Source organism: Athene noctua, chromosome 15 (genome assembly GCF_965140245.1).
Source record: "Athene noctua chromosome 15, bAthNoc1.hap1.1, whole genome shotgun sequence".
NCBI classification, from domain to species: domain Eukaryota; kingdom Metazoa; phylum Chordata; class Aves; order Strigiformes; family Strigidae; genus Athene; species Athene noctua.
In genome coordinates, this window is record NC_134051.1 from 1,301,995 (window position 1) to 1,869,764 (window position 567,770).

Genomic DNA, 567,770 nt, shown 5'->3' on the forward strand with positions numbered 1-567,770 from the left:
CTTGAGTTTTTGGAAAGTTGTTTTTCAAGACTCAGAGATTAATTTAAGACACTGGATGTCTGGTTTTTTTAACCCCTCTTTTTTTCCACCCCCGTCCCCTTTTTTTTTACCTCTAGAGGCCTATGTCACATCATCACAGCAAACTTCAGACAGCGCATTTTCTCATTTTACTCCTTCTACTGATTTCCCCACTACATTCACCTTTTACTAACCTGTTTCTGCATTTGGCATTTGGGCAGTTCCCGTGTACAGCAGTCTCATACCTTTCATTTCCGTTTCTCACACACTGACTGGCACACAAAGTCTTGTTCATAGAGAATGGGTTGTGACAGTTCACTCTGTTTTTCACAAGGGCAGCAGCTGGCATCTGTGCAAGGTCACCTGCAGTTAAGCATTAATTTTTTCTACCATTAGCATGCTGCTTCTCAAGGTACCAAAATAGCTGGTAGTCTGGTTGTCCCTGTAGTCTGTTTGCATTAAATGGTTCTGTCTTGCATATGCTTACCTACTCTCTCCTTTCCTCTCCTGCTAGATGCATTTCTTGTAAAGGCATTTGTACGAGGGAACAAAGAACTTCTTCACTACTAAGGCAGTATAGTTTAGGCGACAACTGATAACTTTTAGGTGCTGATTGCTACCAGTGTTTTGCATGCAGCTGGCTAAAGACCTGAACTGGAGAGCAGCCCTGAGTTCTGCTGTCTTCAGGGAAAATGAATGCTTCCCCTCTGTTCTTCCCCCACGTAACTCCTTTCCCATGAAGGTAGTGAAAGAGTGTAGTAACAGGATTCCTACACTGGGTGACTTGCTAAGGTACGTAGACACAGGCGCGAGAGAAATCTGAGCCTTTGAGTCCACAAACTTTCTTGCACTAAGGTAGAACAAAGAGCTGTCAAAGAGCTTGTCAGGAGACAAGTCCCAAAAGAAAGATGGAGTTTGGGTGGAAGTAGAAAGTCACTGTGGCTGGCCCGTGGAACTCATTGGTTTGTTGTAATCCTTATAGAGAGGAGAATTTCTTTGATTTCCATGTCCCTCAAAATGCAAAGTTTACACATGACCAGTTTACTGAGCAGTAACTGACTGGAGTTTTGGACTAGCCTTTCTGTGATGTAATTGTGTTACTGGCGATACCAGTCTCCTGTGCTATGGACCACTGTTGAGGATTCAGGAAATGAAATGTAAGGCTGGTACAACAAATGTAGCCAACCGATGGTAATCTTTGCAGTTCCTACTTGGAAATGCAGCAGGAGCCTGAAAGAAAAAGGTCACTGTATATAATGGCACATACAAAGGTTGCAGCTGAAGGTGGAAAAAAGTTCTGTACTTCAGGTTTCAACCTCTTTTTTGTATTTTTTTTTCCTATTGCTTTGGCTTCTTTACCTATTTCTTCCCACACTTGTTTACATCAGATCCTGCCTCTCTCTTACCTTAATCTAAGTGGTATCCCTAGAGGGGATCAGAAGGATGTCCCTTGTTCATTTATCTGCTGAACATTTGGCAGGTTTGCTGCAGGGACCTGCCAGGAGCTTTTCTGATCATTGGAGTCAGGCAGATGGTTTGGCCACATAGTGACTGCAATAAATCTTATTTGATCTCTTCCCACAAGTATGGAACTGAATTTCTTAGAAAGGTGGGAAGCGATTCATCATGTCCTTGATGAAAACAACAGTAGCTGCTCAATGGATTAAAGCCACCAAGAGACAGAAGATTCCAGCATAATATAAACTTGTAAAACAGCAAGATTTATACAGAATATGTCACACTAATAGCATCTGTTTAATATTGGCAGAATTGGACAGGCTATAGAACAAGTTTCAGTCATTTGTAAGGAAAATGTGACCTGAAGCATGAATTTTAATGTGTATGGTAAATGCAATCTGGCAACAGGGACTTTGTGAACTTTCTAGCCATCTATTGTGTAAAGGACATAAATCATCAACCAGTACTTTTCCCTGCTACTTTCACTAATGCTTCTTTTCACATTACACTCCCTTAACTTTGTGACAGACAGTGAGAGAAGTCACACAGACAGGCATGTGAGCTTTGTCTCGGCCAGTAATTTCCGGAGTGTAAAACAGAGAGAGGGATCCTTTTGTGAAAATATTTAGCTTAACTTCTGTGGCAGCTTACTGATTCAGCAGAAGAAATTGTATACTAATAATTTAGCCTTGAGAGTGTTATCACATAAAGGGAGTTTAATGAGTTAGTTTAAACTGAAAGGAATTTTGCAATTTGCATTGAAATTCGTTAACCTTATTAATTGAGTTTAAAAAACTGTTGTTATTCTAGGTGATGCTTTTCCTAGCTTGTATTTAAAGTGAATTTAAGGCTGAGGAAGGTGCTTCCTTCAGGCAGAGATATTCTAAGGAGATCAAGAATGGTGCAGCATGGATGGTTCATCAGCAACTTCACCTGGAAATCTCGCCTCCAGACATACACAAGTCACTCAGCAGTCATGTCCTTTCAGCTTTCCTGCCTCTAGAGATACTAAAGATGATGCGGCAAGTTAGCATCATCATCATTACACAGAAATTCCATCCTGAGAGATTGTTTTGAAAGGTTTCTTATGCCAGCAGCTCTCTAATCAATGAACCAAGAATCAACAGCTTGTATTGATTTTAAAACTCCACAGATCTATCAGGTTTGTGTGTTGAAGGGGTTTGGTAGCAGGAGAAGGGCTACAGGGGGAGCTCCTGAGAAAGCTTCTCGAAGCTTCTGTGGCTCCAGGCTGGACCTGCCTCTGGCCAAGGCCGAGCAAGTCAGCGATAGTAGTAGTACCTCGGCGATAATGTATTTAAGAGGGGAAGAACCTGCTGGGTGGGGGAAGAAGAGGGAGGAGTGAGATGTGAGGGAAATACCTCTACAGACACCCAGCTCAGTGAAGAATGAGGAGGGGAGGTGTGCCAGAACAGAGACTCCCCTGCAGCCCTGTGGTGGTTTGACCTTGGCTAAATGCCAGGTACGCACCAAGTTGTTCTAGCACTTCCCCTCCCTTCCCCCTTTTTTCTCAACAGGGCAAAGAGGGGAAAGAAAATAAGATCAGAATAAAAACCAACCCTTGTGGGTAAAACAAAAGCAGTTTTAATATAAGCGAAGCGAAGCAAAGATCCGCACACGGAAGCAAAAAAAAGAAAACAGATTTATTCTCTACTTCCCATGAAGAGGCGACGTCTGGCCTTCTCAGGAAGCAGGGCTCCAGTATGCTTGGGAGAAGGACCAAGGGTGACACACACACACACACCCCTTCCTCCTTTCTCCCAGCTTTATACTGAGCAGACGTCACAGGGTCTGGAATATCCCTTGGGTCGGTTCGGGTCAGCTGTCCTGGCTGTGTCCCCTCCCAAGATCTTGCCCACCCTGTCCAACTGGGGGGGAAATGTCAGAAAGAGCCTTGGTGCTGTGTGAGCACTGCTCAGCAGCAGCCACAGCACCAGGGTGCTGCCAACACCCTGCAGCTCCCAGCATAAACCACAGCACTGTGAGGGCTGCTGTAGGGGAAAACCAATTCCAGCTCAGCCAGACCCAGTACAGACCCTCTGCCGGAACAAAGACTCCCCTGCAGCCCGTGGGGAGAGGGCAGCTGTGCCCTGCACCCGTGGAGGGCACCGGGGGAGCAGATGCCACCTGCAGCCCGGGGAGGACCCCACACCAGAGCAGGGGCTGTGCCCGGAGAAGGCCGGGACTCTCTGGGAAGCCCCCACCGTTGTAGTTTGTCCCTGGGAGGGACCCACGCTGGAGCAGCTCAGGAAGAGCTGCAGCCCGTGGGAAGGACTCATGTCAGAGAACGTTTGTGGAGGACTGTGGAGAAAGTTTGTGGAAGACTTCCCTGAGGGGGAAGGGGTGAGTGAGTGGTTGCCTGGTGCTCAGTTGCCCTCTGAGTTCAAATGACACCAGCTGGGGAGAGTCCTGGGCTGGTGCTGGCAGCAACTTGCCTCTGGCAGTTGCTCAGATTGTCAAGAGTGTCCCCAGATCAGCAGTCCCTTCCAGAGAACAGAGCGTGGCCTTGCACTGGCACAGCACGGCTCCCCCCAGCCCTGGGATGCTCCCCAGCCAGTCACGCTGCCGATTGGCAAACAGTTTAATTAATATATTGAAAGGACCACTGCCAGACAAAGCTTGACAAAAATGGCAGCTGAGCATTGGAGAATCCTACTGGAAAACCAAAAATTGGGAATCTATTCACAAGACATAAATTCTGTGCTGATACCAGTGAGGTTTCTTGAACCCGAAATATAAATTATCCCTCATGTCTTCATATGAAGGCAATCAGATAAATGAGGGGTTTGTGCATATTGACAGAAAAATCACATTAAAAAACAGCTGTTGGCAGTAATTCCCTGGAGAGGTGGGATACTGGCTTTGTTCTATGGCAGAGCGAGCTATAGGCACTCCAGATTCCTTTATCAGGATAAAATAGCGGCTGCAATGCAATGTGTTGGTGGTCAAGCAATATGCAGTGGGGTCTACCTGCCCATCTACTGAGATCCAGTTACCCTGATGTGTATTTGGGGGTATTGACTGTGTCCGGTATTATCTTACTGGTTGTTATCTACTCTCCTAAGCTTATTGTGTCCTTCTTAAGGAGGGAGGTGGTTTGTTTGCACGCCAAACACACAGTTGTGTTCTCATCATCATGCACATTGTAAATTTGAATAAGATTTGGAAATTCTCGTGCCTGTATGTCCTCCCTACAGATATACTAGCTCTCCAGATTCCCGTGGGCTCTATGTAACTTGTCTGAAATAGCAGTCCATGGTCATGCTTTCCCATCCACGTGGACAACAAGATATGTAGGCATGCTCAGATGTGCAGGTCCCACCATGCCCCAGCAAGCAGACTCCACTTGAATTCTCTCCTCAGACACTTCCAACACCATCAGCTCCATGGCCAGTGAGTCTTGTCCTGAGTTCAGTGGGCATGTAGACTTGTCCACAGAGTTTTCCAGGAAAACCAATGTAACCTAACTTTGTAATATTACAGTCAGAAAAAGGACTGGGAAGGGATGAGGAAGTAAAGGGTAAAACCTTTCAGCTGCTTTTTTTTTAACATGAAAGAAAGAAAAAGGCACAACTGTAATAACCTTCCCAATTTCTTTTAGTTATGTTACATGGCTTAGCCACTAATGTAGTCAGAAAAAAAATGAAATGTTAGAAAAGCCAAAGGGAAGTCCTGGATAAAAGTCACTGTGGTAAGCAGTGAACTTCACCAAAGCATTACTAACCTACAATTGACTTTTAAGGGGTTTTTATTGATTACTTGCAAGTGGTATATAAAAATTTAGTGATGCTTCTTCAAGTGTGGATGGTCATTCAGCAATCGGTGGTCTCCAGAGTAAGGTTTACAAAGATGTCTTTTCTTTCTCTAAGCCATGTTGTCCATGTAACAACTAAAACAGCTGATGCAAAGTGTGTGTACAGGTCAGCTAGTTATTGAGGTAACTGCTGTTGCATGTAATAATGAGCAGATGTATTTCATTCTCTTTCCAGTACTCTTATTAAGAGAGGGGCGAAGAAGGAATTCTGTGCTTCTAGGGCAGTTACAAAAAAAGGGCTATAATGTGAAAAAAACATATTTTGTGTGATTTTTATCCCAGACTGTAAAGGTAAGCTTTACCTAAAGCAGTATGTTTTAAAAGTGGAAAGAAAATATCTTAAATTCTACTTGAACAGCCAGTGATGGGGTAATGCTTGTCTCTTCCCATTTTCATGATGAAATTATATCTGTACACAGTCAAGCATGCCTTGAAAAATTTTCTAAGTCACTAAACACAGGAACTGACAGCTTAGTTTCATCTTGTATGTTGGGTGCCTAATCCTATACAAAAGACATTTTGAATATTCTCCTGAAAACTTTAAATATAAGCAAAAATCTGCCCATTTCTTCTCAACTTCTCAACTTTTTGAAACAAGAAGGAAAAAAGAGAAGACTCTGTGGCTACAGCTTTTATTGCATTATGTAGGGTATGAGAGGGCAAAAAAGTTTGCCCTTTGAAATGATGTGTCTATATAACTTGCTGAAAGAGCTGTGTGGGTCAGAAATCTTTTCTGCTCAGAATCCTGTAAAGGGTGAAAAGGAAACAAATCTTGTACATAAAGTCAAGAATTTCTTATTAGTATATCTGAAATGTGAAGTCTAATGGAATAATTACTAGTAGTCCACATCTAGTTATTGAAGAAAGAAAATATACATTAGTATTGCTATTATAGAAAGAGTGTCAGTAATACAGTTTCAAAACACACATCCTGTTATGTGCCCCTTTAACTCTGCTGTTCTTCTCACTCTCCCAGTGCCCCCCTGGTCCTAAGGTCAATGAAGACAGTTTTCCTCAAACATAAAACAGGGAGCTGCAACTAACTGTCAGTGTCCCAAGTTCCTCACTGGGGAGAATGTGATAATGGTGGAGTTTCTTTGTGGAGTGGGGTTTTTTTTCCTTTCTCCCTCCTGACTAATCTAGATTTCTGACAACCTTTTATTTTTATTTTTGGGTTAGAGCTACTTACAGTGCTGGAAAAAATTAAAGCCCCTCCAAAACCCTGTGCTGGAAACCAAGGGACTGGGATCACAGTAGGTTTGGGTCTCTCTTGTCCCTCTTCCGTTCTCTTGTTTTAGGCTTGCACCACCTAATGGTATGTGTTACATTGCAAAGCCTTATAGAATATTTTCCAAATGTGTTGTTCTGCAGTTTGGTTGGGGTTTTTTCCTTTCATCCCCAAAGACGGCAAGGTAAATTTCAGGAGGTCTCTTTTTCTTCTGAATGTGGCATAGAGATACACTATTTCATAATCCATCCGGACTGCTGAAAGCCTCAATGGTTGGTGAGAAGCTATAAGAAATAAGAGGCTTGGAAGATGAAGGAGTGGTCTGTGTTGTACAAGCCACAATGGGAAGATGAAGGCTGGTATGGAAAACTGCAGACCTGCTGCTTGTCTTTCAGTCATACCTTCCACATATATCTGCTAGGATTTGAATGTGGGTTGGGATTAGGATGGGCGTTAAGATTACAAAGAATAAGAAGATCAGCATGGGAAGGAGTGAGGCATGTTGTGTAACCCAGAGTGGAAAGTTGAGGCGTGGCACAGGCAGATCTTCTGTTGGTCTTTCAGCAAAAAGATTTTAACACATGATCAGGAGGAGATGATGAGTTAGGGTAATGAAAAACAGGGAACTCAAAATGGGAAGGCGTATGTGTGTTGCACAGTCTGGGATGGAAAGTGGAAACCCAGCCCAGGAGTCTGCAGGTGTGTGTCTTGCAGTGGGAACATACACCCACTGAGCTTAGCATGTGAGTCAACTGTAGAGCAATGTCTATGATACTGTGGCTTCAGAAAGAGGCTGAACTTTACCTTTCTGCCTTTCACACTACAGCAGGAAAAATAATTGCATATTATTTTAATAAATAACAAAACTGAACAGTTTAAGTTGCTGGTTTAATGTTAACAACCTTGAATGCAGCAACTGTTCATTTACATTTCAGTTAAAACACAGGGAATCCATTGTCATTTGGAGTGGAGGGAATATAATTTTCCCTCAAAGTGAGTACATGTAAAGCTTTTATTGTTAGCAAAAATGCTGAGTTACCAAAATACTTAAAAACATACATTTCTCTAGAGCTGCATTTTGTTACGTGAACCTAAGCAGGGAAGGAATAAATTGAATGTTGATCCTTCATAAACTAAAATCTTCTCAGAAAATGTTACAGTGCCTATTAAGAATGCCTATTACATGAATTATATATAGTGCCTATTAGAGGAATTATATAATGAAAGAAAATTTTTTAAAAATAATTTTAAACATAACCTTTCCCTTGCCTCTGTGCATCACATCTTCAAGATTTATCATTAAAATCCACGTTCATCACACAGTCTTCACAAACTTCACTCACATCAACAAAAAATCCCCCTCCCCAAATTAAAATAACATCATCACAATACTGAATGAAAGTACACAGTTCAACCCTTGTCCCTCCACCACAATTACAACTGAAATTCTCTTGATTATTCTGATAACACTGATCCATGTTTTGCCCATTACCGCTCCCAATTACTAACCTTATCTCAAATTCCTCCTGCCCCACTTGGGTGCCACAAAAGGAGTGTTGTAGTTTAAGCCCGGAGGGTAACTAAGCACCACTCAGAGGGCAACTGAGCAGCTGCTCACTCACCCCTTCCCCCTCAGGGATGGGAAGGAGGAAGTAAAACAAAAGGCTTGGGATTTGAGATAAGGACAGAGAAGGATGACTCACCCATTATGGTTACAGGCAAAAGACAGACTCAACTGGGGGAGAAAAGAGAACATCAAATCCCCCTCCTCATTGGTCCATAACTTCATTTCTTTCTTGAAAGCATAAATTACTGAAAGTAAGACAAAGACTCTTCCCCTCCTCTACTGTCTGGCTACCTAGGGAATTCTATTATATGGCTACCATAAAGGACTATCTCAAGTGATAACACTTCTAATGGTGATTGTTGATGGCATCAATACTGAGATGATGGGATTTGAGGAGGGAGAGGGCAAAGGGACACTTTCCTTTTCTGTAAAGCCAAGAATTTACCCATTAAAAACAGCATTTAAGGAAGAAAAGAACCTTATGCTTACAATGTCTAACATTTGAAACTTAGAAAATACCAGAAATAAAGGTTGCTCATGTCATCTAAATCGGGACCTTTTTTGCTATGAAGGATACAATTTTGAATTACATCATTGCACACATACTTTTTACCACAGGGGCCCATTTTATCCAGTACACAGAATAGACAGTGCCTATGGAACACATATCTCTAATAGTTTTCATCTTCGTTGTTCAATGTATGGTGAAAGACCTTATTTACCGAACATCACTCCCATTTTGATCTGAAAAGAAAAATAAAAATGCCCTTTTGAAATTGCTGTTATTCCTTATTTTCCAGTTTCAAAGCTTTTGTCTACATGAACAGAATATAGCTTCACACACCCACCTGAGATGACAGGGGATATTACCTACACTACAGAAGGGATGCGAGAAACATCTGGATTAAAGTAAAAACTATCACCTAATTTTAAATGTCCGATTTGTTATGATAAGGACCTATCTTTATGAACATTTTTGCATTACAAATATATTTGCTAGTTATTCCCAGTTATAATTGTTGAGACTTAACAACAGTTCTATAATCAGGCCTCAAAAGCTCATCCAGCCACCTAGAAAGAGTGGAACATACAGTTAATTATTACCTAAAGGACTAGTTCAAGCGATGACTTTTATGGAAGTCTTTGACCTCTCAACCTTACTAATAATGCTACTAATAGGAAACAAAATGTGTGTTCAAGTACAGTAAAATGCACAAGTATGATTTTTACAGGTGCAATGAACAGTCTCACTCGCAGCTAGGCTGTGCTAGGATAGGACTCCAAAGTCCCTAACCAAAGATAGCTGACTAGAGGTTGCTGATAGCGCTAAAATATACCATGCCATGCTAAAAGGACAAATACTACTGTTATAGGTTCTTTGTGCTAGACCTGCTCACTCTCTTTTAGCCAGCTAATTCCTATTTTCAAGATAAGCCTGAGCCAGGAAAGAAGAATGGTAGCTTCTTTTAACCAACAGACAGAAAGTCATCCTAAGCCTTCACCCACCCTCAGTGAAGAGAGAAACAACCAAGGGCAAGCTTGTCTTTTCAGGTAGACTCTCCATCTGATCTTTTCTCCCACCCACCCTCTCTGTCCATATCTGCTTCTGGTTCCACTGCTGCTAGACCACTACACTCATTTTACTTTATGTTTCTCACGTTATTTAACTTTCCTCATCCCTTGCTGTTACGCTCTGTCTCACAGCAGTCTTTTGCTGTTGCTTTTCTGTTTTCCACTTCTCTTCAGCTGCTTACCTTTGCTTTGCAGAGTAGTCTGGTGGCAAAAGAGTTTTTCTCCGAAAGTTAGAACACAAACCCTTTGCCAACCTGACAAGTCCCACACTCCCTGACTTTGGCCCCTCAATACATTTCTAGTCCTGTTCCTTTTTCGGTTGGTAAAACAGTTCATTGTTCTGCCCGCTTTGATAAGGAAGTCACAGGTGACTTCTTTGTCACTTTAGCTGCTCACCAGCCGATAATACTTTTCACACCAAGTCATATGCTTTTGGGTTCTTCCTCCATCTGACCCACATGCACTGCTAGAGGAAGCACATGGAAGACTATGTCTGAAGTTCTCATTCACATCTTGACACAGAATGCAATAATAACTAGTGCTTCTTCGCACTGGCTTGAAGCCCTCGGCTCACCTGTCACAATTTTACAGGCATCACATAACTCACAAAATTAATCTTGCTGACTCTGCAGACTCTGTTGTGCTGCTTGCATACTTCACTGTGAAATCCAAAAGCAAGTATTATATTACTCTACTTTCCAACCTAACTGACTGTCCCAGAGAGCGAGTACGAGGGTCTGCCACTGCTGCTATGGCCGGCCCAGGCTGGCAGCAGAGGTCAGCTTTGCCTGCCTCAGGTGACACAATCCACACAGTGCTGAGAGCTCTTGTAACACACTAAACTCCCCACTGAAAGTTCTACCAGAGGCCACACCCGCCCTACACTTCCTTGTGCCCTTATGTTCCTAGCTACAAGGTTAGGAAGGGTCACTTGTCCAGCCTTCCACCTGCTTTGGGGTTGGAGAACATGGAGCATGAATCCTCTCAGTCCCAAGGCGCAGAAAAGGCACAAGTACGGAAGCGGTAGGAGACTTTTTGCATGTCCAGTTGCCTTCAGATTCCTTATTTAGGGGAAATTTGCTCTTCTTACATCAATTTTGGCAGCATTTGAGATAATGGGAAGTCATTAAAAAGAAGTGACATTAGGGTCTGGAAAGTCGCTGCTGTTTCATTAGCTATTGTACTTTCTTACACAGCACTGTGAGTTTATGCCAGGCAGTAAAGACCATCTCTGCCAATAGCATGAGCTCTTAACTGTTCTGGTTGCTTTGTTAACCAGCCCTTTTATTTGCTATTTAACGCAAGAGGTGAGGAAGTAAGCTTTTCTATACTGCTTTTGAAGCATCTCTCTGTTTTATTTGAAGAAATCGTCAATGGCACAAGTACAGAGAAATCTTCATCAAGATCATACTTGCTAGGTGAGGTACATTAAATGAGCACAGAAACAGAGCAGATCAGAGCAAATATGCACCTGTCTTAGCATCCTATCTCCAACAGTGGCCAACACGAGACACTTAAGGGACAGCTTAATAACAAAGTGGTATTTCCCTGCTGTGCTGCTAGATCAGAGCCTGCCTCGAGTAATTAAATATTAAATGGATTGTTTTCTTGGGAAACTGAGACACAGACCAATGTAACATACCTTCTCCAAGGTCTTGCAAAGAAAATGGAGAACCACACCCAGTGCCTTAGAGAAAGTAACAGTTCATGAAACACTGCACTTTCCTTCAGGGAAATCCACAAGGAGAGTCGCTGTTGCTGGTTGTTTTGGGGAAGACAGTACCTGTCTCACAGGAAAGGGATGTGCTGATGTTAAACCAAAGAAACCAATCACAACTTGTAGGGCCAGACCTACTCTGTGTTTCTCTATCACTTCACACAGTAGGCTCCCAAACATGCTTAACTGCTAGGATTGGCTTCTAATGAGCAAGATTTTTCAGAAGTCATTTGCAGAATTGTCAGGGAAGAGCTTGCTTCATTTATCAGTTTTCTAAGTTAACCACTCCCAATGGATGCAATACAGAGCAAAGAATGGGGATCAACTCTAAATAAGAGGACAAAAATATTTCGGAGTGGTTGGAGAGCTCTGAGTACTAAAGGCCAGTAACTGTGGCCTTGAGAACTTCTGGCTTTACCAAAGATCAAATGAGATTAACTACAATCTGAGAAGCTGTATAAAACTATCAGTCCCACCCTCTGTGTCTCTACTGATTTCTTCCGGCTTTTCAAAACTTTAATATTGCAGGCTGTTTCTTCTTCAGTTGCAAACAAATAGATCTTCAGCTGTGTTAGTCTCTAATTCTGACTTGGGTAAGATAAGGTGAACATCCCTATTTATCCTTATATGAAACAGCTATATACTTTTTCTACAAGAAACTCTACTTCAACTTCTCTCAACTTCTACTTCTACTTCTCCCAACTTCTCTACAGGACAATGGGAAAAAAAACAAACAAACAAACAACCCAACAAAACTAACAAACAAAAAACCCAAACAACCACTTTGGTTCTTTTTTTTAAGGCCACATTTTTCATTTTGATTATATTCTATGAGACTACGCACCTTCACACACATGCATACACACCTACTCCCTCTTTTTACCCAACTGCCACAACCCAGTGTTGCAATACACTGACCTTGCATTGTATCCGAGGTCGGCTCTTCACACTTTACTGCCTCTGTTGATCTGCCGTCACAGACAGCATAAATCCTTTCTTCTTTTGAGAAGCTCCAGCATCAAGGGGTTAATTCTGTCACACATCATTCTCATGAACTGGTAAGAGCGAGGCTTGTGAATGTCAGGCTCCAGAGGTTCCTGCAAGATTCAGATGAAGTGAATACTCTAGTTGAGATAGCACCACATAAACTCTTTTCTAACAAGCATCCCCTTGGGATCTAAAACCCCATTTAGACTTGCAGACACTTGTCATCAAGTATGAGACTACGAAATCTTATAAAAAAAAATAACCTAGAAATAATACCTCAGAAGACATTGATGCAAAAGTAATGTAAAGAGATGTAAAGCCAGCAGAAATCAAGCTATTATAATGTCAGGAAAATGATCAATCCTTTCTGATAGTCTTTAAATGGATGATCAAGCCCAACTGGTTTTCCTTTTCAATTACTATTTGCCTTGAAATGCCCTTAAATCTCAAATAAAGACCCTGTTTGACTTATGACAACGAATCCCTTTAGGAACAGTACCATAGGCGTTTTGCGATCAGTGTAACAGTGTGTTGCCCAGGAACAAAAACCAAAATCTCATTCACACTCTCAGTGAGAGTTACCATTGCTCAGCCTGATGGCTAAAAGATTAATTTCTTTATTGAACAGGTGAATCAGGGGTCAAACCAATTAGTAGATAAGCTTTTATTCTAAAGGAAAGTTTAAATGTTCTTGTGAAAGGGACGTTAAATCTTTTTCTGTCAGTTATTGCAGTCTAAGAGAGGTTTCATCAGCTGGAACACTGCAGTGAGGTTGAGTGCTGTGTACTGCCAGTTTCTATCCCTGCTCACACACAAAAAAAAAAAAAAAAAAAAAAAAAGAGTTTGTTTCTTTATGGAGCCATATGTGTCTGCCAGACCACTCACCACAGCCCCTGAAGGACCTGAAGGACCTGAACATTCCTGGCATGGTTACATCCTGGTCACTGGACAGAGTAAGACTGAGAAAACAAGACACAGTAATGGCTAGAAACTTACTGGAGATAACAGGAATGTGGACAGAAACATAAAACTGTCCTTTATAAAAAAGCTCAAACCTTGTGCTGTAGTAAAACAACCACTGGAGGGTGTGCGTGCACACAGAATTCAATTCATGCTTCATAGCCAGGAGGACAACATTGTTGAGAAAGGTGCAAGGAGAGCTTCGTATGTAATAAATGCAACAGCACATTTAGTATTGGGAAAGAAAAATCATCAAGCACATTCAGCAGCCATGCAATCACAACTCGAAGAAGGATAACCTACCTGAAACTATAGTTACCAACCTAGAACCTTGTGGTGGATGTTTACTACAGGCCACCCCATCAAGGTGAGCCTGTTGACGAAGCCTTCTCACTCCAGCTACAGGAAGCATCGTGCTCAGTCTCCCATCCTTCTGGGGGACTTCAACCACCCCGACTGCTTGAAAAGTAGCACAGTGAGCTGTAGGCAGTTCAGGAGACTCCTGGAGAGCACTGAGAATAAATTTTTAGGCCAGGTAATAGACAGCCCTACCAGAGCAGGTGCGTTACTGGACCTGGTGGCCAGAGACATGCTGGGTCAAACGAAGGGGCAAGATGGAAATGCCCAGGCAGTGGAAGCAGGGACAGGTATCCTGAGAAGAGGCTAGGGACACTGCCCTGTCAGGTAGGGATGGGCTCAGGAAGGCGAAGGCACAGCTGGAGCTGAATGTAGCAAGGGATGCAAAGAATGATTGTTGTTGCAGCAGCTACATCTCAACCTGTTTTGGGAAAGAAGCAGCATATCAATAGAAGTCTCAAAATGGGTGAATTAGTTTCCAGTCTACTGTGCTCTTATCTGGCTGCAACTCCCACTGACCACAGTGAGGCTGACCAACACACTACCTCTGCTGCCTGCCTTCACCTTCACAGCAGAGTTAGAAAACAGTTTCATAGGTTAGTTATAGAACCTGGTATAAGCTTGCAGTAAGATCCTACCTCCCTAGCATCCTTTTTGCTTCTTATGCTTGGATTTCACATAACATTTTCCTTACCAAAGTAGAAAAAGCAAATGACAATATGGAATACTTTTTCAGAACTTTGTTTTGACTGAACTTCTATTCCTGATACAAGTCTCACTAGCTAAGCAGATTTTTTTGTAACCACACCTTCCCCTCCAGCTGTTATAAAACATGAGAGTCTAAACCTTTCTAGCCTTTCTTTTTTTAACTTCCATTTTAGTTACACTTAGGTACTTCTAACTCCCAGTCAGAAACTCATTATTTAACATAAAGTCATGCTACTGTCAGTGACCTTTAAATCAAACTTCTAATGTTAACAAAGCAATTAGAGAACCAATAATTTTGCCCAACTTTTTAAGTTACACATCACATAGTTTTGAGCTGATTTAAAAATTCAGGTTTCAGGCTAGTGCCATAGGCACCATCCTATTTGATTTAAGCATCTAGGAAAATATGCTTTTAAAGAAAAACTCCCCATTGAGGCACCAACAGCAAATCCATAGACTTCAGTGAACACTTTCACACTGAATTTAATAGACTTTGGACAAAGGCCATCTCTAGCTTGAGGAGCACCAAGCACAAGCCAAAACCAATAAATGCTAATCGAATGTCTGGCTCATGACAAATAGGTCATTCAGCAATGCATTTCCTCCATATATTAGCACATGAAATATTTCTGGTCTGTCCCCACTAGAATATCATGGCTAGCAGATGGGCTCCTAGATGACTGCACTGGCTGGTCCCCTTAGCTTCAGTGGTGACAAGACCAGCATTCACCTTTCAGGCAGGCGATGCCTTTTTCCTAGCAACTACCACTGAGTTGAGTGGAAAGATCTGAACCCAGAGTCTTTGAGGTTAAACTCAAAAGTCTCTTTGAAAAGGAACTCTTCCTACTTAGCAGGATGTTGAATATTTTTAGAAGCTTACCATAAAATGGTATTTTTTAAGGTCACCTGTGACCTAATGTAAAATTGTTCACTCAAAGCTGGAATGTTCTTAGTCTTACTGTGTATTAACTGTTAGGCATTTTCATTCCCAGTGGCATTGGCAAATGTATGGACTCAAAGCCTTAATCCTACCTTGGCTTCTTCTGGGCTCTTGGACTGAGTACATAGATTTCCCTCTGTCAGCGGTAGGAAGCTGCTCAGAAGAGAGGCCAAGACCCTGAAAAGGCAAGATCCAGGCATGCCAGAAGTGCCAGGTCCTTCTATTGTCGTAACAATGAGAAGTTTCCATTCTGGAGAAATGGAAAGTCGACAACCCCATTATTGTTAGCTACACACAGTCATCTGCAATACAAACACAAAGGTCATTTTATCACCAATCTGGAGCCGGTGGTAGAGGGCACCCTCAAGTTCATATCCGATGCAAAACCAGGAAACCAGTCCCTAGGCGCGATGGCAGGGCCACCATCTAGAGGGACGGGGACAGCAGGGAGGGACCCTGTGCAGCTCATGGGCTGCCCCGGCGGGGGTGCCAAAGGGCTGGGGAGCAGCACTGGGGAGAAGGTGCTGGGAACAGGTGGGCAGCAAGTGGAGCAGGGCCCTGCCACGTGCCTAGGCAGCAGTGAGGGTGGCAGTGAGGGTCTGGGATGGTGTGAGCAGCAGGGAGGAGTTAATAAACAGGGACAGGGAGCCAGACAGAGACAGAGCAAGAAAAAAATAGCACAGGATATACAGCAAAGAGGAAGGAAGAAAAAAATGGAAGGACAGGGAGCAGGACAGAGGGACAGGGATAAAAGAGAAGGGACAGGTAGAACAACATAGAAAGAGATGGACTTGGAGAATGAGAGGGAGAAGGAGCAGGACGCAAGAGCAGAGAGAAGAGGAGAGGTGCAGGGAAGTAAAAAAAATTACAGCAGTGAGGAGAAGGGGACAGCAGGACAGATTGATGAAGAAGCAAAAAACAGTGATGGGCTTCAGGAGAGATGGAGAAAGAAAATACATGGATGGGGAGCAGGACTGAGAGAAAGAACGACAAGAAGCACAACAGAGAGATGAAGGAAAAATTACTGATGGGAAACAGGACAGTGGAATAGGGCAGGGAAGAGAGAGACAGGCAGAAGGACAGAGGGAGAAAGAAGAAAAAAGAACAGAGGGATAACAAAAAAGTTGAGGGACAGAATGCCAGAAAATGGGATACAGAGAAAAAGACAAGGACAAGGAGCAGGACAGTGGGATAGAGAGAGAAATAAAGAGACAGGGATAACATCAGAGAATTAGAGAAATAAAGGACAGGGAACAGCAGGGATAGAGACAGAAATAGAGGGATGAGGGGCAGAACAGAGGGATAGAGAGAAAAAAGGAGGGACAGGGAGTGGGTCAGGGGCATGAAGAACAAAAAACAATTATGGGGAGCAAGACAGAGATGGAAAAAACAAAACTAGGGATGGAGAAGACAGAGACAGCCATAGGGACCAGGACTGAGGGGTAGAGAAATAGAAGAAATGGGAGCAGGATGTAAAATAGAGAGAACAGTGGTATAGGGAAAAATTACAGAGAGAGAAAGAGAGGGTTGGGAGCCAGGTAGGTGGTTGGCTAGGCAAAGAGAGAGATGGAGGGGCAAAGTGCAGCACAATAGGTAAGATGGACAGACAGAGAGGAGGGCATGGGTCTGGAGGCATGGGGGATGCAGAAAGGGGCAGGGAGGGACTGGAAGGCAGAAGATGGGGACATGGCCCTAGGGGCCTGGGACTTACTGCAGCTCCTGCTTTTGGTGCCTCACAGAATTTCACAGTTCAGACACTTCTCCCTCCCTCCAGTTGCCTGACTGTCATCCACCTACAGGAGCACCTTGGTGTCTTAAAGCTCTTAAAAGCCAAGATACATAGTGTGACCCCACACAGCACATGGACATACACATACAGAGCCTGTGTTACATGTTGGTGATCTGATCTGCTGAGGACAGGGATGGGAAGCCAAACAGAAACAGAGAAGAAGAGCGAGGGGGCAGGATGGAGAGCTGGCAAAGGCCTGGGACAGGGCTCAGGGCAGGCACAGCAGCAGCGCAGGGTGCCCAGGAGATGAGCCTGGGCCTGGCCTTGAGGGGCCATGGTGGCCAGCACATGTGGCAAGCCCCTGCCCCTGGGCCCTGACCAAATGTGCCTGGCAGCTCAGAGCTGGGAACAGAATCTGTTTTATTCAGAGTTCACTCTGCAGGCTGAGAGAAGCCAAGTCCTGCAGAGACTTCAGGCTTCATCAGGGCCCTCTGTCAGGAGGGCAGCAGCCCCTCGCTGACCAAGGCCTGTCCCAAGGCTCCGCACTGGTAACACCCACGGCCGCACCCAGTAGAAGAGCTCGGGGTTGTGCAGGGCTGCGGAGCGCCGGCGGTGCCCAGCACCAAGCTGGCAGCCAGCTGCGGGCAGGCAGAGAGCGTGAGAGGGTTCTGGGGGGCAGCACCAGGAAAACTCACCCCAGCGGGTTCCCATCTGCAAAGCCCACAGCCAGCCAGCAGCTCCCCAGCAGCCTGGGCCCACCAGCCCAGCTGGAGTAAGGTGTGCAGCCTATCCCACCCGTCACAGGAGCACAGGCACAGGCCCTGGGGTGCAGGGGACCCAGGGGGACACTCGCTGCAGCCAGAAAGTGACCATGCGGCTCCTCGCCAGCACATGCCTCTCCTGTGGTCCAACAGATAGCGGGGACATGTTGGGTCCCGACCCACCAGTGATGATTCCAGGATGGAGGTTCTGTGTGGAACTGCACGATGTCCCTCTGCCTCCACCCCGCACGGGCACACGGCCCTGGCTTTGGCCAGGTTCTGCAGGGACCCCTCCTGCCTGTGCGACCCTGCCAGCTGCATCAGGGCTGGCACGGGCTCTCCCCCTTACCAGCTGCACTTCTACCACCTCTGGCAGCCTCCTGCTCCCTCTGCAGCTTGCTGCAGGCAACAGGGCTTGGCTGGCTGAGCGCAGAGCTCCACTGTATCCCCCCGAGGCCAGGACAGGGGTCTCCTGTCACACCTCATGCTGCATAAACCCCTGCACCCCCTTCCTGTCATGGATGAAAGTATCTCACACAGTTATGATTTAACAGCAATTTAAGATTTATTAATGGTGTGAGGTGGATCAAAAGACTGAATTTTAGCAATACTTAATGACTGACCAATTTAAAGATTAACAGGGTGATTTGGTACAATATACTATGATTAAAATAGTGACTTAATTACAGATTTGAGAATGACATGATTCATACTAACTTACTACAAGGCATTCTAAATCAAAATAGATATATATGCATACATGTATAAACACAAAAAACACACACAGAGTGTGGAAATATTTGGATAGCCAGTGAAATATATACACATACACACACTTGTGAAGGCAAATGTGCCTATTCAAGCACATAGATAGGTAAAGAGGTGGATGGAAGAGGCAAGCCTATAGTTAAAATTTCCCTTTTCTGAAGTTTGGAGCAAATACTCACAATGTATTTCTCAATGGGTGATAATTGAGACTCAGGAAGTCTCACCCTGGCCTCCCGTCAGCTTTGTGGGCAGATGCTCTTCAAACTTCGAGGACTTTGAGCCTGAGAGGCATCCCAGGTCAGGGGAGATGCCTCTCACAGCCTGTTGCAATCCAGGAGACCTCTAAGAGTCTCACTTAGAATCTCTTTATAGGGTCCGAGAAAACTGACTTTCATCAGGTACTTTTCCATTTCAGCCAAGCTCAGATGACGGAATATTCTGGAACTTTCTATCAGTTGCACAGGCCCAGAACTTGCTAAATCTTGGAGTTCTGGTATCACCCCCCTTTGGGCCACAACCAAGTACAGATGTACTAGGCTGCCAGAAAGAATTGATGGTTCTTACTGTTTTTTAAATGGTAAGGGGGGGGGTGTCAGGCAGCAGGTGGGCTGGGAGCGCCATAATTCTCTGGTCCGCTGCCTTTCCCAAGCCCCCTGAGTTGGCACATGGTCCATTCCAAAGCAACAGGGAGGTAGGAATCAGTTAAGTGCCTTTATGCTCTGGTTCTCCACCTTTCCCTATTCATCCTGGGTTGGTGTGTGGCCTGGGGAGGGGGAGAAAGCTGCACCAAGGGGCCTTAGGCGGGGGTGTGGAGGAGCGCGCAGCACCATGGCTCCGGGTGCTGCAGCAGCCCACAGCAGCCAGAGCGCCACAGGGAGCAGGGAGGGAAGAGCCATGAAGGTGCCCAGGTGCCCCTGGGAGAGGGGCTGGGGGCAGCTCTGCTGCGACCCTACAGCTTCCAGGGGCTTGCTGACAGGGCCCAGCGGCCTGAAAGTGTGTGTGTGTCTCTGTGTCTGTGCGTGTGTCCCGGAGGAGCTGGTGCCTCCCCGGGTTCCCTTAGGACCAGCCGGCCTCTGCCCCGTGCCCAAGACCCCCGGAGGGGAGCTGCCGGGGGGGTCCAGCTGTCCCTCCGGTCCCCTGGAGCCGCCCTGGGTGCCCGCCTGGGACAGGGCAGCGGTGGCTGCTGCTGAGGGAGCTGCGTGTGTGTGAGGGGCGTGAGGGGTGTGAGGGGTGTGTGCGTGCGGGTGTGCTGGGCGCGGGCTGTGCCGGGGGAGGAGCAGCAGGAGGTGTTCTCAGTGTCAGCGTTCAAGCGGCTTGTGCTCGGCGCTGGCTTTTATCGGCGTGTGCTCTGCCATCGGTGTGAGTGCGGAGTGTGTCTGCGTGCGCCGGCGGCGTGCTGCGGGTGCAAGTGTTCACAGGTGCAAGTGTTCACAGGTGCGTGTGCCGGAGCGTGCGCGTGTGTCCCTGCCGGCGCTCGGGCCCGCGGCAGCGCAGCGCGCACCAGAAAGCGGGTGCGTATGTGCCCGCGAGTGCCCGCGGGCGCGCCGGGGCGAGGACGGAGCCGGCACCGGGAGCAGGAGCGGGACCGGCCGCGGCGGCAGCACCGGCGGCGCGGGCCGGGGCAGGTGAGGTCCCGCCGGCGCGGAGCGGCGCGGCGCGGGGCGCGGGGGCCGGCGCTCCCTGCGCGGTCTGAGCCGCCGCCTCTCGCGGGCGGGGCAGGGCTGGCGAGGGGACGGCTCCGGGGGCCGGGCAGCCCCGCCGGTCGGCGGCAGCCGCCCTGCGGGACGGGGCGGTGCCCGGGGGGCGGCCGCGGCCCGGCTGGGCGCGGGCGGGGGTGCGTGGCGGGGTGCTGGGGGCAGCGGCGCTGCCCAGGCTGAGCCCCCGAGCTGGCCCGGCAAGGGGGGCGCTGCCTTCTCCGCTTGCGGACGGGGCAGCCGAGACACCGCGCAGCGACAGCAGGAGCGGGACGGGCCGGGGGCAGCTGGCGCCCAGGCCACTGAAGCAGGGAGTTCAGACTGCCCGTTCCCTGTCCCCTTCTCCTCTCCCTGCTGCCGTCTGGCCAGACCAGCAGGGTCTGTGCTGTGTCGCCCCCACTGCCGTGTCTGTCCCCTTGCCCTGCCTCCTCCTGCCCTTCTTGTCCTTCCAGTGGCACAGGAGCTGGCTATGCCGGCTCGCTGGCATCCCTGGCATGACCCGCTGCCTGCGCCCACCAAGGCTTTGTGCTGGTCCTTTTGTCACCCCCCATCAGATGGGTACTGGGAACCATTCTCCCTGACAGTCCTTTACTGAACCCTCGTTAGAAAAATCAGGTCTCTGGAATCCCACTTTTGACACTGATTGGGTTCTCATTCCTGGGGATATTACCTCCTCCGTCACATTGCCTTTGTCCCTGCTAACCCTCAGTAGCAGATGTGGGAGAGGAACATCGTTGCCCATTATCTCCATTTTCCCTCTGCTCACAGCCACTGTCCCTCTCACTGCCAGTCAAAGCTATTCAGAACCAAGTGAAACTCGGGAGCATTGTCATAAACCCGTTCACAAAATGGTAGGGTGTGAAATGGTTGCAAAATGCTTCCAAGGGACAACAGAGACGTGGGGATGAGTGGCAGCTTCCTGAGAGGATGCTAAATAGGGACTTGGAGACATCCCACTCTGCCAGAGATGCTCTGAATGGCTCCGTGAGAGTCTCTTAGCATCCCAGTGCCCCAGCTTCAGTGCCACTGTTTGTATATGTCACCTAAGAGACCCCGCTCTGTGCCTGTTCTATCCCTGTCCTGTGCACGGGTGGGTGGACCAGAGCTAACCCAGAAGAGAGAAAGATTTGTTTCTCTGCTGCATCAGTGAGTTCCCTGATCCAGTTACAAAGCCATCTCTTCATGCTCGCTGTGTCTCAGTTCCCATCTGTAAACGGGACCGAAGCACTACTTCGCCTTCATGTAGATGGGTCCCGATCGACAGTCGACCAGGGAGAACCTTAAAGCTGTAGCAAGAGTACAGTGTCCAACCTGCCACCACATCCTGCCTGGCACTCTGCTCCTGGACACTGCCTGTCCCTGAAAAGAACTCACCAAGCTCCCCAAATTCCCATTCCTACAGGCTCAAGAAATAAGCTGGGAGCTGAGTGGTGAATGACAACAGCAGTGGCTCCCTGGCAGCCAGAAGGTTTTTCCAGGTAAAGCATGAGCCACCCACGTGCACATCACAGTGTGTCAGATCTGGGCTGCACCCAGGCTATGTGATGTGCCAGTACTCCAAACTGATTTCACCGCAAGTCACACCAGTGAAGGGGATGTTTGCAGGGATGTTCCTTGATTTCCTGGGGGGTGCGCAGGTACTCCCTGTCTTTTTGTTCTCTTTAGAGCAGCCTTTGAGGAGCCTTGCTAGAGAGAGCATCTGCCTTGCTAGAGAGAGCAAAGAAAGGACACTTGGCAATGAGAAGAATGGGAGGAGCGGGATGCAGAGTGAAGCAGCCAGAGACTCTACCAGGCAACACAGACATTGTTCTTCTCCAGTTTTGCTAATACCTTTCTCAGCCCCACAGAAGGATCTCAGTGCCACAGCCTCGCATGGGATATAATTCCAGGCACAGCCTAAGTCAGTGCAATCAACTGGCAGTAAGAATAAAACACCAGTGGCATCCTGAGGTGCTCTCCCCTGCATACAGGGAAACTCCCTGGTCCCAGAGGGGTTAGGCAGTATGAGAAGAGCCCAAGGTCCTCAACCAGACTCTGGCACCAGACCCTCTGGCAGGCCCCCATCCATCTATCTCTCCCTCCTGCCAGGGCCTGTGTAAGCTCCGCTGCTTCCCACACATCCATACTGCATGGGGTACTTTCTTCTTTGGGTGGTTGCAGGAGGACTTTTGCCTCTACTGAATTAACTTACTTTGTGCACCAAGGCAGAGCTAGCAGAAACAAGTAGCATGCACTTCAGAACTGGCCATCCCAGCTTTCCAGAGGAAAGCTCATCACTCTGCCACACAAGCAGCATTCATGGAGCTCAAAGTTACTATAAAACAGAAGAGTCTAAGCCAAACATAAAATTTCTGTGCTGCATCTGCCACAAGGTAAATTCACACTCATAACAACTTAAGCCATCCCTGTGAAACCCCTCCCTGCTTCAGGCTGGGTAGGTGCTCTTAGACCAATCCACACATTCACAAATGAGGTGCAGTGACCTGTCAGGTCCCAGAGTCCAGATTCCAGGTAGCAGCATGAGCTTCCTGCTGCCCAGCCAGAGGAGAGGGTGCCATGCCAAGCAGGGTATTTGACTTATACCAGCTGCTAGGTAGTGCACAACAGGGCAACCAAAAGATGCATCCTGCTTCCTAGACTTTATGAGCCTTTGGCACTTGCCTTTGGGGAGACTTGCAACTATATAGGAACAGTCTCATTACAGCTGCAGTAATGCTGAACAGGGCTCCGTGTGATTTCATGCAGCTTGCTGGCATCCCCGTATCTGCAGTGATACCAGGACCACCTGCAGCCAGGGACCCATGCTCATAGTCCCTTGCAGTGCTTCTGCTTCAGACACTCTCACTGCCAGTGCTCCTTGCTCCAGGGGGCACTTGCTAATTCCCCAGCTTGAAAGAGAATGGACAAGCTAGAGGCTGGTTTCTTGCACAGACTGCAGTCTCCATACCCATGGTGAGTCAGCCTTGGGCCACACTCTTGTAACCACAGCACATCCCTACAAATACTGCAGAAGGGGAAGAACCCAAGCCATGGGTTTATTCAAGGGAAGCTGTGTCTGTATATGATATTCCCCTAACTCCAGAACTCAAAAACATGCAGACAGATTTCTAAGCCTGTGGCAGAGAAACTAGTGTTTCCATGCACAACCTCACCTTCTGATTTCAGTCCAAATGCTTCTTTTGGGGGCAGGGGAATGATAGAAAAAGCCCAAGTCCTGGGGAGAACTGCCCTGTGAAACACATGTATCTGGGTCACTGAAACCAAAGCAGGAGTGGTCCCATCAGAGCTGTCCCCCTCAGAAAGTCCCCACCTGGGCACAACATGGACCTGTCTAGTAGCTGTCATGCCAAAAGCATTTCCAGCCCCATGCCTAGTGTGCAAGGTTTATTCTAGGAGCAGGTACCAAAATAGCTGGGAAAGAGGAGGGATAAAACTCTGCATGTCAGTCCTGGGGGAGCAAACATCTTGGTTCATCCAGCTGGTCACTTTGAGGCTGAAGTTCCATTGCTGGGAAGGAACATCACACCCCTCCTGCCATCAACTGGACCAGCTGGGGGCTGGAGATCCTGGCTCCATTCTCCCTCAGAGAAGGAAGCTGGGGGCAGATGCCATCCTCTCTCCCAGACCTCACCCCCAGCAGGATCAAGCCAAGAGAGGTGACAGTCCCCCTGTGCTCTGCACTGGTGAGGCCACACCTGGAGGGTTGTGTCCAGGTTTGGGCACCTCAATAGGAGAGAGATCTCGAGGGGCTGGAGCGAGGGCAGAGGAGGGCAACGAGGCTGGGGAAGGGCCTGGAGAATCAATCCTGTGAGGAGAGATTGAAGGAGCTGGGAGTGTTCAGTGTGAGGAGGAGGAGGAGGCTGAGGGGAGACCTCATCACTCTCTGCAGCTCCTGAAAGGACATTGCAGAGAGGTTGGTGCTGGTCTCTTCTCACAGGGAATTAGCAATAGAAGAACAGGGAACAGCTTTAAACTGCAACAGGGGAGGTTCAGACTGGACATTAGGAGAAAACGTTTCACAGAAAGAGTGGTCAGAGAGTGGAATAGGCTGTCCAGGGAGGGGGTGAACATGGGCTATGGATTCATTCCAGGGCCAAAATGGGGGAGCAGGGCACCCCTTACCTCCAGCCTAATCCTACCTGTCCTCCAGGCCAGCAGTGTCCAGAAGAAACTGCTGAAAATCATGTGGGTCAGTGAGCTGAAAATGGAGCTCTGTGTCTCCAGTGAGCCAACAGGCCCGTCCGCCAAGCTAACAGGCTAAGCAGTGTTTCTCTAGTCTCTCACATCTTTCTCTGTTGCCCCAGGCTCCAGCGTCTCACCACGACACAGAATGACGGAGCATGAGGACTTCGCAAGCTTGGCTGGATACTGGAACTCCTCTGACAGTTACCAATTCAGCCCTGCCAGTGTCATTGTCCCTGTGGTCTTCTCCCTCATCTTCCTCCTGGGCACAGTGGGCAATAGCCTGGTGCTGGCAGTGCTGCTGCGCAACGGGCAGATGGGCCACAACACTACCAACCTCTTCATCCTCAACCTCAGCCTGGCTGACTTCTTCTTCATTGTCTTCTGCGTGCCTTTCCAGGCCACCATCTACTCCCTTGAGGGCTGGGTCTTTGGCTCCTTCATCTGCAAGGCTGTCCACTTCTTCATCTACCTCACCATGTATGCCAGCAGTTTTACTCTGGCTGCCGTCTCTGTGGACAGGTAACAGTCTGAAGATGCCCTTGTGTTGGGGAAGGAGGGCAGTCTGAGAAGCTGGAGTGAGTGAGGGCCTGGAGGATCGTGGCCCACCACCTTCAGGCCGATGGTTCAAACCCCAGTGGTATCGATCCACACCAAAGGCAGTTTGGAGACCAGTCGTGTGTCTCTTGCCCTAACAACCCCCAAGCAGCACTTTCAGATCTCTTGAATGCAAAGCTAATGCTGCTCCTCTCTGCGCTTTCTGCAGGAAAGACCTACCTTGCAGTTAGAGCATTTGAGACCCAAGCTAAGCTCCCCACCGTGCCACAGACTCCCACTGAGAGTCACCTCGCTCTGTATTAGAGAGGCTGCTCGGAGAGTAATAGCTATCCCCAAGGTGCCCTTTCAGAAAAGCATCGTGTGCAGGCAGCAAGGTGGACAGAGAGCACCATGAGAGAAGCCACATAAATACCCGAGAGAGATCCCAGTCTTGCAGTAAACATACCATTCCCCAGGGGCTGCCAGCCCAGGCAAAACCTGTCATCTTGCAATTCCTGTTCCCCCACCGCCCCCAGCCCTCCAGCACTGTGCGCAGAAGGGCACCTGCACTGTGAGCCGAGTCCCTTCTTGGGAAGTCACCCAGGATGCTCTGGCCCCGATGGGTGCCACCTACATTGTTCCCAAGGACTTTGTAAAGTGACTGTCAGCTGCCCCACTTCTGACAGAGCCCGCACTTACGGTCCAGGATGAGGAAGAGGTCCCCACTGGGGTAAGCCTTGACTGCCACAGGGAACATGTCCTGTCCCATCTTGCTCCTTGCGCTGGCTTCCAAGGTACAAGACAAGATAGAGCCCAACAGCCCTCTGCAATGAAGAGGTTCACAGTACTGTAGGCAGAAGGAACCTTCAGTACGAGGGATTATCTGGGATGGGTTAAATCCCAGCAAAAAGTGTGGTTGGGCTACTCATCAGCCCTCTTCCAGTTCGTCCAGCTCCCAGGTGACACCTGCAGAAATAGGCATCTCCTGGTTGGGGTGAGAGGGTCACACAACAGAAATCCCTGACAAAAATATCCCAGTCCTCTGGGATTCCAGTGGTTACACAGTTTGGCTGCTGTCATGAGGAAGACCCAAGATTTCTCATGATTTAAGCCTCTTGCTTCCCTGCACCTTCATCAGAGGAGTGCAGTCTGCCTCTCCAGCCAGGTCAGAACCAGGCACAGTATCTCAAAAAAAGGACATTTTGGCAATGTGCTAGTGCCTCCATTCTCTCCTTTTCTGGTGGCACTTGTGTGCTGTAGTGCAGTGCTCCACCCAAGAGGTGGCTGCTTTTCAGTATGACATGAAGAGATTCTCGCTGAGCTGCCAGCTGCTTGCAGGATGACAGGACCAGCAAGCAACGAGAGTTTTGTCACACCAGCTGCATGTCTTATCTACCTGCTCTGCTGGCCTTACAGTGCATCAAATGAGTATCCGTTTGTGGATGCTGGCAGATTGAGGCTGCAGCAGTTGTGCTCCTGTCTGTGCTGACAGCTCCTCTCCATCCCCTAACCACAAGCACCAAGCCACCTTCTCTCCTTGCTGACATCTACATCTTTGCCCTATGGTGTTGCCTGGAGGTGGGGGAGCAGAGCTGCCCATCACACCATATCTAGCCACTGTTGCTGGAGGGAGCAGACAGACCATCACTGCCTGCTTTGGGCTGACCTGAGACAGTGCCAAAAGGCAAGGGCCCCACTGGTCCCTTTGGTACCAAGGTGGAGGCAGCCACAGCTCCAGTGAGCAAATCTCACCCCCACCAGGCTGATCTGAAAGCTGGAGAAGGCTGGAAAGACACCTTCAGTGGGCAGGGGCCTGCACAGTGCCCATCACCCAGTGAAGCTTCCCCAGTTCTTGAATCCTTAGTTCAAACATTCTGCTGGATAAATTCTGCCAAGCAGTGGATATCTGCATGGTCTCCACAGTACCACCTCTCCGGCCCTAGCTCAGGGCCACAACCCAACCCACCATGTACAGAGGGATGAGTCAGCCTAAGCCTGTGGGAGGAGAAGCATCCTTGCTAGAAAGAGAAAAGCTGCTTTACCCAGGACTGTACCTCAAATGGGGTGTGAGATAACATGTAGGGCCACTGCTCAGGGACCTCAGGAGAATGAAAGAAACTCTCTTGTCCCTGGAGATTGTGTGGCCAGGCAGAGCTTGGCTGAAATCTCAGTGCTGGTTGCTCTGCTCTCCCCTCCAGGTACCTGGCCATACGCTATCCACTGCGCTCCCGGGAGCTGCGGACCCCCTACAACGCAGTGGCTGCCATGGCTGTGATCTGGGGCCTCTCCGTGGTCTTTGCTGGGCCCTACCTAAGTTACTATGACCTGATTGAGTGGGAGTCCAGCTACATCTGCATGCCTGGCTGGGAGGAGTGGAGACGCAAGGTCATGGACACCAGCACATTTGCCTTTGGCTATGTCATCCCAGTGCTGGTCATCAGCCTCTCCTACACCAGGACCATCAAGTACCTGTGGACAGCAGTGGACCCCTTGGAGGACATATCAGAGTCCAAGAAGGCCAAGCGGAAGGTAACCAAGATGATCATCATTGTAACTATCCTTTTCTGCCTCTGCTGGCTGCCCTACCATGTAGTCATCCTCCGATACCTCTATGGAGACTTTCCCTTCAACCAGGCCACCTATGCCTTCCGCCTGCTTTCCCACTGCATGGCCTATGCCAACTCCTGCCTCAACCCCATCGTCTATGCCCTGGTCTCCAAACACTTCCGAAAGGGTTTCAAAAAGGTTTTCAGCTGTCTCTTGAGGAAAAAGCACCGCAACAAGGTGCATGTGGTGCACGCTGCCCACATTGTGCCTGGATTTGAGGCAGGCTCCACCGAAGTGTCCCAGATGCACGAGGAGAATAACAGGTGTGAGATGAACCCAGTCTCCATGGCAGTTCCTTCCAGTTCCTCCAAGCACCTTCATATTTCTTAGTGGCCAAGCTCCACACCATCTGCCAGCTCAGCTGTGTCACCAGCTTCAGGCCACTCTGCCACTGAGTGAGAGAGGATGCTGGAAAAGCAAGCCAGAAACTGCTATACACTGCTTCTGGCCTTGTCATTCCTTCCCATTCCCTGTGCCAACTGAGCCATCTTCCCACAACATGCTGCATGCAAGGGAAGGAACAGACCCAGACTTGCCCCTCATCCTCAAGCCACCTGGACTCCATGGACTAAAGCTCCAGCTCTTCTGTTGGCTACCATCCCTCAAACTCCTCTGCTCTGTGGCCCCACTGCTCCGGACACACTGGTTAGTTGTCAGAGTCCCTTCTGCCTCCCAATGCCCCATCTCGCCAGACTGGCTCCCACAGCAGGAGTGGCAAGGGAGATGAGCAGTTCAGGCAGGGCCAGGCAATCAAAGATGGTGTGGAAAGAGCCTGGCACCACCCGTGGATGGCTGCAGGGATGGATTTCGTGCTAGCTGTGCTGTTCTCCCAGTGACTGGGTCCTCTCCTGGACTGTGGGGTGGCTGTGGGCTCTCTGCACGTGTGGGGTGTTGCTGCTGTACATACTAGAGAAATGTCTTTCTAACCCAGAGCAAATAAATGCATTTCCCTCATACAAGCAATAGTGGGGCCTGCAGTGGTTATCTGGAGTGGGGATGGGCTACCCCATACCTGAACGGGGCCTTTTTTCTAACTGGTGTAAATCACAGTGCACCATGAAAACCAGCACTGAGCAGAGTCTGCAGAGCCAAATCCTGCCTGGTGTCCCCACTCCTTTCTCTGCAGTGTATTTACTGACACAGTTGCCAGGTCCCTGTGCAGGTCAGTGCACAGCTGATATTTTTCTCCCAGGATAAATGACCGACACCCTCCACAGTTGGGAGTCTACTGTCAGTGTATAAAAGCAGCTTTACCTGACCACCACGCTTCAGAGGGCCCATGGGCACATAAGGAGTCAGTGGGCAGAGGCAGGGTTAAGCAGTTATTTCAGTTATGGTTCCTCCTGCCTGCATGGCACAGTCTTCGTGCAGGGAATTGAGGAGGCTCACTCTCAATAGTGGAGCAGATGCTCTTCAGGGAATGCTGAACCTTGCCTCAGGATCTAAGCATGCACTTGACCCCCTGGAGCTTCAGGAAGGAGAACTCTTCTCTCCCTTACCAGGGCTGATTAGATGCAAGTGGGTGCCCTCCTGCCATTGCTAAATCACTGCAGATCATAGAATGGTAACATCATAGAATATCTCAAGTTGGAAGGGACCCATAAGGATCATCAAGTCCAACTCCCTGCCCCTCACAGGGCTATCTAAAATTAAATCAGATGCTCCTTGAACTCTGACAGGCTTGGTGCCGTGACCACTTCCCCGGGGAGCCTGTTCCAGTCACCGACCACCCTCTTGGTGAAGAACCTTTTCCTAATGTCCAGTCTGCGCTTCCCCTGACGCAGCTTCCTTCCATTTCCTCGTGTCCGATCGCTGGTCACCAGAGAGAGGAGGTCAGCACCTCCCCTCAGCTGCCCCCCTTGAGGAGGGTGCAGACTGCGATGAGGTCGCTCTTCAGCCATCTCTTCTCCAAGCTGAACATCCAGGTGACCTCAGCTGCTCCGTGTAAGTCTTGCCCTTGAGGCATTTCACCATCTTGGTCGCCCTGCTCTGGGCACACTCTCATAGTCTGATGTCCTTCCTGTACTGAGGCGCCCAACACTGCACACAGTGCTCAAGGTGGGGCCGCTCCAGTGCAGGGCAGAGTGGGACAATCACCTCCCTCAGCCGGCTACTGACGCTGTGCCTGATGCACACCAGGACACGGCTGGCCCTTTTGGCTGCCAGGGCACACTGTTGACTCATATTCAACTTGCCATCAACCCAGACCCCCCGATCTCTTTCCACGGGGCTGCTCTCCAGCCTCTCATCCCCCATTTTGTACGTATAACCAGGATTGCCCTGTCCCAGGCAGAGAACCTGGCACTTGCTCTCTGGCCTGTCCAGATCTCTGTAAGGCCTCTCTACCCTCGAGGGCGTCCACAGCTCCTCCTAGTTCAGTATCATCGGCAAACTCACCTAATGTACATTCGATTCCTGCATCCAGATCGTGTAGAAAAACATTAAAGAGCCCTGGCCTGAAAACTGAGCCCTGAGGAACCCCACTGGTGACTGGTCACCAGCGGGATGTAACCTCATTTACTATTAACTCTTTCGGCCCAACCCATCAGCCAGTTGCTCACCCAGTGTATTATGGATATTTATTGTCTAGCTGTGTGCTGGACAGGTTATCCAGGAGGATACTGTGAGAGACAGTATCAAAAGCTTTGCTAAAATCCAAACTCACCACATCTACTGGCTTCCCTTGCTCAACGAGATGGACATAAGCTGGCTAAGCAGGACTTTCACCTCGTGAACCCATGCCGGCTATGACCAGTGACTGCATTGTCTCTCAAGCGTTTTTCAGTAACTCCCAGAATAACCTTCTCCATAATTTTACCAGGCACTGACCTGAGACTGACAGGCCTGTAATTACCTGGCTCTTCCTTCTTACCCTTCTTGAAAACCGGGACAACATTTGCCACCTTCCAGTCGACTGGGACCTCTCCAGGCTCCCAAGACTATTGAAAACTAACGGAGAGAGTTCCCACGATGACATCGGCCCCTGGGATGAATCCCGTTGGGTCCCATTTATGCAAATCCAGCTGGAGCAGCAAGAGTCGAACAAGTTCAGGGTTGGCTGGGAGTCTGTCATCCCCCCTCAGTCACGGTCTTCCAACACCGTGTGCCAGGGGTCCCAGGGCCCATCATGGGTGTAAAAGACAGAGGCGTGGAAGACGTTAAACGTCTCTGCTTCGTCTATATCTCTATTTGTGAGGTGACCAACCTCATCAAGTAACAGACTATTGCTAGCTCTTCTTTTGCTGTTAACATATTTTAAAAGGCCCTTTTTGTTGTCCTTCACAGTGCTGACCAGCTTGAACTCCAGTTGAGCTTTGGCCACATTAATCTTCTCCCTGCAGGGGCAAAGAGCATCCCTGTAATCCTCCCATCTTGCCTGTCCTTATTTCCAGTGTCCATACACTTTCATTTCCTGCCTAAGCTCTAGGAGAAGATCCCTGCTCAGCCAAGCCAACCTTCTGCCTTTATGCAACCTTCTTGCATGAATTCCAACACTCTGGAATTGCCTGCTCCTGCACTTGTAAGAGAAGGCTCTTAAAAAGTGACCAGCATTCATGGACCCCAGACACCTTCAGAAGCAGATTCCCAGGGGACCTTACTGACTGGCTGCTTCAGCAACCTGAACTCTGCTCTCCCCATATCCAGGGTCAAAGCTTTGCTGGCAGTTTTTCCTTTATCACCAATGATTTGGTGAATCACCAGCTACTCCGTGGTCACTGTGACCAGGACAGCCACCAGTCATCACTCTGTGCGTGAGTCCCTCTCTGTTTACAACCTACAGATCTAGGAGGGCACCTTTCCTAGTCGGCTCCCTCAGTACCTGCACCAAGAAGTTCTCCTCAACATGCTTCAGAAACTTCTTGGACCTGTTTGTGTCTGCTGTGTGATATTCCCAGTTGGTGTCTGGGGAATTAAAATCACCCATAAGGAGAAGGGCAGTTGATCTAGAGATATCCCTTAATTCCTTGTAGAGTAATTCATCGGTGTCATTCACCTGGATGGGTGTTCGATAGTAGACTCCCACAACAACATCTGCTTTGTTTGCTTTCCCCATCATGCTTACACAGAGGATCTCCACCAAAAGACACTGCAGCTGACTGAGAAGCTTGATCTGAAAACCATATTTCTCATTGTGACTGATGGTAACGCTCAACAGCCAAGCTTTGTGAGGCCAAAATCTGCAAGTGAAGACACTTCCACACCAGAGGCTAGCACCTAGGCAGTCAAAACTAGGATTAACTTATTGCTCCTTCCTTGCTGTGCTCAATATAGTCCAACCAGCTCTCCTCACTAACTCAGGGGCTACGCTGCCTTGCCAACAGATGATTCTAATCTTGCAGAGGTGGGCAGACATTGGGATAATACATACCTTCCTTCCAGCTCTAGGACCAGGACCTGTAGAGCAAAACTGGGTCTCAAAACCATCCTGCTACATTTTCTGCACACCTTCCTAGCCCCACTGGCAAAGCCCTGCAATTTGTCCATCATCACTACCAGTGACATTGCAGGACAGCTTGGAAATACCAGCTATGGGCCCTCACTACACATGCAGAATGCAGAGGTGATCCCTGTCTCAAAGACAAGGCAGAGGTGGTCCCTGTCCCAAAGACACTACACTTCAACCAGAGCCAGGCAGCAGGAGTCTGGCTGGCAGAGCAGGGTATCCAGGGCAGCTGCTTACCCAGCAAGCATGGGTGCAGGACAGCATGGAGCACTTCCAGCAATGGAGTGTCCTCTCACATGTGCTTCTGGCAAGCTACCATCCTGATTCTTAAGGAAACTGCTCAGATATGCATGCTGAAACCCCTGGTACAAAGTCTTACTTTCTTCTGTCCTCTGTGAAGAACACGGTCCCCTCCACCTGAGGCCCCTCTGGTAAAGCTGAGGGGGAGAACAGCAATTCATTCTCCTTCATTCACAAAAGAGTTTGACTTAACAAACTGGAGAGCAATTTCCAGCCTGTTTGAAACTGATCCAGGACTCTCAGGATTTGCTCTTGGCTGCTGTAGTAAATTTACCCAATGGTGAGTGCCATAAACAAACTGCTTACTGGTTTGGTTTCTGACTGGAAGGAATCCCCTGGTGCCTCTGCCAGGCCGCTGTACTTAGTGACAGAGAGCTCCCCACAGCCCAGAAACACTTAGTCAACACTCATGAAACAACAGAAAACCAGTAGCCACTCCAAGGTTTACAACTCCCACCTCTGCCAGTCATAGCAGGCCTAGTGCACCAGACCCAGCTCAGGAGCAAACCAGGCAGAGGAAACCTTGGGCTCAGGAGAAGGAGAATCAGATGCTGCATGAGCCCTTGCTAATGAAACAGGATCTTCCCCTTCCATTCGAAGCAGCCGTTTCCTTCCAGTCTGATCAACTGTAAAGGGCCTTGGCAGGGCACAGGGGCTCTTTGGCGTTCTTTATAGGCTTTTTATGTGGCATCACCTTGTGGTGCCTGCTTTGAGACGAGTGTTAAGTCATGCACAGCAGGCAGCCTCTCCTGTGGCTGATCACCAAGGACTGCAATTTCTAGTTCAGGCTCTGATGCCATGAACATGTATGAGCTTTAATGGTGACCACTCCAGTGCAGTCCCTCTGCATCCCATCCTTCATTAGTGTTAGTGAAGTTATGCAGCCAACCACACAGCCTCTAGCTGCGCCATCTGATCAGGAAACACCTTCTCTGCCTCACCTTCATTATTAAGGAACCGGGTCTGATTTTTCTCTGCTCAAATCAGATTGATAACCATGGCCTTTAGCAAGTCTCTAGCTACTGTTAGAGCTTCTTCTTCTGGGGAAAAAAGAAAAAAAAGAATGGTGCAGAAGCCACCAGAAACTGGGGTGCATCTATCATTGCTCATTAGCCCTGCTGGTGAGCTCCCCATACTAGAATGCACAGAGGTGGTTAACCAGAGTCTGCATCTGCTCAAATAGAGGAAAAGCTCTTCCTCTCAAAATAAAAATCCACATTAGTTTGCAAAGATCAAAAGAGAGCATCTCAGAAAGAGATCACAGCAAGATAGAAAAGATGCTTCTTGCAATAGTAACTAATTCTTTTTAAACACAGAAATGCTGTCAAGACGCTCCTCAGACTGACTGAAAATTCAGCTTGCAGCACAAGAAGAGTTCCTGGCATGCTCAGACCAGGAGAGCCATTTCAAATGTGATTTGAATGGAAGAGTTCAGTCTAAAGAAACTGTGTATTTCTTCCCACCAAAAGAAAACTGGATTTTGTTTGTTTGTTTTGCAGAAGGTAGGTAATTTCCTCCCTCCCAAACCCAAAAGCTGGCAGAAAACATTCACTCCCTGTGTAGATCCCAGCTCAGCTACAGTCACATTTGCTCTTTAGAGAAAACCCAGTCACAGAAGTGCATTATCCCACGCAATTACCCACATTGCCCCTTGCATCTCTGCTGGCAGATGCAGGACTCAGGGGCACACACAGGGATTTCAGGAGCCCACCATATGTAGGCTGGGCTCCCGCCCAGGACTCCTGGCAGGTACTGACAGGCCCTAGAGGGGCTGAAAACAGCCCTGCACTCCCGGCCTGTAAGGGTGCTGAGCCAGCACAGCAGACGGAGGGCAGGAGGCTACAGTGAGAAGCAGAGCCACACGCTCTGGCTTGGATGTCCTTCTGCATCAGCTGCTGTAATAAATAAAGCAATTCTGCTTATTGTAAAATGAGCTCAGCCGGAGCACTTGAAAGCTCTCACTGAAGGGGAGCAGTTAAGCCCTACCTCTCACACATGTCTACAAGACAGCACAGGCCAGCCCTTGGCGTTTTGCTGGGGCGGACAGCAGAGCTGGTTTCCCACAGCCCTTGGGCACACACAGCTCTCTCAGGAAGGTCTAGAGCTGACAAGAAAGAGCTGCTCCAGGTCCCATGGGGGTATGACTTGGGTGGCTGCCATTCCTCTGTTGTTGCTGTACCTGCTCTTCCTGGAGAAAACCAGCTGCTTCAGCTCCACTGAGCTGGGGAAGGGATACAGAAATTGGGGCCAGGGCCCAGCAGAGACACAGAGGGGCAGCAGATGAACTCACTGTCATCAGGATTGGTGCCACAGCTGTGCAACCCCCTGTTCTACACAGCATCCCCAAATTCAGTCCCCACATATGGAGCAGTTGCAGTAAGGCCAGATCCAGAATGACCAGGTCGGATTACCAGTAAGCAGGCACTTACCTATTGGCTCAGCACTCAGAACCAAATCAGACCAGAAAAAGGAAGGGGATGTTTCCTTCCTCAAGGCATCACGTGCAAAGATTTAAACCCTGCCAACCCCTTTGGCTGCAAGTACCTCTCTCCAGAGCACAGTCACCTGCGTGTGTGAAGTCCCCATTCTGAGCCCAGGCACGTGGACCACCAGCCAGCTCCATGTGGGGCTGTGTCTGGGTGCCAGCTACGGCAAACCCCATGTGGGGCTCTGGGTCCTATGGGTCTGCATGCCAGCAAATGCAAAGGCCTGTCCTGAGTGCAGCAGGGGATGACTAGCAAACCTCAGGTCAAAGTAGCCAGCAAATAGGACAGGCTGAGCTGTGAAAGGGATGTTCCAAGCATCAAGCTCTAAAATCAAGATTATAAATCAGGATTTAGGTTTGCAGCAAAGGTGCCCCCTCCTATCTGTGCTAGTTTGTCTGTGGCTGGGTGTATCTGGGTATATCTGAGCATATACTTGTGCTTATTCCTGTGCAGATTCCTCTTAGTTTTACCAACTTCTTATTTTCTACTTGCTTTCTGGTTATTCTGTGTTATTTTTAAGGAATGGAAGATACACAAAGGGGTTGGGGGAGGTCTGAGGGACTTCTGTCAGCAGAGAGGTCTTTCTCCTAGAGTAAAATCCCTCCTCAAAAAGCCTCTGTGCCAGATCTAGTGGGGTCAGAAGACTAGGCTGTTACAGAGAAACAGCCTCAGTTCTGCAAAACCTGCCAGCACAGCCTCTGCCACCTCCAGCCAGGGCTTCCCAGCCAAGGGCATCTTCCATTGCCTGCAATGCCTTCATCAGCTCTCTCTTTTCCTGCACATTTCTCTCTGGTTTGAAGGATCAAACCAAATCAGTGGGTCTCAGACTGGATGCTCTGCTCCCAGGATGGCTCTTCCAGGTCTGGCTCGAGTGCCTCACTGCCAGGAAAGATCATCACCACTCAGTGGGTTTTGGACCATGCTTTATCCCTGTGTTTGGTTCTCCTGTATCATTCCCACATTAGCAGACGAAGAATTACCTTTCCACTGCACAAGTAGTCTATGAGAGGATCCATCTCCCAAAGAACTGAGTTTGTTCACAATCCCAGTTCAGTTCCCACCAGAAAAGGACATGCAGAAAGGTGACCCTGTTAAAGTAGGATCTGTACAAAAGTCAGTGGTGGGGGCTAATGGTCTCCTACGGTTTGTCTTGCACGCTCAGCTCAATTCACACTGTTTCCTGAACTGCAGTAACTCAATCATCAGCACATTCAGATGAAGAAAATAGAAAAACATGTTAATACTCATTAGAGACAAAAAGGAACAGAAATTGGTTAGGAAGAGAATAAATCAGGAGAGTAACAAGCTCTGAGATTTAAAAGGCTGTTCCTAATGGTGGAGAACACTTTGTACAGTCCATGAGTCATTTTATGTTTGACTGTTTGCTCTGACTGGTTTTCACTTATTTTTGTTTTTCTTTCTAAAGATGACAGAGAGCAAGATGAGGCAGAACATCTGAATTGAACAGAGCTCCAAGAAGCACCTCTATTTTTGGGAATCCTGATAGAAATCAAACTTGACACCTGCCCAAAGCCATGGGGAAGTGCCAGCAAAGGTCTGGCACAAAGGTGATCCCCTGCACATGGTGCCCCAGGGGAAAACACAAAAAAAGCTGGTTATAACAGGGCTTGACCAGCTTCCTCATTTGTACTGATTATCAGGTGTAGCTGGCTTAGTGTACATGAGCTGCAACCAGAACCATGGGGAACAAAACCACGGAGAGGCCCCACATGCCAGGGCCACTGACAGTTGTACTTCAAACCTTCCTGCAAAGAGCTCTCCCAGCTTTTCCACCACATTTTTTTTTTTTTTAGTGCCCAATCTGTCCTTCAGAAAATCAAAGCCCATGGACTTCATCTCACTGACTAGAGGTGGAGAAAAGATATCACCTCCACACTGCAGCACTGACTGCCATATAGAAGACTTCAGCCTCAAGAGAATAAGGAAGAGAGAAGCAGAAAAACCCCAGTTCAATCAATCTTACCTACATATCAGATTTTTTTTTAGGCTTGTTCTACCTCTCTGCACCCTGACACGAGGTTTTAATGATATCCATCAACCAGGCATCTCACACACTTTTCCTGCAATGCCACGGGACCTGCCTGCTCACATATGGGTGCTGTTCTTAGCTCATGCAGTCAGCCAAAATAATTTTCTACATCAAGTACAACGGGTCATGTCTCAGATCTACACACCCAGGCACACCACCCACTTTCACCTGGGCATAACAAACCAGGCACAAAACAGCTTCCACCAGTGACCTTTGAGATGCAGGGGTCCCTCCTGCTCCATGCTGGGGAGAACACAACGCACTCTCCCCCTCCATGGCAGATGTCTTTCTATTGACTAGAAATAGCCAGGACTTCAGATTCTGGCAAGGTCTTTTAAGGAGAGGAGGGAAGGGGGGAGGGGGGGTGCAGAATGAGAGACTGAAAGGAAATAAATGCAGTTGTGTGAAAAAGCAACTGCATTTTATCTAGACACATTCAACTAAAAGTAAAGAAAATAATCCCACAAACAGCACAATATTGCCAAGAGAAACCTTCAGGTAACGTGTTGGGGTTCAACAGACAAATCTCAGCCACAACCATTCAATCCCATGGCAGGAGACAACTGAGTCCCTTGTATTGCAGCACACTGGGGCAGGGCTCTGGTGCAATTCTCCCCTGCCTTGCTGGGCCACTCAGTGCTTGGTGTGACTCCAACCCCCCTCCTGGCCCACACACCTACGGAGGGAGGTGTCGATTGCAAGTGGCAGAGGACCAGAGTTTCAAGGCACGCCGGTGACAGGCCTGGCTCCTGCTCTCCCTGTCACCTGGGAGCAGCAGTAGCAGCCCATCCCCTCCTGACAGCCCAGTACAGCTGTACCTGGGACATGCCTGAGGGAGAGCGGTCACTGAACCGCACACCCAGCAAGCTCTGGGCCTGTGCAACTGGTGGAAAACAGCAGAATATTTCATCACTAAAGTTGGGCTGGAGTGGAAAAGTACCCGATGAAAGTCTTGGACTCTATAAATAGTAACCCCAAGTGAGACCCCTGGAGCTCTCCCAGGTCGCAGCGGGACTGTCACCGGCATCTCCCTGAGGTACCATCTGCCATCAAAGCCAACAAGGGCCAGGGCAAAGTCAACCCCCTCGAGTCTCAGTTATCGCCCACTGAGGGATGCCAATGAATTGTGAGTATTGATTCTAAACTTGAGAAAAGGGAAATTTTAACTGTAGGCTAGCTTCTCTTTCACCCACCTCTCTCTACCTATCTATGTGGTTGGATATACACAGTTGTTTTCACAAGTGTGGGTACATACATATTTCACTAGATCCAAATGTTTTTGTCTGTGTGTGTTTGTCCATCTTGTGTTTATGAATATACATAGAGAGAGGGATTTAGGATGTGAATCTTGTCATTTTTGAACCTGTAGTTAATTTTACTATTTTAATTGGAATATATTTTACTGAATTATTTTTGTAAATCCTTAAACTGGTTAATGATTAAGTGCTGCTAGCCATTAATAAATCTTAATTTGTTGCTAAATAATTACCATGTTAATATTTCCATCTGTGACGCCTGGTGGTGAGGGCCCATGCATGCTTTCAGTTCAGGCAACAAGGACACACAGAATACAGTTGTGCATAACCTGATGTGCCTAAATCATTACTGCAGCAAGGCAAACCACAACTAACGGTGGGGTTCCTCAAAACAGAGCAATTACTCCAAGCTCCAGAGGTGCCTGCACATGACACAAGGCAGCATCAGCAACGGTCCCTCTGGCATAGCTGCATTAGCAAAAGAGTGGTCAAGTGAAATCCCTGTTCAGTCCCAGGGTATGTTTGCTTGACAGGGAGAAGTAGGAGAGATTTCAGAAGCAGATAGTGGTTCTTCCCTCCTGAGCTAGAAGGGAAGGCCACAGCAGCACTCAGCAGCTAGGGAAGGTGTGCTAGTAACGGAAAGAGGCAGGGAGCCCACAAAAGTGAGAATCTGGCCCTGTTTAGCACATCATTCATTTCTGGGAGATTCCTGTCCCCCACAGGGAGTTTTACAGCTCTTGGAGGGAGATGGGGCTTGCTCTGCAGCCAAGGAGGATGGTACAGATTGCTCTGAGGAAGCCAAAACCAGGGGAAGGAGCTGGGAGTGGATCTGGAAGCATCGTTGTGTCCTGCCCTGAGAGCCAGGAGCCCTTCACTGCAAGGCACCCCAGGTTCATCCACTGTCAAGCACAACAGCCCTGATACCCAGCTACCTCCCTACACTGCAGTGAAGGTCAGCACCCACCTAGAGGCTCAGGACAAGCGTTGTCATCTGCAGGAGCCACCAGGAGCCCTATCTGAGATGCGGCAGGAGCAGTGGGAGGTAAATGCCTGGCCCCAAGCATCATCCCCCAGTTGTCCACCTCAGCAGCACATCAGTAAGCCCTAACTGTTAGGTAGGTGCCCTGTGTGGCAGAGACAGTCACTGGCCATGCCTGGCAGTCACCCCTCTGTGACTGATCACTCAATCCTGTTCGGATTTTGGCTACCTCAGCTCATGCTGGGAGCAGCGCCGTTAGGTCAAAGTGAGAACACCACATAGGCAGGACAGGTGGCCAGAAAGAGATAAAGGACCCTGATGCAGCCACTACCACTTGCAGCTGGCTGTCTCCTGCATCATCTTTTTTTCTGGCAGTTTCCTCAGAATCCACTAACTTATGGAAAAGGTATAGACCAAACCTCCAAGCTGGAGGGTATAAAACATCAGCTTACCCAAAAAGCTTTTGAAGCAGATCCAACAGCAGCTGGATTGCTGAGGCTTTCTTGCTCCCCAGCATGATACAGGGGATGCTCCCATCATGACAGAGGAAGAAGGACAGGCACACTCACCATAGGCTAGGGAACTAATTCTTTTTGTTTTACTCATAGGTGCACAATATTAAGAGTTGCAGGTTATGAAATCTTATGACTTGAATGGTGAATAAGTGAATTCATGTGTAGCCTGGGCAAAAGGGGATTGAGCCCGTTTGTTGTGTTTCTGTACTGAATTTCTTAATGAGCTCATGAAATAAAGTTTAAATCACAAAGTACATTGTCCCACAAATTTGAGAGATCCAAACAGACCATGACACCCCACATAGACTGCACCCCAAGCTCCCGACAGGCTCTGCAGAATGCAGCTTTCTGGAAAGCAGCTGTGGCACCCAGGAGCTCTGGGAAGGGGATTGCATTTGTCAAGTTATCTACAGATGTCTAAGTTGTAAATAACGTGACAGATCTCATTTATTCCTACGTAAAGGACAGTGAGCAATTTTTTTGACCTTTGTCATCTGGATCTGTTTTGCTGGACAGGATGAATTCATCATCATCCAATGTTAACAGTAATGCCTCGAGATTTGACCAGGCACCCAGCCAGAGACCACAGCACCCATTTCAACCCCAGCCCCAGTCATGGCAGAGCCAGGAGTCACCCTGCTCTGAGGGACCTTCTGGGAGCTCATCTGATCCTGGGGGTCGAATTAGGACTGTCACCAGGGGTTTCTCCTGGGGCTGGCTGGAGATCTTTGGCTTTGTTCTGTGTTGTGATGGTTTGGGCAGACTAACACACTGTTTTTCTTAAGTGAAAGACAGTTTGCTCTCCCTGACTGATAGTGAATGGCTTGTAATTATCTTAATTATATCTCTTCTTCCTAACATCAGACAGACACCAGTACTAATTCAAGTACATTGACATAGACACGCACCATCATTTAGCTGGGTGGCTTGTGCAGGAACCTGGCAGAACCCTTAATAAATGCAAAGGTAAAACAGTCGAGGAGATATGAGTCCTGGAGATTTCAGCTGGGATCAGTAAAGACATGAGCAGGCAGACATATCCCTTGAGCATGGAGCCTGTTTTCCACATGGACTGGGCTGCATTCTCCCATGACTGTTTCTCCATCCTCCCAGATATATTACTTATGTAAATGGTGTGATTAGGGAGCCTGTAGCATGACCTGGCATTAAAATGACATAGTCAGTGCTTCAGGACAGGAGTCACAATGCTTCCAGATGCCTTCAGAGCAATGACTATCAACCCAGGCAGAAATAAATGGCTCCATCTGCTCTGACAGCAAGTCTGTCCTTCCCTGCTGACCAAGAGCATTCATCTTTCAGAAAGCAATAATTTCATTTGGATGAATAATGCTCCAGTCAATGGAAAAAGAAGCTGTGCTGGGTGCTGCAGATACCAGGCTTGTTATTCTGCTTGACGTTTCTGGGTGGACACATAATTTCTTTACAAAACTGCACTCAGTGGATGAGTTGGGTTTAGCTTCAAGGCCCACATGACTGCTATATACATAATCCTGTGTTAGTCACACCAATTTTTTCCCCACGTAGCCAGAAAGCTAGTATTTTCAGTGGAAATACTCAAACTGTTCCCAGATTGCCAAGTCTTGAATTGAGGCGGGGGGGGGGGAATTGGGCAGTCAGGCTTGGAGGGTACCTGTGGGCAGACATAATACACTCAAGAGACAGTATGCTACAGTATGCTACCAGCTTTCGTCTGGGATGGGTGGATAGAGAGGCTGCAGTGGGTATAAAGGTGGAATTGCTGCATAGCAAGAGAGCATCAGAGTCTAAGTAGTCTAGGGGACAGCACAAAATGGGCAGCAAAGACTGGTGGTAGGGAAGAAGAGAAGAGCTGATTTTCTCCTCTCTGCAATTATTCTGCTGTATATGCCAGCCTGGGAGAGCACCAGGCCCACGGTGAAAGGGGAAATCCCCTGCCTCAGTGCTAGCAGAGGTGTGCCCTACATCAGTTTTAGCTTACAGTGTCCCTCTCTACTCACCCTTCCTTCCCACGTAGCCCACCTACTCCCCATCAGCACCTCAGGCACCTGGCACCCCTCCTCACATGCCCCTCTGCCCACCCCTCAGAGGCCCATGAGCACCTATGGGAGCCTCACAGCAGGATGTTACTGCCAGATGTACCACAGCAGGCAGCTCCCCTAGTTAGTCTAAGGGCACCAGAGCAAGCCAAGGAGTGGCACTGGGAGAGCAAGATGAGGATTTACAGCTCTGGAAGCAGCTGTAGGGAAGGCAGCTGTGAGCTCCTACTAGAGACGGAGTCACAGAGTTTTTGCCCTCCAGTCACCAATTTTAACTTCATCTTCGATAACATCAAGACAAGCACATAAGAGCTGGTCCCACATCTTCCATTTCTTCTGCCACCACTGGGGACTGAGCACAGAAGACACCAGCCTCCTCAAAGGATAGTGCCATCTCAACCCACCCATGCTTCTTTTCATCTCAGTAGCCACAGGTTAACATGGGACCTTGCCCCTTCTTGGAAAGATAGCAATGGTTGAGCTCATTTCTTGTGCTGGGGCCTTCAGACACAACTCTCCCTGCAAGACTGAGCCAAAGCAATCTTCTTGGCGCTACAGTCCTAGTATCCATTTGTTCTGTGGGCTGCAACTGCCTGAAAGTTCACAATAACTTGCACTACTGCATCAATAAAAGGATCCAAATGGAGTTCATTGGACAAGCTCCAATTTGCTGGGCTGGATTCTGGACCAGGTCCTCCCAGAGAAAGGCACATATTTCAAGGGATATTGAAACACAAATTGTTTAGTGCCATCTAATAGACTGATGCATTGTAATCAATTCATGCCAACAGCTTTCACACACAAAATATTTTCCATTAGGGACCATTCTCCATTAATAGAATTACTTCATCTGTGCTCAGGCCACTTCATCAGCCGCTCTTGCCCAAAAAACAGAAACAGAAGACACTTGACAACAACAGAGAGACTTCACAGATTAGAGCTGCAGAACCTGGGGGGAATACACAACGCAGGAAGATGTGAGCACAAACCCCTGCGCAAGGCCCACATGGAGCAGGCTGAAGGCTTTCCCACATTGCATCTCCCCAGCACCTGTCAGTGCCACTGCCTCTGAAAACCGCCTGCCAAGCAAAGGGACGGCAGCCCCTAGCACAGCAGGGAGCTCTGCTAGCAGCAGCCCAGACCTCTGCACTCCCAGCCTGGCACACAGGCTGCCCTCAGCACAGACACGGGGATGCCATGCCAGAGCACAGCCTGCACAAAGGCTGCAGACAGAGCAGGCTGTCTGCAGCTAATATTAGAACATTACACAGCTTGCTTCTAATGAAGTGCTCAAACTGACTTTGTGCTAGACAGCAAAATCCTGGTACTGCATCCTGCACAGCTTCCTGCCCACAACACCTACCCATGTCCTTCCTGCTCGTACTAATGACTCCCAGCTGGCTGGTGCCCTAGCCGATACCTAAATCTAGAATAAATTGATCTTAGCTTAAATTTTTCCCAGATATTTGGTGCTGTTCTAAATGAAGACACTTGCATCTTTTCCTTGAAGATTTTAATGAAAAAAACTTTCCTGGAGAGAGATTATTTTAAAGCAGGGGAAGAGATAAATACACATAGTTAAAAGAATATGAGTTTGTTCCCTGAGCCTTGACTCCACCACAAGCTGCTGCCACTGTGCACAGGACCTAGTGCGGTGAAGGAGCGATCCCACTTGAATACCACAGCTTGGCAATGCTCAGACAACCTGAACGCTGGCAGCATTCTCCTGAAGGCTCTCCTTGGCCCTCAAACCCAAGGAGCAGCAAACATCTCTGCAGAGCAGGAGATCGAGCCAGAAGCAGGGGTTTGCTCCCACCAGGGAAAACTACACTTCAACGGTTTCCTGCACCCTTCTGCCATAGACTGAAGAACTGCACCATCAAAACCAGTTCTCAGCACAATGCTCCCTGAACAAGCTATGCCTCTGAGGTGGGGAGAAGGCCCAGAGATGCAAAAGAGATCACCATGGAAGACCTGGGACTTAAGACCACATGCTCAAAACCCTATTTTAGCTGTTCAGAAGTTCTGCCCTGCTCCCTGATGTACAACAAAGGCCCTTGGTCACTCTGACAACTTCAGAGACTGATTTGATGGCTGATGCTGACAGATACATGCATATGAAAGTCAGACTTCCTGATGTTCCTTACAGAGTCCAAGGAGAGAAAGCTCTTCATTTCTCCCTGGGGAAAAGCAGTGAGCCAAAAGCAGCACCTACCCTTGTGCAACCCCCAGCCCCACACAACCATCTCAGCTCAGGGATTTGAGACTCTCCTCAGAAGAGCTCAGCTCCTGCATTCATCACAGGGTTGAATGTACTTTTTCACATCTTCTCCCTTGATAGGGAGTGTCCCCTTACCTCCTGTAAAGTGCTGGATCAGGCCTGTTTATTGTCTTCAGGCAGACAGACCCAGTGGACCAGCTGCTTGACCAGGCTTAAGCTGCAGCATCCCCTTGACTTGCTTAGGACATGTTAGTGACATGGGACAGAGCTGTTCCCTTCCAGTGACACAAATACTTCTTGGGATGGAAACCTGTACCTTCACCATGCATCAGTGCCAACAAGCACCAGCTGGCCCACAAACCAGTCTGATGCAGCTCATCCCACTTGCTCCACGGAGCCGTCACTAGTCAAGTCCTCTGAGAGAGCATCCCCATGAGCTCTGCTGCCCCAGGCCTCCTTTGGGATCACAGCTACCTTCCTCCAGAAGGCAGCATCTGTCACTCAGCCCCACAGGGCTTTGCAAACATCTCCCCGGGTGAAGCAGAGTTAAGGCAGAAAGGCTTACTGCAAGAATGGTACAAAATTTTCAGACTTGCAGGTATTCACAGTGTAAGTCCTTCCAGGTTCCCGCTACCCAGCGACTGCAGGAATCTCCCAGGCAATACCAAACCACACTTCAGACTCTTCTGTAGGGCAGGGGGGGCAGGTGGAACAAAACAAGACCAAAAACAATGCAGCCCTAGGACAGCTAAGACAAAGTTACAGGCCAGATCTACCTCCGCCCTTCTTCTGCAAGCTCTTGAGCCCTGCTACTCACAGATGAACTTGTCAAAGCTTGCCAGAGGGCTACTCTGCATTCAGAGGTTACATCAGCACATCACTTTTCCCAAGAAGGGGGCCACAATATCTTCAGTCATCATTCAAAAGGTTTAAGGCTTACCTGTAGCAATGTTGAGCAATCCTTGACTAGCCCCAGACTGGGGCTGTCCCCCAGACACAGCCAGGCAGTGTCATGGGTCCGTTACCTCCTCCCATGCTACACCCCTCAGCAAGGGCTGTGCATCCCCCTCCTCATCTCCCCAGGAGAGCCCTCAGCAGTACACTGCAGGCAGAGCTCTCCAGCAAGGAAGGAAATGGAAACCAGGGGTTTAGTTCAGGACTGCCCAGCTTCACCTTGTATTTCTGCAGCTATGCTGTAGAAGAGAAACACTGTGCTTCCTGAGTGTCCTCTTCTGGGACCAGAGAGGACAGGCATGTCCTCTGAGACCCTCCACCAGCACATGCCAAGATCCTTCCAGCCATGACCCATGGAAGCACTATCTCAGCACCGCCCTGGTCATTACAGAGTTTGCAGATGCCTTTCCTGGTTTCTCCACCACAAAGCTTTCCCTGTAGATATATATATAGAGGGAGCAAGGGGATGGGCATGGAGCTGAGGGGAAGGCAAGGAGATCTGGCTGTGCTGGTGGAGGAGATCCTGAGCACAGCAGCCCACCAAGCAGGCACCATCAGGGAGAGCAGAGCACGCTCCCATCCTTGGCTGGCTCTGGAGCGAGTGGGGAGCAGCCCTTGCTACTGGGTTCTGCTCCAGCAAAAGTATGTTTGCCCAAAGAGACAGCATCTGGCAGGTGCTGAAGGCAACCGGGTCCAGCCCCAAAGGGAATGGGTTTGTGAATTAACTGCTGCACCAGCTAATGGCAGAGAGCAAGTGAACCAACACACCTGTGAGCAAGAGTGAAATGAGACTGCTCAGTGACTAGTCATCCCCTAGTTCCAGCAGCACAACCCTGAAACCATTCAGGAGCAGCAGTATCCTGGCCCTGGGGCAATTGCTCATCCTGGGCAAGGACCAGCATGGGATTGCTGCTCTCCCAGCATCTTATCCCAGCTGGCTTGGGAGGGGCTTTGCTGGGAGAACTGGATTTTCCAAAATACGTTTTCCTCTGATTGATTTAAAGCAGAGTGATCAGAAGATTCTTGAGCAACATTTAACACATGCAGCTGTGAATCCCCCTGTCTTGCCAACACCTGAAACAGCCACTGCATCACAGAAAATTCTGCTGAGTGGCAACACTCTGGCATGCTCTGCCTGCCAGAAGTGAAATATCCCTAGACTTCCCAAGAACAGGCACCAATCGTTTCCTAAATTGAAGCACTGTATGAGCAGATTATATATCACACTTAAGCTTGACACAGCAGCATTCAGTCTTAGAAGACCCGTCAATTGCTTTGGTGTGTAGAAGTATGAGGTGAGTGTATTTATTACAGTGCAGCAAAAAAGTTAAACGTAGTTAGATGTATAGCCAGAAGTCAGCACTCATTTCCTCTGCACAGAGAGTCCTTACAGGCACCAGATCAACAGAGGGAAAGAATCGAAACAGCAAAATATAATAACTAGATTTTTTTAAGGATATTTTACTCATGGCTAAAAAATACACAGTTCCACAGTCAGGAAAGAAGACTACCTGAGGAAGCATGAAAACCAAGGGGAAAGAAAGCATTCCACAAAGCAGATTGGTTAGGAGAGAAAATGGAAGCAGTTAAGAATGAACTGCTCCCCAGTCAATGTATAATAAATGATCAAAGCTGATAAGGGAAGGAAGGAGATTGCTATAACCTACAGAATTACCCTAAGGAGCTGCAATACAAGCACAGACAGGAAAGTTAATTACTATTTCTGTTCCCACTTAGCAAGTGGTTATAATGTGTTCTTATCACAGGATGCTGAAATACTCCCCAGCAGTAATGAAACCTGTCAAGCAACAGAAACCCCAGAAACAGGCTTTAATCAGCAGAACGAGAAAACTCGCATTTATATTTTCTAGGAACTCCAACACTGGCTTTCAGTAAATCTTCAAACTCTTCAGAATGTCTCAGGGCTGGCAGAGAGATTTGCAAAAGGAACCAGGAGGACGTAGGCAACTATACAGCCATCAGCCTAATGCCAACTCGGGAAAATAACAGAAAAGCTGAAATAGGATTCTTCAACTAATATGTCATGTGATGGTAGGACAGAGCTTTTACAGATGTCTTCTTACATAAAATATCCACTTGCATTGAAAAATATGAAGTGACTTTGATAAGAGCTATTTTCTATAACCCCACTTTGATTGTCCCTGTCTACCAGATGATTCCTGAATGCTTGATTAACACACCAGAACAATGCAAAATCAGAATAATGCACACTAAGAGGGTTAAAACCCCGTTAAAATGTCTGTGCCACAAACTACAGCTAGAAAGGGAGAATCACTGCTGAGTGAGTACCACTAGTAATGTGCTATCCTTCCTCACCCATCTTTGGCAGGCCGGGAGAAGGGAAGCATTTAGCATTTCAATCCAGCTGAATATTGTCGTCTTGTGATACGGAAATCATTTACAGGCTGGGATCTCAGACCTAGATGGAAATGGAAGTTGCACACACTCAGGCTGGAACCAAAGCATGCATTTCTTTTACCATGCAAGATGATAGTCATTAGAATTGGCAGCAAATCCTCTACCCCAACAGTGGAAATGTTCAAGCTCAAGTCAAAGACTTTCTCGAAGAAAAGCTAATGATCAGCCCCAGCGATGGGGCTTGCAGAAGCTTGTGCAATTCTAGGTTTGCAGAGGAGCAAAGCATGCTGTCTGACCATCCAGGCTCTTTGGGGTGAGCTTAGGGCTAGAATTATCCTCTTGATGGGCAGCTCACCTGAGCAGAAGGTCACCAAGTAGCTCCCTTGGCCCCTCTTACATGTTGGTATAAGTGTCTGTATTCCCTTCCTGTGTCCTTCACTCATGATCTGACTCCCTACATGGGATTTGATGCCCAAATCTGTGTTGCTAGTGTGGGCTGATCATGCTGATAACCTGAGTAGCATCACCCACACGACTACAGAGCACACAGCCTGGAGATCTACTTAAAGGAGGAGAAATTGCTCTCGCATCTATCTTGCACTTCCAAATACTCAGCAGTCATAGCACACCCTCCAGGGGGTGCCCAGCAAGACACTGTCCCAGTCCCAAAGTTTAGTGGGGAAGAGGGCAGCTCAGGGACAGGGAGAGCAGCTGGATGAGCAGTGGGAATACAGCAAGGGGGGAGCAGAATGAGCATAATGAGAAGATGCAGCAAGATGCTGAGAGATTCTGGCACTCGGAAGCCAAGCACCACCTCCCACTCTGGCTCCAGCACTTTGGAGACTGTTTTCTCTAGGACCACAAATCATTTTTGCACCCAGAGGCACATGAGGCACAATCTCTCCATTTTCACCAGCTGCTTAACTTACTTCTTCCTCATGTCTATTTGTACCTATCTAGCTACTCAGCAAATAAATGCAGCATTTTGCCTCTTGCCCATTCAAGCTTTCAACCTTCCCAGCTCACTTTCCATCTGCCTGCACTCAGTCGTCTAGCTGGCCATACAGGCAGATTTATCCAGCCGCTGTCTCCTCTGGTGTTGCTGCCCCCATCCTAGCTCTCACAGACAGCAGCCCAACAGTGAGATATAAACACCATTCCCGTTTCTGAGCAATGAATCACCTCACATGAGTATCTTTCAGGTGAACTATAGACCCTGCCGATAACAAACCAAGAGGTAGAACATTCACTTACCTGAGTTGACTGAAAATGCTTCTATTCTGACACCACATTTTGAATGGTGGTGGAATTTGGCTCTAATTAGATTTTTGGAGAGAGAAGCAGGGACACATTGTATGTGCTGCTGTTCACAGCAATTAGGACAAGTAATTCCACCTTCTGCAAAGATTGCAAGCCAACAGAACCAGTTCTGGCTCCTGCCTCAAATATGCCACACAGGTGCCTGTGCTCTCCTGCACACCTAGTCGCCCCCTGCCCCTCGGGGACCTATCACATGTGTGCAATGAACCACTGAGAGGACAGCCAAGGGACAGGCTCCATGCGCACCCATAAACATCCTAGACAGAGAAGGCAAGCTTTTACATCCTTATCCATGAGGTCTGCACAGAACTCTTGCTCTGTGCAGAAAGATCTGTATCGATACTGTGGAAGTTCTCATCCCAGATGGGACAAAATTTCCCCCCAGATCTTACTCCATGTAGACTGGAAGCACTAAATTTCAGGCGGAGCCCCCATGCTCCCTCCTCAGGGTGATGGTGTCCTTCGCAGCCTGATGCCAGCCTGCAGCAGGGATGAGGGTGATAACTGCCCAGTGGGACACACAGAAAAGTTCCCTGCAGCAAGTGTAGCACAGGCAAAACTGTGCTCCTGCTTCTGCCAATGATTTCCCTATGGGGAAAGATGTCACCAGAGCAGCCAGGAGGAGGTGGAGGCAGGGCAAACTCAATTCTCACTCTGCAGCTGAGGCTAACCAATTAGATCGTGCCTTCCACTGCCCAAATCTGGGGAGGAAGCAAATGTCTCCAGGCATTACAGCCCACCACATTTTGGGAATGGTGTAATGGAGGGACCTGCAGTGGACAGCAGGTGGTTAGGAGACTACAGCTGCTACAGCAAGCAGCCATCTGAGTATAAATTGCAAGGACAATAAATGAGGCACATTCAGTGAGTCTGTGTATGAAAAGTGCAGGGTACCTGTTTTGGAAGCATTCCTATCTCCTGTAGTTTCACCACAGCCCCTGGCTGATGGAAAGGAATATTAGTCTGTGGATCCTTGCAGAATGGTGCATCTATTTCTTTTTCAGATCTCCTCCCCAGGCAGCACTAAGAAGACTGCCCAAGCCTTTGAGGACTCAGCACCACATCTACACACAGCCTCACCCACTGCATGGCTCCCTTGCCTGTTAATGAAAGGACAGCAGCAGGACCAGCCAGAAATCCTTCCAGATCACTAGACAGCAAAGGAATCTTAGGCCTGAGCCTCTCCTACTCCAAGCATGCACCAAGGGTCTTCATTGTTCCTCAGCTTCTCTCTTAATAAAAAAAAAGCAGCAATATCATCACCAAAATAGCACCCATAACAATCCCTTAACCACTTTGCATGGGGGCTTTTAAGGTCTTGTTAGTCCTTTTGAACACAAACAATATTCTTAAATCAGAGCTCAGCCTGGAAACAGGTGTGCTTTATTAAAACTAGAAAGCAGCTGGGGATTTTCAAACCATAGAAGCACTAAATCAATGCCTAATACTTTATCTAGTACATGCTCTGTCAGAGCATCCCCTACCCAAACAGACAATGCCTCTCAGCAGCTGCCCCAAAAATCGCGACACCAAAGCACTCTTGGCAGGCCTTGCAGTGGGCCTTCCCCCTTGACCTAGCTCTTTCACTATTTTAACACTGTCCTCTTGGCTTGCTGAAATGCCAGAAGCTCCCTCACATCTAAGCCATCGCTTCAGGATGCAGCCCAGCACTGTCATATTCAGGCTGAACACCTATGGATTCACATATTCTGCCAGGATCAAATGTTTAGAGGAACAAAGCCAACACACATCTCAGCCCTGTACTTCTCTCCTTTGATGCCAGCAAGGCACCTCGTGCACAGGCCTGTTGCTGATCGATGCTCCCTGGGAGCGGGGTATACTGGGCTTTTCCCAGCTCTGGTCCCGGGCACCCACATGCATCCTCCCCTGTATCCCAAAGCTGATTACACAGCGCTGCCACAATGCCTCCATCCACTGGACTGCTCTACAAGCAAGAAGCAAGCAAGCAATTGGAAATGACCAACAAACCAAGGTTTCCCTCCCCAGTGCACCACCTCAGGAACAAGAGCCAGGTTCTGAAAATGGGGGACATGCGAAGGAACAGCAGCTCTGCTAAGAGGTCTTGAGACCTAGGCATCGGCACTGCCAAGCAAGTCACCTTCAAAAGCAGGAGGCCATGTATCAACCTCTGCACCACCTCCTCCCTCCTGCTGAGGATCAGGGAGATGGGAACAGACAGGCGTGAAACTGTACTTCACTGTGACTCTGGAGAGCAAAAACCCAACTGTCAGGTCAGCTTGCCTGCTGCCATTTCAGATAACACAAGCACTGTCAGTCCTGGGGGGTGTGTGAGCAAAATCCTTGTCTCGGCCCCCAGGCTTTCTGTGAAGAGGCAACAGACCCCAACGCAGGTGTCATGGGGGACTGTGCCCAGGCAGTGGGGCTGCCAGCATTCGGCCCTGCAGCAGGCAGGCAGAGGCCCTGGGGACGCCTCTCCTCATCGGCACCAGACCAGCACATACTGCTGGGACGTACCATCCCACCTGCACTTCCACGGCACCAGAGCTGTTCTTACCCCACACTGCCTTCCTGAGGGACGTGCCATCCATCTCCAGCTGCCTGGGACACGCCCAGTAAAACCCAGCCAAAACCACTTTCAACACTGCTAGCTGAGGCTATGAGAGTTACCACCAGCTAAACATCTAGGCCTTGTAAAACAGAGTCAAAGTTTCAGCTAAAGTCACAAGGTCTCAGGACCACTCAGCTTGGCTCTAAACACACATCTTTGCCTCACACATCCCTGCTCAGTGGGATGGCTTGTTCTAGCAAACTACTTTTTCTATGTGATTTTTTTCGTCATTGTGCAAGAATGAAAAGCAACTTTCCGGTATTAGATGTTCCTGTCTGTGAGCAGCATTCCCTCAGGACTAGTGTACTGCTCAGTAATATGTACAAGGTTCCTATAAGGAATAGATTTTTTTAGCCTTGGTGAAGAGCAGTGTGGTCTGAATTTAAAAATTAGTTTTGCACCTTTTAATGCAAAACAACATGGAGCAGCAGTAAAGGCAGAAAACACTGTCAAGAAAGGGGAAAATAAATTGCAGCAGGTCCTGTAGGTGCTGCTTTCTGACCCTGCAAGAGAAGGGACATGGGGGTACAGGGCTGACCAGCTGGAGCAGGGCCTCCAGCCTGCTCCCTCCAGCCCAGCCAGCAGCGTTATCCTGCTCATAATCTCAACCCACACTAGAAGCTCCTCCTTGGGAGCTGCTTTAGGACAGCTTCGGAAGCAGAAAGCCAGAGACCAGAGAAGATCTCTCTGCCCAGGGACCTCACCCCCAGTACACTGGGTACCACATACATGGGAACTGTGTCAGTGGCCCAGTGAGAAGCAAAAGGGATGCGTTTGATTGAGGCAGGTGGGGAACACTGCAGGGAATTGCCTCTGGCCTCCACAAGCCCTTGGGGCGCCTGGGCTGCTCCCACTGACAGCGGTGCCTCTGGCCAGGCCCCTGATAACAGCGGCCCAAAGGCAGAAGTGTGACCTCCTCAACTACTTGCCACTGCCTGGCTGCTCCCCATCAGCCTCCCGCAGCCTGCTAGCCTTGGCTGCCCCCAGGCCAGCCCTGTCCCAGCAAGTGTACCAGGACCATGGAGCCCAGAGCTGCTGACAAAGGGCAAGGACCCCACTCCGCTGGGCTGATGTCTGAAACCAGGGTCTGCAGCCCCGGCTCCAGCAGCACAGGGCTGTAGCAGAAAGAAGCCAAGAGCAGGGTTTGCTTGGGCTTGAACTGCTTTCCTCCATGGTATGAAGAACCCCCCACCGTACACCCAGGCTCCTTTATTTCCTCTTGGGACGCTGCTAATTACAATCCATTCTCCTGGACCTGGTCCCTGCTGCCCCAAGCCTGGAGGACTACAGGAGTGAAGCATGGCATCAACCATTCACTCTAGGGCCAAAAGCTACCAAAGCAAGTCTCGTCCTCCTAGCTGGTTTTGGCCTGTGTCCAGCTCCCCCTGGGCAATCCTCTGAGCCACTGTTCTAATAAAAACACTCGGACTCTAGAAGGACATTTCTGCATCAGCTGGGGCCAAGGTTTTGAGCCAGACAGGTGCAAACAGCTCCCAGTGAGGACTGTGGGTCACTGCTCGTGCCGCAGATGGGCAGCAGCAGCAGAAATGGCATGTGCAAGGGCTCCTGAGCCTCCATGCTGGGCTAATCCCTTGGAGGATGTCACCTCCCAGCTCCTCATCCTCCTTGTTGCCCACTGCAACTAAGGAGATACAAGCCCTGTCCGGCTCAGGCTCCCTGTGCCCTGGAGCCGGCAGTCAGCTGCTGCCCAGATGCCTGGAAAGGGCTGCCTGCAACCAGACCAGGAGTGGGGACAGGACTTCCACTCCACAAGAGATGAGTAGTAGAGGCCCTGTTCCTCTCACCCATCAATCTTTGCCAGTGCTGGCAGAGGACAGCTGGAGAGAGACTGGTTTGCTGACAGGCCAGGGATAAGGTGAGCTCTGGGGTTGGTGCCACCTTCTTTGGCCGGCTCCCAGGGACCCACCCTGGCAGGCACACCCACACCAACCCAGGCAGAGGGGTTATCCACCACCACAGCATCCTCTGAAAGACTCTTCTTTAAGACCATATGCCTGGTCAATAATCACAAGGATCTGAAAGATTATTTTCAGGTCATCAAGGATTTTCTGCCCCTCAGCATATACACACAGACATCCTTACACAAGAAGTATGAGTGCAGCTAGTTACTTTACACAGATGTGAATTCAACAAGGGAAAGCAAATAGGATGCAACCACATAAAGGGAAACTGAGTTAGGCCAGTGGTGAGACATCCTTGCAGGACCTATGCAGGAGGGCTAGGCTGTTTTGCAGACTGAGAGATAAAAAGCAGGCATGATCACACCATGCACCCCTGAACTACAAAGAATCATAGAGTATCTCAAAAACTGGGAGAGACCCATAAAGATCATCAATTCCAACTCCCTGCAGGACTACCGCTTAAAAATTGTCATAATTCAGAAAAAAAATAGGCTTGTTCTACAATATGGTAGTTAAATTATATGCCTTAAGCTGATCTTGGCTGGATGGGTAAAGGTGTTCCCACTCTACATGGACAGCAATAACCCAAAGCTCACTGTCAGGGTTTGAAGGATCACCCTGTCCCCAGGCAATGGCCTGTGTCCTCCAGTGAGGGACCAGGAGCACTGCAGCTGCATTTCTCTTCCAGTCCCTCCTGCTAGCAGGAGCTGTCTTACTGCCCAGCAGGTCCACAGGTTAGCCACCTGGGTAAGCTCTGAGAGAAATGGAAATGATGAGCCAAAGCTCAGACCTGGAAAAAGAGATCCATGACTGCCTGAGCCAGCTGGCAAGAAAAAGGTTCTCTGAGACTGAGTGGGACATTGCTGCCTTTGCCATGTTCTTCATCTTTGTGGGTGAGTGCACAGCTCAGCACAAGGCACATGCCAGACGGCTTTTCCCAGCAATAGGCTTGGGAGGCAGCTGCCCTAATCCCAGCAACTCATGCAGCCCCCCAGCAGCACAGCCCTGGATGAAGAGTGGCAGAGCGCAACTGCTCCATTTACATTCAGCAGACAAGGGCTGCAACAGATACAAGGGCCCGGAGGAAACATTCCCTGTGTAACCTCCCTGGTTGCAAGACCACTTTCATAGCCATGCCACCACCTGTCCAATGCTAGCACGGTTTGACCAGCCTGGGCTCAGATGGTGTTTGTGGGGTTGCTGTGCCCTGTGTGATGCACAGCACTTCACACAAAGTGCTGCAGGGCTGACAGGGGGGAAAGGGGAGCAGACACCCAAGAGGGTACTCGCTGAAATGGGGGGTGCCATCAGGGAGACATGCTGACGCTGACATAACTGCTCACTTTTCTCCAGGGACTGTGCTGCTGCTGCTCCTGGCACTTGCCCACTGCTGCTGCTGTGATTGTGACTCCCCAAAACAACCCAAGGTGACAAAACCCAGCCCACTCACCCAAGAATGACCCAGGACACACAGGAGCTCCCAAGGCTGAAGCCCACCCTCCAGTATCTGTGTTGCTTGTCAAAATGGGGGGACAGGGGAGGAAAGCAGGCAGAGCACGGCACAGGCCCTGCTCTCCCCTGCAGAGACACACTCATGTCTCAGGAGAAACCCAGCCCAGCCACCAAGGGGGGACGTTCACACGGGGAAGGTGATGGGGAAGAGAGAACAGGCTGGGTGTGCTTGAGCAGGCGCAGACATGCCCAGGACCTCTGCACTGTTCTCGGGAAGGGAAGTGGTACCTGGGCTTGAGCAGGGACAAAGCACAGAGACTGTGTGTTCACACACATGCAAACTCCCATCCCCTCCTGTTTACAATGACATATCCTTTTCCAAGATTCCCAGCAGAAAGTGGGCATAGACCACCTGGCAATGGAGCCCTAAACCCATCTCCACCTCATGGCTGGACAGAACAACTCTTCCTGCTTCTTCCCTCTGCTGTACCTACAAATCAGATTCAACCTTCACCTCGAGTGCCAAGCGCTGCCCAGCCATTTCCAACCTCCTCTACAACCTCAGCCAGAGTCTCTCCTATTATCTGTACGTGGATGAACGTGAACCCCCTGCATGGTACCTGCAATGCCATCGTAGGCCAATATACCCGCTGGAATCAGTCCACCCCACAATCCCTGCTAGATACAGCACCTTAATGCAGACTTTTCAGCTACAAGCCACAGACCATCCTCAGCTACTGCAGCCAAAGTGGAGAACAGGTGCTGCCCTATGCAGAGCCAGCAACCAGGGGAACTGCCAGGGAGTGAGGGCAAGGAGAGAGCAGGAGAAGCTTCTTCCAAGCTCACACTTGCTGATCACCAAAACATCCTGTGGAGCATCCTCACACTAAAATCCCTTCTGGGATGACCAAATGGGAGGCCCAGCTATGCTTCTTTTCAGGGTTTTGGGTTCCAGCTCTTCCATTACAAGATTAATTTCCAACAGGGCTGAACGCAAAGCATAGCACTGTCCCTGGCCATTAAAAGAGGCAGCACAAGGCTCTGAAGATGATTCGAAGTACAGTCACGGCTTCTGGGAACCCTTTTAGTCCCTGTAGAGACATTTGGACCATGTGATATAGCTTCCTTTATGTGCTGCATCAACTTTAGAAACAGTTTACCTCACTCTTCCCTGGGGACACAAAAGCTTGTGAAGCTGAAACTGCTCTGTGCAAGGGAGCAGTGGCTCACTCCTCTCTATGGCCTTGCAGAAGATGCTTGGGGCACCAAAGAGAAAGCACAGTCTTCATCCTGAAGCCTATCAGTGCCTCCAATTTGAACAGCATCACCCACTTACCTAGCATCTGTACAGTCCCAGGTGGAGCCATGTTTTCGACTGGTACAGTCCCTCTGCTTTAGGCTGACACTGTGTCCCCATAGGTGATCCCACACTGGGACGGGGTGACCCTTTTTATTGGGGCACATATAGAACAAGAAAAGTCTGGTTCTGTCGTGACAACAATGACTCCAGAAGGTGGCACCCTGAAAGGCAGCTGAGCACCTACGCATGCATAGAGTGGTGGTACAACCCCTGCAATGTTTCCACCATAGCTGGAAGGCAAGATGAGGCCAGGGATATTAGGTGCAATTCCAAGCAAGTCCTGGCAGTGGCAACACTTGAGCACACTGGCATCAGCACACACAAATACCTGCAGTTTCAACTCCAACTCCAGGAAAAAATGACCGTGTCTTTACATTTAGTCTTAGCTCAGTTCACCAGAGAGACCTTCTTGTCTGCTCAGTGCTGAGATGCTGGGAAGAAGCATGGGATTCTGTTCGCTGTCTGTCACTGCTCTGTGGACAATACCAAATAGATGCTCAGATTGAGAGACTAGAGGCAGCCATAAAATAATCTTTCTTCATTACTCTCCTAGTCTGTGGTCCTGCTCTGTCATTAGCCTGCTGCAGTGCTGTTGTTGAAAACTGCCTATCAAGTGTCTTCTCTATCTTAGTTCAGGCAACACTAATTCCTTTTCGAAGGGCATGTAGAAGCTCAGCAGTAGAGGCTGATGGGTCAGTGTCTTTTGTGGTTCCAATACCAGCAGCATCCAGGCAGCTGCAGCTCAACTGCTAGATGCATCAAAAGCAGGCATGCAGTGGGTCTAAGCAGCAGACTTCTATCCCCTGAAGACTAAGGAGAGATTCCCTGGGCAAAAGGGAAAAAATAAAGGTTCCACCAGGAAATGTTTTGCTCATGAGAACTATAGCTTCCCCAGAGGAACCTAAAAAAATTGTAAAAACCCAGCCCAGGAAAAGGCAGACAATCTGATTATTTCATTTTTCTCAAGGCACACAGCAGCATTCATCAGTGCATGTACCAATGAAAAGCCCTTGCAGCACTGCAGAGCAGCCCAAACTTCACACACACCTTGTACTGCCAAGCACTTGCCAAAGACTGTGGCCCACAGCCCGTTTGAGTTGCATTTACAAAGGGAGGGGTGGGCTGCCAGCAGCTATCCCAGTACCAACCTCACCCGGCTGCAAAAGCCCTTAGGGCTTTGTAAATTTTCTTCTGCGCTCAGTTTAGTGGGGAAAAGAGATAGACTGTTAAGTCTTTTAGTTGGTGGACTCTTGTTTTATCTTTCAAATCACTGGGTACCAGCTCAGGGTCAGCCTCTCCATACCCTGTTCCATACCAGTAACCCAGGCAGGGTCCTGTAGCAGGTACCACTGCCACCTAGCAGCCCTCAGACACAGCCACTGCGCATCAGAGCTGGAAACAGGACAGGTGTTCCCCAAGTGAAGACTGTTTTCATCAGAAGAAAACAACACACACTGGGTTGCACGTTATATCCCTATCAGCAGGAACCTGATGGAGAGGATGTGGCAATATCGATTGGACTGCACACACTAGTGTGAATTAAAACAGGAGCCTTCTCAACACACAGGGAGGGTTAAAGAAGAGCACAGATGGCTCTAAAGAGGGTATCAACTATAAAAATACTCTCATGCGAGAAGCTGTTAATAGTGAGCATTTCCACACATGTACAATCACTTCCTGAGCAGAGAATGGTCTGGAACAGAGCAAGGGTTAGTAAATGTATACCCCGGGTCATGACCACAGATAGTCATAAGGCTAACTGACCAGAATCAGTAATGAGTCTGCTATTGCATCAGCCCATCCAGGCGTCGCTACCTTCTGCCTTTCGTTACTTACTAAGACATTCATCAGTCACAGCCTGATACTCATTTGTAGGCTCTGTTACTGCCTGCAACCTGTAATACTAGCATATGTTAGACTGAGCACAGCACCAAGTGTCAAGTCCTCAAAGAAGGCTGCAGCAATCACAAAGCTGGCACTAACCCACTCAGGATCTGAGGGATCTCACAAAAGGACAGAAAGGGAGGTCACAGACAGGGCAGGCCACACATGCCCAGAGCATCGGTCTATGCAGAGAGAAAAGAAGAAAAAAAAAAAAAAAATCAAAGAAACATACTTATCTCTAGTCTCCATCCTTGGAGCTATTCAAAAGCCATCTGGACATGGTCCTGGGAGACAAGCTTTGGGCAGCCCTGACTGAGCAGAGGAATTGGACCGGACAGACTGCAGAGGTCCCCCTCCAACCTCAACTGTTCTGCGATACTGTGATCTCTTCCTTCTGAACACAGCACCCTGGATAGCTGTGAAAATAGGCTGCAACGGCCCTGATGTTTTGTAGGGACCGTGGTGAGCCTGCAGTCCTCACCTCAGCACACACTGGGTAAGGTACTCCAGAGAGGAAAGCCACCAGAAACACAGGCTTGACAGAGCTCGCTGGAGCCAAACAGGAGACAGGTGATGCTTACTCATCACTTAACAGCTCCACGAGCCAGCCCAACCCAGTCTCAGCACCTAGAGCCTCTTCCAAACATGACCATCAAGGGAAGTTTAGAAAAGTACTTCAGGTAGTACTAGGGTGTCAGACAGCACTGAGCTGAGGCTACACAAACAAGGCCCAGCCTTCAAAGAGCTTCCCAGCTCTGCCCATAGAGACCACTGCTGTCCTCCAGGTAAGGCAAACAGTAATCCAGCACACATAACTACCAACAGCCACTCACTTGTAAGAGAATATCATCTTTGATACTCTTTTATTCTCACAACTGACAGCCCACAGGAGAATGGCAGGTCTGAGGATCTTTATTTTACAACTATCAATGGCTAAAGGGATGAGTTACATACTGTAGTATCCATAGGTAGGCAGCAAATAGTAACAATGTGGTACTCACTTTGGGTTTAATGACAGGATGTGAGACTGCACAGCTGTGCTCAAGGTACTGAGGCAGCTCCAAAGGCTGGCAGTGAAAACAAGATACTAAACCTGAAAAAAACCAGTTGGTCCAATTGGCTTAGGAAAAAAAGTGTTATCACATTGATGCCAGGGAAAAAGAAGAGTTCAAACAGCAGCAATTAAGAACAACCCCAAAGGGGAATCAATAACACGGGCATGGACAGAACAGATAGAAGAGAGAGAAGCTCAGTGCTAGTCATAACCACAGCTGAACTAGATCATAACAACATTATTTCACTACATGGAGCAACATGCTCTACACATTTTGTAGTGTGTTAAATCAGTCTGCTTTCATCCCTTCCCAGCCAGCTCACAGTCCAGCAGTTAGTTACAGCACTGTGTGCAAATACAGTTAGTGTGAGAAGCCCACAGCTCCCCATCCCTTGTAATGGGCTAGTGTAATTCACCAGTCTTGAAGAAGTGCAAGCCACGCAACACATATGAGAACAAAGACAGGGAGAAGCTTTCACTAGCCACACAGCATTGCTTGTTGCCCTGCTTATACAGCGGTCCCAGACAAGGCTACTAGAATTGTGTCTCTGGATACGCTGACCCTCACCTATGGAGGGCCACCTGGTAGTAAAGCGCAGCACTCCTCAAGCTGACCTGGACTCAGCTGACATGTTGAAAACAAACAGGGAGACACTGGAAGTGCTGTAAGGGCTTGGACACTCCATAGAGAATTAATATGGCCTGTAGTTCCAGTAACTGGAGAAAACAGAGATCTGGAAAGCAAGAAGAAAAGCAGGTTAAGCTCCTGTATCCTTTGGGCCACAGAAGAAAGAGCATGTAATGGGCGTGTGAAGATTGAGCTTTACAGCATTACACACTCCAGCACTGCACTGCACAAGGGCAGATTTGCTGCTATTGTCACTGACGAGGCTCGGAGCACAAAGTTACTTGCTCAAGGTGCACCCAGGTCAGCTGCAGAGCTGGAACTGAACACTTGGACTACTGGTATCTAGCTTGCTGAGGTCTCCATACCTCCTCTCCAGCACCCTGGCATCTCCTCACATCCAGCTCATGACTGAGAGAACACAAGTGTCTACCTGCTCCTCTCCATCAGGTCACTAGTTCAGCAAACACATCTGCCACACTACTACACTTATCCCAGATGGCTGCCTGCTAGGCATTGCCAGCCACATCCCTGGCTCCAGAGCATTGACTCATCGTTTGTTTTCAGTTTATACGTAAGTTGTACAGAATAACATCACATCAGATTTTTAGGAGATCTGAGGTCCTCTCAGAGTCCAGAGTTAAAAACAAAGCCCCTTCTCTAAGGCTATTACCTTGTCCTTCAGTTGCTGGCAAAGCTGCAGTGACACTGTGAAGAAGACAAGGGCATCGTTTAACCATGGTATAACACATTCCACTTTATGGACATGGCTGACTTCATATCGCTGGTTGCCAAACTCACTGGGGTGGGGGAAAAAAAGAGCACAGATTTACACACAACAGCACAGAACACAAAACTCAACTGTCCTCCATTCTCACGGAAGAGATCGCTAAGATTTCTACTATATTTAAAACACCACCTGGTAAAGTTAATAGAATGCAAACTCTCAGTCTATCTCTGATCAGATTCAGAATTAAGCTAATACGGTTAAGATATAAACTTCAACGCTTTCCAGGGAGGCACAAAGGCAGAAAATGCAGATAGCAATGCCAATAACGTAATGTTCATTTTGGCTTACAACTCCCATCTCCAGACAAACTCATGGCACTGTATGTGTGGGCTGTATCCTGAGAAATCACATCTTTGGGCCTTTATGACTGAGTCATTAAAGAAACACTATTACGAGCACCTGTGCCTTCACAGGCACAGCCACAGCAAGTGACTCAGTCCAGCTTCTCCACTTAACAGATGCTACAATCAAAAATGAGTACAGACATTTGGACCTCATCCTCAGCGTACTCCTACACCTGTTACACAGCCCTTGTAGTGACTATACTTACAACATGGCTCCAGGGTTATGTAAAATGGACCCTCCAGCAGGCTTGAAGTTCTGGAAGAGAAGGAAAAGGTTATTAGGCGTTTGATACAGTAAACAAAAGTCCTTAGAAGGAGGATGTTTTAAGATTTTCACTTTCAGTAGCCTGACATCAAGAAATGCCTATACTGTATCTGCCTGAATACACCATTCATATGCAATCCGTGGCATTTGATCCCTCCAGCTACTCCATGAAAAAAAATTCTACACAGTGGATGAGTCCAACTTAGCTCCAAAGTTTAGCACCACAAAAATAAGATGAGAAGGTCCAGAAGAAAAGCAAAAGATAGATTTTTGGGAAAAGTATCCTTATGTAAGGACTGCATTTCATAAAGCTAAAGAGTTTAATTCTGGTTTCACAGGATATCAAGCTGACCCAAATGCAACAGGTGAAGCAGAAAAGTATCCATCAAAACTCCATTCAGAAACCCAAGATGCTACTTTGATGTAAACTGGATTAATACAATTATGCCCTTCCAAAATTATGCAAAATTATCACATTATATTGTAAGATTAAGCATTACTTGGCAAAAAATAGTTACTGGCTTACTCCAGAGCACTGGTATTTTCTCCTGGGCTAAGTGGCCATGCCCCAAACTAGATTTAGAACCAGCGTTCTGTCTGCAGCAGATCTAAACAGACACAACACCAGTTACAGTTGTTTCTGCATTATCTTATGCATATAACATTGCACCATATAGCAGTGTGATCTCCTCCTTACAGTGGGACATAGAGGTAAATAAACAAGGATAGTAGGCATCACCTTGGTTGTGCTGGGCTGCAGCACATGGAGTTGGTAGACAGTCAGGCACAGCTTGTTCAGGTTAATATAGAAATTCACAAGGATGTCTGGAGGCAGAGCAGGGGTGAACATTTTCTGGTGGGAAAATAAGTGGTTTCTTTGTCAGTGAAACGACCATTATTTCTAATACTGGGAAATAGTTACCTTTCTCTAAGTCATACTAGTTACCCCACAGAGAGAGGGACATTAGAAAATAAACAGAGACTGAGCAGCTTGCAAACAATGGTTGTTCCTCAAGCTTGATCAAATGGTGTGTGCACGATGGTGACGGGAGGGGATAGAGCAGTGTTCACAATGACAAATCATCCCTGGGCAAGATTCCTGGGCAGAGAACACAACTTACGCTCTGAGAACCAGAGTCCTCACGCCCAAGTCATCTGCTTTCCCATAGGAAGATACAGAACAGCCAAAACCGCTCAGTGTTTGCAACTTCTTCAGCTCTCTCTGCCTCTGGAGACACTTCAGAAATCCATTTCCACCAGGATGCAGCACAATGTCCCAATTGCTGCACGCTGCCAGACCGTACAGAGATCCAGACCACCACATACTTACTGTGAGACCACTGGAGGCAATCTCCGGTAGAGTCAGAGTGGCTGGAGTGGTAAGCCGATTCCGGGCTCTTGAGAGCTGTAACATCACAGCATCCATAAGCTACAAGATAAGGTATGTACACTGCTGAGTGGTGATCCCTGGACAGCTCTGGACAGAGTGCTGCAGAATCCTAGAGCCTTTAGCAAGTGTTACAACAACCAGCATCACCACCCCCTCACCCTTCCAGGAATACAGGGACTTATTGGGAAGGGGTGGCTTTTGCATAAATGCAGTTTAACTGTTACCACAATCACAGACACTTGTGAGACACACCAGGAGCATTTAATACCAGGGACCGAAGAGAACAGTTATTCATTATAAGAATAAGAAGAGAACATGAGATCAATTACTGATGCCACAGAAGCATCAACAAGCTCATCATCAGCTCTTCTGAAGAGCAGGCATTAAGGAAAAACAACAAGCTGTGTTCTAGTTCTCCCCATTCCCACATCACAGGTACAACAACTAGAGAATGGGCCCTCTCATTCATAACCTGTGAGCTAGGGCACTAGAGAAAAGAACCAGCTCACTGAGAGTCCAATCCTGCCAGAAACCACAGTTCAGAGCCTCTACTCAGGCAGACTTCCTTTTCCAGAAAAAAAGTGGGAAGCAACTTATGTCTGTTATAGAGCTCATGACTCCTAAGATGAAGGCATTTTATATTATGACTCATTTCTACCCCCTACTTCCACACAAAAGTAAAAAGGAAATAGTTTTATTACCTAACTTCTTCCTCTTAGCAGCCCTTGCAATGTGGAGACTAAAAAAGTTTAGCTTTCTCTTCTTTGATATGTGATGGATTCTAATGAGTAAGTCAAAACTCTGATAGTTTCAGAGCACATTTCCAAGCAACAGCTGGTCTGTATCAGACTGCATCAGCTACTACTAGCAAGCAAGAAGTCACTTTCAAACCATCAGTAAATCATGAGTACTAACTGTAATCTTTTGTTTGTTGATGACTGCTTCATTTCTGCTCTCACCAAAAGCACTGACTGACAGAGAAAAGCATGAGCTGTGTAACTGCATCATCTGAAAAAGATCAAGGAAGGCACTCCCAGAATATCACTGCTGTGCAGCAGGGCACCGACTACTAGGATTACTGTTCATCGTGATGTACAACCCTGTTACTGATGCTAAACTGGTATAGATTCATATCAAATATGAGGTCACATGGACACTCCTTGAAATAGGTACATATGGGTACAATTTTTCCATTAAGAGACTCAAGACAATAATGTGCATTAACTATTTAAAACAACAAATGGAGGGAAGAAAAATGCACGTTCCTACTCAAGTAGAGAGGGCTTTCTCCTCACCTTGAGAACCTCCGAGCCTGTTTTGAACTGGTAGTTTACATCTCTGTTCATAAGCAGGTAAATGGCTTGGTTAACATGGTTTCTAGCATCCTGGATCTGCAAAGGTACAAATGCAGCCCTATTAATGACACACTTTATAATACACACTAGGAAGTAGAGATTTCCCATATTATTTTGTTGGCCCTAGGAAAATGCTGACTTCTCAAATGTTAAGGACATTTCTCTGAGTACCAGACACTTGCCAACACAAAACTACCACTGCTGCCCAGATGCATTATTGGGTTCTTCACTCAGGGACTGGAGATGCAAAGCAGTCTGATCGCTATAACCTGAACTGCCAATTAAGATATTGCTGCTGCCCTGAAAGAACAGTGGTATCAGGCACTCTCGTCCTGGGAGGACTCTGATCACAACTGTTCAGGTAGAAATCCTCACTGTTGATGGTATATGGTAGTCAGGTCTAGCAACACAAATAATGATTTCTTCCTTAGGAACTATTAGAGCTAAAACGAATGACGTAAATTACATCAACAGCAATAAACAATACAGCATCTCTGGCAGTATTCCGAAGTCCTTCTAAACTATAATTGTTGTGGTTGAGAGTTATCTCCAGCATGAAGAAGCTGCCATCACACTGCTTGTCTGGAACTTCACCACACTCAGGACACAGCTAGCTTAAGTCCCTCTTAAGCAAGACTGCTTGCAGCCAGGCGACAATTATCAAAGCAAGGTTGATAGCTATATCCCAGTGCTTTTATGGGAGCAAGGACACACCAGCGGAAGAAGATGGCCCAGTGAGAAAGTAACTGGTCGGTTCCAGGCAGCATCAGGAAAATTGAAAAAAAAAGGAAGGGGTAAATCAGAGGGTGCAATAAATGGAAAAGGGAAGACTGTATGAGAGGTAGCTGATGGGAGATGGATAACACAGCTTGGGAAATTAGTAGTTTGATACATCCTTCATTGCTCCCCAGCAACCCCAGATCCCAGGTCAGCCTTGTAGAGACCTCTGTGGCACAGATCTGGGCACTATTTCCTTCTTATCCAGAGCTCAAGGATCACAGAATAGTTCTGCTCTTAGAAAGCACAAGGCACTGGAGGCTACAGGAAGAAGAGAGAGGTTATAAAGTCCACTGTCAGATTGCAGAGAGATTCTGCAGGTACTTGGGCTATGACATCACCAAATATCACCACCTCCAGCCTTTACATCTTCCAGATGCTTTCAAGCAAGCTAAGTTACCCTGGCAGCATTACCCAACCCAGCAATGCCAATCCTGCTATTATAAGAACTTGTTTCATTCCTCTTCCCCCTTGATTTTGCTGTTTTCTAATCAAATTCGTCAAAACTTGTGTGCCTGCACCTGCATTCCTCAAAAATGTGCCTATACTATAACTTCTTACCCATGACTTTACTTTGCACAGAAACAAAACTCCATCTGGCACCACTCACTAAGGGAACAAATGAGATGCTCATTTTTAATTCAGACAGGACAAAGATCTCCTGTAAATCTTCTGTATAATCACTGCAATCTTAAATAATCACTGTAATGCTTCTGCTCACAGTTCTTTAGGCACTCACATTCCACATCTGAACAACACCAGAACATAAAGCTCTTCCAAGTAAACACAGGAAGGTATTTTCCATAAAAACTGGTAGAAGACTATCAACCAGGCAGCAGCACAAAACACCCACAAAATAGGATCACAACATCTTCATGTCCTTGTTGCAAGGCATAAACAAACTCAGTCAAGTTTAGCATTAACATCTCAAGTACACAATTTTCTAGATTTCTACACAGTTACCAGGTAGAGCTTTCACCCTGCTGCCAAAGCAGCCGTTGGAAACTGCACTCAAGACCAAATGCCATGGACCAAATGCTCCATGGTCTGAGCCATGGAGCAGTGAAGCACATGGAATACACCCTTCTCCAACCTACTCAGCTATGACAAAGTAACTGTGGGAAACTATGTCTTCAAGATCAGGCACTAGATTAGGTCCTGAAATGAGCTATCTCCCAGCAAAATGATGGGAAAGAGATTCAATGTTCTGGACAGCCTCAACCCTTTAACTCCTTAACTGAGGGAACTCATCTATGCTACAAGAGCACAATGCAGTGAAATTTGTTCTCAGCATAAAGAAATGCTTCCCTAAGAGACTGACAGCAAGCTATTCAAATCCTCTGAAGTTGCTCTTTACCCTGCTAGCCTGGGTTTTACAAGGAGGCACAAGGTCAGTAAGTGCACAGGCATCCTAGGCACTCCTTTTAAAGGATTATGACTGCTATGCAGACAGCCTTCAGCTCACTGGCTTCAGGAACAAGCAGAACCCATCTTTCTCTCCTAGCACCATAGCTGAATTCAACTGCAACTGTTTCCTCCCTTAGCTTTTACCACTGGAGCTAATGTGGGATAGATATAACCTTCTCTCTTGGAAAGCGAGGGGCTAACAGCTACTGCTTGGAGGGTGCAGATACTAGAGAGGGGTAGGCATCTAAAATTAACAGTACCTGCTGCAACTTCCACTGCTTGTCTTCCCGAAATGCAAAGTGCAGGAGCTGATTATTTCTGGGAATTTTCAGATTAACATCCTTGAAGAAAGAAACAAACACATGAGACCAAGCACACCTCCCTATGCAGAACATAGAGACTGCCAGTCCCACTTCATTCTGTCTCCCAGACTATCTTGGCAAGCTGCTTTCAGCAGCTCCGGCACGGCCAGAACTTTGGTCTTCCTAAAGGAAGGTGTTAATACAAAGGATAAGTTGATAGGCATTTAGCAAATTGGGATCCAGGCAGGACACATGACCTCATCTCAGAAGGCCCCCAAGGAAATTACACAACAAAGGCAGTAAAAGCAAGGAATTCTCATAAAAGTCAACTCCACCACTCACCACAGCTGTGTGTGTGTTGGGGGGTGAGGGTTAGCTGCTGAACCTTGACAAATTTCAACAGTTGCCAAAATGTTAAGGTTTTAAGGGCTATTAGGGAAGACTGACAAAGCATACTTATCAATCACTGGTAAAGCATGGTAAGGATGACCTCTTCCTTGAGGTTATCAAAGTGTAATAAGGATGACTCCCACCCCTTGATGGTATTAGAAAGCAAGAAGCAGAGCAAGTACTCACAGCTTGACACAGGGCATCTCCCTGCAGTGTCAACACACCTTTCACCTGGTCTGTGCTGGAATAAGAAGAAGGATCTGGGCAACACCAGTCACATGAGGCAAGAGACACCTACTGAAACTGCCAACCTGACACCGCCCCCCCCGTCCCATTTAGCTAGCCACATTCCCTTCCTTCCAGGGGTCACCTGGGGGATGCAGATGAACTCCACATACACTTTCAAGTCCCCAGCTCTTGGCCTGTGGCCAGCTGCTGTCCTATTATTTATAAGCCACCTCACCCTAACTGCCCTACCTAAGACATTACATTCATTTCTTATCCCATGCTTATTTCATGTATTACTTATCAACACTTTGATTGCTGTTACAAACAGCTCTCGCAAGCACAAACATAAGATATTAGATGAATTCATGACATTGGAGTTCTACATGGTTCATATGGGACTTGAAAACTACAAACCCACCCTGCTCTCCTCAACAAGAAAAAAACCCACACTCCAAACCCTTTAAAAGGTCCTGCAAGATGGCTCACATCTACAATGAACAGCGGGGGAAGACTCAAGCACCCAGGCCTTCAAGAACTCAGTTTAGCAACACTTTACATTTCAATACATTAGACAGAAACTCTTTAGATATAACACTTTTTAAGATCTACCTTGCAACAATGAATGAAAACTAGAATCAACTGTATACTTTAAGATCTGAAGAATGCAAGCTTCAAACCTGATACAGAATCATTGCATCATTCTATAAAATGCTCACCATGCTGTTTCTAAGGACCAAGGTCTCCTACTTTGCAATAAGCTTGTGACCTCTGCCAGAGTGCAACTATTCAAGACTGAGGGTGATGCTAAAGATCAAAAAACGTACAGCTATTTCAGAAGTGCACTCCTATAGCACTTTCTGCACAGGTCTCAGTTTGTTCTATGCCAGGCAGATTTATTATTGCTATTTTAGGGAGATTAGGACAAAGGCTAAGATTCATCCATGGTCAGAGTCAAAAACTGAGCCAAGAGCAGAATTCAGGTCTTATAATTGCAAATCCCTGTGCCCAGAATCAAAAATATGCCCCCTGGCAAAACTGCTGACAGTAGCATACTGATGTAACACACCAGCATGTGGTTGGGAATCGATGAGTATATTATAGGTGTCAGCAGGAAACAGCACAAGTCTGGCTAAGGCAAGCCCTGGAATTTGGCTACAGACTGTTACATTAAGCTGACATAGGAGTTTGCTTGTTTTCCTTAAGGTGCAATCTTGTATTAAGGAGAACCCCTTCGCTCTGGGGGTGCTGTAGAGACCTTGGCCGCAGGTGCCCAAGGAACAGCCCACTGCCCCAGAGGGAAGCCCCCGGCACAAACACAGGCATGGCCGGGGGCGGCAGCCCGCCCTGGCGCGGCCTGGCAGAGCAGCAGCGACCCCCCGACTGCCACAACCACTTACCCCGACGTGCTCAGCGCAAAGTTCTGCTGCTTGAGGGCTCCCGCCGAGCCGCTGGCGGGCAGCGCAAACCGCTGAGAGGCCTCCTGCCCAAGAGAGCACACAGTGAGTGCTACAGCCTCCACCCCGGCCCAGCCCACCACAGGCCAGGAACAAAGACAAGGCGAAAGCAGAAATGCAGACACTGGCAAGTGGCCAAATGCAGAGTGGTCACCTTTGCAAGCCTCCTGCAACCCACCAACAGAGCACACAGATTTTCCCTCATCCTCCTGTAGGACAGGCACAGCCTGAGATGGCTCAGAGCACAGCTCATAGCTAAAGGCATGGGAAATCCTGTGCTCCAGCGCTGTGGTCCGGAGCCAGGCAAGGTGGGCAGTGCCCAGAGGGGTTGCCAAGCTGCCTGCAGCAGCAGGGGCACTCCACAGAGCCCGGCCCTGCATGCCCCCAGGCACTGTCCTGCTCCCCTTTCCCAGCACACTCACTGCCACCCCCCCCCCCCCCCCCCCCCCCCCCCGGCTGCACAATGGGTCCCTTACCCACAAGTGAAAACCAGACCTCCTGACTGGTTATACCGGCTGATGACTGTCCTTTAATCAACCTCAAAACTGTAATGAATTCTTCAAAACAGATACTATATATCCAGATAGCAGCAGGTAACAACAACCTGCAGTGAGTCATGTCCTGGGTCAGCACCATGGCACTCCCACCTCCTCTGGCACCCACCCTTCATCTCCACATTTTTGCCCCCACTCTTGCATCACCCACTAAGCCCCACCGAAACCTGTTAAGGGCTGGGCCTGTGGAAAACTAACCTAGCAGGAAAGCTTGCACACAAGCACACAATCCCCTTTGGCTGGTTCACTGCCTGGCTGCCTGAAAAGAGCTGAAGCCAGCAGCCCACACTCAGGCTGGCAAAAGGTGCTGCAGGCCTGGTTCAGCTGAACACTTCACGCCTCTGAAAGGGGCAGGTACCATCAGAGAAGTGGATATATCAAGGGAAGGATGGTTTTGAATGAGCAGAGTGCATCTACTAATTACTGCACGAGTAGTAGCTTGTCAGCTAAAGGCTATCGTGCTCATTTCTGCCTTCACATGGTAAGAGTTACAGGCAGATCCAGATTCTCTGTTCCAGAAAATATTCACATCTCAGGCAAATGCCTGGCAGACAGGTATGTCTGCCTCCACATCCTTTCCAAAGCAGTTCTCTCGGCAAAGAGAACAGAGTCAAGAACAGTTATCTAGGGGAAATCAGCTTTATTATGAATTCTCAAGACCAGAGGGCAAACAAACACTTGGGACAGCACTGGACATGAGTGATGGACCTTTCTATGCACCCTCTACCAAGAATTTTTTCCTTAAGGAGAAATCTACCACCATTCCTCACATGGGAGAGCAAACTAACCCACAACACAAAAACCAGATGAAGCAAATTAACTTTACCTTCAAAATATCCTGCAGCTGTTTCAAAACAGCATGGACCTCTTCTTGCAAAAGCCATTTAAATTCTTCTTCCTATGTTGTGAAAATATAGCAGTAGACTCATTAGAAGTCAAACACTGGAAATAAAACTCACAGACACATAACAAAAATTCTTTAAGTTCTAAGTATACTGCTATGTCCACGCTGTTTAAATCACATGCTAGTAGTAGATAATTTGCTGAAAGGCCTTACTCTTTACTTCTCCACCTAAGCCAAATGAACTGTCCTTGTTCTTGTTTTGGCTTTGTTTAACAAAGCAGTAATCATACAAACCACTGTACCAATAATCACAGAATTATGAAACAGGCAGCTTGGGATGTCAATTTCAGAGCAAAGTACAGATCCTGCTGCTTCAAAATCTGGAGCATCTTTTTTAACTGCTGGAGTGGGCTTACCTTGGCTGGCCAGCTGCCAGACACCCATCCAGGCTCTCCCACTGCCCACCCTCAACAGAACACAGGGAAGAAATAAGATACAAGGCTCATAGGTCGAGATAAAGACAAGGAAATTGCTTACCAGTTATGGTCATAGGCAAAACAGACTCAACTTGTGGACAAATTTGTTGCCAATTAGATGATGAAAACCAAAGACAAACACTAAAATGCTCCTCCTCCTCCCGCAGTGGCATTTGCAATAAAGCAAGCTAAACTAAAAAGTGGGTGGGGGGAGAGAAAGGCTGAAGACTCCCAATCATTTGGGCAATGGGTTCAGCTCTGATGACACACCACCTCGGGCCTCAATCAGTTGTCTGCTACAGAGGAGACTCTAGAAAGCAGATCCTCAAACTACAGCTATGAACTCCTGTTAAACCACAAGACCCCATGCAGAAGATCCTCAGAGTAGTAGGGACAGAAGCAAGCAAGAGGCAAGGAAGAGACTGATGCTTGCTACCTTGTAAGAGAGAAATTTTCCACATGAAAAGTACTGGAAGGGAATGAATTGAGCAGGTCGCCAACAGTAAAATGGAAAGGTGGGGTCAACCCAGAAATTTAAGCCTGTGCTTTTTCCACTAGACAGTTCCTGTTCACCATGAGAAACACAAAATAACTACTCACTGATGTGTCATCATCTTATGCAAGAGTTATCTCAATGAAGAGTAGGACAAGGACAGTTTTGTTTCAACAAATATTCACCCAAAGCAGGTACACACAACAAACCCTAGGGAGGATTCTCTGTTATCGTTCAAACCAGTGTGAGTGCATGACCACCAACCTTCACCATTTAATCCTGTTTCAGATTTCTGGGCACCATATTGACATATTGGATTCCTTGCTCTTTTGTTCTCTGTAACACTCACTCTCCTCCAGATTCCCAAAGGAACAGAAATGATCCATGTAAAGCTGATGCCTTTAGCGTTTCCACTACCCCACTGTCCCCACACAGATGTTTCTACTTCAAATCATCACTGGACTTTCATTCCCCTAGTGACAGCAGAAGATCTTCCCCCCAGGTATTAATTTCAGACTAAGACAAGTTTGTTCACCATGTCTGTGCACTACACACCTTTCTTTTTGAGGAATGCTAGCCATATCATTCTAAATCACATTAACTTTAGAAAAACCTGGTTTTCACATGAGGCTTTCCGCCTCACCCAGAGGCAGCTCTAAAATTTTAATATCCTAGATAGGAAACTTTCACTGCTTCTTGCAGCTCGTGTCCCTGGAGATGTCTGCAATGTCAGCTGGTCTATGTCTTTTTTACCTTTATCAGGTCAACCAGGCTGCTTTGACATGCCTGCCTGACATTTGCTAAGTCTGGTCTTCCATCAAACAGCGTGTTGGACTGACTAGAAAAAAAATCCAAGGTCGTGTAACACGCTCCATTGTTTAGCGTAAGCAGGAGCGCCTCCGACTTGCCTCTGGACTCAGCCGAGGCCATCGCAAGGAGTGGCGTCAATGGCGACGCTCCCTCAGGGGGAGCGCACCGAAGCGGGGAGCAGTAAAACAGCCAAAGGGCGAGTCTGGAGGTGAGCAGGGCCCGCCCGGTGGCTGCGGGCCTGAAGGGGCAACGGCAGCGGAGCCAGGACCCGGCCCGAGAGCCTGTCCCAGCCGCACGGCCGGGCACCTGGGCACCGCCCTGAGGTCCCGCCGCGGCCGCCGGAGCAGCTGCCCCACGGCCCACGCCGCGGTGACCGGGCGGCCCTGACGGAGCGCCTCGGCCCAGTCACGGGGGAGCCGGCGGCCAGGGAGCGGCCTCACCGCCAGCCGGGGCCTGCCGGAACAGGCCTGCGGGGGTCCCGGCGGGGCCCTCACCGCCCGGGGCCAGGCCGCTGCCGCTCGCTCCCGTTGCCAGGGCAACAGCGAGCCCCGGGGCCGACTCACCAGCACCGCCCGCTCCGCCGCGCTCGCCATCGCCGCCGCCATCCCGCCAGCGGGCCCCGCCCCTCGCGCCGCCCCCCGCGGCACGGCCTCTGCCCGGCAACGCGGCCGAGGCAGCGCCTGATTGGGCAGCATCTGCCCCGCCGCAAGCGGCCGTGACGTCAGGCGGGCGGGAGCTGGCGGCGGGAGGCGGCGCAGGCGGCGCGGAGACCCGGGGCCCGCCTCGCCGCTAGCACGGCCTGCCAGGGGCCCTGCGGGTGCTGCCGGCGCAGCAGGGAGAATTTTTTCAGTCTGAGCCACTTACAGCCAGAGCTCCCTGCACAGCAGTTAAACTGAGCTACAATTCCTCAAGAACGGGTAAAGATGGAGAAGAGTCATCAGTTTCTTGTCCAATTTTGGAACTGAAATAAGTTTATACTGACCTGGAAGGCTCTGGATTAAAGCCTGGTGGGTTCCTTTTCAGAGTGTATGTGCTGTGGGTGAGGGGTGACCAAGGAAGCCTCATCATCTTCATCCCCTGAGCAAGATGGGCCATAGAAGGAAAGCTTATTCGTTCACTTCTGATAGTGCCAGTTTCTGCTGCGAGCACAACTTGTCACAGTGGCCTTGCTTTTAATCGCAACGCTAAACCAGAGTTTTCCCTTATATTAACACCCGTAATTCATTTTAACCAAAGCACACCATTAATCAGTTCTGATTAATCATTATGCCTCAGTACATGAATGTCTACCACTGTTGGGACAGCAAACACTGCCTGGATCACCAAAAAACAATATTCTGGACTTGCAAACACTTCAGTTAAGGGATCTTGTCTTGGAAAAAGCCCCTCGCTGCTGAGTTAGTGCTCAAAAACCCCAAACATGAGGAGGAAGGATACTTCACACAGAGCAGTTAGATCACCAGGCTCCCAATGCTCAGGCAACACAAGTCATCAACACCAGAAAGTTCCTGGACCTCTACCTCTCGGCATTCTTTGCTTTAAACCTAAGCCTTCATCCTCCTCTGCACAGCCCTCTGCATAGGGAGGCTGGAATTTATCCAAATTCATCCTTTGTAGTGCCTCACTGACAAGATCAGGCTTTTGCAATGACCAAAATGCTCTCGGGCATGCTGCTGGTTTTCAGCAACTCTTGATTTTCGAGTGTTTTAATGAACATTATTTCTTTAATGCCACAATACACATTTGATAGGCTTTAGAAACTGCCACAAGAACATTGTGTTACCAAGAAAGGTTTTATTTTTTGCCAGTAGCTTTGTTAATTGCACAAAAAAATTTTTGTTTTGCCATTTAAACATTTTCACACATCCTATTCTGAATGACAAATGTTAATTAAAAACAAGGCAAAAAAATAAAAATTCACAACCTTAATTAACTATAGGATCTATCATTGAGGAAAAAAGAAACTGCTTTTCTTACAAGCTTTTCACAAGTGTCACATTTTCTCTTTAAAAAGGAGGGAGTCAAAAAAAGCAAATTGCTAAAACAGAAATCCTCATAAAAAGGAACTTTACAGAATTTTCAACAATATTAAGACAACATTGACTAGCCAGTTTTATTAGAGCATCTCTCAATCCACAGCTTCCCCCACTTCCCTCCCCCAAACCTCAGGCCTAGGAACAGATTAAGATCCATGTTCAGAGGCTACAGACATAAATACAAGAATCCAAGTGAGACTGACACGAGTCAATCTCAAACAGCATCTGAAACAGTCCTGTTTCCACCATTTCCATCCCTCCTCCTCACTTCACATCTACGTCAGAGCTCTCCGTCTCCTTCTGCTCCTCCCTGGAGTATCTGTGATTGTACAGCTGGCTGGGCAGCACCACACCCTCCAGCCACCCTACATCACCAGAAAGCTGCAGTCAGACTTTCCCAGGATAAATTACAGTGTTTAACTAGTCCGTACCTGCCACTCCCACATAAATAACAATCTCCATTTTGAGAAACAGTATTGCTGGAAAACAAAACCTGCAGCAGTGAGTTGCCTAAGGAACAGTTCTTCCTCTCACAAATACAGTTCTTCAAATTTGCTATGAAATACACATCACAGAACTTGAGAGCTCCTTTTGCATACTCCTCCTATCTCGAGGCCCCAGAGTTAAAAAAAAGAAAGGGAGATCCTCCATTACCTTTGCTCAGACCCATTCACCTTCACCCTGGCCTAAGGGACCTCTGCAGGGGCAGGTTTGGGATGCTGCTGCACTGGCTCAGCACAGTTCCACTCTCAACTGGACCTGAGACAGTACCTCCCTCTTCCTCCCAAAAGATCTTATTCTATAAAAACTCTGGTCTTATCTCCTGCCCCCCAAACCACAATATCCCCCAGATGCCCTCAATACAGAATTCATGTAAATGATTCCTAACTGCAGCATGTTTAACCAAGGACTTCTGATGCTAACAGCTGAGTTCTTCTGGATGGGGGAAGCACAAGTGTGTCAAAAGCAGGCTAATGGCTGGTTATCCTGGGTAGTTATATGTGCCTTTAATATGAATATCTACATGCAGGATGACAGTTGCACTGCCAAAGAAACATGTATGTATAACTAGTATTGTTTACATATACCACTGACAAATGGGCAAAGCGATGTCTAACAGATCTATTACTAGATGTTCACCACAGGACATAATGCATAACACAGTATTAGCCCACAAATAATAGTGATCACAGGAGGTGAAATACTCAACAGAGTAACATTTACAGCATTAGGCATTAGATGTCATGATTCATAATGAGTATCTGATACTTTCACTTTCTCTGTGTTTTAATAAGGTGCCCCTGAATCATATGCACTTGCTGCACAAAGCAGGATTGGCAAGAAATCCTAACCCACAGGAAAATTTCCCTACACAGCCATTAAGCTCCTAGAAAAATAAGATGGTGGGAGGGGCAGATCTCACAGATTAAAAGGAATATAATTTGAATTTGTTTTCTTTCCTTTCAGAATCCCAACCCAAGGGAGGAGATTGTGCCACTGAGAAGTGATTTTGGCCAATAAAACTTCTTACTGGCATTTTACTAACTCTCAAATCTAAAATGCAAGAACTCTCCTAAAAGGCTAATACTGAGAACAATTTTTTTAAAAAAACAAACAAACAATCCATGCTCTGTGCATTTTTAGAGACAGGCCTCCTCTGGACTCTGGGCTGCTCTGCTATCAACACAGAGAGCATCTCCGCTCTCTAGCCTTGGCATCTGCAGTTCAGATCCCACATTTCTAGACTAAAGCTCAGCAACAGTCTTAGCCTTCCATTTTATTTACTATTCTTTCTGTAAGTTGGTATCTGGCCACAAGCAGAGTCACAGGTACAGGGAAAAGTCTAATGCTGTGCTAGTGTTGTACTCAGAGTAGTAACACTAAGAACACATACGGAAAACCTGACATGTATAAAGATCACTTATCAGTACACAAAAATATCCCTGTGAGGTAGGTAATCATCACCCACCTTTAAAGATGGGCAAACAGGCTAAGAGATATAACCACCACGCAAAGGCCAGAGAGCGAGTGTGGAAAGGAGCTCACGATTCTCAATCTCTTGGCTCTATATAGGATCATTCTTCTCACCCCTTTCAGACTCATCACTCTGCTTGTGACACTGCTACAATCCAAGACACATTTGTAATTATTGGCTACAAGGGTTAAAAAAAAAATAAAAAATAGTAAAGCAACATAAGCTAAGGCCAGGAGCAACCCTAAGGTTTATTCCTTCCCCAAATAAAGTATCTCTGGCCCAGTTTTAGACTGTATGTTTCTTTCGCAGTTTTCTATGCAAATGTGTTGATCTCTGATGCTGTTTGCAGGATGGGCAGCTATGATTAGCCTTTTAGGAGGCTTATTTACACTGGTGTTTCCTAAGCTATAGTTGTCTGTACAGGGGAAGACATGGATGCAATCTGTTCTTCTTAACAATACAAGGAATTCCTCCATCAGGGTGCTGGGGAGGTGGAAGTTTCTTTTTAAACGGAATCAAGACAGTGTTGCATGCAACCCCGTTACCTTCTGGAACTGCCATTCTCCTCCATGGGAGGTGCTTTGTTCTCTAACAGTGGCTGAATAACAGAAATGCTCCTCACCTTACTTGGGACCAAGGACTTTAGTGCTATTCACAGGTAGATGGGATGTATGTCACCTGTCTCCTTGATGCAGAGAGTCCAACACACGCATTATTTCACAGCAAAGGAGAAAAGGGATCGTTAGAAACAGCATCTTGGACAAGCATACAAAGAGGAAAATAAAAGCAGCCAAGCAGCAGATTTCTGGCAGAGTTGCCTCAGAGCTTCTGAACAAGCCGCCACTGTTCTGTTCCATGACTGTCAGTGCATGGCATGGATTTTTCTAATTAGACTGCAACAATCCGAGCCCCCTCCTCCCCCCCTTCTGCCACCAGGGGAAGGCTCACCGCAGCAGCTGCCTCCATGGCAGATCTCAAAGTCTGTGTATAAAAGGAAATGGAGAGACAGAGATGGACTGGTCCAGAGTTAAAACCCAGTATCATAATAATATTAATCAATAATCATAGTATTAACAGTAAGAACGGTGCAGCCTAGTGGATGTAGGCCCTGTACACTGCAGACATGTCGTTGTCTGATTGGTCCAATGCTTTTGCTCTTTTATAGACCTAGAAAAGAGAAATTAGAAAGAGATCAGTGCCCACTCTTGTGCAAAGCCTTTCAGCAGAAAAATTACTTTGCTGACCATTGCAAACCAGAGAACTGCATAGTATGTCCATCATTAGAACAGCGCAGATCAGAACACACAGGTCTTGTTGAGGCCATTTGTGATTACTGATGTGACATTCTAAGGGCTTCTACAATTAAAACAAATCCAATTCCATCCTAATCAAAATCTACTTCAGTTGCTGTTCTCTTGTCTTAGAGATGATGTAATTTTTAGGGTTTTTTGTCTCTTGTTGACAAATGGCTCTACTGAAGAAATGCTGAGAAACACATCTGAACACTGAGTAACTCTCACCTCGTTGGCAGCAGCTGCCATGGGAGTTGGGTGGTTGACAGAATCGCCCAGTGCAATAGCTAATCTAAGATCCTTCTGTATGTATTTCAGGTAGAAATCAGGTTTAAAGTTTCCTTGCAAGATATCTGTCAAGAGGAATGCATGCAAAAAAATAAGCATGACAAAAAAAAAAGCATGACAAAAGTAAATCAAGCCCACACTGCAAGAGCAGGCAACTTAACACCAAAATTCCCTTTCCCATGCTGATCAGAAGGAACACTGCTTTTAGCTCTTCTGTCTCCGCTCTCTATCTTCATCTGGTCACAGAGATAATGTCACTACCACCCACTGACAAAGTGAGCTCAGATTTCTAAGCAGCTTGCCCTCCATTTTAATTATTACCCTGCCCCAATGAAATCCTCACTGTGAACTCAAGTCCTAAGCAAGCTGTAGACAATGCAGAGCTCGGGACAGATTCTCAAAGCCCTGGCTATCAAGGGGAAGGAATGGAACTCAGCTCTTCATTTTCACAATGCTTAAAATACCCAGAATCCCAGGCTGAAGAAGATGGGATGGTAATTTTCTCCCTTCTGCTATAAAATGAAATGCTGCTAGGTTGTGGCAAATATCCTATAATAAAACAATGTAAGAGAACTTTACTTTGGCACTTCTGGTCCAGGAAGATGCTGGCAAGTTGTCCCTGATTGAGGATATCCAGAAGGGTCTGTTGGGACTGGCCAGTCACTTGAGCCAAAGTCAGTCCTTCTGCTATCGTTGCCATGAAGCTGCCTTGGACCATGTTCACAATCAGCATCATCTTGGCAGCATTGCCTACTTCACCTGGGAGCAAGACACACCATTGGGCATTCCTCCAGAAGAGATACAGAAGCCTTGCTCCCCCATCCCACGCGGTATTAACACTACTAGGCTCAAGCACTTGGCAGCTCTTTCTTCCCCTGACAGACTTCAGAAAACTTACCCATTTTCCAAGCACTCAAAGGAAGGGAAAAATAACAAAGTATGATTTAAAATAAAAAGCATCACAGATCCTTCAGAATGAGCCAGTATTCAAAAAAGAACACTTGGGCTGGAGGCTCTGAAATTGGACACATTCCAGAAGAGCAGGCCAGTTTCCCATACTGTCCAAGGAGATGAGAAACAGATGACAGACATGCCTCTCAGACTCCTTGCTGAAATTCCCAGTCCTTGCACTGACTAAGAAACTGATATCGAGCCCTTTGTGTTTCAATTACCTAGGAAAAAAGAGGTCTTCCCCATTGCTTGGAAACAGCTACTGCAGTCCTCATATAAGCCCCTGTCGCCAGCTGCCAGGATCACAAGCATCCCATCATTAGACAGCTGCTGATTCCCTGAGACTGGTGCTTCCAAAAAGCGACCACCTCGGGACACTATCACCTGGAAAAAGAGCACCACTGGTTAGTTGTGCATGAACAGCATGCATCGATGCCAAGTAGGCAGTACAGCACAAACACTGCTTAGGACACTTCTGTTCCTGAGGACAGAGTTTTAAAGCAGAACATATAGCTCAGACATACACAGGAGAGGAAAGCACTAATGTGATGTGCTGCATCCTGCAAAGAGTACTCAAGACCAACAGTTGCCCTCACACGCCAGCAACACCTTCCTGCACCCATCACTACTGTGCACACTTTAAGCAGCTGAACTTAACGTGCTTTTGATCATGGCACCCTGTAACAGCCAAGGAACCAGTGCAGAAGTTTGCACATGGTATAGTAATCTCAGAGGACTGACCGTTATATTTTTGCCTCTTTTCCCCAAAGAGGAGAGGCCTCTGACAGATCTCTTCAGCCAGATGTTTACTAATATGTACGACTCCTCATTCTCCAAATTCGTGTTACACACTACTGCATCACCAGTATGTCTGCTGCACGAAAACTAGCTCCCCTGCCTTGTGCAGCACCACACACTGCCTTTAGGACAGAGGATAACAATCACGATGCCAAAGAGGAAATCAAACATACCACATCAGAAATAATCAGAACACTTCTACAGAAATCCTCTCTATAATATTTCTACAGAAGAAAACATGAAGGTGTTTTTTCTTTTCCCCAACCAGAGCATTTAAAATAAGCAGATTATGGATTTTATCCATTTAAGGACAGTGCTTACTCCTCCAGTTTGCTACAGAATACCAATCCAACTATCAATACCTCTTAAGGGATCAAAATTTGGCCAGCTGTTTGCACTGGTGCCAGCTAACAGCCCTGGCACATCTAGAGGCTTTGCTGTTATCACCAGGGAACATCTCATACAATTTTGTTTGCTGGTCAAGATTTAAGTTTATTTTGTCTTATATGCCTGGGACTTGAGTGTCTCCTAAAAGAAGCCCAAAAATCTTCAGAAGCATCTTTATTATGAACAGTTTACTGCCTAAAGCAACAAGAACTGCAGTACTGCTGCTGAAGCACAGATATTAGAAGTTCAGTTCAATGTGATTACCTGGGCCAACTCTGTGACTGTATCTGCATCCACAGTGGACATATCCACGTAACACTTCCCTGGGCGAATCCCCTGCAACACTCCACTCGGACCAAGCACCAGCTGTGGGGAACAGAAGAGCGGTAAAGCAATAGGGTGTCTGCAAAGAAAGCCCAATCCTGCAGGAGAGCAGTTCAACTGAGCCTGGCACTGCAGTGGCAGACTCCTAGCAGGATCTCAAAACCCATCCCCCAGGGATTATTTTTTTGAAGTATGATTTTTGTTGGGACATTTACTTTTACACAGCTGCATTGCCCAGCATCTAAATTACCCAAGGCTACCATGGTCAGTAGGAATCAGAACTGGCATTCAGTGACTGTATCTTGCAGTCTAGCTGGTGGAGGAAAAATAAGAGCTAATCCTTACATCCTTTGCTGCTTTTGGATCTGATACACAGGCAAAGGTGATGTCACAGGTGGAGACAACTTCAGCGGGGGTTCTTCCCAGCCGTGCCCCCTCCTGGATGAACAAATCACACTGCAAAATTCACAAATCCAAACATACGAAAAATTAAGTACAGAGCAAATGGTTTCTCTAGCATTTTGCTGAAACAAACTCTGCTGTTGGACCAACTCAAAAGGAGTTAGGCATATTAATTACATAGCAACTGGGTTATCTTCTGTTGATTTGTCCACACACACAAGGGGCTCTTCTGCAGCTTTTCTGGAACCCCAAGTGAAGAACTTCAAAAGAAAGACACAGGAAAAAAGAATGCTAGAAGACTGAATGTTGTAGGTTTTGGAGGAGAAATGAGTGGAAAAAAAAAAAATTGGTAAACAGACATAGTAAAAGGTGTTACTGGACAGTAAACAGGAATATACACACCGCAGCTTCAAAAATCTTAGCTCCTTCTTACCCTATCCCTTCACACCATCCATATTTTGCAGTTTAAGAAAAAAAAAACTTTTAATACTTTTAAACAAAGTAAACACAGTGTCCTTCTTGCCTTTGATATTTCACAATATCACTTGAGTACTACAACTTCCCCAGTTACCTACTTTTCCTCCTCCACTACAAAGAGTAACACTGGCTAGAATCTAAGCATAATAAGCTCCATTTTCATTTTGAATACACCTATAAAACCCTTCTCACACTGGTCTTATGACAAAGCAGGTTTTGAACACCACCTTTGTTACTGCAACATGAACAGCACCATAGATGTGTAGATAAAGCTATGGTCAAGCAGTGCATCTTACCACACCACTCCCAGCATCAACTCCCCAGCAGCTGGTCTTTTTGCCCAGCTCCATGACACAATGACTTGGCTATTTACACCAGCAGTATTTCCAGAGGCACTTTACATTGCATTCATCAACACATATTCAATATTGTAATTTTTCTGGCAACCCTCTTATCTCCTACAAAATGGCAAGGGACACACACACACACAACTGTCACACAAGAGTGACCACACTAGGACAGACTACAGCTTCATCTAGTCACCAGTGGCTACCAACAAGGACCTAAGAAATAACAGAATAAGGTGGCAAGCATGTACTTGTGTTTCTCTGACATCCTTTCCCAGGCATCACCGATTAGCAACTCCAGGCCTCCCTGAGCTAGAGGTGGTAATTACATGTTTAGAAAGGGTTAAATATCTGTACCTTAAGCACATGCCTACCTTCTCCGCAGTCCGGTTCCAGACGGTGACAGTGTGACCCATCTTCAGTAAGTTGGAGACAATGCCGCTTCCCATCAGGCCAAGTCCCAGAAATCCTATCCTGAGGGGAAGAGAGAAACATTAATGCCACAGAAAGCAACTGGCACCAGCCTCTCATGGTCTTGGAAACGATGAAGAGCTAACCCTGGAGCATCACCAGCAAAAAAAGCCCCAAATCACAACAAAACCAAACATGTTCCACTGCAGTCACAGCTAGAACGGGCAGATACTGTGCTTTAAAACCAAGCTGCTATTTATTTTGCTTACCAAGCATCCCTAACAGCTTCCTGAAGAAAGTCTTTAGCCTGCTTCAGACAACTACCTAAATATTAAAAGGTTTGGGCAGTCTGGGGGTTTTTTGTTTGGTTGGTTCATTTTATTAAATCTGCTGCTCTTGTGCTTCCTGTTGCCAGCCATGCCTTATTGAAGATAAAGGGACCATTTAGAAACCAGCAGGTGCTTGTCTAATTAATCTTCTGATTTTTAAACCAAGTTACATGTCCAGTGACTTTCTTATACTACTGAATGATGCATCACAACCTTTATTTTAATAAAGCCCACCAAAGACTACCGAGCTAAACATCACACACAGACCAAAGACCCAGTCCCTGCTCTACAGTTGTGTTTTTGGACAGCCACAGAAAGAAAGGAAGCGATAGGCCAATACAGGTCACCATGAGCGACAATACAACATCCCAGCTGCCTTCCCCTATGCTTCCCTCCCCCACCTCCTCAAAGCTGGCAAATTTTGCTCCCCCCCTTCAAGAAAAAGACAACACACTAACAAATTCCATCCCTACAGTTACCTGCAACTGGAATTACTTCGCAGTCATTGCTGCAAGGACCCCCTTATAGATCACGCAGTCAGCTTCACACCCAAGCCACAATTCTTGTAGGAGACTCTGAAGCATTCAGTTACACCAGTTGTCTGATACAACTTCACAACGAAATCTGCCTGGCAATTCCCCAGTTAATTCTTCAGAATTAGCCACACTACAAATGCGCTGTGGCTTTCGCAAGCCACCTGCACTCTCCCAGCTAGCAATGTGACCTTCTGTTAGAGCAAACTAATTTAGACAGGTCAGAGCAAGTCACTATAGGCTCCTTAAACAGCCCAAACAAGGGCCACCTATTTTTGAGTCTCTAAAAAAGGAGATATTCTTTCTCTCCCAACCCACCTCTGAGCCACACTTTCCTGAGAGACTGTTTTACCTGAACAGCTTCATTGTTATTTTGGTTCCCCTGGAGTACAGTTGAGAACTGACATCCCATAAGAACAACCCCAACGGCAAAGAGCAAGCTGTGGCCTGAACTCAATTTGAACAGAGCGGAAGTTACAGAGTGAAACAGGAAGCTCAAGTTAGGCTTCTCTCACTCTAGAAAGGGAAGGAGGACGTTAGCAGAAACCAGAAAGCTCACGTGCTGCACAGCAAAGCTCTTGCGCTGGGAGAACATGCCTCCCTCTTCCTCTTGTCTTCTATATGCTCAGGAGAGCAATTAAATAACCCCGGTCAACTGCCAAGCACTATTGGAGAAAGATACACTTTTATCTTTCTGCCACATACAGCATTCAGAAATACTGCTGCTTAGCGTTCTGTAGTATGCTCTGCAGGAAAAGGGCAACTGCAGAAAATCCCTGAATTGCAAACATATCCAGGTCAAACCTTATTCTGAATTTTTCTACTGTACAGCCCTGTTTGGTATTAGCTGCCTCCCTCCATCCCTGCCCCCCAAATCAGAGTTTCACACAAGGACAGAGGAGATCTGCAGAGGGAAATTTAGGTTTATTTATTCTCAGTGACAAGCTGGATAATGGCTGCATGTATGAGCTGGGAAGGAGAAAAAGGAAGGGAAATGGCTGAAGTGCGTTGGAGATCTTACTTTTTGTCTGTAGGTGTGATACTGCCATTGACTGCTGTGCTGTCTGCTGCCTGGATGGAGGTGGATCCTGTTTCCTGGGGAGGGGAGGCAGGGGAAGGGAGAGGAAAAAAAAAAAAAAAAATAGAGTGCACAGCTCTGGAGGAACTGCAAGTCCTCATGACAACAAGGAGAATCCATCAAAACCAAGACTTGCCTTACCTCTTCACAAACCTTCAACTTCTTTGTGATGGCTTGATAGCAGACAGCTGGCTGTATGGAGAAAATAAAGCATTCAGGGGAAAGACAGTGCTGATTTGCACTACTGAGCAAACAGACCATAACCCTGTTACACAGAAACAGGCAGATCACCCATCCACTACCATCCACAAAGTGGGAAAACTCTCAGGCTTCCCTCAATGGGAGAAAATAAAAACAAAACTCTATTGCAACTAAGCTCTTCCTCTCCCACACTGCCCCAGCAATTCAGCCTGTCTACTGCAAACTCCTTTCTGCAGTTCATAGGAAAGGCTGATCCAGGGCATCCCTACTCTCACACTTGGCCCCCAAAAAATCCAGAGATCTCTAAAGCCTGCCATAGAGCACCTTGCCTCATATCCACACTCAGTATGTCAACGCAACCATGGAAGCAAACCCTTCTTGTTAATATGTGAGAAGGCACGTGGCTTTCAACAAACATTAAGGTGAAGGTTGCTCCTTCCCATGTTGCTTATTATGAGCTTGTCTAGATTAAAACTGTTAGCTGCTCTTAACACTTCTGGCTCTGCCTAGAATCCTCAGCTATATAAAACCTTTTTCATTCAATCTGATCTTTCCTTTTCCTCTTGATGTTCACGGCTGAAGATAAAATCCTGCAAGGCTTCTGACTGAGGAGATAAATTGGCTACATTTCACTTGGAACTTTTCTGGGTTTGGAAATTCTCCTGCTATATTCAGTTAATTGATAAGTTCATCCAGAAGAAGAAACTGGTAGTACAATCAAAGACAATCAAACAACATGAGTTTTTAAACAGAAAAACAGCTTTTCCTACCCCTCAATGTTCAATCTATAGAATTTAGTACAACAGATCTCTTAAATCCTGATGCTAGACAATCTTTAATCACTAAACTATTCACTGTACTCAATGCTAAATCATTCTAAACCTTAAGGTTAGGAAGTAATTGAACTACAAGATTGTAGATGGGAATCCAATTGCAGCCAGCCCCCAAAGAACTGCATTTCTGAGCTCTTTACGCATACTCCTCGTACTCAGTCCCAGCAAAGGGCAGGATGCCAAACTAGACAGACAAGCAAAACGATCCTGCCTGCCAAATCCTCACCTTCTCTGTCTGGCTCAGCAGAAAGTGATGAAAGTGTGGATCACTGTCCTTCACAGGCTACAAAGAAAGAAAGTACAGGCTCAGAAACATTCCCAGAGGGTCACTGAACAATCACAGCAAAATTAATTTCTTCTTCCAAGCTGCATGAGAATAGCTTAAGGTGGAAATATAAAATGTATCAGCTGTATCAAGCAGCCTGCTTCAATTAAGCAGTTTAGATTGTTTCATTCACAAAACACTCAAAAAAGTGAAATTTCTAATTTTTGGACATCTGTAGGAAAACCAAAGAAGATTATGAGTAAGATTAAAATGGGAGAAAGAGATCTTGTATCCCCACTTCCTCCCAAGGGAATGAAAACACTTATTTTCCAGTTTCTAAGGAACTCCTTAAAACAGCATTCTGGAAACTGTCTGGAAATTACACCTAGCACAGTCACATGCTAGGCAAACCCACATTAACAGAAACAAGGACTGTAGGCCAAGGTGTCTCAACTCCCTGATGAGTATCATATACAATAGCTTAGAGTCACACTGCTCTAACTTTGCTTCACTGATCTCTCATTTATGCACAAAAATGAGAGGTTTCCAAAACCTGCCTATGAATCAAATGCAATCACCCCATATGACAGTATCCCGTATGACAGGGAGAGACTACCCACACCATCTCCTCCAGTTTTGGAAAGCCAGACCCAGAAATACTTTTGAAAGAAGTGCAAAAATGAGTGCAGCAATTTAAGTGTGAATCTGCAAATGGTTCCACAAAACTGAAATCTCACTTCCCAGAACAATTCTTAATTGCCCAGGATATATTGTCTAACTTTGTTACACTACAGTGTCACAGAATGGGAGCATTTTTTGTTCCTAGAGGGAGAAGATCATGCTATTTTACAGCCCAGACAACAGGTTCTAGACTTGCTTCCAAACTCCGTTCCCAGAACATGTATGTTGTAGTTTCTCACCTCACTGACACTTGGTGGCCATTTAAAACCAGCCACTGTTCCAGTCATCACTCTCTTCACTGTACTTGACTCTGGAATTGTGAGGTCCTGAGGAGACAGAAGGTGGATTAGAAAAAGCTTACAACCTGGTTCAGCAGCTGGCCACAGCATGTTGATCACATGAACACACATACAGAGTTTTGAAAAGCACTATAAATGCCTTCCATTTCACATGCCTTTCCATGAAGTGTCTATGTTTTAAACACAAAGCGCATTATCAACACAGGCGAGGTGAAGAAAACATGAACTGCCTATGAAGGAATTCAGCCACAGTTACAGCTTCTGGAGAATCCATTCTTCATTATGTAAGAGGAATCACTGCACTTGTGTAATCACGCAATGAGCAGAGAAGCAAACGAACACACTTGATCCAGCATTTTCCTTCGGTGGATGCAAAAAGCTAAACAAATGGGTGAAGAACATCACCACAGTCAGAGGTCTGAACTCTTCTAATCCTCCCATGTCACAAAAAAAAGTAGCCTACCTGTTAACAGGAAAACCTTCAAAGCATAAGGCTGATAGTCACATCTGTTCAAGTTTGCAGAATCCATGAGACAAACTACTATGTGGACTGCCCCATTACTCAACAGGCCCTGACTTGTAATGTCATGGCAATACTTAATGCTATCATTTTTTCCAGTGTGGAGCAGATTAGAATTTATTTCTTATTTCCCCAAGATATATAGGCAAAAATAAGTTTTTATGCTTGAGGTCATAGACACATGCTATAAACATACACATCGTTATGCTACATGAAGAGAATGTGCAGGACTTATACACAGTACATGTCATCTTCCTGAAATGAGGGTTCAGAAATGGAATCACATTATCTCCCCTCCAAAATTACTTCCTGAAAACGCACAATGCACCTTAGTGTCCATGCAGAACCACAGAGAAGAGCACTGTTTGCAAAAAAGGTAAGAGAAAGACTCCTGGAGGTAACACAACTTGATGCAACTGTTTCATCTGTTAGCAGGGACAATTTAGACATCTGCAACCTTTAAGTGTCTAGGGAGAGCCTTGCACACTAAAATTCTCTCCTTGGAGATCACGCTACTGTTTCAATTGGTGAAACAGATGAAACCTGCCCTGCTACCTATGAAGTCACGTTGATTCTCTGAAAATATTAATATAAGCTTAAAAATGAGAGTATTTGAATGATCGTGTATGCCTACAGAGCATTTCCAGATAGAGCACACCTCAGCAACAACTGAATTCTTGAATTTCGTGCATCCTTATTAGTTGGAAAGTCAGAACTTCAACTGTGACGGGGCAAGCATCCCCAAATCCCAACACTGCAGTAATTCGGGATAGTGACATAAATGTTTTCTAACCTACGGCTAAGAATTTGAGGAAATCATGAGAACCAGGAAAGAGGACGACAAGATTTTAACATTATTTCACAGACTGAAAAATATTAAGGCAGTACTATTACATTTTCATGGCATTTTCTTTAATTTGTCAGTACATTACTTTTCAGAAGCTATAAGGCTACTTTCCTACATTAGCCTGCTTATTTTCCTGGTCTGTGGCCAGACATTTATCACACAGCTGGCCACCTCTTTGTGATAAGCTGTTTAAAACCACTCTGCTTGCCATTTGCCAGTAAAATAATTTCTACTACCACAATTAACTTAAAGCACTCTGATGCCCTCAGGTAGTAGCCAAGAGAGTAAAACCTAAGGATGCAATGTGTCAACATGATCAGAATTCTCCCAGCCATTAGTTTAGATCAATTTTTGAACGAATCTAGCTCAAAGACACAAAAGCATTTTGCGAATGGAAAAAAGACTCCGTGGGGCTTCTTGTAACAGAAGTATGTGAAGACACAACATGCTCATAGCAAGACATTTTGAAAGGTTAAAGTATGTTGCCAGTAAAGTGTTTTCCTGCAACACTGCATGTCAGGTCACAAATTCTGTAATTATTAGTAGGAATTCACAAATATGCATCCATTGTTCTCCTCTTCCAACTCCCCACAAAAAGGAGAAACTGATGGGCTCTGTTGTACAGCCTGATTTAACAGAAGCTGGCTCTAAAAAAAAAAAAAAGCCAGGATTTGCTTCATAGCTAGTATTAGAGATGATCAGCTTCATTTTACCAAAAGAAAGAGTTTGCTGTTCAATCAGTGAAGGCCAATCCATTCACAATTTTGAAGATCAAAGACTACCATCTTGACTTGCATTCTGAAGTACACTGAAAGCAAAGATTGTGAAGCACAGCATAAAGTGATCCATTTGAAGCACAGGTGAGAAAATAGGCTGCCGCATGGTGTATCAGCTGAAGTCTCCCAATGGTCTTCAGGTGTAGCCTCCAATGGAGCATGTGCATTGTAATAATCCACTGAAATAATTATCCCTTTGGAAAAGGAAGATCTAGACCACAACAGTGAGTTCCACAATAAATAAAAAGACTGGAACTCTAGATGAGGGTAGACAAAGTACTGGTGGCTATCACTGCTGCCATAATATCCAGAAATAACAGGAAAGTAATGGGGATAAAATAATAATGCTTCAAGGTTGGACCTTTATAATAGAAGATGGAAATATATCTTATAGCATAGAAGCTGAAATTAATACAATTCTTCTGGTGGATTCCCCAGGCTATAAGAGTTTCTTCTTTAAGCCCTAGCCCTTAAGAATACCCCAAGTACTGTAAGTACTGAGGATGAAGTCGAGTGACTACTAATCATTTCATCATACAAAGCAGATGAGATGGGAGAAGTCAGGAATCAGACGAAGACCCACATCTCTTCACTAATCCTTCCCACACAAACTGAACTTGAGGGATGGCAAGATGAAAGGTGGAGTCTCATGATACAGCTCTCAAAGCCCTCTCCAAGTTATGAATAGAGCCACTCAGAACAACTAACTGGTAAAAATTACAGGAACAATCAACTGTGCTTGCCAAAGGTATCAGGCAGCCAAATGGTCTAGAAGTAGTAACATGGAACAGCTTAAAAAAACCTGATACCGAAGTGACTCTTCCTGCTGGCCTGTTAGTCAAGGTGCCAGTCAACCCTAGAGTCCATCTGCAAAGTCCACAGGGCACTGGCGGACATGCACAACACAAACCTTCTCATCCTTGGGTGGACGCCCCCGCTTTCGGGGGCTCTGATCCTGGGCTCTTTTCAAAGGTGATTTTGATCCTCTCTCTGACGATACAGAAGAGACCCTCTTTTTTCCTTCCCCTGTGCCCTTCTTCAACTTCCCTTCAGACAAACTGGCTTTGCGTTTCTCTTCACCAGCAGATTGCTTGCCTCTTTCCTCACTGGAATTACGCCGATTCTTCTCTTCATTGGAGTTATGGGAAGATGCCTGAGAGATTACAGAATAGAAGATGGTAAGGAAAGAAGAGAAGAGCTGGAATGATTTTCATGCAAAACCAAGGATGTGAAGGCCCCTGTGCTGATTACTATCAAGCAAAACAACAGCACAGTAACTTGAAAACTAGGTATTTGTTAGTCCTTTGCAGATGGTGAGTGAAGTTCCTGGTTAGTTCTCCTGAAAAAATACACCAGTTTAAGTAAGCAAGTAACAGAACAGGCCACTTGAAGACTTGCTGGGAGCGTGTGCACATATATGCACTTCCAATAAACTAAAGACAAGATTAGTAGATATCAAATTCTAGCCCAAGACTTAAGACTGATTTATCAAATCACCATAAGCAGATCAATTCACCTCTTCAGTTTCTCCATAAGTTTAACAACACTTTTTTCCCACCAAACAAGATTGAATAGGAAAGAAGAGAGGATAGGAAAAAAAAAATTAATGAAAGTGAACTCCCCCCTCAACTTGTAGAGGCAACAAACATTTCACATAAAAATGCACCTGATCATCATTCATGCCAAGACTTGTTTTGAAGCACACAGTAAAAAAAAAAAAACACTCACCTGGTCCTTGCCTTTGGTTTTTCTAAGAAATTCCTCTACAGCATCCACAGCTTGCTGGAAGCGCTTACCCTTGTTAATCTTTATCATTTCCTCTTTGTGAGGGTGATAAGGCTTCAGCTGCTCCACTTTGATCCAAGCACTAGAAATAAACAAACAAAAAAGTTAGTTATATTCTCCTAACAGAAACTTTCTCAACCATCTCACTGTTAGAAATCACAAAGGTACACTTTTTTTTTTCTCTGAAGCAACTGACAGTAGCAGTCCAATCTCACTTGCTTTCTACATCCTAAAGGGCTGCAATTTCTGCATTCACTGAGAACTTTCTTCTGGCACTTTTACTTGGTTTCTCTCTCAAGTTTTATACCCTCTTGTGCTAACAGTGTTCCACTCTAAGTGTTATTCATTCTTTATCAGCAAGACAGCTTTGGGATGTGATCATAGGTACTTGTTTAGAACAAAGGCAGCCTAGTGACTGCTCTTGTATCACCAGGAGGAATACCCACAATAAGTGGATATTCCACTTATGGCAGCCAATATTATGAAGCCTCCTTATGAGCCTCCACGTAAGGCAGCCAATACTATGAATCTGCTCAAGAGGTTGCTGAAAAGTGGAGGCCACATAACAATTCTAAGCCATTAATCCCTTCGTCAAACATACTGTGCATAAATGTCTGCAAAAACTGGAGAAAACCAACAAAATTATGTATCTCACAACATAGCTGACCACAAATAAAGTGTGTGCAACCATCACAGCTCATTGCTGAACATACTTCTGATGTACCTTGATATTCTGCATGAAAACAACATTTTCACTTTTCAGGAAAAAAGAACCAATTTCTTCACTGTTGATGTTTTAAGATAAACTGGTGCAGTAACAGAATATTAACCTGACTACAATCCTGTGAGTAAACTCAAATGACTTCCCTGTTTGTACTACTGCTAAAGAGGACTTCCTGACATTTACCAAATAGTTAAGTGGTCCAGTACAGGGTGACAACTCCATTTTCCTTCACTGAAGCTTAGGGGAATGCCTTCACTTTCAACATTCCTGGTGGCTCTTGCAGCAATTAGACTACCCTTTCCCTCTCTCCAAATTCAAGCCCAGGCTTACCAGTCACACTATTACAAAGCTATTTCTATCCTACTGAAAACTGATCTGCAGAAGTTTTAGGAAGACAAGCTAGGTTGGCTGCTAGGTTGGCTATTTAGAAATCCTGAGCTAGGATGGCCAACAGTGCTTTTTAGCATACAGCAGCCCAGCATGCAGTAAAAAACAGTCAAACTGATTTTCTCTGGTCCCAAAACATTTTTATGTTACAAACATCGACTAGTCATGATTACAGGTTTTAAATATTCTCCAGGGCAATGAGGGCTCCTGCAAGCATGTGAAATGGTTTAATAGCTGCCTTTTCAAACACTGTAAGCATCATGTCATACAGTTAAACTGAACGTAGAGGTGAAAACAATAATGCTTTGCTGGATCTTGCTTGTCCTCTCTTCATGAGTAAAGCCCAGTAAACTCCTTAAAACTTCAGAGATCTTTCTCTTCACTGTCATTAGCCATTGTTTGTAGTCAGGAATTAACCTGCATAAAGTAGACTGAAATGTTTTGGGTCACATTTGAAGATAAAAGGCCTCCTGCTAGAACTGACTGCAAAAAATCCTAGCATCCTTTCCACGCTGCCAGTATAGCCTACACCATCATCCCACCATAACCTGGAAGTAGAGCCAGTACTCTTTTGCACACAAAGCTGAGTCCTTTTGCTTAGTTTACAACTTCCTCATAATAACTGACTTCTCGTAATATAGCACGTCAAATCATTACTTTCAGACTAGAGCCTACCATTGAGGAGGTATTCAGAGAATTCCTCCTAGCTGCCCAGACATTAGTGAAACATCTCTTAAAATCTCTTATACTGTACAACTCTGTGACATTCAGCAACAAAGCATCCCTAGGTACTCAACATCAGCTCATGTGAAGCATTTCCTTTACATATATAATGGAAAGAAAATTTGGAGTATATTATAATAAAGCATGTTAAACGCTGCTGCCAGATTTGAATTTCTAAATAAAAATAACTTTTTTTTTTCCTAACAAGGCATTCTCTTAGGTTTCTGCACATCCTATCCCTCCTCACTGTACATGTTCATTACCTTCCTTTCTCATTACTTTTCCTTTGTATGGAGAAAGTCTGAAGCACAAAGCTTTCTGGCTCCTGTCTTCAAAGGAGCATCTCGGCACTTGTGATGCCCCAGAACAAAGAGCTAGAGATCTCAGAGACAATCTAGTAAGTGAAAAAACAGTCTTAAATGTTGCCTCAGGGTTAAAAATAAATCTAAAAAATTTTTTTTAATCTGTCATTTCCTTTCCAGTTTATTCTTTGTGTCACCTACCCAGACAACCTTCTATAAGATACAAACATGTCTTTTGACACCAGATGTCCATAAAGCATTTGTGTGCAACATTTCAAACACCTGAAAACAAAAGAACTTGATACCAAACAAAATCATTCATGTTTATATACAAGATCTCCCTCTGTTAAGCAATAACCTCAAAAACAATAAAGGCCAATATTTGGATAAGAGGTCTCTAGGATACAACATATAAAATGAACTACTGCTTCTCTCCTGACTCATCAATGAATTAATGCCCTAGAAAAACATTAGTGAGATTACATTACTGAAGATATAATATCTAAGATGAAATTGTATTCATACTGCTGCCCAGAATCATCTGGTATCTGTAAAGATTGGGCTAAATGGAATGTAAAAAGATGTAAAAAAACCCCAAACGTGTTAGTAATGGGTTCCTCTGTTCACTTCTCCATACCCTTCCTCATTCCCTCAAAAATACCCTCCTTATAAAATCACTGCTCATGTAAACCCCATATTATATTCACAAATAATAATCAAAACCTAGAATGCTTGTAAAGCAGAGGCAAGTACGAACACGACCTGGAGGAGCATGGAAAACAGCGGCACAGAAGAGATGCAACTAGGGATTATCAAATTCAAATCCATGATACGAGCTTAACACAGGCAAGGAGACCTGAAAAGCACCAGCTTTCTAACCACTCTCTTCCAGTCTGAAGATATCCATTCCTAATGATAAACTGCAAAAATGCAAGTGGAGGAATACGCATAAATACTCACTTTTTGAAAGCTTTAAAGTTACAGATGGAGAACAGTGGCACTGTATCTCCAAATTTTTATTACCTACTACAGCCTGAGGAAAAAAAATGATGAAGTTTTACACTGTACCAGTTTAGATGTCCACACTAAATGCTAACACAAACAATTCTGAAAGTTAAAAGAAAATTGCTTGGTTATTTACAAGCCCAGTGTGTGAGCACACAACAGAGAAACCAAGACAAGTTTTCTGCTGTTAAAAGGGAATGCCCCGATTTTTATTTGATAAAGCAACTCAAATGACTGAACTCTGGAATGTGATATGTAAACTTCTTAATAGAAATAAAAATACAAAAATGATCACACTAAATGAGAATAAATGTCCGTGCAGCTTAAGGGGATACTTAACAAAAAAAAACAAGCAGTAGGACAACACTGAAATAAATTCTATTTCACGTATTAGATTTTTAAAATTTGCGCAATAAAAAAATTTTACAGAGTAATTACACATCCAAAGATAACAGTAAGAGGTGGAAAAGCTTTGACTATAATAATTTTCGCTATGGCACTCTGCCTGCAGATATGTCTAACAAACATTCCAGCCAGCTCTACTATACAGCAGCCTGGCTACAGCAACACAGAGCTCTGCATGGGATAATCTGCCTAACTGAGAAACACCAGCAAGGTAAGCTCACCCTCTCGGTCACTTTAGCCTACACCCCCTGGTTCCTCAGATAGCCAAAGAGTACCATCTCCAACACCTGGCAAACTTAAAGAAAGAGTTTTCTGATTTCAGGACTTGAAAGGACATTTTAGAAAGACTACATGCAGAAACTTCTCTCCTTGAAAACCAGAGAGAACAGTGGCAGGAGGGTAGGTGTCTGCATCCCAACAGGATATAGGGGATGGGAGGGCAATGAGGGATATGCTAAAATCCCTGTGCCTGATGGAAATAGGCTGCAGACTACTATACTTATCTTGGATTGCAAGCTTCCTCCAATTTTTCCTTAATATGTCAAGTCAGGATGTGCTCCTTGACCCCATCACATTTAGTGAGACTATTTAGTTTTGTGCTGGTGCTTCAAAAAGGTGCCATGAGTTAAGAACGGACTGCTCCAGCTTCCTGTTAAGACTTTGACATACATGATTTGCACGACCATTTGGCTATTGCAGAATATCTAAGGGGGGAAGAGGGTGGGATAGAAGGTGAATGTGTGTGTGTGTGTGTGTGTAAACACATCTCTAACTGCAGAACTCTCCCTATAGTAGAAAGATACCTTCAAAGCAAAAATTTCAAAAATGTCACAACGAATTCCCAAGCAGGCCATGAAATGTAAGAATATTTTGAACTGGATGAAGCACACCAAGAAAGACTTGTAGGCTACAGGCCTGCCAGTCTATTAGTTCTAACTACTCAAAACAATAAATGCACGTATCTAGCAGTGTGTAAGTTCTTCCATTGTAGATCATTCCAGTAGACAAGTACTGCAAAGATTTCCAAAAACAACTGTAGCTTGGGAAATAAAAGGGGATCTTAAAAACTATCTGAAAAGCATAGTTAGGAACACAGATCAGAAGTCAAAGTTCCACTTCTATTTAGAAAGATTAAATTAAACTTGCTGTTTATACTTCCATAATTAGATGTCATTACATGCTTGCCACATCTATGGGTCAACTCAATTTTAGATGAAGAATCCTTTTAATGTAACTTACTCTGAGAAGAGACACTCAGAAAAAGAACTCCTAGGCAGACTAGAAAAACCTTCTTATCAATCTGGAGAACAAGTTCATAAGAGATGTTACATGAGTATGTGCATCATGATTAAGGCAATCACTTAGGACATGGATATTACATTACTGCTATGAACATCAAGGTGGCTTTCACAGTGGTAAAGCACAGGTGCACTTCACAGTTTAAACAAATAATCAAATTCTTCCTCCATGGGTAGAGAATCCTTAAATTCCAGAAATCCTATTACTCTGAAAGTCACGGAAGCAACTAATTCCGTTAACACAATAAAAATAAGAAGCACAGAGCTCAGTAGAAACTTTATCAGAAGCCAGGTCTCAGAGCAGTCTGAATGCACTCATGCTCTCACTTTTATGTCTTTCGCCAAAACTACTTACAGTTTTCCAGTTAATATATTTCCTTAGTCACTGCAGCATCACACTGGGCCAGTAAGTATTAGTATTCAATTCACAGGTAAAGAAAAATGCTTTTTCTTCTGTGCTGTATCCCAAGCTATTCAGGATTTCACAAATAACCAAAATCTATGTATACACTACACCCAAACCACTTCCAAACATCAGTATGTTTTTATTCACCCCTCCACAGTTCTTAATTCTGAGCAGCTTTCTCTTTAATCTTTGGTATGGCAAACTAGAGCCACATAAGTCAGGAGGGAAAAATTTTTAACTAGCCTGAAACAGCAGTGGTTTTGGCCACAGCAGTCACCTAGGAATCCTCAGAAAGAAAAAAAAAAACCCTACCAAGTCTGAGACTGCCTACCCATTGACAAACTGGCTGGCAACCACTCTCAGAAGTTAGTGAAAGGGATTCTACCCAGAAACTAGCATCACCTTCACCTTACGCACACTGGAGAACAGGTGAATAGTTTATATGCAGATCCTTAGCTGTTAAACCTTGACAGAGCAAGGCAATAATAGAAGAGCTGTAAAAAAGGATCAGCGGTATAGTAATGTCACCTTACCAACTTGAAAGTGGCAGAAAGAGCAAAGTGCTAGAAAACAGAAGCAGTGTGCACTAGAATATCAGTATGAGTAGTGTACTCATCCCACCACAGACTACAGTCAGTGACGGAGCTTTGCATCCTCCTATTCATCCTGTTGTTCATTATGTAGAGTAGTGACATTGTCAGTTACATATTTCCACTTATTGTTTATACACACCTAGAAAAAAGTATTTGCAAAACATTAGTTTACTTGCACAAAATAAGGAATTGTCTCTTCATGCTCACATTTTAAGTGAAATAATTTAAATTTTTCCTTATTTGGTTTGATGATTACACTCAAAGATAAGAATTTTCTCAAGAAGCACACTGGTTAGAACAGCACAGTTCTTACCAACACACTCTTTTAAAAGCTCCAAATCAAGACAGAACAGTCAAACAAGCTTCTCTCTCTTCTATCAATATTTTTTAAAAGAACAACAAAGCGGACAACATTTCTTTTAATTTTCAGGTAGGGTATGCCAGTCAAAGCGAGCAAATTTTTCAATCACGATTACCTAGTAGGAAATTACTAAATTTCACAAGCTGGAGATGGGGGGGAGGGAGACACATGACAACTACCATACTACCTTAACTGTGCCAGACAACTGGATTTTCCCTAGCCAGAGCTCAACAATCATGTAATAAAACCCGATTATTTTGCAGCTCTGAACTCTTCCTTGGCCATCATGCTGCTAATCTCAGCTACTGTGCCCCAGACATATGACCACTTTTTCCAAACTTGTCTTAATACAAAATATCCCTATATTTGACTCAGTATCATGAAATACAGGATACAATGATCAGGATAGAAACAGTCAATCTCCTCAAGTTTTAGAATTTGATTAGCTCACATAACCATGTTTAACAGCACCACCACAAAACACTCTCTGCCCTGAAATGAACCTTCACCTGCCTCACATTACTAGAGATCCAACAAACATTCCTGTTAGTATGCAGCACTCACTTTTACTCTATTTTTAAATATTGAACAAAAATAATTTAGCAGCCAAAAATAATTTCCTTAAGAAACATCTATTAAATGGTCCCAGTTCTTCTTACCCTTTTTCCAAAAACTAAAGGGTTTTCTAGTCTTCCGCAGATATGTGTAGTTCTCTCCCTTATTGCATGACTTAATGCTAAATAGCAGAAAATAAAGGGAAAAATCTGAAAAATTAGCAAAAGAATTTTCAGTTTCATGAAATACCCAAGTTCTCAGGTTTTGGGGTTTTTTTCCAGTTTGTAAGTATCTAAGACAACTATGATGGTTGTACACATATTTGGAATCAATAAATTCTGCCTTGCAAAAAGGTAGTCTGCAACAGTTCTGGTTTTCCTACACTGCAAAGTCTTCCCCAAGCACAGCAAGAATGTTTTCAGTCACCGGGTATAGTAGTTTATTCTTTTAGAAATTGCAAATATATAGCAATTTTATTCTTCTGGTAGAAAAACAAATATATACTCTTAGCTATACCTTTGTCATACATGGCTACATGCTAAAAATCTAACCCAGTCATGTCACACCTACTCCCCTAAAAATGGCAAGCTACCAAGAACTTTCCTTCACAGTGGCAACTAAAATCTTAACATGATTAAGCACATAAGTCTTTATAAGTCTTTATAGTCTTTATACACCCACATGAGCAGTTATAGCATGCAATAATAGTTGAAATTTTTTTGCATGTACATCACACAATCCTTTGCAAAGCTACATTGCACTGCGTTAGTATTTCTTCCACGAAAGATCCATATTATATGGCACAGTATTTTCACCAGATTAAAACAAGCAGGTACATACTGATCTTCTGTTCCAAAAAACTTCACAAAGAAGCATTTTTTTCCACGAGGTTTCTTCAGATCTTTAGGTGGATTAACAATCTAAAGGTGATTAGAAATGAAAGTTAAAAAGCACACAATGAAAATTTTTACTCTGTGATTTTACTGTCATATGTTACAGCTATTATAATTTTTTTAAAAAATCTGACTAGAAAGAGAACTTGAATCTGTTACAAGTCTTTCAAGTAAATATGTAACCCATTTATTTCCTTAGATATGGGTATGCTGCAGCAGAGTGAAAAAGTACCCAAACTCCACTGATAACTTAAGAACACAGTGATGTTTCTTCTCCCTATGCCCAGTAGATAAGCTAGCAAACTTTTTAAAAATTTGAGAAGCCAAAGGGCATTAAAAAAGTCTGTTCCAGTTAGAAAACTTTTAAAATTTAAATTTAAAGCTTTGTCTTTACTTCCAGAAAAGATTGCTTATAAAGTTTAAAATATTAGTAAAGAGAAAAGCTGTCATTCAGTTACATAGGTAACACCTGAAAGACTGTAGGGGAGCCTGGACTTAATTTGATCCAATAACCAAACATTTATGGTTGTCAGCCTGACAACATTTTTCCCTGTTGCATGCTGTTATCTCAGCATGTATGTTTAGTCCTCATACCTACACCAAAAATAAAATCAAAGTACCTTCAGAGAAACAGAAATAATAAAAATGGCACATATAATTAAATTATTTTTTTAAAACCTTTCTGGCCTTTCATCAGAAAAGAAATAACCAAACCAGAGAGTTTAACTACTCCCTACCCCCAGAATTATTACTCAAAGAACAGAACTCTAAAACAGTATCTTGAGAAGCCAGACTCTTTATTTCTATTATTTAACACAGTGCATTTAACCAGTTCACTCTGGGAAGAAAGAAACCTGTCTTGCAGAAAGTGACACAGATTAAATAAACAAATCTGGAAAACACAATCAGTTCCAGAGCTGGATAAACTGCTCTCTGTTGCTTTTCATTCCATCTGAACTAACAGTTGTTAGTGAATTTCTAGATCAAATAAAGCCCTAAACTGGTTCACAGTTTAGATCTGTGGGGTACATATTTATTAAAAAAAACAACAAGTAAAAAACAAACAAAGAAAAACCCCAATATTAATCTTCAACTAAAATGCTTTCAGGCAAAGCTTTCTCTGTGCAGAAGAAAAAAGCAAAACAAAAACCACAACAAAAAATCCCAACCAAAAACTAAGAAAGCAACAAGAAGAAAAAAAACAACCAACCACCCAACAAACCTCACCTTTCCTGGCCATGGAGGATACCGACCCAGCTTCCCCCTAGAGAAAAAAGAAAGAATTAGGCACTGGAACCAGAAAATAAACAACTATCCCATGTCTCAGTTTTTGCATTATATTTTTCATATTAAGAGAGTTACAACTTACAGTCAAAACCTACTGTGAAATGCAAGACACGCAGTTGACACATAAGCATTATTTTTAGATACCTGCACCTAAACTAAGCCTCTCAACAGTCTGCATGAACTCACTGGGCTATCAGAACTTAAGCTACTGCCTGGGAGATACAGTGCTATAGTGCTTATTACTCTTGTGAGACTTGATATTCCCTCACAAAGAACTGAAAAAAGTATTGAGGCAGGCAATCAATCCAAAGTTCAGGTTGGTAACTTATATCCACGCGGACAGAACAGTCTAGTGAGCAGGGCAGCCACCGATTTCCAGCTCACAGAACGGAGACTGTTAAAGGTTCTCACAGGAAAGCATTAATGCCAGGATCCTCTGAACAGGTGTTCCATTATCATCTTCTTCAGATGCTCACCACCACATTAAGCCATGCTAAAGATATAAAAGAGCCGTAAGGAAAGCAGAAAAGTTTATTTCCTACACTTGCATCTGTTTCCATTACAAAAACTGCACAAAACTATTTCTTCACAGAGGAGGAAGAGACATTATTACCCTTAGCCTTCAACATGGTGGCTTTATCATTATCTTACCCTTGTCATTTACTCGGGCCTATAGTACTCTCACAAAACCTTATCAATCATTGTCTTGCAAGAGTCTGTCAAAGAACCTGTGGAGCCTGCAGGCTTCTGAACCAAAAATTCTCAACAAGTGGCTCCCCAGATGGCAAGGTTACACAGAGGATGGTCAGGCAGGAACACTGCCAAGAGGTGTAACCGTGACAGTGTCTCATATTCGATGCTTCCATTCTTGTACTGAACAAGACATTCATCAAAGCCTTTTATATGTTACTGTCTTATTGTTACAGCTCTTCTGCAATGGCTTTAGGGATAGTACCTGTCTAGGTTGTCGTATAGACAACTAAAGCAGGATAATCTGCATTCCAACACTGAGAGCAGCGCAGTCCCCAAATCCTCATTTGAAAGAAAATTTGCTAAAAGGAACCAATCTTTACTTAACTATATAAATTAGACAACTTCACAGCACTGTCAATTTTTCAGAGAAGAAACTGCAGTTGTCACAGCCTGGAGCACACACTTCCTTTTATGTGGGATATAAAATATAAATGCATGCACTTGCATCTCGGGGATTAGCTATTTCTTGCAAGCCTAGCAGGACATCCTAGCCTATCAAGTACAGTAGAGTCTATGCACTTAAAAATCAGTCCTTACAGGGCTTGACAGAATCCTCTCAGTTCTCCTGATCAGGAAATACAAAGTCACAGCTCTCTGACTATTTAAGGGTAAAACTGACAAGGGGAAATGGCTTCTGGAAGCTTCAACAGGGACATCCTAACCTGCAAAAAACCCTCTGTCTTCCCGGATTGTTGTGTCGCTTCGTTAAAGCACGGTCAAGAAATGCTACCGTTGGTCTCCCTAAACACCTACTCACTCATGTCCCTTCTCACCTCCCTTGGGAGGAGACCGTGTTTCCAGCCGAGCCACGCAACGACCGCCCCTCTGTCCCGCTCCCCTCACCCCCCCCCCCTCCATCTTTCACTGGTTCTTTTATGCGCTGCCTCCTGTTAGCCTCTAGTGCCGGTCCGGCCAAAAGCGGGGCCTGCCTCCCCTCGGCCCGCTCCAGCCCAGCCCCGTGGCACCAGACTGCCTCCCGCCGCCGCCCCCTGCCCCTCCTCACACCGCCCCCGAGGGACGGCGGCGGCGATACCCGCCGTCCGAGCCACGGCCCCGCCGCCGCCTGCCCTGCCAAGCCCCTCCCTACCCGCAGCCGCACCCTGGAGTTCCCCGCGGCTACGGGGTGAGAGCGCTCGGCTCGGCCCGGCCAGTCTCGGCTACCGACGCGCCGCGCTCCCCCGGGCCGGGCACAGCCCCGCCGCCGCCCCGCCTGCACCTCCGCTGCCACAGGCGGAGCCTCAGGCTCACTCCGCCAGAGGTGTCTACCCCACCATCCATCGGCCACCGGCGCCCGCGGCCGCCGCCTCACTCTGCCCAGCCACCGCCGGGCCTGCGCCGCCACTCACCACACCAGGTCTCCGAGCCTCAGACTCACGGCCGCCATCTTACCGACAGAGCCACCAGCCGCACCGCGCAAGGCCTGCCGGGACAGGACAGCACCCGCGGCGGGGGGGCGGCGGCAGCGGGGATTGGGCAGCCCCCGTCACGTGGGCGCGCGGGCTGTCACCGGCCGCTCCCCCGAGGCGTGACGGCCGCTGCGGCGCCGATTGGGCGCGCAGGACGGCGATGGCGTCGGGCTGGCGCGGAGCGGGGCCGGCCCGGCCGCAGGAGGGGCCCCTCAGCGCTTTGCGCTGCCCGCCAGCGGCTCGGCGGGAGCCCTCAAGCAGCAGAACTTTGCGCTGAGCACGTCGGGGTAAGTGGTTGTGGCAGTCGGGGGGTCGCTGCTGCTCTGCCAGGCCGCGCCAGGGCGGGCTGCCGCCCCCGGCCATGCCCGTGTTTGTGCCGGGGGCTTCCCTCTGGGGCAGTGGGCTGTTCCTTGGGCACCTGCGGCCAAGGTCTCTACAGCACCCCCAGAGCGAAGGGGTTCTCCTTGATACGAGATTGCACCTTAAGGAACAATAAACAGAGGATCCTGTTGCTACCCAAGACGGCTCGCTGTCAGGATGCTGGCTCTTCAGGGTCTCCGGATACCAGAAGACGTTTGTGACCTGCACTTGTATCTCCCAGTGACCCCATTAAACTAGGAGGTGGTAGGTTTTAGAACACTGTTTGTGCTCACTCTCCTGCTGTAGCAACTAGGAGATGCTGTCTCTAGCCACCTGTTGTAGAGTTGTATCGTTTTTCCAGATGACTTGCTGTGTTTGGCATTGCCATTTGTTTCTGTGCATCTGATTAAACCAGTTTCACAATTTTTCAAGCATTCTTGTGTCCTCTTTTGCTCTGTGCCCTCAGAAACCCTGAACCTTAAAGGGCATGAGCTTGATACCTGTGCTGCATAGCCCTAGATATGAGCTACCCACTCTGTATCCTGAAATAAGTGGTTTAATTGCTCTGCTTTTTCTCCCAGATTTGGGTGGATTGAGGTCGACTATATTACTCTAAATCAGTGTTTGTCAACTTAATCAGGTGTGTCGTCCTTGTTTACAACTCCCCTGTCCTTTTTCAAGAGATGCACCCTATGAGGATAAAGTATTCTAAGAGCATTAGCAGCCTTTAAAATGTGTGTTTTACTTGTTTTGTTGTGTAGCACACACCCCCTGCCTCTGACTTTTCCTCCATACATTGATCTTGGCTGCTGACAAAAACCAGTCCCTGTACACCTGAATGCCTTCAGTAAAGCACTTGCCAGCAGTACTGGAATGGATGTGTTTCCTTACAAGATAAGTGACAGGTTTAAGAAGAAAAAACCCCTTTCTCCAGACAGGTTTAATTTACCAGCCTGTAGCCACAATCCAGGGGCTGTGCATTTTTCAGTCTCTGCTGCCGTCAGCAGTTCCAGTCTGTGCAGCTGTGGCGCACTGGTGCGCTGTGGCTGGAGTGGTTCGTGCAGGGGGGAGTCTCTCATCCCTGGGGACAGAGTTAGGAGAGCCAGCTCTTAGCTCAGCTTCCGACTCCAACCTCAGGCAGACCTTCAACATTGCTTTCATCTTCCTAAAACCTACTTTACACTCTGGATTTGAAAGTTCCCTTCTCCAGGGCCTGAAATAGGTGAATCTGTTCAAACAGATTTTTCCATCGCAGGCTTTCGGTTATTCAGATCCAATCTCCCCGCCCTAAGGTGCTGATCCGAAGGAGCCGCCCAGCACATTAACGCGTCAGGGTGCCACTGAGCCGCGCCTGCCCAGGGCCCGGGCGTTCCGGCCATGGCTCTCGCCCGCAGCCCCCACCGGGACAGAGGCCGTGCCGGCACCCCCGGGCTGCGCGGGGACCGCGCCGGCTGCTGAGCGCTCGGCGCCCGGCCCGAGGGCGGCGGGGCGAGGGGCCGCTCGGGCCGCCCGGGCGAGGCCCCCGCGGGGCGGCGGTTCCGCGGCACGAGAGTTCCGCCGCGGCACGGGGAGGGTTCGGCCGCGGCACGGGGAGGGTCCGTTCCGGTCCGGTCCGTTCCGGTCCGTGCCGCCGCGGCGGGCGGGGCGGCTTCCGGGCGAGAGGGGAAGCGGCGGGCGGCGCGGCCGGGTCCCGGCGTTGTCGGCCAGAGCCATGGTCCGCAAAAAGCTGCATCGGCCCATCGCCGCCATGGCCAAGAAGGTCCGCGAGTACCGGGCGCTGAAGAACCGGCCGCGGGACTCGCAGCGCTTCGCGCTGGACTACGAGACCATGCGGCGGCCGCTGACGCAGAAGCGGCTGCCGGTGCGGGCCTGGGAGGACGTGCGAAACGAGAACCGGCTCTTCACGCTGCTCTGCCGCCTGCCGCGCTTCGGCGTGGGCCGCACCGTGACGCGCAAGTCCTGGCTGTGGGCGTACGACGAGCCCTGCTACTGGGTCATCACCAAGGTGAAGGCGGACTACACGGCCGAGGTAACCGCCGCCCCCCCCTCCCCCCCGCCCCGCCACCTCCGGCCCTCAACAGGTGCTTGTTTTCTTTGCAGAACATGGACCATGGAAGAGCTTGGGGCTACCTGACCTTCAGAGGTAAACCCGGCTCGTTGTCCTGCACACGGGGTTTGGAGAGCGCTGCTGTAGGCAGGACCCGAGAGTAACGGGAGAGGGGGGAGCTTGCAGCAAAACCGCAGCCTTCCTGCTTGGGAAATTTGTTTTTCTCAGATCTGCTAATCAGAAAAGAAGTTTTCCATGGTTTAGTTTCAAATGCTGGGGCCTAGCCCCCACTGAACGCATTTCTAAGGGGTGTGGTGGGAGAGGCAGTGCAGGCTGACCCTGAGGAAAGAGCGCACTACCAAGGGATGAGACAAGGTGACAGACTGTTTTGAGACTTAGAAAGCAAGACACAGAATGAACACATGAAGGTATTCCAGTTAAATTCGTTAGTAAAACAGGAGTGATGGCAAGTAAATTATGTGACTGGGATTTAAATTTAATGCTTGGACTTAAGTGAGTGATTTCCCTTCTAAAAGCTGCTTTTTATTAGGCAAACAATTGTTGCTTACTAGAGTTTCTGAAACATTTCTCAAAGGTTTTTAAGTTGTTGGGTATTTTTGACATTAAATTTCCCAGGGAACTCTCATCAAGTGTAGAGAGAAACTGCTCTTGTTCCTTAGCCATGGAAACTAAACCAGAGAGAGATTAAGTGACATTTTAAATTAAGAGAGGGAGTCAGCCACAGAATTGCAACACCTTGCCTGTAGTTCTTTCAGTCTGTTTCTGGTTTGATTTCTAAGGACAGAGCAGGGAAGGTGCTGTCTGATCCTCTGAAAACTTCCTTTACTATTGCCTGTTGCAGTATTTTTGATACCAAAGAGTTGACGCTTGGTGCATTTCCTGGAGGGAGTTTGTCAGTGTTGTCCATGGGTGTTCATCATCTTTTCTCAGGCAAAACCGAAGAAGTAGTGAGAGAAATCGACAAAATCATGTACCATGACTGGCGTATGGTGCCCAAGCATGAGGAGGAGGCCTTCAAGAGATTCACCCCAGTGTTGGAGGAAACCATTCGGTACCTTCCATACCCGCCTCTGCTCCGAGCCATGATCCTCGCACAGTGGCAGAAAGAGGGAAAACCAATCACAGAGGAGCCAGTGATTGATTTGGAGAAGGTCATGGCCTCTCCCTTTCAGCGTGCAAAGAAAAAAGCTACAGGGACACCCGTATAAAGACCTGTTCTGTGTCCCGAGCTGCCTACATGCTCTCACTGTTTGCTAGAAGCACATCATCTTACAGAAGATCCCCTTGCCCACTGTGGCATGGTGTGACCAGGTTTCCTGGCATTCTCCCCCCCTGCCCTGTACAGCCACCTCATCTGAAAGGAAAGATGCAGATACATGTGGATTTTTTTTTTCCATAACTTTGGTCTCAGTCAGCAGAGGAACCTTCTTGGTTCCCCGTGTAGTACCTGAATGCATAGCTCCTGTCATCCAGCTACAGTGCTTTGGAGCAGTTGTCTTTACAGCCTGAAAATGAGGTTTTTAAGAACATTTTCAGATAATTTGCGTCCTACATATATAACAGAAAAATGACTGAGAATATCATGTTATTTCACAGATGTGTACAAATGTATCTCCTAACAAAAATAAATGTTTTCTTATTTTTGCAGCACAGTAAGAAAACTTTGGGGTTTTTTTCAGTGCATGGAGATCATTGTGAGGTCCAAATGCAGAGCTTTTTAAGAGACCTTACCAAGTCCTTACCAAAGGTTTAAGAGACCTTACAAATACAGGCACAGCCTTGGATTTCTTGTAACTGCTGCAGAATCATCTGGGCTACTTACATACGATAGCAATGAAGAACACAGGAGGAACACAACTTTGGATGCTAAGCTTATCCAGAGCTATCCATCCCTTATTCCCAGAGATGGCTGTCAGGAGATAGCAGAAATCATTTTAATTCTGGTGATGCAAAGTATACAGGATTGGCTCTTGCTGTTTGAAGCCAATGTCAAATTACTATCAGTTCCAGGGCAGTGTGTTGTGGTGAACATTACAAAACTGCAGCTCCTTAGTGCAGTTCTTAGCATTTCATTTTCTCTTGCAGTGGCTGTGGATTCTGCTGCTGTGTCAGCAACTGTTGGAGCGTCTAGTCTGCCTGTGGGTAGAGGGGGCACCAGAGCTGTTTCACTCTGTAACCCCACAGATCAGCTCTCTGCAGAAGCAGCTCTTTGGTTCTTTGATCTGCGCTAGTGGGTGGTGAAGAGGTGCTGTGCCATTTGCTGTGGCATCCTGAAATCACAAGTAGCCTGAAGGGATTTACTAAGGGAAAGCAAAAACTGGACTCTGTGCCCTACCCAGTAGGCCTGGGTGGGACAGAACACAGGAAAAAGGCTGTCATCAGGCAGAAGCAAAGGGATCAACACTGGCTACCTGAGGTTCCTCACCTTCCTAGGGGAAGGCTTTTCATGAGGTAAAAGCCAGTCCTACAACAGGGCAAGAAGGCTGGGCAGGGCTGGGCTCTTGTCCTTTTGTTGTGGCAGGGCTGGTTCTCTGGCTTCATAAGCAATAGGAAAGGCCAGGGGAGGGAAAATTGGGAGTGTTGCTAAAAGCATGAACAGTTTGAGGCTGTGACATCCTGCTGCAGCTGAGTAAAAAGGAGCTTCTCTGGTTTTCATAGCCTCTGCTGCCAGCTGCGGGGCTGAGCTGGTGCCTTCCTGTCCTTACAGTGATTGAGGTGCTACTGAACCAGCACAGAAACCGAGGACAGGTGAGGTGGGGAAGGAGGTGTAGATGTGAGTTAGATGGGACAAGTAGAGCAATGCGGTCCTCTGTCCTGCACAGCCAGGAGCTGAACACAACCCCAGCACAGGCAGTGCCCTCCCTGACAGCGCACAGGCCCACAGTCTGACCACAGTGGGCAGAGCCAAGTGCTGGTAACAGGGCCCACCAACAGCCCAGAGAAGGCAAGAAATGACCCACGACCAGGGTCCAGCCAGGGAGCCCAGCCAGGAGCAGAAGCACGCAGAGATAATCCACCGTAAGGCATAGAATCATACAATGGCTTGGGTGGGGAGGGACCTCTGAAAATCACCTAGTCCAAACCTAGTCCAAGGGGTGCATCCAGGCACAGGTGGAGACAGGCACAGTCACAGCACAGCTCAGGCAGAGACTGAAGGCTGCAGCTGGTGCTTTGATGAGCCTCCTGGGCCATGGGTGGTAAGGGCCCATGCATGGGTGGGGGCCCAGGTGGGGCTGCTGCTGCTGACCTCAGGGCTGTAACACTTAGGGGGGTGTCTTCACACAAAGCCCTGGGCAGCCCGAGAGCCCTGTGTGGTTGTGAAGGTCCCCTTCTGGAAAGCTGCACAGCCCTCATTTGCCAGGTGTTGGACTCAGTGCCTGGAACATGCTGGGAGCTCTGCCAGGACTCTCAGACCTGTGCATTGATCTGGATCTTTTAACAGCACAGGGGTGGTTGGCTGAAGGATGATGGTAATGAGCCCCTTCCTCAGTCACCCAGGCGGATTTACCCAATTCACTCAGTGCCCTGCTCAAACTGCCCCTGGCTGTATCACAGGGTGCAGTGCCAGGGGATTGCAGGATGGGTCCCAGGGCCTGTTTCCAAACATTGTGGAGATGCTTCTATGGACCCAGGCAGCACTGCCTGCTGTACCTCACCCTGGCCTGCATAGGACAGCAGCCCAGCTGTTGGTTGCGGAGATGACTCACCTTTGGGACACCTGCTTAGGGCAGAAGCTACTCCTGGTGTAAGGAGGTAGCTCCCTTGTCTGTTACTGCTGTGTACAGCCCTTGAATTAATGCAGTTCCACAAAATAAATACGAATGTGTCTAAGTGCTGCTGGGACTAAGAGGAACTCACTTCCAGCACTGCTGAATGGCAGATTCCTATGAGACTCTGTGAAGTACCACCCTGTATTGACAGGGAACATCAGCAACTCGAGTGCTGAAAGCTGAGCCTGATGTGTTAACCCCCAAGGGGACACCAGGAGGACAGCTGCAGCTAGCCAGCAGCTGAACGCTTGTCTTTTCTGCCTTTTATTTCTGACACTAGAAGCTACAGATTGCCCTGTGGCTGGCAGGAGCAGCTCCTCTGCTCTGACAGTAAGCAATCCGCATCTCATTTCTTGCCACTGAACTGCTCAGTGGTGAACACAAGCTGCCATTCCCACCCTTTTAAGTGCCTTCTTGTTATTAAAAACTGAGTGTAAATCCCAGTGCCTTTACAGGAATGAGATGTCCTACACTTGCTGATGTTAACACATTTATTACATACAGAACAGATATGGTTTGTTGTTTGATAGCATAGGGGACAAAGCATGGGAACATATTCATACAGCAGTCTCTTTACAGAATGCCATCTTCAGACCAAATAGCGGAGTTTACAGGCCTTAAGACACTTTTTAAAATCCTTTTGTAACATACAAGATACTTTACATACATCACAGTGGAGATATGACAGGGAAGTGTATTGAAGCCAGTCAGTTCTCACCTTGCTGCCCAGCAGCCACCAAATGCCCACAGGAGCTGACAGCAGAAGCTGGTTCTATTTAGCTGTAGCTGCCCCTCTCGGACCTGTGCTTCTCTTGGAGGAAAACATGCACTGAACTGGAAAGGAACCTGTTGGTAGAGGCCCGAGACTGGTTTCCTTATGTTGCCAGGGCCCAGTGACCAAGTACTGTCACTTCAACTGCTAAAACCAGATATAAAACAAACAGTAAGAGGTAAGAATGTTGCAATTCTGTATTTTCCTACGGAAAAGTGAATAGAGCTAAGGAACTGGGCCTAGTAGGGCTTTTTTTTTTTTTTTCCCTTTAATTAGCCCAAATTATGAAGTTTACCTGGCCATAACTGATGAACTGTTACATATCTGTGGACTCTGTGGTCTAAATGTTGATCTTGTTAACTCTAACACGCTCTTGTCTTGTGATCCGAAGAGTTCTTCCTAGCAGAAAGCATTTTGGGAAAGTGAGAAGCCTGGCACGGACAGCAATGCCCCGGAGAGATGTACCTGGTGAGCGGTGCCCTCGCATGCGGGCGGTGGCTCCAGGCGTCCCTTAGGCCAAGGCCGGGCACCAGGCAGGTGTGCGGGCAGCGGGAGGGCAGCGCCTGGGCGCGGGGAGGCGCGTGGCGCAGCACTGCTCACGGGCAGCGTGGGCACCGCGGTGGCCCCAGAGGCCTCTGTTCTCCAGAGGCGTCCTCTTGCCTCCCTGCAGGGAAACGTATGCCCTAGCCTTTTCTCAAGTGTGGATCCAAAAATCGTTTCAGTGCTGCTGTATCAGGACAGCTGCCATGTGTCAGACCTTCCCCGGGGAATACCACATGCCTGCAGCACATAAGCAGCTCCAGACCACAAGACCTGGGGGCAACCTAGTCTATGGCAAAAAGCACAGGACACAGCTGGGAGCTTTCCAGACGATGAGACTTCCCCCAGCTGTCCCCCTACCACCCCGCTGGCACAGGGACATCCCTGTGAACCCCAGAGTGTTGCTCAGCTCAGGATGAAACAAGATGACCACCAGAAGCTTCCAAATTCATCGCTAACAACTGGTACTCGCTCTAGTCCTGCACATCCAGAAGGGAGTATTCAAAGGAAACAATTTGTCCTTCTGAAGACAAGACTGTTTCCGCTGTCAGAAAGGGAGGACCAACCATTGCCTCTACATCTGGAGCTGCCACGTTCTGCATCTGGAGCTCAAAACTGCTCTCCCTGGTCCCATTTTTTGCTGCTTCTCTTGTAAGCAGGATGCACATTTGCAATCCCCTAGAACTGCTTACACAAGGAGGGCCATGAGATTCTTTTTCTCAGGGGTTGTCAATCCCTTTCAGGAGTCAGAAATTTCCAGGTTTTCAAACTACTCAGTAACAAAGTCAGTGCTCACTGTCAGGCAAAAAAGGTCAGGAGACCTGGCCTCAATTCCTTTTTCTGTGTGACCTCAGGCGATACACAGCCTTTCTATACCCTGACTGCACCTACACAGTCTTTCCTAACCAACAGCCACAGTGTGAAGGAAAACAGACATCTCCTTCCAGCAGCTCTTGAGATGGGGACAGCCTACGAGTCAAGGTAATCTCAATGTGTTAATGCATAATTCACAGCAGACCAACATCATCTGCCCTCTCCTGACATTTTAAAAGCCAACAAGCACTGTGCAGAGATAGCTTTCTCCTGAACCTTTCAGAATGAGCTCAAGACTTCTTTTCCACCTAGCATTTTTGGAAGGGGGAGTTAAAAGTATTGCTGCCTTTTCTGCTCTTAAAAAAGCAAAGTTCCAGTACCCCTTTGCTACCACAGTTTCCAAAGGTCCTGTGGCCTCCATGATCTAACACCCATCTCCTATCTGAGGCTACCAAACAATCCTCTCTGGACACACAGAGTCACCCAGCACATGACTGCGGAGACGACAGCAGAGGAGGTAGACTTTCCATCTGCAGGTATGGAGGATGTGTTTCCCACAGTAATGGCACTACTGCCTTCTCCAGCCAAACAGCAGAAGTGCTGCCCAAACCCTGACACTCCTGTCTATTGAGGGTTCCTTGGACCTGGCTGCTCTCAGTCCGTGGGACATTATTCTGTGCTTATAGGTGGATAAGGTGGAGAGTCCACTGGTGAACTAGAAAGTATTTCTGCTAGGGTGCTGTAGAAGTTGTGATTCACCATCAGTGCTTTGGTGGGGGATGCCAGGGGGACGTACTTCTTTCTCATGCAGGTGGGAGTGAGGCAACCTGCTGGAGAACCTGAGCCACAACCCCTCCAGCTGCCAGCTCGTGTGCACCGGGCAAAGGCTTTGCACAGTTCTAGCTCCAAGCTCCACTTCATCGATGTGCTGCCATGTCTCTCCTTGTAGATGCCAGCTCCAGAGCAGAACAATAATCCAACCACGCAGAAAGCGCACAGGCCCAAGATGAAAGCTGCAAGTTCAGAGGTTAGAAGGGGGTCACAGTCCGAGGCAGGAGCCGTTGCAGTTGTCTGGGGTCGGTTTCCAGCAGTAGGTATAATGCAGGCATTCTGTATGTACATCTTGGCATTCAGGCGGGAGGAGGGACACTTAGATTGGTGGGAAAGGAGAAATTCTCACTCAGGGATATAGGATACCTGCCACACGATAATGTGACTCCTTTCAGCCTTGGAAAGTACTGGCTTCACCTGGGTGGCGTCTCCTGCATTCTCCTCTGTCTCATCATCTTCTCCATCCCCTGAAGACAGAAAACAGAGAGTAGAAAAGGCAAGAAAGAAAATCCCAAATTGCACTGCTCTGGAATGCTTCTAAAGAGGTTAATACCCCTGTTAGAGTCTCGGCAGTCTGACAACAGCCAGCATGAGCTGAGACCTTCCTTTATGCCTGGAGAACATTTATAGCAACGTGGTGCTTTTCTGAAGCAGAACTGTATTGGTGGAACAAACCATCTCCAGTACTAGGAAAAAAACACCCTTCCTTTTGGGGAAGCCAATGTTTACAATACAGGCAGCACAGGTGACCACAGTGAGGCAACAATGTTTGAAGTCAGTGGCAGATGGTTTTATTCTTTCCAGGGCCATTAAGGCAGACTGTGTGGCACTGCAGGCACAGGCAGGGGCACAGGGTTTGGCAGCCTTGTGCCATGCAAGGAAAACACCTGCTATCTGCCCTCGCAGCCGGAGACAGGACAGAGAGCAGTACTTTCCAGATTTCACTCCTACAGCAGCGACCCCCCTCCCCACAACCACGGCCCCGCACCCCTCCCCGTTCTGGACGCTCACACCACAGGCGCTCACCGATCCGGAAGTCGATGTACCCTTCTCCTCCGCTCAGCACCAGGACGTTCTTCAGCTTCTGCCCCTCAGTCTCTGTGGCCGCTGTGCTGGGGTTCTCCGAGGGGCTGTCCAACACACTCCCATTCAGGGTTGCTAGGACATTGCCTGGGAGAGGACAGAGGTGCTGTCAGTGCCTCTGCTCAACCTCCATGCAGTTAACACGCAGGCGCACACACACACACACACGTGAAATCTAGAAGTCGCGGCTGTTTAAACTACTGATGTGTGAGCCACAGGGACCTGCAGGCGCTAAATCAGCTCAAGCTCCTGCTGCAGCATGGATGGCAGGACAAGGCCCTCACAAGTAAGGGCTGTGCTCCTCCTTACCAGGCACAGAGACGAAGAACTTGACAGCATCACGGTGGCCATGGAAACAGAGCTGTGCCTGAGCCATGGAGCAGTAGGGAATGAAACTGCTGGCAGATTTGTCACTGTTGTCATCACCGTAGACGTGGATGACCCCGCCAGAGCGGCTGCCCTCTCCAGAAGTTGGTGAGGTCTTGTTGGCTGGGGACAGGGAGGAGGAATATTGTCAGCAATGGCTTTGAGTCCCCTTGAAAGGATTGAATCAAAGAGAAAACTCATGAGCCATGAAGGAAAACCTTTAACGGTGAAGGTCTCTTTAAAGGTCTTGTGTAAAGGATGAGATGGAGGAGACCACACTAGACTATACAGTCCCTCTCTCTTAGGCTGGCAACAATCCACTCATCATAACAAACTGTTATTTTCTCATCCAGTCTAGTATTTGCCTTCTAATGAGGCACACATCCCTGGAGGTGCTGGGCATGAGTGACCTTAGGACAAGCTAGACAAGGTCTCTGAGGTGTCCCACTGAAGGCCTCTTCAACAGCAGCAATCCTCTCCAGCATCCAGAAATGACCTACAGTCCTAGGATCAACCTTGGTCTTTTGTACCTGACAGGGTATCAAAAAATGTCTGCTGTACCCATGAGACATTAAGGGCACCTGGAGGAGAATTACTGCTGTTTTCTGGATTAGTGAAGTTGCTCAGTTTCCAAGTCAAGTCCTTTGCTTATGCCAAGCTGTGTCTGGTGAAGGCCTCTCAGCCCAGTGTCACAGCAGTGGAGTGAGGTCCTTCCTTAGTCCTTGATTTTAGCTGTGACACCAGAAGATCAGCTACTCAGGCAACAAACATCTGAAAGATGTTCACCATCCACAGCTTCCAAGGATTTCAAGGTGGGCTCAGGGGCCGACATCAGAATGTGAATGCTTCCACTCACCAAGGAACAGAGACGAGTGCTCAGAGCTCAGGATGGGTGATGCTTTCCTTCCGCATGCACCCACATCAGTAAAACAGAAACAGTATGAAAATCAGAAGGCTTCCACTTCCTGTGAGAGAACTGAATTGCACGCTTAATTATCTGTAGTTCTGTATTTTAGCTTGGGCTGGATTTCAATTATTAAGTAACTTGAACAAAGGAGACTTTTACCTATCGGGTTCAAGGATGGCAGGACAAGTACAAATATTTCGATGGAAAAATTAAAATCAGTGTGTGCCGGGGGAAGATCCCCAAAATGAAGGCTCTCTGCACCTCTGTGCTTTGGTTTGCTGTGAGCAGCTACGACTGGATGAGCTCATCTGACTGACAGACAGGGCTGGTACTAGCACTTCTTCTTGTTCAGTATCTGGCTTCTTACTGCAAACCAATATCAGATGCTTTAAAAGGAGGAGACACATGTTGACAATGCTTCTGTACAGCCACAGATATGTGTTACTCTGAGAAAAAAGTACTCATTTCTGACCCTGGAAAGGCAAAGATAAGCACAAATTTGAACTCTGAGCCTGCCTTAACTGGCACAAAACCAATCAATTCTTAATGTTTATCAAAGTCCCCTCTGATTAAAAGTCTTGGCTGATTACTTCCAGCTGGCAGGTGTCACAGCACCTACTGTCATTGGCCTGGAGTTGATGAGAGAAGCATCCTTGGAAGACCAAGGATGACCAAGGAAGACCTTGGAAGAAGAGTCTACTCCTGCTTCCTGGAACTCTCTGACTGAATGAACCTTTACAGTCCCATCTCAAACCTGGCCTACCACAATAAGGGAACTACTGATGGAGAAAAATGCTCTTAACACAAAAAAACCCAGAGAAATGGCCGATGAGATAGATGAAAATGTTTTTAGCCATGGGGAATGAGGATATTTACATTACTGTTTCTGGTCATTTTTCTCAGATGCAATTTAAAATGAAAGTGATGAGCAAAAATGAATGGAGAGAGCTGAATGGCAGGATGGAAGGGTAGGAAAGCGACTGCAAAGGTGATTGGGTGCAAAAGGAGTGAAAGCTGACGGGAGGAGGCAATGGACTTACCCCGGAGCCCAAGGAGTTGGCCTCGGTGGAGGACTACAGCTAGGCACAGGCAAGGAGTGGGAACACAGAAGGGCACAGGAAAAGACAGGCAGGACGGGAAAGAAGAAAAAGGTGATTACTGGGAGAAAATTCAGGGAGCAACAGAAATGTATAAAACCTAGAGAAACCACAGCAGGAGCTACAGGCCCAGATTAATTTATACCAACACTGTTCTTGCTCAGTTTCCTTTTATCTTACAAGGTAACATCTGAGATGAAAGAGAGACCATGGTCACAAGGAGCCATTGCTAAAGTTTTCCAGTGAGACCTTACTGCTTACCACATTTTTACAGAAACACCAGAAGATAATGCAGCTGGTTTACCGCAGGGAACAAGTTTAACTCAGAATTAGGACAGCAGCCCCAAGAAAGAATGGACTTTAACACAGGGATTCAGAAATGAGACAGAGATTGCAATGCACAAAGACAGCTGTGTCACTGGCTTCCTGGTGTCAGCCTCAGGCATATCCAGATCCACTCGCCTTAGAGGAGACCAGCTCAGCCCTGACTTTCAGAAGGATTACAACAGGTTTGCTCCTCTTATACAAGAGCCATTTGCTTCTCAGACTTCCTGCTTGCAGTGGTGAGAAAATGTTCATTTGGCTGTTTTCTGTTGAAAGCAGCTGCCATTGGCCTCAAGTCCTACTCCCCCATAATATGGAACAGACCTGCAAAATCAGATGCTGACTGGCAGGTACAGAACAGGATCACTAAGAGCTTCAACTAAGCTTCCAGCTCCAGACATACACCTATTAACTACTACTGCTGGGTCTCCTCATCAGGTTGGATTTGGCACAGGATACCAATTTCTAGACTGATAAAGCTGAGCCCTAATTTGAGTAAATGAAGCTTTTCTAAGGTTAGTTTCTGGAAAATACTGTTACAGAGACGTTTAGATGTCTATGCCAAAACAGAATTTCCAGGGAGATCTTCCTGGTGAGTTCTTATCCCATGGTCTCCTTTCAGAGACTTACTACAATTCCCAAAGCTTTGTTTCTCCTGGTTTCCAGTAGCTACAGAATCGGTCTGCTCTGGCAAGGTCATGCTCAGAAAAGAAGGCTGTGTGGATGGTTGAGATGTCATTGGTTCCCCAAGAAGGAAATGGCTTCTACTGAACTGAAAGGGACAGTAACAAATACTATTTGGTTTTAAACAGGTTGTCTGTGCAACTGAACACTTCATTCTGCCAAAGCCATCTGCCAGGCTGCACAAATAACATGCAAAAGCTGCTTTTTTTTTTTTGCCTTTTTTTTTTTTTTTTTTGGGGGGGGGGGGGGGGGGGGGGCAGGCGGGGGAGCAGGGCAGAAGTATCTACCACAAATGTCACTTACTCTCAGTCAGTGGAATGGAGATGACGACACCGTTCCCTGTCCCTACCCAGAGGCGGTTGCCAGCAATGAGCAGGGCTGTGATCCGCACGAAGGAGAAGCCCAGCTTCCCAGTGCCTAGTGGGAATGCAAGACAACTGGAGAGTCAGTTACAGCTTGGCTGATGGATTTTGTTATCTCTTTGATCTCAGTAAGCAACAGACCATTCACTGACTGTCCCTACTGCCTCACCTAGCATCTTGCTGACATAAGGCTCAATGTCAACATCTTGCAGATGCTGATGGCTGTGGGCGTGGTAAAGCCTCAGAGTGGAGTCCAGGCGGATGGAAACCCACACTCCATCTCCAATCCATGCCAGCTGTCGCACCTGACTCTCCCGCCGAGGGTGAGCGTCAAAGGATTTCTGAAACACCAAACAGGCATACCAATGTGGGTTGACAAAAGGTTTGCAATTATCTACACACAGACGCCATTTTCCTCAACCGAGATCACTTCGTTTGGCTTCCAAAGCTCTTGGAGAAAATATGTTAATGCCAGCTGACCTCAGAAGTTCACTACAGTATACAGAAAATCCCTCACTTGAAGTGATGAGTTGTATAGCAGTTCTGCAGAGATCACGGTCTTTGCAGACCAATTCAGGAGCAAGAACATTAGAAAGCAAGAGCTTTCAATGTGCTTGATAGAAAAGGAAAACACACAACTCCACCATAAATTCCAAAGATCAAACTGCTTTGGCTCAGCGATGTGAACTTCAGATTCAGCACTTCTCCCTTTGATTAGAATTATTCCAAGAACTATCAAATAGGTTTGTACCAAAACCACCGTATTGAATTTCAACCAAAAGGCTCTAAACAACATTTTTTTCTTAGGCAAGTGGAATCACCGGGGCTTGCTAACTGTACTCTGCCTCTGTGCCACAATGCCTACAGATGGAGAAATCTTAGATTATATATGAAGGGAAGCTGCAAAGCAAGCACCTACATTTGCACAGTATGGGGCCTCACTGACTGACTAGTAAAGGGAAAGAAAGTGCTCAGTTTAGACTTATCTGAAGATTTAAGCTCTGCAAAGGGAGGAATAAATAGTCCCCCTGGCAGTTTGGATCCTACAGTCAGCAATGACAGTACAAAGGTTCTGCATTTCCATACACTGATGCAGAAAACAGCTCTAAGAATAAATAAAACACAAGCAAGCATGAGCATGCACATACACACATTTGCTTTCTTACCTCAATCTGCATTGTCTTAGGCTGAATAACATGGATTTTGTTCTTGTAGCCACACCAGACTCTATCATACACAACAGCCATGCAGCGGATGGAATGGTGAGTGTGACCGAGGTCCATTAGGTGATAATTACTGAGATCCCACTGACCATCTGAGGTGAAAAACAAGTGTGGAAAGATGCATCTCCTTCATGACACGTCAGTATACAACAGAATCATCTACCATTCCATGTATATCTAGGTATACAGGCTTAGCTAATACTCAAATGCTCATTTTGCTTAGGTCTGTGAACTACCCATGAATCCAGAATACTACTTTGGGCACAGATACTTACGAAACACATAACAATAAAGTTTAGTTTGGTGGACTGAAAGATCTCCAAATCAGGCTGATTTAAACATTCTTTTATTGTAATGAAGTGAACAGGCTTCTGTAACAAGTACAACAAAAACAGCAGGGGAAAAATAAAAGAGAGCCTAACAAGGCTATATGCTGAAACCTGAAAAGAAATGGACCTTGTGGTGAGGCTTCCTCCTATCCCAGACAGACAACATGAAGTGTCAAATCCAGGATAAGGAATCAATCTTCCTTCTTTCATGCTTATTTTCTAACTAACCTGGCAGATACTGTGTTCTTCACAGAGACGTGGCCTCTATGTCATGGAGCTTTAGCCTGTTTCTGATGGGAACTATTTTTATGTGTCAGGGGTCAGGCTTGAACTCATGACAAAGGGTGAATCAAAATTTTAATTGCACAAAACCAGAAATCTCTGTATTTCAGCTTGCTGGATAAACTGCTACACAGTGAATAACTAAGTTCTTAATATGCAAACATTAGTTACAGTTAGCAAATTCCCATGTGCTTTCAGGCATGAACACAGCTCAGGAACTGCTCAAGTCATAGGGAAACAAAAACTACAGTAGTGAAGAGGACAAGAAATACAGAATTCAAAAGGTATCTTGAAGTGACAAGATTAAGGCACATTAGATTACTCAGACATCTCTTCTTTGAAACAAGAAAAACTGACCAAGTGTAATTCAAAGGCTCCATTTATTTGGGATTTCCAGACTTCCAGACAACCCCAGCTCTGCCTGTTGTGTCTGCAGTCACCAGTGCCACTACTTATACGAGTCCAACTTCTCTGGGAAGCATCAGGCCTTTTTGCAACTGCAGAGGTGATCTGCTCGGGCACAGCCTCAGCTGTGTGGAGCTCCCTGTGCATGCCCCATTACAGCTGATGTGTGAATGCACAGTAACACCAATAGGGCCCAAATGCATTAAACTTACCAAGCATGCCTCAAACAACTGCACAGTGTGTGTGTTCCTAGAAGTGTTGTATTTACTCTGCATGTGCTACACAGCACATACACGTTTCTGTTCAGAAAAGCTCAGGAAATGGTGTTAAAGTGTGCTATAGATGTTTCAGGATAGAAATTACATGCGTATAATTGCTATGCATTGTAACCGTATGTTTGTACTCTGGCAAGCCAGCACCCTTCCTTCTCAACTCAGAATAGCATTTAATCCATTCCTACACTTTCGGCCAAGTTTAGTTTTCTCTTATTACATTGATTCTTACCTTCTCCCCGGTGGAATATGGCTAGTGTTCCATCTGCCAGAGCAACAAGGACCCTCCCTTTCACATGCCTGAAATCACAGAAAAGTAAGTACTTACAAAAACCTGTAGGAGTAAGGGACTAACAAATCCTTTCTGACATCCACACACACCATCTTCATGTTCTTTATTCCTATTCAGTTTAGCCCTTGCAGGAACATCCTGCAAGGGCCAAGGGTCATACCTCTTACCTTCGTTGTAGTAAGACCATCCATAGATTTCCTGTTGAGGTTAACTTCTCCTTCACACTTCTTGTGTGTGTTAACTTCACACAACTTCACCAATTTCAACAAATTCCACCTAACTTATACCCCAGTGAAATTTTCCCTTTCTCCTCCCCACTTATTTCCTCCTGATACATCTAGTACCTTATTCACTGAATTGGGTCAGGTCTGCAGTTGAGCAGGAAAACAGCTCAGTATGAGGCATTTCAGTAACAAAAAACTTGGGAAACTTTCCTCACAAACCAATGCAATTAGAAGAGCAAAGAGAAAGATGACTCACAAGGAGGTGCTATCCCTATCTAAAATACCACTTAGGCACTGAACCTTCTCCTTCAGCATCCCCTGGCATGCACACTTACACTAGACTCAGTACAGAGTCCTTCAGCTTTATCGAGTGCAGACACTTCTTCCAGTTGGATACAGCCGAGTGCACATAAAGCCTGTAAGAAAGGAGAAATCGGGGAGGGTTAGCAGCAAGGCCCCACACCTTCAGCCTGACTAGGCTTGAGTCTTTCCTTCTGGTAACAAAAGATGGAGGTTAGGTAAGAAAGTGAGGTTAAATCCCTGTGCCTATGATGAGCTGAGGACTCAGAACAACAACGAGCAATGAAAACCTACACCAGAAACAAGAAGTGAACTAAATGAGAAGTGGAGCCCAGAGAACCGAGGTGACAGAGATCTGTCAGCCCAAAGGGAACCTACCAGCCGTTCTGTGCTCCCAGCCACATGGTGGGGGCAGCACTGGTGCAAGTCCCAGCAGCATCCCCATTCGACTCCTGATCTGGCAGTGTTGTGCTTGACTCTGTCTTCAGCTGCCCATTCTCCCTGAAGAGGCAAAAGAACATTGTTAAAGGCTTGGGCAGCAGCAATGGACAGAATGCTCATGTAGCTCACAGTCTGGCATTCACAAGCAGGTAAGGGCCCTTGTATACCCAAATCACTTCCTTCTCGCCATGTTTTTTAATTACTTGATTCCCAAATCCACAATCTGAAAAACTTCCTTTTTTCCCCACCAATACAAATAGCAAGTACTTCAAAACTGCAGAATTTAACTTGGTGTTTGGCACTACTACTACATAAATAGTATTTTCTTTGTTCATTTCCAACTTCAACAGAAACAACTTAGAACAACTTGGTCATTTAGGAACAATTTCTATCCAAGACTTCCATGTTGCTCCTCAGGTCATCACATCAGACTCATACATCTTAAGAATTTTTGGGTAGTGAATACACTTTCTTCATTATCTTTACAGCACATTAGAGGTACTATAAGAATAAATCGGTTGTTTTTACACACGAATCAACAAGCTCCTTCAGTAAGAACATTAAGTGTACATGTACTTTGGAAGATCTGTCTTAACAGCAGGTCTAAATTCATACTGAGAGAACAAGTATGTGCACTTAAACAGCTGACAAGTCTGCTGCAGGTTGAACCACGCTTATTTTCTTTTCATTTCTCTCTCTCTCTATCATCAGATCTGTAATACTGTTTGGGCACAAAACTGAGAAAACACTTTGACACTTTATCAGATGATAAGGCTGGTTCTCATATAAAAAAACTTATGAAAACAGAGCTGATAAATAGCTGAACTGGCACTTTGGCCCCAGACTGCCTACCCATTCTGCCTAAGAGGCGCCTGTGCAGGGACTGGATCTGTAAACACGTGCTCCGTGAGGGGCCCAGGCCGGGCCTGAGCAGGCTCTGCCTCACTTGTACCATTCTCTGGTACCTCTGTAGCTTCTGTTGCCTCCTCAGTAGACTGGGACTGGTTGATCTTCCCATTGCAGACAGCAGCCACCTCACCTAAAAGACAAAGAACAGTGTAAGACATACTGGATAATGAGCTGGTAAATTAGCTATAGAGAAAACAGGCTATCAGTTATTTAATTTATCCTTCCTTGACAAATTCATCAAGCCCTGAGCCTGCACCACAGGCAGCAGATCATCCAGTGTTTTTTTCTGCTTGGATGGGGAACAGAGACGATTTTAAAGTGAGGCAAAATCTGTGACTAGCAAAACTTGAGAAGCTCTCCAGGGCTGCCCACTGCAGTATGGAGTCAGCAAGGGCATCATTACAGTTTTCATATGGGCTTAACTGACTTCACAGGAAGACATGGTTCAGAGAAGCAAGCAATGAGAACGGAAGCAATTGTAGCTGGGCAGACATCATCTGTCCAAAGTACTCTGTTACATGGTCCCTGCAACCAGGCTGCAGGATGGGGATCACTCATAGAAAAAAGGAGGGCTCTAAAGAGAAATGTACCAAAAGGGCCTTTGGTCTTCCTTGTAGCACATTAAGAATCTTCTTGAGACCTCTGAAGTAGTTAACTCAGGAACAGGAGGATGCAGGTGTAAAACTGTAAGCTCATACGGGACTGGCTATAATTGGACTGCCATTAAGTTTTCCACCCCAAAACTCACTCTGTCCCTTGTCCAGCACAGGTGTGTCACCACGTGAGGAACAGTTGCTTCGTGGCACATTGCAGCGGGTTGCACAGCCCACCAGAGTGATTCCTGCCAAGACACCATCTGTTCCAGAAGACTCTTCAGGATTTACATCTCCCTCCAGAAAGATCTCGCCTGGAGGATAATCACTCTCACTGGCCGCTGAAGGGCAAAGAACAGATTCTCCCATAAATCTAGCTGTCATTGCTCATTTAAATGTAGCAGTACTCCTGAGGTGACCACGTGAATGGAAGATGCTGACCCTTAAGGTTCACTTCCTGGGGAGGCACCACAGCATCAGTCCACATTATGGCAAATCCCCTCATCCCTGGCATCAACACCCAGGCCAGCTACAGAGCTCTCCCACACCTGGGCAAAACTCAACTCTTCCTCCCAAGAACCATCCTTTACATGACAAAGGAACGACTTACAAAACGTTCAACAGTGAGGGATCTTCGTGGAAAGGTCCTACAAGGAGGCAAGATCTGAGTTATGGTTTAGAGGGACAATTACAGAATGCAACAGGGTCCAAGAGTTAGTTCTGCAGTGAGGACACTACATTTGTCACTCCTCAGTGGAGCAGGTGACCCTGTGCAGATCAGAGCCAGTGCCTGGGCCCCACTTACCAGGGATGCTGGAGATGCAAAGCACATGAGCATTGCAGACAGTGAACTGGTCCACGACTGTGCCGGGCTGATTGGCATCAATAATTACAACTTTACTTGTTGACAGCGTACTAGTGAGGATCCACACACGACTGGACGTGGCATCCATTTCATGGAGCTCTTTTGCCTTCAGGAAAGAAAACACACAGGCAGAATCAGTGCCGCTCCCAGATCAGATTGAGCATATGAGTGCTTGGCAACATTTACACATGCAAACACCACAATGCCAGCTTCAAAGAGCCAGGTCTCTTCCTAGCTGATGCAAATAAACAATATCAGCTATGCAAATTTCATTCACATTGCTTCAATAGTATCTAGAACATTGTCCAAAGAACCTGTCTGGCTTCTTAGGGCAAGAGGAGTTTGGCCATCCATTTCTCTTCTGAGATGTCTGACTAGTGTATCACTGAACATTCATTTCAGACAGAATACCATGGAGCTGGGCTGCACTCAAGCTACTTAAGCAAGCTGATCTCAGAAGACTACAGGGCAACAGCATAAGATAGCTGTGGGGAAAAAAACCCCAACAAACCAGAAAGGATAACACATTGTATTATTATCTGCAAATTACAGCTTGGTTCTTAAAAAAACCCACCACTTAAGACTTATAAAACAGAGCTGGAATAAATCTCAAGAGCTTCAACTTCTGAAAAAAATGGACTCACAGACTCTGCTACATCTATGTTCTTTTTAACAAAGCTTTGCCTGAGTTTATTTACGATTTTTTTAATTTACAGTGATGAGGGCTCCAAAATCTTCCTAGCAACCTCATCAAATGCTTAATTACCCTTACTATTAGGAATTTTTTCAAAATTCCAAATGTTTCAAAAGTAGAAGTTGGAAAATTTTATCCTGGATTATTTATCCCAAATCACACAGGAAGTTACTGAAGAGCCAGAACACCACAACCCTGCCCAAGACGACACCTCAGAAGTACAAGTTAGAGCATTATATACAAAGGTATTGAGAGAGGGGGCATGTCAGGGGTGGAATGAGAAAACACACTGGAGGGGGAAAAAAAATCCATTTTCTTTTCTGACCTTTTTCTTTTCAGGAGATGTATGGTTACTTTTGTTGTTCTCGCCTTCCACTTCCCTATCACAGGTGAGGGGATCACGTCCAGGATCCAATTTCTGCCCATTCCCAGGCTCCTGCTCCAATGGTCTCCATCCTGTGAGATTGACTCCAGCTGCACACCACAGCTAAGTAACAAAGGGAGGAATCTTAAACTTAGAATTCTGGGAGGCTCCAGGGTCTCTTTAAATTCAGACACCTTTGTAGAGAACTGTGAACATGTGTCAAACACCTAAAATATTTAGTTGGAAACAAAATATCTTGTTGACTTCTACTAGAAGACATAGTCAGATTTGATGGAGGTAAGATAAACGTTCTCTGTAACCTAGAAAAATCACTGGGTTTTTTAACATACGTGACTAAAAGATTTAAAGAAAATAAAGATAATAAATCAGGTGCGTAACTGATAATAGGCTCCTGAAATATCCTCAGTTTTTGACTCTGGGGTTCCCAAGTCATTGTAGCAAAGGAAGCAGAACATGGCAGATGTTACTAGGTCGAGGTACAATAAGCATGACTGCTTAACTAAAACTGACAGTGACTGCTTGACTGAGGATACACATTCAGTGCACTCCTCTTCCCTAGCCCCCCTCCCACACCTTGCACTCTTCAGCTTCCTCACACAGTCCTTTTCCCAAAAATCAAGTGTTTGTCTGATCTTAGAGAGCTATTTAAAGAACTAAGATGGCAAAAAATGAAGGGAAAAAAAAAAAAAAGAAAAAAAAAGGGAAAAAAATATGCTCATTTATCTCACTACGTAACAAGCGTAGAGTGAAAGAAGCACACTGCATATTTTCTGAAATCAAATTTAGCTAACCTTCTATGAGCTATTTCTAGACAGTTTTTTAGGAGAATGCTGGGAACAGGCCTACAGAAACAAATACTGAATTTATCCAAAATCATAAAAGCAAGATTCTGAGCAGAATTTTATCCAAAGATCATGTCAATCATCTAGAAACAACTAACAGCATATGAATTTTCTTACAACTTAAACATCAGAATGACATCTAAAAAATAGCTCTGAATGAAGTTAATGACAAACTGCCTATTTCAAAACAATCAGTTAGAGCAGATAAACGTGCTACCTGCAGAGAGATGTCTATTCTCAACCATAATTCTACTCAAAATATTCTAGTATTGATAGACAAAGCTTCACAAAAATCTGCTCTACATAATATTGTCCTATTACCAGTGAATCCTGGTCAATGATGGAATCTAAAAGAGTGATGAAATGCATTTTTACCTTTCACCTGCTCATTTTCGTGTATTTTTATACTGTTCTATATTATACCCTAAGGGGTCTTAGCAAAAGCCTTATAAGCATAAAATCTTGCTGATATTATATAAGAGTTGTCTCAAAAAAGCATAAGATGTAAGACAGAAGCATGGGACCTGGCAACCAGAATCAGCTGAGAATTCTGTCCTCATAAGAGAGAGGTACTTTTCCCTATGTACACTAGAAACCACCAGTCAAAAACAAAGGAAGCAGAAAACAGAATCTGGAATATAGAATGTACAGAAAAATACAGACTGTTGTAAAAATTGCACATATAGCGGCCAAATTCTTTGCTTATTCCATGTCCCCTTCCTGGACTGGAATGGTATGCAGAGACAATGTACCTTCATGGTTGGGTCCTTCTCTACTAGTGGGCGGCAGTATACAGGCACAGGGACGTTTTTCATGCGAGTGTCTTCCTGACCACCATTGGGACTCAGCTGTGGAGGAAGAGAAGATGAAAAAAGACAGTACAAAGCTGTAAACACCAGGCTATGGTAAGAGAGATATAACCAGTGCGTCAGAACCAAACTTACTAGCCTCAGAGATGGGTGCTGCTGAGGCTTCCATCTCACATCTTGTATGAAACAGAGTCCCTACAGGGATGGAAGCAGCCTGCCCAAGAGACTGCCTCTCACCATGATACGGTGCCCCAGCTATGGTCACCAGAGGCTATATGCTGCACTGCTGATGGAGAAAGGGTTGTTAACAGGTGCTCCCTGCAAATAAGTTATAACTGGCATTCCCTTTCAGCATGGCCTGAAATTCACCCACTTCCAAGCCACACTGCAAGACTCCTTTCCTTCTGGTCTCTGACCAGTTAAATGAGTCACAGGCCAACAAGTGAGGCTGATGACATTTGGTTTTGTATTATTGCTGAGGAGAAGTGGGAGCAAAGTGGAGTGCATTTGATTTTTATACTGAACAGCTGGTAAACTTCTCAGAGTATAAATTAAATATGTGATGTTCAAGCCCAATTATAATAACAAAGAAAATAAAAAAGTACTGGGCTCTAGACAAAGAAGTTTAATTACTTTTGGTTTAGGGTAGGTTCTTTCAGAACCTTCGTGCAGAGGAATGCCCCCTCCATTGACTTCGGTAGATACAGAAAACATGAATTTGACCTGTGTCTACAACTATCATAGAAATAAAACATGCATATGATACCTCTAAACAAAATATTTAAGGACTAAGGCTAAGGGTACCAGTGGAAGTTAGGCCTTGACTGGTTTCACTGTGAGGGATGATGTCCCTTCAGCCTGTCCAGTGAGTGGTCCCTACCTGCTTGTACTTGGCAGGGAGGCTCCAGCCACAGGCCTGTAATCGCCCGTCATCATTCCGCACGTGCTCCCGGACCTGGCGGTACTGTTCCCGCTTCTGCTCGCGACGTGCCGAGGACGTACAGTCACTGAGGAGAGAAGCAACAGCGTTACTTCTCAAATTATGGTTAAAAACAAAAGCTGAAGATTAAAGAAGTGTCACCATAACAGGGGGAGAAAACACAGAGCACACCAAATCCATCTTTGAGAACAAATGCAGGAAATCAGAGACTGAAAAACTCTGTTAAGAAGCAGACACAGGCATCCCTAATCTCCAACTTGCAGTTACCTGAACGATGTGGCAGGCCAAATCATTGTCATTTCCACTTCAATGCTCCAAGAGCCCTTCAGAAACAGGGAATCAACTTTCCATAAAACCTATGAATCTACTGAGATTATACCAATTTTTCCTTAGCTGTTACAATTTACTGGTCTATGGTCTCCATCAGGAAAGCATTTTGAGTTCTTCCCCTTTTCATTAACCACCCACCATAGGAGAGTATCAGGTTCAAGATCATCTAAGGAACCTGAAGGTGCACAAGTCCATGGCACCTGATGAGATACATCTGTGGATCCCAAAGGAACTGGCAGATAAAGTGTCTAAGCCACTATCGATCATATTTGAGAAATTGTGGCAGTCCATTGAAGTTACCACTGACTGGAAAAGGGATAGCATAATACCCATTTTTAAACAGGTTAAAAAGGAAGATCCAGGGAACTACAGGCCAGTCCCATCTCTGTGCCTGGCAAGATCATGAAGCTGATCCTCCTGGAAACTCTGCTAAGGCACACGGAAAATAGGGAGGTGATTGGCGATATCCAACATGGCTTCACTAAGGGCAAATCATGCCCAACAAATTTGGTCGCCTTCTACAACAGGGTTACAGTGCTGGTGGATAAGGGAAGAGCAACTGGCATCATCTACCTGGGCTTGTGCAAAGCATTTGACATTGTCCCACACGACATCCTTGTCTCTAAACTGGAGAGACATGGATCTGATGGATGGACCACTCGGTGGGTAAGGGACTGGCTGGGTGGTTGCACTCAAAGAGTTATGGTCAGCGGCTCAATGTCCAAGTGGAGACCGGTGATGAGTGGCGGCCTCAGGGGTCGGTACTAGGACCAGAGTTATTTAACATCTTTGCTGGCAACATGGACAGTGGGATCGAGGCACCTCAGCAAGTTCACTGACAACACCGAGCAGTGGTGCAGGGACACGCTGGAGGGAAGGGATGTGCCATCCAGAGGGACCTGGACAGGCTGGAGAGGTGGGACATGCAAACCTCATGGAGATCAACAAGGCCAAGGGCAAGGTCCTGCCCATGGGTCGGGGCAATGCCAAGCACAAATCCAGGCTGGGCGAGGAGTGGATGGAGAGCAGCCCCGAGGAGAAGGACTTGGGGGTGTTAGTGGATGGAAACGAGCCAGCAACGTGCGCTCACAGCCCAGAAAGCCAACCGTGTGCTGGGCTGCACCCAGAGCAGGGTGGGCAGCAGGGCAAGGGAGGGGATTCTCCCCCTCTGCTCCACGCTCCTGAGACCCCCCTGCAGTGCTGGGTCCAGCTCTGGGGGCACCAACATCAGAAGGACACGGACCTGCTCGAGAGGAGCCCACAAAGATGCTCAGGGGGCTGGAGCACCCCCCTGTGAGGCCAGGCTGAGAGAGTTGTGGGTGTTCAGCTGGAGAAGAGAAGGCTCTGGGGAGACCTTAGAGCGGCCTCCCAGTACTTAAAGGGGCTACAGGAAAGGGGGGAGGGACTCTTGATCAGGGGGTGTATTGACAGGATGAGGGGTAACAGTTTTAAACTGGTAGAGGGTAGATTCTTCCCTGTGAGGGGGGTGAGGCCCTGGCACAGGTTTCCCAGAGCAGCTGTGGCTGCCCCCTCCCTGGAAGGGTTCAAGGCCAGGTTGGACGGGGCTTTGGGCAACCTGGGCTAGTGGAAGGTGACCCTGCCCACAGCAGGGGGGTTGGAACTAGATGATCTTTAACATCCATTCCAACTGAAATCATTGTATGATTCTATAATTATAGTCAACTATTTATTTTTCTGTCCATTTTAAAGCTTTCTCTGCTGACAAGGAAAATATGCACTAACTGCTGTTCCAACTGCTGGTTTCAACAGAAAAACTTCAGCTTTGCACTGGCAAAGGTTAGAAGGAAAACTGATCTGTGAGCTCTTAAGATATGTTTTAATATAAACAAAGGCTGTTTGAATATCAGTTCCAGTTCTCAATATGTTTTTAAAGTATCATTCCAAGGTACAAACAACATCAGCAAAAAAATCCAATCCAAAACAAAAACCCCTACACACAACACACACATTAGGACATACACTTATGAACAAAAACAACCCCTGTTAAAACAAAATACTTCCCTGCACATGCTTCGTCCCCTGGGAAGAGGATGAGAGAACAAACAGCTTCTGACAGCAGTTAGTCACACTGTTTAATGCACTGCTGAAACGCACTCAGACACCACAAAATGACTATGATATTGTAATCAGTTTTTAAAAAAAACAGAATAAAGGCAGTGTATCTATAAAATATAAATTTACCCTTCTGAAGACATTCTCTCTTCTGCTGATCTAGTGTTTTTCTGACAATCCTTCTTATTGCAGAAGTTATAATACTTTACCATCACATTCTCCAAAGTCTTTCCACAGAAACTTACCACATATGAAACTGCACAACATTGTAATGGCAGAATGAATTCTGAAGTCAAGTAAAACACAGAAGAGTTTTCTCCCTCATGTCAGAGACATAAAGAATAGGGAGAAGACTCTTCAGTAGCAACACACAGTTAAGATTATAACCAAATATTGTAACCTAATGTACTGCTGAGAGAACTCTTGTCTACATTTAAACTCACCAACAGGGTTGGGCAAGACAATCCATGCTCCTGCCCCACTGCTGCCATCACTCTACCACAAAAGCCCTGCTTCATTCTATCACACAGTCTGCAAACGTTGAATGCAGAACTAGGGTTGAGGCCAACTCAAGCCTACAGTGATCCCTGCTGAGATGAACCATCATGGCCTAGAAAGCCATGGCAGCAGTATCTTTGGGAGGACAAAGTCTGCTAAGCCCATCCACGTGATAACTGATGAGTAAAAGATCAGGGAGATAAACCACAAGAGACAGAAACATATTCACACCACACAGATTATTTTTTTTAAAGCAGAAAAGAGCTTGTTTTAAGAAAAGCTGCTATTTGGGAGAGCTGCAGGGGGACCTGGCTTGGCACACAGCACACAACTCACTCTTCAGGGAAGAACTCCAGGGTGCGGCTGCTCGAGGAGATCTGGCACATGGTGTGACTGCGACGCTGGCTGAACCCTGCTGTTGTTGGAGACTTGTAGTGGATGTTCACAGATGGGTAGGTCCTCTTTGCTGGTGGGGGGCTTGAGGAAGAGCTGAACAGACGGCTGAAGCTAGGGACAGAAAAAGGCCAACAAATAAGAAAAAAGGTGCCTGGGAAGACAACACACAGATTCACAACACGGGAAGCAAGACGTATGCAATCAAGGGCTGCAAGAGGTATGCAATCAAGCCCTTGACGAAAACTGTCCTACTTCAAACACAGAGCTAAGTCCTCAGTTTGATTGACATAAGGTGGTTTTAGCTTCCAGAAACAGATACCTTCTGAAAACAGCACTTTATTAAAACAGATTGTTGAGTGTATGTATGTCTCCATTCCAGGATATTCATGATCTTTTTCAGCTTGAAAAACAAAACAATGCAGATGTTCAGATCTCAGTTTAATTTCATCAAGGACATCAGAAACCCTTGAAGGCAGAAGGGTTCAGCTAATAACATTTCAGTTGACTTTTCATTAATGTCAGAGTCTATTAAGTTGCTGTCTAAAGTAGAAACGGCAACACTTCCCCTTTTCTTAATCCTACACAAACCACCAAAGAACTTACAACTGCCAGATGGTGGATTTCTTCTTCTCCTGAACGGATGGGTGCTCACGGGAAGCTCTGAGGACAAGCAGATCAGAAGCAAATTTATTTCAGCATCTCTTACCCAAGTTTCTGTCAATCAGCAAGCCATTTCCATCAAGGAAGCGATGTCAAAATTCAGAATTCATTCTAACATGTCTCAAAAGCACAACAGAGGAAGTGACAAGCACTGGTCTTCAATGTAAGCACAACCAACCTCTCAATGTTGACATGAAGTGCAAGTAAGTGTGTTCCATAGAAGTTTTATCAACTCCCTGCAACATGATCATTGCCATAGTACAAGTTTGGTAACTACACACCCCAGCATTATATTCACTTCCAGCCCCAGCCTTTAGAATTCATTAATTAGAAGCAAACCTCTTCCCTAAAGCTTCTCCTAGCTTAATAAGCACACAAGAAACAAGCTAAACAAACAAGTGTCCAGTGTCTCCAAATAAGAATGGCAACACGATATTTGTAGTACAGGTTCAGGAATAAGAGAGAAAGAATTAAAAGTTCAAACATGGCCAGGTTCTGTCCTAAATAGGAATGTTCACCAACACACAGTCTCACCTGATCATCTCTGTCCACCTGACAGCCTCCTGGAGCTCCATCAACCTCTCCTTGTACTGATTCCGCTCCATCAGAACCCGGGCCATTTCTACACGGGTGAAGCGGCGGCGCTGAGCTATAGGAATGTTGTCCTGCAGGGGGGAGGAGCACTGCTTCAGCCAACAAAAGATGGAAGGGGATTGATGTTAGTACAGGGTGAGTCAGGAGACAGAAAAGACATATTTGTTAATTCTCCTCCTGTTCTGTTTGATTACCCCTTGATTTCCTCTTATCAGGTGCTAATCCTAGACAAGTGAGGTCCAAACTATGGCCCACGGACCTCTGGGGTGTTCTGCAAACCCATGGAAATTAGAATTAGAACCACCACCAATTGCCTCTACCTCAGCCAAACTGAAAACCCCACCAGTGACTATTGCCAGCAAGGTGCTTTGGTAGTCTGCAAGGAATTATGAGACCTGCCAGTGGTCCGTTGATCCAGAAGTTTGGAAAACAGAATTTTAGTTCATTAGCAAAGCCAGTCACAAGCAGCAGGGAACACCATGTAATGCCATCCATCTCCTCAAGAGGACTAGGATGGAGTGTTCTGTTAGTACACACTGGTGAAGGTGTAGGGCACAAGAAACGAAAGGCAGGCCTTTTCCTCTTCGGTGACACAACTTGGCCTTCCCATGAGGGCACACGCAGCTTTGGGTTAGGAGGCAGTAGGATTGAGATTCTGTTTGTCTCTTTTGAGGAGTGGAAATTGAGAACATGGCTAAATTGGAGAAAATATCTGCCCAAAAAGAAATCATAAGGATTTGGAGAACTCATTACTAGGAAGTGGCACTGAGTTTTGCCTAGACTGTGGCAATTCCCAAGCTCAGCCTGGCTGGTGAGCACTGCTGAGAGCTGGAATAGCACAAATTTACCAAATCCCTCTCCAGTCTCTCTGAACTTGGAATAAAGCTGTATGACCAGTCAAAACAAGACAAGTATAAGCGAAAAGGAACTTCCTTAAATTTCAAAAAACAGACCTCCTGTCAGTTCAGCTTAATAGAAATCCAGCCCTCTTCAGCGTTTCACAAGCACAACTTGAAAATCTTCTGATCTACCTAAATTCTCAACAGACCAAGTTCACCCCAGTTAAGTCAAGAACATTAGGCTAGAATTGAACCTGCTCCAGTAGCTTTCAAAAAGTAAGAACACAGTAACATTGAAAAGAAGCGTATCTAATTCTCTGTCCTAGCAGTGTGACGTTCACAAGGAAAATCCCTGTTAGCACTTTGGTTTGCCTTTTTTTTTTTTTTGGTTACAGTTGGTCTTTGTTGAAAAGCTTCTACCTCAGCCAAAACACTTCGAAGTCCATGAGCCTTCTCTGCCTGTACCCTGTAACAGGCAGTACTGGCTTATGTAACAGAATAATGAGAAAAGCAATGGTGCAAGATTGAGATTACAGAACTAGTAAAAGAAGTCAGTTACTGCTGCAAAGCTGTCAGTATAACCCTGATTTCACTGCACAATGTTCTCCTGGCTTACAGCTTCCCTGCCAACGTGGAGAAAAACTCTTCTGGAGAAACCTGACTATCACAAGACCCTGAGCGAAACCACACTGCACAACAGGCTTTAATTCAAAATTAGGGAGAACCAGATAAAATGGGAAGGTTCAGAGCAGGGCACTGCTCTAGCACTGTTCTGCAGAAACCACAACGTGCACAGTACTGTCCCTGTGTCAGCTGCTGATCTTTGTCCACCTACGGTTTGAAAGTCACATGAAGAAGTACTCTCACAGCATCTATTAGCAATTCTCACCCACAGCAACCTGTAGTTTATCAGCACTGCCCTAATCATTAACAAAGGCAGACCAATCTGCATCTCAGGGCTCATATATATGAAGTAATATAGAACAAGTATATAAACCCCCTTTCCCCGCAGGCATTTTAGTAATGTAATATACCAATTCTGTACAGAGATAGCTGCTTACATCCTCCACCTCCTCTTTGGGTTCTCGTCGGGCAACAATCACTTCAGATTTCACTCTAGGAAACAGGAAGAAAGGCATCAAACCAGTAAATGGTACCATGGCTGGCCCTGAGGTGTTCTGAGAGGAGAACCACCTATGGGAAGGTCTGTCTGCATGCATCATAAGGAAACATTTTCAAACTGTGAGCAAATTATGAGATGCTTCTCTGGTATTTTTCCCTCTCACTTGCAGCATGTTACTCTGTACAGCTTCACTGACATCACCCCATTTCTTTGGAACATTTGATGTAAGCACCAGAATACTGACCACTGGAACAGTCCAGCCCATTTCTCTTTCAGAGCCATAATCTGTGTTCAAATGTCTGATGAGATCTTAACCATGGGAAAACTGAGCCACTATCAGCAGTGAAAACACTGGCTTAAGTTGTTCTTCTGGGCTGCTTCTGTTTTCACTGCAGAGAAAAAAGCTTCTAATATGAAACAGTTTGCCATAATGGTAAAAAAGAGAACACCAAATTCATGTTAATAAAAAACTTAGGATTATTTAAATGAGTGCTTTTAATTTCTTTAAACTCCATACTCAGGTGCAGTCATGCAGTCTTTTTTGAATTACAAGCACTTTTATTAACAGCAAAGACACTGTGGGAAAAAAATGCTGTCTCCATCTCCTAAAAAGGCACGCTTGACGATTAAAAGTCCGTGCCTCTACTGCACAATACATATTTTATACATATATTCTTTATATTTTATACATTATATTATATATATTATGTATATTATGAGACTCACAAGACATCTTAAAAAATCAGACCTATTTCCACTGCTTAGGAGACTACTTTCACTTCAGACATTTTGAACAATGAAGAGACCTGTCTGCATTATTCTTGGTGATCCTGTGCTCAGATTACAGAGGCAACTTTCCAGATGCCAGCTGCAAATAAACACTGTCCTCTGAATTGAGATACCACAGTGCAATGTACAGCTAGTCAAAATGTAATTATATTGCTTACTGTCCCACGGGGTCTTTAGTTTTATGGATGTGAAATCATCACAGGCTTCGCTAGGCATTCAGCCTTCAATTTCCCTAGTTTGAGTGGAAAATAGGAAGTGGGATCTCTACAAATGTTACCCTTATAAGACTTCAGAATCTCTTCTGCCTCTTCTTCTCAGTCTTAATATGAACAACGAAACAATTAACAATACTGCCATTTAAATATTGTTTGTGGGAATCTGTATTAGCTCTTTCATTAAATGAATGGGCATTCATTCCTCTCAGTGCTGTCTTGGCTGCTGCAAGGATCAAGCTCTTGAGAGTTTCCTTCAAAACTACTGGTTTTGAAATTCCCTTTTTTGTTGTTTTTTTAAATTGCAAATTGAAACTCTGAATGCTTCACTTCAGGGAACCTGGATTTTCAGTTGCTGCTGCGGAATCCCAGTCCTGGGGAAGAAAATCCTGCAGGTTTTCTAAGGTTCAATAATCCATTTCAATCCAATAAAAATAATGTAACACTAAAAATATCTCAGCCAGCTACCATCAGCCTTGAAGTACTCTATAAGGTACCTCTGAATTCCAATGCCAACTGCCATGAGGGAAAAAGTAAAACTAACAGACGAAGTGGGTTTATCGCTTGTGTCCTCCCAGCTGCCTGGGACAGGGTGTGAATCACTCACCTTTTCAGCTCCTCCTCCAGCTCCTTGACTCTGGTTTCCATTTTGGCTTTGGCCTGCTTTGTTGCTTCAAGCTCTCCCTTCAGCACTTCTTGCTCTCCAGACAGCTGGTCCACCTTGGCAATCAAATCATTCTTCACAACGTTCAAAGCATTTCTTAAAGGTGTGAAAGGGACAATAAGCAAAAATGCCCAAAACCAGCAGCTGTCCATAAGAGAGACCTGAAACTAAAGTCACAGGCACTACAAGGAGAGTTGAAACAAGTATGTTTAAACAATTCAGTCCAGCTATAACTCATGGAAAATTAGATTTTGGCAAGAAGTTGCTGCTGAAGAACATAGAAATCACCATAATTGATCAGGGTGAAGTTTGTCCAGTCCTGGATCCTGACTCACAGACCAACATCTCCTTAAGAAGATGGCAGAATACTGCAGAAAGCAGGCGTAGGGTAACCTATCACAGGTTCAAATCTGTTATTAACAAAATGAAGATCTGAAACACACCTTTCAAAACTACTGTTATCTGCAATCGTGCATAACTGTGGATGATGGTGATATAAATAAACATTTCCAATCAGCTCTAAAGTATCTTAAAATCTTTAAAATCATCAGGTTCCTATCACAGTAAGTTCTCCAACTCTCCCCTGGGAGTACTTTCTCTTCCTCTTCCTGGCTGCTTAGATTTAGTATCTGGTTTGCCAGCCCTTTTCAAAAAATAAGTCCGTTGCATTGTCTGCTTCTCCTTTATCAACTACTGAAAGAAAATTTTATTTTCAACAACAAACCTTGCAAATAAAAACTTATAAACAGTAATATCCTCACAAAGGCTCAGACCCACATCTAGATTCCCACTGAAGTTAATTAAAAGCTTTGCATCAGACCCTACGAACACATGCCCAGGGACTTCACCCAAGTGCCTGCAGAACGTAAACAGTTAGGAAAGTCACTCAAAAGAGAAATTCCTCTTCTAGAATTGAAGAAACAACATTTAAGAAAACCTATTAGATAAGTAAGCAAGCCCCTGTGAGGCAGGAGTTCTGGCCAAGACCTACTCCAAGACGGCCTCTCATTTATAAGTAGGCAGGCAGTTCAGAGCACACAACAGTTCCTTACTTGGTCTCCAGTAGCTGCGAGTTCTCCAACAGCAGATTCCCCACTTCTTTGCCCATTCCTGAAAAGAAAAGCCAGGCAGTTTTCACCTGCTCTCCTAGGAATCTGAAGCTTGTGTGGCACTGCCTGACTCACGCTTGAGGAAAAGAAATCACTTTTGTTAGGCTTCCCTAGGCTTCTGTGTTCTGCTGTAGAGTGGAGTACCTCTTGCTGAAAGACCATGCAGCACAAGCAGACAACCATGTGTCCTGTAAAGAGTCTAAATGCAGACCTAGCTTCTTACCCAACTTTCACAGACTCCCTTGATAGGAACAGAGAGGAAAGCTTCACTAATGCCAATTAGGGGAAGTCAAGACAGTAACTCCTGGTTCAGTCATGAGCTACTGCAACCATTTTTTACCATCACTCATACAGAAAGAAGGTAGAAGCTCATGGGTTTTTCAGAGAGGACAGCAGAACACTGTCCGAACTGCTGGCCAGATCTGCACATCAATGATTTTCTTTCTTTTTTAGTATAAGCCAAATTTTCTGTTTCTCAATACAGTTTTGGGACCATGGTTGTGACCAGTTCAGTTCCCATTATCAGCATTCTACTAGAGCAATTTTAATAGGACTTTACATTGTCCATATGTCTATCTACCTTTAACAGTTCCCTCACAGATGTTTAAAATCTGAAGTCTCAGTCCCATCACTTAAGACTCACACTCAAGAAAACACCTACATCAGACACACTGCACTTGCACTTGGGCATCAACATACAATGACTGCAATATGCAGACTGGGTTGCAAGCACTTTGAAAAATCTGGGGCTAAGAGTGAAGGTCGAATTCAGTATTTCATAAAACCAAATGAAAAGGAATTTAGGGACCAAAAGCACAACTGGATTGTTTGCTGACTCCCAGGGTCAGCTTCGGTCTTACAGTGGGGAACAGAGGCCACCTGAGAACTAAAGGCAAAGAGGCCTCTCCCTGTCAGGGGACAGTGCTGAGGGCTGCAGCTCATTTCTCACCACAGGTCTCAGAGCATGAAGAAGTCTCACAACCATCAGTGTTTGTGCTGAAGTACTCCTTGTCCTGCCTCTGAACTACCTCTTCCTTTACAGCAAAGACATCGTTTTCATGATCCGTTATTTGCTGATTAATTAATATTTATAATAAAATAAAAACAACACAAACTTGAAGTAAATGGAAGTTAGAGAAACATGGTAGCATACAAGAAGTGAGAACACATCACAACACTTCAACATACCGATCCTCTTCCCACAGTTAAATGGGATGAATTTATGATGGCAAAAGCAAATTCCCAGCAAGAATGAGTAAGAAGCAGCATTTTCAAATAACTTTTGAAAAATTAGTGGAAAGATAATTAATCACTTTGATGTTTCAGGCAATGTGATGCTATGTCAAAGAATACTGCAAACAGCAAAAAAGTGAGAGACGCTAACTGCAGTGTAAACTGAAGTGTATTTTTGGTTTGGTAAGGTGAATGACCTATAGCCCCTTCTTTTGTGGCATGCCCTATGTTGACTGGAAGACCAAGAAGTCATCTGTTTATTAATTTTTTTGTTCCTTTTTAGTGATTCTACAAATTATCAAATATTTAGCCAGTAAGACATTAATTAAAATGGCACAAGGATGTTACAGGTGCTAATGGACATCGAGGGGAAGAGTTCATCCTGAGTTTTTAGACTAAACCTTTTTCCTTCTCATTCTTGAGCCATCTATCCCTCTCTGCAGCTGTTTTAGGGAGAGAAAGAAACTCTGGTGAAGAGGGTGAGCTATCATGCCAGAACTAAAAGCCATACAGCATCCCAACCATCAGTAATCCTCACCACAGCTTCCACCTTATTTGTGTGTGACAAAGTGACAGCCCAATGCTTCAGTCAGGGAGAGGTCGGAGGGGCAAGTCTTGCAATAAAGAAATGGATGAAGCATCCCAGAGCCACAGAATGGACAGTGTGAGCTAACCTTATGCAGACTGTAATGGGAAAGCCCTGCTCATGGGGAAAAAAAACAAACAAAAAACCCACCAAAACCCCCCCCCAACGTGGAGAGACTAAAAGATCTCTTCACCCCTTCCTGGTGTGGAGAAAAGGGAAGAGAGGTCTGGACAGCACCCTCTCTAACAGAGCCCACCCTACACTGTCACCTCCCATAGCCAGGCAAATAGTGTGAAGCATCAAAGTGGATAATCAGCTACCAGAAACAGAGAAGAATCCCCAAACCACCACCAGCTGCGTCCTGCTTCTTGGAGAGGTGATACCACCATCACAAAAAAACAAACCAAGGTAATGCAAGACATATGGAGGGATGTTGAGTGAATGAAAGAAATTTAGAAAAAAAAAATGCACATTAAAAAAAAGAAAGAAAAAAAAAAGAAAAAAGGCCTTCGCCTTACCAAAGAAATCATCCCGTACTATGAGAGCCATCCCATACGAGAAAGGGAACAGAAAGAGATGGGGACAAAGGGGAAGAAAGGAAGAGAAAAAAGCAGCCATTAAGTACCAGTCTGTAAACAGCAAACAGAGCAGCTCATCAGCATGTGTACATCTGTGTGTGGTGCTAGTATATGTAATGCTCAGCAGTAACTTATCTGCTTCTTGTTCTGCTACAGCCTGGCCTAACAGGGATTTACAACTGAGATGTCAGGACAAGCTTGAGATGAGCTCACCTGTTTCTTCCATCTTCATAATTTCCCCTGGACTACACATCTTTGGGTTTCCTATGCCCACAACAAAGGTAGTTCAACAGACATTATGAACAAGGTGAGGGAAGGACAGGGGCAGGAGGTAAAACAAAAGGGGGAGTGGATATCAAAGCTCTCACCTGGCCTTTTTGTACAGGCCAAAATCCACCTCCATACTCTGACAAACTCCAACTCAGCTTCAGCAGGAGGTTTTCTCAGAAAGGACAATGAAGCAGTGGCTTACAGTGAAAATAGTTTGAGCTAAAAGAAAGGATGATGTCATCCATCCCTTTCATTTGCAGCCTCACAGAGCCAACACAAAGAGGTGTCAGACAAAGTGACAGAGCTCATCGCCACACAGCATTACACTATCACATCTGCCTAAGTTACCTGCCTTTACTACAGGGAAAACTTAATCAAATTTGCAGTGAAATCAAAAGAGAACCCCTTGACTTCATCTGAAATTGCATTATGTCCCAGGTGCATTTTATGGGAAGGTGCAAACCTTCTGACGACAAGTGTGACCCTAAGGCAGTGAGTCTTCTTCACCAAAACAAAAGATAGAGCTTCCATGGAAGACAGAGGGTTTGCCACTCTAATCCATCAAGAAGTGTCTTTAATATCACTACAGCTATTCCAAAAGAGGGTCAGTATGCATCAACTAACCCACAGTGGCCATCATGCACGTGGAGGGATTCCTCAGCACGGTTCGCTGAGAGGACAGCGGCAACCCAATTCAGTTCTGTGCCCACCCGAGCTCCGCTCCAAGCACAGCACCCACCCCGACAGAAAAAAAAAAGCACTTTGAGCCCCAAGACCTTCAGTGACAGGCCAGTATAACACAGTGGAGCAAACCTGCAGAAAGCCACACAAGAAAAGCTTATTGAAACGCAGCAGGCGTGTGAACACAGAGCGGGGATGTCCTGCTGCCCAGGGACCCACCGGTGCAAGGCAACCAAGCGAGGTGAAGGTAGGAGAAGTCTGCAAAGCCAACCGTGTTTGGACAAGAGCAGGGGAGTATCACATGTGTATACCACGTCATTCGACCTCAACAAGGAAAAAAGAAACAAGAAAGGAAACTGAGCAGAGGAGATACACACCTGAGAACTCCCCTATGGGCCATGTCCAGCGAAGCACAGAGAGACAAGGGAAAAAAGGAAGTGAAAAAAGGATCAATCAGTGACTGAAACCAACAAAATAAAAATTTTGTTCAAAAAAAATTAACAATGATTCAGCCATTTCAATGTCAAAAGGCATGAAATAGTAAGGACAGGACCTGCCATGACTGTAGATGGCATGACTCTACATACAGGACATAAAAAAAATCAAGGGAAGGTAACCTGTGGTACAACTGCAACCACATGCCTCAGCTACTCTCAGTTTTCCAGACATGAATCTCAGGCAATCACATCTTCCTGGACTGGATAAACCTTTATTTTGTCTTTTTTTTGTCTTTATTTAGTCGTGTACCACTAAATGCAGAACAGCTAATTCCCACTACCTTCTCATTTCCCCACCTTTGTGATTTTAGCAACTAGATCTTCTAGTAATAAACGTGTGATACCTCAGCTTGAAAAAGACAATTTGTTGCATTTAAAAACTTTTTTTTCTTTTTTATAGTGCAGTGCTGAGACTCAGTTTGATAATCCCATTTCAACTTCTGTACAAAGAACTATACATAGACTTACCACTAATACAGCTGAATTTCTGTCTTCACCACAAAACCCCTGTTATGTGAAGGGAAGTTTTAATCTCCAAAGCAAGCACAACTGGGCATCCTAAAACTGAAAGGAAGGACCTGCCCATAATGCACAACCAAACCACTAGTGATTCTTCACATCCAGAAACTCTTGGGATAGGGAAGAGCAGGAAGAGGGAGAAGGGGAAGCCTGCCCAGGACTGTGAGGTAAGAACCTGTGATTAACAAGTGAATCCACAGGAAAACAGCCAACTAGCATTTCTAAGGTTGTAGTGAGAAAGAAGGGAATTTGGTCTAAAATTACCACTCCACATTTTTCTCCAGAATACTTCCTATACAGACTCATGTATGTAAAGTTGTATTAGAGGCAGGAGGGGAAACCCACATATTTTATTTATTATTTTATATTCAAAAATTGCGATGAAGAGTGCTAATTTTGTACCAAGAAATGTTTTCCACTTCGCAGATATCCAGAAGGAATGAGTGAAATTTTTCATTCAGGAAACAGACTTTTCTGCCAGCTACTGCTCAAGGGTAATTGCTGTAAGATCCTTCTATTTTAAAGTCCTCTCTAATGAGACTTCTCTTTCTTTAAGAAGCTGAGTCCAAAAGGAGAGAATATTCTTTGAAGATTGATTGCCAAGCTTTGAGAGGGACTAGAGGAAGTATTCAAAACTAATTTAGATGGGGTAAACTTTGTTAATTCTTTTGATTGAGAGAAATAATTGAGCTCCAAATATGACCCAGAAGGAGAGGGAACTCTTTTGGCTTGTGGATCTTGTTTCTTACATCACATCCATGAAGCACAATTTCCTCTGTGGATCTTCAGACTCAAAGGTACAGCAGGAAGACAGAACAATTATCTAACAAAAAAGGCAACATTTTGAATAATGTTGGCAGATTTGTCAGTACTAAGGTCTAGCCTTCTTCTTCTACCCCTATCAGACTTTCTTAGTGCTTTCTGTTGCGCAAAGCAACAACAACAACAAAAAAATCTAGTTTCTTCAACAGAAACATGACCTCTGAAATCTCTCTCTGCCTTCTTCCCTTTGTACAATCCTGGCAACATGTGTGCTCATTTCAAAGAACACTTTTATGTGGACAAAATCATAAGCCAGACCTCAACAAAAGGAACACTGAGATTAACATTTCTCACAGAAGACTGACAGAACTACCTGATTTCATCACAGCCCATCTCCCAGGTTTGAAAAGGAACCAGGAGAAGCCTTCCTATTCTGCTAGCCCACTGCATGATCACCTGCAAGAGTTCTCCTGCTCTGCTCAAACCAGAAAATTGTCCCAGCACAGGAATGCATGCTTCATATGCGATGCTATGTGGTCTTCATAAGCCACACTTACATGGGCACCGTTTAACAGTCTCTGTGTGTTTTTATTACAAGTGGGAACTGCCAAACAATGGACATCTCGCAACCCAAAATCAATCACTGGTCTTTGGGCAGTCTTATTATGGGAAGAGGTGAAGCACCTTTGACTTTAACTGAAGCTGTGGTGATCAACCTTGCAAGGTTTGGGCAACTAAAATCTTTGGCTCTTTGAAAACAGTCTGAATTTCTCACTAATCACTAGGTCATACTACAGGGTGATCCAAAGGGGACATGGATTCCCAGAAGGCAGGCTTCCACAAGTGGGTAACAGGTTATCTGAAGCAGTTCTTACACCAAGCAAATAGTTTTCCTGAACAGTAACGCTTAGAAGCTGATGGTCCCTGATGCCCCAGCCATTCTGGGGAGAGAAAGAAAGCAGCAGTTGGCACAGTGATTAGTGGAAGACAGACATATAATCAACCATCCTGAGATAAGGAAGCACCTGAGGACCAAGATAGAATAGATTGGCAATGGCAAGATTGTCAGTGGTTTTATAGCTTTGACTCTGCTAGGAAGAGTTCCCAATAACGTATGGGGTCTGGCTACTCAAAATTTATTCCACAGCAGGTAGATGAAGCTTTAACCATCACATGTACTTCCTTCTGTCATCTTCACTTTAAGCACGAGTCCCAGCACTTCTGCAATGACTAACATCCAGGTGATTCTCAAACCTGGTAATCTTGCTTTTCTTTTTAAATTCTTAATTTTGTAAGTATCTACACACTAGGGCTCCAATTGCAGGCAGAAAACCTATGCGTTCATCCTGAATCTTCTGTAGATGTTTTTTGTCTGGCAATCTCAAATTTGAGGTGAAACAATAAATGCTTTAGCACTTCAGGCAATGGTCATCAATCAATGCACAAGAGCTCCCTTGCATGTTGCAGGGCTAGCACCATGCTTCTAAAAAAACAAACCACACCTATCCATATCAAAAAGGTATTGCAAGTGTTCTGATGGTAGTCTGGATCTTGTTTCTACATTCTGGTCACTCTATTGCCTATAATAGTAACACTTTTGCAGATATATTGTCTTAGGTAAAGTAAGAAGTATTGTATTAACCTCCTTTCCAGTCTTCACACCGTCATGGTCAAGTCTTTGGTGAATAGGGTAACGTACCCCTTTAGAGGGTCCTGATACAAGGCTCATATTGAGAGCTGATACAAATACCTCCCTAATTTAATTTCTGCAAAGATGAGCTGCTGCAAATCTGTGACATGATTCAGCTCATCCTATTCTGGACATACAGAACCAAACTTACAAGACTATCCATAAGCAGCTCTTACATCAGTAATCACCAGAAAGGAAATGTACACTTTCAGATCAGATCTCTTGCTACTAAAACCACAAAAAGCATATTGTTGGAGCCCTCATGCCTTCTAAGGTTCCCTTAAATCAAGCAGCAGAACAGAAGTAGAGCTATAGAGTTACAGACTTTGTCAGTTGCCCATGTTGTCTGAGTATGCGAAGACCATTCATATTGTCCTGATTCAGGAAAAGTCAGCAGGACTTAAGAACTTGATTAAATTCTTTCAGTTAAGATCTAGATACTAAAGAATCCCACACCAAAAAGTATGGCAAGGGCTCAGAATGCTACCTGAGGCAAAGCTGCTTCTCTGACTGCTTCAAAGTCCTAGTCAGGAACATGGAATACAACCAGACTTCAGGTATTACAAGCTCCTTCAAAATCAGCCTAAAAGGTGAAGTACTACATCTCTTAGACTGACTATTAAAGGGTAAAAACTGCAATACAGATCACAATACTTCCATATTATTTAAACTTCAAAAACTTTACAAAAGGAGTTACTTTCTTGCATATTTTAAACAAACTCTTTATTCCAAATGAAATTGTTAGTGTGTAAAATCACTGGGTGTGGAAAATTTGGGGGAGGAAGCAGAAGGAACAAATTTTGTCTTTGAACTGTCTGTGTGGAAGAATCTATAAAAAAGCAATTTACGCACATAAAGACAATCCAAATAAAAGTTACCCAACAGTTTATTTTCTAAGTAAGCATTACTGTACTGCAGGTACACATTTCAGTCACATAATGTCTCCATTTCCATGCCATTTTTTAAAAAGCTAAACATCCAAGTTCTGAAAAAAAAAAAAAAAGATAATCTAAGGGCTTCTAGAAGCTTAATATAGTTGTCATTGTACCAGAGAAAAGAGAATGGTTCTAAACAAGATTTACCTAGCAGATCTGCTCCTTCATCAACATCTCCAATAACCTCTGACCCTGCTGTGGAAAGTTCATGATACAGAGAGTCTGTGTTGATGCCAAATGCTTTGTTCACAATCCCCTGTGTTGGGCTGTTGTTGGAAGAAAAAAAAAAATAAGGACTCTTGTTACTTGGCAACATTTAAACTAGAACATTCCTCTCTGAAATACTGAGCATCCAAGGCCATTGCAAACAAAACCCTGAGAGCACATTCCACCTGTTCACCATGGGCTGATTCAGGGTACATACTGAGTAAAGAAAAAAAGCATGTTTTATTCCCCATATCAAGGACAAGTTCCTATCAAGCACAACCTCAAAGCTCACCCAGCTGACTTCCTTTTAAATCATAATAGTTAATGACTATGCAATAACTGATAGAAAAATTTCAACTCATAGAAGCTCTCAGCTCTGACTTTTTAGACTCTGCAAGGATTCCCACATTCCTATCAATTTAGACAGCAGGCTTAAGACAGCAGTAAGATCAGATAAGGATTCAATGCTGAAAACAGCAATGGTCTTTTTTTCTTCGCCAACTAGTAAGTGAAATCAGCCTGAGGATTAGTTTCTTTTTGGGGTGAGTCTATGTGCTGAAATGCTTCTTCACATTATCAGCAAAATGTATTTAATTAAAGGTAAATCAAAATTAATGTTTTCCAATCAGATCATATGGGAGCACATTTCCACCTCTTAATGGTTTTGATACCATCAAGAATCTTCTTGTGTTTCTTGACAGTCTCAAGGCTCAAACAGAAAGTAGCTGTTACAGGAGGTGAGGGTGAGACAACCTCTGTGATTGTTGTTGCCTACTCTAAAAAATGGTCTTAATGTGGGTATAAACACTTTTAAGTGTCCTGCCTTGCATGAGGGCAATCAGCCAGCACGCAGGGCAAATTTTCCAGCAGTCTAACAGAAAGGTCAGTACCACTGACCTTGAGATTATCTCAAGTTGTGTGGCTTCATTCTCAGATACATCAAATCTCAGTGATAAAGTCTTGAGGTTACAAATGGGGTAGGGTAGCTGCCTCCCTTATTGCAGAGTTACAGCACATTGCAGAGAAAAGGAAAAATATATGGGGTTTTTTTTCAATTACAGAAAAATTACAGCTACCCAGACATCTGAGAGAATTGATGAGTTACAAACGGGTGCTCTGACTGCACCACAATTCATCAGTTCAGGCAGTCTAAGGGGCAGCATAAGTGACAAGAAGCAACCAGCACTCGGCATCTGACCTGAAGACCTAAATCAGCTTGAATCTACCTCTTCAACACTCAACTTTCAGAATCTGTACATATCTCAAAAGCCTTATGCTTTTAAAGCAGCAAGCACACTGTTCAACAGCTTGAGTTAGCTTGTGTCTCCTGTAGCTTTCAGCCTCACTACCTGGATCAGAGATCACTGCCTGAAGAGTGCCAAGTGCAGCAATCCTCTCCACTCCTTGCTTTTCCTTGGCTTTGACCAATTTTTGATCTGATCTCATCAGTCACTTTTGTCTTCCCCACACAGAGCTGTTTCAGCTACCTAGATTCCTCCTGCATCTGACCTTAAAAATTGCCCATGCGTCCTACATATTCTGAGGGGAGCTTAACTGTGCATGGTTTCACAGTTGAGAAGAGTCTCTGTTACTGCTGTTCATACTCTTCTCGATGAGGGTGCTCAACAGGGCAAATCCAGTCCAGATTTGGACTGTGAGAAAATCTTGCCTTGACTTTGTCAGGGTATTATCTTCTGCATACCTGCAAGAGCTAAGGGGTTATTTTTGCTGCTGTGATGCCAAATTACCCACTGAATGAGGGTGAAAATTAATGACTCCTGTAAAATTAACCACCTGACCTTAGCAGAAATGAATCAAGGTACCTAGCCTAATAATTCTAGACTAATACACACTTCACAGAAATACAGTGCCAAAATTAATAGCCTTTAGGGAGCTTCCTATTTAGCACAAAACAAGTGACAGGAACAAGAGCAGCAGAGTAGTTCAGTAAAAATCTAATTCAGAGAATTCTGTAGAGGCCCTGAGTGCACTGATGGGTTAAAATTGCTCTGACCAGCCTCACCTGGGACCCACACCCACCCACTGGTCCAAAGGCTCCCTTTAACCTCATGCCTGTGCCTTCAGTCCTTCTCTGACTGTCTTCAGCCCTGTCTCCTGCTGCTCATGGGTAGCACCAGGACCCAATTCATCCCCTTGCCTTGTCTGGGGCTGCTGATAGAGCTCATTATCAGTGGTCTGTCCTCTCTGCTCAGAACCTGCAGGACTGGCATCGCTGGGATTACTCCTGCTTATCCTCCCTTCATGGAGCAGCCCTGTTCCTGCTCTTCAAACACTTGAAAAAATTAAAACTGAAAAAAGCTTGAGGTTTCAAAACTGAATTCAGAACTGATCTCTTATTAGACAAATGCATCTTTTCCCTCTTCCTGTTAGTTTAAGCCCATGTCTTCTCTGCCTGTCTTAAATGTCCTGTTGCTCCACCTCTCCATCCTCCCTGATCCAGCAAGGCAAACAAGTCAGTTCTGGGTCAACTGGACAGATCCTTCTGCAGATTACCAGCAGACATTTCCCTTCTCTGGAGAACTCAAAGAAGGTCAGAACCCCTCATATTCACACTAGGCAGAACATACAGACTTTCTTGAATAGCTGCATCTTGAACTCAGTGTGAGCCACAGCATCCATTCCTCACTCTTCATAAAACCAAGCAGAAGAGCACACAGTGAAAAGTCATAATCAATACCTGTTACCAGTGCGTTCCAGCCGGGGGTCTTGACACATATCCAGCTCTGGAGTAGAGTCTATGATGTCCTGAACATCAGACCATTCATCACTGCTGCCCATTCCTAGATAAGACAATACATATGATCTACAGGATCAGGATTTCACAGGACGCTGTTCCTTTCACAGCTTTAAATGCTGAGGTTTCAAAACTTTACAGTGTTGTGTTCAAAGTCTTAAAATAGGAAGAGAAAGTGGCTTATCATCTAAAGTCACAAATGCACCAGTGCTGGGAAGGTGCCTTCAACTGCAGAGCAGGAATACCACAAGCATTCCCTTGCCCCCCCACCCCCACCCCACCCCCCCCATAACAGAGTGTCACCAAGGTTATTGGCCTGAATCCTCACTAAAATGTGATAACCAGAAATACTTCATCCAATAAAATAAATTCCAAATAAACTTTTTATCTCTGCATAAAAACTCTTCAATCATCATGCAGCTTTAGCTGAGATCAAAGACAATAAAAGTGATTTTCTGGATAGCTTCATAGAGATTACTGTAGTTATGAATTAGCACTATTTAGTTTTAACAGAAATAATTTTTCCATACCAGTTCTCAAATCTACAACTGGTTTATAAACCCATTACAGTGAAATTTCACTTGAAAACCAACACATGAAATCTGCTCTGGTTTCTGTATAATCTACAGCCTGCAGCCAATATTTAAAGGAACTTCTTCCTCTTGACAAGTCACAATTCTTGGATACCAAACTGCTGAAAAGCTCAGACGTGCACCTATTCTAAACAAGCAATATGAGCACAGTGCCTGTTCACGCAAGAAATTCTTGAAGGATTAAAGACCTAATTTGTAAACTCTATTAGTTCTTCAGCAATGCTAGATGTGAAATTTTTGACCTTTCCAAACTGCCTCAGTAGCCAAAAATACAAAGCCCATGACAACTTGAGTGTTGATTTTATTCTTTTAGGCTGGCATTGTGCACCAGCTGGCAACAAATGCCATGTTTGAAGACAAAGCATTGTGTGTATCTGTTGCCAAAGTAGGCATCCCTACACTAGTGGTTCTCAAGCTCACAGAAAAAGAAGCTTCCTTTTCTTTATTTTTTCAAGTTGGGAAGCTTTTCTGCAAATACCTTTGAGTACCTTTTTTTGGTAGTTCATCTCTAAGGCATTTGCATCACTGAGAGACATTTGAATTACAGATGCATAAATACATAATTAAAATTCAAGTATCTGTGTTTCTGCTCAGCATGGAGATCTGATTTTGCATTATGTGTGAGAAATAGCTGAAAGTTTGAAAATGCAGAGTATAGGAATGATACAATTATCTGCCTTGAGCACAGGAAAGATACAACCATCTGCCTTGACCAGACTCCACAATATGATACTTCCACCAAGGAGAAAGAAGCTTTCACATGTACGATGACTGAGTTGCACATATTCAGAAGAAAGCAGACTTTGACCCAAGAAAGCTTGTAAACAAGCTTGTAAAGCAACAACTGTGAAAACAAGGGTAAGTATTTACAGGTCATTCAAAATACTGACATCCGTGCTCAATTTCTCTGATACCAATGCTTGTACTGACTTGCCTTGGCCAGGATCACTGAACAGACCACAATTTAATAGCTGGGTACACAGAAGCCATACATTTTTATGGAGAATTACACTAGTTTCGGGCACATTGACATCTGTGACCCTGGAACCCCCTCAGCTGCTAATACGAATACAGAACGGCACTTAATCGCAGCAACTCTCATTCAAATCCTACAACAAAAGATGCTAACATGTTGGTTTATAGTCTGAATTTGTTAGGAACCAGCTTGTGAATGTTAGCAGAGGAATTTCCTCTGTATTACTTAGGAAAAAAGATGGTTCAGATGCTAACCTTGGAGAGCTAGGCTCATGCCTGTGCTCCTGCAGATTTTCCTTATGATCTTCAGCTAGTTCTACAGTCTTTTTGCGTGTAAGCTCATGACCAGTAAAACAGGCCACTTCTCCTTTCTGAAAGCTTTTTCAAATCTAAATACAATACAGGCTGGGAGTTGCTCAGACACTACATTGGATTAGCTACATTAAAAACCACAGAAAGGGGCTTTTATCATGTTATTGCACCACTTGCTTTATTTAAACAGCATGGTGCTAAAGGCTTAGGTGATGGCTTTCCTGACAAGAAATCATTAACTCCAATTACTAAAGGACTCCAGGAAGTGGAGGGAAAACAACTATAACTTCCAAAGATTTGGAGGGGTTCTTGTATGAGAAATAAACTATAAGAAAATAGCTTGCTTAGCTGAGAAAAACAGCTGGATATAATTGCTATTTTTAAATACATCGTGTGGATAAACACACAGAACAGAAAATAATTATTTCATCTCACTGACAAATTTGGCATATGAACAAGTGGATATAAAATACTTATGAACAGAAGTCCAGAAAGAAGACTAAATGGAAGCTTTTAACTATCACATTGATGAGATCCAGAAACAGCTTTCCAAAAACTAGGTTAGACTTAGATGGGACTTGACTGTTCATGAAGGAGGTTCTGTGACATGCATGAATGCAGGGGACTGAACTCAATAACCTTATTTCCATCCTGTATATTTGTGAAACTATTTGTATTACTGACATTTTTGAAATTTGCTACCCAGAAAACAGCTAACATCCAATTTGCACTGTCTCGTTCACATATCCTTGTAAGTAAGACTACCTCAAATTCTATGCTTATGAAGCTGATTACCTCTCAGACTCCCAGCCTCTTCCTGTAACAGAGAGACACGAGCACTGGGAAGTCAATTACTTTAACGACCAAGTACCCAAGCTCCATCTTCATACCTATGCTGACATTCCTCATCTCCTGCGTGACCTGGACTTCCATGTTCCGGCTGTTCCGCTTTTCTCGTGCCCTCTTATTGCTCTTGGTCGTGCCATTATATTCGCTGATAGGCTGGATGCTCTCGTTCAAGGGCGTGACAGCAGCAGAGGGCACAGATGACGTGGGAGTGTTGGACTTGGTTCCAGTGGTACTCGGTGTGGCAGCTGCTGAAGACTGCCCAGATTCGGACATTTCATCTTGGGGGCACTATGGCAATTCCAGGGTGAGGGAAGAACAAAAAGGGAAAAGCACAGCTATATATTTCAATTCATCTCCCATTTGTTGGTGTATGGCTGCCTTAAAACATTATGGAGAATGAGTCTTGCTCACTGTACCGGCGCTTGCCAGTGACAGCAGGCACTGCAACCACAATGAAGCAGTGAGTTCTCGTGCTGAACTCAGCAAGCAAATCCCACCTGTGAAAGGCCTGGTATCCTTTCTCCTTTACTACTAAACACTGTTCTTCACAAGTCACATCAGTATGTGATTCATCGCCATGCATCTCGGGAAAGGTGGCCTGATCATAAGTGAAAAGCACCTGCAGCTCACACTGACTACAGTGGAAGCTGAAGGGCTTTGGGATTTGTGTAAGCCAGGCCAGCATTTCCCAAGACTGGAAGGCAACATGAATACTGCTTGGGAAGGATCTGAAGTGGCCTCTTACAGTAATGACATCATCCAAGACCTGTAAGCCATCAACACAACGTGGATGAGAGAACAGCCAAGTGCTTTTGACACTGAACTGCAGAAGCAAAGCAGATACCAAGCTAGGAGGATGGTCTGACCTCGCCAGCACAGACCTGTGTCCCCACACCACCTTGCACAGAAGCCAGCCAGACATGGGTCCAGACTGACAGCACAGGAGAAACATGTGTGCTCTCCCCACTTTCAAATGACAGGACAACATGACCCAAGAAATCAAAAATCTGAAGCTGACAAATTTAACATAGGAGATGGATTCCCGGTGTGAAATGCACACAAATGGCTCTGTTCTACAGACATGACAGCCCCATTTCTTGTAATACCACCTCTTGAAAAACATGGGAGCCTCTCAAGGCTCTGTCAGAATTTTATACGGTGGCCCTTGTTTGTCAGCTAAAGCACCACTGCTTCACAGTCAGCCAATTAACATCTTGACCAATACTCCCAGCCCCAAACAAGATCTCCCCATTCTTCACGGCAGCCGACTCTAATTACTGCCCGCAGGGAGATGACAAAATTCATGTTGAAAGTTATATGTGATAATGAGTTGCAACTGGGTGCAGTGACATTCAGCATCTGCACATCCAATCCCAGCTTTAATCTTTACTACTTGCCTCTCCCCTCCTGTGCAAGTACTAGAAAGATCCTGATTCTGCTCAGAGGCTGCTCTGAGCCTCCCAACCTTGGAGCTGTGACGCTGTTTCACTTCACTAATGCGGAAGTCTCGTTCTCTTGGTCTAATAATAACTTCACAACATGACAAAAATCAAAATGGGATGAGAGAGAAGACTGATAAAAATGGTGACTTAACCCTTTGCAGCCATATTTTTTAAAAAAAATCTGGAATCTTAAGATCTTCCTTTAATTAGACTGGCCTCTGAACGTTTATCTTAAAATACCCTGCTGTACACTGCACTGTGAAAGTCAAAGGTTTTACATTGCATCTGTGCATTTATATTGGAAATCAAGATATTTTAAAACTCCATTACCATTAAATATGATCCACATTTTGTACACAGTTTCTGCATTGTCAGTCCAAACAGCACCCACATTCCCACATGGACATTCAGATCATCTCCCTGTACATTTACTGATTTTAGCATCAAGACTGAGATGGGGACTTTTCACTTAGGATGCTACATATGAAAAACCACACTTCCCACCTCTACTTCATATCCCTGTTTCAGGGGCTACTTTCCTAATATGTAAAGAGAAAAAAAAAACAAAAAACAAACAGGTTTCTGAGAACAAATATGGTCCAGTAAGCCTTGTACTACTTCAACTGCAGTTTGCTTGCTGTGCTTTCTGATGTACAAAGGGACAAAGAGTATCAAGTATGAAGTGCAACCATAAAACATCTTTCCCCAAAAACTCCTGTTGGATGAAAGGATTCAGAAATGATCTTGTACCCACTGTAAATCCTTAAGCATAACCAAAGTCCATGAGCATCTTAGCACTGTAAGAGAGACACCCAGGTGGGTCCACATTTCATTCCTCGTTCTTAGGAACTAGATGTTATTCAGAACCCCTGTATCATCAGTGTCTATAGGGCAATATATTTGTATCAGAGATACCCTGTAACTTCTTGTTTATTGACATAATCTGCCCCACTCAGAACACACTAGTGAGTAATTACTGTGGTCTTTCACTTACTCTTTGATTATACATCCAAGTTTTATATTTACCTAGAAAACATACTTTATCAACCTACCAGCCTGTGTTGGAGAAATTCCTCCCAAACATAAATACTACTACATGCTCCTCTTCACAGTCCAGAAGCTCTATTAATCTTTGCTGGTATCTTCCTTCTATTATCCTGAGCACTTTGTTAATGCTAAGTATTCCACTACGTGTACAGCTCTCCTCTACAGCATAGGAGGCATTCTCCATAACCCATACCTCACCCAAAGAATACTCTCCACAACCACCACTTACCTACAACCATACCTGTCAACCTCCTAAACATCAAATGTGTAGTAGTGACCTCCAAAATGCATTGCAAAGGCCCAACATTCATAGCAGTCATATGTCACCATGAGAAGCCACAATTGTATGGTTATAACACTGAAAGCATAGTACATAAAAACAAAAAAGTTAAGGACTTTCATCTCTAAAACATTATATAAAATAAATGTACAACTGAATGTAAAAATAAAATAATATAATGACAGCAACTAAAACAGAAAATAGTAATAATAAGTATACAAGGACACTTAAAATATAAAAAATAAAACTATAATATGGCCCCATGAAGAAGGAAAACTAGTCAGAAAAGTCAGGATATACATACTGGGAAGGTGAGTCATGTGTGTGCAGTTGATGTCAGTGAATATCAGAGCTGTTGAAGAAGAGGCGGGGAATGCATGAGCAATACTGCTGAGAGATTTCAGTCATGCAAAATATTTAAGAAATAGCATTCCAGTTAGAGAGTGTGCAAGAAGCTTGCAGGAGGAAAATCCCCATTTCAAACTGCAAATCTAGTAAGTCAGTCAATCAATCACATCATTTAATTATTCAGAGGTTTGCTCCATACTCTTAGGAAATCCTCTGTAACACGCTGCCCCATCCAAGTCTTCCACAGCCCAAGCTCTCTAACTCCACCCTAGCGGGGAGCATCCTTAAACCCAGCATCCCACTTCAGACTTTCCCTAACAAGCACCAACACAACACCCAGCACTACCCGTCATCAGATACATTTGGAGCAGCACACCACTACTGCTGCACAAAGCTTTCTTCTAACTAGAAACTGATTTTTTTGCCTGACACCACCACCACCAAATCACCAAGAGATCCAGCCAGTAACCCTCCATTACCTGAACTTGGACGCCAAAGCTCCCAATTTATCTGTGTTCCTGTTGCATTACTCTGCAATGCAGACGCTGGGCTATCAGTGACATCCACTCAACTTCTTTCAGAAGTTCTGCAACAGTACCACTTCTTGACGAATTATGCCTTAGCAAGACTGTGGAAGATGGATCTTCCCAAGGTCCTCCCAGTTCTTCTCTAAAAACTAACCCCTGATGCACACACCTGATCGCTAGAGAGCTCGAGGGCATGTTCACATCATAGTGTACAGCACTGCCTAGAGATCTCATGAAATACACTGGTTCCAGAACCAGAAGTGGGCTGGTCTCTGTGCATTTTGTTTGCTGTTTCCCTGCAGCAGTGTTGTGTTGGCCCGGCACTAGTCTGAAGAAACACGTTCATGCTCTATATTTGCTTCCACCATCCTTAATTACGTTATTACACTGTGGAACTGCCATTCCCAAATTCCAGGCAAAGCTCTCCAGAAATGGCTGCAGCACCTGCTTGGCACGTTGCTCTGTTTCCCAAACTTCTGTGCCTCTAACACTACAGCAAGGGTTGGGGTCCAAGAACATCTCTGCCCTATCCAAAGATCTCGCTTTTGGATTTCCAACTTCTATGATGGCAGAGGGCTGACAAAGTGCTAAAGTTTGTGCTGTGCTAGGCCTGGCTACTTTACCAAAAAGGGTATTTGCTACTTTCTTTTCTGCATAAACTTTTAATTTGTCTAAATTTCTTGTGCTACACATCAAGGCCACTCCTGCAGAGTCCCTCAGGCCAAAATACCATTAATGTAATCTGGAGACATGCAGAATGGGCACAGCAACAAGCTGGGTTTTTTCTTTCTTTGTTTTTTTTCCCTCCTCTTTTCCTTTACTGCCTCAATGTATTTTACAGGATTAGTGATTTACAACTTCTCAATAGGAGACCAGTCCTTAGATGTGACATAGAACATCTGATGTTCTACAAATTCCAGGCATAAAGAAAGTAAATTTTACCAGACACTTTTAAAGCAGACCAGAAGCTCTCTGAGACAAACTGTAAGCCATCCTGGGTAGATGCACCACTGCCTCTCAGGCCTGCCACCAGGCATTTGTGGAACATCATTCACAGCGAGGAATTTGGTGGTATCCTGAGCACAAATACTTCGAGAAGTCTACAAGTATAGCTCACAGGAAATGTGGGTCATCATGTGTAGACTAAACTAAACAACTGCAGTGAGCTGTCAGCCAAGAGCACAACGTCTGGGTCCTCGGGCTCAGTCTCTGAACGGCAGAGCAGAGCACCACAGGCAACAGGCAGAACCATGCAGCTGCTTCAGTGCAGTTGCAGTACTGTGAGTTTTCTGGCAAGCCCCAGGGCAGAAAGCAGTGAATTAAAGGTGACAAGTGTACTGAAGATAGACAATGCAAGTCTAGAGCAATGACGAGATATATGAGGAACTGAAGACCTTTAAGCACAGTGCAAGACTTGGGTATCCAGAGAGGATTAGGAGACCTTTTTACTGAAGACAGGAAGACCAGAACAGTGATCAGTCAAAAAGGACAAACACTGGAAAGCAAGAGCAACCCAATGCCTGGTCCCAGCTGAGGTGCAAAAGCACTGCTCTTAGCGAGGGGGAGGGAGGGGACAGGTTCCACCATTTCCTCTCCCAAATATACTATAAAAAAGTGAAGGATTCATCTTCCCTAAATCTCTAACTGCCTCCCCACACATTCCTCTCAACTTGGGGCCAGCCAAGTAAAGGAGATTATCACTGAGACAAGAAGCATGAGGAGCTGTGTCAAATCCCTCCCGCACCATATGCCAGCTCTGCAAAAGAATATCCTCCCACAGCACAGCTACCAAGGGAGCAGACACACAGCAGGGAGAGGCTGCAAAGGGTTATGGACACATATTGGTCTCCATCTTAATGAAAACATGGAATGCTGTTGACAGTGGGAGAGTGGGAAACCCTTGCTCCGTGATGGTCTATAAAACCTTGTAGCTGGAGTTGGACTGCAGCTGGCCGAGGTCACTCAGGTGCCAGTGGTCCAGTGTTGGGACGATCTTGGCCCCTATCTGCCCACGTACCATGCCATCCGCGAGAGGGAAGACATTCAGAGAGTTAGGACGTTCCTTCCTGCTAAACAGAGAAACAGAGAGAGAGGGGAAACCAATCTGTTAGCCACTTACAAGGTTCTTATAGAAAAGAAACAGCACACTAGCTTATGTGAAATATTAGTTGCTAGAAATCTAATTGCACTCCTTCCCCTCATGCAGCAGCTGCATGAACTCCCAACTCCCACAGTTCCATGGTGTTGTTTACTCAGACTCATGGCATCTACTGCTAGAGCCATACCTCTTCCCAGGGAGAATCTAAGAGGGAAGGCGTCAAGTGACCACAACAGGCATGACTGACTTCTACATCAGGACAAAAAGCCTGAGGGGAATGCAAAAGTGGAGGGAACCATCAGCCAATTTAAGTCAGTGTATCTTCTGAGAAACAAAGGTACTGTGGGAAAACAAGCCACACCAAACAACTCTCACAGCAAAACCTCCCATAGATCCTAGAGGTGTCATCACTGGGTCAGGAAAGAGGCTTTTAAGTAAGAGTCATCTACATGGCACTTCTGTACATTCCACTTCAAATCTGGTTACCTCCAACAGCAGAAATCAGTTGGGTTTGGATCACTTGCAATATTAAGCCAGAAAAATATTTGTATTCTCTGTTCCCCTCTCCATATCCATATTACAATGCACTCAAAGTTCAGAAATTAAACAAAGGTATAAATGAATGCATCATTCATTTTGCAAATTGTCTGTAATTACATTTTCTTCATCCTCTTCTTTCTGGTAATTGCAGGTGACTAGCTAGCTGCGGGTTTGATTCTGAATATAGAGACCAAGTTCCAGCAGGAAAATCTAGAGCAAGCAGTGGAGGTGGAAAAGGCTGCAGTAGGATGCCAAAACTGGCAACTGGTTTTGTGCCAGAGAAGCTGACCTGCAGGGACAGAGCACACATCTATTCTGGGTATATCCCCAGCAGCCTCCGCTCTGCAGTGGCCCTGCAGAGGTGAACTAAGCTGATCCTCTGTGTGACATGCACTCACAAAGGTGTTCAATGATGGTGCTTTTCCTACATCGGTATGGAGCTTCCGCTTATTGGTGTGAGGTGACAAAATCCATCCTTCTGTACACCACTATTATTAACAGTTGACTTCCATGTGCCTCTCTTTAATGACCATCAGCGTTGGTCTGATGACCAGGCTCGGCAACCAGCACAACCACCTCACCCACCACTGCAGGCAAAGCCACTACAGCAGGACCTAAGGCCCACCGGGACGTATGCAAACACACTAACACAGGAGATGGTGCATGAAGGAAAGAGGTGGAGAATCTAGCAGAAAAGATCAAAGTTTATGAAGAAACCCAAAATGCCCAACCCTCCCGTTCTCAGCACTGCCTGGCCACACGGTGTGCCCCACTGCTGTGTCAGTGTCGCTCGTGCTGAGGAACAGCCACCTGCTGTGGCCTGTCTTGGGTAGGCAGAAAGGGCAGAAAGGTGTTTCCAGTGTGGCCCAGCAAGGAGATTTGGGATGCACTTTTCCTAGGAATCTATATTAAAATCCTCTCCTGAAAATCCTAAAGACTCATACATTCAAGTTTCATAGACAAATCCTTTCACAAAGGCAGCACATAACTGGATTACAGAGGAACAAAGATCACTGACACAACCTGATTAACCTTACTTTCTCTTATAGAGAAGATGCGATCATCTTTCAACAGATTCAAAACCAGATTCTATATGATAGGGATTATCAGTTTCCTTGTAGCCTTTCCACTCAAAAGGCATTTTGGTGCTTGTTATTTTAAATATTAACAACCACTGAAGGTTTATAGAAAACAGAAAACATTCCACTGCCATTTATGACCTCAACCCTGCCATTTACATACGCTCCTACTAGGTCATGATGCCAAAGTACTCTTACTTCTGTCTGTCTGCCTGCGTTTACCTCTCTTTATCCTACTGCTATCATTCCAAGACCCTGAAAGCTTCTAACAGCTGTGTTTTCAGTTTTTAAATAACATACTAGGGAGATTTTCCTCCTAATATGAAATCTTCACCCCTGGCACTGTACTGATCTAAAAGCCACAAAAACTATAGTCAGTTATGTATAAGAGATTAAGAGATTCAAAACTAGAAATTAGAACTTTATGTGAGAAAGACAGAAAATTCCTAGTTGTACAGTTAAAGAAATAACACAAGGGTCCAAAAGAGTCTACTTCAAAAGAATCATTCTTTTCAGGGAAGGAAAAAAAAAATCAGGCCATATTTTGACCTGCTTTAACCATTAGTTTCACATCTTTCTTTGTCTTCAGGTTAGAATGATGGTCTTAAGGGAGTCATGCTTCACACGTGTATGTAGCTAGAGAAAATTTCCTGTAACTGCAAAACATCCCTTTCAAAACAAGTAGTGCAGTCATGACATGCTATTATATAAACACTTTTGTGACTGTGCTGGGATGGCCTGCATAACTCACTGGCAGCACTGAAAAATGGGAGCCATCCAAAATGTATGCTGAGAGAGACACTGAATTATACTTCCTCTTTGGGTAATCTCTATGAGATTTCTTTTGGGAATCCATAGCTTATTTCTACATTCATATACAAATATAGGCACATTATTCAGCATGCAATGAGACAGAGCACCCCACTGAATGTACAGGGAATGTATCAACATCACAGCCCCTGCTAAACAGAGAACAGAGGTCCAAAGTCTCCGTAGTATCAGAAGCTCTGGGATTTTCAGGAAAGGATTTTAATGTAGATTGTTAGGGAATTTTCTTGCTGAGTTTCTTTGGAAACACCTTCCATCCTCTCCTAAACCTGCCAGTGAAAGGGAAAGAGCAAGCACCACAGAAAAGCTAACTTCAGCTTTGCAGTCCTGGGTTGACTATCAGTCTTCAAAGAAATTCAAGAGTATCCTCAGGGCTGGTCTAAATGTTGAGTGCTGGAGTAACCTTCATGCACCCAATTCTTTCCAGTACAGAGTGACTCTTAACACTAGGTGAGTCTCACCTTGTGTTACAAGGTAAACAGCAAACTTCTCAATGAAGGTTTGCAGTAGTCAAAACCTGGGGTTGGGATGCTCTACAAGTAACATCCTAAAGCTTATAAAACATAGCAAAACTATGTTTTTTTGCCAGCATTTAAAGATGAGAACTGCTCTCTTTGCAGGCTCTGGGCACTGAATTCACTGCCTAGCCCAAAGTCAGAAATGCCTTCAGAGAGCTATTAACAGTGACAAGTGCTTTCTGCCCTGCTCAGAAAATATGCATGTCTTATACTCCACATTAAAATAAGGGAGAAAAGATGACTTTTTAAAACATTCTGGGGTGTGAAGTGTAATTGTCCAATCACAGAGGACTGACCCTGTTTTGGGACCAAACTCCTGTGTCTTCTAGGTTTGTGTAAACAAGTGTCTTCCTGATGCGTTATCCCAGCAGCTTGGTGGCTCCCTCTGCCTCGCCCAGCTGAGCAAGGCCAACACAGCTGCCAGCAGACAAAGAGGGCAAGCACACCAGTACAGTACCTTCCCAGCACCACACGGTCACCACTCAACAGCAACCTCCAAAACTAGGATTAACAAAGTTAAGATGCAGCAATAGGATTTACCTTTTCCTCCATGACTGGCGATGACTGCAGTGACAAACATAACAGCCAAAACAGAGCAGCAATTGCACAAAAAGCGAGACAAAAAAACAACCATTAGAGAGCAAAGGTCATGCAAACATGCAGCCCTACAACAGACACGGGGTACGCATGCACTGGAATCCACACCACGTGGGAGTCTGCCCTGTACCCACTACCCCTCTCAGCTGGTGGCCAACGCACACACCCCCCCAACAGTTCTTGCACAAACTCCTCCCAGGTGACAGGCATACTCAGTGTACTTACGGTCTTATGCAAATATGCACCCCTATGCAGTCTAACACACTCAAGCACATCCACAGATGAAAATAAATAAAGGCATTCAAATCTGTGTGACAGGCCATGAGAAATTATGCCCATGTCCCCCCGCAGTGCACATCAGTGCACCAAGATACTGAACGCTGGTGTTCACCCCTACCCAGCTGTGTAGTGACACGAAAACGCACCTCTGACCCAAGTGCTTGTGCACAAGCGTATACAAACACAGAGCTACACACACACACACACACACACAAACAGTGCAAAGCTTGAAATGAAGGAAAAAGTCCCATTTCCCACGGGTGGTTCCTACAAGCTCAGATCACAGCCCCATCAGGTGCTTTCATAGACATACAGCGTTTCTCTTTTTTTCTGTCCAAGGAGACTAGCAACATGCCACACTTAAAGGGGTAAAAGACTAATTTCTCTAATATGAAGCAGCTATTCTTGATGAAAATTTCACCCTTCATCCTGAAGAATGGCGGTCTTGCAGGTATAACCAGTAACACTTCTCACTGCATCTCTTTCACAGAATGGCAATATAAGGCCAGAATTAATACTAGTTTCTCTAAAAGTTAGGGAAGCAAGATCTCATGAAAATCAATTTCTACCATGCAGTCCAACCCAAATTTGGTAGATGCATACACGAACCACCCTTTAAACGAGGGTCTAAGCATGCTTTTGCCTACAGTACTTTCATATTTTACTTTTTAAGTACTTCCACAGATATATTTTTATTTACAGAAGGGCAAGGGAAACAACCCTCACACATTTATACCATTTCAGCTGTAATACTAGGATCAGACCATGTTCTGGGAGCTCATTGTGGACTTCCAGACTGCAAAGCGGAGAGGAGAGGAAGCAGAACGGTCTGATAAGGAAGATTTTATCAACCGAAGAACACCTACAAACTGCTGGTTCCCTACACCCCTCATACCTGTATCTTTTGCCTAGGAAGGCTGCCATCTATCTTTTGATATTTTTTTCCCAATAGATTTTTATATTTTAGACAATCCAGTTTTAGCCAGACGCCAAACACTGTATTCTGTAATTATTGTAAGACTGATTTACTGTTTTGCAGAAAACAGAGCACAATGATAACTCACTACACAGCCCACTCAACAACTACAACAGCCTTTAGTCACTCCTCTCTAGAAGAAATACTGTAAGATACTCTTTTCTGAAAGGACTATTTGACCACCAGAAGGGTAAACAGTCCCCCTTGATACACATATAACTGTGTCTTCCCTTATGTAAGGCTCTGGTAGCTTTACAAATGAGAGTATAAAAACCTTATCAACTCAATCAAAATAAATCAAGGATCTTTCTTTGAGATACCAGTATCCTCCAGCTGCAGGATATTCCTGTAGCCAAGGCTACAAAAGTATCTTTAATTATTATGGGAGGTAATACAATAGCCAATACACAGTATAGGAAGAAATTCTTCACTGACAGGGTGGTCAAGCACTGGAACAAGCTCCCCAGGGACTTGGTCACACCTCCAAGCCTGCTGGTGTTCAAGAAGCATTTGGGCAATGCTCTTAGATACATGGTTTAACCTTTAAGTTGAGTTATGTGCGGTCAGAAGTTAGACTCAATGATCCTCACGGGTCCCCTCCATCTCAGGATACTGTATGACACTAAGGCTGCAGAGAATCAGCAGAAGTACCAAGCTAGTTACCAAAGTTTCTGAAGATTCATGTCTTTTACTACTCCCTTTCCATCCTTCAAGCCTCTTTCATTGACAAGAAGGGGTTGGGTCTCTTTTTCTCTCCCTTTTTCTTTCTTACAATACATGACCAAAACTTTAGCAACTTGAATTCAGTCTTTTCCAGAGCAGTCCAATCCAGCAACAGGGAGCCACAGCAGACACAAAGGTATTTATGTGTCCTATGCCAGGACCTGAAATTTCTTTTCTATTACATTAGTCCAAAAACAACTGACATTCTGGTATTTAAGTGTTACAGACCTAAATACAAGTTACTAAAATATCCTCACTTATTCTTCCTTTATTCTTAATATATTTATTTTTAATTTAAAATAATTTTGCTCTTTCTTCATCTCCAAATTTTTGCTCAATGCTCCTCTTTTGAATTTTCATCATCCCTACCAGATGATACTTCAAAAACCTTCATGGTTTTCCATTTATCTGTTCTCCCTGTATTTTCATCTCCATGTCTTTGCCCATGCTGCCCTTTGTGTATAGTCTGACGTGCCAACCCCACTCCTTTTCTTAGCCTAATGCCTCCCAAAGATTTCAGTTTTGAGTGAAGCTCAGTGATATTAACCAGCTGAAGTTCACAGATATTAACTAAGATCAGTCAGACATATTTTATAAGAGACAAGGGGGATACACCTAGCAGGCACTCTTTTCCGAGTATGCCTGCACAGCTGGTACTGTCTGTCTATTTTTCAGACCAACAACTCCACATGTGTGCAAAACCTTTTAACATTCCTCAAGGCCAGAAGAAGTTAAAAAGTTTAAAAAAAAAACACCAGGAAAGGTCAATAAAAAGATTTTATCTCCTGCAGCATATTACTTGGCCAATACTGCTTCCCTGTTTTAGTTTAGAACTTCCTGGGTTAGACAGTGTCACTATAGTGTTAATCATCTCATTAGCATATGATGATTAACACATTTCATTAGCATGTGATGATTAACACAAATAGTAATCTACCATGAACAAAAACTTTGACAGAAAACATCTTTTTTTATGGCTGAGTGATTTAACAGATTATGTTTAATCTGAGTACATTATGTGTTATGTGATCTATTATTCTCTAACCAGTATTTATGGAACATCACTTCTATTTCTCACCCTGTGGGCAATGTTACTGGTGTATAGTCTTCATCAGACAGAAAGCATCTGGTTCCTTCACTTAACAGTTAAAACCAGGTGTACCTATACTGAAATCAAAGTAACTGCAACTTTCGTGCTTCAGATTTATACTAAGACTACAAAACACTAGTTCTTCTATATACTGAACTTCTTCCCTACCCCTGCCTTCTTTAAGCAAAGGCTGATTCTTACTGGTTTGGTGCTCTAAAAACAGGGGAGGAGCAGAGAGGGAAGAAAATCAATTACTTGGACATAAGTAGGTCTATTGGGGACTCTTAGAGAAAGCTTCCCTTGAAGGAACAGGGAACGCATTTAATTGCTATGGTTTTGCTAGCTATCACACATACAAAGACACACACACACACACAGAGATACTTTATTCGACACCTCCATCCACCTCATAGAAAAACCTTTTACATGCTACCTGAGAATACAAATCATTTTTCCAGAGCCCCCCCATAAATAGCAGTGTGACAAAGCCCAAGCTTTGTAACAGAACACATAAAGCTCCTCGTCATCAAGCATTAGGATATGTACCCACAACTCATCTACAGCCCATTACAAAAAAGCTTCAACTACAATCCATGCCCACGGGGAAGATCCTGCTTCTGATTCCTCTCTCTCAAATACACGCACTCAGCTTGTAAATCCCCAGATGGCACACATTACATGGAGAGGTTATAGCCCTACCTTCTCCCAGGTAGACTGCCCTCAGTTTGATTATTTCCCCCAACCTGCTGCATCTTGGATCGCTCAATGTGTTCCACATAGGTCTGGATCATCTGTGAGGAGAGAAAAATCCATGAGCCAAGCAGAGGAGAAGAAAAGACTAATTTTCTGCTGTCGTTTGATCTTCTCCAGCATCCATTTCCAATTCCCTTTCTTTTTTTTGCACATCTCCTTGTATTTGCTCTTGTCTTCTAAGTTGATGATGTAAATGAATGGACTAATCTGACAGGAACTCTGACAGCAAATAGTGTTAGAAACGATCTAAACTTAATCTCATAACAGGAGAGCCATGAAAGAGCATATCCAAAAATAATGTAAGACATCTCCTGGAGGCTCATTAGCAGTGAGAGACAAGGTAGTGGGGCACTGTTCACAGAATCACAGAACAGCTGAGGTTGGAAGGAACCTCCTGGGGTCCATCAGGTCCAACATCCCTGCTCAAACAGGGCCACCTATAGTATGTTGCCCCATGTGGCTTTTAAATAGCTGCAAGGATGGAGACTCCACTGTGCCTCTGGGCAATCTGTGTCAGTCCTCATCATCCTCACAGTAAAGAACTTTTTATTCATGTTCAAATGGAGCCTTTTGTGTTTCAGTTTCTGCCAGTTGCCTCCAGTCTTGTCACTGGAAACCACTGAAAAGAGCCTGGCTCCATTCTCTTTACACCCTCCACTGAGATATTTTTGATGTTCCTAAAGTTCAGAAGCTCTAGTCATAACTAGAACTGTAAAGCTGAATTCTCTGACATGATTTTACATATAGGCTAAGAGTTTATTTATTTAGAAATAATGAGATGACATCCTACCTCTGTGTGACGCTGATGTAGAGCATTATACTCTTTCTTCATTTCTGATTCACGTTCCTCCAGTCGTGAAACTACCAAGCGAAGATTCCAAACATTAGCTAACACACATCAGGCCCTCAAAAGAAACTAGAAGTCTCAAATCCTATTTTGTTAGAGATTAATTTATGCCTACTGAACAAAACAAACAGAAACAATAATGCATACTGCGGGATCTGGTCTTCACTGCAAACTCAATTCACGGGTACCTGCATGTTCCCAAAATGAGCAGACCAAATAGTACAGTTAAGACCAAAGAAGAAGAGTTCTTCAGCAGTACCCTGGTGCTCTATAAGTGTCCTACTTTGACAACAATTTAAATCATCCTCTGGGATAGGCACCTCTGGCTATTTGAGGACAAAACAAACAAATGTGATAGTTTCTGTAAGAAAAAAAATGTGACATACTATTCAGGGACAAGGAGAAAGTGGAAACCAGGTTCTGAAGCTTCACTAAAATGCCCAAAATCTTACACCTCGAGAGACTGAGCATGCCCCACACAAGAGAAGCAATGAAGCCATTACTAAAGTAATGTGACTACATCCTATCCTTTAGAAGGCTCTGAATTTTATATCAAGGTAAGGGATAACCAGACATTCCAGGCTTTGTGTAAGTTACACTAAAACAAAAAGTATGAAAAATATTTTCAAAGTAGCAGTATATGCATGTGGAATGCGAAGTGTATAATCATGTCTAGTGTACAACTTTGCTTACTCTGATCTGCATAGTTTTTGGTCTTCAGCTCCAGCTGTCGAGTCTGAAATTCAAGGTGTTCCACTTGGATTTGTAGCTCTTTCTTCTCCTGCTCCAGTGCATCTTCAAACTCTATAAACTTCTGAATAGGGAAGAAGAAGAAAAGGAAGCACAGATGAGGAATAAATGTAAAATATATTTGACCTATATGACTTTTCCTCTCCTCACAAAACAAGGAAAAATGAGAGACTATAAATTACAGAATAGGAAATAAAAATTTGTAAGTACTGTAATTAGTATAATAGCATTTCATCAAGATGAAGAGACTATTTTATATGAGGAAGTATTAGCTATCTTTAATGTATAATTACTATATAAACTATGGTCCAACATGAGTTATGTAAACCAGCGCAACTCTGTAATCTTCAACAACATTGTTCTTCCTTGCGCCAGGCTGAATTTTGACAAACTCTATTTCCATAGTCATATATTTACAAATATAGATGTCAGAAACCTTCAGACCAACTATTTTGTGCAGTTTTAGAAAGCTTCGCCTGTAATTCACATGGTGGGTAAGTTTGACAGAAATGTGCAAGTCTTTTGGAAAACTTAGTCACAACTCCAAGGAGCTGAGAGCAACTCCTGTATCCAGAGATGGTGACCTGCCCCAGCAGCAAACTCCAGAAGGGCTCTGTGGTATGCAGAAGCTGAGGGATGGAGGAGGGAAACATGCAGAGGAGGAGATTCTCACAGCTGAATTTAACAAATTTATATCTAGCAAGAAAAAGCTTGGCTAACTGCTCTTGGTGAAGAAGGGAAGAAAGGGATGGCACAGCTGCCATTTTGGTGTTGCTAATGGGAGTTAGCAGCAATGCACACAGCAGTATGGACTCCTGCACAGAACATGGGGCCAAAGGAAAGATCTTTACAGTTATACTCCTTTCATGATGAAAACACAACAGAAAAATACCAAATTTCAGATTATTATTTCTGTAAAATGTCACTTTTTTATCTGTGAGCTTTAGTCATTCTCTGCACTGGATACTAGCATGCACAGAAAAGAAAAATTAAGACATGAAACATTTGATTTAGCTCCGCTGTAGTGAACTGATATTAAACATTACTCTTGATACGAGTTGTAGTCACAGTCGCTTTCATGAAATATTTAAACTAAACAGGGTCCCTGAAAAGTGAATAACACCTTTAAATTTCTGAGTATACTTAACCAAACCTTGTGCTCTATGTGGTCACGAGAGTTTTTCTGCAGAAAACATTAACACGTACCCCTATGCAATAAAGACCCACAATCCATACTTCTGGACTCAGAAAGGGATCTGGTTCTAGTAACACCCCTGACACAAACTTGGTGGAAAAATCACAAAGCTCAAAAAACTTTTGCTCTCTTAACCACATACATCCTCTCCACAGCAAACTAAGTCTAAAGTGTGGTACCACCATGCCTACAAAGCATACTAAAGCTATCTCTCTAGCTTCAGAGTAAGTGCTATCCTGGCCTTGCAAACCACAAAATTCTAGTCTCGTTACATTACTCCTAAACAGCTACATCCAAGGAAGCTAAAACTACATCATCATCTGCACCAACCAGTCCAGTAATTAAAACACAAACCGATCAGCTGAGCAGCTGGATTCAGAGCTGCAGAGGAAGAGAGAGAGCAGACAACAAAGCCAAGTTGGCTTTCATTTACCTTTAAGATGTTTATAGAACAAGAGGAGCCCACAGGAGATAAGTCAGGGCCATGAGGAACTCACAAGGGCGCTCTGCTCCTGGCCCTGCCTCTCTTCCTCTCCGTCTCTTTGCAAAATGCTCCTTAGGTCGAGCTCTAACAGATTCACCAGCACATGCACATCAGCTTGCTGAAACCTCCTCTTTCTAAAAGCACGAATACTGGGGAAAAAAAGCCTTTTCTTACCCTCCTCTGTACTCTGCACAGGGGGAAGTGTTGTTCTCCACACATAATGCTGCTCAAGAGGGCATGGCAATTTCAATTTAACAAACTAAAGCCTCATTGTATTCTAAAATACAGACACTGGTAGAAATAATTTTTGGATATGGTTCCCAGGAAAATGAATGCATTTAAATGCACACTAAGATTATGTTGTTAAATTCTGCCTATGAAACAATATGCACAGCATTTGACTGCATTCTCAGGATAAGCCGTGTGCACACTTCCTATTACTTTTACTGGAATAATTAGTAAACACTGGAGCCATCATTATGCTCGTGAACTGGATCTTCTCTCTGTAGACAACTGAAAGACTAAATCATTTATTATTATTGCATACTTTTTTAAAAAACTGTTCAGTAAATTAATCTGAACAATGAGTCAGTTTTCATTCCTACATACCTGTATTTACAGAAACAAACGCATTTTAGCCACGACTCATTTTTCTGCGTTCAGTGTTCTGCAGTGCCTTTAATCTTTAACCGGGCTTTTAACTTTCTGTTCCTTCCTGCCGAAATGTATTGCAATAAGGGGGGGTTTTTTCCAGCCCCTTATTGTTGTTTTCCAGCAGTATTTTCCAGAAATACCAGAAATGCCAATGCCTTTCTTCCACTATAAAGAAGTAGAAGTCGTCTCAGAAGCTAAACATTTACTTTTTAATTATATCTTAAGACTGTACAATGTTTTAGTTTCTAAGTAAGCATTTTTTCTCTGAGATGTCAATTAAACATTGAACTCTTAGTGACTCACAAATATCCAGCAATCTGTTTTATGGATTTTCAGAAATTTATAAAGCAATCTGCTTTGTAAATGTTCAGATTTATTCTTGAAACATTTTCCAGAATAATAATACAATTTTAGAATGAGTAAAAAGGAAAACAAATTCCTAGCCAACACAGCTACCCCAAGCAACAGACCTAGAGAAGCAGCAGTTTAACGTGCTCCATTTGGAGAACTGATGGAAGCTACACTAACAGAAGAGTTATCTCCCTGGTATAACCTCCCATCTCCTTGCAGGGTTTGGCAGACACACTCTGTGCTAAAGCTCTATTGACGAACCCTTTTAATTACAGCCAAGGGCTAAATCCCCATCACATTGCACTGGCTCAGTTTTCACTACCTTCTCGGCTTGAGATACCCTTCCACTCCTGGTTCTCCATCCAAGAGCATACCACCCAGGCCAGGAATGAGGTTTTTAGCAGCAGTAAAAAAATGAATGGGCTTTAAGGAAAATATTCACAGAGTTCTTGACAGTAGATTAGGAAGCAAAAGAAGATAGAAGCCCAAATTTATTCCCACTATGTAGGTCATCTTTAATAGGATTCCTGGATTTGCTACTGCTGTTTTGGTTTAATTCAGAGGAAACTGATTGGAAGATTAAGTCTTCTACAAATACAGCTCAGTCTTCTTATTCAGTCCTGTCTATTTTGAAACCTAAAAGTAATCAAAGAAACAGAAAACTAGAAATCAACTAACCATTTGAAGAAGAAAGAGACATGGAGACAACAGTACTAAAAATTAATATTACCCTAAGTATTCTCAAGGAAGAACAGCATTTCAGATAAATGTATTGCAGTATATCCTTGTCCTGTCTCCTGAAGAGATCGACAGTGACATTTGTGTGCAGGGACCCCAGGGCTCTTTACTCTCCCTGTCTCTGCAAACACCTTCTGGCTGCTCTTGCATCAGAAACCATCTCACCTGAGGTTCCCCCTGTGCATCAGAAGATCTGAAAGGGCTGAGAGCAGGAGAAGTCCCAGACTCAAGAGAGGAGTGAACAGCCACACCAGCGGGATGAGGAGGAGAGGTTTCACTGCCAGAGCTGTCCCCAGGGAAAGCACGCTCCTGACTGAGGAGGCGGCTTAGTATACACTGTCACTGCCACTCATCCTTCATGGCACAAAGTGACTTCTCATCAGGGTATTCAGGCAGGCTTTATTTTTTTTCAAATAAGCCAGCAGTAGACATTTCATACAGCATCCAGGGAAGAGCCATACTAGTCACTGAAAACAGCAGAGATTGAAATGACCTGGCTGAGGAATATGACATCCACAAATACAACCAGGAGTTTGGGGAAAACAGACACTTCAGGTACATTTGTCCTACTCTTGTGAACAATAGCCTCCATAGACAGCAGAGACAAGCACTTTGTCTACAGCATGATGCTGTGCCATGGTCCTCAAGCTGCAGCTCACGGACCACAATACACGGCTGCAGCTGGCCCAGGCAAGCAGCACCCCCCAGGCTGGCTACGGCCTCTCCCCTGCCGTACTCAACCTGCCAGGAGCATCCCCCAGCACACAGCAAATCTCCCCACCAACCCTTGCCTTCCCATGTGGCTAGAAATGCATACCAGGGCAAGAGAAACAGAACACAAACTGAATTAATTTATTTTTTTATTTACCAGACTCAGAGACAGTTATGCTTTAAAACCAAGCACATATTATTGAATGAATGCACCCCAGTATAAATAAACAACCGCAGGCATTTCACATTCTCTATTTCTTTCAGGGGTGGGGGTGTATAATGCTGGTTCTACTAAAGCTGTGGGAATGTTCTCAGGAACTTGAAGAGGACCAAGATTTCACTCTGACCTTTTAAACCTCCTAAAAATAAAGAGGCAGAGGGGACACTAACTTGAAAGTCACCTTTCCATCTGAGCATTTTCTGTCTGTAATATTTACAAAAAGCAGCAAAACCAGTTAAAATAGGAAAAGAATCCTTCCGGTTTACTCTTGTTTCTTGTGTTTTACACCTAGGTTTGTGCACAGCCAATCCTATCTAAATGCTGCACAAGTGTTCAATGTACAAAGGTGAAGCTCTGCATCTCTGGGGGTGCTAACTAAAATCAACAAGCCTTCATAAGGGAAAAGAATATTCACACGAATCAAATTCATACTTCTGGCTTCAGAAATAGTACAAATTCAGTGTCTTACTGAAAGCAGATACTGCAGATATTACTCTTGCTTAATTATAAACTTAAATATTTAACAGGGTAAGAGTGGGCCAAAACAAATGCATCCAAACCCAAAGAGCATAGCCTTCTTTTCTTTTTAAAGACATCTTAAAATAACTGTGATACACTATTTACAAAAAAAATCTGCCATGAATTAAAATGCCCAGGGTACTAATTATAAAAACTGAAGTGCAAATTTGCTGACTGCATTCTTTCAATTTAATGGTGCCAAGATGCAAAAAGAATATGGTGCTGGCGAAGAATCATGGGCTTAACTTGCTTCTATGAGCTGCTCTTGATTTCAAGGGAATTCTCATTTGTAGAGCCAGGTACTGCATCTGATCTTCTCTGATGGCATGGAGGAGCTCAGCTCACACCTCACTGATTTCACAGCTCTTTATGGAGATGCAGTAAGACATTTAGAAAACAGAAATAAGAAGGACCAGATAATTCCACTGATGGTTAAGAAAGAGTACTCTCTTTTTATTGTTTTCTGATTCTCACTATGGCAAAGTGATGGGTACACTGGAAGAAGAAACAGCCCACCCTCCCAGTAGTTCTCAATAACAAGGCTGACCACAGTGTTAATATTTTTACTATTTTTTATCATTTTCCCTATTTTTTTCAAGAGCCTCTATGCTTGCTTTCAAATAATAATTTCTAAATACGAACAGTTACAGTTAAACAGTTAATCACATCAGCAATCTAAGAAAACTAGAGTATGAAACTGCTATATATAAAAATTAGTCACATGGCTTTTTTTTCTGCTAGCTTCTATCTGCAGACTTCAAGCAGGATAACTAGGTTGTAATAACCCAGGAATATGACAAACAATAATGGCTCACACACTAGTCTTTACAGGGAAAATAACTAACATAAAATAATCTTAAGACAAAAGAATGAGTATTCCTCTGAAAAGCAGTGGTACAATGCAGATTGCTTGGCTTCCTGCTTTACTGCCTTCTGCAAAGGAAGAAAATCACTAAAAATAGTAGCATATCATCAGAAATCCTCACATCAGTGATAAATCAAGCAGAGAGGCAAAAATGCACATATATGCAGAAATCTCATTCTGTGGTCTTGATCTGTGGTGAGTGGTAGTTTGTGCAATGTTATTGCACGCTAAAGGCAGCACCGGGGGTTCAGTCCCAGACCTCATCCCTTCGCTGGCAGGAGACAGCAGTGCTGGGGGTGCAAAAGCATCGAGGAATACACAGAGACACAGGCCAGGAAACAGAGGTTCTGTGGTGAGGTGGGGAAGGGCTCGTGCCACACGCAGCTTCCCAGGGAGGTCACCTCACCTGCAGGAAGCCCACAGACAGAGAGGCAATGCTGGTTCACCTCACAGCTTCTTGGCAGCACCTAATCAGGCTGGCAATTTAGGGGCTTGTGCTGACAATATTTTGTCTTAGAAAGTACAACAAAGAAAGAGGCCAACTCCTGGCTATTTAAACCTGACTGGTTCAAAACCAAGTCCCCAGCCCCATTATAAGCCCTGCTGCTGCTGACTTTTACATGCCACTCAAGGTGAAGACCTTGTTCTGCTCTCTTAACCGGAGCCATTTCACTCAACAGCAACTTCAGGAAGAGCAATTACAAAGCAGATGTCTACCACAAAGTGTATGACACTCAAATCAGCAAACACCACTTTCTTATTGCAGCTCCTGTACAGGCAATGGATTGTTGGATACCAACAATGCCAGAGCTTCAGGAGCAGAGTGCTAAATCTTTTCACTCTGACAATCAGAAAAAGGATCCTTAAATTATGCCACTTCTCGTAATTATGGTGGTCATCAGCAAAATGCTCCTCAGGAAATAATTTCCTTTTCAAAGAATTTCTCACTTTATAAGCCAGCCTACACTGATGCAGCTACTTCTTACAAGAGCATTAGAGAGCTGTATAAGAATCAACCAATAGTTAAAAAATCTCAAACTGTGAATAGATGTTCAAGTTTTTATCCCTATAGGCATTTTATATAAAGTCAAGTCATTTATTTAGCAAAGCTGAAGTAGAAGATTAAGGAATTGAGTCTTGTCTAGCTTACATCAATGTTAACTTGACTTCATTGCATGAAAACATTCCTAGTTTCTATCAAGAAGAGAGGCAGTACAGACATATTTAGTGTTTCCCTTGTGAAAACAAAGGTTTTGCAAATATTTAAAGCCACTCTCCCTCACTGGTTTCAACAGCTGAAACACCCTCACAAAACCAGAAAAATACAGCCATCAGCCCACACACAGTGATAAAAGTATACCTGAATTTCCTATGTGTTGGAACTAACATGGCATGAATTTTAGAAATGTTTTGGCTCCCCGAGAGCAGAGTTTCACTAAGAAGTAAAAATGACTCCTTGCATTTGACCGAAAAATCACTCATCTCACTCTTCAAAGACCTGAGGTGACAGACCCATGGATTTGAGGATCTGAGCAAAGCTCACCCTTTCTCCTGGAAGGCCCTTGCCTTAGAAGACTCTTCTCCAGGTGACCCAGGTCAATCGCAGTCATGGCACCTGAAGAACGAACCCCAGATCCTCCTGCAGCCTGGATGCTTCCCAGCAGCACTGACGTGCAGTGAAACCCCAATACAACTGTAATCCATATAAAAGAGACCCCAAACACGAACCGTGCCACATGAAAGTATGCAAACAGGAAGTGTAAATTCTAATAATAGCCCATAACTTCTCCATCTCAGAAGGATCTTAGTTGCCACAAACAAGAAGATACTATCTCAAGTATTAGTTTTATAAGACATAGTTCAAAAGACCAAACTGTAACACTCCCTCAAGTGCACTGACAAACAGCAGACAGTCCACAAGCTGAAAAGAAATTCAGCTGCAACCGTGAAATGAAGCAGTCAACATTTTAAAACCTCTAACTACATCACACTTCAAAATTCACAGATAATTAATTTACCATCTCAAATTTCATGCTTGTTCAAAACCTTATCCTGGACTTATCACAAAACTCAGCAAATCACAACTGTGTTATCCAACACCTCTTGTTCTACTCCGTATCGGTTCCCCATTTCTAGTGTATTCAGCAATTATGCCATCACAGTTGTGATAGCTGTGGTATAAAAACTGACATTTTCATTGCAGAGCTTGGCCTGAAGTTCAAACTATATTCACAGGACAACTTATGTCACACATCAGCCTTGGGATCAGGAGGTGTTTTATATTAGGAATGCATGATTATATTAGTAATTCTATACTGAATACTTTAGATATGTAACACTGATTTACATGAAGATGTTTACACACAGATATGCATTTAAGATGGAAAAATAAATATCAGCCTTCTTTGGCTGAGGCCTCTGACCTCAAAAAAATCTGACAGTGAAGAAGGCCATTTATTAGCAGAACAGCCAAAACATCGTAAAAGATAACAACCCTTTCCTCCTCCTTCCCATTTTTTCTGCCACATTATAATGTCATTTTAACTGTATTTTTAACTTAGTTTTTAGAATTTATTAGTCCAGGAGGACACACAGTACACAGCTTTATGATGGAAAGATGCTCTGAGCTATGCCCTGTATCTGAATCTTTGCTATCCTCTTCAAAGACAAATGCACTCCTGAAGAAACTTTTCCATCTCCATAAAAGCATACAACCTTCTAGTGAAATAACATTTCCTTTAAATCTGCAGAGCTTGGAGATAAAGATTTTTGTTCCTGCTGCTAACTTCAAGAAGTCAAAAAGACATCTTGTATCTGCTACATACTCTGTAGTCATGGATTGGTCTTTGAATGCCTTCTGTGAAATAAATGTCTTTTTTGTTGATTTTTGCTGATTTTTTGGTTGATACTGTCTCCTATATTCCTCTTCCAAGGGATCTGAATCTTTTTTCTAAGGAAGATCACTTTTCTCTTAAGATTCTCTCCATAAAGTAGGCCTGGTCCTACAGCACAGCCAGGAGGAGCAAAGGGGATCCTCCCACATCCTCAACCCTGCTCCAGCTCTGCCTGAGACACTTTGCCCGTTCAGCCACTCACATCTCCCAGTGGGACTAACAACATGCTTACTTGTGACAGAAGATGCCCTGGAGGAAGAGATGCACAAAGAAGGGATGGGCTGCTAGCAGAGTACTTTTGAAAACTGCCTTGAGAACAGCCTGGTCCTGTATTCCTATTGGCATGGCCAAGAAAGGAGATGTGACTGTGAAGTCTTGCAGATGACACAAGACTGGGAGGTGCCATCAGCACTAAAGAGAACAAAACTATCACAAGGTAAGAACGGGGTGATGCTGAAAACCAGAGCAATAGTGGGACTGAACAGGACACGAGTGCAAGGGCACGCACATAGGAACAGCCATTTCTGTTGTGATGAGGCGGGTCAAGAGGAAGGAGCTTATGACAGAACGATTAGTTGATCAGACCCCACAATGATGTGCTCTAGGCCAGGTGCAACTGCAGCGTTAGGAGAGCAGAGAGGAGACAGACATGCTGCTGCCTTCTGCCATGCCACGTCACAATGACTGCACTGGACCATGCCAACAAAGGTGACAGCCCTCAGATAAATCTTACTACTAGGATTTTGAAAAAGAAGGTGTGACACAGGGACACTCGTAGGACAGCATGCATTTCACCGTATGAAGCACTAGTAAGATGTACCTGGAAAACCACTCATTATTTCTACTACCCCTCAGAGAGGATCAACCCAAGCACGAGATATGGCTAAGGGTTACGCAAGAAGAGGAAGATGAGGGAATCTGTACAAGGGTAGGCTGGCCAGGTGACACATGGGCACCTCCATGCTAGCAGGACACATGGCACAGGCCAGCTCACCTGCCTTCTTCGATGAGGGAACAGGGAGCTTGGCTCCAACACCTAGCAAATGCAGACCAAGACAGGACAGGACCAGTTTCCATTAACACAGCAAAGACATAAATATTTGATACAGTAAAAACTTCCTAACAGCAAAGGACAATGCTGGCACAAGAACAAACCAGGCCATGAATAAAAAAACCCAACTCCACTGCAATTTAGAAGAAGGTAAGAGCAGAGGCAGGAGACTGAGGCAGGAGATTTAACTAATGGTTTTAAGACAAAGCTTGATATATTTACGAAACAAATTATATAACTCAATTGCCTGCAAGACCAAGAGACTGGCCATGCTGACTCAGGAAGTCCCTTCCAGTGTTACTGTCCTAAGTTTTTAATTAAGAATGGGTGTCTTTCTAAGAATGCTAGAGGCAGAACAGTTACAGATTTGGTGCAAAAATTACCATGCAGTAAGAAGTCCATAAGGATCAAATCTGGAGTAACTCAAACCAAGACAGTCCCCAATGCTACAACTACACATACTATAGTTACACACTGTCCTGGTTTGAGTGAGTGGCAGGAGTTTTTGATAGCAGGGCAGGGGGTACAGCAGTGACCCCCTGTGAGAAGCTTCTCAAAGCTCCCCCAGCTCCAAGTTGGACCCATCTTTGCACAAAGGCCGGGCCAATTAGCTGCATCTCTGCAATAACATATTTTATGGGGAACCTGGGAGGAGTTGTGTGAGCTGTGAGGAGAAGGGGTGCTGGAGCAGACACACACACACAGAGTAACATGTCGGGGTGACCCACACACCCAAGGGGGTGACCCATGTTGCAGCTGGTTTGTGGAGGACTGTCTCCTGTGACAGGGGGACCACGCAGGAACAGGGGAGGGATGCCAGAAGTTTCCCCCCTCCCCAAAAGTGTAAGAAGCAGCAGGACTGATGGCACACCCTATTCCCTGCCCCCTGTGCTGCCTGGGGGAGGAAGGGAGATATAGGGAGCAAAGCTGAGCCTGCAAAGAAGGGAGAGTTGGGGGAAGGTGTTTTCAGCATGTGGTAACGCTTCTCACGGTCCTACTCTGTCTTGTTAGGTGGTGGTGGTGTTAGTGTCTGTATGAAATTTTATGTTTTTTCTTCCTCTAACAAGTCTGTCTTTTACCTGTGCCATAATGGATGAGATTATTCCTCTCCGTCCTTCTCTATTTCCTGGGCCTTTTGCTTTATTTTCTCCTTCCCAGGGCTGGGGCGGAAGGGGCAAGTGCGTGGCTGCATGGTACTCAGATGCCCCCTGACCTCAAACCAGACACATACATAGTTAATGCTAATATTACCTTATATGTGTGTGTATAAACATATGCTGATAGACCATTCAGTATTAAAACAACAGGCTAAGTGGAGGCTGGACACCCATCACGTTGTGACATGCACAGAGCTCCTGCTTCACCCACTGCCTCCACAACAGGCTGTACTATGGAAGCTGGACACTTGGACAGGGGCATTCTCAGTAAAATTACCTGGTAAATACTAGTTTAAGATAAATCTCCTTATTTCAAAAGTGTAGATATTACTTTTCTCCCAAATCACAGAGATCATCATACCACAAGTGCAGCAAGTGGAGAGCACCCAACAACCACTATCCAAACTCTTGCCTCCCTGTTTTTTCTTTCTACATTTTTTCATGTATGATATTACTTTATTGAAGTCACAGTTTTCTGCTTCCTGCATAGCTTAGCTCAAACCTCCATTCAGGGAGATAAAAAGATACTGATGCACTGTTTTTAAATGTTGAACAGGAACAGAGCATGGATAACATCGATAATAAAACAAATATTAATGGAATAAACATTTTTAAAAGAAAAAAATCAAAACTATGCAAGCTAGTAATGTAAACTTCGTGAGGACTAAAATATATTTGTATGTATTTTTGTATCTGGAATTATGGTGCAAATTATATGGCAATTTCAATCCAACTCATCCTACACATTACAAAAGCCACCCAGCTCAAGGAATAAGTAAGAAGGAAACCATGGAGGTGAGACAAAGGTAGGGCTGGTAAAATGTAGGCAGTGTTTCAAATAACCGGAATTACAAAGATGCTGCAATTGCATTTAATGCTGCTACAAAAGGTGACTGTGCTGAAAAATTGTACTGAACACGTAACTATCCTGAGAGGTGCATAAATTATTATTTTACAGATTTAAAAATTTCAAAGTTAGAAGATTTGACAGGGACCACTGCAGGTGAGCAGCAGAGCAGCCATCGGGACTCCAGCAGAACAGGTGGCAGGGCTGCAGGAAGGGCAAGGGGCGCTGCTTTGCACGCCCATGGCAGGGCCCTAGAAGAGGGGTACAGCCCCCGCTGAAGCCACAGCCACCAAGGAAGGAATGGAGCTGACAGCCATCACCAGATGAACCACCTCAACACCATGGTCACGATCAGTGTGGCACAGTCAACGGAGCCTGTGATGTCCCTGAACCTGAACACGGGGCGTGTGCTCTGCCGGACCGGTACCTCCACAGAGAGACAACTAATGAAACACGATGGTCAGGAGTGATGGGAACTCATACGTTTGGAAAGCCTGATTCCTCATTAAGAAGTGATTTAAACATAGGTACCATATGGACAGTTTCTACTGCCTGTCACAAATCAATTCTGTTAGCTTTCTTTAAATTAATAAAACCTGTAAACCAAAGAGTCTCCAAATTAATTTAATCTGATCAGTGTAGACTTCATACCATTTATTAGAAACATTTAGAATAACTAATCAAGCATTTTTAGGAAGTGACTTTCCAACAACTGTCCTATAACATCTCTAACGTGTTAAAAAAATTCTAAAGTTTTTACATTTAAAAAAGCATTCTGCACACAAACTTTTCATGGAGAGAAGATCAAAAAAGTAAAGGGAAGGACAAGCTTCTACTGCATTTCTAAGAGCATTTTTTCCTCTGCCTAACCCCAAAGCATTACATCTTATATTTTAGCTCTTAGTCTGCATTTGGTACCCCTCCATCAGACCAGTCTGGCTTCTCACCAGCAGAATACATCTCTCTCCTGCATCTCAAAACCAGTGCTGACTAGCCTGCCACCAAGACAGATCCCGTGGGACATGAGGTCCCGGGAACAGACCGGCACATTCTGCATCTCATGATGCCGCACTGCTGCCAGCTTGGGTTTCATCTGCGCCGTTGCCCCCGGTCCACATCCTATCACGTGCCGACTCGCCTTACTCCTGATGGAGGGATGCACAAAGAAGGAAGCAAATTAAAAAAGGGCGGACTGTCATAATACTAAAATCACATGTGAAGAGGGAAGATAAAGGCTGCTGCTCTTAAACCTCTGCAGACAGCCTCTTCCTGGTGTCACGTTGACAGGAGTAGGGGCAGAGCAGGAAAAAAATCTAGAACTGCAGCAAATCCTCCAACTTGCAGAGGCAGCTCCCAACCTTCATATCTGAGTAAGGAAAAGGCACCATTTAATGATTTCCCAGCAAATGCCCCTAGCTCACCTTCAAGGAAAGGAAAGAATTATCTCTATCACAGTTATTTGCATTAACATCGATCCTAGTCCTGTATCAGAAAACATGCAACAGAATGTTAAATCTTTGGCTTACAATCCTATCTAGTTTCATTGCTACAGTTTTTATATAAGGAAAGGCACACTCAGAATCTAAAGATTACCATCCTTCACACAGTGGACATGCTGATCATAGGCCAAAGCAGTAACAAGATTGTCTCTACTGGTAAGGATGGTTAGTAAGTTTATTTTACCATTTAAGAGGAAAGGGAGAAAGTTAGAATCATTATAACTAACACTGCCTACCTGGATATGAATTTGAAACACAGAGGTCTCCTGAAACATTTTTTGTTGTTGCTTACTTTTTATTAGCCTTAGTTGCTGAGTTTTAATCATAATCTGCAATACTGCAATCAATTCTGAATCACGTTCAAGTGACATCACTGACAAAAGACATAAGAGAAAAAAGAGAAAATATTATTAATATTCAGATGATTTAAGGTTTGTCTTACCCAGAAGATATAGGATCACTTTACAGACACACTTGTGTTGCTTTTTACTTCTGAACAAGTAAAATTGGTATATTTTGAAAACTTACAATAAGTAAGGAGGAAAATACCATAAATATGAAATCTAACATTTGTATGCTCAGTAGAAAAAAAATCATCACAAATATCACAGTACTTTTCACAAAAATGAAGAATCTAGTTTCTCTGGGACCAACAGCTTTTGTAAATCAAGACAATTGCAAAAGTGGGCCCAAGGTGGATTGGAAGAACCCTCTAATAGCAACATGGATTCTGTCACCTGTTCTGTTGGTGCAATCTAGCAGTGCCCGCAGGCTCTAGAAAGGGATGACGAGGGGTCTGAAGAATAAAGAGACAGATCTTGCACACAGATGGTTGTGCAGTAAGTCTGCATTTCATGCTTGCCAGTTACTTTCAACTGCATATAGTGGAAAGGATCCACGTGATACCCAAAGCCTTTCTTTATCTGGTATCTGCTATTCCCAAATGCTTTCCTCCTTCGACGCTATGAGGTCACCATCAAGCTGCAGAAACTACCATTAATCAGCTATTTGAGAGGTCAGGTTTCAGGGTAGGGAAACAGAAAGTGCCTTCCCAGGCTGTGATTCATTTCACAGAGAAAGAAAATACAAGACAGAAATGGAAAAAGCACTCAGTGGAGAACAGCAGAGGTTGGAGCACAGAGCACCACTACTATCACCCTTCCTCACCATCTTCTTAAATGGAATTAGTGTACAAAGGAAGGACAATATTCAATGTATCCCTTAACAAAAGTGAAGAGTGGATTTTCAAACGCCCTTCTGTTGTCTGAGACACAGATAGGAACTAGTGAACTTGCAATATTGTCACTCAGTTGGCAAGCTCTTTATGTACCTCAATCCACACAAAAACCTGTGGCAACTACAGTCTGTGCCTCTCACAAAGGACTATTTCTTCCCCAAATACTGCCCAACAAAACACCAGAGGCATCTTATTACATAAAAATAAATACTGGTAAGTGAACATAGTTATCACGTAAAATAACAATGCAAATAGCAAGCCATAAAGAGGAAGCAATGGCCATGGCAACATGCCATCAGAAGATGGAGATGTTGATTTTTTTGCAAGTGAGAAAGGATGACACCAGGTGTCTCTAAATACCTGAAAGGAAGGTGCAGAGGATGGAGCCAGACTGTTGCCAGTGGTGTCCAGTGACAGGACAAAAGGCTGTGGGCACAAACTGGAACACGTGAGGTTCCCTGTGAACACTGGGAAACTCCTTTTCACTGTGCAGGTGACTGAGCACTGGCACAAGCTGCCCAGAGAGCTGGTAGAGTCTCCGTCCTTAGAGATATTCAACGCATCTTGGACATGGTCCTGGGCAACGTACTCTGGGTGACTCTGCTTGAGCAGGGTGGGTGGACTAGATGACCTCCAGAGATCCCTTCCAACCTCAACCAGTTTGTGATTCTGTGAAAGCACCCAGAGCACAGATACACCCATGGGGAAGTCCAGAAGATGACAACTCAAAAGACAGCTCACTGGGAATGTCACATGCGGAGGCACACACTGCTTCAAGGTCCTCTGTGCTGCCAAAGCTTGTGTCACATGAGCGGGCAGCTCGAAGCAGCACTGCCCATCTCTCGGTTGGGTCCAACAGCAAGAAAATAAGTCTTTGAGAACTGCAGCCTGAAAGGCTCTGCCACATGGTCACACGCTGTCTCCTCGCTCCCAGAGCCAAGCAAAGGCCCAGCCACGCTGACAGGGGCAGCATCACCTGCCCTCCAATGCCTGCAGCCTGGAAACACACCTACCACCACAGGCAGAAGAGTCATCATTTAGAAACAACTGTGACAGAGGTTTCCTTAACCACCTTCCAATGGAGGTGGCTTCAGGTGCTGTACTGCCATAGCACAGAACACGAGCTACAAAAGCCTTTCAGGAGGGGGTCAGACCTCCTAACCAGCACTAGGTACTTATCGCTATACCATACATGTACGCATGTTAAAGGAGCATCCACTTTAAAAATTCTAATGAGCGTTAACCGATGTTGCAAATCAATTGACCAAGATCTTACTTTGCTATTAATGCACTTTCTGTTTCTTTGGACAGCCACCGCCATTTCCCTGAGATGTAAGAAATTTCACTGGAAGCAGTTTTCATGCAACACGACGTCAGAAGACCACCTCTACGCGCAGCAGGGTCTACCTTGCTTTTGTGCCCTCCAGAAAGCAATGCTAGTGTTCACCAACAGTCCCCATGCTTCTGTGCTTCTTGTCTGTTAAAGTTTTTACATGTATTTACATGTGCACACTAATCTTGGAACTAGTGCCCAAATGTGATTGACAGTCTCTGCAGAAACCAGCACTTAGGGCACACGGTGATGGTTTTCTTCAAGAGAAAAATCCAGAACATTAGGAAAGTGACTTACATAAAATAAAATGTCTCATTAAGAGTGGATCCAATAAAGCTTGTCTTCCCTGGGGATGTCCGCTGGTTTCCCCTAGTCTTTTCCCCATCCCAACTCTACTCCTAGCGCCTTCAGAGCAGACACTGGGAAGAGACGGTGTTTGCACGCTGGACCCACCTGCCCCAGACCCATGTGTCAGCTGTCCTGCTGCCTGATACTAACCTGCATGCTGACAAGTTCTGCCTGTCTCTCCTCCAGGCAGGACGTCCACTTGGCCTTTCTCTCTTACGGTTTTCATTTAAAAAAAAAAAAAAATTAAAAAAAATTAAAACTAGTCCTTTTTTTACAAATATGGCCGGAATCAATGACCAGCTTCCTAAGTTATTGGGGGTGACTGTCTAACAGAGTGGTCACATAAGCTTCATTTCCTTAAGAAATCAAGCTAAAACCAATACCTAGGCAGTAAAAATAAATAAATAAAACATCATGTGTTAGTATACGCCACCACAAATACCAGGGCCACAAAGGGGGGTAATGAACTGGAGCATCTTTCGTAAGAGGAGAAGCTGAGAGAGATCTGGGGCTGTTCAGCCTGGAGAAGGCTCCGGGAGATCCTACCAGCGGGTTTCAGTACCTGCTGGGCAGGAGCGAGGATGAGGGAGCCAGACTCTTCTCTGGACAAGAGGCAATGGGCACAAATTAAACCACACAAATTCCTTCTGAACACCAAGAAGCACTTTTTTACTGTGAGGGTGGTTGAACGCTGGCACAGGTTGCCCAGAGAGGTTGTAGAGTCTCTGTCTGTGGAGAGGCTCCAACTCAGACTGGACGTGGTCCTGGACAACCTGCTCTGGCTGATCCTGCTTGAGCAGGGGGTGCCAGACTAGATATCTCAGGAGGTCACCACCAAACTAAACAATGCTACGATTCTGTGAAACACTACACCATGCAAGCGATAATCACCCTACATTCATACATAATACGAAACAGATGTAAGAAAACAAAACCACCAAAAATCTGGTACAATCCCACATCTTCAGTAGCTTGCAGGTCACAGAAAACTGAAACGTTGTGTACTAAGCATTGTAATCACAAAGACTGACAGCACCACCTTATTTCAAGTAACTTCTATTTTCAATCCACTTGCCTAGGTGCTTCTGCTGTCCTATTTTAGGACAACTGCAAAATACAGAGTCACTCTGCAGCCCAAGTGTTTAGAAAATAAAGCAATAATTTACTTTTGGCAAAGATTGTTTTAAAAGATAATACATAAAATCATCTTAGAGAAGAGACAGAAGAGTATTGAGAAGGAAAACTCCTTTATAGCATTTAGCGAAGGTGAAATGAAAGTTGTTAGAAACAGACTAATTTAACCAAACATACCTATAGAGTCTGTTCGTGCACAATTTCTGCATAAAAACAACATGCTTTGATGGTTCTGCAGCTGTAGTAACAAGATGACACAACTCAAATTATTCCAGAGAACAATGCCCACTTGTGGTTTCAGTTATTTTGAAATTAATAAACTAATATAATTATAACTCAGGGTCTTTTGACATAGTATTGTGAGAGAGGATCAGATCAGTTTTTCATCTCCAAGTCCCAACCTCTCAGTGTAACTTTAATTGTTGTAATTAACACTCATATGCAGAGAGGAATAAAGACTGGGGTCAAATCCTGTTCCCAGAGGAGGATCCTCCCACTTAAAAGTGAAGATGTCGCCCCAAGACTTGAGGCGCAGCACAGGAGGCTGAACACTGCTTGAGAACAGGGATTCACATTCTGGTGGGAAAATCATGTTTCTATTTTCTGATTGTTTACAATTATCTGGTGGACAGCAGAATTCTCTGTAATACCCTGATTTTCACCTCCATAACATGTAATTTACCACAGAGTAGGCAGCATATGGGAAACAGGTGCAGATAAATAATGTACTTTTTGTTATATGCTGAGGGGAATAACAGCCATATATTCCATTGTAACAGGGATTATGAAGAGGCAGAACATTCATTTGTTCTCATGAAAACCACATTATCTATTCCTTTTTGGTAACAAGTCTCCTTGCAGACACTTTTTCTCCCAACTTACACCAAGCTGTGCATAAGAATGACAGAGTACCATCATTATCGATGCTTTTAACATCTCAGCAAACAGTATCCTGCTGTAGTTCCTGAGTTTCCTTGCAGGAAATGTAACTTGTCACTACATTTGCTTGCAGAAAACACATCCTGTATCTAGTAAGTCAATAACAGAAATCCACCCAAGTCCAAAGATGCAAGATCATTCCAACTGGACTGTTCCATTCCCCATCTGTAGTCTCATTTTTTTCCCCATAAATACTGCACTTTTCAAAAATTTTATTTCTCAGAAGCTGCAAAATACTGTCTCTACACAACATTTAATGTCTCATATACTCAGAATCAATTTTCAATCCCTATATGGATTCAAATGAATTTTAGAGGATTTAGTAGTCCATTAATACCTAATCAAAACTGAAACTTTGGCTCTGGCTTTTAGAATTAGTAATGGACCACAAGTGTCCTCCTCATCAAATCAATGAGATTCTTCCACACAATTAGTAACCAACATGAGCACGTCTGTTGAAAATACGGCATGGTGCTTTACACAGTTCTCCAGTTCAAAAGCTGTTATTACATTAATTACCCCTTATCAAATCAGAACTTGACTCTGGTAAGATAACTGAGTCTTCTCAGTCTTCTGCTCTTAAGTCTAAAAGATGGAAAAAAACCCCACTTTTTAAGAAGTTCTGTAAGTGAAAAGAGGATGATGTGGTGGTGATAGACCTTTTCCACGACCAAGGCTTTATCCCAGTTCAGACTATTACTCCAAGAGGCTAAAGAGCAAACCCTGTGGTTCCCAGGCCCAGTTATGGCTGAAAAGATGATCTGGATTTCAGCAAGGCCAGGCACAGATGCAGGACGGAGACAGAGTGCAAGTCACCTCCCCTCTCTGTTCTGTCTACATCTGAGCCTTTGTAGCCAAGGATTGTCCTTCCCTTCCATCAGAGGGGTTTCTTCTTCTCATGATCCACTTCCAAACGCCCCCTCCCAGCGAGGCAGCTCTGTCAGGGCTCTGCCAGGAGTGAAGCCATAGTTGAGGAAATCGCGGATGCCAACTCTGGAAACTATTTTATTACGGTTCAAGAGGTAGTTCTGGTACAAACGAGTTTCAAAAATCTGATGGTATATTCTAAAGGTGATTCCTTGCTCCAACTAAATAGGTTACAGCTAACATTGAAAAAGCTCTATGGCTGCACAGAAATTATCAATTTCTAGAAGTAATTTTTAAACCACAAATTAGCATAAGCGTCAAGTCCTCTGTGTGCTGTTGGCATTCCAGAGTGAATTCTTCCCATGCCCTGGGTTGCAGCTATTTTGACTGGGGTTTTTTGTCTCTCCTGCTTTCACGGGCTGACCAGCCGCTGCGGCACCTGCCCGCCCGGCTCGGCTGCGCGGCGGGAGGGGCCCGTCCGACCCGGGCCGTGCACCCCGCGGCCTGCCCGGGGCCGGAGCCGGGATTCGCCCCGGCAGGGCGGCCCCAGCCCCGCGGCCCGCCCCGCAGAGGGGACGCGTCTGGCAGAGCCCGGGCCCGCGCCAGCCGCCCCCCGCCCCTTCCAGAAGGTACCGCCGGCCGCGGGGCTCCCCCGCCGCCCCAGCCACCCCCCCCGCCCGGGCCTGGCCGCGAGGGGACCCGCCGGCGGCTGCCAGTCGCGGAGGCGAAGCCGAGGCCTGAGAGCGGGCGGCCCCGCCGCAGGCCCGACCGCCCCCGCGGCCTCCCCGCGCCCGCCCGCCCCCCGCCGCCGCGGGCCCTGCCCGCCCCGCAGCCGCCGCGGTGCCCCCGCCCGGCGGGCGGCCAAGATGGTCGCGGGGCGGCGTCGCTCACCTCCTCGGCCTGCTTGCGCAGCGCCTTCTCCCGCTCGTACTGCGTGAGGAGCTGCTCGTTGTCCTCCCGCAGCAGCTCCAGCTCCACCTCGTGCTCCTGGTTGTCGGTGAGCACCGAGTCCAGGTTCTCCAGCACCGTCACCACCAGCGGCATCAGCTCCTTCACCACCTCCTCGTCGTAGCAGTGGATCAGCCGCTCGAACTCGCGGTAGATGCTGTTGGCGAGGCCCGAGACCCGCTCCGACATCACCGACCCCGAGCAGTAATCGTCGCCCGGGTACCCCCCCACGCCGCCATCGTCCAGCTGGATCTCCAGCATCCTGCCGGCCCGACACCCCCCGCCCAGCGCCGCGCCGCTCCGCTCCCCGCCGCCGCCGCCGCTGCCCAGGCCGCCGCCGCCAGGCTCTGCTCCGCCCCCGCCCCGCCCGCCGCGTCACGGGCCACGGGGACCGGCCGGGGCGGAGCGCGATGGCACCGCCCCGGGAGCGCGGACTCGCCCCGGGCCGCCACCCAGCGCCGGGAGCCGGGGCCCGGGAGCCGTTCCTCGAGCAGAGAGCGCAGCTCCCGGCACGACACCGCCCCCCGCACCGGGGTGGCGCGGGCGCCCTCCGCGAGCAGCCGCTGCCCGTCGAGCCGCGGGGCGCGCGAGGTCACCCGCGCCCTGGGCAGCCCCTTCCCCGCCACCCGCGGCCGTGGCGCGCCGGCGCCGCGCGGGACCTCCACGCGTGACAGCCCCGCGCGGCGGCGGCACCGGCGGCGCGGGCGAGATCCCGCCCCTCCACGCGAGCTCCGAATCATCTGCGGCCGGAAAGGCACCGCCTCGGGGAGCCCTGGCAAAGGCTCGGAAAACCCAGCTGGGTGCCCTGGTCCCTTGGCTTGTCCCAGCCGAAGCCCAGACCCGAGTCTCCACATCCCTGATCTGGAGCCCCAAACCAGAGGATTTAGGGAAAACAAGTTGTCCCAGGCTTGCACACGGTAACAGCTACAAACCAGAGAGGTAAGTGGTCTGAAGTCACAAACGAGTCAATTTTGTCCCGTTTACACTCTCAAATTCCGCATCATCCAACAGAAGCACAAGAAGCGTTATCCAGAGTGGGTGTGGTTCGACCCGAGGCCTGGTCTAGAAGGGCCTTTTTGAGGGAGGGAGACAACTTCCAGCCAGAAGAGTGTTAGAACCTAATTTTACAACCCAATTACTAATGAAAGACCTCCAAACACCTTCAGACTTGCAAGTCTCTTTCGAGTATCTATGAAAACCAGGGCACTCCTTTGCTCCATACATGTTAGTTGTTTCAATTTAATTACTAAATTGTATTTCCAAGATAAGGCAGCCATAGCTACAGTGAAAGGAGGCAAAGACCTATTCAGACAGGGATGAATTGGCAGATAAAATCAGAGGCCAAAAGTGGCATCTTAAGTCCTAAAAAGAAATCCAGCACGTGAGCCCCTGAAAGTAGCTGCACAATCTCAAAACTTCATCAGTAGGTTTCTATAAGCAGCAGCGTGCTCCCAGATATGGGGGGCAGACTCCAGCACCCACAGTATATATTACAAAAGACAAACTGATGCGTATGATACTCATTTATGTCACCCATTTGTACGGAGTCTAACAATGGGGGGGAAGTGGGAAATGCTGCTCCAAAATGCCTGTGTTATCAGCATCCCCCAGTTCTCACTGCTGTGATGAGAACATTTCATTACATCGTTATTCATCTCAATGCCCTTTTGCAAAATATCCTTGTGAATAACCTACTTGTGAGGGATATTGCTTTTCACATTCTTAGCTGAGAAAGTAGAGAGATTCTGGAATATCAAGGACATACTTTACTATTCTTAACAAAGAAAAGGCAAATAAATTCTTTACATATATCTGAAATTCAAAAGCATCTCATTTATGCATTCCAATCAGAAATCAAAATGGTTTACAAGCTAGGTAAGTGATTTGCATCATTGAAAGAAATAAGCATAGGTAAATGAGAAAAAGATTTATTAATTAGCCAAGCTGTTACTCTCTTAAAAAAAAAAAAAAAAAATTAGGCCCTAAAAAAGATTTTATTATATGTAAAATGATTGTCACCTAATGATCAGAAATATTAAAATAAAGTATCTCTAATGTTCTCTGAATAATTCTTTCCACTTTCAGGGGATTTCCAACTAATAGAAATTTAATTCTAAACCAAAACTGTTGCAGATTTATTGTGATAGTTGCCATTTCTAATTTTCTAAACAAAATATTTCAAAGTTACAGGGCAAATTTATGCATGGAAAGTATGTCTGAATCATTCTTCAGGAGTTAAACTTTCCTTTGTAGTACCCCAGATTCCACCCCTCCAGTAATTAACTGCCTTTCAGCAGTGTTTATTTTTGCCTCTTCTAGGGGTGCAGAACAGCCCCCAAGAACTCATCAGCCAGGAAGAATGGATGTCCAAACTGATATTGCAGTAAGGTTTCAGATATTATGGGTGTATTTTTTCATCACTGGTGTTACCGAAAACTCAGAATAAAGAACTTATCAACCCCAGTGTGATGTAGATAAGCAGACACTTCTTTATTAATGGCCGGGGGCGCAGGGGAGTCGTCTCACCAACAACGCACACCGAGCACCGAAATCATACATCTGATATAGAACTTGCTCATACATAGTCATTAAGTAACCGTACATAAACATACTATTTCCTAGAAATCATTAACATATCCTCCTCCTATTTCCGATTCTGCGCAGTAAAGGTTAGAAACTTCTAGAAATGGGTCTGGGGTGTAAAGTGAGTAGGTGGTCCATGGGTCAGGGGTTGCCATCTCCCCCTGCCGGAATTACCTTTTGCTTAAGTTCACTGTTTCTTGGCAGGTACCTACAAGCTGTTACGGTCGGATTTCCTCAGTTCCTGTTAATTCTGGGTCCTGACATCTCTATGCATTCTTCTAGGTTATACAATACTGCTGTAAGTAAACACTATACCTACTTCAAACAAATTAGCTTGAATCTTAGACCTATTGTCTACGTTTCTAAATGTTCCTACGAGATGATTTTGACCAATTCTTCAGCCTTGGTACAGAGCTGTACAGAGGAGTTCATAGTAGCATTCGGTTGCTGGTGCAAAGTGCAATAAATGTGAACATATAATTTCTACTATAATATCTTTCTTAACTCTATATTCATATTAGAATCAAACACAATTAATTCTAATTAATGGCAGAATCAGTAACACTGGGGCAACACTTCAGCCTGAGCCTGATGAGTGGATGCAGGACTTCATGCCAATGGTGTTCATTTGTGTTAGTCGCATATTAACACCCAGGAAACTACAGTGTGGCTGCATTTCAGGTGTCATTCATCCAAGTCCGGTCATACTTTTCCTTCCTCAGATTTTTACAATTATTGAGCAACCTAGCTGTTTAGGATCTCTGAACTTTAAAGCTGTCACTTTAAAAAGCTCATTTTGTACACTGTTTAAAAAAAAATAAAAGGAAATCGGATAAAGAGAAGCTAGGAGAACTATACAGACCCTTAACTATAATGTTTTCAGTTTGGGTATTAAGAGGAGGAGACCACACAACTGCTTAAATTAACAGCTTAAAATCAGAAAGAGATTTTCAGATTTGGTATTTTTATTAAAGACTGAAAACTTGGATAAAAAAGACATACCTGTCTTACAACACCATTGAAATCTGCATTTTGCAATAGAGCTGTGTTTAGACTAAACCAAGATAATTTATCAAGTCTGTTTTTGCAGCCAAGCAATACTTCACAGCAGTAAAGATTCGTTTGTATCTTTCTAGCTGCCTTTGAATAGAGTTACATCACTAGAGCCCCAAATATTTGATTTTATTAGACAAACTGAACAACGCAAAGTAAAGATAGTTCTTCTAAATTTCAGCAAATAGTGTAAACACCATGACAAAAAAGGTCCAAAGTTATATATGGTTGGAAAATTCAATGGTTCAGTCACCCAGAATATCATCCCAGATATTAGTGGTTGTTATTAGGCATGGGGATAGAATCAGCATGGTAGAAAACAACGTGGAATATTTTGCTCACAGATGAACTGAGATGTCCACTTCCATTTCTACAGATGTGTTATAAAACAAGTTTCCCTATCTAACAACACCAAATAAGCATACCCAATGTAACCTTCTGATTCTGTTGATTCATATTCTCCTCTAAACATGGGAAAATTATGTTTAATCTGAATCTCCAACCTGCTGATTAAATACCTAGAAAAGAAATATCCACTAAGCCAGTATGCCTGTAGTTACATGTAGCTATTTGCCCTGCATACATGCAATAAGTACTAACACAGATAAATCCAACTGTTTTTTCAGACACTGTCAGATGTAGTGAAGAAATATGTCCTACCTTCAAAAAGGTCCTCATTTAAAAAGATATAGTAGTGTAATTCAGGTCTCAAACTTTTTCTTGACAAAAATGTTTTAAAATAGCACAAATGACTGTCCTCGTGTTTTTGTAAAGACTCCAATTTAACATAATTTTATGTGGATTTAAAAGTTCCTTTCATCAGAATTTATAGATAAATTTGTTGAGTTAGCATGTGAGGGGAAAAAAGTGAAACAGAAGATTAAAGTGAGTTGCTTACTTTCACAGAAGTGAAAGGAGATCATCCTGGTTACCATGTAATCAAATGTTACCCACAGTACCAACTGAAAAATGTTTCTGTAGCCCATGTAAACTAAACAGAGCTTAAGGTTGATGAAATTCTCATCACCTAAACAGGGTCATTTTTTTTACCAATAGTAAATAACATAGCATGTAAAACTCCCTAAGTACAAGCCACAACGGGAGCACACTAAACACTAGGCAAACAAGGCAGTAAGGTAAAAAACGGCCCCATCCAGAATGTGTGATCAAGTTAAAAAAATCTAGAAAAAGAAGTCTTGCAAAAACATGGGCAACAGGGAATTTTCCCGTACAACAAATGAAAACTAAATACTAAGGCAGTCAGTTGTACGTAGCAGCATATGTATAGGCATATTCAACTGCACCTTCAATACTGTGTTCAGTTTTGGGCCCCTCGCTACAGGAAGACATTGAGGTGCTGGGGTGTGTCCAGAGAAGGGCACTGAAGCTGGTGAAGGGTCTAGAGCACAAGTCTTGTGAGGAGCTGCTGGGGGAACTGGGGGTGTTTAGTCTGGAGAAAGGAGCCTGAGGGGAGACCTTATGGCGCTCTACAGCTACCTGAAAGGAGGTTGTAGCGAGGTGGGGGTTGGTCTCTTCTCCCAAGTAACAAGTGATGGGACGAGAAGAAACAGCTTCAAGTTGCACCAGGGAAGGTTTAGACTGGATATTGGGAAAAATTTCTTCACTGAAAGGATTGTCAGCTGCCCAGGGAAGTGGTTGAGTCACCCCCCTGGAGGTATTTAAAAGGCGTGTAGATGTGGTGCTTAGGGACATGGTTTAGTGGTGGGCTTGGCAGTGTTAGGGTAAGGGTTGGAGCCAATGATCTTAAAGGTCTTTTCCGGTCTAAATGATTCTGTGATTCTATATCCTGCAAGCAGAACTACTACAGAACTGAGTGGGATTACAGCAATGTGCGTATTAATGATTTATGTAAGAAATAACTGTCTTTGGCATGTATGAGTCCACAGATCCACAGCAATATACTCAGTAACTCCCATTTTACAAATGCTAATCAGGTGTTACACCTTCTTCTGAATATCATCTTTGCTTTAGAGAGGGAAGAAACTGAGGCAGAAGTGTTAAATGGACCCATAAAGGACACACAGGGAAGGACTTTCAGAGCTGGGATTAGAGCAAAGGAGGTTTTGATGGCTAAATGCAGATCCAGAGTCTGCATCTGACCTGTGTTTTCATCTTTCTATGGCAGTGTGAAGCTCTGCTGTGGCTGACACTCTGCTTTAGTGCATTGTTGCTTCCTGACCGTAATAGAGTTATCAAGGTAAGAGAAATGCCAAAAGGGTTGTACTTGGACAGGGACCAGCTATTCCCTTCTGCAGCGCAGCTACAGAAAACCACTGCAGGCAAACCTCAGAGCAGTCAGTCAGATCTTGGGCTCAGCTGATCTTAGACTGTGGAGTTCAAGTAGGAAGGCAGCAGAAAGCCATCTTCTCTGTACCGAGTCCAACCTGGCAGGATAGAGAAATGAGGTGTTAATTTGTGAAAAGGATCCTGACTTACGCATTTGATTTAGAGCTCTTGAAGAAGAGCATAATTCCAAAGTTGTGATTAGCAATGACCCTAAGAGCTTCACACTACACAAAGGGAAAGAACTTTAACCCTACGCAGAAAGCATAATTGCAATGAGAATATCACATCTCATTGGTAATTAACAGTTTTAAGTCTTATGACTGTTTCATTCTATGATATGTCATTATAGCTAACTATATTGCTATAGTTCATTGCATGGCAGCTTTTAGAGGCAGCTGCATTTTTAGCAAAAAACTTGTTTGTCTCCCAAAAAAGAAAGGGGAGGGGAGGGGAGGGTTCCCTTGGAAGGGACCTACAATGATTGGGTCTGAGGTGTAGTTATGGATAGGTAGTTATGATCACCAATGAATTATGAGGCATCTGAATGTAACAGTCAGATTTTCAAATATTGTCCACATAGAGCAGGTCCAGCCGGGTGCAGCAGATGCAATGGGTGTATACATATAAGCAAAAAAAGTGAATGCAAAAAATCCTGCTGAAAAATTTTAAACTCAAAAAGTTGACCAACATGTTGGGCCTTGATTCACACTGTCTTGTATGGGAAACTAGACAGACAAAAAGTTGTACTGTCATTCACAACAAAAAGAGCATGCCAGCAAACCTGATTGCATGCTTGATTAAATGCTTGATTGCATTTTAAATATGAATAAAAATTTACAAGATCAAGTGAAAAGAAAGAGAAATAAGGCAGGTAAAGTGTGAGAGAAGGCTTATTTGCCAATTTATTTTCATTAATTCCTCATTACACCAAACTTGTAATTTCATGTAATCTAGAGGGCATGTAAAAAACATTTGTTTTGCCCATATACATAAGAAACTAAAACAATGGGAGTGACATGAATTAAAACCCATTAAGTTCCATAGCCTGATGAGTTCACACTTCTTGATGGTAACCTCAGGAGGTGCAGCTGGCATCCCTGAGGTGAGGTGATCCGAGCTTAATTACATTCTCCTTTCTACAAAAGACAACTTGTTCAAGTCCATAATGTTGATAAAGTTCCTACTGAAAAAGATGGGTGATTGTCTTAAGTTAAATTATACATTAAAATATACATCCCTGTATTTATAAATCCATAAATAATTTAAAGTCTAGATATGAGTCAAGGAACAGCAGAAATGCTATATGCTGCCATGTGAGAAACAGTTAAAATTACCATTTCAAAATGGAAGTTGGCAAGAAAAAATATTTGCTTATTCTATCTCTCTTGGGCTTTTTATTGCATCTAGCATAGGTAGGACCTTATATATGATTCAAACTGTTATTGTATACATATGCTAAAAAACAATTGTTCTGTAGATATAACTGCAAGGTCCCTTTCCGAAAGAGTTTACTTTTCCAAGTAGGTAATATAGAGGCAACACACAAGGAGTGACAGATGGATAGAAACACTGAGAATAAGCAAGTAAAACAAGGATCGTTTGTTAATAACAACACGATCTTCACTTGGATTTTTTTTTTTTCCTTTTGGACAGTCAAAACTTTGCTGTGTGAAAGTTAGGTTTTTATCTTGATATCACACAGCCAAAGAAAATACTACATTTTTTTAGTGGCTAGAATTTACCTTCAAATAATATTCAGCTGAAATCCAAGGTGTTGTTTCTGCAGAAAATTATGGCATCATAGTACCAGTATGACAGTTGTAGCAGAGACAGGATTTCTTTACAAGTGATTATTCTCATTTAAAAATACCTGTACAGCAGAAACTACTTGTGCTTCCTTTCTAGAAGACAGTATCTGGAGAGTTGACTGGCAAAATTTAGCTGCAGGAATGGATCATATAAAACCTTTTTAAAGAGGTTTATCTCTGTCTAGCATAAGAACTGTTTAGTGGTATTCCTTTTAAGTTTAAGAGGAACGCTTGAGTTGGCTTCATATAATTTAATGGAATTCCATAAGCATTTTAAAGACAATGTTTACAGAAGACCACTGAAGTCATCTCCCACTACAGAAGCTTCTTCCATGTTTGTTAAGATCAGGAAAAAAACATTTTGGTGGTTTTACAAACCTCATTCACCCAGTAATTTCTGAACTGTGGTAATGACTTGTGCTTTGTCCAGAAAATGTATTACAGAGATATTCAGCCTTCATTTTAAATAGACAATCTAAATAGACAATCTCTTGGAAAACTTTGCTGGTATTTCCAGCTTTACATTTTTTATTTTTAATTTACAGCCACGGGATCTTAATATACCTTCTACAGGACTTGGGAGCTGTCTTGAATCAGATGCCATTCCTTGGTAGGTACTTACAGTCCACAGACCCTCATATATCTGTTTGTTCAATTCCCTTCTGACTGAAGAAAACTACATGTAGTTTTCTACATTTTACACAGAGTGTCTATTAAATAAATGGACTATAAAAAAAAAGGTAGATAAAACTACATATTGGATACCTTCACAACCATGAATTTTTTGTATAGACTAGCTATGTACATCTACTCATCCTACTGAGAGCTCCACCATTGTTTTGCAAATAATACTCTCATTTAGTTAAAATTTAATTAACTGCTTTGCTGTAGCACTTGGCTCTGTAACCACTGGAGAAACAGGCATACCAGTTCATCCCCTCTAATCTTTTACATTTCTTTGGTAGTGTAAATGGCACTAGTATAAATATGCACAACAAACAAACAAACAAAAGCATTTTCAATCAAGGAGCAGTAGGCAAGATTGTACAAATACCGAAGAAGAACTCAGACAGTTGTTAGGGACCACATAATGTGATTCCCTATCCAATCCTAATGGCTAATCAAGGAGGCATTTTGAAGGTTCTGGCAGAACTGTAACCAGAGCCTTAATTCTTCAGACAATGGTGAATAGAGGAGGAGGAAGTCAGACTTTGTAGGAAGGCTCAGGAGAGTTTTTGTTCATAAAACATTAGTAAAAGCAACTTTCATTCTGGTTGAAATCCCTGAGATCCGCAAACATGGATTTCTGCATCCCTGGAGGCAATTCCACTTCTATTTTGTAATATTTTATTTTGGTTTGTAATATTTTGAGTTCTTTAAAGAACATAAGAAAGCAGAGGTGAATTCACTATTAGCACTGTGATTCTGTCTTTGAAATGCTTTAAGTAATTCTATTTTTGACTATTTTTATTAAAACACAGATTTATAAGATCTGACATAATTTTCTTCCAATCTGCCAGTTTTAAAGTGCACTAATCATTGCTGCGATGACATGGTTTAGCAACAGAAAAGTTAGTTTCTCCTCTACCTCTCTTCAGTGCACTTCAGAAGCATTTTCTGGACAGTTTTTAAAATGGCATGTTTACCTAAAACAAATGTCTTTTTGACATGGTTCTCCAAAGTCAGCATATACCCTGTTATTTTGATCTGTCATGATAAACTGCTCAATTTGTGCACCAACTAACTTGTCCCTTGTACTCACAGCTGAAGTTCACTTGAGAGCTCTGCAGCACGTCAGGAAATAATATGTAAATGGTATAGTATTTCCTTGAGATGGTATTGTGCTAATTACCAAACCACTGATGGCAGTGGTGATCTGCCCTAACGATCTGTAGGATCAGAGTTTCATCTTCCATCTCTGTATTTTATTAATTGTCATTGCTTTATTATTGATATCCAAGTGTGCTTTTCAGGGGATATGACAATTACATTCATGGTGAATATTAACACTAAAAATGCATGCAAAGTGTGAGTTTGGGGTTGGGTTTTTTTACTAACTTGCATGTGGACTTATTTTTTTCTTGCATATTAAATCAATGAATAGACCTTGAACTGAAGGCAAAAAAGATTTCCTGAATGAGGCTAGGATGTCTTGGCCTGCTGATCTCAGACTTTTACTCTCTGCCCTGTAGAGAGGAAAAAAAAAAAAAAAACAACCCGCCAGGCAAGCTATATGATGTGAAAACCATAGCCACTGCAAGGAAAGGTATCTTGTGGTAAATTAAGGAAGAGTAGAAGCATAGTAAAATGTGCAGAAGCTCATGATGTTTTCAGAAACATTGACTGCTGTTATGTTTTGTAGTAGCCCTTCTGCACCTGATATCCTTCCATGCTAGTGAGAGACAAACAAGAAGGGAGTAGAGGGGATATTTCAAATGTCAGTTTTGACACATATATTCTGTACCAGCATGCTGCTTTCTTCCCATGTCCTGGACCTAAACCCCAGCCCCACTTTTACTCCCATGCTTTCAGCTGACAAACTGCAGATGCAGGGACATGCCTGGCTAGGGACAATCTTTTAAAGCAGAAAGGGGCAGCTGCACATACCTTAGTGCTTAGATTTACATCAACTCCCCCATTTCTTTCTATTTGCTTTTTATTAAGTAGGAGAGAGACTCTTGCAGAGCCTCTAGAAACCTAATCTACAGTTAAAAGAAACCTTCAGTACAAATTGAAGGTGACCAACAGATGCTCAGATAAGGCAATAAGGGATGCAGTACAAGTACCAAAAGAGTGAGGTTGCCTCCATTAGTGGTTCAGCAAAGAGGGAAAATTCTACCTCTGTGACAAGGGCAAAGAATATAATTAACTAATAGGATTCCTTAGTTTAGTGCCATATGAAATCCATGGTGGGTTAAAGGTCTGTCCTGAAGCCCTGGGAGGGACAGCTTCTAAGCTAACTGGAATGAACGTCAGCAAATGGAGCAGTAACGCTAGGGAAGGTTACATTATTAATTATATTAAAGAACTCGCTCGCAACCGCAGGACATAACAGAGGAAAAAAGAACAGCTCATCCCTCGGACACCGCAGTAAGCAATCACACACAAGCGGGGCTCTTCCTGCGGTGTTGTGAACCCTCCTCCTCCCCGCTGTTCACCCCCTGCATTGGGGAATTTCCTCCCTCAAGCTCGGCGGGAGCCGCACGAAGCATCTGGTCACACAGCATCTGATCACGCAGCATCATCTGGTGACGGAGCCTCTGGCAGCAGCAGCGGCAAAACAACGGAGCTTGGCAGCAGAGCAGTCTCTGGGGACTCAGCGAGCCTGGGAGAAGACACTGGCTGGTCAGTAAGAAAAATACGCAGTCACGAGAAGGATATAACAAAATACATTAAATGACTACATATTAATGCTCTGTTTTCCTCCTTTTTCAAAAGAAATAAGCAATTCATTGCAAAACAAAGTGCAACACCTGACAAATTAAAATCACTTGCCTGCTTGAAAATGTTGTACTTACTACAGCTATCCTTTTATGTTTATGACTGAAGAGATAACAAAAAATACAGTATCTTTTCAAAAAGATTTAACACAAATTGTCACAAAACTACTTTCACTGCTCTCTCTCATGTAAGGCAATCTCTTGCAACAGAATGCAAAAAGTGAAACATGCTTTACTAAGCCAAGCGTTAAACTCACAGGACTGTCCACAGTACTCAAGGAGTCCCTGAGACTCAGATCTTGGCGATGAAAAATACAGCAAAACAAGAAGAAACATATACCAGACCAGACTGCCTGTTTTAAGATAGAAGGTTGAAGCTATAAATCAGAAATAAAGCTATATCATAAATGTGTCGTACGAGGAATGGCTGGGTGAACTGGGGGGTTTAGTCTGGAGAAGAGGAGGCTGAGGGGAGACCTCCTGGCCCTCTGGAACCCCCTGACAGGAGGGTGCAGAGAGGGGGGATGAGTCTCTGGAGCCAAGGAACAAGTGCCAGGCCCCGAGGGAATGGCCTCAAGCTGCCCAGGGCAGGGTCAGGCTGGCTCTGAGGAAGGATTTCTGTGCAGAAGGGGCTGTTGGGCGTTGGGATGGGCTGCCCAGGGCAGGGGGGGAGTCCCCATCCCTGGAGGGGTTGAAGAGTCGGGCTGAGCCAGCGCTGAGGGATCTGGGGGAGTTGGGAACGGTCAGGGTGAGGGTCATGGTTGGACTGGAGGAGCTTCAAGGTCTTTTCCAACCGAGATGATTCTGTGAAAAATTGGTACAAGAACTTCAAGGGCAGGAGAAGGACTTGATACTACTTTCAGTGAGCTTTTGGTAAAACTTAATTACAATTATCTGTGTGGGTTTTATGAGAGGACTAAAACCAGGATTTAGGAAATAACAACAGAATAAATTTATAGTCAAGGCAAAATGTTATGATGATACATTTATGGATGCACAGGTGTGGGAACCAGGTAATCACTCAAAATCAGAATGACTAACACCTAAAAATTCTAGTTAAGATGAACAGAATTTGACAAAATATAAGAGATCTAATAGCCAGGAAACAATATCACAGATATACTTACAAGGCAGAATCTAAGGCAAACCTTGAGTCAACCAGCTACAAACAACCATGCTCCAGAACTCACAAAGCCATCAGATATCCTCTACATTAAAGGTTTTCTTCAAGGATGGTTTCCATAGGTTGTGTTCAGAATCTCCATCTTGTCAATTAATTGATTTTTCTTATCAAATATTAACTATCTTCCTTGAAGCAGTAATGGAAAAAGAGGTTTCCTCCTCTCTCTGAATTGGTCTGGTTCTTGCCCCATGAGCAGAGGTTTCTGACATAAAGCTGCTGCTTCAGTTTTAAATTTTTTGGATCTTCCTACTCTGTTTGCCACACCTCTTCTACTACTTACTGGATGGAAGATGGAAATAACAACAGTCTTTAGGTTCAGTGTTCCCAAACGACCTCTGGATCACAGATTTTTAATCGGTTATGTCTGTTAGTTTTGGTTCTCTTCTAGGAAGCTCTGAGCAACAGCAGACACACCAGAGCTGCTGACATACAGACTCAGCAGGAAAGTATTTCACCTGACCATGCTCAGAAAATTATCTTTAACTGACAAGACACCTTGAAGTGCTAAGGCTTGGACAACCAGTCCAAGCCAGAGTTGACCTATAGATGAATCCTGTATATTTTATAACTGATAACCATTGTGCTACATGTATTATACTAAGTTATAACCAACTACCTATTCTGATGTAAAAGGTGGAAGTGTTGAAGCCCGAGCAACAGGCCCTGAACCGAAGCCGCTAACTCAATATGTAGTCATTAGTGAGATATGCATAGAAGATGTAGCTTAAACATCATAAAACATGTCTATCTTGGATATATCCTTATCTTTCTTTGTGTGTGGGCAAGATAACAGGGCCACAGAGACAGTTGTCTGGCCTTGGGACCTGATGTGTGACCTTGCTCATAAATCAACTAGATTTACTAGATCAACTCCCTGAGCTTCTCCCCTGAGCCCTGGCCATGCTCTGGGGGGATCTAATGTAAGAGTGAAACCAGATATTTCTGCTTAAAACAAAGGTGCCAGCTGTTCTGGCTTGCTGATTTTGGGGTCTATAAGGCTGGACCCGCTCACAGCGACTCTGGATGCTCAGCTGCAGGCGGAGGCACCGCGTAGGATTTCCCACTGCCCGGACCAGGCTCTGCCAACCCTTGTGTAACCGGGGCTGCCCGGCGCTGCAGGGCTGGGGGGTGGTAAAGTCTGTGAGTGGGGATGGATCTTTCTTAATCACTATTCTCTCTCTCTCAGGTAGTAATGATTGGATGCGTTACCCTGTATTTTCCTATTTGTTTAAGTGCACTATTCTGTCTTTTCTTACTGTAGGTTTTCTGTATTATTATGTTACATTATTTAGTTATTTCCAGTAAAATACACCTGCTCTTTTCACTCTGGTGTCTGAGTTTAATTAGTATTCCTAATCAGCAAAACATACCTAAAGTATTTTAATGCCTGTCCCTTTTCTTCCTCAGGATGGCCTAAAGGTTCTTCTAGACATGCAGTAACCTGTGTCTGGACAAATGTTCATGCCACCGTTGCAAATCTCCCACAAGTATTTGACCTCACCATGAGTAGTCCTATACACTAATTCTTATTAAGGGCTCAGGAATTGAACGTACTTCCAGTCTCTACTCCAGAACATATATGAGCTGAAGCTAAAAGGGCAGGAAAAGTAAAATTGAAAAGGTTAATTAATTCTAACACATCAAATTCACATAGCCTGTTAGCCAAAGATTGAAAGGAAGGAGGGGGAAATGTTTCATATATGTGGAAAATATATATATAATCTATCCATATATATAACATGGAATATTATGAAAAATATATAATATATATATTTCCGTATATACACATAAGATATTTCATATATATATATATATGGAATACAAAACACTTTTGAGGGAGAAAATTGGAAGTGTGTGTCCAGACTCACTATGCAAAGGAATCCAATATCTTTAACCTATTATTTACATAGCAGGATGCTGATGGTATTTTTCCTTTCCATCCCTTTGGCACCACAGTGAATTTTGTCCAGCATCTAGTATTTTTCATAAGCAATGTGATTGCCACACAGGTTCCTGAAGTGTGATACAAATACCATTAGTGGCACAAACACATCTTAGAGGTGCTACAAAACTTCATACAGCCCAGGAACCTGCTGCTGCTCCCACTCCTGCCGCTGCTACTAATGTTTATAGCCTGACAAGAAACCTGATCATCTGTGGGCTTTAGTACCCTCATGTATGTATTGTTTCCAAGTCTGGAATCTTAGATTCATTCTTTGAATTTACCAAGTAGTGCTGTTGCAATATACTGATAGCTGGAAAGTCTCTCCCAGATGCCATTTTAATGATACTTGCCAGCAGGCATCCTTCATGAAGACATAAATCAGAAATGAAATGAGGGGCAGCACCGTTAGAAAGAACTGGACTTGGGAGCATTTCATAGCTTTTGTAAGAAAGAATCTAGAATCAAAACCCAGATAGTTTCTGAAAACCTGTAAATCATTAGGCAAGCTCTAACCCTAGTTTTCAAATCAATCACAAACAAAATTATATATGTTTTATATATACACAAACTCACATATATTTTTGTATACACACATATATATACACACACAAAAATGTATATTAAAATGTTATTGCTATACAGACACTTTGCTAAATGCTGCTATAAAACATTTTTCTTTGGTCAAAAGAATGCCTTTCAGGACCTGGTTCTTAGTGTGCAGGGTTTACTTGGAAAAGAGTTTTTTTTCTTCATAGTAGCTGATACAGTGCAGTGCTTCAGGCTCATGAGGAAAACAGCATTGGCAACACAACCATGTTGCAGCTGACCAAAGAGAGGCCCCATGCTGTGTAGCATCAAGTTCAGCAAGAAAGTTGGGGGGTGCTGTTTTTTCCAAGGTTGCTTGAGGGCCGAGTGAGCATCAGTCTGATGGTGAGCAATTGCTTGTGCATCCCTTGGGTTTTTTCCCTTGTTTTTTCCCCCCTCCACTTATCAAACCGCCTGCATTTCAACCCACAAGGTTTTGTGTTTTTTTCCTCACTTTTTCCCTTCTGATCTTCTCCCCCATCCCACTGGGGGGAGTGAGCAGCTGGGGGGGCTCACCTGCTCATCGGGGTCAGCCAACCTCTGCTCAGTAAGGACAACACGGGCCAGCGACGTAATGCATCCTCTGCACATAAGGTAATGCTGCTGTTTCAGCATTCTCCACACCTGCAGCCCAAGAAAGTGAGAAAATTAAAGGATATCTTGTGGTCTGACTCTGTCACAAATCAAATGCTCCTAAAATTGTTATTGATCAATTTCCAGTACACACCACTGCTGAAAAACTTTTGTTTAGGGTTGCACTGACCACCTGAATAAACTTTCTCTTACCAAACATATCACAGTGAATATTTTATGACACGGATCCAGGTTGCTCAAGGTTATTTTTTCATCCTGTACCTTTTCCTGTTGTGTGTGTACCTCTGACCCACTGACACAGGAATGGGAAGAAATTTACGGATTCTCAAGTCCTGCTGCTTGCTGTGGAGGACAGACCTGGCACATGGCTTTATTCATGGATCTATCAAGGTCTATTTTAAACTGAGGTAAGGGGCCGGTCCTCACTGTGGCCGTTGTGAATCTTGCCTTGTTTGATGGCTCCTCATGCCTTGTTCGGGTAGAAAATATTCAAACAGGAAGATAAATATATTTAACCCTTTCAATCATATAGGGGGTGGGGGCTTTTATTTATTTTTTTTTTCCTTCTTCTTTCCTTCTTTTTCTTCTTTTTGTTACCAGGACTCTGCTCTTGTGATAACTAGAAAATTCCATGGATGCTTGGCTGGTTTCTCTCTCTCTCTGTTCGTGTGCAGTGTTAGTACCAGCTTAAGTAACTGTGCTCCTCCTCCATTTCTTACATGAGACACTTCTACTTACACACCCTAAAAGATACGCCTTTTTTTCCCCAAAAACATTGCATTTTTGACTCTGTTCATTTTATGACTCATTACAAACCAATTTCTCCTGTGCTGCTGTTCCCTAGTTAGCTCTTTCCCACCTTGTATTTACCCGTTTGACTTCTTCTTTTTATGTGCACTAGCTTGAATTCTCTTTACTAAATTTCCTCTTTTTGACTGAGGATTATCCCCCCAGTTTATCACGCTGCTTTTCAAAACCGGATCCCTTCCCTCCAGGTTCTTTCCAGCCCTTCCGGCCTTGGCTCCCCCCGAGGGGGCGGCCCCGGCGCGGGCCCTACCGCGCTCTCCCGGCGGCTACCCCCGCGGCGCGGCGGCGGGCCCGGGGCCGTGTCCCGGCGGCGGGCGGGGCCCGAGGCGGGGCCGGGCAGCGGCCTGGGCCGGCGGGAGGTGCGGGCCGAGCCATGGCGGCGGCAGCGGAGCGGGGTGAGCGCGGCCGGGCCGGGGCCGCGGGGCCTGCGGAGGGTCGGGCGCAGCCCCGGGCCCGGCTAAGGCGCGGCCGGGGGCTCGGCGGGGCCTGCGGCCGGGCTGGGCCGGGCCCGGAGGTGACGGGTGCGCTGAGGCGGCTCCTCTCTGCCCCGCAGCCTCCTTCAGGTTCGTGGTGCTCCTCTTCAACTGCCTCCTCACCTTCGGCTCCTACTTCTGCTTCGACATCCCCAGCGTCCTGCAGGAGCAGTTCCAGGGGGTGAGTGCGGGGCGTCGGGCTGCAGCCTGGCAGCGGGGTGGGCAAAAAAAGGCAGAACCAGAAAAACCGAGAGTTTGCTCACCGGTGGAGTTTCAAAACCTTTTCTTACGGTGTTGGAATAGGAGTCATACTCCAGGGTCGTCCGTTCGGGATGCAGAGGGTGAGGGGATATTGCTGGTGTGTTTGCTGTGAAGAAGATGCACAAACCCGGGACAATGACAGAATGGGTTGGGGTTGGACGGAGCCTTAAAGATCACCTAGTCCCAACCCCCTGCCCCGGGCAGGGACACCTTCCACTAGCCCAGGTTGCCCAGAGCCCCGTCCAACCGGGCCTTGAACCCTTCCAGGGAGGGGGCAGCCACCTTAGAGCGGCCTCCCAGTACTCAGAGGGGCTACAGGACAGGGGGGAGGGACTCTTGATCAGGGTGTGTGGGGACAGTACAACGGGTAACAATTTTAAACTGACAGAGGGGAGATTTAGATGAGATGTAAGGAAGAAATTCTTCCCTGTGAGGGGGGTGAGGCCCTGGCACAGGTTTCCCAGAGCAGCTGTGGCTGCCCCTTCCCTGGAAGGGTTCAAGGGTTGGATGGGGCTTTGGGCAACCTGGGCTAGTGGAAGGTGACCCTGCCTGGGGCAGGGGTTTGGACTAAATGATCTTTAAGGTCCCTTCCAACCCAAACCAGTCTGTGATTCTGTCATTCTATGATGTCCCACACTGGACTGGAAGCCTAGGGATGTAGTATATAGGAGACTAGAAAAGACTTTCTGAGCCTTCAGATACCTCCTGATACTGCAAGTATCCCATAATATGTTTGCTAGCTGAGAGCTGTGCAGGGAGATCACAGGAGAACTGTCATATAAAAACTAGCTGTATTCTCAAATGCCACAAAATTTTGTTGTTCAGGGTTCAGACTGATATCCCAGTTATTTCTGGGATTTTTCCAGAAATGCCGAGGTCTCAAAGTTCTTACCTGAATTCCTGACAAATTCTTACTTGACTCATTTATCTGTCATTATTGCATTTCTTTCACCTCTTTTGAGAGGTGATTTTACTCACGTGTGCCATCTGCTGGTAGATTAGCACGTGCAGGCTGAGTCGCAGTTCTCGGTGCTTCAATAGCAAGGGCAGAAATCCCTGTTAGCTTGCATGTAACTTTTGGGGGTTTTTAAAATGCATTTGATCTGTGTCATTCAGACAGTGATCTCCAGGCTAAATTGGGTGCAGTTTGCCATTGCAAACAGGACTAAAAAGAAAAAAAAAGGTCAGTATTTATTCCTTGAACCTCCACAACTTCATAGGTCTGTGGGAGAAGAATCGTTTATTTATGGAGTAAAGGAAAGATTCTGTCATATTTTGTTGCCTAGGTAACTTTATAGGGTAGTGAAGCCAAGCCATATTTTCCAGTTAGGTACTGTGCACACCGTGTTTTTATCTGTTGACACTCCCATCATATTTTTACTCTGGTGAATTTAGTCTCTACCTGCCTCACACAAGGGGTACAGAGGTAGTCAGAGCATCTAAGCTTGCAGTGAAAGCACTTTGTTCTAGAGAACTGTTTCCCTGCAGCCTCAGACAGTTCCCTACAGCAGATTTGACAGGTTTGCAAATATGATGGCTATATAAAAACCATGTGGTAAAAATCACACTTTTCTTGTGCCTAATGGTGTGGAAAACTTAGTGTCCATTTCCTAATGTAGGTACATTCTTAGTAGCTGGAAGATCTAGGGTTTCTTCCTGATCATATGGAGTTGAGGAGATGCTGCTTTTCAGTGGCTAAAATGATGTTATTAAATCAAGCTAGGACTACCAGTTTCCTACTGTTCAGCAAATACTTTATAGCTGTGAATTAATATGGACTACTACTAAGTTTCATATTTACAAACTGCTTAAAACTTTATAGTACGTAATGAAGAGTCAGATCAAACTAAACTATAGGTAAGAAACTAAGGGATCAGATAAACCTCCTGGTGCAGTCTCCTGGGTTTTCTTTTGGACTGAAATGTGTATAAAAGTGCTGAGCTCCTGCCGCTGCTGCTGCAGAAGGGGAAGGGGGGGATGGGACATGCTGATGGCCAGTCACTTCTCATTTGGCAAGGGCTGGCTTCCTGGGAGAAGACCCAAGTCCAGCAATTCCTGATCATGGAAGTGGGAACAGAGTAGGAGAAATAGGCATCTAGTAAGCAAGAAATTAACTTCATTTTTAAAGGGATGTGTGGGGTTTCATCTGTGTCTGCTGCCTGACACAGGCTCTGTGACTTGTTGTGCAGAACTTGACCTGCCCCAATGGAACCCATCATAACAGCACCGGGCACGACAGCCTGCGGGGCTGCGTCGAGGGCTTGGGAATGACACCTGCACAGTACAATTTGCTGTACGCCATCTATGCGTGGACGTAAGTTGCTTCTCTTGCTTTAGTGGGGTGTGGTAGTTTGCTAGTTGCTTCCCAGCAGCAAGGCACAAATGTTACTGTTCTTGCTTTCTCCTAGAAATGCAGTAGTGGTTATTCTGGCTGGATTCCTGATTGATAAACTGGGAAATCGCTGTAAGTTCTGCGGACTGATTTGTTTATTCTTGTAGTGAAGTGGGATTTCAGGATGTTCTTTCAGTGCAAAGGGACAGTCAAAGTTTCAGAGTGTGTGATGCTTAGTTGAGCAGCTCCACAAAGGCAACTGAGATGTTTTCATCCTTTGACCACTGGCTTACTTGAATTTACAGGGCCGTGCAGTAACCTGCTTTCCTCTGGCAGGCACATAACAGGGAATAGCGTTATCTGGTTTTGATCAGACAAAACAGTGTTCTGTTCCCTGCTCTGATGTTTGTTCTGGCGTGTGCCATAGTCTAAGACCCAGCAGTGCCAGCAAATGAAGTTAAGCTCTGTCTCTAAAGGTAAACATCTTACAGATGAAGAGAGGGAGGCACACAGAAGGGGATTGCTTGTTCTAGGCCACAGTCTGCAGTGGAGCTCAGGACAGGAACAGGGACTCTATACAGAGTTCAGAGTCCTCTATCTGACTTATTCTGCCTCTCTAGCATTGATAATAAATATACAATTATAATAAAATCATAACAATGGTAATAAAATCATCATTATTTTGAGGATTTCCAAGTCATTTCATAAAGAGACCAGTTTTTATAAAATTAAAATGAGGGTAAACTGATGGGAGTTTACAGGTTTACTGGTGTGATTTGAGGTTGCACTTTTGCTTTTTGACAAAGAATGCTTTTGTCCTGATCTTAGCATGTCTGTTGAGGTCTGTGTATTTTTTTTCTCCCTAGTTGGTGTCTTTGTTTTCTCTCTTATGACTGTGCTGGGATCATCAGTCTTTGCTCTCGGCTCACATTTCAAGGGGTCGCCATACCTCCTACCAATGATGCTAACAGGAAGACTGCTCTTTGGCTCTGGGAATGGGTCACTTACTAGTAAGGAATTCACATTCTTAATTATGCCTTACTAGAGGGTCATGATACATTCTTAATTTGTCACCTAGACCCTTGTCCTACCAGTCAGCTTCACCTGCTTTGCACCAGGAACCTACGTTGCTAAGAGAAGAATACTGCTCCTTGAAGGGTTGCATGGATTTAATGTGTGCTGAAACGTTTAAAAGTCTTTCCCTCCAACAAATTTATCCTTCACCCAGGGCTGGGGACTGACATGTGATTGCTATGCCTTTGGGGGTATTTTTGCTTGCTTTATGTGGGGAATTACGTTCACCTCCCATGTCTCAGTATGATTTAGTATGTTTTAAAATGGACTGTGAAGCTGGTACTACCTCCTCTTCGGATGCATGGAGGTCTCTTACCCCAGCTCAGGTACTCTAGCTTGAGAGGCTGTGCTTGTTGCTTCTATGCAATGCCCTTGGCCACAAGGATTTTTGTCTCCTCGAAGTTGTGCAGAATCGTATCACAGCCTTCTGGTTCAGGGGGAAGGAACTGGCACTGGCATTTGGACTGACTCTGTCTTTCTCACGTCTTGGGAGTGTTCTCAACTTCTTCTTCACCCAGCAGTTTGAGGCAAAATTTGGAATGCAGTGGACACTTTGGGGAGGTGAGTTGCTTTGGAGCTTTGGCCTTTTGTTTTCTAAACCTGAGGGTAGCCTGTTTTGTCCAGTTATGAAAAGTACCTGAAAAAGTGAAGGTAGCAGGAGGAGGCACATTATTTTCCAGGTTTTCCTGTTGCTTTCTATATGCAATGGAGTTGTGTTTTCTTCATTGATGCCTGAAAACCCTCTCTAAAGCTGTAGTGTCAGCTTGACAGTTTTGTCTGCAGTTTTCTTGAGATACTTTTAAGATAGAATCATAGAATCACAGAATGGGTTGGAAGGGACCTTAAAGATCATCTACTTCCAGCCCCCCTGCCATGGGCAGGGTCACCTTCCACTAGCCGAGGTTGCTCAAAGCCCCGTCCAACCCTTGAACCCTTCCAGGGAGGGGGCAGCCACAGCTTCTCTGGGCAACCTGTGCCAGGGCCTCACCACCCTCACAGGGAAGAATCTTTCTTAATATCTAATCTGAATCTGTCCTCTGCCAGTTTAAAACTGTTACCCCTTGTCCTGTCCCTCCCCCCTTTCCTGTAGCCCCTTTAAGTACTGGGAGGCCGCTCTAAGGTCTCCCCGGAGCCTTCTCTTCTCCAGCTGAACACCCACAACTCTCTCAGCCTGTCCTCACAGGGGAGCTGTTCCTGCCCCTGATCATCTCTGTGGCCTCCTCTGGCCCCACTCGAGCAGGTCCGTGTCCTTCCGATGTTGGTGCCCCCAGAGCTGGACCCAGCACTGCAGGGGGGTATCAGGAGAGTGGAGCAGAGGGGGAGAATCCCCTCCCTCGCCCTGCTGCCCACCCTGCTCTGGGTGCAGCCCAGCACACAGTTGGCTTTCTGGGCTGGGAGCGCACGTTGCTGGCTCGTTTCCATCCACTAACACCCCCAAGTCCTTCTCCTCGGGGCTGCTCTCCATCCACTCCTCGCCCAGCCTGGATTTGTGCTTGGCATTGCCCCGACCCATGGGCAGGACCTTGCCCTTGGCCTTGTCGAACTCCATGAGGTTTGCATGTCCCACCTCTCCAGCCTGTCCAGGACCCTCTGGATGGCACATCCCTTCCCTCCAGCGTGTCCCTGCACCACTGCTCGGTGTTGTCAGTGAACTTGCTGAGGTGCCTCGATCCCACTGTCCATGTTGCCAGCAAAGATGTTAAATAACTCTGGTCCTAGTACCGACCCCTGAGGCCATCGCTCTTCAGTCACGGTACTTAATGTAGGTTTAATCCCATGGAACAGAAACTTCAGAGTGAAACAAAAGAGGAATCTAATGTGTTTGTTCTTCCATATTTTAGCTAGCAGAACATGCTGGTTCTGTAGTAGTATCTGTATTGGTCTCAGCATAAGATGTCTTGCACATGGACTGGTCAAAACTGTAGGTATGAATTGCTATGAGAAGCAGAATCTGAATTACATGTTTCCTAGTGTGAATCTGTTCTAGGGCTCAATTTTAGAAGATTTGAATTTCTGTCCTCTCTTCAGTGCAGTGAGATGAGCATGGTGTGTTACATCCCATCTGACACTATTAGTTTCATGCTCAGGCAGCATTTGCAAGCACAGCACCACGACTTCAGTAGTCTGTGAGGGGATAAATACATCATACAAAGTGTGTATGCATCACAGAGACTGTTCTGGCTCTTTAGAAAACAAAACAGATACAGATTTCTTTCTGAAAGAAGGAAGTCTGCAGCAGATGCTCATTGCCAAATTTGCTTCTGGCATATCCAGCATAATCTGACTCACTTCTGTGGAGCTGAGTGTGCCAACAGGTCAGATTGCTGTAGTGACTGCATTAGGTCACATAAATGAAGAGGTGTAACTTGGCTTCCAGTACCAGCCTGTGTGTCGTACCTCTCCTCCTCAGGGGACCATGGCAGTGTCTTAATGTCCGGCTTGTTTTAACCCTGGGTTTGTTAGGCGCAGGCCTGCTGCAGTTTAGAAGGCATTCTGCCCATAGGCCAACAAAGCAGCTTTCTCTGGAGACCAGTAGGGCTTTAGCTTCACTGGCACTGGAAGCTTTGTGGGCAAAGAGCTCACGGACTCTGTCCCACTGTATGGCTGCAGTAAGGGAGACCCTTAAACGTTAAGAGAAGCCAGGAGTAGGAGCCACAAAGAATTCTGCATATTACATGCAGTTGGTTTTGTCATTCAGCTCTCTCCACACTGAGGAATTTCTAACACCTCTTGTGTCTTTTCCAGGTACCCTCCTCTGTGTGCTTGGTTTTGTTTCAGCCCTCACAGTCAGTGTACTAGATAAAGTGGGCATGAAGCAACTGGGCTTGGATGGGGTTATCCAGCAAGAATCCAAAAAAGTGGTATGTGGTGTGCAGACAGCTTTTCCATCTCGGCCTCTGGGGTCCTGGGGTGCATGAGCACGGCCTTTGCAGTCAGGGAAGGCTGCACTAGTAAGAGCTGGTCCTGGCCAGAAGATGGCATTAACACCCCTGGTTAAATCTTGCAGAGCAGTTCTTCAGGTCCATCTGAGGATATTGCATCTGCAAGCCACCAAAGTGTAAATTTTCTGTTTATGTATTTACAGCCTTCCAGAGAGCCGAGTTAGCACTCTGAATGGCATTACTTGTTTGAGCCAGTTACTTCTTGACTGTACATGGCTCAGAGGTGGATTCTGTGCATAAAATGAGGCAGTAGCCTCTCTCTGGAACGGCTCTCTGGCTCACAGGATCTGTCATTGATAGAAAATAGCTAATCTGGTCAGTACTGAACTATTTTTTGCTAGCCGTTATCTTGCATTCCTCCTTGCATTCTTCTGTTTAGGAGCAAACATTACAGGCAAGAGGTTGCAATTTTTATGGCACTTAAATCTATTAGGCAGCTTCCTTCTCATGACAGTATTCTTAATGGTTTCTCAGTCTCAGTGTTGTGACTCCTGTTTATATTGTGTCTTTCCACTGTGTTTCACTTAAGGTTTTGCAGTAGGCTCTTAATAGAGGTTGCTTAGAATAGTCTCTTGCAGCCATAACCTTTACAGAAATAAGATGAAAGCTTCTTTGTTTTCTTTGCTGAATAGTGTTAAAGAAGGAATGCTTTGAAGTCAGCACATGCCAAATTTTGCATAGAGGTACATGAGCTACCTTTCAATTCTCTTTTACCTGCTGTTACTTAAATTTCTTGTGACCTTCAATGGCTTGCAGGAAGTGACATTAATGTGAAGTTGAAGACTATTTCCTGGTGAGTGAGGGCACATTTTTATCTTTGCAGCGGATTCAGGACATCCAGCGACTTCCCCTTCGCTACTGGCTCCTGGTCCTCACCATCATGTTCTTCTACAATGGAGTCTTCCCCTTTGTGGCAGACGCCAGGTATTGCTCTATGGCTGTAGTCCCCCTGCCTGATACAAGCCTATCAGAGCCTTGCAGACCCTTCATTTGTAGTTGACAGGGAAATACGAGGGTAATACGCTTGTTCCTTCCACTCATGAAACACAGAGAAAGATGTCTGTAACACCTAGTTAAAGATACGAGGGTTCTTTGACCTTTCTTTCCCTTCAGAGATGAGGGAGGCTTCTGAAGGAAAGCAAAAATAACTTAAAGGGAAATAATTAATCCAATATTTAAAGCTTGGAACATGGGGGATCAAAAGGATTTGGGAGAAGGGGAAGAAATACTTTACTTAAAAAAACAGCCCACAGACATTCCACCTTTGTGATAGTCCAACAAAGTGGTTGTCTTCCGAGCTGGGTGGGGCATGAGCTTCACAGGCCTGGGGCAATTCTGTCCTGCAGCTCCTGCATGTTGTCTGCTGTGTAGGGAACAAAGCTAAGCCCGCGTCAGCTTGAGGAAGCGTCTGCATCCCAGTGCAAGGCTTGCAGACTTCCTTTTTTATGCCTTCATTTGCTTAAAATAAGGAAGCAACCTGCCCAACTGAATTGGGACTCCTGCTTCTGTCTTGTAGATCTGCCACAGACTCATAATTTTGCTGCTTTTTTCCTGTTTGTTGATAATGCAGCTTCTATCACCTAATGAATATGAACTTTTATATTAGCAAAGGCCTGCAGTGAAAAAGAAAATTATTTTGATAGTATTTCATTAGTGATGTATGGTAACACACTGTGAAATCAGGCGTGAAGAAATGTCATCAACATTGTCATAACAAATGTAGAAGTGACCTCTTATTAGTAAAATACAGACTTTCAAGATGGCAAGTATCATCAAGGCCCTGATGAGATGGGCTTTCTATCAGTTGCCCTCTCATTTTAACTGAAAACGGTCTCTATTGATCACACAGAATCCTCATTTCTGCAGTTCTGCCTCCCTGCAGATTTTTTTTTTTTCCTTCCTGTGGAACAAAAGTTCAGGCACTAAGAGTCATGTTTCACACATCTTTTCGGGCAAAAATTGCTTCCCAGTTTGAAAACCAATGGTGCCAAGGCCACTGCTCTTTGGCAAACGCTGTTGCAGTAAATCTTCAGGAACAGTGTCTTGTTTCATACTTTGCTGTCAGCACAAGCTATAAAGACTTGTTATTACTAATGGTAAATAGCCATGCAAGTAGCCAAACCGGGTTTAAATAACTACAAGATCTCTAAATAAACTAGTCTTTCTAAGCTGTTATGACTGTATGACTGTAAATTCTGTAAAGGATTTGAGTAAGTTTTAATTCCCTTTGTGTGTGTCCCTAAGAAAGGTGAAAGCCTGACTTCTGACAGTGGAAACAAAACTTGGTTTGCATGTTTTCTGCTTTCACCAGGTCTCCTTAAAGATGCCAAGGGGGAATTCCTAGTACTTCTGAAATACAGGTGTTCGATTTAAATGCTGGTCTGTGCTGATGGATTATTTTAAAATATTTTTCCTGTCCCTCAGCGTTCTCACCCTTGGATTGATAATGCTTTCTGCCCGTTCAAAGAGAACGTAAAAAACCAATCCGTGTGTTTTGGACAGGTGACAGCAAACTGCTGCTTGTGAGCTGTTCTGATGTAATTGAGCATATGCCCAACTTCAGCCTGCAGTTTTACTCTGCACTTGCAGAAGCATTGTGAAAGTGGCCATTTAACCTACCAGTTTCTCTATGGTGTGCACCAATTAAAAAAAAAATAAAACAATAAAGGCTTGGTTACAGGTCCTCTCATTAAAACCTGTCCTCTCCATATGCTTGTGCTCAGACTAACTTTCTGTCAAAATAACCAGATCAAGAATCCTAATTATGTAATTTTTCCCCTCTTCATTTTATTTTTAGCAAGTTTATCCAGGATAAATATTCTGGTTACAGTCAGCAGGCAGCCGCTTATATTGCTGGGGCAGTGTACGACAGCTCCCTTGTTCTCTCTGCAGCAGCTGGCATATTAATTGTGAGTACCCAAAAGCAAAGCGTTTGCTGATTACTTTTTCATAATTTTTTGAAATATTTTTGTCACAACCCCCTCAGCCAGAATTTAGCCTGTTTCTGAATAAGCAGTCTTTTAATTACTTGCAAACTGCAAGATGCACTAGTCTGAATTAAATTATAAGAAATAACATTAACCTATTTTTCCCTGTGTCCCCTGATTGTGCTGTGGTAGTGTCAGACCATGGCGAACGGCTGTATGTTTTGAGAAACCTGAGACTGGAACAGAAGGGATCACAGTAAGCTTTGCAAGTAGATGGGAAAGGACAACCTGCAAGTAATCAGTCCCTGTTTTCTCAAACTCTTCCCTTCCTTATTTCTATAATTGTCAGGGCATAATGGTGTGTTTCCCTGCTCTGCCCTTTACTAAAGCCTGCCATTGTACATGAGTGCTGGACACTGATTCCCTGACAGAGGGTTCAGTCTCCGTTCAGAAGTACACAAGAGGAACTAGTAAGGGCAATAGCAACAAGGGCACGGCTTGGTCCTCCATAGCTAGGACACGCCACTGTGGGCAACCCACTCTGTGCGGCCACTCCTGTCCCCAGGACCTGTGGGGATCCCTTGTAAGAGGCCGCCTGTTTGTTTCCTTTGCCAGGACTACGTTGGACTGAGGGGTGTCTTTGCTGTTGGCTGTGCTGCACTGACTCTGCCCGTCTTCGCTCTCCTGGCGTTTACGTTTGTGCCTCCATTAGTCTCTACCATCTGGTTGGGGATTACTTACTCCTTTGCTGCCGTAAGTTCACAGCCCCACTGCTGTAGCTGAGTGTTCTGTGGCTGTGCTCCCACACCCCGGGTGGCACATCTCCCTGCCCCGTGTCCTGGTGAGCAGGTTTAGCAGCCACAGCCTAACCCCAGGCTTCAACCCCAATCCTGAAGACTTTGGTTACTAACAAATAACCCCAAAGAATCAATATGGAGCAAAATGAAAAGCAGAGTAAGGGACCATTTGATACAGAGTGAAGCATTAATCTGTGCTTTTCTTAGTGCTTGAATGTAACACCTGAATCTCCTGTGAGTCTTATCAGCTAAATCATCAGGTCTAACGCCCCATCAGGTTATTCCTGTTTCAGATAACCTGTGTTGTCTGTGCTGTCTCAAAGCTGCTTGAAAAGGATGGGGAACAGTCTGGAACCAGCCAATACACTGGGAGGGATAAGTAACAGATTTTTTTAAGAGAAAGCATAAATGTATATTTAATGCGAATTTCTTTTTAAACCAATGATCTTCTCCTATCCTTTAAATATGGCTTTGAGTTAATTCCTCTTTTCCTTACTCCTGCCAGGCTAGTATGTGGCCATCCATACCTCTCGTGGTCCCCCAAGCAACTTTAGGGACAGCCATGGGGCTTGCAACTTCTGTGCAGATGGTTGGAGTTGGCCTTTCGAATCTGGTTGTTGGACACATCCTAGGAACAAAGTCCAGGTGAGAGTGCTTTTTCTTTTTCTCAAGCAGAGACACCAGCAGTGCTTTAGGGGAACAGTGTTGAACAGAAAGCAGTGCCTGCAACTTGATGCTGCAAGGAACTATAGAGGTGCGTTAAATATCTGCAAGTGACTAGTTACTCTATTCTCTTTTGGCCTTTTCTAGTGAATTAAAGATCCCCCTGTGGCGTTGGCAACAGATGATGATCTTTATGTTGTCAAACACTGTTGCCTGCATTGTTGCCTCCGTTAGCCTCAATATTGTGGACAAGAAACAGGTGAGTGTGCTGAAGGGTGCAGAATAGCTTTGCATCAGCCAGCCGCTGTCACTGACGGTGTAGCTGTTGGGTGTGTATACAAGTAATTCCCCGACATAAAAATGGGTTAAAAATGCGTTGAAAGAGAACTGTCTGCTAAAATGTCGATGCAGTGCGTAGTGTCTGACCTGGCCCGGAGCTGCTGGCAGCTGTATGTTTCTGCAAGAGGGCGAGGGGAAGGGCAGGACGCCGCGGCCGCAGTACCTGTGTACAGCGGGAACAGGCTCCTGGTCACTGAGGGCTTCTCTGACCGGGCAGGGCGCGACGCTGAACGGCACCAGGAAGGGAGCGGCGCTGGAGCGGGGGGACGGGAGCCCGGCAGAGGCGGCGCCGCTCCTCCAGGGGGAAACGGGAAACGGCGGCGGCTGCGGCAGCTGAACCTCTGCAGCGTGAGAGCAGCGCTGGCGGCCAGACGCGGCGCTGATCCTTCTCTTCAGCGGGGGCTTTTTAGCCTCTTTCAAACATCTTTAAAGGGAATTTTGAAGGGGACCGTCCATGGAAAGGGAATGTCCAGCTTTCTTATGCCTGGCACACGGGTGCAGTGTCTGCTAGATGGCTCTCGGGCGTTCTCCACTCTGCAGAAGCCTGCATGGGGCATTTCAGTAGCTACACTACAGTAAGTGAAACCAACTGCGCTGCGGCTTCTTCACAAGCCTCCGGGCAGCTGCTTTTCTGTCCTGCCTCCAAACCGTGCCCCCCAGGGGTGCCTGCCCGGCCCACCACTGTCCCTGGCATGGGAACCCTGCACATCAGCACTTGCCGACCCACATGCCTTGGCAGGCCTCCCCTTGCAGTTACTGCTCTGGATTAGCACCCATCTGCCACAAATGACATACCCATGCAAGTGACACCACCGGTATTCTTTAGGCAGGAGACTGAATTACTCAAGTTGATTACCTTCTGCACACTAGCCTAGCTTAATTGCTTATTACTTTACTAGAAATGCTTCTGTAAGCCATTTCCTTCAAAAGCATAAAAGGTTTTGATCTGAAATTCTGTCCTTTAAACAAGGGTGCTCTTACTCACCAATGCTAGAGGCTTCTTTGACTCAGCCACTGCCCTTCTCACTATGCAAAATGCTCACAAACACTCCCACAGTGTTTACAAAAGCACAAAGGATGCTTTAAGAATGAGGTAAACTTTAACATAGCCAAGTACAAGAAATGCTGAAGTAAATGACTTATGTAAATTATTACAAATTCTAAAGAGAAAGAGCAGCTCTGCTCAAGTTGCATTTAATATAAACACTAGTAGTTTGAAAGCAATTTAGGCACTGACAGCATCCAGTAAAGTCACATTTTAAACAGATGTCACAGAAGACAAATCCACGCATCAAAGCAAAGTTTTCTTAAACTGATTTGCTGAGAGCGTGAGGTCGTCTGAGTTTGTAGTTACACTGTGAATTCATTTCACCCCACAGACAGTGTTTCCCTGTTGGAGTCTGGTACGTAGAAATTGGTGGGTGGGGTGGTAAGTCACAGAACGCAAGATCAGAGACTCCTTTAGTTCGGTGGTGACCTCCTGAGATATCTAGTCTGGCACCCCCTGCTCAAGCAGGATCAGCCAGAGCAGGTTGTCCAGGACCACGTCCAGTCTGAGTTGGAGCCTCTCCACAGACAGAGACTCTACAACCTCTCTGGGCAACCTGTGCCAGCGTTCAACCACCCTCACAGTAAAAAAGTGCTTCTTGGTGTTCAGAAGGAATTTGTGTGGTTTAATTTGTGCCCATTGCCTCTTGTCCAGAGAAGAGTCTGGCTCCCTCATCCTCGCTCCTGCCCAGCAGGTACTGAAACCCGCTGGTAGGATCTCCCGGAGCCTTCTCCAGGCTGAACAGCCCCAGATCTCTCTCAGCTTCTCCTCTTACGAAAGATGCTCCAGTTCATTACCCCCCTTTGTGGCCTCTTGCTGCACACCCTCCCCGAGTCATCTTGCTCATAGTAGGGAGCCCAAAATGACTCAGTACTCCATGCGAGGCCTCACCAGCGTGTTCAGTCACCTGCTAAATCAGACTTCTGCTGCTCTGTGGCTTCAAGTACCGTCCTCGGCCTACAGCCACTGTACTACTATTCCGTGCTGAAATCCCGCACTTGCATTTTTTTTTGTAGTGGAAAAATCCCATGGCAAGTTTTCAAATGTGATTATGAAAAACCACATGCAGCAGTATTATATACTCGTGTTGGAGGCTTGCGTACGGAAGAAAGCATGATGACAAGTATTCAGTGGCTGATTTTTTGTGTGAATACCACCAACACCTGGCTTAAAGCAGTGACTTCAGCCTGGCTGGCAGGAAGTCATCAGCTCTTTGTTTACCACACGATGCTGCAGCTCAGCTCCATGGTGTTGGGCCTGTGGCGAGTGCTGGGACACACACTGGAAGTCCTGTCCTTGCTGCTTCATGGAAGAAGCTCAGAAGCCTGTTTGGCATCCTAAGTAATCTACTTCCAAATTACCAGAAAATAAATTTAACTCTTCTGTTTGGAAGAAGAGTTGTGACATACTTCCCTTAAAGTCTGCCACGGTTAACAAGGTTCATGGTGACACAGCACTGAAGTCTTGCTGCTGATCCCTCAGGCTTCGCTGTGGAGCATCCCGATCTCCTGCCTTCACTCTGGTAAGGAGAGCTGCAGCTCCTACAGGGGGCTTTGGAGAGCCCATCGCTCAAAGATCCCCGCACATGCTTTTAAAACCCTTTCGTGTAATTTGAAGATGGGAGATTCTAATGACCTTTGAGTCTGTTGCACAGAGACCAGCTTTAGGCTGGGAGGATTCTCCTAGAGCCTCTTCCAGGCAGAGCTGTTCTTAGAGAACAAGGGCAGACCTCCTGGCCCTCTACAGCTCCCTGACAGGAGGGTGCAGAGAGGGGGGATGAGTCTCTTGGGCCAAATAATAACCAATAGGACAAGAGGGAATGGCCTCAAGCTGCCCAGGGCAGGGTCAGGCTGGCTTTGAGGAAGGATTTCTGTGCAGAAGGGGCTGTTGGGTGTTGGAATGGGCTGCCCAGGGCAGGGGGGGGAGTCCCCATCCCTGGAGGGGTTGAAGAGTCGGGCTGAGCCAGCGCTGAGGGATCTGGTGGAGTTGGGAGCGGTCAGGGTGAGGGTCATGGTTGGACTGGAGGAGTTTCAAGGGCTGTTCGAACCAAGATGATTCTGTGATTCTGTGAAAGACTGCTTATGTCTTACAGCTCAGATTAATAAAGCTTGAAGCTGATGTAAGAAGAGTAAGGAGGCAGAGAATGTGTTTTCCTGCAACCATACCTGCTCATCTCCATTAGCAACAGCTTCCTGTAACTCCTGTTTAACTGCTGTTTTCACTAATTACTCCACTGATGACCAGAAAGCCACCTTCAGCTTTGTCCATCTTCCCAATTTGTGCTTGAGACTGCTGTTGAGATGCCAGTACTCAATTTGGAGAAACTTTTTACAAAGTAATTGAATGGCAGTCTACTTTGCCAACCTTTTATTTTCATGACAAGCTTAAACATTCACACGGGTCAACGTGCTGCAAGAAATGGAAAGAAACAATCAGCTGGTTCTGTTAAATTTTTGTAGTGTTGCACTGATCATGTCATGCAGGTAACAAAGCCCCACCCCTCACCCTCTCTCTAGCCTTGGGCAACCCTGGAAATGATCAGCTCAACAATATTTGGCAGAACCTTCCTCTTGTATAAGACATGGTGGATTGCCACTCTTAAAATGTAAACTGTGAAACATGGACATGAGTTCAGGCAACTCATACTGAGGTGAATTATTTTATTTTTTTTTGCTCACCATAACTCAGAGCATGCTCCCAGAAGCCAGAACACTAAACACTTCTACACAGTGGAGCCCATGTTTACCTGTTTGTGGGAGGTGGCAGTGGAGGAAAAGTGATTATGTTTGTGAAAAAAGGGGCACAACATTAAGTTCCTGTTACTTCTGATAGACCTCTGTGCTTCTGACACACTTTGGCACAGGGCTGTTTGTGCTTCGGCTTGAGCAGCATGGAGCATACACCTAGGAGTGGCGTGGGAGCGATAATCAAGAAGCCAAAGGCAGCATAGCTACTATTTAAAATACATGTCTGTGTAGGAGGGAGGTGGCAGGGTAAAGAGACCAGAATTAGAAGCTGGCTGGAGCCAGAGGCTGGTGGGTAAAGCACGTTACTGTGTTCTTGCTGGTTATGGCCAGCATTTTGACCTGCTTGAAGAAGAGGAGGTCCTGTTAATAACGGGAGTTGCATCTTGAAAGAAGGGAAAGCCAGATTCAAGAGGGTAATCTTCATCCCCAGAAGCATGACAGAACAATAAAAATAATCAGGGTTGCAAATTTAGCACAGTAATTAAGATCTGCTCTTTTTGCTCCCTGGCTGTTTTCAGAGGCAGGGGCAAGCTGGGCTAGCAGCCGGGAAGCTTAGTCTGCTGGCTGCTTGCAGGGGTCCTGTGCATCAGTTCTTGGCCGGCAATAAATCATTACCTGGTCTGCTTCCTGCACAGCTGGTAACAAGTAATGACATCAATGGCCAATCGTGTGCCAAAGCCTCTCTCTAACCCTGCCCTTGGTCACCAGCAGGCAGGCTATGCCCAGAGGCCAGTATCCTCTTGCTTTCCCTAGCCCAGGACAGGACTGTGATGCAGAATCTCAGTAGCGTTCCAAGCTGAAATTCAACAGGAGACTCATCAGAGGGCTTGAACAAAACGCTGGGTTGCCAGCTGGCTTCCCAGCTGTGACGATACAGGTTGACAGCTGAGCACGGTCCCCGTCTGCAGCATGGATCACCCCAGCAGCCGGGGTACCCCCACCTCACCTCACTCTGAGCCCACCATACGTAAGCAAATGGCAGAATGCTTCAGGGACCATGCAACAGTTACTCATTTGGCACTTAAATAATTGTCTCCACACACACTTTATGTATGTTCACTCTAGACAAGTCCCACGAATGCACTTTAGATGCCCCAAGTCTGATTAACCTCTATAAATCCTTCAAAACAACCACAGTAGTACTTAAAACAGAGAGGACGTTAATCTTCCTCACTGAGATTGCAATGCGGGCTGTTTATCAGCAGTTACGCAGTGATGGAACAGAAGGACAATATCAGACAGCACTTGCTTAAAAGGTATTGCCTGGAAGCCTGCAGTCTTAATAGGGGCAAACAGGCACCGATCTGGGCTAAGGAGGCGCACAGGGGGTCAGGAGGGTGACACACTGCAGCTGGGGGGCCCGTTGGAGCAGCAGTGTCTTGTACTAGTCAGGCACGGTGACTTATTTTGGAACTCAGCAGCAGCTATGCCTAGAACTGTACACATGACTTAGGAAAGCATGCAAGTCATCTGTTAACCACTTCCCAAGCTAAGCTCATTATAACAGATAAAATCATTTTCCTTCCAAGACTCAGAAAGTAACATGGATAATATCCTATCCTAAGCGTTCAAGCTACAAACCTTCAATTTAGGGGCAAAGCGATGAGGCAACGTAGAGTTGCAAAGTGAAACTACACTGTAGTCTAGTATTTGGCAGCAGTTCAAGGGAAGGACAATCCTTTGTTGCTAATGTGTTATCCATCAAGGATATTCACAAGTTCCCACACTCAGCAGATCCCACCCAAAGCATCGCGCGTGCTTGAAAGAAGAGTTCCGAACCACAAATGGCAAAACTCCCAGTGCAGACAGAATACAGAAGTCACTGCAGAAACAACTGCTGAGAGGCTCTGTAGGGCATCATAGTCTGTAAATTAAGGGATGAACGCAGCGGATTTAGAACACCCTGGCGGAGAGGCCACCACATCCAACTCACCCAGAACTGGAATTTCCACAGCTGTGGTTACGTCCACTCTGTTAGCCAAGACAGTCTGGCACAAAGAGTTCTGTGCACTCACCAGAAATGTGGAAGTGAAGGTATGACTTCTCCATATAAAGAGCATCCCCTGCTCAAGGGGAATTACTACACTGTTCTACAAATAGACTTAAACCTTTAAAATATTTGAGTATTTAAGTCTATTTACAATACTGCTGCAGAGTATAACAGCATCCCTGCACTGTACAGAGCACCACGGAACGTTGTCCACGAACAGTCATCGACCTGACCAGCCTGCCCTGCTGCTGTCCCTGCACACTCCCAGGGACAGAGGTGCTTGTCTCATGAGCAACCTTGAGCAGGATGTCACATCTCCAAAGCATACTCCATAGTACAGAAGGCAAAAGATTTGTGCAATTTTTCCAGTTTCAGATAACAAAATTCACCAGTGTATCTATATGGAACTAGATTACACATTAACTTATAAAAGCAGACATCTACAGCACACAATGAAGTAACAAAATACAGAGGTTTATTGACAATTGCATGATTTATCATTTGATTTCCAGTCGCCTTCTGTCCCGGAGAAATGCTCTTATCAATCTTACTTGATGAGTTGAAAACATGGTTTAGATTCCAAAGAAAAAAATACAAGAGAATGAACACAGTTTAACAAATTTAAGGCCTAGTTGGAAATTACTGTTTAAAGATGGGCACTGTAGCCAATGCACATCAGGTACTAAAAGATGCCAAGTCTAAGCTCAGTATTACGGACAGCATCACTTACACCAGACCCTTCAATGCAGAAATCAGCCTCTGGTTGACTTCTCCACATGGTGGCCCCTTAAAACCCTGTCAAGTACTGAAACAAGAAATTGAAACAAATAGATGTGTCCAAGACTCAGACAGAGGCTAGACAGCACAGACTCAAGAATAGCTGCTAGGAAATACATGTTTGGAAGTAACATAAATCCATCCCAGAGTTGCAGTTAGAATCACCATCTTGTCTTCCCAGGGGGCCAAATAACAGGGAGCTCCAACCCTCTCTGAAGGGGCACTGAAATCCCCACCTTCCATGGCTATTTCTGCCCTTAGCACTGCCCCACATATTTCATTTTCCCTGTCTGAAAAGGCAACTAAGTCTTCATGCAGTTATCCACCACTTCTGACATCAACTGAACCGAGCAGTCTAGTGAGCACTAGAATCACAGAGTGTTTTAGCACCTGGCCCAGAGACAGTCCCCTCTGAAGAGTGGCAGTTCCCAGGGAACCTGGGCTAGAACAGCAGCAGATATATGCAGATAAGGCCACTTGTTCTTTGGTGTACCTGAACAACTCCTGTTTTGATATGTCAAATTTAAAAAGTCACTATTAAATACGCTGAACAGTAAGCACCTAATGTTAACATTCATGTATCAAGGCCCTAGATATGATCAGAGAACAAATGATGGGAGCTACCCTCCCTAACAAATGTTCGTGCAAAATATGCACATCTTCCAAACATGATTTAAGATAGTCAGCACAACCAAAAGGTTTGTATTGCTAAAGTCTTTGTTTCTCCAACTAGGATAGTCTACAGCATGTCTCAAAACAATTACGACTGTGGTTTGGGGAGAATCCATGCAGTTCTCCCAACCTTACCGACAAAAATCTTGAGGCAGCCAAAGGCAAACATAAGGCTGACCAAAGACAAGAGAATTCACTAACAGAGTCAGCACAGATAAACAAACAAAAAATGCACTGTGGTGAAGAGAGTAGAACAGTCCCGGTTTCCACAGGGTACAAAGTGAAAACCTTTGCAGAAGCGAAGGCATTTCTATACAGGTTGGGTCAAAGCTAGCTGGCTGGACACCTCCCTATATTCTCCATGGTAATTGTACACTGCACCCACATCTTTACCAGAAATGTGCAAGCACTCAATCAGGATACTTTAAATAAAAGTCTTCTAGAAGCACCTACATGAAATAGTGTGCTGGACTGATACAATCACTTGTCAAGAGCTAGTTGTAGTAATCAGCAGATTGCTGAAGGCATTAGAAAGGCCTGAACGCTCTGGGGAGGGGAAGCCCACAATATTTATTAACATATGATGGTTTATGAGTATAAAAAACTTTCAGCATGTTTTGCCCTTGTATCAGCAATCATGTGCTGCTAAGCAAGAAAGGAGAAAAAGAGAACCAAAGACTGAAGACATTCAAACCCACAGTAGCACTACTTGTTCCAGGGGAACGTATTTACATTACAGTGACTGCAAGTCAACTCACACTGTGAAGCTGCACCCTGCTGCCTAGAGGGAAGCAGAGCCTACCTGCTGTCCTTCAGAACCCTTCAGATGAGACCTCCAGGCCCCTACCCATTCACAACGTTTACGTGTTGGCTGTAGGGATAAGCCTGGCTCCACAAGAGTGTCCTGAGCCACGAGCTAGCTAAGAACCTAACAGTCTTATGAACTCACCACAAAGTAGCACTGATCTTTCACAAAGTTACACTACTGCCCCCTCTGACACCCACCCAGGCAGGCCAATGCTCACATTTTCCACAGGGCACCCTTTCCCTCCCCAGCCCTCCCTCCCCAAATCATCAGGTTATCCTTCCCACACACTTTAGTATAACCCTCATCCATCTGCCTAAGAATCTATCCACCAACAATAATCTATAAACTGACCTCGCAACCACAGACAAGAGTTTCTGTGCGGACTCCGTTAGTGAAAGTGAACAGATAACCCTAATAGAATGCAATACTGGATTTCCCCCCTGGTGGATTGAGAACTTTGTTGTGTGAGCGTGGCCTTGGCCCTAATCGAGGCTCATGATTGTCTATCTTGGGTTCTGGGTCCTTGCATCGCTCCTCTTTGCCCAGATCTTTTTTCTCGCCTCCATCTTCCAGCTGTGGTTTGATATTTTCTGTAGCTGAATAAAAAGAGAAGGGATTAGATCAACTTGCTATTCTGTAGTGCACAAAGTGTCTCATCTTCTATAGGCTGCATTATTTCCCATGTCTCCCACCCACAGCACACTAAGGTTTCTCTGCATCTGTTCATTTTTCCTGAAGGATATAGGTGCTGAGGAAGAATTTAACTTTTTGTAACAACTCTCTTCCTTCAGCAATCTTTCTAACAGGGATATGTAGGCTAACCAATATACCTTCAGAATTACTTTGGCAGTTTCAGGCCATTAAGACCTTCAACATACCAGTGAATCCTTTCACACTGAGCTTCAGGAAAGCAGCATTCCCACCCTTCTTAACAATAACTAGCTGAGCAATAATACATTCTGTCAGTCAGCTATTTGTTATTTACAACTACACAAGGCCAAGGTTACACACTTGAAGGCAATGGCAAGGGTGGAAGAAGCAATCTGACAGGATGTCTTTCTATATATACATATCCCATATATATCCATACACATTATCAAGCATATACACATGCACATAGTATCAAGACCTATGGCTGTGTTCTCCTCGTTAAGAGGAAGAGAACCATTTCCCGGAGATAAGTGACACTTTCTGACAAACAGAAGGAAAACTTCTCAGCTCTACTATCCTAAGCACCAGCCTTAGTCTTATGTTTTTAAGAGGAAGCATAATGAGCTATTCCTCAGAGTTTATCTTCTCACAGATAACAGAGAAAGGAATTTCTCTTGCTGACCTTCTAGCTTCTTTGGTGTTTCATCTTCTTTCAAGACAATGTGATCCTGCAAACAAACCAAAAACTACCTTAGTATATTATCAAACAGTAACTCTGTCACAAAACCCTTTTGCTTTGTTTCTCACCTCAGTTTATTCACTTATCATGGTAAAAGCCAACAGACTGTGTGTGCAGCCCTTCATCCCCTCCACTAACCCCGAAAGCAGTGGTAGAAGATAACTCCTACATTATGCCAAGGTGCACATCTCAGTCAATTCATTGAAACACGTAAGACACTACATTAGTTCATGAGAAGCTTAAAACTTTGTCTATAATAAACAGTGCAGTCCAAAGGTCAGGAATTACCATTCTTGTCAAGCACCCACTACCACCCAGAAGCTGGTACTCACAACCAGAACACCATCAGCCCTTGAGCACCCTATTTATAATCAGCAATTATTACCTTCAGTGAGCATCCACAGTGAAGCCAACAGTCAGGTAATTAACAAAACAAAACCTTTTTAGACCATTTCCCCAACAATCCCAACTGACTGTTAGAAATACACTGCAAATACTTCAGAAAAGCTTGCATGAAAACTCCATGTAATTCAACTTGCAGTAATTTTTGCAAATATGCTACCTCTTTTCCATCCCAGTATTTCCCACATTTGCAATGCTCTAAATGAAGACATAGGAATTTCCAGAGTGTTGTCCTCCGTTTAGTCAGGAATTCACAGGAACTAATATTTTACATTTTTAAAAAAGCAATGAAAAAGAATCAGAAACCAGCCCAATAAAGGGGTACAGAGGAACAAAATGAAACCCCTTCCCTACACCAACAGAACTACTCCTGACAAAAGCTAGTTCAAAGTCTTTTTTTTGTCCTCCTTTCTTATGACCCAAATAGACTCCAGAGTCTGCATATAAAGTTAGGCAAAAGCACACTAACAGCACCTTCAAATTTAAGGGGAAAAAAAGGAAAAAAAAAGAGTTAAATTGGACTTTTTCCCTAAGATTCCAGGAAAAATGGGACTGCTACTACTTTTTCAGCACAGTGAGCTGTGCTTCATGGGATGTTAACTTTCTGTGCTATTTGACATGTCAAAAACATTGCCAACATAGTAGCTGCTCACTTAATAGGATCTACTTAAAGCAGGTGGTTGTAAATCCAAATATAGGGCATTTAAATACAAAATTAAAGTAACTGGCAATGTATGCTTCTTTTTTCTAAGACCAGCTATCGTCAAAACTACAAGCTTCTCTATTACACATCCCAGCTTTAAAATAAAAAAATAACAACTGATATAGCCAGATACACTTTTGTCTGACATCACACAACCAGGAACATGGTGGACCTGACACTCAAAGCTGATCTTGAGTTCATTTTTTCCACTGTTGATCACTTAAGCTTAATCTCCTGCTAAAGTTCTTTCATGTTGAATGTACATATATTTAAGAGGTGAAGGGAACAGCCAGGCCACATAAAGATTTATGACTGTAGCTCACTGGTGTTCACCAACTTTCCAGAGTTGGCATCAAGATCACCTCTGCCAAACTGCAGAATAAAGAGAGATATCTTCTCCCTATCGAGCTTAAATACCTCTTGGCTGTGCACCAAGAACTCCAGCTGTACCTCACTTACAAGGAAGACCAAGTTTCAGATTTTTTTTTTTTTTTGAACACACATTCACAGTCTAATTAATAATTTTACTACAAACTACAGAGCATGCTGAGATCTGATATACCAAAGATAATAGGCTATCAAAAAGAGACTTTGGGTATAACTGCCTAACTTGAAGGTACCCTATGCATAATTCAGGTCTGTCATCTTAAAGAGAATACAGGCATTGCATTGTGACAGGACTAGGACGACACACTGAGCTGCTAGCTTCTTGGATAGACAGTGAAAGAAGTACAAATACCTTAGGCTTGTTTGGGTGTGCTCGCACAACACTGGTTGATACAGGAGACCCAAAGATATCACTTGTCTTCCCACCAGGTGGATTCATGCGTGGACGAGGCTGAGCAGAACTAGAATCCTCAAAAATACCACTTTCTTTCCCCCCTGAAAGGCAGTTAGATTTTTTCTTCCAGATTAATTAGCTTTACCACACTATATTAAAAAAATGTAAATATATATATGAACGTAAAGATTTCTAGACCACTACTGCCGAGACACGTACTTTTGTTTGCCTGAAGATACTAGCTGACGCTCTTTGTTATAAGAATTCACTAAAGGATCTCAGATTCACTTGTACTCACTGCAGCTAACTGATGACACACCTCCAGAACAGAAGCAGTTTCCTTTCATCATTTCCTAGACCTCAACTTGGAAAGAACTAAACTTGGATGATGTGCTAAGAAGTCTGTGAACATGTAGATCACTGAAATATTCATCTATTCAGAAGTCTGAATAGATTTATTGTTCAAACCCACTCACTTTGTAAAAACGCAACATAAAGGCAGACAGATCACAGTGTTCCACTTTAGGAATAGGAAACCAGTCCTGTGCTGCAATTCAGAGCCCCAGTTGTGCTGAAGGAGGCGGCTGCTCTTACCTGGAGGGTTTGTTCTTTTTGGAATGTTTTGAGGTTCTTCTGATGCTCCAAAGATATTGGATGCCATTCGGTGTGGCCTGTTTGAAGAACAAACTTCTTCTGTACTCCCAAAGAGATTACTTGAACCTCCTCCTGGGGGCTTCAATACCCTACATTGAAGAATGAGAGAGAAGCAGGAGACAAAAGTGCATTTGAAATTTACAGCGTTCAACATATCTGATGTCCCCTCCCCATTCTCCCTTGTATGTTATGAATAACTATTCTGATTTGAACTTACTTCAAGTAATTCTGCTGTGTCCATGAAGTACCTACTTTTCAAGAGCTGTTCTAACAAAATATTCTCAAGTTCAGCACAAATATTGCTAGCCTCCTGGTCAGTGAACTTGACCATTATGTTATCTACGATTACTTGTAATCGTCTTAACAGTGCCACCAGAACAACTGGCTGTGCTCTCTGTGGTGTTCCAGAAGCAACAGGAGATGAAGAGAAGACATATGACTCTGATTAGCATTTTCAAAATAAACATTACAGAATCAGAATTTCTGCTAAACTGCACATACCAACTTTGCATCTGTTATACAATTCAAACCCATTGACTTTTAAATAAAAGCAGACATTTCATAACTACTAAAGAATTTGCTAGTTCCAACCATCAGTTATCATATTAGTTGCTGTAGAAAGGTGAAATGTCAAAAAGCCAAATTTTTAGTGGTCAAGATGCAAATCCATTACAACCAAAGCTCTGCACCGGAGGTATATCAAACAGATCCTCATAAAAATCAGAGGTTACAGTAGAAATAGACTGACTTCTTTAACACCTACAAAAAGTCATGCTCATCCTGGAGTAGTAAGTCCAGTTAGTACCTTCGTCTTGTGCAATGGACTTCAGGTTCCGCCCTGAAAAGGAACTGAACCACTACCTGGGAGCAGAATCGGTGTAATTCATAGGAAAATTAACAGAAAAAGCATAGGAAACTGATGAATGCCTAGGTACCAAAAATAATCTTTATGGTTATGTCTACTTGACCAATTATCCACAATCTTAACAGCTGAGCAAAAGTAGTAGCTGAATTATACCTCTTCTAATCTGAATACTTGATCTGGGACCTAAACTAACCTTTACTTTTATACAAAGAGAACAGTTGTGAATTGCAAGATCTTTACCCCACTCTACCTAAACAGAATTCAAACATCAGTGAATTAATACAACATATTCCCTTCATAGATCTGTGACAGAAGCAAATCATTTCAGCTTAGATATCCACCAGGCAGAAAAAGAGGCTCCTCTCAGAGCCAAGATCTCCTCCAATTTAACTCTAAGATTTAAGTTCCAAAAGCAGAGATATTTGGCTGCTCTGCCAGAAAATGCGCTTTTTCAGCATTTCAGATCTCAGGATGCAGAAAGCAGTTCTATTCTCCTTGGGAGGTAGAAGAAAAAGATTCCTCTTCTAGTCTGGGAGTAGTTTATATAGACAGAAGCAGCCTCAGAGAGACTGTCTTTACTGGCCAATTTCAATATTTTAATCCTTTGTACGACTGTGAATTTAATGAACCCCTTTAGCTTGAGGGAGTAAATAGAATTTCAGTAGACTGGACAACTGTCTTGTCCACCACACAGGTAAGATCAGAGGTAAGACCAAACAGAAGGTTTATTAACAATTCAACAGACTACAGATCCAACCATGCTTTCCATATATCTTAGAAGACTATTAAAACAGACATTATATAGGCATATTATGTACTTCGATCATCCACAATGGTCCAGAAACAATGAGGCAATTTAAGCATTTAAACTTGGGAGATGGAAGGAAAAGGGAACAATAAAGAAAAACCTAGAGTAGCTTGGGACGGGGGTCCTGTTAAAAAACTAGGTCTGCTAGTATATAATTTAAGTGATTTCTGACTTTACCCATTCTTTTCAGCTATTTTTTAAATGCATCCAGTCATTCTTGAGTTCTAAGTATACTATCAAAGAGATTGAAAAGAAGAGAAATATCATTTATACAGATTGAGTTTCTTACACTATAGACTCACTCCACACTATTTTCTTAGCACATGCCTACAAGCTAGGAGGGAATAACAAAATAACTACATTCAGATTTTTTTTTGTTTAAGAAAAACAACCAGTCATAAGAATCAAATTATTTCTCATTCCTGCAACTGGGTTTAAGATCCATTGCAGAAAAAAAAATAATCTAGTGAAACCCCATTTTAAGATTAAAGGTCTTTATTGTTCAGTTAGCAAACTTAATTAAGCATCAAAAGAAATCCAGCGTAAGAAATTAATCTTCCATCGTCCTCCCATTTTCAGCTCAGTAAGAAAACCCTACTGTTGTAATTAATAAATCAGAGGCATCACTTGAGGTGCTATCAAGGCACTTTGAAATCAGCATAATAGGTGATCTTTTCTGCCAGAATATCTTGACTCTACATACACAAAGTAGATTTGTCTCAATTTCAGAAACTTCTAATTGCTAGCAACCTTCCAAACACTCCATAAACTTTCAACTGACTGTGACACCAGGTCCACAAGTCTAACTAATTCACAGGAATTTCCCCAAATAATCTTGAAGTACAGCCACAAAGTATCCCAGTTTATGATAGCAAACAGGACAGGGTTTTGTGCTCCTTTGCTTCAGCCAAAAACTGAGAATACAAAGGTGTGTAGCCTCTAGAACATTGCTGACCTCCTTGCACTCCTGCATCACTCAGTTCTAGATCAGAGTGATGTGCAGGTCTCCCAAACCAAAAAAGAAAGTAAGATTTAGTCTGTGAATCCTACCAAAGGAAAACAGCATGCTAAATGTGATAAGCCAGTGTGAGCTACTTCAAGAGTACAAGGAAATTCAACATACACTTTATAGTAATTTTAGTTTATACTTCACAGTCATTTTAGTTTATAATGGTATTATGCTAGTTTACATAGAGATATTTTTGTCTCTTATAGCCAGATAAGATAGATCTTTTTTCTTGCTTTGGGAGGGGTTGGGGGGGTGGGGGGAAAGGGAATGTGTGGTTTTATTCTTTCAAACAGTAACTACACAAACCCCTTAGTCTTCTACACAATCTAAACCTGCCTCTTCTCCCTCTCCCCTCCAGTAGACTAGAAGTCTGTCAATTCATCTAGAATAGCTAAACTAAGAACCCTACCCAGTAAATTTAAAAGCCTCTACTAATTGCTTTGTTCTTTTCTGGCAGGCTTGAAGAATTTTAATTAGTCCTTGTGGCCTTTTTTTCCTACATTCTAACACACTTGAATTTGAATGCCCTTTCCTCATTAAACCTTTCAGCCGACCTATGGAAGAGGTGCCAAGACTTATCCATTACTTCAAGACACTGGCTATATAAATAATTTTTATTTTTTTTAAATCGTGCCTGAAAGTTAAACACTGCAGTCCTACCAGTTCTCAGAGAGTACTAATAAAGCAGGTAAAATAGGAGAGCAGAAAGCCATACAGCCAACACAGCAGAAAGCCTATGAGAAAGCAGGTGTTAAGGTCTGGAGCACCAGAAGCTAAAGCAAAGACCAGAAAGCGACTGGGGGCACTCTTGCTGTTGGATCAATAAACTCATGGCTCATTAAATAGCTCACCCATCTTATAAACAAACAACATGTTTTGTTATGCCAGTTTTGCTCTTGATCTGAAAGCTCTGCAGTGTTCTGCAATAACACTGATGGGAGGAGGGCAACATGTGTATTACATTTCCAAGATGGCTGTGTTTAACATTTTCTGCTCTAGACAGTAGTTGTGAAACTGTGCGTATACTAGACGAATTGAGGATACATAAAAGCAATCCCTCTTTCGAGTGTGCGCCACCAGTAGAATTGATAGAATCTGTCCTGTTTTGCTTTCAGAGCAACAGCAACTCTTAGACATGCAATTCCTCGTTTTATTTTGGAAAAGCAAAACTTCCTTAAAAATATAAAGCATCACTGTTAAAGTTTAATAAAATAAAACTAGGCAGTTAATTTGATTCAGCAAACTAGTTGTTCGCTACATCACTGTATACATTAATTGGATCGTGAGAGATCTATCTCACTGGACAATAATTTAAGTGAAAGCTTTGTTAGAAATACAGTATTATGAAGTTGTCAAATGCAAAGCATTTGTTTCTAATTCCCTCACAAAGATTTTCACATTAGGAAGAGTTATTTTTTCCAACTTGCACAGCCATTTGTGGTTGCTGCAGGGATTTTGAATTAGGCTGTTTTAATTAGTGAAACTTCTACACATCAAGAACTGCAAAAAGATGTGCATTGTCATCAAATAAAGTTTTGTTTAGGGAATGAATAGAATGAACTCTGGAAAAAGTATCCTTAAACGAAGTACTTGCTTTTAATGGCACAGGCTGTATGTCAATAGTCACCATCTCAGAGACCACTTTATAAAATCCAATAATGTAACGTATTGCAGTGCTCCACTATGCAGCTTGCTGTGCTGGGTCTGTTTATATAGCTGTGAGTATTGCTATAGTCCCCAGGCACGATGAAAACACACAATGACCGAGAACAAGCTGTAACAAGGCCACCTTTACTTGCTCTTGACAAAAAAGTTACGATGGTTCTTAATGAAAAAGTTATGATTCCAGACTATCTAGAAACCCAATTTAGGAGTTTAACATGGCTTCAAAATTACCATGAGAACAGAAGTTTCTCAGAGACTATATTAAGGGCAGAGCATCCTCAGAAAGTTTTTTAAAACCAGGTCATAGCTTAGAGCAACTGGAATAACAGGGAAACTTAAAGCACCCTTACACAATTTCGAAACAGTTCCTTCCTTCCTTCCTTCCCCTCTGAGCACATGATTACCTAGCAGATGGATTAATCACTCCAGCTCCTAGTTATTAGGATATATGCCCTCGTCCAAGTGTAACAATATATTTCAATTTCGTAAGGTAAAAACAAGCTAACACCTGCTTATGTAGGCGTTTGTGTTGGATTCTCTCAAAGCTTCGCAGCGTAACCAGGCCCTCCTCCCTCCTTCAGGAGGTACAACACGGGGCAAGAAGGGCCTCCACAGCGCCAGGCCTCTCTTCCGGCACCGGAATCCCTCAGGACCATCCAGACCCCCCCTGCAGCTCGGCAGGCGCTCAGCCGCCCCCCAGCAGGCCGGGGCAGGAAGCAAAGCCCTCAACCCCACGGGAGCCGGCCCTGCCCGCTCGCTCCCCGCGTGGCCCCGAGCCCAAGGCGACACGCACCGCCGGGAGCGCAGCGCGGCGGCGGCATCACCCCCACCCCAAGCCCCGGAGCGGGGAGAGGTAAACCGAGGCACAGGAAGGTCACGGGGCAGGCGGCGAGCGCCGCCGCCCTGCACCGGCCTTCCGCCCCAGGGCTACCGGAGGGATGGGGGCCGCGTTCCCGCGCACCGGGGCCAAAGAGGCCCCTCCGCAGGGACACACCCCCCTCAGCCCGAGCCCCCCAGCTGCTTCCCGCCCCTGAGCGCCACGCCTCAGCGGGAGCTCCCCGCCGCCTCCCTCCCCTCAGCGCCGCGCCTGCACCTCTCCCGCGGCCCGAACAAAGCCCCGCTGCGGGCTCTGCGCCGCCCCACGGCTCTCCCCGCTTCCCCCTTCTCCCCCGCACCACCGATCCACCCCCGCTACGCCACCTGGAGCTGGGCTTGGCCGAATCGGCTTCGGGGCCCTGGAACATGGTGGCGGCCGCGGAGCTGGCCCGCACAGTCCCCGCACGGCGCTCCTCCTGGGCAGCAGGTAGCGCCGGCGGGCCCGCCCTGCGCTCCCGTTGGTTGACCCAGCTGCCCATCATGTCCAGCAGCTTATCGCGTGCAGCCCGCCCTCTCGATATCCCGCCTATCCGGTAAGCCTCGCGGAGGGAGGGAAGCTTGAAAAGGGCTCGTGTCGTCGTTCGTCCTGGCCGCCTCCCATTGGCAACACCACGCGTCCGTCAGAGGGAACTGCAGCGCCATTGGCTGAGAGGAGGAGAGGGGCGAGCGGCGGGAGGGTATTTAAAGGGCCGGGGAGGGCAGTGGCACCTCGGCGGCCATCGGAGGGGCGCGGCCCGGCCCGGCGGCAGCCGCGCGCTGCCGAGGGCGGGCTCGGGGCCCTATGGTCTCCTCCCGCGGACGAGCGCAGCTGGCGCCGCCTCCCGTGCTTCGGCCGTGCAGCTAGGCCCCTGGGGGGCCTCGTACGGGCGTTTCACCCCGAAAACGTCAGCGTAAAGTAAAAATCAGGAGGGAGACCAGCATAAGGAGTAACCTCAGAGACAACTTTATAACCTGGTTACTTTAGCATCGTGTCAGAGCACCTCAGTCTCACAGAGCACAGCGGGGGGGAGGCCAAGTGGACACACCATTATCGACCCCTGCATGTAACCTGATCACAGCCCATCTGCTCCAACTCACCTCCGAGCCCTCTCTCAGGAAACGGTGTCTGTGGATAGCTCACGGCTCCGCAGGCTGCAGCCGGGCAGCTGCTGTGTGTAAGCCGTTGCTTTCCTGGAGAATCTGGTAGTTACACTCAGGAGCCAAGACCTGCATGGCCTTTCTAACCAAGTATTTTTAATTGATAATAACTTTACAAGTTAACATTTACAGCTGAAAGTTTTATTTAACGGCTCCCCAGCTTTCCAGGCGTCAAGAAGTAGATGTAGCGGCAGCCATAGTGCTGCTTTTGTCTTCAAGGATTTAAAAAAAAAACCCAACAACAACCCACCACACACCCAAAATACATACTGTAACTGCAACATCTTGCTTTGTTTCTTGTTCTGCAGATCATTCTTTACTTGACTCATTCCTTCTGGTTTTAAAGTGTTAAATTTTGGTCATTAAGGGCAAAATTACGATCTCTGAGAAAAGAATGTGATGGGATTCAGTACCAGCTTTGACAGAAGGTGGAAAAGAACTGAAGGTCCCTTAGCTGTGAGCCGTTGTATGTCACAGCTGCACAGAAAGAGCTCAAATTTGGTCACAATAGTCCAGTTTTCTCAGTGTACAGGTGCTGGAGTCCACACCCTTTGGATGGAAAGGAAGCATCAAAGAATATTACTAGTAAGGTTTTTGTCGAGCTTTTCAAAACTTCCATTTCTTACCATCTAGTTTAAGAAGACTCTTCACTTTCACAATGCAAAATTAAAGCTGCCATGTATATTGCAGAGACCAAAATCCTAAATGTGTACAAAAAGGAATTAAGTTACTTAAATGACAGATTACAGCATAATTCAGTTTGAAAGGCACCTCGGGCCTAGAGTCTAACCCCCTGCTCAAAGCAGGGTGAGCTGGATCAGACCAGCTTCCTCTGGGCTTTACTCATTTTTGCCTTGGGAAGCTCTGAAGACAGACACTGCACAACTCTGGGAAACCTGTTCCTCTTCCTGATTGTCCTCAGGGTGACAAAGTTTTTCTGGTAGTGGCTATATAAAACATGATGGCCTGAATACAACCTCTACAGCTGCTTATGTGAATAATAAATAAATAATATGTGAATATATAAAATATTTATGTGAATATATAAAACAACAATATGTGAATAATAAATAAATATAATTTCTGCTTATGTGAAGCTGCGAAGGAAAAATATTCAGGAAAAAAATACACACCAAGATATACAATACCCTTTTTATTGCTCCCATTTCTTCGGTGTGGTGGGTTTTTTTTCTTCTTTCTTCCCCTTGTACTGGTGACCATAGACAAAGACAGGACATTCAAGACAGCACTCTGGCTTGACCCATTTCTGACACTCACTATTAGCAGACACTACTGGGAATGGAAGCTGTAAAGCAAAAAAACCCAAAACCAAAGACAAACCCAAAACCAAAGACCAACCAAAACCTTCTCTCACCATGGTGAAAATCATGAAAATTCTGCGATGGGAGATGTCAAGAGAAGTTATGCCACTGATTTCAGTGAAACCAGAATTTCACCTTGGAAGGCTTCGCCTTATGGACAAATTTTCTGCCCTCCCCCATGAGGCCATTATTATGTAAATAAAGGTTAAATAGAAACATCTGACAGGGCACGAACAGCAAGTAACACACTGGACATAATTTAGACCAAGTATTAGTATGTATTTATGCACAAGAATAAAAACAGCTTTACAAGTTGAATTGGAAATTTAAACAGAGGAAGTTTAACAGCTTTTGTATATTATATTAAATAACCAAAACACCTTTTTCCAAAATTGGTAAAGAATAAATAATATAATTTACAATATGGTACAAAAAATAATCAGTAAGGACAGGCATTCTGCTTTATACATACACTATATAGGTATATTTATAATCTATAAAACAAATTCACATCTCAAACAAGCCAGAGACCTTAGATGATATGGCTTAACTATTATTAAAAGAAACAGCATTAAATTTTGCTGCCAGAACCATAAGCTCTAAAGCAGTTATCATGTTTCAATAATTAATGATAACTTATTGCTGTAGTGCTTGCCAAGGTTTCACTTAGTTAACATTTACAAATTGCTGTGAAATTAAGAGATTCAAAGGTTTGAAAAGGTTAAAAAAAAGTGCAGTACTTTCCTTATAAATGCATCTGAAGTCTGAGTGTAAAAAACAAAATGCAATTTAATCTCCACTCTGGGATCTGTGAAGTCAGTAAATGAGATGTCTTTATAGATTAGGTTTGATCCAAGCCATTTAATTCAATTTAGAAATATAAAGAGGGGTGTCAAAAAAAGGCTTAACAATGCCATATTAAAAACAATTAGTATTCCTATGCTTAGTAGATTTAGTGATAAAGGATTAAATTAATTGTGTGGGTAATCAGGATGCAACACGCAGCAGAAAACCCAGTTAGCGCACACATGCACACACAGGTAGATATAATTCTTAGGATGTAGTACTGCTTTTCACCCAGACTATGATGACAATACTGAACTTTCTGCCATTCACCTTGCTGAACTACTCGGAACTTCCTTATTATATATGTGTCACTAAACCAACACGGGGAAAGCTTAAAGCAATTAATACTAGAACTGGAGGTTGTTAGTGTCCATTTGTCTTCTCCAACCACCTTACAGTGCCCCAAGAAGCTATTATGCTAACAAAGTCACATTTATCTCAAAAACAATCCTGTGTGCATTTCAGCATAACTTGCTTCAATGTTTGCTTGTGACAGGCTGACATTGTGACACATACCGATTTTGTTACTTATGTTGGGGAAGCTGAAATAATTAAAATTGAAAAAGCCTTGTGTTTTGTAAGAAAAAACAAATATATATACACACACACAAGCATACATATATGTATGTGTGAATATATATGTGTGTGTATATACATCCCCCACCCCCAACTTTTCGCTTAGCAGTCTTAGGCACAAGCTGATGATGACTAGTATTGTAAAGCACATCCACCTAAAATCTAGAATTGGTGGAATCAGAGGTGTATTTAAGTGACCTTTCACATAACAAGGATAACAAATTCTGCATCAATTCAAAACTACCACAACACTCTAAGTTATTTTCAAGTTTTTCCCTGATAAGACTTACTTGTCCTGAAAGGGCTTTATTATTAAACTGCAGTTTGCAAAGCACTACAGTTCTGAAATCAAATGCTGTTCCATAATGACAGCTTCTAAGAGGCCGATGCCAAACAGATTTCTAACCACAAAATTCTGAATGCTGAACTGACCTCTGTCATTTCCACTTTGTTATTACTTGGTGGTCCAACCCTACTTGCAGAAACATTCAGGATCTCATGGCATCACTGAAAACAGCCACCATGCTAACTTCATTCTACAATTCGGGTATTCCCCTATGGCAACTGAATGTGCTGAGGAAGGGCAGCCTGACAGCTCCCTGGATCAGCAAAAAGTCTTCACAGATCTTGAAGTGCTCTGCCATATAGGTGCAGCAACACTGGCACTTATTCTAGACAACCTAAGAGTCAAACCCAGTGTCACATCCACTCCATTACCAGCATGGGTAAAGATGACAAAATGTTTGTCAAGCTACCCAAATACACTGGAGACCATCAGGCTGGTCCTTCAACATTTAGAAGTTTAAAAATGAGAGTTCTTTAAGAATTAGAGTTTTTGTTGGTTTTTTTGTTGTTTGGTTTTGTGTTTTGTTTTGTTTTAAATACAGTACTTAATTAGAATGTATCACATCTCCTCCTGCATGTCCTGTAATCCACAGCCACAGCAGGAGCCCTCTATTTTTGTCTTCCAAGTCTGAAGGATTTCTGGAGGTACAGCATACAGGATAATTACTATGATTAGTAATGTAAGAAGCCAAAACCAAGAGGAAACAATCTGGGACAGACTGAACCAAAATACAGCTCAACTCTAAGCAAAACTTAAAAATTTTAGAGGGAGTGACTCTTGAGAGCAATGGGTATCCTCTCCATACCAAGGGTGGATGCTCAGAACGATACAGTCCCCAGCATACTTTTTTCTGACAGCCTTCAACTTTTTATATTCTAGGTTTACATTATTTCCTGATAATTGCATCAGAATTCTCAAACTAGGCTCTGTAAGAACAGTGGAAGAGAAGTAATGACAGAAGGACTTCATATACCACATGATGAGCAGCCAGAATAGGAAGTTAGCCCACAGGTATGAAATTCTCCATTTTTCTAGTCATGATTGTTTTCTTGCTAGTAATACAAGTTTGCCTCCTTGTTGGAACATCCAGTTGTACTAATGCTGTTTCTACACATCTGTATGGTTCCTATGTCAAAGAGGAGGATGTAGCAACCTGATATGATACATGGGGTCTTGGAATGTCATCCAAATCTGAGTGAAATCAGGAAGGCTGCTCTGGGCCACACAAAAGGTACATCAGAAAACTTGTTACATTTTCTCTTAATAACAGAAAGCATAAGGCAAACTATGTAGCAGGTTTTTTTTTTTTTTTAAATCTACATAAAGCAGGGTAAAGTGACTGAGAAAACAAAAAATCCAATCAGTGCACTGTGAGCAAAGTTACAAGGAAAAACTCCCAGTCAAAAGCCTTGTAAAAGTAGCTACAGGCAGGCAGAACTATATCCACCAAGTATAGTGCAAGTTGGGAAAATGAACCCCTGATAATAGCCTAAGAGATGGAGAAGTTTTGTTTGTTTATTAATAATATAAAGTTGAGGTTTATCTAGAACTAGCCCCTTTGATAAGTTCAGAGCTCCTTAAAATAGCCAAGGGACTTCCTCTTACTGGAGAAGCAGACAAGTGCTTAAAAAAAGGGGGCACAAGTATTCTCTCTCATGACCAGTAGGAAAGGAAATAGGAAAAGTCTCCTGAGTTATAAAGGCTGAATCAATGGACAACCAGTTCTACGGAAAGTAACTTTATATTCCTTTAAACCCGCTGGTATCAGGATCTGGGTCTTTCAAATACTAAAACACGAACATTAAATGCATAGGGATTTAGCAGAGGGAGATCCACTAGTGCCTGGGAGTGACTCTAATGAAAAATGATGCTCTGAGGTACTACAGAGCACCCAGAATTCACAGAACAAGAAGGAAATAAGGAAGGACTAAGGGATTAAGCTAGGACTTGATACCTCTCCTCTTCATGACACAAAAGAGATCTCAACAATTTTAACGTTAACATGTTATTTGTTTCTATACATTAGAATATTCTTTCCTATTTCCTCTCCCAGGCAAATCCTCAGTTTTTGTGAAGATGGCAATATATACAGGTTTCCAGCAAAGCCAAGACTAATTATGACAAAGCTTTCATTGTGATTCCAGTAAGCTCTTTTGCAGTGTTTCCTGACTTATAAAGCAACCATTCTTCAGGGAAAGCAAGAAAGCACTCTCCCCGCTCATGGGATGAACTGTGCAATGTGATGAAAAATCTTAAAGGTGAAGAATATGAACGCAGTCAGGATAATGATGATTGAGACATGTGATGGGGTTTAAAAATAGAGGAAACTCCCCAAGGATCCATGCAGTCTGGGATTAGCGTAAATCAAGAGCTCCCCTACAAAACAAGAAAGCGGGTATGTGCCCCTGTTGGAATGGTCAAAAAACAAAACATAACCCAAGAAACAGAATGGTCTATGAAAACAAAGCATTAGTAGAGTCGCAGCGCCTTTAAATAGAGTGCAAGAAATTTCAGTTTGCCTGACTGATAAAAAGAGTGCCAACTAGGACGTGTCAAGATGCAAAACGGTTCCCATACCCACCCCCACCCTTCATCCTCCACAACTTCAGTGTGGATCCCAAATCATAGCAATTTGATTACTACACAAAAAATAATTCACGTAGGAGAGCTGCTGGCAATATTCTTCCCTGCTTGAGCTTCTTGCTTAGGCCATTCCAAAGTACAAGTCCAGGCCTGTCCCATAAACCTGCCATCTTATATCACTGATGCGGGGGACACACTAATTCCATGTTTTGTTTTTCCCAGCATATTGCACATTCCAGGACTTGCAAGTACTTCTTCAGACCTTTGAAGACAATGCTCCTCTTTTAGAAAGAAGCGCACAAGATAGGGACAACTGAGCCTCAGCTGCTTCTCTACAACCTGTCCTTGCCATGATCCAGCGCTGCAAGCTCCAACTTTAGCTGAACAGTCTACACCAGCCTGCTGGTCTCGTACACTCACTGTGAGAGATCCCCAATTGGGGGACCACCACCTCCTCCATCAAACAGAATTTCCCTGCGGGTTGGCTCAGGTATTGATAGTTCCTGGGCAAGGTCATTAAAACGAGATATATAATCTATGCTGTTCTCATTCATCATGCAAGCCAGCTGGGAATCCACCACCTAGAAGAGACACGAGAGAAACGAAGAGCTACACGTTAGTGGAAATTTCACAGGATTGTTTAGGTTGGAAGGGACATCTTGAGATCATTTTGTCTAACCGTTCTGCTCAAGTAGGGTCACAGCTAGGACAGGTTGCCCTGGACCATGTCCAGCCAGGTGTTGAATTATCTCCATGAACAGAGATTCCACAACCTCTCTGGGCAACTTGTTTTTGGTGTTTGACCACCCTCACATTAAAAGAGTTTTTTTGTATTCAGGTGGAATTTCATGTGTTTTAATTTGTGCCTGCTGCTTCTTGTCCCAAGAAGAGTTTGGCTTCCTCATCTTCATTTCCATCTTTCCTCATATGAAAGACATACTTTATCTGAGTTAGAAAATAGTTCTTATCCATGGCTAAATGAAAGCCTCTAAAAAAAAAAACAAACCAAAAACCCAAACGCAAAAAGTCTCAATATTGTCTCAGTGGGCCTTACCTGCCTGTCCTTAATTCAGCATTAAGGTGCACTATTAGATCCACTGTACAAGAACCCTATAGATATTACCCCTAACATAGTAACTGCATTTATAAATAAAACAATTCTGCAGGACATTAAAAGGCCTTTCATTAAAGCCATTTTTAAATGATACTTGCTTCCTCTGAAGATGCCTATGCAAACCCACATCTGCCACAACAGCCGCTCTGGTGTGCCTAAAATGGTACCTTACCCCATTTTCTTCGGAAGGCAGTTTGTAAGATCAAGGGCTTCAATGTCACTTCAAATCCACACAAATAAATTATATATTACTTTAATTAACACACACCTTGACAGACTCTCACCACCAAGTAAGCAGTATCTTCATATTTATGCCAGAAAGTGGAGCTGTGTGTGGAGCCTGAAGCTGCCAAAGGCACATTAAAACAGCATGAGCTTGCTGCAGCTCCTGGTTACAAGGTCTGTACAGAACCTCCTTATCTGAATCCAAAGGGCAAAGGAGGAATGACGTTTTCCTTCCATCAGGACAAGCCCTCCCAAAGTTACAATATACATGAAACATCATGTGTCAACAACTATAAACTGCAGGATAATTAAGATTGGAAGGGACTGGAAGAGGTCTCTAGTTCAATCTCCTGAACAAAGCAGGGTCACCTAGGAGGACAGTACCAGCTTACTCAAGGCTTTATCCATGTCAGTCATAAAAAGCTCTCAAGACGGACACTGCACATTTCTGGGCAACGTGTTCCCCCACCTGATTATCCTCAGGGTGAGAAAAGGTTTTTCTTTGTATTTAGTCAGAACCTTTCTCAATTCAGCTTTTGCCTGTTCCTCCTACAATGCATCACCACTCTGAAGGGCTTGGCTGCATCATCTTGATGACCTCCCTGCAAGTACAGGCAGGCACTTGTGAACGAGCCCAGCACCATCAGCCTTTCCTCACAGACAGGCACTTTGGCCCCCTAATCATCTTAGTGGCCCTTGGCTGAACTTGCTCCAGTTTATCTCTGCCTTTCCTGTACTGGATGCTTAAAACTGGTGACAATACCGTAGACATGGTCTCACAGCTGTTGAGTAGAGTGGGATAATCATCCCCTTGTTCAGTCTAGTGGCTATGCCCCTGTTGAAACAGCCCGTGACACTGCCAGTCATCCTAGCTGCCACACAACACCTGGCTCATGTTCAGCTTCCTGCCTACCAACATGCCCAGGTAGCTCTCAGCAGAGCTGTGTCTTAAACAGTCAGTCTCCAGCCTGTATTGCTGTTGGGGTTATTCCTTCCCAAGGGCAGGACTTTGCATTTGTCCTTGCTGAATTCCATAATGTTCCTGGCAGCTCATTCCTCCAGTATGTCTCCGTCCTCAAGGATACCAAAAGCCTTAGTAACTGCTATTCTTCATTCTACCCCTTCAAAAGATTTCAAAACAAGAGGGTAATTCTACCAACAGAGAAAATAACTCATCAGCACAGGTCCTTCTGCCATTCTCTCAGGTAACTTAGTATTAACCCTTTCCTGCTTCTTCCTTCTGGAACTATTTACTTTTTCTAGCAGTCCTCCAACTATACTGTAGCTGCATCAGTATTAACCTTTCTCTCATCTTCAGCATTTTCAACTCCTGCTCTGTAAAGCAGGACATACAAAACAGAAGGATTACAACTCTCTCTATCAAAACAAAGATACATCCACCATGGTAAACATCACCTGTTGCCACAAAAAGAACCTGGGTTGAACGTGCACACAACAGCTTCTTGCACCAGCTCCAGTGCCATATACCCTCAAGCCATTTACATCTTTCCATTAGGACTGTAACCCTGCCTTACTAAGCTGAAGTGCAGATGTCAACACATCTTCGCCTTAAGTATCTCAGGAAGGTATGATGGACCATATACAGTAACACTACACTAAAAAAAGCAGACAGCTGAATGTAATTTGATGACGTACCTCTGCTACATCTGCCAGAGACCGTGACACAAAAGAATCCCGTGAGTTTCCATCCAGAAGACTGGGTCCCAGTAAGGAGGTCCCACTGGCAGTCCCAACAGGAGTTGGCAACATTTTTCGTCCCTTCTCAGGGGAGATGAAACTTGCTATAAAGAACAGGCACATCAGTAAGTCACTGCACTGAATGATGGCAATTAGGAGCATAAAAAAACCCCCAAGAAAATAGAAGACAGAGAACATATGTATTTCTTCTGGCTCTTAAAAATTATGTGTTACCAGCATGAACACCATCATCACACTGCTAAGAGTACAGAGACTAATTACACTGGGCCCATTAAATATTAATTAAAAAACCCACCAAACAATCCCCAAATAAACCCAGTCATCTCATGTCTTTTGAGATTATGCTCACCAAGCACAGAACGAAGCCTATTTTCCCAACAGCAGAGCCAGGGGCATCTTTTCATTTCGGCAGAACAGCCAAAATGTCTCAACCTAACTAATGAGTCAAGCTCCAAACAGACTACAAAGAACTGCCAAGGAATTACTTGTCTCAAGGTATGGGCCCCAATCTAGCAACAGGATCTTTTCAGGAACAGACTTGTAAAGAGGAAGAAAATGTATTCAAGGCAACACTGTTGAAATGAAAGCAAGAAGGAAAGAATTCTACAACCTCCTACTGGGTTTCTGATTTTCCAAAGGATTCACTTCTACTAAACAGCATTTTTTGGTTTTTATTTTTTAAAGAAAAGAGCTTTTTCGTTGCAGTTCTCTGCATACTGACACTTACAAAACAAGCTGCTGAGAGACGAATCTGTGGAGTCATTGGGGTACCACTGGGGATCATGGCTGGGAGAAGCAATCCAGTTCTGTTGAGGACTACTGGATGGGGATGGAAGACTTTTGGAGCTGTCACTGCCATTCAGCTTTGCAGGTGACAGAGAAACACCTTCACCTGTGAGCCAATGTCAGGAATCACTGATTCAGTCAATGGGTTAAAGTTACAGGACACTGCACCAAGTTATGTTTAGAAAGAGAAAACAACAACAACAACAACAACAACAAAAAAAACAAAACAAAACAAAACAAAAAAACAGCAAAAAACCCCTACCTTTATATGCTACAAAATAAAGGCTAGGCACAGGATTTTATTTCCAACGGATACTAAAAAAACTCCCCAAACCCAAGAACTGCTTCTTGGAAAAGTTTCTGCTGACATGTAAGATGACAGGGATTTTATTTGAAGTTAATAGGAAGACTCTAGCTAAACTCAAACTTACTGTATTGACCAGAGCTGATAGCTATTTCAATGATAGAGTCACTGATTTGAGTGGCAGGTTCTCCTTGAGAAAGCACATCTTCAGGTGGTCCGGGAAGAGAAATATCCAAGAGAGCAGAAACATTGGGCGGAGACAGCCGGGTACTGGAAGCCTCTGATGAGGGAAGTGGAGGGGTGGAAAGACCATTTTGGAGGGGAGTCTTGGTCAGTTCTGACAGAGAAAGGACTGATGTGCCCTGTTACAAGAAACACAGTTAACTTCATAAATTTCTGAAGGACTTGGAAATCTGTCTGAAAAGCAACAGCTTAGCTCCTAAGCATCAGATTAAAATCAGACTTCAAGGGGAAAAAAGAAAAAAAAGCTGACTAATAATTAAGCAGATAATATTCCTAAAATTTTAGGAATAGATTATTATGTAAATTTATATTATTTTCATGGAAAATATCTGTAAGCGTAAAATAAAATATGCTTCAGCCCATATCCTCTGAAAACATATGAAAACATTCCAAAGAAAATTTAATACAGCCTATATAACAGAAACAAGCATAATAAAATTAATTAATTTTGATGAACATACAAGATAGGTCTAAGCATTAATTTGCCTTTTTATAGGCAAAACCATCTGTAACTGGTTGAAGAGTATATCTATATTTTAAACTCCTAACTCACTCCTCCTTATAGCCAGACTTCCCAAAACTCAATTGATCTTTTTTAAGAGTCTTGTTATTAGTACCTCATCATAGACCTGTTTGTGATTTTTTTTTTCTGATATAGTATATACAAAACTGTCCTGAGAACAATAACCAGAACCTAAGGCCCCATCACCATAAAAAAATGCCCAGTAGGTTCATGTCCTAACATCTGTGCTATAAAAAAAAAAAAAAAATCTTCCTCTCCAATCAAATTAATTTGACCTTTTTCGCATGTACCTGTCACAGGGAGGATGGAACATGCTTTTACTGAAAAAAAAGACAAGCCTGTACTCTGAGGCTTAAGTATCTAATGCAAGGTCCTGGGTCCCACTGCAGAAGAAAGGTGGGGATAGGATGCCAATACTCTTACAACTTAGGTGCTGCCACAGTTACTTTTTAAGTATCTATGTCTTTGGATCCAGCATACAGAAGAGATCCAGCATAAAGACTCTCTGAAGAGGATGGTGGCATTATAATCACACTTTTAGTCTTAATATTCCTCTTTCAACAACATACAAGCATCAGGACTGCCAATTGCTGAACTCGTTCTTTGTGATATCTAAAATACATCTATGATACAGCAAAGCAATTATAAATTTCTTCACTGTATCAAGAAATACATAAAAAGTGATTGTCCTTCAGAGGTCAGAAATTGTCAGCGTTGTTTTAGAGAATGGCACCCACATAAATTTAAGCAGCTTTCTTGAATTTCTTTAAATTTCTTCAGATGCTAGAGATTTCAATTCCCACAAACAGTACCAATGGGAACAAGGGGGTTTTAACTAGTAATACCAGTGGCATTTTCAGAACATTACCCATTTCATACAACTGTTTTTTCAACACATATTTTACCTGGAAACCATCAGGAACTGCCTCCTGCTCATGCCGTGTTGGTAGGCTGATGAACGGGACACGACACCCAGGGCCTGAACCCTAGAAGCACAATAGATTCATGTGAGTGACAAACGTTTACATGAGATGCTGCAAATACAGCTGGGGAGATGAGAGACAAGTGCACATCACTGTTTATGCATGCTCTTTCTACAAATCAGGCCTTTCAAAGCCACCCATCAACTCCCTGAGAAAATGACAAGGACTAACATGTATCTGGGTCTCAATGAAAAAAATGGCAAGGAGAAGTCACAGCTTACATTCCAAATATATCCCTAGAAGTCAATGTTTTGCCCTAGATTCTCTCCTGAATTACTGTCTATTGAAATGCTGCTGGTTCTTTTCAAGCCCAGATTTCCAGGTAGCCAACTTCAACAGTCCGACAGCTGAAAGCTATTCTATAGGATGGAAATGTGTTCAATGTGACGATGATGTGATCCCTCAACCCCAAAATACACACTATACAATACAGATTGCATTTGCCATGATAAAAGTTTCTAGCAGCAAGCTCCAGGAGACAGCTCACTGAAGAGTCATTAATAATACAGCTTTACACAACTGAAAAGCAAGACCTTTAACTACTTTAAAAAGCATTCTCAAAAGACTCTGACCTCTACAGTGGTGATGGAGCCTCCATTCTGATGTGCTGCTGTTGACTCCTGCCCTGTTACCACTGTGGTCACTCCATCTGGTGACAATGGAGACACACCTGACAAACCATCTGCATCCAGGACAGTCATCGGGCTACCAGGGATAATACCAGCACTTTTAGCCGCTAAGTCAATAGCGCCTTTTGTGAAACAAAAAAGCAAAAGACACATTACAAGCCTTTTCTTCCGGCAATTACTTTGTTGTGACTCATCTAAAAGATGGGTTTTTTTAAAAATTGCTCAGTCAAAACTTAACACATGCAAAAAATTAAAATGGTAGTTATCTGATCAGCTCTATCAGTTTTCTTCTTCAAAGTATAACATTTTGCTAAAATGTTTAATTTTTCTGCCATGTTCTAACATGTTATCAGGTATATCAAAACAGTTTGGAGAAAATACCAGTTCTCTCCCTCTGTCCTTTCCTTCTATTTTTTTCCTTTTTTGTCCTGCAAATTGTTAAGTATTTAGTTGTGCGATTTCAGGAAAATTTCCTACGGTTTACCAGAGGAGCTCCAAAACCAACATAGCCTGATTTTGTTATCTTGCCTCTAGCAGCCATTTAGACTCAATATAAAAACCTTAGTTATTGCAGGGTCAACCTCACCCAGATCTTAAAATCCACTTAAAACATCTGAATGTCTTCCCATCACAGAGAATCCTCTAAGTAAAACACAGAGGCAGTCATTGTTTTCACCTCACTAATCATTCTAATTATGGGACCCATTCTTTTGTTGCAAGACAGGATTTGCTTGGGGTACACCGGCATGTTTTTTTTCTCCTCTTAAATTCATAATCCCAGGTTAGTAGATAAACTGTTTAGAAGTTTCTTTCAAATATGTCACAACTCCTTTTCAAAGTGGTCTTACAACAAAACACCACAAAAGTGCTCAACTTTGGTTACAAATTCTAACTCCTTGCTTTGCCTGCAGGTCAGACACATCAAAGGAACATAGTTCAGTTTGTCCCACCACTGACTCCTCCCTTTCTGCAGTCACACAAAACCACACAAAGTAAGATACCATTAACACAGCTGTTTTCTTCAACTGCCAAAGGCACTAAACAATTTTACCTAGGGAAATAAAAACTAACAATTTAACAACATATAGATCACAACAGACTGTGACTCTCATTCTGTTTAAGAAATTACTTACTAGACAGATGGTTGGTAGCCTGTGTTGGAAGAACTTTGGGCACAATTGGACGGGAAACAGCAGCTTTAGTCAGTGAGGACTGGATTGGCCGAAATGAACCTCTCCCTAGAGTGAAGGATTAAATGCCTCTCAAGCAAATGAAATCTAACATTTTTAAAGCAGAACACAACACAGTTGAATGGAAGCAAAGAAATTCCGAACGGTAGCAAGCTCCAGAAATGCAAGTAGTGGAGATGACAAAACAGACTTGAAATAGTAATGCAAACTAACCAGTGCCTTATCACGAAAACGCAACAGCAAGTGTTGCTGTATTATTGAAGCTGCTTTCATTACTTCCATTGAAGACAACCTTTAAGGCCTCATGTTGATTTTGAGATTTAAGTCAAGATAGGGGATCATCTGTACTATTACTCAAGAGTGTATCAGTAGAAAAGGACAAACGGGCAGTATATCGATTATACTATATGAAGTTTAAACAGTATCCCAGGTACTAGGAAAAGACCATTATAAAATCTACAGAAATGATTATAACCTACAGCAAAAAAATTCTCATCTTTTATTCTAAAGTTTTGTCTCCTTGTAGATAAATTCTTACTCTTCCCTGCTTTCAATACTGGGAAATGCAAGAAAAAAAATTCTATCATAATCATGACTTGTTTAACAATGATCCAGGAGAACACTCCCATCATCCTGTAGGAAGTGACTCAAGCAACTGTTAAATGCTTCTGTAGCTTTAAAAGGATATTTTCTTCTTTTGAGCATTATTCCTTTATGCAGTTTTAAGGGACACTTTTCAGTCCATCTCTCATGGCAGCATAAAAGCAATAGAAAAATATGCAGACTCACCTGTAATGGATGAGTTGGATAAGATAGAAAAAGAACAGACATGCTGGGATGGATTTCCAGATGGCCTGGGGAGCAGTGTTCTCTACATGAGAGAAATAACAATAAACCAGAACATATTTAAACACAGAACAGAGGGTAAAGTTCATCTCCAAAGGCACAGAAGTTCATCATACTTTCCAGAATAAGCAGAATATTTACATGGCATGACTATCATGCAAGACACAGCAAAAAGGTCTGTGTAATCTTCTAAAGAAGCTACAGATATGAATCATGCGTTTTCTCTGTAAACTACAATAAGGGAGAATTTCCACATGGACAATTCTCAGAGAAATGCTAATTAGATCTATGTTCCTTTCCAATTATACTTGCAATAATTTTCAAATCTCCCACGGAATTACAGAACTGATCTTAAGAATGGGATTCTAGTCTGTGTGCAAACTGATCTTCCATTCCAATTAACCAAGTGGGAGTTAATGAGGCAGCTGTATGTACTTGGGAGCTCTTAAAACAAATGGAATTGCATAGACCAGAATATCTCAGTCCCAAAAAATAGTACATACATTATTTCCAGGTCTTCTACCCTTATACAGAGCAGAAAAGAGAAAAGGGTACGTTGACACATAGTAGCTTGTTTCTCCCAAACAAGTTTCCATTATTTTGACTTTAGATTTCATTTATGTTCTCCACCTGCTTCTGGTTTCAGTTTTTTGCTGAGTTGAGTAGTCTAAAGGAGGTTAATGCTAGCCTACCATCAAAGTTCCATGACAACAGGCTACCTCTTCCATACCTCTCTTTTCAAGTCCCATTTTTTCCAGAAATCATCGTTCTTTCAAACAGCGTATTTTCTTTCACTACAGAGGTCTATACCCACCTCCGCTTAACAGCCATTAGTGAGTAGGAAGCAGGAAAAAATATCTAAAGGGAGATCTTGTTGCACCAGCAGTGACAGCTCTAACAGAGACAGACCAGGATACCACATGAACACACACTGCTTGTGCATCAGTACCAGCAGGCCCAAACAGCAGAACCTACTTTAGAAAAAATAAAAAAGCCCCTTCTCTGAAACTACTTCGTGCAATGGACTATCAATGTTGTTGACACTCCTCATACAGGGAATATAACATGGCTAGTTACAATACAGACTAAAATGATTGTTCCTTCATACGTTTGGCTTCATTTTTTCAGTGGATGAGGGAAGTTAATTTTTTTAATTTGAATTAGCTGCAAATCATTATAGCCTTACTGATATCTATTCAGGAAGCAAAACAGGCATTTCACACTTTGCAAATTGTTCTGACCTGTACTACTAATGGCTTCCGCAAGTGCCTGTTCCGTAACTTTCTTGGTTTTGGCAAGAAGAAGTCTGACTGCATCTGGACAAGAACAGGAAATGTGTTAGAAAGTATTTGAAGTGTGCAGACACAGAATAAATTATACCTCCCAAACTCTGGTTTTCAATAAAGTTGCAACTATTTCTGAAAATATTATTTTATTTTGGACAGTAGAATATTCTTTCTGCTACAGTACAGAAATTTTCCACCGGGAATGTATTTGCTTTTTTCTTCTTGTTTCATGGAGATAAAGCTTTCTCCCAAAAAGGCCATTTCACTACTTAACTACTGTAGCTTGCTATGAAATTGTTACCGAGACTGTACATATAAAAAGAAAATGAGTATTTGGATTAAACACAGCAATGAGATTGTATTAAAAGTAGCTTTACAATAAGAAGGATATCAGTTTTGCTAAACCTGGCAAATATATTTGCTGGAGCAACTTAATTAGAGAGTGAACCAGTTTCATCGGGCTGTGTGATGGCATTCAGATTCAGGTCTGAAGAGGTGGTGTCACTTCAAAGCTTATATATATAGTCAAAAACCTGACTAATCTCAGCTAATATGCTCAAACATAACATTGTAAGTAGAAGGACGGCTTCATAGGGAAGCCCATACTTTCTGATGAACCAAAACCCCCTGTAATACCTACTGGAAGCTGGCTCAGGCACAACATGCTACTTTTTTCATTCAGTCACCTCACTTACACTGATTGTGTCTAAGTGCTGCCGGAAGGTCAGTTCTGCTTCTTTGCTAGGCAAGAACAGTTTCCCGTGGCGGCTATTGGGGGGTAGAGTTGTAGGAACTGCAAAGAGTCCACCATCAGCATCAGTGCTTCCAGAACTTGAAGGCCCAGCCACCAAAAGAGGTCTAGGGAGGTTTCTCAAACCTAGAAGATTTTAACAGCAATTTAAATGAAGTGAAAATAAAAAGGAAGTAACTGGTAATTGAAGGATCATACAGAGATTCCGGCTCTGCCACCATCTGTGATCTCAAATCATGAAATTCTGGACACTTCAGTCTTCCCACCTACAAATTGACAGTGTTTACCTGACTCACAAGGATACCGCAAACATTCACTTGCTTTGAATCCTTGAAAAAAGGAGGTTAAATGCAATTTCACACTACTGAAGAAACTAGAATTTAATAACCCAGTTTTAAGCCCCCCACAGACTGTGTTAACCAGTTTATCTGCTCAGCTTGTAGAAATACTTGAGGGTCCTTCCCACTAAGCAAACTAAGTATCTACCATTCCTTTTGTAGGGAAAGATAATACAAACACAGACTCATTCTACAACGTTCCTGTTTTAATTACGCTCCCTACCCCTTCCTCATAATAATTCAATGTGCAAACCCAATAAAATTATTCTGGTGACAGAGAAATGAAAGAGTGGGGATCAGTTTACCAAAACACCTTCCAAAAGATGGATTGTCTTAGAAATACATTTGACATGTTGAAATAATGACATCTGGTCTGAGTAAAACTTCTCCCCTTACATTTAACTTTTTAAAATATTGTAGGATTTCAGTGCTGTGCCCACTCTGCAGGCATCCAGCTAGGATGAAAACCAGTATTGTTAGTATGTCATTCTGAGATAACCAAGACCTGCACCTGCCTCTCTTCCAAGGAAGTGCTCGCTGTGCATTTAACACTGGGTTTTGCTACAAGACAATAACAGCTATTTTCAGACTCATGTTGCACTGATAGTTGTCACAGTACTCCAGCCTCCACTGCTGGGCTGGAAATCTCAGCCGGGAGGCAGCAGGCACCCGACTGGCCCAGAGGGGGAAGCAGCAATGCAGGCAACAATTAGTCATGCCTGCCACCTCCTTGGGCAGGAAAGACAATACAGCACAAGCTGGGGCCAGCTATGGATATATGCAACAGCATTCAAGAAGTGTTTTGAAGAACATCAAACTTTATATACTTAACAAATAAACCTGCAGGTTTTATTATCCTCCTATTTGAAAGACAAAATCACCATCTCCACCCTGCTGCTCTAGGTTCTGCTGTTCTTCCAATGGTTAGTTAAAATTACAGTGTGCCAATGTATCTAAAAATCAATTAAATGCAGAACAACATAAAAATGTGTGCCTCCTGCCTAACCAGGAGTTAGAGAGAACTGTTAGAATACACACAATGTTATCTTTTTTTAAAAAATGAAAGGGATGCAACTATAATTACATATGATTTTTTAAGCACACAGGTGATGTTGCATCACAGCTGTTGCTTCACTTTTTCTACATCTCTTCTCATGACTCTGTGTACTCTTTTTGTGTCTCTGCCGTTAGCTGTGAGGCTTTTGCAGAGCTGTCAGTTTGCCAACACATTCAGTACTTCTGGAGTGGACACAGGCTATCTTCTAATCTTTATTTTCTACTGAGAAGAGCAAATCAGTTTAATTAAAACCACTCAAAAGACAAAAACCAAAAAAGCAGTTAGCACCCAGACAGACTCTGGACCAAAGTCTATGAGGGAACACACTTTTAAGACTCATCACCAAACGTAACCCAGCAGTTTGCTTTCTGACAACCAAATTACTGCAGTCATTTAATAGCACTGTATGTGAGGATACAAAAAAGGTTGACAATTACTGTATACTGAAGGTTGCAATCCAGAGCACAAACAATCCTATATAAGATCCAGAACACCCTTATCAGGGCTGATAAAAGGGAATCGGTTTGTCTACCAAAACAACACAACTCAGGGTGAAGATACCAGATGCTGAGTATCGGTTTGACGAGCTGGAATGCCATTACCTGAGGCCTAAGCTGAGTGCATTATCCCAGTCAGAACTGTCAAGAAGCTAAACTAATTAACTAGGCAGAATGTTGTATTGAACACACTTTACTGCTCCTCTGTTCAAGCCAAACAGCTTAGCTGAAGCCACCTTGGCTATCTTTGGTACTGTACAAGAGCAGGAATAGGCAAGTCTGTATTTTTCACATCCTGACTTTGCACTAAAGACTGTGCTTCATTATGCTATGTTAGACCATAGTGCTACACAACTCCACTTGTAATTCAGTGATGCAAATCAAAGACCAGCACGGATAATTGTATTTGTTTTTGAATCAGCAAAGCTCTACGTAATCAGAACAGTTATCTATTTCTAGGGGATCAGATACCAAGTACTGTTGTTATCTTCTTGCTGTTTCTGTCTGGTATCCTCAGTGGATGATCCTTACCCTTCAGAATGCTTCAGGAAGGGTCTTCAAGGCATTAGGGAAGCATAAAATACAATCTCATAAAGATGAATGTCACAAACTAAGGAAGTTTGACTTTCAAGTCTGATTAAAAAAGACATGTCCTTCAAGCCTGTGTATCTCACTGAAACGTAACAATTTGATTTATTAAATTATTGGGGTTTTACTAGATATTTAAGTAAGTATCTCCTTGTCTGCAAGTAAGTGCAATGAAGCTTTAGACAAAGATGAAATTGCTATAATGCCATTTTAAAATGAAAACCACACAGAGCACCAAGTATGCTTTTCAGCATCAGTTAAATTGCTCATGGCCCATTGCTTCTTACAGCACAGGTGTGAAAAACACAGGGTAAGAATCACAATTGTTCCCAGTAACCCTGACACCTTCAGACTTTTCTGAAGTCATAAAACATGTGCTGGCAATACAACTGGACTGAATAAGAGAACTGGAATTCTTGGTCCACATGGCTAGGGCTCAGAAGCTATACCTTCTATTAAAAGAAAAGGTAATTCATCACCATTCTGCACTCTGGAATAGCAGAATAGCACAGAAAATTTTCACTAATTATTTCATCAACAAACTTTACAACATGTATTTTCTCTCCTGTTCTGTAAGCCTTTGCTCTCCTGAGTCCCCAAACCCTGTATCACTCAGCTCCTAACAAACGCCAGCAGCATCTTCTGTAAGAGTGACTTGTGAGAGTTCTCCTAGATGGTAAACTGCATTATTGACACATGTTGATGTTCAAGATTCATAGTACTGGATTTAGGACAACTCTCAAGCAAATTAACACATACTAATAATGTTCTTAAACAGTTAGGTTTGTAAGAGTAAAACCACTGGTTCTCGCAGTGTCACATGACTGGGATGTACTTATCACGGTATGAGGTACTAACGGTCCCATCTCCTGAAATGGATTTTTATGAATACTAACCTGAGGAGCTGGAAGCAGCACCAGGAGAAAAAGTCTTGTTGTTGCGAAGGGCAGATTGATTTCGTGCACAGCCTGGACTCCTGGTGCTGATGGCAATCACCTTACCCGGAGGAGTCAGTGATTGCTCCTCTTGAGCAGGCTTTATAGGTGATGTGGCAACAGAGCTCATCTCGGGCATCTAAAAACGTATGCACATTAAATGAATATTGTGTACTCTTACAGCAAACATACTGTTAAACTCACTCTACTTAGGAAGCTTTAAAAAAGAAATCTGACATACTACAATATCTTGAAGTGCTCTAACCAATACCTCTGTGTGTGCATAGTGGGCAGCTGAAATTCCCTTCCTGTGCATTTAGCAGTGTTAAATGTCATCAGTTCACTACCATTAATTTATGTTATGATCAGGCTAACACTCAACAAGCCACACACAGTGGTTTTAATTCAGTGCAAAATGGATTTTCATAAACTCTTAACCATCCAGAGGGCTTCTCTGTTTGGAAGTATACCCAGACAAAAATATTTTGCTCTTCATTCTAACCAAGTAGAGACCAACAGTTTTGAAGTTTTCTCCATCCCTTCTCCTATTTCATACTGTAATACAGCAATAACAAGAGGCATGTGGCAAGCTGTTTTACTAGTTTTCCAGGCGTAGCAAGTTATTTCAATGAAGTTGTTTAAATGCTTTTTTAGAAAATACTCCCTTTTTAAGGAATCTGTATGCAACCACAGGCATAAAATTACCACCCACACTTGAGTGCAATGCAATTTGCTACAATTTGGTTTATGCTGGTCATCTTCATTTAAAGGAATGAACCACAGCACAGTTGGCCATTTGGCTTTGTTATGTATTATCTTGAGAAAATAGCAGGGATCTAGACAATCAATCCTTCCTCTGTTAAAAGTACCCTGTGGCAAAAATATTATGGTTCCTATCATCATTTGATGAAATGCAGAGGATTTAACAGACAAGACTTTCAGATAGTCTACAGTACTTTCAATTAGGCTGTAAATATCATCTGCACCTCTTCAATATGTATCAGTCTGACAATATTCACTGCTGCAAGATGAGTTTTGAAGCACAGTGAGTATAAAATGGGTTTTGACAAATAAAAGCTTACATTACTTGTTTTTATTTGAATGTACAATATGTTATCTATCTGAAAGAGCTCCTTTATTTTTCAGCAGCACTACACTACTTTAAGACGCTAAGAGTGCTGAAGTGACAGGAAGACACTTGAAAAGTAACTGTTGGGGTTTTTTACCTCTCCTACCCCCCTCCCCCCAAGTCTAAGGAGATGTCCTTCTTTCTAGTTTGTGATTGTTGAATCATGTCATCCCTGGCTGTCACTGTGTTACCAGAAGTAAAAGTAGATGCCAAAAGAGGAGACACTGTCACAGATCTGTGAGATGTCAGACCAAACGTCTTCACAGTTCAAACAAAGTCTATATCTGGAGCTGTATCTGAGCAAAGATGGTTTTAAATTTATAAGAGCCTACATTCTATGTCTATAAAATCAGGATCAAAAGGAGCTTCAAGGAGGGTTAAGTCTGCACCAATAAAGAAAGATCAAAGAACTATGTGTGTTTGGGAACAGTGATACATTTGCATCCTATGCTGGAGTATGATGCAAATTGTATCTTTAACTCATTGTATCTCCATCCCAGGCATACAGTCAGATCTGTCGAATTCAGTGTCTTTTTGGTCTTTAAAAGGATGTTTTACTAAATTTCTACTGGTTGCACTAGGTGGAAATGGCTGCCCAGGTATCACAGGGGCAGATCTTAAACACTGGTTACAACGCACAAGAAGGAAAGCAAGTTCATTCCCAGTTATCTGCCTAAGGAAGAAGATATTTTTCTGGGCCTGCTAAACAACTATCCTAGAGTGAGGGAACTTTTATGAAAATCACTGTGGCAGGTGTAGTTATATTGGCTATGCTATCCCAAAGAAATAAATTCTTTTTACACACTTAATGTAACTTGAACTACATAAACACTGGAAATTAAGGGTTGTGTTTTCATGTGGAATATTGATGTCACCTAGGTTCCCTTTGTCATCCAGGCTCCATTTCCCACAAAAGGTTGGACCAGATCATCTTCCAAGGTCCCTTCCAACCTGGGCTGCTCTATGGTTCTGTGAACCTCAGACAGAATAGAAGACATCTGCCTAACCTAACCTCATCACTGACCTCTTCAGTAGTCACATTAAATGTTCACTGTAATACCACTGAGACTCTCAGCGAAATAGAAACTAAAAGGTAGTGTAAAAAAGCAAATCAATATATTGGGGAAAAGTCCACTCTGTAGCAAGCTGGGTTGTGTTGTTTGTTTGGGGTTTTTTTTTTAAACACAAGAATCCCCAAGATAACAAGGCTGGTCATTGATTTATCAAGAAAATATGACTGGGCAATTATTCCCCAGATCAAGTAAGAGTTTAGCATCTGGAGCATGAACAATAGACACTTACTGGTTTGGGATTGACTTCAGTAGAGATGAGTTTTAAAAGGCAGTTTAGGAGTCTCTGCTTGTGAAAGGTGGTACATGAGGAAACAGCAGTTGACTCAGGTGTTTGCTCCCTAGCATCCTGGGTTTCTGGCTCCAGGACAGCCAACCAGTCATATTCCAGCTGCAGCTTGTTCGGTTTGCCCATCATGAGGTAGACTTCAGCCAGCGTAAGGCTCTCGGAAGTTCGTAGACTCCATCCTTCTTCTCTAACCTGTTGAGAGAGCCGGCTCGGGTCATCCTTGAGAGACTTTGTACTAGATTGTCCCTGAGGTGGAGGTGGAAATGAGGAGCCCAGCTTCTCTTGAGACTCCTCCATTACTGCATCTGTTATATCCTTGGTATTAGCGTCAAGCTGCTGGCCCTGGCTGTGGCTAGCCTGAGTTTCATATCTGGATGGGCCACTGCCAGGTGAAGCCACACCACCTCTTTGTAGCTGTGAACAGGAGTCAGATGTCTCCATGCTCCTTCCGCTTGGAAAAGCCACAGGAGAAGTTTCACCAGCTGCTGGAGTAGAGTCTTTCCCATGCAGTTTGTCTGTGCAAGAACATTTCTCTGGGACGATCAGGTCCTGACAGGACTTCATGTACCGTGGAAATGGATCAAGCAGAGAGAGTTCCTCCACATCAGGGATCTTACTGCACGCACAAGCCGTGCTGCATGATGGTAGCACAGTTGCTAGGTCACTAGCCAGGGCCTCCCTGCCCTCCACACAGAAGGCCACTGAACTCAGCTTTTCGTGGTTCCCTCCTGGATCTTGAAGTCCAGAAGGTGTTTTTTGGAGAGAATTAGTGATGCCAAGATTTGAGGCTGTTCCTTCCACCAGGCCAGGCTCTGGGGCACCATCTTCAGTGCTTGCAGAAACTTCTGCTGTGGGCTGAGAGGTTCTGCTTGACTCTGTAGTGCTCTCTGCCCTTCCAACACCCTTACCTTCTGTTCCTCGCATGTATTTTAGCTGTCCCCTAGCTGTCCCCTGACCACTCTGTATGCCTAGGATTTGTGCAGGGGGAAGTAAGTGAGAGTCTTTTGTGTTCTGTTTGCATTTGCCAGTTTCCTGCCAATGCACTGTGCAGAAAGCCTTGGAGTGGACCACTCTGGCTACCCCAGGCAACGGAGTGAGTGTACAGTTCTCTCCTGGAAAGAGATGGAGCATCACTTTCTCCTCTGAGAAGCTGCCTCTTGTTTCTGAGTCTCTGGAGTCTTGAAGCTGCCTTTCTTCTAGTGTTTTACGCTACAAAACATGTGTCAAAGAATAGAACAATCATCTGCCCCTTCCAAATAAGCACCTAGTAGCCTATTTTGTAAGTTTGAAAAACAAGCAAAAAACCAAACAGTAGCTGATCAAGGACATGTTCTCTATTCAACACAGATATGAAGACTCTATGATCAGAAATTAAGTCCTTTTGTGGTGATAAGGACTACAATGAAGACCTGTTACAATCACAAACTAAATATCTGTTCCAGACAAAATTATTTATCTCTTCTTCATACATCATCATAATTATAAAAAACCCAACCAACTAATAAACCCTAACAAAATCAAGTAAAAAACTCCAATGTCACTGCATAGCAAAACAGACTCCCCTTTCTGTGCAGTAACTTCCATCTTACATGTTTTGACATCCTTCTAAGCTTTAAGTGCTACGCTGATATTCCTCCCAGACTCATAAATTGAAAAGAAAAGCCTGAATTAAAGGACTAAGAACAGGATACAGCATATTAGCCAGCAGGAGAACAGAATGGCTGTTAACTCACAAATTGTTTTACTCCATGGATCAAAGTTCAGAGGTGGGGCTATCTCTAACGTTGTATGGCTCAGACAGCAAAGAGATATGTAACAGGTAGCAGCAGCTACCTAGACAAGGAGCTTTAGCCTTTATTTGGTGAAACTGCATAAAACAAGTGGAAAGATCTGTCCTTAATCTCTTTGCAGAAACTGGAAACAAAATAGTCACAGTTATTATCCAGGCTACTATGGTGGTCACTCATCTATAATGAAAGAGACTAACCTCACTAAGGAGATGAAATAAGGGGAGGGAGCTTCATTTACTACTAACTAGCTTTTCAGGGGATTACAGTAGAGAAGAGTTGAGGTAAAAGCAGAGTATTATGGGATTTCCCATGGAAGGCTCCACTAGTGATGCCGAGATGCTGACCTCTACCTCTACCACTGGTAAATTCAAGGGAGAACCACACTTCCGATGCACAAATGAACTTAGAACTGGAAGGGAATTGCTCCCAGGACACAGCATACAGAACAGACTAAGCAGAAAAAGGATACAATACGCACTTCATGGAGAGCCCACTTCTGCTTCAGGAACTCAATGAGGCTGGAGACCTTCCGATGTAACTCCACAATCATCCTGTATGCAAGATAAACAAAGCAAGGAACAGAGAAAAAAATGTCAGCAGAACTTCAAATCACAGCCGTGATTTTAGAATGGGAATTAAGTGAAGAAACTGGCATTCTTTAATGCAAGCACAGGCAACACACCTACCACTCCCAAGCTCTAAGAAAAAATCCAAGAAAAACAAAAATACGTGTTAACCAGCAACTTTAAAATGTAGATAACTCACAACTGAGAAAGATCTAAAAGCCTAGCAGATAAATCTGATTGTCATGACTCAAGATACTAGTCTCTCCAGATGGAAGAAGATAGGAAAAGATGGCAAGATTCAGCTAAACTGCAAAAGTGCAGACAAAGCACAAAGTGATCTTGAAGTACAGAAAGAAAGAGAAAAAAACCCCAACATGTACTTTTTGCTCTTAAATCATTTTACAAAATAAACCTAATGCTAAAAGTCTTCATTCTGCTCTCTGCATGATCTCTGGTCATTACACTGAAGTACACTCTTTGAAAGAACAATCAATGGCACAGAGGCCTCGTGTTTTCTGCCCTGAGTTTTGGACTATATGTAAGTACTAGGATGAACAGCCATGGATGACACTGAAACAACAGCACCAACTACATTTTGCAGGGAGGAGATTAAGCTATAAATTCCTCCTTTCTGCTATTATCACTGTGTTGCAGTTGAAATGTTCAGAGTCTTGGCGCAGGCAACTCTGCCCATTGTTTTACTTCCCTCCCCTCGGCCTCTGTCTCATGGTACATTCAATACAAATTTTGGTAGAACTAGTGCTTCATTATCTCCATTTACTTGCACTCTCCTCTGACAACTGGGTGTACATGGCACAAAACATATTCATCTCCAACTCTAGTAGCTCCTATTGTTACTCAAATTAAAAGAGATAAAGAACAATGGTAATCTAATTTTCAAGTCTGGTATCTCACGGTTACAACAATCATGTACTCTGGATGGACAAAGCCTTCAGAATAAGTACATTTAGGCAAACTGTATTATCAGAGATAAACTGCACAGTTGGCAGAGAATCCTGAAGAGAGAAGACGATGCTCATTTATCTCCCTATTCTAGTCTGAGCACCACTATCAGTTCTTCATTTACCTAAGCCGTGGATTCTGGGCAAGACTCTGTACTCGAGCCCATGCATGATTATTTCGTGGCTGCAACTCCACAGGGACTTTGAGAGGAAGACGTACTGGCTTCTGGTCCTCTTCATCACTAACACCTGAAGAGAGATGAAGTACAAAGGGCATGGGTCGAAGTAAGGACAACTCAGAACACTACATGGTCAGTTACATGAATAAAAGCATCACAGGCATTAGCATCATCTACAGACAACTGAGGCAGCTCAGGTCCACTGGTGGAGCCTGCTTCCTTAGATTACCTCCTGTTCCAATATGGTTTTTTTTTTCCCTTGGACACTGCAGTGATACTGGAGCTTCCAGTTGAACAAGCAGTGTCAAAATCAGGTGGCTGGAAACTTTGAACAAGTACAGTATTTCAGACCTTTAGATTGCACTGATTCTGTTTATTGGGGGGAAGGAAGAGGACCAAAAAAAACCCCAAACAAACCACACCACACACACACAAAAAAAGCCTCAAATGCTCAATGCCAAACAATATACTACTGCTTATTCAATGGCATAAGGGACTAAACTTCACATACATTGAAAGCATAACTGGTAAAGCAGTAGTGATATTGTCCAGCGTGGCTATTTCCTTTTCAATTTAGCTAGTGACATACTCCAAGACATAGAGAGCTGGGTGGGTCCTAAAGTGATTTATACAAGCAAACAGGATAAGTAAAACAATAGGGACATATCTGTGCCCAACACAAATGCGAAATAGCACAAATTCCCCTGCCAGTGATGTACACATCAAAACAGACCTACTCTCTCTCGTATTCTGCCGACCATCTGTTAAAATGCTTTCAAGTTCCAGCATCTCTTACTTACCATCTGGATCACAGAGTTTCTTCAAAGCCCTGCACATCGGAGCTTTGATACGAAGGTTTCTGCCTTTGTAACGAACCGTTGTAGCCCTGAATACATTGAAAGAGAAGTATTTACAGGCACCATTAGCAAAAGTTTGTGAATACTTACCTATTAGGGACACAGAGTCAAATACAATCATGGCTATAGGCATGAACAAAGAAATGCACGGTCTTGCAGTGCAAATTCACAAGAGCATTCAATCTTTTCTATCACTTTACATTTCATTATAGAAATGCTATTCTTGTGACCCTCCTCTTCCAGACTTTCATGAAACACTGGGCTGTCCACTTGGAGACAGACTGCTATTTTATAAAGCAGAACAGAATTATGTTACTTCAGTTTAAGAGTACCCTCAGAGACAGCTTCATAAAAGACAAGTGGTTTTGCTTTTCTCTCCTCTTTATACTCCTAACTCTTAATTATGGGAAGAAAAAATCTAAAGTTTTTGAAGAGTCTTCCATTCTGGAATATCAACACCACATCAGTTGCAGAAATGAGGTCTAACAGCTTGTGCAGATCCTAAACAAAGTAACTTTTACAGCATGATTTCACTGGCTTTTAGCTTCAATACCACATTAACAGCTATAAAGATCCCTAAAAGCAAGAGGCCATTTTTGTTTTCACACAGTAGAACTATTTGATTTCTTCACTCAGACAACCCTGTTTTCTTTCAAGAGACTTAAAAGGCAGGCATTGAGACCAACAAAGTTACTGATTGCAGTATTTATTACCTAATACTTCAAGCAATAAGGATCAGCTGGCATAGAAGCAGCAGTATTGAACACAAGTCCTTGCAAGTAAAATGAAAGAAATTATGGAGAATACTCCTACACCAGGATCTCATTTTCTCCTATACTGTAAGGAAGACAACATCAGGCAGAAAAAGCACTTGTTTGCTAAGAGGGAAATTTGCAGAAGGGCAGCAGAAGTGAAGCCAGACCTGAGAAAGGGTCGATAAAGTGAGCAGTTCAAAAGTTTCAGTTACTAAACTGTGAACTTCTACAGATTTAGAATATCCCAGGGCTGGAAGGGCAGATCTCCTCAATTTGCACTGAGCTACCAAAAACTAGAGGGAATATGTTAGATCTCACTCTTTCTAACCATCTCTGACACAGAAGTAGTGACAACTCAACTAATGAAAAGAGAAGGCTCTCGAGTACTGTACTATAGAGAAACTATCAACAGTACTAAAACGAAAATAAAAAAGTCCCAAGAGCTATTGCCTGGTTTTAAATAGTGCTTCCTATTTCCACATCTGCAACAGCAGAAACTATAGCTGCTCTAACAGAAGCGTTGTTGTTACCTCTCCTCTTTCAACTTAACTTGAATTGTTTGAAGACAGTAGGCCCCTCCAAGTGCAACAGTTAATCTCTGCCAGTGGAAAGACCCTTAGAGGAGAACAGTAACACCTGTGAATAGCTAATCAATGACATGAAAGGTGGAACTTTCTCCTGGTCACTCCACTGGACACCTTAGCCTTAATGCTTGAAGCTCAGTAGCCTCCTGTCATTATATTGAAGTGCAGATTTGATTTTATCAGAAAAATCGCATTTTTTAGAAAATAGATCTTCTGAAAATAAGTTTAATCTTATGCAGCTAGCATCCTGTTGCTTTTTTTGTGTAAATAAACCGAGTTTCAATATAAGTGAGAATAAGATCAGTATGAATCAACCCAAACTCACTTATGTCAAGTTAACAGGGACTGCACTGTGTAAAGACAGGAACCTTGACTACAAATCCTTCTGCTCTCAAGTTCAGCTGGTCAGGGTTTGGACAACTTCTCTCTCAGGTCTGAATCTTTAGGTGGAGAACCTCTGATTTTCTTCATGAGCCCAAACGTTGGTCTCATCCAGCAGCCAGAAATATCAGCCTAGTGTAAAAGTGTGTGGTACAAAACCAGAAGGATTTGGCAGAAGGTACGGTTTTTTTTGTCCAGTGCTTATCATTATTTCCTCCAAGAACAGTATCTGAAAAGACATCTTAGGACAAGAAGTCTTCAACTTCTACTACAGCTCCTAGAAATCTCTCTTCCCATTACATATTTTTACACTGAAGTAGCACATCCCTCACAATTCACCACAAATACCTTTTGCCTTTAACTATAGGGATTCAATGAAAGCTATGTTTATTACCACTAACGCTGTCTGTCACAGCACTGTAAGTGATTTTACAAAGCTCATGCTGAGATGATAGGATGCACAAATGCACCCAACCACTAGAAAATGCAAAGTCTGGGAACGTGATAGAAAGGTTGCACAGAAAGCAATGCTGCTGCATGAATATGCCAAAATGACTGTCGTCTTTGTTCTTGCAAGCAGTTAATTACAGCATTACAGCAATCAGAACTTCTGCAATGAATTCCTTACTTAGTGAAGACATGCCTGGATGTTCTCTCCTGTTCTAGGGGAAAACACAGTTTCGTAATAGCCTCATACAAAAATCCAGTAAAGCCCGTGAAAATAAATCCAGTAATTCAGTGCATCTCAAAACAGGTTATTAATTTGCAAATTTACACTACTTTAGAACAGCAAATTCTTTTGACTACTTGTACGAGCTGAGACTCTCCTTCTGCATCTTGATTTCTTGCAACACCTTCTTCTTAAATGTGCCCTTGAAGTAGCTGCATGCAAGTGAAGATTCAGAAATAGCATTATTATTATTATTATTATTATTGTAACTGTGACAGTGTAAGGGAGAAGGGGTTTGTGGGGAGACATTATTTCTTCTTAGATTAACTTCTATGACTATATAAAACAGACAAATGCTTTGTGGAAATTGTTCCATCACATGACTTGAAGGTGACTGAAAGAAGGGCCTGCATGCTCAAAAGGCTGTTTGATCCACCTAAAACAGCTCAGCTAATTTGATCAAGAAGCAAGAAAAGCACTGCTGTTCATTTTTCATATTTTCTATTTCTCTTAAAGAGCCTAACTAGTTGGTCATAAAGCATTTATTATCGAGTCAGGCTTCCTCGCAGTTGTTCCTGATGAATTTTTCTACCATCTGCTCAGCTACACCTTGGGTTACAGATACTCACTATCCGTTACCACCACAGAGCAGCTCACAAAAAACAGATCAGCATGATAAGCTCCTGGCTGCATTTGTAGCTGTGCTTAAAGGGCAGAGAGGGGAAAAAAACCCCACCCACCCAAATCTAGGATAAAAGCCAGAAAATAGGTGAAAAACTTAAGTATATTACAGAAAATATTAACAAATACAAAAATCTAGGAGAAAAATCATATTGGAGGAAAAAGACACAAATGCAAAACTGCTGACAGCCCTAGAAGAGCAGGAACTACTGTATTTCCCCAAGTACTGAGTGAGAATGTCAGTTTAGAAGTTAGCCAGCAAAGTATACTGTCCAGTAAATGAAGGAACACACAGCACACACAAATTTGACATAACAATGTTAAAAACTTCACAATGAAGTTTTTGACCTGGCACTACAGCACTCTTCCATGACTACAGCAATCGATACTTTTCTTTTCATTGTTCCCTAAAACATGTTTTAGAAGTAGCATCCCAGTTCTCTACATTCAGGTGTTCTGCTTGGAGAGTCAGGAATAATTGCCCTAATTCCCTTTTCCATAAAATATGATGTGCTTCAAGCAATCTTGTGAAAGTCTGATAAGAAGTTATTCTTTAAACCAAAATAGAATTAGATATATTTAGAGACTATAGTTTCTTAATTGAAATCCATGGCTGGGAGGCTGGAAAAAGAATAGTTCTACTAATTTAAAAAGAAAAGCACAGTAAAAAAGAAAACAGCATGCAACAGAACTACTCTTAGCTTAAAAATACTCATCTCCTCCTCTTCTCTTACCTAGACTGTGGATGTTTCAAATGCTGAAAATGGTAAATCTTAAAAAAATTCTTCTACTGAATATGCATTAAGAACTACTAGTATAACTTGACACCAAGAGCCTATTTTGCCTACTTCAAATGATTGGGTTTGTATACAATTTTTTAAAGATGAATTGCTATTTTATTATCAAGATTTTTAAGGAGTTACAAATTCCCCCTCAGTATGCCAAACAGCTTTTACAAGGCAATCAAAAGCAATGAATGATCACTCCCACTCCACACAAGGAACACCCAGGAACTGAACCAGACAGATCAATCAATACCTGTTAAAAGTTTCTGTCTTTAACAGTCTTTCTTATTCCTGATACTAAGAGCCTCTCAGCTTGGGGGGCAAAACCATATGCTAACAGACACCAAGTAGTACTGCGTTTTAACTGTTGCATACTTACAGTAGTTCTCTAATTACATGTTTGTTGTGTTGGTGATTTTTTTTTTAACTCATCCACAAATCCTACAGATTTCCAAAGGTACCCAAAAAATATTGATATTTCCTCAAACATAGTTTTTTATTAAATGTAAGGACTGTCGCAAAGCCTAAGTTAAATAAAAATGTTTCACTCCTAAAAATGAAACAAAACAAAGAAGCTTTGGTTTAAGTTTATTTAAATGGTTTTCTGAGCAGTTCTGATATACTTCCACAAACCTTTGTTTCTTGTTATACATCCTAATCACACAATCCAGCGACATATTGTTGCCGTAATAAAAAACTAGCAGCAGAGGACTGGACAGAAAGTGATTCAGATTCCCTATAATTTCTAAGGGAGCTTTGTTTTCATAGTTGTCCTGCTTAGTGATTCTGAAAACTTTTTTTAAGCAGCTCATGTGGGCCACTGTTGACATGAGTATGCTAAACTACTCAGACCAGCTACAAAAACTCAGAGAATTCTTATCTTCTCCTTGCATTTATAAATATCTAAACTTTGATCTATTTTCTAAAAGATCCCCAATTCATTAAACTACAACTGTAACAAAGGCTATTGTCTAGCCTGATTTTACATGTTACTGCAATTCTGAAGACAAGTAGAGCCATATAGCAATGAATGGCCTTAATTTCAATGACAAAACAGGGATATTTCTCAAAAGATTTTGCCATTACTTGGAATAGCCAACTGATTAAGTTTTCAGGCACTATTTAGTATGTGTGACCCGGGTTATAACCTCAACTAGGACAATTTTAAATATGGTTTTCTTATAAGCACCTCACAGGTTCATTTGTTTCTCCATACACTATGTAATTATTACAGAAAGCCAGAAATTATGTGTAACAAACAAAATAAGCACTGAATCAGAATGTGTAACTCCAGGGTCTAGAGTTATCCTGTAAATTAATTGCCAGGTAGGTCCTCACAATCTTAGCTGACCTTTCTTACCAATTAAATAAGGCATACGTACTTCAGAAGATCAGAATAATGCATGTTCACATTCCCTATTTTTAATCACTTTGGATTCACTTTCACTCAAGACTCTCAACGTTGTGACAAGCCCTACAAAGCACACTGAACTCAGAGGAAAAGAAGTATCACATTTGAAAGAAACATGTTAGGAAATGAAAAAAGTAACTGCTGAAAAGTAGAGAGGGGGATCACAGAATTGTAACATCACTGAGGAAGATGAAAACTTTAATCTAGTGAGATATAGGCAGTGTGCTTGCTTGTGTGAAATATGAGGCTGTCCTGCACGTGCAGGGGATTAATTCAGATGGTGTCAAGGTGGTAACAAAGGCAAAAATGTGAACACTGTTTCCCTGCACAGTTTGCTCTTCTTCAACTGACATGGTTTAGCTACCAAATGGCATAAGAGATGCAGGAGAAAAATGGACGCAAAGATGTGTCTTCCACCTGGGAGACAAAAAGCCTATACAAGAGCAACTATTTTTGAACTGGCTAAGAATGTTAATATTATTATGTACAATCTAGCTTTTCGTTAGAAGATTAGCATTAATATTTTCAATTGCAAAGACTCCTGTTTTCAAAACGGTTTGTTACAAGACTGCCTTTTATAGAATACACACCTAGACTTCATAGAAATCATGAGCCTTCATTAACAATTAATTAGAAGAGTCTCGTTTATTATGGTTTAGTCTATTTGGATGACACAGTATTAGAAAAGCTCTCCAGCACAAGACCAAAATAACTGCCTATAACCTGAACTCTATAGATATTCAGGACACTAGGGAAAAAAAGACTCATCTCAGGCCTATTTTAACTAATAACTCCAAATGAAAGAAGTAATTTGCTTTAAGAATAATATCATTATATGAAAAAAATAACCGCTAAGGTTTTGTTAATTGTACAAAACCCAAATCAAACGGCAATTCCTCTTCTAATTTCAAACTTCACGTTAACAAAGGAATGAACAAGTGATTTCATAAATAATCACATTCAAGACCTGCAACACAACAGCACACCGCACAAAGTGCTTTCTCCAAGGAAATGAAAGGTGATAAACTGTAAGGCACTTATCTGGAAACTCAAGTTTGTGAACAACAGAAAGATGCAGCAGTAAGTTTTATTTTATGTAAGGTGAAGTCAAGAAGTCAGCAGCTGCGGAGTGGGCAAACTCTCCCTCTTGTTTACAATAAAGTTTACTACACTGATAACGTGTCTGCTACAGTGAAGCACCCTAAAAGCAAAAATGCCTGAAGTAAAAAAGGCATCTGTAACAGACAGAAAATAACACTGATGTGAAATGGCTTTTAAAGACATGATTAGGGTAGACCAATGCCTGCTGAGTGATGATCACACTCCTTAAAGTAATATCCTTTGAAAGAAATTGCACTTTAGAATACACAAATTCTAAAAGCAGGAATACTTCAGAAAATTTTACATACAAATGTATCAGGTATTCCCTCATTTCTAATAGCACAGAAACTTTTAACCCCTTCTGTATTTTAAAAGTACATTGCTAATACTGAACCCCCAAAACCCCATAATTCTTTCTTGAAGTGAAATAGAATAATCGTTCTTAAAGTCAAATAGATACAGAAGCAAATGGAGGGCTGAGGCCTATGAAGTGTTGTTTCAGGTCTGGAAGTCTGGACTCGTGAGCACCGCTGGGAGAAATGTTTGAAGATGAACCCTCACTACAAGAAAAACACTGAAGTGTTGGAGCGTGTCCAAAGAGCAATGAAGCTGGTGAAAGGAGCACAAGTCTTGTGAGGAGCTGCTGGGGGAACTGAGGGTGTTTAGTCTGAAGAAAGGAGCCTGAGGGCAGACCTTATGGCGCTCTACAGCTACCTGAAAGGAGGTTGTAGCGAGGTGGGGGTTGGTCTCTTCTCCCAGGTAACAAGCAACAGGACAAGAGGAAACGGCCTCAAGTTGCATCAATATTGAATATTAGGAAAACATTCTCCACCAAAAGTGTTATCAAGCATTGGAACAGGCTACCCAGGGAAGTGGTTGTGTCAGCATCCCTGGAGGTATTTAAGGATGTGGTGCTTAGGGACATGGTTTAGTGGTGGGGTTGGCAGTGTTAGGGTAAGGGTTGGAGCCAATGATCTTAAAGGTCTTTTCCAACCTAAATGATTCTCTGTTCCCTATAGTCAATCAACACAGTTGTAACGTCACAACTTCTGTAAAGAATTCTCATTTCGTTACCTTATTTTCTTCACCCATCATTTCCTATTAATGATATTGAATGGCTTCATGGAAAAGGGGAGAAAAAGCACATACAAAACTAAGAATGGAAAATGTCAAAATGCTGTTCAAAAAAAGTACAAAATGCTCCCTAGACTCTGTGTGACCAACAATCAAGTTGCTGAATAGCCCAGTTTAAGAGTTTCAGGAATAAATTCTCACTTACCCAGCTTGAATGAGCTCATTCAGTTTAGCTGCATTCTTGTCATCCATACCTTTACATGAAACAGAATAAGACAGTGAATTAGGATCTAAAGTGATAGAATCATGATTTTCTACATGTCCTGTTCACTTTTCAAAGCTGTTACATTTTATTCTCACATAGCATTAATGTGCATAAATGTACTGTAACATAGCCTTTATGAAAAGTTTCTATTTTCACAATGTACAAGCTTTACACCCTTGCCATGACAATTATATTTCACTCATGGATTAAATGACCCTAGTTTAGGTGCTACAGTCATCTTGCATTGCTGGGCATTAATCTGACACTGCAGTATTAAAAAAAAAAAGCTTCCTCATCTTCCTTCTCAATCTCTGTTGCTAAGGCAGCACAGCATAATGAAAGCATCAAGCCCTCACAGCCCTGAATGCAATAAAAAAAGTAAATAAAAATAATAAAATGCACATTTAACCCACACTTTTCCTCTATGCATTATACAGCACATATTTAAATTGACATTATGATAACTTGATTTATATTCCCTATAACAGTTAGGCCCAGATCTATTTACTGAACAATTAATCTCCCTCTGGCAATGCTGAAAGTATTCCTGACATGCTTTCGGGTCTCAATAGCTCTATGTAAGTCATCTCGATCTTTGGGAAGATGGGACTGGGTGAATATCACAAGAGAAATTAAAAAAAACAAAAACAAAACAAAACAAAAACATTAAAAAAAAACACAAGAGAAAGAAACTACTTTCACCAGCTGCAGAGCAGACCTCTCATCAACTGGGTGTAGAGGCTTGAAGCTTAAGCCCATTTGGTCTTGGAGACTAGAATCTTCCAAGTGACAGTGGGTAAAATACGTAACCAAGTACCAAAGTTATAAAAAGACAGAAGCACAAAGTATGCATGCATTGCCATGGTGACTGTGTGAAACCTTACTCCCAGTCATAGCAAGGAGGGTCTGTTGATGCTTTTAAGACAAGATGTGGATATAGGGAAGAAACACTAACACTGATTTCCACTGACAATGCAATCTCTGCACCTTCTTTGTCATGAAACAGTTCAAAATTGCTTCTCCAAGATGAATTAACACACTGGAGATCTTTGAACAAACAGAATAAAGTCAGTATGAACATTCACAGCAGTCCCGTTCATGACACATTACAATAAATCCCAGTTGAGGAACTAATATAGTAAATAAAAAAATCTGCCAAAATAAGGAATTGTACATATCTACTCATTACATTTTTCTTGCCTTTTTCACTTTGCAGCTAGTATGACTTTACAAAGAAGTGAAAGTATTTTGATGATTTTTTCATGTCTCAAACTAAAAACACATGTAGAAGATGCACTCTGATACAACACTGACTCTGCAAAAAGCTTGGGGACAAAGGAAAAAAATACACAGGTAAAAAGGTGTATGTGCCTGAACTAGAACATGCAGTGCAAGCTCCTCTGCCCATTCTCCAAGTTAGCAACATCAGAGCTCTTTCTAGTCCAGAAGTCATAAAGACCACGGGAACCATCTCCTGGGCTGCATCAAAAGCAGCATCGCCAGCAAGTTGAGAAAGCGGATTCTCCCCCTCTGCCCTGCTCTCTTGAGCACCTCTAGCGCTGTGTCCACCTCTGGGGGCACCAACATCAGAAGGACACGGACCTGCTCGAGAGGGGCCAGAGGAGGCCACGAAGACGCTCAGGGGGCTGGAGCACCCCCTGTGAGGACAGGCTGAGAGAGTTGGGGGGGTTCAGCTGGAGAAGAGAAGGCTCCCGGGAGACCTTAGAGAAACCTCCCAGTGCTTAAAGGGGGCTTAAAAGAAAGATGAGGACAGACTTTTTAGTCGGGCCTGTAGTGACAGGACAAGGGGTAATGGTTTTAAACTAAAAGAGGGGATGTTCAGACTAGATATAAGGAAGAAATTTTTTACAATGAGGGTGGTGAAACACTGGTACAGGTCACCCAGGGTGGTGGTAGATGCCCCATCCCTGGAAACATTCAAGGCCAGGTTGGACAGGCTCTGAGCGACCTGATCTAGTGGAAGATGTCCCTGCTCATGGCAGGGGGGATGGACTAGATGGCCTTTAAAGGTCCCTTCCAACCCGAACCATTCTGTGATTCTATGGACATGATAGTAAGCCTAAGCTCAGATATCTTGCTAATGCAACTAACTGACTCCCAGAAAATGGGGGAGCATTGGTATGGCATATACTCATTTGTCTACACTCATCGTTATGGACAAAACCAGTCTCGAGGATTACAAGATCAGAATGCATCTTGGTTAGCCACTAAAGTTGTTATTTCTGACTATGATTTATAATGATTTTTCATCTTCAGTGTTCAATAACTAAAGATTTAGAGAATGACTTTGAGAAAGGCACCATCCCAGATTTTGATTGCATAGGCAGAAATAATCATGAGTGCAGACGCTATCGTTTACACATTTAATTGCTTAATTTTCAAGAATAATAAAACAGACAGATAACCTAAGATGCATATACATTTACCTGTCATCTGTGGGTATTACGTGCACTGCATTTCACAGATAGCAAAAGCTAAAGAAATCTGTCAGAGAAAAAGGGGACTAATGCAACAAAGAATGTCTTTAAAAATAAAAATACATTTAATGACAAAACGATACCAAAGAGCACTGCAATAGAATATAATGAACACAAATTCTGAGTAACTCAAAGGTGAAACTGTACCAGACATTGCCAACTTCAAGGGTAGACACTTCTGATACCACCATATCAAAATAATTTTAAGTAATTCATACTCACATCCCCCAATCTTTTTCCTTAGTTCCCCATAGCAGATTAAGCCATAAAGCTCCAGGGAGGATTTCTTCAGCCCTTGAGAAAACACTGAAAAGCAGAAAAGGTGTGAGATACAGACTGCAGATACACACACAGAGCTACACTGCAGATACTCATTTCAACGATACGACAAAGTTCTCATTGGAAGGAAGACCAAGTTCTGTTCCAACTAACACTATGAATGTACTTTAGAGATTTAATGCAAATTTCAGATTCTAAAGTTTTATATGAAGAATTGTACAGATTTTATTCCACTTTACAATGGTTTTTTTCTTCTTTCTCATTAACATATGTGATGTAGACATTAATATTGCTAATAGATCTAAATATCTATGACAGCAAAGAAAGATTCACAAATCAGATGAAAATATTTATTCTTGTCTATTCATAAATAATTCAGTTCTCTTTGACTTGAAAAATCATTTAATCAAAATCCAGGCACACATATTTCTACCAATGCTAAAGCCTATCAGACTACTGCACTAGTTTTTAAATTCCTTCAGCTAATGAGATGTCAGACCTCAGAGGTATACAGACAGAACTTTATGTTATGCAGAAAACAGATGAAGTTCCTCTATGACATTTTTTTTTCCTGAAGTTCTTCCATCCTGTGTTTGCTGTAACATTTTGTTTTAAATAAAATACTAATGACTTCATCTTAAAATACTGTTTTATTTTGAAGAAGGAACTCAAAAATACACCTTATGAGAGGTGTTTTAGATGTCTATTTCATAAAGAGATTATACCATACACTATCTTCGCATTCCTTCAGTTTTTTTCTAGTCATACCCATTTCTCATTAATGAGGAGGCTCTGGCCACAAATCACATACATGAATTCACTATCTAAACTTTTCCTTATGTTAAAGAGGGTTGTTTATAGACCAAAAAATTCAACCACCAGGACACTGCCATGACCTATACAGCTTAGAATATAGCAACAGGATAGGAAAGCCTTGGAGACCTTTACTTCACCGACAAGCTAATGGGAGAAGCTGAAAGTCAAAAGAGGTGTCTTAGTAAAATCTGTTCACACTGAAAGAGATTTCTTTAACCCATTATTCAGATGAGGCTACCCAAAAACTGACTTGAATTCTCAAGGAATAGTAGCATCTGATAAAAATCGATTATTAATGATCATATATTACTATTATTGTTACAAAACACCCCTAGCAGTTCATATGACTTCCCATTTCACTCAGCAAGTCAGGGAAGAAGGGAAAAGAATAGCAAGAGGGGAATATGGCACTGAGAATCTTAAATTACTGAATCTTAAGTTACTGAACCAACGATACAATTTCAGGCTCATTTAAAGTGTGAGCAAATATTTCACCATTTATACTTGTATCAGACTATTTATTTATTTCTACCTTCCCCCAAGAAGTGCAAAGTAGTGCTGGAGTCAATTTGCTCGATGAAGTCATGCCGGACTAAGATTTAGGCAGCTTAGAGAGAGAATAGAACATTTCCCTGAAGCTGGCTCCTCCCCAGTATTAATACTAGGATCAGCACTTACTATGGTGTGGTGAATTCATATAAAAGCAATGACACAAATACCGGTTTTTAAGAAGTATTTGTCAAAAAGCATGAACCTCCATATGGCCACACTAATGAAAATAAGACAAGTTCACAGACATCCTGTTCAGTATGTATTTTCTCACCTCCACCTTTCCTACCCTCCATGACGGCACTCAAAGCAGGACTCCAACCCTCATGAGACTGTAAGCTCTACACAAAGCCCATTTCTTTTCATACTAACCATTATCAAAGTCAATGTACTTTGAGATCTTGTGCCAGGTGCGATAGTAGAAGTGGCGAACCTGTTCCTTATTCTTCACCATGCTTGCTGGCTTGCCCTTCTTCTTGTACTTCAGGGCAATGTTGTTCTGGATAGCTTCAAAGTCCTTCCCATGCTGAAAAACAAATGAAATAAATCCAAATACTCTAAACCAAACTTATATCTTGTCATACAACCACTCAAACAACATGAGAGACTTTGGGGTTCTCTGTGGGAAACTAGATTTCAGTGGTCATAAACAAATTCTTGGGTATCAGAATTCAACACTGTAAGAATGACAGTGGTTTATTTTATATAAAATGAATTACAGATGCCAAATAAATTACTTTCCAATTTCTTGAATTGTTTCAAAATAAAAAATAAGTTGCTAGCAAACTTTTAAAAACCCACCAAAGTTTACTAAGAAATTTGCTAAGTAGCAGAATTGAAAATCCAGACCTTCTCACTTTGCTTTCTTTACTTTCCTCTGCATTTTCCTACCTCTCCCTCCTACCTCCATTTCTGATTAAGGTGAATGAGAAGCCTATTATATTTAACAGAATCACTTTTATTTACAGTAAATTTCAGGTTCCAGTTATGAGGAGTACAAAATTTGTTTCAAATAATGAAGGAAAATACTACATTTAAAAAAACCTCAAACCACAACTTTTTACAGAAAACACGGTTTTACACTGTAGGTCATTCAGAAGTTCATTCTCAGTGTAAAAATAAAAATGAGACACTTAAGTGTCCTTTTAAAACTAGTCAATTCCTATAAAACCTTTGGCGTTCAAAAGAAGAAAGTTTAATTTTATATACCTTATCACTGAACTCCTGCTACCACAACATTTCTTAGTATTCAAAAAACTCAGAACTGATTTAAATACAAAGTGTGAAAACCTCTTTTGAAAGGTAGTGACACAAAATGAATGGAATTTGAGGACCAGACTGAATCCCAAATCCATTAACACAGAGCACATTTTTGAACTTTTTCCTCAGCATTCAAAAAAATGTTTTCTTTTAGTGATAAAGGGACTTAATAATTACATGATTCCCAGGAATATCACTGCAAATCAGAGGAGTTGAAAAAGGAAAAGTGTCTAAGTGTTCATTTTGTCCACAAAATACATACGCATCAATCATGCCTGCCCCTAAAAAAACATATGTTTTTTAAAAGATGGACACATGCAAAGAAAATCTACCACCACGTCCTTTGTTTTTGCCTTTAGTATGTATTTTTGTAACAGAAGCGCTCTTAAAATAATCATGGGAACAGGACAACCAGGAATACATCATACGACATAAACGATAAGATGATCTAACTTCTCTTAGTCTCTCAGTCCTAGGACTGAACTGGCTCAGAACTTTTCATGGTCAAAGATTAAACACAGTGCCTACAATTCTTATTAGAACAGAACATATTTTTTCTTTGGTGATATTACAGCATAAGTGTGTTGCTTTTGAAAGCTGAGATAGGGACATGAATTATTTATTTCTCATTTGAAACAGAACCGTAATTGAAAAATAATTGAAATGACTATAAACATTTTGTGAATAAAATTCACAAATATGTCCTGTGTATTTCAAGAGAAAAAAAAGCTTGACAGTTTTGAAATGTGGCTTTGATTGACAGCTGGTTTATAGCCAAGTATACAGACACATATACCCAAACAAATGCGTATGTGTATGTATGCATTTTGCTCCTGCAACTCTCAATTAAATCTACCTTCGTTAGGAATATCCAGATACTAAATGAAGCCATCTAAATTTGTTATTTTCCTCTAGGCTTACCTCATACAGTCCCTCGAAGAAAGTATTTTTGTCCTCTGTGCTCCACGATTCCCACTGCCGCCTGACCTTCTTCCCTTCCTCCTTCTCTCCGGCCGAGGCACCCAGGTTCCTTGCTGCTGACTTGGAATTTCCAGCAGGATTGCTGGGAGGAATTCCTGATGTGCCACCAGATGTAGTCCCTCCATTATCTGCTGCTGCAAAAAACCCCATGACCAGAGTGAATATTAAACCAACAGGAAGATTCATGAATAGGGATAAGGAGGAACTCTGAATCTTCTCCTTCTTCACTACTCCTATTCCAAGATATTTCACCTGAAATACAATAGGCAAATAACAAGGTTTGTTTTAGAGAACTAAAATCTCAAAGAGCAAAAAAACAAGGGGAAGGTTTCAAAGGCTTAATTTTGCATTTGCAGAAATAAGACAGATAAGCAGGAATACACCAAAGGAACCTCTAAAAGGCAACACACTCTCTGATGCTTATAAACTGGTGCACTCTGCAGTTGCCCCTTGCAGCTGCGAGGAACATCTGAGCAATGCTGAACACTGATGTGACCAATAAAGCAAACTAATGCCTATGAGAAAATATAATTTCATATCCTTGTCTTTGGTCTTGGTCTTACTGCCACCAAAATAACCGTGGTGAAGAAAGGACTGAAAGATGTCTACTTTTAGTTCATCACATGATAATGGATCAGTATTCTCTAGAATCTGATCCTCAGGATCAAGCACAGCAACTCTGACACTCAGCCCCATCTAGGATATTTCAAGGTATCCCAAGGATGGCAAGTACCAACCCCTTCTCCTTCCCCAAATCCTGGTGTGGCTTTTGGAAAAAGGCACATAAATATAATCGTGATTGTACCTTTGTCAGTTCTCAGCACACCAAAGAACATGGATCAGAAAAAAAAAAAAAAAAAAAAAAAAAAGATCAAAAATGCTAAAATGAGAATAAACCCTGATGGAACTAAGAAAATTTGCTGTTCATGCAAGCAGGGAACAGGGAAGAAAATGGGATGAAGAAACTGCAGGATAGTGAGAGCTACATATAATGCAGTAAGATTCTATTCCCTCACCTTAATTCAGAAGAAAAAGCCTTTTGTTTTTTTTAATCACCTCTGAAACTATTAGTCTTTCAAAGACATTTTAATCAGCAAAAGCATTATCACTAACCTTAAATCTGTGATTTATTCCCAATAGAAATCAACCAAACATCATGCTTGGTTTGACACTAACAGATTATCAGCATGTTAATCCAGAAACCAGGGAGACCTCCCAAAAAGTGCACTTTTTTTTTTTTCATGAAAATGTAACCATTCTCAGTAATTTGCATTTCCAAAATACATTGTCTTCAATTTTGCTAAGAAGTATTATTTAAGATTTGACTGCCTATATCAATGTAGGCTTGTACTTCATAAAACAGAAGCCTTTTAACACTGAACATACATTGCTCATTAAAAAGAACGCTTATTACCATTTTTGTTTTTCCAGTTACTGTCCTTTATGTTTTGTGTTTTTTCTCATGATAAATTGGCTTGCCTTAATTTGCTTATAAATCCAGCTCGTACAATACAGCAGTCACAACCAGTTTCCCAAACTTTTATACTTATTAGCACAGTTCTCTTTCATATTTAGGCTTAAAAAGTTGAGTTACCTTGTAAAATTCAATTATATGAAGCAGTCTGTTTACCTGACAAGGTCAGTGGTTTTATGTGTACATACACATCTTTCTCATTCAAGAACCAGCTTGATAATCCTAATATTATTTTTAAAAATACTGTCAGAAGAATGAACTGTTAGAGGCTTACTATGCTTTAGAGATTTGAAAGACTTGTATGTAAATCATAACTATTCAGTTGCAGTTTGAAAGTAATTCTTTTGGATGACAAAACCGTGTTTCTCCAAAGCCTAAAAAAGCTGTTTGTTCAAGTAACGAAGAACATTTGAAATTAAACCTGGAAGAGAGTAAGATGTGTGAAAGTACATTTTTTTCCTGCAATCAATAAATATTTACTTGATATAAAATACGATACTGTGACCATTAAAAGGTTAATGTTTCTTTCATTTCTAGGAATGATTATTTGATCCTTTTGAAGAAAATTACTGTCACCACAGGGAAGCATGTAAGGCAAAACATGAAAAAGAGTCTGACATCTAGAAGAAAATGCCCTTAAAAAGAACTTCTCCAATAAACAGCGTTTTTTACTTCCTAAAGCCTTCATCAGTCACTGATAAAGTAACTGAAAGTTAAGCAATTTAATTCCAGTATTGTGAAGGTAAATCCTTTTAAAAAAGGGAAACCATAAAAAAACCCTGAGCACTTTAATAGATGGTTGAGAAGAAAACTAACAACTTTAAGACACAGAATTGCTCCTTTATTCTGGAAACATGAGATTGGAATATCACAATTTTCATGGTAAAGAAATGCAAATCTTAATATTTTAAATCCTTGATCGAGAAGGAGGAACTCAAACACGTTAGTTCACATCAATCTCAGTCTACAATCTCCTGTTGCTACCAGCTCCCAAGGCAAAAGCACAGCTACTGGATTCCATTCGAGTTACTATTCTGATCACAGACCTCTAACTTTCTGAGAAATCATTCAGAGGAACAACAAATATGGGGTTTGGGGGTTTTGTTTGTTTGTTGGGTGGTTGGGTTTTGTTGAGGTTTTGGGGGGTTTTTGCTTCACTATATACATACTCAAATAAGTAAAAGCCTGAAGTCAGCTGCCTGAAGTTCAGATCTTACCAAGGATTTTCTAAAGATGGTACAGTACACTTGGTACACAGGAAGTTTTCATTATTGAAAGGCATAAGAAGCAGAAGTATCAGTGAGGACTTTAACTTCTAATAAGACTATATAGTTGGGCGTAGTAAAAGATGAAATTAACAAAAAAGTTGTATTGAGGACGTGCTAAGGACTTCACTGATTCGACTTCTACAAAGCTCATAATTGCTCTTTTGTTCCTTTATATATACTTACTATTCTACAAGACAAACTGTAATCCTGGGAAATTTATAAGTCTTTCTTGTTTTAAAAACAAATAAATTACTATCCAGACAACTGTTTAGAATATCGTATATGACGATCTAAAAATTCTAATATACTGTCACCTCTACAGAGATCTTATATGTTGTTTTATTCTTCCAGGAATAAAGGAGCTCGCTACATCAGCCCTTTGCATGAACCTTCTTACTACTATGCATGGCAATATTTATCATTGCGTTACCACAATCCACCCCAGAGCTTACTGGACCTCAGTAAGAAAGGGCTGCTTATTACTGCAAAACAAATCCAAATACTTGTTTGGGCCATTCTAAACCTTTTATGAACAAATCTAGAGCAGTGATATAAAAGACATCTTCAAGCTTCAGCTCATCACCATTAGATTTTGTTATTATTTCCTCCTGACTTCATTCAGAAAATGGATAAAAACATGGAAATGAGAACACACTAGTTTAAACAGCACATGATGGCAATGTATTTCACATTTGCTTTTACTAATGTGGTCACAACATACAAATGCATATCCTAACCACTCTCGCTTCATGGAAAAAAGCCCCTAAATACACCTTAAAACCTGTGCGCAGCAATCATGTGGCTTATTTATATTTGAGAAGTAAACATTCAGAAATCCTTCTTTTTCAGCAATCTTATACTGGTCTGCTTTCTCTCCCTCAATGAACCTCCCTGCTTTTGAACTCTCATAATAAACTGCCTCCACCCCACTATTCCTTCAAGTTCCTCCTCTGACTTCAAACAAGTTACTTTAAGAATTACTTCCAAGCATTCATACTTCAAATGGTGTGTGTTAGTCGAGGTGTAAACTACGAAACTGGTAATACAATAAAGAGATGACCAACATCTGAGAATAAGATAAAAACAATCCTTGAAAAAAGCAGATTCAGATATTTGTGCAGGAAATCTGATAAACCTCTCAGCAACTCAAAATGGATGGGCTGTTTTCCGTGAAATAGTTTTCAAATTATTTCACTATGCTACTTTCTACGACATTTTTGCCCTAAACTCAAAAGTACAACTCAGTACACAAAAGGCAAGAGACTCTAAAGATGCAATTAAAGATTATATCAGGATAATCCAAAAATTAGCAATACACTTATACATTCTACTAGGCAGAATTTGAGAATTACTATGAACAGTCTTCCCTGAACCATAGTAAGGTAAAGTTGAAAAGTCAGCAGCTGCTGAGTGGGCAAACTCTTCCTACAGCTTACAGTAAAGTTTATCAATAATTTGTCTGCTACAATGAAGCATCCTAAAAGCACAAATGACAAAAATAAAAAGGGATCTGCAACAGTCAGAAAAAAAAATACTATTTTCACACTCTTTTAAAGACATGATTAGGACAAGTTAATGCCTGCTGAATTTGAAAAGAAATTTTTACTGAATACACTCCTTAAGAATAGCCTTTGAAAGAGTTTTCACTTTAGAAAATACAGATTCTAAAAGCAGGACCACTTCAACGAAATTATCAAGATTACATTATTGCATTGTTGAAAGACTATGATAAAACCAAGTTTTTCGTTTCACTGGACCAAGTCTAAGTTTGGTCTAGCCACTCCTGCTGGCCGATGTTAAAATTACCTTTGCAGCTTATCACCTTGACAAAATGGAAAAGCTTCCAGTTTTCATAGCTGATCCAAAGCACATGCATTCGAGCTTTTTATCATTTTTATACTTACAGGAGGAGGAGAAAGTTGGTGAGACAGCAAGTGGAAGGATTTAAGTCCTATCTTTATTAGTAATCTTCGCCCTCCAATTAGTTCCCTACTGGAAGCTAGCTCTGTGAGATGCTTCACTCGGAATGCAAAGCCCTATAAATTCTGATCACAAGACATTCCATTAGGGAGAATTCAGACAAGCCTGGAAAACCTCTCAGTATGCATCCCTGCACGTAAAGAACTCAAATTAGCAAGGATCCCACTCGGTAGCTCTGTTCTCCAAGATCTGACAGTTATAATCTCAACTGTGTCAGAGAAATCAACTTCAATAGATTCACATCAAAATTAGCCAGGCAGAGCTGTGACTGGTCTTACAATTCAGTAAGTGAAAGCATAACCATAATTCTGCCACCAACTGTCACCCCTAATGATTTAAGAAGTTTCCCCAAACCTGACAACACAGTCAAGTACAGTGATTACAAGCACTATCTATGACCAACTACTGAAACAATATTTTCCATTCTGTATATAATTTTATTAGGGTTATCCTGAAATCTGAATTGCAAAGTAAACAAAGTTTGCTTTCCAATTGTGTCAATACACCTATTTAAAAATTGTTCTGCTGCTCTAAAATTGCAAATGAATGTTTACGTACAAATACACAAACATGAATATACATGTGCACATGTGTGTATACATGTATTTTGTTCACACATGTATTCACTTCCAAAGCAATGGAATAATTTCAAAGGCACATATTCCACTTGTCAAGTATGAACAACCTATTCCAAAGAAACACCTCTTCGCATTTAATACTGTTTGCAACCCTTGAAATAATTGTCTGTAGCTAAGCACTCCTGGGCATTCCATCTGGGTTTTTTATTCAGTTTAATTGAACTGGGAGAAAAATTATGTAGGCCTTTCTGTTCTATCCTCCAACATCACACACAGGAGTTTTTCACTTAAAACAAAAAATTTAAGAGATTAAAGAGGACTTACTAAGGTATTAAAAAATGCTTTAGTCAATTATACAAACTAACTGTCAAAGCAACTGAGTTCAAGAATTTCTTCGTGATATGACAATAACTAAAATATCAAAATTTGCACTGCTTCATTACTGCAATGCAAAACCATCATAATTCGTAACAATTACCTGATGTCCAGCAAGTCCACACCACTGTAACGGACCAAAGAGTGAGGTTATCTCCAAGATATGCTACATGGAGTTTTATTTCACTTTATCAGACAAGTAAACTTGGTTATTTCAAATGTTGTAGAAATCTCCCAGTGTTGTCCTTCTCAGAAGTTAACGGAAAATAACATTTGAGTACTTTTGCACAAGGTATCCAAAATTAGTCTCGAATACAGCTCAACTACAGTGCCAGGTGTCATCCAGTAACTGCTGAGCACATACAATAGCACCAAGATATTCAAATATCCCTGCTGCCTTCTAGCTACTCAAGTAAGAAACAGCTTTTTAAAAAAAATCAAATTCTTACCTACAATGTTAAGTGAAAAAGCATGTGTATGCATGTATGTACATACATCTGAATAGATGTATATAAAACAATCTTAATAAAAACTCAAATTACATGGAAATGTCCAAACTATTCTGAAACTGTAATGCAGGACTCATGAAATCTTCGAAACAAATATGTTAATATGTGTATTTCACAGCTGTTTTCAAAATAGTTCTTTGGGCAAAAAGGTCATTAGAAATAATTGGGGGAAATCACCAATATCTTGTCGATTGTTTTTTTTCCCTTATTTAACTAGCACCCAGTGAATATTTTGTTATTATCCAAGAACTGAATTCTGAGTGAGGCCACCTGATTACACTGCTAGCTGGAGTCTAATTTCCTAACCAAAATACAGGAATTGCCTAAAACTCCTGAGAGATGAAAGGCAGGAAGGAATTAAAGGTTTGCTTCAATAATGGAGATTTGTTTCCTCCTCCACATACACATCCAAACCTCCCATTTCTGCAAGTGCAAAGAGGATAGTGGGCAGCAGAGAAGCTGAAGCCTTGGGACACAAAGAAGATTTCAGCTACTGTGAGAAACAAGCCCCAAAACACCTTCCCCGAAACCAAACAAAAGATGGCATCTACAGGAGGAGAATGACAACCCCCAAACCCACAGGTGACTCCCCCCACCCTGCCTGCGTGTTTTCAGGATGCCAAAATACAGTACCTTTGCCTTTTGCAGCAGTACTGCTGCCAACTGAAGAGGATGCCTGGGAATCCTTCTTCAGCCTCTTGCTCTGAGGTCTGACGCTGGACCTGAGAAAATGATGCTGGTCCTGGCTGTGGGAGGGCTGGAGGGAGGCAGGGGCCTGCGATAAACTGGGGTTCGGTGGGGGGCTGCTGTTAGTGTTGTTGTTAATAATCTTCTCTTCTTTCTTTGTGCTGCTGCTGCCTGGAGCTGCCTCTCCTCCTCCTCCTGCCCCTTCTTCTTCCAGGGACTCCTCATCTCCTCCTGCTCTCTTGCCCAGCTTTTTCACCCCTTCCTCCCCGCTGCTCTCTCCCAGTTTCACTGTCATCCTGTTGGGGAGGAGAGAGAGAAAAGAGGGGGGCACAAACTCAGGCCAGGGAGCCCCCCAGAGAGGGAGAGAAATCCCTGGGCTGAGAGGGGAGAAGTTTAGCTGCAGAAATTCCTCTCAACATGGCCGCCGTTGTTTGTTACTAAATCCCCTTTCGTTTGCTGTCCCGACCCAACAACCTGTGCCGAAGGCGGGAGGGGGAAAGCCCCGCCGGAACACCCCCCAAAGGGGCCCAAAAGGCAGCCGGGCTCCCCCGGCAGCCCTCCGGCACCCTCCCGAAGGGGTTCGGGGCGCCTTTGGCGGAGAAATCGCCCAGCCAAACTCGGGCGTGTGGAAGCGCTCGACAGCCGCTGAGAGGAAAGGCAGCCGCCGAGCCCGGCGGAGCGGAGCGGGGCAGCGCGGCCGGGCCGGGGCGGCTGCTCGCCCCCCATCCTACCCATTCCGCGGCTCCTCGGGCCCAGGGGGGCTCTTCTTTCTCCTCACCATGGAGCCGAGGCGATCCGACCTGCCGCGGGGGGGGGATTCATATTCCTAGATGCGGCGGCGGCGGCTTCTCCTCCTCTGTGTGTGTGTGTGTCTCTGGGGCTGGGACTGGCCGAGGCTACCAAGATTTCCAGCTCCCCCTCCGCCCCCACCCCCGCCGAAGCCCCGGCACCTCTCCGCTGCTCCCCGCAGGGCAGCCCCGAGCCCGGCCGCCTCCTCCGCGAGGAGCATCGCGCCCGGGCCGGGCGCTGTCACCGCCGGCCGCCGCAGCCCGACCCGCGCCCGGCGACGGCCCGGCTCCCACCGCCACCCGCTGCTGCCCGGCTCTGCCCGCACCTTCCAGCCCAGGTCTTTTAAATTAACGCGACCCTCCTGACTTTTTTTTTTTTTTTTTTTAATTTGCATGGCAACAAACCCCGCAGGCATCTGCAGCGGTTTGTCCCCCCTCGCCTCGATGGGGACCATGTAACTCATGGCGATGCGCGACCTCTAGGCCAAGCAAAAAGTTTTAAAACATCATTTGCTAGAGGACCACTCCCGGACTTTCTGAGAGGGATCACTAAACAACTTTAATTCCAAATCTGACATTTGGACCAGCCACTGGGGTGACCCCTCACTCTAACTTCATAAATCCTCTCAATGCTGTAGTTTAAGTACTTGGAACAAAATGTCAGGTACACACAATGAAGCTTAAGGCAGTAAATCCTACTGCCTGCTAAAACCCAACAATTGGGGTGTTTTTTTCTTAAAGAGTGTAAAAATACTACTGACACTATATCTAAAAGAAGTCAACTTCCAAGAAAGAAACCACTTACAGCAAAACAGAAAGAAGGAGCAGTTGCAATGCAGCTGCCTTATCACCAGAGCAGGAGCCACAGTCCAACTTTAATTATGGGAAAAGATAAAAACCAACATGAGAATGAAATTCTGAATATCACAAATAAAGAAGGGAACGACTACTGATTAGGCTGACACCAGAATAACGTGGTTTAAAATAAACAAGATGCATCAGCATTATATAGCATACAAATGTGTGTGATTACAGTTTATGGGTTGTACCCCTACTATTAAAATGATGCTTTGCCCTGTAATGATTTTCAGCTAAACCACCAAATCTACCAACTCAGAACTATGCCGGGCAATGGTCCATTCTTTGCAAATGCTCAGTAAACTGATCTGAACTGTGGATCTAAACTCATATTAAAACTTGGTGAACTATTCACCTGACATGCCTAATTACAAACACAAACTTGTCCACACAAGAAAAATTGCGGTGTTTTCACGTTATTTTGAGGACAGAAATCTTCCAACTCTGGCAGTCTGTGCTCAAAAGCTTCACAAGCAAGGCTTAAATCTCCTTGATTTCAAGTTTATTTTTATTGCTGTATATTAAACGATATATCCACTAGCATCCCCCAACAATTAGTAGGGAGATACGGAAGAAACACATCTCTGGGACAGTTACTTTCAAGACCAGGGCAGCAAATCCCTGTATCTGCCCCACTTCCCAAGAGCTGGCTCCTTACACCGTCCTGCCTAAAGCACCCAGCAGCGCCCTGCACCCAGTTTACCCATTCCAGCTGCCTTCGGTTTTCACGTCACCCCTGCTTTTTCATCCAAAGGGAAAATCATCTCAACCTCGCTGCTTTGGTCCTCTAGATCCCCGCACAGAGTCGCCCTCCCTTCACTCCGCCTCCTACACAAGCCCGGCTCCCCTCAGAGATGCCTCTTCCCCACAGACCCCCGCGCCGCCGCACCCCGTTGATCGATGGCGCGGCCAGGAGAGCTGGGCCGGGCCTGGCCGTTCCCCCGGGGACACGGACGCCGCGCGGGGGCCCAAGGCGCCGTTACTGCTCCCACCCCAGCAGCCTCCTCCGCCCCCGCGGGAGGCTCCAGCCCTCGCCCCGTCTCACCTGCCGCATCAATACCGCCGCGCAGCCTCCGCGCTCCAGCTCTCCCGCCGGCGGCTGCCTCGGGTCTTCGGGCACCCGCAGCCCCAGGCACCCCCAGGCTGCGCCCCAGACCCGCCAGCTCGGGAGGAGGCCGGCGCGCCCTACGACCACCGCGGACCCCAGCGGCCCTCCCAGCTTTGCTGGCGGCGGCAGCCCCGCTCCCGGCCGTGGAGACGGCCGCTCTTCCCTGGGCTCCTCCGAAGCCGCGGCCGCAGTCCCGGCACGGCCGGCTCCCCGCTGGGCCTCAGCGCCCCCGGCCGGAGCCGCGGCTCCCCAGCTCCCCAGGCTCGGCCACGCTCCGCCGTCGCCGCCGGCCCCAGAGGGTCCCGATGGGCTCCTGGCGGCGGCGGTTCCGCTTCCTCGTCACCCTGCGCCGGGCCGACGGGGCGGGGCGGGGCAGGACGCGGCGCGCGGGCCCAGCTGAGCGCGCCGGCGCTCCCCACCCCGGGACCTCAAACAAGGCGCCCCATTGGCTTGCGGCAAGCGGGAGCGAGGCGGGAGGCGGGGCCAGGGTCCCGCTCAAGCCAAACAAAGCGCGGCGCGGGGCGGGTGACGAAAGCGGAACGCAGTGGGAGAGGCCGCGGCCGGTGTCTGTCAGAGGGCGAGACGAATCCGGTATGATGGATGCTGATTGGCTGAAATAAAGGCCAATTGGAGGCCCTATAGCCGGGGTCCCGGCCACGGCCCGGGACTCCATTGGTCAGGGTGGTGGTCATTTGCATGAGGCCTTATATTTATAGCCTGGCGGCTGGCGGCTTCTCGCCCACAGGGGCCGTGGTGGGGTGGTGGCGGCGGCGCTGGGCGCTCCGCGGCGCCATGGCGGCTGCCTTGCTCTTCTGCGGCTCCTATGCTTGGGCCTCACCCAGGCGGGAAAAGCAGGGGGGCTCCCCCGAGGCCGCGCCCGCTCTCCTGGAGGGCTCCGTTGGCACAGGCGAGCTCTGGCTCGCGGTGTGGGTCCTCGCTGCCCTCTGAAGCCGCATGGCGGCGGCAGCGCCCGCTGCTCCCGCTCCTGTACGCCCGGCGGGTGTGCGGGGCAGCTCTGGGGCCGCTCTCCCACGGGGCTCCTTGCGCATCCCTGGCCCGGACCTCGGAACCGGCAGTGGCGTCTGCCGGGGGGCGCTTCGCTGGGCCTCGCTTTGGTACCGAGCGTCGCTTCGCGGTGGTGGCCACTAAAGGCGGCACTCCCTGCCACTTTCGTGTTGTTTTTCGCAGGTATCAAGGAGAATAACGGTGCGAGGGACGTGGCTGAGCGCCGAGCCCTGCCTGCCGGGGGTGCTGCGAGGCCAGGCCGCCACAGTGCTGGCAGTGTCCTGAGGCGCTCCCGAGCCCAGCGGGGCCCTCGGGCCCCCACTGCCGCTGGGGTCCTCGCTTCACAGCATGCTCCGTCATAATGAAGGCTGTTAATAAATGATGGTTCATAAAGGTTACAAATAGCATCTATGAAATGACAAATGTGAAGCCTTCTGGGAAGGCCTAATGTCTTCATAACTTGTGGTTTTCTTGCAGAGTTTGCCCTTGTGTAGGTACCCTTAAGTGTTACTGTTTTTTTTTTTTAATTTAAGCAAACTGTCTTTGGGATTAAGAAGCTTTATTCAGTGATGTACTGAATTAAAGAGGGTTGAATTTAACTTACTAACCTAATGTTTTGGCCTGTTTTCTAGTGACTGCTCTCTGATACTTTTATGTGGTGACCTCATGTTAACTGATAAGATTTCCAAAAATCTTACAACTAGTACTGTGAGAGACTTTTATTTTAATAAATTCTTTGTTGAAAGAACATTAGATCATCTTCTTGAAACTTTGTGGCTATCATAGCAGGAAAGGATGCCATAGTCCTCTTCTAAGGAAAAATGCTGTAAACTGTATTTAGAAATCAGTGTCTTAATTTAAATTTCATGATGGCATCTAAATGCTGGAAGACCCATAGAGAGCATTGCAAGTGATCATCTTATGGTGAACTAAACTTGAACATGCCTTGGTCTCTGTGTCATTTCCTATAAATACGCTGCAAAGCATATCTGTGAGTAACCAAGTGTGTTGCTATAAATGGACTTTGTAAACAAAGAACTACATTGCTTAATGGTCTTGTTTTCACTGTAGAGCTTTGTATTTAAATCTACACCTTAATTAGGTTTTCTGTAGAGATGGTATTTTGCAGTTTTGTTATAATGTAGCACAAGATCATATGGCTTATTTTTGCCACTTGATTTGACCACAACCAGATGTAACAATACTGACAGGAAATGATGCATTTTGCATCTACAACGCCATATATTTCCATGGCACTCTACAAAGAGACATGAAAGTATCTTCAGCACCCCAAGGAGCTCAGATTTGAAGGTTTCCATTTTCTCTGAATGCAAATAACTTTATATGCTTGAATAGCTACATTGCCTTGAGTGGACTGTTAAGGTGTGAAATTGGTCATGTGTGTAAATGTTTGTGAAAGACTGAATAAAAAGGAGTTGATGAGAGCTGAGAAGGAGGGGGGTAGGTTTAGGCTGAGATGTCACAAGACACTTGAACTTTTGGGGTTTTTTTAATAGTAGGGAGCATCGATGATCATGCTTTGGCAGACCTGTAGAGATACAAAATACAAATAATTTTTCAGTGTTTGTTGCCATGGTTTTCTAGACTAGGCAAGAACATTAGCTTGGATTTGTTGCACATCCTGTGTATTTTAAGGTATCAATAACAAATTGCATGTTTAATAGAAATGGAGCAAGCAATGCAGAACTGTCCAACAGAAGGACAAAGTTAGTACTTCTGGTTTATGTTGAGGTAGTGTAACATGATTGTTACACTAATTATAACACAAAAATACTTTTCCAAATATCTCAGATCTAAAAGCCACCAATATAGTAGGTATTGTCCTGTATTTTCCTTTGATGTTACCTAGAAAGGACTACATTTCATTCATAACTCATTTGTTCTTACAAGGCTCCTAAATTTTTTAATCTGGCAAATGATAATGGATGATCTTTGTGTTACTAAAGAAGCTCTTTTCCATTCAGGTAAGAGGATTTAAACTGAAGGTCAGACTTCTAGTGTTAATCCTTTATGGCTTACTAAAGAGGAAGCACCTAATCATGCAACTTTATTTTTTTTTCCTCAGCATCTGAGGTTAAGCCCTGAGAGGAAGGGATGAAATGCAACTGTTGTGACTACACTGCTGAAGCCTGTTCTGGGACTGAAGGGATTCGGAGCTGTTAGGCAACTTTTATGAGCATAATACCCACAAGGGAAGATCCTGGGGTGCCCTGTTAATTTGTCTGTTTAGGATATAATACCTTTACAGCAGCAGGGCTTCTCTGTCGAATAATGGAGGACAGGGAACTTTAATTTCCAGCTGAACCTGCGCAAGTAGGTATATGTAGGTTAGTTATTGGGCAGAATTCTGTGTAACATTGAGCCAGGCAATTATGAAAGCTGTAAAAATGGTCACTTGAGCAGAGGCAGTCAGTGAGGGTTTTTAGATTTTTATTCCAGTCCAGAAAGGGATGATAGACTAGAAGATTGCTTGAGGCTTCTACTGTCCATGTATTTCTGACTTGATTGTACTATGTAGTTGCAATAGTTCCCTCAGCTTGGTTGTCTGAGAAAACAGGGCATCTGCACACATGGTCTGCTCGAATACTCAACTTCAAGTCCTGTGATCTCAAAAAGAGTACGGGCACAAACTGAAAATAGTCAGCTGAGCAGAGCCAAGAAATGAATTACTGACTCTGCTTTGGGAGTGGCACCTGAGGGAGCTAACAGTGTTATTGCATGTCTGATAATCCACCAAGAAGAGATGCCATCAATGACTGTTAGAGTTGATGCCTTTTAAAGGGGAAGAGAATTGGAGCATGAGGTAAAAAGCTACAGGAAACAGGACTTTGTAAATTCAACTGCTCAGAAAACCATTTGTTCTAGAAGAGCTTGTAGCAAGAAGGTCTAAAGCTGGTGTTTTGCCTCCCAACCTAAAGCCTGTGTTTAACCTCTGGAAGAGACACAGCATGTTTTAACACAGTCTGCCTCCCAACTGGTACTTTTTCTTACTTGCTAACAAAACTGACTTTTTTTTTTGTCAGAAGGGTCCCACTAACTGCTGAATACTTGGAAAAGGGAAACAGTGTGAAACACTGCATAAATCATACATGTTACACATGGCCAGAGTCAACATAAGCTAGCGCAGGCAGAAACTCTTGGTCACAGCTGTGCTGGAGGTGTATTGTCTTTTCATCTGTTTGTGTGGTAGTGTTGTGACTTCAGAGGAATTACAAATGTTTGTGGAGTCAACAGCAGTATGAGGATTGAGGCTTTAAGTGTCTCTTTTGAATGCGTTGGGTAAACCTGGCTGCTGAGGCTTAACACAGGCCCGGCTCTGCTGAGAACTGGAGATGGAGCTGTGCTGGCCCTGACCGGGGCCCTGCCTGCTGCACCCGGGGGGCTGGAGGAGGGGAGGGCAGCGGCAGGACGCCTTCGCTTAGGTGTTACTAGAGAAACTCCATCTTAAAAAGTTACCAAATCACTTTTTCCACAAAAGTGCTGAACGAGCTACTGAGCTTTGGGCTCTGTCCTCGTATACGGTTACAATAGGCATTTATTTTCCATCGAGTGTCAGTTGGATCAGGCTCTGTCGCAGCGGGCAGTTCGTACGCGTTCGGGGACCTGAGGAGCTGGTGCTGCAATGGTGATTGCCGGGGACTGCACAGTCCGTCAGCCGTGCTGGAAGGGTTCCGCTGGGGCTAATTCACGAGATCCTGAAAACAGCTGCTGCTGCTGAGAGCTGCCCGTGACGGTTCGGGCTCTCCGAGCCGGAGCCCTGAGGGCGGGTGTCCGAGCGAGCAGCTGGTTCCGCGCTCGGAGTGGGTGGCAGGGTGGCGGGACGGGGCGCGGGGCCTGCCCGGGGAAGGGGCAGCCCTCCTCCGGTAAAGTCTCGGGGGATGGCTGGGCGGGCCGGTTCCAGCCCCGCGGAGCACCGCGGCCAGGCGCCGTCCGGGGGCGAAGGCGGAGCCCTCCCGGCGCGGGCGGAGCGCGGGGCCCCGCGGGACGCTCAGCGCCGGCCCCGACCCGCCGGCGGGGGACCGCGGGGCCCCGCGCGCCCGCCTCCCGCCGCGCTCGGCACTTTCCGTCCCTCTCCGGCGCGCCGGCGGCCGCCTCGGGTGTTTCCGCGACTCTTCGGCTCCAGGTCGGGAGTTTCCGCGCCGGGGGCCCTCCCGGTTGTCAGGGGTAACGCAAAGCATCTCGGAGCGAGCCGCGGCCTTCGGCGCCGGGCCCGCGCCCCGGGGCCGCCGGCAGGTAAGGGCGGGCGGGGCCGCTGCCGTCGGCGCGAGCGAAGGCGCCGGGAGCCCTCGGCGGGCTCGGCCGGCTCCTGCCCGGCCGCTCTGGGCCCGGCCTGCGCCCGCGAGGGGCGGGCGCGGGCAGCCTGAGGCGCCGGCGCGGCCGGGCCGCTGCCTGAGGGCGCCGCGGGAGCGGGCGGAGCCGGGGGTCTTCCGCGCCCGGGCCGGCAGCCGCCGCTCCGCGCGGGCCGCGCTTGGCCTGTGCTGGCGAGCGCGGATCGCGGCTGGGCCGGGGCGACCCGCGCGGGTTCCGGTCGCGGCGAGGCGCGGTCCCGCGGCAGGAGACCGCCTGGGCCCGGGCCTGGGCGAGCCTGCTCAGTGCACCCCCCCTTGGTGTGGATTCAGGATTGAATCAGATTTTTACTGTTTCTGTTTTACGGATTAGAGGAGATGGTATTTCGTCACGAGCCATCTTTTTGACGTGTAACTCAACTTTGTATTCTACATTTTATCTGGGGCTAGGCATTTTAAACATCGAAAAATTTTTAAAACTAGAATTCCTTATAGGTAGGGATTATAAGAAAAAAACCCTGCTTTTGCATAGGTAGCTGTCAAGTCTTGTCAGGGAAACATCACGGCAGTGCCTACAGAAAACTCATTTATGAATACACTTGGTGATGAATTTTCTGGCAAGCTTGTGGCTAGTAGCATTGCCACAAGAATAGCAGACCTAACTAATCAGCCTCCATTAGATGCTAAATGTGCTGACAACAGACATACAGAGCAGAAAAGTAAGTTTTTAAGAATTGTCAGCAAAAGCAGAATAATTCCTTTTTTTTTTTTTTTTCTTCCCCCCTAGGTCTAGCTGATTGTCTTTTGAAATACGTGCATGTATTCTGGCTCACTGCTGTCATTTGGAGCAATAGGAATCCTGAGGTTACCTATGTAAATCTCAGAATCATAGAATTGTAGGTTGGAAAAGACCTTGAAGATCATCTAGTCTAACCATTAACCTAATCTAACCTAACCTGAAGAAGAAAATTTGAATAAAATTCAAACCAAACAAATAAAGGCTATTTTGTTTGTAATTTATTTTAATACTCTGTCAACTTGTAAATACTGAATTTAGAGGTTTGCCTGGAGGTAAATCATCCCATATCAAAGGATAATCTTCCCCTACTCATAAAATTACTGATATCTTGTGAAATCTTATGCATGTGCATGTCTGTGTTGGTGGGTGCAGACAAACAATCCTTTGCCCGTGGCCAGTTGTCAGTCTGCATTGGTGGTGTATGACCTGTGAGCTGCTAAACCCTGAAATAAGGCTCGATTTCCCCAAAGGACCTGATATCCCAAGCACAGGGCGACATTAATATGGGTGTATGTTGTCTGGACTAGACCTGGCTTATGTCAGGCCAGCTAAGAACAGGAGCAGAGAAGGACCTTAAACCTCTCTTTAACTTTTCTCTGTGGGCAGACATTAGCGTCATGTCTCATGTTTGCTTGTGTGAATCTCATGAAGTTCAACAAGGCCAAGTGCAGGGTCCTGCATCTGGGTTGGGGCAATCTCCAGTATCTGTACAGGCTGGGTGATGAATGGATTGAGAGCAGCCCTGCAGAGAAGGAATTGAGGGTAGTGGTGGATGAAAAGTTGGGTGTGACCCAGCAACGTGCGCTCACAGCCCGGAAAGCAACCTGTGTGCTGGGCGGCACCCAGAGCAGGGTGGGCAGCAGGGCGAGGGAGGGGATTCTCCCCCTCTGCTCCACCCTCCTGAGACCCCCCTGCAGTGCTGGGTCCAGCTCCGGGGGCATCAACATCAGAAGGACACGGACCTGCTCGAGCGGGGCCAGAGGAGACCACAAAGATGCTGTGGGGGCAGGAGCAGCTCCCCTGTGAGGACAGGCTGAGAGAGTTGGGGGTTCAGCTGGGGATGAGAAGGCTCCAGGGAGACCTTACTGTGACCTTTCAACACTGAAAGGGGGCTTATAAAATGGAGAGAGACTTCTCACTAAGGCCTGTACTGACGGGACAAGGGGTAATTGTTTTAAACTGGCAGAGTATAGGTTTAGTTTAGGCATAAAGAAGAAAGGTTTTATGATGAGGGTGGTGAGACACTGGAACAGGTTACCCAGAGAAATTGTGGATCATGGGACGCTTTCAACATCAGGTTGGGTGGGGCTTAGATCAAACTGATCTGGTGAAAGATGTTCTTGCCCATTCAGGGGTTGAACTAGATCATCTTTAAGGTCCCTTCCAACCCAAACCAGTCTGTGATTTTATGAACTCTTACAGTTTTTCTGAAGTGCTCGTGGGTTGTTTCAAAAGTGTCCATCAGGTGTATCTACTGAGATCAGGTATCAGGACTTGATCATGTTCTATTCCGAGCCTCAAAGTGGTTAACTTTTTCGAAATTCTTGTCTTTTAAACCTAGAAAAAATAGAACATGCGGTGCCAGAATAATTTGTAGAGGAACTGCTACTGGGTTTTAATTTTTTTTCTGTGAAGGTTTTTTTGAAGAAACATCTGTCAAAGCTATAGAGTGTAAATACAAGAGCTTGAAGCAACAATAAACATGAATAATCAATTCCCAAGATTACAGCAAGCAAATGACTGTTGGTTTAGTGATTTTTACACCACTGAGTAATCCACTTATACAAGCAATTTATTTGTATATAGTAGTCTCCTGCACAATTTTCTATAGTTATTGAGATGGTGAAAAGTATTTTATATTAGAGATTGTCCATAATTTACATGACAATATCACTGAATCTTGTTTTAGTAAGTGCTAGGCAGCCTTTTAAAATATATACAGTATTGATTGAAAAATTTTTCTTGCTGTCTGTTAATGCTGAAAGGGATAGTTAGCTATAGGTATCCTAATTGGAACAAGCTGACAGTCACCTGTAGCAAAGACAATGTGGCTTGATGTACCCATCGGTGAGCTGATCTTGAGATGCAGTTTGTAAGCCTGACAAACTTTTTTTCCTCTCTGAAGTGGACTGAAATAACTGAATAATAGTAAGTAATATTTATGACTACAGATGTAAGGAACACTTAACAGCAGAAAAAGGTGGTTCTAGAAAAGGCGTTACAGCTGTGTGGTTTTGTGTGATAAAACCATTATTTCATACCAAATGTGGGGTTTTTTTTCATTTAGGCATCTCAAATTTTTATTTGAATCTGAAGTTAATTTCTCTATTAGTTCAAAGTTTGAGCCCTTCTAAAGCTTATATTCAAATATGGACTAAATTCTTCTGTTAAAATGAAACAGATGAAATAAGAACAGAAGTGGTGGAATGGGTATGGTATTTGGAACAGAACTGGAGATTTAAGAAAACTATTCAAAAACTTGAAATAAAGATGAAAACTGCGTTAATTTTTCTTTGAATGGTTTGTTGGGTTTTCTTTGTGTGGCAATGAAACTAGACCCACATGCTGCTATGGGAACGTGGAGGATTTTGAAGGAGAGTGAAGATAAAGGTGAATGGATCTTGTTGAAAGATGAAATTGCTTGGGTTTAGGCTAACTACATTTGTTTCTGTTTTCATGTCTGGTAGTTCATGTTGCTCCTTGTAATATCAGAGGCAAGATACAGAACTACCAACTTGAAAATGTTACCCACCTTTTTAACCTGTCGAATCAAAGGTGTTGAATCTGATTTTTTTTTTTTCCCTGCATGGGAAGACAGCCTTCTTAAAGCAAAATATTTATTTTAAGCACTGACAGAATATTTGAAGTAAAGTCTGTTTATGTCAATTTTACATTCCACATCAGTGTCCAATTGATGACTTGGGCAAATCTAACTGCTGCATGTATGTGTGCCTGCAGGTTCTTAACTCATGGTTTCTCAGTGCAGAAGAGAAGGTCTCTTCCCCTGAAATGTCAAAGGAATCTTTTAAACCTTTCAGTTGGTTTGGGTTTTTGTTTCTTTGTTTGGTTTGTTTTATTTTGTTTCACCAGGTCTTGGCAGTAGTTGCTAGTAACTCAAGGTGTTTTTCTCCAGCTGTTTTTCTTTTGAAACCAAGCCAGTAAGATCACGCAACGCAAAACCCAAAGACCCTATCTGTATATAAGACATTAAAGATTATTAGTGACACTCTCCATTTCTGACACATGACTCGGAAAAGAGCATTGCTTTCAGGTTCTTTTCCTTGGAACATCAGCACTTACTGAGCATTTTTATTCATATGTAGATAACAGTTCAAATGCAGATAACAGTATGAGTTAAACTAATCTTGCATAATTTCAACAGTACGTGCTCCAGAGTGGTGGCAACTGTTCAAACTTACTTTGAAAGTCCAGATAAGAGACTTACAACATAAAATCACTCTGTACATTATCCTTTGGATAGGAGATGCTGGAGTTAGCTTTCTGGTGAATTCTAAGTTATTTCAGAGTCCTCTGAAATAAGCTAGCACAAGCCACTGGTGAGAGATTCATACTAATTTAGGAGCACTGTGAATCTACAGACTACAAGGCTCAGCATTCCTCTGTATTTTTTAAAAATACCACTGTGACCCTTTCGTGTCTGTGTAGTGTGAATTAACAAGATGATGTTGTAGCTTTATTTTTTCCCCATTTTTTAAAGCATACTTTTTACTATATATAGTATATATAATATAGCATATATATAGTATATATATTATATACTTAAGCATACCTGTTAGAAATGTTTGTTTTCCTTGGCCAGGTTTGCAGTCAGTGACAGCTTCTGTTGTTATGGCTGTGTATGTGGATCATCGAGTAGAAGCTCCCGATTCAGTTGCCTCCCCTTCTCACATAGCATGGCACCCACTTCATCCGCTCCTGGCAGTCGCTTCCATCAGCACAGCAGCTGGGGGCTGTGTGGATATCTACCTGGAACAGGTGAATAACCAGCAACTTTGCTGTTGTGCTTGATATAATTCTGCTGGTTTGAAACTTCACTTTTTTTATCTATATATTTGCAGCTTTACTTATCCTCCTGAATCCCTCTCTCTGGATTTTAATTATTATCCATCTCCTCTGCTATCAAGGTCATGTCAGAATCATCCGCTACTAATTAAATGTATTTTATAAAAACGTCTTTATAAATTAAATGGATCTTTCAACTGAAATTTAATTTTTGCAGCCTTAAAGTCTTGTTCGTGGTGGTTGCTGACTTGCTTTTCTCATAGTATGAGAATTTCAGACTTTTAAGTAAAATGGACACATGCTGCTTTTTAAAAAGTTTTTTTAAAAATAAAAAGTACAAAGAAGTGTAAATTAAAAAAATCATTCCTCCACCCTGAGACTGAACTGATTTGCTAGACAAAGCTTGTTCCATTTGAGTAGGTTGTTTCCTAGTACGGTTTCTGCCTGTAGACAGATATTTCCCTTGCATACTCTAAACTTTACACAAGAGACTTGCGTAGGACTTTAGTTTGCATAATTTTCAGGAAAAAGTGTGCTATTTTGGGAAATGGTACTACAAGATATCTAACAGCAGACGTACTGGAAACGTTCAAGTCTGTTAATATGAGTAGCCTATAAAATACATGCTTTTCAAAGTATATTATGAAAAATTGTCATCTAAATTTCACAAATGGAAAAATAAATACATAGAGAAGTTAAATGATTTGGCTGAAATATTTTTGCAAACCATGCACAAAGGAGGATCTACTTTTAAGAGCTCTTCAAGCATTAGGTTATTCTGTGTGCTCAGTGAGGTGCTTTAGTCTTTTTCAAAAGTTGTGTTTTTTACCTTGAAATGTTCTCAAATGCTTCTTGTCCTTCATGCAGGAGTAAAAGCTTGATATTCAGTGAGAGCTGCTTGTATATGCTGTGAGGGAAGAATAGCCTGGCAAAGCAGAGCGTGGCAGTCATTTAACACTGCTGTGTTTTCATTAGCAATTTTCAAGTGGATGTACTGCATGTTGTAGCACGTTTTTATGCACGTGAAATAGCTGTAAAGAGAATTTGTGTAGTCAATTCATGTGTCTTGCAGGAAGCTCTATTACATGACAGTCCTTTATCACAGAAAAATATCTTGTTGACTGGGGAGCAAATCTGAAGGTTTAGCTGTATCCTTGTACTGAGCTCACACTTTATTTCGATTTGCAGGGAGAACATGTGTCTGATGCACATGTTGAGAGAAGCTTTCAGGTCACATCACTTTCCTGGCACCCTTCCAGACCGATTCTTGCAGCAGGCTGGGAGACGGGAGAAGTTCTGATACTTAACAAACAAGACAAGGAGCACCACGCTGTACCATCAAATCATAATGCCAAAATTACAGTCCTAAACTGGAGTGCAAGTGGTACCCACCTTGTGTCTGGTGATAGGGTGAGTAGTTGAAATGCCAAACGTGTGTTTGATGTGGAACACAGTGCTGCAAGCCCTGTGGGAAGGGATTATGGAATGGATTGTTAGGGGAAGGGACAGTTGTGAGGGGGATAAATTTCCATGCTTTAGGTACAAATTGAAACTGTTAGGGAGTAAAATCAAATCTCAGAGTTTTCACTTTTTCTATCGTACTCATTGCTGTTTTATCAATTTATCTTTAAATAAAAGTGTATCTAACCTCACTCAGTATGGGCTGAACAGTAGGTTAGGGTTTAGGGCTATTTAATGGATGGGGTGACTGAGGCATAGACAATGTGAATTATTTGTTCCTGTCTACGAACGAATTTTGTAGCAGACTACAGCTGTATTCCAGCTACAACATAATAATCTGTAGTGAGTGCATAGCAATGGTCACTGAAGTACAAAAACCCCATGTTAATCTCTTTGTTCTGTTTTTATTAATAGTCTAAAAATGATTCAAGCTTACTGTATGGAAAATATGTTGTGGAAGTACTTGAAATGTGACAGTCTTTATTTCTGGATGAGCTGGTTGCCTTTTTGTATAGCGAAATGACAAACTAGCTATGGAATATTTAGTATTCAGAATTAAGTATTCATAGAAGATTCTGTTTTTTCCAGTTCTTGAGTGAACAAATGAAAAAAAAAGATTTTTTTTTTCTATATTTTCCCTGTTATAAACTTGAGTTTGTCCAAGAATTTAATTCCTGCTCTTAGAGAATTATTACCTACATAAGTCAGAGGAAAATAAAATTTTAAATCATTGTTTGTAAAATTCTGTTGCTGCATTAGAGTTTATCTTCTTCTTTATTAGAAAAGAGAAAATGCTGCCCAGACAAAAGAAGGTGACACACAGTATAACTGAGGTCTTATTTATATGGAGATGCCACAGCTTACATTAACTCTAAATTTATGAACAAATTTTTTTCAAATTGATTTATTTGGCATCAGATCACAGTAATGAAGTCATCTTAAAACAGATATAGCTGTCCTTGTAGTAAAATCTGAGAATTGTATAGACTTGTCCTAATTGTTCTTCTGATGACAGTATTAATCAAAGTAGAATAAGCAGTGTTTTCAAGGAAATACCTTAACGTGACAAAACTAAGCCTGTGCACCTGTTATCATGAATGCTCTTCAGTTTCATGTAGTTTCAGTTGCTGTAATTGGAAAGACCAACCTCAACAGATGGAGTAGCAGAACTGCCTGGTGTCCCTGGCCAGTGAAATGTGGGTCCTTACAGACCTGCAGCTGTGTATGTAGTGGCCAGCTTGAGCTAATCAGCCTTGCTCAGAGGCCAGGCAGCTGGTTCAGCATCCTGGGCCTAGCTCCAAGGTGGTCTCTGCCCAGGACTGCACTGGGTGGGCCCACTCAACCCTTGTGTTGCACATTCAGTGTCATTGTACCATGGTCTGATGTGCAGCACAGATATGCTCTATTTCATACATCTTTTCCAGTAAATTTTACATGTATTTTTTTAAATTTTTCCCATGAACATTTATATTCAGGAAACTTTCATTAGGTGAGTGCTGCCAGGATCATACTCTGCTCATATTAGAGGAATTTCTTTAGAAAATAAATATCTGGGCCCTTATTTGGTTTCTGTTTGATCTCCAGTGGGACTTCATAACTGAGAATGGTCAGCTGAAAACATTCAGCCATCATAAATCCTGACTTGGAAGAAAATTATTTGAAAATAACTTCTTAAAGTTGTTATAGGATGCTGTGAAAAACAGAAACTCTTAATTTGTGTTTTAAGTAACATGGATGACTTCCAGTTTTCGATCACACAAAAGAATACTAAGGATCTAGGTGTTTTCTGTAATGACAGTGTATTTATAAGGCAAATAGGCTTCATAACAAGAAGCTAAAGCTTTGGGTTGTTAAGAATGATTGGGAAGATACAGGATTCTTTAAGAGTAAATTTTGTAGATGATAAGGTCAATGTCCTTTGTCCTTTTCAAATACCATTTGAAAACAGACCAGTTCTGCATCCTTTCTATAACCAGTCACACTTAAAACAGGTAGTGAGCTTTTTTATTTCCAATCTCACATGTTCTGAACTCAGAACTAAGTTTGCAGCTAGATTATCTAGGTACAGGATGGGTTATCTAGCATGGGATGTAAGGAAGGTCAGCAGCTGTATAAAGCTGAAGGCTTTTCCTTCAGTTTATAAATGCTGCAGGTATTCTTAGGTGGATCCCTGGAATTTGGTGACATTTAAACATGAGAGAAAAGTGAGAGAAGGAACCAACAGGACATGAACTTTCAGATGATAGGGTCCTGTGATTTCCAGAGGTAACCAGCAAAGAGTGTATGAACCACAAGTGGCCTCTTGGAACAAGACTACAGCAGTTTCACAGCTGCACAGCTGTGTCACAGTGTAAGAGCACTGCACTTAATAAACATTTTTAGGTGGTATAAATATTCTCATCTTTCTCCTGAAAAGAAGTTAGAAATTTGATTCTTGGGAAAAAAAGAAGGCAATGTTACCTTGGAAGGTCTCAGCTGCATCTCGTGTGGTTTTTAGTAAGGTTTGTGAAGAGGAAGTGTTTAGAGTGTACCACTGCTACTCATCTTTCACTTATAGAAGACTATGCTCCATTGAAAACAATAAAGAAAAATAGAACAAATTATAATGCCACTTTATTGTTATCTATCTTAATGAAATAAAATTAGATTGAACATATTGCAAAATGTTGCTAGTTTTTTCATGTAATGCTTGCACACACGGCCTCCAAATGCAATTTGGTTCCTCCTAAGCACTCACATAATAACAACAATAAATAATAATCTTAAAATTCCAGCTGTGAGGCTGTAGCATGTCAGTTTGTTGGGGTGGTTAATGTCTATGTCATGCTGAACTCTGTTTTTGCTTCTCTGCCTTCTCCATTCTTCCCAGTCACCAGGGATTTGGTACACATTCTGAGGGGGCACTGCAGAATGGGCCCTACCTTCAGCACCTGTGCCAGGCTCTGGGGGCCAACTTCTGTTGACTACTGTTGAGTTAATTAGCTAACCAGTCTTTCTTTCTTTAGAGCCTGTGATTCTTCTACTTCCTAAACTCTGTTTCTAAAAATGAATTCTTCTTGTACTTGAATGTCTACTCTGAAAGAAGAGGAAAGCTGCAGAAATTCTGAAATTCTTTCTTCAGGTTGTCTGCATCCTGTGACTTCACATGTGTCTAATCATATACTGATGCTCATCTACATCAGTGTATACTGTACTCAGGGATGCATATCTTACGCTTTACTATCCTTTATCTTTTAGCAATCAGAGTACTTGCAACAACAAAATTGAAAGGCAGTTACCTAAACAAATATCTGTGGCTTGTATCAGAAATAGTGTGGCCAGCAGGGACAGGGAAGGGATCTTACCCTTGTACTCAGCACTGGTGAGGCCGCCCCTCGATTACTGGGTTCAGTTCTGGGCCCCTCACCCCAAAAAGGCCATTGAATGACTCGAGCGTGGCCAGAGAAGGGCAACGGAGCTGGGGCAGGGTCTGGAGCACAGGTCTGCTGGGGAGCGGCTGGGGGAACTGGGGGGGTTCAGTCTGGAGAAGAGGAGGCTGAGGGGAGACCTCCTGGCCCTCTGCAACTCCCTGCCAGGAGGGTGCAGAGAGGGGGGATGAGTCTCTGGAGCCAAGGAGCCAGCGACAGGCCCCGAGGGAATGGCCTCAAGCTGCCCAGGGCAGGGTCAGGCTGGCTCTGAGGAAGGATTTCTGTGCAGAAGGGGCTGTTGGGCGTTGGAATGGGCTGCCCAGGGCAGGGGGGAGTCCCCATCCCTGGAGGGGTTGAAGAGTCGGGCTGAGCCAGCGCTGAGGGATCTGGGGCAGTTGGGAATGGTCAGGGTGAGGTTCATGGTTGGGCTGAAGGACCTTCAAGGTCCTTTCCAACAGAGATGATTCTGTGATTCTGTATATGCTACTTGAGAGGAAAACTAAGGCTGTTCCATTTAATTGCTCTGGCAATGTAATTTTACTAAGAAAGGTTATGACCAACAAGCTCTTTTTGGTAACTTGATTTTAAATGAGCAAATAATACGTTAAAGAAACTATTTGTTCCATGTGTCTTAAGTTTTAAGTGGGAGTAACTGTATATGTCAGCTAAATGAAAGGAAAGGTGTTGCTCTGTCGATGAGATGTTTATGTGCACTGACTACTTGGAATCTGGATTCTCATCTGTGTGCAAAGGGTAATGAATTAACTGTTACTTTTTTCTAGTATGGTGTCTTGGTTCTATGGAGAATGGACCAGCGAGGCAGAGTGCAGGGGCCTGCCCTGCTGAAACAGGAGTTTGGGAAATGTCTGGCGCACTGTGTGTTCCGACCGCCCCTGCCTGGCGAGTAAGTATTGTGCTCTGTCAGAGTGCAGGGAGAGCAGGGAGAAGAAAATCCTACTCACAGACAAAGCTTTTTTTAAAACATATAATAAAAGGTTCTCCTAACTGTCCTTTTATTTCCAGTTCTTCTGCCACTCTGGTAGCTGTGTCCTGTATGCAGCAACAGATCTTCCTTTTGTCCATGCTTTCCTCTCTGTTGCTGTTGACTTTTCTTCCTTTTCATTAACAATGTTGTTGATTGTGAACAGCAGAAAGCACACTGAAAACACAATTATTCATGAAATTATTGGCAAGAATAATTAAATTAGAAGTCAGTTCTTGAACATTATTATTTCTTTCCAAGCCAGAAATGGGAAACAGGTCTAGTAAAAAAACAAGTTTTCCTTGTCTGGCCCACTTGTGTTTCACATCTCTGTAAAAATGATGCTTATGGAAAAAGGGTGAAACAATGAAAATGAAAACTAGTATTAAACTTTTACTTTGTATCTTTTTGAGTTTGTCCTTTTTCCAGTCAGTGTATGAAATGTCTGTATTCTCTCTTTACCATATGTTTTTTTAACTACTCATCCATTCTTTGAGGTGGAAAGTACTCTGTTCTGTAAGGAGTTGAAAATCAAATATCTCTCTTTGCAGGGACTTTGTACAGCTGGCAAAAGCAGCTGTGAGTGGTGATGAGAAGGCATTGGATATGTTTAACTGGAGAAAAGCTGGAACGGGAGCACTTCCGAAAATGGGACTCCAGGAAGGACTCTCCTTCTTTATCGCTTTGACAGATGGTAAGAGCAAAGCCACTTTTCCAGTCTGCTGGAAGTTAGTTTCCTTGATGCTTCAAAATAGCTCAGTGCACAATTGTCCTGTTTTCATATGTCCAGCATCTAGACTGGACATATGAATCTATCCATATATCCATCATATTTATAAATCCAACAGGATAGAGTATCCATAGGAGTTAAAGAAAGTTTGGTAAGAAGAAATAAATAAAATTATTAAAATCTTGGCATCTTCAAGGTGAGTCCTTTCCAGAAGGACACCATAGGTATTGGATTAGTCAGGTTCCCGAAGAAGTCAGTGTAGGGAAAGTGATCTGTAGCACCTAAGTGTAAATAAAATTAGAAGCTGTCAGCATTTTGTACAGAGCTTCGAAATAATGCATGTGGTTTTTTATTTTTCTAGAAATAGGCAAATACTGCGAGAACATAACTTTTAAAATAAATTATTAATTTACTTTTTCACTTTTTTCTTATGCTTTGAAACGATGCTTCAGTGTAAGAAAGCAAAAAAGTCTGAGTCTCTCTTTTGTTAGTTTTCTTCCTGATATCACTTCTTCCCTGCCATTTGTCTTTTCCTCTCCCTTTTACTGTTCTGGGTACTAGTTTGCTCTGAGCTCATTTTCTTCCTACCCCAGTTGTTCTCACCTCTAACCTCCTGACTCTTTGGACTGAAGCTGGAATGCGTGTGACCAGTATTGTAATGAGTTTGTTTCTGGTAGGTGATTCGACTATGTAATCCTCTCGATACAAGTGTTTACCACTCCGAAAAACATTTAAGTTATGCTGGTTCTGCAGCTCAATTACAGTTTGATTCAGTGTTTACATTATCAAGAGTGAGACCTGGCATTTCCACCAGGATAGCTTCCATGTGATTGCAGGAGTGGCATTGTCCAGCTCTATGTTTGTTTTACACAACAGTGGGCTGTACCTCATTTGACTTGTGAGTTACGAGTCTCTTTACTAGATATGAACCGTTTAAATGAAAAAGAGGTACAAGGCAGTTAAACGTACAAGGAGAAGATCTTTGAGTAGCTGTGCCTGTACACCCTCAAGTTCAAAGAAACTGTTGTGGTGGTACACAGCTCCATCTAGGGACAGGCAATGTATCCTGCAAGTGGGTGTCCACATGTTTCTTCGGCCTCCTTGTTCAAATTTTGCAGATTTCAGTCAAATGACACTATTTCTTTTGAGCTGACTCATTGCCTAGGTTGATTTGGGCACATGTATTTTGGACCCAGTTCTTAATCTAGTGATCTGTCATAACTTCAGAATCAGTTAATGCTTTCATAGTGTTTAAATTTGACTTGCAAATTTCCTTTAGAGTATGGATTCTCAGTCCAAACTTGTTTAATAAAAATGAATTAAAAACCCCCATTCTTATTGCATGTTTTTAAATATCTCAAAAGAAATTTGACTAAAGACGATATAGCATCTTTAAGCTCCTCATAAAAGCCCAAAACAAAATGAAAAAACCTCCCAAGTTTGTATTAGTCTAGATATTTTTTGACGCTTCCAAAACACTGATCTCTGCAGTAAAACAATAGATGAAATTCAGGCAATATGTTACGTGAGATGCTTATCTGAAGAGCAGATACCTGAACTGATAACTTTCAGAGGTTGTTTTGCAATGCTTTTTGTGAGCACAATGAATCATCTTCATTACTGAGCATTTGAGATGACTGGCACAGGTATTGGGACATAACCTGAATAGTGGAAGTCATCCTGAAATTTTTACTGAATACACCCTTGTTTGTCTTGACTGCAATTTAGGTCATGAGTAATAATCCTGTTCTGGTCCCCTTTGTATTTCCTAAACAGTGTACACTTTCTGCTGCTTTTCTGAATCTCAGAGTTATGTGCTCTACTTAGGTCCCTCAGATTTGTTAACTTTTGAGATTCGTCTCCTGTGTGATACAGTGTAAAAACTTTCTTAAAGTTGCTCAGAAAGCTAGAACTCTCTCTCTAACCACCTAAGTAGCTTCAAAATAGTGGGTAGCATTATCTGTGTGATATGTGATATTTGTATGGTAATATCTAAGTACAGAAGGCTAGTTTAACTTATGAAACAATTTCAGATGGCAAATAAAATCAAAGGGCTGTCCGTTTCTTGTAACAGATCCCATAGAACAGAGATTCAGTAGCTGATCAGTTACTGCAAAGTATTACTACAGTAAACAGATGTCTATGTGATAAAAAATGCCACATTGGAGAACTATCCCAACAGTCCCCCATATCACTACAAACCGGGTGATGAATGGATTGAGAGCAGCCCTGCAGAGAAGGAATTGAGGGTAGTGGTGGATGAAAAGTTGGGTGTGATCCAGCAACGTGCGGTCACAGCCCAGAAAGCCAACCGTGTGCTGGGCGGCACCCAGAGCAGGGTGGGCAGCAGGGCGAGGGAGGGGATTCTCCCGCTCTGCTCCGCTCTCCTGAGACCCCCCTGCAGTGCTGGGTCCAGCTCTGGGGGCACCAACATCAGAAGGACACGGACCTGCTCGAGCGGGGCCAGAGGAGACCACGAAGATGCTGGGGGGGCTGGAGCAGCTCCCCTGTGAGGACAGGCTGAGAGAGTTGGGGGTTCAGCTGGAGATGAGAAGGCTCCAGGGAGACCTTACTGTGACCTTACAACACTGAAAGGGGGCTTATAAATGGAGAGAGACTTCTCACTAAGGCCTGTACTGACGGGACAAGGGGTAACAGTTTTAAACTGGTAGAGGGTAGATTTAGATGAGATGTAAGGAAGAAATTCTTCCCTGTGAGGGGCGTGAGGCCCTGGCACAGGTTGCCCAGAGAAGCTGTGGCTGCCCCCTCCCTGGAAGGGTTCAAGGGTTGGACGGGACTTTGGGCAGCCTGGGCTAGTGGAAGGTGACCCTGCCTGGGGCAGAGGCTGGAACTGGATGGTCTTTAAGGTCCCTTCCAACCTGAACCATTCTGTGATTTAACAAGAGGGATGAATGATGTTACTTGAAGTTTTGTATCAGGGAGAAAATGAAGCCATGTGGGAGAAGGTGGGAGAGGAGTTTGAAATTTTTTTTATATAGTTGGAATGTAGTGGATCGTAATACATTTGCCAGAGTTTTGGAAATTAAAACATTCTTTTGAATTAGTTACATCATATTGCATCTTGGGTATAACATTTTAGTGTGAATCCTTAATGTTCATTCTTCTACATTTGTTTTTTCTGCTTCAGCTTTTGGGGGAAAATATTGTGTCATTTCATAGGGTTTTTTGATTTGCGCTGGTTTGAAATGTCACATTTATATAATGTCGTGATTTACTAAGAAATTATGTATGTGTGTGTGGCATGAGATCTGTCTGATTTGGATTACTTCATTTGTTTGGGTGATTTCTATAATACCATTTGCAAACTGCTATACTAATTCAGGGGTTTTTCACTGGGTACATTTATGAATGATTGATACAGTATTACAATTTAACAAAATGAGAATGGCTTTTAAAATGTTGATAGGTGCTGTAGTTGCCAAGTCACACACACTGTTATCAGTGTTCTCAGAAAGACGCTATCCCATTTGCTTGTGAAATTAATGTAGAAAACCTGTATTTAATGTGTGGTGAAGTGTTTCTAAACAATGAAGAACTTAATATCCTCTGTTTTCTGTAATCTAGACTCTGCTGTAAATTGCACCAATTCTTAGCTGTTCTTCCTTCACAAATTATTATTAATACTGAAGATTTCAGAAGCCATCGTTCTTGCACACATATGCAGAAAGTTTACTTCTGATTAAAATTATTTAAATGGTGGCCTTTAAATCATTCCCCTCTGGATTTCCTAGATGGGGGAAAATGTAAGTAAGTTTAGGTTTATTGCTCTGGTCAGCTATTGTAGTCTGTGTCTTGAGACAAACTGGAAGACAAAAGAATTATGTTTATTTTAACTTTTCAGCACTTGAGGAATATTTTATTAAGGTAGAAAGAAGCAACTTTGATTTTTGTAGCTAGAAAATGTTAAGTAAAACTATACCTTGTTTATATGTACTACAGGTTCTGTGCATTATGTGAATGAGAAAGGAAAGCCAAGGCACGTATTGTCCACAGACAGTCTGGTCCAAAAGCTTCTGTTCATGGAGAAAAGAGATGTTTTAGTCGTTATAACAGAGAACTTGCAGTTGTCCTTGCATGCAGTTACTCTTGAGGGAGAGGCAGAAGAGCTCATGAAGGTAAGAGTCAGACTACAGGGTAAATTTGCAATGTTTAATCTTTATAAGTATTTTTTTAGGGTATTTTGATGATCACTTTTTTGCTTACAAATGAATCAACTCTCATTTTTGTTTCTCAGATCATAGCTTGATGAGAAAATATATGCTCATTTGAAAGGGGAATAGAGTGGTGTGTTACTGAACTTGGAAGGAAGGATTTCATCTTGCCTTCCTGTTTCTTCTTAGTTTCTTTAATTTTGACCCTATGTTAATGTTTTTACACTTCATTTAACTTGATTTAGTGAATTAGAGAAGGATTAAAATTTCTAGTATAATCAAATACGGGTTAAAACGTCTTGTGGATAAATGGTTCATAATCTGCATCCTCCGTTTTATTATCATCAGTTGCTCAGAGCTGTCTTGTCTTTCATATTAGTAGGAGCAGTACCTTCTCTTGGCGATACTGTCTTTGCCTGCAAATCTGAAAGATAGTTTAGCTCTCACATAGTGAAAATGTTCTTCAGAGCTGCAAAGGCTTGGGATCATAGAATCATAGACTGGTTTTGGTTGGAAGGGATCTTAAAGACCATCTAGTCCCAAGCCCCCTGCCATGGGCCGGGACAACTTCCACTAGCCCAGGTTGCCCAAAGCCCCGTCCAACCCTGCCTTGAACCCTTCCAGGGAAGATGCAGCCACAACCTCTCTGGGCAACCTGTGCCAGGGCCTCACCACTCTCACAGGGAAGAATTTCTTCCTAGTATCTAATCTAAATCTACCCTCTGCCAGTTTAAAACCATTATCCCTTGTCCTATCCCTACATTCCCAGAGTCCCTCGCCATCTTTCCTGTAGCCCCTTTAAGTACTTGAAGGCTGCTATAAGTTCTCCCAGAGCCTTCTCTTCTCCAGGCTGAAGAACCCCAACTCTCTCAGCCTGTCCTCACAGGGGAGGTGCTCCAGCCCCCGATTATTTTCATGTCTCACTTGGACATTGAGCTGCTGACCATAACTCTTTGAGTGCAACCACCCAGCCAGTCCCTTACCCACCGAGTGGTCCATCCATCAAATCCATGTCTCTCCAGTTTAGAGACAAGGTTGTTGTGTGGGACAATGTCAAATGCTTTGCACAAGCCCAGGTATGTGATGCCAGTTGCTCTTCCCTTATCCACCAGCACTGTAACCCTGTTGTAGAAGGCCACCAAATTTGTTGGGCATGATTTGCCCTTAGTGAAGCCATGTTGGATATCACCAATCACGTCCCTATTTTCCGTGTGCCTTAGCAGAGTTTCCAGGAGGATCAGCTTCATGATCTTGCCAGGCACAGAGGTGGGACTGGCCTGTAGTTCCCTGGGTCTTCTTTTTTTCCCTTTTTAAAACTGTGTGTTAAGTTTGTCCTTTTCCAGTCAGGGGGAACTTCTCCAGACTGCCATGTCTTCTCAGGTATGATGAATAGTGGTTTAGTCACTTTATCTACCAGTTCCTTTGGGACCTGTGGATGGATCTCATCAGGTGCCATGGACTTGTGCACCTTCAGGTTCCTTAGATTGTCTTGAACCTGATCTTCTCCTACAGTGGGTGGTTCTTCATCCTCCCAGTCCCTGTCTTTCCCTTCTGCCCCTTGGGTGGTGTGGCTGGAGCCCTTGCCAGGGAATACTGAGGCAAAAAAGTCATTGAATATCTCAGTCTCTTCCATATCCTGGGTAACCAGGTTTTCTGTTTCTTCTGGAGAGGTTCCACATTTTTTTTTTAGTCTTCCTTTTATCACTGATGTCCCTATAGAAGCTTTTTTTTTGGTTGCCTGTGATGTCTCTGGGCAGTTTTAATTCTGTCAGGGCGCTGGCCTTTGCTAACCTGATCCCTGGCTGCTTGGACAATTTCTCTGTATTCCTCTGTATTTTTAAAAGGAAGCTTTTAAAAAATAACAACCCACAAGTCATAGAATCACAAATAATGTACTGACCCAAAAAGTATTGTATAGGGACAAAACCCAAACTGACCTCATCCGTGACTTATAATTACCTTGGCTCAAACAAAATCCTGTACTGTTGGAGAATACTGCTTGGGGGGATGGAACCCAAACCTTCACCTTCCTATGATTTTTTTTTCCTTTTATCTAAGATTGTAGAAGTAAGCTTTGATATTTCATATTTTAAAGCAATCTTTATCAAGTTCTAAAAGAGAATCTAGTACAAGAGAAAACTGCTTCTTTCCTACTTAATTAACCTACCACAAGGTTTCTTTTATTAAATTGATACATCATATACTTATGCATTTAGTGATGAACACTGCCTGAGAGAAACTATTGGTCTATCTGAACTGACAGAGAGGTCTATTCTTATATTTTAACTTTTTAGCCAAACTAGGAAATTCAGGTGCTTACTGTCTTTCAGTGTGTTATTCCTACCATCTGTAATTCTATTTATTTACTTATCATTAACAGGTGAAGTTGAGTGGGAAGATAGGTCATTCTGCAGACATCATCTTCATAGACCATAGTCTTGTTGTTACAGCACTAGGCGAGACGGTCATCAGGTAAGAATCCTGTTTTAAAGCTGTTCTGGTTGCCCATGAGAAGTGCCAGCCAAAAGCTTTATGGTCTGCATTGCAGACCATATTTTACCAAACTATTTTTTCTTAACCAATAACAAAAAAACCTTCTAATATTTCCTAATTTTGTTCCTCAAAATAAATAGAAAAATAAAATGAAAAATCTGTTTCCTTGAGGACAAAAATGAATTCTATATAATCTTTGTTTCTCTATATCTATATTTTGTTTTGTCAGGGAGTACTACCCAAACCTCTTCCTTTCTGATTGCTGTTAATGCTTTCTTCTGAAAATCTATCCATTTGTGTTTTTTGCATGAAAAAGCTAGCCACTTTGCTGTTCTTTCCATTGTTATTGTCTGATTGTTAGGATAGTCATAGCATCAGCAACAGGAAAAAAAGTGCTTGCTTTTCAGGATGTTTCTCTGTTACTCTAATATAAGGCAAGTACTTTGGTTACTTTTATCCCTAATTCTTTAAACCAACTATGTTACTTTGCCATGCTGCTATGGTGCCATGTTCTGTAGTTTTTATCTTTTTGCGTCTGTTTAAAAAAGGTATTAAATCTTCTTTCTCCCTGTCTTTACTATGACTTGCTCTACCTGTTTCCTCTAACTTTTCTGGGAGGGTGGGGGTATTCCAGTAACATCAGTAGTTCACTTTCTTGTGTCTCCATCTATTACTGTCAGAGAAAGTTTTCTGTTAATTTTGTGAGAGTGTGATAAAGACCAAGTATCAAGAAGGAATAAGCTTGATGACAATGTTTAGTTCTAGAAAATACATCTGGAATTGAAAGGACTACTGGTTAACCAAGGAATATTCTTAAAATAGAGGAGGAAGCATAAGTTGGGAGGAGGAAAATTGCAGCTAGATCTCACTTCTTTTGTTTTGTATTTTTCTTAAAGCTGGGTTTGCTTCTGACTCTTTCTTCTTAGAAGAATATCACAAAACATGCTGCAGATTAAGAAGTCAAGGGAAAAGGAAGGAGATTGTTAAGAAATTCAGATTTCAGAGGCAGCTGCTGGCAATTTAATTTTTAAAATTGAATGATCTGGGCATTGTGGAAATAGCAAATTAATTTCATGTACAGCATCCTGTTAACTGTGTTAGGAAGATACCTGGAAGGAAAAGCATTGTTAACACTCTTATTTTGTGTGTCTTAGGTTCTGGGATTTGGACCGAGATGAGAACTATGTGCTCTCCCCAGATGTGCAGTTTGGCTTTGAGGGAGGAGAATGTGTTAACTGTGTTTCTTACTGCAGTGCTAAAGGTGAGAAATAACATGGCAGCTGTGATCTCTGGATCCTAAACCTTGTCAAACCTCAGCCTTCAGTGCCTGTAGTCATTTCAGTATATTTGTCTTGTTTACTGAGGGTTTCAGTAACAGCATGTGATGTAGAAGCATTTTAGTTCAGATCAGGAGTGTGCTTTTGAAGGTACAGTGAGAGAATTTGGTACTCACCACGCATTGTCTCGGTGTGGAGTTGTCTTCTGGCACACAAGCTGGATACCCTTTGAACTGTACTTTGTACTGAACAGGTACAAGTACTCCTGTAGTACACCTGATGCACTCCAAGATGTTACAGGCATCAGTCTACAAGCCCAGACTAGAGCTAATGCCAAACATATATAGCATGGTCCTTAAAATGTTTTCTACAGAGCTACTCCAACACGTCACCTTGTTGCCAGTGTAACCATAGCTAGTGTCCACTAGAATGGTTTAATGGTGACTTGCCCATGGTGACTACAAAACCAGCTATTAACAAGTGAACGGTTAAAATGTAATCATTGTCTGATAGATTTAAAAGATAACTTCATCTGGTACCTTAGAAAATGGGCCTTGCCATGTGAAACTTCTGCCATTGTTTCTCCAGAAAGAAATCCAGTTCAGGACTAGGATGCTGTGTTGCAGGAAGGCAAAGAAACGGATGCTGCTAGACGAAGGTTTCTCATTACCTTAGAACCAGATCTAGATTGCCTGCTACTTTGTATAATGTGGGTTTGTTTTTCTGAAGTTTAAGATACAAAATGCCTAAAAGGTTTGTGAATGGCAGGCCTCTTAGCAGCTGGTACAAACAAAGGGAGAATAGCCATGTGGAGGAAAGCAGCAGGATCCGATCGGAGCGCACGGGCTTTGGAGGGCAAGGAGAAGTGGAAACTTCAGCCACCTACAGAACTTGAAGGAAATGTCACTCAGATAAAGGTAAGATGGGAAAGAGTCTTCTTGCATGTTAATAGGACTTTACAATCATTAGAGGAATGGATCATCTTTGTGAAACAGATGAAGATGATCACTATCATACAGATAGGTGCACCAGTAGACGCTGGTCCTCCTTCAGAAGAAGGAGTATAAACCATCAGGATCAAATAACTTTAAAAATTGAAACAGGCAGAAATATTATCTATAGCTATTTTGTTACAGACAGGGTTGAAAAGCTCAGCAACATAACACACTGAAATGTAAATATATCTCTCTGGGAGAATTAGCAGTCATGGCATCCTTAAATCCAAACATCTCTCATTTTATGTCTCATTGACAAACTCTTTGTATTCAGCACCCTGAAATTATTTTCTGGGAGATATATTGTCGGAAATGTCAAATTTATATAAATTTATTAAAATAACAAGCAAAAAAATCTGACTAAATGCATGATTTTATTTGTAGGCAATTTTCTTCTTTTAGTCACTTTCTCAAAGTTTACTCTTACTGGCAGTTGCAAAAATAAAACAATGTATTTACAACCATATATTCTTTGGTGAGAAGATGTGCCATCTAGAAGGGAATGCTATATTTTTACACAAACAATGATGTTTTAAGCTGCTTTTTTTGTCAGAAAATGTTTCTTGTTTGCTAGATAATATTTTTATATGTGCCAGCATTAGACTAGATGTGGATGATAAGTTTTCTCTTGCAAATTTGCAAAACCAATGTTTTAAAACATTTCTACTGCTATTTACAATATTTTAATGCTGACGGTTATGACAATACAAAGAATTAAAATATCTGGGTTTTAACCCATTGTCTGTTAAGTGTCAGGGTGCAGCGTTTTTATATATTTGAAATGTTTTCATTTGTCACATTCAACTGTCATTCTATACTTATTAGCATTTTGATATATGCAAAAGAGAAATGCTAAGCATTACAATTGTAAATTTAAATTTTAAAAGTTTAACATTAACAAACAGCATTTTTGACCACAACCATTCTGCTAAAAGGCAAAGCTTGTGCTTTTAGGTTCTCCAGCATCTTTTATTTTGTTTGTTATACCTTATTATTACTTTTTTCATTTTTTTTTAGAATTTCTGTTATAACAGATTATTCTGTTGCCGTGCTTAATATGTGAGAATAATACCCATTTTTCAGAAGGAATGAAAATCAAATAAATATATCTGGCGCCTTTCAAGAGAAAGTAATTTTATGTTTTATTCTGTTTTCACATAAGGATGGAAAATATTTAAAAAGCAATGGCATTTGCTTGCTCTGGGTTGGCATATAGCAAGGGTCTGTATCAGAGTCCTACTTACAAACTTAAAGCGTAAGTACTATCAAAGTGGATAACCCAAATCTTCTCTTAAGATTCTTCAGTAGCAGAAGGTCCAGGATATAGGAAATAGTGTGTGCCATTAGTATATCATACATCTGCTAATAAGTTGAGGGAAGGGAAGAGATATAGGTGTTTATGTCAGCTTGACCATCCAACATGTTCCAGATAACAGAATATGGAGCACTCTCCAGAAAGAATACCTCGTTCCTAATGTTTGTTAGCATAAACAAAAGCATTGCCAAACAACTGTCAACAGTCACTGCATTTTTACCTCATGTTATAAAGCTGTCTTTAATTATGGAAACTAGATTATTTTTTATTGTAATACCTGTATTCCAAAAAATGTTTTGTAAAGGATTTTAAAAATTGGTACATATGGAATCTTTTAGTAATTCCTATAAAAACCTTTTCCTATATTACCATGAAAAACTCAGAATAGAAAGTCATGTACAATAGTGAGGTCAAAGGGCAGCAATAACTTAATTTGACTCCTTGCCAACTTCATCTTTTTTCAACCTAATATGGTGGCTTTGAAAGAGAGGTGGTTGGGAAATACACTCTAGGTTATCTGTAATATCTAGCTAATTGTAACCAAGCGCCATTAAAAAGAAAACCCCAAACAAACCATGCAAAATAGCTTTATTTCTTAGATCATGCTCTGAAATAAAATGAAATTATTTTCAAACACAACTATTTAAATCAGCGTTGTTTGAAAGGTATAGCCACCAAAATATCAGTATGTCAGGAAATTAATATGAAACTTCGAATAACTTTGAGGGAAGCAGAGACCTTAGGGACTTGGCATATCCCTAGAGTTTATAGAGCTGATAACAGTTGTGCAAGGACAAAGAAGTTCTTGGACTTCAAAGGGATTTTCTGCAGCTCCAAGAAACTTTATCTAGCTCATGAAAGGCTGTCTGTATGAACGATCTCTGGTAGATTAAAAAAACCACAAGCACAAAAAACCAACCCCAAACTCCTCTGCCTGTTCCCTGGCCCAGCCCTGAGAGAGCTCCTGTGCTGAAGCTGTGCAGTGAACTATGGACTGTGCTTATCAAGGCAGCATTACTGATGGGTGTGGTACCTCAGGAGTAGCACCCCTGCACCCCCACACATAGTCATAGCTTCCAGTCTGGAGTTCGGATCGCTTCTAGTTCATGTGGTATGTGCAAAGAGTTTACAGGTAGTCAGCTGGTTGCCACAATGCTTTCTGGCCAGAATCATCGTTTGGTAGGAATAAACATAAATAATGTCAGATATACTTGTTTGACGTGAATATAGAAAGAAGGAATGAAAATGGGAGCATTGCTTTCTCTTTAATAATAGAAATCACCAGCTGCATGTTAGAAACTCTGTCTTTGCAAGCCATCTTGGAAACAGATCTTATCTTTCTCCCACTGAATTTTGTAAGGTATTTTCAGTTTTAGAATTACTCTGTGTAGGTGCCATTTTTCAGTCCTAAAAGGGAGGAAAGATAACCTTTGTAGAATTCATCAAAAAGAATTAGCTGGAACATGGAGATTCTTCCAGAAGAAGGGAGTTGGAAGCCACCATGCTGCTAAAAAGCTATGACCTAGCTGCCATTACTGAAACTTGGTGGGACGAATCCCATGACTAGAGTGCAGCTATCAATCACTACAGGCTGTTCAGAAGATATAGGCAAGGACGGAGGGGCCGAGGGGTTGCCCTCTATATCAAGAAATGGATAGAATGTGAAGAGCTGTCTCTGAAGAAGAGCCATGAGCAGACTGAAAACATGGGTAAGAATTAGAGACCGAGGCAACAAAGGGAACCTTGTGGTGGGTGTTTACTACAGGCTGCCTGATCAAGGGGAGCCCATTGGTGAAGCCTTCTTACTCCAGCTACAGAAGGCTTCACATGCTCACAGTCTCTTGTCCTGCTGGGGGACTTCAACCGCCCAAACATCTGCTGAAAAAGTAGCACAGTGAGCTGTAGGCAGTCCAGAAGACTCCTGGAGAGCACTGAGAATAAATTCTTAGGCCAGGTAATAGACAGCCCTACCAGAGCAGGTGCGTTACTGGACCTGGTGGTCACCAGTGCAGGTGAGCTAATCGGAGACATCAGGATTGGAGGCAGCCTGGACTGCAGTGATCGTGCACTGGAGAGTCCTGAGGGATATGGGTCAGGCAAAGAGTAAAGTCAGGTACCCAACAACTTTTTTGCCTCACTCTTCACTGGCAGCCTCTCTTCCCACACCTCTTGAATGGATGGACCTCAAGGCAGAGACTGGGGGAGCAAAGTCCCTCCCACTGTAAGAGAAGATCAGGTGCATGACCATCTGAGGAACCTGAACATCCATAAGCCTATGGGACCTCATGAGATGGATCCAGAGTCCTGAGGGAGCTGGCTGATGTAGTTGCAAAGCCACTCTCCATGATATTTGTAAAGTCATGGCAGTCAGGTGAAGTCCCTGGTGACTGGAAAAAGAGAAACATTGCACCCATTTTTAAGAAGGGTCAAAAAGGAGAACCTTGGGAACTCCCGACCTGTCAGCCTCACCTCTGCGCCTGAGGAGATCATGGAACAGATCCTCCTAGAAGCTGTGCTAAGGCACATGGAGGACAGGGAGGGGATTTGAGACAGCCAGCGTGGCTTCACCACAGGCAAGTCTTGCCTGACCAACCTAGTGGCCTTCTATGATGGAGTGACTACATCAGTGGACAAGGAAAAAGCTACAGATGTCATCTGTCTGGACTTCTGTAAGGCCTTTGACATGGTCCCCCACAGCATCCCTCTCTCTAAATTGGAGAGAGAGGGATTTGATGGATGGACTACTCAGTGGATGAGGAATTGTTTGGATGATAACATCCAGAGGGTAGTGGTCAATGGCTCAATGTCCAGATAGAGATCAGTGATGAGTGGTGTTCCTCAGGGGTCTGTATGGGGACCAGCACTGTTTAATATCTTCATCGGTGACACAGACAGTGGGATCAAGTGCACCCTCAGCACATCTGCAGACGACACCAAGCTGAGTGGTGCAGTTGATGCGCCTGAGGGACAGGATGGCATCCAGAGAGACCTGGACAAGCTTGAGAAGTGGGCTTGTGAACCTTGTGAGGTTCAACAAGGCCAAGTGCAAGGTCCTGCACCTGGGTCGGGCCAACCCCCGGTATCAGTACCCTGTTGGATTGAATACAGAGGAGACCACAAAAATGATTGGAGGGATGGAGCACCTCCCCTGTGGGGAAAGGCTGAGAGAGTTGGGGGTGTTCAGCCTGGAGAAGAGAAGGCTCTGGGGAGGCCTTAGAGAAACCTCCCAGTACTTAAAGGGGCCTTCAAAAAAGATGGGGACAGACTTTTTAGTAGGGTCTGTAGCTATATGACAAGGTGTGATGGTTTTAAACTAAAAAAAGGAAGATTCAAACTAGATATAAGTAAGAAATTTTTTACAATGAGGGTGGTGAAACAGATTGCTCAGAGGGGTGGCAGATGCCCCATTCCTGGAAACATTCAAGGTCAGATTGGATGGAGCTTTGACTGACCTGATCTAGCTGAAGATGTCCCTTCTTATTGCAGGGGGGTTGGACTAGAAGACCTTTAAAGGTCCCTTCCAACCCAAATTATTCTATGATTCTATAATGGGAGAAGTGTACTTTTGGACCCCCTTATCCATCTGATTTAGCACTCTTTGCTGAGGAATTTGAACTACATTGACTGAAAGGGCTATCAAAACTGCAAAGAAGAACATGGTAATCAAAAAAGAAACTATGCATGCAACTTGCTTTTAGAGATCTCAGCATTATTATATTACCCTTTAAATATGTGATGCTGTCTTGCAGTAGTAAATGTAAGGTGGTGCAATAATATCTTAGGAAAGAAGAGTGGGTTTGAGTAGCTGGGTAACAAACATACTAACAGAACTCTGTATATGTATAAAAATGTTTATTCTATCCTATCCCTTGTCATCAGTCTTGGCGGCAGTGACTGTTCAAGATCTTAGATTAAATTATGTGTTGTGGTTTTTTGTTTTTTTTTTTCTCTCTTCCCATTGTGTGCAGTGGGGCTCCCGAAAAAACCTGCTGGCAGTGAATAACATCAGCTCAGTGGTGATCCTCAGTGAGCAGGCCATGTCTTCTCATTTTCATCAGCAAGTGGCTGTTGTACAGGTGTCTCCTAACCTGTTTAATGTGACTGTCTTCAGCACAGGAACCACACACAGTCTGCGTGTTGATATGAATGTTAATGGAGTCTTCGCTACTAAGGTTAATTTGGGTTTTTCATTTATTTGCTTGTTCATTTGCCTAGTTAGGTGTAGGGAAACCAAACTTTCTAAGTCTTTAATATAACCCCTCTTTGATATTCAGTTTATTGTCTAATGGAAGTATTGTTATGATGGTAGCAGTGATGCTGTGGTGGAGGTGATTTTCAGATGGCACAATGACTCAATAGTTCTTTGGGTGCTGACCAGAGAACGTTTGGGTTACCAAAAGCCTTCCAACTCAGTATACAGAAGAACTAGTGAATGGTGGCTATTGTGTGGAAGGTCTTGCTATTGCATGAATTTCTGTACAATTCCAAAAGAAATTGAATGTATATATACTTTTATTTTTTTGATTGGTTTAGGATGCTGTAGTATTCTGGAACGGGAAGCAAGTTACTGTCTTTGAGTACTCAGGAGATACCTTCAGAAGTGCAGGTATGACTTAGAACATTGATCAGAGTTGCAGTGGTTCTCTTCCCCTAAAGTTATACGTTTTCTTCATTTATGACAGCTGATGGACTGTAATCGTAATACAGGAAATTACAGGCCTGTCAGTTTGACTTTGGTGCCCAGGAAGCTGATGGAGCAGCTCATCCTGAGTACTATCACACAACACATGAGGGACAGCCAGATGCTCAGGACCAGTCAGCATGGGTTTATGAAATGCAGGTCCTGCCTGACAAACCTGATCTCCTTCTGCGACAGGGGGGCCTGCTTATTGGATGAGGGAAAGGCTGTGGATGTTGTTTGCCTTGACTTTAGTAAGGCCTTTGACACCGTTTCCCACAGCATTCTCCTGGCGAAACTGGCTGCTCGTGGCTTGAATAGGCACGTGTTTCACTGGGTAAAAAACTGTCTGGATGGCCGGGCCCAAAGAGTTGTGGTGAACGGAGTTAAATCCAGTTGGTGGCCAGTCACGAGTGGTGTCCCCCAGGGCTCGGTTTTGGGGCCACTCCTGTTTAACATCTTTATTGATGCTCTAGATGAGGGGATCGAGGGCACCCTCAGTCAGTTTGCAGATGACACCCAGTTGGGTGGGAGTGTTGATCTGCTCGAGGGTAGGGAGGCTCTGCAGAGAGACCTGGACAGGCTGGAGCCATGGGCTGAGCCCAACTGGGGGAGTTTCACTGAGGGCAAATGCCGGGGGCTGCCCTTGGGCCACAACAACCCCCAGCAGCACTACAGGCTTGGGGAGGAGTGGCTGGAGAGCTGCCAGTCAGAGAGGGACCTGGGGTGGGGGGGTGTGATTATTGACAGCCGGCTGAACAGAAGCCAGCAGTGTGCCCAGAGGGCCAAGAAGGCAAATGGCATCCTGGCTTCTGTCAGCAATAGCGTGGCCAGCAGGGACAGGGAAGGGATCTTAGCCACGTACTTGGCACTGGTGAGGCTGCACCTCAATTACTGAGTTCAGTTTTGGGCCCCTCACCCCAAAAAGGCCGTTGAATGACTCGAGCGTGGCCAGAGAAGGGCAACGGAGCTGGGGCAGGGTCTGGAGCACAGGTCTGCTGGGGAGCGGCTGGGGGAACTGGGGGGGTTTAGTCTGGAGAAGAGGAGGCTGAGGGGAGACCTCCTGGCCCTCTGCAACTCCCTGCCAGGAGGGTGCAGAGAGGGGGGATGAGTCTCTGGAGCCAAGGAGCCAGCGCCAGGCCCCGAGGGAATGGCCTCAAGCTGCCCAGGGCAGGGTCAGGCTGGCTCTGAGGAAGGATTTCTGTGCAGAAGGGGCTGTTGGGCGTTGGAATGGGCTGCCCAGGGCAGGGGGGAGTCCCCATCCCTGGAGGGGCTGAAGAGTTGGGCTGACCCAGCGCTGAGGGATCTGGGGCAGTTGGGAATGGTCAGGGTGAGGGTCATGGTTGGACTGGAGGAGCTTCAAGGTCTTTTCCAACCTTGATGATTTTGTGATTCTGTGAAAGTGAAAAATATTATTAACACTAATTAGACTTCATATTCCTATTTTGCAGAATAGAAAGATTAGTGTATAAAAGTCATCAACAAAACCAGAACTAAGATGCCAACTCCTACATCTGTGCTTTATTCACTAAATATGCTGGGATATAATGTGTGGGTTAACCTCAGAATATGTTGGTATTTCTGTATACGAGTAGCAGTGTGGCGACAGAGGTAAAACCAAAGGTGATGTGCATCTGTAGGCATAAAGTTAACATATATATCCTCTTAACCTCTGTTCAGCTACAATCTAATCTTGGGAGTACCTAAAGACTAAATGTGCTTCATTCATAGAGTTCCTAAGGCATCCAAGTGTGTGACTGGCCTTGACAAAACCAAGCATTTTGTTGCTGTTTCTCACAGATTAGATGTATACCTTACTGTCACACCTAGACTTGAAAGGTATCCTCAGAGCTAGCATATCATATAGGGCCTTGCACAAAACATGATACAAATCTGCCTTTTTTTATCTTTTAAATAAGTTCTTCCAACAGCTGATCAAGAACATAATTTGTTTCTTACTTTTGTAGCCATAGCTCCTGTTGCCTTCTACAGATAGGTCATGATGGCTGTTGAAGGCTTTTCTGCTTTGCTTGGGAGCAAGTGTAATCAAGGTTACATAGCACTTACATAGGAACTGGGAAGGAGTAGGTTTTAGTCCAAGCTGTCAGGAAAATCTGTTCCATAAATTGCTGTATATACAGCTAATTCAAATAAAATATTTTTTTCTATTATTAATTCTCCCTAAATATTTCTGCCTTGAGAAACAGGTTATACAGAATTCCATCAATCCCATCCAAAATCTTGAGAGTTTAGGCTTTGTCTTTTAAAAACCATCAAGTGCTTTCTAAGAAGTGACTTCTCTTGTCTGTATTTACTCATTTATTCTAGAACTTTTCCATGCTGAATCAATGCATTATTACCACCAAGGTCCCAACAGTCTACACTACTCATTAAATTATTTAAGAACCACTCTTCTTTTCTGACAGAGTTTCCTTTATCACTCTTCAACCGTAGTTCAATGAAGGAAGGAGTGAATTCTCTTAACAGAACCTCACACTCCACTAGTCTTTTTTCTTTCCTTTACTTCCCGTATCAACTCTTTGCCCTTCCTCTCCCACTTGTTTTCATGGGCAGAGTGTACAGAACATCTGTTTTCAGTAGGAGTCCCAGCTTTTGGTTGTAGGGGCAGAATGGAAGAAGGCTGCAACATCAAGGAGTCTGGGAATCAGTAGAGACTGATGAATTCAAATATGGATTTGGTGCAAGACAGTGGAAATGCTTTAAGTCAAAATGACTTTTTTTTTACCTTTTAAAAGATCTGGTTATTGTAATGATGACTTTATTGTGCTTGTTCTAGGCTCTTTTCTTTGTGACTCTCCAGTTCTGTCCGTACATGGAGAAAATCTGTACACAGTTGAGCCGTATCGGGTCCAGGTCCGCACCTGGCAGGTAAAATCTGATAAAACCATAAAGTGATTAATATGTCTTATTGTTTTGAAAGACTGGTGTTACAGCTTAAATGGATGTTCTATAAATCTATTAACTCTACCTTTGCCATAGAAAAAATATATTGAGCATTTCAGCAGAAAGATCTTTGACATTTTGTGTTCTTTAAAAAGTTTAAACACAACTACACTGTAACTAGTATTTATAAAAGAAAACAGAATTCTGTAGGGGCCAGACTTTAAGAGGATCAAAACTGCATGCAGATTGAATATGTATATGTATATTACTAACAGGAAAATGAACACATTGAATATTCTTAGAAGATAATGAAAAATATCCCCTACACATTCTGTGTGTTCCTGAAAAATCTTTTGCTTAACCTTTGCAGCCTTCGCTACTCCATGAGAACCAAAAAGAGAAATCTAATTAGCAGAGTTCTATGATACATAATTTTATTTAAGAAATAAATATTGTATTCAAGAATGGGTGGGATTTATAACAATAAGGACTGATTTAATTATTTATTTTTGCATCTGTATAGTAAAGGACCTTCAGGGATCTGTATTTCTGTATCTCTCTTAGTTGGAAAAAGTTGTATTATTGAAGAGGAAATTGCTGCAGAAGGATGCCTCCACATTTTTTTTTTGGAGGCTATGCATCCAGTTTTCAACCAGAAACACAGATTGCACTTGTAGAGACCATGCATATGTGTGTGTGTAGTTTCTTTCATTTTGCTGGTAGTGATTTGTCTAACACAGAAGTTCAGCAGCTATTTACTTAGCTTGGTGACAAAATAAGTCCTTTCTACTTAGACCCTGACCACACAAACCTGGTGTTATACATTTCTCCTCAGGGCACAGTTAAACAGCTGCTGGTGTTCTCTGAAGCAGAGGGGAATCCGTGCCTCTTGGATGTCTGTGGAAATTTCCTGGCTGTGGGAACTGATTTGGCTCACTTTAAAATCTTTGATCTCTCTCGCAGGTATTAATAAGCCTTTTAAAAACATGTGTTTATAAATCAAGCGTATATTTTGTGAGGAGGGGGCAATTTTTAGTTGTTCTTGACCTGATGAAAAGTGATAGCCCCTTTGAATCTTGAGGCAGTATATGCAGCCTGTATGAACTGATGGCCTATCCCTAAAGCAAGGGATGACCCACAGAATTATTAGACAAAACATGGGATAAGTAACAATAATAATTTTTGAAAGAGTATATTGTGAGGGAGATTTGTGTGTATTTCAAAGTGAGTGGAGAATTTATGGAGAGTCATCGGTGAGTGTGGGTGAGTGTTAAGTATGTGAATGATACAGTCTTTTGGAACTTAGAGGAAAAGTGACCAGTAAGATTATATAAATACTATTCCCCAATGACATTTCTTTATTTCTGCTCTATAGTGTGTTTTCCATACACAGAACTTCAATGTGATGGGCTGTATTCAACATTCATGGTACTGTTCAACTTAGGTAGGAAAAACAGACCTCTAAATTCAAAATTCTGGCAGGATGTTCTTTCTGTATAGCCCTGTTTTGGGAATCCTGTAGGAGGATTGAAGTTTATTCTTGCTGATTCATTGAGGAAAGAGTGTCTCATTAACTTCTTCCTGAAAGAAAGGCAGGTCGCAGCAATTCTCTGGAGAGGAAGCTGGAATCTGGGGCAGTGGTGTCATAAGGTAGAAATAGTTTGTTTTTAAAAGTCTTACCCATAATTTGAAAAATGTTTTGGCTGATATGTATTGTCAGTTGCTTGCCACCATATGATTTAAGTTTATTTCTCTCCACAGAGAGGCAAAAGTGCACTGCAATAGCAAGAATTTATCTGAGCTGTTTCCTGGCCTTGGAGACATTGCATCTGTCAAGTGCAATGCTAATGGCAATAAAGTCAGCATCCTTGTTAGCAAGGTGAGGCAAAGCTCTTCACTTACCACCCTAGGACCTGACCATCAGTTAATAGACTGGTGCAGTTCAAGAAGATGGCTGAAGACACAAGGTTCACTTCTCAGAGATAAACCAACATGTTCTATGCAGTGTACTGGTCTTGAAATGTCATGCTCGAGCATATAACTAAACACTAAAATTAAGGTATGTTAAAGTTTTGTACATTTGGTGAGAAGAACAACCCAGAAGAGGAAGCAGTATTTTAGTTACAAAAGCTACTTTGTAGCATTTCAAAGGAATCAAAGGCTAACTTGCCAGAATAGAAAAACACCAAGAAATTTCCTGATATTTCTTCCAAAGAATGTTCTTTTGTGATTACCAGTAAACAAAACTGAGAGCATGAATCAGGTAAGATAGACATACCTTTCATTTCTTCTGACTGCATGCTTCAGCCACTTCTGTTTTCCCTTCTTGTAGGTGGATGGAAACATTGATTCCAAGATCTGTTTCTATGATGTTGAAATGGACAAAGTTACACTCTTTGATTTCAAGGCTGAACAAGGGAGTGGTAGGGAGAAGCTTTCTTCTGGACAAGGCATTGATAAGTAAGAAGCTTTTGTTTCAAGAAGTATTACTTGTGGATTTAAGATAGGCATCTGCCCTATGAAGACAGGCAACATTTTGATACTGCCATGCTTCTGTCTTTGTGTAGGAGCTTGTATGAATTTATTTCTAAAAAATTGATTAAAACTGGTGCATTTTATGTCAAGCAGCCTGCATCCCTGTCTCTTCCAATTAGGGGGTGTCAAATGAAGGTATCAAAAAGCAATCTCAAAATAAGCAGGAGGAGGTAGTTCTTCAGACAACATGCAGCTGAGCTAAGGAATGCCCTGCCAAAGGAAGTTATAGGTGATGAAGGAAGCGTTCATGGAGGTATTGGGCAAATTCATAGAAGAGAAATGCAGTGAAAGTTATTAGATATGCGGAAGCCATATCTGGCTCAGGAGGCCTCTGAGAGGAGGAGGACTGGATGTTGGGGGGGGTATGCGTAGAGAGGTATTATATGACTGGAATCAGGATCTGGGTCTTAAAATAAAGAAAAATCTTGGAAAGCTATGCTTCCATGGAGAGTTTACAGGCTAGAAACTGAAAAGAGGACACTCCTCCTAGGAAAAAAGTTAATTTTTAAGTCCAATGCAGGATGTTTTTGTATGGATAAAAACTCATGAAATAACTATTTAGAACTGCTAGCTTTGTTTTCATACAAGTTTTTCTGTGGTGAATACATTAGAAATCCTAGTAGCAAGGCAGCAAAATGCAGTGAACTAGGAATTCTTGTGGAAGTACGGTGGAATGTTAGGGTACAAATTCCTATCTTGTTTCACAATAATTTTTCTGACTGTATTTTTCTTTAAAAAAAACAGCATTAGGATAGACGATGGTTTGCTTTTTTAGCAACTGTCTGCTATAGGTATCCCAAGAAAAAAAGGATTTACACTCCTTATCACCAAAAACCAGAAGAAATTGCCCAGCTCATCAAAAAACATAAGGCCAGTGCAAACTTGGGGTCTTATGTCTTTGTCAGTTATGCAAACAGCATAATAATGAGTAGTGAGGAAGTTGTTTTCAAGTGTAGTATCTTGTGTAGTCCAACAGAGGCCACCACAAGCTAGTAATGCTATTTCACTGATTCTTAAATGCTAGGTGGTGTTGTGAATAATCCATTTATCTGTACTTCACTTTAGAGTATCTTGAAATTGGAATAAGTAAATCACCAGAAAATAATAATATTACTCTACACTTCTTCCCTTTTTCTCTCTCTCTTTTCTCCTGAGACAGAATCTAGACACGCCCAATTTTTTTACACAAATAGTGTTTTTCAGTTTGCTAGTAATGTATTTTTAATTCACTGGCTTGGATAGGACATTGTGTATTTCTACATCCCTTTGAATCTCTCCCTTAATAGTCTCATTCTGTATGTCTGGACTCTTAACATGGCCAGCACTGAAGTAGTGTTTAAATGCCCGAAGGAGGCAGTAAAATGTTTCTTATTTAAACTTCTGCCAGAGGGTGGCTTTCCGAAGGCTGTCCTTGTGCTTAATGTGCTATTTCACAGTGCCTTGGAATTATTCATACACAGTATGATGTTCAAGCACAGTACTGAGGAAGGGGAATGAACTACAAGATATAGTTGAGCTATATATATATATATCTATAGAGAGAGATATAGACATATCTAGAGATTGAAGTCCCCCAGATGCAGGTCAGGTTCAGCTGCAACTTTGGAGTTTCCCTCAGCACTGAGAAGTTCAGCAGTTCAAAGCATCAGTCACGCTGCATGCCCAGGTCTCTTTGCCAAACTCTCAGTAGAGAGAGATCTGTTGCCTGAGAATATAAACTAATTTCTTTTTTTTTTTGCCCCCATCAGTTTAAGCACAATTGTCTAGTTATGATCTTCTATGACTGCTGCTTAGCCGGATTTGAGTGTGAGGCACACATACTGGAAACTCTCTCTTCACTGCTTATCTAAATGCACATCAGTATACTCGAGCTATCTTTAACCTGTCTGGGCATTTCTAGCAGTGCTGGCAATAAGCACCTTGGGGCAGGTTGTAAAACCCAGAAGAGAGAGCTGAGGTAGTCCCCACATTACAGTACCTACACTGGTAGCAGTTGCTAAGGTAAATCTTTGGAAGGATGTTCCAGTGTTTCTGTAGGGCATCTAATCTTAGTGGAGACAGATTTTGGATGCCTGTTTGTATTTGTGGCAGTACCACCTTTTTTTCTACTGAAGTGCTTTATGTCCTATAGTCATGGTTAAATTATAGAGAACAAATTACAAGTGGCATTGCCACATATAAAGTGTTAGGAGGCAGGAAGATGTATATGGTTAATGCTACAATGTAGAGGTACTGGTATAAATAACTGATCATTATCCAAAAATTATTCCTTGGTTAGTCCTTTATTTATACTCATGAACTGAATGGGCTGAAACTATTTTGCCTCTCTTTCTACCCTGATTTTTCTTTTCTTTCGGTAGGTCTATTGTGGAGTACCCAGAGCTGCACTATCACATCCCTGCTTGCCATTTCTGGGACCAGAGTGAACCAAGACTTTTTGTATGTGAAGCAATTCTTGAAACAGGCCTACAATCTCCAGACCAGAAGGAAAACCAGACTGAGAGCACAGTATGGTCTTTTTGTTTGTTTGTTTTACCTGGGTTTACATGGAGTTCTCCCTGTCCAAGGAATAAATCATCTGTCCTTCATTAAGGATGTGGGAGTAGGTAGTATACATTATCTTGTACAAAAATGAGTAGTGAAACTATGTGTTTGGTGTCTGTGGCTTCAGGCAGTCACTACACATGAGCTTTCTGTTTTAGCCCTTGCTTAAATACAGTGACAAAGAAAAACAGTTAATTTCTTTATGCTAGAATTTTGAGGATGATCATAATGCAAGCTTGTATCTGGACTACAGTTTTTAGGCGACATTAATGGGTGAATTGATAATCTAGAGGTTTGATACTTATGTTCATTTTTTAAAAAATAATGCTGATTTTATATCTTGAGTTCTCTTTTAGCAGCAAGAGTTAATTTGATAGAATAACAGGAACCCTACTGTTAAGGTGAACAGTGAAGTACACTCTTTCCACCCAGTTCTTACCATCTTCTGCTTTGCTGGACAGGCATTGTACATCTTTCATAGAACCATAGAATGGTTTGGGTTGGAAGGGACCTTAAAGATCATCTACTTCCAAATGACCTGCCATGGGCAGGGACACCTTCCACTAGCCCAGGCTGCCCACAGCCCCATCTAACCTGACCTTGAACCCTTCCAGGGAAGGGGCAGCCACAGCTTCTCTGGGCAACCTGGGCCTGGGCCTCACCACCCTCACAGGGAAGAATTTCTTCCTAGTATCTAATCTAAATCTACCCTCTGCCAGTTTAAAACTGTTACTCTTCATCCTATCCCTACATCCCCTGATAAGGAGTCCCTCCCCATCTTTCCTGTAGCCCCTTTAAGCACTGGGAGGCCGCTCTAAGGTCTCCCGGGAGCCTTCTCTTCTCCAGCTGAACCCCCAACTCTCTCAGCCTGTCCTCACAGGGGAGCTGCTCCAGCCACCTGATGATTTTCGTGGGCTCCTCTGGCCCCGCTCGAGCAGGTCCGTGTCCTTCTGATGTTGGTGCCCCCAGAGCTGGACCCAGCCCTGCAGGGGGGTCTCAGGAGCATGGAGCAGAGGGGGAGAATCCCCTCCCTCGCCCTGCTGCCCACCCTGCTCTGGGTGCAGCCCAGCACACGGTTGGCTTTCTGGGCTGGGAGCGCACGTTGCTGGCTCATTTCCATCCACTAACACCCCCAAGTCCTTCTCCTCGGGGCTGCTCTCCATCCACTCCTCGCCCAGCCTGGATTTGTGCTTGGGATTGCCCCGACCCATGGGCAGGACCTTGCCCTTGGCCCTGTAGAACTCCATGAGGTTTGCATGTCCCACCTCTCCAGCCTGTCCAGGTCCCTCTGGATGGCACATCCCTTCCCTCCAGCGTGTCACAGCACCACTGCTCGGTGTTGTCCATGAACTTGCTGAGGTGCCTCGATCCCACTGTCCATGTTGCCAGCAAAGATGTTAAATCCCCAGTCCCAACACCCGCCCCTGAGTAAGGCTACATGTCACCCCCCTCCACTTGGACATTGAGCCGCTGACCACAACTCTTTGAGTGCCACCACCCAGCCAGTCCCTTACCCACCGAGTGGTCCATCTGTCAGATCCATGTCTCTCCAGTTTAGAGACAAGGATGTTGTGTGGGACAATGTCAAATGCTTTGCACAAGCCCAGGTAGATGATGCCAGTTGCTCTTCCCTTATCCACCAGCACTGTAACCCTGTTGTAGAAGGCCACCAAATTTGTTGGGCATGATTTGCCCTTAGTGAAGCCATGTTGGATATCACCAATCACGTCCCTATTTTCCGTGTGCCCTAGCAGAGTTTCCAGGAGGATCAGCTTCATGATCTTGCCAGGCACAGAGGTGGGACTGGCCTGTAGTTCCCTGGGTCTTCTTTTTTTCCCTTTTTAAAACTGTGTGTTAAGTTTGTCCTTTTCCAGTCAGGGGGAACTTCTCCAGACTGCCATGTCTTCTCAGGTATGATGAATAGTGGTTTAGTCACTTTATCTACCAGTTCCTTTGGGACCTGTGGATGGATCTCATCAGGTGCCATGGACTTGTGCACCTTCAGGTTCCTTAGATTGTCTTGAACCTGATCTTCTCCTACAGTGGGTGGTTCTTCATCCTCCCAGTCCCCGCCTTTGCCTTCTGCCCCTTGGGCGGTGTGGCTTGCCAGGGAATACTGAGGCAAAAAAGTCATTGAATATCTCAGTCTCTTCCATATCCTGGGTAACCAGGTTTTCTATTTCCTTCTGGAGAGGTTCCACATTTTTTTTTAGCCTTCCTTTTTTTCACTGATGTACCTATAGAAGCTTTTTTTTGGTTGCCTGTGATGTCTCTGGGCAGTTTTAATTCTGTCAGGGCGCTGGCCTTTGCTAACCTGATCCCTGGCTGCTTGGACAATTTCTCTGTATTCCTCTATCTTTGTTTCCACCCTTTGTAGGCTTCCTTTTTATGCTTGAGCCTGTCCAGGAGCAACTTTTTCATCCATGCAGGCCTCCTTGTGTTTTTGCCTGACTACTTCTTTGTTGCTCCTGAGCTTGGAGTAGGTGATCTTTGAATATCAACCTGCTTTCTTGGGCCTTTTTTCCTTCCAGGGCTTTATTCCATCTTGCTCTGCCAAGCAGACCCCTGAAGATGCTGAAGTCTGCTCTCCTGACATCCAGGGTAGCAAGTTTGCTGTGCACCCCCTTTGGTGCCCTCAGAATCTTGAACTCCAACATTTCATGGTCTCTGCAACCAAGGCTGCCTCTGAGCTTCACAATCCCCACCAGCCCCTCCTTATTGGTGAGAACAAGGTCCAGCATAGCACCTGTCCTTGTTGGCTCCTCTATCACTTGGAGAAGGAAGTTATCATCAGTGCACTCCAGGAACCTTCTGGATTGCTTATGCCCTGCTGTTTTGTCCCTCCAACAGATATGGAGGTGGTTGAAGTCCCCCATGAGGACCAGGGCTTGTGACTCTGAAGCTGCTCCAGTCTGTTTATAGAGGGCCTCATCCACTTGGTCTTCCTGGCCGGGTGGTCTGTAGCAGACCCCCACTATAATGTCACGTGTCTTTGCCCTCCCTTTAACCCTGACCCATAAGCTCTCAGTCAGCTCCTCACCCATCTCCAGCTCCATGCTCTCCAGCTGGTCATTGACATAGAGGGTGACACTCACACCTCCTCTCTCCTGCTTGTCCTTCCATTCCAACACTCCAGTTATAGGAGTCATCCCACCATGTCTCTGTGACACCAGGAAGATCATAGCCCTGCAGGCGTGCACACATCTCCAGCTCCTCTTGTTTATTCTCCATGCTACATCCGTTTTCATAGAGACATTTAAGTTGGGCTGCTGATGGAGCTGATTTACTGGCTGGAATTCTTCTGTGCTGTTCTTCAGGTTGTCTCCTATTGACCTGTGGTGAGCATGGTACTTCCTAAGTTGTCTTTTATGGTCTTTCTTACATTAGAAAAAAGATTTCATTTTTATTGATCAGAAATTATCTAAACAAAGATTTCTTTCATCAAGCCAACAATTCTTCCCTGCTTCCCCTGCTGATGTGGTTGTAGCAGTGCTTACCATTTTGTCTCTACAGAACTGTGTGTTATTCATAAATATTCCATTGATTTGAAATGTCCATGTTGATTTAAATTTTTCTGATTTATGTATGATTTTAAGTTAAACCTCTTCCAGTTAGAGATAGATCTTTGTTTCTTTCAACTTTCAAAAAACCATGGGAAGATCAAGGTAGGAAGGAGGAAAGAAGTAAGGATGTCTCAAAAGACCTTGCTAGGGTCTTCTAGTAAAGAGAAGAACACTTCAACCTGATAGTCCTAATCTAAACAAGTAGAAATGTTTGGCTTCTACATAAAGTTGAAAAATAAAAAGCTATAAAAGGAGTGCAACTTACTTTTTGGCCTTTATTCAACAGAACTTTTAGCTGTGTGCTTATCCTTTAAGAGATGAGAAGTCTGATTGTCTTTAGTTGGAGATAAATGCTTCGTTTTGACTTGAGTCAGGTCAATATCTAAGCTGCTACAGAAACTATTTTTAAATGGCTGGTATATTCCTTGGGAACTCAAAACAGTCAGCGAACTGCTGAAATGATAATAGAAACAATATATAGAGAAATAATAGTATTAAAAACCAAAAAATTGTTGAAAACAGTTGGGAGTATTTCTTTGACCCGAGTCAGATCTGTCAGAGAGACTTCTAGCAGTCTGTGGGCAGGGACTTCACTCTTTATGGTCAGTGAAGTTGGTTCTTGAAAGGCAGAGGTGGTCCCATTGCAGTAGGAGCACAGTCTGTAATGGAGAATGAGTTGCTGGCTACTTACTACAGGGAGGAAGCATGCAGCTTTACCCTCTCCAGAAGGACTGTGCATATGTATATGTCATATTATTTTTCAAGAGAAGGTTCTGCCCAGTCAATATGTAAAATAAAAACAAAATAAAAGAAGAATATTGCAGCATAAAAACAAAATAAAGCTTTGCTTCCTTTTCCAGATGGATGCTTGGATTATATCATTCTTCAGTACTGAAGAGTATGGCCTTTTGCTTCAGGACAGCTTTCCATTGCCTTCATCCTACCAGGTTCTTCTGGGCATAGAGGTGCCACATTATTACTTTGCAAAAAAGGTGAGTAAATCTTTCACAATTCCTTCCCATAAGTTCAGACTTTTCACTCTGTGTGGGTCAAATTTAACCAAATTGAGTCTGGGGAAGTAGAACAATTCCAATGGCAGTTGCTGCATCACTTAAAGAAATGACATAAAGATAATGGGGGTGTACTTGGCAGTACTGTGGAAATTGTACTGAATTGGCCTTTCATGGGTATTGCAAACTGGATGTGATGTACAAACATAGGAAACACAGTAATTACCAGGGAATGCAGCTAAAAAAGGAATGTGAAAGAAATTCTACTTTATGTAGTCACTGTGCCTATTGCGAGGAAGGAGTGTGTATGTGTGTGTGTGTGTAATTCATGTAGGCTGTAAGAGGGGACATTTCCTACTAGCTTCAGTAAGAGCAACCCATTTTCTTACTGGAAGGAAGCTTAATCCCCATAGAATGCCAAAGAGAGGAAGAATACTCATCTTGCACTATCACCAAATGCCGATGTGCTACAAATACCAGGAAAGCATGCTTTAACTTCTTAAACTTGAATATGAATCCAAAATTTGTTGCCTCTTAGGTAAATAATACCATGCATACTGGAAGAGATGAAGCTATTACCTACAGATTGGTTTTCTGGTTAAGCTCTGACCTGAGTTTCTTAGTGCCCATTAGGATGGTGATGTGCACTGCTCCCATCTTATAGGGAGAGCTTAACAGAGTCTGTTTATTCTACCAAGGCATTTATTTTTGTAAAATCTGCAGGAAGTTAATAATAACAAGACTTCTAATTCTCTGAATCTGTGTGAATAAGATAGGCCAATGTGATCATGTGAATGTAATTTCATATGGTTTAGGAGCAGTGTTAAATAGGGAGAATGTATCTAGATGTTTCTGCAGTACTTTGCAATTTAACTCCCTTCCAAAGAACTGACTGGTGTCACTCTTCCTGTGCAGATTTAGCTCTTACAGTTGCACTCTATTTTACTTTGCTTTTTCCCTTAATTTGAAAGGTCAAAGGTGATCTGCATTTTCTAATTTTTCTTTTAACACTTCCCCCCATCATGTCTCATACAATTTTACTTGGATGTTATGCCTCTTTTTTTTTTTTTTTTTTTAACTCTGTATGGATCATTGCTGCCATTAGTTGTTTTTTCGGAGGGGATGTGTCTGTAAACCTGTAAGTATCTGCGTTATTTTGCTCCTCTTCCTTCATTCTCTGCCTTTCTCTCTTCTGTTTTCATTTTCTTTCCTCAGTAGGTTAATGTATCTTAGTTACTTGTTATATAATAATTGATTTTGGAAATATGATTTAGTATGGGAACAGAGTCTGCTTTAAATATAGCAAATCTAGCTGATGCAACAGGTCTGTTTTGACCGAATTTCATCTTGGGGTTTCTCCTTATTCATTATAATGTCTTTTTTGTCCTTTTTCAGAAAATTTCCCAAATTGCAGTCAGACACATTTGCACTTTTAATTTCTGTCTTTTACTGTGTCTAATACTTTCATTGTATAGTAATATGTTACTATATTTTATTGGCTTCTGTAAACCTCAATATTTAGTTATCTCATCTAAGTATACAATCAGGGTGAGTATATGTGAAATTTGGTGTCCTTCATGACTGAGATGATCTTCCACTGTGTTTGGCTTGGGAAAGTTTCATCGTTATACTCTAGACAGATCATTGAATATTGATGATTGACTTTATTCTTTTTCTGAATAACGGTTAAATTGCTTTGAGCTGCCTTTCAATGACTGATAAAAGTATCATTGAAGCTCCAGAGGCTCTAGAACTGCCAACTGTATGGGGAAGTGTTTGAATCTGAGCTTTAGTATTATAAATATTTAGTATTTATGAAAGCTTCCTATGAAGCAAAAATAAAAGATTTGGGTCTACGTGGTTAACTTTCGGAACAGCAGACTCATTTTTGAAAAGAGACCAACTTTAGAAAAATGTTTATCTGAAATCTCCATAAATCTGGGGACTTAAAATAATAGTTGCTATTGTAGTAATAATTGTTAATAATATATAAAAAATAATAATGACTCTAGTAATAGGATGCTGCCTCTCCTGTGGTATTTTACCAATCTCCAAACTATCACTGATGTTCTGTGATGCTTATGATATGCTGATTTCTTCTATGACATACCATATTTTGGGGCATTTTCTAGGAAGTTCTGAAACATTGCAACTATTGTCACTATTGGTCACGGTCCTGCAGAAATAGAAAACTCAGAGTGCAGTGGAAATAATGTAATTAATTACATATACAAAGGAGTAAGTTTCAACCTACTTGATACCTAAATGGTAACGTTCTCATTTTAGCTGGAAGAAGCTGAGAAAGGACAAGCAGAGTCTGGCTCAATAAATGTCTCTCAGATGGTTGCGAGAAGACCCATGAGAGATTTCATTGGATTAGGAGACTGTGATAAGACTACACGGGATGCCATGCTGAACTTCAGCTTCTATCTGACTGCTGGAGATATGGATGAGGCCTTCAAATCCATCAAGCTGATAAAGAGGTATCAAAGAATTTGTATGTATTTATTTATGGGTACAGTTTATTTTTGTGAAAAGTTTGTATGAAGTTTTGATCCTTCTAAATTCTGCTTACATTTCTCCTCTCTGATTTCATTCTCCCTTTCATTTTTAACAAGATGAAATATCTTTATCTTACAGACATTTTAATGTATTCTCTGTTTATTCTTTGTCTACAAGATGTTGGAAGCTCTGTGGATTCTTTTTCACTAAGTGGGAAAAAATAATTGCCAACAATCTTATTCTGTATCTGAATGGAAAAAATCTCATGTTATTACTAGAAGAAAATGAACACTCACAACTTTATTTATACATCTAAAATAATCACAGTAATACCGAGTATTAAAAATTTACTGACCACATAGCTGATTTTTAAATTTAAATGTACATTATTATAATATGGATATTACAATATTAGAAGAAATAATATAATGTCTTTTAAATATTCCAATATTTTATTTTTAAAAAACCCTGCAGTGAATCATAGCATATTATTTCTAGAAAGTATTTTCCAGAAAGTAATGCAGGCAAATGAATAAAAATCTTAGTTGGTTTTTACAAACCTACTGCTAGAAGAAACTCTTTGTCAGCTTTATGGTATTCTACCCTGATAGTCTAGAACAATGCAGTTGTTCTAGAGCATCGGTCTCTGCACAGTGTTGCTCACTTGGAACATGGTGCAGAGCAGCATTTGGGGTTGAGTTTCTTATTACATCAGAACTGAGTGCAGAACAGAAGTCAAGAGCCAGCTTGATGATCACATTTTAACGTAGTGTGAAAAAGTATGGTGGAAATAATGATCAAGAAGAAAAGCAGTGTACTCAGCTGGGAGCGACACAACAGTCCTAAAGAATTTGTAATATTCACAGCTCATGGTCCTTCAAACCTGTCAGTAACTGTGCTCAGAGAAGCATCCTTAGAGTTTTTAAACATCTGTCATTGCCTCTAGTTCCCGTATCGTAAGTATTTCTGCATAATAGTTTTTGACCTGTCGTTTTTCTTCCTGAAAGTTACATGCACATGACTTTTGTGAGCCCATGTGCTTCTCTGGGTCTGGCTTATAAACATTACACCTAATTCCAAAGGTGCTAATTATTTTTATTTCATTACCATATCAAGTTACCAGGCAGGTCTTTTTAAAATCTCATGCTTAAGTCCTGTATATGTGTCTTATTCTCCAATTTGGGTGCTTGAGTGGCAGTTATATTCTCCATTATTCACTGTGTTATGTGCCTCTGAGCATTGCTGGGCAGAGCTGGGTGTCCTGACATAGCACTAATCTGAAAATGTCACAGCAAATGTTAAAGTAAGCTGAGAAGAAGAGAAATTAATTTGGGCTGAAGTATCTGTTCTTAGTAATTGTTTCCAATAATGTAAGTTAATAGCATCTGTGATCATTAGGGAGCCCAGGTAACCTTCTGTAGATGTTTGGTCTCATTGTAACATTGAAGTAGATTTTTCAGCAACATGTATGGCCTGTTCTAGCTGCGTACCCTTTTCATTTTTAATGGTATGTCTGTTTACATTTAGGATAAACCCAAACCTTTGTCTCAGGATACAAAAGAAGTGTCTGAAAAAAATGCAACTTAATTCTTCTGCATTCCCTTACTTTACAGTTAGAATGGTTAGAGTTTCTTTGTCTTTCTACTGTCTGGGCTATGCTGTGGCTGGAGAGCAGGTGTTGCAGCTAATGAGAAGTTCCTTGAAGAGAGGTGGATGGAAGGACTAAAGATTCATTAAATTTAAACAGCTGTTAAAATCATCACTTATTCTATAGTGAGTTTTCTGCTTTCTCAGATTGCATGTTAACTCCAAAGCTATTGTCACTGGTCTCTTATAGCTTTTTACATTATTATTATGGAGGAGGATAACTTTATTCAGACAGAGAAAATGTGTTTGGTTACCTCTTTTCTATATTCTCATCGCATATACTCTGTGTCTGCTACAGCTGACCCTGCTGACATACAGCAGTGATACTCTGTCAGGATTCTGACAATCCAACATTCTGTGCTGTACAGCAGAGGGAGAGGGCAATAGAATATAATATATATAAAATTATGTGTTTTATACATATGTATATAGATGGAGCCCATCCAAATAATAATTGAGGGCCTCTGCCCACAAGAGTGAGCTTTGTGATGTCTTTCATCCCTTAGTTTTAAATTATAGCATATATTTATAGAAAACAGCTCCAGTGCAGATCTGTTGGAGATCTTTCCCCCTTCAAGTCTGCTCTTTCAGCACGGTGACTCAACGTAGTCGTTTTCCAGTCCACGGCGAAACCGAGCGGTCAGGGTACGGCTAATGACAATGACCCGGGGCGCCATGCAGTCCTCACGCCTGTGAAGGATATTCCAAATGAGAATGGCAGCTGCCAGCGTGGCCAAAAGACAGGCTCCGATGTTCAGGTAGCAGGACCAGGAGAGGTTGGTGTATGGTCCGATGCGGTAGAAAGTCACCAATCCGATAACCAGAACAAAACCTGCAAGGAGAACGTAAGAATTATTTTTAATGAGTTATTCTCTTGAATTTCTCTAGGGGCAAGATGTATTAGGCCAACATTCATGAGTCCGTAAAGCCTTTCCATCCCTGTTGTGATGTGCTGTGTATGTTCTTGAAGGCACATTTGGGCGTGATGATATGTGCAAGGAGTGGGTGCCTGAAATGGAGTCTCAATGTTAGGTTTAAACCTGTTCACTCTTATTTAAATTTATTACTCCAACTCAGCTGTATTTCACTTTATGGTTTTTTTCCCCGTCCTCCTGTCTCACTTACACAGACATTCTCTTATCTCCTTTGCCAACACAGATAACTGGTATATTAATGATAATAATAAAAATCTGTTATTCAGAATATGGTACACTTATGCTGAAATTTTAAAATGTCTATCTAAGGCAGGCCCCTGTTGTAAACTGCAAATGGGAATAGTTAAATATCTTACAGAAATAATAAAAAAAGTTCAGAAGTTTAAAAAAAAGGGAAGGTGAAATAAATGGACTTTATGGTCCTACTTTTTCTATACCGGAAAAAAGTATTAAGACACAGGAGTAATATCATGCCTCCAGAAGCTATCAAAGACAATGTTTGCACCCCTTTCCTAACCTTAAGCACAGTAGTAAGTTCCCTAAAGAGTAGGTAATACTAGAGTGATAACACTGCACTTGTCTAGCATTTCCATTCAGATGTCACAATGTGATTTGCAAAAAAAAAAATCACAAAAAATCGCACAAAACCTGAAAAAAATATTTTCCACATTCTTTTTGATAGACACCACTGATAAATAGTAATGTCATTTCCGAGATGAGGTGGGGTGACTTTCCTAGTCATACAGGAGGTCCATATTAGAACAAGGGGCAGAATCTGTATCCCTTGACTCCTACTTTTTTAGGTTACTGAGACTGCCCTTTCCCTGAAGAATGTATTGATAAGCATGCAATTACTTTTCTGCCCTCTGTTTATTGTATTAATCTCTCTTTCTGTCCCTATTCTCAAATAAAACTGCTTTTCAGCTTTTGAAGTAATTTATACATGTGATTAGATTGAAACAAATATAGAAAGAAGCAAATGTCTCACCAAAAAAAGGTTTTCTCTTTGTTCTCCTACACACTTCCTTAACAACCACCGTAACACAAGAAATATCACTGACAAAAGGACCCCTTCATGAAGGAAGACTAGAATAAGCAAAGGCCCATAAACAGCCAGAGGATTCCTAGATACCATCTTCCTAAGTTCATGGGCAAGGAGATGTTGAGAGCAAGTAAGTTCCAGTGGCTGGATGCTGTTTTCTCAGCCATGCTGCTTGCAAACACTGTTCTCACAGATACGTGGCAACAGTCTAAAATGGTGTGACCCCTGGCTCTAGTCCTTGATTTTCCATGAAAGGGCACATCCTGACTATGCACTGTATTAAGTTTTTTTTGTAAAAAGAGTACTAGTAATACAGTGAAGATGGAAAATTATATGCAGATTAAAATAATAGAGAATGGAAATTAAATACAAATAGGAGAAAAAGAATCAACCACTTCCTAAGTAGGTGTGACACTTTTACTATTCTGAGAGTCAATAATGTGAAGGCCAAATCCCCCTCCTAATAAAACAAGCAATTCAGTATTAATTCAGGAGATGTCTGGCATCCTCAGCTCTCTTGCATCTACATAGAAGGTGGTTTGTAGCTCAGTTGTTTGCCTCACCATCTCCTCCTGAAGTAGCACTGTCCCACAGATGGCATGTACCATGGAGGGTTTGAAGTGAGGCATCTCTTCCTAAGGATATACGAGGAGGAAATAGGTTCTTAGAGGAGGAGTAGCTTTTTCCTGCTCTTTTGCCACTCTGCAGTAGCCTTTGCTGTGAAAAAAGTCTAATGTATTCTGGATGTTTTTTAGGCTGTCGAGTCAGTTGTAAGGACATCAATTAATAACTCCTTGGTTTTGTCAGTAAGTCTAGTAGTTATTTAATGATTCAGCTTAGTTATAAATTAACAAATTTAATCTGGGAAAAATGTGGCCACATCAAGCACAGTGACTTAATTAATTGAGTTGCAGAAATCACTGGTCCATACAATAATTGTTCACCAGCACTCCCAAATTGAGACTTAGGAGGTCACTTTAGTGTTAGCCAAGTTGGAGAGGGGATCCCAACACATAGGTGGTCTCTAGTGTTATTTCAAAGCAACAGGTTTGAAAATTGCTTCTTGACTCCTGTTCAAAAAAACTACTGAGTTACGGTTGAGGTAGAAAAATTGTGAAGTTGTGCTTTTGACAAATTAAGCTTGAATCTTCATTTTTTTCAGTAATCACTGTTGGATGACACACCTTGTATCAGATGATGCATGCTTTTTAAAATCCTGATCTCTTGAAGCCAGGCAGATGTTACCTACATCCTTGGATGGGCCGTTGAAGGGAAGTCATCTGTCTCTGAAGGAGTTAGTTTTTCTGTATTTTCATATGCTTAGCTCATCACCACAAGAAAGTGGGAATGTTCTCTCTTTGTGCATTCAAAATCCTCACTGAAGTTTGTACATGTTTTTCAGCATTCACAGAACACTACTTTTGTCCCCAAAGACACACTTATCTGTGCTCTCCTTTTCTGTGATGTTTTCTTGAATTCTCATTACTTCCCTGTTTCGTGTTATCTGCATCTTGTATGACTTTTATCTATTCTTTATAGTTAGCAGCAATAGCATACAAGAATATTGCAGCAGAGCTGGGAAACAAAATAGTTTTCCCTCATTTCCAGTGTCATTCTTCAAGTTCAGTTTGTCCTGAGCTACGTGCTAGAGGAGAGAGGGAGAGATCAGATCCTACATCAGTTCTTTTAAACTCTTCTCTGAGATGTCTTAGTTCCCCATCTGTGGAACCAAGATGATAAAACTTATTTTTTCTCCTGTGTTTTGCTTTGTATTTCAGGGCTTTGGGAGCAGAGCATGTTAGTTGTAAAGTGCTTATAGAGAATGTCTACCTCTACATCTACGTTTGAGGTCTTTAGGTCTTATAATACAGATAAAACACTGATAGTGCTTTGCTTTTCTACAGGTTGCAGCACACTTTTCAAAGGATGATAGATACCAAATTTCTCATGTAGGTAGGAAACGGAGAGAAAGGGAGATTGCTTGCACCTCCTGAAGCCAAGTTGTGGACCTGTTTTTTTTCCTTCTGGTTTTTAAATCTGCAGGAAGGAGGGTATTGAGGTACAAATCAGGAGACCCATCTTACTGCTGAGTCTGGCACATGCCAAAACTTTGTGCAGTCAGTCTTCCTTCTCCGTTTTCCTTTCAGAATTCTCTTCCAGTTTACATACACTTTCACAGGGAATTCAAAAAGCATTAGATAAATTTAAAAAATGTTTGAAGCAAATCATAAAACCTTAAGCAGGAAGAACTTTGAACCTAAGCTTTTTCTACTAGTAACCACTTATAGGTTGTAAATATTAACAGTTATAATGTTTACACACAGGTATTAACAGTTATAAATATTAGCTATAATATTTATATATAGTTATAAATATTAACAACAGTCCACTTTACACTGTCTTGCATTATTTGAGGCTCTCTTGGCAGAGGGAGCTAGGTTCAAGGAACACCAGTTACACAGAGTAACCCTGATGCTATGTTGTGTCTTGCAGCTTCATTTCTAGTTACTGACTTGTGACTGGTGCTTTCCCACTGGAGGTTTACAGGTATTACTCTATCCTTACCTCCAGCTTAGAGAAGCAATGGATGATTAGCATTTCTAGTTTCCTTACTGAAAGTCATGTCTGCTTGTGAAAATCTGCTGGGAAAAAAACCCTTCTGGTTCCTGGTGTATATGAGAGCTGTACTCTCCTGGGCGTGAGTTTTGCCCCATTCTTTGCTCATTTAGCCAAGGTAAGCAGCAGTGGTCTATGCACATTCCTTTACAGCACACTAGAAGGAAATAAATGCTGTAGGAATATTTTCAATATATAAACTTTTTTCCAAATACCCAGCTTTTAATTAAATTACTTAGATTTTTCTTTCTTGCTTACGTATCACTTATGGCCAATTACTGTCCTAAATGACTACACATCTCCATGCCAGACTGGCCACCTTCATGAGCTTCCTTCAATCTGATGGAGCAATTATCCACCAGGAAAAAGCACTAAGGCTTCCTTACAGGTCCCAAAATAAAACTATTTATGCTAGCAAGCCTATTTCCCTTCGCAGGCCCTTTGCCTGAACCCTGGTCAGATGAGCAGCCAGTCATTCAAGAGGTTTTCTCTCCTTTTGCAGTTTTGCAGTTCTGCACCAGAGTCTGAGCAGGGGGGAACTGGGAGACAACGGGTTTGAGAGCTCCCCGACTTGGCAGACAGCAGGAGTGAGTCACTGGAGCTGTTGAGTGAAAAACGTAGGATCTGTTTAGAATACTTTGCTGCAGGCTAGACAGGAACTGACATTTAAGAAGACAGAAAAACATGACAGAGATGCAAGAGCTGGAAACATGTTACTGTAGAGAGTTTCCATAATTAGTTTTACAGTTCTGCCAGTGTAAGTGATCTTCAGAATTAAAATGTCACTGTGAACATTATTTTCCAACATTCTTATTTCTTATTAGCATGACCTGATACTGGATTTATACATGCAGGAACTCGAGAGCAATGGGTGAAAAAATCATACTGATCCAAAAAGACTGAGTTTGTATAGGATGATATTTACATTTTGATGAATGCTTTTTTTTATAAGGTGTTATGTGAAAACCCCCAAAGTTTTCTTGGAGAGATTTTGTCTGTAATAACTTAATCAAAATTAGACTTCTTGAAGCAAAGTGTTCCAATGTGCAACTTACATTTTCCTTGTCCTTAAGAGTGGTCTTGTACACCAGCCAAAAACTGAGATGGAAAACTCAGCAGCAAGTCTGTTCTCTAAATGACGGGGCAAACACCTTCAATTCACTTATTTGTGCCCGCCTGGCCCTTCTCCTTCAGTGGTTCCTCTTTCTTAGGAAAAGTAGAACTTCAAAAATTTTTTTATTCCTTTGTTATGTGGATGTATCTGAGGAGTAGTGTCTTCCTAGTTTGGATGAAATGTTGTGAATGATTATGTGTGTACCATTTGGTTACAAAGCCTAGTGTACTGATGCAATAATATTTTCTGTAAGGAAGGAGAATGAAACTGAAGTTTGACTAATGTTTTATTTTTACTAACACAGCTAAAGCAGAGTATTTTCATGATATTGGTATCTCCTGTTGTGCTTACTGCCATCACTGTTGAGTGTTATTAGCATTAGGAAATCTTTGACAACATTTTAATTTGTTGTCTTTGAATACTGGTAAATATTCAATTAGTGTGTATCACTTTGGTAAGAATTTAGTGTAGGAAAAACAGTGCTGGAATTCTGCTCCTACTGATGGTGGTGTAATATGGGTATAACTCAGCTGTTAATGTAAATATACCGATGCAGAATTTGGCTCTGTATTTGGAACAGTTAGAAGTACACCTATAAAATTTAACCTTGTACTCAGAATAGCTTCTGTCTCCATGACTAAAACTGACTGTGGTGACTTTTCACTTTTTATGTAGGTATCTGTAACATTGAGCACCAATGTCTGAACTTAGTTTCAGTATTTCAATAAAACACCTGGAGGGAGAGTTGACTTCCCAGACTATTTCCCATAGGTAACTCTACTAAAAATAACCAGAAGATTGCTCTACTTGCCATCAGTCTTCTTGATCTCTTAATCTGCAATACAGTTTGAGGAGGGCTGCAGATGGGAAATATTTAAAAAATTTAGTTATGAAAATATTAAACATTTTCATCTGGTTTAGTTTCATTTCTGTTTTGTAGCAATGACAAGACTTTTAGATGCATGGCTGAATTTCCCTGAATTAATTTCATTAGTATGTCAATCAGTTTCACATCATTTTATTGTGTATTGTCTAAAGTCTGCACAGAGGCCACATCTTTACTAAAAATCCTGATGAGATTACTTAAAGTACTTTATTTTCCCATAGAGCTGCTGTTTATCTCTAGTTGTTTCCCATCCGTAGCAAAACAAGCCTGGATGGGGGGGGCTTTTCCGCTAGGGAAGGAAACAGATAACAAATTCACTAGGAAGACTTTTGGTTGGGACAGTATTGACTGTGTGAGCGGGGGTGGGTTGGGAGAATGTTACTTTTTGAACTTACATTTCAGATCTATATACTGAATTTCCTGTTTGACTGTAGCTGGCTGCAAGCCAACTACAGATTTTTAGCATTTTAAAAGAACTCTCGTTGTCACTTTTTTATTTCTGTGATAGTTTTTTACAGACACCCCTTAATTTGCATTCCTCCTTTTTATTAGTATACTGATAGTGCAGTTGAAGAAATCTACATTATGTTTTTTCTGGGTTGGTAGAAAGTCTATATTGGGAGTTATTATACATTCCTCTTTGCAGCTTGTCCTATAGGATTACTTTGGCTGCCAGGAAAAGGGAGAAGGAAAATAGAGCAGACTGTTGCTGAGAATTCACAGCCCACGCTCGTGCAGCAGAACTGCAAACAGAGAGGGAAAATTTTTCACCCCCTTTCTCTATGCACCCCATAAACATTTACAGGGAGTGATTTAGCTGCAATGAGTCACAAGCCTGAATAAGCTACTTGTAGGAGCTCAGCTGTATTTGTCAAAGTCAGATTCCCGAAGTGTGACTGCTATAGGACTAAGGTAAATTATTAATCAATTTGCACTTTTTCCTGTGTCAGCTTGGCACAAAATAGAGTGTAGTAGTCATTGTAGTACCAGGCTGAAAGCCGTAGAAGTATGCTTGCTTTGGTTTGTGATGCCACGAAGACTTTGGTGGCCTTTGAGTTTTCAGTTGTACATTGCTGAGTACAACAAAAATTTCCTTCCAAAGATTCTGGTAGAATGTAGCAACTCTTAGAATTAAACAAGTTATGAGTAGCGAAGCTTCTCAGGGGCAATAGGATCCTCTTGTCCTTCACTTTTCATCACTGAATTACAATGGCTTTCCAGTTGTGGTGTTCTTCAAGTTTGTCAGTCCCTCTTTGTCTTTAAACTGATAAGGCTGGGAGATTTATTCAGTGTAAGGCAGTGAATTCTACTTATGTTGGTTGGAAATCTTCAAAGGTAGGCGCAGAGCACTATTTTAACAAGTTTAGATATACTGACAGTGAACTTGCTTTTTTTGGTTACTTTTTAGAGGTTTCCTTAGAAATGATGCCCGTCCTTGAACTGAAGATTGAAAAGCATTCCCTATGAATTGGACATCATTCCTGTTGGGCAGCTGTTTAAATAAGAGTAAATGTGCAGACTTTCACACTGAAAGTCAGCTGCAAACATTGCTTGGCACCTCACGTTCAGAGGCAGCTGGAGTCAGTGAAAGCTCTGCTTTTGATTGCAGTAAACCTCCTATAATACACAGTAAGAGCCTTGTCAGCCTGAGCAAAAGCAACTTGTGCAGAGAGCAGTAGTCACTGACAAATGATCCTCCTGGAAGTTTCAGTGGTCATCTTCTGCTTCCATTTTTCAGGTGCTCTGTCCATCTCCTGATGCGTCAGAGGGTAGGAGTTGCGTAACTGTGGATCTAGGTAGGCAACTCAGTTTCAAACTTTTTAAGGACACATCTCTATGTATATATAATATGTATATTCATAAGCAATAAAGTGAATATTTGAATTAAAGAACTTCTCATTTTACATGCTTCTTTCTGCATTACTGCATCATTTCTAATGCTGTGTCTGTTACAAAGCATGTTCCTTATATGTGCATATCCCAGTGATATTTACCTGGTAATATATTTGCTACCATATTTCTCATCAAAATATGTGCCCTTGACATTGAGGTGCTACAACAAATTACCTGCTACTCGTATCAGTATTTAGACACGAAGAATACATGCAGATCTTCTCCCTGCTGCAGTTATACAGTGGAATAGGCTTTTGTATTTTAAGATCTTTTCAAATGTGGTTCATTTCGCAAACATGAAAACAAGATCACTTAATTGTGAGGTTTGCAGTGCACATAAAGAACAAGCAAGTTTGGTGAAATAAAACTGAGAAATAATCAAAACATTTAGCACAAATCAAGCAGTCAAGTTCTCTCTTTTTGTTATGATTTTAGGTTATTTACAATGTCTCATTTATTTGCTTCCTTTTCAGGAAGTATTAGGTTTACAGCTCTGTAGATTTCATCTTAGAACAGATCTGGCTTGAGGGTGTCATGAAGGAAAAAGGTGGAAGGAAGTAATACAGAAATCAGAATCACATTACTGTCATGAATATCTTCAGCTATATTCTCCAGTGGCTGCTTTACTTGGTCTGTTCTGCTTTAAGATTTTCTGGACATCAACCAATCTAAAATTGTAGTACCCAGAAAGAAGAGAGAAGGTAAATGGTCTAACAACTGTTTGATTTAGGTTTAATAGCACAGAAATGAGAGTGTATGTGAACTCAGACTTCCTGTGATGCGTTAGGGGTCTGCAGTGAAATACACTGTCAGCAGAAAAACACAGTAGGAAAAGATGGAATGAAACGCTTGACATTCAAGAGAGAGGTGAGATTGTAACTTATTTGGCCGTAAGTGACAAGCTCAGTAGGAACACAAAACTTCTTAATGTTCAGGATATTATGTATTAAAGTAATTTAACGCTGAAAACAGTTTGGTAAGAATATTAATCATTATGATTCAGGTTTATTCCAATCTTGGACTTCCAGAAACTTGGAGGAGACCTAATGTAGGGCATATTTTATCCCTGATTTTCCCCATTATGTTTCTAACATTTCACTCTACAGTCTGTGATAATCACCACTGTACAAGATTGGAGACTTGGCTAGAGACCCTTAAGGTCTGATCCAGTCTAGCAGGTTACTGCTTGTAGTAGTTTAATATTCTCTGAAGTGCTCTTTATTCCCTGTGCTGTTAGTGTGGATTTCCCTTTCTAACTGCTCTTCTGTCAGCTCTGTTATTCATCCTATATTCAGCACATGGAGTTTGTAACAGTTCCTTGGAAAAAAACAGAAAACCCAAAACCCTCTAGAGGGAAATTTCTGAGCATTGACACAAAATTCCACATACAACGCTGGTTCCATTTTCACCACATGCCTTTTCCAAAGCAAACAGCTCAGTTTCCTGTTAACTGGAAGGTGTGAGGTTGCGGGGCTTTGGAGCTGTGTGAATCCCGTTGCTGTCCCAGGAGCAATGCTGTTTCCTCTCTTCTTTCCTTCCTCTTTGCTTCCTGGGGCTTTATTTTCTGTCAGAGGTCCATCCTTTTTGAATGACTGTCAAAAGCTTGTGCAGGTGGCAGAAGTGAAAAAGTGGGGGAGCCTGGAGTCATCGCAAGCTCCAGTGTGATCAGAGATGGTTGATTTGAACTTGTGATAGGGAGTTGGAAGTTTATACTTAGTACACTTACGTTTTCTGAAACAGAAAGGACTTTTGTTCAGACCTTGGGAAACTGTAATGAAACCCACACATAATGTTTCAGGGGGTAAACTCTGATGAAAAATAAGAAAATTCTAAGCTGACTTTGTGTATCTGAGCCATATACCCAAGCCTACCTCCACAATCCTAGATTTCGTTCTAGGACTGAATGACCAATGATCATTGTGGTTCTCTTCAGCACTTGCTGGCGTATTTCAGGATGAAAGTTAGAGATCAGACAGAAGTTGGAATTAGAGGGGATATGATTCAAGAGAATTCTTTCTGAAATTACTGTCAGGATGAGGTATTGCAGAACAATTCTCCAGATCATTTGGATTTTGAAAAGGAAAAAACAGGAGGTGGGTGCTTGTGTTTTCCATAACATATTTGAAAGTGTAATAAACAGAAATTACCCAGCCAGTACTCAAGCAATATTAAACACAATCTAAGTATGTACATTCTTAAATATTGTATGCTCTTCTCACACAAATGATCTGTCTGGCCTAAACTACATTGGCTTTAACCCTTAAAATGAAGTAGGGGAGCGCTTCACAGTGATTTCTCTTGGGCTGTTTTGCATGGATGAAGTGCTTTTAAATAACAAGCTTTGTATCTACTCTTCTGATGGTTTTGCTTAATATTGCTACTTTACAGTGAAAATAGGTGAGAGGTTACCATCTCGGAGTGGAGGCTCTGGGGCTGAGTATTACCTGTTGGCTTAGGATAAGGGGCAGCCGCTCTCCTCCCCTTCAATAAAGAAATCGTGGTCTTTAGATGTAGCAGCAGTCCTTCATCAGAGCAACAGAAATGCTGGACTTGCTCAGTTTGAACATGTTTTGTCTGACATCAGAGACATCTCAGCGCTAATGTATAAAATGCTGTCGCCTGGGCCCAGTCTAGGGAATTTGGTGGCCGGGGCTGATTTTCATGGCCAGTTTGAGTGGCTCAACATGACACACATTGGGTTCTGTGAAAGAGGAAACAGCCTCTTTTGTCAGCACAAGCTGTACTCTGAACTGCCTGTCCTGTGAGTGCAGACCCTTGATTACCCAGGTAGTCAGCAGCTGACATACCACTGTCCTGGAAAACTAGGGAGGTCTTCAAGAAGTTTATTTTATATTGGCATAATGACAGGTATGATGATTCCTTCCCTCTTTTTTTCAAAAGTATATGTTCCAGAAGACTTCAGCTGGTTGTTCTAGACATCAGGAAGGAATTTGTTTAAACACAAAACTTCGCGCTATTAAGATCTGAGATGTAAAAATGAATGTCATGTTACTGACTGCAAGGCAGAAAACCATCTGATGATGGTGAAGGAGAGCATGGCATAATTGCAAAGGAGGATGAGGAAGGGGGCAGGAACAGCAACCAGTCAACGCACTATTTCTGCAGATGGGAGACCTTAGATTCATCTAGTGCAGCGTCTGTCTTTGTAACTGTCATGAGCTGCCAGATCCATCTCTTCACACCTTTTGAACACAGGCAGGCAGATGAACTTCTTGATTCAACAGCTTCTTCAACTGTTCTCATTAGTGTTTTGTTAATCATTCTGACTCTGGCTTTCCTCTCCTCTCCCCTCCCAGCACTGGGGATTTCAAGGTTCAGCTTGCATAACAGGTAATAGCAGGCATTTCCTTCTCCTGTGTCGGGATATCCTGGCGCCCTTCAGTCTCTCTCTGACTGTGTTTAAAACAGACTCCAGCACAGGAAAAAAAAAAAAAAAAAAAAAAAAAAAAAAGGGAAAAAAAGCGCCCAGTCTAAAATTAGCAGCCTTGATAGAAGAAAGGCACATGGCTGTCCACTGTGCTGTTTGTCAATGAAACAACACATCTAAACAGGGCCAGAATGCATTTCCTCTCTGGGAAAAACAGGCATGTTGGGTTTTGGGGAGGATGGGAGGGAATGAGAGTAAAGCAGGCATCACACCAATGATCAGGGAGGGCGATCCAGAAGGTATCCAAAGACCATGGTGTACATGGAGAGGCTGTAGGGAGGTCTTGTTAGGGCAAGGCTACATCTTGGTAGCACTGACTGATTCATGAGGGTCTTGTTGCACCTGCAAGCTGGATCAGATGCTTTGAGAGTTGCAGAAACTCTGTAGACTCCTCTTCTTGTTTGGATTTCAGGTTCATCATCCTTAATGGGTGTTTATTGCTGTGAGGACCACATTTAAATGACCTAGGCTAGATTCTGATCTCGCAGCATTGCAAACCTGAGGTCTCAACAGGTTTATGTCATGCTAAATACTCTGAGTTTTTAAAGTTGAAATTAAAATTTTAAATAAAATTGTATTACTTTATTATAACCATTGCTTACATTAACAATAATGATATATTTTTAATCCAATCTTGTAAGCAGCTTGAATGTTATACTCCATTAATAGCAAACAGTTTCGTGCATGAATACTTTATCGGATTGGACTCTTGGTGTAATAAATACTGAGTGACTTATTTTATGTAGTAAAGAAAAGTATGATTGCAAAATGTTCAGTTTGTTGCCACTGCTGTCAATATGGATTTGTAATAAAACCATTTCTTCCTTTCCTCTTTCATTTCTGTATACAGTCTGCATCCATGAGAATTACAATGGGAATTTTATTTACAACAGTCAATGTTATGACTTGATTTCAGCTTTTTTGCTAGATTGCAGATGTATCTGTCTATCAAAATCCAGCTGATGGTCACTGAGTAAAATCAGTTAGCTAAAAGCAAATAATCACATTTCAGCAAGACTTCAAAAATTTGCTTGGCCATTCTGCTCTGCTTTCAAACAGCTCCTTTGGTGTATTTTGTCCTGCAAAATTGAGGGATTACATTGCATCCAGTTGATTTCTTTCATGTTTGCCTTCCTGGTTTCATAGGAAATAATAAAGGCTTGTTTTTCTTGGTTGGCAGAAGACTCATTCTGATATATCCAAGATAAAAGCTTCTATTCATGTACTGCAGAATCTCATGGGGAGAGCTTTTAAGAGACAATGAACTTGCTTTTAGATTTAGGCCTTTTTGCTATTCTTTGTCACTTGAAGGATTTATAAAGTAAGAAACTCTTTTCCACCTGAATTTAATAGAAACTGAGTAATTTTCCATCAGTAAAAAGAAGTGGACTTACTCGCAAGTTGGAACACGGCAGCTATGGCCTCCTCCCACCACTGGGTATCCTGAGAAATGATAGGTAGCTCCATCAGGCCCAGGACGAAGATGAGCTGGCCAGCAGTCAGAGCAACAGTGGCGATGAGGTTACAAGCACGCATCATGTCAAACTGCACTAGGGAAACATAAGAAGTAAGCATAAAGTTAACATGATATAAAACTGGGAAAAAGAAAATCCTGGCTGAACAGGTATGTGAAATCTGTCACTCCACAAAAAATGATTCTCAGACACTATTCCTGCTCCCAGCAGTCTGTAGCTCTAACTGCATTCCCTGTGGTCTGATTAACAAAAGGTTTTCTTTAGGATGTGTACTGAATCCTCTACTTACACAGCATCCCGTAAGTATTGCTTCAGTGCAAAACAATCTTCTATGAAACAAGCAGCTAATTTCAAAGGATGCCTCACTGGAGGTGCTTGACTTTTGCCCTGTGAAGATTCTACCTGTAAGTAGTAGCCAGAACTGTTTGGGGCAGGAATGGTATTTGTTTTGCATTTGTGTGGTACTGACTGAAACAGAACCTTAGTCCATGAATAGGTTTTCAAGGCCCTAAAATAATAATTATCCCAAAGACAAATCTTTAACAGCCTGAATTTCTTTTTCACCTAGTCCATCTGTATTGTCCTAGAAAACATCCTGTGGATCTTAATGCTAACATCTGCTTAGCTTAAGGGAGCTTTGTACAGAAGATTCTTAACTTTTTGTTCTTTTAAATTTATTAATCTTCTGGATGCACTGGAAAGACCCTCATATTTCTATCTGTGTAATGAGGGAAACAATTACAAAGATGTCAATGCTTGGCAGTTTGGATTGAGGTGTTATGGCATAATTTACATGTGTAAGTAAAAACTTACTTTTATATATATATATATATATATATATATATATATAAAAATGGATGTTGTTGTGGGAGTCTACTATCAACCACCCAGCCAGGTGAATGACACCGATGAATTACTCTACAAGGAATTAAGGGATATCTCTAGATCAACTGCCCTTCTCCTTATGGGTGATTTTAACTTCCCACAGTGGGAATATCACACAGCAGACACAAACAGGTCCAAGAAGTTTCTGAAGCATGTTGAGGAGAACTTCTTGGTGCAGGTACTGAGGGAGCCGACTAGGAAAGGTGCCCTCCTAGATCTGTAGGTTGTAAACAGAGAGGGACTCACGCACAGAGTGATGACTGGTGGCTGTCCTGGTCACAGTGACCACGGAGTAGCTGGTGATTCACCAAATCATTGGTGATAAAGGAAAAACTGCCAGCAAAGCTTTGACCCTGGATATGGGGAGAGCAGAGTTCAGGTTGCTGAAGCAGCTAGTCAGTAAGGTCCCCTGGGAATCTGCTTCTGAAGGTGTCTGGGGTCCATGAATGCTGGTCACTTTTTAAGAGCCTTCTCTTACAAGTGCAGGAGCAGGCAATTCCAGAGTGTTGGAATTCATGCAAGAAGGTTGCATAAAGGCAGAAGGTTGGCTTGGCTGAGCAGGGATCTTCTCCTAGAGCTTAGGCAGGAAATGAAAGTGTATGGACACTGGAAATAAGAACAGGCAAGATGGGAGGATTACAGGGATGCTCTTTGCCCCTGCAGGGAGAAGATTAATGTGGCCAAAGCTCAACTGGAGTTCAAGCTGGTCAGCACTGTGAAGGACAACAAAAAGGGCCTTTTAAAATATGTTAACAGCAAAAGAAGAGCTAGCAATAGTCTGTTACTTGATGAGGTTGGTCACCTCACAAATAGAGATATAGACGAAGCAGAGACGTTTAACGTCTTCCACGCCTCTATCTTTTACACCCATGATGGGCCCTGGGACCCCTGGCACACGGTGTTGGAAGACCGTGACTGAGGGGGGATGACAGACTCCCAGCCAACCCTGAACTTGTTCGAGTCTTGCTGCTCCAGCTGGATTTGCATAAATGGGACCCAACGGGATTCATCCCAGGGGCCGATGTCATCGTGGGAACTCTCTCCGTTAGTTTTCAATAGTCTTGGGAGCCTGGAGAGGTCCCAGTCAACTGGAAGGTGGCAAATGTCCCGGTTTTCAAGAAGGGTAAGAAGGAAGAGCCAGGTAATTACAGGCCTGTCAGTCTCAGGTCAGTGCCTGGTAAAATTATGGAGAAGGTTATTCTGGGAGTTACTGAAAAACGCTTGAGAGACAATGCAGTCACTGGTCATAGCCAGCATGGGTTCACGAGGTGAAAGTCCTGCTTAGCCAGCTTATGTCCATCTCGTTGAGCAAGGGAAGCCAGTAGATGTGGTGAGTTTGGATTTTAGCAAAGCTTTTGATACTGTCTCTCACAGTATCCTCCTGGATAACCTGTCCAGCACACAGCTAGACAATAAATATCCATAATACACTGGGTGAGCAACTGGCTGATGGGTTGGGCCGAAAGAGTTAATAGTAAATGAGGTTACATCCCGCTGGTGACCAGTCACCAGTGGGGTTCCTCAGGGCTCAGTTTTCAGGCCAGGGCTCTTTAATGTTTTTCTACACGATCTGGATGCAGGAATCGAATGTACATTAGGTGAGTTTGCCGATGATACTGAACTAGGAGGAGCTGTGGACACTCTCGAGGGTAGAGAGGCCTTACAGAGATCTGGACAGGCCAGAGAGCAAGTGCCAGGTTCTCTGCCTGGGACAGGGCAATCCTGGTTATACGTACAAAATGGGGGATGAGAGGCTGGAGAGCAGCCCCGTGGAAAGAGATCGGGGGGTCTGGGTTGATGGCAAGTTGAATATGAGTCAACAGTGTGCCCTGGCAGCCAAAAGGGCCAGCCGTGTCCTGGCGTGCATCAGGCACAGCGTCAGTAGCTGGCTGAGGGAGGTGATTGTCCCACTCTGCCCTGCACTGGAGCGGCCCCACCTTGAGCACCGTGTGCAGTGTTGGGCGCCTCAGTACAGGAAGGACATCAGACTATGAGAGTGTGCCCAGAGCAGGGCGACCAAGATGGTGAAATGCCTCAAGGGCAAGACTTACACGGAGCAGCTGAGGTCACCTGGATGTTCAGCTTGGAGAAGAGATGGCTGAAGAGCGACCTCATCGCAGTCTGCACCCTCCTCAAGGGGGGCAGCTGAGGGGAGGTGCTGATCTCCTCTCTCTGGTGACCAGCGATCGGACACGAGGAAATGGAAGGAAGCTGCGTCAGGGGAAGCGCAGACTGGACATTAGGAAAAGGTTCTTCACCAAGAGGGTGGTCGGTGACTGGAACAGGCTCCCCGGGGAAGTGGTCACGGCACCAAGCCTGTCAGAGTTCAGGGAGTGTCTGAAGGATGCTTCTAGTCATGTGGTTTATTCTTAGGTAGTCTCGTGAGGGGCAGGGATTGGACTTAATGATCCTTATGAGTCCCTTCCAACTCAAGATATTCTATGATTCTATATTAAATATAAAGAACAAATGCAGAAATTATTGCAGACACAGATATCTGGAGTCTTGGCTAGAAACCTGATTAAAATGTTCTTCCAGCTGGCTACTGAGTGGAATATATTCATCGCAAGGTTGGGTACTTTTAGTCAGGCTCTTTTCCTACTTTTCCTGTTAACCTGATGGATGTCCTGTTTTCATCCTTTTCCTTCCTCTCTAGCAAAAGGTGGGATTTGTAAATATCATTGTGCCAGTTCAACATCTCTTGCTAGTATGTCATTGCTATTCTGAAATCGAAGCAGCTCAGTGTTTAAGCTGGCATGTATTAGAAAAAGAAAGCCTCTGGACATGAATATTCACCAGATTTTCAAGAGTGACTTAACTGTATTTTTAGTGGGTGCACTGACCACCAGTATTTGATTCCTGATCTTTCAAGGAGAATGCTAGGAAGTGCAGAAAGCAAAACTTGATATAAACAAGCAAAAGTAAACTTGCATCATGGTGATCATTGAGTCTGGCCTACTTTTGTGAGTCAAAAATGAGTTTAGCTTTTATTTTCCCCTCATAGGTCATATTTAGCTTCCAGTGCTCTAAGTAATAACTCATGATTTAATTAAAATGTAATGAAATATTGTATCTGAAATAGTTAAGAACCTTAGTCCATTAAACTTTTTCACATTGAATAAAATGTTATAACATACTAAGTATTTTTGGTTTTTCCTAGTGAGTTCAGTGCTGACCAGAGAGGAAAATTATTTCACTGAAGAAAATAGTTTGCTTGAATAGTTTGTGTTTAACTTTCAAAGTTGTCCTTTCTAGCATTGGGAGCATCTAGATCTCTTGCCATGTTGAATGCTTACAGGTCATGAAGCATGTTGGCTGATAACAGAATCACATTCAGACATCTCAGCTTTGTAAATTTCAGTAAAACTTTGAGTATTTGGAGCGTTCTTCTGTTCTTTCACTTAAATGACTTCTATAATACTTGGAGGAGCAATGTTTGCTGCAGAGATAGTAACGACTTTCAAAGGAGAAATGTACGAAGAGCAGGCTCACAGCCAGTATTTTTAAAGTTCTTTAATTTGTTGACAGAGCTATCTCTAGTGTCAAATTAAAAAAATAGTTGGTTTACAGCCATAATGAATTCTGTTGCCTTGTCTGTATATAGTATGCATGAGCTTTAAAAAAGAAAAGAAAGCTTCTGTTATTATATACTCTAAGTGGGTGAAGCTTATCCCAGAAATACATACTACCCCTTGGCAGAGAAACAAACACCAAATTTTTGCCTTCATGTTATTCATGACTTCTTTGTAACACTTAGCTGTCTTATAAATCCTTTTGGCTTTGCCATAGATGATATCATATATAGCATATGACAAATAGTAAGTTTATGACTGTGACTCAACTGAATTCCAACAGAATTTCTAATAATTTAGTCTTTAAATAATGGTTCTGTGATCACTGTCCTCCCTTGCAACTGGAGAGTGCAGTAGCATTGGATGTGTAACACTGATGATCTTTACTGCCCTTTATAAGAACTGCACCCTTAGGGATGCTTATTTGCCGAATACACTACACCGTTCAGAGAGATGTAGAAATGCAACTGATATTTTGCATAGCTGCATCTTCTAACCAAAAAAGAAGGTCGCACATCGTTCAGGTTGGCACTGCTAAGGAGGAAATAGCTGGTACAATTTCATTGAATGTGAAGACAGTTATTTTATGGCATAAGGTATTACAAGAATAGACTACCCTTCCATATTTCATATTAGGGTATTGTTTTATTTGAACAGGTTTAATGTATGATCTGTCACCTTTTGGTTTTGCTCTAGCACTGTAATGATTCCTCTTCCTCAGAGGGAAAAAAGATCAAACTTTTAGTAGCTCTTAGAAACTCCATTCTTCTTGCAGTGGAACTGCAATTGTTAATTACATTAAGCCTGAAAGTGCCACCCTGCAGTTGACTGATTTCTTACTCATAGCCATTGTAACTTGGCATGTTGTCAGCTCAGCACACAGTAATTCTATCTTGCACGTATGCAACCCTAAGCTGAGCTTCTGCAACATGAAACCCACCAGCCCAAAGGTGGGAGTTGTGGAAAGCCACCCTGGCCTCTTTTTACTACTGCGGACAACCAATGGGCAACACTGATCAAGAAAGGGAATTGAGTGTAATTCCAAAGCATTCCTTCAGAGTCTGTACCCAAAGACACTGAAGATGTAAATCGTACTGAGGAAGGCCAAGCCACAAAGCTCTTTGCGTGCTGGAATGACTTCTCAATCCAGCAATAAATATTTCTCATCTCTTATAAAATTGGCCGCAATATTGGTTTTGTAAGACCTGTGAAATTTAGTGTTTACCTTTGTGCTCTTTTACTCCGCCTGTTGTAAATTCCTCAGTAGCCAGATTCAGTCCATTCTGATGTGTTTTCTAGAGACTTTATAATTAGTATGAATTTAAGGTGATTTGTTAACCATTTCAAACATTTCTGCTTCATTTACAGCATCCATGATCCCACTGTAACTTCCTGTGGCCATTACAAACTTCACCAACTTTTGCAGAATGATTTGTTAGCCACAATTTGTAAAACAAGAGGTTCATAATGGTTATCATGTTATAATGTCTGCACAGTTACTGGTAGCATTTGTGTTAACCATTAGCTTCTAGAATCTATTGTCTAAGACTGTCATGACATAGGTATTTTGTATTTTGGATGTCCTACCTTTTTTGTTTTGAACTCATTATTGTTAATGTCACCTGTCTCCTGAAGTTTAACTGTGAGAGGTTTCCTACAGCTAGAGGTTGATGCTTCCACTAGAACAGACCTGGACACTGCAGAAGGTGTTTATACAGAAGGTCTGACATAGGTGGAGGAGGGAGGGCAATCCAGAGTATATCTCTGCCTTATTACACACCTTTCCTTCACCTCCCTTAAGATGCAGCTTGGCTGTGGAGGACTGAATGGGAATAGACACCGAATGGCTCCAACACACTGCTCTAAGTGGCTTTTGTTCATGAATATAAAATGCTAGTCTCTGACTTTTTCCTTCTGGAAGCCCATCCTGATCCCAGTTTACTCTGAGAAGTAGTTAATTCGTGGACAGGGCATTGAGCTGGGTGTCTTGTACAGCTGCGGGTACTGGCTAATGAATTCTCTTTGTTTAAAACACAGTGATCAGTCAAGGGTCAAAACCCAAACTCCAGGGATGAGACCAATTCAAATTCCTTGTTGTTTTGCTCACTTCCTAGACCAGATGTATCCATCTGGATTAGAAATGTTGATTTGTAAGCAGCAATTTTGTTTTGTTATATTCTATGATAGCCCCAGGACTATTTGTGCTTTGCAGAAGTAGTTTAGTCATATTGAAGACTAATTTGCAGTGTTTTGGGATAATGAGGAAGGATGATCTCCCTGAAAAATCAGATTATGCCAATTATGCTTACTGCTTCTCAGGTTTTCTTCCCCTCTTCTGTCTGCATATAGGGAAAAAACAATTGTATGTGGAATTCAAGCTTTTTACTGAGTAAAGCAGAGAGTGTGTATGAAAGAAACTAAATGGCCCAAGATATCTTAATATTTGTTTAAAAATCCTCTGAGAAATGCCACTTTTGGTGAACAAAAATTTGAGTTCAAACTTTAGTCCAGCTTGTGTAACCTCTTAAATTACCAGTCCTGGGAAGAGTCTAGTGAGCACACATTTACTCACTGTGTAGGAACAGCAGTGGCTCTAAACATTTAACCGTGGCTTCACAATTTCCTGCCTGTTGCCTAAGCTGAAGCTGACTGGGAGCATGGTGTTATCATGTCCCTGCAGTGGGACACAAAATGTGTTACATCTGAAAAATGCTCTTTAAACTTTATAATTAGATGGGCAGGGATTCGCTATGCTAGCTGCAGGATAGTACCACCTTAGGCTGATCCTACAGTTATATCTATCACTTTATCCATACCTTAAATCTCCTGAGGAATTTTGCTTCCTTGTTTCTATTGATTGTTTTGGTGTTAGCTACTTTAGTTGTGTTTAACTTCAGGTTTCTTATAATCAAAAGCTACCCTTTTAGGTACAGATTTTAAGAACTACTCCAACCAGCTAGTGCTTTGAGTGTAGTACCTTTTCATCACTGACTTGCTTTTTAAACATTACTCAGTTGTTAACCTTTTTTCACTGTCAGTATAAAAATGCAGACTTTATAGGAGGAATTCAATGGTTGCTATGTTTGTGATGAAAAGAATTTTTTTAAGACTGTATTTTATTGGTGCTCTTTCCTTTTTATGGTTCTTAGGTTTATTTATTGATTACTTATTCAGTGAATTATTGAGTATACATTTTGAGATGTACTTCATAAATGCTTAATGTTCATACGGGACTTTATTCTGTAAAGGAGCATAAATGGTTACATTTCTGAAATAGAGATTTCTAAATAATTATGGATAGAATTGGTAATGCTTCTTATGCGTAAGTTGCATCACTGATTTTTGTAAGAACCTGTTTTCAGCTGCTTCTAACTTTACTAGACTTCATCTTCTTGGGCTGGGTGCCTGCAGGCTGAGATTGTGCTCTGCTGTTAAAATTTAATCTAACTAGGTCAGTAATTAGATCTTTTCTAATATAATCAAGAGATTCTGAGTACACGGTTTTCCTCTGGAACTTGACATTTTGCTGAGGTGTTATCCTGAGATAAGGGATGCATCTCCTGCTGTTCTATTAATATTCACTCCTGTAGGTAGTCTGTCTGATAAGCCTCAGTATATGCTGCCTTAACAGAACCATAGCTGGCAAGTACATCGTGGGAAAGCCCAGCAGTGCTAGGCATGTTCATCCCATCTGCTGTCACAGCAATGGATACACCACACTGCAGTCTTTGCACTGTGGTACCAGACACTCAAGAGCAGAGAGCAAAGAGTTTGTTCTGTCCAGGCTCTGAGCCCTTGCTGCGTGGCTCTGGTGAACTCACTTCTCATTCCTGCCCCAGTTCCTAAGCCATTTGTAAAATAAGTAACAGTTATGTCTGTGCCTTAACCTAAAGATTTGAAGCCTGCCCATGATTTAGGATGGGCTCAGTGCATCGTTTTGTATAGCAGAGTTCTACTTTTTCAGCCTTTTGGAATAATTTTTAAAAAACACATTATAGGGACTTCAGAAATGTAAAGCCAAGCATCCAAACACTGGAAAAAGCAAGAATAGTACACTTTTTACCTAAATAGGTTTATACCATTTTTTCATGGGAGCTCTGATTCATTCAACACATGAAATAGCGCTCTGCAAAAAAGCAGAAGTGGTGCTGTTCAGAGCGGCTCTCTGTTTGACTTCTGTCTTGCTAACTCTTACGGTCTTGCTGTAAATGAAGTTGAGTTCCAACCTGGAGAACTGAATTCTGTACTAATCATTTTAGAAGAAACCCTTCTTTATAATTCTAAAAAAAAAATCTACTTTAGCTAAACTTTCAGCAACTAATTATGTGTTTCTCTTGTTTTGGATGTCAGCATTGTCAGCAAAGATGAGGTGTGCAGAAACAGTCTCTGCAGCTGACGTGGAAATTAGCTGGAGCTGTGACTTGAATATCAAGAGCACTGTGAAAAAGCAAAGTACAACCATGTTTCATTTTACAACATAGACACAGGAGATGCAGCACTGACTGTTAAAATAGTTAAGAGATAATAAGGACAATAAATAGAATCACTGCAATTATTTATTGACAGCATCATGCTACACCTCCCAAATTTGTGCTCTGCTTATGAAGTCTTTAGGCATTTAATTTCTTCTGTTGATTTAAATTTATGGTATTTATGTTGTCAATCTCTTGAACTCTTTTTTGGAGTATGAATTAGAAAATATGTTGAAATTTGTGGAAAACTCAAATGCTGGCAGTATCTAAGTGCACCTTTGCATGACTATGGAACAGATTCTGAGAAGATTTAATTAAAGCACTGCCTCTTTGATACAGATATATTTTGATTGTCTGAATACACACTAATTTCTTAAAAGTGAAACAGATTTGAATCTAGTTTTTTCTTCATCAGTTTGCACCCTTTCCACATAAGGATGATATTTGCATGTATTACTGTAAGGACAGGACTTTATCCTGAAAAGGAAAGTCTTTCCCTCTCTCTTTCCTTTTTAAATGTCTGTAAGCAGCCATACAGCTTTCAGGTACAAGGAGTCCTCAGTATGTTCTGTTGCGGGATGGATATCTGAAAAATGAGAAGAGTCACTTACTTTGCTTGGTTTCATCTACTGGATAGCTTTCTGAACTATGCCATTTATGCTTTTTCACTTAATAATTTAAAAAAGGGGAGGAAGGGAGGAGAAACCAGTCTATTTTGACACAATTAAAAGAATGTTCTGATGTGACCAACTGGTGGAATCTTCCATCCCTTTAGGAATCTTGGAATTTTATGATGGAGCTCATCTGAGTGTGAAACTTCATATTTGAATACTTAGTTTGAAAGGCACATATCTTGTTTGGGGAGAGAAGAGTGTGGTTGGTTGCACGGGTTCTTCTAACAGCTTCAATAGTTACTTTTGGAGTGAAGACATACCTGCATCAACTATTTTCAACATAAGTGCTTATTGTTACATGATGGGGATCTTTCATACTCAACATTTAGACCGTTTCTATGCAGTGTGACCAATTTTAACAGACAAGGCTGTTACATAGTTCCTGTTGAGATGTTAGTTGTCTACATGTTGTAGTTTGCCTGTTTACAAGGATCAGTAGGGTATCTGTGGTGGTGGCTGTAAATGCATTTAATCTGAAATTTTCAAAAGCTCCATAGCCATTTTCACTCTTAATGCTTTAACTGAATTCAAAGTCTTGATAGAGTAATAAAACATTAATTTCTCTGATAACGTTTCTGTGCAATGCCTTTGAAGGAACCGTAATTAAAACATACATTAGGTTCATTTTTCTATCCTGAATCCCCAGAAGTTTTGAACTTTTCCAAAATAAGTACACAGTATAGTAGAATCCATGTTAAAATGAGCATTAGTTATTTCACTTACTTAAATATTGTAATTAGTAATTTAACTCACTTAAATATCGATCGTATTGCAGATGTTAGGAGGGGGAATCACAAGCCCTGAGCTGTCTGCACTGCCTCCATCTCTGTGTAACAGCCTGAGCAGTTTACCAGGCAACCATGTACATAATAAGGTTTAAAATCTGATGGTAGTTCCTGTCTTCTCCAAATGCAGTGGGCCTCCTTTCTTCATCTGTATATTTTGAAAAAATGTCTACAACATGCTCAGCTGCTTGACTCAGCCTGGCTTCCATCCAGCCAAATTTCAGAGAAATTTGTGGACACTGGAAATTTGTGGAAATAGAGCGGACACTGGCCCTTTGGTGAGCTGTTACCTCTGCAAGCAAAAGTCAGCTCCTTGTTCCCACACTGAGCCACATCCTGCCTTAGCCACCGTATTTCAGAGTATACGTGTGTTTGCATAAATCATACGTGTAGGCTGGACAGGTCCCTATGGCAGTCACGTAGTTGGTCATGATATCATGCCTCTCCCTGGCACTGGTTTTGCTTCCTTGTAAGAACTACAATTAATGAGAACTATCTTACTCTGGGCATCTGTAGTTGATTCACGCTTCCCACTGTTGAGATTTCCATTATGTCCTCTGGAGCCCTGAAGAACCAAGCAAGGTTTTTCTATCTTTTTAAACCCCTCCCTATTCCTGTGTCTCCACATTGTTTGTAACGTTCTTTTGACACAAAGGGACAGACTGTGACCTTGGCTAATGAATAAATCAGCTCCATCTGTCCACCCAGAGATAGCCTCCTAGCACAGTAGGCCTTAAGGGCATATTTGTATTGCGCAGCGTGGTTAAAAATATCTAGCTGATTCTAAGTAATCTGGTGTGTTCACACAGTGCAACACGGTACTGCTGGCCTGGTGCTGGGCCAGGATGTAGGTAATGGTGGCTTTGGGTAGGTCTGGTTAGCTCTGAGAAGGGGCATCACTGGTGGTGTAGCTATGTATTCTCACTACTCAAAGCAGCTCGTGTGTCCCTGTGTGATGCTGCACCGCTCCGTTTGCTGTGTCTGCTCATGCACTAAGTGGGCACAAAGCTGAGTTCTGAGTACTCAAGACACACTGTCTTAGCCAAGATCTTACTATGTGTATGCTTCTACTACATGTGGTCTTTTTTTGACGGGTTAAGAGATGCAGACAAAAGCATAATATTCTGAAATTTTTCAACAGCTCTGAAACTGCATCTCCATAAACTTTGGCAAATTTCTTTGCTGTCACTCAGATGACAGGAGAGTTAGGCTACCTGGCTAGGTTTCCTTCAAGTATTTTGAAGGGGGGATGTACCATCTGAGTTCTTGGTGAAGCCTTCAAGTTTGTATCATCTAGTGATTTGTCAACGGTAGAAAAACTTTGATTGGTGTCCTCATAACTGGGCTCTGATTCTCAGCATAAGCAAAGATTTCAGATCTGATAGTTTGTTGCCATTAAAAGAGAGCTAGCTCACCCCTCACCGCACTTGCATCACTTAGCTTGTGCTAGAAGCGGCACTTGTTGGACTCGATACCACCACTTAATCCAACAGAGAAATAACCAGGCAAAAACCCCATCCCCCCCTGCAACCTTCCCCTCCAAACCTGGGTATTTTCTTGCTGTTAGTCATTTGAACTGCCTCACAGAAGCTTTTTAGCATCACAGATTGCTGAGTGAAGGGTGCAGGACTGCACAGCGAGAAGAAGAGAAAGAAAGAAGTGGATAAAGTCAAATGGAAGGGCCTGAGAGCTCCTCCTTCCAAGAGCTGCGAGGCTTGAGCTTGAAGAACAGAGTTGAGGTGCTTTCCCCTAGGACTAAGTCATTCATATTTCTTGTGTTGTGCCTTGTTGAAATAGTTCACATTGAGACTCTTTGTTTCTGTATAATATTTTTACTATCATTTACTCCTGTCCCTGGATTATTTTTTTTTTCCTATTTCTATTCTTTTTTTCTCATGCTGTGTCTTTGCTGCAGCATGTGTCATCCCCCTTTGTCTCTTACATCACTTGGTATTTATACCAGTGGTCCTTTACTGACACTTTAATATCCTTGATACAGTGTTTACATCGTAGGGTTTGAATCCAAAACACCTTACTTTTCCTCTTTTTCCAGTGGTTTGTGTTATGGTGAAATAATTCACACAGATGTCCTATTAGTGGGGAATTGTATCAGAGAGGTATTTAGTATTTGGACTTAGCGTTTCCAGAAGGGCTTTTGACAGATCATTTACTAAGAATTTTACTCAAAATATGCAAAACTTCAATTATTATTTGTTTCAATTTGCTAGAGTTTGTTTTTAGTTTAAGCACATGCAAATCCTGACATAATGAGCTACTTCCATAATTTTTCTTGCAAATCATTTTGCTTGAGCTGTGCACATGATGAGAGACCTCCCCACCCCCCCCAGCTTTAACTGTGTCCCTTGAAAAGGAGCTTTGCCAATGATGTCAATGGGAGAAAGAGCAGGCAGGGAAAAAGAGGTTTTAAAATGTGCTTCTCTGCCAGTGAGTGAGCCTGCTTACAGCAGTGCATTCAGTTGGCTGTTATTTACATTCTCCTTGTACAGAACTCATTAGTACATGGCAAAGCAAATTCTCAAAGGTTTTAGTTTTTCTGTTGAACTGTGAGATAAATAACTCGTCCCCCGAATATGTATGTGTGTGTATATATAATTTTTTTTTAGATGAGCAGGATTGTGGCCTTTTTAGCATTGCTGTTGGAAGAACACATTTATTTATTGTTCTACAAATGGCATCCAAAATACTCCATGTTAACTCTTACCAAGGAAGGAATGTCTTTGTTCAGAAAGTTCTTTTTTACATTTATGTGTATACACAGACACACATATATGTGATTTATCTACAACTGACAGATAAGGATTGCCATATATATTACATGGAATTTCTTATCAGAGAAATTATTTAAAATTACAAAAACATGGATGCAGAATCAGACTCAAATTGATGATGTGCACAATCCATGGAAACATATTTAAGATACGTGCAACAGATTTGTTTCCTACTTAGATTGTCATGATACCTGCAGAGGTGAGATTTTCTTTTAAATGCTTGATAAAGATTCAGAATTGGCCTTTTTACTTTCTATTTGCTTCTAGATTATAGTGAAGGGATGCTTTGTTCCTATACAAATTGAGTCATTTGGATTCAAAGTCCTCCTTTAAATTAGAATTTTTTTAAGATTGTTTGTTAGAGAATTCTTCTGGGACTTGATCATGGTATAATTGTTACTTTGAAACTTTAAATTTTTCTATCACATTTTGCTTCTATTTCATGTAAGAAACTGCTGTCCATACAATTCTGCTATGAAACTGATACCACTGTGCTAGTCTTTATAGCACCACCCATCTTCTGACCTGTGCACAGCAAGAAAAGCAAGTTTGTGCATTTAAAATGCTGCAGGAACCAAATTCAATATGCAGGAGCTCATTCTAGCTGTTGAATATAGAGCATGTTCTTTTAAAATTCATGACTGGTATGCATGTTTTTCAAGTTAGAACATGGCTTATAAATATTAATTGGGGCAGCGATTCCAGTGAAGAAGTTGCAGATACACATCAAGGAACTTTTTCACCGATCTAATCCTTTTTATAATTATTTGTCATTACAAAAGTTCTTTCAGTTAAAAAGCCCTGAAAGTTAGGTTTAGGGCTTTATAACAGTTTAGAAGTTTTCTGGTTGTGATTTATGCAGGTTTAATATTAGTGAATGTGCAAAAGATGTTACTGCACAGTTCTGTTGGAAAACATGATATGAAATGGGTCTATGTTAAAGCATTTTTTAAAAAGAAATTCCTCTCATATTTCTTTGTTTTCATCTCCAGAGGGATATAAGAGACTCTGAGGAGGAGCAGAGCGTTTTGCTTCTTCTCCACATTTCAAATCATGAAAAAAAATTTGTCTGAAATCACATGTTACTAATGCTGGTGTCCTTCAGAGGCCCCAGAGCTGCTGATGAGCACTGTTAAAATCTCCGGAGAATCCCGGTGTCTGTCAAGGCATGAACTTTATAGACATTTGTTCTGTTAAATTCAGTTCCTTGAAGGGTGCAGTTAAAGCACTGGTTTGGCTGAACAAAGGACCCCGGGCACTGTTGCTCACAGCCCTGGCCCCTTCCCAGCTTGCTTGGGTGCCTGTGTAGGAGCCTCTGGTGGAAGCTGAGACTTTCCATGGAGCAAACCCCTTGCACCAGGGTCAGTTGTGCCACAGCCATGGTGTCCGAGACGACTGCGGGTAGCCCAGGCACAGCTCTGCTCTAGTTCCTTAGTGAGAGCAGGGTTGCACTGTTAATATTATGAATGTGATAAGTAAGGTGTACTTTCTTATTACTCATCTTTACAATTCTTAATGTTGGCTTACAGATCTCATCTTACAAAAAGCAATTTAACTCGCTCAGTTTAAGCTATATGCATTCTTCAAATCCCATGTGTCTGTGAATTCACAAAATAAGAAATACACCATGCTTAATGATTTTATGTTCCCCAAGTAGTATACTAATTGTGTTTTTTCACCAAGAATAACAGTTGCATACATTAAGGCCTATCTCAATTTTACATGCTTTTACCAAAACTGTTTGTCTTTTCTGTTCCTGGCACTTCCAACGAAAGTAAAGAGAAGGGAGAAATAACTTAGCACGGCATCTGAAATACTTTCTTTTGGATTTTTTTTGATTTTATGGTATTCAGAGCAATTGTGGTTGGGGTTTAATGTATTGAGCAGGAAAGGATATGCTTATAGCAGGAGCCCAACAGGGAGAAGCGAGCAGCAGCAGTCTCAAAGCTTTACACTTACACTTCGCAGATGTTTTTTTCAGAGTACATCATTCCGTACACTGTTTAAATCAGACAGCACAGTGTACATTAGTGCTTTTGGGGTGGGAGGAGAAGGGATTTAGTTCATCACTGATGGACATGATTATTATTTTTCCAAATTAATTTATTTGGGGATGAATGTTAAGAGATGTTTAGAATCAGGTGGTTAACAGTGCTTTCAGGATGCCCTGCTAGGCTATAAATCTCTTGGGAACCATGTACACGGTCTCAATTGCAACCTAGTGTAAGCAGAGAAGACAAGAGATTGAACTTACGTTTGACAGTACTGCGTGACTCCTGGAACCCGGCTGACTCCGAACCCCAGCCCAGGGCTTCACACTCGCGCTCCTCCCCTTGCCCATGCCTGGCACTGGTGCTTGCACCTCCTCTGCTCTTTTCTGCCAGCCAGCACATCTTCCAGAGCCCCACGCTGCGCTTACGTCCGTCCTCCAGGGTCTGGTACACCCAGTTGGGAGTAAAGGCAGCTGCGTTGTTAAGAATAAGTGAGACCAGGGCTACCAACACAGCTGTGGCTACCAGTTTCTGGACAGTCATATCTGACTGTCAGCTTGCTGCCAGTCTCTGTTTGCAGAAGACACGAGGTTCAATCAGCTGCAGCACATTGAAATTGGACTTGAAACAGAGGTGGCTTTGCTAGGCTGTTACAAAGGGCTAAAGGACATCACCGTTCATTCTCAAAGTCAACTCCAGAGGTGTTTCTGATCAAGGAAAAGAGAAATTTGCGAGGTAGGTAGGAGAATTCCATAAAATAAGAACACAAAGAAGGTTTTTAGGTCCTTCCCAGCTTTGGCTTATCCACCTTCTTGCACTTTGATAAGTAATGCCAGTCCTGTGATGAACTGAACGACAGGGAGGTCCATTCCTTGTGAGACGAGGCGAATCCAGAAAGAATCCAGACTCGATGCTTGGGAGCCTGAGCTGGTGCCGGGGCACAGGCGGGGATGCTCAGCAGTAGGGCCAAGTCCTCCGAGTCAACCAGCGCTGCTCCAAAAACCTTTTATTCAAGTGCAAACTTCAGAATATCCCACAAACCGTGACAATTGTCATCCTCTCAAAACTAAGCCAAACTGGAGGTGAATGCTGTCATCCCCGAGGAGCTCTGCAAGTCTGGAGTATCTCGGGGAGTTTGCTCAGCCGTGTCCTTCTCTGAAGATCCGAGCTGCGAGTGCAGGGACCGGAGAACAGCCACTGCTGTGAGGAAAAGGCCCCCCCACCTCTCCACGAAGAGGAAATGGCTGTTTTTGTGGCTGGTTTTGGTGAGCCTCAGGGCGTAGTCGACTGCAACAAACAGAGCCAGTGCCACGGCAGTCAAACATTAACAGGATGTGTTTCCTGAAAGGAAAGGACTATGGAGACTTCTAAAGTTGTACCTCCTCCCCTCGGAGAGCCCCCCTCCCCGCCTCTCCCCTCCTGTCCTCCCGGCAGCACAAAGCATGGCTGGGAGGACGGGGCTGCACGTTGCAGAGGAGCCCGGGGAGCAAATCGGAGCCCTCTGGAAAAGGGAAGAAAGAAATCCCCAGCCTCAACCCTTGGAACATAGATCTGCAGACACAGACTGCGGAGAGGGATTTTAAAATGCTTTTTACTGAAAGCAAAACAATAATGGGGTTATCTGTTGAACAGCATGATGGTGGGGGGGTGTGGGGGGGGTCCACTGGCGTTCCCCTTCCTCTCTGCAAGCCTGGAAGCGAGCATGGCAGATAAACAGAAAGTCTTGAGATTCTCAACCCGATAAATGCATTTGAGGCGTCTGAAAAGGCAGTTGCAAGTGGTACAATGTGAATGAAGCTGAAAATCGCTGCATTGCAGCACTGGTACTGCAAAAGTTGAAAGGAAAGCTGCTCTAATAAACAGATGAAAAAAAAGAGTTACGAGGATGTTTCAAACTGTCAGCACAGATGTTTCCAGACGGGTCTTGCAGAGACTGGATCCCAAGTGGGTGCTGGCTGCTGCCTGTTCCCGTCGGTGCCACCGCTGGGCCTGTGCCCGGCCGGGCCAAGGGCGGCAAAGCCCTGGGGCTCCGGCCCCGCGGCGCCACCGCCCTCCGCTGCCCCGCAGGCCATTACTGCCCGTGGCTGTGCCCTGCCGTGGGCTGAGCCTGTTCTTCGGGCTGAAAAAATCCTCTACCAGGTGTAGTATTCAATAGTATATTGTGAAATGCAGGTGTGGCGTTCCTGTCAACAGCCTGGAGAGGGAGCAGTAAGAAGTCTGGGCACAGCACCCGCCTCACCAGGTCATCTGCACCCCAGCAGCGGCACCCGGGGTGTTGAGACAAGAGTTCACATCGGTGCAATTAATAAAATTAAATTAGAAACTGATTTAATTTTATAGCATCTCTGTTTTACCAGCTAAGCTATTTGGCCCCGATACGCATAGACAAACTGGTTGGAAAGTTTTTGAAAGGCAACTTTTTATTTTCTAAGATTTGTTGCAGAGAGGAGTGGAAAATATTTCAGTAAAGTTCATAAGCCCCTATAATTAGTTTTCAGCTATCGGAATTGAATGTACAAATCTGGCTGTGAATTCACCCCTCCTCTGTGCGCTTGGTTCATTTTTAATCCTTAAATGGATTAAACTTTAGGTACTTTGAGAATCTTCATACTTTGACAGCACTACAGCATCTTGGGTTTCTTTTTTCTTTTTCTCCTGTGATTGGTCATGTTCCTATACAGCTCTGGTTTTAGAAGTTTCCGTATAAATAACACACTGGTGTCTGCCATTCTTCAAAGAAAATTCCTAACAGCAACGACTATATTTTTGTGCTTTATAACCATGGATTATTTGTCATTATTTTAAGCCTGTGATTCAGCAGCAAGACAGTTGATGTTCATATACAGATAATGCCAGGAGAGATTTATCTTTAGGGAAAATCTCTTCTACCCAATTGCACACCTGCTTCTGCCCCCTCCTGTCTTTGATTTTTGTGATTCGTTGAAGTTTGAGCATGTATTTTCAGAAGGACACAAACTTTCTTTGCATGTTACATGTTAAAAAAAAGCAATTGTATTTTACGGGCTGAACAAATCAGTGTAATAATTTAAGACTTAATCACGTCTCTTCCTCTTTCCACTCCAATTATTTGGTGTGAGAATATTCAACCTCTTTTTTGAATGCCAGCAACATTAAAAAAATTTCTTCCTAAATCATATTTGTATTTGAGCATCAAAGGGACCAGGTGATCTAAACATCATATGGCATTAGTTTGTGGTTTGAGATATATGATACTTGAGAAATTCTTCATGTTTCATAGGCAAATCCATGCAAGTCAAAGTTTGCATTTAAGGCAACTTTCCCAGAGAAAGAAAATCTTTCTCTCTCCCAGACTGTCTCTTCTCGTGGCTGCAGACGAGTGGGTGGCTGTGTAGTGAGTTGCAGCTGGGAACAGATGCGGGATGAGTCGAGTGGATCCCTTCACTGCCACAGAAAACGCAGGAGGTGGCGCTGGGACTGGGGTCAAAAGTTGGCTTTTGATCAGATGCTTCATCCCTCTAGCTATGGTGGTCATTTCCAAAAAGGCTGCATAATTTTAAGACCATGTGGTCTCTCTGTTGATGGGGACTGCCAGAAAGGGCAGCAGCGCTGCAGCCCTCGGCTCACCCAGATAATACAACAGTGTGGAGTGTCCGAGGAGCAGCGCAAGGCAGTAGTAACTGCTGTTGGCTGCAGTAATTCAGCAAGCACATGATTTTTTTTTTCCCATGGCAAAATTTCTGGTGGTTGTTCTTGTCTGGAAGTAGTTGTTTGCTAATTGTTTCTTCCATGCTGCTCAGTGGTAGGATAAATTACTCCCTACAGTTTGCATAGCAGCTTAAAAAGCATTTTGGGTCTTTCTGGGTGAGAAATCAGTTATGTGGAAGTAATTTTACTTTCAGAAGCTTAATAATCTAGATTATATCAGATAAATAGTTGCTTCCATACTGAATTTGTCCATTTACTACCTAATAAATTCTGTTTACAGTTTTTTATGCAGGGCATAATATTTTTCTATTTTTTTTTAATAGGCAAATGGCTTTTTAGCATTCTCTTCAACTAATAAAAATACCTAAAGATGTAAAATTGGGGAGTTCCCCAAATGAGTAGATCACACTAAGTTAAAATTAAATGAGATTTTCAAAGATCTGGTAAACTTTCCTACCAAAAGGCTCATACCAAAATGGCTCAGTTATTCATTTTTGTTACAGTTTTAATCAAATGGTTCTTGTTGGCACATTCAGAATCAGTGACATTCTCTATCTTCACTCAGAAATCTTGTGCTTCCAGTACAAAACAGTCCAGCAATCCTTCTGATCCTTAAAAAAAAAAAAAAAAAATCACCTTAATGAACACTTCTCTGCTAATCAATGTGCAGCAGTATCTTCAGTTGCAGAACTTACTGCATTCCTTAGGACACAAGGGTTTTGTCTGATACAATTCATACTGAACAGCTTGGTGTTGATTTTATCAGGATAAGTTTGGAATAGACAAAGCTGTGGATTTAATATGATATTATAAATACTGTTCTGTAAAGCTTTTGTTGCTTTATCAAATACTCTGTTTCTGCCAGGGAAGAGTTTTTAGGAATAATCTAGACAGGTTTCAAGGTTTTGATCATACATGAGAAATGCCTGACAGATTTCTCAGAAAAACCCTCATTTAATATGAATGATGCTATCAAGGATCTTATTGAATTGTTACAACTTTTCATATATTATTTAGTTCCTTATCTTTTAGTCCCTCTGAACAGGTATAACTAGAATCCAATAACTGCATTTTAAAAGCTAATAATGTAATTTAGCTACATCAGAGAAAACTTCATTTTTTCAAGTCCTGAGTTTTTTCTGGGTTACAAGAGAACAAACTGTAAGCCACCAATTTTGACATTTTAACTGTTTATTTTGCAGTGGTTTGAAGACAAGATCAGTATCCATTTTTGTAGATGTGTTTAAAACTTTACATAGCACTTCTAAATGATCAGCTTTTCATCCCTACTAACCTTAGGTGTCATGTAGTTTGTCTTGTTTGACCATGTCCAAACCCTCTGGTAGCCATTATGGTCCACAGCAGGATGCTTTTATCCTATGACTGGTCTGTTAAATCACATATATGTAGAGCTGATCATAAATGAATTATTTGGTTAGAATCACCTGCTGTTATACATTTCAGCCAGACTACATTATTATAAGATGTTTTCTCAGGGGTTGGAAGGTGCAACTTTAAGTTACTGAAATCCAGGCAAAGGATTAACATTTGAAAAATAGTAATAGATGTTAATTTTCCTTTAGGAAGTACACCTGCTTTGTCCCATCCTTTTCCTTTACATAGAAAATTCCTTTGCATAGAAAACACCCCTGAGCAGCACGTAGGCAGCAGATGGGGGCTGGGGAAGGGTGGTGCCCAGTGCCCGGCAGCCTTTGTCAAGGCCATCCCAGACACATCCACATCAGGGTAGGTCTCGCAGCAAACGCTGTGCACCAGGACGGTACATCCACAGCGGGCCCGGCTGGCCAAGCTGCTGAGAATCTGCTTTGAATTTCTTGACAGGGAAGTGAAACTTCCTTGTCCCCACTGTTGGGTCAGCAAAAGCTCTCCTGCTTGCTGGATTTATTTCCATTTTTGACAGCCCAGGTTGTGCCCGAGGCACAAGGGGACACCCACCCACTCCAGGCAGATGTATGCATTAGGGACAAAAAGGAAAGGAAAAAAGAAAGGAAAAATTATATAAAAATATAAAAAAAAATATATTAACTTTCTATAATATAATGTTACAGGGAAGTAATAATATATTGTTATATATAACATAGTGTTATAGATATTACATCTTTTATTAGTGTTCTAGATATTATATTAGTATTTCCCTCAGCATTATACAGTGATCTTTTAAAGCAGAGTGCTCAGGGTCCTGTTCAGCAAAGTGGGGCCCAAGTTGGGAAGAGATTCTTTTTTTCTCCTGATTAGGATATTTAGAGGCAAGAGACAGAACATATGTTCATTTTCCAAATATACCCCGTTAAACGGAGAGAGAGGGATTTTGTAGTGAGATGCTTCAGACATATAAATCTCCAGCACTTCTAAATAATACTTCATTTACTGGATTTTTTTCTTCAAACTTTCATGCAAAATGGACAATGAAAAATGTATACGAACATCAGGGTCTGTAAAATCAGACTGTTAGATGCTATAAGCATGGTTTCATAGAAAAACAGATGCAAAATATTAGCTATAAAGGCACAAAAAGTCTTTCATCAAATATGTGGTAAAACTTGTGTCCAGTCTTAAGAAGTGTCAGAGTTTGCTTTCCAAATGCACAGCACTACTGATGTGGCCTGAGGCCTGGGCAGTTTGGGGTGCAGATGATTTATTTCTGTGTTGCCTGGGGAGGCGTTGCCCCCGCAGCGCCTGGGGAGCGTTCTCCCATGGCTCTGCTCGCACCGTTCTGCGGCTGGTCTTCATTAGGTTTCCAGCTTTGGCTGATTAAGTACAGATGAGAGCAGCTTTCCAGGGGGGAGAGAAGGAGGAGGAGGAGGGGAAGAACAGGAAATTCCCAGAGCATGAGCTGGGGGCAGGGTAAATCATTACTTGGCATTTTATATGTGACAGCAGGGCCAGGACTGGGAAGAAGTGCTGCTGCCTTTTAGGGATGCAAGGACAGATTTGTCCTTCACCCTACACTAACAACTGCTGAGAAGTAAACCGCGGCTTTGCCTGGGATTTAAGCGAGCCTGTTCTGCTGTACCTCCTGTTTCTTGTTCCTTATCCAGACCTGCATTAATTTGCCCCCATTCCTGAGGGGCAGCAAAACCGATGGGCAGGACTCTTGCTCTGGTGCGGAAGGTTGTGCCATTCTGAGGATGAGGCTGGTCTTCTTGAGCACAGAGAAATAATGGAAGTGTCTTGCTGATGCTTCTAGGATTGTTCTTGTCTCTAAACCCATCCCTTGCTGGCAGGCCTGCCCACTTCTGCCACCAAGACTGATGGGTGCCTCGAGCTGAATAGTTTTGCAAGGAAATCTGTAAAAAAGAATTTGGGGTTATAAAATGTGTCTGTTTTCCTGCTCAGCCATGGTGTGGAGAGACTGGAGGTGTCTTTTCAGGGTGAAGGTAAAACTGAGATTCTGGCTAAAGGTCCCCTGGTCTTTCTGCAGGATCTGTGGTGGGTCAGCCCAGTGTCGTGGCCCCGGCCCAGGTCCCGCTGCCCAGCCCAGGCTTGGCCACAGTGCTCTGTGGTGCTCAGCAGCTCCTGTACTTTGTGCCTCCATTAACAGTGAGACCTTCTATGTCTTGTCTGGTAGTTTATTTTTGTAAAGTACTTCAGATCTTTTGTATTTCACAGGGTGGTGTTATTCTGGTACCTTTCTAGTTTTTAAATAAGCTATAATAAACGATATATTAAAATAATAAATACAGATACCTTAATAAGTATATCATATACGCATATGAAGATGATGGTCTTTGCAAGCAAATGGTACATTGCTATGTCAGAAATATTGGCATACCTTAGTAGCAGTATGTGGAGTGTGGTGCTGAAGTGAATGGTCTCTCAAAGTAGAAACAGTTTTCTAATATTTTGCTGCAGCAGGAAAATTGACATCATACCTTATCAGAACAGCGTCCTTCTCGTGAGGAACATGTCTGCTGGAGAGAAGCAGCCTCTGCTGCAGCTCCCCATGGACCAGGGGAGAAGGTTTGACTGTGGGCTTCCCCCAAAGCAGTGGGAGATTGGGAACTCCTCTGTGCAGAGCAGGGCCAGGTTCCTTAGATGAATCATTCCTTCAAGTGCTTCTGGAAGGCAGAGGCAGGAGAAGGGATGCTTAGACGGAGGCTGTTTTCCCATTTCTCAGGCATTTGTGCTGGCGAGCTGCTCTTAGCCCATCTCTTGCTTTGGTCTCTGTGCTGAGTTAGCCCGTGCAAGCACTGCTCTGCTGTGAGCAATTCCAAATTCGGGGCCTTTGGCCTGGTTTGACCACAGTGCTGAATTCTGGTGAGTGCTCACCATCTGCCCAGCTGGGACTGTTGGGGAGGCAGTGCTTGCCAGAGTAAAGCTAAATGCAGAGCACATCACCTGGAGATGATTCTTCCTCTGTATTTGTGGCATCCAAGCGGTACCCCATTGCTGGAGCCTCTCAGGTTAATTTTGCAAATGGTTTGGAGTGGAGGCAAAACAGGAGGAATGGCAGAGCTCTAGCTCCTCAGAGCAGAGGTACATCTGGGTGATCCATGGCATAGAGCTGGCACGGGTGCCAGAGCGGCCCACGGGCAGGCTGTGAGCAGGGCGAGAGCTGCCAAGGAGGAATCCCTGGGGCAGCAGCTCCCACCAAGGTTTGAAGTTGGCAGGAGCCATCGCCACTCAGGAAAGCATAATACAGCCAAAAGAGGATGAGTAGCGTCTTTTAAGTCCTGCTTTGTGTCTCTGTTATCTTGTAATTTTTGTACTTTAAAATACACTATTTGGTTTATTTCCTTTCAAAGGTTTACACTCCCTGTAGTCTAAATAAGATTTCCCATCCGTTCATCTGTTCAAGCCCATGAACTCTCATCTTCTTGCACTGAGGGAATTGCAAGCTGCCAAGGCTCTGAAAAATGAACATTTTGATTTCCTCTCAGAAACTTACTGTTAGTCAGTTTGACAAAGCGCAGCACTGGCGTGTGTTCCTCTGTTCCAAGTGAAACAGCTATTGGCAACTTCTTCTGGCATGCTACAGATTTTGGAAAATACATTTCTTTTCCTTATGCCTAGTGAAGCACAGCCATGCCCATGTGCACAAGATTTGACATCTTTTACTAATGACAGAACTCCCTGTCCTTGTTGATCAAAGCCAGGTGACAATATCTAACACAACCTTAATGCTCTTTAACGGGGGGTTTCGTGCTTTTCCCAGTTCCAGATACAGGCAGTGGCTGAAATGAAAGAGAAACCAATTCTAATTTTTCAAAAATTAGGAAGGTCAAATGTTTTGCTGATATAGGTCAGCATTTCTGCATTAAGTGGTGAAGCATAGACTTACACTCAGTAGGCTCTAGTGCTGGAGTTTAGGTGAGGCCTTCCCAGTTCAGAAATGACTGCGCTGTTCCTGTGTTCCTTTTGGCTTCCCATTCTGGGGTACTGGGACGTGTCAGAGCAGAACATGAGAGGAGGCTGTGCTTGAACCGCATTCAGCGTGGACATGCAGGTGTAAGAAATTCAGTAAAATATTCAGACATGCATTTTTGCTTTTCTAAACAAACAAAACTTCTGAACTGTCTGAAATTTGCCTCTGATTTATCACTTCTGATCCTATTTTATTTTCTCTGTACTGTTTGGCCTTAGTGAAGTTTATGGCTATATCCATGCTGATAACTACCTGGAAACTTTATACCAGTTGTAGTTGCAACTAAAAGCTGATCTAATTGTACAGTAAATTAGGAAAAGCATTTCTTTATTGTATGCATTTGACAGCATGTTGTGTCTCATTTGCTTTGCTCCTTCCTGGTTTGTTCAGGGCTTTCCCACAGCAACTGGGAAGAGAAAAACATTCTAATCATGGGAAAACTGGTAGGGGATTTGCTTGCAGATGCAGGACCTGAAGTGTCATTCAACTTTTTTTTTTTTTTTTTTTTCCTTCCTTGCTTTTATCATTGAGATATTTTATGCTGCGGTGGTGTCTGGGAACTGTAGGGACTATACTTTTGCTGAGGTTCACACACTGAAAAAAACCCCAAACGTAGTTTGAATGCTTATGGTTTCTATTAGTCAAACATATTCCATTTTATTCTGAAGAGCTCAAATGTAAATAGAATCTACGGATATCTTTGCTTGTCACCCCATGTAATGGTCAGCTGTGTTGAGGTCTGTGTGTTGAGCAATGCTGCCTGCTGAGCCCCCATGTTCCTGCATGGGAGTACAGTGCTCAGCCAGTCCCCACCTCTGTCTTGGCAGAGGATTTGGCAATGATGTTAAGTGTAAGCTCTTAGCCCTGAGGAATCACAAAGCTTTTCGTTGTGCTATTTTTTATGCAGGTTTTAAATTAGAACATGATAGTTCGGTCAGTTGTTTCCTACACATCATTCCCTGTTACTGAGTGCAACTATTAGGCTCCTAATAGCTGTTCCATGTTTGAATATGTAGGACAGTAGCAGGGCATGTCCAGTGTAGGGATTATGTATATAAGACTTTTCTTAACATTTTTCTTTTGAATTATGAACATCGACATGAGGGTATTGTGAACAGGTTGCAGCTACAACAGGAACCACAGTGATAGGTGCATGATAACTGTTTATACACAGGCAAGCATAACTGCTTTTGTTTAGACATTGGTGTAAAACAAATGCCACAGTATTTCCTTAAGGCTGTGGGCATTCCGCTCCAGAACTAACCTTTATGTCTGAGGCCTATTTCTGCTCCTCTTCGATCTTCACACAGTCTGTTACATTCAGCAAGTGTCCAATGTACTAATGGTTTTCCTTTGAACGCTCTCCTCTTTCCTTGCATCTTACCTGCTCAGTACCCAAGCCTTACATGTGACCCCATACCCGCTCTCCTTTTCTTTCCCATTTCTCACAGTGAGGCTGTCTGGGAGAGCATGGCTCGCATGTGTGTGAAGACTCAGAGGCTCGATGTTGCCAAAATTTGCCTTGGAAACATGGGTCACGCAAGAGGAGCCAAGGCGCTGCGGGAGGCTGAACAAGAACCAGAACAGGAGGCCAGAGTGGCCGTGCTGGCCATTCAGCTGGGCATGCTGGTAAACCCCACCAGGCACACACATCCAGGAATACCCACCCCACTTAACTAGGATCAAAAATGAGAAACTAATCATGTTTTAAAAATTCTGAGATGCAAAAACCTTGGAGGGGAATAAGACCTATTGACAGGTTTCTGGGGACTGATGAAGAATAGTTCTGACAATTATTTTTGTGGTCAAGTTTTTATCCTAGGGCCACAGGCATCTCCTTCAGCATTGCACAACCCCGAGCTGCACGATTCCTGCATGACACCCATCAGGGGCTTTGACTGAACTCCAGAGGCTCAGCAGCCCCCCAGCCCTCTTTGTGTTCCTCAAAAAGTAGATGGGAGTGAGCATGGCAGAATCTAATGTCTGGAAATAAGAGTACCAAGAGCCATAGCTGCCGAAGGGCACAGCAGATTAATTTGTCTGTTTTCTTAACTGCTATACAGAATTTATGTGGGAGTTCTACTCGCATATGAAAAACTGCTGAATGAAGGAAACTGCTGAATGAAGGAAACATCTTTTAAGGATGATTTATGTGTGAAACATTAAACAGAAAAAGTGTTTTCTTGGGGCATAATTCTTCCAAGCTTAATCATTCTAGGTTTGACATGTACTTTAAAGTCTTCTAGCTAAAATGTTTCAACAAACATATTTTAAGGTCCAATACGGGAAACTCATGTTCCATTTTGACATGTTTGTTTGTAGAGTGAAAGGCTAAAGCTGTGTTCTGCCAGAGAGCATGGGCTGCCTCAAGGCATTTAAGCAGTTTAGGCAAAATTGATGTTTCCTGCAGGGTTGGAGAGCTCTGGCGAGTCACATTGGCTGCCTGTGCTGTCTCTACTGCAGCTGTACTTGGCCTGCTCTGCTACAGTCACTCCCAGATTTCCATCCTGGCTTCTCTCATGGAAGCAGTAACTTGCCTGCATCCAGCACAGCCAGAGGACGTGGTCAAGCTGTTCTCCCTGTGCACGGGGTGACTGTCCCTTGTACTTGTATCTGGAGCCAGACCTGGCACCAAATACACACCAAAACAGACCGTGTCTTTCCCATGTGACTTTATTGTAGCCTGAACCCACTCCCCTTCATTACCAATAGAACTGAGATCTAAAATGGATTTGACACCAGCATTAGCATGTGGATCAAAAAGTGACTGGAGCACTGCTGAGTCAGATGAATGATAAGAGCATGTATTCTGCTCAGTTCACCTTTATTTAATATTTTTATCAATTATCTGCAATAAAAGCAGAGATTTTCAGTCTGGGTACCATAAAAGATCCAGGCATATAATCTGTAAGAGGGAAAACCTGGGAAAGAAGAACTGATGAAATACCCCACAGTTCATAGGAAATCACAAATTAGATAAAAAATGATAAGGTGCTATGACAGCAAACATTGGTTTGTTTGAGGAGACACCACATTCTGGGGTTTTGATTTGGTAACTTCTGTATCTTGGAACATTGACTTTCACCCTTAAGTATCTCATTACTAGAAAAAAAAACGCTGATGAACTGGAAGAAGTTCAGAGAAAATCAGTGGAAATTGTTAAGCTCTTGGAAAGATTTCACAGACAAGGAAATCTTTAAGATACCCAAATAATTAGAATTTGGCTTTAAAAGGTGTTTAGCAATCTACAACTATTTTAAGAATATAAGTGCTAGAGAGATAAAGTAGCTGTTCTGAGTCAAAGTAAAGAAAAGGAAAATTCAAACAAAATGTTTAGGGAAACTTCCTGGCAGAGAAAGCAATGAGGCTGGAAAGTGTCAGTACTCCTTCTTAGGAATATTTAGATCTATTTGCAGAGGTGGAGGGGAACTGTAGCAAAACCAAATGCAGTTCTGTTGCTTTTTTTTAATCTCATACAGACTCATAGTGCAGGCATCTTCCTTCTCTACTTTCTATGCTTTTTTGAATTTGAAACAATAAAAGACAGAAACTATTTTTCTGTCTTGGACAGATAAACTCAATTTACTAAATATAGTGTTCAGCTGGATAGCAGTTGGGTGGAGCAGGAAAATGCTCCTTCCACAGGAGTACCTCTCAAAGCATAAAAATAATAGTTCCAAATATGCTCGCCCTTGCGTCAGCATCAGCAAAATCCCCCTGTTCTAATTCTGCCTTAAATTAATAGCATTTATTCACAGGAATGGCCCTCAGTTATCCACGAACAGCACTGCTACCTCTGAGGCCTGGCAGGGGGTCCCTGGCCTGTTAATGCCTTCTTGACAAAACCCCTGTCTTTGGCCTAGGACCTTCTGCGGGATGTCACCTCGGGGTGGGCAGTGTGGCTGTTAACTGTGGCCCCACAGAAGCATATCTTCCCTTTCTGGAATGGTTTACGCTCCTGATGACAGCATTTAATTGTTGATGGCTTGCTCATGTCACCCCCCGTTGATACGGTGCAGTAAATGCCAGGATCTGAGTGCTTTCCTTATTTTCACATAAACATCCTGTTTCCCAGTAATGTGCTATTCCAGGCTACGTATATTTAGTTGGTTAACCCCCCTGCCTGAATTATTGTTAGTTTAATTGCATTACAATGACCTGCCCTAATAAACTACTCTGAAGTGCAGTGTCTCTTGTGAAGGACACCTCTGGAACACCGGTCGGAGCTGACAAGGTGTTTGTACTCTGCTTCCAGGAGGATGCGGAGCGACTGTACAAGGCTTGCAAACGCTACGACCTTCTGAACAAGTTCTACCAAGCCTCCAACCAGTGGCAAAAAGCCATTGAAACAGCTGAAGCTCACGACCGGGTTCACCTGCGCACCACCTACTACAACTACGCTAAGCACCTGGAGGCAACCGGAGAGCAGAGTCTTGCACTCACCCAGTAAGCACCAGCCTGTTGCACCCAGGGCATTTGGAGCCTTGTTCTCCTGTGAAACTGGGGACAGGCTAAGGAGGATGTCTGGTGACATCTATGAATAATTAATTAAAGTAGTTTCCTGTTTCTGGTGCTTTCTGTCTCATGGAGTGAAAGCACCGTTACAACAAACCTCCCAGCACCCTCCCAGGCTAATAAAGCTTAGCATCAGATTGTCTTGCCAGGGCCAGTAGTTGAACCCCACTAATAGCCAATCTTGTACTTGTCTGTGGAAGACTGCCTCTTTTTCTTCCTTTTCCATGACAAAACCACTTGTTTACTTCTCCTGAGAGTCCCAGACACAACTGCTATGGCAGGATTTAGTGGCTTGGGTGCTTCTGGCACCTGGTCCTTTCCTGTGACCGATGGATGAGTCCCTAGAGAAGTTAGGGGAGGTGACTTTTAACATGTTGTATTTGGTGTTTGAAATCTTGTTTTTATATATTTTACCATATGAAGTCTCACAATATAATAACAACAACAACAATAATATAAGGGCACTCTGTTCAAAGCAGAGCTCTGATGTGATCAGACAGACCCATCAGATGAGGTGAGGAGGGACTCCAGCAGTAGACAGTGGCAGGTGTGGTGATGTCCTGGTGGTGGCAGCGGGGCTGAGGCTGCAGTGGATGGCAGGACTAGGCAAGATGAGGAGCCCAGGCCTCCTGCAACCTTTTCAGCCAGTTACAGGGATGTGCTTGGTGTTTGAGGAGCTTCCAGGGATATTTCTTTGGACCATCACTGGCACTTTGAAAGTATTTACTGTCCTGTGATCCCGTGGCCTCCCTGATTCCAAGTGCCTTGCAAGACCACTGAACTACTTCTTTTTCGATGGTGCTGGCAGACTGCAACTGGTCTTACATGGAACTAATACAAGCAAAGCAGCGTTACCAGTGTTGTCACTTTATGGCTGTCAAACATTAAATTTTAATCAGGAAGTGAGCTGATACAAAGGTGGTCATTTCATAGCTAATACGTTCTTTTTCTCTACAGCTATGAGAAGTCAGACACGCATAGGTTTGAGGTACCCCGAATGCTCTCCGAAGACTTACAAGCCCTGGAGAACTACGTGAACAAGATGAAAGACAAGTCAGTGCTGTGCTTATTCCTTCTCCCAAATGGGACTTCCAGGTCTGAAATACAACTTGTGAAGAGAGCAGGGAAGGAGGAATATGAATCCTCTCAGCCACAAGTTCAGCCCCTGCCTTATCCATTATGATCTTCCTTCAGCTTTTCAGGGTTAGGCTACACCTTGCTCCAAAACCGCCACATTAGATACCGAGGCTGACCTCCCTCGAGCACAGACCTTTGAATATCACCCTTGAGCTGGGAGCAAAGCCTCGTCTACATTCTTTTAGAATGTATCTAGCATTCAACATCTCCAGGACTGAAAAATGCAGTCTTTGGCAATTCTCATCACTGCAGTTAATATTGTTGCTTTTCTAGGAGCCTGTGGAAATGGTGGGCACAGTATCTGGAGAGCCAATCAGATATGGAATCTGCACTAAAATACTACGCACTGGCTCAGGATTATTTTTCCCTTGTCCGTGTCCACTGCTTTCAGGGCAACATTCAGAAGGTAAGGCTCCCCTCTGCTTCCAGAGAGTTCTCACTCCTGCGAGGAGTACGGGCACAAAGTGAAGCTATATGATCTCCTTTTCAGGCTGCTGAAATAGCAAATGAAACGGGAAATTGGGCAGCATCGTATCACTTGGCCCGCCAGTACGAGAGTCAGGATGAAATCAAGCAGGCTGTGCATTTCTACACAAGGGCCCAAGCATTTAACAACGCCATCCGCTTGTGTAAGGTGTGTAAAGAGGTACATTTATGTCCCAAAGCAAAGTCGGATTCTATCCCTAGGCAGCATTGAGAATGAGAGCAGTACAAGTTTTTGTACCTGTTCCCTCCCGTGAGACACTGCTTGCCGCTCGTATTACAGCCCACTGTGAAGATGCTCCTGCTTTCTGCCTTCATCTTCTACAGATGCATCAATAAAGGCTTGGTTGTATGGGACATTGTTTTCTTGTATATCTCACAGAAAACTGCCTGAAACAAATTATCATCATTGCAGTTCAAAGTTACTTGGGTTAGTATAGATTTTACACAGAAGGGGGTTGATGGGCTACTGTGTGACAGTATAAAGCTGTAGGCTTGCCAGGAGAAAGAATTATGAAATCTGTTTGCTGCATACCTAGAGCCAAATCTTTGCTTTTAACAGGAGAACAATTTAGATGATCAGCTGATGAACCTGGCTCTTTTGAGTTCTCCAGAAGACATGATAGAGGCAGCCTGCTATTATGAGGAAAAGGGGGAGCAAATGGACAGGGCTGTCATGTTATACCACAAGGTAAATGTCTTTCTAGTAAAAAAAACCCCAAACTTTAACAGCAGAGGAACTGTAGTTTTTAACACTCTATATGTACCGTTTATGAGTAATTTCTTCGTGGTGGGTAATGCTTTGTTAGTCTGCTCAAGGGTGCCCTGTAAACTGATTCTGCAGTGCCTATTTTAGCCTTTAAAGACTCATTCTTAATTTTGCAGGCAGGACACTTCTCCAAAGCACTGGAACTAGCCTTTGCCACGCAGCAGTTTGGGGCCCTACAGCTAATTGCTGAAGACCTGGATGAGAAATCCGACCCAGCTCTGCTAGCCCGCTGTTCTGATTTTTTTATTGAACATGCTCAGTATGAGAAGGCAATGGAGTTGCTGTTAACAGCCAAAAAGGTAAGCCCCAGCTTCTGCAGCCCCTCCATGCACAGGTACAGAGGAGCACAACAGGTGTGTACACACATGCACATACATTTATCTTTGTTGGCAGACAGATATGCAGAGACATTTTTAAGGTTTAAAGTTTCCTCTCATGCCAGTGACTCATCGGGGGGTAGCCCACTGGCTCAACCCAGAGATGGATTCCTGTCTTCTTATTTCTGGCTTAAAACCTGCAGATTTTGCACTCCTGGGAAAAGAAAAACTACTTTCTAAACTAACATACTTGGAGGCACAGAAATTATAACATCATCAGTCAAAAATGCTGTCCCTCTTGTCATACCACCAATGTAGTTAAGGCACTTCATTTCACACCTAGACTTCTACACACTTCTACCTTGCCCTCATGACTGTGCTGGTAACTCAGCCTTTACTGAAATGCCGGGTACCAAAGCAACCCTATACCCACTCTTCTCTAACAAGCTCCTCCTATGGCTTTCTTCCACGTTTTGCAAGGGTACAATAGCCCTTTTCTGAACAAAAGGCTATTTGCATATACTACTCATAATTTGTTCCTACAGAGGAAGTAGGATAGTATTTAGCAAAATCTTTCAAATGCCTCTTTTCGATTTGTATTTGCTGAACACATTAACATAATCAACCACGCCTAATAAATCTGACTGGTATGTCTCTGAGAATGTCATGTTCAAAGAGATTAAATGGATGAACCTTTAATGCCACACTAGTGTCCTCTGAGAAGACAGGTGAGAATCAATGGTCTTCATGGAAGAACAAATGCATTCTTGGGAAACAAAACGAGACAGCATGTAGTTGAACAGGAGTTAATGTCAGGATGCTTAACTACACAGTGTTCCAGTAGAGCATCCACAGCTTCTCACATTTGTGCCTTCATCTAGCTAATTTCTGTAGGTTACACCAAAAGCAATGTGAAGTATCACTATTAGTGTCTTCTCACTTCCATTAGTACCAAGAAGCTCTGCAACTTTGCCTGAAGCAGAACCTGACCATCACAGAGGAGATGGCCGAGAAGATGACCGTCTCTAAGGACTCTAAGGATCTACCTGAGGAGTCCCGGAGAGAGCTGCTGGAGCAAATCGCCGACTGCTGCATGAGACAAGGCAATTACCACATGGCAACCAAGAAATACACACAAGCAGGAAACAAGTTAAAGGTCAGCCTGGATACATAGGGGAAAAAAGGCTGAAGAGGCTGAGCCTATAAACCTTCCTAAGATTTCTCAAAACAAGGGTGTGTTGAGAAGTAAACCTTGGAACAGTCTCCATACAGTAGGCTATCCAGATGAGGTTTTTCTAGCCATCCTAGCATAGCTTGTGTTTTTGCATTCACAATGATATTTTTTCTCCTCTTCCCCCGCCCCTGCCCCACTTTCCATTGCTAGGCTATGAGGGCACTGCTGAAATCTGGAGATACCGAGAAAATTATATTTTTTGCGGGAGTTTCCAGACAGAGAGAGATTTATATCATGGCAGCCAACTACCTACAATCACTGGACTGGCGGAAGGACCCTGAGATTATGAAGAACATCATTAGCTTCTATACTAAAGGAAAGGCCCTTGACCTGCTGGCAGGTTTCTACGATGCGTGTGCTCAGGTACATCCCCCTTCGGTGACCATTTGGTTTGCCAGCTCTGGAGCAAGACATTCATCTCATTTCTCCTCTTGCAGGTAGAAATTGATGAGTATCAGAACTATGAGAAAGCACAAGGAGCACTGACAGAAGCATATAAGTGTCTTTCAAAAGCAAAGACTAGAAGCCCTGTGGAACAGGAGAGCAAACTAGCCCATCTGCAAAGCCAGATAACCCTGATAAAGCGGTTCACCCATGCTCGGAGGTGAGCTGCAGTATTTACAACATGTAAACTAATGACAGAAAGTCAAGCAGTTGTGCTAGTGCCTGCAGTTTAGTAAATAATTTGCAGGCTCACTTCTAAAAGCCGCTGTTACATTTTTTGCAGCAGGAAAAGCATTATGTGATTTGTAAAAGTGCTGTTGACATTCAAGATGAAAAGGTAACCTGAAATATAAGCAAGTGTATTGACCAAGGAAAGCGTAGCCAAAAGGTGATTACGAAATATAACACAGTAAAAAAATCTTCCCTGTTCTTCACATGACAAGCTGAATGCTCTCCCTCAGATTGTTACCAGTTTCCTGTTGCTCTTTACTAGAGTTTACTCTGAAGATCCCAAAGAAGCAGTCAGACAGTGTGAACTTCTCCTGGCCGAGCAAGATTGTGACAGCGCCATCCGTCCCGGTGATGTCTTGGGATTTCTGGTTGAACATTATGTACAAGTGGAGGAATTCCACACGGTAAGTGAATTCTTCATTCTTCCAATCTACAGAGCCTGTCACATACACCCCAGTGCAGCTTGGTACAGCGGGGTTCTCACACAGGAAGACATTCCATCGTAGAGGCTCCTTTACAGGAGCTAAACTGCTCAGCAGGGTGTGGTAGCCCTCAGGAACTATATCCATACTCATACATTTTTCATTTCATGCCACCAGAGAAGCAGCAAGCTCACAGGACTGATAAATACTGGTGGATTCTTAAGCATTCCCAGTTATTAGGTAAGAACAGAAGGGTGTGTCTGGGTGCATATCTTAGCCATTACACTGAATTTTATTTGCCACCTGGCCAAAGAAAATAAAATTGTAAAATTGCAGTCATTTGAGGAAATGGTGAATCACTTCTTCAGGGCAGGAGTGCCACACACACGAGCATTTGGACTAAACCTGCCACTATTATAAAACATAAGGATGCCAAGTGCAAGTTTCTCCAGCTGTGCCGATTAACCTTATTTTTAACATGTATTGACAGTGCTTCAGCTGTCAGGAGAATGTAAAACCAGCCTTTGAGCCCCCTTCTTTTTTAAACTGAAAAAGATAGAATTGACACAAGTCACTATGAAAGGTCATCACATTAGTAAAGGTCCAGCTCCTGGCTAAGCATCAGCACCCTTCAGCACTGGGTGAGGAGCGCAGCCAGGCACTAAGGGTGGACACTTTCCACCCATTTGCTGGGACTCCTGTAGCAGAACAGCCCCTCCCTCCCTTGCAGTGACCTCTGTGCATTACTTTAGGCTTACCGGTACCTGGAAGAGATGCAGAAAAGAATTCCACCCACGAACCTGAGCTACTACGTGACACAGCAGACCATGGAGGCAATCCACCGAGGAGTAGGCATTCCCATAAGCCGAACCCAGGTGCCAGAGATCGGCCACAGCACTATGGACAGCAAGGAGGTGGAAGAAGTGGCTGATGAAGTGCAGGACCCTTGACAACCTGCACTTCCCAAACACAAAGCTGACTTTAATACTAGGTCATTTACTCTGTCCTCATTAGGGGTCGTGTATCAGTCAACACGTTGCTACAACAAGGCTTTTTGGTTATTACCAAGAAATTTATTCTTCCTGCTTGATGGTACAAGCAACAGTGTTGAAGTTAGTATCTCAAACACTACATACAAAGATAAAAATGTATATCCTATAATGAAGCTGGTTTTAGTAATTTAATACATTGGAGGGGGGAAAAAAACCCAACAAGAACTGCATGTTGCAACTTCAGGTGTTTTTCTGAGTACAGAAAAAGAGCTGAGTAACTGGGGTGGAAACTCCGGAGTTGGCAAACTTTTCAAGTACAGCTTTGATCTGCTAAGGTGCTGTTTTGTCATTCCCTAGAAATCAGCAATCTCTGTCCCATTTGGGTAGGAGCTTAGGTTAAAGTCAAAACTACTCCCCTACTGCAAAATGAAAGGAAGACTTCCCCTAACCCAAAGCTTTTGTATTTAAATACGTCATGGGGTCACGTGGGCTAAAACTACCGAAATCTGGACTAACCTTCAGAATCACAGAATGGTTGGGCTTGGAAGGGATCTCTGGAAGTCATCCAATCCTCCCTGCTCAAGCTGGGTCATTTTGAGCCAGTGAAGCTTTTTTCTCACTTTGAAGCTTCTCTTCCAACCATCACAGTTATGTCAAGCTACTCCTAGTCAGATTTCAGGATGTGAATTCTTCCCTGGCAGAGGTAGGACCGCGAGAAGTGAAGTCCAATGTAATCAACCAAGTTTTGCTCCCCTCCAAGCCTGTTACCCTGCCCCACGAAGGTCTATTTATAAAATCACTCTCATACATTTCGTACCAACCAGCCCTTCTGTTTAGTGATTTTTCTTTTTCCTGTTTTGTGACTTGCTTCAAAACTTGAGTATGAAGTTTTAAAATTGTATGCTTTCAGGGAAGGGTGAGGAGAGACTTTAAGGTGAAAAATCTGAGTGTTAGATATCCTTTAATAGAAATTTATTTCTGTACTAAGATTACATAAAAAACCCTCCTGCTTTGTTCGCTCCTAACCACAGCACAGCTCTAGCTCAAGACTTTAAGGTCTGGCACATTTTCAGAACTCAGTGTAGCTGTTCAGTTCTTACACCTCATCAGTGGTGTCATTTGCTACACCATGTCACCCCTGCTGACAGCAGATACTCTGCCAAACGCTGGCTGCTGGAAGGCACGGGAGCATTTGTTATGGGCATGTCAGACTTAGCCCTGGGAGGTAAGTGGCCCTCTCCAGCCCTCCTGTTTTTCTGACAAGAAGTCTGCTATGAGATCTTCCCTGTATTTTTAGCAGAGCACTCAAACCTGCCAAGATTATAAATAGCTGAGGGTGGGGGCTGGGGAGGTGTGGGGAGGATGGCAGAGCTCGCCTACCTTCCTGCATCTGTACACCCCGTACCGGATAGCAATAGCTCACTAAATTGGCCTCCACTACAAAGTCCAGATGTCAAGTCAGGTTTGCTGGCTTACAGCTCTGCACCCTTCCCCCCTCCTTCCTCTTCTCTAGCCAGGTGACGGCTGAAGCAGCCCCAGCAGTGCCTACACACATCCAGCTGGCAAGAGTACGAGGTACAGGTCATTTCTTTTACCCTTCAGCTAGGAAGGACAGTTATGAGTTTCTTTTTCAGGTTCTCCATTAGTAGCAAGTTCTGCAAAGCCAGCCTCCTGCAGTCCCCATCTGGATCTTTCTCCACCACATCTGTAAAAGAAGCAGCCACTGTTAGTTGGAAAAGGGGAGAAACTGCCCTTTACCTAACGCTTCTCTGCTGCTTCCCTGACCATCACAGAATGGCACTAAATGCAACACCAAATGCAGCTAAGTCTGGGCTGGACATCAGCACTTGCAGGAATTATGTTAGACCAGAAGGCAAAGATGCACAAACCAGATCAGTCATCTTAAGCAGTACAAGTTTAGCTAAGCCCTGACTGTCACATGTAATAATGCTCAGTTAATTCTTACAGCAGAAACAAAGATTGTCAGTTGGGCTGAAACACTACAGAAACTGTGTGACCTTGCCTTCTATGAGATAACCTCCATGCTGGAATTTGTACTTGTGCCCTTGAGCTATACACAACCTTTCTACAGCTGATCGACTAGCATGAATGCAGTTTGCAATTAGAAAACCTAAAGACTCTGTTCTGTCAATTCCTGCAACCTAAACAAATGCTCAGTGCTCCAACACTCAGTGCTCCCTCCTGAAATCTTGGTCACTTTGCTCTTCAAATGGGAGAAAAAGACGCAGGTCCCAAGTTTCAACACATTCTCCGTTCTGAGAGATTAGTCTTCTGATAAACTAGTAGTTCTTTCACACTTTATACAGCATGTAAGGGAGGGCATGAAACTGCTTCCAGCAGCTGTTATTTCAGGGGCCCTTAACGGGCCTGCAAAGTGAAAACCAGGATGCACGCAGGATGTCTGAGCAGGGGGAGCCTGGAAGAGCAGAGAGCCTGAGTAAGGATATCCTGTACGCACAAGCGGTGTGCTCAGAGCACAGCACTGTCAGCCCAAACACATGACTCACGCCGATGAGTAGGGCTATTTATAACCTCAGGGAGAGCTCCACGGTGGTGTTTCCACACTCCCTCCACAGAAGGCAAAAAGGGGGAGGCTACAGGACAGATGAGTATAACTCAAAAGCTAAGAAACTGATGTTGGCATTGTTTCTAATTGCCATGAGCATGGACTTGAACTGCTGCCACCAAAAGGGAGGCACAGGGCACCAGAATATCATTCAGGTCCTTACATAAACCAAACTCACCTATGACATAGCTCTACAGCACTTGCAAGGGGTGGGGAATTCCCTCAAAGGCAGCAGCCGAGGAATCAAAGGAACTGTTTCCTAGAAATGTTTAGGTATTCCCTCCCTCCCCCAGGAAAGATTAGGATACTTAGTAATAGCTCCAGCATGGCATTAAGGGCAATGACAAGCAAGTACAGGGTGGATCCTCGCCTCTCTCCCCAGCTGAAATGTCCTGGAACATCCACTAAGCAGACAGTACCCTGACAGTGACTGAGTAGTTTCTTACACCACACTGTGAACACTTTCTAACGGGGAACAGTTCTAGTTACAGCCCAAAGGCTGAAGGGCAGGAACAGTCAGCCACATTCACATAACGAACTACAGTAATCTGCACAGGCTGCGATACAGCAACAAACTGGAGCAGATTTGTAGATTTCTACTGAATGCTTCATGGATAACATTTTCTAGCCCACTGTCCCTCATTGTGCTTTAGCCATAGCAGGAGAAATGTAGATGCTTTAAGCTGAAACCCAAAGTGATAACTTCTGGCCATTAAAGCATGGTAGCAGAAGGCTTGCACACTTGACAGCTTGTAATTTTTCCCAGCTACAGCAGCTCTAATATGTGACACCTCCTGCAAATCAGGTCTGTAAGGATCCTGAAGCAACAGGAAGCCTGCTAGCTCAAAACCATGATTCAGTCCCAAAAGTAGATACCTAGTGACTGACTTTGCCTGTTGGAGCAGCAAGGAGGAGCCCAGTGCCTCCCTGTGATAGCTGTTTTACCAGCAATCTGACAACAAACAGCAAAGGCATAGCCCAAAAAGCTGTTGTGTTTCAGGAAGCAGCTCTAGAAGCCCTTTTAAACTGCACTTAAATTGCACCTGACCAGATGTGGAGCTGGAGTCGTGTCCTTTAAGGTTTCTAAATGACTCCTACAATAGTTTCCCCTTCTCTGCTATCCACATAGCTGTGATCTTATCCTGCTCTCGTTCCCACCACGATCTACCATGAAATTTTCATGGAAAAGCACTACATGTAAAGGGATGGCTATTACACAACCTACAGGCATATGAAGATGCTATTAGTTCTGTCATCTTCCTCCTTTCAAAAAAACCTCATTAAAAACAGATTACGCAGACCCTCATGCTGAAAAGACATTTGTAACATTCCTGGAAAGGCTTTACTCGGTAACAACAGTGTTAACTGCAGAGACAAGAAGATTCCTCAGAGCACACCACATCATGGGAAAAGTAAAGTTTTCAGCCCTACAAGGCAGCTCTCTTCCTTTTACAGGGCAAAGAGCTCCACAACCTGCAAGGACCAGAGGCTGGCTGTGACACTGTCACTTCCTGCCTGCTCCCTGTGGGAAGCCAACTCACCAAGAGTGAGAATGGTGAAGGAAACCAACCCAGGGAGTCACATGAGGTCCACTCAGAATACAGTGGAGGCTTCAGAGCCACAAAGCACACAGCATTACTTCCTCTTGTCCTTCCAGCACACCGCAGTACCTGACCACCAGTGCGTGCAGTTCCAGCCTACCAGAACCCACAAACGCAGGCTGTGTCAATGTAGGGTGCGTTGGGTGCAGCATGCAAAGTCATCTGCTGTCTTTCACAGGTTGTTCTTTCCATCAGCAATAGGAAGTTAGGAGATGGGGCCATGCTCTTCTTCCTCCTATTTTTAGCACTAATGAAACCCGTCTTCTGTGCACACGGTGTAAATGGGCCACACAAGCCTTGTATGTTACTGCTGGTCAAAGTCACTGCCTGGATGTAATATGCAATATGACAATACTTTCTGCAGCTTCATGAGGTGGGTGGTTGCATGCTTAGACAGAGAAAGGGGGCCCATACCACATTTTGAGATTTTTTGGTTGGTCCGTGAGGATAGTCACACTCTGAAATGCCATACGCAGGTCTCAGCTTATGCTTTAGACACCTCAATAATACATCTGTACAGCACACAGCCTGGTCTGTTATTTGCCCAAAACTTACAAGCAAGTCAGAAGTAGGCTTATCATGCAAATCTCTGATGCACAACATTAGACATTACTGCTACCATCACAATTCAAGAAACACTGCACAAAGACCAGAGCCACAAAACCACTGGCGTTACACCACCCCATCCACCCCATCTTACCTCCCAGCCAGGACTGAGTCTCCAAAAGCTCTTCTGTCACGTCTTCCAGAAGACGCTCCTTAGGGACACTGAGGAGCACGGAGGAGATACAGGACAAAAGACCCTGGCGCACATACCTGTTGAAGACCGAACTGGTTAGTCTGCAGCTTCATGCTCTTACCTTCTCTAATTTCAAATGCTTTTGATTGTGATTTTGCCATATTCCTACTAATTAGGAGCATAATCACACACCAGCTGACAGAGTGCCCACATACAGAGCCCCTGCCATGCAGTGGTGCAGGGAGCCTGGCATAATCCAGTCCTGAACAAGTCTGAGATCAAAACAGAAATTGGACATTTACAGCATTTGGCTACATGCAAGTTTCTTTCCAGGCTGAATGCTGGTTTTGAATCTAAAGTTTTAAGAGCTCCCTGAGTAAACACAGATGAAACTATCACACGGATAGCTGCTCAAGAAATTTGTGCTTTCTACAGGTAATGACTGTGCCACCACACTAGAAGACACTAGTCAAGTTCATATGTTGGTGTGACATTAAAGCAATGCCTTCATTACATATCCTTGCAACGCTTAGACATAAGAACAGAAGGCTGGAGGAGAGCATAGAGTTAATGCATTAAGTCACTGACATTCTCAGTCAGGTGCTAGTCTTGGACAACAGCAAACCATGGCTGGAGACTGGCTCACACCTGATCTTTAAAAATTAAAACATACAACTACAACTTACGAGTCAGTGTGGAAACGCAGAGCCCAAACAAACTCCAGTAGTGCCCGTCCCATTGCAGTAACTGCCTGCAAAACAGGATCATGACAGAAAACACTGAATACCTTCCCATTCACACTGCCACACAGAACTGAATCTTGCAATACACTGTTGTGAAGATCCCAGTTACAATTAACTTTATTTTACAGATGAGGAAATTTAAGCAGTAAAGTGAAACGATGTGCCCAACTTCCCACAGAAGTTGATAGTTTTTCTACCAAAAGCAACAAAAGATAGCGCAGGGGTGTCTTGAATCCCATGTCTCTTTTCTGACCACTTTTTCCCAGCCCTTTTCACAACTCCTCAGCATGTACAGCTCTAACTTGCTGTAGCAGGCCCCAAAGCATGCTGCTATTTCATAAGGCATCTCTGAGTTCCCAGGCTGGAAGTCTCTCATGCAGCCTTTCTTACCACAGTGTTGACAGCCAAGTACATCAGGATTGCTAAGGTGTGGACCAGTCTTCCAAGGACAAGGTGATCTTCCCCCAGGAGATCAAACGTTGTCAAAGGCCTGCAAGTGCAAGATACACAGTCCAATAGCAGTGAGAAGATCCATCAGTGCATCCTTAGAACAGGCAAGGTGGTTATACAGGGCAAACTGTCCTCCACAAGCTTGAATCCCTCCACAAGCTTGAATCCCTCCACAAGCTTGAATCCCTCCACAAGCTTGAATCCCTCCACAAGCTTGAATCCCTCCACAAGCTTGAATCCCTCCAACAACAGTCATTATACAGTCATTCCCAATTTAACATCAGCCACAGCTCTTTCATCTTTGCTCCCAGACCAGTAATATCCTCTACTCCTACAGCAGGTATCACTTACTCTACCAAGAGGCTTTACTAAGAAAAAACTGCATGCAAAAGCTAGCACCACTGCCATACGAGAAACAAACTATTAAGACTGGTATTACAAGAATCAATTACTCAGCCTTCCTTAGGTAAACAAAGACTTATGTGACTGACAATAACCATGTCTTGTGCCCTATAACACAGTCACAAGGACCAGTCATGGTGACAGGCCCAAACCTGAGACAGTTAACTTTGGTTAAAGACTGCAGTCTGAGTTCTGGAGTTTTTAAACCTCCCAAGGTGGAGGGTTGGTTTGGCAAGTACCAACTGCTTTGGTACTTGCCAAAATCATCTGCCTGTGTACCTGCTGACAGGTTATTCCTCATAATGTATCTTGACTTCTGTAGGGTCTTATGTACTCCTGCCCAACAAGACTTCATAGGCTAAGCCCAAGAGACCATAAACCCCTCTTCTATAAGCTTTCTGCATGAGCCAGGCATTGGTGTGGTGTCACTGGCCTCCAACACAGCCTCGGGGGTTTAGCCTGCTGCTCCAAGGCATGCAGAAGGGCTCACTGGCAGCTGCCATCCTCACACCCCCAGGTGTGCACACTCACCTGTCAAAGTGCTGAATCAATGGAAAGAAGAAGTGCCCAGCAACAGAACTGAACTCATTTGGGACGGCAGCCAGTTCCACTTGAGACCGGCCCTGTCCAAGAGAAAAACGAAGCATAGACACATGCAGCACCCAACTCTTCCACTTCACTGGACACTGTCAGTTGTGTCCTTGCAGCCATCCCACCGTCAGCCACTGCTTGCTTTTATGCCTACAGCTACTAGTTTCCAGACTGAACTGCTCACTTCCCACTTCAGATCCTCTTGCACATCTAAGTATTTCAGTACAATATAGCTCAGTACTGCTGGGTTAGATACAAGAAACAAGAACATGTAAGGGATAAAGGAATTTTGGAAAGCAAGTTCTCCAGGATGAACCACAGGGGAGTTCTAGGAACTGGGAAACTGGCATCAATTTATCTCCCTGAAAAATAGGAAGGATGAGAGAGTCCAGTCCAGAGGCAACCAGTCTGATAATCTGGATCCATGAGGTGCAGTCACAGCTCCCTGAAGCAGCCAGACAAGCTCAGAACAATCACAGAGCAACAACTATCCCTCGGTGCAAGGCAAGGAGTTAAAGCTTTCTTTTCCTGCTGGGAGAGTACATCAGGAGTTGGTACTCTGCACTGAAAGATTCAGCCAGATACTAATATAAATTTGTATTTGAAGTTACAGTCTTTCCTTTGGATTGGGACCAATTTCACAGGTATTTTGCTCTTTCCAGATAGAACTACAGCACCTCCTAGCGTCCGTATTTTTGCTGCATTTGACATTTGTTTCTGCCCTGGCCTCACCATAGCAAATCTCCGAGTCTTGCTTTTGATCCTCTCATCAACAATTCTTCTCCAGTCCTTAGAGCTGTCACTTCCAGGAAAGAGCTGGATACAAGGTTTTTGGGCACCAGAATGCTTGGTCTTCCCATGGGATTTGGGACAGGACAGTTCCTGAGCTGCCAAAACCAATACCTAGATGAAAAAGAGGGAGAAAAGGACTAATCCTTGTACTAGGGAACAAGAGAGTTACCTGCACCCAAACTGCTAAGAACAGCAAGGCACAACAGGTTCAGAATGAAGAACGGCAAGGTAACAGACCCCCAGCCAACCAACTGGCTCTGGGGTCCAAGCACTTGGTCACTTAGGCCTGAAACAGAACTGTGTCTCCTTCAGACACAGTAAGTGAAATGATGTGGAAGGAGTCACAGGCAGATTACTGTCTTTCAGAAAGTGAAGACATAACAGACACGTTAGGAAGCAGTGGCTTCCCCCAGGCAAATGACCATCATATGCTTTGCATTCTGTGGGGGATGATCGCTGTACAACTGGAGTGTGAAAGGTTATGAACAAGAGGGGAATGCCAGGCACAAATACTGACATAAGAGATTCCCATGCCTCTGCCTCCTCCTCCAAGGAATAAAAGGTAACCCCATTACATCTCAGGGAAACAGCACTGGTGCAACAAAGACCCAAGGAAACTGAGAAGTAAAGAGAAGAGCACTTACATCAAGAATGTCAATGCGCTGACGAAGACTGTAGTTCAGAGAGTAGAATTGGGAGGTCAAGTATTTTGCTACCTGTACAGAAAAATCAAGGCACAGTGAACACAAACCCAGGCTGGAAACAATGTTCCCACTAATTCTAAAAGCACTCTATTTCAGGAGAGGCCCTGCTTCCTGTTAGTTAACAAGCCTCCAAGGGAAGGGAAGAGACACAGTGCGCAAATAGGGGAAATTCAGACACTTCCACTTCTGGGTGCTCCCAGAGGAAGTAAATGACAGAAGGGACTTTGCCATTCTGCTCTCCCTCCTATGCAGAGGTTAACAACACAATTGCCACAGTAGCTCTGGCACTTTGAAGGAGACCTTACTGTGGCCTTTCAATACTTAAAGGGGGGTTATAAGAAAGATGGAAAGAGACTTTTTACCATGGCCAGTACCAATAGGACGAGGTGTAAAGGTCTTAAACCGACAGAGGACAGATCTAGATTGGACATAAGGAAGAAATTCTTTACTATGAGGGTGGGCAGACACTGGAACAGGTTGCCCAGAGGAGTTGTAAACACCCCAGCACAGGAAGTGTTCAAGGTCAGGTTGGAGGGGGCTTTGAGCAACCCTATCTAGTGAAAGGTGTTCCAGCCCACGGCAGGAAGGGTTGGGAGTAGATGATCTTTAAAGGTCCCTTCCAACCCAAACCATTCTGTGATTACAATCTCCAGTCAAGTCATCTTCTAGAGAAGCCCTCTGTGCTTCAGCTTCCCTTCCATGTGAAATAATTTCCCTGCAGTGCACTAAGTCCTTACCTAATTTGCCTTGTCAGGTATACTCATACTAACAGTCTCCAAACAGTTATTCCAGTCTGTTACAGCTCTGACAGTTTTCTCTTGCCTGTTGTTCCAGTCATCCATGTATATTTTTCAGTACATAGCCCATCTCTGCGTAAATGCTGTCAGACATGAACTAGCTATCCTACCACACTCTTGACAGCTGCTTCTATCAAGCTAGCAAGAGACTTCAGTTGCTTCATTTTTTGCCTGTGCCTCAACTGGAAAAAGGAAAGCGGTATGAGGGACTCACAGGTATCGGATCAGTGGTTAAAACAGCGACCTGAGCTCTCTGACGGAGCTCCCCAAAGCCTTCAATGCAGGTCTTCTCCTCCAGATGCAGTAGTATTTTTGCCAGCTCCACACTAACCTGCTCAAAATATGAAAAAAAGAATCAAATCCCTGCAGGTGTTTTCTTTCTCACAGAATTTACACAACAGTGTCCATTTTCCATTTCTAATATTTAGGCAAAGACAACGAGGGTATGGAATACAGGCAACATGTCCACTGCTTAGCAGGGAGAGAAAACACATTAAGCTAAATGCCATCAGGAAAGATTGCTCAAAACATTGAACAAACCCTGATGCTGATTTCTCTGTCCACATTCACTTTGGCTTTTTGGACAAGTAGCTGCATCATGATAGGGGGACTTGGGTTAAAGGGTACAATACCAGACCCAAAGCCCATCCAGCTCAGTAACATGTCTGATAAGCAGCAGCAGATCACCCATTGTCTACCAGACTACACCCCTTCCCTTTCTCAGCAGGCAGAGGCTTATATCTCTGCCACCTTCAAGTGTTCACTAACAAGTGGAGGTGAGCACTCATCACACCACTGAGCTTGTCCCAAGTTCCTCTCATCTGAGCTTTTCATCTTGATCAGTACAATCCAACTACTCCCTTGGGAAGACGTTGTGCTTGTACAAGCAAATAGGGAAAGTCCATTTGATTTTATCTCCCTTTTTGTTGAGGAATAACAATTCAATTTAAATTCAAAACCAATTAAATCCAAAAATAAAATCAATTGGTCTGTGAAATTCATGGCTGCTCTGTAAATTGCATTTCTGATGTTTTTTCTGCTCAGCACAAAGCACGGAGCTTCCTCACGTTACTGACAAGCTCTGCCTGCAATGCTTTTCATTTTTAGCACTGGAGCTGCTAAATGCCACACTGTTGCCAGCGCCTTTGCCTGATTCTTTGTTCCTTGTAGCCTCACCTCCAAAGCAACTATTTCCTTCTATTTCCCTTCCCAAACTGAAAGCTTTAAATTCAGGTACACATTAGCCTGGCCTGCTGCTCTACAGGCACGTTTAGTCTCCTCACGAGGGCAATGGGATAACCCTGTGTTACAGCCCACTGGTAACTTAGCTCATACTACTTCACCTCTCTTGTTGCTGCTGGATTCTTTCGAACCAAGCTCTCAAGAGCCTTGACTGTAGCTTCCCATTTGTCCACATCTTCAGATCCTGCCAGGACTGCAGGTAATCAAAAGACAAACAAAAGCTATTAACAGAATGGCTGTGCTTGGGTATATACCTCCAACTTTCTTCTGCCAATAGTCGGTCTTGTTGTAGGCAGGGATCACTGACCCAGTGCATGACCAGCATTAGGAACTAAATTGAACTTACTCAGAAATTACAGTTCAACACTTGAGCTCAGATCACTGAAATCCTACAGCTTCTTCAAATTAGCTCAGGAAAAATAAAACCTACAGAGATCACTCTTCCAAAACCAGTAAGAAACAAATAAACCCTCAGACCAAGATCTCCTACCTTCAATACAGTCTCTGATATACACAGGAGCCTTAACCTTCAGTTCTTTGTCCTCTGACATGTCGTAAGGGATGAGGTCATCATCACTGTAAAAGAAATAAAGGTAAGAGTTAGTCTGTGGGGCATAATTGTTCTTCCTTTCCCCAGTTATCCACACAAAAGGGAAAGAACCAGCACACACATTGCCATAACACCATCATCCAGCAGCACTGTTGAAGCCTGGCTTGAAAGGGCTCCTCAGGAAGTTCTATGAATTACTCTGAAGCTCAGTGAAAGAGCAGTTCTGTGACCAGATCTGGACCTGGATCCCCTGCTGAAGCGCAGGAAGGAGTCAGGTGACTCAGACACAACAGGTTGGTTCCTAAGATTTCTTTATATATTGGTAAAGTGACAGAATAAGGCAGGTCCACTATTAAAATGGGTATTACATCCATAATTTCAGGAAACATGTATCTAAGTCAAATGGAATAAATACAATGGTTGTACATGATGGGGGCTTTGCTTAAATTATTGACTAACATATTTGCATGCCATTTCCTACACAAAGTCCTACTCTGCTACATACCACTCAGCTGAACAAAGTCAGAAAGCACAAGATTTGCTGAGAAATGCAGCTACCAATAGCTCCTTTCTCCCCACATCTGCTCTTAAGAACCTGCCATTTATTTTCTGTTTCCTGCCAGTTTCTTACCCCATACCTGTCAAGCTCAGCATCTGACTCATCATCTGGCATCACAGGGGCTGCTGTACATGATTTCTTGTTACTTTCCAGTACTGATGGCAGTGCAGCATCTGCCTTCTCATTCCTGCTGTGAGGAACAAGAAGTATTAAAGCTAATAAAGTAACAGTCCTTACTCACAAGCATGAAACTACTCACACTATCAACCCTTGCGGCCTAAACAGAATGGCAGATGTTTTTTTTCTGCTGAAGTCTCCCTGGCTGGGCTGACACAAGGAACTAAGTCCTGGGAAGGAGAATGGGATGAGAGAAGAGAAGCAGAATCTCTTAACAGAAGAATGGATAACAAAAATTAAGCTAATTTGCTGTGTTCCCCTGCACTAACCTGGATAATGTTAGTATGCATTAACCTTAGGACTGCTAAGAAAAGACTCATCTATGATAATTGGATCACGATGGCCTGCACCATATTTGAAGCTGTGAATGAAACTGAACAAATAGGGAAGAAACAGCTTTAACCATTGCTAAGAGGATGAATACAATAACTGAGAATTTTTTTTCTGTCTCTGTACCTATTTCTGTGGGCTTTGGCATGGTCCTTTCATCTCTCTACTTCTCAAATGCTGTCTCAAACAGCTGTCTATGCTGAGTATGCCCCTAAAATTGGAGCAATAAATCTTCCGCACTTCACTGGTGTGCTGGATAGTTTCATTTGCTAATTACAAGAAGCGCATCATTCCTCCACTGATAAAACTAAGTGCTTCGAAGAGCCTCAGCAGATACCATGAAAGTTAAGGCACCAAAGAACCAGTCTTTAGACTAACAGATATGCTGGATTTTTGTCACAGATGAATAGGGGCATATGGCCCAAATGTGAGATTTACAAGATGCAAACAGAAAGGCCTGTTTGATTCTAGGCAGGGGCACACAGGACCCCTGCAGCATGGCTGCACCATGTGCAGCTATCAAACAAGTGACTGTAATACATTTTAATTATGAATTAAACACAACTCCACTGCATTGTAAGAAAGGTGCAAAATAATGCTTAAGAGTATATAAGACATCTTGAATACTATATACAGTTCTAGTGTGTAACTCAAAAAAAGGTATGAAGAATGGCAAAAAGATGACATGGAGATGAATAGTAGCAATATCTTACTCATCATCTGGAAGGCTGGGGACAACACAGGATGGTGGAGTCTGCACCAGAAGGGACTTCAATTCTCTAACTTCATCATCTTCTTCATACTAGGCATTCAGAAAAACTGTTACTGCACTCTATTTGATTGAAAATACGACCAGCATTCAACACTTAACCCTTCTACTGTGTGCAAATGAAGACTGAATCATGAAGAGATGAATCCACACAAATTCCATTTGTTTCAATCACTGTGCTGCCAGCAGTAATGTATTTACGCTGCACAGTGATCTGTGCCATATGCAACCTCTGTCCCTACATTTAACAGTAGTACCTGATCAGACCTTACCTGAATGTCACTTACAATCTTTAAAATAAACGGCAATGCAATGAGGGATGATGCAGGTTTTTAAAGAAGTAATGTGATTTAATTATGTAATTCTTACAAACTCTACTGGAAAGAGCAGAGCATATATCCCCATGTCAGTCTTGAGAATCTCAACTCAGAGCAGGTCTTCCCACCATGTCAGAGACTGAATGTTCACCATTGGTTTAGGTTTGAAGTTCCCTCTCAAGTTCTGTCGGTCAGATTCAGACTCCCTCATGCAATAGGGGAATCCCCTAGTAGTCCTTTATTATCATCAGTTTACCCTGAATTTGCCATCAGATTACACTCTTAAGATCGCTCTCAGCCACCTAGCTGTGTTCTATACAATTGGTTTTTGTAAACAGATATCCTTTCTTTTTGAAAGTACTGCCACCTCTCCTTATTTCCAGACAGTGTTAGAACTTGCTATAATGCCCTGCATCGCCTGGTTTAAAGCTTTTATTTCCTCTAAGCCCTGCACACCAAACATAAATTTCATTACAAACTTCACCTGAAACTTCAGGACAGGCCCATCAGTGTTTACTTTCGAACTAATGCTCTCTGCCACAATCATTCCCAGACACCGTATCTGTGGCAGACTGCTGTCCAGGTGGCATTTCACACCCTCCATCATGCTTGTGAGAAGCTCTGAAAAAAACCCAAAACAAACAGTGCATGAAACAATGATAGAAACAAACCCACATCTGTATGCCAGTTTCCTGCGAGGGCATCTTTAGCCACTCACCACCCAATAATGGGTAGAAAGATAGGAAGGAGCCATGCAACTGTGACTTCTCTTTCTGCAATGGCAGCATTGCCCTTCAGCATCAATATAATAAAGCCCTGCTTCTCCATGGGGTCTGAAGCCAACAAAACATTACAGTATATTCTAAATGTGGAGTAGTTTCGTTTTCACTGAAACAAAAAAAGATGGTAAATCAAGTCAATCTTTAGCTTGTTTTTACAGGGCTTTAAAGACACTTAAGTGAAAAGTCACATTTTGAGGAAGCTACAAATTCTGGCTAGTACAACAACCATGGAGGGATTACTGTGCTACAAATTCTGACCAGTACATCAATCGCGGAAGGAGAGATTTTCCTCACCAACTAGATTTGAAACAGGCAGATAATACCAGTATGTCTCAGCCCACACAGAATGATGGTTGCCAGCTTTACCAGGAAGGCTTACTGATGTTAGACTGAACTCCTTCAACTCAGAAAAGCTTATCTTTTCAACAGCTGTCAGATAAAAGACAGATTATAAAACTGCAGTACTGTTAGTAAACAACAACTCATTCACCTAAAGAAGAATGAAGCAGAAAGCCACACACACACAAAAGTAACCCCAGATATTGGACAGAAATTTTTCTTATTGCAACAGCAATTTTAGATCAGAAATTTACCTTGCCAGTAACTTACTACCCCGACTCACCTCACACCGAGGGGAACAGAATGACAGGGAGGAATGCACACGGATAGTCAGGGACCAAGCAGATAGCTTTTTACCCTGATGTACTTCCCCCTGTCGCCCCGGAGCCTTACTCATGCTCCAACAGTAAGCCTATAAATTGCAAATCACACCATTCCTCTAACCAGTCCCACAGTCAGTCACTGTCTTTCTGTGACAGAACTTAAGGGTTCCTTAACCACTGTTCACGGAAGAACCTTAGTTCAAGGATATGCCTCTCTAATTTCATAATCTAAAGCTAGGCACTTGAAATTATGTATCATCAGTGCTAAAGAGGATTCCAGCAGGCTATCCAGTTTGCCAAGATAAAGATGGAACAATTCTGTTTATCCATAGATCAAAACAAGATGTTTTTCTACTCACAGTCAGGTCTTGTGTTAAACAAATCTAACCGCTGGCTTCTCCCACTGCCTCACCTTGTCTGCAGCTCTCAATTTCATGCTCCTTCAGGTGGGAGAGGCAGATGAGGATAGCCTTGCTAATATACTGCTGCTGCTCAGGTGGAGAGTGTTTCACAGCACTGCTGCTGCCCCAGGTCTCCAAGAGTTCTAGCAGCACCTGAACCAGTGAACACAAGTTGACTTGAAAGGGATCTTTTCTATGCATGAGTAATCTTTTTCAAGCACATTTCTGAAATGGCCCTTTGGTCTTCATGTTTCCCGGTGAACTTTACACTCCCTACAAACAGAGCTAACTGTGTTTCAGGGCCCAAAACATACTGTGTTTGATGAACTGAGAACTCCACACCACCTTCATTTACTATATTGTTAAAGATAATGCTTTTTTTAATTTTAAAGTGATAAATATGTTAATTTCTCATATATATTGTATGCAAAGCAATATGCATTATTGTCAAAAAACCAATATTTTTTTTAATTACGTGGTTTTATATGGTTTTAGTCCAATCTTATATAGCTGCCAATGCTTCCAGATAATTTTAGAATACGTAACTGGGGAAAAAAACAAATTGATAAAACGGTAGAAACTTCCACAGATACAAAATTTCTGTAAGTTCCATCACCCTACTGACTTGGAGAGAGGAAATATCTGCACCTCTCCTGAGGAAAAGGTAGATGAGAGAGACAGCTCTCAACCAACTCCATCCCTTGCTGCCATCTGCCCAGCCACACAAATAGGGGATGACAGAGGAAGCTGAGAAGGATGGAGGACGTGGGTCATCTGCCAAAATCAAAGCCTCATTAGTTCTGCTGCTTGGAAGCAGCAATGTAAATTGGAAGACAATTTACCAATTGAGTATGAAAAACTAATACCAGCAGTGCAGAAAGCCTTCAATTTGTGTATCACAATTTACTTGTGATATGGCAGGGCTTCCCTCACTTTCATGAACAGCAACAGAAGCATCTTAGAGAAGTACCAAAAGTGTGCACCCCCCTCAGACACACATACACACACAGAGTAGAATTTTTTCATTGGCTACCTCACCAACAATGTTACTTATCCTTACCTTGATTAATAAGGCACGCCGAAGGCTATCCAGGGACAGGTAGCCAAGGAGGTTCTGCAGCACTGAAGTCTGCAATGAAAACCACGAGTCTTGCTTTAAATGGGTATAAAGCTGTCATCCAGCAATGACAAGTGTGTATTTTTACTGTGTTAAACTTTTCATTCTGAGGGACTGGTTGACAACATTCAGAGACAGAAAAGTAAAAAAACAAACACACACATGCAGTTGCTGATGAAATACATGGAAAAACAGGACAGGAACAAAGTACAGTATTTTTACCATCAAAAACAGATCAGCACAGTCCCAGGCAAACATGGAACACAAAGTCTGCAGCACATCTCTCACAACATCATCACAATCCACAGAACACTTCCTAACACCTTGTGAAAAACTTAGGTGCACAGGAAAAAAAGCAAACCAGTCCCTATCTCATCTCTTCAATCTAATTCTTATCCTTGAGGGTGGATCATGGTTTCTTCAGTCTCTTCTTCCAGATTCTAAATCAACTAGACGTCTCCAACTCCCCAGAACACGGAAATTATGCACAAATAACCCTTTGGTTCCAGCAAAAGCATACAGTAATTCTGCTAATTGTCATCAACCCTGAGAGGGCACACGAGTCCCATGATTTCAAAGCAACTACCTACTACTCCCTCTTCATTACATTTAGTTGAGGGGATGTATAGCTCAGGTACATGTGCAGAGACTGAGGGCTGACTTCTTGAGTAAGATTTAATTCTTCATTCTGAAGACCTGAAGCTCAGCTAAAAACACACTGGCATTTGGGAGAACCAGGCATTACTACACAACTGTTCAACGCAGAGTCCTTACCGAGTGGCTGTACTGCAAGAGCAGCACCTTCTGTGTCACCACAAACTGAGCTTTCTTGTTTTTCACAACCAGGTTCCCCAACAACCGAGACAAGACATCTGCCCTAGCAAGAGGTCAACAGCAAAACATTAGGAATCCATGTAATTACTGTCATCCTGCTACTAATCACAGGAAATTCTGTGAGCAGCTATTTGCAACCATCTCTAAAACACCTCTAAACCCTTAATCCCAAAGGATGTTTTCACTTGTTTCTTCACTGCACGATGCAGCTTTTTAAGGAATGGTACAGGTTCTACCTGAAAGGGAACAATTAGCTATTTTACCCCTGAAGTCTCCCAGGAAATGGCACCGTAAGAAACGGCCCACCCGTACACACACATGTCAGCATCTTTCAGAAGCTGCAAGTATTTATGAAAAAATTCCAGCCTTTGCTCTGGATCAGGGAGTTCTTACCCAGGTGCTCTCTGCACAAACCCAAGCACCACTGCTTCCATCCAGCGGTCTGGCACACATTCAACCAATCGCCAGCATATTCTTTGCCAGATGCAGTCTGACTTGGTGAGATCCGTCAGGCGAGGTAGCAAAATGCTCAGAATTTCCTCTGAAGTGAAAGAGAAAACAGGCAAATACACCAGATGGACAGAACTGGTACAATGATACTCAAGGTCAGCCTGCAAATTTCAAGATCCTTACAAGATGAAGAAATGCAATGTACAGTTGTTCCTGTGGCGAGAACTAACCTAAGCCTGAGGAACTTGCAAGTATTCCTCATCACAGTAAACAGCTAGAAAAATCTTTTCTTCCCTAGCCCGGTTAACTACTTCTGCATTCAGTGGCTTCAAAGTCCTAAGCAAAGCCAGACTGAAGGCTACTCACATTAAATGGTTATACATATGGCAGGGATTTATGCTGGTACTTACAAGGCACTTTCAGACCACTGGATGAAAAGCGCTAGAAGAGCATTTAATAGTTATGCCCCAAACGGCAGGGTGAGAAGGCCAATAACCTCATCAAGTTTTGAGAGAACAGATCACATTCCATGAGCTGACAGAAAAGCATCAACATCTATGAGATATGTAGTTGAGTAACCTCAAAAAGCAGAGAGCAGCCTGTACAGTCCAACTCCCAAAGTATTAACTGGTCAGTCTCCTGCTCCCTCTGTTGATCATCATCATAGTCATCCTTCCATGCTAGTACAGTAAAACACTTTCCACTCCCCAAAATACCATTGTAGAATACTCACCTTGTCTTCCATGGACACACACCTTCCCCAGGACATGAGAAACAAAAGAGATTGAGCAATCCAAGCCACCTGGAATAAGACAGACACAAGCTTAGCAAAAGCATCACCAAAAAACCTTCAGAAGAAGGTGTATATACTTCTACAAGTACTGAAGCCTGAAATCATAAGCTTAACTTTTCTCTTCAAGCACCACCTCCCTACAGGCACAAAATGACACCCAGCAGTCAGAAGACTAAAGTAGCTCAGTCCCACTTTAATTCAACGGTAACAAAGCCACTGGTTCATTCAGTACAGTCTAAATCTTCCACACAATTCCCTCAGCACAGACTGAGTGACCACAATTAAGTTTTGGCAACAGATGATTCTATTTAACCACTTGCAGGACTGCAGCTTTCAGTGGGATTTTAAAAACCCTTTGCCATCTTCCTCATTCCTTGTATCTTACGCTTTTAAGCACAACAAATTTCAGCCTGAAGGATGAATATGAGGCTCTGCAATACCTGTTATCTGCACCAGCCAAGGGGGTCCATGCACTAAACACTTCTTCAGAAAAGCCATCTCTATAGCACAGTCTTACCTCTTAGAGAATCGGAGATCTTCTGCAGCACCTGGATAACTGCACCACCCAAGAAAGGAAAGTAGTTCTGTGGGAAGAATACTGGTGGGTTTTTCCCCTGGAGTTTATTGCTCACATGATCAGGCAAACATACAATCTTGTTGAGCAGGGCCTCCTGCAGGTCAGGGGAACCAGCCTGGGCTTGCTGCTGACAGACCTCCCACATCACAGCTGAAATCCGTCCCTCCTGCACGAACTGTTCCAGTACCTCAACGACCTCCCTCAGATGAAAGCCAGGGCTGGAAGAAAGTAACTGGAATGAGTCCCTGCCCCTTCTAACCGATAAAAAAAGATGCGCACACTACTGTTTTTCTGTTGTGGTCTCATGACCACAATGCTTCTGCTCCATCACACAGAATTTTAACAAAAATAAAATTCAAATCAAAGCGTTTTTAATATCTTTGTATTGCTATAGTTTCCTCGGTTTCTAACATTTCAGGATATCCTGTAAGCATAACTGAAGACAGTCTTGTGACCTCTGCGGGAAGCATGAACACTGTATGTGGGTTCTGAAACGAAGGGATCCAGAGGGCCCGAGGGCAGAGCGAGGCGTCCCCACGCTCACTTCCATCCACCTGCACGTTTGCGGCCCGTTATACCACCGGTGGGGCATCCTCAGACATCCCTCCCTTGGCGCTCCGACACAAACTCTAACAAGGACGAGCCCCCGCCCGTCTCCCACCGGGGCGCAGGCCCCCGGATCCCCTGCCGTGCCCGCGGGAGCCGCCCGCCCGTCCGCCCGCCGCGGCCCAAGCCGGACTGACCTCGGGGAGGCGAGGGCTTCCAGCAGGACGCAGAGGGCCAGGCCGGGCGGCCCCTCCAGGAAGCAGCTCTGCCACACGCCCTCGGGCCGCGCCGCGCGGGGCGCCTGGGCCAAGCTCCGCAGGAAGGCGCCGAAGAGCGCCCGCTCCCGCTCCCCGAGGGCGGCCGGGCCCCCCGCCGCCGCCAGCGCGGCCCGCACCGCGCCCAGCGCCGCCGCGGCCGCCTCCCCACCCCGCTCCAGCGCCGCCGCCGCCTCCCGCAGGCCGCCCTCCAGCGCCGCCGCCATGGCGCCGAGCGGCCAGAGCGCGGCGGGGGGCAGCCACCCGCTTCCGCCCGCCCCGAGGCAGCCAATCAGCGGCGCCCGCCGCGTGACGTTGCGCGCAAGGCCCGCCCGCGCGACTCTTAAAGAGACAGGAGCCCCCGGCGGGGGGGGCCGCCGGCGGCCCCCGCCCTCCCCGGTAACGGTAACGGCAGCGGCCGGCCTCACCGCCTCCGCGCGGGGCCAGCGGCTGGAGAAGGGAGCGAGGCAGGCCGGCTATTCTCAACCCTACTGCTTTATTCAATAGTCGCTCATCCTACACAAGTACAAACACAACATCGCCCAAAAGGCTACAAAGTTATACAAAACAAAACAAAAAAATCTTTATAGTATTGACTGTACAACAGGTGGTAAATTCTTTGCCTTTGCCTATGTGAACCCCAGTTAATTCAGCCAGCATCACGGCCTCGAGCCTCCCTCTGCCTTGCAGTTTCCAGGGGGTTGACGGTCGGTCGCTAATTTGAGATTTGTAAAAGCAGAAGCACTCACACTGTTTCACTGGGGGGTTGCATAGGAAGTTTTTACCAAAACCCTTTAAGAAAAGGTGAAAGAAATCACTTACAGGGGCAGCTACAAATCAGTTAAGATTTCCAGCTTCTTTTCTAAAGCATCGTGTTGAGTGGGCTCAACTGTTGTTTCCACGGTGATTGCCTGGTATATGCATTACAGAAGAGCTTAATCTGCAGAAAAACGTATTCTGCAGAAACTAAAAATCTGTTTGGGAACTGGAATAAAGTGACAACTCAGTATTTAAGTCTCAAGCAGATCTGGACTCCAGCTGCTCTGAAAAATCCTGTGCTGGCACCCAGAGATCAAGATAAATGCCTCCCTGCCTTACTATACAGGGTTTCTGAAATAGATTTACATGCTCATCTGTACAGCATGCGAAGCATTTAGAAATCACCAAGCAGCAGCCTGCTAACTGGAGAAATAGAGGCTGTAACATCTTTCTTTCCGCTTATCTGGAAAAGATGTTTTTTGCAGCCTTTAAAATCAAAGCCATTTTTAAATAATTTCAATTAAATGCCAGGAAACTAGAAGCCCCACAGCAAAGGCTATCTACCGGCCGGGAACTGTTGCTCTCTCCTCTTAGGTTGCCTTCACTGCCACGATTATCTCTCTCTTACTCCTCACCCAGACCCATTATAAAAAAAAAAAAAGGTACAATATTTAGTCTGATGGGATTTAAGTTAAAAAATAAAAAGCTGTCCAGTCTTTTTGCTTTATCGTGAGGAGTTTGAGCTGGAGCGGCTGCGGTGGCGCCTCCGTCCAGGAGATCTGGATCTTGATCGCCGGCGAACAGGGGATCTGCGCCTCGGAGACCGGGACCTGGCAGACAAGGAGGAGAAAGCTTTCATTAGGAGATAAAAGCAAGAGGTTCCAGTAATTTGTCAACTCATCCACCAACTTTTCAAAAACACTTCCCTACCCCCCTCCAAAAAAACCCTCACACACCATACTAAAAGAGTTCCAGTGAAATACAGCCAGCTTCAGCGAGGAAAAAGGAAATTCAAACACTAACTACACAGCAGGAACATCCTGGCTACTTTCCCTCTGCTTCAGGAAGTTGAAAGAAATGTGTAATATCCAAAGACAGACAAAAATCTTTTCTTCCTCAGGCAAAACAAGTTCATGTTCTCTCTACATCAGATTCTTCTTCACCTGAAAGGCCAGCTTTTGACTCTTGAAATACAGTGATATTCAGGGAAAGGATTTATATAAGCCCTTTCAAACCACAGAGACATTATCTTAGAGGAAGTCTAACTCTAAAGAAATAGTTAAGCTTCAAGCTGTTCAAGCAGTACAACCAATCTGTATGGCCACCAGTATGACACTAAGGTTCCAGGCATAGAATATTAACAGAGCCTGAACAGAACAATAAAAATTAGACTAGGGAAGAAAACAATGAGGAGGCAAGGCCAAATCTATCATTTGCCAGGCCTCAGTAAATGGCATGTTTAAAGGAAGACCAACAGGCAGTGGATCTTGTGCCACGTTAACTAGCTCTCATTTTTAAACCCATAGTTTGTAAGCTGTCCAGCAATCAAGTGGCTCAAACAAGGAGCTGCTTTTACTAGTGACAAGAGTTTAAGCACATTTCCAAGACAGAAGAGCCCATCTAGACACTGAGAAGACTGTGAAAGACTCATTATCTGAGCACATTCAGGCAGCCCCAAGTCACACAACGACAGCATGCACATCAGCTCACGTCTCGGGGTCAATGTACCCTGCTCACCTGATGCAGGGGGACTGCGTTTTGGTCATGTGCCCATTCACAGAAATAAGGGAGGGAGGTGCAAAGGCTTCAGAAAAGCAAGTGGCTTGGAGCCAGAAGTCCATTTCACTTCACCTCAAAGCATTTAGGCAGAAAGGGCTCCAGGGAACAGGCTGGGAAGTATCTGACATTTCTGACAGACTGCCTTCAGGGTGTAGACCAGAGCAGTACACCCTGATGCTAAGGAGTTAAGTAGTACAATCCAGGTTCAACTGATGCTCAAAAGGTGTTACTGTCATTTGGAGGGGAAAGTCAAGTCCAGCAAGATTAAACTGTCCCCACAACAAGTCTTTCAGTGATAACACTGTCACACTGAGAAAGAAATACCAATTGTCACAGCTCTTACCTTCTCCTCATGCGAGGGGGTGACCTACGCCACATCGGGGGTGGCGGCAGCATCCTCCTGGGTGGGCTGAAGCGTCTGGGAGGTGGCCTAGGTCGTGGTGCCAGCACAGCTGTGGCAGTGATCTCCTGACCATCGATCTGGCCTTTTTAGAGAATCACAGAAACAGGAAGAAGTAAGTATTTTCCAAGACTAACATCTACACATCACATTACTGCAACTCACAGCTTTGTCACAAGAACTGAAACGTCTATCAGCCTACAGTGCTATTTCCGTCACCTGCTCAGGGGTTACTTTGTTGAAGTCCACATACATACAAGACTACTTAACCGAATATCCCATCTAATTGCAGTTCAGATGTTAACTGAGAAGATCTTCACAAAAACTTAAAAGAATTTTATTAGTTTGTTTTGAAAAAACCCTCAGTTTTAGTAGTTCTGTGATGTTTTTGGATCTGTCCTGAACCAGACAAAAGCCAAACTCATTTGGGCTGAAAACAGACAGTATTTCAGATCAGTTCTCCAAAGGCTTCCCCATCACCTCTAAGTCATTTTCAGATCAAACTCATCTGCTCCAAAGATCTTTAAAAGCACTCAGCCTCCTTGCAGCATTTGATACCTACCTCCATCCATGTGTTTCAGGGCCTTCTCAGCATCATCTGGGTTCTCAAACTCCACATAAGCATAACCTTTAGAGAGGTGTGGATTTAACCTGTCAACTGGCATGTCAATCATTTTTATCTTTCCGTAAGTGGAAAAAATTTCCATGATGTGATCCTGCAGAGAAAGAGCAAGTCTTAAAGACACAGACCACACTTACTGACCAGATCTGACTGGCGCAGAGCAGTAAATCCACAGCATTAGATTAGCTTTAAATCAATGCCACCATCAGGAAGGGACACATTTCACTGGCCAGATGTGGAAAGGATTACTGCTGCTTTCTCTACTCTTGTCTATACAGTTCCTCGGATTATTCCAAACCTTCAGTTCTAGCAATGCTACTGCTGCATGTCAATACTGGCTACAAAAACACAACTAGTATAAAGATCCTCTTGGGGACCTGAAAAGGGAACTTAACACCCTCAACTGAAAACTCTTAAGATGCAATTATTATTTTTTTAAAAACTATCATTTCTGCAGCACCCTAAATCTTTTACCTCTGAAGACCTTTAAACTACATTTTAGCAAAGACAGCTGAAGCCAGCCCAGCTCTCTTCAGATCGTCTATCAAGAGCCTCCAGATATCCTTAATGTCTCCAAGGTAGTTTCAACTTTGTCCCAACTTTTACAGTTTTCTACCTAGTAAGGCAGGATACAAGGTCTGGAACACTGACAAAGCAGACAAACCTCTTAAGTGCTACAGTCTCAAAAGCCTGCACTGTATTTGGCTCAGTAAAATCCTACAAAACTTTTCCTCACTGATAAATTTGGACACAAAGCAAGAATTTCCAACAGCAACAACTCAGCAGCACTCCAGCAACAAAAAAGTTTTGAGAGCTTTAAAAGAGCCACTCGCATGTCCTCACAAAATATATACAAGCTTGATATTACAGGGGAGCGTGCCATTACCTTGGTCACGTTTCTAGTGAGCCTTCCAACATGCACTTTTGTAGGTCTTGGTGATGGGCTCCGCCTCTTCCGCTCCTTTTCATCTCTCTTGGGTGGCTTGGACCTGGTTTTGACAACAGAAAACATTTACAGTTTTCAGGGAACTTTCAAGACAAAACCAAGAAGCCAGTCATTATCACATGATTTAAAAGTACCATTTTTCTTGGGAAGGCATCTTTTTTCTTAAGAAGTTACAGGCTAGGAAGTGCTGGGGTGGTGGTGATGGTGTTCCACTCAGAAACACCTCAGGACTTGCATTTGCCTTGTGTGCCTTTGCTTTAGAACCTTCTGGAATTTGAGAGCCTTTTTTTGTGAGTTTTCAACTTTACTGCAACTAGGGTAACAAACATGAAATTAGGAAACATTTCTATAAAGTCCTTGGCCATAGTTAAAGAATTTCCCAGTTGTTAAAAAAAACCAACCCAACATTCTTTGCCCTCAACAGTTAAGAGTGGCAAGATGAGGACATAAACACCAAAGCATACCACAACCAGGCAAATTAATGGATCCAATGATTTGTGTTTCTATATCTTCTCTTCACTACAGAGGTCCAAAAATGTCACGGTTAAAAAAAACCCAACCCACTATTAAGTAACTGCATATCACAATTTATCTGTAGTTTAAAAAAAAAATAAATCTGGAATGGAATTTTAATCTGTAAAGAATTCAGTATGAAGAAAATTTATATTTATGCTTCTTCTGAATCTGACTGCCCATAGATTGAGTGATATACTAAAAAAACCCACAGTGGTTTCTACTTCAGTAGATTTTATCAGATTTCAGCACCTTACCTACAGAATTATCCAAGGGAAAAACTGCATTGACATTAACATAGCTTGATTCCTACCCTTACAGGAAAATGCTTCCTTTTCTCCTCCTTCAATTTTATTTTTTTAATGCATAATATACATATACACCATTTTCAGCCCTGACTTTTCTCTAGTCTTGGCAGTAATTTACAGGAATCAAAGAGCTTTACTCTTATCTAGTGACCATGTAGTCACATATTATTGGGAAAAGACTGAATAAGATTGCCTCTATAAAATATAATATTTAAAATCACTCTTTAAAATAAGGTTTTTAATCTCCCTTCCACAGGGCATATGTTTTGGTTGTAACCAAAAGGGGCACACCCAATCTAAGAAAATTCAGATCTCTAAGTTATGGAGAAGCAAATGGTCCTCAGAAAACAATCTATTCTGATCACAATCTTGTATCCTACACAGAAATTAACCCGCCATCTGGTAATTGCTAGAAGGCAAATAAAACTCACTTGGAGCGGGAACGTCTCCTGTTGTCATGTCTCCGTCGAGATGGACTTGGAGATCCAGAGGAGCTGCTGGAACTGGAACTGCGGGAGGTGCTGGAGCTCCCAGAGCGGCTTGAGGCAGAAGAGGAGCTAGAGCCACTGCTAGAACCAGTGCTGGAACTGGACCCTGAACTGGAAGTTGAGCTGGAACGGGATCTGTTGGGGGGGCAGGGTGTGTACAAAATAAAAATGAGTGGAGTATCCAGAAAAAGAATGGCTGAAAAACTTCTGATAATTATGGAGAGAGCAACTGTGAGTTAGAACAATAAAAATGGATGCTCCAAAGGAAAATCATACCCCAAAAAAATTAAAATCCCTGAAGTTAGACAAAACTGCATTGTGACTAATACAATGCAAGCTTTCAACAAGTCCAGGACACAGGGAATGAAATGTACCAGAAATCAAGCTGGTGGTTTCTGAAAACACTGTAATTTGTTACTACCTGTAAGAATAACTACCTGGTACTGCTGCTTCCACTGGAAGCACTGCGTCTTTTGCGTGTCTTGTCTCGACCACGATCCTTTTCACTCGATTCCTTAGTGGCTCCTTTATCCTTGGACCGGTCCTTCGATTTCTCTTCAGACCTATCCTTGCGCTTGGTTGGTGAGGGAGCCCTTCAAGAACAAATTGCAGAAGACAATGTTTAATATAGAAAACCACAAACAACAAAAAACCCACACCCAAACAAAGAACAGAACAACAACACAAAACATTGAACTTCAAATGTAACTCAAGATCACCGTAACTGCAGAGTTAAAGCAATAGGCAAGTTTGGACTTTGTAGAAAAAAGAAAATATTTTACATTGCACAGCAGCTTTGAGGAAGACAGCTATAGCATACAGAAATTCTCACATACAGAATTCACGCAGAAAGAGGTACATTTCCAACTCCTCACCCTCACTGGGAGAGCCCTAGTACCCTATGACATCCCCAGTTTGTTAAGCCTAGAAAATTCGGACAGAATGATTACCTAGTGTTGGATTTTTTATTATTTTCTTTGAGTCCTAGCAAACTCTTCTTTTTCAATCCTGATAACTCCATTTCCCCTTTGGAGGCGTCCAAAGCAGCACCGAATGGGCCTCACTTATCTCAAATCTCACTTCTAACTCCTTGATTCTGAGAACCGATCCCTAAAAGAGTGCAATAAACTCCAAAGAACAGCCTAGTGACAAGATAAAAGGGTTTAGAAACAAGAAGTTAACAGGCATAAAACAAGAAACCCCCTTTGCAACAATGGCAGCACACTGGGCACCACCTGACTTCTACAGAGTGCTTCAGTTACCGGCCGTTAACGGCCAATCTGTGCACGCTCACACCGGCACCGAGTGCCTCCTAAAAGTCTGCAACCACTCTAAAGTTATCACTCTGACATTCACAGAAGTACAAAGGACCTTAATTATCCAACAAAAAAATGGCAGAGGACATCCATTTTCTCTGCAAGATGTCCGTGCAGCTCATATCTCTTGAAAACAGCCTTGTCTCCAGAGGAGTAAGCGCTGATTTTCTCCAAAGCCAATTTGTGAGGAAGAAAGGGTTGTTGAGAACAACCCCCCACACTGCATTACAGCTGCTTTCAGCCTCAACAAACTGCTTCCAAGGCTCTGTCAGCCTTGGAAAGATGAGATTAAAGGGCCCAGTTTGCTGCACTGCTGCAACAGCAGATCCCACTTTAACTTCTTAGCAGAACGTCTAAACTGGATTCTGACCTCATCTAGACACAACCAGTTCCCTCTTTACTCTTAGCACAAAAGGAGACAAATTTTAACACCCCATTATTTAACGCTGAAATACTGTGCATTAGTTGAATTCCAGATGTTTCCCATGAGAGGGCTGCATCCATCACATATTCTGCGCTGTCTAAACATGTCATTGCATTTTGATTATTCCACATGGATTGTTTCACACCTGCATCACTAAGCTGCCTCCAATATATGTTTTAATAACCACTAAGAGTTGCTGTAACACCATTACCAACCCATGAGCGAAACGTTCATGAAGCGAGAGTGGGCACAAGCATGTCTGAACTGACAGAGGCACTGAATATTGACAGTACTGCATGATATTGGAAACATCTTTATCTCCACACGCATCATAGGCAAATCAGCTAACAAGAAAAACCTCTCCAGTTTCACTGCATCCAACAGCCTTGTTGCTTCTATGCTTCTGGTAATCCAATTACTTTATTCTCTAAATTGCAATTAAATTTATGTTTGGGAAGAGATCACTTCTGAACAGCAGAACTCACTATCCCGATTTTCAACTTCAGCTTTCCCTAATACAACTCCAAAAAGCAACTAAAACAAACATTTGCAAACTCAGCTCTCTGCAGATCCAGAAGTCAAGAAACACCCATGGCTTTCTGCATGGACAACAGGAAACCCACAACACAACTGTGACACCAGCTGGGCTTGCTGGGATAGGAAACGTCTTCTCTAACACCAGTGGTGGTAAGAAGAGAGCCCACAGACTGTGCCACAGGTGCAAAGGTGACTAAGAAAAGCAAACCTGTGTATGTCATTCAGCTTTATGACATTTCTAAGCAGCCCCTAGAGCAGAGTGTGAGGGGGTTGCAGTTCAAAAATCAAAAGCCACTGCGTAAGACCAGCCAATCCACTTGGAAGAACAGAACAGACAAGTTTCTGGACTCACAAGACCAAAAAATTTGACATTTTCCTTTCCCCCCTTTCTTCTCCTAAATATACCATAGCCAGGTTTGTGTAATCTCTTCCTACACACCAACTTCTCTTGCATCTGTGGACTATCACAGTGATGATGCAATCAGCTCAGCCATGCTAAACTATCTATTACTGTCTGATAGCTGGTTCCAGTTTTACCCCTACTGGAAGGACGGAAGAGAGAAGAGCAGAGATGAAGACCAGCACATGGTCTACTGTCATCCAGCCTGCTGCTGGAGTAGTAGGTAATACTTCAGTTAAACAGCTCCCACTCCTCAGGACAGGCACTTACTAGACAAATTAGCCATATGATGTTCATATATTCAACAAGCTTCCATATGATGGTTCATGTAGCATTTAAACGGCCTGCAAACCAACCAGTTTTCATCAAAATATATGGACCTTTCTCAAGAGTGCCACTTGCCTGCCTAGCTTACTTCAGTTGGAAACCTCAGCCTAGAGACACAGCCTGTGGGCACTTTCACCTCTATGGGTTCATTCACTGGAAGATGTGGAAAGAACCATGGTCTTCACACAAGGGCATATAAAAATTCATTTCTAAACGACATGCTTCTTTCCTACAATCAAAAAAACCTCTCAATCTCTAACAAGTCAGTATTTTTGCAGCACCCACCCCAAACCAGAAAATCTAAGCGCAATCTACATAAGCCAAACATTCATTTCACACACACACCTCTCTGCTTTAAAGAGTTGATTTGCACTCTTAGAGAGCTGCAATTCTGTAGCAAAGGAAGCAAACTCAGCTCTCCCTCGGACTTCCTGCACGACTACAGGCAAGTCCTTTAATGGCAGTTTGCTTCAGATCCTCATTTGCAAAATAGGGAAAAGATTTCCTCGTGTGAGGAGAGGGTTCAACGCTCGGCAGTTCTTTGCAAAGTTACGGCCGCTCGCCCAAGCTAACTACAGCGAACAGGGCCGGAGGAACGCAGGGGCAGCCAGCTCCGCGTCCCGGTTCGCACGCCATGGGGTACGTTACGGCGCCGGGCGGACCGAGGGCTTGTCGCTGCTGACCGCACCATACGTGTTGCCATACTATGAGCGAAGCCAAGGCGCGGGCTGAGAAACAGGGAGAGAAAAGCACAGACCAAGCACAGAGTCGGTTCAGAGCAGAGCCCGCACCCCGGGGCCCGCGCCGCCCGCCGCCTCCGCCAGGCCCGGCGCCGCCGGCCCGCCCGCCCCCGGGCCCGCACAGCGCTGCTCCCGCCGCCCCGGCCGCGGGGAGCGCCGAGACCCCTGGCCACGGCTCCCCTCCAGGCCCCGGCCCGGCCCCTCCCCGGCCCGGCCCCCCTCCCTCCCTCCCCGCCCCCGGGCGCGGTAGGCCGCGGCGCCGAGGCCCCATCCCTGACCCTCGCCCCACCATCTCCTCCTCGGCGGCTCCGGCGCGCTCCCCTCGGCACCCCCGCGCCGCGACGGGGCCGCTCCGCGCCGCGGCCGAGCCGGATGGAGGCCGATCCCCCGCGGCCGCGGCCCCAGCCCCGGCCCCCGCCCCGGCCGCACTCACATCCTCGGCGCCCGCCACTGCCGCCACCCCGAGCCCGTCGCGCGCGAGCGACGCAGCGCGGGCGGGAAGAGGCGCTGCGCAGCGCGCAGCGATGACGTCACGCGCCAGGGCAGGGGGCGGGCGGGTTCAAAGGGACGGGAGGGGTCGGGAGGGGAGTGGGTGAGTCAGGCCGAGAGCAGGAGTGGGGAGAGAAGGAAGCGGGCACGGCGTTACTGCAGAGACAGAAATCAACTGCTCATCAGAGAGCTCCACTGATCATGGGCACTGGCTGGCGGGACAAGCTCTGTGGCTGGAAAAGTCTGACCTCATTTATTAGAGCACCTGGTGTCCCCCTAGGCTAGAGGTGCCTCAGCTCTGTGGGTGCCAGACCCCTTCATTCAGGGACGTCTGACCTGTGCACCCTCGTGCAACAGTGGACAAGTTGGTACTGGGCTTGCTTGTCTGATTTTTGCAGCTACACTTACTGGTGTAATAAAAGTTGTTAAGTCTTCCTACAAACTGTCCTGCTTAATAATAGCCAGGGCCTCAACACTTGACTTTCTGTTAAGTGCCAATGCAGCAAGCTGTAGGCCTTCACCAGTAGATGCTGGGAGCAGTGTCATGGCCAGGTTTCAGATTCACAACACAAAAGTTTCTAATTTGAGATGTGGCAGATGTGTCCTCTCGGGGGATGGGAAGCAGAAAGGGGTGTGTACTACTGAGAGGGGACTCACCTGCTGCTTGGCTTACTGAAGTGCAAGAAAAAGGAGAAGAATGAAATCCTTAAGATGGAGCACCATCCAGTGGCATTTCATAAATCCAGAGATTTATGTGGGAAGGACAGTTTCTCTTTTTTTTTTTTTTTTTTATTCCATAATGTGTCCTGTGAACTTAGAAGGAAATTTGCCACTGGAGGCTCTGATCTTCTGACCTGGTCACATTGGATTCCAACTGTACTGGGTGCCTGACTTCTGACTTCAAAGGAACAAAGTCAGAAGTGTACTTTGACCTCATTCCTAATGCAGGGCCTTAATAAACATGACAAACCTTTCCAAGAAGTAGGCATGCTAGTCAGCTGAAGTGTGATCATAGGCATTTTTGTTAAACTCCTAAGATTTAAAACCTTGTGCTCCTCTCTGAGAGGAAGACAGCTCCACCTCCCGAATGCAGTGTAAGAATATACCCTGTCTACTTCCACTGCAGAATGTGAGTGAGAACGTGGCAGGTGTCTGTAAGATCATGTGTGGCAAGGAGAAGAATTGGTTTATTTTCTCTTCTGCTGCAAAACCATGGTGGTATTGCATGAAACTAGCATGGGCAGGTTTGGAAAAACAAAAAACAAAAAACAAAAGGAGGTTGTTCTTCATACAACATCTTGTTGAAGGGCAAATTTCCCTGCCATAGGATGTTGTAGCCTACTAAAATTTTATATGGGTTCAAAATGAAACTGGACTATATCTACTGAGGACTATCATGATGACCTTAGAATCACAGAATCATTTAGGGTGGGAAAGACCTTTAAGATTGTCCGGTCCAACCCTTACCCTAACACTGCCAAGCCCACCAATAAACCATGTCCCTAAGCACCACATTTACATGCCTTTTAAATCGGTCCAGGGGTGGTGACTCAACCACTTCCCCGGGCAGCTGACAATCCTTTCAGTGAAGAAATTTTTCCCAATATCCAGTCTAAACCTTCCCTGGTGCAACTTGAAGCTGTTTCTTCTCGTCCCATCACTTGTTACTTGGGAGAAGAGACCAACCCCCACCTCGCTACAACCTCCTTTCAGGTAGCTGTAGAGCGCCATAAGGTCTCCCCTCAGGCTCCTTTCTCCAGACTAAACACCCCCAGTTCCCCCAGCAGCTCCTCACAAGACTTGTGCTCTAGACCCTTCACCAGCTTCAGTGCCCTTCTCTGGACACACCCCAGCACCTCAATGTCTTCTTGTACTGAATGCAGTATTCGAGATGTGGCCTCACCAGTGCCAAGTACAGGGGGACGGTCCCTTCCCTAGTCCTGCTGGCCACACTACTCCTGATACAAGCCAGGATGCTGTTGGCCTTCTTGGAAAGTGCTGCACTGGTGGGAGTTTACTTTGGGAAAAGCTACTACATTCCTACCCAGATATCTACTAGTCAGCCTACTGAAGATGGGGTGCTGACCGCAAGGAACCTGTGGGCTGACCCAACATAGTGTTATTCCCTCCTTTCTTCCAACTAACTCATTACACATTAAATTTTGAGTACTGTAGCTTTAATTCTTGAGTTTTATGGTGCTTTATTAAAATCTTCAGTGCGATTTTGTGCTGCCTGTTTTTGTGCTGACCGTTTTCGTGCATATTTAGAGTGACCACTGAGTGAAAGAATACTTAAGGAGCGTGCCCATTAGATAACAACTGCAGCCACAGCTGAAGAGCAAAACATGATACATCCAGACCTCTTGTATACCACATTTTAGCTGCAAATCTGAAAACTGCTTTATGAAAGACAGCAAGTATCACTACCTTGGTTCAATAAATGGCAATATGGACTAAAGATTAGGCCTTGCAAAGACAAGCCAAAAGTCTCAGCCTGCCTTACCCACAGGACAGAATGGCTTTCAGCAGGTTGTACTGTTTAGTGATAGCCTTTTAGTGCTCAGTCCCAGTCTAGCCTGCACCCTAAGTACTACTGCAGAGAGAAGGTCTGGCGGGACAGGCTGTGCTTCCTTGGGCAGGAGGGATGGAGGCCAGGCTTGTTCACACTCATCTGTGCTCACTGCTTTTACACTTAGGGCACAATGTGTAAAATTTTCATCTCTCTCAGCTGTAGCAAAGCCATAACGGCTGGCTGATCTCAAAGCCATGCACGTCCTTATTTTCATAATGGCTCTCTTCTCTCCAAGGGTTGCCAGGTGACTTCACTGGACCAGCAGAAAAACAATACTACTTTGAAAAAAAAAACACTTTTCTGCCAGTTGTCTCCTTGAAGCAGCTCCCTGCAGAGCTGTGAGCAGCTGGGACAGCCCCAGGATGGTGGTGATCTTACCCCTGGACTCAGCACTGGTGAGGCTGCACTTTGATGACTGTGTTCAGTTCTGGGCCCCTCACCCCAAAAAGGCCATTGAATGACTCGAGCGTGGCCAGAGAAGGGCAACGGAGCTGGGGCAGGGTCTGGAGCACAGGTCTGCTGGGGAGCGGCTGGGGGAACTGGGGGGTTTAGTCTGGAGAAGAGGAGGCTGAGGGGAGACCTCCTGGCCCTCTGCAACTCCCTGACAGGAGGGTGCAGAGAGGGGGGATGAGTCTCTGGAGCCAAGGAGCCAGCGCCAGGCCCCGAGGGAATGGCCTCAAGCTGCCCAGGGCAGGGTCAGGCTGGCTCTGAGGAAGGATTTCTGTGCAGAAGGGGCTGTTGGGCGTTGGAATGGGCTGCCCAGGGCAGGGGGGGAGTCCCCATCCCTGGAGGGGTTGAAGAGTCGGGCTGACCCAGCACTGAGGGATCTGGGGCAGTTGGGAGCGGTCAGGGTGAGGGTCATGGTTGGACTGGAGGAGCTTCAAGGTCTTTTCCAACCGAGACGATTCTGTGATTCTGTGCCAGGGGGTCTGATCTCTCCTCAGTGGCTCCTAGCAGTTGGCAGGACTAAGCCTTAAGGCCAAGCCTGAGCAATAAGACGTTTGAACACCGCATCTCATCTGGGGGCACAAGCAGGGGTGAGAACGGGTCGGAGCACGTGTTCGCTGGAGTTTGAGAGCAAAGAGCACCCCCGGGCCTTCTGCCCCAAGGCAGCCCGGCTCAGGGCTGCCCATCCCCGCCGCAGCCCGGCGCCAGGAGCCGGTGCCTCCAGGCCTGGATGGGACCTCCCGGGACAGCACCGCCGCCTCCTGCGGGCTTTCTCCGGGGCAAGCGGCCACATCTGAGCCGGGCTCCGGGGTGGGACGGCCGCCAGGTCCGCGCCCTGCGGCTGCCCCGAACGGGTTAAGGGGCGGGCTCCTCCCCCCAGCCCCGCGGGCTCCTCCCGGGTGACCTTCCCGGCAGCCTGCGCTGGCTCTGCCCCAACCAAACAAAGGGGCAGGAGCTTTTCAAACCGGAGCCTTCCAAAAAGTTGGCTGTGGCGGGGCCGGGCTGCGCTGGGCCCCTGGCTGGCCGCAGCCGCCGGAGGATGCGGCAGCAACTTGGTGCCGTGGCCTGAGAGGATCCCGGCGGGGGCTGCGCTCCCGGTACGGGGCCGGTTTGCCCGGGCGCGGCCGTGCGGGGACTGGTTTGGGTGGTGGGAGCGTGTTGGGTAAGAACGGAGAGACGGTCCTCGAGGGATAGCTGGGGGGTGGGAGGGGAAGGGGAGCAGAAGGCCGGTGCCCGCCAGCCCCTGCGGCCCCGCAGCCGGCCCCGCTCGGCCGACGCCGCTCCGGTGGCAGCGGCCGGGGCTGCGCGGGCCGGGGCGGGGGGCTGGTGCCGCGGGGGGCTTCGGCGTCAGAGCCAGGGGAGCCGGGCCCCAGCGGGAGCGCTGCCCTCGGGCTGCTCCTGGAGCTCGAAACCCGCCCAGCAACCCTCGGCAGAGGCCAGACCCTCCGACCCGGGGATCGCCCGTGCTGGGGTCACTCAGCGGGCGGTTACAGAGCCCCCAGCGCCGGGCACGGGCAGAAAAGGAAAGAACGGAGCTCCATCCGTGCTGCTTTTGGATCTTGCCTCAGTTTTGCTGTCCCTTCGTTCCTGCATCTCCAGGCTGGTGAGGAGAGCAGCGCTATTTACTGCCACCTCTGCAGGTGACCCGCTCAGCTGGCCGTGGGGGATGGTGCTTAGTGTCAGCGTCTCTAAATGCCACCTGAGGCTGTAAGCGCTTGCCCTGTGTGTCACAGCATCTTGCAAGCGAGTGCTTCATCTTCCTTTCCTGTTGCTTGGCTTTGGGTTGTGGAGCCATGGTGACGTGGCTCCAGAGAGCTCCCCTCGAGCCCCAGAAGATCCAGGTGATCCGTGGGTTATTCTGCCAACAGCAGCACTCACCCACAGGTTCGTTTATCGTGGGAGGCACAAGGGGGACCAGGCGTTACTTCGTGCTTGTAGGGATTGCGCTGCAGTTCTCAGCCCTTGATGCTGATGCTTTCCCTGTTGCTGTAAGAGCTTTGGTCCATCTCCCTGTTCAGCCTGTCACACCTTCTACACCTGTATTAGAGGAGGGTTCGATGTGTCTCTGGCTTCAGAGAATACAGACTGTGTGGCTTCATTAGAGAAATGAGAGGATGGGGGATTTGTCTTTTGAGAAGTTGGAAACTTTTCATCCTAATGTGTAGTAACAGCCTTGATTATCTCTGCAGAGAGTTGAGATCAGCCCGAGCTTCTAGTAACTGCACTGTTGAGTCGCTATATAGATTTGGAATAGCAGAAAAAGGAGATTTGGGGGGGGTTCCTCTCTAATCTGAAGATGGAGGTGAATTAGCATTTTAGCTGAAACACTTCTAGGTGAACTAAGTCTTCAGCTGTAGTCTCTGAACGTCAGGCCTGCCCTCTCGAGGTCTGGGGCTGATTTCTGCAGTGCACACTGACAACTCAAGACTTCAGGACTGCCTGCACCTGAATGTGCCTATTTGTATTTTGGGGCTTTTAGCCTAAAAACTGTGCCACAGTTTTTTCTTTCTTTTTCTCTCTTTTCCTGCAACACTTACATAGCATGCCCTAAGGCTGTAGGAATATGCCTGCTCAGTGTAACCTTCCTCAGAAGTCCTGGTGTCTCCACAAGGAACAAATATTACAGTACACTTCACAGTGATTTATTTGTTTCGTCTTCAGGCATGTGAAAAACAATAGAAATTCAAGGTATGCTTGTGGTTTAGCCTTTGCAACTTTCTGCTGGAAGGGCTGCATCTTTGGAGAGCAGAAACTTAAACCTGCAAAACACTTTAAAAAGAAGCTAGGCTAGTGCTGACTGTACAGGTAAAGGCAGGGCGTTTATTGTTCTTGTCTGAATACTTAAGCTCAGCTTGATGAGTTTGTTCAGTCCAAGGGCAGAGATGGATTTCTGAGCCTGGGTGTGAAATCCAGTCTGTTCCTTCCCCTCAGGCCTTTCCAGGTGGTTTGTGAAAGCCTTTTCTTCCTTCAAGTTGTGGTTCCATAGCCCTTAATATCAGGGTGGAACCCTTCAGATCATTTCTTAATACAAGTCTTACCTTTACCAGGTACAGGCACAGCACCACAACCTGAATTTGTTAGACTATGTGAAATGGGGTTGGCGTTGACATTGACCTGTGGTTTTTGAACTGTAGGAAAGCTGAGTGCAAAACCTTTTTGTACAAAGCCATCCATCATTGTGGTTTTATAGTGTTACTGCTTTGTGCTGTGTGTCTTGGACCCTTTGTGGATTTTTCAGCATTCCTGAAACGCCTCCTTTCCTCTCCTCAAATGTGAGGACTCTGTTTATATGGTTGTTACCCTATGCCCCTAAACAATCCTAATAACTCATTACATGTACACACTCCTATTTATCCTATCACCTTATCTTTATACCCTATTCCCCAGTCAGCACAAAGCTGTAGTGGCATCGTCTGGGTCAAGAGCAAACTGTGTATCATCCTACTCACAATTTGTTTTGCAAACCCCAGAACTGTCAAAGAAACCTTACAGGGACCCAACTTTAAGGTTTGCAGTACACGCAAATTGAAGAAAGTAGAACCTTAAAGCTTTGTGTTTTCCATTTGAGGATCTAATTTTTAGAGTGTGGCCTGACAGGGTGCTAACTCCTCAACTGCTCAGTGAGCGGAGCTGAAAGGAACTGGTCAGTTGTCAAGGGTGCCAGAGCAAAGCTAGGTTTGGGCTCTAAATAGCTCACTTCCAAATCCTGGGCCAGATATACAGCCTTCCTTCTCTGCTGTTCTGACAGCTGAAGTACAGGTTCATTAAAAAGCTTCTTACGATGTTATCCCTTCAGAGGGGGAGTCAGCACGGCTCAGGTAACAGCAGCACTGTCCAAATTCAACTGGCCCATCTCCTTTTAATAAAACCTGTCAGAGAGCTGCTCTTTCACTGATTTTGCAAAGAAAAGCAGGGCTCTGTAGCATGGGATACAGCGGTCTGTATGGCTGGTGGCAGTCAATTTTGTTAGATGTTATTTCTTCTGTGAGGCTTGACAGGTCCTGCAAAGCAGTGACACTGGGTAAAACTCAGCCTGTGAGGAATGGCCATTCTTCCCTGGCACAGATCTTCCTACTTCAGCAACATTTCAGCATAGGACACCTAATAATGTTAATCTTCCTCCAAACTTAGTACCATTAAACCACATTGCCAGTTCTTTCTGATTACCCATCTCCATGGAGCTAAGACTTTCCAGTCTGTTTGTACAGCGGTGAAACTTACCTAGGTGAAGAGCTGAGAACTATCCGTGTCCTATCTGAATCAAGTGTAAACCAGCATTATACTTTGTGCTTCTGGAGGATATTTTTAATTTATTTTTTTTCCCCTCTGAGCTGCTGCAGAGTGAGAAAGGACTCATCTTGCCAGCTTTTGCAGTGGCTATTTAGAATGCTGTGGGAAAGCAATAAAACCACTGAAGATGGATCAGTGTCCTTCCCCAGCTGCTTGCAGCTGCTCCAGCTTCCCAAAGGTGTGCTGGGGATCTGCAAAGGAGGGCTGGAAATCAGAGGGAAAGAGAAGGGCAGGCAAGAGGACCTCATTGAGCTGCTACCAGCCACAGTGCCTGAGGTGAAGAGAGGTCTGGCAGTTTGGGCTTGTGGCTCCTTACAGGGTCCATGAGGATTAATCCTCTTTTGATAACACCTTCCCCTTCTTTATTTTCATGTGTTCGCATAGCCTGGGATGCCCTGCGCATCCATTATGAATCAGTCAAACTGTTTTCTGTCCCATACCCCTGGGTACACTGGCCTTGCACTGTACAAAGGCCGTTGGAGTTGAAAGGAAAGGGGTATACCCACATCTTTGTCCTTCATGGTCCTACATGGTCCTTCTTAGGGCCGGAGTATTTTGCACTCTCTGCAGCACAGCAAGCTCTTGAGTCCAATGTGCATTGGGATGTTAACATTATAAATGTCTGTTTTCAGTTACTGAGACTGGACAGAATGAGCTGCACCTTCTCACTCACTGTGGGTTGCAGCTTTTCCCTCTCCCATTCTCAGCATCAGCAGTTTGTCTCACTGATGAGATGTGTTGCTCCACCTTGGTATCTGCTACCCTTGTGGCTGTGCTGCTTCTGAAATGATGGATTGGAGCTTGTTGCTCAGGTTAAGCCTACATCTCCCTGAGGCTGTTCCATCCCCGAGGGCCAGGCTAGCACAGGTGTGCTGTCATGCAGCTGACCCTGATGACTTAAATAGCCATTGAGAAAATACAACCCCAGGGTAAAGCAGTTGCATGGCACTGCTGCCTGTTGAAAACTCTGCAGGGATCTGACTCTTCCCTGCTTTACCCAGCATGAATTTCAGAAGCAGCTTTGCATGTACCTCCTCAGGGTAAAACCTGCCTGTGTCCAAAAGCAAACTTGCAGCTGTGAGATAGAAAAGAGAAGCCAATCTTCCCAGACATGAGTCACCTCTGTGGTCATACAAGTGATCTTGGGGAACTTGGTGTTCAAGCCCAGGTAATCAGGGCTGCAGAAACACTGGGGGAGAAACAGGTGGCAGTGCAGCCAGTGGGTGTGTGTGCAGGCAAGCAGGGAGCTTCACCCAGAGGGACTTGCAGGAGGGATGCTGGAGCACTCCTCTTCCTCGAGTCTTCCTCCCAACGCTGGGGCTTGTGCTGGTGCAGAAAGAAGTGGTGAAGAGGAAATGCCTGCTGCTTGCCCTAAGGCTAATGGTTAGGAACTTCACCTGGGCTGTAGGAAACTTAGATTCATGCTCTTCCTCCTCCTCAGACCTTAAAACCACTCTGCCCTGAACTCTGGGGTGTGCAGGAGTGCTGCCTTCTTTTTCCTTCTCTCTTGAGGCTATTCCATTTTGTATATGGTATTTCGTGGGCCAGACAGTGGGGGACCTAAGGAAATAATCCCAGTGATGAGGGTTGCTCCAGGCTCTGGTCTGTGTTTCTGTGGATATTACTGTGTGTAGAGTTAAGAGAATAGAAGTGTTACCAGCAGCACTGCCTGGTTAAAGGAGCTTTCCCAGCTACAACTAAGTATTTAATGACTTTAGGCATTGCAAGGGTTCAGCAGCAGCTGAAGAAAGGGTGGTTGATGTGAAATTTGGACAGATGCCTAAGTTGGCAGGCTGAAGTGAAATGCCTTTTGCAGGCCTGGCTGTGTAACAAAACATGCAGCTGCTCACACAAACGTGTGTGTCCAACTGAATGGGTGAGGTCTCAAAAGCCAGCCTACCAAAGGGCAAAACCTGGAGCCTGTGGTATGGTGTGACAGTTCTCTCTGGCTGCAGCTGTAAGCTAAGAGTGCCAGTCACATCTTCCCCCTGTGAGCATCCCTCCCACTACAAAACAAGGGCTGTGGTGGGGGAAGCACACTCGCAGGCCCATGAGGAATCACACTGGAGCTATTGTAGCTTACAGGGGAATGATGATGTGTCTACACAGGCGTGACTGCAGAATCAGGGCTTGCAGAATGACTTGCAGCTGTGGCTGGTGCACAGTGTGATAGCCAGGCAGGTGGAGACAAGCTGTGGTTTTGGAACAGGGAACTTCTAGTGCTCACACACAGCTCACAGCCCCTGTACTTTGTGTGGAAACCTCCAAGCCAAGCAGCCTTTGTGGTGCTGCTTTATTGTAGAAACAGCAAAGGCTGCGTCAGCCCAGATGAGATTGTTCCAGGGACTTTCTGGAGAAGGTGAAACCTTTCTGTTTTCCTGATATGAACAGAAATGAAGAGGGGTAAAAGCAGAGAGCAAGCTCATAGGATTGCAGTGCTGTGAATTTTTTTCCACTGATGTGCTCCCTTTTCCTGTCCCCCTGTAAAGCCACCACTGAATTAACTTCTGTGTAAGAAACCTTCAGAGGAACCATGTCACCCCTAGCCTGGCTCTATGAAGTGAAGGGAACTCCATCCCTGATGTGAAATCCCTGAAGTCTAGGAAAATCCCTGAATCTTTTCTTCATTGGATTGATTTTTTATTTTTATTTTTTACCTTGTGGAAAAAGTATTGGAGAGTAACAAACATCTTTTAGGCCAGGTGAGTGTAAAGGTCTCATCTCTGTGAATGTGTAACTTGAGCAGCTGTGTTGCATAAGCTGTGAGCATGAGGCTGCAGCTCTGTTGAGAAAATCTGCTCTGGAGAGGGAGAAAGAGAAGGTGATGGACACACCTGTGGAAATGGGGAGCACAATTAGTACAGGAAAACTGAGTTTGCAGCAGGACCTGGATAAATAAAGGTGTAACTAGAGATGGAGCCAGACCCAAGCTGTCAGAGAGGCTGACTGTTGAGATTTTGGAGGAAATAGTTAGAATACTCGATGGCCTGGAGGGGTGACCTGTTGCTTTCATTGGTCACCCTTTTCTCCTACCTGACAGGGTTGGAGAGTAGCTGCCGTGTGCTTTGTATAACCTCATGGCCTAAGTGAGCAGGATTTGAGCTGGGTTTTGCCCTGCCCTTCTGCCTGCACTCGCCTCCTGCTTGCCCACTGGACTCTGACCCCCCAGCCTACTTTACAGTGTCTTCTCTGAAATGGGTTTCCAGGTCTCAGTCTATCTCTGATCAGTACATACATATTTTTAAAAAGCCCTGCTGCAGAGGCTAATACTGTTCTCGAAGCTTAAGGAGCCTGGATGAAGCTAGCTTTGAGCCCTGGAGTGCTGATGATACGGAGCTGCTGCCTGCAGCCATGTGCTGCTGGGAGGGAGCCATCCTGTGAGCCATGTGCTGAAGGGAGGAGCCGTCCCAGCCAAACTTCTCATCCTGCTCCCCCTCCAGGACACGGTGGGGCTGCGGGGGAACACCCTGCATTGGGAATGTCGAATTGATGAATTAGCAGGGCAGGGATGGGCTGTCCCCAGGCCTGGGAAGACAGGGCAGTGGGAGCTCTGTGGGAGGCTAGGGAGGGTCCAGAGGGAAGGAGCAGGTTAAGGAGGAAGGAGTTGGCACCTGGAGATGGTACCAAGCGAGCTGGAGGAGATGCTGCGTGGAGTCAGTACCATCTCCAAGGTCCTCTCATCATCTCTTCTCCCATGCGGAGACTTGATGAAGGCTGAAGGCATGGGGTGCTGGCTTTCCTGGTATTTATTTAAACCTCATGTTTCTGTCACTGACTGTTCAGATAGTTGCAGTGCTTTACTTTTGCTCTAGTATCCCCTGGTTGTGTCCTGAAACACTCTGAGAGGAGGGCAGAGTACTTGCCAGGGCCTGAGCTTTCTGTACCTGCAGTCACGAGAAGCTCAAATTGGTGGTTTCCTAGTAGCATCTCCCCTTGGCATAGGGAATGTTGGGTATGTCTCACCTTTTCCTCTTGCTCTGCAATTGTGGTGCCTGCATCCAGAGACATCTATTCTCCTATATACTCTCCTCTAGCTGTTGTCTACAAGGTTCCTAATACACATAGCAGGGCACGGGGCAGCCTTTAGATGTAAACAGATCTGGACCGAAGTACAATCTATATCTCTGGAGTTAATGTCTCTCTCTTTTGCCGTGGAAGAAGTAAAATGCAGAGGCACAACTCCTGTGTCAAATTAAGTGGCTCCATTTCTCCCTGTGGCTTTCTGTGGCTGATGTACAATAGTCTCTGTGCCTCTATGGCCAGCAAAACATTATTGTCCTTTTTAAGGTCCACATGTGTCTGGGGAAGCGGGGTTTGGAAAAGGTTCCTATATCATATCGGCTTGGCAGGGACCACTTGAGGTAGCCTCAATTATACATTGCTAATCTGAGAAGTGTTTTGCTGTTTTACAGGAATTCTTGGAGGCTCTTTATTTTGGTGAGGTGAAACCCAAAATTATGTCCTTTAGGCAGCAGCTGCAGCACTGAGTGTCCAAGAAATGCCTGCAGATGAAGGAAGCTGATATGAAGTTCTAATTGACAAACAGCTGAACATGAGCTGGCAGCATGCCCAGGTGGCCAAGAAAGCCAATGGCATCCTGGCTTGGATTAGAAATAGTGTGACCAGCAGAAGCAGGGAGGTGACAGTCCCCCTGTGCTCTGCACTGGTGAGGCCACACCTGGAGAGTTGTGTCCAGTTTTGGGCACCTCAGTATGAGAGAGAGAGAGATCTCGAGGGGCTGGAGCAAGTGCAGAGGAGGGCAACGAGGCTGGGGAAGGGCCTGGAGAATCAATCCTGTGAGGAGAGATTGAAGGAGCTGGGAGTGTTCAGTGTGAGGAGGAGGAGGCTGAGGGGAGACCTCATCACTCTCTGCAGCTCCTGAAAGGACATTGCAGAGAGGTTGGTGCTGGTCTCTTCTCACAGGGAATTAGCAATAGAACAACAGGGAACAGCTTTAAACTCCAACAGGGGAGGTTCAGACTGGACATGAGGGAAAAATGTTTCACAGAAAGAGTGGTCAGAGAGTGGAATAGGCTGCCCAGGGAGGGGGGAGTCCCGATCCCTGGATGTGTTTAAGGGCCGTTTAGATGAGCTGTTGGGGGATGTGGGGTAGGGGAGAACTTTGTAGAGTGGGGCTGATGGTTAGACTTGGTGATCCCAAGGGTCTTTTCCCACTTGAATGATTCTGTGAAGTGGAAAAAACCCTCCACCATACTTGTATATGCACATACATGTTTATGTATATATCCCCATGTAGGTGTAAGTGTGTACGTACACACATATACACAACTCCAAGCACTGTCGGTCCTGACCTGGCCCTGCTGTGATGACTGCAGCAAGGGAAGGGGCTGGTCCTGCCACACTGCTTTGCTCTGGGCATGACCCAGAGGCAGTGCTGTGCATGGCGGTACCAGCAGTGCAGTCCCTGCTACACAGCCACGCACACAGCGAGTGCGACCATGTCCTGAGCCACTGTCCTCTGGCTGACACCACCAGCCGAGGCTGTGTTTGTGGGGAGAAAGGGGAGGTACAGGAGGTACAGTCATTACATTTATAATTATGCCTTCTTTACAACTGGTATATAAATGGCTTCTTTTTTCTTCTCCCACAGGTATGGGACAGTGTTGTTTCCAGACCCAGAGGGCAGGCTCTGCAGCACCAACAGTTTCCACGCAGCAGTTGTCAATGTGGGCACCCCCGGCTCTGTTCAACGTAACCTTCCAGGCCACTAAGGAGACATGAAGCTCTGGTGGGGACCTGCCTGTCTCATGTGACGAACAGCTGCTTGCTGGGACTTGTACTGAGCTTCCAGGGATGCTGAGCTGCTGCTCAGGATCCTGACTGCTCCGCGTTCCTCACTGTGCTGCTGGCACTGCAGAGTCGATGTCCAGTTTGGGACACTGGGTAGAGCCAAGCCTGTTACCATTCTCTGTCCCCGTGGCAGACCGGGGAAACCAGGCTGGACCCCTGCTCAGAGGGGGCTCCGTGTGAGCGAGAGGGGTTTGGGGCTGTTCCTAGTTGCTCTGGTGGGAAAAGCCGCCTTGTTCCTCCTTTCTGTCTGGGAACTGGGTTGCTGCTGCTGGAAGCTGGGGATGGCGCTGTGCAGACCCGGGGCCAGCAGCCTGGCAGAGCACTAGCAGAGCCCCAGCATCATCCCGGGGCTGAGTGCTGCCCGCGGCGGGCTGCTGGCATCCCCGCAGCGGCCGTGCTCCCGGGATGTAGGTGCTGCGTACAGGAGCGGTGTCGGGAGCGATGGGCCGGCTGGACGACCACGCCAAGAGGAGGATCGTGGAGCTGCGCAGGGCCGGGCTGAGCTTCCGCAAGATCAAGAAGGTGCTGGAGCTGGACGACATCCGGGTGACGCCGCAGGCCGTCTACCTCTTCCTCAAGCGGAAGAGTGGGGAGCCAGGGTTGGCAGCAGCTGGCTGGGATGGGGACCAGCCCTGGCCCCCTCTGCAGGGACATGAGGCTGAGCCACCCAAGCTGCCGAGTGCCCGGCTGCCCGCAGTGCCTGGTGAGGGCCCTGTGGGTAGCTGGGCACCCTGCCCTGCTGGAAGCCAAGACACCAAGGAGAGCATCCAGATTATCAGCATGGCCTCGCTCTGCAAGGATGGCGGGCAGCTCGGGGAGGCCCTGCCCATAGGACTCCCCCCTGGGAACGGTAAGGCCTGGCTCCCTGTGGGGGGTTGCCACCATGGCCACCCCTAGCAGTGCTGGGCTGGGGAAAGGGCTCCCCACCCCCTGCCGAGGAGCCCCCAAGGGTCTCCTTTCGAGGTGTTTCTCTCGCTGTCCCTTGCAGGTGGTGATGGCTCCATAGGCACCCCCTCGGCTCTGGGGAGCTGCCCCACTTTGGGGGTCCCATCCACCCTTCCACAGGCCCTGACCAGCCGAGGGCGGCTGTTTGCACCCTCAGCCAGGAACCCAGCTCTGATGGTGAAGAAAAAGATCATGGACAAGGCTATCCTCCTGCAGAAAAAGGTGGGATACCAGGTGGGATACCAGGTGGGACGGGAGGGCCCATCTGCTCTGGGCAGGAGGCAGTGCAGTGCTGCCTGCTGGGACAGCCCCACACAGCACCTTCTGCATCTCAGCTGTGCAGATGGGGCAGGCTATCGGGGATGAAAGGCTCCTGAAGCACCCCTCCCCACCTCTGCTAGCTGCACTCTTGAGCGATGCTTGACCCTGGCACTTGGTGAGCTCATCTGGGAAGCCCCTCTGCTCGCCGGGGCCGTGCTGCCCACTTGCCTGCAGCCAGCACTCACTGCTGCCCTTGGGCGATGCTGGCTGGAGCGATGCCAGTTTCTGTCAGCACTGGCCTCCAACCTGCAGCTCAGACCCCGTCTTTAAGGCTTGGTTTCACTACCAGCTCAGGAGGTTCCCCAAGCCGCCACAAGGACACCAGCAGCTGAGCAGCTTGGTGTCACACCAGGAGATGCAGAGCTGTGACAAGCCAGGATGGGGTGACACAGCCAGGATGGCCAGCCTCTGGGACATGTCCAGCTGCCGTAATCCCTAACGTACACCCCTGCCTCGCTGTGCCATGAGGCTTCCAGGCTGTGGCCGTGCATGTGTTGTCCCAGCAGGTCCTTGTCCTGTAGCCATCCTGCCCACCATGGTGAGCATGCAGCCAGCTGGCCAGCCCCATGGCCAAGCCCGACTGCTGGCAGCCATGGAGAGCCATGGGGCGAATGTAAGTGACCGATTGGTCCCAGGACCAGCCCTGGGAATGCTGCCAGCAGGGCACTGTGGCCGTGGGGCTGCCCTAGTACTCAAGGTTTACCCCTTCAGAGCAGGCTCTGACCTCTGAAGATTTCACTTATGGGCAATGCTCTTGCCCCACAGAGGATGGTAGGACATTGGAACCTGCCTCTCTCATCCTGGGTATAAAACACAGCTATGAATCGGGCTGAGCCTTCATCCACAGCCCTGTCTCTGCTCAGACACAGCACATGTCTTTTCCAGCCCACTCAGGTGTTTGTCAAGGGCCCTTGCCAGCTGCTTGAGAGGGCACAGGTTGTTCAACATCCTTTCCAGGAGAAAGGCTCCCCTGGGGTTCAAAACCAACAAGTAATCCCTCTGTGGGAGCAGAACAGCCCTTTGCTTCAAGGTGCAATACAAAAAATGGAGGGGCTGGAAAGAAAAACCCAGGATATTCTATTTCTGTCCCTGCAGAGAACAAACACAAGCCTCACATCAGCACGGGCAGCCCAGCTGCCATCAAGCAGTATCCTCCAGCAGATGGCTGAGCACATGCTGGCAGCATGCAGGGCAGCGTGGAGTTCCTGCGGAGCAGCGGCACAGGGGCTGGGTGGGCATGAAGTGCAGCTCAGAGCATGGTGAGGTCTAGAGGCCCACAACAAGGTGATGGCTTTCTCTCATGCCTTGTAGCTAAGTGCAGAACAAATCTTGATAATTGCCATTGAAGGAGCAGCTGATAACGTTTCACCTTCCCTTCTCTCCTGCTACTCCAGGTCAAAGATGCCAGCACTCAGACTCCTTTGCTGAACGCCACAAGTCCTGGCAATGAAAGTCTTGCTTGGGGTGAACCAGTGCTTCCCCCTGCTCCCAACTCCCATGCCATTGCTGAAAAGCTGGATGCTGTGCAGACAGAGATCCAGAAGCTGAGCCAGGCCCTGCAGGCAGTGCTGGAGAGGCAGTGCCGCCTGGAGCGGCAGCAGGAGCACCAGCAGCGGCTGCAGCAGGAGGTGCTGATGACGCTGCAGCAGCTCAGCTCCACTGTGAGCCACGGGGCTGTGCCAGCAAACCAGCCCTGTGTCCCCTTCAGCAGCATGGCCGAGCCCTCGCCCACTGTGCCAAACTTCAGCCAGTTCAAGATGGAGCTCATCTGACCCCAGGCCACACCGCTGTGCTTTAGCAGTGCCGCACTGGTGGCGGGATGAAGCTGGGAAGAACCACCTTTCAGGGGCTCCCTGAGGATTATGTGGGGCACCCAGCAGAGAAGGTCCCTGGTGCCTCATGTTTTCATCCCTGTTGACTGCAAGGGGCTGCCTGGCACAAGAGGCAGAGCAGTGTAGAGCTGAGGACTCAATTCTGCTGTGCTACCCAGCCCGGCTGGCACTGGAGCTGGCTGGTGGCCCGTGGACTTCAGCAGCACAGACAGGCTCCCTGCAAGCAGAAGATGCAACTAAGAGAGGCACAACAGGTAGGTGGGTCTCAAAGCAAAGGCGAGGCTTCCTCTCGTGAGGGTCAGTGCTGTGACGAGCAATCACAGAAACGCTTTGTGCCCTCCCTCTGCAGAGCCTTGTTCAGTAAAAAAATCTATATACACCATGGTTCAGAAACACTGTGGGATCTCTTTCTTCATTTTACCTACCCCTTGCCCTACCAGTGAGCAGGCTGGATCTGTTGTGGGTGCTGTCACCATGCGCGGAGCTGTGCAGGGTGTTCAAACCCATGAGGTGAGACCACCACTCCACACACAAGGGATCCTACTGGAGGCCTGGCATCAGCTGCTGCACCGCTGGGGATATATCACACTTGTGTAGGAAACAATCTTTTACTGAGCAGATTCCACCTAGGCCACCCTTCTTACCCCAAATTTTCAGCAGATCTGGAGTCTGGCATTGGTCCTGCCCGCTGTCTGGCCAGGATACGGGCAGGGCCATATGAGTAAGAGTTGTACCTGGTCATCAGCTGGGTATGCATCTCTCCTGTAACCTCTTTTCCCACGCAGGGCATCCTACTGGTTGTGATCCCCAGCAGGAAGGGTTCTCCCTGGTGCAGGCTGCTGGTGGTGCAGAACTGCTTAAGCAGAGAGGGGCACAATGCTGAAAACCCCTTGCCCGGACAAGCAGGGCTCAGGGGAGGCTGATGTACTTTCACTGCAGCAGTGGAGTCCAGTGGGACTAGAGATTGGATTTGCCTGCTGGGTGGAAAGATCTGCCAGCCTTGGTTCATCACCCAGCAGTGAATCTTGAGGGGAGACAGGATATCCTGCATCAGCCAAGCAGGCTTCTGTCTTTCTGGTCACCACACTTGGCACAGACTTTGCCTAGAAGAGGTCCCCAGCCTGTTTCTTTGAACACCTTGAGTCTGAGGTCAAAATTTAGAAGTGTAAAAATCAGGTATTTGTATACATACATACATACACACAGAGCTGTATACACACACATATATGTATATATACATCTGGGCATTTGCAGGTCCTTCCCTGTGGATGGGGGAGCTGGACAGCCAGTCTGTCCCTCACAGAGACATGCTTGGCCCCAGTGCTGTTAGACCCTGCTGCTGCAGCTGTGCCCAGGAGTGTTAGAAGTCTGCTGCAATCTCCCCACGGTCATTCATTTCGATGTTGGTGTAATTTTGGGGATGTCTGAAAAGCAACAGACAAAGAAAAATGCAAGATCAGTTGCTCTGCTCTTTTGTACCAGGCAGCTAATTTTCATCTCAGCTTTGCACTTACGATGAAGAGGCTGGATGACCAACCTGCAGCAGGCACAGTTTCCTAAGGTCTCTGTTAACATTTGGGGGGAAAACCAGGAGCAGAACACCTGCCATCACCTGGCACATATACATCAATCACCCTGGTTTCTGAAAGAGCTTCCCTAAATCTGACGTATTTTTAAAATTCCTTCTAAAAAATACATGTTGAGTTTTCTATTCCCCAAATCTATTTTAAAAACTTCTGTAATTTCTAATTCATGCACATCAGCCCCATACCAAATTATGAGAGACCAGTAAAAATTACTGGAAAAAAGTCACCCGTGCTTGTTAAATAACCCATCCAATACAGTATTTATTTCAGAGAAACATACAGCCTAAGTGTTAAGCTGTTGTTTGCCTGCTGGCAACATTAAGGAATGACAAGTAATTACTTAAAGTTGTGTCATATGGTAATCCTAAACTCTCCATTGCTTCCACCCTGCTCTAAGGAAGACCTCTTCCCTGTGGCCAAAGCACCATCTCTCACTGCCCCTTGCATATGCCATGTGCCTTCAGCTTTCTGCTCTCCCACCACAGCACATTGCAAGATTGGTGGCCTTTACGCTGTGTCCACTGACATGCCTGGCGTTACCTGTGGGTTTATTGGTGGTTGTCTTAACTGCAGAACCTGCAGTCTGCTGCATCAAAAGCAAAGGGGCTTTGCTGCAAAAATTGGGAGCAACATATTGGAGTGTTTGGATGCAGCATCTGAATGTAGGTGTTCACCTACATCTATAGGTGAAGGAGCAGGTTCCTGTGCAGCGATTAGAGAGGAAGTGCTGGGGAAGGGGAGCGTGAGAGATGCAAGACAGATGGGAAGGTGGTTTCTCACCTTTTGATGACATAAAATGCCAGGCCGACCAACAAGAACACGAGCAGGAGAGATCCCATGACAAACAGGGCGATTTCCCAGCCCTGAAAGGAAGCTGAGGATACAGAGGCAGAGACAGAAAATTGTAGCCATGACCTTTCCCAGCACAGGGTGCCACCAGGAGGTCATAGGCTCACAGTCACAGAATGGCTTGGCTTGGGTTGTGTTGGAAGGGGCCTTTAAAGGTCACCTAGTACGGTCCCCTGCCGTGGGCAGGGACATCTTTCACTAGATCAGGTTGCTCAAAGCCTTCTCTAACCTGACCTTGAACACTTCCAGTGGTGGGACACCCATAACTTCTCTGGGCAACAACAGGTTGGGCTCCCCAGCCCCCTGCTCTGGAGACCACTCTTCCACTCCCCTGCTGCATCCTCCATGGTGTGCCCGCTCTGGCCAGCTCCAGCCTGGGTGTCAGCCACTGCTCTAAGCAGTTGGCCTTCAGGGCTTCTGGGCTGTCTGTCCAACAGCTCCAAAAGCAAGGGGCTCCTCAGTGAAGCCCAGTCTCACGAGAAGATTTAGACACCCAAACTTCCAGTGGTATTGGTGTGACAGGACTGACTACTCCATCACACTGGAAGAACGGACCATCGTTACCTCTCGTAATGACCCACCAGTTTTCAGAAGGCAGCTGTGTTTGGGAAGCATCACTAGAGGTAAGGTGTGTTTTGAAGCATCATCAGAGGTGGCTTGCCCTTCCTTGCCTCACTCATGTGGAGATATGGTCTGACCCTGGCCCCAGCTCTGGTTGGACTGGATGATCTTCAAGGTCTTTTCCAACCTAGATGATTCTGCGATTCTGCTGACTGTGCTGGAAGCAGATCACTGTGCTTAGCTCCTACTCACCACTGCTGTGCTGCGACGTGGATGGTGCATTTTTTGGGGCAATGCACTCAGGACTGGTTTTCAGGACTCTCCCATCCACAGAGAAGGGATGGGGGCTGGCCAGGAAGCCCTGGTGCCAGGTCTCAATGGATTGCTGCTGCTCCGGCTGCCGAGCCCACACCTGGCCCCAGACCTTCACCAGGGAGTCTGTGCATGTCAGGTTCAGCTCTGTGGAGAAACAACAGCGGATGGGAGGTGGTTGGAAACCTTCCAGCTGTTTGGGAACATGTTGCTCCCATGACTTCATGTCCTGCTCCAGTAACACCTTCCTGCTCCCATGCTCTTCAACTTCTTCTCCCCACCTCTCTGAAATCACGCTGCCATGCTGTCTTACAGGTGACTTGAGCACATGCTCATCTCTCTTTCAGTGACAAAAGGGGCTTGGAGTTGTCCTCCTATCCCAGCAGAATACTTTGTACTACACTTGGTAACTTCACGATCTCTACCCATTGGTGAGAATTGTCTAAAATTGTTCAAAGGGTCAAAAAGGTGCTTGGGCAACAGGGACAAAGCAAAGCATGGCTGTGAACCCTTCATTTCCTTACAAAACCAGCCAAAATATAAGAAACATTTCTTCCTATCCCTCAAAAACTGTATGTCCCTAAAACCTCAAGAAGTGACTTTTTGGTCCAAGTACGTTGAATAAATATAGGATACTGAAGAAGTCTGACAGAAAAAGAGTTGAGAACAGGAGTCCTCTAGAGTGCAAATGGCATTTTGCTTTGCAGGTTTAGGATATTCAGTTTGGCTGGCAGACATCTCCAGGCATTATCAGACACTTCCATGCCTCACAGTCCCTCTAGCTTGCCCTTCCACTAGTAGGCAGCTTGTGTCAGGCTCTCTCCAGCTCTCTTCACTGAAACCCCACATACCCACCACTGCTCCTCCAGTTCCCCTCACTCGAGTGCAAGCCTGCAAGTTTGGCTTAAGAAGGGACCATGCTGATGATGAGCAGCTGTGGGTGGTTGAGGGAGGACACTGCAAACCGGCCAAGCGGAGCAGGGCACCAACCTTGCAGGTAGAGCTCAGAGATGCCACAGGAGCACTTCTCCTCTAGGGAGCTCACCAAGGCCCTTCCCAAGCTTTCCAGCAACCTCCTGTGGTGCAGGGTCCACGTGGAACAGTCTAGAGGAAAAGGAATGGTGCAGGTTCTGAGTGCAGCTTGGTGGTGTTAATAAGCTCCCAACTCTGTGCCCCTTCCAAAACACTTGCCTTCACCCCTGAGCTCAGGAGCAAAGCTCCTGCAGAGCCTGCATCCCACCCTCCTCTGCATCCCACCCTCCTCTGCCCCCCCTCCTGCATGATGAATCTTCACTTCTGGCCTTCTACCACCATATATGCCAGCTTAACTCCTTCACCATCCTCCCAGGGCAGTGGGGAAGAGGCGTGCCCCACAGCTCCCACCACACAGGCCAGTACAGGGTCTCTCGTGCTGGGAGAGGAGGGAGAGGTCCACTGCCTGCCCCCCTCAGGAGACTGGAGGAGGAACCTCCATTTCATTTGACCCAGGTCCTGACTGCCCCAAGCTGATCCAAGCATGGCCTTTGCAGGGGCTGGAGAACCCACTGCACTTCTGCTTGCTGGCTCCAGAGCCAGGACTGAGCCACACTGCTTTGTTCCCACAGATGGGCTGAGACAGGAGGGTTTGCTGGCAGTTTCCCTGACTGTGCCCCTACCATCACGAGAGACCTGAAGTTTTCCTGCTGTTGATGCAAATCTAAAACTACAGAAAGAAATCCCGAGCAGGGCTTGGCCCTGCCTGAGCAGAGACGTCTCAAATGAAATACGTGGCCACCTTCATACTAGCACATGCTGAAGCTGTGCGTGAAGCTGCTGTCTAGGAATGGCGGCATCGCATCACACATGGGTGTCTGCGCCAGCTCTCCTCCAGCATGTCCCCTTTCACAACTGGGAGACAGCAGGGTCCCCACCAGCATCCCCCTTCCATGCCATGGGAAGTTGGGGTCAGCCTCCCCATCCCAGCCCTCCCACCCTGCACCAGTGGAGGCACCCAGCGCCACTCACTCACTGGGTGTCAGGAGGCAGAGGTGGAGGTCCACTGCGAAGGCATCCTGGGGACAGCTGTTCTGCAGACCAGGGGTAGGGTCCGAGACGGCAAACTGCAGTTCTGCGCTGTCATTGCCACGGGCACATCGGCTCAGGGACATGGGCCTGTCCCCAGAAGAGGAGTCAGAGCTCACCAACACGTCACACACCTTTCTTTCCACCTCCAACCACCCCCCATCCCCGCCCCCCCCCCCCCCCCCCCCCCCCCGGGCTCCAGTTCCTGATGCTGCTGGGAATGATGGAGAGTTTGCTGGAGCTAGAGCTGAAATTTTCACAGAGCCATTCACAGAAATGGGTCCAGCCAACTCCACCAGGTGGAAAAGACCTAGGCTTGGCCAGAGCTAACCTATTTGGTCTGACTGGCTGCTGTAGGAGTAAGATTGCTGCCTCATTACAGCCAGCCTCCCAAAATTAAGAGTTTGTCCTCCAGGATGTTTTCCAAGCTACACAATATCTGCCCCTGCATTTCACTAAGCTATCGTTTCCCTTCCCAGACCAGAGCTTAGAAACTTGGTCATGGTGTGAGGAAGCAGCTTTTCTGGATGCGGTCGCTTAGGACTGGACTGACAGAGCTGCCTGGAGTCAGCCCATGTGAGATCTCCCAGCAAATCACTGCCCCGACTTTGTGAATAACCACTTTGGTGAAGGTTTCAGCACAATGTTTCAGCCAGCTGGAAGCTGAGTTTCCCAGGAAAACCGTGCACGTGGCGTTGTGCTCTGTGCACACGTGCTTGTAGTGGAGGCTACAACACAGAACCTCCTGTCACACCAGATGGGACAGGGGAGCAGAGGACTTGAGGAGGACAGATTTAATTAACAAACAGAAGTGGACAGGAGGAACTCTGCTAGTATTCCCACCAAGGGAAAGGTTCAGCCCTATTTGTTGATGAGTCCACCTAGGAGTGAAAGGGATGTTGGATTTTGTTTTGTTCTACTGCTCACAGAGATACCCTTTTTTGTTTGATTTGTTGTTTGGGTTTTTTTCTTTAAAGAAAAAGTTTCACAAAGATGCAGATTCTTATGCTGTCTGTAAAGGCTGCAGGCCTTTGTGTGACGCCATACACATCCCTTGGGGGAAGCAAGTTAAGTGAGCAGTGGAGTAACAAAGTTCAATTCCCTACGCCAAAACCAGGGAAGCCTTTTCCACTGCAATGTGCTACATACCTCTCTGTTTTTCATCACAGTGCTGGTGGGTGCATTCAGCCATACAGAAGGCAGGACAAGGCAGCAAGCTCAGCGACACGCCAGCCAGAGGCTCTGGGCACAAGGAACCCAAAGACTTTTTCCCAGAGAAGCGACCTCACCTGTCATCCTTGCAGGGCACAGCATAAGATGGTCCAAGGAAGCCCAAGTGTACTGCAGCTGTGCTGGGCTCACACGTGTACACCAAGGCATCCACCAAGTTTGTTGCCTTTGTGCCACCAGGAGTCAAGCTGGTGCTGTACACAGCAATAGCGTTGAAGCCTTCACTAGCAGCAGAGATGTCCTTGAAAGTCAGGTTAGTCCCATCTGGAAATGCCAGGGGAATAGACGGGGTGAACATCTAGGTAGTGTTAGTGAGCCTGAGCCTGACAGGACAAGCTGGTAACAAGGAGAACTCCAAGAACAGAAACGGGAGACAAAATAATGGTGGTGAAGTAAAGTTGTAAAGAAGTGACTGCTTGCTGTGAACACAGGTTTCCAAAAAGATCAAGCTTCCTCTGAGATGCAGAGTCCTCTTCATGCAGCCCAGTCAGAATTTAAGGTGAACAAAAAATAAATCAAGGTAAACAAATGTGCTGAGGAAACACCACCTCATGACCAGGAAGAGACAGCAGCACTGCAGGGCTCAGTGAACATCAGTGAACGACCCAAGTCCGGCTGGACCCTGCTTCTCCTAAAAGCCCCTTGTCTTGGTACCAGCAGGAGGAGCTTTCAGTCCTCCTGGTCCCTCTGCCCTGCACGGGGAGCTCAGCAGAGGCACTGAGGAGGATTAAACACCACCTCAGCTGGAATGTGATGGAACAGCCCATGCAGAACAAAGAGAGAAAAAAAAAGAATAAAGGACAGGAAAGGCAAGAAAGAGTTGTTCCCCATGCCATGCACCCTCCTCCTTCCCTTTCCTCAAAGCCACTGAACCATCTGCCCATTTGTTTGAAGACAGACCCTATGCCGGGTCCATGCCATTAGCCTCACCGTGCCCGTGTCCTCCGTCCAGTGCAAACACGAACAGCCCTGTGGCTCCGATGGTCCCCCTAAGTGGGATGCTGGCACGTGCCTCGCCCTCCTTCCCCGAGAGGAAGACCAGGCTGAGCCCTCCCAGGCTGGTGCCAGGCATCCCCTCCAGCTCAACAAAGCGGTGGGGGGTAGTGCTGCTGGCCAAGCACAGCTCGCTGATGCGGATGGCAGGAGGGACCAGTGCCGAGGAGCTGCTGCAGAAGTTCTCCCTCAGTGGCGTCACCACGGACACCTGCAGGGAGACACAGAAGCTGCCGCCACCACTGCTGCTCCCATTCCTTCAGGTGGAGCCACAGCTGCTCATGGTGTTTACCAAGAGCCTCCTATGGCTCCCTGGTGAGGCTTGAAGAAGACGTGGTGGTTCTGCCTTAGATCAGCTGCTCCTGACTCCTACCATCTGTTCAAGGGTTGTCCTGACCATGGGGTCCCCTCACCACACAGCCCCACCATTGCCTCCCCTCCCACTCTCAGGACTAGGAACCATTTTCTTGCCCTACTGTGGGGAGCACTTCTACACTTGTGTTTCCAGTCCATGGCATCGCTTCCTTGTGATCCTCTCCCACTGCAGATGCACATCTCTCCTACCAGCAGACCTCTTCTGCTTTTAAAGCAGCTTTACTGTGTCAGTTTTGGACCTGAGCACACCTCGGTGCTGGCCTGATGCCAGCAGGCACCAGCAGTGGAGCAGCAAAGCCCTCCCTTACCCCACTTGTGCAGAACAAGCATCCATACTCTGTCGTGTTCCTTCAGGGGGACTATCTGAAACTAGATATTTTGAAATAAAAAAACCCAAACAGTTCAGACAAATGAACACAAATCAATCCCACCAGCAGTGGGATCGAGGCACTGCGGGAAGCTGGGTTTCAGGGACGCGAGGTGCTGCACCACACATCCCACACCAAACGAGCTGGGGTGAGGAGGCAGCTCCACATCTGGCTTGGGGTAACCTGAGAGTCCAGGATGCTGCCCAAAAGCAGACTCCCTGGTCTGGGCTTGGTGACATGTGAGCTGTCTGCAGGGATCTCCTGGGTCAGAGCTACGCTGCACAGGGCAGGGAGCTGTTACCTGTTCAACAACAGGCAGGTGAACAGACCAGGGAGGTGAGGGCTGGTAAGAGCATCAGCAGATGGCAGGAGGTAGATGTGGCTCACCAGAACACCCCGCTCCCCCAAATAAAGGACATACTGAAACATGACTGCTGCCCTCCCGGTGACTATAGTCAGAGAAAGGATATCTGCCCTCAACCCACCTGGAAGCTGCTCTGCAGTTTTGTGCTCAGGCTGTGGCAGCGGCTCAGAGACTCATCCTCAGTGCTGTGAGAATCGTTTTCATACAGGATGCTCTGCCCTGGTACCAGCACTTTGACCAGCTCCTCTGCCCTCTCCGGCATTCGGGACGTGTACACCACAGCATCCACCAGCCCCTCTGCCGTCACAGCCATGTTCACTGTGTAGAGGCTGGTGTTGCTGTAGTAGAGAGCCACAGCATCTGCCCCGTTCTGGATAGTGTTGGGGGGCAGCCTGATCATGGGTGCTGGACTCATGGTGCTGCTCCCCACCAAGAAGTAACCCAGCTCGTCTGTATGGTGTCCAGACAGCTCCAACACCCTGTAGGACCGGCTATTTTTACCGTTGTAGAGGACCAACCAGTATCCCTGAAGGTCAAAGCGTGTCTGTCCAGTGTAGAAGAGTTCGATGTATTCTGCATCCTCTCCTCCCCCTGGGGTGTCTGGGTTCACCTCATTGATGAGTAGCTTGGCCACTTGCACAGAAGGCTCTTGAGTCCTTTCTGGTGTCTCTGATGGGACACCTTAGAAAGCAAAACTGTCATAAATATGGGCCTAAGCACAGAGCCCCAGGGAAACAACACAATGTTGTACACTATTTTGCTGGGGTGAGATGCTGGATCAGATTTTTATCATCTGTGTGCTCTATACCCCTTAGAAAAACCCAGGAAATACTCTGGCTAGTTCCAGCTGTAACAACAGAGCTTGCTGTATTCCAGATAATGAGCAATATGGGCTCTAGTAACTGGATGTGATGAACTTGGAAGGGATCTTTGCCAGAGCTGGGGAAACGGAGGGAGGGACGTCTCCCTCCTCTAGGAGAGCTAGACCCACATGTCCACCCTCAAACACCTTGTATCCCCAGCCTGCAGGAATGATGACTGGTACCTGGAGGGAAGTTTGGCACATTAATATCGTTGAAGCAGGAGCTTTCTGCTGTGATGTTCATTCTGTCGAAATGCGCAAGTCTGGGCGTCTCTAGGAAGGTCTTGAAGGCTAGCAGCAGGCTGCTCAGCTGGTCCTCTGACTTAGCAGTTAGCAGAGTGGTGAACACCAGCCCCAGATCCTGGCAGTCTGCCTTTGGCTCTGCAGAGGCAAGCAGAGAAATGCCTCAGTTTCCCCATGCTGCCAAAGACCCACTTTCTCCTGGAAGAGACACAGAGCTCACCAGCTCGTCTCTACCACCACTGCCCTCCTGGTCAGGCTGACTCAGGGCAGCTCATGACATCCACACAATGCTGTGAGCTCTGCCTGTGCCAAGGGGCATCCTGTGACAAGTCACACAGCACGCCCAGATACTGTCTTCACCTTTCTGAAGCCTTGCAGTCCCAACAGTGAACAGAATGGTCTCTTTGGGGGGTGCCTAAACACAAGTTAAACATAATGCTACTGCAAATGCAGGCTGCAAGGTCATGGCTCTTCTCTTCACGTGTCTACATGTGCTCATACACTCACGCACTAACTAGCAGGGATAGCAGCAAAGCAACACAGACCAGTGAGTTCGCTTGCATTTCTGCTTCAGCTTGGCTTAGATGGTCAAGTAGGCTTATAAAGTCAAGTAGGAAACAAACTCCTAGTGGAGATGTCAGCCCTGTTGCCACAAATATCTGGCTGCAAATGCTCAAGGCTGAAATAGCTGGTGATCTGCAGATGAGCACTGATGTGTGCTGGTGGACCTGTGGACGGGAGCACTCTGTGTAACATGGAAGAAGAGCACCATGCTCTGCCTAACACTCAACACTTCTGTCATCAGCACCAAGTTCAAATTAGCTGGAATCCAAGCCAGGAGGACACAATGCAACAGGGAACACAAGGATGAAAATCAGAAGCAAATGGGCATTAACCACTGGTGGCGCCTGGGCTGCCCCGTTCCTGCCCAGCTCACCTTTGAAGTAGGCAGCAGAGAGGCCACAGCTGCAGGATCCATCAAGGGCCTGGACCAGAGTCATCAGAATCTCTTCTGACTTCAGGAGCCACTCCTGGCAATCTACGAAACAAAAAGCCAATTATTACCGAGACAGTGCAACCTCCATCATGAGATCCAGCTTATTCTGGGATGGGTGCAGCTCAGCTCCTGCTTATCACTCAGAGGGCCTGAAAAGGCTTCTCTTCACCCCAGGTAGTTGGGGATGGGGATGAAGACTGAAGAAGCTCATCTTGGCATGGGTTGCCATGAAGAAAAATATTGCAGAAAATCGTCAGGTGTCCTAGCTATGTTTCCTTTGGTGTTACGTTCACACAACCCAGCATGACTCTGGGCGGTCTTCCTGGACATCTCTGGCTTTGTGCGTGTGTTCTTGTCCTTAGCCCGTCCTGCCTACAGGAGCAGAAATAACTAATGGTCACCTGCTGCATGAAGGCAGAAGGAGAGAGTTTGGCTGAAGCGTTTCCTGGGGCAATCATTGAATTTGCCAGGGGTGGGTCTGCTGAGGACGTAGGACAAGGAGTCCCGGGTCACCGAGCAGCAGTTGCATTGGTTCATGGACACATCTCCCAGCTGGTGCCTGCAAGAGACAAACATGTAAACGAAGGAAAATATGAGCTGCCAGCCAGAGACCTGAGTGCTCTTCACCTGCCAGTCACACCTGCCTGCATCAGAGGGAGAAACCATGCACTTATAGTCTTCTCCTTTCACAAGGTTTGGAAAGATATCCCATCCTCATCAGTATATCCTTGTCTCAAAAAAAAGCCCGAGAGCTCACTAAATCTCGAGAGAGAAGATCATGGGCTTCATCCAACCCTTTCTATTCTAGCACTGGCTGATTTTTTAACTGAAGACAAGCAAGACAGTACAGACACATTTGTGCTCGTCCTGAGACCCCTGGGAAGACTGGTGGGGTGCAGCTAGAGAAACTGGAAAGGCAGCACCTGAGGATGAAATGCTTGAGTAAGAGCCCTCAGCTCCAAGGTGAAGAGGATAAAGGGGTAGGACTAGATGACCTTTAAAGGTCCCTTCCAACCCAAACTGTTCTATGATTCTGTGAAGCCCCAATGTGAGGAGCTGCACAGAGCAGAGCTCCTCAGGGAAGGAGACCACCTCCTTACTGGACAAGTGCAGATTTTGTTTCACAAGCGGGAGGAAGACAAGCAAAGAAGGGAATAGGAATATGCTGTGAATAGGTGGTCACCCTGTCATGGGAGTAAGCTATGCCCTTTCCTGATGTGGTGTGGGCTCAAATGGTCTTTTCACAGGCCCATCCAGGAAGGGTGAATCTCCTTCAGCTACAGAGCCAGGACCTTGCTATTTAGTTGACAGTTACACAGATGCAGAGTCTGGTGCTTTATCATCAGAACCACAGACAAGAGCTTGCTCAGATATTTTTTGCTTATTGCCTAGTTCTAAACATTCCACCCCATCTTCACATGCATGGCACCTTGCTGCCTCTGCTCCTCCACCTGCTCCACTGTCTTTTATCCACTCTGTCATCCTCTTTCTCCCATCAGTGGAGCATGCCTCAAATGTGAAGGAAACAGTTCTCATGTCTCACAAAAGTCAGAGTAACATTTCTCTCAACTCAAAGACAAAAAGAAACCCCAAAACCAAGAAGAAAGTTTCTCATGGAATGAACAGTAACCCTGCTTCTAGTCCTTGGTCTGGATGAAGCAGGGCAGAGATTTCCTCCTGGGTCAGGCAAGTGATACTGAAGTCCCTCCCTCGCCATCATTTTGACCGGAAATTCCATCCTGAACCTAAGAATAACCTTCACTTGTTGAAAGTGGTACTGGAAAATTTATTATATTGACCATTACACTTTTCTAAACAACAAATAATTACAATTATAAAATAAAAATCAGCAATCATTTGGTCAGAAAACTCCTCCTCAAGTACTTTATTCTGCAACTGTACTGCTGCACCAGGGCTATTGTGGAGAGGGGGACACCTACAACCTTAAACGAGGAAGCGCAAAAGGTCTGGGACTCAATACTGCCACAGGGAGACCCTGGTCTGCAGGTGGCCCTTGTCTTCCAGTCCTGACCAGGGTGTGGGGCACAAGGCAGGGGTGACCCCAGCAGACAAGGGTGACTCTGGTGCCAATCTCTCCTCCCAGCCCTGCCCAGTGAGCAGCCTCTCACCACTTTTCCTGGTAGGCAGGTCTGCCAGGGGTCAGGATCTCCAGCAGCTCAGGGTTCGGTTCCTCACTGCTCGTGTACACGAAGGCGTCCAACAGGCCGGTCACTGGCAGCGCCTTCCCTGGGCCAAGACTGCTGCTGTTGCCTCTGTAGAGGGCAATGGCATTGGGGCCACCTCTGAGGACAGGACGGGTGGTGGTCTCTGGGAATGGCAGATCCACTGCACAACAGCAAGGAAAGGAACAACAGTGGCACGTAAGCAACACACGAGAGATACCCACCACGCAGGAAATCAGCATCTCTTCGGTCCTGGAGTGCAGGACACAGGAACTCAGAAAGTGGTTTTGTTTGGTTATTGAAAATTTGGCATCTGCTACCCCATCTTTCTGCTCACTAACCTTTCTCATGTTTGCTCAGCCTGAATTTCCCCATTTGTGGCCAGATTCACAAAGGATACAGAGGAGACTGGAGGGGGAAATCTGAGCAGAGTTCATCCTGCTATTTTGGTTCTGTGAACAGAGGAGCTCATTCATGTGTAAGCAGAGGAGCTGGAAAGCAAGTGCTGATATGATTTAGTCTACAGTAAAGGAAATTTTTAATTCTAAAAGAGATCTGCAAAATCCATTAACTTTTCAGGTAGCAGTTACTTTAATAGTACACAAAAATATTTAAGAATTTACATTTTATTCTACCATTTAACAGTCCATGTTTTTTACAAACACAAACACTCTTACACATACACATGCACACATAGTCAGCAAAGGCCCAAGACACCAGCATGCAAAATTGAGGTTTGGTGGAGTTTCCCAATTTCGTGAGCTTCCCAATTTCCTTTCTCGTCTTTACTGTTCTGTTCACAAGCTATTTCCCCAGCACGCAGCAGGAACTGCTGAGGACATTAAAAAGCAGCAGTCTGCTGACTTTTCTATACTTGTCCCTGTGTAAATGGCTCCAGGGAACAAACATTAAAGGCGGAATCACATGAGAGGCCAAAGGGTAAGGAGAAGTGGTTACTCCTTGAGAAGTGCCACCAGGGCACCTGCACACTAAGGGACAGTCCTGTGCCTCAGCCTCCTGCACCCCTGCCCAGGGGACTATTTCTCCCCCTGCCTGACTACTCTGGTGGCCTTCTGCAATGGAGCAACTGCATTGGAAGATAAAGGAAGAGCAACTGATGTCGTCTATCTTGACTTCTGCAAGTCTGGCATGGTCCCACACAACACCCTTGTCTCTAAGTTGAAGAGATATGGGTTTGATGGATGGAGTATTCAGTGGATAAGAAATTGGCTAGATGGCTGCATCTAAACAGTTGTAGTCAAAACATCTATGCCCAAATGGAGATCAGTAACAAGTGGTGTCCCTCAGGGGTCTGTACTGGGACCAGTATGGTTCGGTATCTTCATTAATGTTAGGCAGTGAGTGCACCCTCAACAAGTTTTTGGATGACACTGAGCTGAATGATACAGCTGATACACTCGAGGGAAGGGACGCCAGAGGGACTTTGACAGGCTGGAGGAGTGGGCCCATGTGAATTTCAACAAGGCCAAGTGCAAGATCCTACACCAGGGTCACGGCAGTCACCACTATCAGTACAGACTGGGGGATGACTGGATAGCAAGTAGCCCTGCAGAGGACTTGGGGATACTGGCAGACAGAAAATTGGACATGAGCTGTCAATGTGCGCTTGCAGCCCAGAAAGCTGATTATATTCTGGGAAACATCAAAAGAAGAGTGGTCAAAAGGTCAAGGGAGGTGATTTTCCCCCTCTACTCCGCTCTCCTGGAGTATTTTGTCCATCTCTGGGGGTCTCAGCACAAAAAAGATGTGGACCTGTTAGAGCAGATCCAGAGGAGGGCCACAAAGATGATCCAAGGGCTGGAAGAACCTCTCTCATGAAGAAAGGATTAGAGACTTGGGGTTGTTCAGCATGGAGAAGAGAAGACTCTGCGGAGACCTTCTTGCAGCCTTTCAATACTTAAAGGGGGCTTATAAGAAAGATGGGGACAGACTTTTTACCAGAGCCTGTACTGATAGGATGAGGGGTAATGGTTTTAAACTGACAGAAGGTAGATGTAGATTAGAACAATAAGGAAGAAAAGTTTTACAGTGAGGGTGATGAGATGCTGAAACAGGTTGCCCAGAGGAGTTGTGGATGCTCTGCCCTGGAAGTGTTCAAGCTTAGGTTGGATGGGTCTTTGAAAAAACTGATCTAGTGGAAGGTGTCCCTGTCCATGGCAGCGGGGATGGAACTAGATGATCTGTAAAGGTCCCTTCAACCCAAACCAGTCTGTGATTCAGCTGAAAGTTTTCACACTGGCATTTGTCAAGGGAGGACTTTTTCTCTAGTGCTCTCACAGCTTGAAGTTCTCTGCAGTGATAGGCAGACAAACCATACAAATACAGGGCTAACAGCTGCAGCCATTTTAACAGCTCTTGTCCCAAATCTGAAGTGGTCAGGTTAAATCAACTTCTGAGATAGTGCTCAGCATGGAGTCACTACAAAAGTATCCTTTAAAGATGATTTTTTAATCACACAGTGTCATTGGGTGTTTTTTGGGGAAAATCTTCCACAAAAATGTGTGTGCAGTATGCTTGAGACATCTTGACAAAGTCTCGTTGGAAAAAAATGCCAAAGCATATCTCCAGTCACTTTCTTGACTGGAGTGAGTCTTGAGGAAGAGTTAAACATAACCCTTAGAAATTTCCTGCTTATTCTGAAAGCTGGTCATGCTTTTGCATTACTTTCTTTGACATCCCCCCTTAGCTGTTGACTGCTAAGAGCCTCAGCTCATTCAGAGGTAAGAGCAGAGCACCTCAGCTCTGAGACAATCAGCTCTTCTACTTGTGGTGAGAGAGTATTTGGAGCAGTTTGAATTGTAAAAAGGAACTCAACTGCTTTAAAAAAAAAAAAAAGTTTTAATTGCAAAAGAATCTTTATTTTTATGGGAACCAGCTTTGTAAGGGATGAATATACTCCCTGACTCAGAAATCATGAGTCAGTGAATTACACAAGACATCTGCAGAGTCATTGTCTCCAGATGCCAAAATCTTCTTTTGAGGTTCCCAAAATAACAAGATATTTCTTCCTCCTCTGGTGGCCTGTAAGAAATTTTGAATGTTGAGAGGAAGTTTAGATTGCAGCTTCACACAGCCGATACACGTGTGACCTACATTTGCAGATGGTGCCATGGAAGAAAAACCCTTGTGCTTTTTTGAGAAGAGAGTACGTATCTGCTGTGCATGGCCTCCAAGCAGCACATAGAGAAGCAGACACCTCAAGGAGACGTGGCACAGTCGGGGTCCCACGGCAGGCTGGGACCAGAACCGTGTCCTCCCAAGCAGCAAAGGCACACGTGGTGGTGTGACCTCCACGAGGTCCCTCACCTGGAGCTCTGCAGGTCTACCACTGCTGCAAGTCATGACACCTTCACTTGTTTGTCCTGAAACCAACTCCTTCTGCCTTCTTCTGATGCCCTTTATTTCTTGTATCAGGAGAAAGGGTGGGCAATTGATCCCTGTCAGCTTTCTTCAGGCTACTCATATTTCTGAAACCTCTGTCAGGGCCCTCCTAAGCTTTCCCTTTTCTAGGTGTACTTAGTTATTTCTTCTGTGGAAGCATTTCCAGAGCACTATCCATCCTAGCTGACCTCTCTGAATGTCTCCAATTCTAATATATCCTTTCTGAGATTAAGGTATTGTACCACACAAGACACAAAGATGAAAGCAAACCATGAATTTATACAGTGGCATAAAAGATGCCCTCCGTTCTTTCCTCTTCTCCTAATAATTTCTAATATTTATTTGCTTTATATAATTTATTTTCCAACAACTTCTAACATTTGATTTGCTTTTTTATCTGCCACTGGGTTCTGAGTCACATTTGCACTGATCTCTCAGAACACCAAACAACAGTAAAAAATGACAGCATCCTCCAGCTCCAAATTGACTGATCGCCCCTCCAGCTCTGAGGTAGTTATCAAAATGCAGTCCTTACCTGGGGTTCTACTTTGTGCTGGACCGATCAGAAGTAGCCCATCCAGTGAGGTTTTGCCATAAACATCCATGGTGAAATAAACGTCTTTGGTCCGACCATCGATCAGCACCAGAACAATGTCCTTCAGCATGGTGGAGTGGGGACCCTGAAGCTCTATGAACTCAAACTCTTCAGAAGAAGAGGCAGCAAGGACCTCACTGATCAGGACAGCAGATGCGTTCAGCTGAGGAGTTAGGATGCAGTGGTTGTCTGCGCCTGGGCTGGGCATGGCCATTTGGAAGATCCACTGATAATCTGCCCCACGGCACCTTTCTATTGATTCATCCGTGGTCCTGAAGGAGGAGTCCTCCAAGAAAGCATCTCTGCCAGGGGTCAGTACCCTGACCAGCGTATCTGCTCTGTCTGTCTTCTTAGTCTTATGGACCAAGGCATCTACTAGTCCATAACTTGTGACGCTCATGCCCTCTTTGTAGTTCCCTTTTCCATAGTATAGAGCAATTGCATCCGGGCCATTCTGGATAGTGTTCTTAGGAATAACTATAGAAGGGTTCACAGAAGAGGAGCCAACAAGAAAGAGGCCTTGGCTGTTAGTAACTTTGCCCTGAAGGCTTAAAACTTTGTAGGCTCGGTTTCCATTGCCATTGTAGAAGACCAGATAGTATCCATCCAAGCGGGCTGTTTGACCACTGGTGTGGTAGAGCTCCACAAACTCAGAATTGTCCTCTCCGGGGCTGTCAGTATTTACTTCACTGATCAAAAGAGTTTGCTCTGTTTTTTGGTCCCTGGGGTTTTTTATGAGATTCTGAGCAGCAGCTTTGGGAAACCAGATGTACAGAAGTACCATCAATCCAATGTGCCAGATATCTCCCATGATGAAGTCTGGGATTTTTGTTTCAGTTCAAATCTAGAGGACAGTGGACCTGTCCTTTTCACAGCCACAAATAGAGCCCGGATGGAAGCTGCCACCACTTGGCTGTTGCAGGACAGCAGCACAAGGCTCTGACCTGGATGCTGACTGGCAGAGGCACTGGCAGAGGCAGGCACACTTCTTTGGGGACTTCTGGTTTGCAAAGCAAAGCAGCGATCCCACAAAAATCAGACTCAGGAGAGGATGGCTTGATCAAGAGATTCCCCAGCTCAGCTGCTTTAAGAGTCAGGGGTGTGGGGGGAGAAAAGAAGAATCTTGTTAGGAAACACAGAAACACACCAGTGATATTTAACAGCTTTAAAGCCCCATAATTTTTTCTCCCTGTGTTTCTTCAGAGGTTTATCAAGATGCATAACAGCAACTGCAATGGGACGAAGCCAGAAGTTTTCAGTGTTTGAAACCCTGAGACTTGTGTTAACATTGACAGTTGTGTGGTGTCTGTGTTAGCAGTTATTTCCCCGAGTGCAATTTATTCCACGGGTATTAACACAAAATGTCACTAAAGATGACAGTAACCATCTTCTCCATCAAGGTGAGGGTGGGGAAGAAGAGGACAGATGGGTTCAGCTGTATTTTTGTTGCATGCATCACAGAGCAGCTCCACTGGCCACCACACCAACCAGCACTGCTGCAGCCCCAGCAGATGCAGAGTAAATCTGCAGCATAGGCAGTGGGGAGGAACTGACAATTTAAGACGCTTGAAGATTTTCCCATGTCCAGAGATGTTTCCCCGCGCAGCCGTGCCATCACCTGCAGAGCTCAGATGACTCCTTGCAGCCTTGGGCCAGCTGGGCTCAGACAGGTGGCGGTTTGCCGCCCGTGCGGTGCTCGCCAGCACGGACACGGGGTCCTGCCTCCCCCCTGTGCCGCATCCGCGTGGGGCTGACGGGTCAGCCACGCACCCACTCCCCCGGCTGCCCAGGGCCGGGGCTGGTGCTCACAGCAGCCCGAGGGGGGACTGCTGTGTGCGTGGATACCTGTGGCCTTTCTTGGGTGAAGTGCCAGCGGCAGTGGGACCGTGGCATCACAACCTTCAGCTGCAGATGTAAGCGCCCAGGCTGCGAGCGAGCCTGCAGGGTCCCATTTATCGTGGCCACCTGAGCTAATGCCAGTGCTCAGACAAACACGGGGAAACTGCAACAACTCCAAAGTGTGAAGCTGACAGTGATTCCACAACAGAACAGACCCTGATGGAGAGATGACCCCGAGCCCCTCTGCCTCACAATGCCTCCCCGTTTCGCTGTGCTGACAGCCCCTAAGCTCACCTGCTCTCAGGCTACACAAGATGGGGACGCACACACATGCCTCATGCCTCTCCCAGACAGGACCAGCCCCGGCAGTGCTCTCCTGTTAGATGGTCACTACTAAAAAGGTCGCCGTTCCCTTTCAGGCACAGATCAGCCCCTAAATCCCTGTCAACAGCCGCCCTCCGGCAGACTCTTCCTCCTGCCCAGCCTCCAAAGAAAAAGAAGCTGCAGCAGCTTCTCCTCCCCAAACCCATCCCCACAGGTCCCCCATTTCCACCATCCCCTCCCATTTCAGTCACGGGCAGAAGAAAGGAGGAGGAACACACGGGGGAGCTCCTGTCCAGGGGCTGCACAGAAAAAAAACCCACCAGAAATCTGAGAAAACAGCAGAAAGAAAACAAAACAACACAACAAAAACCAAACCCAAAGCTGGAGAGGTCGGCGGGGCGGGAGCGGGGCGGGATCCCCGGCTCCGAGGTGAGGAGGGCAGCGGGAGCCCCGTCCCCGGCCGGAGGGGGGTGAGAAGGGCCGGGGATGGGGTCAGGCCTCCGCGCCGCCCGGGGCTGCGCCGCGCATCCCCCGCGCATCCCCCGCGCAGTCCCCGCACGTTCCCCGCGCAGCCCCGGGCCGGCCGCTGTCCCGGCGGGGCGCACTCACCGCCGCTCGCTGCCACGGACGTGCCGGCCCCGCCGCCCGCTGCGGAGGGTGGGTCGGGGCGGGACGGGATGGGGAGGCGGAGGAGGGAGAGTCATTCACGAGGCTCCATCCCCACAATAAGTTCACTCGTCCCCGTGACCCAGAAGATCCTTCTCTGGCTCTTCCCAGCTCTTCTCCCGGGGCGGGATGGGTGGGTGGACAGAAGTTTGCCATTTGGGTAGCCATTCCCCCACCCCACTGCCCCCCCGGCCAGGGCCTGAGCACACCTCGGTGCTGGCCTGGTGCCGGCAGGCACCAGCAGTGGAGCAGCAAAGCCCTCCCTTACCCCGCTTTGTGCGGAAAGCATCCATACTCTGTCGTGTTCCTTCAGGGGGACTATCTGAAACTAGATATTTTGAAATAAAAAAACCCAAACAGTTCATACAAATGAACACAAATCAATCCCACCAGCACTGGGATCGAGGCACTGCGGGGAGCTGGGTTTCAGGGACGCGAGGTGCTGCACCACACATCCCGCACCAAACGAGCCGGGGTGAGGAGGCAGCTCCACATCTGGCGGACGTTGGGTGTCTCCTCGCAGCCCCTCAGCGGCGGGGCAGGAGCCGGGGGCTGCGTGGCGGGGCCGGGAGGCTGCTCCCAGCCCGCTCCAGGGGCAGCAGCAGGGCTTTCCCCTGCCACCAGTCCCTGCGGCCCCCAGAGCCACCACGCTGCATTTCTGCTGTGCAGGATCCAGTGCCCAGTGACACAGGGAAATGATCACCTGCTTTGCAACTTATTTACCTATAATGATTTCTGAATATTGCTTAATAATCCTGCTTGCCCTGACTGTTCTGTGGAAGCTTACCCAGGGATACTGTGTTCATCAAACAAAGCAGTTTTTTTGTGGAAACTTACCAAGAATTCCTATGTTCAGGAAAAATAGGAGACATGTCCTTGGAAAGCAGATGGGTTCTAACAAGTTGAGTCTTTGCAGAGCATGGATAGCCATGTATGGACAGTAGAAACCAGTATGCTAGTGCTTTTATATAAGATAGAGGGAGTAAACCGGATGGATGGTTCAAGAAATTGTCTGAGAGAATCTGCACATGCTCCGGGGAAAAGTACAAGGTGAGGAGGACTGGGAGCCTTCTTCCAACAGACCCCGGGGACACCCCCCAGGAGGCAATGGGCAGATGCAAAGAGAACTGCTGACACCAGCCTCTAGAGCTAAACCAGCCTCACTTATGTATATGGATATTTGTGTTATGTCATCCAATGAATATGGATAGCCACACTCTAAGTTTCTGGTACAATGTGCTGTTGGTGTGCAAGCTTTGTGGAGAAATGCCCTTGCACCCTGGCCAGAGTAAACGTACTTACTGTGTAACTCTCTCCGAGTCTGTAGAGTCTGTTTCTGCCCATCACCACCGGCCTGGATGCAGAGGGAAGAGTAAATGCCACTGCACGGTTTCTAGCACACCTGGCTGGGAGGAGCTTTAAGCTTTAAGTTGCACTGGGACCCTGCTGCCTGGGCAACTAGGAGGAGGCAAGCCTGGCCTTCCTCTTCCTCCCCATCAACTCTCGGCTCCTGCTCCCCCAGACCTGTTCACAGAGCTGCCCGGTCCCCCTGCCCTGGATCTCCTATGGGGAGATGCATGTGGTTACTGCGCCCCTTCACCAAATGCAGGGACCCTGTGGCAGGAGGAGCTCCCGGAGACCCGCCTCTGGGCTGGACTTGGTGCCAAACACCCATTCGACAAAGCAGCTTCTCCCGTGGCTGGGCCAGACGTGGGCTCCTTCCTGGTGGTGACTCAGTAGCCTGGTGTCTTCCTTTCTCTTATAACTGGAAACCAGTGCTTCAGAGCAAGGGAGCTCTGCCAGAGGGGCTGCGTTTGCCCCGGGTCTTGCCAGCTCGGCTGGGGGGACCTGTGCCCCCACAGCCCCAGTGTCTTCACAGGATCTGCAGTTATCCCTGGAGGAGAGGCTGCGCTGCGAGGGCTGATCCTTGGGGTGTAAACCAATGCAGGGAGGGGGGCTCTTGGCAGTATGAGCTTTCCCACAGACTCCAGTGCGGACTCTGGCAGCAGGCGTGTCCCCAGAGCAGCACTGGGGCAATTCCCACCAGGGACTTGAGCAAAACAAACCCCCCAGAGCTCACAGAGCTGACTGCAGGGCCTGAGTGCTCTGCGCGGCTGCTCAACCACAGGGTAGTAAAGTGTTCCTCCTGACAGGGTTTATTCAGTTTAACTACCACATTTTAGAGACATTGTATTTATGCAACCATAAGGCTCTGGAATGACAAAGGGAGGTGGAGAGCTGTGGAGAGAGGAAACACCCTTACCCAGAAGGGACCCTGACTCATCCTTTGCTGGGATGTGTGTGGTGCAATCGGGCTCAAGTGACTCTCCATCAGGCTTGTGGCAGGTCCCCACGCCCCTCTCAGGTTCCCACACCCTCCCGCCTCTGCTGCGTGCTCAGGCCTGGTGCTCGCTTCACCCACTGCTGCCTTGTACCGCCAGGCTCCTGTCCTGGTGGGGAGCGCAGCCTGGACCCCAGAAAGATCCTTCCTCCCGTTCGTCCTTCTCCAGCCACGCAGTAGCCCTCCAGCCTGTGGGGAAGCAGATCAAGGGGGGATCTGGGGACAGAAGACCAAACGTCCTGCCACGAGATGAAGGGTGGCTCTGTGGAGCTGCTGCCCATGCAGTGAGCAGGAACTGATGGGGGAAACCTGGCCCCCACACAGAAGAAGTGCAGGGATGACAGGGCAGGACCTGCTGTTCGTGGCCACCGTGCTGAGGCATATGGCTGATGCCTAAATTCCCTTTGTGTCCAGTCTGCCCAGGAGGTGGGTCTGCAGCACCGGGTGACTCTGGGTCATGGCATCAGGAGGGAAGTTTTGGGGGGGTCCGTGTCTGCTGGCTGGGTGGGCTGGGCACAGCCACATCTACACTCGCCAACCTACAGTGAGCACAGCGTGACGTAGCTTTGCCAAGGCAGAGCTCAGCAGGACAAACATGTATAGTCCTGCTAAAGCTTTAACAACTTCATTAGGAAAAAGTACCTCGCTGTTGGAATGTATTTCCTACCTGCATTGTGAATAAGCTCAGACTGTTGGGCCTGTTAAAGGCAGGAAATACCTGGAAGGGTCAGATGCTGTATGAGGTCACATTTTTTCTCATGTAAAAAATACACCCTCAGCAGAGGAAGCTGCTTTGCTCAGGTGCTGGAGCATGCCCAGTCTGTACCTGAGTAGACGGGTCTTACCGTGGGGTGGGACTTGCAGTTGGTGGAGGAGGTTGGAGATGGCTGATCCTTGAGTGCATGGGAGACAAGCGGGAGCACACATTGGTGCTGCTGAGGCTGGGGGACACTGGTGAGATCCGTGTGGGACCAGCCAGGGCAGAACTGGCTCCAGCTCTCTCCAGCAAAGCCCCTGGGGGTATTCGGCCAAGCTTATGGTCAGCATGGTGCCCCATGGCTCCACCACTCCCACCCCATGGCTGGACTGGGTGCTGTGGGGTGCACAATGCCAGGCTGGGGGGTAAGGCAGGGATGTGGTCAGCATGGCCCAGGATGGTGGCTCCAGCGATAGCAACCACCACGGGCCTGCGTGGGGCGGGTGCTCACCACTGCACTGCAGCACTGTGGAAGTGTCCCTGTGGCTGTGGGCATTGCGTGTGGGTGGTCAGCTGGGGCCATAGGCACCCTGTGCTGCTGGTCAGGTGGCCATGGCTGAGCTGCCATGGTTGGCATGTGAAGCAGGGACAGGGTGAGGGGAGGCGAAGAGATGCACAACGAGGCTCAGCTCACTAAGGCAGGCAAAGGAAGCTCAGTGTTTATTGGTTTCACTCCAAATGGTTTGTACAAGGAACAAGCTGACTCTGCTGCACATGCAGATGCAGGCACTCATGGCTGCAGGCTGTCTCAGAGGCTCTCCTGGCATCCCAGAAGCATTGCTCAACCCCGCAGAGTGGGGCTGTACCAAACCCCTCGGCCAGCGCTGCTCTGCCGCCTGCCAGCCTCTGCCCGCGCTGCCGAGGGCTGTCAGGGCCCGTGCGGACACGTGCTGGTGATCGCTGCGGGGCTGGCTGTGGGATCTCCCCGTCACCATGGGCTCAGGCAAAGGACCTGGCACGGTCTGAGCCTGTGTGGGGAGCAGTGCTCCCCAAACGTCTGCTCTGCTCTCACAACAGAGACATCGCTGAGCTCCCGCCCTGCCGCTAACAGGACCTTGCCACTTCATCACTACTCTATGTTGCGGTGATACATCTGCCTCTAAGTGCTGCCTCTACGGCTGCTGCTGAAAGCAAGTCTAACACGCGCTGCCCTCCTGAACCTGGAGACCTCCTCGCTGCTTATAACAAAGTGCTTTTGGAGCTGTTGAACTGTCCCTTGCAGGCTGAAAGACACCAGGCATTTACTGCTGGGTGAGGGGGGATGTACCCATCAGGGGGACAAGATATGAGCAGCCAGCTGGGAGATGCTCCCCACCTTTAGGATCAGGTATCAGGGCCTGGGGAGACCGCAGGAGCAGAGTCAGGTGAGCTGCAGCCTGCCCCTGTCCCCTTCCCCTTCTGCAAAGGGCTGGTGGGTGGCTTTGAACACCACCAGCATCCTGCCTGAAAGGACAGCACCAAACATGAGGTGACTCTGATAGCCACTGGTGCTGGCAATGAATAAAAACGTGTGACCAATGCTGTCCCAAAGGACCCAGGTGTTGCTCCCAGGCTGATCAGCCTGGTTCTGGGGGATGCTGTCCTTCCAGGGGGATCTGCTGCCCCAGGTGAGACTGTGGCCCTTACCTGTCCTTCCTGCTGAACCCACCCCTGCCCCAAGAGCTCCCGTCCTGGCAGTCTTGAGGGTGAGCAGTTATTGTTTGCTGGGAGGCTATTTTCAGCATCTTTATGCTGCTCACCTGCATCCACTTTAGATGAAATCCTGAGGAAATCCTTACTATTTATCCACTTCAACTTTCTTCCTTCCTCAGTCACTGCTTGTAACGGTCATGAATTGAGAGATCCGTTGTGAGTTGTTTTCTTTTCCTGGCAGACCACATTCATGGTGCTGTGGTTCCCATGGGGTCTCACTGGCACATGTCCCAGTGAAAGGACAGTGGGTGTGGAGCAGTTAGAAAACGCTCCTTTGTGTACACTTCTGCCAGCCCAGCAGCAGCGATATTTAACTGGTGGAGTGTCCCAGCCCAGCTGTGGAGGGTGTTTCTTGCCTCCCACCTGTGCTAAGGGTAAGACTCCCCACAGGACTTGCAACCCAGCCCCGAAAAGCCAAGGAGATCTAGGGGTCAAGGCAGAGACTACTGCTTTCAAGTCTGTCTTGGAGGAGCATCACTATACCAGCCTTCGGGAAGGGCTTCCCTCCTCTTTCAGGTCATGGCACAAGACAAAAAGCCTGAGGACATCAAATACTCACTGCAGATCCATGCTGAAGAAGTGAGAGGGCTTTGTGGACAACCTTTATATTGCAAAAAAAGGGACTGAAAAAGCCACCGGATGGGGTTTAGCAGGTTAGCTGGGATGGATCAGCAGCCCAGAGCCTTTCTACCAGCTGTATTGGCTCTTCTTCCCCACTGAGCCTCTGCCTACTGTCTCCCAGTGTCACCAGTTGCAACCAGCTCCTCTGACTTCCAAGTGCTGCCATGTGGGAGAGGGCTTTAGAAAGCCACTGAACGGGGAAAAAATGCTTTAAAGAAGGATGTGTGCCAGTGCTCAGCCCCAGAACTTTCTGTCTTCGCTCTCTGTTCACAGCTGCAGGTGACAGCTTTGGGCTGGACCCCAGCAGTGGGAAGCAAATCCAGCCTCCGGGTTCCACCGGAGTTTGTACAAACCCTGTCTCAGCCAGAAGGGTCAAGCCAGGCAGCCACCAGCTATAAATGCCAGCGTCCTCAGGTGGTGGGAGAGCTTTGGATTCTGTGTGACCTGAGACAGGCAACTACGGCTCTGATGTGCTCAAAGAGACTGGCCAGGCCAGACCGTTTAGTGTTTCTTGAGATGCTGCCTTCTCTTTTCAGGCATTGCCTTTTCTCTCAGTGCATGTGGTGCTGACCAGGGGCACCAGCTGGGTGGGAAGCTACAGCTGCTGAGAGGAGCAGGGAAGGGCTTGCTGCAGAGCAGTCTATCTTCAGCCAGTAAATGTCTGGTTAGATGAAGACTGCAGCTGCACAAACAAGATGAGATGTCTATCCTCAAGAAACAGCAAATGTACCTGACCTGGCCTCAACGCAGGGAAAGCTTTTTGTCTTGGCTGCAACAGAACTGCAACATCAAGCATTCCCCTCACCCAGGTATGCCCCCAAAGGTGCCCCGATCCCACCCCACCAAACCCCTTGGCTCGCTCCAGATCTCCTCCAGGAAGACTGCGACAACACTACTTCTGCAAGCTGCTGCCACACACCGTGGAAGCTGGAGCTGTCAGGGAACAGAAAGGAAAAGGGAATGAGACATGGCTCAAGGTCACAGGAGCGGGATGTAGACAGAGACTCTGGGAGAAGGAGGAGGAGAAGGAGCAGGAGTAAGCACTGACAGGCCATGCCCTGGCAGGAAAGCAGCTACTCAAGGGCAGCTTCACTTCAAGGCAGGTGACAATAATGGTGGCACAGACTGTTTCTCAGTTGCTGGTTCACATGGTTCCAGGAAGACCAGCAACACCTCTGCCAGCTCTGCGTTTCTTACAGAGGTCCAAGCTGTGTCTTGGCAGCACCAAGAGAGTCTCAAATTGGTGAATAGATCATACCCATGGAAACCACCTAAACACAGGGCTGAGGCAGGAACCTGTGGTGGTGGTGCAATGCAGGCAGATGGAGTTATATAAAATGGGCAGTGAGTGATGGGGGGACACTTACCAGCTACTGCTCTAAGTAGTATCGGTCTCAGGCTGAACAGCTGTTTCAGGCCTGCAAGAAAAGAACAAAACTGAAACACGCTGGCAGTCAGTGAGGGGATGACAACCGCATCTTGAAACAAGAGGAGAAACTAAACAGCGGCGTCACCCTTGGAGGGAAGGACACTTTCTCTGGGCTAGAGCAATGGTCCTCAGCCCAGTGCTTCCAGGTGGGACCTGCGGATGCTGCTCACGGGCTGAGGATGCAGCAGCTCAGATCAAGGACGCTGGGGACAGCAGAGCAGCTTTTGGTCAACCCAGCTGCTCTTTGCACACATACGGCTTCAGCCCAAATGCTCATCTTCCTTGCCCTAGTGCAAAGTCCAAACAATTTCAGTGCCCCAAGCTGGACTTTACACCAGAATGAGCTGTGACAGAGTACAGATGAGCAAACCAGCAGCCACAGCAGACCAGGTTGTCAAAGGCCCTTCCAGCATGCAGGGGCCCGGTGCCCACTCTTGAGGAGCTTCCCAGCTATGAAAAGCTGAGACTTCTTGTCTCAGCTTTTCATAGTGCTTGAATGTTTGCACATCAAAGGGGGTTGAAACATGCACGTAACCTTTGACACCGAGAAGCACAAGAAGTTCTTGCTTTCAGTTACATGCAACCCTGACAGAAAAGGACATTTTCTTCCCTGCTCATCAGCTCCTAGGAGATGGACTCTCCCAATCTACTTCCCTTCTTTACTATATTCTCAAGGCAAAAAGGTGAAGCTGACTGAACATTCGCCTGGTCCTGGGCACCGGGTGAGCATCTTCACATGGAGTGGCAGGGCCAGGCCCTTGCTCCCTGTTGAAACCCAGCCCTGTGACCAGGACATGGCTTTGCCAGCAGCAACACTCTAGGGAAGCAGGTCCCACCAAGCCACCTTCCCCGTGACATGGTGGATGGTGGCTGACATGATTAACCAGGATCCCACACTATGAGGCATGAACATCCCTCCTCCCTGCTCCCTATCTTCCTCTGAACTGACTCTGCACTGGTGCAGCTGCTGAGGAAAGGGCTCTAATTATAAACCAGCAGATGCTTTGCATGTCTAAGCAAGGTTATTTCGGCTGTCAACATAACCTGGTGCTTAGGGACCCTTGGTCAGCTTGAAATTGCCATGACAGAGCATTTGGTATGACCTACCTCGCAGAGCAAAGCAAGGTTAAACCGTGTCATTACATACACATACCACACACACAATATATGCTCTGTATGACCTAATATATTGTATACAGCTAATGCCCCATAAATATCCCTGTAGGGGATACCTAACAATAAGTGTGCATGCATAAACTGTCTTCAGCTGTGTTTAATTCCCTGAAACCAGCACAAATGTTTAACAAGTGAAGAAGGTGGAACTGCGCAGAGGATGTTCTAGATAAATACATACACACACGTCTATATACACACGTACATTCATCCACACACTGTGCATTATGCCAAAGAGCATTACTACAAGGTGTGAAACAAAACTCCTACAAGCCATGGACTACAGGGCCACCCTCTGACTGTGTAAGCGTTGACTGCTGATATGGAAGAGAAATAAAATCCCAAGCAGGTGCTTTTTAATGGCTGAACAATGTAGAGAGCCACACCTGTTTGTTTGTTTGTTTTCATAAATCCTACATCCCCTTGCTCTCCTCCTTTTCCTGAAGTGGCTAGAAGCTGGACAGCCAGCTGCCTGGTACCAGGAGCTGAGTTTCCATAGGTCCCATTTCTTCCTTTCCTGTCTCTTAGGTCATGGTAGATTTTGGAGCTGGACCAAGCCCAATGTAATATGGCTGTTCAGCTCTGCTCCATAAGTATGGCTCATTTTGAGGTCTCTGAGCCTGCAGCGAAGCAGCGAAGCAGCAGAAATAAAATCTTTCCTCTTTGCCTCAAAGATGTAGTCCCCAGCGTCCCTGCACAGTAACTGAGGACAGCTTGGACAATGCAAGACCAAGCTGCAGTGTTGCCTCCAGGGTCTTCCTTGGCATGGCTGCTGCAGCCCGTCAGGATGCTGGCCAGACCCTGGGCTCCAGCAAGGGCTCAGCTGCCACCCAGAGACAAGGGACTGGGAAAGGCCTCTCCATTTCTACTGAGGTTCCTGAGACGAGACACTGTCCCATCCCCCTGACACTCACACACAGCAGAGGAACAACGGAAGCCAAGCAGGGCCTTTGCTGACATGTCAGCCAACGCAGGCCACTCGTGAGACACTCTCTTCACTGGGCCATGTCAGGAAAGAAAATGATGCCACCTCTTCCTCAGCAATTCTTTTCCCACATGGCCAGAACTCCTGTCCCACATTAACAGGGGAAAGCATCCCAGAACCATCTTGTATTCCTCCACATCCCCCATCTTCACAGCTTCACCCATCCTCAGCCCACTTCTGCCCCAGGGCCACCACACACCTCCCACAGGGAGCCACCAACACCATGAAGAGCTGCCAACAGCTGTCCTCTCACCCCTCCCGGACAGAACACAGCTGAGCTTAGCAGAAACGAGTCCAGAAGAGCAGAAAAAGAAAGTCAGAAAGAGGCAAGGAGAGCTACAGCCAAACCAAGATGCCCATGGAGAACTGTCTTTACCGGTAGCCCTCACGGTATCTCCTGGAAGCAGTCGGGCGCTGTCTTCTCACATACAGATCTGTGTCTACCGTCTCCTGAACCGCTTGCTCTGGAAGCAGGACAAAGAAAGATATACCTCTGTTGACAAGCTCCTCGCTGTTGTCAGCAAGCCCTGCAGGAGACTGCCTAGTAATAGCTGCCAGTGGGAGCTGAGCACCATGGAATAGCACTTCCACGTGCTGGATCTCCTACAACGGCCCAGAAAACCTGTACTGCAGCCCTCTCATTTTTCAGTTGAAAATGCCTTTATCCTCTCAAGTTTGATTAAACTTTTAAAATTTGGCCTGTTTTTTGGGTTCCATGTTTGGAAATCCAGCACATTGACCTCCTAAAGATCACAACTGCTGCACAGTGCAGGAGACCATCACTTCTGCTTTCTCCAAGACTTGTGAGGGACCTCTCAACCGGGGTCATACCTGGCCCCACACAACCAGTACAAGACAGTCACTGGCTTCCAGCACAAACACAGCCCTTGTCTGCACACAGAAACAATGGTCTCCAAATGACCTCATGGACATGCTTCTGGTCTCCCTCTCCTCCCTGCTGGCCAGCAAGGCTGGCCTTACACCATACAAAGGCAGTGCATCCTCTTTCAATACCTGAAGCCATCCTCCTGCTCTCCTAGGAAGCACATTACCTGCTGCATTTCTCATGTAGGTTCAGACAGCTCAGAAGAGTGCAAAACCAAATGGCCAAACCAAAAATCACTCCCCATTTGGAGAATTGCCATCAGCTTGCTGCTGTTCAGTCTCTTCTTTGCCAACTGGCACAGCAGAAAGTCTGGCCTTGTGCTTTTTGTGTCGCACGGTCCATTGTGAACTGGTATATACATATTTATTATGTTAAATATGTGTGTGTATTTAGCATAATAAGGAGGTATATAAATAAGCTGTGGTTTCCAAACATAAATCTGCAGGGACTGCAGAATGAGGAAGTGGGTAAAGCAGATTTACCTGCATGTGATAAAACAGAGGAAACTAAAATTAGGATGGCTTCCTTCCCTTCAACACACACAATACTAAATGGTTGTAGAGCCAGTCAAATCAAATTTTGGCAACAGAGTATTTCTTGTAAAACAAAGCATGGATTTAATTATTTCTTTTTTTCATCAAAAATGCTTGTTACGATCGTGGATAGAAGCAATAAGTTTCCAAAAGCTCCTATCAAGAGTAATTGCCAGCGACATTTTGTGAAGGGCAGTTTTGAAACCCACTGAAGGCAGAAGGGCTGGGGTGGGCATGAATCCCCCTCTGCTCTCGTCCTGGCAAGCCCTCATTTATTTAACCAGCTCTGTCCACTAATGACTCAACTTCTGGGCTCACTGCCTTCACGTGAAGGAAGGGTCAGTTTGTAAAGGGAGAATATAGAATTTTATTTTTAGGTCAGTGATGTATTTGCAAATCAGGCTGAGAGGGAAAAGCTTAGGGAAGGGTTTTAGCGCTGGGCTCCCCAGCCAGGCAGAGAAGGGCATCGGGGCACTACTGAGTAGGAGCCCAGGGAGTGGGCTGGCCTGGAAGAGACTGGTGGGAGGAAAGGGAAAGTAAGACTGAGAGTATCCAGATCCTCGCTCCCATCTGCTGCCTTGGAGGTCCCTGGTGGTGGTGGGTCAGGGTAAGGACCACACTCTTTTCCTTTCGTATGTGACCTCAGGCATGGCCCGAGAGCATCCTCCAGAGCATGCTGGGTGCCACGTGGCTGAGCGTGCCAGCCGCAGAGCCGTGCTCCCCGGGATTATCTGCTAGGGCAGTGGGAGCCTCTTCTGCTTACTGACCCCTTTTTCAGGGCTCTGCAGGCATAGACACAGTGTTCAGGAGAGTGGTCTCTGGGCATACAACCTCATGAAACCAATGCCCAAAGATAGCTCTGGGCTTGATTTCCCTGTAGGTTTGCTTTTCTTCAAAAACTAGATGCAAGGAAATGCCCACTTGCCTGGCAGATAGTACACAGCACTCACAGCTAGACTCTGGGTGCTAAGTAAGAAGGAACCTGAATATTTGGCTGTGTGTACAGATGTTCATGCATGAGATGGCAAAGCCAGGAGCATTTTCCCTGTCACTCCTGGTTGAAGTGGCAAAAGAAAATGTCTGTATGGGAGAAGGAGATTTCTATAGCCGTTATCTCACAGTTTGGCCCAACTCACCAATCTCTTCCACAATATTCTCAGTGCTTCCAGGAGGAGTGGTTTTCTCCTGTTCAGAAACAAAACAAAACAAACAAAAAAAGAATAACAACCTCAGGTGGATGCCCCTTTGACCTGCTCTTTTGCTCTGAGAGAGGAATAGGAAGTGCTGAGGCTTTTCTGGTCACCACTGTGATCAACACCACGAACACTGTGGGGACAGAACTGCTGTCCTCCTGCTCTCAACATCAGCAGCTGCTGGCTTCAGCCGCTCCACCCGACAAAGTGTCCATCCCATGCAGTGCAAGTCCTTCAGTTATGCTGCTATGCACCATAAGAGAGCTAAGTCCTTCTCCTCGAGGCTTTTTTTTTGCCTTAAAAAAAGCAACATTCAGACAACTGTGCTAATTGGCAGTGTTTGCTCCAGAACTGGGAAAAAGAGCCATCGTTCACTCTGCTGAAAAACACTGCTAACATGACTGACAGGCACACAGAGAAACGACGAAGAACAATGCTGTCGCCAAACCTGCAAACACATACTTACTTATTTAGAGTAAGCAAATATTAGATATTTGTGTATACAAAAGATTTAAACCCTAAAGATAACAGCCATTGGCACTGCAAGCCCAGCTAACACATACTATCCCCTGTAGCTGCACCCATCAGAGCCGCCTCCAGACACATTCAGGTTTTCAGGAGCTGGATCTCACCCTCCTGCACCAAAAGAACAGACCCAGGAATCCGCTTGGACCTGCAATGCCAGATGAGGTTTTCCTCCACCCAGCTGAAAGATGAATGCAAATACCTCAAAACATCAGATGTAATTTTCTAATCTATTCAACTCAGCTACCACAGTGTATATAGAAAAAGATGAACTAGAAAAGGAAATGGGGTGAAATGATGTTATGAATTTCCTTAGGAGTTCAGAGAGTGTATCTACATTGATCCGACAGGTGCTGGAGTATTTGGTGCTTTGTTATTTGAGATAACAAAGGAAATCACATCACAGAGAAAATGAAGTGGCACCTGATTTTAAATATTAAGAAAAAAAAAATCTAGAGAGAAAAGATTTAAGAAGCTTTAGAAAATCAAAATAAAGAACCCCCTTTTTTATGATCATAAGGAGAAAGTAACAAAACTGCTTTGATTTAATTCAAATGCAAGCTATCACTTTTAGTCCTGTGCACGTGTCAAGTACATGATGCCGTTATCTTCTGTGCCCTCTGCTGTTGGTAGCTTCTCACTGTGACTCTTCTCCCATTAGTTCAGCATGTTTGCTGTCCTTCCCTTGCTCACCACAGGATCCAGCTCAGAGTCTCCTCCCTTGGGTAGAAAGAAGCTGAAAGCAGTGCAGAAATCATATTTTAATCGATCACAAATTCTCTTCCAGGCTTTCCACCATGTTTTGCATCTTCCGTACTCATCCTGCTTATGCTGTAAACTTGTAAATGAATATGATGTAAGGAAGAGAGCTGGTCGGAGCAAGAGAGATGGAGGCGGTTGGGAGTCAGTTTGCAGGGCTGCTGGCTGAAGCCAGCAACTCCCTTTGCTTTGCTCATTCTCAGTGACTGCAACTAGCACTGACCATGCAGTGTCCTGCAATATATCAACAAAACTACGCACCAGAGCTACGAACCAGAATCCGGTGACACGAGTGACTTCTGAGCTCTCACACTAGTATTTAATGTCAAGGTTGTTCTGGATTGTTTTCCTAGCCTATGGATTATACTGACTGGGCTGTGAGTCCAGCTGCCTAGGTGCTGATGCTACTGACAGCTGGTTTGCATTTTGGGTCAGCTCGCAGACAGGCCTTTCTTGTAAGCAGGTACCCTTTGCGGTCACTCGTATAGCTGTGAAATGAACCTCCCTGAGCTCAGAGGAGCTCCTGTTAATCTGCTTCTTTTGTCTCCAAGCACAGCTGTGGCTTATTAAGTTTCCTTCTATGTGAGCTGGTGCAAGGATTCCTATTTCCTACTTGAATGGCAAGCTGGAGCAGCTGAACAGGACCTGACCTTTGAGCTGAGAAAACTCCTGTTCAATGTGCAGACCTCCCTGAAGGCATGATTTACTGCCAAACTGCTATGTGGGCTCTTTGCTGAAGCCACCTGCCCTCCAGAGGTGTCTTTGAACTTTGTCACCCATCCAGGAGGTTTAAACAACCCAAAAAGACCATCTGAGCCACCCAATGGAGAGGCTGGACTTCATTGCTGCCCTCCAGCATCCAAAACCTGATGTTCTTCCAGCAGTTTAGAGCTGATCTGTGAGAGGGAACAACCAAACAAAGGAATGGAAAAATACAGAACAGATGGGAAAAACATCCTATGAGCTTCCCAGACCACACTTTCAGAAGCCTTCCTTTTGGCAAAGGTGCGCTGTGACATTAACTTGACCTTTCTGGTTTAAGGACTGCCAACGGCTCCTGCTCTCAGTTGGGATATCTGAACAGGTCATACTGGCACAGTCCTGCATTCCTGTGGGGGCCTGACTGTAAATCAATACTGCCCAGGTCAGGCAGTCCATATACTGCAGCAACCCGCCTTCAGAAGCAGGAGCCCAAGACCCCTGGCTCCTGCTCAGAGGCCGCATGCCACATGAACGTCATTTGGAGAGGGCAGGTGGCAGCAGCACGCGAGGGTGACACTCGGACAACAAAGACAGGTTTTAAACAACTGACAGATTTTCCAAGGTTTTTCCAAAGAGCTGTGGGTTTTCTGGGAACACCAGTTGGTGGAGAACCTTGAGAGCAGAAGTTGAACAAGAGCAGTCAGGAAGAGCGGATCCGAGGGTCTGAGACACTGGTGATGCTGAAGTCCAAGCAGCCAGCTCACTCAGGTGCAAACAATTTACAGCAGTACCTGCTGCCAGGCAAGTTCACACAGGTTTAATGCTTCCCTTTCACTCGATAGGGTGTAACTAGGTGTTATATAGCTATAGCTACCCCAGCTGGCGTGAACTTGTGCTTCCTAAAGCCAAAAGGGCATCTGCCAAGAAGTGGCACCCATGGATGCACCACTACCACTGGGCACAGCCAAGCACAAGTGGTGGTTTTGCTTCAGCCTTCCTCAGCCTTCCTACAACAGATTAACTTACTGCATCTGAACCTGACTGGTAATCAAATGGGACCTAGAACACCCTGAGAGAGAGTGATTTAAGCTAACACCCAGATATCCACACTTGCAGTGGGCTAAAAGCATCCACATGACAGCTCCTGCATCTTTGCTGGGGAGTTTTATTAAAACCTACAGAATCTTTCAACACTTTTTTGTGATCTCCCTCACCGAGTTTCTTCCTTGATCACTTCTCACTGTCCCTTTCAACACTCTGGGCTTGCTCTGTTCTCTCTATCCAGGAAGTTCTCTGAACTTAACAGCTCCTTGTCCAAGTTATCCTTTACAGAGATGGCCTTCTACCCCCTTTTGTTCAGCCTGGGGAAGATCAATTAGCTACTCCTGACCTCCTCCTTCCATCCCTTTTGTCCCATGACTCCTCAAATTCATCTTATGACTCCTCTCTTCCATCCCTGATGAAACGAATATTGACAGTCCACCAGTCCATAAAGTCTGGTCCTATCTGGCTTGCTGTCCTGAAATATCTCCCCTCTCATTCTTCCTCAGGCACACTCTTGTTCACATTTCACATTCATCTGTTTTCCAGTTTACTCCCCAATTCTATTATATTCTTCATAGTCCTCTAGACCTCTCTATACTCATATTGCCTTCAATTATTTTCTTCCAGTTCCTGCTGGAAGCCCTAGTGTCAGCAATCACCTTTTCTACTCTTGAATTGCTTCTCATCAGTTATGAGCTAAATCAAGAGAGTCTTTTGATTTCCACCTATTACCTTTAGCTGATGTTTTTTCTTGGTGTCTCTGCCAAGGCATCGTCTCTTGGACGTCTACATCACCTTTGTCAATCTGATGTACCATAGACATACCCTGTATTTTCTTAGGGAGAACTTGTGCCACTTCCTTTCTGTCCCAGTCACCTTAGACTCCCTCCACAACCTAAGCATATTAATTAGCAACTCTCATCTTTGCCTCTGCACACAAGCTTTCATTAAGTCCTGGTCATTCACCTTCCACATCTGATCTTTGAAGAGCTAAAAGGCATAGACGAGCCTTTATTCTTTCTCCTCTTGCAGCTCCATGCTACCCTTTCCTTAAGGCTTTCTTACATATGGAAAAATTGGCTTCATTTTCAGAATGCAGGCTAGGGTTGTGCCTCCCAGGAGCGCAGTGTACTCCCCAGCCTACCCCCCCATGCATTCAAAGCCTTTGTAGACGGCCCATGAGCAACCTGTGTGCATATGCTTACTCGTGACCAAATGGCCGTTCAGTGTTTATCTGAGAAGAAAACATGCATTTCTCTTTGTGAACCTGATCTTGAGGGCTGCCTTCAAGTGCTCTGCTAAATAAAGCCTACAGTCAGATTTACCCAAGCTATGAGTATCCTTTTTACTATCAATACTATCCTAACTCACCAAAGAGCAGCAATATAAAAAGACCTAATATTAATACCTTACTATCAGCTCCCAAATCCTGAAAGGTCAGTCCCACCTCATCAGTCTTGAGAAAGCAGTACCTTTGGCTCACTAGAAGAAGACATTATCCTGTCTAGGACATTACCTTTGGGCTTAGAATGGTTCCTCAAAGGGTTTAACCCAGCTTGGCTCCACATCTTGCTGTAGGCCTGTGTGCTCTTTCAGAGCACCTCTGTAATGCACCAGCATTTTTCACAAAGCCCTTCAGCTGTTTCAGCCCTGAGGACAGATATATGATCAGCAGTAAATCTGTCACTCTGAATGCTGGTATCATTGCTCATTACTGAGATTTGGATAGCTAGCAACCATGATGGATTCCCTTCTGGTGGCCAGAAGATCTTGAAAACTGGTTTGTCAGAAGTGAGGCAAGATGAAACAAATGGTTCTCTTGGTTTATCTGCGAGTTTACCTTATATGTTTGCTAGGACTCAGGAAACTCCTCCCTTTGGGGCAGGACTCCAAAGCCTAAATACTGAGCACACCTGACATGTCCTGCCTCCATCCAGCCTATGAAATAGTCTACTTTAAAACTATCCCAATTTCTAAGGGGACACTGAAGTCTTTTTCAGTCCAAATCCAAGATATAACATACACAAGGTAACACATTTTTTTGTGTTTTATGTTGTGGTTTTTTGTTTTTTGTTTTTTGTTTTTTTTTTTTCTTTTTAAACTAAGGACATGCAGGACAATTAGCTGTCCTTTTGGTTTCAGGGATTCAGGGACAAAAGTGTTTAAGAGCTTGTCTTGGCCTCAACTTCTATGAATACATATAATCCTTTAGAAAGCAATTAAACACACTTTGTTTCCAGGTCATTCTTTGGCAGAAATTCACACTTAAACCATGTGCTCTGTGACTGCTGCTCTGCTTTAAATCTGATGTTTGGCAATTTTGTTGGCTAACACACATTTTTGCAGGGAAAGCAAGCTAGTGCACAGCCATTGCATCTCACCTTCTCTGTCCTTCAGGTTTTTCTCTTCATCTGATTTTCCCCAAGACACATTTAAAATTTAGATTCATGCTTTTTGAAACTAAATTGAATTTGGAGTTTGCTTAGAAGCACAAAGATCAACAGCGTTGGAGAGCAAAATCCTATGTGTGTCCACAAAACAGTCACGTCACGGACAGCAAGAGCTCACTCCACAGCTTGTGCCAAGACCCTGGCAGGTAACAAACTGTGATAAAAACACATGTTCACTAACAACTGGACTGGATAAAAAAGATGTCACAGAAGCCACTGGAAAATCAGATGCAGAAGTATTCAATCACTATCAAGAAGTTGATATTTAAGGCATCCATCTGAAGACTATTTACTGTCCACGTACAATTTCCTGAAATGTTCAGGCATGTGCTCAGGTGTGTTTTCAGGCAGGATTGGCTTTGAGAAAGATTCCTTCAGAACTAAGGATCTGCCTGAACAGCCTGAAGCAAATGTGTTAATACAGGTTAAGTTCACATCAGGGTAATTTCAGCTAACGTACTCTGGACCGCCATTGAAAGCTCACTGATAAAGAGGAATTCATCAAGCTGCAACAGTTCATCACCTTATGATAATGTAAATATGTTCACATACAAAGAAGAAATGACAAAACTCCCTATTTCCTTCTGTAATCAGTGACAAGGACATTAGCTTTTGTAACTCTTTCCTTCAGGAGGTTTCTCTTTGTACGATTGTCAGTTTACAGCAAAACCTCAACATTGAAGAGCAACTACTTTACTGCTTTTAAGCCACAGAATAATCACAAGAACCACCCTGATCAAGTAATAGGCATTTTGTTTTAAGGTTAATGTATACATTTGTGAATCTCTTTGTAGTTTGTTTAACTGGGATCAAACAGGATCAAATGTTCTTTCCAGAACATGTGTCTGTCCCCAAGACCCTGAACTTAATGGGAAGACTCCTACTCCTTCATTAGCCTGTGGGTTGTGCCATTTATGCAGATATATTGGGGATTTTGGCCCCTTTCGTAGAGTCTGTGGAGCCTAGGAAATGAGCAAAAAGAATTCTAAAATGGTGACCTGCAAATTGCAGAGCAATCTAAAATCTAGCAATTTAAAATAACTGCTAAGGAAAATTCTGAGGGGAGCACCATGCCAACAGAGCCACACCCCCTCTTTCCACCACCAACTCAGATCTCTCTAAACCACATGATGCTGTGCCATAAAGAGGGAGGGGACTCACTGCCCAGCTTGGGCAATCCATCTCAATGGAAACGGTGACGCGCAAAATGAGTCAGTCTCCAAGGATGCCTGTTTCTCTCCCTTGACTACAGAGAGAGCCATGGTTAATTAATTCAGGGTTTAGACATCTAACTTTTAGGTCCCTAAGTTTGGGCACAGGAATTCTCCCATGTACATCTCGAGTTAGACAAGTGAAAGGTTTAGGCTCGAACTCTCAAAAGCACTCGCAGGCATGGAACTGCTGAAGACTTTGTAATCCCTGAGCTGCAAGTCTGCACTCCCAACTCTTCTTCAGTGGCAATGTCGCAGTTTGTCAGAGAGGTTCAGGCTAGGGACAAGCTAATGGAAGGGAGGTGGTGTATGGTTAATCACACCATTAATTGACGTTATTTTAGGCATTTTATTTTTGCTCCTACCTTCAATGCTCCAAAGCACACCTCTCTCCCAGGGCACCGCAGTTGAATGTCTGCAGTTAGATATTGTAAATATCCCTGAGGTCACTTCTGCTCACCTTAAGAGTCTGGCAGGGATACAGCTCCAGATCCGGTAACACTTTGAGCAAAGTACAGAGAACATAGTGATCAAAAATTCCTCTCAGTTAAATGGATTCCCATTTATCAATGGCTGGGACACTGCCACTGTAGAGCAGAGCTTTGAGGACAAACTGAAATGCTGAAGTGAAAACCAGCGAGGCAGCACTGGCAGGCACAGCTAGCTGAGAGGATGAAACCATGCTGATTTTGCTTATATTATATGCTTTTTTATACTAATTTTCTTCTGCTGCTCTTATCTTGATTGTGCCTTTTGGAGATCTGTAAACCCCACCCAAGTGGTGTTTAACAAGCAGAGTCAAAGAGAGAAGCACTGAAAGGATCCCCAGATTTGACATGGCAGATATGACACAGATGCTGTGGCCTTCCTAACCATAGCTGTGAGAGAGTAAGCAGGTAGTGACAACAGTGGCAAAACTCTAGTCTAAAGCTCAGCACAAGCTCAGTTGCTCTCACCAACGCTGCCTAGTTCAAACAGCTGGGAAAGGAAACACTGGAAGCTGGCAAGACTCTTCCAATGAACTCTTCCTCATTGGTTTTCCCAAAAATAACATCAACTCTGTCTACTTTTTTTTCCCAAAGAACCAAATGTCTTCTGGGGTTGATATGTCCTCTTTCTCTTTCTTCATCTTGACTCACCCAGCTCTATGAGCAAGTGCCACATGATTAAAAATGCCTGAGCATGGTGGTGATGATACCAAATGGATAACATATGCAATACAGTCAGCTTATGAATAACCTGAAGGCTGAAATGTCCTCAGATAAATAAAAGCTGGGGCAGAGCTCTTGGAAACTTTAAGCAGGGACAGTCTTTTGAGAACAAAGGTCCACGAAGGACTGTAAATATCTATCCTTTGCCGTTCTAATATTCCTACTAATTTGTCACCTTATACCCTTCCTTTCATCCCCTTTAACCTGTACCTTACATTCACTACTAAAATGGGAAATCAATCCAACAAGTCTAAAAATGGGAATGTGTACAGAATGACAATGTTGACTCACTCTCTGAATATTATTCTATCAACTCCTGGACAGCATGTCCACAAAACAACTCCTACATGCTGTCTAACAAAGTAAAATGATTAAATCCATGTTCTTCTCCTCTTGCCTCTCTTCAGTCTGTATCAATCCTTTTCTCCTAATATATGGGGTGAATCCACACACACACCTACATTGCTGAGTGCTGGCTCACATTACAAACTGCTGGGACGTGCTGGGTTCTTACAGAGCTTGTGGATCACATGAAGACTATGCCACAATTAACTGTTCAGCCAACTGGAAGTTAAATCTTGCGAGTAAAAAAAAACCCTAATCTTCTAGACTACATATAGAGCTGTTACTTAACTGTCACCAGCTGTTGAGGTAAGGAATGTGATTCAAGGAGAAGGAAATTCTGTACCTGAAAATAAATGCTTGTTACTGATGACAGGCTCGAAACCTACTGAATCTTTGATCATCTTGCTGGAACATCCTAGGCTTCCTGACCAGCAAGGGAAAGCAAGGCAGAACTGTGTCCTTACATTAAAAGAGAAACTCAGAAGTTCACCATATTTCATGTGCTGCTTGGAATATACCTGATTAAAAGTCAAGGCTGAAGCACAAATGTGAAACTTCCACTTTCAGACAGACATCCTGATATCTGCCTAAATTACTTCTCCGGTGTTACAGGGTGTGCTAGGGAGTGAAGAGATTGGGAAATACCTAGATGCAATGCAGAGATGGAGGACCTGGGTGGAAGCGGACTTCAAAAGAAACAGTGTTTTGTTTTTCTTGCACAAATGCTCAAATTTTACTGTGTTAGAGGACATCCAAGTATCTAAATAGAGATATCAAGCTGACTGCTTTGAGCAGAGGGGCTGGACTAGCTGAGCAGCACATATCTCTTCCAACCTCATCCACTCTGTGGTTCTACAATGGATGATATAGATCAGGGGCACCCCGAAACACAGATGTGGCAGACAGATCATTTTTTTCTGAGAAAAAATTATATAACTGGGAAAAAACCCCCAAAACAACAGAGAAGCTCGCAGGCACATGAGCTCCACAGGTGTAATGACAGATATCCTCTCTGCCTACAAACCTCTACGCTTGAAAAATGACAGCTGCAACACAGACTTAAAAAGCAGCATGAAGGCAGGTCTTCAGAGGGTTACAGAAACACGCCCTAACAGCATTATCTCAGGTACCGTCATTTAAGGTGTCTGTCACTGCAGCTCGAGATCCACAAAGACATTTAATCACGTGACTGTGTTAACCACCTATGTGTTTTTCAGGGCCTGTGATGGGCTGAAGCAGCAGACTGAATCAGATGACGGACTGAAGGAGTAGAGCCTTTGCAGCATAGTTAAAACCACCCAAAATCCATGACAAATGCACTGCAAGAAGTCTGTCACTCTTGCCAGACCTGAAGAAGTGAGGATGCCCAGTACTACACCACAGAAGTCAACCTTGTGTGGATGAAGAATAACTATATTTCCTTGCCGCTCTGCCTGTTTGTGCCATGCTCACATGAACCGTGGCTGTATTAGCACTGATGGGTCATCATGACTCCAAGATATTGAGGTTAAGGGCAGCACTGGAGATTACTGACTATGGGAATCACTGTCAGCAGAAGCACTGGTTTTGCTGAACCCGGACCCGTGTTGAACACATCATACACAAATACAGGTCCATCAGAATCGGGCAAGTTACCACGAACGTACCCAGTGGGTATCTCACACACCACTGATGACAGACATCTCCACATGCTCCTTCTGAACTCGAATTCTCGCTGTCATGGGGCACACACCAGTACTCAGCCAAGCCCCTCTGGAAACGACTCTCAACTCACCGTCAGCTGGGGCCTTGCCCTGGCTTTCTCCCACTGCGTGGCTCGAAGCTGGCACTGTGAGTTCTCTAAATCCATGGCTATGTTAAAGACTTCCAACGTCTGCCTTGTCCTAACAGGCACATGTGCTCTACCACCCGTGGTATGTACCACAGACTGGCTGGCAATCTATTTTTTCAGCGTGTAGGAGGTGCACACCTCTCTGCCATCTGCCACCATTCATTTTGCATTGCTTCTGAAAACAACCTGAAAACAACCCTGCTCTAAGTTTAATGAAGCAGGAAATCCCCTGAGTCCATTTTTCCCAAATAATCTGCTTACCGCTCTGTCACACCTACTGCCTTTACCCTCCTGAACTTCTGAATCCATTCATTTGCTCCTATTTTGGCTGTAAAGAGTGGACTGCTGAGTTTCCATGAGGACAGGAAGTCAGTGGGAAATTAGGGGAAATCTAGAAATTACTTTTAGATAATTTAATGTGTAGCAACAAATAGAAATTCATAAGGAAACATAGATTCTACCCTACTAGACAAAGGCTTAGCTAAGTGCAGTTTATGACAAGAAAAGCCCTACCTCCTCCTAAATATGTTTGTAAGACAAAACAGCTTCCTGCAGTGGAAAAATAGGATAATCGAAGTTGTCTACATTGATAACTGACCAACTATGGCCAAAGTCCATTTAATATTTAATAAGTCCAATGCCCCCTGAGAAATCTGCAACTAGTATTGCCTCTTGCCAATACTATCACATTACTCTGAATTTCCACAGATACAGCTCCTGAATGTCCTTGCCCAGGGCTCCAGCTTGGTGGTGTTTTCTCTTTCTCCATCCATAACAGGTTTTAGATCACTCATCTCTGGCACAGTAGTGCCAGCAGAGCTGCAGGCTTTTTTAGAACTGGGCAGGAAAAGCAAGGAGAGATGCTGGATGTGGCTGGTTGAGAAGACTGGCACACTTACTGAAGCAGCTTTTGTGCAAGCCATCCTACCCCTGCTAGACAATGTTAAGGATTTAATTTTCCAGAGATCCTAACTTGGCACATCCAAACAACCTACATTCATTCTGAAAGAGAGACAAATTCTCAGAAGAAGGGAGAGAATGTTACCCCCTCCCTGAACATGAACAAGCATCCCTGTCCTTCCTTGACCTGAGAGAGACCCGAAAGCCTTTGTACATACCCACACATTCCCGTATTTGTGGACAGCACCTAAATCACGTTATGAGCTGGCTGCATCTCTGTCATGCCATACACCCATGTAACCATGCTCAAATACAGCTCCTGAAACTATCCCAACATTTAGCCTTTGCCTGAGCAATAAACAAACACCACTCCTCCCAGCAGTTTTGGCACTAATACTATTCCATGCAAAGTTGAAGTTTCCCGTTTCACTTCACTGTCTGGACAACTTATTGACAAGTGCTTTTTTATGTTTGTTTAGGTGATGACTTCTTTCTCACTGCTCCCAAAACACAAAATGAGGTAAAACAAAGGATTATGTTGCTACTTTGCTTCTGCATGATTACTGTTTATTTCATATGTCAAATGAACTTATATTAAAGATTTCAGCTGTCCAAAGGTGGATCATCTGTTGCATCAAGTCTGTAAAAGAAGTGTACTCCCTTTTTCTAGGCAAGTGAATGTTCCCTGTAGCTAATTAGTGTTATATTAAACTGTAAGAAAATAGCGACAACAGCACCTTTTCTCCCCAATTAGCATTCTGCAGTTATCTTTAACCATAGTGGAAAAATAAGCTAACATTGTTAGTTTGCAACACGATCCATTTCCACAATGAAAAATCATAGCTATTTTTTGATCTGTAACAGATCGAACAAACTAGCACCTTCTTCAGTAAATGAAACATGCCGGTAAGTAAATAATGACTTGAATTACTCTTTCTGCCCATGTACTCTGCACAACATTCTCACATTTTGTATATTAGTCCCTCTGCCTTCAACGGGACATACTGATTCCCCCAGATAGCTCAGGCAGCTCCTGAAGACTTAAGAAGTTATAATGTCCTGGCTCACTGAAATGGCTGTTTACAGCTGTGCCTTCCTTGCTAAGAAATCTGTCTCTCGATTCTTCGGCCGGACGCAGTTACTGACATCAAGGTCTGGCTCTCCCCTCCAAGGTGAAGGCTTCATACTGGGGCTCCCACCTGGATCTAGAACATGCTCAGAGGCAGAGTGGGGCACTGGCACTGCACGATACATGTCTCAAGAATGAAGAATATAAACAGCTGCTAGCATAAAGTAACACAGCTTGCATAGCTGCCATGAAACTCTGTCATCTCAAGGGCAAAATCTGATGTATTGCAATGAGGATAATGATAAAAATATAAAGGCATGCATCTTGTTTCATCACCTAAAAAAGGGCCTTGGCCAAGGCAAAGAAAATTTTGCAGGTTGCCAATAGCGACTTTCATGTTTACAGAGTACATTATGCATGATCATCATGCACAGCAGAGGAATTACATAAGTATTTTCCACAGCTTGATACCATGCATACACCACTAGATAGGTGTCTGCCGAGCTCCTGTACCCTTCCGGGCCAGATCCTTAGCGGGGCAAACTGGCAAAACCCTGCTGTATGTGGGGAAAGTGGGAGATTTATAACAGCTGAAGAGTTGCATAATAATTTCTTGAAGTAAGAAATGATACCTGTTTCTATTAATATAGGCAGGAGTAATTTACATATAGATACACACACATGCACATTGACATCTTACACATGTAACGTACATACAACTCCTGTCACATAAAGCTGCCTCTGAATGACTACTTAATGTTGAAATATACAGTGCAAAAATAGGAATGGATTATACTTCAGAATAGTGAGACCTCACCCCCACCTCTTCCCCCTTCAAGTTCATGGACTATGCATTTCAACAGGATTCACTACCTCAGCCAGGAGCTCTTACTCTGGTTGAAAGTCTTTATAAGCCTCATACCTGAACCCTTCTGTTTCTTGACTGATACTGAGAGTGTGCTGCGTCCTTTCCTGAATGCTTCTTAGTTTCGGACATAACATCAGCACTTCTGTGATGGTGATGGTGGGACTTCTGATCAGGGTGGCCATCCTTTTTCCTGGCTTCTGTGTCAAACAAGACATGGGTTAGCCTCTCCAGATAGTGCTCCAGCTCTTCCTGGGTGTGCTCCAGTTGCTTGCCAACATTACTGGGGAAAAAGGAAGAGGATGGTGGGGGCATTTTGCTTTCCCTGTCTTTCTTAGCCTCTTCCACATGCGGGTTATGCTTCATTAGAAAAAGCACTATGATAAGCAAGAACAGGCAGAGATACACAACCCAGACTTCTTCCATCTTGGTGGTGAGATACCAAGGACCTGGTAGTGCCTGTTGATGTATTCAAAGGGAAGAAGACAGGTGGACCAAGTAAAGTAGGTGGTCAAGGCTTCCCAGCTGTCAGCATCCACAGGAAGGACTGTTACCAGTAATCAAAGCACTGTGGTAGCTGATGTAAAAATTAGATTTTCTAAACCAGTGTAGCTCACAAACCTTCCTGCAGTTCTAAATATGAAAGCAGCACAGTGAGCAGCAAAAAATTTTAAGCAAAGAAAATAAAACAACTTTGTCCTTGGAGTAAAATAACTTCAGCAGAAAGATACAAGATAATCTGTCACAGCTCCATATGATCTTAAAATAGCCGTGTCTCTTCTCTTTATCTGTTAAGGAACTGCAGGTTCAATGCTTATGGCTCTTCAAATAACTTTCCTTCTCTAACAGAGTTTGAATCGTCTTGCTTGAAGTGGTAAGCTTTTCTTCTTTCTAAGTCAAAGAAAATATAAGTTAGGACTGAGATTTTCTTTCCCAAAGGAAAGTAATAAAATATTTTATCCTGCAGGGGTCATTAGATGCTGAGTCCGCAGTCTACCTTCAGCACGCTTAAAAAAAATGGCAGAAGACAATATTAGTCACCCGAGTTAAAGATTCAGCAGGAGCAAATTGTTGGCTTCCTTCTGTCTTTGTTGGTCTTGGGAAAGAGAGCCCTTGTAGAAGTGGCTGCCAGGACTCAGGAGACAATTTCAGCTGAACTTTGTGGGGATCCCTTGGAGGGAGGCTGTTCCTCAGTGACTCTGCCCGCTGATTACTCAGAGCAGATGGGCAGCCCAGGGACCAATAAATGCGTTTCCACTGACCAAGCCCAAGGGAAGGGCTTGGAAGAATTTACCAATTAGTGCCCAGTATCCGGGTTAACAGCCAAAACGCAAGCAGGGACAAGCAGCCACCAGGACAGGGCCAGTCTGCGAGGGGGGAGGCTGGCCATCGCCTGCTCTCCGGAGGCAGGGTCTGTCTGGAATGGGATTGCATTTCCTAACCTTTGCTCGGGAGATCTTTTTACAGATGAGGGTGCCAAGCCTAAAAGGAGCAGAGATCACACCCGGATTTCGGCTGCCTCTGTGTGGAAATATTCTTGGGATCACCCTGCCACAGAAGCAACTCTGAAATTCTTCACTCCATTCTCAAAAGTGAGATCTGTTTTGCTATGGTCTGAGACAAGTTACAGCATTCCTTCATCCTATTACTCACCTTAGAAGCGGAGCCTCAGCTCTTACTTTTTCAAAACCAATGCTATTAAGCAAGTTCTGCTCTAGAGGCACTGTTGTGCTTCACACTCCCTTTTTGCCTTGTCTTTAACTCACTCCTGAGGTCACAACCATGCTGGAAGATCTTGTAAGCCGTTTGCTGCCTGCAAGCCCGGGCCTGGCAGTGCTGCACTACATTTAGGTGGTCAGTCACTGAAGAGATACTGCAAATCCAGCCACCCCGTTTGCACTCATCTCAAATGCACAGCACGAAGCTGAGAAGATGCAGAAAGAAAAAGGCAGGTCAGAACTGAGCTCAATTTTCTACAAACCAAGCTACATTTCCTTAATGCAAGAATACTAGGACAGAGAACTCCAAGCAGATGAGAACATCTCCTTTCTTCCTCGCTGCTGTACATCATTGATGCCTTCAGGCATGGACCGTACCTCCAGCCACACGTATTACAATAACTAGTAGAGCAAAGCCCTGACCCAAACTCGTCACTGCTGTAAGAGACATCACTGAAACCCTAAACAGCATTGAAAACCTAAAAGAAATGCTAAAAGGGGAAAACAATTTTTGAAAAAAATGTCATTAAGGCTGTAATGTGGCTTCTATAAAGGGCAACGGATTGATGGAGCAGCGACATTTCCTAACTTGAAATACTGTTGCTTGTTTCCTTTTGAACAAATCATAACACAGCAGAGATGCTTCAAATGTTGGAAAGCTTAAGAGTGAAGTAAAGACTGCTGTAATTTGAGATGCAACATACTAGAGTTGCATCTTCAAGACCCAATCATTAATGAAATAACTTGAGCACATCTATCAGAAATGCAGGAGGCGTCACCTTGACTATGAAAACACAGAGTGCACACAGAAAGATAAAACGCCTTGTGCAAGATCACACAGCCAGCTCGTGGAACTGACCCAGACAACTCTGGTTCTACATTCAACTCCACAGGTCAAACATGACACTCAGGGCATTGATGAACATTTGCCTTCCGAGACCTCCAATAATGAAGCACTGTGGTCTGGCCTTGGGCTGGCTTTGCAGGTCAGCATTACGTGAAGACCTCTGGAAAACCAGAGGAGCTGTTCACAGTATTAGAATGTATTTTTCTCTGACCTCTTTGGAGATAAACTGTCTGGATTAGGTTACAGCTAATGTCCATCTCACTGGTATTTTTATTCTAATTGTGAATGCCTAACAAGTAGTATAAGCACGAGGCTTGTAAGAATGCATCCGAGAATACTCCTGCAGCCTCCCTCCGCACAGAATTTTATAATGCTTTAGCAGCTCTAGCTTTACCTGAAACAAGGTAAGTTACAAAAATAACTATTTCCCAGACATACTCTGCATAACCAGCTAGGAAAGAAAACAGCTGCAGTTCCAATGTCATGTACAAGATGCTCTTTAATCTTAGTAAATGGAATGAAAACACTGGAAGTTTGATAATGACACAACTTTTGTATGTTTCATATAAAACCATGGAAATCCAAGAAATACTGTATAGCATTGTTCAATACAGTAAAAGAGTGCTCCTTGGCAAGTAAAATAACAATCTGCTAACCTACTGATTTTCAGTTTTAACCTGCTGATTTCCAGGACTTACAGTCTTCTCTGCGTATTTCTCCTCATCAGATTTGTTACCCATGTTTAGTTTCTCCTTATGCCTAGACAGGCATTAAAATATGTAAAAATAAATATCCTTGCAGATGCATCAGAGGTTAGTAATAAAATAAATTTTTTTGTAGCCAACACCAGGTTTTTTGAAGTTATTTCCCATCAAATGTTTTCCACCATCTCTTCAGCTGCTCTCAGTATACCCTGGAATCTGCCTACACTCCCATTTCTCACTTCTCATACAGGATGACTATAAAAAGGAAGGAAAGCACTGCACCCTACGGACACCTGATACCATGTTTCCTTTTAAAGGACTTCTGTTCCTTCAGCATTTTTAGGCTTAGTGGGGAAGATTTTCTGCATGAACACAGGAGATGGGTTCAGTAGCTGATGCAGTATTGAAACACTGGAGACACATTCAGTGCTCAGAAAGCAAACATTCAATACAAATCAAATGCAAGAGAGTCTCTGGGCTCTCACAGTTCATTCACTGCCACCCAGGGTTTGGCATGCAGCTGATTTATCCCCTGAGCCACTGGTGGTTGTAACTGGGCTGCTTATAAAGTAAACTTCTTTTTTCAAGAACTGATTGTACATCCTTCCTAGCTGGCCAGAACTTGGCCTCAGCAACAACAATCTTTCCCTGTCTGGAAACTGTCCTTACATCCATAGGTTAGATTAAATCAGCATTTGCAGTCCTCTTCTAAGTTCATACCTGTCAACTGAAGAGATGAATGCACAAGGACCGTTCTCACTCGTTTTCCTCCAAGATCCTGAACTCATACTTTCTAGATGGCAGTGATGACACACACTCCAGTGCTCTCTGGATACCAGAATATGCATCCACACAGGCTCATACGGTGTGGAAGCATTCAGCTATCCATTATGCTTACACTGCTGCATCTTCACATAAGCTAGATCTTCACTGCAAACCATTCCCTTTTGTGTGCATTGCTGCCTCATCTGCTACAAAAGGTCTGCTCTATTTAAAAGCAATAAGAGAACGGGAAAATCTCCCAGTGTAAGACAGATTCTTAGGTTAATGTCAGTTCTGGAAGGATCTGGTTTTCCTTCTATAGACTCTGTGCTGATCTTTTGCAAGGAGCCTTTCTACTGTGTGAGGACACAAGAGTACTATGTAGACTGAGTCCTGGGGTCATACATGTAGAAAGCAGATATGTTTTAAACCTCTACATAAGGCACTCTGAAAGAGGATCCTTTCTTTAGGAGATTCTTGTGTAACACTGTCTACTGCACAGCATCTTTGCACCATTCCTAAGTTTACTGGAGATTTGGCACAGTTTTTAGCCACAGTTTTAGTATAAAAGACTTTCCTAGAAGAAATTAAAGAAAAACTCTTCTTGGGAAGTTGTGCATTTGAATAAGTCTGTGTTAAGTGTCCCGTGTGACTCTGAAGGGGATGCTGCTGAACCCTGGCTTTGCCTGCAAGCTCCTGAGCGCTTCCGGATGAACTGACAGTTCTTGTTGCGGATGTCTCTCTTCAATTCCACGATCCTGGCAGATTTCGCAGCTTGAAGAGGGGAGAAAAGAGCAGTAAGAGATGTTCAGTTATCTCATATAGTGAGGTGGCACTCTGCAAAGCAATATGGAGGGCAGGAGCGAAGCCTTTTCTTCTTCTCTTCCCCCGCCATGCAAAGTTCTCCTACCTGCTTCCATGAGCTTCAGCTCTTTGCACCACTCCTCCTCCATCTTCTTCCTGTAGTCTCCAAACATGGTTCTCATAAGCTGACGCTTCTTCACCAGGGGAGCCTTGTCACTGCGCAGTGTTCTGATTGCACGAAGAGCCTCCTCAGCTGGAGCAGCATGAAGGAGAAACAACACACAATTTAAGACGCCCCACTGGCTCTGCTCCTGCATGCCTGCCAACCCTTCCCACAGGGGAGATCTCTCATTAATTGAATGCTTACCCTGCTTTGGAGTGGATTTCTGTGTCTTCAGGCCCAGCTCCAGCTGTTCCACACACCAGTCCACCTCTTTCCACAGCTGGTCATCTGGCTGCTATGCAACATGGACCAGAGTGAGCATGAGGAAACAAGTCATTGAAAAACTAGAGCAGCAGTTGCTACACAGGATAAAAGATACCTGTACAAAGTCTGGACTGTTCCAAATTTCATGTTCTGGTGATCACTCTATAGACTTCAGTCTATAGTGTTTTTCATTGGATAAACTTAAAGCACTGGACAAATATTTAGTTGCAACTCACTGCCTCTATTTGATGGATTTAATATTTGGCTGCCATTCAGATTATGCCATTTTCTGAAAAGCTGTCCAGGGCCTTTCCTCCGAAAGAGGCTGTCAAATTAAGTTACAGATGGGAGGAATAACCATTAACAGCAAAAAAACCCTACCCCCAAACCTGTCCAAGATCAAAAAGCAAACAATGGACAAAATTAGAAGCTGAGTCTTGGTGTCTCAGCTCCTGTGTGCTTGCACAACCAGAAGTGCATGAGGAGAAGGAAGGTGAAGCTCATAAAGATGGAAGAAGCCAAGTCCCATCAAACAAAGCCACCTGGCTAACCGAGCAGTGGAAGGAAGGGGGAAGCATGGCTGCACCCTGGGGCTGAAACAATTCTTAATATGTAAACACAAAAGCCCTCAGGCTGCCTCCTCCTTTTCCTTCCAGTAGTCTCCTTCCAACAGACTGGAAGGGCTTTACATCACCTTCAAATCTATCTACCTTTCTGGTACTCATCAGTACTTATTGGTAGGGTTGCTGGTGAAGCAGCACTTTGGATGGAATGCTTCAAGAGGCAGGTGAACACTCAGTGTGACTTCCACGTACAACATAAACGAAAGCAAGTTTTTTCTAATTTTGTATTTCAGTATTGCTCAGCTGGCATTGTTTGTTAATAATAACTACACCAGTGCTGAAAGGAAAAACGAAATGAAGACCTGGACCTTAAAGAAAACATTAGGAATCTTCAAGGTGTGCCTTAATGGTGTGTTTACACATAATTTGCAACTTCGGTCGATTTCTGGGCCATGCCTTCTCAGAAGCACTCTTCAGCTTTGCACCAGGCCCTGCCGCTGCCTTGGCTACCACAGATAGCAGCTCTGCCCTTCAGCTTTGGGATCTGCATCATGTGAGCAATTCATCCTCCCCAGTAACACGCAAACCAGGGGTACAGTGCCTGGTTCAGCACACACATATACCAGCTTGGCACCGACTGAGGACAGTTACCTCTATTTTTTATTTGTTTTAGAAAATGTGGCACCCAGCTTCCCAGGATTAGCTGTCACAAGTCTAAACATGAAATGTTTCAGCACAAGTCTGAAGAAGACAATGAAGGACCATTAATTTCCTTTCCACTAGTTAGGTTCCTTGATTGTCTAGCAGGGAAAGAAACAGCTGCTATAAGAAGGCAGCAGCAATCTTTCTTTCCAGTTTCATCTCAAGCCAGTATACTAAGTGTTAAACTATGCAAAGAGATAGTTTCTCTTTTGCTCAAGGGTTTAAAATTATGAGATCCTATCAATATTTAAATACCTGAGAGGTCTCATCCTGGTGGGAAGTATCTTTATTTTGACATCTGTTAGCTTCTGCCTTTGCTTTCCTGTTGATTTCAGTTTCTTCTATCTCCTTTTTACTGACAGATGTTTTTTGTTTCTTCTTCTTTTTCTTCTTCTGTGCAGCCCCATCTGCTCTTGATTTCTCTGTCACTGTCTCATCTCCGGGAGCAGTCTCTGGTTGGGGGATCTTTAACATGACATGGTTTATATCCTCTTTGGGTTCACTACCTGGAGTTTGAGACAACTCAGGCTTCTGCAAGGCTGAAATCTGTGGCATACCTGCTGAGTCAGTAGGCAGTGAATTTCCCAGCACTTCATGGTCTGCAGTGTGCTCTGTATGTTGGCTTGCTGGAGCTAACTGAACCAGAGGATGCTCTTCATCCGGGATGGCAAAATTGAAAGCAAACTTGGGTTCTTGTCCAGAGGCAGCAAAACTCAAGGCTCCATTCCAGTTCTGCTCAGTGGCTTTTACATTGGTTTGTATCTGCTCAGCACCGCTGACACCAGAGACTGCTTCCAAAGCTGTGCCAGTTGCTTCTGGGTCAATCTCAGAAAGTGCAAAATCAAATCGGAAGGTGTTGTCAGATGACATGAACAACTTTGGCTTTGCCTCAGAGATTTGGTCAGATTGTTTCCCATCTACCACGCTATCTGAAGCCTGCCCATTGCTTTGCTGCCCTTCTACATCACCAGGTTTCATGACTAGAAAAGATAAAGAATAATGTTTCTATCAATATGCCAGTTTCCTACTATGGGGATGCCACTGCTACTGCAACTCCCTCTGTAAGGCACTGCCACAGAGAAGCAATCTAATCAAAAGCTGCATCATAAGAAATCTACAGAAAAGAACAAAATACCACCATTCCCTCAAGCCCACCTGCTTTCTCTATGCTCTTCTGATCCTCAGCCATCTTGAGATGATAATCCCCAAACACACGGCTCATCATTTGTTGCTTCTTCACAAAAGGAAACTCATGGGAGCGCAGGACCTTGAGAATGTGCTGTGTCTCCTCTGCTGCTCTCAAGAAAAAGACCAAGAGAGACAAGAAACAGGTTATGGTGGGCCTTACAAACCATGTTGTGGGATGCTGATGACTGGGTATCCTCTGAACATTTTCTATGTTCATACCACCTCTAACTAATCCATGACTGGCATTCAGCTGAAAGGAAACTCCCAAGTCCTTCTAGAAGATGAAATAGCATGAAATGTTCATAAAGGAAAAAAAACCCAACAGATCTTAAGTGCTTATTATTTATGTTAGGAATCTTACACTGCAGTAAGTGCATTACTAGGGGCACAGAAGCTACACAGGGCTTAAAAACCCTTCCCCCAAAGCATCTGACAAATCCAAATCCAAAAGCCTAGCTCGGTATCTCTTCTCCAGAAAACTGAAAAAAAAATATCTGAGTTGTAAGCACACCCTGAAAAGCAGGACTCTTGCTTGACTCTCATACAAAGAGGCCTGACCACAACACTAATACCAGTTCTTTGTGTCTGAGCAAATTCTCTCCCAATATGCACAGTCTTCTAGTGTTTGTCTCACACATTTCAAGCCACAAAAAAGCTTGATGTACTAGACTAGTATTTTGGATTGGGCACACACTCATCTCTCTTGGCTGCAGTGCAGCTCTCTGGGACCTTCCAAATGAGGTGTATCTTGCAGATCCAACAGTGAGCGTTCCATGCTAGGAACAGTGTGTGAGTGAGGGTGAAATGCTGCCCTGGGGCTGTAGCCACCTGCAAAAGTGGGATGTATCTTCATAGCACCTGGGTGTCAGGGTCCTGAGCCCACATCTCCCCCATTCTTCAAGGAGTTAACTGGCTGCATTTGTCTGCTTGCTAGTAAGAGCTGTTACAAAGAAAGAGCTAGAAAAAGCTTCAGGGGGACCCCTAACTCACACGGGAGTTATGCTAAGCTGAGGATCTCGTGCATAGCACTTCTGCAGCCAGTACCTCATTGACTCAGAGATTGAATTCCTGGTTAGAGCCTGGATCTGGCTCATCACTGCAGACCCCTCTGGTGATCTGGATTCCAGGCAGAGCCTGGTTGCCATCATCAGTACTGCTTTGCTCTCGTGGGTCAGGTACTGTGCAAACAGGCCCTTTTCTGGCCGAGTCATTGCGTCTGCTGGCCCTGTCACTGCACTCAGCTCCTGCCTCCCCTCCAGGAGCAGCCCTCCCCTGCTGCTGCTGGACTCTAGGCACCAAGCACAAGGTAACGGGGCATAACAAAACGGTCTGATTCTCAAGCATGGTGTGTGGGCACGTATTAATCACTGTTACATCCTCAGGTGCACCAGCAAACACTCATCCAGGCATCTTACAAAGGGTAGCCACACCCCTCCTCTGAATACCAGCCATCGGTAGGAGCAGGACATGTGACTTCATTTATTTACAAGTTGGACTGACTAGATCAAAATCTGATCTTCTTAAAAGTATTTATAGGATTTTATCTTTCATGTAATTTCTCCTTGGAACAAGAACAATGAAGAACAAGCTTCACAAAAATAAACCTAGTGGTGTTTAAGGGCCAGATGCACTGACACGGTGTTTCCTGAAGACTGGAAAACAAAAGCATAGCTGTAGCAGAACCAAACAACAAGCCGTTAGATAGGAGAATGAGAACATGAGAAAGAATACAGAGAAAATGGAGAACGAACATCACAGGCATGAAAGATAAAGCTGCTTCCAGACAGTTCTTAAAAGTTCAGTGCTTTATGTTGTCTTGCATTTAGAACAAATCCCATATAACACAAGAATAGAAAACTGATGGGAGATAAGAAACAGGTCCAGGTCTGCTAAATCAGAACTGAGGTTGGAATATGGCTTCAGACTGTGAAAGAGGCAACATACCTTGTTTTGGGGTTGTGTTGAAGCAAAGGAGATTTGTCTCCAGCTGTGAAATGCACCACTCCAGCTAGTCTTGGAACATGCCTTGGGGAGCCTTGGACATGGGAGGGGAAAAGGCACAACTTTTAAAAGAAACACAAATCTCTCACCCACAAAACCAAAACTGAGTTTTCTGAAGTCCTTTACCCTCTTATGGGAGATCAGACTTAGCAGGTCATAAACCCCTTCTCTGGCTTTACACTTGAGGTGTGCTGTGTAACAGCTCAATTTATACCATAAATCAACACAGCACAGGGTGGGACACATGTGCTGCAATATTCCCTATTTGGAGGGCACCAAATTCATTACAAAAATTAGACAATAAACTGTTACTAGCAGTAAACCACCCACTCCCAGCAAACCGGGACTTCCCACAGATTGGGGTTTTTTCTTTTTTTTTTTTTTTTTTCCTCCTCCTCCCTTTTTAAAGGCCCCAAATGGAAGATTTGTCTTTTTTTTTTGAAGCTTATTCTATGGCGTAACATATCTCCACAGCAGGTAACTTCTCCCCAGCACAGCTCTGGCAATACACAGAATTTATCTTTATAGTAAACACAATCCTTAAGACTTTGCTGTATTTTACCCTGTCTGCCTTCTGCTGAGTAGGTGGGAAGTAAGGCTTAGAAAAAAATGAAAAAAAATCTTGTCTTCGCAGAAGGATTTGGTGAGCGAGCAGGACCTGGGAAAGGCAGGCCCAAGGGCTGGGGGATCCGTCAGGCCCAGGGGCCCTGCTGCGGGCTGAAGAGCCTGGGCCGCGGAAGGGGGCCTGGGCCCAGGGCCGGCGGGGCAGAGGACGCCCCGGAACGGGAGCGAGGGGACGAGCCGAGCCCTTACCCGCTCCATGCCGCGCAGCCTCCGCCCGCAGACCCGCGTGGGGGCTCCCGCGTCCCGCTCCGCCGCGGCCGGGCCTGGGACAAGCACCGAGGCCCGGGGCGGGGGGGGAAGGCGCCGTGCACCGCCCAAACGCCTCCCCGCGCTGCGCTGCGGCCGCGCCTCCGTTCCGCCCGCCGCGCCGAGGGGAGCGGGGGGTGCCCGCCGCTTCGCCGCTGCCGGCCGGCGGCTCGGGGCTCGGCACCGGCCGCCACCGGGGCGGGAGGCCCGGGGAGGCCACCGGCACCAGCGCCGGCCCTCCGCGGCGGCTGCCCGGCCCGCCGGGGCCTGCGGCGGGAGGGCCGGGGCCGCGCGGGGTGCCGAGGCCCGGAACGTTCCCCCGAGGCGGCCCAGAGGAGGCGAGTTCCCACCGTGGCGGGGCGTTAGCCCGCCCCCAGTCTTGGGCCCTCTCCCCTGAGCCCCCCAGGGGGCTGCTGGGCCATCCCCCCGCGCCGGGGCTGGGTGTGCGGCTGTGGGCCCCCTCCTGGGCCCGAACCCCCCGCACCCGGAGCGCCCGCATCAGCCTTGTCCCCACCGAGAGCCGGAGCTGGGGGCCAGGGCAGCGCCCACCCAGCCTGCACCCCTCGGGGAAGGGTACAGCGTATGCTCGGCAGACAAACCCGGGTAATACACATACACAGGGATTAATTCCATTTCTATTTTAGATTTCCTTTTGATTATTTCATTTTGCAAATTAAAAAAAAAAGTTAGACACCTTGTTTCATATGCATGTTTTTCCCTTGGGTTTTTTTCGACAGCAGTCAGAAGTGCCCCCGCTGAGATCTGCAGTGCTGTAGCACGTCACATTTCACAGCATGGTATTTGATGTCTCTTTCAAATGCTTCAAATCGTGGAGGTTATAGTTTCTGCTGACATTGGCAGTTGATGTTAGAAATTCTCCAGGGCTGCCAGTTATTTCAGCAGGGCTCTAAAGTGCTAGGAAAGCACTTCCAAGTGTTGCTGTTAAAGGTTATAAAAAGTTACTGGAAAAATCGGCACATTTCTAACAATCCCGATCAGATCTGACTTGCCTTACAACCTCCACCCTTGCTAAGACTTAGCCTTTGTCTAAGTGCTGCCCTCACTACAAAAAACATCTAATTGATTTGAGGCTTATCAGAGGTTGTCTAAGACTTATTGCAAGGCCCTTCTGACTGCGGTAGGTTTGAAATCAGCATCAGTCTTTACATAGAAGTGTCCAAGTGTCAGGAAAAAAGCTGACAGTCAAGTATTGGAGAAGATAATAATGAGCATGGGAATAATGAGCTATCAGCAACTGTCTTGAAAGGCCAGAATCCCACTGCAGTTCTCTTCTCCCTCAGTCCCTGAGCTGGACTGAGGGCTTGTGAGCCCATCACCACCAGTCTGGACGCATCCCCTAAAGCAAAATCTTCCATCTGTGGCCTGAGGAATGCACAAACCCATCAGATGATGCAAAGGCTCTACCAGGTATGGCTGGGCACAGAGCCTGCAAAACCCGTCTAGCCAGAACAAAGCATTAAGAGGAACATTGCTTTCTGTGGCAGGATGCTGTCCATGTCTCCAGCCGAAACCACGTGCTGTGAACTCAATGCCCATGCAGGGAAAAGGCACAAAGGACCAGCAATGCCTCATTTTTCCTGGGTTTGATCTCTGCCCTGAGGATTCAGCCCACATGGATTCACAGCCCCACAATGGCACCAGGTCGGCGAGCTGTGACAGCCTTGCTCCAAGGACACATGACAGAGGGACTGCCGGGGGATCAGAACATGATCCTCAACTTCTGCTGACACAACAGGAACCTTTTAACGTGAAGAGCTGCGAGCTGAGCTGGTGGAAGCTGATGTCTAACCAGCCACGACTGCCCGGGAGTGAGGCAAACAACAGCCAGAGGAATGGAAATGGCTTGAGCCTGCCTCGGGCATGGGGCAGGTTAGTGTGTGCTGTATAAAACAGTGCAAAGGCTGGGACAGCTTCACACTGCTGTCAGACGACGACAGGAGCACCTCTGTCTGGGGACTCCATGCAGGACAGCTGTGCAGTCCTTCAGATCTCTCCAGGGACTGACAGTCCCCCTCAACACAGATCTGCCTGCTTTCCCCACTCCACCAGCTGAGCACCAACAAATTTGTTGCAGGGATGGCTGTAACTGGAAGCAGCGGTTGCGCTGGAAAACACAGCTCTTTGGTATGAGGCTCCTTTACGGGAGTTGCAGGAAGGAATTAAAAAAAGGAAAGAAAAAAAAAAAAAAAAAAAGAGAGAAGTGGAGTGGTTACCAAAGCTGCTAACCACAGTGCCAGGGAGCCTCAGAGGGCACCAGGACAGCCCAGTGTCACATGCCTAACACATCCTGTCTCCAGACTTCCTCTCCTGCGATGTATGTGGCTTGCACGTACAGACCGTCATTCAGCATCAGGAAATCTGCATCGTACAAGAGAGAAAGGAAGCAGCTGTCAGAGAAATGGAGCTGCTGAAGCTGGTTGTGAAAAGCTGGGCTCAGAGGGCAAGAGCTTCTCCCCACATCAGACACACAGCAGCACAGTGCCATCCTTGCTAAAACAGCTCTGCTCTGTGCTTGGCTGAGATGTGGGGGTCTCTCCAAAGGGCTCACAAAACACCACCAGCATCCAAAGGAAAAACCACTGGAGCAAAAGCCCAGAGCCAATCTCAGGCAGAGATAGTCTCCTCATAGCTCCCACCGAAGCAGAGGATGAAGATGCGTTCGCAGCAGCCTCTGCTTTGCTCCAGCACTCAGCAGCCCCACACCATTGTCCCATCCATACCAGTACCTGCATCAGAGTCGTAATTTAGTGTCCCCTTTGTGCGTTCAATCCCCAGGAGTTGGGCAGGATGCAGAGATGCTGCTTCCAGTGCAGTCTCCACTGAGCACCCTTGGACAGAGAAGTGGGAGACATTAGGACAGCAAACAGCCCTGTTACCAGCGCAGCCCAAACCCCCCTGGCTAAGGCAACTGTCAGCCTGGCAGGGACCTGAGCTGGAACACCCTCACCGGAGCTGGATGGAGCTGGGGAGGGGAAACATCCTTACGGGAGACAGTGGGAAGAGAACGGAACACCTAGGGTATGGGGAGGGGAAGAACATTCACTTTTGTGAGAAAGGAGCAGAAGAGTTCACCTCTCATTAGTGCTATGGGTTAAAATGAAAACTCCCCTCAAAAAGGTGCTCATCTAAGGCCAGTGCTGCTGATCCCAGCCCTCCTCATCATGTCTCAGGCGAGAGGGAACATTCCCTGGTGGAGCGAACACAACTGGCAAGAGCAAGATCTCTTCCCGTGTCAGCACAGGGAGCAACAGCTTGTGGACAAGGTCACTCACCTGTGGCTTCCTGGAAGTGTCGCACACATGTGTCCATGGTCGCCACGCTGCCGCTCAGGGTCTTTGTGCCTGGGAGAGGAGCAGGACGGCACTGAGCAGGTCCCACAGCAGGGAGAAGGGTGGGGTGGGAATGCGTAACATGAGCAGAAGGGGCAGAAATCCTGTGGGCTGCACGAGGATCGAACTGAAGGGCCTACAACCATTGCTGCTGAGTGATGGAACTAGGCAAGAGGGAGCCTGTGCTGGCAGTGCAGGGAGAGGTACCAGGATGCTACCCTGCAGCTCCACTGCAAGACCAGGTGGACTGGGTGAAACTAGCTCACAACACAGGCACTGCTGCCACGGGGGAAGAGAACTGAGAAAGGAACGATCCTTCTCTGAAATACCTTCCCAGTCTCCAACTGCTTGCAGCTTAGGGAACTTAGTGATAAGTGGTATTGTTATAGTAAAGACGAGGGACAATAAATATCCGTTGGATTTCTCCATCCTTTCTAACCTCAATAGAACCTCTGACATCCATGACTCTGGGCAACAAGGTGTTTAAAGGTGTTGCCGACAGCTACAAATGGACAGATTCCTCCTCACACCATGAAGGTGAGGCACCTCCCCTCTTTATGAGGTGCCTCGTTCTCACCAGGGCCAAGACACTGCAGAGCCATTAGGCACCAAAACCAAATAGGGTGGCACCAGCGCTGCCTCACACTGACAGGCACTGCAAGGGGGGGATGAGCTCTGCAGGAATGGGTTTGAGTGGTACCAGTTCTTTACCTGCGATGTAGGTGTTCAGTCCATCGATCTCTACCACCTGCTGACCCAGCGTGTGCCGACCGGGTGCCAGCCCCATGCCAGCAATTGCATCTGTCACCAGCACAAGGCCTGAGGGACGCAAGGAAAGAAGCTGTGTTAGCTCTGCAGCTGATCCTGCTGCAGCTCCAAGCTCTGCACCACACCAGCCCTCCCAGAGAGGGGCCAAGGTGTCTCCAGGCACATCTGAGCAAAGCAAAAGGTCTGTGACACATCAGCACACGTGGCTGTGACCTCTTTTGGGCAGCGAGGGCAGTATGCCACAGCACCTGCACGAGGGTTTTGTGGGAGCTGGTGATGCTGCACGGGCCCGGCACGGCTCACCTCTGGGGTGGGCTCGGTGGGCGATCCGCAGGGCGGCTGGGTTGGTGTGGATGCCATCAGAGATCATGCCATAGAAGACCCTCCGCCCAGGAGGAATCTTGTCACTTGTCAGCAGCCCCACGATCCCAGGGTCGCGATGGTGGAACTGCCCAAGGGGAGAGAGGACAAGCTGTGGAGCATAACCAGGACTTGTGGGCTGAGACCCTTCCCGTCAGTGGACACAGCTGCCATCTCTACCAAACAGTGCCTGGCAGCTGTGTGCTCCGTCCTTTACCAGACAAATCTGGGCATTTCCTCGAATTGCAAGTCTGCTACAGCGTTGACTCTCTTTTAGATCAGGCAGTAGAAATGTGAAGCCAGAGGTTCAGTTCTCAAACCTCACTGCAAGGCTTATTATGAAGCAAGCCTGGGAGAATATGCATCTGTGGGGAGCAGGACAGAAAGCACCACGAGCAGCACCAGTGCAGGGCAAGTGCCCTTGGCTACTCACCGGCAACATGGCATTGAAGAGGTGAGTGATAAAGGTAGCGCCATGCTGCACAGCCTCCTCAGCCTGGGAGAGATTAGCCACCGAGTGACCTGGGAACAAAGACCAACGCATGATTTTTCTGCCCATCTCTTCATTTATTTCCCTAATGAAGACACTGTGTCACTAGGACCCTACACTGGTCCCACCATGCGCTGAGGTCTGAGATGCCAGCCCTGGCAGAGAGGTGTCTGGCCATGACTGTTTCACCTGAACACGTTCACTGTTCACATCACAACTGTCATAAATACTGCCTTGCTCAGAGAAAGTTGCCTTCAGGCTGGGTTAAAGATCCAAGGACATGCCTTTCTGCTGTCCTCAGATATTTAAAGGCTTTATAGAGAGGTGTCAAGGAAATGGAGACAGTGGGGACTTTGCCAAGAAAGAATATGGGGATAAAACTATCCAGAAAAAAAATTTCTGTTTTTCCCAACACGGACAGCACCTCTAACGCTCCGTGGGCAAACCTTGCCTTTCTGTAGTTCTTTGCTTTATGTGGCTGTGAGATAAGAGATGTTCTGCTGTATGAATTTAATGAAATTAAGTTTTAATTTCACCCTGAATAACTCCCCACTTTTTTTTTTTTTTTAAAGAAAAAAGGATTTTTTCAATGATCTGAAGCAAAGAAGAGTTTGTGAAACAGACAAGACAAATGTAGCCAGTTTTAAATCAGTGGCCAGCAAGACACTGGAGAGACAGGTCTCCTATAGCACTTCCTGTTAAAAACCAGAGTTACCAAAACTCAGCAGTAACCTTTGGAAAATTATTTCACCTGTCAAGGCCTAAAGCAGTTGAACTTCAGAGTTTGAACCTTTCCACGTTGTTAACCCTCAATTGCGTCTTTATTAAGTAAGATTAATGTTCTTTCCTGGTTTGAACAGCACCAAATGCTACCTTGTGTTAAATGGCAGGGGCTCCTCAATCAAAATGAAGTTTGGCCCTTACTGTACAAAAGGCAACAGATCAGCAACATCAAGCGGGGTCCCCATTTGTGACAGGTCTGTCACCTCCATACAGGCCAGGCCAAAGAAAATCCCACCCCATCCAATCGCACTGAGACACCATTAGAGACACCACAGCCCCAAGAGAGGGGCTGCCTGGCCCGTGTGGCACAGGGAGACAGAGCCTCCCTCCGCCTCCTCCGGCCCAGCCCTTACCGAGCGAGACACAGATGCCCCGCTTGGTGAGTTCCTGGATCACCTCACTGCTCCTCTTCATCTCTGGGGCCAGCGTGACTATCCGGACACAGTCCAGGGACCCATAGGTGGCAAGCAGGTCCTGGAAGGCACCTGCCTCAAAGGTGCGGAGGCAGTGCTCTGGGTGTGCCCCTTTCTTCTCCTTGCTGATGAATGGTCCTTCCAGATGGGCCCCTGCCCAAACAGGAACACAAAGCCATGACCCTTTTTCTCCCCACCAAGAAACCTGCTGTGTCCACCCTGCTCCAGTCAAGCTCTTGCCATTCTTCTGCAGCAAAACACATGGCTCAGGTAACTCTGAGCTCAGCCCAGCAAAAGATGCAGTGGTGGCAACTGGCCAAGGCAAGCCACCCCACTGCCATTACCCCATGGGGCCCAAAAGGGCTGGAATGGTGCATGTACAATGACAGAGACCATGGCAAAGGCCAGGCACGGGTTGAGGGAGAAAGCAGTTTGTGCCCACCTGTGAATCCCTCCCATTGAGAGAGCTCCAGCCCCCACTTGTGCTGTCCCCACAGTAGCTTCTTTCCCATTAACACAAACAAGATAATTGCCTACTTAGAGTAACATCAGAGAGGACAGTGAGGGACAAAACCACTTACCCAGGATACCTGCTCCGTGGGCTCCACCATTTCTTACACTGATCTGAGGGAGAACCTAGAGAAAGGGGTTTGTCAGATGTGGCACCTCAGACACAGCACCCCAGCCTGCCAAAACAAACCCAAATGTCAGGTCTGGAGAGAGCTTTGTAGCTGGACCACTTGGGACCATCAGCCAAACACAGCCCGCAAAGAAGCAGCCAGCTGCAAGCCCTGTTGTGCAAAGCTGGCCTGGGAGCCATCACTGTCTCAGTAGTCTAAAGGTTAAGGGCAAGAAATCCAGGGGTAGAGTCCAGCTCCTCATGCCCACGGCTTTTCCACCAAGGCAGCTACCCAAGTTTCTGCTGACCCAGCCTTTGCCCTCTCACCTCTTGGTACCAACCTCAGCCTTTTATCACCCTGCAGATGGGAGGGGGAAAAAGTCACTTACCTGGTGATACACAGGTGGAGGAGAGGTCACGAGAGTAGGACAGAAGGATGTCACTCCATGGGAGAGGATTTTCTGACTGACCAGGTCAATCCCTGATTTGAAGTCATCTGTAGCCAGAGAGAAGTCCACCCCAAAGCCTCCTGCACCATGATCAAAATAGAGATGAAACTGCAGCTTTCCCAGTGGACATTTTCCCACTCAAAAATGCCAAAGAAACACTTTGTGTGACCAGAGTGAGTCACTCCATCTGTACAACACTGGCCAGAAGCATAAGGCTCCATCGGCACTTCTGTCCTACATTCATGAGGCTCCATGAGTACAAACCCCACCAACACCATCCTGACAAAGTGCTTTTCCCCACAGCATCCCAGCGTTTTACAAGCACCAACTTTTTATTTTGATGCAGGGAAAAATCTGAGGATTCCCCATTAAAGAGAGGACCAGACTTCCAACATAAGCTATCACAGAACAAGTCCCTCTTGACCCTCAGGAAAGAACTATCGCAGATAATATTTGTTCCCTTGAGAAGTCCTGCTCTGTCCTCCCTGCGTGCTGGAAACTGGGCATCCTGCCAGCACAGGGGCGGGACAAAATGTTGATAAAAATTAGGTTAAGAGGAAAGCTGGGCTGAAACCCCCACCCAAAAGGGATCAATGACATGACAGCAGCAACCATAGGCAAAATTGTTCTTTATCACTAGTTCGGTAACACATCTCCCTCGGGCAACTGAAACACACTTGGTCATGGGCAGTGTGCATGCAGCAGGGTTTGAAGGTCTGGGATGGACAAACCTGGGACTCCCCACCCCTCTGTGAGCACACATGGCTTCACCATACCATTGATCTGGACGTCGATGAAGCCTGGGGCGATGATGCTGTCCTTACAGTCCAGCTGGATGTCAGCAGATCCCTTTTCATCGAAAAAGAGTTTCTCCGGGTTGAGGATCTTCCCCTCTCGCACCCACAGGTCCTCCCTGAAGGGACAATCACACACACGCCCAGCTCCTGTGCCATCTGCAGTGGAGCACATGGGAGCGGGTGGCCATGGCCCCGGTGACGGGTGGCCTCAGGTGCAGCAGCCTCCCCAGCACCCTCCGCCTTTGGCTCTCTGATGTCTCCTAGGGCAGAGCACCTCTTCCAGCAGCAGCATGACTGGCAGCCCTCTCGCTGCCTGGCCTCTGGCTTTACAAAACTCGTGGGAATGGGATTTTCATGGGCTGTCCATCTAATGTGGTGGCACTGGCCAAGGGGCCCAGGGGCTGGCAGAGGAGGCAAAAGGAAAGGCAGGGGGGAGCAGAGGGGCCGCCTCGTTTCGAAGGGGACAAGGGACAGTGGGAGCGCAGGGGGCGACAGCCGATGCAGTGGGGGGACGTGGGGACAGTCCCTCCTGCGCTCCAGGTTCCGGGCCAGCTCTGCGGCCTGGCCATGGCCGCCGGCACCCTCCCGGTCCCCCCCGGCAGCCCTCACCTCTGGAGCTGGTGGCTCCTCAGGATGCGGCAGTTGGTGAACTGGACGATGGGCGCGTCAGAGACGGATTTGTTGGACGGCATCGCGGGGCTGCGGGACGCGGCGGGAACGGGGAAGACCCCCCGGTGACCGGGGTCAGGGACACGGGGTGGGGGCCGGGGTTGGCGGAGCAGGGCAAGGCCGCGGGCTCCGGTGCGAGCGGCTACCGCGGGAAGGGGGAACCGGTAAGAGGCGGAGGGGCCGCAGCACCGCCTCGGGGGCAGGCGGCGGACAGGCCCCGCCCCTCCCCGGGGCTCCCGGCCGGTGCCGTGAGGAAGCGGTCCCGCCGGGGGGCCCGGTCGGGAGCGGGCCGGCGCAGCCCCCGCTCCGCGGGACACCCGGGGGCGGGGCCGGGGCCAGGGGGCGGGGCGCGGCCGCCGGCGTTACCCCGCAGCGCCGCCGCCTCCCCGTCACGTGATCCGCTCAGCTGACGCGCCGGGATTCCCCGCCCGCCCCACGTGACCGCCCCCATCATGGGAAGGGCGCCGCCATCTTGAGGAGGTCGGCGGCGCCGCAGAGGCGGGCCGTCCGCAGGGCTCAGGGGAGCGGGCCGGCCCCGCCGCCACGGCCTTGCTCTGACAGCCGGTGGTGACGGAGAACCGGCGGCGGAGGAGCTCCGTTCTGCAGCTGTCTTCGGCCCTGGTTTCTCCTCGGGCCTGGGGTCTCCTGCCAGCGCACAGCGGCCACTGGACCCGCGGCCCGGCATCGTCACCGGCCCGGCGTTGGGGGCGGCTGTGGGGATGATGCCACAGAGGGATGCCTGCTCTTCTCCAGGAAGCCAGGGACGGTAGCAGGCCATTCTGCCCTGCAGGCCCGGCGTCTCGCTCCTTGCAGCGATCGTCTCAGGGAATTTACTCTCTGTATCTGGTTTAATCACACTAAGCATTAAATAGAAATGTATAACGTTCCCTATCCGAGCCCCTTTGAGGGCTGGCAGCAGTATATGCTGGTGTTTTGCTGCAGCGTGGAACACGGAGCTAACGAAATGAAAAAGTCTGATACCAGTGGGGAGAACCTGTCTCATCCAGGGAAATTCCAGATGCGGTGAGCTCAGGAAGCTTGGAGAGGGGTGCGGAAGGGCTGCTGTGCTGACTGTACGTGTGTCAACATCTGTTTGTCACAATGATCTCCCCAAGACCACCTTCCTGCCAGTCTGCACACACCTCCTGCTGCCTCTTGCCTTATTCTCTGACGAGAAATGTTTGGGGCAGAATCTGGAGTCCACTGACCCCAAGCTGGAGCTCCTCAGCACAGCTGGTCTAGAGCATCATTACTCAGGAACCATTACTCAGCCCCAGGACAGACCAGAGTAAGCTCAAGCCACCTTCACAAGTTCACTACTACTCAGCATCTTCCAGCCAAGGATCCCGCAGCCCTTAGTAAGCCAAGATGCAGCTCTTGTACAGGCAGTCACTACTAGCTGGGCAGCCACGTCACATGCCAACGGGTAAAAGCTTTTGTGGAAGAAATGTTACCCACTAAGTATTTCTATCAAGCAAATTTGAAAGGCTTGAGAGGTCAGAGGAGATCCATTAGTGGTTTCTAATGGCTTACACGTCCGTGAATTTGTGAACAAGTAACCTTGGCTTGAATAGGCACAGTGGACTTGTCCTCTCTGGGGAATAACTGCCAGGAGAAACTGCTCAGCTTGCTTTGCTTTGTGGCACACCGCACGTGCACGGGACAGTACGCACGTCATACCATGAGGTCCACTGGAGTACATCCACTGTGCAAGGAAGCAACCCTGCAAGCCTCGCTTCATGTGACCCATGATTACTTACTTCTTGAGGGCAACCCGAGGCATACCCAAGTGTGCTGGATGGACTGGTCACAAAGGACTGGTGGATCCTTGCCCCTGAGAGCTGGTAGACAAGTGTTGCAAAGCACATATCTGCTTGGAAATCTGGCTGTATCAATAATAATTACACTAACAACATTTAATGTGAACTGTTGGCTTAGGCAAAGTAAGGTTTCTGGACCCACCCTTTCACTGGTTCTGTCTCAGCTACAGGAAAAAAGAGTTAACTGCAACCTGGACAGCTAAGTCATTACTTAATTTAAATTTTACTTTCTAAGCTGACAGCACTGCTGTAGGCAGGCTCCTGCGGTCATTTGACAAGTCAGCAGCAGCCTGGGAGAGAAAACAGAAAGCTTGTTCTGTGTTCTACAGCCAGGCCCCTGCCTTTTCTCCCAGCAGAGCATGCCACCAAGGGTCCTTATGTCTGCAGTCTCTGTGGCCAGAATGGCAACAATGTCCAATCCCCAAAACATTAAAGGCAACAACTACACATCGTTCAAATTAAAGCTGGTGTCCTCCAGTCTAAGCGTTTACTCCTGAACATCTGCTGGCAGATGCTTCCATTTCCCCTTGGTCCTGTCTGCTCCACGGGGATTGCTGTGTGCTGCCGCAGTCCACCCAGCGCTCTCACTCGCGTGTTTATCCTGTTTGGTGTCCTGTGGTATCACAGAGAGAGTCGAGTGTCTCATCAAGGACTGCGTGTCTGGGCAGGGTGCTGATGTGAGCTCTGCTAATGAACCACACTGAAAAAAGATAAATGATGGGGAATGTAACCGTGCATGAACATAACATCCCGCTCTGGCCAGGAATTGAATTTTAATGAGGTTTTATGCTGCACTTATTCTATGATGTCAGTGCTTGTCCACACTACAAGCTGCCTCTTACTATCAGCAGGATGCCAGTAAAGGCCCCTGAAATGACGAGCTGACAATGATTCTAGTTGAGGCCAGGAAAACTGTGCAGCACTGTCTTGGGACAGATGCCAAGAACAGCTTCAGGTAGTGTGGTGGTGCAATTCCTACCCCTCCCTGCCCTCCTTGTTGGGCTGCTTGGTGCCAGGTGTGATTCCATCCACATTCCCCCGAGCCATACACCAATCTGTGGAGATAAGGACTGATAACCTTGAGGAGCCTGGCTCCTGCCCCTCCCAGTTGCTTGGAAAGGGTTATAATGGCCCATCATCTCCTGATGGCCTGACACCCCTGTGCCTGGGATGTGATCAGATGGAACAGTAACAGGGTTCCATGTTATTCAAATTCTTGTGCAACTGCCGGAAGGCACCAGATAGTATTTGACAAAAGTCAATTATCTTGAATCCTATAAACTGCGACCACCAGAGAGGCCCTTTGAGCTCTCCTGGATCGGAGCGGCCTGTGACCAGCATCTCCCCTGAGCTGGGACGCCTCTCAGGTGTCGTCTGCTCCAGACGGAAGGCCAGGGCCAAGTCCACCCGCTCGAGTCTCAATTATCGCCCGTTGAGGAATGCCAAGGCATTGGGAGTATTTGCTCTAAACTCGAGAGGGAAATTTTCTTTGAGCTAACTTCTATTTCACCTGTGCATTGGTGTGTGTGTGGGTATGTACCCTTGCCCTTGTTCCTGTGTGTTTGTCCCTTTTGTGTTCATTTTACTGAATCCAAATACTTTTGTTTCTGTATGTATATGTCTGGTTTGTGTATGCGCATGTACATATGTGTATAAATTAAGGTACCGTTAAGTAAGTTAGAGTGAATATTGTCATTTTAGAACCTAAGTCGCTTTTCTGAGTTATTTTGTATTGACAAATAGTTGTTAATTATTAATAAATCTAGATTATTTTTACTAGATCATTACCGTGTCAATATTTTCATCCGCGACAGGTAGGTTTTCCTCATCGTGGCTGAAATTATCCACGTCTGGGGCACGAAGCAGTGTATTGGTGGGAATGATTTGTGGCTTCAGTACAGGTAAAGTCGAGGAAACTCCAAAACCAGAAGATTAGAAAATGAATCCTAAAAGCAGATCTCAGGCCTGCTTATTTGAGCAAATGACTGCAAGGAAGTACCCTTCCACGCTGCTAAATTGAATTTTGATGTCAAAAGGTATACACAGCATCTGAACTGCCTGTGGCCAAAAGAGGGCACTTTCATAGGAATGTACAAGCTAACAGAGTTGTGACAGTAACATTTCTTGACAGTGGAAGACATGTAGGTAAATGCTTACAGATAGTAACATCCGCTATAAAAGATCCTGTCACGAGGTTCACCCCACTGACACAGCTTCACCAACCCTTCAGTGACAAAGAGAACCAACATTTTTTTCTAGGCTGCAAGCCCAAGAATGAACCACAAAATCAGAAACCTGGAAAATGGCTCAGAACTCCTCCCTCTGTGCTGCTGGGAAGAACAGAGCAGCCTGTGCCAAGATGAAAGGTATAGAAATTTGTCTCATCAATGCTGTAGGTATGTCACCCAGCCCAACTTTACATCATGTATCCATCCTGCTTAAGTCTTATCCCTTTGGATGTTCTCCTTTTATTTCTTAGTATTAAACTAACCTAACATCACTAATAATTGCACTCCTTCTCTAATAATCACATGTTCTTTCTCTCTACTGCTCCAGGAATAGGCTAAGGAAATCACAAGCTGTAGTTTCACCTGCATTTTCTTCAGCAAATGTTTTTTTCCTCAGGTTGAGTTATTTTTAACCTGGCTCAATTCCCAAATTAGATTCATTGCCCGGCAGCATGAGAAGTACCAGCACACTTGGGAGAAACAGGGGAGGGCATGCAACAGATGTGAAAGGTGGTCTGGGCATCCAGAGAGAGCATTTGGGCTAGCATTGCCACCAAATGAACTGCTTGCAGAGATGCAGCCTTGGCTTCCAATTTTTCACGTGCATTCAGAGAGGTCTAAGAAATTGCCCTAATGCACACAAGAGACAGGTAGGCTGTTTATGAGTTGAAAACATACTGCCAATCTTGGGAATATATGTGATTTCCTGAGATTTGTTGATGTGAGAGACGAGAAACCAGGCCTGCCAGAAACTAAGAAAAACAGCCTGAGAAAGCAAAAGTTGAGGCTGATCGAAGAAAGACGTGAGTCCTCAGCCTACCTTAGGCAGGTAGAGCCGTGAGGTGTAGGTGGTCATATACACTCCCTGCCACTTGAGATCACCCCTATACCCTCTCCCGAAGGCAAAGGAGGAAAGCACAGATCTAACAGCAGGAAAGGACAATTCAAAGTGCCAAAAAAGGGTCTGGCACTGCAAGAGCCACCAAAAACCCCTTGCTAAATCCAGAAGAGCCAAGACTTGAACCTGTAGTGAGTACATCTTGTCCCCTCAAAGAGGGCAAACAGGAGTCACTCATTCTCCAGCAGCCTTGTCCTGCCCTCTTGCTACCCAGCTCGTACTCACAGGTCAGCGAGAACTGGCAATGGTCTGGAGATTCCTTCTGGGAGGCACTTGGAACCCTGCAGTCTGGCCTCTTAGGAGAGCTTTGGGCCTGACACACTGTAAGGCTGGGGGATGATTTTTTTTCTGTGTGCTATGGCACTGTGATGCAGAAACTAGCTTGAAAGAACCTCAGTGATGTGAGTTGCAAAGCTGTGACTGTCTCAGGAGCTAAATGAAGCGTGGCTTACAGAGAAAAAGAACAGCATTCATTAGTAAGAGGAACAAAAATGGAGGAGCTTTCTGGGATACAATCCTTTGATACTGAAACAGAAAACTCCCACTTCAGGATTAAGTGGTACTGGGAAAACTCTGGGTTTAATTTAATTACGTCGAGAGAAAAAAAAAGGTTAATACCTATAGAGAAGAAAGAGATACACTAAGAGCAGAGGTGGCAAGTCCTGTGTGTCAGACAGAGGTAATTCTCACTTGAGGAACAGTGATGGTTTGTACAGTAAGGCCAGATGGAAACAGCAAAAAGCTGTAAAAAAGCCATAGGCCAATGGTTAGACTACAATGGAAATAAGATTTACCGAAAGTTGTTTTCATTACATCTGCTGTAGGTGAAAACAGCAGCTTAGTTTCTGGAATCAGTTTCTCTTAATGAGGTTTTTATTTCCCCAAAGCTTCTTGACTTTTCCAGGTTACTATGCTTCTCTGTAAACCAGGTCTCTCAAGGAAAAAGTCCCTGAGCAATCACATAAAAATCCTACTACTTAAAAATGCTTCTCCAACAGAACAGTAAAAAAATTAAAACCAGAAAATATCTGCAGCCTTTGAAAATAAAAAGCCAGTATGAAACAGTTAAAAAAGAGGCAGGTCAGCAAGCCCTCTGAAGGCATTGTCCATGCAGGCAGCATCTGGCAGCAGGCATCCCTTACCCTCACCTCGCCCGAACTGACTGCTAATGGACATTTACCCTCTGCTGCTGCTGCAGAACCACCCTGCTCTGTTCTGGCTCTGCAGGGCTGACTCACTCTGCAGTGCATACTCACAGTCACACAATCCACCACATTACAGAGGACTATTTATGTGCCAGCAGACACCACCTCTTTTAATCAGGCACTTTCCAAGTCTGTCATTTCACGCTCCAAGGCTGGCTGTTCCCCTCTTCCAAACCAAAGTCAATCCCTGCCAGACAGGACTGCACTCTGATCTAGCATGCTGCCGTCAGTAAATGAAGGAAAGGGACCAAAAGGTCTGTAATTTTCTTAGAAGCCCTGAATCACTTGAGAAATTTGCTAATGCAATAGCATCAGTGAAGGACCTGAATTGCAAGTTTTCACCTAGGAGTCATCACTGAGGATCTAGAGCACTGCTGTCAAAAAACGCTTGGCTGAGGCAACGTGCTCAGATTCTTAATTTTACTCCTGGTGTATCTGCATGTAGCACAAATCATTCCTCCACCTATGCATGCTAACCCCAGATTCTGTCCTATGCTCTGTTACCCTGACTTGCATGGGTTTATGAGCGAGGCTTGAACCAAAATACCGTTGACAGGATTTTGCCTGCATTTGGTTACGTAAGTATCTATCACCATCCTGAGCCTAGTAACTGCCTTCTGCAAGATGTCACCAAGCTACAGTGGGATCTTAAGAGTTCCTATAGATGGGTGCCTTTAAATTGCTTATTTCTCTTAAGACATGAGGGCTACCACCAGCATCTAGTTTCTCTCTTAAATGCAATTTTCTCATATTCTTGTAAACTGGCAAAAACCAAGGCTGGCAGCAGGTTCCCCTCACAGAAGATAAAACCAAATCTTTAACATACTTGCAGCCCCAGCCAGGACCTTCTCCTGTCCTGCTACACAATCATAACACAATTCCTCTTACCAGAACTGCAAGATGTACGTGGTGTGCTTTCCAGAGAGCCCGAATTCATGATTCATGCCCTCCCAGCTGCAAGCTCTATCAGACTCTGCACGGAAGTACTAGGAAGGCACTCACTGCAGTCAGTGCTGAGAGAGAATTATGCTATAGCTTCTGTAAATGTTTATGACTTCCAGGTAAAATATAATTCAGAAGTTGAATGTCTACTACTTTTGCTGAAAAAAAGAACGATCAACACGATTCAGATCAGGAATTTTATCCCAGGCAATGCTTCAGTAGACATGCAGGATTTTCCTTAAACCAGCTTACACCTTTCTACAGCCCAAGCACCACCACAGCTCGGACTGCCACAAAGCCCTTCCAAATCACAAAACCACTAGTTCAGCCCAGCCCAAAGCCAAGCAGCTGACAGCCTTTCAGATGAATGCAGACAGATCAGCTTTTTAGCAAACAAATAAACCAATTTGTTAATTATTGTTCCACAATTGTTAAAACTACACCTTCACAAGTCTGAAAATACATACTAGCAGAAATACATAGCTGAAGTCTCCTAAGCAGTCCCCTGTTTAGAGACCAGCTACCCAGAAGGTGCACGAGATGCCACTAGGCCTGGGCTGGTGAATGCTCCTGCCAGGTTAGACACAGCCTCAGTGCTCTGACTATAGCTCTTCATGATACTTACACCAGATTTGTTTGCAGCACAGGTATGTAAGTAAAATACATGTACAACAGCACACCTCCATTCCCAACCATGGTGACAGAAGAGGTTTTGATATCACTCCAGATTCCTCAGGTAAGTTTGATCACAAAGGCACCACTTGCACCAGGTGTCTGCATGTTAACATTCTGGCTTGAACATAAGAAACCTGTTCTCTGAACTATACAACTAAGATTAAGGTGATATACTTCCCAAAAGCAATTTGGAACAAGCTCTACATTTGAAAGGGTCCAACGTGTATTTCCCATAAGAACTTCAGCATTGCTTTGCAACACTCATAAATCCTCAGGACAAGAGAAGGTTGCTACTGCTCTCACTAGATGCAAAAGCAGAACTTCTCAGCTCAAATACTCCTGATTTACAAGTTGAAAATATGAGTTCTTGAATGAACCCATTCTGTTGATGAGACTATTGTTCAGGTACTTCAGAGGCAATTGCTGCTACCAGGGCAGCTTTCCAACCAGCTAAGCTTCTGCAGAGCCATCATCACAAGGACAAACTGCCTAAAGGCTCTTCGGCAGCATCTATTCCTTGTCACATGCTGAAGCCTGCACCCTTGTTCCCCGAGCCCCTGCTCAGCCAGGCATTACCATGTGCCACAGCAAAGATGTGCTGCTCCATCAGGGTGAGCACAACACTGCTAAGAGCCTTGCCTTCCTGCTCACAGGCACTGCCAATGGGCAGCAGCTGGAAGCAGCACTGCTACTGCTACCTGCCCAGAAGAAAAAGGGAATGCTTTAGCAGTGATGACAGCATTACTTCTACATGGAGCTCAGACACCTGGAGAACTTGCCTCCCCCTAAAGGAACCCCTCCTCTTCTAAAGGAGCACAGCAAAAGCATGAAATCAGAGGCAGAGGACTCATTACAGCAATGTAGTGAGGAATTTTTATTTGGAAACATGGTATAAGTTTGTAACCCAACACTGGGTGCACGACTCTGATGCCGGAGCATACGCAGTTACTACTGAAACACAGGAGTGTTTCGGACAATTGCTGTAATAAAACACAAAATTCTCATACTCCAATACCAGGACACTACAGCAATCTTTAGAATCAAAGTTACATCCAAGGAATTCTCTGCACTTACAATTGACCCCACAGTGTAATCTACCTATATATAAGATTAATATATATAGCATGGGAAATTGAAAATCCTTGCTCCATAGATGTATGAACATGTCAAGTCTTTTTATAAATAAACATCCAGTGAAGAGAAAAAATTACATTTCTAGTTCATATTTATACATAAAGTACTAACAGCAATGGGTGGAAAATTGCACACAGGCCACCCCAAGCCATGCAGCAGGCTTGGAGCAGCCCATCCAATTTAATATTGAAGTACACACAGGACAGACAAGTCACTAACATACATTGCGCATTTACAAGAGATCAACTACCAAATTGGGACAACTGTACACATTGGAGAGACCATTTTCATTCTGGAGCTTTTTAAACGTGGATTTGTTACATCTCTTTACATCATACCACGACGTTTACTTTGTGGAGAGGATAAGGGCAACAATGAGGCCATAGAGACCCAACACTTCAGCGAAGATCAAAATCAGGATCATGCCCACAAATAACCTGGGCTGCTGTGCTGTTCCCCGTACACCTGCATCACCCACAATGCCAATGGCAAAGCCAGCAGCCAGACCACTGAGGCCCACACTCAAGCCAGCACCCAGCTGAAGAAAACTCCTGTAGGACAGAGATGAAAAGAGTTTCAATGGCAAGCAACAGGACACCCAACCCTTCAACTTCAGGCTAGTCTTTTTTCTCTCCCCAAAGTAAGAATTAACATTCAAACATTTAAAGGGAACCTCTTTCCTGAAGAAAGAGCTCTTAAAGCAAGCACAGTATGTCTCAAAGATGATTCCTGAGACTCCTAGCTCTGATACTTAAAAAAAATGGGCAGCTATGCAAGATCTTTAGCTGATACTCAAGTATGGCTCATTCACTAAGCTAAGCTACTGGGCCTGAGAGTTTGTGGCCACCCAGCTTACCTGGAGCCACTACTTCAGTCAGCTGCAGGCTTAGCACACTGCCAGCACTCTACTTACTCCATCCATGTGGGCTAGCACTTGCTATATGCCTGTCCCAGTGCTGTGTAGCCTGTTAATAGCTGCTTTTGTCTTCCACCTTTAGCAACTTTATTATACAGTCATAACACATCCAGGTGATTATTAGGTCTCTTGCACTGCAAAAGTTGGGACAGGAATGGGCTGGTTTTCCAGGCAGGGGTACCTATCAGTATCCTGCCACCTAGTAACTGCAAAGGAGCATTTGTACCTGCTGTTTATTAGATCATGGCTTATTAGGCCAACCACCTGCTCATTGGCTATAGCTTGTGCAGTGACACAGATATCTACTGTTAGACCTCAGAAGCATTGTTTTATTCTGAGAGGTCTCAAGCTGGTTCCAGCTACTCTAAAAGCCAAGCGTATATTAAATTTCAGACTGTAGCTGGTGTAGAAGCCCAGTGTATAGCTTGAGGATTGGTTTACCAGCATATAAAGCAACAACCAATATTAATTATTCACTTGCATCACCTAGGCAAGAGGAGAACTATTTAGACAGTCTGATTAGTCTTGAAAAGACCTGTGTATTCCAGATCTAGAATTTGGCACCAGGAAACAAGCTAAGCCTTCTATTCCAGTACTGCCCATACATGGTTTCTTTCAAGCTTTAAAACATTGCATTATCTCTAGCAGTGGGATGTCTGATCTATAAGCTAATGCAGCAAACTAATCAGGCAGCACTACCATTGAGACTAAGACATCAGGAAGGACAGCAGAAATTCAGTCCATGCTGGCAAGGCCAGATTAGGAACATCTAGCATCAACAGTCCTTCCTGTGGTCTTGAGCAAAACCCACCCAGTAGCATCAAAACAGTGACAGGACAAACTTCAAAACTGACAGATGCAGCAACTTACTTGAATAGCGTGATAGAAGGTGAGAGGGCATTGGCAATGAGGACTGCCACTACGAGGCCATAGATAGCTATAATACCCGCCATGACAACAGGGATGATTGACTTCATGATGAGCTCAGGCCTCATGACAGACATGGCTGCAATACCCGTGCCACTCTTTGCTGTTCCATATGCAGCTCCCAAGGCTGGAAGACAAAAAAATATATTAGACACATCCTCAAATACTCTTCACTGGGCTGCAGTATTAGAACAGCTGAGTCAGCACAAGGAAGAACTGTGCAAAACTATCAAGAGTCACTTGACTACTTGGGTTTGTCAGCCACAACTATTCCCGTAAGGGATGAAGTACCACCTATCCAGAGTCCTAGATCAAAGCTAGGTCAATAAAAAGGTGCTGTTCAAACAGTACTGATAGAATACCCTCTGAGCTAGCTTCACTCCCTAGCAGACATTTGTTCCCTGTTTAGGAATCAAAAACCAAGGTCCAAACCTTAACTTGTTAAATCAGAGTTTGTGCCCTCACACAGCCCACACTGCAAGGCTCTGCTCAGCTGATCTGCAGAGGCAACACAGCAAAGCATGTCTTTCTGCTGCAGCAGAATATGGCCCAGTCGAAAGCCAGGTTTCAGTCACTGAACTTTGAGACACTTGGGCTGAGTTCTCAGATGCACCCACTGTTTAAAAAGTCACCTTCGAATGGCCTCTTTCACAAAACCTGTCTGCCTATGCTTTGGCCTGGGGTTAAACACATGCCATTTAAGCTTCAGACAGACTAAGATAGCAACAAATCCACATAATATTGCCACACTTCATTCCTTGGAGAAAGGACACCCTCTTCATGTGTCAACAGCCTCACCTGTGAAGGATCCAGGTCCAAACACTTGTTAATCCAACCACTAGAACCACAAAGTAGAGTATGGCTTGTAGGTTATAGAGGACTACAACCACCTTACTCCTAAGGTTCACTGACCACCTGTGCAAGCACTTGATCATGCAGAGACCAACAAAAGAATCCAAAGCTGGGTTTTCAAAGCAGAACACGGGCTTACCACCTACAACTGAGAATTCCTAGAAGAGTCCCAAAGCACTACCCCAAAAAGTAACTTCTGCCTTGAAAACTTTGTGTTAGTCTTACAACAAAAGTTTCCACAAATATATCATTCTTTGATTCTGAAGCACTTTGAAAGACCCCTTTCCTTCCAAGCTTGCTCTGGAGTACTTTAGGCACAGCTTAAGTCTGAACTGCACTCACCATCACCCAAGATATGATATGCAGGTCAGCAGCCATCCATGTCTAAGTCCCTGAAGCAGCATTGCAAGGTAGGGTGGCTAGTCCCCTTTTCAGACAGTCAGGCTGATATTCAAAGGTAACAGTCCTATTTAGTACAAAAATGCTCTTACCTGCTCTAAAAGGCTACTGGACAGTATTAAAACCATGGGCACTTAAGATCTGTACTGTTCAGAGACTTACTATTTGAGTTTGCTCCAGACTTGAGTAATGTTTCTACAAGGGAGAGCTGCTTGTTCCACAAAAATCTAGCTGCTTTACAACATCCAAGTGTGAGATGGGGCACCTTGCCCAACAGAGTTGCTAGGAGGTATTCAAAGGGTTTAGGATGTGCTTTCCTGCCTTTCACTGAGCATTTACATGAAGCCTTTCTTTGTGCAGTCAAGAATGGAGAAGTAATCCTGGCTTTGCACTAAGAAACTTCAGAAGATTAATAAAGACAGCACTCTGCACTAACACAAAACTCCCTATCAAAAGGAAATTCCATTTTAGCTACAAAAACTTGAAGAGAAAGAACAATTATCATCAACTACAAATTGGTCCTGTACTAGCAAAGCTCCAATATTGAACCTTGACTGTCAGTGAGCCAGATGTAAAGGGTTGTTTAATTCAGAACTAGAATCCAACTTAGCAGGAAGCCTGAGCCAAGAGCAGAAGACAGGTTTTACCTGCAGATGCAAGCTGAGCCTGGAAACTAGCACACAGGCTTAGCTAGCAATTTCAGTGATGGCACTGTTTAAGGGTCTAGCCCCTAAGAAGTCTAGAAGGAAATCACTAGCTTAAATTAGGAACCTTTTCTGTCAGATGAAGCATCTTGATTCCACTTACTTCCAGTCCTTAGATTCAGGCTATCTAGACTTCTAGACTAGCTACACCATTTAGCAGAAACCACTTCTCTTGTCTGGAATCTTTTATAAACCTCTCCAGAAACAGAGGTTCATGAGGGAAGTTCACTATTTAAAATTAGATCAGTCTTTACTTCCTCCAAGTCTGAAGTTAAATGTTGCAATTAATGCACTGATGGATTACAGAAGCTGATTTTTGCAATCCCACTTACAGAAAGTCAGCCTGCTTAAGCTTTTGGGAAGGGGCAGATAGTTTGTCAATTCCCAATCGTCAAACGCCAATTCTAGGGAACAGGCAAGAGCTTGTGCCTTGAATCTGGTCTAAACACTAACATATAACATCTACATGTACTCTGTAGCAGCTAGTTTTCACATTACAGTTTTAGATGGCACTGAAGATCTATTACACTCCCACTGGCAGACAGTCACAGGTGCTATGCATGTGCCAAGCTGAAGCTCCGTATCTTCATCTCTCAGTGAAGTCTTTATCAGCATCTTGGCCAACAGGTTTACACTGGAGTCCCCTGCAGCTGCATCTCCAATATCTTACACAGCAGCTTGTATTACTGTTCTTCACTCACCTGAGAAGTTCTCCCTTACACCTTTGACAGTACCCCAAAGATAGCCACTGCCCACCATGACATAGCCATCTAATGGCACAGCTATTCAGTTATGGGCTGGCACTTAGGTCAACCCTCCTGCACATCTTGACTTTTACCTCTTGGCAGCTGTGAATGTTTGAAGCACATATGCTACATTTAAATACCCCTGATGAGTTGGAAGGGCATTTTTCAAAATCTTTTTAGTGAATAGGGTTTGAAGAGATCTAAATGGAAGACAGTGAAAATGGAACAAGACCTGTACCATTGTTACACACCAAGATATCACATATTCAGATCATACAGCTCTATCATCTAACATACAGACCAATTAAGCTGCAACACTACCTTTAAAGCATACAGAGCTATCAAAACATTTACCTGGCAGTCAGAGAAGCAGCACTTTGCCTACCTAGCTCTATCACAGAAGCAAGCTATTCTGGTCTGTAACCAGGAACTGTGTCATTTACAAGTTCAATGGTGTTATAATACAAGGAAGTTGTTTTACACATCATTCAAGACTACCTACTTCCAGTAAGCTTGTTTCAATGGTTAACTTGATTTCTGAAATACTTTTGAAGAGTAACTCTTCAAACTCACACAAACCAAAGCTGATTTAGTACTGCTCCTGGGGGCAAAACACTCCCACAGGGCTGTGGATATGCTGCACAGCACCTTGCCACAGCTGTTACTCTCTATTAGTCAGAAGTGGCAGCAGAAGTAGTATAGCTATGCAGCTCCAAGATGAACTAGAAAGTAACTTGCCACATAGGCGACAGCTTCAGTAAGGACTGAAGACTAGTTGCAGTCTGGCCACTGTCAGACCTTTCAGTAGAGCTTTGCCTCTGATATTCACTGTCAGTAGTCAAGCAGCCGTGGTTTAGATCAAGTGCTAATCCAAGTATTAGGACCAATCTTCTGTTACAGCACACAGTAAGATCATGCACTGAGAACATTAACCTTGCAGCTATGTTAGCTGCAAGTCACCTCATGCAACACCCCCTCAGTATAGAAAGAGGCTATTATCAAACACCTTGCAGCAATTGTGCAGTCAGATATGCACCTATGGACAGTGACCACATTATCAGGGGCCTTCAAGCCAGGGAACCATTTGCATAGATGCAGTTTCAGCAGTTGCAATACAATTCAGGCATGCCCAGCCCAAGAATACAGAGGTTCAGAACCAGCCACACACACCCCAGCAGCATTTGGCCCATTCAGAGCCAGTGATTCCTCCTCTGTCCCACACCATGGGGAAAGCAGGTTTTCACACTGCAATATGTGAAAGACTTCCAGAGCCCCAGTAGGCAGAATTTTTCTGCATTAGGAAGTGAGCTAATAACATAAGCCAAACTTTCAATTAAGATACTATGGGTTACTATCACAGCAAGTATCAAAGACCATTCTGGATGAGCACATCTGGAGCCTTTTGTAATTAATCCATTATTAAATGGGCTGCTCTCTGCAGTAGGTAGGCTTCCCTCGAATCAGACAGCAGGCATCAATTCACCTCAATATCTGTTCATCCTTGAGCATGTTGTTCTTAACTGGTTGGAGAACTGTTAGCAGTGATCTCGATGTCAAATACAGTCTTTGCTTTGCCATGCCAGAAACATGGGCATCTGAGGAAACAGGCTTCTTCCCACTGGTATTCTAAGGCCCCTCCCACACCACCACATTTAGAACAAACACAGCTCTACCTCAGATTACAGTAATGGATACTCCATGTCTGCCTTGGAAAAACCTTGTTGCTATGTCCAGTTGCACCTTCACAGAAGAGACAGTCACATTAAAGGAACTGTATCTGGAACCTATGCAAATTCAGATTACACTGACTGAAGTCTGGGGGACTATAGCCAGTCCCTAGTGATAACTGGAAGGGTACACAAATAAGGTGTCCTAAGAAAGGTGTAGACTTTGAAAAATCTTTAGTGAGTCACCTGTTACAGCATTAGGGACAGCACACTTTGTTCTTCCCTAATGTTGAAGATGTGTGGGGAGTTCAAACAAGCCTAGCACTATCACCTTGCAGCATTATCAAAAAACCACTGCAAGGCTAGCAGGCCATTTATTCAGTAAATTTGAGAACTTAAAAACCTACCAGCTCCTCAAGAAGCTGCTGCAATAGCAACAGTCCAAAGAACAAAGGAGTTAACCAGTCAGCTGTCCAAGCAGCTAGGACTGCTGCAACTGGTACTCTGGATTGCCAGATATAGTACACAAAGCCTATTCTTTTTTTAAAGTATGGTAATGCTGACACTTTACACCACAGTACAGGCTTGTTCTTCTCCAACCAATAAAGTCCAGTCACTTGTTATTTATCTTTATCATCATACAAGCTCCCCTGCAACCTTAAAGATGATCCATTTCACAGACTGGGTGGACCACTGTATTCCAGGTAGGGACCGAGTAGTTTGTTACACCAGTCAGCAGAAGCCCCTTTTTATCTAGTTGGTCTAACAGCAGTTTACACCACTCACCAGCAGGCATCCACAGCTAAGCTGCCTCATTTCTGAAGCGTGGTAAAGCCAAGGTCATCTGACTGCATGCAGCCGACACTCCTGTGGCCACAGTACCCTGACCTCACGCTCACAAGATTCACTGTCTGAAGGAAGTGACTTCAGCATGTTATGCCTTACTGCTTGTGAGGACAGCAAGCAGGTGGAAGCACACACACTTCCATAAAACCATTGTTTCAAGCATCACTGAACTGCCTGATCAGGCTGAAGACTTTATCAGCTTGTAACCACTGCTTGAAACCAGTCAGGCTCTGGACAGATGGAAGAGGCTAGGTTTAGGAAGGGAAGTTGACTAAGAGGTCTTGAGGCAGCTGGCATTCATCTCCACTGCTGCTCTGAATGTTCCCAGAGGGGAAGTACCTGCAGACTTTGTAGTCTACAGTGCCTTCAGGACAAGACAGGAGTCCCATTGTGTACACCTGGAAGCCACAGTACAAGCAGCAGCATATCTGCTTGAGACAAGTCCTGTAGAGCCAAATGTTTATCCTGATGCTCAGTCTGGCTTTCAGATGATCCTAAGACTAGCATCTACTAGTGGAAACAATGCCCTTGTTGAGATATCTTCCTTAAGTTTAACTGAGCTGTAGAAATACTGCCTATGTGGTTTACTTCTGTTGCAACACTCATGTCTTAATAGCCCACTAATTTGCCTGCTGTTAAGGATGAATGCTTAAGCTAGTCTTTACTGTAGATAGTCTGGCAGCTCTGACCCATTGAGTTTTCCTGCACATACCATGATGCCTTTGAAGTACTCTTTAGTGATTTGAAACAGAAGACTACCTTAAGCCACACTGTTCTGTAATTTCATTCTGACCTGCAAGCCGGTGCTAAGAAGTCTACAAGCCCCTTTAAGGATGATGTCTACAGCTCCTTACTGAGAAGCAAGCAGCTCCCCTCTCTACCACCTCCCCACTCCGAGAGACAGGAAGCACAGGTGTAATTTGCCTTCAAGGCTGCAAGCTGTTGACAGTCATGATGCCTTCTAGAATCAGACTGTGCAGGGCGGTCAGCTACATCAAGCTAGAGATGTCCCTTAATAGCTAACCAACTGCTACAGTATCTACAGCCCTAGTTTAAAATAAAAAGTACTGTTTCATTAGCTCTGCAGCAACAATGAGAAGACAAAGACTGCTGGCTAGAGTTCTCTTCATTAGCACTCTTCCAGATGCTTGATAGTGAAGCATTATTGAAGGCAATGGATGCCCATTCAGAGTGTAGGTCTAAGTAAAACTCCTTACCACAGGAAGGAGGCAACAGTCAGGTGCACCTGGGACATCATGCTTTTCTACATGGAGCATCAGCAAGTGCATAATCAGACATCTTTGCCCAATACCATGCTTTTCCATTTTGGCAAGCCGAAGTTGCATGGAAAAGCTGCAATAATTTGATCACTCAACAGCACCTGACACTGAGCCAGCCACATTTTACATAGGAAATCAGGGAACTTCAGCTATCAGAACAAGTTGCAATCAGCAAGTGAACAGTCAGGCTTGAAGACAGCCAAGGTCACAGCAGCCCGCTTTAGTCTTTCTAGCTGTCATCAGTACTAGCTGACCAGAACAAGTTCTGCTATCTATTTACCATCAGCAGTTAATGTTCAAACATCAAGCAGTACTGCATAGTGTCACTTGTTTTCACATCAAACTGGCCTGGACAGTATAGAACTTGAACATGTTTACTAGAAACAGGTCTCAGAATTACAAGCTCCACAAGAATCTGATCTTTAGATACAGCATGTCAGACATGATCACTGCACTAATTAACACTGATTCAGGACCTTTTTAGGTGGTTTTACACTGCTTGTCCAGACTGACTTAGCTCCTTACTCCTAAATCAAGGTGGGGTTTTTTTAAAAAAACTAATGTTCGCAACATCAGAACATGCTGTAGTGTCACATCCCTCTTAGGGAAGCTACATGACACTGCAAGTTTTAGTTTATCTTGACACCTCTGCCATATTGCCTTAAAAATCTAGGTTGCTTCACTGAGCAAGCTGTTCGGTAGTGTTCACTAAGAAATATTTTTGCATCAGCAGTATCTATAACCTGTTGTTCCAGTGACTGAACCCATCAGATGCACTTAGGCCCTAGCAAGAAACTAACCTCATAGCTCAGATCTGCTGGTATTAGGACCATCTAACACAGACTCTGCATCAAAGACCAGTCATGTACCAGCAGCAACACCACAGTTACCAAGTCAGAAAAAGAGCTTAAGTACTCACTTTGAATTACTTAAACCTTTCCCTTTAACTTGCAATCCCACAGTACCATGCTATCAGACCTGCAGCTTCTAGGAAACACTTCACTTGTCGTTTAGACAAGGCAAGTAACATTTTGAATTCCTATTAAAATGCTGACTCAAGTTTGCATCCCTCATTTATGTTTCCAACGAAGCAAGCTTGCATATCACAAAACTAGCACCTAAAAAGCCATACAACCATGTTCTTTTGCTTCTGAGATATTTGGCAAAAGGCAGTGATCTGCTGTTTTTTCCAACAGGTAACTAGCTCTTAGCGTCTTCCATTACCTCCATTAGCCAAGAGGCAGGTAGGTCAGTAGTCCCAACATTGGCTCCTACAGCATTCCAGCTATACAGTTTTCAGGAAAGTCCTTAACTGTGAAATGCAAGTACATTTTAACTGAGGTGGCAGGCCACTAACCATCCTCAGCGCTCTGGACCTCTGCATTCCATTACTAGGTACAAACTGAGCAAGACAAAAAAGCCTGACTGGCTGTGTCTAGCCAAGATTAAAGCCATGAACATGGCTGGTGTGAAAACAGTCAATGGTGCAAACACAAGCATGGCTAGTTTCCTCTCAGCTGTCTACTTAGCTATTTACAGTTTAAATCTACCACGCTAATCAATCAAAAGCAGCTTCCACAAATTTGTCTTGCAAACCTAGCTACCATCTCAGAGGCTACTTTAACATAACAATACTCCAAGCACACATACAGATATATACAATTTACATTACAGCCAATTCAGTACTTGAGTGTTTTGATTCCTCAACCAGGAGCCAAGACAAGTCAGTATGCTCACACATGGAGACACTGGCTAAGTCTTTAGAAGGGAAAACCAGACTGATTCCTAGTTCTTGTATTCTAGTTACTGCAGCACTTGCATTTGGAAAAAAACTAGCTGGAGACTTTCCCATGTTATGTCCCAAACACAACAGCAGGTCTGCACCTATCAGGAAACTGTGTATCATCAGCCAGGAACAGCAGTCATCTTCTGCAGAAGGTTTTCTAAGGCTCCAAGAGAGACAAGGCACCATATGATGATCTTTCTAGTGTAAAACAGCATTTCTAGGTCTCCGCATAAACATTCTTCAATAGGGAGAGTAATATCACAGAATGACCCAATTTACTCCTCACTGAACCTCAAGGACTTAAAATACAGGTGGATGGCCACTAGAAGAGCTTCCCTTTATTTCACGCATCTCCCATTTTAAAGGGAAGGTCAGGAGCCCATCTGTTCCTTTTAGTGTCATTAACACCTGTAAAGGTGACTTCAATCCTAAAATGCTTGCATATTTAGGTTTCAATTCTATTAAAATTTGGTCTTCCATTATCCGAGAAATATTTTAAAACGCAACTTTGTCCTATTTAAAGGAAGAGAAGCGCTACACCCAGCCCCAGGAGAGCCAGACCAACTCTCCCAGCCGGGAGGGCCCGCAAAGGCTGACTCACCGCCGAAAGGGGCTGAGCCCCGAGAAAGCCGGGCACGGCAGCAAGCAGGAGACCCTCCCGCAGCACATGCTAAGGCAGACGTCAGTACAGCCGGGACCGGGGCCTACAGCGACACCGGGTTTCTGGCCGGTAAGGTACGGGCAGTCCAGCCCGGACGCGTGGCTAACCGAGGACCTGGCCCCCGCGGCGTGGCACGGGGGAGGGAGGCACGGCCGCCCCCGCGGGGCCGGTCCGGGCGGCAGCGCCGCCGCAGTCACGTGGGAGCGGGGGCTCCGCCGGCGGCAGCAGGCTCCGCGGTGACGTCACTCGCGTAGACCCCCTCCGGCGCGCCCCGGTAGCCCGGATGGAGCTGGGGGGGGGGCGGAGGTTGCGGCCCACCCCCGGGCCCGGGGCCGCCTCCGCCCCCCGCGGCCAGGAGGACGCCCCGTCCAGCCGGGCGCCAGGCCCACCACCCGGAAGCCCGCCCCAGCAAGGGAGAGGGAGGACGGGAGAAGGAGTGGGGGCCTTTCCCCCTCCCCGGTACGGCGGCGAGCCAGAGCGTGTTCCCTCCACCCCCTCCCCGGCAGCTCCGAGCCCCGACACCCTCCCCCGGGGAAGCCGGACGGGTGCTCACCGCTGAAGACCATGGCAGCCGAGGCGCCCATCACGGCGAAGAAGGAGGCGTACTCGGGGCTGGCGCTGGAGGACATGGCTGCGCGGGCCGGGCCGGGGCGAAGCTAGGCGCCGCTGGGAGCGGGAGCGCAAGGGGGGGAAAGCGGGAGGCTCCGCCGCGGCGCCGGTCCTCCGCAGGCAGCGCTCGGCCACAAAATGGCGGAGACGAGGGGAGCGCGGGCGGGGAGGGAAGGAAAGGAGGGAGACGGGGTGGAGGCCGGCTGCAGGCAGCGCGAGGGTGGGAGGGAGGGGGCCGGCCGCGGGCGGGAGAGGGAGGGAGGGACGAGGGTAGCGCAGAGCTCCGTCCCGGCGGGAGTGCGCAGCGGCCCGGGCGCTGCGCCCTAAATACTGCCTCCGCAGGACAAAATGGCGGCGGCCCACCCGTCACGTGGCCCGGCCCACGGCCCGCCCGCCCCGCCCCTCGGCCGCCACCACGCGCGAGCGGCCGGGGGGTGCCTGCCCGCCGCCGCCCCCCCCGCGCCCGGCTCCGCGCTCCTGCGGCGGGTCCCGGCCCCGACGGCGGCCGGAGCCCGCCGCTCCCGCCGCGCACCGTGTCCCGAGCGGGCCGCTGGGCCGCGCCGGCCCCCGCGCTCTGCTCCCCCCTGCCCCGCTGTCCCCTCAGCTACGCGCGGGTGGGTCAGTCCCGTCCGGCCGCGGCCCGCTGAGCGTGATTCAGCGCTCATTAGCATAAGGGGCGAGTCCAGGGGCGGCCCCGCCCACGCGGCGGACGGCCCTCCCGGGGCCGGGGCTGCGCCCGCGGGGGTGGGGCCGGGTCCCCGGTGCCGTGTCCCGTCCCCGGTGCCGTGTCCCGTCCCCGGTGCCGTGTCCCCCGCGGCCCCTCCCGCGCCATGTGCCGTCCTCCCCGCTCCGTGTCCCCCTGCCCTGGCCCCTCTGCCCTGGCCCCGCCCCTCTGACACGTCCTCCCCGCTGTGTCCCCCTGCCATCTGCCGTGTCCCCGGTGTCACAGCCCCCGCGCTGTGTTCCCTCTTCCATGTGCCGTGTCCCCAGTGCCACATCCCCCGTGCCCCGTATACGCCCCCCCCCATGCAGGGCCCTGGCCCCTGCGCTGCCCTGCCACGGGCTCCCCGCAGGGGATGTACCTGTGCCCGCGGGGCCTTGCTGCCCCTCTGGTCCCACCTGAGGGTCTTTATCCCCTGCACCCCAACTCCTCCCGGGACCGATGCTGGCAGCATCCTGCTGGCGGTCCCCAACTGCCCCGCTCCTCTCCCCAGTGTCTCCTGCTCTGCGAGGTGGTGGCTGGTGCCCCTGGCCCATCCTTTTCCCCCGGGGCTGGAGGGGAATGGGTGGGCTGGGCTCGAAGAGGTGCTGTCACCCAGACACCACTGCAGGCAGGGCGCAGGCAACCCCCCTCTGAGCTCACCCCATCCTGAAACATCCCAGAGAGACACTACAGCCTGTCCTAAAAGGATGACTGATGCAGTTTCTGTTACCCAGCGTACTCTAGAATAAACTCACATTAATTCTGGATTTGGGGTGTTCATTAACAGTTGCCTGCGCCTGCTTTTGTTGATGCCACAAATCCTGCTGATCTTCTGATCTCCTGAAATACCAGATCTCTTAATTAATTGAGAGCCACCTGCCTTTTCCCATTGTTGCCACTTTTCCAGACACCTCAGCCTTGTCAAAGCTCACAGGGAAGGTGAGAACTGGATTGAAATCCCGCTTGGCAAATCCCTGCCCGCTGGTTGAACACAAATGGCTGGGTTGCAGCAACAGGCAGAGGTGGCGGGTGGGCGATTGCTGGGGACCAGCTCCGGGGCACATGAGCTCAGCAGACGAGAAGGGCTTGCAGCGGGCTCTGTCACCAGGTCTTCATGGAGACATTCAGCATGTGGCCTGTGGCGGGGGCTGGCTGAGAAGCACAGAGCTGGCGGGATGGGAGGAGAGCTGTGGGGCGCTGAGGGATCAGAGCCCCAGAGGGGGACCCCGCCCCGAGCCCTGGCAGAGGTGGGTGCAGGGGCTCTGGGTCCCACATGTGGAGCACAGCACCACTGTCACCACCATCCCAGCACCACCACCATCCCAGCACCGCCACCATCCCACCACTACCACCACGCTTCTCTTCCTGCAGTGTTGCACTCTGGGATGTGTAGTTTGTCAGCATGCTACTGTCATTGCTGCTGTGGTCGTGGCTGTTATTACTAATGAGCATTTCCAGCAGGGCCAGTTAACACCAGGAAGCCTTTCACTAGGGTGGGGACAATCCCCGCCCCAGGTGTCCAGAGCTATTGGTCGTTGGGTGAATTTCTCACCTCAGACACTGGTGGCCTTGGCAGTTTGTTCACCAAGTTTGGGCTGGTGAGAGACGGAGGGAGCAGGGCGGATTTTAGGGGCCCCCAGAGGATGCTTTTCCCTCTGTGCGAGGGCTCCCCATGCCATCCTGGATCCCACTGCACAGCCCCAGGTGCCTGAAGCGGCTCCCGTTACCCTGTGTGCTGTCACACTGCCTCCTCCTCTCCCTGGGCGCAGCTCCACACCAGCAGGCTGCCCTGGCCCCGCTGCTCCCCGCTGGCTGGCGGCTTTGCACAAATCATCCGGCACTGTCTCCGTGCTGTTGCTCCCATCCACCCGGCAAACAGCCATTGCTGGTGAACAAAGAGCCTCCTTGTAGCAGCAAGCTCACGAGTTGTGGCGGCGGCGGTGCTTTGGGGACGCCGTGTCTCCAGAAGGGCCGAGTCTGACTCTGCAGGACCCCTCAGGGCTGACCTTCTCTCCTTACACCCTTTGGAACTGCAGGATGCCAGGAGCCTCCTTGCCCCTGCGCTGCGGTTGCAGCCAAAATCCTGGAGGGCACCTTGAGCCAAGCCCTCTTGTCCTTCTCCCCCTTTCTCCTCCTCTTCTGCTCTTCATTTGGGGCTCACTCAATGTCTCTGGGTCTTAGGTCTCCAGCACTAATGGTCTAACAAATTGATCGGGTTTTTGTCAGAAATTGCTGATTCATAAAAAGGACTTTTTTTATGCTTTTGACAATGCTTTCTTCCAAAATACTTCATTTTACATTTTCTCCAGTGCCCTGCATTTATTTGGCCCCCCTATTGAGCCCTGCTCATTCCTCTGCTGCTAGAACTGGCCAGGCAGAGGCTAGACTGGGTCATGGTGGAGCTGGCATGGTTACTGCCACACATCCCAGGGCAAACACACTTCTCTCTTTGGGGTACACATGTGGGGAAGGTTTGGGTGATGAAAACAGGAGCATCCACCTCCTTCCATCTGCCCGGGACTGCCCGGTCCTCCTCCACTCGCCCCACACAACCCTGGACTGATCATGGACAACGGAGGGACATGAGGATGCATGAAGCCTATGTGGGCCAGAGGAGGGGAAGGATCATTTGGATGCTGATGACAGCATGTGTAAGTTTTTCAGGCTCCCTGTTGTGCCCAGGTGAGCTGGAGGGGGTACCCAAGAGTAATTTAATGCTATTAAATCCTTTCTACATTATTGCTGCTTAAAAGCAGTGTATTTCCACCATCACTAACATTCTGCTGCTGCAGCTGGCCCATGCAGACCCAGACAGTGCAATGGGCATGGCTCAGCTGGGGTCCCTCTCATCCTGCTCCTCAGAGCTGGGTCTGCTCTGGGTGCTGCACCTCATCCAGCCACCCCAAGGTTGGCACTGGCCTAAGCGGGGTCACCTGAGGCTCTCATGCCAGTGCTGGTTCTGCCTTGTGGAGGTGCAGGGATGCTTTTTTCCTCAAGAAAAGGGGGATGAAAGGAGGGAACAAAATTTAATGCAAAACCAGGAGGCAAATGCAATATCAAAGGCAAAGAGCCAGAAACCTAGAGGCAGAACAACCCAAATTACTGTTCCCACAGCAACTCGCACTCGTCCTCCTCACGCTGCCAGGCAGACGCTTACCAGGCTGCCACCAAATGCATGCACACGTTCGCCGTGGAGGCTGTGAGTTTGTCATCTCCAGTTTTGCCATTTAATTTTGGGCTGGATTAACCCTGCTCCATGTTCATGCCTGGTGGTATTGCACGGCACCACACCAAACGCAACCAAAGGGTGATCTTAGGGTGTCTGTGCCCATCCTGGGGAAGGGAGCAGAGGGTTGAGATGGGCTTTCCAGCAAGTGCAGGCTCTGGGTGCCACCACCCTTTTAGGGGGCACTTTCTGAGTGGTCTTATGGCCTTTCCCACCACCCTGGGACCATGTGTCCATCTCTGCACAGACAAAATGTGCTGCAGAGTGATTTAACAGAGGGCTCCAGCTTTAGATGGCTGCTTTTAGTGGCCAGGAGCTGGCCGCAGACTGCTCCACGCTGCCGTCTGGGACACCAGGGCTGCTCCTCTGCCCCAACCCAGGCTGGTTTGTGGCAAGTTGGATCAGCTGTTTGCCGGGGGATCTGTACCCACTCCAAGCTCCCATTTCCAGACATCGCAGTGACACTGGCGGCTTTGCCCATGTTGTGAAGCAGGGCTGGAAGGGGTCTGGAAGACCAGCTGGGAACACCCTGCCCCATCAGCAGGCCCAGGCACGGAGGTGTTGGCATGGAGGTGTGTTGCTGTGGGCCAGCAGTGCTTTAGCCAGGGATGCTCCAGCCACCCGGTCCTCCTGGGGGGATTTGGTGTTAATGTCTTTAAACTGCTCTATACTTTCCAGGGCCCCACAGCTTGGTGCATGACAAGCCCATATGGGTTCTCAGCCAGGGGGAAGGGGGTCTGACAGGTTCAGCAGAGCTGAGCTGGTGCCGGCAGTGGGGAAGGGAAAAGGAGGGCTGGCAGCAGACCTGTTGCCCACGGCCTCAGCAGCAAACACTTGCCAGCAGTAGAGCAAACCCAGACAGAGCACTTCCTCACTTGGTGTCTCCTGTGGTGTCTCCCCAAAATCACACGGTCAGAGTGATGGGGCTCAGGGGGGACTGTTCCTTGGGCCCTCCCTGCTCCTCATGTCCCTGGGGTGACACTTTCTCCCAGGAGGTCAGGACCTGGGGCAATTTGCAAATGAGGCTTCTCTTGTTCTTTCCATCCTGAGCTGTTAACTCCTTCTTATCTGGGACAGTGTCTGGTGCCAGACTTCTTGACAAGGCCAATTAGGGGCCTTTAATTCTATTCTATTCTATTCTATTCTATTCTATTCTATTCTATTCTATTCTATTCTATTCTATTCTATTCTATTCTATTCTATTCTAACCTCATCTAACCTCATCTTATCCCATTCCCTTTCCATGTCTCTGTCCAGGACTTTTCCTTCCCCGACATAAACCCTTTGATCTTCCTCTTTTCCATGCCATGCTTGTGGGTGAATGAAGCTGGGGAATCATCCTTGTTTCTACAGTTTCTTTGGCTCCTGGGGATGGTGCAGAGAAAAGCTGGGGGTTTTTTCCACCGTGCCTTTCCTGAAATGCCCTGTCAGAGGGCAAGCAGGAGGAGCTCCTGGTCCTCTCCAGGACCACATGTTGTGCGTTGGCTGGGCTTCCTCACCTTTCCCTCCACAGGGCATCCACGCCCACACCCCAGCACTCAGCCAGCAGCTGGGATCAGCCTGGGCTCCCCACAAGGTGGTTCTGCCCGTGGTTTGAAAACAGCATTTATTTGCTCTGGGTTACCATAGTTACTTGTGAAAGTTGCATGGTGCTGCTTCTGCTGCTTGGTTGGGTGATTCTTCCTGAGATGGCACGACTGGCTAATCTTACCATTTTACCATCAAATGGACCCATCAAAATTACAGGTATGTCTTGGCAGCTGCTCTGTGTGGGATGCCCTAGCCACCCCTCACACCTTTCAGCAACCCTCTCTTTAATATGCTGGATGCAGCTACAGTGCTGTAGCAGATTTTGGGTCCTCAGTCATTGGTTTTGCATTGCTAGAAGGAGCTGATGTGGCTTTCCCAGTGACAAGCCTGTACTTGTGCTGCATTTTAGAGCTCTTGAAGACAAATACTGAGTCAGCACGGCAAACCTCCCTGCTGCAACACCACACTTGGTTTTTGGGAAGCTGGTCTGCAAATGGGGGACTGGAGCAGCAGATGTGTCCTGGAGAGACACTTTTGGAGAGATGATGCTTGGTGATAGGGGGATGCAGAGGGCTGCTCTCCCACAGGCTAGAAGCTGGCAGTGATTGCTCTTCAATCAGCAGTGACCAGCAGCCCAGCGCATAAAGCACCACGTATGTTTATGTTACTTTGCACAAGTAGCCAAGCTCGTTCTTGATGCCAGACCTGGCAGAAGCAAGATCCAGCAAAGCCAGTGGGAGGGATGGTTGGTGGCTGGGAGCTGCGTGTTGGGCTGTGCTCCCATGCGGAGGTACCCGGAGCGGCACAAACCCAAAGTGCAGGTTGATCTGGCACTGGAGCCTCCAAACTGTGGGATTTTCCTGCCAGATGCTTGCAGAAGCCGGTGGTATTTGTTATATTCCCTGCAGCTATGACAGACACCATCCCACATGGGAGAGCCAGGAGCCATCCCGGGATGCAGCTGGGACTCTCCTGCCTCCGGACATTTCTCTGCCATTCCTAGGAGCTGGCGACCCGGCTGCCCCACAGGCAGCTGCCCAGGGGACAGCAGGCACCGGGCACGAGGAGAGCTTTGGGGGCAGGACGTGACAAGGCAAGGCAAAGCCCAGGGTGCTGTGCTCTGGCTATGTGGGCAACTCTTTTCAGGGATGGAGGGTGGATGCTGAGAATGGGTAGCCACAGGGCACTGAGGAAGAGAAACCTGATTTTGCATCATTGCTCAGCACCATGCTCAGTTTTGAGGAGAAAACATGGGTCGGTTTGTACCAGAAAAGGCAAGTGCAGAGGCCTTCTGTTGCCTGGATGGGAGCTGCTTCGGAGCCATGTGCTGGGCTGCCTGAATCTGTCCTTTGTCACTGGGCTTGTAAGCCAAAACATCTTGCTAATAATTTTTTTTCCTCTTCATCTTGTTTTTTGTCTTGCCCCCCTTCCACAAACCTGCTTCTGCTCTGTGCTGCCAGATCTCCCTCAGCCTGCAGAGCTGGCAGGCAGAGAGGGAAATGAAACCTTGGCTGGCTGGCAGGACACACAGCTTTTCTGTAGAGCTGCCGCTGCCTTGTGGTGAGACGGCCGAGAAAATTGCTGTTGTTCTGCTCCGAGCTGTGCCAGGGCAGGAGCCTCCCCTCCTCTGCCCCCCTGCCTGGCTCAGCCTTTATCAGAGTATCCCACTGTCAATTAGCAAATTAAATCCAGTTCCTCTGGCACTTCCCAGGTATTCCCACATGGCTGCTCCACTTTTGGCTCCTCCAGCCTTGGCTCCTGCACTCTGATGGAGCATCACCACTGTGCCATGCTGGCTTCTCCTCTGGGCTTCTCCTGCCTTGTCAGCAACTAGAGACTGAACTGAGCTGGTGTCCGTGCTGGTGGTACCTTGGTGGCAGCTGGCTGGGAGGAGCTCCTTCAGGACTCACCAGGCATGGCATGTCCCTGCCTCCCACCCTCCTCTTGCACACACATCTCTGCTGGGCTTGGTGAATAAATATAGAAAAGGATATTTTTGACTGGGCGAAGAAATGTGCCAAAACAGCGTTAGATTGTCCCCAACAACTGTTCTGTTCATGAACTGGGGCAACCAGTTTTCCTGCAGACGTGTTTCTGGGTGGGGGTGCTGGCAGCACCCCAATCTCGCTCTGTCTGGCTGGGGGGCTCATGGGCACTGTACTCCAGCCCCCGGCAGTCTCCATTAGTTCACGATGGGGCACGACACCCTGGCAGTCTCACCCCCCTGCCCAGCTGTCGGGCAAAGGATGCAGCAGCCGGATCTGGGAGCAGCTTTCCCAGCTGTGTCCTTGCTGCCTAGGAGCACCCAAGCCAAAATGCTGTGGGTGAGCCAAATTAATCAGCACACTTATCACTTTGTTTTAGCAAAGACATACTGAAAGGGAGAAGGAATGTGTTTTCCTTTACTGTTGTTATATCCCTCTCAGGCCGTTATTTCCTTGCTCGCTTTGCTGGGGAATGGGAGCTGCCTGCTGAGCCTCGCTGGCTCCAGAGCTGCTGCTGGGCAAGGCATGAGGCCTTTTTAAGAGTCATTTTTCTGTTTTCTGGGTTTCACATCTCTCTTGAAGGCAGTTCCTTTCCTACAAAACCAGATGTGAATTAGCTAACCATGAGGACGAAGTGCACATCTGCTTATCTGAGCCGCCCAGAGCCCCGTTGGGCTGGGCGGCCAGGCGGTACCCGCCGGGCTGTGCCCGCATGCTGGCCACAGAGGCCAGCGCCTGTTTTCCAAGAGCATGGGTGTCTCATCGGGAATGAGCACCTCACTGGGGGCGAGAGAGACCACAATGATGCAGGAAAGGCTCCAGTGGTGGGAGGGAAGAGTTTCTGTTCCTCTTGGGCTGCGGGAAATGGTCACAAAACATCACTGTGCAAAATTCACATTCTGAGATGGGGTAGGCTGAGCTGAGTTTCAGGATCACCCCTACCCTGACTTCATGCATTGTCTTTTCCTCTAAACCTCTGGAGGGAAGGCACTGGTGCTTGTAGCCAGGGTTGTACCCAGCCCCTGAAGACTATTTTCAAGCTGCCTTGGAGCAGAGAGAAGAAAAAGCACAAGATTTCCCTGTCACTTCCAGCTCCAAGGCTGGGATTTGCCAGACCAGGGCACTGGGCTAGCTCTGTGCATGCCTGCAAAGGGGAATGGGCAGGGAATGTCTCTGGCTGCTGCAGCTGTGGAAAGTGGAGGCACGTTCAGGTGGGACCACAGTCTGTGGCAGCCTGGGGCTGTCACAGCCTTTCTCTAGGTGCTGGGGACAGTGCTGGGCTCTCCTCTGTCCATGCTCATCCTCAGCCACCTTGGGTACAGCATCAAACACCCTCTCAGGAGGAAGCTCCATCATGCCTAGATAAAGATGGTCTCAATCAGAAGAGAAAAGACCACAAAGAAAACTGGAGGCCTCCAAAGTTTTCAGCAGAGCAGGGAGCAGGTCAGTTACCTGAGGGTTCCTATTGTCCTTTTATATTTGTATTACAGGTACACTTCAGCCAAAGGCAGGGTCCAGCTGTGCCCATGGCTGTTGGTAGGAGATGTGCTGTCCTCAAGGGCAAAATACCCAAGAAAGATGATAGTTGGTAGAAACTAATGTGTACTATGGACCCACAGCACGATCCTGCATCAGGGACCTGCTTACCTCAGTGCCACCAAAGCTGCAGATCTGGACCATGACCCCAGGGGTTCCAAAGCCCAGAACTCTGCTTTTTAGGCCACCCATCCATCATGGGCTCAACAGGCATCTCAGGGCTGCAGGGAGATCTTGAATTTGGGTCTGTGCTGGGGGCAGTGAAGCATGACTACATTAACCACTGGGTTTTGAAGAAGACACAGCCAAGATGGCAAAGTTCAGTGGATGTGGATGAAAAGGGCAAGAGCATTTGTGGATGACAAAAGATCACACAGGGATACTGGCTCAGAAAAGGGGAAGAGGTAGAGGAGACTTAGTGGAAATATATGGGGGACAAAACGATCAGTTCCTCTTTCTACCATATCCTGTAAGTACAGTGCAGAAATTAAAGGGCAGAATATGTAGAACAGATTAAAATAAGCTGATTTTATTTATTTACTGTCAGGTTTTGAAATATACTGGGACGGTTCAGAAAGGCAGAGATAAGGACAGCTGCAGCATGAAGCCCAGATGACAACACAGGTGACAATGAAGCATCGTGCTTTCCAGCACTACTTTGGAGGTTTTATAAAACCAAGAGTTTTTTACAGTGGGAATAAATCCAACTTTGTGACTCCTTGTCTTTTGAGAAAGAGGAAAACACTGTCACTTTAGACCCCTGATGGAAACTGGGGACAGCCAGGGATGAGCGCAGTCCCCGTGGTATCCCCGCAGTCTGGCTCTGCACTGGAGTCTCCTTCCCTGCCACCCTGCTGTCCCCGGAGAGGCGAAGCGGAGGGATACCCACAGTGTGTGTCGGAAAGGGGAAGACAGCCCTCTGCAACATGCGGGGCTGTGGTTAGATTCCAGCCCTTTAACCAAGGTCAGGGCAGTAAACCTCTATCGAGTCAGACATCTGGAGCCAAAGCTGAGTTTGGTCCCTTCTCTATCCCCCCTCCGGGACTCGACACCCCTCTGTCCTCACTCCATCCCTGGGGCGCAGCCGGCTCTGAGCTGGCTGAGCAGAGGAGAGGGGGATGTGCACCATCCTGGGCCTCTCCAAGGAACAGGCTGTTTCTTCCATAAAGAGATTTTTTTTCCCCATCAGCTGACACAGTCAGGATCACATGGGGCAGCCCGCGCTCAGGAATAGCTCATTATTTAAGAATGCCTGTATGGCTACATATGTATTAGTAATATTTGCTGATGCACGGACACCACACTCATCCAAGCTCTTGCTCTGTCCCAGCACCCTCCTCATCCTCGTGGACAGGCCTCCCCATTTCCATGCTTGCAGAAAACTTGCCGTGTGCTGGATCAGCCCGGGCAGAGCCTGAGGCACTTGGCTCTCCACCACTGGGAGAGGTGGGCGAGGAGCCCCCCACCGCGGCGCCTGGGCGGAGGGTGCAGCTTGATGCTTGGACCCAGCTGGGGAGCCCCTGGGGCCCGCACGGCCTACACTCAGCTGCACACCCCTCTGTGAGAAAGGCAGCAAGAAACATTTGTGACTGGGACAGAGAAATTTTTAGCCCCCAGGGACTGTCAGGGCAGATCCCTTCCATACTTGTTTCAGTGACTGTGAGCAACCAGCAGCGGGGAAGGTTTGTTGAAGATAAGGTCCTTCAGAAAAAACACTGGGGGTTGTTTGAGGCCAGGGCAGAGCCATGGCTCAGAGGACAGTGGTTGGCTCCGGGTTTCAAGCGGGAGGTGCTGGACAGTCCCCAGTCCCACCGTGGGGTGGGCCAAGAGCCGCTGCTCCTGGCAGGAGGGACAATGGAGCTGGTTGGTGGCCTTGGCACAACCCACAGGGCAGTGCCTGGGGCTACCGAGGGTTTGCTGCCCAACATGTCTGCTCCTGCTTTGCCAGGAGCAGCACATTTCCGCAAAAACACTGCCTAGAACTTCAAAACTTTCTAATTCTCCCCCTCTCCTGTGCTTGCAGCACAACTCCTTTGCCCTGGAGGTGGCTGTTCATCACGTGCCTTTCAGCAGCCCCAGCGAGTGGCTGATTTCACATCCCTGTGCTCCTGAAAACCTCCTAGGCTGGAGGCACACGGACCCTGGAGAGGAAGAGGACCTTGTGCAAACATCTCCCAGTCTTGTTTAACCTCTGCAAGTTCTCGTGGTTAGTAGGGTGCAGATTAAACATTAAGCCCTTAAAAACATCCTTTGCCTCAAAAAGACCAGTGTAAAGGCAGGGCAGGAACTGGCTAGTAGGGATGGTCATGAGAGTGTGCCCTTGTCGTGTGTACAAGGAAACACAGATCCAGCCCCTGCAAGTAGGTTCTGGCTGCGTGAGAGATGGATCACGGCAGAGGTCATGAGACACAATTCAGGCCAAAGGCTTCTGCTTGGAGCTTGTTTATGCTAGTTTACAGGCTAAGGGCCTTCCCTTTTCTTTTGTGAGCCCTGGATTCTCTTCTTTGCAAGCAGCTCTTTAGGGCAGCCTGGGACCTGAGGCAGGCACCAGCCGGACGTTGCTCTGACCCAGGGAACAGGCTTGAGCGAACATCTGCTCCCACCAGCTGAAGGAGCTGCCCATCTCCCCTCTCAAATATAGGCTAGAAATTCTCTCCAAGATGCCAGTCTGAGCTAGAGTCAGCCTCAAAACTGTCAGAGGGTTGAGCACAAGGTAGGCAGCCATTCTGGAAAGAGGGGTGCTTGACTCTTCCTTGGAAACCTCTATACTTGCCCCTACCTCCACCCCCAAGGCTGTTGAACACATGTTAATGAAATTTCCTCTGCCAGTCAGTTATTCCCGCTGTGGTTTCCACTTCTGCAATTTCAAAAATCTGTACATGATTATGTTATTGCTCATTAGGGAAGGAAGCTGTCCCAACTGTCCCACACCCTCAGAAATGCCGAGAGTTACGGTTGAGTGGAGCCCTCCAGTCCTTGAAGCTAAACTGCTCCCTCCAGAGCCAAGCTGACAAGCAGGGAACAAACTCGGGTGCACAACCCATAGTGTGGCTGCAGGGGAAGCTGTGACTTTGAGAAATGTTTTGCCTTTATCTGTCCCAAAAGAGTGCAAGATCACACTCCCATGTAGAAGCTGGGGCTGACATTCCTGTAGCGTAAGAGAAAGCATAAGAACTTCTGCATATGGGTTATGACAGTTGGTGAAAATTAGGCAGCTCTTTAGAGGAAGGTAATATCAACAAGTGCTTCTGTGAGCTGTGGAACTGCTGAAATCAGTTTTCCTCTGACTCTGTCTCAAGGGCGGGTATCTGGGGGGACTTATTATCCAGCAAGGGTAACACCCTCTCTGCAGCCCTTCCCTTTGGGAGGCAGCATTAGAGGCTCTCTGCCCAGTTCTGTGAAGCAGGCAGCCAAACCTGGTTAAACTCAACCTCTCTGAGACTTTTGTTGCCTCTTACCCCATTAAATTTGTGTGAATGTGGCCATGAGAAAGGTCCTGAAGCACTTTGGCTGCGGAGGCGGTGAGGAAGGCAGGACTCCCCCGTTCCACTGACCCCAAGGGTTATCTCTGTGTACAGTTCTCCAGGCGAGGGAAGGGGGTGCCTGCAGCCTGCTGTATCGCTGGCAGAGGCAGAGCGGGTGTGTGGCCAGGCTACCGTGGGCACTGGGATGACAGAAAGGACTGACACAGGTGTACCTGTGCTGCCCGCTCAGCCGCCGCCCGGCTGTCACAGCTCTGGCTAGAAGGGCACCACAGCTCAGCAAGGCCCCCACAGCCACCAGCCTTGTGCTGTGCGAGCAGGCAGAAGCTGCCCCCTCGCTGCGAAGGGCCATCTCCATCCTGCACGCAAGAGGCGAAGCAACAACATACCAGTCTGGACGTACACCTCTACGCAGCTCAGCAAAGTGACAACTCTTGAATTTTCAGTCCTAAATCTCCCTTGAACAAAACTGGACAAGTCGTTGCTCTGCAGGATTCACAACGAACAACCAACCTTGTTCTAGATGTGGCTTTTGTTGGGCTTGAATTCAGAGCCTCAACAAACTAAGTCTGCCAAAGCATGGCATGCTCAGACCCTGCAGGAGGTAAGCGATGCAGAAGCCCCTATGCAGTGGTTCTTGAAAGGGACTGGCTGCCTGAGGCAATCGCTGCAGCACCACAGAGAGCTTTGCAGTTCGAGGGGACAAAAGTGATTCTTCGTATTAACCCAGAGGGCTTTAAGGAAGCAGGATTTTGAAGCATGAGGAGGAACATCTGAGGAAGAGAAATACACTGTGCCCCAGCCACTGCAAGTGGGAACGCACTAGCTGCAGCCAGCTGGCCCTGCTGAGCTGGGGGAGCCAACGCGGGCGCTGCTCCGTCTGCAACATTCACAGGTCAAAAACACGGACTCCCCGTGGTCCATGGCAGAGGATCCAGCATCACGCGGGCTGGGAGGATGAGGCACTGATCACTGGCTCCCTGGACTTGCACCCTTCCCTACAGCTGCCTCCTTCACCTTGTAGCTGTGAGAGACCAGGAGGACAAGTCCAGTCAGAAACCTGCCAGTCAACGGCGGGTGGAGGCACAGACTTAACTTTGGAGGACAATTTAACCACAGAAAGGGAGGTGACTCACCAAACAAGCAATGAACTGAAGATGTGTCAGCAACTGGGAGGAGTATATCCAGGTTCAGGGACAGAGTAGACAGCCCTAGTGCCTTATCTACATTTGCACAAGAGAAGCCAGCACCAGGTTAGCAAAACAGGAGCTGAACGCTCTTAAATACTGCTCAGCTAAAGTCTGGATCCAGTCGCCCTGAGCAGCCGTTTGTGTTATCTGAAAACGGTCAGAAGCAGCCTATGACACCAGAGCACAGCCAATGTGTCCTGCCACAACCCTCGCAGCTGCTCGTACAGACTCTGCAACCCAAAGCAGTGCTTGGGAAGAGTGATAGCAAGGCAGGTCTGGAAACACCCAAGGGGGTGCTTTAAAAGGCAGGAAAACCTTTTAAGTTTGCTGCCAGAAGCGGTCTTGTGCATCAGCTGGTTACAAAACATCTCCCAAGGAAGCAGGTATCCATTCACATTTACAGAAAAAACTACATAGGAAATCCAGAAAAAGGCACAACTAGCAAGCATCATGCTCTTCTCATACTGCAGCACCATGGCAAGATGCACAGCCTTCCTATTCCCAGAGTTAAGGCTCCTCCAGTTTCATTAACTACCAGCCCTGCGAGACATCTCCCAACATCAGGCTGCCCAGGCATGATAAAAAGCTTCCGCTACTTGATTCAATCAAGTATAACATCTTCCTTTCAGGTCTTCAGTCACCCAGTTTAAAGTACCTGTAAGGTTCAAAACCAGCTCAGCTGCTCAAGAACCCTCAGTTAGATTTTCCTGCTACTGAGTATCTTTAAAGTCTTAGAGGGAACTGTAAAATTGTGATTTATGGCATTTAATGCTACGCTCACTTTTGCAAAGCAAAGTGAAAAAAGCCCATTCATTTCTCCTACTGCCACCTCTTTTAAAAAAGAAGTACTCAGCCTGATAATGTTTACTAAATTCTAGGACTTTTGGCTTGCAAGAATGGAATTTGTGGTAATGGTGGGAGAAAGAAGCTGAGGACTAGGCGAGGGGGAACCTCTAGTGGCCACAGGCTTTCTCTGCACCAAACCCTCGCGGCAGGGCAGAGCTGGCATGAAAACAATCTGGGAATTGTTTCCGCAAACTCAGCAATCCCTCCTTCCCCATTGCATCGCCTCAGACCACAGCTTTGCTCTTGGAAACACCCGTGTACAGCAGCACGGGAGGCCCCTGTGTTCTATAGGAAGATGCTGGGTTTTGTGTTTTTTTGTGGGTTTTTCTCTCTTTTTCTTTTCCCCTCCCATCTGCCAGAAGTTTCACTCAATCCTCAATAATTTAGTGGAATTTTACTGGAAACTCAAAAAGCTTTTTTTACTTCATTGGTTATTGCCTCTGGGGACTTTCCACAGTCATTTTGCCCAGAGGATTTTGATATCCTCCAACTATACCAGTAAGTTCCTGTAGTTCCCACAAGTCTTACATTTAATTTTCAGACATTGGCAAAGACTAGGCTTAAGTAACAGGAATATTTGTTTAAACCAATGCTGCTAACTAGAAACACTCCTTCCAACCACAGCAAAAAACATCTACACTGTTATCAGGGACACAGGCAGGAAAAAGATCCAGATTAAAACCAAGCCATCAAGAGGAACAAAAATACCAGTTTTAAATGAGCAGTTGTGTGACTGAGCTGCCTGCCAGCTGCCAACAGTCACAGTTATACTGGCACAAGGCAGGCAGAGCCTCTAGCATGAGCAGTGGGGATGTAGAGTGGCTGCAGGACCATGGCTGAGTCGATGATGGTGTTGACATGCAGGGGATGCAACTGCACCGTTGGTCTGGTCTAAAACTTCCATGTGCTGGTGGCCAGAAGACACCGCTAAGCTCTATTTTAAACCCAGGCTGGGTTGGGGCAAAACACACTCTGTGGCACCATCAAAGGGAGAAAGGCTCATTTCAGAATTTGCCAATCTAAGTTTCTGGTTTTTTTACAGTCAGTTTGGCACCTGATCTTGGAGGTAGCCTTGTGAAATCTCCTGAAACGGTCAGGAACTGCGTAATGCTTCATTACAGTGAAGAGTGCATGTGAGAGAATACCCTGCTCCAAGGTTTATTTCTCAGTTTCAGCATGCCATTTGCTGTGAGCTCTACACGAAGGAAAATAACCAAATGAAGGACAAAGTCAGCAGCCTCCACGAAACACCTTTTAATATAATCCAAGATTCTGCACAGTGACAAAAATACCATCAATGTAGGGCAGTGATTCCAATGATAGGGTACAGAACCAATTCAGCAGCAAGCCACCACTTATCTGAAGAAAAACATCACCCCAAATAATACGCACGCTCATCTCAACTATGAATGGTCTGAAATTCATGAGAGCGCTCACAGAAAGGCATCTCACTGTTGGCAGCCGGGTGCCCCAGCCTCCCATCCATTTGACAGCTGGACTCCAGGTGTCAGTGACAGGAGCTCAGCTCTGCCTGTGCTGTGGCTGCAGCGAGCTCAGCACTGGTGGGGCTGCACCTTGATGACTGGGTTCAGTTTTGGGCCCCTCACCCCAAAAAGGCCATTGAATGACTCGAGCGTGGCCAGAGAAGGGCAACGGAGCTGGGGCAGGGTCTGGAGCACAGGTCTGCTGGGGAGCGGCTGGGGGAACTGGGGGGGTTCAGTCTGGAGAAGAGGAGGCTGAGGGGAGACCCCTGGCCCTCTGCAGCTCCCTGACAGGAGGGGGCAGAGAGGGGGGATGAGTCTCTGGAGCCAAGGAACAAGCGCCAGGACAAGAGGGAATGGCCTCAAGCTGCCCAGGGCAGGGTCAGGCTGGCTCTGAGGAAGGATTTCTGTGCAGAAGGGGCTGTTGGGCGTTGGGATGGGCTGCCCAGGGCAGGGGGGGAGTCCCCGGGATCCCTGGGGGGGTTGAAGAGTCGGGTTGACCCAGTGCTGAGGGATCTGGGGGAGTTGGGAACGGTCAGGGTGAGGATCATGGTTGGACTGGAGGAGCTTCAAGGTCTTTTCCAACCGAGATGATTCTGTGACTCTACAAGCTCTTGGTCCCCACTGGCCATGGCATCAGTGGCAACGGTGGGGTCAGCAGCAGAGAAGCCCACTCCCCATCAAAAATGAGGATGGATTTCCAAGGACAAAGTACACAATTTCACTGCACACACACAAATAGCAGTTGATCCACCTGCAAGTGCCACCCTTCATGGCTAAACACAGATCTCCATTGGCATGAAGTTTAACTCTCTAAAGAACAGCACTGCCTGCCCCTCCAATTTGTCTAGTTATCTCAACACAGAGGAAATGGGAGTTTTTCCCTTCCCTTTGCTAACTGGCCTCTATTAATACAAGGCTGATTAACATGCTTGATCAGAAAAGGGAGCATGTTGAAGGGTATGATCTGTAGGAATGACAGTTTGGGCGCAGTGATGAAGTCTGTCCAGCCTGTCTGACAGCTGGAAATAGCTCCTGTGACCTGGAAACAGCTTAGATGCCATTTACAATAAATTCAAGTTTCTGACATCAGGAGTTTAGTCTAGTCTTCTCTGCCTTCAAGACAATATTACAAAGCAAAACTGGCTTCCTGGGAAAGCAAATATGCTCTTGAAGAGATGTGGTAGCTAACGCCCAGCCTTCAGCTCTGCAGCTCCCCACCAAACAGCTGATCAGGTGATACTGTGGTTGCTGCCAGCAGGACTAGAAACTATATCAACAGTTGCTCAGAGTTACAAGGTGACCAAAGCACTTCACAGCTGGGGTACTTCAGATAACTTTAGCTTTCTGATAAGGCGCCCATTGTAGTAATTGTCTTGAAACCAGCCAGTGGCCTCTGCCTCAAGAGCTTTGCATGTAACACAAATTGTTGGCTTAATTACCTGAACTTTGATATACACTTGGTCAGCAACAACTATTAACTACACAGATCAAAAAGTTGCCTCTTCACTACTGGAAAGAGAACCAAGTCACAATGCTATTTCTCACAACCATAATGAGAATTACACAAGGATTTGCACGTGAAAAGGAACATTCATTTTTACTGAACAAATGACTGAGTGAAGATGACACCGCACTGTACAATTCCTCTTGCTAGATTATTGCAGCCTCTTGCTTATTCAGGCTATTCAAATTTAATACTAGTGCTGCAGGATGTCTGCAGCATCAAACTGAAACCATCCCTGTGACATGTGCTTCAAGACTGATAGGAATACAAACACCAGAAAAAGGAGGATCACCTGGTAATCCTTGTACCCTCTGCTGTGATTTGCAAACTCATGTAGGTAATCACTCAAATTGTTCTGGGCATAGTGTGTGCTCCAAGTGGTTGTAAATGCAGCTGTTGGACACTGCCAGCCACCCAGCATAATGTCTTTAAGAATGAAGATTTACCTTTAGTCCCAAGAGAAAGACTGGTTGGGCACCTAGACAAGCTACCAAAAAGGCGTCTTTTGTGGACCTTTGCTGCCGGGGGGTGTTGTGTCAGAAGTTGTACTCATCTAGCAAAAGGGAAGCTGACCTGAGGCCTGTGATTAACTTTTGAAAGACACTCAGGACTCAGATGCCTAAACCTCATGGATTTTGAATAATGCTCCTCAGATTCTCACACCAATGTCCTGTGACAAACTTCTGAGCAACAACGACATATTTCTGATTCCAAACACCCAAATCCCTGTGCACTAAGAACAGAGCAGGGAAACGAACAGTGTTTCTTAAATATGGCTTAAGACATGGTACAGTACTTGGGTTTTGCTGACATAGCTGCATCCAGCAGGGATGGGGAGCAAGAAAATAACATCACCATTGCAGGAAAGATTTGTTTTGAATGTAATACTAAAGTCCCACCCGCAAATCCTGACAACACACAGCTTGAGGGAATTTCTAACAAGATAAAAATTAACGCCATTGTGCTTTTGGTTTGTTTTGGGGTTTTTTACTTTTTGTTTTTTTTTTCAAGGGCACCTCAGACAAGCTCTAAAGAGAGGAGATACAGACAAAACTGAAATGCCACCTACATTTAAGAGAAGATACTAAATGGGATACATTTTCTGAATGACTTATTTTGTCCGAGGAAGCTCATGGGATACTAGCAAGCGCAATGTGCTACAGCTATCTTTAAAGAAAAATAATAGAAAGCAGCATCAGCTAGTATTTGTAAAAAGCCAGATATGACTGTTAGAGTTCTTCCCCATCAAAATACGTAACTATAACTGAACTAGATCTCCCCTTCCAGTTCAATCAAACTTCCAGTAAACCTACGAAAAGACAGCTGGACAGCATTCACTGAGTGGGAAGTGGGAAAGAGAGGCCAGGCCCAGTGCTGACCATCAAACAGGGTGAAGTAATCTCATTGCAAATATAAATGGTGCAAAAGGCATCTTAAACTGTTGTATATGCAGTCTAATATTTCAAAAAAGTTACTTTGACAAAAATTCAAAATGGCACCTTAAGAAGCAAATCACATTTTTTGCCAAGTTTGTTCGTTTACTTTGCAAGAGGGAACACTTTACCAAGACACACAGTATTTTCATTGATGGCAAGCTAAACAAGCCACCATTACCAACAACTCACCTGTGACCTCTGAATATTAATATGACCCTGTCTAGTCTAGCTGAGATTTTATCACTATAAATGTTTTTCCTTCTAATGAACTTCAAGTTTAAGTAGTAATAACACTTCCCCCACTGTAATGCAATTTTTTACACTGAACTGCTGAAAAAACCAGCAATTCCTCCTTCCCTTCATTCTACCTGTTGTGGTAAATCTTCTTCCTAGCAAATTACCCACTAAAGCTTTGAGAGCATCCTGCCATAGGCTCTGGATGATGTTTATATACTTGTGGTTCCATGTGCAAGAAGTTCTACAGCATATACCACAAGTTTTAGATAAAGACACTGGGCAATTGCCTCCAGTCATCTCACGCCACAAAGCACGCTTACAGAGAGCTGTATGAATTCTCAGGAATGAGCAAAAGCCTCTTTGCATCATCCAAACCCTACCAGAACACTGCTGGCAAAAAAGCATTACCTTTTTCAGGATCTCATCACTGGGAAGACTCATGATATGGAGGAACACTGTTGCCTAGAGTTCTCTTGGGAAACTCATCTACTCCCAGAATAACAATACACAGAAGATTTCCCTCCCTCCCTTCACGTACTTATGGGGAGAGCATTAAGCTTCTGTATCACAATGTCTGATTCCCCAAACATGGAGGGATATCAGCACGGTTATTCCCAGATTTAAAGCTCTGTTTTAGCTTCCAGGAAAGATAAGAAAGGTAAGTTTCTGAGCACTGCATATATGCTCTGGCTTTCAGCTGCCTGACATGAGTCAGTTTGAAGCCATTATACTGATATGGAATAGGAATGTAAACAAAAATCAAGCCTTTGAGATATCACTGTCCAGTCTGGATGCCCTTCTCAGAAGCCGACTCCTCCCACAGATGCAACTGGAATGTGTCAAGGGTTCAGGTACAAGGAGAAGGATAACTAGCAGTCATGATTCTTGTGTGAACTGAGGGCTTTCATAACTTACAAAATAGTACTGACTTGTCTGCACGTCTGCTTATAGTAGGGAGTAATTTTATGAACTCTGTTCTGCGTCAAATCTGAGGTCATCAATGTTCCCTGCGAGCAGACATTTGATTATTACTGGCTCAAGCCAGATACTGGTGCCAGTGGCACACGGCTCTCCAGTACACCTCAGCCAGCTCTGTGCCTCTGAGGAACTGCAAACCTGTCCTGTGATATGGACTTGTATCCATTTCAGATGGTTTGAAATCATTACATTTTCATTTTTACATAATAACAGGACCTGATCCAGATCTCTAGCTAAGGTGTTAATCAGATACATTGCTCCACCTTGACCTGTTTTAAATAAAATAAGAGTAAACAACTAAGCCCCACGTTCAAGTGCACCACTTAGTAATTACTAAAAAAACACTGAGTCCAGCAGAAATTACATTCTAACCTGGCTCCTGCATTGGAGTTTGCCTTGGGAATCCTAGGACAATTGAAAAACTAGTTCATTACTGATAGTCACATCAGCCATTCATGGTGTCTCTGAAGCCCCACACCTCCAAGACAGATATCTGGAAGCTTTCAGAGCACAATGGCTGATTATTGAAAGTATTGCAGTGGCTGGTTCTTCCATGGTTCAGATCTGCATCGAGGTAAAGAGCCTGGCCATCACCACCTCCTGTGAAGAGACAAAGAGAAGTGTAAGGGCATGTCTCCATTTCTTAGGAAACTGCTATACAAAAAAAGAAAAAGAAGACTTCTCTTCTCATGGGAACAGCTGGAAGTCCTAAGTGATGTTTGCTTGTTGTCTTCATGTCTAATGAGTATGATCAAATGCACAGCTTTTAAATGACACTATTACAACTGGATGATTTTTTTTTTAAATTAAAAAAACCCTAGTAATGCAAGTCAGCAAGAACAAGCAGCCTGACTCAAATGCCTGCATTTAAGATTTGTTTTTTCAGTGATGGAGGATTTTGGAAGCTAACAACTGCATATTTTCCCTCCAATAAAGAAAAGAAAAGAAAAAAAGCATTCTGTTAGCAGTCAAAAATCAAAGCTGGGAGAACAAGATCAATAAGTATCAGCACTGGATTGGTCTTCTAAATCACCTGCCACAAGTGGGGTCTCCCAGGGATTGATACTGGGCCCAAAGCTGTTTAATATGTTCATAAGTGATCTGAATGAGGGGATCAAGTGTACCCTGATGAAATTTACTGAGGATACCAAACTGAGCGGGAAGGGAGAGCCACCGTACAGCTCTTCAAGGGAGCAGCTCTGTGGAGAGGGACCTGGGGGTCGATAAAGCTCAACAGGAGTGAACAGTGAGCTGCAGGGGCAAAGAAAGCCAGTGGGATGCTGGGCTGCACCAACAAGGGCATCACCAACTGAGATAAAGAAGTCATTATCCCACTCTAGTCAGTGCTTGTCAGGCCACGCCTGGAACGCTGTGTTCAGTTTTGGTCCCTGCTATACAAAAAAACCAGGTGTCCAGGCTGGAGAGGACTCAGAGAAGGGCCACAAGGATAATCAAGGGACTGGGAAACCTGCCAGATGAGGAAAGTCTGAGAGAATTGCGTTTGTTCAGCCTTGAGGAGGCTTAGGGGACACCTTATCACCATGTATTAACAGGGTGGCTACAGAGAAGGAGACTCCCTTTTTCACAAGGAGTAACATGGAAAAGGTGAGGGGTAATGGGTACAAGTGACTCCTGGGGAGATTCCAACTGAACACAAGAGGAAATTTTTTCACAGTGACAACAATCAACCATCGGAATAATCTCTCCAGGGAAGTGGTGGATTCCCCAACATTGGACACTATCAATATTCAGCTGGACAGAGGGCTGGGCCATCTTGTCTAGACTGTGCTTTTGCCAAGAAAGGTTGGACCAGATGATCCTTGAGGTCCCTTCCAACCTGCTATTCTATGATTATAAAACACATGAAAGTTTAAAGCATTTTGGTTATCTGTGGGTCTATGCCAAGATTCAGAGAGCTTGAAGTCAGAGAATGCAGTGAAGTAAAATAGATTTAGGCAGAAATGTGTTATGAAAATAAAAAGGAAGATTCCCATATTGCTTACAGGGCAACCATCTAAGAATAGCTACCAAAAACATCTGAAGAATCAAAAGGGTGGAAATTCTGTTCTACAGCTGGAATCATGTACAACATTCCTTTCTACATATCTACTACCCAAGCCTGTATTTCTCTTATTACTACCCATAGTATAATATATGACAAATACAAGTGACATTCTTATCTAAGGCTGATAGAAAGAGCTGGTGGGATATATGCTCAACAGTAAAGGTCTCTGAAATATCTGTAATACACTAACAACAGTGATTTCTAATTTAGTTACAGATGCACTGAAGCTTTCATCAGCCTTGCTGATACTGGAACAGCCCAACTTATGGTTGATTAGAGCGTGTGCTGCTAAGTGGGAAATCGGCCAACAACTGATGTTATAATAAAAATCGCCAGGCTAGCTGCTCTCCTAGCAAGTGTCAAGTAAAGCTTTTTGGGAAAAAGACAACTATGATTTTATACCTGTTCTTTGTAAATCCCATCTAGGTGACAACTTTACTAAGCAGGCTTTTGTCCAAGTCAGCAGCACCACAGATCCAATGATTTCAGGAGAATTAACATGTTTTAGAGTCTACCCTGTGTTTTAAAAGCCTCAGTGCAAAGTCAGCTCCTCTTCAAGAACTATTTCTCATCACAAATTAGGCAGCATGGAGGTATGGCTGTGCTTAAAGCTATGAGTTACTATCATGCTTGATATGCATTATCTCTAACTGTAGTGATACTGAAATACATATATAGTAAATACAGGTGACTCTCATCTAAGGTGGATAAGAAGAACTGGAAGGATATCTGCTCACATTCTCACACTGACTTACCTATAATGATGCACTCACTGCTGCCAGCCATGAACATGGAGGCTGTTTTGGAAGGCAAGTTGAAGTGCCGAGCTGATAAGAAGGGAGAAAGGCGATCTGAGGGGTCTGATGGGACACTGCCAGAAGAGAGGGTGCTGGAAGCTGGTGAGGCATGATTTTCTGGCTCTGAACCAGCTGTGGCCAGTTCTGGGTGTTTTATGATCACCCACTCGTAGCGTTCCACTTCTGGCTGCAGCTGCACAGCGGCAGAGAAGAGTAAAACTTTAGTTAGTGCAAATGCACTACACAGAGCTCTGCACAGCAAAGAACATTCCAGCCCTTCAGACTCCACCTGCACGATTATAGGCCAGATGTTATTTTCTTTTTTTACACCTTTGCTTTTTAGGTGACTGAAGAAATGATGCAGTGTTTTCTGAGTTACCTTCTTACATCTTTTAAGAAAATATTCTGTGCAAGGGGAGAAAAAGGGTTAGCACAAAACTGAAAAGTAAAATTTTCTCCTCCAAATTAAGAGTTCATTAGACTTCATAAACTAGGAAGACATATAATCCAGCCTCTTCAAGTGGAAGGGAAATAAAAGTTACTCACACCAGTACAGCAGTTATGCCTTGCTATTGGTTGCAACAACAGAATTTTACTCACCCTAAACACAAAGCACTCCCCAGTTCCAAAGAAACTCAGCTTGTTCCCTCCTCGCCTGCGCTCGCTCCAGTCAGTTGACAGATAAGCACCACAGACCTAGCACAAACAGCACTGTCAGGAGGCTTTCCACTGAAGAAGAAAGTGTGTTAAACCAATTGATATCAACGTTTCATAGTCCAGAACTAAAGGTTTTATTTTAGTTTGATTTTGAAAATCTCTGTATCAGTGAATTAAGGGCAGCACAAGTACTTATATCCAAAGATAGATTTAGACTGCTTTGATCCACTGGTGGATACCCTTAAATCCTACAAGTTTCATAAATTATTTCATATCTCTGAGGCCTTTAAGGAGAAATGTTCCAACCTAAGTCCAGGTACCAAAACACAAATCTCTTCAAGCTTGCAAAGCCTGACTTCCACTTCCTCGTTTTGGCATCCAAAGGAACAGCATTGTCACAGGTGACAGTATGAGCAGTTCTGCCTGAACAGCTTCTGGTCATAAACAGTAGCCTTGGTGGCTTCCTCCATTTCAAACTGTAGGTTAAAACCAGTTTAGCTAAGCCAGTGCTGAACTAGCTCAGATATCTAAAGCAGCCTCCTCAAACAGCATGGGGTTCACTAGCTTCTAATAAAGAAAAACATAGCCTTAGAGGGCTGAGCTCTTCTGTGCAGTCTTTTGTTTGCACTAGAAGAATTTCTCGCTACCAGCAATAAGCATTACTGCCAAGTGGACACAGACCAAACAATGAAGCTCCAAGAATGGGATGAAAGTAACTCTGCTTTTTTTTTCCCCCCAGAAACTATGGTTAAACAGAATTGTTTTAAGGCACATTTACTGTTTAGTCTCCACCAGCGTTACAAGCAGATCTCCTAGGACAAAACTATTGAAGAGCATTTTTTTTAACATAGATAAATCCTGTATGTAAACAAAAAGATGGCACAGAACTCTGATCTGATATGCCCGAAATACATGAAACACAGAAAATCAGAAGGCAAATTTTCTTCTTTCAAAAATGTAACTACAGACATAAAGGATGAATGCAATCCTTTGCAAAAAAACAAAACTCCCACACTTTTCTCACACTTTTTTTGACTGGACTATTGTGGTTTGGTTTTTGTTTTTTTGTTTGGTTTTTTTTGAGAGGAACGAATCATACTATAAAACCCGGCATCACTTACAAAGCTAGACTTTTAACATGCTCCAGGACAAGAAGCAAAATAATAAATAAATATTTTCCCTCTTCCCTTTAGATACCATGGGCATTCTATAAACCACTGGCATGTCAATGCAGGCCTGGGATACCCAGAAATCATACGCAGAATTATGAAACAGCCTGGAGACTTAGCATTAGGTAGATGCAAATAAGCATAGAAATGGGCCTGTTTCACAGACAGTGTTCCTGCAGGAACATAAGCAGAATATAAACCCACAGGCTGCAATAATAGCTTAATGTTATACTCAGAATATTTAGGAGTCATGTACAGTGGTGCAGAGAACCAACCTCATTACAGGAAGCACTATGCACCCTCCTTCAGAGGTTCTGGGAAGCCTTCTTGTTTTATGCTTTTTTTTAAAAAAAGGCATGAGATGAAGCTAATGTTTCTGGTTTCACATTATGTTGTCCAATACTGTCATAAACAGTAGAGCAGAGAAGCAACACTCATCAGGTAAGGCACCTGTGTGCACTCCTCCTCGGATTCTCAGAGCTTTCTCGTTTTTATTTATTTTTTTCAAACAAGAATTAGATGAAGCTAAAGCTTTTGTTTCCACATTATGTAGTCCAATATTCATACCATTTAAATTCTGCTACCTTCTCTCCTCATATCCTGGAGAAATGAAAATATCATGAGTTTCTTAACACAACTCCCAGACTCTACCTCTGATTCTGCAATTAAGAGTCTGTTCAAGAGCAAAATGAGTTACTCCAGCCCATCATCCCACATTACTTAGAGGAGAAAGAATAGCTGACCAAGACCTAGTTTATAGGACTTACCCAAGAATGCAGTCCCATCATCAACAAATGGAATAATTTAAAGCATGTATTGTTAAAAAACCAAAACCAAACCCCAAGCAATTTTAGGTCCCTTGCTTCTTCATTTTATTATAAACAGTTGTGTGGTGCAATACAGCATTAGTTAAGTGTCTGAAAACCTAATTTAATCAGTTGCTTTTCACCTCACCTCTTTTGCTGTGGTCTTAATGAGGAGAAGAGTTGGTTCGTGTCCCTCGCTGTGAGAATAGAACCTGAAGTGCAGAGTACACAAAAATGAGCACTCAACTACTACCGACTGCAGCTTTTTTGCTCCTTAATGTCAGTCACCACCTCCTCCTCCAGCTGATGGCATGGCAGAAAAGACATCCAAAGACTAAGCAAATTTCTGCAAATGCTTTCTATAGTTCATCATAAATAACAGAGTTGAGTATAAACAAATATTCTTAAGCGGTTCTCTGTACATTTGTTTATCCCTCTGCAGAATAACTAGAAGACTACTTATCACAACAGTGGCATTTCGCAGCATTTTGGATTATGACAATTTAAAGAAAGTTGTGCCCCGAGGACTATGGTTTTCTGAAGAGCTTTTGGTTTTCATAGAAAATAATTATGATGCATTCTCTTTATTTGGTTTTGCTTTTCCTCACAGATAGACCTATGGGGCCGGGACAGCAGACCACTCCCCACCTCAGTACCTCAACTGCAGATGTTGAAGTCATTAGTAGGAGCTATAGGATTAGAGTCTTCTGTGTCAAGTGCAAGGAGAACTCATGCCTAGTTTATCCCACTTTAAAAATAACAATAGATACATAGGTAAAGGAATCTCCAGTTTCCAGTTCCCTTATTCTTTGGATCAGTTTGAATGCAGTTATCTATCAGAAGAGCCTGCAGAGCAGCCCCTGAGTTAAACCATTCACACCCAGTGGGGAATGAATCAGTCTCAGACCAGCGTATTCTGTGACCTGATGCAACTTTGACTCTTCCAATTGGTCCTGGACAGTTTAAAATGGCTTACCATGTTCTGGCATGTGAGGTACCCTGGTCAAATGCTATAGCCAATAGGAATTTGCCATATTTACATGCCATCGCTAATAATACCCTTCAGATCAAGTTCTGATTAGGCATGGCCTTTTTGTCAATCCAGCAAACAGTTCACCAGTTGCTCTTTTTTGCCCTACAGGAGAGAAGAGTGGGGAAGGTTTTCCTTACCGGCTCAGACTACAGCCGTGTTCCAAGGTGGTGAAAAGCAAGAGGGGCTGGCAAAGTGCAAATCGCTCTGGGATCCATGACCAGATATCTCGCATCTCTTTCACACTGACAATTTCAGACTTGAAGTTCTCAGCATGAACTGCTAAGTGCACATTCTGCCTGAAAAGTACAATACAAACATTGAGAAACAATAACAACAAAACAAGCTTCAGATTACTGGACAGTAACATGCAAAGACAGCTGCACACTAAAAGGCTCTGGTGGACATGCTATTGTTCAAAGCTCCAGTCCATGGGATTAGAAGGCCACGATTTAGCAAAGATAATAAACTACTGCAGTTTAACATAATTCTCAGGTAGTGATTTGGCCTTACTGAAATACCTGGAGCAATTCCTCTGTATGGCAGCTGTCACCCACACCACAATAGTGAGTCAGCTAGAATAAGCATGATCTTAAACAGATCAAATTATATTTGCTGTTTGAGACAGTCTTACTGGCATTAGTATTTAAGCATAGAGAACAGAATACCTAAAGAAATGGCCAGGATCTGAGAGGAAGAGGTATTACTTTTTCCCCCTCTGAGGTCCTGCTTGTATTATGGGTTTAGAGAATTCCTAAAACCCTCAGAAACCTTAGAAGAATCAGTATTACCAGGCTAAGCAATTTTAATCCAAGGCAAACATTTGAACCTTTTGTAAAGTTCCACCTCTTGGAAACATGTTATTACCAATGACTTCCATTTTACTAAGAACCAAGGAAGTTCCTAGGTTCATAGTTACAGATGGAGTCTGAAAACATGAAGGAATGCTAGACACACCAGAGAGCAAACCCCCATAACTCTCAGAGGGGTCTGATTTAATTATAAGAGCTGACTTATGGCTTTTAAACACTTGAAGGTAATAATAACACTAATCATCACCATCTTAAGCAGTCTTCATTTCTCAGATTAAATAAGCACACAAACTCAAAGCCTGGGGATTAAACAAGCGTTACTGCATCCATGGCTGATGTTAAAGACTTTTAAAATGCAAGGGTGACAGCCAAGTACATGGTGGAAGTGATATAGGAACTTACACAAGATACCAGCCATTAGTTAAATAAAGCTTTAGGCAGTTTGCGCTGCATGCAAGGGTTCAGTTGCAAGTATTTGCCAGTTTCTGGTGGGTTTTTTTGACAATTACACATTTCGTTCCCCTTAGTTTCATGGAACATAAAGAGGACATCAATACTGCGTATCTGCATGTATCTGAATAGTTTAGCTCACACTCTCTGAAACACACAAACCATACATTTTGTATTATTTTTCTTGCTTGTAGGACCAAGAAATCAGCAGCATTTGCACTGTACTTTAGAGCAGTGCTTGCCTGGAGACATTGCGAAATGCTTTCTGAAATTTACTGTAGCTGTCTTAGTATCAGCATTTCTGATGAAGTGACTCCTTAGCCCACTTAAAAAAAAAATGAATTACTGCTTCCTCTAGCAAAAGGAACAAAACCACTACCTGCACTGTTACCCTGCATTATTTAATTAGCAAGGAACTTATATGGACACCTATTTAAGCAAGCTGCAACTATTAAAGGGTTTTAAAACTTAGAGTATCATTGACTAGGACATTATTTTAGCTTTTAAACAGAGCAAGCTGAGACACAGGAGAGATTCAGCTGAAGCAAAGTACGAGCCAAGACTTGAACCCACATCTTTGGAATCTTTAGGTCTCAGCCTTCCTGGTCCTGTCTGGTCTGCAGCTAGACTGGTGGCACTGCAGAACAGAGCTGAGAAATAAAGCCTTGATTTCAGTTCATCAGAAATTAGATTTTTCTCACACTTAAGGAATTAAAAAACATTCAGGGCAGTCAACCGGTTTATTAGAGTGAATTTCTGGAGGAAAAATAATGATGATAAATTGGCTAAGAGTTAGTAGCAAATATCAAAATAGCTTTAAACTTACTAAACCTCAAACAAGCAAGCCTCAATTATTTCTATGTAAATTTTTCACACTTACGTGAACTGCTTGAGCAACTAAACTTAGGTGTTTGTTCCTAAAAGGCTCTCAACCTCAGTGCACCTTTTCTTTTGCCTCTGTTCCTTCGCCTGGCTACTATGAACTGCTGATTTAAGGACTCTCCGACCCAGACCCCACTCAAAGCCTGTGTTCAGCAGTATTCATGGTAATACATCACTTTCAGTACCCTGTGTCTTCCTACAACTTTTCCATGTAGGTGGAATATCACCTTTACAAACAGATCTTCCTGATTTACAAGAAAGCATTTACCATTGTATTGGCTGCTTAAAACTATTCCAGGCATGCCATTCCTGCCCCTTGAATACCATGGTGAATCATTATATATATTTAACATTACCATTCAGTTAGTAAAACCTAGACCACAGCTTGACTGAAGGATTTGAAATAAAATGACCTGCTATTTCCCAGTCATAAATCACAGCTGCAGGTGCTTAAGACCGAAACCTGATCCTGTGTTGAGACCAGTGTCAATACACAGCCTGCACCTACATCAAATCAAACTCCGTGCTGCTTAATAAAAATACAAGGGTTTTTTTAGGGGGATTCAGAAAATTGCAGCTAGAGTTACAAGTATCTAACCTTTATTCATCCTCTCATTTTTGACAGTATTTCTCTAATGACACTGAAAATCATCTACTTCAGTTGGGTAGTTGCCTTTCAAAGTAATAAATGAGTGAAAATGAACAGTACACAAGTTAGCTAAGGAAAAAAACCCATTTTGGTCTATACTGATTGATGAAAATTAAGTTTAGCTTTCACTGTACTACAGGCCTTTCAGGGTTATCTGGTAAAAAGCAGTTTGAGAGAACACTGAATTTGGACTGGCACTGCATTAAAGCCTACCACTAGAACTGAACAAATTCATTAAGATTTTACCCTGCATTAGCATTTTCATCTGTTCTTCATGTTGGTTTGCTGAGATTGGCATAACAACTTCCTAATGATTACTGATGTTGGAAAAACATGTTCGACTTATCATCCCAAAGGACATTCAATTTACAAAAGTAGCACAAATCAGGTGTTACTGTTACAAATCAGCTTATTTGCTGTTTTTGTAAGACTGTTGTTTTTACAGCTGTATCATTAATACAATATGCTTTGGAGACCTTGGAGTTCCTGGAGATAAAGCCAACGTTGACAACATGTGGTAGCAGCTGTCACAGTGGGTATACTCTGTATGTATTCCATGACAACAAACACCATGCTCCAAGGTATGACTCACTGAATTACATCTTCCTGTTCTACTTTGTTTGGGGTCAAATCTTACGGTGTCTACATTATCTTTAAAATCCATTATAATTTCAGTTAGGCAGGGTAGAAGTGATATGTTGTTTTTGAGTCATAAATGGCAATGTAAGTCCTATGTGGTGTGTAAGCCTGAAACCTAATCTTGTGTTGAGATCAGCATCACACCCTACAGCTACCTAAGTCCCCTCAAACCCAAACTATGTGCTTCCTAACAGAAATCAAGGATTTCTGCTACTTTCATAACTTTGTAACTACAGTAAAATAATGGATGTTGAAGATTGCTTGCCTGGAATTAACAGCCTGCTGATTTATGAGAGGTAAAATCCTTGGCATACGAGATATAATATGAAACATGTTTTGGTAAGTCTCCTAAGGTGTTCTTGCAGTCATGAAAACACAAGGAAATTAATTCAAACTTTGATTTTATAAATTAGTACAAATGTTAGTGTGCATCACTCACTAAAGTTAACTCAGGGCACCTGCAACAAGGCCAGAAGATTCTTAAAGGTATATAAATTAAACTCTTACATCTGTCATATTCAATACTGACAGGGCAGCCTTTCTCCTTTCCAAGTTCTCTGCTTATCAGGTCTCACAATCCACTGGGTTTTGTTCTTTAAGATATGCTTTTCGGCCAAGATTTGATGAATGACTTCATTAATGCTATATGGCTGAGTAACTCTGACCTCCTTGACACAGGCAAACAGTCTTGTCATTTTGCCTCTAAAAAACCCCTACCTACTTAAAAATAAATATAAACTAGTATGAATAGAGACAAGTCACTTTCAGGAGTGTGCCAAGTTGGCTTCAGTCCAATGTCTTTCCAATGAACTGCAGAAAGCTTGCAAAGGAGAAAAAAGTTGAGTATGTCTCACAACTATTGCAAAAGCATATACCAGGTTTGGATGTGGGACAACACCTAACAGTTCTGAAGACATGTTACTGGAGATATTTTAAAAAAGAAAAAAATACCACTTTTTTGTCCAGTGTAGAAAGGACTTCTATCCCACCATTAATATTACTCTTTTCCATTCCGGAAAAAACAGGCTTGTATTGCTCTATGGAAGTGCTATGGTGGCTAGCTGGGCTGTTGACCACTTATCTTAGAACTCTGCAGGTGCTTTGAACTAACTTTGCAAGAGTGTCATCAGATGTTACACAGCAATCGGATGCTATAATTGCTGCCCTGCTTCTCCTGCCCCAGCATTAAGCAATAATGACAGCCTTGGAAAAAAATAACCAGCCAAAGACAGAAGAGACAAGCAAAGTGGAAAGATTGAAGTGTTTTAACGTACCTTTTGGGAGATGCAACACTGCAAACAGGAGGGGTGCAGTGGGTATGGAATTGACAGAAGGAGAATGTATAAGGAGAAAGACAAAAAAAGATAGAAAAGATCAGTGATTTCCTACATCTGCAACAAAGTGAATGAAAGGAGCCTGGAGAGAAACAAAGCAAGGTTTGATTCGAATCACTAAGAATGAGAAAAATAAACAGACAGGTTAAAATATTTCCCCCTTTTTTTTTTTGTTCCTTTTTTACTACCTGCTTGCAGTTACATGACTGGAAAATAACTCATCATCCCCTTGCACAGACCAAACATCTGGACAAGAAAAATCACATTGTAACAAGCACTGGAGAAAAGTTCCCTTCTCCAGCACCCACATCTGCCTACACTGGGATCCAAACTGAGCCAAGCTCACAGCAGTACCACGCTAAATTTCAGTATGTCTACAAAAGTAGCCAAGAAAGGATAACAGTTTCTCATTAGCAACTCTGGATGGTAAGGCAGTAACTACTGGCATTATCTGGGTATAATTTGACTGTATTTTGCTTTGAAATACTTCTACAACATTTAACACAGCAGGTGCTTCTGGAGTTTCTGTTGTTGGTTGGGGTTTTTTGTTTGATTTTTTTTTTTTTTTAATTCTGGGTTTTTAAAATTTTATTTAAAGCTCTCATTCTGTTGCTGAAGAATATACTCAAAAAGGGTATTAAAACTCTCCTGAACTTCAGTACAGGAAGAGAAGATACACACTGGAAGAGTTAATACTTTTGGTTGTGAGTCCCAAATACAATGGTCTGAACTCTACCCGATGTGACATTCCAGTGGCTAAAGGCCTTAAAATATTTGAGACTGACAGAGCAGTCTCTTCCAAGACATGAGCAAAGTAAAGCACAAGCTAATTGTAAACCAAACTGAGAATCTAAAAATAAACCTTTGGAAAAGACTGTAGCGACCTTTACATTTATTCAGGCACATGAAAGAGGTTCTGCTAACATTTATGTTGTTTTATAGGCAGAAATCTGCTAAGTATATATTTTAAGACCATGAAATGATATCTTTTTGCAACTACTGTAACTAATCAGCAACACAACTGGCTGCAAGAGCCGAGTACATCAGTGCTGACACCTTTTGATTTTTGAAGATTTAGAGAAAATGAAAGACTGTCCCTCTAGAATATCAAGTTCTAGATATCACACTTACTGATCCCAGTAGACTTCTAGAAGTCATCCTCCCTTCAGAGGTCAGGACAGCTGATAAAGCTGTTCAACATAAACTCACATTTCAAAAATGGTTGGGAGAAGTTTACTGCAGCCACATAAGGGCTTAAGAGAAACAAAACATGGCTACAACAGCATTTACCTCCACATACATCTGCACTTGGCAAAAGAGTAATTTTGTTTAGATTAATATATTGCTGCCTTTTTTATATACATGGACAGGTCTTTCAGCTAAGCCTTTTATTATTGTGGTTTTACCATCACACTGGAGCAGGATTTCATTTACCAGTACACAGCTGGTTTCTCCTCCCTCCATTTCTGAAAAGAAATTGTGATAACGCAATCATTGCTTGGATGAGCATCCTCACTCTTCTCTTTCATGGTTCTTTCAAAATAATTCTTTCTAATAGTACATGAATCTGTCATAAAAATAGATCAACTCCTAACTATGCTTACTATACTCTTGACTTCCAGGAGGCTTGCAGTCAAACTAATTTAAAAAGTAACCTGTAAATAAGACCTACTTCTTCCCTGCTCTGTTAAAATAACTCGCCAGTTAAGCAAAACATTTCCAGCTGGGATATCGCTTGCCTACAGAGACTGCTGAATTCACAGCACTGGTCAGCATGAAATTGACATTTTATACAAATAATCTCATATTTAAGAATAAATTTTCATGTTTGGGTACTGTTCTTCCAAGTACTTTATCAGTGTTTTTTCCAGCTTTGCTAAAATATTTTTTAGTTTAAAAACACCTTGTGAAAGATACTTTTGAGATACAATACCTCCAGTTACTGTGTACCTGTAAAAAGTAATTATAAATTCATCACTAAGCTGTAAGAAACTGCTTTGTTTCTCTTGTAGAGTAACATTTCAGTTACACTTCTCATTACAATCCCAACAATGCTTAATTTGGGGGCTGCTGACCTCTTGTGCAGAGAAAAAAAACACAGCAGAGATACCAGCATGTACCAGCTGAGCTTCTGCACCAGTCACTCAGGACTGAGTGATTGCTCATCACACTGGGAAAACTCACAAGACCACTCATGCTACTGATAATGAGCGCCCTACCTTTTCTGTTTGACCGTGATGCCCTTCTGCTGCAAAGCCTTCTCATTGGCCATCTGCAGAAGCTGGATCTCCTTCCGTGAGAAAAGGCGGATAGCAAAGGCTTTTTCCAGAAGCCTCTCTGGAGACACTGACTTGGCAATGTCTCTCACAAAAGCTCGAATGTCCTGCTGTATGCTGTCAGACTCCATGGGCTGCCCAGCTCTGACTTTGTGAAAAAATTTCAGCAGAGCCAGCGCAACGCGATAGAGAACTTTGTAGCCCTCCACCAGAAACACATCAAAGACCCGAGCAATGTACACCATCGGCAGCTCTCCGAAGAGCCACCGCTGCCAGTCGGAGTAAACCTCCAACACGTCCTCAGACACTGCCACCATCAGCTTATGTGCTGCTTGACAGTACTTGTTAACCAGGTCACCAAAGGTCATGCAGGAGGACTCAAAAGCCAGGAATGTCTGATCGATGAGCCGCTTCGACGGGTCATTGCAAGCAAGGATGCGACAAACCTGTTCAAAGCACTCTGCCTCATCTTTGCTGTAGTGGAGGAGCAAAGCTATCACAGAAGGCAGTGCTGGGCAAAATGATATGTCTGGGAACTGATTCGCAATGCACAATATAATCTTCCTGACTGCCCCAATGCCTTCTGCGTTCAAGCAGTACGTGGGGACCAGGCTGTTATCCACAAACTCTGGTAGTGGAAGGGAGCTACTGTTACGCTTTCCAACAATCTTTACAACAATGTCCCGGTACACATTTGCATCTGGGGTCACTGTGCGACATGGGATATTGCTAATTAGTTTGTGGTACACTTTGGCTCTCAGAGAGTGGTTCTTGGCCCAGTAGCCCTGGCGGGCCAGCTGCTTGAGCTCCTGGAACTCTGTGCAGGTCAGCTCCTTTGCATCCTGGCTCTGGACAGTAACATCCATTTTGTCCCAATCCACAAAGCAGCTGTATTCATCCATGGCTCCAGGAGAAGCATATCAGATAAATCATGAGAATGGAGACCTTATTTGGTCATTAAATGACTTGCAGCTTTTTCTGCAAAAGTAAGAAAAATAAGAGGCTTGAGTAACGAACAGGTAATCTCCCATTTTCTTTAGGAACACACACAGACATTCAACTTGATCCTGCAATGCCAAAACTGTTTTCTAAAGCAAGGAAAGTTAAAGATGCATGCCTTTTTATTTTTAGGCCAAACCTTACTTCCATTCTGTCAATAACTCATACTGAAGTAATTTATCAATGGCCAGCCAAGGGGCTGATTCTCAGGACTTCTCCACAGGAAGCTGATTTCCCTAACTGAAGGTCCAAGCTGAGGCATGGACCCTTATGTTAACTTCTCACTTAGAAGAACAGAAGGCTCCTACTTCAAAAATATCCACTGTAAAAAGCGTGTTCAATTTGCAATCTCTCTTTCTAATTCTCTGGGGGAGTAACTGTTATTTATACTACAAGGATGCAGTCTCATGAGCAGCTTACATTGTCCCAAGACTGTGTGGCCAGTGACAAGATATGCCAACTGACTGCTAGCCACAGCCATGTGTTCCCAGTAATTTCTTTGTGCTGGTACTAGCACTAGCATGGCCACACAGTCACTGAGATTAGTTTGTTAGTCTGGTACAATTTTTCTTTTCCATTGGATAAGCAAGATGTGCAAGCTGTATGGCCGGACAGATTAGTGCCAGAACAAAGACGAGTGCAGGACAGAACCACTAACTGCAGCACAGGCTCAAGTCATCTTCAAACAGCTTCATGAAACTGCTCCTTAATTCTCTCGAGTACTTCACAGTTTCTGGTCCTGACCTTGCACACGCTTCTATCAAATCACCCTCTAGAGGGCCTGCTATCACCAACATCAGATTTTAAAAACGCACACTACTGCAATAGCACCAGGAGCTGAAAGATCACGCTCTGGCCTCTAGTTCCTTGAACCATGTGTTTACAAGATCTACCAGTTGATCCAGCTTTAAAGTACCCCGGTGTCCCAGCAGACAGCATGACTGCAGTCACTAATGGCCGTATCTGAATCAGCTTTAATCACATCAGTGCAAAATTAGAAAGGAATACAATAAAATGCACTAACAGCAGGCAACAGGTTTGCCCAGCGCTGGAATGTCTCTGCCAATGTGTCCCTTGGTGTCAGATTAAAGCTAGGAAGCACATGGCTGTCAATGCTGCACACTCTGCAAAGACAGACAGTCCCTATAAAATGCAACAGGCCTATAAAACTGTTTTGTACAATTAAGACATTACATGGCAAGGTTAAATCAACAAAAGCAGTTACTGAAATAGTTCCAAAGAACCCTTAGCCATTTCTGTGTAACCAGATTGGAGAATGCATGGAACCTGACATTTATCAGCACAGTCTGTCGTACAACAAGTGCAATTAAAACGATTTGAAACTCATAAGGTAGGTACAACATCAGAACAGACAACTCATCCTCCCTCCTCTACTACAGGAAAGTTAAACAAACGTTTTCCCTCAAGTAGACAGAGGTTTGTAAATATACACTTAGCATTAGCTTGGACAGCCATACATTTAATTCAGACAGTTTTGAATTCTGACTAAATATTAATCTGGGTATTTTGGAACTGCAGGCTGAAACTCCAAAATTTAATTCCTCTTTTAAAAGGTTGACAGCAACAGACAGGAGCCTTCCAGAGAAGGCTTTTAGATGGCTCTTTTCTACCAAATATTTACTACTTTTTTTTTTTTTTTTTTTTAAGTAAAAAGAAGATTCTTTTTGAGCCATCTTTATACAATGTAAGAACAATACAGAAATGCTCACCATTTCTTTTCGTTGTATTCTTCCATATCTGAAACTAGTTCTCAGACTGTAATTAAAGGAGGCAACACATTGTCCCAACTTCAGTTCTGAAAGTGAGATATCTCTTGATGTTTGGAAATGATACCTCTCAATGTGAGCTGAGAGAGTGTCTTCAGGGTATGCAAAGACAGCAACAGTAGGTTACCAGTCCATCACAGAGTCGGTGTCAGCTCTGTGGAATTTAACATTTTTCTGCCATTCTCCACCTGAGAATCACAGGGAAACTGATTATCTTTAATTCAAATCCTAGAGTAAGATCCTTGTGCAGAAGAAAAATTTAACCCTATTTAGCAGTGATCAAAGCATGAAGAGATGAACCATTCTGTTCATGGCCATATCAGCAGAGAAACTATTATTATCCTGTGCTTCCTGGAGTCTCCACTATGCAACAACTATCCCCTTCTGCCACCATCCTTTGGGAGCTGCTTATATTTATATAAGGGAGGGTTAAGTAAAATTTCCATCATAAAAGACAACTTCTAAGATATGCAGAGTTACATCTTGGCTGTCCTTCTTCCTGTAAACTTCTCCCTTCTCCTTACTCCTTCCTGTCTTATTTTCCATCATTCAGAGACAGAGGCATATTTAGAGGTTTCATCAAACAACCATTATTCTTTCTGGAAGTTACTGTCCATTCCAGAAACTAATGAATATTATGAGTATGTGCTCCACAGCAATCTCACTGAAGTCTGTGGCTACAGGATGGAAGTCAGACTGCCAGAACTTTTGATTTGAGCTTACACTCTTATACATACTTTGACTGGGGTAAATCTGCTGGCTCTGCAAGTAGGTCTGGCTGCTTATGCTTTTCAAAGCTCTAGATGCTGCAAAGAAAAATGACAGCAAAGCAAATGCACATTGTCAAGGTTGCCAGAGCATGACCAGCTCTTAACTGTGCTTGCAAAACCAACAGAATTAGTGTGCTTCAGTGTAATGGTGCATAGCTCCTGACACTGTGCCAACAGCTACTGTAAGCCAGCAGGCTTCAAATGGGGAATATTTACTTGCCAAAGGAGAAGAGCACAAGAAATCTCAGGAAAATTCCAGCCACCCTTCATCTCTTCCTCCCACTCTTTCCAAAACTTTCTCTATCCCTCTGGGCAAGCCCTCAGTCTTCTGGCAACCATGTAAAGAGCAATGATTAACTCTGAGCTGGTGGGAAGAGTAGACAAAAACTGTCTTGCATTCAGTAGCAAAGGGCTGGTTGTGGCTGTCTCCTACCCATCTCTCCTACCACGAGGGAGCAAGCAGGCAGTGCAGACTGTTCTATTTGGAGGGATGGAAGGCTGGTGTGTCAGTTAAGGAGTAAAAGTAGAAGAGGATGGCTGTGTAAGAGTGCATGTCTGTATCAAAGTCCCATCTTTACCTAAACTACCTAGCTTTCACTTATAAGGAATGGGTAAGACACAGGCAGAAGAGAAAAAAAAATTCTCAGAATTAAATGTTTGTATAAAGATATGGTTAAAGGCAGGCTGAGACACCGATCTATACGCCTTTATTTTAACAAGCCTCTTTCCCTCTAAAGTAAATTTAGAGAAGTTAACATCACGTTGTAGTAAGTATCCTCTAACTGGGGATGGGGACAACGTGATGGATCAGCACCTGAACTGCACAGAACTGAAATGCTTTCAAGTACCTGTTAGAACAGAACTATAAGGGGATTGTAAAAATTAACAGAATATTTACATTACATAACAATAACAAATCTTGAAAGTTACCTTAAAAGTTCCCCCTTAAAAAGGGGAAGCAGTCATTATCTTTTCTCATCAGACTGACTTTTACAAAACAGTAGGAATTAACACAGAAGAACAGAACCAGGAGAAAAAGCCTTTTCTTAGTAACTGCCACACAATTTTGCGATTGTTAATCTATTGGTCTATAATGGAGCTCTTCAGTTAAGTGCAATATAAAAACCCCTAACACAAGTGAGAAATAGAACTTGAAAAATGCATATTGAAGATATGCCAAAAATGGCTGTAGAACAGGCAAGATTTTTCAAAGTTAAGTTTAAACTGCAAAGCAACCAAGTAATCATTACAATTTAAAACCAAGCAATGACCATGGTAACTGGAACTGGCATGATTTCAAGTCAGTGACTAAATTTTTACGAAATATTTAGCTTGCTAATCTAGCCACATTTTCCATTCCATTGCTTTAGTTCTTCCCATTGTCATTTGGGCTACTTTCAGAAGACAGCTGAAAACTGCACTGAATTTGAATAAAAATACAGCAGTGAAGCCAAGCGTGACAGTCAAATTCCAATACTGCCTGTGAAGAAAAATTCTATGAAAGTGTCTAAAAATAAAACAGCAGGAAAAGAGAAGATTTGAATTATGACTTACCTTCATTATGGGGAATATAAGGCTACGATTTTACTTAAGATAATGTGGCTAGAGACAACTTTTTAAATTCCTGCATTTTGGAAAAGAAAATTATTCAACTGAAATATCTGAAGTACAACTAACCCAGAGGACAATTATTTCTTTCAAATACACACAGTGCTCCACACTAGTGACATATTTACATTCTAAGTTTCTTAAAATAAAAGTTTCTTAAAATAAATTCCAAATTTGGCTCAAACCTGAGATTATTTTATTTGATATTGCTTTTAATAATCACAAAAAAGTTTCCTAAAAAGAAATTATAACTACTCAGAAAAAACTTGTCCCCTATTCCACTTATGTATTCTTGCAACTTTGTGTTCTGAAAGTTTGACTACAAATTAATAGCTTATTAGGACACTTAATTCAAATCTAGTGTAGCTGCTCTGTAACAAGAACTCCAATTTTTCATCTTAACCACCGTTACAACACCTTTGATTCAGCTATTTGCTATGCACTGTACAGATACAGTTAGATACCGATGACAAAATTTTGGCATGCATTTTTATAATGTGCTAACAGAAAGCAAATATTTTCTTTTGCTGCCCTACAAATCAAGCCTAATGCTAGACTCCCAGACCTGCAGCACATTGTTTGCTGTTTATACTGTTGAGTAGTGATGTAGCCAGGGCAGAGACTCAAGTCTACTCTCTTCCATAACCGCATTAAACTAATCCATTCAGAAGGCACATGAAAAGAAAATGAGAATTGCTTCCTCAAGACTGCTAGATATTAGTCCTCATCCCAGTAAGAGAGAAGTAAACCCAAAACTATGAGTAGATGATTTCTCATCCTTGAGGAATACTCAGCCATGTCTGGGATGCTCGCTTCATACACCAAAGAAGCTGACAGAAGAACGAAGCAATGCAGCAAGACAGCTAACTGCAGAATTAAAGGCAACCAGCAGACAGTTACTCTCTCCTCCCTGAGTACTTCAGTGCATTCTGCAGTCTTCCCCAAGCCCAGACTTACAGCAGTATACCTTGACATCTCTGCTACATGGATCTGGAAACAAGACTGGACAGCACCCTTCCCCCAAACACCTCCTGATCCGAAGCATGTTTTGTCACATATACAGCTTCAGTTACTTCCTATGCCACTCATCGCTGAGGAAGACGTATGCATCAGAGCCAAAATTAAACACTCCATTTAGCACTAGGGCAAGCTGCTCAAGTTGCAATATGTTTTCTGTACGTGTATATATACTTAAATGGAAAGTATATTTGTATTAACAAGATTCAGGCTGAGACTGTGATGAGCTAGTTGTGCTTGTACATCACTTGAACAGCAAAGCCTTCCCTGTAGACTGCAGACAAGGCTCCTCATTCTACCTGGCCCAGCCTAGCAGATGTATTGTTAAATCCTACTTGGAAAAGGCCACTATTTTTTGGAACAGAAGGATAAAAGCAGGAGTATACAGGAGCAACTAGTTCATCTTGTGCAGGAGAGCAATTTGGAACACATTGATGCATTCTGGAGCAATGATCCATTTCAGTAGAGTACACAGTTCGATGGATTGCTTTAACGAGGTTAAGTGCCCTTCGATCTCTTTATAATTTGCCCTAGGCACTGTGTACAGCACAAGCTGGACTCCAGGAATACAATTCTGAATAATATCCTAATACTAGTTTGCCAATAACAATAGGGTATTAGTTAGCTGCTTCCTGATGGTTTTTTTATATTCTTTTGGGGCAAAGTCTAGAAACATCTCACTTTTCCTGAGTAACTGATAAAGACCTGATATAAGAGTACATTACAGGGCAAATAATTTTAGGCATCTACATGAATTCTCTTGGGATGTCACCACTGCATACAAAGCATAGTCACAGAAGGTTTGTCCTAGAATCCCATGCTTTCATTCTTAGGAAAGTACTATTGCCTTCTTAAACAAGGTCTTAAAATTATCTGTGATTAATCTATCATGTACTTTATAAAAGTCAAAAGTTCAGACACAGAATGAACTCTTCACTGCTGGCCAGATAAGTGACAGTAGCTTATATTTAGGAGAATGTGTATGCCTTATATCTGCAAGCAGCAATCCCCGTTCCCATTCCCTGCTCTGGGATGACAAGCGCTTCTAATGTTCAATCACTGTAGATACTGTGAGGTGTACTGATCATTAAAATACCACAGAGGAACAAAATAAACACACAAAACCCAAACAAAAGTCTGCAAAACCCCACAAAACACTCTTGTTGAAAAATTGGAAGAGAAAAGAAATGGTTAATGGTTCCACAAAGGGTCAAAAAGGCTAAAGAACAGAACATTGTAAGATGATACTGGATGGTAAATGTTATCAAAGACATAGATCAGGAGCTTTCTGTCCTGCCTACATCATAAAAAAAAGCAAGGAACAACTAGTAAAATTAAAAAGAGGAGAATTCCTGTCTTCCCCCCCCCCCCCCCCCCCAAAATAAAACTGCATTTAATCAGCAAAACTATTTTACATGATGTATTAAAAAAGATCCAATTAAAAAAAACAATCTGTCAAAGTAGTGCAGAAAAATCAATACAATTTTCTTATTATATTGACTGTGTTTTCCTTCTGGTTTCTTCCAAATTATAAGGATGAAAAAAATCCCTCATATTGTACTAATTATTCTTCTTCCCTTTGTTTCAAAAGCTGAACTAACTAGAAACAGGTCTCCCTTCAACAGCAAGCTCTGATGAAAATTTTACAGTGAATATGCAATCTTCAGTCTTCAATTTTATTTTATTTTTTCTTTCCCTAAACACCTCAGTTTATATCTTTCTCCATTTGGAAGTGGACTATTTGGAAGTGGACTCCATTTGGAAGTAGACACAGTCTACTATGTACAACCAAAGATGCAGTGTAACTATCAGTGAAAAGCTCTGACATGGAAGCAAATCTGTATGCAGTAAACCATTTTCTCTCTCTTACATTGAATGCTCTCTCCGTTTGAAGTCTGTCACCTCTAGATCTCTCTCCACTACATTTACTGGCAGAAAAATATCATTAAATATCCACACTTTGAGATGTTCTCCTCTTAGACATAACGTCTGCATTTGTTTATGTTGAACACAAATTTGTTTCTTTTGCTCCTATTTAAACCTTCTCTACAGGAGTACATGCAACCATGTTTTATTTCTTAGGTGTTCATAGAGTTTCTTTAGGTCCAGAACAGCAGCTGACAGCATGAATGGAAACACACACAGATTTTTACACATAGAAGGTGTGACCTTTCCCACTATCTAAGAGGTGTTTGCCAAGAGGCAGTTCACAGACAACGGCAATGTTTATGGGTTTATTAGTATGAGAAAAACATTCAGAGGTTAAAGAGCACATACCTCCTAGACCTGCTCCTCCCACTCTCTGACCAGCTTCAACATAGTGATTACTCCTTTCCAAGAGTTGTGATGAAGTATCACAACAGCATGTCCATCCTACTCTGGGCCACCCTTTACAGGGGACCTGTGCAACCACTAAGCTGCTTCAACACTTCACATCCCAAACTGCGGTGGGTGCAGGTCCCAAAACTAACGCAGCCAGCCTGACTACAGCATAAGAAGCCTCCAGCTGGCCTCAGACTGCCATGGTTGTATCGCACTGAGAAGGAGAATGCAAACTGCTTTATGGAGATGAACGCACCCTTTTACAAAGCCCCATATGGTTTCCCATTGACAACCTCAACACTCTCCAAGTCATGATCTATACCAAGTATAAAACCAGTTTCTGTTTTTTTTTTTTGTTTTTATCCTTCTGTTCCAAAAAATAGTGGCCTTTTCCAAGTGGGATTTAACAATACATCTGCTAGGCTGGGCCAGGTAGAATGAGGAGCCTTGTCTGCAGGCTAGAGGGAAGGCTTTGCTGTTCAAGTGATGTACAAGCACAACTAGCTCATCACAGTCTCAGCCTGAATCTTGTTAACACAAATATACTTTCCATTCAAGAACACAGAATGTATACACAGAAAACATAAATTGCATTGTATATAAATATATTGTATATATACAATATATAGACATATATCCCATTTTTAAAAACTAATGCTAAAATTCAGTTTCTTCACAATATTCATATTTATCAAAAATATGTCCACACAGATGAATCTTGTAAATTCTCCCTTGCAAAAGGTTCAAAATATGAACTGTGCCATTCAAAGTCTGTTAGGAAACAGGCCAACATCCCAATTCCCCACATCATCTTTAAAACAAAACAAGACGACAATTTAATTGTAACAGCACAAGTATCAGTGTGGATACTTATGCCAATGTAATTTGTCTGTTCAATTAACTGGTAGGACATGTTTATATTAAGACCTTCCAGTGCAATATATGAATATACAAGGTGTTAATCTGGCAGTGCTGGAGATCTTAAGGGATCCCTAAATTAGGAAATGGGCAGATGAACCAGTAACCCTGGTCTAATTGAGCACGCAAATCCTCACTCTCTTAGGGAGACTAAGGAAATCGCTGCATGCACTCCTTGCCTCTGCAGTAAGCAAATGGGGAGGTAACGCTTTATACCAGAAGTTATCACTAGATCTCCTTTATTCCAGGGTAAGTTTTGTGCCAGCAACTAAAACCGGGTAGGAAAATCTTGCCATCTCAGATTATTTCATTATTCTCTGCACTAAGTACCAAGGGTACAGAAGATTGCTCTTGGAAAATAAAAGCCATTTTACAGTGAGATGACCATATAAGAATTACAAAGTTAAAGTAGTCATTTTATACAGAATCTATTTTCTTTCAGTCCTGCAAAACCCTACAGATTTTTTCCCTTTCTTTCAAGGTTGCTCGGAAGAAAAGCTTCAGTAATCTGGTATCACTGATAATGGATTAACCCTGTCCTGAAAAAAAAAGGGTAGATTATCCTGCATGCGAGAGTGAGTTCAGACACTAACATCAAACCAGTTCCAAATATACTTTACAATTAAAGGAGGGCCTAATCTCAGGCAGAATGCCAGCAGTTGCATTTCAGGGAACCTGAACAATATACTGCTTCATTTTGATACTTATTTCTGCAGTCTTTCCAAAATTATGCTCTATTAGAAGTCCAAAAGTAGCAACAAATACCTCCTCTGCAGAAGCAAAGGTAGAGAAACAGCATTTCATAATGAGAAAATATTCAGTGTAGAATTCCAAACTAGTCCTGCATTATTTTGATTACAATTTTAAAATCAAAGGGTATTTATAACAACAGAACAGCTGCTGAGTTTATAACCTTACTGTTAGTATATATTACTAATCTCTAATCATACTATAGGGGTAAAACTGTGGGAAGACTAGCCCTGTTAGAAGGTCATTAAGAAAAGTCAAGGGGTCGGAGCACAGGACATATAAGACAAGGCCTTGCTGTTGACCGTGTTTATTACCCATGTGCTTGTTCTAAGTAAACTTAAAGGGACTTAAGATACCTGTCATGCCTACTTCTCTGTCAAGTGTCACTGCACTGCCCAATGGATTCAAAGTCTCTCAGCCTGATGAGAGGCCTTACACGCATACTGAAATGTAAATCTGCAGCAGAAATCTTGTTTCCGCATGGAACCAGATTATAAAGCAAACATCTTCTGTATACAGTGAAGATATTACCTGAAAAACACCAAACAGAAAGAGCCCCAATACTCTGCCACCCCCCACTGAAGTGCTTTTATTAATCCTTACCTTACAAATCATCCTTGTATAGATCTTCTTATGACCTACTCCCTTCTGCTGGGCCTGCTGGGGGTGGAGGAGGTGGAATTTAAATATTAGACTGTTTTTTAAACAACGCACTGGGCAACATCCACATGCATCAGTTGCACCACTGACCTCCACACCTTTAAAAAAAGAAACCAAACCTATTTGCCTGCACGTCAGCAGAGTTTCCAACCTTCATACTTGCAATTGTGGTACAGAGAATAAGGTGACAGATATCCCCACAACAGAGAACAGCACCTAATTAACCACATTATTAAAGTGCTTACAGCGTAAACAACTCATTTCAGTCTCTAAAAACAGGGTAGTAGCTACTTTTAGCTAATATTCTCATTGTGGCTTACTGCTGCGTTCCCCCCTTGCCCCCCTCTCTTCAGGAAGTATTAAATCTGCATTAAACAGGCAATCTCTGGAGAGCGCCTCTCTTCCTAGGGTTTATAAAGGTATTTGCTGCACAGGTAGGGGATTTTAGAATATCAGTTCTGAAATAAAAATAACTATATTCTGAGTATATGCAATGGAGTTTGATCAGCTGACTTGCTGAGGGTTGATACCCCAGGCTCTTGTCTATTAGGCAGAAAAGTTTTAACTGATCTGATGAACATTTATTTTTCTTTTCAAATGAATGCTATTCAACCTAGCAGATTTTGAAATAACCCAGTTCTAGTTTCCTCCAAAATACAGTCATTACAACAACTTTGTGTATGAATTATTTCTCCCTTAAGTTTCTTCCCCTGAAAAACGTAACAAAATAATCCAGTGCTGGTGTAGCTACACTGAAGTTACACCTATTTGTTAACATAATGTAGCTGCGTACACCCCAAGCACAATTAAGCATGCTCATTAACACAGACACTGTCAGCCTAGGAGGTTCTTCTCATTCTCTTTCCTGAGACAGTGGGAATCAGCAACATGTGGTATTTTGCAACATGGCTGAAAGCTCAGGTCCTCTAACTTTAGAAGTTTAAGCAACAGAGGAAAATAAATGAGAAACAGTAAAGTCTAACACCACAAAATATGAGAACTTTTGTATATTAGAGACCTTAAAACAGGTGATTCTACAGCTGGACATCTCCAGCACATACTCCCACCAATACACATGGACTTCAAGCCAAGTCAATCATTAATATAGTGCAATTAGGTCTATTTTTATATCTGAAAAGTCATGTGACTGCCTGATCAAGCACAAAAGGAATAAATGGCTAAAGACTTATTACTTAGACAAAGTCCACTGCACCCTCCCCGCCCCCAAAACACAACCCATGTAAATGTGGCAGAATATTGCAATTAAACCTGACAATAAACGCATCCCCAAACGAGCATTTAAAAGAAGTTTTAGTTCTTTAGTTCTCAGTCACAATTCAAGGCTGTGTATAGATGGAATATAAATAGCTGTTTTTCTTTTCAGACCATTAACACAGTTTATCTATTTTGAGCATTAACATATATCTGTCTGCTTCTGAGCATGCATCCATACAGCCTAACACAAGCAGTTTTAATGGCCTCTCCAACCTAACAGGCAGGGCAGGTTGAATTCTAAAGAGCTAGAAGATTAGCAAGGACTAAATTCATGATGTGTTGGCAATAATTTGCATGTCACTAACTCTATCCAGCTTCAGCATTGAAGCAAAGGCAGTTACGATCTAAACAAATGCCAGAGTAGTATTATCAGACTGCAATAACCTTAGTGTTGGAGACGGTGAGACACATGCGCAGTGTGGACTGGTTTGTTTTGCTTGCTTGCTTGCCTGGCTTATATTTATGGACAGGGTAACTTTAGTACAGGAATAGCTTTTTTTTTTTCAGTTTTCCTTACAGTCCAAATGACAAGACTGATCAGGAGGAGGAGACTTTTTCAAGATTTCAGATTAACATAATGAAGACAACCAAGGGGAGAAAACAGAGGTCACAATAAAAGGAAAGAGCTGGGAAGAGCAGAGGTGCTTGAATATGTGACAGGTCCACACCCAGCCTGTTAGAAACATTTACTTGGCAGCATTTAATTATTAACAGCAAAAAAGAGAAGCAGAAAGCTGCCTTCCCTTGCATTCAAATTCTAGCTGCAGGAACACCTGAAAACTTTCAAATATTAATGACAAAAAAGACACTCAGTACAAAGATAGCTAATTCTTGTGCAATACTATCCACAGCCATTTTGCAAATTACAAAGGACATAAGTATCATGCTTGGGTTGCTTGGAAGCAACAAAGAGCTAACATAAAATACTGCTGGAGTGCTTGGATTCGAGTTACCAGTGCTCTTCCTGCAAAGTAACTATCTCGGAGATAAGTCTTTTGCAACATGGTCTAACTACTAGCGAATGCACAAAGAAGGAAATTCTAACTTTTCTGAGTTTCCCTTTTCAGGTAATGCAGAGCCCTAGATGTGGTACATGTAATTTTTGTGCTCTGGGTATTCCTGGATGCTCTGACAATTCTACTGTGGTTTCCTGTAAGCCAGCAAAGCTTTCAGATACTCCAGCTTCCTATAGAAACTAGATGTAAAAAGGCAAGGTTTTACGGTAACACAGTTCAGAATAAAACTACCCACTCCCATCTCATCACAGCTATACAGCACCTGCAATATCTCATCCACCTGAGGCTGGAATCAGCTAAACATGCTGCAGCCACTCAGTTATTTGCTCTCCTGCTCCCAGGCCCAGAGAGGCCAAGGACCATTTTATCAAGTTCTAGTGGACACCCCAAACCCAGTGTTCAGCTAGGTGACGTTCTGGCAGCCCCAATATCCCAAGAGCCATCGTCCACTTAAGGATGTGGTGTCTATATATGTATGCGTTTCAGAGAGCAGTTCCTAGATAAAGACCAGCATGACAATAAAGTCATAACAAAATTTAACTTTCATGATAGAAATTCTAAAATATTCAAGGAAGAAGCTGCAGAACACAAGCTTTGGGTTTAGAGAGCTCTTCATGTGAATATAAACTGCCCCTTTAACTGGGACCAGCTTGAAGAGTAAGTGTAAACCGTGAATATTTGGGTGAGCGTCACCAGTTACCAGAGGATCCGTCTTTGCCCCATCTTGACATATTTTGCAGAAAAAACAAGCGCAGAAGCAGAGCATTAACCTGTGCCCTCACGCCAAGAGGCACCCACAAGCCTTCGAGTCTCCACGCACCGGAACAAATCGGAAGGGTAAATCCGAAGCCTCCCTAGGCCGGCTCGCCGCGGAGGGGAGAGCTCCCGGAGGGGCCGCCGGTGCCGCCAGAGCCCACGGGAACAGCGGCTCGGGGCCGCGTCCTGACCCTCGCCCGGCAGCTCCTCCCCAGGCTCGCCGGCCCCGCGGGGCACGGCCGGCGAGCCGGGGCCCGGCGCCGGGAGCGAGTCGTAGAGCGGCGCCCGCGGAGGGGGCCCAAGGAAGGCCGGGCTCGGGGCAGGCCCCCCGGCCCGGTCCTGCCCGGCCGCCTCCCGGGAAGGCGCCGCCGGGGTCCCGCCGCCCAGCACCGAATCCCCCCGCCCTGCCGGCAGAGGTTCTCCCGCCGCACCCCGGCCGTGCAGGGACCGCCCTTACCGTCGCCGCGCCGGTCAGGCCGCCTCCGGCGGGACCGGGAGCGGGCTGGGGGGGGGGAGCGAGCGGCCACCGCGCGCATGCGCAAAGGGCGCGGCGGCGGGACGGGAGCGCGCATGCGCCGTGCGGGCGGTGCGGGCACGTGCGCGGCGGCCCGGGCGTTGAGGCGGGGAGGGGGGGTCAGTGGGGGGCGACAGTGAGGGGTGGCAGGGGGCTGGGGGGGGGGTGGAGGTCTGTGGGGGTGACTGGGGTCCGCGCGGGTGGCGGGGGGCCGTGGCGGTGATGAGGGTGGCGGTGATGAGGGTGGCGGGGGTCTTTGGGGGTGGTGGCGGGCGGTGGCGGTCATGAGGGTGGCGGGGGTCTTTGGGAGTGGTGGCGGACGGTGGCAGTGTTGAGGGTGGGGGTGAGGGTGGCGGGGGGCTGTGGGGGTGACAGGGGTGGCGGTGAGGGGCAGTCCCGGCGCTGCAGGCAGGGCTGTTGGGAGCGGCAGCGTTGGGTGGGATGTCTGGGGCTTGTGGTCCTGCACTATTTACCAGCCTTGCAGAGCCTTCGGGTGAAAAACTTAGAGCAGGTACTAGATACAGTTGTTGCTTTAAGAACACTTTAACATCTGAATAGTTTTGTTCTCAGTAACAGTGTGACTGCTTTTTTTTTGCAAAGCCTGGAATGGTCAGAACAGAAATGGATTAATTCTAGAGATGAAGGACTTCCATAGTGTTTATTTGACTTGACTTGGCAGCAGCGTTCTGTTTATGACTGGGTAAATAACTGCCACATTAAAGATTACTAACTCAGAATACTTAAATGACCAATAAAGTACTAATCTTTTATATGGAGTTGTAAATGTACACAGCTTGGTAATGCAGGCTCTTGCCAAACAGATAACAGATCCCTTACCCAGAAGGTTTACAGTCTAAAAGCAACCACAAAGAACCACAAGGAAAGGTCAAGACATGGTAATGAAAAGTAAAACATGAAGAGGAGTTGTAGCCATTGCGGCTGGATTTTAAACAGGGTCTTAGAGGGATTTTCTTTTTTATCTTAAAGCTACTGGGCAGTGAACAGAAGCAAGATAGACACAGCATCCACTGTGCCAGGGGCAGATGGTTAGTAAAAGAAGTTCCAGAAGTTTTGCTGAGAAATCATCCAGTTTATCCAAATTTAATTTGGAAAAATGCATTATTTTACATTCCCTTGCGTTTGGTACTGTAGGGTCCTAGAGGGCACTTGAACACATGGAAAGGGTCATGTTCCCTACACCAAATGAAGTTGAGCTAGCAAGGAGAGCAGGTTTAGAACATGATGAAAGTAGATGGAGGGGTGTGAGAACAGAGCTAAGTGTGGGCAGTATTTGATAAGATGTTGTAGGAGGATGAAAAGCTTCCATCTGTCTTCAGTATTTCTAGCATCCTTTCACTGTAGTACACGGGTCCTGTGTGGTCTGTATATTTGGGCTCATGGTGCCCCTCTGAGGTAAAGCAGTTCTGCTATTCCCGTGTTTCTCTGGGGAAACTGCAGCAGAGAGAAGGTGTTCATGTAGTGTGAACAAAGCTGGGGATTGACAGGTGTTAGAAAAGCAAGACCAGGCACAGGGAGATGGATTGGACTTCAGGAATTTCTCTGCTGAAATGTGAACCATAATTTGAACTGAACACACCCTTTAGCCTAAGAGTTGTTCTTGGTGTTCAGAAAGTAGAAGCAATTGAAGGCCCTTTTCAAACTTCTCTACTTATGCTCAGCAGTGCACTATCAAGAGATGTTTTCAGAGTGTAATGGTGGTACTTCTGTCACCAAAGACTCTGCATTGCCCAATGCTTTTACCATTCCAGTAACCCAGATGCCACAAGGGATGATCAAGGAAGAAGAGCCCTGCACAGTTATAAGATCAACGCTGGGAGATCTTTCAGAAGGGAGACTCTGTGATGGCAGGATAAAAGGAGACAGCAGCCCGTGGACTAGTAGAGGTTGAAAAAATGGCAGATGATGTGGGCAGAGTGGATGCTGTGTGCTGTCTTAAAACTTTGGAGTCTGCGTGTCTGTGTGAATAATCTTCATACAGCTTGTACTCAGGCTGTTGGACTGTCTGTGACTACGTGAGAGAGAAGGTGAAAACCATACTTCACTGGTTGATTGATGGCTGATGGAAAACATGTTTGAATGCATCTACTTTTCTTCCTGCAGAAGGTTCATTGCTGGAAGCTTTACAGAAGCCAAGGAATACTAAGGTTCTAAGTACTAAACCTTGTAGCAGCTCAAATAATGAGCAAGACCTGGTGACCCCCTGGCCACGAGGGCAATGAGCCTGCAGGGGCTTTCTAGGAATGAACAAAGGATATTCATTTATTGGACTACCAGTCAACACCTTCCATGGACTTGGGAGAACTTTTACATGGCATGAAATAAGTAGTTCCATAAGTGCAGTGTTCAGCAAAGCCTGTTTTGCTATGGGTTTGTGTCTTGAGGGTGGCTTCTCTCTCATTCTTGTCTGAAGATTAATAACAGGTGAGCTCATACTGTACCATTTCTTTGTGTAAGGATGTTATTTCATGTGTGCATTCATTTTCCTGAAGCGTATTGGAACAGAAATTTCTCCAGTACATGCAGTTGTACATCTCTCATTTTCTTATGAAGCTAGGCTAGAGTTATGGTCTAGGCACTGGGTTTAACGGAGTCTTTTTGGCAGGGGCAATGGAGGGACTGGAAGGCTGCGTTGGGGAAGGAGATGAAAGCAAAGAAAAGAAAGTGAAGAAAGGCTGAGTGGGTGGAATGGGCCATCACAGAGGAAAGCTGTCTGTGGGTGTCCAGCAGCCTTGGAGAGGAGGCTGGCACTTGTAGGGTGGGCAAAAGAGCGCCTGGGGCATTGGCAGAGAATGCCAGGATGCAGAGAAGGGAATTAGGACAAAACCTGAACCGGGCTAGTAAAACTCTGGCTTTGCTGGTCCCACAGCAGTGCCGTTGGCTTAGGGCGGCTTGCATGGAAAGCTGATAAGCCTGGCAAAGTGTGACCTCCTGTGGGTAAAACTGGGAATTACCATGGGATAATTAACCAAATCCTTTTCATATCACATGTCAGCATCTTAATGGGAGGTTTGCCCAGTGGTGTGGATCACCTTCTCTTCCACCTGCCAGACCTGGTTCCCGGCCTCTGGATGAGCTGCTGATGTTCCTCCTGGCAGTGAGGGTGAGACTAAAGCCAAAGGTGCCAGAATTGGGAGGGTGCTGGTGGATGTTTTAATGACGCTAAAAGGGACGCTGTTGTGAATGCAGACATGCGTTTCTCTGTGGGTCCAAGAAGTGCTCTGCAGACGCTCTGTTTTCCACTTGGTTGGATGGGTTGCAGCCAGCTTTTGCTGCTTGTTTGTCTCTTCCCTCTCCCCAGCTATGGTACCTCCTGCCTTTGAGGGACAGGCGGTCATCTTGTTGTACCATCAGTGCCATGGGAAGGATTAGCTTTTGCTGCTGGGTGATCCTCTTGGTGTGGACAGGGGATTTGTTAGGAGGGAATTAGGAGGCTCCCTTCTGGAAGACTTTAATTCCCCTCCTCCATGAGGAGACCAGGACATAGCTGTGTGGTGACATCCATAGTACGCTCTCAGCATATTGCATCAGGTATTCCAAGGTGTGATGATTGGCTGTTAGCACCTGGCTTTGGCTGCAGGTACTGCTGTTGCATTAGATATGCAGTAGGGTCAGGTCTCTGGCTGTTGGGCACCTTTGGGGCATTCTTTCCAGCTCCTGACTGTTTGGAGGAAGAGAGATCCTACATGTGGCACCTTGCCTCCACCCATAGAGTGCCTGCCTGATGACCTGCAGGGCCTCAGGGAATGCCTCATTTTCCCAGGACTTTTCCTGAGAGGGTGATTTTGAAGGAGTTTCGTTTATTTTCAAGTGCAGGTATATTGTATCCAGGTGTATCCAGGGACTGTTGGTGGGTCACATGCTATTGTCATGGATGGATAACTAAATGTTGCTTGATTTATGCCCTGTGCTGTCTTTGATGTTCACAGAATCATCTAGGTTGGAAAGGACCCTGGAGATCACCTAGTCCAAGGTCTCTTGGTCTCTTCCTTCCCCCTGTACTCCTCTGCACCGGTCCAAATGCAGGACTGCCTCTTCTCAGGGGATTTACTGGCTTTCATCCGGCAAAGCAGGATCATGTTTGTTGGGCAGTGATTTCCCTCATAGCTTTGTCTCTCTGCCTGGGTAGATGGCTCTCGGTCTTGGGTCATTTACCACGTAGTGTGATGGAGTGGTAACAGAGTTCAGCAGAGGTGGCTGGACGGGTGCAAAATCAGGCTGCAATCCCATGGCTTTGCTTTCTGGAGACCTGAGAACTGGCTGAAGCCACTTGGGTGAAGGATAAGAAGAGGGTGGGGTGCCCAGAGGCCCTTTGGCTGGAGTGGGTTGCTCGCTGTCCCAAACTGCCAGGGCAGGTTCCTAGCTCAGTCTGTCAAGTGGGCTTTGCACCAAAATCCATGGCAGTGGGTGCTCTCAGACCTGTCTGTGTTCTCCCATAGGGCAAAGCAGAACCTGCAATTAGTGTTTCCAAAAGGTGTGAAATGGAGCCAGAGCAAAAGCAGGCTTGGTGGGTGCTCTGACCCAGGCCTGGTCCTCGCAGCCCTTGCACCTGCGCCAGAGCGTGAATTGCTACTCTGTGCCGGTGCCCCTCACCCCCTCTGCACACTCTGTTTTCATTAGTGCGTGCTCTTGGGTTAAGGACCGTTCTCACTTCCAGCTGAACAAACACTTTCCATCGCGTGTAAAATCCAGCCTGGTGCTAATAGGCGTCTCCCCCCACCTTCCTCCCTCCCCTCTGCCACCTTTTGTGCAGTTGGCAGGACAAAAAAGTGGCGCTATTACCTGACTTATTATCGGCACGGGACTGTAATTTATGGCGTATGCTTGGTAAAGTGCCATGCTGAAAACATTTATGGCCCACTTAGAGTCCTGCGGGGTGGTGGGGAGGGTGATGGCTGTGGAGGGGAAGCCAGTTGTTCCACCCTTGCAAAATACTGCAGAGCCTGAAAGCTTCCTCTGCCTTCTGACAGCAGCACTGTGGGCGGGTGGGCTCAGAGCTCCTGCCCGGTGGATCTCAGACCAGGCTGAGACACTGGTACCCAGAACAGATGTAATGCCTTGTCCTTAGGAAACACAGAGTTTTGTCTCCCTCTGGGCATTTATCAAATTCCTCATCTTTACTGGCTCTGTGCAGTCTCACCCCTCAAGGCCAGGATCTCAGACTCTGCCTTCCTCATGTTCCTCATACATGTGGCACCTCCTCCTTCTTCCCCAGGCTCCAACACCCTGTCCTCTTTTGTGGAAGAATATGTGCCAGCCTTTAGAAGCTGCCTCATGTGCAGCAGATCAAGCACAGGAGCCGTGAATAACTCCTCGTAAAGGAAGGTATTACAGCAGGTCAGCTGCTCTCTAGCAGCCAGGTTCATGCTCTGTCTGAAGCAAACAACGCAATCATTTAGTTCATCACGTCTAGATTTGACCTGGAAACATGTTGTGAAGAGAAGGGGACAAATGAATTGTAATTGCTGTAGGTGGGCTGGATTTGAATAGCAATCTAGGGGGCAAGGGAAAGTCATTCCTGGCAGCAGTGACTTCTCCAGTGATTGAAGAAAGACTTGTGAGAAATGGGACTTTATACCCCAGTCTTGTGATGTGTGGTATGGAAATTTGGCATGGAAAAGTGTTTTTGACACTGGGCTATTTGCTGATTACTGAAAAGTTAATGTTTGCTGTTGAGCTTCTCTCAGGAAAACACCATCATTCATCTTTAAAAGGTATTTGGAGCTTGGCCGTCTGCCCTGTCTAGTTGTCCTGATCCAAAGGATGGGGAAGCAGAGCACTGTCCAAACCACTTCGCCAGCTTCAGGAGCACACGTCCCTGAAGGTGCTTAGTTAGAGAGAGCATTTTCTTGGCCTGCAAGTGAGCCAGGCTCCCTGTACATCATGGGGAAGGATCACATGGCAGTTTGTCCTCTTTCTTTGGGTTCAGTCTTTGGCAGCTGCTGGGTGAAAAGAAGGTCTTATGAGCCTTCTGCTTCAACAGTGCCATATGTGCATTTGTGTGCTGGTGCTAAAGGAGGTGTTCTGACTGTGGTGGTGTTGGTGTATAAGTCCCAGGTGCTCTCTGCTAGTTGCCTTCTGAAGGTTTGCAAAACAAAACCTCAGGAATTGGATGACACAAGGAGTTGTGTGATGCCCACAATGCCAAGCTAATGCCACTTCCAAACAGAGTTGTCGTCTCTAGCTGCTGTTATTTCTGGACATCCTGTCCGAAGGGTCCTAAGGATGAGGTTTTGGTCTGGGAGAATGCCTTGAGATGGAGTTGCTTCACTCATGCTGTGGTTGGGCAGAGCGCATGTTTTGGATGGCATTCATTTCCCCAACAGTAGCTGTCTAGAAGTTTGCCATCTGGTGTAATTTTGTCCTTTAAGCTCCATCTGTGCTGTTCAGTGAGGAGAGACTGAAGCCTCCTGTGAGTGAATCAGCTCATTTGTCTTAAGCACTATCGAATGGAGCAGGTCACTCTGGAGCTGCTTCTGTTTCTTCTCACTGGAGCTTACATATTCAGGTGCTGAACTGGTGCTAGAATCAGAGAAGGTGAAAGCCACCCCTTGCAATTTTTGTGTGAGTGAGGGATAGTGGGAAGCTCACACTGTCTGTGGGATCTGAGCTACCTTTTGGCCTCGTTCTGTTGACTGAATTCCAGACACCCTGTGCCCAGGTCAGATCTCCACCCAGATCCTCGAAAGAGCCCCCCTTTCTCAGGCAGTGTGAAGCAGATCAGTGGCAGTGCTAGGGCTGGATCCCACTGATAATAAAGAACCACAATCTTGAACTGCTTCAGTGTGTCCCACAGAGTGAAAGCAGTTTGGCTGATAATAAAACCTCTGCTGAGTGCAAGATTATTCAATGGGAAAAGGCCTGGGGGTGGGGGGGGGTGGGGGGGTGGAAATGGCAAAAAATACCTGTCTTAAGAGGGTTCACTGTATGTGCACCTGATAAAAATCATAACATGGGATCAGCTTTCTCTGCTTGTTCGGCTTTTGGCATGTGTAACCAAACTCTGGCAGGCAGGGCAAATTTCCTTCTCCCCGGGGTCATTAAAAAAAGACCATTTCCCCATTTAAAGAGTGGGAGGGAGGTGGGGATGGAAAAGGGAGCTGAGCCAGGCAGTGGGCTAGCCCTGCCCATGCTGCTGCGCGAGCTAGCAGTGCCTTGGCTCTCCCACCCCCACCGCTCTCCACGGTGTTAGGCACGTGGGATTGAGGGGGGCTGGATGGGTATGAAAGCAAACACACATCTGGAAGTTCCTCCAGTTAATTGGGCAATTATTCATACCACTCTTGCTGGAAGCAGCCTGCTACTGCTGAGCCAAAACCAACAACAACAGACCGTGGGCGTACTCCATCCCTGCTCTGAGTGGGGAGGCATGTGTGGAGAGGTGGGGCTGCGGAGGGCAGGTTAAGCAGTGAGGGCATGGACCCGCTTCTGGGCTGCTCCGCTTGGCTGTGGAGGTGGGTGGGTAAGCCCTGGAGGCTCTGGATACAGTGAGATGCTGGGGAAGCACTCGTTTCACAGTGCATGTGGGCCCCAGGTGGGGAAGGGGAAGCACCATGAGAACCCAAGTCAACCTGTGTTGGGTTTTATTAGGAGCTTGGCAGGCCGTGGTGTTGGTGAAGGTAGTCCAGGCCCAGCTGTGCTCTGTAACACTTTACTCCTCGTAAATAGTGGATTCACTGCCATTTCTGCCCAGCTTCCACCTGAGCAAAGCTCTGGCAGCCCATGTTCACATTTCCCTCTTCCTTCCTCTTCCTCATATCCTTGGTTCCTCCTTAGTCTACCAGCAGTGTCACTGCACATCCCCATCCCCTGTTCATTTCTGGTACCAGTGCTGTGTAGGTGAAGAGCTTTGGGAGTGCCATGTTCGCTGGCCTTGGCTTTAGCAGTTCATTCCCCGTGAGTTGCCTGCGAGATGGAAGCTGGGTGTGAACGGTTTAGTCAGAGCAGCTTTCCCAGCGGCTGGGTCAATGGGCCACAGCGGATCCTCAGCAAGATGATATGCAGGCATGTCCTGGACATCATCAGCTTTGAAGCACTGTCTCTCCTCCTTCTCATCTCTATATCCAGTGGGGTATAGGGTTGCTCCTGAGGCTGAATTCTCTGTGATTGCCTATCAGTTGGATAGACCACATCTTGAAAGTGTTGCCCTGGAACCATGGCTGACTGCCGTTTGAGTGCTTTGCCATTCCCTCCTCACTGCCGAAGCCGACAGGAAGCCTACTCCCTTCCAGCAGAATATCTGTTATTGATAAAAATGATCCCCTTCTCTCAAATTGTTCCTGCCACAAGGAGGTGGGGTTGCTGCGTTTAGCCCATCTGCTTCCCACTTTGCCTGAGAGTGCGTCTCTGGCACTGGGAGATATTGTGGCAGCCTCAGAAGTGCATGCAGTGCTGGGCTCCACCAGCGTAATTGGAGCCAGCTCCAGCCAAGCCCAGCTGGGATGTGGAAGGAGAAGAGTTCCCCTTGTTCCCTCTTTCCTTGTCTTTTTCCCTCTTCCATGAGATGGGTCTTCTCTGAAGAACTTTAGTGCCATTAACTCAAGATCTTCCTTAGGATAATGTAAATCAGACAGTTTGGCTCCAGGATGAACGTGTAAACGTAAGCAAGGCTGTACCGGGTCACACCATGGAGCTGTCTAGTGCAGGATCCTCTCCCCAGCTGGAGTGAGTGCTCTAGGAAAGGGCTTAGAACAATGCATGCATGGCATGTGTTGTCCTGCCTCTTCTCTGGCAGTCCATGGATGTGATGAAATGTTTATCTAGTGGGTGATCAGCTAATATTTTACATCTTTGTTTGTCCATTTTTGAAGTGTTTTAAAGGCAGTGATGGTGCTAACTCAGAAAGGCTTGAGGATGTAAAGTTCTCTGCATGAGATTTAGTAGTGGTCTCAAAAGTACTGTGAGGACATCTCACCATCAAAAAACACTGGAGAGAGGGGAGCATGATTCCCAGTCTTACAAGAGGGAGCAAAGAATTTAAATGTCTTATCCGAAATCTCAGTGGGAATCCTTAGCAGAGTGTGGTGTTGAAACCAGATTCTTGGACTCCTGTGACTGTCCAGCTTTCCTCTTTGATAATCACTCACACAGAGATCTAAGTTAGGATGGGAACTGATTGTTGAGGAGCTAATGCAGAAGTAAAGCTAACTGAAGTGAAAGCCTTTTCTTATTGTCAAGGTGGATGACTGTGCTGTAAAAGGAGGATGTTACTCAGGGGGAGACACCAACCAACAAAACTTGCTTTGTCTATGTTTAAGAAACGGAAATGTTGCTGAGGGTCCAGATGAGGAAATACAATGCTGAAGGTGCTCAGAAAATCAAGATATGTGGTGAACAATAAATGAGAGCAGTGCAGTGCTAGGGAACAAGGAGTGAGTTTGGGACAGGATCTGCTAATCAGCCAGAAGGGACAGGCTAAAGACGCCAGCCATGTCGAAGGGATGGGAAAGGTAGGAGGGTGTATGGAGATGGGCATTGAAATGAAACAGCCAAGATACAAGCGCCAAGGGACAGCTCTCGCTCTCACTGAAGGGAATGGACTGACTCCCATTGACGTCAATGAGGGCTGAACTGGGACCCTTGCGAGAAATATATTGAACACAGACAAATCCAGCAAAGTCAAAACAGATGATGCAGGCCGCTTAATACAGTCACAGGGAGCTTGTTGCGAAACCTCCTAACGAGGCAGTTCTGTCAAGCAGCCATCTCCAAGCCCAGTAGGCTCCAGCCTAGTAGAGGAGCTTGGGAGGCTGTGGTCCTGGAGGAGGCATGCCCAAGATGGAAGGCAGAAATAACATGGGATGGATCCTCATTGTGCTTGAACATAACCCCACTGGCACCCTGGTTTGTGTGACCTCCTTAGCCACTGTACCGTAGCCCAGGTGCTTTTTCTTGAGGCTTCCCTGTCCCACTGTTGAAGCTTTTACGAAGCTGGAGGCTTGGACAGACTGGACAAGTTATCGCAGAGGAATATGCTGCTGTACATCAGCTGACGGTGGGGGGCATCTGTGTGCACACCCTTAATCCATGGCACATGCAAATCAATTTGAGTTAGCCAACGTGACAGAACTGCACTAAGCTGGCTGAAATGACCTTATTTGCACGGACTAAAAGAATGCACATGGACTGTAATGCTGACACGCAGTGACTGGTTACCGCGTGATAGCCTGTTCCTGTGTTTGCGTTCAGGCTGTGACTCATCGCCCCAAACTCTTCCCTTGCTGTGCTTCTCAGTCCCTTGTTCCAGGTTCCCAGTACCCAGTTTCCTCTGTGTCAGAGATGTCTGTGATCATACCGCAGACCCTTGTCTCTCCAGAGACTAGTTTTGGCAGCTCTTCTGCCTTGCTCCATGGAGTCACAACAAACTCCTCCAGGGACAGGCTCTCCCACTCCTCCCCACAGCCAAGGGTACTCAGGCAACCAGCTCCCCATGGCGACCCAGGTCATGGCTCAGAGCACGTCACCTCACTCTGCAAATGTCGATCCCTTTCCAGCCCAGCAGGCCTCCTTTGACACAATGACCTGTCTCTCCTCCATTTTTGCTTGTTCTCTCCACTTGAAGAAAGCAGTGAGTCAAGACAAGATGCTACCCTTAGCAAGGAAGAAGATGCGGAGCACCCTAGTGAGGTCCGTGGGAAGATTTGTGCAATGTTCTCTCTCTGGCACAGTGGGAGTTTGGAAAAGATGAAGGACTTGAAAGAAGAGGCAAGATGAAGTTACCAGTATGGATTATGAGACTGAAATCAGAGGGAGCAGAGTTTCTGGATGCTCCTGAGGATGTGGGCCTCTGATAGTGACTTGACTTGTCCTGACCAAGCCCTGGTTCAGGCTGAACAGCAGAGACTTCAGTGAAGCCACACTTACTCTGCACCGTGTTGAAGCAAAATCCAGTCCTGAAAGTCCCATCTCCCCTAAACCTGGAGTTGCATGTCCTAGCTGTGGTATGAAAGAGGACACAGATCTACATCAACTGATTTGCAGCCAGAAAACTCAAAGGAATGGGCAGAGAGTTCTGGGATGGAGACAGGCAGGGGGCATTGTTGCTCTTAAAATGGTTCTGTACTGTATGTGCAGCTGAGATGTTTTGGGAAGGGTGGAATTTCACCCATGATTCCCCCTGGATAGACTGGGATGCAACTTTGCCTTCCTTTTCATCCTGGATCCACTGAAATAGCAGCATCCTGGACAGGGACCAGCTTCCTTGATGTAAGAGCGATGCTTTGGGGAGCAGCCCAAGGTGGGACTCCTGCACAGGCAGCGGAAACAGGGACGGGCTACCTGCAGTGGACATCAGGCATTGCCTGAGCTTTCAGGAGTGGAGTGAGGAAAGCCAAAGCTCAGCATTGGTGGAGCCAGCAGATGTGAAAGACACCAAGAAAGGCCTGTTTGAAGTAAGCGACCAGCAAAATGAAGGCTAAGGGAAGTGTAGGCTCACTGCTTACTGGGGCAGAGGACCTAGAAACACAGGACATGGAAGAGGCAGAGACACTCAATGCTCTGACACAGGGACCAATAATGTTGAGTGTCTTTATTAATGACTTAAGTGCACTCTCAGAGATCTTATGGACAGTAACAGTTGGGGGCGAACAGTTGCTACACTGGAGAGCACAGGTGCTATTCAGAGGCACCTTCACAAGATGTTGTCTGTTTTATGCTGTGATGTGCATTTCAGGGCTGATGGCCTGGCTTTTCTCTGCTGCCTGGGCTGCTTGTTTGCTTCTTGGCTCCATTTGAGGCAGCCCCCTTTCTCTGAAGATGCTGGAAACAAGCTTCCCTTCTCAAAGTAAGCAGCTGAAGGGACTGTGTTAGACTAGTCACATCACAGTGAGTGAAAGTTGCACTGTGAGCCATAGTTGTGGGTTTCCCACAGTAACAGCATCTCCAGGAAGCCACGTGTAAGCTACCGTAGAAGTCTAATGTAGTTTTGCTGATAATTTATCTATGGGATGTGAGGTGGGAAAGGGCCTGGATGGACTTGTAGGAACCTTGCCTCAGGTTAGAGCTGCAGCCACAGACTGGCACGGAGCTGCATCCCTTTCTGTGGGGACCATGTTCTGGGAGAGGAGTAACCAGAGAGGTCCACACTGTGCGGTGAGGTGAAGGTGTTTCTGGAGGCACAGAGGAGAGCAGCAGCAAGGATGGTGGGAGCACATCATCAGCACCACCACCTCCTTAGCTGTACACAGCTGCACAGCTGTATAAGCAATACTGTATCTTCTGGGCAGTATCCGGGACAGCCTCCTCCATCAGCGCTCCCACTTTTCCTTATTTATGGGCATATCATAGAGTGAAGTGTTATTATTTATAAGACTGATTTTTCTCTCTCCCTTGTCTCTTTATAGCAAACACTGTTCCTCTCAATGCCCCATGACCATTCACCTCCTTCAGATATCTGTATGGGGATGTTTATTGACGTGACAGCATGCAGCAGTCAGCGCTGCCAAAGTCAATGCACCCTGTGTCGGTTTAGGGCAGGCTGGGGCTGTCAGCTTTACATCTCCTGAGAGATACCAAGGCTGTTTGTTGATTTTGCCCTTGGCCAGTGTTAGATAAACAGTGAACTTTTATTATTTTGTGCTTCTTCCTATGAACAGCTCAAGTGCTCTAGCGGGCACATCAGTCACTGACATCAATTGTTTCCCCTGGATTTTATTCTGAGTGTTTGGTGAAGCCTGGAGAAAAGACACCATTATCTTTAAAATCTGCTTGAAAGGGTGAGAAAATCATGGCTCTTCCTAATGTTCTGAGGCCTGGGCATGGTTGACGCTGCCTGGCATTTTTGGATGCTGGTCTCCCAAGTCAGGGTGCTACTTCTTTCCATCAGGTACTGGCATTCTTTGTTTATCAGCGTTAAACTCTCTGTTTATGGTGGTGGCAGCCTCAGTGCAAAGCCAGAGGCAGCAAGTCTGAGCAGCCAGCTTGAGGAAACCTCCTCTCCCAGGGCTCTGTCTTCTTTGGTGGATCCTCTGGTGTCCTGGAAAGTGTAAGTCCTTCCTAAAGCTTCTGCACAAGGAGGGCGTCTGGGGAAGCTCTGTGTACTGTTTTCTGCTGTCTGATAGAAGTTGAGCTCTCACAGCAGCTTGCGTTGTGGTCTCCTCCGATGCAATTAGTAGAAAAGAGGGCCCTCATGTCACAAATCACGTTGGACCATTAGCTTAACCCCGCTGTCAGATTTGGGTGAAACTTGCCGATGGGTTCACGAGCTCTTGGGCATGGATGAACAAACACAAATGGTGTGATTGCTTAAGTTTTGTTTCTATTGGAAACCAGGCTGAAACAGCCAGCTCTACTATTCCCTATGGGATAGCTTGCGACCAAAAGCATTGCAGAGGTAATGAGAACAATGCTTCCTGGTTTCTGGACAGGATCTTTTGTTGGTGTAAACTAGTTCTGTGCCATTGGAACCAGCTGACAGATGCTGATCTGCAGCAGCTGGCCTGAAACTGCAGATCCTGCTGCGCCAGGGTTTCAAAGAACTTTACTAAGGCACGCACAGGTAGCCAGAGGAGAAAAGTGAGTTAAGAAATGCTTGATTTTAGTCTTGGGCTTCTGCCAACAGAGAGCAAGCCCCACTGAACACAATAGGGACACAGAAGTGAGACCAGTCGTTTTCCCAGGTGCTGGAGTCTTTCAAAGCGAGTCACAGCAGAGCAGAGCAGCCTGGGCAATGCTGGCCCTGGTGGGGTGGGTTGAACTCAGGTCCTTCCCGCTTGACTCCAACCAGCAGGAGGATGAAGATGCTGGGAGAAGTGACCCAAGTAGTTTTTGGTCTGATCAGCTTTCCTGGCTACCTGGGATTTTTGTGGCAGTAAAGTAGAAGTTGGAGGCCAGCCTACCCCTGCAGCATAGTACTATGCTTTGGTTCTTCACCCTGCATCAATAAATTCTGCCTAATCTACGGGATTAGAGCATGTCACAGTTGCCTTCCAGGTTGTGTGTTCAGCTTTCCTTCCCACAAAACTCAGCGAGGGAGAGGGCAGGTCAAACAGTCTGTAGCTGGTGTGAATGATGGTTAGCACAAGCAACATATTATGAACCACAAAAACGGTGAGCAGAGTAGCTGCTCTGGTGTGATTCAAGGCTTTTTAAGAAGAGTAAAGGAGATAAGGAAAACAGGCAGAGTGTCCTTGGGGAGATAAACAGGACAAAACAAAGCAAGTTACAGTTGAGTTAGGAAGAACAACAACCGCTGAAAGCAGCAAAGGTGTTTCTAAACAAAGAACTGCAAAAACTTTAAAAGGGAGCCAGAATAAAGAAACCTTGAGCAACTGGGCAGGCTGTGACCTCCACTGAGCCTGAAGGAGGAGAGTTGGCAGAGATCCCCAGAACATTATCTCCATGTTCCTGATGCTCTGCAAGTGTGTGCCCAGCACCCTGAGGTCTTGCGTGTATCGCTGCTTAGGGCTGTGAGTCCAGGACAGTGTGCTGACTGCTTAGCTCCTGCTGTTTTCACTTACTTACTTTGACATCAAGAGTGGGAGGGATGACCGTGTTATCCTTCTTCTGTGGAGCTGTGATGAGACTTCATTCCCCAAAAATACTCATGCTAAAAGATCTTCCTAGGTCCTGCAGTTTAGGCACAGTCACTGTCTCTGGACTATCTCATACTTCTCAGCCCTCATCACTGAAACCTTTGGAGGTAACAGAGATGAAGAACTGAAAGACTTTATTATTAGATTACCGAGAATACTCTTTCTGGCTCCTTGTTTTCAATCATGGCCAGTCACCCTGCCTGTCTCCCTTTCCCAGCTCCTCTCCCACCCTCTGTACCCATCCACTGCCCTTCTGCCCCATCTTTCACATCCCTCGCGTAGCCTCCCTAGTGCTGTGATGCCAAGAGAGCAGATATACTGCCAGGGATGGAGGTGATTCCTGCTATGCTGATGCTCTCTGTGAGCTGTCTGGTTCCTTTTGCAGCTCCTGACACAAGTCCCTGCATGGTGGCTCTATGCACTGTGGTCATGCAGCTGTTTCTGGAGCGAACTCAAGGGTGCAGCT

General features: G+C 44.9%; 18 protein-coding genes and 2 long non-coding RNA genes across 58 annotated transcripts; 6 read left to right on the plus strand and 14 right to left on the minus strand.

Moving 5' to 3' along the window:
* Positions 1–7,486: 7,486 nt before the first annotated feature.
* LOC141966530 (uncharacterized) lies at positions 7,487–13,777 on the minus strand. The gene is made up of 5 exons (XR_012634597.1): positions 13,435–13,777; positions 13,265–13,338; positions 12,311–12,489; positions 11,318–11,458; positions 7,487–8,847 (listed from the first exon to the last, which is right to left on the minus strand). It is a non-coding gene; the product is annotated as an uncharacterized LOC141966530 (long non-coding RNA).
* A 4,639-nt stretch (positions 13,778–18,416) lies between these two features.
* On the plus strand, positions 18,417–28,738 carry LOC141966552 (galanin receptor 2b-like). Of its 2 annotated transcripts, XM_074919418.1 has the most exons (3): positions 18,417–20,227; positions 24,601–25,000; positions 27,214–28,738. In XM_074919418.1, exons 2-3 carry the CDS (start codon positions 24,627–24,629, stop codon positions 27,950–27,952), a joined length of 1,113 nt encoding a protein of 370 aa, XP_074775519.1. In that variant the 5' UTR covers positions 18,417–20,227; positions 24,601–24,626; the 3' UTR covers positions 27,953–28,738. The 2 variants fall into 2 exon arrangements, with proteins under 2 accessions (XP_074775519.1, XP_074775518.1); XM_074919417.1 differs by lacking the exon at positions 18,417–20,227 and having other exon boundaries at positions 20,371–25,000.
* A 29,898-nt stretch (positions 28,739–58,636) lies between these two features.
* On the minus strand, positions 58,637–71,997 carry ROGDI (rogdi atypical leucine zipper). Of its 3 annotated transcripts, none has more exons than XR_012634587.1 (12): positions 71,892–71,997; positions 69,532–69,603; positions 68,095–68,177; positions 66,656–66,710; positions 66,038–66,118; positions 63,534–63,629; positions 62,179–62,277; positions 61,588–61,701; positions 60,790–60,839; positions 60,123–60,249; positions 59,440–59,558; positions 58,637–58,863 (listed from the first exon to the last, which is right to left on the minus strand). XR_012634587.1 is itself a non-coding variant. In XM_074919133.1 (11 exons), the coding sequence occupies exons 1-11, from the start codon at positions 71,931–71,933 to the stop codon at positions 59,517–59,519; spliced, it is 861 nt and encodes a 286-aa protein (XP_074775234.1). In that variant the 5' UTR covers positions 71,934–71,997; the 3' UTR covers positions 58,637–59,516. The 3 variants fall into 3 exon arrangements, 1 of the variants encoding a protein (XP_074775234.1); XR_012634586.1 differs by having other exon boundaries at positions 59,393–59,558; XM_074919133.1 differs by having other exon boundaries at positions 58,637–59,558.
* A 1,090-nt stretch (positions 71,998–73,087) lies between these two features.
* GLYR1 (glyoxylate reductase 1 homolog) lies at positions 73,088–100,296 on the minus strand. 5 transcript variants are annotated; one of them, XM_074918860.1, is made up of 16 exons: positions 100,202–100,296; positions 98,043–98,079; positions 96,763–96,842; positions 89,107–89,245; positions 88,289–88,531; positions 85,176–85,262; positions 84,217–84,273; positions 83,098–83,148; positions 82,900–82,973; positions 80,980–81,079; positions 79,725–79,817; positions 79,320–79,421; positions 78,092–78,254; positions 77,499–77,678; positions 76,860–76,984; positions 73,088–76,506 (listed from the first exon to the last, which is right to left on the minus strand). In XM_074918860.1, exons 1-16 carry the CDS (start codon positions 100,237–100,239, stop codon positions 76,432–76,434), a joined length of 1,644 nt encoding a protein of 547 aa, XP_074774961.1. In that variant the 5' UTR covers positions 100,240–100,296; the 3' UTR covers positions 73,088–76,431. The 5 variants fall into 5 exon arrangements, with proteins under 5 accessions (XP_074774961.1, XP_074774960.1, XP_074774965.1 ...); XM_074918859.1 differs by having other exon boundaries at positions 79,725–79,835; XM_074918864.1 differs by lacking the exon at positions 88,289–88,531.
* Positions 100,297–100,406: 110 nt separating this feature from the next.
* On the plus strand, positions 100,407–101,055 carry LOC141966610 (uncharacterized). Its single transcript, XR_012634605.1, has 2 exons — positions 100,407–100,548; positions 100,749–101,055. It is a non-coding gene; the product is annotated as an uncharacterized LOC141966610 (long non-coding RNA).
* Positions 101,056–102,238: 1,183 nt separating this feature from the next.
* On the plus strand, positions 102,239–104,336 carry MRPS34 (mitochondrial ribosomal protein S34). The gene is made up of 3 exons (XM_074919227.1): positions 102,239–102,650; positions 102,722–102,764; positions 103,620–104,336. Exons 1-3 carry the CDS (start codon positions 102,333–102,335, stop codon positions 103,895–103,897), a joined length of 639 nt encoding a protein of 212 aa, XP_074775328.1. The 5' UTR covers positions 102,239–102,332; the 3' UTR covers positions 103,898–104,336.
* Positions 104,337–106,942: 2,606 nt separating this feature from the next.
* MAPK8IP3 (mitogen-activated protein kinase 8 interacting protein 3) lies at positions 106,943–181,808 on the minus strand. 18 transcript variants are annotated; one of them, XM_074919297.1, is made up of 33 exons: positions 181,429–181,808; positions 161,438–161,558; positions 160,688–160,758; positions 159,844–159,935; positions 156,020–156,043; positions 152,341–152,485; positions 146,814–147,060; positions 143,987–144,089; positions 141,229–141,347; positions 137,056–137,067; positions 135,668–135,685; positions 133,274–133,331; positions 132,165–132,317; positions 130,495–130,549; positions 128,535–128,665; positions 127,944–128,000; positions 127,281–127,451; positions 123,984–124,110; positions 123,047–123,142; positions 121,393–121,554; positions 120,314–120,479; positions 119,664–119,849; positions 118,859–119,045; positions 117,944–118,066; positions 117,601–117,681; positions 116,982–117,049; positions 115,405–115,553; positions 114,408–114,579; positions 114,180–114,293; positions 112,812–112,850; positions 110,808–110,987; positions 110,442–110,585; positions 106,943–109,882 (listed from the first exon to the last, which is right to left on the minus strand). In XM_074919297.1, the coding sequence occupies exons 1-33, from the start codon at positions 181,744–181,746 to the stop codon at positions 109,761–109,763; spliced, it is 4,011 nt and encodes a 1,336-aa protein (XP_074775398.1). In that variant the 5' UTR covers positions 181,747–181,808; the 3' UTR covers positions 106,943–109,760. The 18 variants fall into 18 exon arrangements, with proteins under 18 accessions (XP_074775398.1, XP_074775396.1, XP_074775394.1 ...); XM_074919295.1 differs by having other exon boundaries at positions 128,535–128,683; XM_074919293.1 differs by having other exon boundaries at positions 128,535–128,686.
* A 16,276-nt stretch (positions 181,809–198,084) lies between these two features.
* LOC141966628 (lysosomal dipeptide transporter MFSD1-like) lies at positions 198,085–212,966 on the plus strand. Its single transcript, XM_074919563.1, has 13 exons — positions 198,085–198,185; positions 198,344–198,444; positions 200,714–200,838; positions 200,933–200,988; positions 201,723–201,866; positions 202,333–202,491; positions 204,676–204,791; positions 205,696–205,796; positions 207,670–207,781; positions 208,415–208,552; positions 209,102–209,241; positions 209,407–209,518; positions 209,816–212,966. The coding sequence occupies exons 1-13, from the start codon at positions 198,164–198,166 to the stop codon at positions 209,933–209,935; spliced, it is 1,446 nt and encodes a 481-aa protein (XP_074775664.1). The 5' UTR covers positions 198,085–198,163; the 3' UTR covers positions 209,936–212,966.
* A 2,870-nt stretch (positions 212,967–215,836) lies between these two features.
* On the minus strand, positions 215,837–227,174 carry JPT2 (Jupiter microtubule associated homolog 2). Its single transcript, XM_074919636.1, has 5 exons — positions 227,118–227,174; positions 221,511–221,659; positions 220,875–221,017; positions 218,974–219,019; positions 215,837–218,236 (listed from the first exon to the last, which is right to left on the minus strand). Exons 1-5 carry the CDS (start codon positions 227,159–227,161, stop codon positions 218,052–218,054), a joined length of 567 nt encoding a protein of 188 aa, XP_074775737.1. The 5' UTR covers positions 227,162–227,174; the 3' UTR covers positions 215,837–218,051.
* Positions 227,175–229,516: 2,342 nt separating this feature from the next.
* On the minus strand, positions 229,517–278,534 carry CRAMP1 (cramped chromatin regulator homolog 1). Of its 3 annotated transcripts, none has more exons than XM_074919132.1 (21): positions 278,112–278,534; positions 275,367–275,716; positions 268,490–268,683; positions 266,681–266,834; positions 264,887–264,970; positions 262,107–262,155; positions 254,403–254,488; positions 253,549–253,672; positions 252,365–252,446; positions 250,049–251,314; positions 247,579–247,756; positions 244,147–244,328; positions 243,407–243,481; positions 242,109–242,190; positions 241,263–241,367; positions 240,073–240,251; positions 239,423–239,503; positions 237,879–238,113; positions 237,389–237,553; positions 236,599–236,744; positions 229,517–234,184 (listed from the first exon to the last, which is right to left on the minus strand). In XM_074919132.1, exons 2-21 carry the CDS (start codon positions 275,713–275,715, stop codon positions 234,020–234,022), a joined length of 3,981 nt encoding a protein of 1,326 aa, XP_074775233.1. In that variant the 5' UTR covers position 275,716; positions 278,112–278,534; the 3' UTR covers positions 229,517–234,019. The 3 variants fall into 3 exon arrangements, with proteins under 3 accessions (XP_074775233.1, XP_074775232.1, XP_074775231.1); XM_074919131.1 differs by lacking the exon at positions 278,112–278,534 and adding an exon at positions 276,199–276,265 and having other exon boundaries at positions 268,490–268,680; XM_074919130.1 differs by lacking the exon at positions 278,112–278,534 and adding an exon at positions 276,199–276,265.
* Positions 278,535–283,206: 4,672 nt separating this feature from the next.
* On the plus strand, positions 283,207–374,683 carry IFT140 (intraflagellar transport 140). Of its 2 annotated transcripts, XM_074919201.1 has the most exons (31): positions 283,207–283,433; positions 288,106–288,281; positions 289,497–289,718; positions 293,959–294,080; positions 294,710–294,852; positions 298,849–299,024; positions 301,441–301,532; positions 302,708–302,814; positions 303,599–303,747; positions 309,109–309,312; positions 309,674–309,746; positions 312,616–312,707; positions 313,558–313,685; positions 314,484–314,601; positions 315,055–315,182; positions 317,618–317,765; positions 322,225–322,356; positions 323,480–323,512; positions 324,661–324,857; positions 365,625–365,802; positions 368,429–368,619; positions 369,646–369,741; positions 370,099–370,231; positions 370,316–370,459; positions 370,871–370,999; positions 371,194–371,376; positions 372,344–372,550; positions 372,779–372,991; positions 373,066–373,232; positions 373,566–373,707; positions 374,478–374,683. In XM_074919201.1, exons 2-31 carry the CDS (start codon positions 288,135–288,137, stop codon positions 374,673–374,675), a joined length of 4,392 nt encoding a protein of 1,463 aa, XP_074775302.1. In that variant the 5' UTR covers positions 283,207–283,433; positions 288,106–288,134; the 3' UTR covers positions 374,676–374,683. The 2 variants fall into 2 exon arrangements, with proteins under 2 accessions (XP_074775302.1, XP_074775301.1); XM_074919200.1 differs by lacking the exon at positions 323,480–323,512 and having other exon boundaries at positions 283,326–283,433.
* Positions 324,868–356,383, minus strand: TMEM204 (transmembrane protein 204). The gene is made up of 3 exons (XM_074919203.1): positions 355,364–356,383; positions 339,852–340,007; positions 324,868–327,355 (listed from the first exon to the last, which is right to left on the minus strand). Exons 1-3 carry the CDS (start codon positions 355,641–355,643, stop codon positions 327,111–327,113), a joined length of 681 nt encoding a protein of 226 aa, XP_074775304.1. The 5' UTR covers positions 355,644–356,383; the 3' UTR covers positions 324,868–327,110.
* A 596-nt stretch (positions 374,684–375,279) lies between the features above and the next one.
* On the minus strand, positions 375,280–394,535 carry TELO2 (telomere maintenance 2). Its single transcript, XM_074919202.1, has 21 exons — positions 394,427–394,535; positions 393,624–393,901; positions 393,047–393,115; positions 392,257–392,404; positions 391,804–391,906; positions 390,973–391,041; positions 389,924–390,065; positions 388,552–388,688; positions 387,695–387,783; positions 386,554–386,664; positions 385,856–385,941; positions 385,467–385,558; positions 384,338–384,454; positions 383,267–383,338; positions 382,563–382,733; positions 381,771–381,862; positions 380,778–380,877; positions 380,331–380,395; positions 379,606–379,721; positions 376,313–376,422; positions 375,280–375,411 (listed from the first exon to the last, which is right to left on the minus strand). The coding sequence occupies exons 2-20, from the start codon at positions 393,826–393,828 to the stop codon at positions 376,316–376,318; spliced, it is 2,091 nt and encodes a 696-aa protein (XP_074775303.1). The 5' UTR covers positions 393,829–393,901; positions 394,427–394,535; the 3' UTR covers positions 375,280–375,411; positions 376,313–376,315.
* Positions 394,536–394,960: 425 nt separating this feature from the next.
* Positions 394,961–404,551, minus strand: RNPS1 (RNA binding protein with serine rich domain 1). Of its 2 annotated transcripts, XM_074919555.1 has the most exons (8): positions 403,648–403,665; positions 401,249–401,440; positions 400,736–400,891; positions 400,242–400,433; positions 398,930–399,032; positions 397,984–398,137; positions 397,365–397,506; positions 394,961–396,072 (listed from the first exon to the last, which is right to left on the minus strand). In XM_074919555.1, exons 2-8 carry the CDS (start codon positions 401,317–401,319, stop codon positions 395,967–395,969), a joined length of 924 nt encoding a protein of 307 aa, XP_074775656.1. In that variant the 5' UTR covers positions 401,320–401,440; positions 403,648–403,665; the 3' UTR covers positions 394,961–395,966. The 2 variants fall into 2 exon arrangements, with proteins under 2 accessions (XP_074775656.1, XP_074775657.1); XM_074919556.1 differs by lacking the exons at positions 401,249–401,440; positions 403,648–403,665 and adding an exon at positions 404,476–404,551.
* A 3,939-nt stretch (positions 404,552–408,490) lies between these two features.
* LOC141966462 (uncharacterized) lies at positions 408,491–421,261 on the plus strand. Of its 2 annotated transcripts, XM_074919214.1 has the most exons (5): positions 408,491–408,647; positions 417,452–418,501; positions 418,640–418,818; positions 420,013–420,176; positions 420,312–420,414. In XM_074919214.1, the coding sequence occupies exons 2-5, from the start codon at positions 418,093–418,095 to the stop codon at positions 420,343–420,345; spliced, it is 786 nt and encodes a 261-aa protein (XP_074775315.1). In that variant the 5' UTR covers positions 408,491–408,647; positions 417,452–418,092; the 3' UTR covers positions 420,346–420,414. The 2 variants fall into 2 exon arrangements, with proteins under 2 accessions (XP_074775315.1, XP_074775314.1); XM_074919213.1 differs by lacking the exon at positions 420,013–420,176 and having other exon boundaries at positions 420,312–421,261.
* Positions 421,262–422,024: 763 nt separating this feature from the next.
* On the minus strand, positions 422,025–438,990 carry LOC141966682 (uncharacterized). Its single transcript, XM_074919688.1, has 13 exons — positions 437,671–438,990; positions 433,680–433,896; positions 431,952–432,109; positions 431,491–431,592; positions 430,494–430,715; positions 429,570–430,129; positions 428,279–428,552; positions 427,408–427,612; positions 426,066–426,208; positions 425,048–425,161; positions 423,998–424,204; positions 423,116–423,209; positions 422,025–422,173 (listed from the first exon to the last, which is right to left on the minus strand). Exons 1-13 carry the CDS (start codon positions 438,539–438,541, stop codon positions 422,110–422,112), a joined length of 3,231 nt encoding a protein of 1,076 aa, XP_074775789.1. The 5' UTR covers positions 438,542–438,990; the 3' UTR covers positions 422,025–422,109.
* A 5,354-nt stretch (positions 438,991–444,344) lies between these two features.
* On the minus strand, positions 444,345–475,732 carry C15H8orf33 (chromosome 15 C8orf33 homolog). 5 transcript variants are annotated; one of them, XR_012634603.1, is made up of 11 exons: positions 475,611–475,732; positions 474,741–474,831; positions 472,764–472,901; positions 471,864–472,588; positions 470,284–470,374; positions 470,023–470,169; positions 469,071–469,886; positions 466,735–467,005; positions 465,139–465,281; positions 447,338–447,388; positions 444,345–446,903 (listed from the first exon to the last, which is right to left on the minus strand). XR_012634603.1 is itself a non-coding variant. In XM_074919521.1 (7 exons), exons 3-7 carry the CDS (start codon positions 472,831–472,833, stop codon positions 469,690–469,692), a joined length of 1,227 nt encoding a protein of 408 aa, XP_074775622.1. In that variant the 5' UTR covers positions 472,834–472,901; positions 474,741–474,831; positions 475,611–475,732; the 3' UTR covers positions 468,126–469,689. The 5 variants fall into 5 exon arrangements, 2 of the variants coding, with proteins under 2 accessions (XP_074775622.1, XP_074775621.1); XR_012634601.1 differs by having other exon boundaries at positions 465,139–465,972; XR_012634602.1 differs by lacking the exon at positions 466,735–467,005 and having other exon boundaries at positions 465,139–465,972.
* A 552-nt stretch (positions 475,733–476,284) lies between these two features.
* Positions 476,285–484,686, minus strand: AMDHD2 (amidohydrolase domain containing 2). 2 transcript variants are annotated; one of them, XM_074919634.1, is made up of 12 exons: positions 484,306–484,686; positions 483,676–483,812; positions 482,840–482,979; positions 482,413–482,467; positions 481,772–481,984; positions 480,579–480,667; positions 480,089–480,233; positions 479,729–479,836; positions 478,961–479,029; positions 478,415–478,516; positions 477,966–478,046; positions 476,285–477,823 (listed from the first exon to the last, which is right to left on the minus strand). In XM_074919634.1, the coding sequence occupies exons 1-12, from the start codon at positions 484,386–484,388 to the stop codon at positions 477,702–477,704; spliced, it is 1,344 nt and encodes a 447-aa protein (XP_074775735.1). In that variant the 5' UTR covers positions 484,389–484,686; the 3' UTR covers positions 476,285–477,701. The 2 variants fall into 2 exon arrangements, 1 of the variants encoding a protein (XP_074775735.1); XR_012634609.1 differs by having other exon boundaries at positions 477,691–477,792; positions 477,902–478,046.
* An 8,306-nt stretch (positions 484,687–492,992) lies between these two features.
* Positions 492,993–505,031, minus strand: ATP6V0C (ATPase H+ transporting V0 subunit c). Its single transcript, XM_074919475.1, has 3 exons — positions 504,605–505,031; positions 495,054–495,237; positions 492,993–493,818 (listed from the first exon to the last, which is right to left on the minus strand). The coding sequence occupies exons 1-3, from the start codon at positions 504,678–504,680 to the stop codon at positions 493,614–493,616; spliced, it is 465 nt and encodes a 154-aa protein (XP_074775576.1). The 5' UTR covers positions 504,681–505,031; the 3' UTR covers positions 492,993–493,613.
* A 15,366-nt stretch (positions 505,032–520,397) lies between these two features.
* Positions 520,398–552,782, minus strand: TBC1D24 (TBC1 domain family member 24). Of its 5 annotated transcripts, XM_074919366.1 has the most exons (10): positions 552,699–552,748; positions 549,138–549,194; positions 541,093–541,337; positions 538,307–539,341; positions 536,028–536,045; positions 531,462–531,620; positions 530,440–530,503; positions 528,260–528,355; positions 527,618–527,852; positions 520,398–525,397 (listed from the first exon to the last, which is right to left on the minus strand). In XM_074919366.1, the coding sequence occupies exons 4-10, from the start codon at positions 539,263–539,265 to the stop codon at positions 525,243–525,245; spliced, it is 1,686 nt and encodes a 561-aa protein (XP_074775467.1). In that variant the 5' UTR covers positions 539,266–539,341; positions 541,093–541,337; positions 549,138–549,194; positions 552,699–552,748; the 3' UTR covers positions 520,398–525,242. The 5 variants fall into 5 exon arrangements, with proteins under 5 accessions (XP_074775467.1, XP_074775469.1, XP_074775468.1 ...); XM_074919368.1 differs by lacking the exon at positions 549,138–549,194 and having other exon boundaries at positions 552,699–552,764; XM_074919367.1 differs by lacking the exon at positions 541,093–541,337 and having other exon boundaries at positions 552,699–552,759.
* Positions 552,783–567,770: the final 14,988 nt, after the last annotated feature.

Coding starts and splice junctions, on each gene's coding strand:
- ATP6V0C (XM_074919475.1), bottom strand. CDS start 504,680: ATGTCCTCCAGCGCCAGCCCCGAGTACGCCTCCTTCTTCGCCGTGATG. Junction 495,238..504,604: donor GGCTGCCATGGTCTTCAGCG/GTGAGCACCCGT, acceptor TTTGTCTTCCAG/CCTTGGGAGCTGCATATGGA. Junction 493,819..495,053: donor CCTTCTATCACGCTATTCAA/GTAAGTTGCTGC, acceptor TCTGTCCTACAG/GAGTTTTCTTCAGCTGGGTG.
- LOC141966628 (XM_074919563.1), top strand. CDS start 198,164: ATGGCGGCGGCAGCGGAGCGGG. Junction 202,492..204,675: donor GCAGTGGACACTTTGGGGAG/GTGAGTTGCTTT, acceptor TGTCTTTTCCAG/GTACCCTCCTCTGTGTGCTT. Junction 207,782..208,414: donor CAGCAGCTGGCATATTAATT/GTGAGTACCCAA, acceptor TTCCTTTGCCAG/GACTACGTTGGACTGAGGGG.
- MAPK8IP3 (XM_074919285.1), bottom strand. CDS start 181,746: ATGCTGGAGATCCAGCTGGACGATGGCGGCGTGGGGGGGTACCCGGGC. Junction 128,687..130,467: donor GCTATCTCTGTACAGAATTG/GTATATTACATT, acceptor TGTTGGCTGAAG/CAGTGCTCCTCCCCCCTGCA. Junction 120,480..121,392: donor CATCTCCTGAAAAGAAAAAG/GTCAGAAAAGAA, acceptor TCTTTCCTGAAG/GCAAAAGAGCTCCATGAAAT.
- TMEM204 (XM_074919203.1), bottom strand. CDS start 355,643: ATGACTGTCCAGAAACTGGTAGCCACAGCTGTGTTGGTAGCCCTGGTC. Junction 340,008..355,363: donor GTCACGCAGTACTGTCAAAC/GTAAGTTCAATC, acceptor ATGTTTCCCTAG/TGCAGTTTGACATGATGCGT. Junction 327,356..339,851: donor TGCCGTGTTCCAACTTGCGA/GTAAGTCCACTT, acceptor TTCTCCTTGCAG/GTTTTGTTCTGGTTATCGGA.
- LOC141966552 (XM_074919418.1), top strand. CDS start 24,627: ATGACGGAGCATGAGGACTTCGCAAGCTTGGCTGGATACTGGAACTCC. Junction 25,001..27,213: donor GCTGCCGTCTCTGTGGACAG/GTAACAGTCTGA, acceptor TCTCCCCTCCAG/GTACCTGGCCATACGCTATC.
- LOC141966462 (XM_074919213.1), top strand. CDS start 418,093: ATGGGCCGGCTGGACGACCACGCCAAGAGGAGGATCGTGGAGCTGCGC. Junction 418,502..418,639: donor AGGACTCCCCCCTGGGAACG/GTAAGGCCTGGC, acceptor TGTCCCTTGCAG/GTGGTGATGGCTCCATAGGC. Junction 418,819..420,311: donor CTATCCTCCTGCAGAAAAAG/GTGGGATACCAG, acceptor CTGCTACTCCAG/GTCAAAGATGCCAGCACTCA.
- AMDHD2 (XM_074919634.1), bottom strand. CDS start 484,388: ATGCCGTCCAACAAATCCGTCTCTGACGCGCCCATCGTCCAGTTCACC. Junction 481,985..482,412: donor CCACGGAGCAGGTATCCTGG/GTAAGTGGTTTT, acceptor CTGTTTGGGCAG/GGGCCCATCTGGAAGGACCA. Junction 478,517..478,960: donor ACACTTCCAGGAAGCCACAG/GTGAGTGACCTT, acceptor TCTCTGTCCAAG/GGTGCTCAGTGGAGACTGCA.
- RNPS1 (XM_074919555.1), bottom strand. CDS start 401,319: ATGGAGTTATCAGGATTGAAAAAGAAGAGTTTGCTAGGACTCAAAGAA. Junction 399,033..400,241: donor AGGAGACGTTCCCGCTCCAA/GTGAGTTTTATT, acceptor TGTCAAAACCAG/GTCCAAGCCACCCAAGAGAG. Junction 397,507..397,983: donor CCTGAAACACATGGATGGAG/GTAGGTATCAAA, acceptor TTCTCTAAAAAG/GCCAGATCGATGGTCAGGAG.
- TELO2 (XM_074919202.1), bottom strand. CDS start 393,828: ATGTGGGAGGTCTGTCAGCAGCAAGCCCAGGCTGGTTCCCCTGACCTG. Junction 388,689..389,923: donor AATTGAGAGCTGCAGACAAG/GTGAGGCAGTGG, acceptor GGTTTTTTTCAG/AGCTTCTCACAAGCATGATG. Junction 387,784..388,551: donor GGCCTGTCCTGAAGTTTCAG/GTGAAGTTTGTA, acceptor CTGAATGCCTAG/TATGAAGAAGATGATGAAGT.
- LOC141966682 (XM_074919688.1), bottom strand. CDS start 438,541: ATGGGAGATATCTGGCACATTGGATTGATGGTACTTCTGTACATCTGG. Junction 433,897..437,670: donor AGCACAAAGTAGAACCCCAG/GTAAGGACTGCA, acceptor GCTGTTGTGCAG/TGGATCTGCCATTCCCAGAG. Junction 426,209..427,407: donor GTGCCCTGCAAGGATGACAG/GTGAGGTCGCTT, acceptor TTCTGGGGACAG/GCCCATGTCCCTGAGCCGAT.
- JPT2 (XM_074919636.1), bottom strand. CDS start 227,161: ATGTTCCAGGGCCCCGAAGCCGATTCGGCCAAGCCCAGCTCCAG. Junction 219,020..220,874: donor CACACCCAAACAAGCCTAAG/GTATTTGTACTT, acceptor GTTTGTTTGCAG/GATCACATTGTCTTGAAAGA. Junction 218,237..218,973: donor AACACCAAAGAAGCTAGAAG/GTCAGCAAGAGA, acceptor CTTTTTATTCAG/CTACAGAAAATATCAAACCA.
- CRAMP1 (XM_074919130.1), bottom strand. CDS start 276,242: ATGAATCCCCCCCCCGCGGCAGGTCGGATCGCCTCGGCTCCATG. Junction 253,673..254,402: donor GAAACTCTGTGATCCAGATG/GTAAGTAAGAGA, acceptor ATCTCTCTTCAG/GTGTTAGTGATGAAGAGGAC. Junction 237,554..237,878: donor TATCAGCTCTGGTCAATACA/GTAAGTTTGAGT, acceptor ATTGGCTCACAG/GTGAAGGTGTTTCTCTGTCA.
- TBC1D24 (XM_074919365.1), bottom strand. CDS start 539,265: ATGGATGAATACAGCTGCTTTGTGGATTGGGACAAAATGGATGTTACT. Junction 527,853..528,259: donor GGGAGTGCTTTGTGTTTAGG/GTGAGTAAAATT, acceptor GCCGCTGTGCAG/CTGCAGCCAGAAGTGGAACG. Junction 525,398..527,617: donor CAGTGAGTGCATCATTATAG/GTAAGTCAGTGT, acceptor GTCTCTTCACAG/GAGGTGGTGATGGCCAGGCT.
- IFT140 (XM_074919201.1), top strand. CDS start 288,135: ATGGCTGTGTATGTGGATCATCGAGTAGAAGCTCCCGATTCAGTTGCC. Junction 371,000..371,193: donor CTGTCATGTTATACCACAAG/GTAAATGTCTTT, acceptor TTAATTTTGCAG/GCAGGACACTTCTCCAAAGC. Junction 371,377..372,343: donor TGCTGTTAACAGCCAAAAAG/GTAAGCCCCAGC, acceptor CACTTCCATTAG/TACCAAGAAGCTCTGCAACT.
- C15H8orf33 (XM_074919520.1), bottom strand. CDS start 472,833: ATGATGAGCCGTGTGTTTGGGGATTATCATCTCAAGATGGCTGAGGAT. Junction 470,170..470,283: donor GAAATCCACTCCAAAGCAGG/GTAAGCATTCAA, acceptor ATGCTGCTCCAG/CTGAGGAGGCTCTTCGTGCA. Junction 469,887..470,022: donor GCTGAAGCTCATGGAAGCAG/GTAGGAGAACTT, acceptor CCCCTCTTCAAG/CTGCGAAATCTGCCAGGATC.
- GLYR1 (XM_074918859.1), bottom strand. CDS start 100,239: ATGGCGGCCGTGAGTCTGAGGCTCGGAGACCTGGTGTG. Junction 89,246..96,762: donor TTTTTTGGAACAGAAGATCA/GTATGTACCTGC, acceptor GTTTATTTCTAG/TGCTTGGATCAAAGTGGAGC. Junction 88,532..89,106: donor AAACCAAAGGCAAGGACCAG/GTGAGTGTTTTT, acceptor GTAATCTCTCAG/GCATCTTCCCATAACTCCAA.
- ROGDI (XM_074919133.1), bottom strand. CDS start 71,933: ATGGCGGCGGCGATGGCGAGCGCGGCGGAGCGGGCGGTGCTG. Junction 66,119..66,655: donor GAGATGCCCTGTGTCAAGCT/GTGAGTACTTGC, acceptor TCTTTCTTCAAG/GATGTTAATCTGAAAATTCC. Junction 62,278..63,533: donor CAGGCTCGGAGGTTCTCAAG/GTGAGGAGAAAG, acceptor CTTATCTTGTAG/CTTATGGATGCTGTGATGTT.
- MRPS34 (XM_074919227.1), top strand. CDS start 102,333: ATGGTCCGCAAAAAGCTGCATCGGCCCATCGCCGCCATGGCCAAGAAG. Junction 102,651..102,721: donor AGGCGGACTACACGGCCGAG/GTAACCGCCGCC, acceptor TTTTCTTTGCAG/AACATGGACCATGGAAGAGC. Junction 102,765..103,619: donor GGGCTACCTGACCTTCAGAG/GTAAACCCGGCT, acceptor ATCTTTTCTCAG/GCAAAACCGAAGAAGTAGTG.